We start from the raw sequence: 576,716 nt of genomic DNA, 5'->3' as shown, positions 1-576,716 counted from the left end.
CCGCCAGAATATTGCTTTCCACATGTACTTTGGAAAAAATCTCAGGTAAACTATTCGCCTTACATGAATCCATCTTGTTCCTTTCAATACAAACACGCTTTCTTTTTTTGAAGTAACAACCAGGCCACCAGTAGATGATGTAATGAGCAAAATGTGCCTTTTCCTTGTGGAAGAAAACAGGGCATCATCAGTTGCTCAACTGTGATGTGTGGGAAGAGATCCAATCAATTCTTTCTCTGTTCTTACCAACTACTCCTCATGTCCTTGCTCCTCTCTTTCCCCTATTTCTCATTGACTGGCCATTTGAAGCTACTTCATAATTCTGCTCTGTCCATATGGGCACAGTTAAAGCATTCAGCTGTGCTTGAGGTGGCTGCTAGTCCTTTTCTCCTTTAGATAAAATTTGAAACAAAAATTTGAAATTTGAAAGGATACATTACAAAACCACATTTCAATGACTGCAAATTATCTTCCTGTCATTGTTTCCCTCACCAAAATATCCATGAGCTTTATTAAGCAGACTTAAGTATCTCTTTTTTTATGCATAGGTTGGATTTCCAGGATGAGTAGAAATGTTATAAACTGGATGACTGTGAACTTTCCATCAACATTTGTTTAATACTCATGAGTCTTTGCTATCCAGCCAATGAAGGAACTCAAGGACTACTGTAATTTTAAGGGTTGACAGTAGATGAGGGATCTAGACATGAATACTAATTTCCTCCTTTTTCTCTACTTTTAAGGAGGAAATATTCAAAAGAATAGGCTGAAGAAATTATGAGATTAACTAGGGTGGTTTATATTGAGAAACAATATAAAGATGGATCATGAGGAGTATTTCAGTTAATTTCCTTAGTATTTGAATTGAAGTTCATATCACTTAAAGAGGCATGTAGAGTCCAGAGGATTCCTCTGTGCTTCTCCTGGCTGTGACACTGCATGCATAGGCATTTATTATTTTTCTCTTATTATCTACATGAGTATTCCTTGTATTCGAGGACACAAAATGGCAATGCCCGTTAAGATTTTTTGAAGGTCAAAAAGAGCTTGAATCCAACTGTATGGTTCACAATATTTTATGAAATTCTTCCTTTTTTATTTTTATTTCTCATCATGTAAAGATGTCTTTTGGATAGTTTTCAAGCTGTGTAGTGTACAGTCATATCATACTGAATAATTCCCTGCAAAAATTTAGTAGCATTGTTTCAAAAAGTCTTGCTTAAAACAGACTACAATCTCTCAAGTAATTTCATTACCTTCTAATAATGTCTGTGAAGCATTCTTTGTATTTGGCTGTATTGTTTTTAAAAATATCTCACTGATATAGAAAGCTTTTATATTGTTCTCTTCCAGAAATTCTAATCTTTCAATTAATATTTATATTAGTGTTTAGCATTAGTGTTTAATATTTAATATCCCTGTATACTTTACAAATCAAACAAATAGACATGATCCATGGAATATGATTAGTATATTTTACATGGAGGCGAGTTGAGTAAACAGTATATATATATCTGCATACATGCAAATTAGGGAATAAATCTTATAGATGCCAGACTGGAGACTTAGAGGAGGTAAAGTGATTGCCCAGTGTCATATAGTCAGGAAACAGCTCAGTTGGCTGGCATGTCCAGAGCTGTCTCTGTTTACATCATTCTGTCTGTTGCTAACTTCTATTGCTTTTCTTTTTAATATATTGTGTAACTTATCTGTATTTCTCTTTTGTAACATTCTGGCATTTGTTTCTCTTCTCATCTACATCTCAACATACCTGTGGCTTATAGAGTGAATTAGGCAATATCCTCAAAACCTGTACTTAACTGTATTTAGTCAGTAATCACTAAATTCGTAATCTGCCCAGGAATTGTTTCAGGTTTGTGACTCAAAAATCAGCTTATTTAACCAATAGCTGTTCTCCTAATTAATGATGCCCAGTAAATTAGATGCAGATCCTTAAGAAAACTGGTTTAAGATACAAAAGAGCATAAGCCAAAGCAAATTTTTAGCTTACTAAGCCCACTGAACATTTACCAATTTGGATAATACTGGGAAATGAAGAATAAATTGTTAACTTTTCTGAAATATAAAACATTAATTCCCTGAACATTATAGAACATATAGTCTGGCATGATAAAATTGCATATTTTAAAGTAAATGTGACTCATTTTTACGTGTATGCAGTAAATTGAACTGTCAGAATTATTTGCTGAGTGGCTACCATGAGAGAAATAATGAAGGGCAATGAAAAGAAATGGTTTTTTTTCTTCCAAATGTTCCAGATTTGAATCTGAGTAAGCTCTGGAACTCCCCCAATGAAATCTACTTTTTCTAGTTTTGTTCATATTTCTGAATGTAAGCGTTCTCTTTATAAAATGATGTTAATAATACCTGCTCCATAGGGGTTTAAATGAGATATAAGTAAACTGTTCATCACAAAGTCACTAATCAATTGCTTCTCTGCCACTATTCATTTGCTTTTCTCAGCACTGTTCTGAGATACAGCAAAGAGAAAAAACATGCTACAGATTTGAATTATTCAATGCTAGTTGAAATGCATCTCTTCGATAATCTAGCCTTCCATTCTTCCTTTTTGTTTTTCTTCATTCATTAATTTATCCATCATATAATTATTAAGTGCTTATGATGAATGGAAGCAGTAAGAAACAAAGCGCTTGAATCACTGGCTGAGATCATAGAGTTAATTTATCTGACTCTAGTCCAGACCACCTTTTATTTTTTTTAAGTGCACATGCTGTATAGCAAGAAAAACAAGAACCATACAAAGGATACAACTATAAAATAATGTATAATTAAAATTAAAAAAAAAACTAAAAAAAACAAAATCCAAACCATTACCCATAATACTTGAGGAATCTCAGCAAACATTGACCAATCAGGCTGAAGGTGCTGTAGTGAGGGTAAGAGCTAGGGGGATTTGAAGGATGGGAAACAGACATTCCTTGAAGGGAAGGCATGGAGGCAGGAAAACATCTTCTTACCTAAAGGTGAAGTGGCCTGGGCTAATGCATGGAAGTTCATGTTATAAAGCCACCTGAAATAATTATATTAGTTTGAGATGAAGTTCACTTTGGGGACCTTGGAAATTAAACAGAGAAGTTTTGTCATAGTAGTAATGCCTATTATTTAGCTAGGAATAGTAAATATAGTGTACACCATGCACAGGCATTGTTCTAAATGCTTTTAATATATTAACCTATTTAATCCTCGTCACAACACTATGCTATAAATAAATTATTATCCCTGTTTTACAGAGGAAAAAAAAGTGAAGCACAGACAGTTTGAATCATTTGCCAGAGGTCTTATAGCTGAGATGTTGCAGAATTAGAGTCTGAATGCAAGTAGTCTGGCTTTAGAATCTATGCTCTTATCACTTCTGTTAACTGTCTGATAAAGTGTGGCAGATTTCCATCAGGAGATTGACACAGTCAAAGCTTCAGATAAAGAACTGTGTACTGTGGCAGAGTAGGAGTTAGGGACCCTAGGTGGAATTCCAGTGTAAATCAATGGGTCTATAGCCTACGGCGGAGTTACTGGCATGGAGAAATTGGGAACTTAGTACATGTGAGCTATACAGAAGAATATAATTCTAAATTGCTTCAAGATATTATGACTGACTGGTTGGAAGGAAGATGGTGCTATTGACAAAAGTAGGAAAGTTAGGGCAGGGGGCTGTTCAGGAAAAACACATGCATTTGGCCTTATGCACACAGAATATGATTTGGTTTTTCAAATCCTGAGGCCAGAAGTTGGAGAGAATAGAGAGATGGCTCCGTGAGTTTGCGCATCTTCAGCAAAGAGGTGATAGTTAGTGAAAGTCACAAGAATAAATGCACTCTCTTAGGGAGAGACGGTGAAGAAAGAGCAGATGGCAGAAGGAGTAGGTTAATTAGTAACACTGACTAATGGCTAACCAAGGGTTGCCAAGCAAAGTACCTGCCAGATTTGTTGAAACAATACTTTTTAAATTGTATTTACACTAATGATTTGCTTAGCAAACCCTGTCCTCCACCTAGTTTGTAGGGTACAGGACAACTGTGAATCAGTTTCAACACTAAAATGTTAAAGAGTTTTCAGGGAGCCAAATGAATGAAGTTTGTGCTAAGCACACCCCACCTGCCCCCTTCTTGGCCATCACTTTTCTCTCTTAATTGAGTATGTGCCCCTCATGTCCCCAAAGGGACCATGTCATCCTCATTTGCACTTTACCTCTCCTGAAAGCCTCTTTTGATTTTTTTACTTACAGGACAATTAAATGAATTCAATGGCTCAGCATTTTACTCATCATGGTTGTAATTGTCCTCATTTATTAAAGAGCTCATATGTGTTCTTTTTTTTTCTTTTCCTCTTTAAAATATTTATAAAGATCTCTTATTCATTCTGAATTTTAAAGCTCTTAGCTTTCCCTGAAAATATTAGTTTGCTTCCTGAATCACTTTGTTTACCACTATTTATCCTTCATTCTCCAGCCTTAAGACAAAAAAAAAATTTTTTTTTTTGTATTTCCTTTGGAAATAGGAAGTGTTTACACTCAGCACAAACTTTCCTTGCACATTCCATATGTTATTTCACTCCAAGGTACAATTCTTTAAACTGCGCCTTGTTTCAATTGACATTTCTGAAGTAAGTGTATTCTATTAATCAAAGCTTAATTTGCTAAATGCCACCCAAAGCTGATGCCCTTAGATTACTTTTATCTTTTTTGAAGTATTGTTTTTAGTTTTCTTTCTAGATTACTTATATCTTGATTTGCTTCTTCTCTTTTTTTTTTTTTTTAAGTTGAATACTAGATTTTTCCAAATGTCCATTCTACCTTTTTTGGTGACCCTCCACAAATCTTTGATGATGTTCAGTTAATATGTGACTCAATAATTTTATTAATAAATAATAAAATAACAACACATTATTATAGGTTTTTTTTTTAAAGATTCCATTCATTCATTCATTCATGAGAGACAGAGAGAGAGAGAGGCAGAGACATAGGCAGAGGGAGAAGTAGGCTCCCCAAGGCAAACCCAATGTGGGACTTAATCCCAGGACCCCAGGGTCAAAGGACCCCTGAGCCAAAGGCAGACGCTCAACCACTGAGCCACCCGGGCATCCCACATTACTCTAGTTTTGAACCTAATTACCTAGCAGTAAACTCTATATTCTCATTCTTCTTTTCAATCTCACAGACTGACTTTTAACTCCTTTTGATAAAGCTTTAGCCAAACATCTGCCTCTTTATAATCTAATTGCTTATAGGTTCCATGGCATTCATTTCCTTTTTCATCAATTCCAGATGGTGAGTGTTCCATTTTGCCAACTTTTCATGAAGAGCTGCCTTAATTTCCCTTTGGACCTCAGATCACGAGGCTGGAAGTGCTGACAGCAAGGCCATTCTAAAGGAACGGTACTGCCATTAGCACTCCTTTGCCTGCTGCAAATCTCTGCAGATCATGAAAAGACAGATTGGGACAGAGCTTGGATATCTAGCACATTAGGCTTTGAAATTTCATGGTGGATCTCAGTTAATGGTTAGAGTACTGTGGTTTATGGCCACATTTCCCAAAACATATTCCTAAATGCTATAATATATTAAAATGTTACAAATTTTAAAAAGCGTTCCATGGTCAAATATGTAAAACTCTGGGTTAATTAGTGTTGGGAAGGAGTTTTTGCTCTCTGACCTCTCAGAGTCCTCATATATACTTACATGTGTTGTGAACGTCCAAGGAGATAGTGTATCTTTTGCATTCCTAGCTTTTCCCCCCTTCTTGGATATTATAGGACCATTTAATCAAACTACATTTTAAGAAATACAAGTCTAGATATAGATTGTAATATAAACATTTTGGTGGGTTAGTTTTTTTTTCATTAGCTTTCCTTGATCCCAATAACACATTTTAACTTTAAATATTTTATTCCAAATGTATTTTAGTTCCTGCATTTCCCAGTAAAACTGTAGACAAGCAGCTTAAATTTTATCTTTGCAAATTATTTTTAAATTTCTTTAACATTTAGAGCAACATGGAATTTTCATAAAGTTATAGAGCTTTTTTTCCATGATAGGAAATTATTGTACTCAGTATTCAAAAATTATTTTTACTGAGATTATCACTAAAAGCATTTATTTTGGAAACATTTATTAAGTGCATATACTCAGTCATAGGGCTAACAACCTTGCCAGTCTGCTGGAGCCTTAGGCAGTTCCTAAAACATATGACTTTTGGTACTAAAAATGGGGAAATTACAGACAAAGTGGCACTAGCATGTCACCCTCAAGAGGGATTTAGCAAGAGAGATTTCTTGCTTTATGGAGCTCAGTGGAGATTAGGAATGACAAACAATAAACAATTAAACAGGTTAGAGAACAGCATGTTATATTTAAAAAGATGGATATTATCATAGAGTCAGTAGGGATAAGGTAGGATGAAGATTGTCATTGAAACTACCTTAGAAAGGTGAGCAAGAAAAGTACTTCTGGGAAAGTGACAAGTTTACTGAGACAAAAGTGATGAGCTATTAAAAACCAAAAACAGAAAAACCAAACATACAAACCACATTGCAAGGACATTCTTGGTAAAGGAATCTGCATGTATCAATGTCCTGAGGCAGAAATAAACTCATTGTAGCCAAGAATAGAAGTGTTAAAGGAGTTTCTTTCAGAGAGATAGAGGCCAAATCAAGTAAGGCTTAAGTCATAGGATTTTATTTTAGGGACAAAGGGAAGCAACTGGAAGGTTTTAGTAATAACATGTGTTTTAAATTTAAAGAAGATCATTGGGGCACCTGGGTGGCTCAGTTGGTTAGGTGTCTGACTTTGGCTCAGGTCACAGTGTTGGGGTCTTAAGACTGAGCCCCGTGTTGGGCTCCTCACATAGTGGGGAGTCTACTTATCCATCTGCCCCCCTTATATTCTCTCTCAAATAAATAGATAGAATCTTTTTTTAAAAAAGATCATTGTGCTAACTCTATCAAATACTTAAGCAGTAAAGTCATTAATTGGAGACATTATTATTTAAGCATTTCTCAAAAAAAAAAAAAAAAAAAAGCATTTCTCTGAAGAAAGTCCATGGTATTTTGATAGGGATTACATTAAACGTGTATATTGCCCTGGGTAACATTGACATTTTCACAATATTAATTCTGCCAATCCATGAGCATGGAATATTTTTCCATCTCTTTGTGTCTTCCTCAATTTCTTTCAGAAGTGTTCTATAGTTTTGAGGGTATAGATCCTTTACCTCTTTGGTTAGGTTTATTCCTAGGTATCTTATGCTTTTGGGTGCAATTGTAAATGGGATTGACTCCTTAATTTCTCTTTCTTCAGTCTCATTGTTAGTGTATAGAAATGCCACTGATTTCTGGGCATTGATTTTGTATCCTGCCACGCTACCGAATTGCTGTATGAGTTCTAGCAATCTTGGGGTGGAGACTTTTGGGTTTTCTATGTAGAGTATCATGTCATCGGCGAAGAGGGAGAGTTTGACTTCTTCTTTGCCAATTTGAATGCCTTTAATGTCTTTTTGTTGTCTGATTGCTGAGGCTAGGACTTCCAGTACTATGTTGAACAGCAGTGGTGAGAGTGGACATCCCTGTCTTGTTCCTGATTTTAGGGGAAAGGCTCCCAGTGCTTCCCCATTGAGAATGATATTTGCTGTGGGCTTTTCATAGATGGCTTTTAAGATGTCGAGGAATGTTCCCTCTATCCCTACACTCTGAAGAGTTTTGATCAGGAATGGATGCTGTATTTTGTCAAATGCTTTCTCTGCATCTAATGAGAGGATCATATGGTTCTTGGTTTTTGTCTTGCTGATATGATGAATCACATTGATTGTTTTACGGATGTTGAACCAGCCTTGTGTCCCAGGGATAAATCCTACTTGGTCATGGTGAATAATTTTCTTAATGTACTGTTGGATCCTATTGGCTAGTATCTTGTTGAGAATTTTTGCATCCATGTTCATCAGGGATATTGGTCTGTAATTCTCCTTTTTGGTGGGGTCTTTGTCTGGTTTTGGAATTAAGGTGATGCTGGCCTCATAGAATGAATTTGGAAGTACTCCATCTCTTTCTATCTTTCCAAACAGCTTTAGGAGAATAGGTATGGTTTCTTCTTTAAACATTTGATAAAATTTCCCTGGGAAGCCATCGGCCCTGGACTCTTGTGTCTTGGGAGGTTTTTGATGACTGCTTCAATTTCCTCCCTGGTTATTGGCCTGTTAAGGTTTTCTATTTCTTCCTGTTCCAGTTTTGGTAGTTTGTGGCTTTCCAGGAATGCGTCCATTTCTTCTAGATTGCCTAATTTATTGGCGTATAGCTGTTCATAATATGTTTTTAAAATCGTTTGTATTTCCTTGGTGTTGGTAGTGATCTCTCCTTTCTCATTCATGATTTTATTAATTTGAGTCTTCTCTCTCTTCTTTTTAATAAGGCTGGCTAATGGTTTATCTATCTTATTAATTCTTTCAAAGAACCAACTCCTGGTTCTGTTGATCTGTTCCACAGTTCTTCTGGTCTTGATTTCGTTGAGTTCTGCTCGAATCTTTATTAACTCCCTTCTTCTCTTAGGTGTAGGATCTATTTGCTGTTTTTTCTCTAGCTCCTTTATGTGTAAGGTTAGCTTTTGTATTTGAGTTCTTTCCAGTTTTTGAATGGATGCTTGTATTGTGATGTATTTCCCCCTTAGGACTGCTTTTGCTGCATCCCAAAGATTTTGAACGGTTGTATCTTCATTCTCATTAGTTTCCATGAATCTTTTTAATTCTTCCTTAATTTCCTGGTTGACCCTTTCATCTTTTAGCAGGATGGTCCTTAACCTCCATGTGTTTGAGGTCCTTCCAAACTTCTTGTTGTGATTTAGTTCTAATTTCAAGGCATTATGGTCTGAGAATATGCAGGGGACAATCGTGGTGAATAAGTGGAAAATAGACTATAAGGTAAGAAGAGGCTATAATAGAAGTCCAGGTGATGGTGTCATAGAGAAAGGAAGTAACCATGGAGGAGGATGTATTTTGGAAATATAATTGATAGGAATTGCTTATGGATGCTATCTGGGTTTTAGGTAAAATAGATGGATGGAGGTATCATTTATTGATATAGAAAATATCAGAATAAGTACAGCTTTAGTAGGCAGAGTATCTGTGGACCAAGGTTTCTGATTGGAAGGATGAAGTTGAATTGCAGGGCAGTAATCAAATGAAAATGGGAGAGTTGGATATGGAAGTCTGACTTTATTGGAGAGATTGGACATAGTGCAATGTATTTGGAATCCATCTGCATATAGATTGTATTTACTGTGATGGGAGTCCCTATGTAGGGGGCTTAAAAAAAGAAGAAAGATCCATGACTGAGCATCTAGGTTCTCCAACATTTCTTAATTCTTATGAAGAAAATGACTCCCTCAATCCAAGCTGAAAATAAGGATTAACCAAGCTCTATTTGGAACCATCTTGAAGAGAGTGCATTCAAATTCCTGGTGGCCAGCTCTGGTTTTTAAAAAGAATTTTCTGTAGAATGGAAGAGGTGACCCATCAAGCTACAGTAGTTAGATGAAAATTCCCCCTCAAGATCATCCTCTTTATTTCCCCTCCCCATATTTAATGGTTACATTTTGGAAAAAGAGAACTGGTCCCAAGAATGTAATGGATCCAAAGAGCACGTATGAGGTCATAAAGCACAACATAACTAAGTCTGGAGAGTTGTACTCTCATTATCGATGCGTATGTGTTTGACATATTCCAAATATAATGCTTTAAAAATAAGTGCAATTAAAATATCTTTATCATTTCTCAAAGCCTATATGAAACAGAGGGAAGGAAATAGGCTTTAAAAAGGTTCTGTATCCAATATTGGCAAGTGGGAGTCAGGGGAGGGCTTTCATGGAAGGGACCTTGGGGGGTCTATCACAACTATTACTGTTCTCTTGGCAGATATATCTTGGCAGAGAGAGATAATTCATCAGAATGTTATAGGCTGATGAAAAATTCCTTAAAGCCATGTAATTTCCTGTGTTTTAGTTTTGTATTCACTAATAGCTTTGGAAATTTATTTCATTTTCTCAAGTAGTTTTTCCCAGTAGGAAGAGAAAGCATCATTTTGCGGTATATCTCTCACAGAAAATTAATAAAGAACTTGAAATTCTTGTAGCGATGAGTCTTTGGGGCTCAGGAAACAGGAGAAAATTTTCTCAGGATTGTGTAATCCTATGAGCCAAAGGTCTGGTTGTGAATCTGAGAGAAGCGAAGAGGCCGTCAATGAATGGAGGAACTCAGCCAATGGGGCTGTCGGAAAGGACTCAGGTGCCCCACAGCTGCCTTCACCTGGCAGGCTCAAGCAAAGTCTCTTCCTAACAGGCACTGGCCTCAAAGAATATTTGGAGGATTTGCCTCCTAAACCTGTTTTCTCTTTTTGGTCTGCAATTTTTATTGATTTTATGGTTATGCATTTTTTATTCTGGCCATTCCCTCTATGTTGCATTTTAGATCCACCCTTGCTGCTACAGTCTCCCCACCTTCTCACAGGCATCAGAACTGTGGCTACCCAAAGCAACTCAGCTGCATTCTAGAGCTGGCTCTGCTTCCCCACTTGTCTTCCTCAGATGTCTTGAGACTCCACATAGGATTCCAGCAATGTAGCCCCAAGGACAGATCATTAGATCAGCTTGCTGACTTTGTCTAGAGCTTTTTTCCAGTCTTCTGGAAATTAGTAAGTGTCAAGAGAATTTAGATGGTATGAGCCAATTTTTTGTACCTTATAGCCTTTCAAATGAGCGACTCTTGAAGTGCAGATTTAAAATAACAGCAATGTATTGCCTTACAGCTCTGGAGGCCAGATGCCTGAAATCAGTGTGTCAGGAGGGTTAGGCTCCTTCTAAATGCTCTAAGGGAGAACTGTTCCTTGTCTCTTTCTAGCTTCTGGTGGTGGCTGTCGATGGGTCACATTTTTTGGATTGCAGCTTTGGCACACCAATCTCTGCTTCCATTATCACGTGGTGTTCTCCCTTCGGGCATCTGCGTTTCTGTGTCTATTCTCTTCTTATAAGGACAACAGTCATTCGGGATTAGGGACTGCCTCCGTGACCTCGTCTTAACTTGGTTACATCTGCAAAGAACTTTTTTCCAAATAAGATCATATCTACAGATATCAGGGTAAGGATTTCAACATACTTTTCTGGGAGACACAAATCAACACGTAAGAGTTGGCACAGACTGCACTTAAGATCTAGAATAAGTGTTGAGGAAACATCTTCTTATGAACTTGATTTGAAGATGTGGACCTGGCTCCTGTTGCTGTGGATATTTTCAAAGACACTCCATTCCCTTGTAGAGGGCTTTGATCCTTAATACTAGCAGAATAAGATTTTGCTCTTCTTTCATTCTTGGAAATTAATTTTGCCCTATATTACTGTTTCATTGGGATATCTAGAAATCTAAATATAAGACTTGCATTACACAGTGGATAAAAAATTTTGAAGTTATTTATTTATTGACTTTGGAGCTTCAGAAGCTAAAGACCTTTTTAAAACAATAGAACTAAAAGAATACTTCTTGATACATGTTTTTCCTGTACCAGTAGAGATGAGAAAATTCAATGATGTGGAGAGAAAGATAAGAGCTCCAGAGGAGTGTAATAGAGTGAAACTGAGGAAATGAAAACAATAGGTGTTGCTGGTATGGATCTCTGAGAGGAGACACTATCTCTGCTGCCTTGGGTTGGTGAGATCAATAGAATTCCCATATAGATTTGGGGATCTGAGAGTAAGACACCTGTGTTCACTCATCTGGGAGCCCTGGGCATGGCAGCCTTATAGTTTTTCCTGTACTTTCATAATGTCAGATCTCCAGGAAAGAGAGTTTCAAGAGGTAATGATTAGAGAGATCCTGAGACAGCCTTGGAATTGGTAGGCAATATTTCTTGTAAATCTGGGAAGGATGCAAACAGTAGCTGAGGGGGCAAACCGATCGACTCAATGAGGTCTCAAGGGAAATATGACTGTGCAGGAGTCTATCAGATGGAAAAGTGGGTGATCCTGCAGTTGTTGGTGTAAGGGCATAGCAGTGGCGAGGGAGGAGACAATGTGATGATAAATCTTTCAAATGCCAGAGTGGAGAGATGGCTCCCAGACTAGAGAACTCTCCTGCCCAGATAGCTCAATGCTGTGAAGTCCAGGGAAGGAGATGAAACTCCCTGGAAGACAGTGAAAGAGGAAACCATGAGATTATGGGGACTTCACTCCAAACTAACCAAGATTATCTTTTATTACCTAACAGAATGAGCTCTCAAGATAGAAACTAAGTTCATTTGTAGACAAGTAAAGTTATCTCCTTTTGGTCTCTCCTGAATTTGTGGTTTGAAATATAAATACTCGCTGCAACATCTTTGCAGTAAACAGCTGAGTAAGTAAACACCTTCTTATTTTTATTGGGAAAAAAGTAAACATTTTTTCCCAGTAAACAGATGAGCTCCAAGGTACTCTGCAAACAGGACATACCAGTACATGAGACAGTAGGCCCCCAGGAGGACGAGGCCAGAGTTTCTGCCGTGATTATACATCTCAAGTGTGTGGTATAGGGTGCCCCATAGAAGGTGTATTTACTGAATAATGAAGGAGCGATCGAACGTTCTTTAGCTCCAAAGGAATCCTATGGCATGGTAAAATGAAACTTACCATGTAAAGGAGAGCATTTAAGACAATGACAAATGAAGCTAGTTATCACCATTTTCCTTCTGGCCCTAATAGCCAACACTCTGGAGTTTTGTAAGCACTAGCTCAAGGAATAATAAAATGCCCTTCAACATTTCTGAGCCCAGATTGTCTCACATATATCACAGTGATAGCTTTATATCTATTTCACTCCTCTCTAGCTATCCAGTTGTTAATGATAATATCATAATAACAACTAACATTTATGACAAGCATGAATTAGCTCAGTTCTTTATGCATTTTATCTCATTTAAGAAACACATTTCTATGAGGCAGTAATTACTCTTATTCCCATTTTTCAGATGAGGAAGATGAGGCTGAGAGAGGATAAGTAACTCAGACACAAAACTTGGGCTTGCTTTTAGCCATTATGTTATATTGCCTCCAGATTATGGGACTATATTTGGAAGCCATTTGTTTTTAATTTGTGATTTTTAATATAAGTACTTAATATTCTAAAAATACTTGGAATATCCACTTGCTTCAGTAGTTCTTAGCACCCTGTCTTTTCTAGCCTATCAATATGGCGGAGAGGGGAAGAGTGGTTCTGCCAAGGAGCTAACTGCAAACCAGAGAACCGATTGAAGCCATTGAGGGCACAGAGAAAAACTGCTGCCAAGAGAGGTCACTGAAATCTGTCTGTGATCATCCTCTTCCAATGATGGCAGAGCTGGGTCTTTCTGACCATATCTGGGCTGCAAAGTGCCAAAGAAAGCATATCCACTCCTGCAGAAACCCTTGGGTCACGCTAGTTGCTTAGGGAAAGTATTGAATAAACATGTCTTTTATTTCTTTAGCTTTTCCAATTGCAGTTGGGGTGGCTGCTCCAGTGGGGCACCTGTCTCTCTTTCATACTTATCACACCTGGTTTTAGTGCTCTTAGACAGTGAGTTTCTGGTTTGCTGAAATGGACATTTCAGCCTACTACTTCATGTAATATTTATGTCATCTTTTCCTCCCTAGCTCCAAATAAGACTTTAAAATTGCCTACTGCATTGTTTTCCAACTTCACCTTGTGAATTTATCTACCGCTTTCCCTACAATATATATAACTCCCCACATAGCTGGATATGCTGTAGCTGGATATGAGTTTATCAGGCATGTATTTCCGAAAACCTGCCCCTTCTACAATTGTATGGTGTTCTCTATTCCAGTCCAGTCTGCTGAAATGGCCATTTGCCTTCTGAAAAATCTCTTCTCTAACTATTCTGAGGCATGTTCTCAGGGCAGGGATTTTATTGCTAGGATGAAAGCCCTTTTCTGAATATGATGCTGGTGCTTTATAACTTGGCAGTTGACAATTGCAGCCAGGCTTTAGGTTCCCTCAACTATTTATAGGGCTCTGCTTCCAATGCTTAGTGCTCAGTGTGTATATTAGGGATGATTACCCTTTCCAACCTGCCCCAGCACTTTCTTAAAAACCTTTCCTGCTTACCATATAACTGTAGACCAGGAGTCAGCAAATTACAGTCTGTGAAAGAAGTCTGGCTCAAAACCCATTTTTGTAAATAAAGTTTTATTGGAACTCAGCCATACCTATTCATTTACGCATTGCTTGTGGCTGTTTTTGTGCTATAACTTCAGAGGAGAATAGTTTTGACAGAAAACAAAGCCTAAAGTATTTACTATATGGCCCTTCATAGAAAAAAAATTTGCCAACACTTGGTATAGACTATTGCCATGACCCTCATCTTGCGCTACTTTCATAATCCAATGGCCAAGAGAACCAATCTGGAAGCTTGTCCTCTCTAATCAGATTCTATCCCCAGGAATTTATGAGGACGTTAGTCAGGTGGTTAATTTGTAAGCAGAATTGGGAAGCAGAGTTATATACCTTGTATTTGTCCATGTCGAGATTGAAAAATGAAGTCATCTGCAGAGAGAAAGATATGTTAGATCTTCTTTCCCTAAGAAAACAAACATGTTTGAAATAACAGCTGTGTTGGCTCCTTCTGACTTTCCAGTTCTTGGTCCTAGTCTCTCAAAGGCCCAGCTGCATATTTTGACCTTGGATTTCAGGAGATAACCCTGCATGTTTCCAATAAATTACCCTTTTCCCTTAAGCTCATTTTGTGACCAAGTCAGTGAGTTTAGGCTTTAGGTATGCTTAGGATTTTCACTCAACATCCTTTCTTTTATAAAGTTTTCTTCATATTCCCTTGGCTGCACAATTCTCCTCTTGAACAGTTAAGCCCAGGGATAGCCTATGTGACAACAACATGAACTAACCTGGCTCTTGATGCCTGTTGGGGGAAGGGAGGATACTGGTGGGAGAATAGGGTTAGGAGATGACTGCACTGTGATGTTTTGGGCATTTGACAATGAAGACCATTTCACTCTCTTTAAGCTTTTGTGGCAGAGGGAAAAACATTTTTTATTCATTTTATAGTAACATGGACCTGCTTTTCCAACCTAATATTTTTGGCCTCACTAATCATGTGATGATTTTTTTAGTAGTATTTGAATTTTTCAGATATGTTCCCAAAAATACAAGGAAGAGGATACAAATCTCTGAACTTTGGAGGGCTTCTCCAAACATCTACTCAGCATGGCAAACAGCTGAGAATTTATAATGAAACTTTGGTTAAAGCAGGTAGACACGGTGTCCTGTTGCCAGCCCTTTTCATTTAGTGTTGATCTGATTCAAAATTTACTTTGAAATTTGGTCCCATTCACTATTTTAAAAATAAGCAGCATGCAAACAACCAACCAGTAAGGTCATTGTGAGGCACAGTCATCAAAATTTCTCTATTAGGTTTATTTGTTCTTTAAAAACTGAATACTGTAATCTTTTGTTCGTCAACAGAGGCAGACATCTGATAAAGATATGATCTGAGGAGAAAATGATAGAGTTTAGAAGGCATAACACTTATTGATCTCCTGGCACTTTCATACTTTTGTGGTATTTATAGAACTTACAATTTTTCTTCTCTGTGATGGTATATGGCACTGCCCTCCTAGAATGCTTTGAATATAATTAACAGTTTACTTAAAAAGTTTTAAGCAATATTTCATGGGTTGTTAGAAACATTAAATTTCAGGGAAGACACTCTGGCTATACTAAGAATCATTAGGGTTTTTGAAGTTTATTTCATGGAATACTTTATAATGCAATAGTCTATTGACTAAAGAAAAACCCCATAAAATTCTTGGGTTCACATTATTTAAATTTTTCAAGGAATCTGAAATGTATTCCCTGTTACTCCATATATACCTGATAGATTGTAAGATGTATTTGTTGTTGTTGTTTGAATTTGTCTTTACTCAGTAACTTTAGGTAATGTTTCCAAAGTACTTATATACCCTGTATTTGCTGAATTTACTTTATTTCTTTAACAAACATATAGTGACTTCTCTGTGCTAGGCATGATACTTAAAAAAAAAAAAAAAAAAACACAAAACCAGTTCATATAATTCTCACAACTGTATGAGCTAAGAGCTATTATCTCTGTGTATAGTTGAGGAAATTGAGGCACAGATTGATTAGAATAGCTTGCCTTGGGTCACATAGTCAGTAAAATGAAGATCCAGGATTTGAATCCAAATCATCCTGCTGCAAAGTTAATGTTTTAACCACTCTTATGTGTTAATTACTTGCATTTACTTCCTTTCAGAAAAAGATACAGACATTACTCCTAGCAAATTATCTGTCACAATTTGTCCTGTAGAGTCAGAATTGGTCTCTCTTGAAACACGTGTCAAGGAAAATACACATGTGAGTCCGTGAGCTCTTAGATTAGAGGTACAGCCATCAGTTTCTTCTAACCACACCACTGTGTCCAGGGAAGAGGAAAAGTAGAAACTAGGCAACAGAGTCAGGGCCAAGTTCAATGCCAATTTCAATCACTGTGCAATGTCAGCCCTCTTCTCTTTGGAGGCTAGATTTAGGTTAGGACAAAATGATTGAATGAGCAGTTCTCTATTCTAAACTACTTTTCTGGGCCTGATAAGGGGAAGATTTACTTCAATCAACCCAATTTTCTTGCATTATCACAATAGCTTCAAGTTGTCATATGTATTAAAGGCAAATGTGCCCAAGCAAGGTCTTAAGGAAAAGTTTGTTCTTTGAGGATTTTTCTTTCCTGACCAATTTTCTTTCATTGTTTCATTAATTTATTTGATTTTTTACCATTATAAATTTAGGAAGAGGTTATTTGACTTAAGTCTTTTTTAAAATTTTCAGGGTTAATTCATTCCTCCATCAATCCTTCTTATTTTTATTTTTTATTGAAGTTCAATTTGCCAACATATAGTATAACAACCCAGTGCTCATCCCATCAAGTGCCCTCCTCGGTGCCCATCACCCAGTTATTTGGCTTAAGTCTGAGTTGAGCATGTTATTTCCTATTTACCCTTTCCCAAGAAAAAAAACGTAGACATTGGAATAACCTCAATGTTCTTTTCTTTTTTTTCTCTTTCTCCCTCCTTCTTTCATCCCTCTTTCCCTTTCTTTCTGTTTTCCTCTTTCTCTCTATTTCTTCAACTCAGGAAATAGACCCACTAAGTCCCCACTGTGGCAGAACTTCTTTCAACATCAAGGAGATTTAGGTCACAATCCCCATTCTAAGGAGCTCAAAGTCTCATGAGAGCAACTGATGTTAAAACACAGACCTGGAAATCAATGAAATGAGCACCATAATGAGGATATGCCCTGAGCATGGTATGTCGCAGACAAATTCCTTAAAAGCAAGTTTCTTGCTACCACAGGCTCCTTTGAAAGGAGGAGAGACAAAGCTTCTACAGAGAACCTCTGTCCACCCTACTGATCCTGGGCTGCTTGGAACACCACAGGAACACAGAGAAGCTAGTGATTTGTTCTGCCTATGAGGACCAAAGAAATGTTGCTAAGGAGATAGTTCATTGCTTGGGCTTGGCCTCATAGATTGATAAATAGCAGTTCTCCCAGAAGAGGGGTGGGAGGTGAAAATGGAAAGAATGACAGCTTATGGAGGCAACAACAACAACAAAAAAATGCAAGGTGAATTTTAAAAAAGCTGACCTGTCCTGTCCACTGTGATTGGAATATAGAACATGTACTATGACCCGTCCTGTTTTGACCTGCCGGCACCCCCCATTTCTCCTACTCCAATCATGTTCTGTGATTCTGGTGGGGTTGTTTATCACAGTACTCCCTCACTCTGTCATGGGGGTGGACCAATGACTCAGGCATAGCCAATCAAAATTTCTTTTCCTCTGACCACAGTGATCCTTGTAGAGCTGCTTGGATACCAGGGTCTGCCTCTTTGGCTTCAAATTCCAATCTTGCTACTTCTTAACTGAATGATCTCGAGCAAATTACTTTACCTCTCTGTGCTTTAGTCTCCCTATCTCCAAAATAGGAATGATGATGATAAGCTTTTTGTGAAGATGTAATCACTTAATATAGATAAAGCATGTAGAATGGTGGCTGCCACATGGTACACACTCTCCATGTGGTAACATTCCTTTGTTTAGGGTGCGAGAAAAGGTGCTTTGCATTTTTGGTTAATGCAAAGATTGGAAGAAAGTGAGGTGGGGGTTGATGGTGGACTCTCATTCTGCTGTATAAAGGAAGTCATTCTGCAACAGGAAGGAAGGAGGTAAGCACCAGAGAGCAACAGAATCTCCATATATTCATGAGTCTGGATCTCTATTGATAATTTCCTATTGTGGGACCAACAAATTCCTAAACTAGTTTGGGTTGGATCCTGTCTCTCACTGACAGGGGCCTGAATGAGTTAGTGTTCAGTGGAGGACATTGGAGACAGTTGAGGCTAAATGGGATTAGTTAGGGACTGCTAATTGAATTTGGGTTTCATCCTGTAGGTAATGCTATGTTGTTAACATTTCTCACATGGAATGACACAGACATGTGATCAAAAGAAAACTCTGGGGATCCCTGGGTGGCGCAGCGGTTTGGCGCCTGCCTTTGGCCCAGGGCGCGATCCTGGAGACCCGGGATCGAATCCCACATCGGGCTCCCGGTGCATGGAGCCTGCTTCTCCCTCTGCCTGTGTCCCTGCCTCTCTCTCTCTCTCTGTAACTATCATAAATAAATAAAAATTAAAAAAAAAAAAAGAAAGAAAACTCTGGTCACGGGATGGAGAATACAGTGATATTCAGGGATTTTCATGCATGTAGTTTCATCTGCACTTATTTCAGAATTATATAATGAAGCTGTATTTGGTGGACCGTTACTATAATAAAGGGAGTTTCATCCTGCATGGCTGTCTACAGAGATAACTACACTGATTCTGAGTTTGATTTTCTTTAAAAGTAACAATGATGAAATTAGGTACATCCAAGAGTAAGGTTTGACTCAAGGAATTGCCTTTTATTTGCAAGTGTTGAGCATTCTCATGAGAAACACTGAACATTTACACAACATCAAGCTGCTGAGCTGAGCTGCTTTGGAAGGATTTGAGGGGCTTCGGGTTCTACTTTATTATTGCAATATACTTCTAACCTAACTTTAGTTTCTCCTCTGTTTTAATTACTCTTCCAGATGGAGTCTCCTAAAATAGTACTCTGAGCATATCACTTCCCCTACTGAGAAGTTTCAGTGGTTCTCTTATCTGTTGAATAAAATACAAAATTTTCAGCCTGACTCTGAGGTTATAATCTGGTTCCTATTACAGTTGGTTAGTAAGTATTTTATTGAGTGCCTACTGTGTGCCAGGAACAGGTTAGAGCATTTCCAACAGAAATATAATGTGAGTCAATGCATAATTTAAAATTCTTTAGTAGCTGCATTAAAAAAAAAGTAAAAACAAATGGGTAAACTTAATTTAAATAATACATTGATTTAATCCAACATATACAAAATCTCAAAATGTAATTAATATTAAGATTGTTAATAAGATCTTTTACATTCTTTTTAAATACATTTCAGGAATCCAGTATATATCAGTATATATTTTATACTTACATCACATCTTCATTCAGATGGTAAATTTTCATTGAAAATCCTTAATTGGTATTTAGATTTCATAAGATAGACAGTTGGAAAAGTAGGCCTACACATCTAAGTTGCTCCAAACATACTTAAAATTTTTCCATAACTGAATCGAGTATCAGTTTTTAGATTTAAATTTTAATTAATTGAAATGAAGTAAAATTTAAAATTCAGTTGCTTAGTCTCTCTAGCCACATTTCAGGAGACACCTGTGCCTCACAGCTGCTGTATTAAATAGCACAGTTCTAGAGGCACAGGCTCTACATTCATGGGCTTTATATCAACTCACCTTCCCAGCTCTTTCTTCTACTTCTTCCCTACATGTCAAATGGATTACATCCTATCTCCAGACTTTTGTTCATACTGTTCCAGGTTAACTTGTTTCATCCTTCAAAAGATGCACTTCTCACCTGTTGAAGTTCTGGCTACCTTCACAGCTTAGCTCTAACATCATCCTACTCAGGGAAACCCTCTGGGTCATCTAAACAAGAAGTGTTCCTCATTCTCTGAATATCTTAGCTTAGGCCTCAATGTATAGTAGTGGTTGTCATATATGATCCTTATCTAAGTAAAATGATTTACAAATAATAATATTAGTAATAATAATGATAATCATAACAATGATAATAAGTTTGTGATGGATACTACTCAATTGTATTACCTATCATTCAAACCCCCCGCCCCAAATACTGTAGGCATGAAGTATTGTTTTACACTCATTATATAGATGTGGGAACTAAAGCAGACAGAAATTAAATGACTCACCTAATGTCACACCATCAGGAAGAAATGCATTTGGATTTAAATAATAGAAAGGATGGAATATAGTTTGAATAGATTTCATTAATATTTTATCTCACGTAGTTTGGGAGCTGATAGAGGAATTGGCAAAGGATCTGGAATCAGACAGATCTGATTTTGAATGCTGTCATTGATCAGGGATATGATGTTGGGAAGCCCCCTTAATCCCCAGAACCTCCAATTCCTGCTCTGTAAAATGGAGATGATGGGACTCACCAAGAAGTACATAATGTAGACACTAAGTACAAAATGACTGTTAAGTTCAAGTTTCACCTTTGAAATGTCTGGCTTTACAACAGTTAGCAAATTCCTTAATTGCTATGGACCAATTCCCTCACTTAAAAACTGGAAGAATAATAATACTAAACTCATAGATTTGTTCTAAAGATTGAATGATGCAATCCATATGAACACTCACAATTACATCTAGAGGTAATAAGCACTCACTCAGTAGGTGTTAGTTGTTATTGTTACTATTCCAAGGCTGGGCCTAGCATAGAGAGAGCATTAAATAAATTAACTTTTTGTTTCTTTTCTCCTATCTCACCTCCTTGTATTTATATCCTTATATTTGTATCATTTTTAGAACACCGCACTATATCTTGTATATGCTGTGTACTCAGTAGATAGTTAACTAAATGAATGGAATGTCTTAACCAGCATTTTATATTATTTGTATTTTACACAAGTACATCAATATTATTTTCAGAAAGTGTAAAATAACTGCATGTGAACTAGAGATCATAAACTGTTACTAGTACATAATATTTTATGTTTCCCTTGGGCTTGCAGTGATTTTAGTTATGTTTGAGGCATTTGGAATTCCATATGCATAAAACTTCCTGTTATTCAGTCAATATAGTCCTCTGTCCAATTCTGATAATCTTAAATTAGAATATCTTTCAAATTCAACCGCAGTACAAGACTGTATTGAAAATGAATTCATAAGGGAGGCAAATATTGTCATAAGCAGCGATAAAAAGACTTGAATAATGTAAAACGTTACAGCAATAACTGTAGAGGTGTAATGAATATTATATATAGTGTGCTTTATTTCTAGGTCTTAGATATGACCTTCTTCCTGTCCTGAATCTTTTTTATTGTGCTCCCAATTTCACTTAGCAATTGTTATGATCTGTCCAATCTCTGAGGAGAATCATTCACCTCATTTTTAAGAACCTAGATTTCTCCCTCTGTTTCTCATCAGCCTTTTATTTTGACTCAGCCTTTCCTAAATTAAAATTATGTACATTATGGTGTGTGTACATTGGTATAATGGAAGTTTTAAAAAAACCCAGTTATCACTTTTTGATCATAAACTAAATGTATAGCCCTCCACCAGGCACTGTGAATCAGGGAAAGGACAGTCCCTGACATTTTGGAACCCACAGCCTAGTGATGGTGACATCAGTGCATATATAAATCTAAAACAAAGCAGATGACAGTATGTTCTATCATAATAAAATCAACAAGTCATTTGGAATGTGAGGAGTGTGAGATCAGTTCCATTGGCAGTGAATAAGTAAGAAGGAGGGCAGACTTCATAGTGGAATTGAGTGGTGTCTTGCTTGGCTGGTAAGACTTCCACCTGCGAGGCAGATTGAGGGGGCGTCTTGACCAAACGGAGGAAAACAATAAGCAGATGAGGTGAATAGGAGAGGTCAGGTCACAGGTTGGGAAGAAAATCAGAATCCCATTATGGAGAATTGTCAGGCTGTACTCCACAGTTTGTTTTGATATATTGAGGTGTTTTGAAATAAAAGTCAGTGTTTTTGAAACATTGAAAGTTTTTCATTTATTTCATCACAGTGTATTAATCCTTAATCATATCTTTTATTTGATCCTGCATGTCACTTAATTGAAGATATTCATACATATTTTTAAAGCTAAAAATGATTTGAAACCTGTGTGGATTTAAGATTTCTTTTCTTTTTCTTCTTTTTCTTTTCCTTCCTTCCTTCCTTCCTTCCTTCCTTCCTTCCTTCCTTCCTTCCTTCCTTCTTTCCTTCCTTCTTTCCCTTCCCTCCTCTCCCCTTCCCTCCCCTCCTTTCCCCTCCCTTTCCTTTTTCCTTTCCTTTGGGTGATATGTGAAGTAAAGCTCTGCTCAGAAACACATTTTAATAACATGATTTAACATAGTAAATTAAGTGATTATTTTGAAAATCTATCTTTCCCACTATTTATTGTATTATAGGGTGTTTTTTTTTTCACTGAGAATGCACAAGTGTTTCTATTATTATGCTAAATGATTATATTAGTTTTCTATTGCTGTGTAACAAGTTTTTATACATTTGGCAGCAAAAACTAGCATTTACTACTGCACAGATATATAGGTTAGAAGTCCAGGTACAGGACAGCTGGGTGCTCTGCTCAGAGTCCTGTGCAAGGCAGAAGTCAAGGTATCAGCCTGACTGCATTCGCATCTGTAGCTCAGAATCCTCCCAAATCCATTCAGTCCATTAGCTGAATACAGTTCCTTGTGGTCATAGGAATGATGTTCCCATTTTCTTGCTGACTGTCAGCAATGGATCACTCCCATCTCCCAGAGGTCACTCTCAAGTCCCAGCCGCATGGCAGGAATTGTCCCTTCTCACAATAATGACAGCACACTTCCTCCTACTCCCCAGGGAAAACCATTGCAATCTGTTAGCCTCCAGATTTTTATCTGTGCATATACATATCTAAAATATATATAAAAATATAATCATACAATTCATCATAAACATTTTGTATGCCAATAAAAACAGACTGAATTATTTTGATGACTAGATAGTATCCCCATGATATAGCTGCACTATATTTCATTCATTACTTTGCTTTAATTTTCATTATTACAAATAAAATTGGAATCTTCACATGTATTGTAAACAGCCTTGTGCATTCCTGCAGGATAGATTTTAAACTCCTTAAATGCTAAATCTGCCACTGCTAGTAGGCACCACTGTAGGTTATGGTAACCACCACATTTAAGACAGTCTGTTAGTGTTAAGGCAGGTTGCAATAAAACCCATCATACTTCCATACAGTTGTTCATATTATCAGTAAAATCAACAGTTTGGAACTGTGCCTGGAAGGATACAGTGTAATGTCAGTGGCCCCACACACCTAGGATGTGTGCGATGGTTAATTTTATGTGTCAACTTGACTAGACCACAGAGACCCCGGATATACGGCCCAACATTTTTCTAGGTATGTTTGTGAGGGTGTTTCTGGATGCAGTTAACATTTGAATCAGTCGGCTGGATAGAGCAGAGTACTCCCCTAATGTGGGTGGACCTCACGCTATCAGTTGAAGGCCTGAATAGAGCAAAAAGACTGAGTGAAAGGGAATCCCTCCTGCCTGCCTGCCTTTGAGCTGAGACATTAGCTTTTTTCTGCCTTCTAACTTGAATTGAAATGTAGTTTCTGTCAGGGTCTAGAACCTGCTGGCCTTCAGACTGCCACTACTCCATTAGCTCTCCAGCTTGCTGACCACAGACCTTGGAACTTGTCAGTGTCCAGAATCACGTGAGTCAATTTCCTATTCTCTCTCTCTCTCTCATTTTCTCCTTCTTTCTCCCATCCTGTCTTCCCCACTCTATCCCCAGCTTTCCTCCATCTTATTGGTCCTATTTCTTTGTAGGACTTCAGTACAGTGTGCTTTACTTGGGGGTAGAGTAAGTTCATAGGTTGGAGTGTTAACACCTGCCAACATTTTGAATGTCACAGGCAGACAGAAGCACACTACACCACAGCTACAGACCTTCAGTTTTCTTTATTTAAAGATGGGATGGAAATATCTTGTTCTATTATCTGAACAGCACGGGGGCTCAGTTTCCTCATCTGTACAAGGGCTTAATTGTCAGGTTTAAATGAGGTACTTCCACTGACCACAGTGCTTAGTAAAGCTTCATAAAATGTTAGTGTTTTTCTTCCCTCCTTCTTTTTAAGAACCTTAAAAAGCAGGCAGATGGATTATTTCATATGTCCTCAGAAGCCAGGCATGAAGATTCCTTCATTAGAGGCCATGTTCACTGTGTGCCAGCAGTTCTTGAGAGTGAATTTACACTGCCTACTGCCGCTGAGTAATTTTTGTAACAATATCCCATTCTCAAACACATGGGGTGGTACTGACTAACTGCCACAGAAATAAAGGATGACTAGGTCTTCAATAAAAAGAATTTTATTGCTGTAAATATGATCTGGACTAACCCCACCCTGAATCACTGCAGTGCAAAGGAACAGGAGCACCAAAGACGCATTAATGCTAACCCTACAGTGTGGACTCCCTGGCTTCCCTGTATGATGTAGGAACATGGGTCAGATCATTCATGCATTTCTATTTAAATGCATGTATATTTTCAGGTTCTCTTTCCCAAAATATATTGAATGGTGAATGTCTTTATTGCATGTTTAGCACAGAAAATAAAATGACTCTCAATTTGATTGAATTAAAAGAGTTTGCTCTGTCTTAAAAAAGTGGAATGCAGAATTCTTGTTAAAAGATTTAAAAACACTTGGATACATTTAGAATTCTATTTGTTAACTTTAAGTCCTGCAAAGAGCTCATTTCCAGATGCTCTGCATCTCTAGAATTTTAATTTGATTTTTATTTTAATACAGTTTTATTTACATTGGTCCTTACCTTTTATTAACACTTGCTAGAAATGTCAAATATGCTTACAGCAGTTATAATGCTTTTTTAAAGAATGATCCATTTTAATTGCATAATTGCCAGATAAATGACCTTGTACTGTTGACATGTATTCGGAGATTGGTTGTTCATGAAATGTAGATATTTGCTTCACTTGTTTATTTCTTCAGTCATCAACCAAGCATTTCGTCTCTTTCCTGGAAGGTGGAGATATGATATGAACATTGAGTAGGGAGTTAAAAGTGTCTTCATTCTTTTTCATTCATCTTTGAGTTGTTGGGACTCTAAATTTGTCTTGCTTTAGTCCTGCACAGACTCCTAACAATAAAGGGTCTTCCCTTTATCTGTTGTAGCTGCTAAGGTCTGCTAACAAGAAGAAAGCATTGGTTAACAAAAGAACATAGATTTGATTTAAAGAAAAATTTGGATCCAAAATTCAAGCTTTACTTCTTCATGGCTATATTTTTTTTGGTAAATCATTTACCCTGTTAAACCATGTGTTTCCTTCAATTATAAAATGGACTGTAATAGCTACTGTACAGATTTTCGATGTGTATAAAAATTGCATGTATCTATCTATCATCTATCTATCTATCTATCTATCTATCTATCTATCTATCTATCATCTATATCATCTATCAAAACATGGCACCTGATTGTGTGTAAACACTTTACTCAAACTAGGGATGAGTTTCTAAAGGCTTTGGGTAATCTCAGTGATTTTTTCGTATCTAAGAAGAGCCTGATCTAAAGGAGGATATAGTGACCAAATGTTGCTAAGAGAGCCAGAAGTAGCTAAGTTATCAGTGCTCCATTTTTTTTCCAAGAATGACTTCCATGTCCTACCTTAGCATGGTCTCTTCCCAGACTTCTTCTAGGTAGTTCCCTGCCTCACCTTCTTTCTGCCACAGACCACCATCTTGAATATTTAAGGCTTCCAAGATTTAACACTGAAGGCTCTGTTTCTAGGTAAGATGGAATAAATATGTTAAAATTCTTCTTCCACTGAATACAGCTATGAAAACCTGAGAGAAAGGACGGGTAGCTTTACTTGAAGAGAACTCTAAAAAGTAAATATTAGCATGTCAATCAGGAAAGAATACCAGATTCTGAAGTACTACTGAGAGTCTGCCATTCTTTCCCTCTAGTATCTCCTAGTAGCAATCTGAAATCCTGACATGAACCCTGTAGGATATAAAGAGAAGGATCTAGGAGAGATCCTCGAGTTCTGGCTTGAGGAGTAGAAAATGGAAATGTTAAAGCTCAGAGAGAGTGGAAGGAAATCCCCAGTGTCTTGTCCATTTGGGCTTCTGTAACAAAAATACTGAAGACCGGGCAACTTACAAAAAACAGAAATTTATTTCTCACAGTGCTGGAAACTGGGAAGTCCAGGATCAATGCACCAGCAGATTTAGTGTCTGGTGAAGGCCCTCTTCCAGGATACAGACCACTGACTTCTCTCTGTGTCCTCACATGGAGGAAGAGATAAGGGAGCTCTCTAGTGTCTCTTTTATATGGGCACCAATCCCATTCATGAGGCTCTGCCCTCATGACTTACTCACCTCCCTAAGGTTCCTATATCACCCTAGAAATCTTCTAATACCTCATCTTGAAAGTTAGGATTTCAGCATATGAATTTTGGTTTGACACAGTCAGGCTATAGTGCCCAGTTGTTTTTTTCCCCTCTTTGTTTACTCTGTTCTCAAATCCCCAGGACCAGGCTCTTGTGCAGTGCAGGCAGGGGCTTGCTAGGAAAAGTTACCTTCCTCTCCTTTTGGTGAAACTATGGCTTCATGAGGACATGGCCAAAGCCTGCTGGTTTTTACGTTCCTGTCTCTGTGGCCTCCCTGCATGTGGGACAAGATGTAGTACAATGATAGATGTGGGAAGTCTCTGGTCAAGGGATGGAAAAGAGGAGCCACAGAAAATCAGAAACTGTAGAAATAGCAGACGGGGGGACCATGAGAAGATGTACTCCTGAGCTTCTCCTTGATCTGCTTTTGTAGGGGCCTGATCATTATAGCACACCGATGGTTTTGAGAACTAAGATATAGACATATAGATATTTCTCAAAGGTAGTTCTCTTATTTGAGAAATCAGAAACAGACCACTACTGGGTAGCTAACATGTAGGACAAATCCCAATAGTACTACAAATAGAGTTGCTAGATTTAGCAAATAACAAATACAGTATGCCACTTGAATTTGAATTTCAGATAAACAAGTATATATATATATATATATTTTTAGTATATGTATATCTCATGCAATATTTGGCAGCCTGTACTTCATCTGACAGCCCTAACTGCACAGACATTGATAATTGAATTGAGTTTGGAACTATAAGCCATGAGGACCTCATGGAATGAAACTGATCAGGTCAAGTGCCTGCAAAAAAACAAAAAATAACAACAACAACAACAACAACAAAACCCAAACCAACCAATATTTCCCACACAGATGAAACAAGGTATAAATTTTCATAAGGGACTATTAAAAACATCTAAAATACAATAAAAAACCATTCTGCATGTGAAGACCACCAAAAAAAAAATCTCAACTTTCATGGGGGAAAGATGACTAACAGAAGCCAATGGCAAGATAGGAATTATCAGACAAAGACTTTAAAGCACCTATTATAAAATGTTTGAAAGAGTAACTACAAACATTCTTGAAGAGATAAGTTAAAATTAAAAGGGTTGACAAGGAAATATATAATATAAAGAAGAACTAAATGGAAAATTTGACCAAAAAAATATAGAAACTGATGAAAATTTTGGAACATCAAAAACAACAGAAGAGAAAACAGATTTAGTAAACATAGTAGGAAAATCTCTTGAGTTCTTTAAAGTACATTTTGCAGTTGAGAGCGAAAAGAATAATATTGTCTGATGGGGTTTTCAATGTACACAAATACAATATATATGACAGCTATACCATAAAAAAGGAAGAATAATAGGGCTTGGATAATGGTAAGATTTCTATATTACAATTGAAATAGCAAAATAGGATGCTAAATAGAGTATGAAAGTTAAGTATGTATTTTTCAGTTACTAGAACAATTGCTAAAAAATACAAAGACAATCAAAATTATAATAGACAAACTAAAATGGAATACTATCTTATACTATCAGATGTCTTTTAAAGAAATTTAGAGAAGAAAAGTAATATATACATATATAAAGATATATACATGTGTGTGGTCTTTTATATTTATCCACAGAAGAGGGTAATATCTTGTGTGTTTTGCACCAAACCAGAAAAGTGAAATCAAAGAGCTTCCCAGAGGAGGTGATAAAATCAAGAAAGTATGGTTATGTACCTGATGAAGCTTTATTAGTTTGGATAGGACAAGTGTGTTGAGTCAGGAGTGATGGGACATTAGACAAGAGGTGGACAGAAGCCAGAAAATGAAAGACTTGGTGGGATTTTCCTGTCTCTTTCCTCTGGTAAGCTTTTCATCCAAAGATTCCATGAAGAGTAATGACTGTGCGAGTTTCCCTCATTATAACCTGTGCAGTTAACACAGTGCCTGGCATATGAATATTAACTGAATGAATAAATGAAATAAGTGTTCTGAATGAGGGTACCTCACCCATTCTGACTTTATGCTTGTCTCTTCACCATTGAACTATATAACTTTTTCCTTTTTTCAACACTCCCTTCTTCCCTATATCCTTAGTCAATAACCTGTAAAGTGTAATGTCTCATGTTCTGCTCTGGTGGGGAGGGGCTCCTATGTGGCAAGGAAAGCTCTTGGGAATAATGTCTGTGGCTACCATTTTTTAGATATCTTGTTGCTTAACAAGATATCTTGTTTTTAGATATCAAAGACTTGATAACTTTCTTTTGGGGATAGGATCGATAATGGTTGATACTCCTATTTTCCTATAAAGCAGCTGAGCTCAAATGCTCCTCCTGCCTGTCCCTGGCTACACACCCATGCGCACACACACATACACACACATATAAACTTCATTAAACCAGCTTTCTTTAAACTTCAGAGTAGCTGAGCTGGAAGAGAGAAACAAAGACAGAAAAAGAGAGTCTGAGAAAACAGGAGTCAGAGAGAGAACAATTTTAAACAAAGTTATAAAACAATGTTTTTGTAAACCTTTCTCCTAGCATGGTTGACTGTGATATTCAAGTTCTACAAAACTCCTTCAAATCTTGTGCCCATACTTATCAGGCTGCAATACTTCTCAGGAATGCCAATTGTGCAGAGCAGAAGGCCCTGAGTCTAGTTAATCATTAGTGACTTGCATTAAAAGTATTAATTTAGATTTGAAAAATCTCAAGTAAGATTGGGATCTGATTTCCTCCAACACTGAGAATATCTTGTTTGAATAGTTTCTGAATTTTTAGATTAATTAATTTATCATTAAAATTGCATTCCTAAAGTCATTTTCTTTTCTTTTGTTTTTGAAGTTTTTATTTACTTATTTTAGAGAGAGAGAGAGAACATGCAAGTGGAGAGGGGAGCAGAGAAGCAGAGAGAGAAAGGGGAGGCAGAGGGAGAGAGTCTCAAGCAGACTCCCCATTGAGCACGGAACCCAACTGTGGCTTGATCTCACAACCCTGAGATCGTGACCTGAGCTGAAACCAAGAGTCAGATGCTTACCCGACTGAGCCCCCCAGGTGTCCCCCTAAAGTCATTTTATTTTCTAAGGTAAAATCTTGATTTTAGATTTTCCTCCTGTCTTTAGTCTCAAGGACCCTAAATCAGTAAGTTTGATACAACAAAAATCCCAGGTTTGAAGACTGTTAGAAAGTCTGATTATAGAGTAACGTGGTCCTAGGTCATTTAGGAATTTAGGTACCCTCAACTGGGAATGCATGGCTCGTTTTTACTTCTACCATCTGTTATAGTATAGCAAAACCAAAGAAACAGAAAAACGCTAAGGCAATTTCCTTTAAATTGTAGAGTTAAAAATAATTGAGGAAAGTTAACCAAAAGATCGGTTCCCTTAAATGTGGCTTATTGCAATTTTAATATTTTATGGTTACATTTTAACTTTTATCTCATAAATTAAATATTAACAGTTATGCCTAAGCTGGAATATATTTTATCCACTTATGAAAATGCATCGACTAATGCTAATTAAATTTGCTTAATCAAGCTTAACAATGCCGCATGCTGTTACCAGAAAGTGAGTACCATACACATTTCCCAAAGTGCTCAAGCTAGAACACCACAGATTTTTTTCTATTGGGGTATCCAAGGGTTCAGCCATCTGTTATTTACTCTAATTTTTAATAAAAGTTATTATTCGTCTTTACTGCTAATCATTTGTGTTGCAAACAAAACACATTTTATGATTATTATTATCATTTTAATTTCACTATAGCCAAGGAGACACAAAGGAAAATGGTTTGCATTCAACTGCACAACATTAATGTTTGCAAATGGTTTAGCTTCAGTGGCAGGAAGACATAGGTATTACCCAGGTAATACCTAATATCAAATTATGCACAGTAACATTTAATCACATTGCCCTAATACCTTCAGCACAATGAGCTTTTCCCCCAATGAAATAGGAAAATGTGATCACCCTTAATGCCCTGAAGGACAAGACAGTGGCTGTGTCATTCTTTATCGTGTATTGCTTTTGTTCATAGCTAATCACATTTAGACTATTTTAACCCAGGCCCTGCAGAGATACAATAAATCATACCTGATAGAGCAAGACTAAAAACCTGTTGATGGGATTGCTTCAAGCTGCACTGAGCACAGAAAAAAAAAAATGGATGGAGATAGGTGGGGTCAACTTCAGAATGAAGAGAGGTGAATAAAGTTCTGTAAAGGGAAGCGGTGTGTTAGGGACACTTAGTGGGACATCACAGTATCGTGTCTCCAGTGATTCTCTCCCATACCTTGGTATGAAGCAACTGACTCCAGGGTCACCTTTTTGAGATGGTACCCAGGAAGGTTCATGATGCTGACCAAGAGGGATATGATAAATGCCGCTCAAGCATTAAGGGGTTAGAAGGAAAGATAATAATAATGCCTCACAGTTACTGACCATTCACCATGCATAAGACACTATATAGTTAGGCATCTGATATGTGTTATCTTCCCATTGACTCTCTGAGGTAACCGCTTTCATACACATTTCAGATAAAGGCACAGGTGAAGAGGAGTTAAGTAACATCTCCACAGTCCCACAGAATTAAGATTTATAGCCTCTAAGACTGAGGCGGGATTCTTAATTTCATTTGGTATTCAAGTAAGCTAACTAGGAAAATAAGTCATCAACCGATATTTTCTAAACTTCCTGGAGGGAAGTAGCATGTTTCACAGAAGATAATGACTGTGCTTCTGGAAAGTACAAAAGTGAAGGGTGAGTTTGGTAATGAGTCCGTAGCAGGTGTGATACAGAGATCATGGCAAAATAGAATAACCTGGATTTGTGAAAATGAACAAATGTTGCAATAACTTCAATCTGTCTTGCCAAGGCCATGGGACCAGAGACACCCCAGTTTCAGGGGTAGCATTTATTCCGAATGGAATGGGTGTCCCAAATGTTCATGGGAAGAAGTGGTTGGTTGATGCGGTACCTTTTCATTCTTGCTGGTGTTGGGGGTTACCTGGGCTTATGCTCGAAATTTCCTGAGACGTGAGGTATAAAGCATCCCCGAGAAGCACCCATGCTAGCATGGATAGCTCGAGAGAAGCCAACATGAGGCACAGTACAGTAGCCCGAGCACTCCAAAGGCAAAAAGTGTAGGGTAGGGTGACCCAGAGCCATTTCCTTAAGTTTCTTAGTGACTAGGAACCCTCTGGACATTCTTTATAGTGATTCATCTATACAGAGAATTTGGGATACGTGTCAGAATGTGTAATCCCACTCAACGAAGCAACATCATCTTCAGTCATCTCACCGGAGACTTAAATAAGATACCTTCGAATCTTGTTTCATACAGAAACTGAAACTGGAGACGCTTCTCTGACTGGTGGAGTCAGATTTTGATACCTAGAATGGTAAAGGCCATATAAGTTGCTCTCATTTATACCTGCTGTTTAATCTTATTTCTGTTGGAATATGCTGCCAGCAACGACCGAGCAGAGTAGGGTGTGGGAAGGAAGATGGGAGAAGAGAGACCACCTCCTGTGCTTTTCCTTTCGCCTGTTGGCATCGGATGAAAGATACCAAAATGCATGTAACTGTCTCCCTGACCTTGAGTAGCTGATAATTAGCTAGGAAGATAGGGGGTGTATAGGCTGTAAAATAAAACAAGTGTAGCATAAAGATGTCAATTATTCCCAGAACATACTTAGGGATGCTTTCAGGTCTTGCTTTTCAAAAAACACTTTCCTGGTGTTTTTCCTCTATTAGCAGGACTTAGAGCATCTTCCATTTTTAAGATAGTCCAATGCGAGTTCCTGATGCCAGGAAGGCCGCTTTTAATTGTCTTTGTTGTCCTTCTGGTCCAGGTTTTTCTCTTTTTCCTGTTTCAGTTTTCTGGAAAACAGAGAGCTGCCAAGTGGGCCATTCTTAGCACAGCTGTGCCCATGTTTAGAAACAGTCACTATTGTTTCCCTTGTTCTGCACTGAACTCACAACAAATTAATCCTCCTAAGAAAAAGTGAGTATCTGGGTTCTGGTTTCCCTTTCAAGTGGTTGAGCATGTTGGGGGATCTGATGTTGAAGAGAGCTCCTCAGCCACTGTCTTCATCTAGTGGACCTCTGGAAGCTTCCTCCGCTATCTGTTTCATTGAAGTCCTGGAATGGAGTTTGGGAAACCCCTTTCCTCCTTTCAGATCAACATAGCATGATGGCTGAGGGCTTGGGCTCCAAGTCACCCTTCCTGGACTTGAATTCAGGCTCCATCATTTCTTACCTGTGTCATGCTGGGAAATAAACTCTCTGGGCTCCAGTGCGTTGGACCACCAAATAAGAATGTTAATTTCTACGCCCAGGGTAGCAACCCTATAGCAGTAGTGATTAAATGAGATGATGTACACAAACCAACTAGCAAGCCATGTAAACATGCCTAAAAATTATCTGCCAGAGTTTTCATTATTATTGCAGGATATATTGCTAATTGATATGAGAACTGATAACTCAAAATGTACGTAGATCTTAAGCTGCAATTCTGAGGGTTTTCTTGGATTCTTCGTGGCATCTCCATAGTGGATCTAATCCCAGACAAGTTTTCTCCCCCTAACGAACTCAATAGGCAGTGATGCTATTTTGCGGGCGGGACATATTAATTTTCTCCTGTATTTATTTACATGGTTCCATAAGGCATTAATAGTAAAAAAAAAAAGTCTTCTTGACTTTTCATGCACAGCAGATACAGACCAAACCCAGTTAAAATAAGAAAAAGAGATTTCAATATTTTCTCTTTAAAAAGATAGCTGCTAGAATTTAAAAAGCTCATTCTTATTAACTATGCATACCTAAAACCATAAGGACATGTAAAAATACAAACTTTTTTCCCAAAATCCCAGCCCTCAGTTCTTTAAAAAATATTTGTGCCCAGAGAATCAGCATTACCAGAAGGTAATATTTATAGAAGTGGTAAGTCAGCCAGCCCAGCTGTCATTAACACTTATCATATCATCTGAGCATAACTTTCCTTAGAGCACCTGGCAGTGAGGAGAATTATAACTACAAAAATACAATTAACTATATATTTTAAAGCGTGTGTGTGCCTGCACGTATCTGAGCCCTTAACGTTGTTTGGCACAAACTGTAGTTCAAAACTCAGACTTCCGAGGACTCATGCAACTAAAGTTGATATAGGTTAAGACTGAATTACACAGGATGAGCAATGCCACAAATAGTGTTTTACCAGAGTCCACTTTTTTTTCAGATGGTGCCTTTTATCAGGTTATGGCTGAAGGCAGGATGGAGGCCATTAAAAACAGGGAGCTTTGGCCAAAGCAAGAGGACTTCCCAGCTTTGCCTCAACATCATGATCTGGAAACTTCCAATCAGGATTCTCCCTGAATCTAGGAGGCCCCTGATACTCTTACCACAAGATTCACATTCCCACTCTAGCTTATTCCTTTGTTCTTGCCTTTTCTGATCCTGGGATTGATAGGATCCACTTGATCCACACTTCATTGGTTTTGGAGGCCTTTTGAACTTGATCTATTGGTATTTGCTTTTTTTTTTTTTTTTTTTTTACAACCAGGAGCCCTCTGAGTCACCTCCCTGAAATGTGCAGTCTCAACCAACAGTAGCTGTCAATATGGAGCCAGAGGCCTTGGACATTTTTCTTGGTTTCCTACTCATCCACTTCTATTCAATTTGGTTCTGAGTTACATATGTATTTTTTGGTAGGTGCCCTGTCCTGAAAAGAAATAGGGATATAAAACTGGAGTACTGCAGAATGATTATTTGAATAAGACTGAACGAGGTAATTCACACAAAATCCCTAACACAGAGACAGGCACAAGGAAAGATTTCTGCAGAGACCATAGTAGGTTTTAGAATAGTACATTCGTTGTTTTCTGTTGTAATGGCATAGTAGGTTTGTAAAATGGCAAATACATAGGACAGCTATTGACTTAGGTTTGTTCCAGTGGAAAAACTGTTGTTTCATTGTTGTTGGAGAATATTAAATCACACCACGGAGTCCGCTTTCACTTCATTTTCCTGTGAAACCAGTTCTTATTTGTCTTTATAGACTTTCACGTATTTGTTTTTATCTCACTGAAGCCTAGCCAAAGAGACAGTGGGATTTATTTGCCTATTTTTGTGGTCTTGATGTTTGTATCCCCACCACTCCCAAATTCATATGTTGAAATCCTAATCCCCAGGGACGCCTGGGTGGCTCAGTGGTTGAGCGTCTGCCTTTGGCTCAGGTCATGATCTCAGGCACCTGGCTAGGATGGAGTCCAGCATCAGGCTGCCGGAAGGGAGCCTGCTTCTCCCTCTGCCTATGTCTCTACCTCTATGTGTCTCTCATTAATAAATAAAATATTTTAAAAAAAGAAGAAATCCTAGTCCCCAGTGTGATGGCTTTAGGACATGAGGCCTTTGGGAGGTGATTAGGTCATGAGGGTGGAACCCTAATGAATGGAGTTTAGTGCCCTAGTAAAAGAGACACAAGAGCTTGCATGCTCTCTGTTCTCTGCTGTGTGAGGGTGTAACCAAAAGATGGCCATCTGCAAACCAGGAACCCATCCCTCACCAGACACTGGATCTTCCAGTCTCTTCATCTTGGACTTTCCAGCTTCTAGAAACTTGAGAAGTAAATGTTTGTTCTTTAAGCCACCCAGGTCTCTGGTATTCTGTTATAGCAGTCCAAAATGATTAAGATACTTATTTTGATTCTAAAGCATGTTTCTCAAATTTGAATATGCATATGATCACCTTGGGTCTTGTTAAAATGCAGATTCTGATTCAGCAGATCATAGGGGTGAGGCCCACATCTCTAACAAGCCCTCCTCCCCTGTCTACAAGATGCTGCTGATGTGTGGATTGCATTTTAAGTAGCAAAGTTCTAGAAGATTCTAAACCATTCTGGTATTTGGCAAGTGGGGCAAATGATATATAAAATATCTCTATGTTGGGAAATTGAGGAGGTAGGACTAGTAGGGTTCAAAGAGTATATTAAAAAAAGAGCGTGAACATTGTCTTATTTCTTTGGAGTCAAGTTTTAAATACTTTTGAGAAGTGGCTCTACAGTATATTCTAACTTCAGAGGAAGCCAGATGTCATTTCTTCAAGCATCATTTTAGGATTTAGATGATGGCCAGGATTAATATTGTTCGTATTGACTTTGGGAAAAGAAACAGAATGAGCCCATTGATAGTAAGACCCTCTTGGTGTCACAGGATTAAATCACATATAAATTCCAGAAGTTCTAACTTATTAACTGAAATGGAGATGGGTAAACTGCTTTTTACAGGTAGTTCTGAACAGAAGAATAACCAGGTTGTAAATGGGCCTTGCAAAACAACTAAAGATGATTTCCAGCAGGTTCGATATGGTGTAACATGCTTTGCCAAGCATTTCCTTCACTGACTCAGAGCACAGAGATTCCCCAAAAATACTTCATTCTGTGCTTCTGGTCCCTTTCTACTTATCCCATCAAAAATGTCTGTTTGCAGTAACTGTATCCTGGAATATTAAGGTCTGAAATGACATCCACTTTTTGCTAACTATAAACCTAGATTCAAATGCAATAATTGTTAGTATTTTCTTTATATGAAGAATGAGATGTTTGAAGAAGGTCAGACGTTTCTCTATATTTGCTCTAGTCATTCTTGAAAATGAAGTCCGTCAGCCCCTCCAAATGTCTGAAATTTCCTCTGTGGGGTAGAGGAGCTAATCTTTCCTGAGCCCTGAAACACCTTCACTTGTCCCATTTGCCTTTTCTGCATTCACCACTCTGGCCCTCTGGCCCTCCAGGGTCGGCACACAGGTTGTCCAAATCTGCAGGTATTTGGAGATTTGACAATCAATCCAGACGTGAAAATCCATGACAACCACTTAGCATAGGGGCTGATCTTGAGCTTCTGCTGACCATAGCAAGTTTCCTCATGTGATCCTGATGCTAATGCTTGCTCTGTACATATAGAAAAGGACAGGGTTATGCGAGGAAATCTGCCAGTGATGCAGAAAAATGGAGAGATTAAGAGGCCAACTGCATCATCCCTTTCCTTATCTTAAGATGAGGCAGGGATGCCTCTGTCAGGCAGAGGAGATCACAGAGATAGATAAATATGTCTTTTGATCCCAGAGAACAAAACCCATGTTTCTGTTTTTCCACAGCTTCTGGCACGATAAGGGGAAGAATCTGTGTATTGGGGGATGGGGTGTGCCCCAAATAGCTGAGGTAATTTTATTTCTTGCCTTTCAATTGGGAACAACAATTTCTTCTTGGTTTCTTAAATTATCATACAAAATAATGCATGTGAAAAGTGGGCACTCAATATGTTCATTGAAATAGTACGTATTTCTCCTTAATGAATAATTAAATTTCTTATCATATTTACAGAGTGAGCCTTTACAACTGAGGAAAGGGAGCGATGCGTAGGTTGCTCAGTGGTTGAGCAGCTGCCTTTGGCTCAGGGCATGATCCTGGGATAGAGTCTCTCATTGGGCTCCCCATAGGGAGCCTGCTTCTCCCTCTGCCTGTGTCTCTGCCTCTCTTGTTGTGTCTCTCATGAATAAATAAATAAAATCATAAAAAAAACACCCCAAAACAGTAAAATTTTAAAAAAATTGAAGGAAGGGAATAAAAGATTACAACCAGTACAAGGGAATCTCACTACTTTTCCCCAAAGAGGAGTGTGACGGTCAGAGAAATCCTATTATATCATCATGCATGAGGACACCATTTCTACTTACTTGGCTACTGTGCCCAGATCCTGCATTGACGTTGATTTTTGACTGAGTCTAGTCCTATGCGTTAAAAAGTGTTCTGAGCTTTGAGACGAAATGTTCTGTCACTGAGCCAACTGGGAGGACAGGTGAATTGGAGCAATTTGAAGAGAAGCGAGAAAAATTATCTTTTCCTTCACAAAATGGGGGATAAGAACTTTCCACATAGGGATAATGGAAGACCTCAATTCAGTGGCCAAAAAGGCCAAATAGTGTTCTTGACTCAAACTTTCATTTATTATGTTTGTTCATTCATTCATCCTTCCTCCTTCCAAAATGTGCTTATTAAATGACACTTTCTGTGTCAGACATTGTGCTAGAGATACAGAGAAAAATGAGACACGGGTGTTACTAACTAAATGAACTCACACTCTGGTAGGAGAGAGGAGAGCAGCATTTAGAAATAAGGATACATCACTGTATTATATGTATAGCATGTAGACGCAGCTACAAGGTACACAGGGGGCAGGGCAGAAAGTGGTCAGGAAGGAGGCAGAGGCCAGGATGTGTGCTGCAGGTTTTGAAGAATGTGTAAGGATGTGAATTTAAAAACTTGAAATTATTTGCATGCTGATAATCAGCAATTTTACTTCTTACACACTTAGGATAATTTCTTAAGGAAATAACCAGGCATATACATGTTATTACAACAATGCATAAGAACAAAATGCGATTTTCAAAAATATAGCTTTGAGTAAATAAATTATAGCGCATCTACACTGGAATATTAATGTAACTGTTAAAAATCATGTTGTCGAAGATAGGAGAAAATGTTCACTATATTGTGGAATGAAGAACAGTTAAGTTTGTACATGTTATTTCAAAGTGTGTGTATATTTTTGTATATATATATATCAATATACACATGCGTGTATGTAAATATGCATATAATGAGAAGAAACATCTATTCCAACATGCCAGCTCTCATTATCTTCATTTATATCCCCAGATTTTGTTGACTGACATTTAGCATTATATAAGTTAATATGTGTAGTGTGTTGACTTGATACACTTTCATGTTGTGAAACGATTGCCCTAGTAGCGTTGGTTGATACCTCCATCACCTCACATAATTACCAGTTCTTTTTTGTGGTGAGTATATTTAAGATTTACTCCCTTAGCAACTTTCAAGAATACAATGCAGTATTATGAACTCTAGTTCCCATGCTGTAATCAGATTCCCAGAACTTATTCATCTTATTACTGGAAGTTTGTACCCTTTGACCAGTACCTCCCTGTTTTCCCCCACCCTCAGCCCCTGGCAACCACCACCGTTCTGCTCCGTCTCAATGAGTTCGGCTTTTTTAGATGTTGCGCATATAAATGAGATCATGTACTATTTGTCTTTCTCTGTCTGACTTGGGTATTCAATAATCCTTTTAAAATCAATAAAGTTTTTCATCGCCCACCTTCCTCCAAGGGCAAAATTCCTTGAGGAATTTTGATTGTGCTCTTTATTTTCCATAAAAGAATATCAACCTGATGTCTAGGAAGAATAAAAACACAGAAAGTTGCCCTTTTCAGATATGGCAACTTCAAACTGGTATCAAGGGTATGGTGAGAGAAGTGGTGAAGGACACAGAAGCCAGTCTAAATCTTCTCTGCTCTCTTCTTGGGTCTGGACAGCCTCCAGATCCAGAGGACAAAATGTCATCCTCTTAGATGAGTGCCTTCAGCAAATCGGGCATCAGTGTTCTCTTTTGGGTTCACTGAGTGATGCTCCAGGAAAACATGAGAGCTGTTACATTTCCTAAGGAAATATTTTCAGAATATTGCATCTCTAAAAAGCTTACATGAGGGCAGCCCGGGTGGCTCAGCGGTTTAGCACCGCCTTTGACCCAGGGTGTGATCCTGGAGACCCAGGATCGAGTCCCATGTCAGGCTCCCTGCATGGAGCCTGCTTCTCCTTCTCCCTCTGCCTGTGTCTCTGCACCTCTCTCTCTCTCTCTCTCTGTGTGTCTCTCATGAATAAATAAATAAAATCTTAAAAAAAAAAAGCTTACATGAGAAATCTCTTTTATAGAAAAAAGTAAAAAAAAAAAAAAAAGAAAGAAAAAAGTATTAGAAAAAGTGCTGCTTCCGTAGGGACAGCTTTCATCTCACCAGTAAAAACTGCATACCTTACTTTTTTTTTTCCCTTAGGCTATTAAGAAGCGTAAGGCCAAATTTGTGGGGTTTTTGTTGTCACTGTTGTTGTTGAGTTTCGTTTTGTTCTGTTTTGTTTTAGTATCTATTTATATCTCAAGGTGCAAGTCTTGGATTGGGACGGAGTTTCATTCTGCATAGCAGCCTTTATCAATTCTTTATGGGGGTCTGGAGCTCTGGCTGGGGAGTGAGGTGTCAGCATGCAAGCTTCCAGGGAAGAGTGCTGTGACCCACTGCTTACTCTCCCACTAGTAAGAATGTAAGGGCGGTGGTGAACCTGTGCACTTGCTGGTCATGACCTAGGGATTCTGTTCAGTTACCCTGTCTTCACTTTCAGCTCTATTTAATTTCCCTTGGCACCACGTTTTTTAAATTTCCCTTTTTAGCATTGTAATCCATTTAACTGTATATCAATTTCTCCAGGCGGTCTGTTCCATGGGGTATTTCAGGGTGAAGGAATCAGCTCTCCCCAAACTAGGTAACATTTGAAACAAAGAACAAGCAGTCTTTCCACAAAAGAATGTTAAGTTTAATTAACAAAAAGACTCTAATGTAATTAATACTCTTTATTATAGAAGGAGAATAAGCAAATACTCTAATATTGTATACAGTACATATTATAATATATAAGTGGTATATATCGTGTATATGTATGCCTATATATAGTATTTGAAACACTAAATGCAGGAAGACATTAATTACACCTACGGGTCTTCAGTCTGTAAAATCTATTCAAATCACTTTATAATCAGTAACTCTTAATTTCTTTTCCTGAGTAGCATGGAGTTTTTTTTTTTACTTCTTCCATCCCTTCTTCAAGCTCCCCAGGACTCATGAGTATGGGCTAATTTTTAATTTTAATTTTAATTTTAATTTTAATTTTAATTTTAATTTTAATTTTTTTTGAGAGATCAAAAGAGTTTGAGCAGGGTGGGGTGTGCAGAGGGAGAAGGAGAGAGAAGGAATCTTAAGCAGGCTCTACAACCAGCATGGAGCCCAATGGGGGGCTCAATCTCACCCCCCTGAGATGGTGACTTGAACCAAAATCAAGAGTCAGACTCTTAACCGACTGAGCCACCCAGGTGCTATGGGCTGACTTTTAGAGGAATTATTTCTCAGCTTTGTCTAGGTCAAACCAGTCCCCCTCTCCCCACTGCATACTTATGGCATGCCAGGCCCTGTTCTATGTGCCAGAAATTTAGTAGTGAAGGCAGATGCCCATTGCCCTTCTCTGTCAGGGCTTCCAACCCAGAGCCTGCCTTCTTGAGCCAGATCTCTTGGCATTTGTCTTCCGGAAGCCATGATGTGAGTTGCTCTTCCTGTTGAACAGAGGATCATATGCCACAACCACTCTCCTTAATGTCATTGTGTTGAGAGCACATCACTTCTCCCCTTTCTTGTCTCTCATCCTTTCAGCTGTCTTTTCTGACTTGGAGGAAGAATTGCTTCTTAGATTCTGATCAATGGCTAACATGTCTGCCCAAACAACCTTCTCTCTTCCTCCCCAGTGATACCCATGCATTTAATGTGTTTGTAGTAAGCAGTTCCATTTTTTCTTTATGATGAGGCAGATGACAGATAATTGATATTCTAATGAAATCTTGACATCAGAGGGGTATGGTTTTCTACTGAGATACATAGCATAGGCCCGTTAAATTTGTGGAGATTTGCAAGGCTCCTGGAAACTGATAATTTATTTAATATAAACCTCCAATGTTAAAATCGATTCTCTTCTCTTGTTTCTGCTTTGCCTTTTCCCCTTATCTTTTGTCTGTACACTTTTTCTTTCCCTTTCAGTACTTTCTGACACTAAGCAATGTTCACATCAATGGATTAGATTTACATTTCCCTCAGCGGCTGCATGATTTGTCCTTAAAGAGAAACAAAAGTTGTTGCCCTACATGATGATGATAACTTTTGCTTGAAAATTTATAGTCAGAGTTAATTAATGCTGTTGATAGCTAGAGGCATTTCTTCTCTTGTGGCAATCATGCTGAACTTGGTCAATGTGGCGGCTGGTTGGATGAAGCCAGGAGGCTATTTAAAAAAAAAAAAAAACAAACTGGACTCATCAAAACATTTTCAAGCATAAATTTAATAAAAAAAGATGCCTTAACTTCTCATACTTCTCATTAAACTTTGATATACTGTTCCCTCAGGCTTGGGGATTTGCTCTATTCTAAATCTCTGCTGAAATAACTTCTGAAGTATATTTGGTTCGACTGGGGATTACTGTTCAGGAGGGACATCTGGTCTACACTGTCTTTAGGAGAGTTGGCCTCCTAAAAGGTCACTTTTTCCTACCTGACTGAAATGTGTAAGAAAAACATGACAAAAACATATAACTGCCTGTGAATTGCTGAGAACCCTCCCAAGCCTGCCGAGGTGAGTCCCATCTGCTCTGGGCATCAAATTCTGACTCCAGTAGAACCAGAAAGGGAGCTGACAAAGGAAATAGCAGATCTAAGCCCTGCTGGTTAGCATCCTTAGATGAAATCCACATCAGCTGTTTAAAATACCACCAGGAGACTCTCCAGACCAGCTCTAGGAAACTGCTAGAGTGCTCTAGGAAACTGCCCAGTTTATTACTACTTCATGCAACCGAAGCCGACTCTGAGGGGTGGGCATGTCTGGTGCACAGGGGGGCTCTCTTGGTTACTAATTGTCCAAGACCAGAGCAGCAGTTGGCTCACTCGCCCTCCTGCAGTCCAAAGTTCCACTCTGTTTCTTGTGACATTTGAAGGAAATGTCTGAGTTCACCCCTTCCTTTCTCTTGATTGCTTCACAGCTGGGAACGTCAGTGAAGTTTTCAGTGGAAGGTCTAAGTTTCTCTTATTGTAGGAGCAAAGTAAGATTCAACAGAGTGTGAGGTGACTCTAAGGTTAATGTGCCAGTTTTGGCAGCAATCAGTTCTCACTAACAGCTCTGGCTCAGTACACCCTCTACCCCAATTTTCCATAGCTGTCATAACCATTGAGATGGAAAAGACCTTGAAAGACTACTTGGTTCAGGTTCAGACCTTCAGCAAAATCATGGCCCAACATGGCCAGGTCCCCAGGAGCGCCACCTCGAGGAGCAGCCTCCGAAGGGTGATTTTCAGTAGCAGCACAGTTGGCTGAATAACAACACAAAGGGAATCACATTTATCTTTGGAGCTTTTCACTTTCCTCCTAAAACCCGTTTCCATCCACTTATCTTCCCTTCTCCAATCCCTTAGTGATGATGACCTTTGAATGATTCAGAGCAGGTCATCTGGCTGTCTACCCAGACTCTCCCTCTCTTCTTTCTATCCCTGGGCTCTATTTTTAAATGTTGGCGTGCATCAGAATCACCTGGAGTGGCTATTAGACAAATTCAAGATGAGGGTTACTTCTGGGGAAGTTTTGAGGGGTGAGCAGTATAAAAAAATCAATTGAAAATGGTAGAAAAAAAGCATTTACACAGACACTTTTGCTAAGCAGGATATATAAAAATGACAAGCACATGCAAAGGTGTCCATCATTAGCCATTAGAGAAAAGTAAATTAAAGTCCTAGTAAGATAGTACTTCATATTAGCAGAACGGCTGAAATGAAAAATAGTTAACATTGAATGCTGGCAAGCATGTAGAGAAAGATCACTCCTACATTGTTGGTTGGAGAGTTAAATATTATAGTGTCTCTAGAAAATAGTTTGGCAGTTTCTTTCCAAACTAGAAGTGGACCTACCACAAGACCTAGCAATTATATTGTGGACATTTATACCTGAAAAATGACTTTTACAGGGAAACTTGTGCACAAATATCCCTAGCTACTTCTTTTCATAATATTCCAGACTTGAAGGTATCCAAATGTCCTTCAATAGGTCAGTGGTTAAACAAACTAGTACATCCATATCATGGGATATGATTCAATAATGAAAAGGAACACATTACTCATACACACAATAACTCAGATGGTCCTCAAGAGAATTCTGCTGAGTGAAAAAGGCTAATTCCAACAGGATAAATACTTCATGATTCCATGTATGTATTATTTGTAAAATAGCATTATTACAGAAATGAAGAATAATGGTGGTTAGTGATTGGGAACTAGGAGAAAATGGGATTGGTAGGTCTACGGGGGGAGTAACATGAGGGGGTCTTTTGATGTTACATTTGAATATCTTGATTGCAGTGGTGGTTATGTAAGGCAACACATTTGATAAAATTGTGCAGAGCTATATACACACACAAACACACACACAATGCATGTGCAACTAGTAAATGTGAATAAGCTGTATAGATTGTATTAATGTTGATTTTTTGGGTTAAATATTAAACTATATTTGGATAAGGTATTAATATTGGGGTAGGCTGGAGAGGGGTATATGGCATTGTTCTGTACATTTCTTTGCAAACTCTTATGAATTGAGAAATGTTTCTAAAAGCAAAAGAAGAAGAAGAAGAAGAAATTTTAAGTCCAGTCCAGATGCAAGGGGAAGGTTTTTACAGAGGTGAGAAAATCAAGAGTTGGAATTGGTGAGAGGGTCATCTTTGAATAATTACCAGACATCTCCAGCAAGTCATCTCGGATCATACAATGGCCACTTGGCCTGCAGATTTGTGAGTTAAATTAGTGCTTACACTGAATGCTGCTGAGACTTAGTGGTTGTTATACAGTATTAAGATGGTCATGATATAGACAGGGTCTGTTTTTGTTTTTTTTTAATTAATTCCTATTGTGTCAATTAAAGTAAACACTCAGGGAGGACAAAGGTGATAACTAATACTTATCTGCATTTGCCATGGTTTTCGATAGTGTGGTTAGAATATAATGATACTCAAGAAATATGGATTGCTTTCTGAATATTGATAGCTACCAAGTTCAAGATCATTTTGATAAAAATATTCCCCAATCCTTTATCTCATATGACATCAGTATGTTGAAAATTTTTAATCATGAGAAAGCAATGGATCTTGCTCTTGAAGCTTTGGAACACTTCATGTTCAAGATATATTAATAATATGATAAATTTGTTCTGGAATTAATGCCATCATCCTTTCTGATGAATTGGTATGCTTTGTGAACATTTTTCAAAAAATGCAAATATATAAACCATCATGTTTCCATTTCTCTCTTGGCAGTCATGACACTCAGAGCCAAATTTAATGTTCAGTAATATCAAATTTCATATTATTTTTATCCAAAAGCCTCGCTTCCCACTTATGTTCTATATTTTTAGTCAGTCAACAATTTCATTGGTAACTTAATAAACTTTTCATCAGTCAATTACAAGAATATGAGTACAGTGCTTCATATTCTGTTAAAATTTTCTGCAAAGTTACTCATTTTAAGTAAATTTAATTGAAGTACAACATATCTATAAAAAAGTGTACAAATCATAAATGTACATCTTAATATATGCAAAATAGCATATCGATTCAACACAAATCTCATCAGGAAATAGCATTGCTATCATAGCAGAAATTCCTCCCTCTCCCCCACCCTCTCCAAAAGAAACTCCATAAAAGTTCTCCCTAATTCTAATCTCACAATTAGGCTAGTATGTCTTTGAACTTTTTATAAATAGACTCATACAATATGTGTTTCTTTTAACTGTCTTATTTTATACGATTGATTGATTGATTCATGAGAGACACAGAGAGAGAGGCAGAGACATAGGTAGAGGGAGAAGCAGGCTCCATGCAGGCAGCCCGATGAAGGACTCGATCCCAGGATCCAGGGATCACGACCTGAGCCAAAGGCAGATGCTCAACCACTGAGCTAGCCAGGTGCCCCTCTTATTTTAATCAAACTGTGTGTGTGTAAGATTCATCTGTGTGGTTGTGCACAGCGGCAGTTCATTTATTTTCATTATTTTATAGAATTCCTTATGTAGATGGGCCACCGTTTTGCATCTGTTCTACTTTTGATGAACATTTGTAACACTGCACAGTGTAGTGTTACTATGAATAGTAGGAACAGGAGCATTACTGGGCATCCCTTTGGTAAACATATTAATGAATTGCGGCGGGAGGGATACCCAGGAGTGCAGTGACAAGGTCAAAGGTTCAGCGTTCATAGTTCTCACCAAGCAGTTTTCCTCATTTACACAGCCAGTATGTGTGTTCACCACAGTCTGCCTTGGTATTATTAGTCTACCTAATTTTAGTCATTCTAGTTGATATGAAGTGGGATCTCACTGAGTTCTAATTGGTATTTTCCAAATGAAGCTGAAAATTTTCCAAATACCCCATAGCCACGTGGATATTTTCTCTGGTGGAGTGCCTCTGCGGACACTGCTGGTGCTTGTCCAGAAGCCCTCGGTCCCTATGGTGTCTCTGCATTTCTGGGCATGGTTGCTTTTACTGGTCGGACCTGAGACTGGCTCTCCTCAGAGGAGCATCTTTGGGCTCCTGGAGTTTGCTTATTCAGTTTGCTGGTTTAGATCTTTCCTTAATGTCTTTAGCAGATTTTAGAATCTAGGTTATGCTTAACTAATAAAAACAGGAAGTGTTTCCGTCCACTTTTGCAGACTCTGGAAGGGTTTGTGTAAGGTGGTTGTTTCTAGTTTATGAAAACCCATACTGAAGAAGCACTTTCTTTTCACCTCGAATTACAATTTTTCCTATTTCCACATAGTACCAATGATCGTATTCTGAAATTGGGGTCTGTAAGGGGATCTCTAGGAGTTATGCCAAGCCACAGTATGAACATGTCATATGCTCCAGGACATTCATTTACATAAAGACATAAAATTATTTGTATAATAAAACAAATAGGAGTGTGTTACTGAATAGGAAGCACAATTTGTGCACATTTTTAAGATAAAATTTGGTATCACTTCTGGCTACATCTCCAGTCCACTCTGGATTGTTGCATACTCCCTTTTACATGAAGGGGACTTTGGGGTTGGAATTTGGAGGAACAATGAAATAATGTGTCTTTCATATTGACAGGAGGGTGTCATAATACAATAGAAAAAAAGTGTCTTTTATAATCAAAAGAGATGTGGGTTTTAATCTTAAGTCTGTCTGTTTCCGGCTCTATTACCTTAAGCAAATCCTTTATCTGTTTAAAGTTTCAATAACTGTAAATTGGATATAGCACGGGATGATTATATTGCAATACATGTACAATGACTAGATATAAAAGTTACTTACAAAAAAAAAACAAAAAAAAAAACCAAAACAAAACAAAAAAAAAAGTTACTTACTATTAGTTTTACTCAGACCTTGCAGAAAACAGTGGACATCTAGGTGTGGAGCCTGTGTCAAGGATGAAAATGCTACATGGGGATAGGAGACAGAAGAAACAGAACTGGAACCTCCGGTCGAGATAGAAGTCACGGGGCTAAGGGTAGAGCCATGGATAAAAACAAGTCATGAACTCTGGGTTCAAGGCTTCTTGTAGCTGCTGGTCACTCTCTTATACATGTATTGAACTGTCAGTCCTCAACTTTTAGTGTGGGCAAATGAATGTTCCAGGCCACATTAATTTTTTTCATCTTTGAACCTCAGCAGCTCCTCGTTTCACTAAATAAGCACCTGCTTACAGAATAATATTGTTTCCAAATATAATCTTATTTCCCCAAGGAGAGTGCAAATTCCAATTTGTAAACAAATTGCAACATGATATAAAGACTTGGTTCTCCTACTATGAACGAACACTTCTTTCATTGGCCAGTAGTTTATTCAAAGAAATGTGTGGTCTTTATAGTAACATATATCTGGAATAGTATTATTTTTTTCTTTATTGGTGTGAAAGAACTGTAACCCTCAAGTTTAGGAACTTGCCTGCTCATTGCCCTCTCTTCCCCACCAAACACACTGATATCCTTGCAGGAGTTTCTATTTGTTGCAGAAACATGAGAAGACCCTGTCACCAGATATGGGCTAGAAGTCAGTCATCTGGTAACTGTTGTAGTAGAAGTCTCTTTATTTTATTTTATTTTTTAAATTAAATTATCCTGAGGAAATTTCTGGTTTGCTCATATGAACAAACTATTTGGTCTGCTGTGTCATCATTAGCATAAAGTGATTATTGTGAAATGTTCTTCTTGCACCTCACCTAAGCAGGCTGGCCAGTGGGTAGGCTGGCTTCTTATGACAAAGTATTTCCCTTTTCTGGTCTGCCACAATTTCCACAATTCTGGAACTCCTTTGGGATAATGATGTGTGTTTTGAAAGTTTCCCTGTTCTACTTCAATTAAGTTATCTGAATGAGAACATCAATGTATTAATATCCTGTATATTAATTTATCAATTTGAGTCGATTTTGGAAACCAGGGGTTTAGTTTGCTTAGGAATTAGGACAATGGTCCATTAAGTTTTATATGGAATTTCAGAGTCAGGAAAGGCCAAAATCAAGGGCCCTGGGATCTAGGTATTTTGAGACAGAAAGAAAAACCTACCTAAAAGGTGCATAAGCATAGAGGCTTAACATTTCATCTCCTTGACCATTTTCCCTGAATTTAAAAATATCTTTAGTATCTACATTTATCAAAGATATTTAAATCTAGAACTCAGAGAAAGAGATCTGCACACTGCTCACCTGAATCCCTAGTGAAAATGTCCATGGACAGCAGGCACAGGGCGTGAAAGTATGGACTGGATTTGGTGAGGCCAATGGTGAACTGGAGACTATGGATCCAATAAAATATTTTTCCATAGACCAAATTTGGCGTGAATAACTAGTTCCCACTGCCTGCTTTCAATAATTATTACTTCACTTGGATGGATACAGTTAGAATAGCAATAGATTTTTTTTTTCTTTTTCCTGAGCTGAAGGGAACACTTCACAGGGCATCCTACTATTTAAAAGTCGATATCCACAAAATTGGAGGCTCGATTAGGAAGCGGTAAATGGCTTCTTTTGTTGGTTTACTGTTTAAGCCAACTTAAGGCACTTTTATTAAGATCCTTCCACATAGCCAGGTATCTCAAACATGATTTTAATCAGGCCACAAGATAAAAACGTAGGATGCTATAATAAAGAAGAAATAATATTTTACGAACCGGTGCTTTTGGAAGTATTAGGTGTACCTAGACTTTTTAAGAAGGCTACTTGACACCATCTGATATTTTATGTTCCATGAGGCTGTGTTTGAATCAAGTGTAGAAATACCTTTGTTTTGCTTTCTTGGAGGCATATCCAGCCTTGTCAGTCTCTTTTTCTTTTTTTTTCCTTCAAGCAATCTGTAGCAGATACATGGACATCTGAGCTGTAAATGTTCAGTAGCATAATCCAAAGCCTAGCAGATATTTTTGAAGGGAAAACAGCTTTATGTAAATAATTTGCTCAGGAAGTCTTCATGCGTGTTTCTCCCACTATCTCCCCAAATCCGAATCCATTTGTCCCCAGAACAGAGAGACAATTGCATGAAATCTCTTTTAATTTCATTGCATTCTCCTTTTCTTTTCTTTCTTCTTTCTCTTTCTCTCTCTTTCTTTCTTTCTTTCTTTCTTTCTTTCTTTCTTTCTTTCTTTCTTTCTTTCTTTCTTTCTTCTTTCTTTCTTTTCTTTCTAATCAAAGAGTAGTTTTTCCAAAATCTTACTTTACTGTCACAATTAAATTAATTGCAAACTGTCCACAAATCTTTTCTTGCAGTGGAAGTTTGTGTGGGCATTGCAGTGGTTAACATTGCCAATAGAGACCCATTTAAGGATGTTTTTGAAAGTGTAATCACTGTGAGTCCCTTGTGTTTATTTGCTGTTTTTGATGTTTCAAATTCTTATGTATAAATATGGAAGACTTCATGATTTTTTTTTTTTACTGATATGGTAACATCATATTTGAGTAAATTAAGCCACAAATGTGAGCTGTGTTATTGAATTAACCATCAGTTTCAGGGCATCATGAACTAGGAGTCAATGCAAAATGCCTGGATTCAATTTTTGACTTTGTGTTTTAATTTTCCTGTGGAGGAATTTCCCCCTCCAAGTTTCACTTTTGGTTCCAACCATTAGTAAATTCCAAGAAGTGTTTCTTCAAGACTGAAAACATCCAAACAACAAATAATATGATTTTTTTTCCTACTAAGCTGGGAAAATGGAATTTTTTCGCATGTGTGTGGTGCTATTGTATATGGAAGGCTGTAGTACCATTTGGTGCAGTGATTTTCCATGAAATCTCATGGCTGTGCCAAATGTGAAAGTGTGGTGGTATTAAATATCTTTAGATACTAAGTTAGCTTAGTATTGAGACTTACAATTCTGGCACTTCAATGAAACCCCAGATGGGCTACAGAGTCTCAAAAAGTTTAACATTTTCTGACCTTCTGTGGTTGAAAAAGAATTGGACTGAAAGCCAGAATACGTGGGTTCTAGTCTTGGCTCTGTTACTAACCAGCTGTGTAATTTTGGACAAGTTAATTTTCTTCTGTGATCCAGGCTCTATCCCATTATAAAATGAAGCAGCTAGACTAAGTGATTTCATAGGTCCTTACTGATCTAACCCTATGTCATGTAGGTGAACTCTGGGTTCAAATCCTAGATTTATTGCTTGCTAGCCAAGTTTGTAAGGTGAATGTATTTCTCTGTTCCTCAGTTTTATTAATGGTAAAATGGGTTTAATAATAGTACAAAGTAAGAAATAAATGAGCTGTATATACAGCTTACCATATTGTGTTCAATAAAGGGTAGATATTACAGTTGTGGGTCTTGATCTAGCAAATCAAACACTGATTTTGAGTCAAATCACTTGTATTTGAGGCCTACATTCTCCATTGAGCATGTGACCTTATCAGAAGTCACTTATTTTGAGAGAAATAACTACACTTTTACAACCACCTCCACTTAGAATTAAGATCAATTAATAGCAAACCAAAAGAAATCTGAATCTTTAAGAGTCCATGTGCTAAATAAAGAAAGAGTGATAACACTATCTTTATATTCTTAAATACATTCTTTGTCAGAATTTTAGTAAAGTGGAGTCACATTTCATTGCAGAGAGGCTCTGCGGGGGTAGTTGGAAGCACAGATTGATCTGTAGATCTTGAAAGTTTTATATGAAATGCAGTGGAACGTCTAACTTCAGACTAAAATTAACTCTGTCTTTATTAAAAATCAAAAATCTATGAGTTTTTTTTTTAAATGAAATTATCCAACCGCACACTTCACATAAATGTTATAGATGTACCTAGAACTTTCAGGAAGTGGTCTTCAGTGTTCTATTTCTACTTCAGTGGGGCTTGCTTACCTGGATTTCTGTTGAATGCACAGAATAAATAGCCAAAGATTTGCTGAAAACATATAGTTCTGTGGGTATGTAAATACAAATAATGCAGACAATTTTGTATCATAAAACAATAGTCCCCTATGCTGACTTCTGTTCCTAGCTGCTCTCCCCCAAACAATCACCTCCTACCATTTCTCTACTTGGTTCATCTGGTGGTTGCCTCTGTAACTCTATTAACCATGCTGCCAAAACTACTGCTCAATGTACTAACTTTAGAAATTATTTTTAGATTTGCCTCCTACTATGTGAAATATAAATGTTCTCGTTTACCCATCACTGGCTCCAGCTTATTGCTGAATGTGTATTTTACAATTCTCTGTTCCTTCACTTCCACTTCTATTCACATCAATTTAAATATTTATTTCTGATTACATCAGTCATATAGAATACTTTGGTCTTCACCCTAGAATATGAGGATATTGTCCCTTGGCCTATTCTCAACACTTTTACCCAGAAACTTACAATGACCTACTCACAGTCAAGCTCGATGACTTCTGCAATTTGTCCCTAGATTGATCTTAAAATGTATAATGGGAAAGTGTGCTTACATCCTAAGAAGAAGTAAAAAATTCTCACTATATCCCCAAATCACTTATAAGGGTTGCATATCTTTTTCTACAGTTCCAGTGTCACAGCCTCTGTGACTCACAAAATATACTGGTCTTGGTATCAATTTCAAGTTTGTTTGTTTTTTGATATATATTTCACCAATCACCCAAACTCATGCTGTTGTATTATAGTTTTCCTTTTACTTGGACCATGCCTTTCTTGTAAAGTTATATTTCTTTTCTTGGAGTTCTGATTGCTTTATTTTATTCTTTTTCAGTCTTTTCACTTGTAGGATTTTTCCAGGTATTTTGGATGAATATTAAAAGCCTGCTATCCTCTTGGTCAGAGGTATAGCAACTATATCTCAAAGCATTATGTTTATTTGTCAGTACAAAGAACTGGCATCTTAATGTTCTGGCAATTGCATGGCTGAGTAGGACCAGGGGACCAGGACCAAAAACAGGAGGCAAGAGCAGTACTTGAATTCTGGGCTCCCTCTGTATGTTGTTGCCAAGACAGCTGAGTACTGCCTTACTTACTGTGGGTACCATCACCACTCTGCCTATCAAAAAATGATTTTATAACACTGAGCCACTTACTTCTGAGAGGTCAGAGGTGAAAATAAATCTCAAGAGACATCATTGTGAAACCTTTGATGCTAAAGTTATTATGATAATAAGGTGCTAAGAAGGCTTGTTGTTAGTTCACAATACAGGCATACCGATATTTTTATCTCTTAGGACTCCTGAACTCTATTAACTTTGGGCACAACTGTGGGGGCATATTTACCTCTGATCTCTGAGGTCTTTGGTTCATCTTGAATCTTTCTAGAATGCCTAATCAAATGATCTCTGAGAGAAATGTGGTGATGAATTAGATAAAGATCACAGCTGGGTAAGGCATAATTGCCACCTGTATTCGAGGGACAGTTAAACCTATTAAAGTTGCCAGGTGGTATGTGGTTCAGATTGATATTTGTGAATCGCTGGAGTCAGAAATTTGTGAATCACTGGTTCACACTGGTTGATTCCTGCCTACAATGGTAGTAGGTGGGTGGGATTGTGGACAGGCTTGAATATATTCTAAGACTTTGTACAACTTAAAATCTGAGTGAGGATCTTATTCAAATGACCATAGATTAAAAGATTTCATAGTTTTTTTGTTTTTGTTTTTGTTTTTTTCTCAAATATTCCCAGTTTGTTCAATGGAGGTTTGAACACGAGAGTTCAGACACTCTTGCACACTTTCTGAAGGTGAGTTTTTGTCAACCATGTCTTCTTCACTAGATGGTAGGCTTTGCGGGGAACATACGTGGAGTAGTGTGAGAAAAAGTCACAGCACACCTAACAGTCGAATGCATTGAACTACCATGTTGACATTGTTAGCATGACAGATATCAGAGCTAGATCATACTAACGTCCAGTCCCTATACATAATTCCCTTCGCCAGATTTAAAAAAAATAGGATGTTAAATAGTTTCAATGGAATTCTATCAAGCTAGGAAAGAAGATCAATAACTATTCAAGTCCCTGAGAGCAAAATGACTCTCAATCCATGCAGGCTATGTAGGTTGCTAGAAGGAAATGTCAAAATGAGTCCTGATTTTACCCAGGTCAGGATAGAAAGTTTTGAAGGTGGACTTGGCTACTGCCATGGCCTTGTTATAGTCAATTCCACTATTCACCCATGAATGGCTCAATTTCATGTAAAAATGGGTTCTACTTAAACAAACAAACAAACAAACAAACAAACAAAAAAACCAAACTTAAATGGAATGAGGTTAGGCAGTCAAGTCCCCTAGAGTCCATTAGCATGGGAGCAATAGAACAGACTAGAATTTTCATACAAAGGTGAAGTAAATTAATAATGTTTTCTGGGCAATAGGTAATATTATTCATTCTGACTCAGATACTTTTTTTTTTCATATTTAAGGGACTTCCTTGTGGAAAACGGACTTGATTTATTATATGTAGCTTTAGGGAGCAAAAGTCAGACCAACGGGTAGCTGTTAGAAATCTCAGAGTAAACTGTTGTCCCATTTTTAACAAATGTACAAGATCAAGGACGGCCTTTGTATACAATAACTTGCTTTCTGGTTTTACCTTATTTCCCCTTCTATTTTCTCTAATTTTTTTACTTGCTTAATTTACATTTTATTTTATTCTATGTAATTGTGTATGTTTTCCTAAGTAAGGAGAGAGCATCAACACATAAATAGCCAGTGAATGAAACCTACAGATTTTCTCTCAGTATTAGAGGGGAAAAAACACAATGAAACTTAGTAATTGTGTGGCAGATGCTGTTGGTTGCCACACGATATATCCATGGCCACAACGATACAGGTACTGGGGTTATACTCTTCAGGATTATTTAAAGATTTGGCAATCTCTTTTATTCTGATGCAAAGTTTTAAAAAATGTCCTATTCTCTATAAATTCTTGGTATAATGAGAAGGAAGAAAGATCTTTTGGAGTATAAAAAGAATGAAAAAAAGATATACCATCAAGATTCCTTCTTGGACATCTCGTTACTAATTTGTGTTGCTTCTGCTAAAAATGGAAGGATAAGACTGACTTTTTCAGTTGCTTCTAAACTGCCTGGATAACAATCACAAATGATTATGCTTAGAATTTTGAAGACAGCTGTTTCATAGAGAACGTGTTTTACATCAGCTCATTTCTGTTGCAGGCAAAAAATTGAGGCAGAAAAAGTTGAAGGACTTGACCACAGTGGCAGCCAATCAGTACCCAAGATGGGAAATAGATTTTCAGCTTCCTGTCATTCGGGCTAATTTGCCATTCACCAGACACATACTAAGGTGTGGCCAAATTCTAGCTGAATGCATACCTAAAATGATTATTTTGATCAGCATTTTATAAAACAAGCCAAATTCAAGTACTTTCTACAATTACGGCTAACGGAAGATATGTAATATCATTTCAAACTGGCATTCAGTAGACACGCAGTCCACAAATAGCCATGAGATTTAAAAATAAATTGAGTCGGAGCTCTACCTTAGATTTAATCTCTATATAATCCTGACATAATTATAGTATTTTTCTGAAACCTCTTTTGCAGATATAGAACTTTTGCAGGTAAGGAACTATCTGTCATTCCATCAGGTTTTCCTGTTTCTCCATTAGTTCTGAGTTAATAACCAGTATAAGAAGCTCATGGCCCCAATTTATTGAAAGAGAATTCAGTGAAAGGCAGTTGCTGTTATCTGAAGAAGGGATGTGCTGCACAGGACAGAGACCAACCATATATGGCTACTCGCATCCATGTGCCTTGGAGAGGAATCAGAGGGGTGCTGCAGGAGAATCTAGGCCAAGATATAAAGGATCAAGCAACAGAGGGGTGCCTGGCTGGCTCAGTCAGTAGAGAACGTGACTGTTGATCTCAGGATTCTGAGTTCGAGTCCCATGTTGGGTGTAGAGCTTACCTAAAAAAATAAAATAAAGGATCAAACAATAGAAGGGAGAAAAGAAAAAAAAAACACACCCGAAAAATGGAGAGAATGAAGTTTGAGAGAGTTCAAGCATTTGGATAAAAGGAAAAACTTTCTTTAGAATTTGAATATTCTATCACCTCCCCCAAATAGAATTATAAGAATTTAATTATAATTCAAAATTCATCTGTTAGAAAATAGAGATAATTTTTTTAAAGTATCAGCTTTCCTGAAAATTTCAAATGTTGTGAGGAAAAACCTTCAACACAAATTATAACTACTGAGTTTTTTATCTAGTTTTAGTTTTCTCTTTTAGTTTTTAAGTATTATTTGGTTTTATTCTTTTATGACCTATTTTAGGTTTACATTAAAATTGAGAGGCAGGTACAGGTATTTCCCACGCATGTATAGCCTCTCTCATTACCAACATTCCCCATCAGAACGGTGCATTTTTATGAAGGATATACCTACCCTGACACGTCATAGTTACCTGAAGTCCATTGCTAACCGTAAAGTTCACTCTTGGTGTTGTAGATTCTATGGGTTTGGACAAATGTATAATGACATAGATCCATCATTATAGTCTCAGAGTATTTTCACTGCCTGAAAAATCCTCTGTGCTTTGCCTATTTATCTCTCCTCCCACTTCTATCTCCAACAACCACTGATGTTTTTACTGTCCCCATATTTTTGCTTTATCCAGAATGTCATCTTGTTGGAATCATGCAACATGTAGCCTTTTCAGATTGGCTTCTTTAACTTGGTGCATTTAAGGATCCTCCACATCTTTTCATGCTTGAAAATTCATTTCTTTTTAGAGCTGAATAGTAATGAATTGTTTGGATATACCACCATTTGTTTATCCATTCACTCACTGAAGGGCATCTTGGTTGCTTCCAAGTTTTGGCAGTTATGAATAAAGCTCTATAAATATCTGTGTGCAGGCTTTCATGTGAACATAAGTTTTCAACTTCTTTGGGTAAATACCAAGGGGCATGATTGATGGATCATATGGTAAAAGTATGTTTAGTTGTATAAAAAAAACATTAACCTATCTTCCAAAGTGGCTGTATTATTTTGTTTCTACCAACAGTGAATGTGAGTTTCTATTTCTATTGTTCTACATCCTTGATAGCATTTGATATTGTCAATGTTCTGGATTTTGGCCAATCTAATAAGTGTGTAGTAATATCTCACTATTACTTTAATCTACATTTCCTTGATTATGTATTTTCATGGGAGCATCTTTTTATATGTATATTTTTTGTCATCCCTGTATCTTCTCAGGTGAGGTGACTGTTAAAATTTTTGGCCTATTTTTAATTGGGTTGTTTTCTTATTGGTGAGTTTTAAGAGTTATTTGTGTATTTTGGGTAACAGTCCTCTATCAAATGTGTCTTTTGCAAATATCTTCTCCCAGTCTGTGGCTTGTCTTCTCATTCTCTTGGTATTGTCTTTCATAGTGCAGAAGTTTTTGACTTCAATGACGTTCAATTTATTTCTTGCATAGATCATGTCTTTAGTGTTGTATCTAAAAAGTCATGACTATATCTAAGGTCGGTTATATTTTCTCTTATGTTATCTTCTAGGAGTTTTATAAATTTGCATTTTAAATTTAGGTCTGTGATACATTTTAAGTTAATTTTTGTAAAGGGTGCAAAGTCTATGTCTACATTCATTTATTTGCTCATGTTGTTCTCCTGTTGAAGAGACCCTCTTTGCTCCATTGTATCGCCTTTGCTCCTTTGTCAACCAGTTGACTGTATTTATGGGTGCCTACTTCTGGGCTCACTATTCTGTTCCAATGACCAACTCATCTACTTTTTTTCCTCAATACCACACTATCTTGATTACTGGAGCTTTATAGTAAGCCTTGAAGTTGAGTCCTCCAATTTTGTTCTCCTCCCATATTGCATTGGCTATTTTGGGTCTTTTGCCTCCCCTTATAAACTTCAGAACAGTTTGTCTATATCCATTAAATAATCTGCTAGGATTTTGAGTGGGTCTATAGATCAAATTGGGAAGAACTGACCTCTTGACAGGATTGAGTCTTCACGTCTATGAATATGGAATGTCTCTATTTATTCGTTCTTTGATTTCTTTCATCAGAGTTTCATGGTTTTCCTCATGCAGATCTTGTATTTATTCTGTTATATTTACACCTAAGTATTTCATTTTTGGGGGTGCTAATATAAATGGTATTGTGTTTTTAATTTTTGTAGTCTGTATCATGTTGAGAAAGTTTCCTCTCTGTTCATAGTTTACTGAGAGTTCTTATCATGAATGGATACTAGATTTTGTTAAGTAGTTTTTTAATATTTATTTATATCATCATGTGATTTTTCTTTCTCTCTCTCTCTCTCTCTCTCTTTTTGTCTATTGATGTAATGAGTTACATTGATTGATTTTCAAAAGTTTAATCAGCCTTGCATACCTGAGATAAATCCCACTTGGCTGTGGTGTATTATTCTTTTGATATATTATTAGATTTGATTTGCTAATATTTTGTTGAGGATTTTTTCCATATATGTTCATGAAAGATATTAGTTGATAGTTTTTTCCTTGTTTACTATTTTATAGTAAACAATGACTAGAGAACTGTCTCAACTTGATATAGACTACATTTCTGCATTGTAGAAAGAGTTAGAAATATTTGCTCTATGCCCATTCTCTGAAAGAAATTGTAGAAAGTGGATATAATTTCTTCCTTAAAGATACACAGTTTTGTAAAAAAAAAAAAAAAAGATACACAGTTTTAAAAAATGCATTAACCTCTCCTCACCCCATACTTATTTGATCATGAGAATCATCATGTGTAAAAATTTAGATTTCCAGAATATACTCTATCTACTGAGTCAGATCATCCAGGAAAGTTACTTGGTAATCTGCAGTTTCTATAAGCACCCCAAGATGATCTGTAAGATTTGACAAATCTGAAAAACAGTGCATTATAGAGTGTTGCTTAAGAGTCAAAGTCAGAAAAAAAAAAAAAGTCAAATTCAGGGGCATAAGCTGTCTATGGAGGGAAATTACTTGGAGTGGATGCCTTGGCCCAAGATGACCCTCTGACTTTATGGGTCATCCAACACAAACTACTGATCATAATAGATTTATCCCTAAATTCATAGAATTTTTTTTTAAATTCATAGAATATTAAGGAAAATCAAATCTGTTCCAAAATGCACCTTCTATTGATTCTCATTGTTTTCAGAAGAACTGCATTAAAATTACCATCATTATTACGACAGTCAGTCTTTATAGGTCCCTCTTTAGCTAGAAAGAGAAAGTTAAATTAACTTTACAAGCCTCATGAAAGACTTTATTTTAAGCCACCACACATGGCTAATTAACAGCATATGTTATACGGAGTCCAGTGACTGCAGCCACAATAGATAATTTATTTAACAACGAAAAGGAGAGTCACTTTGAGGCCAATTTCATTTCTTTTCTAGGGCTAAGAACAGAGGAGTAATTGGTGCTATCAACCATGAGTACCTTCATTTGTTTTTGTATCTTTATCCATTTTATAGCAAAAAGACTCCACCTGCAAAATCTCAACCTTTCTCTTTTTTAAAAAACTAGGAATATGAATGTTATAAAAGAAAGACTGCTACTGTCATGAAAATAGTATGGGGCCTATGAAGTAAAAAACTACACCTTATTCAAATTCTTGCTTATGCTTTCATTGCTGTGTGACTTGGATCTTTTTATTTAATTTATCAGGCCCCAGTTCACTCAAGATTATAGTTGGGGTACTAACACCTCCCTATATGGAGAATAAATGAGATAAACCATGTATTGTGGATTAGATTGTTCCCCAGTCTTTATTCTCTTCTACCATGTGGTCTTGCATTGCCTAAGGGTAAGTGACATATACTTCCTTCCCATTGATCTGGGCTTCATCATGTGGATCATTTTGGTGGATGGAATATGGGCAGATGTAGTAGTGTGCCAGTTTCAGCTAAGGCCTTAAGAGATCTTGGAGTTTACTCTTTCACTGCTATGAACTGTCATAAAAAGAACATGCCCTGGGAAGCCATTGTCTCTCAACCTAGAATGATCCGGAGTGAATATATGTGGGGAAGTCTTAAAAAAATCCAAACTACCTTGAATCAGGGATGGCCCAGCCAACTTGCAGATCCAGTGGCAAGAAAATTAAATAAATACTCATAAGTCACTGAGTTTGGAGTAGTTTTATATGCAAGTTTATTATAGTAGCAAAAGCTAATTTATTACGTAATACTTCTGATGTAGTAGGCTCACACAACTATTAGATTGCCCCTAAAATATTTTATTTAGTATTCTTTGAATTTAAAATATAAAAAAATAAAATAAAATAAAATAAAATATAAAAAATATAGAGAGAAGGTCAAATAGGTATCAAAAAATGTATATCTGATATTATAGGAATGCTGGTGGACACAACATGACAGTGCATATGAATGCACAGGTATTAGTGGCATAGAGGAAGTGGGTGGGATATTGAGGCTTTAGAAGGAGACTCCGGCATAGAATTGATAAGGAGACTATAGAGCCAAATAAAAATAGACACAAGACCAAAAAAAAAAAAAAAAAAGAAAAAAGAAAAAAAAAGAAAACTAAAGGAAGTAAAGGAAGCAATTCTTGAACAGTAAAAAATAAAATTCAGTTTGGAAAATGTTCCATCCAGATTTTACATACTTTGCAAAGGTACCATGGCAGCATTAAAGAATTTAAAGACCGAGATTTATAAGCTCCCTGGGAAGGTAAGACCCACAGCCATGTGAGCTAACACGGTAATGGTATAGCAGACAATAAGCACAGTAGGAAATGAGAAAATATGTCCACGGTACCTGGCCAGTGTCAAGCACAGAATAAATGTTCAATACACTGTGGGTTGCTTTTCTACCAAATTGACCCAGAAATGTTGGTGGCTTCTTCCCAGTCAGAGACAAAGTTCTTTTTCCATTTGGCCGTGGTTCATTCATTAAAGGTAGGTCCAATATTTTCCTAATCTTTGTGTCCTCAGCGCTTCATGTAAGACACATGGAGAACCGTCAAGAGCTTGTGTTAACAATTTTTCTTCAGAAAGCACCCTTTTCTTCAGAATATAAGCTAAAAGAAAAGAAGTAAACGTCTCTAAAACACCTCCTGAATTAATCAGTGGCAATACTTACCATCTAAAAAAGAAAATTCACTCTCTTAAATTATAAGGGTGATTTATGTTTTCCTATAACTTTGTGAGACTTGTAACTGACCTGCTGGAAATTTCTGGTTCTTGATACTGTGCTCCACCTTCTTATCAAATTAAAAGGAAAAAAAAAGTCTATTCGTTATGGGGAAAATTCCTTTACATAAACACAAAATTTATTTGCTTGATTGGTGTACTTGTTTTACCTAGGCATAAAAGGAGCTAATGAGTCTGGTATTCTTCAGTCTTGTGCACTTTTTTTTTTAAGATTTTATTTATTTATTAATGAGAGGCACAGAGAGAGAGGCAAAGACACAGGCAGAGGGAGAAGCAGTCTCCCTGTGGGGAGCCCGATGTGGGACTCGATCCCAAGACTACAGCATCTCACCCTGAGCTGAGGGCAGATGTTCAACCACTGAGCCACCCAGGCTCCCTCTTGTGCACTTTTAAAATAGAAGACAAAGATCTCACGCTTTGCCTTATGTGGGTCCTATAAGATATTTGACAGAACATTGAACATGATTTGCACAATACTCTTCACTAAGACCACTAGAGGCAGATCTTATGAGGAAGAATAAGGCACCGTCCCTCCTGAGCTCAAAGAGATTACAGTCAAGGAAGAGGGATTGGCCACATACACAAAGACCAAAACACAGAAAGTTAAGGTAAAGACTAGAAAAGGCTTGCAAACAGAGACAGCATTTTACATGCAAAGAAGGTCCCAGAGAAACCATGTACCTGCAGTCAAATAAAGTCAAAGAAATAAAGGAATTTACCTAAAATTAGTGCTTAGCTTATCGCCCAGGAACTTGGCCAGAGTTAAGTGTGAAAATTCAGTCTTGAGTATGTACTTTCTTAATGGAGGTTCTGAGAGTCTGCACAGTAAATACAGAAGAGCATTCTCTGCATACCTTAGCAGCCAGATGGGATGTTAACCTGATGTGTTAACGAGTCCTTCCGAAGTTCTTCTGAGCATAGCTGCAGCGCTAGAGTTTAAAAGGCAGTCATCTCAACTCCCTGTCTCATGGAGCAGAGTCCCGGGAATCTGGAGGGCTTTTATCGGATCAGGTAGCAGGAGAAGAGTACAAGGGTTTCTGGAATTGTGGGTCTGTCAGCCTGGAGGCTGCTTGTTTCTGAGGAATGAGCACTGCCTGCATCTACGCTGTGATTAGATCGAAATGAAGATGTTTTCCTGTTAAATGCATTAAACATTCTCCCCGACTCCCTTTCAAATATCATTCATCTTCTGAAATTCAAATTGCTTATCTGTATCTTCTTCTTTTAGGATTTTTCACATTGGAGAATGACAAATAAAACCATATTTGAAGAACTCTACCTATCAGAGCCAAACAGATATTAGCTTAGTAAGGAACAGATTTTTTATATATATATGTCAAAATTCGTTTATTTTTCATATCCACAAAGAACTGAATAAGGGAAAAGGACTCTAAGAGATTAAGGTAAAAAAAAAATTCATAACCACATACAAGGCTGTGACTTTTTGTTCACTAAATTTAGTCTCCTGGCAGTTCCTTTCTGCTTTGGCCTGACTTTGGTGTAGAGGTGGCCTTAATGATAATGATTTGTTTCTTTAAAAACTAAAACAAAAAGAACAGTCTCCAGGCAACTGCATTTAAACAATGTATGCTGACCCCAGCTGATACAGGTTTACCAGTTTTTACAGACCAGCTGTTGATCATAATTTCATTACTCAAAATGGAATTATATAGTTAAAATTAAATAAATCATAGCAAAAACAAAGGTAATAAATTCTCAAGCCACATAACTTTCTAATTATTTTACTGACATCTTACGGTCATTTATACCTTTGAGTGGGGAAATGCTACCTAACAGTGTGCCACTGCACACATCTTTCCAATCTGAATTAATGATGTCATGTTGGTAGCTGGAGGCCAGTTGCAGTGAGAGTATTTATCCCATGGAAATCAGCATATGCTATGATAAAGGTCTGATTTACTGTTTCATTGATTGTCTAGATTTAAGAAAGGGAGGAAGAAAATGTTAATAATGAGGACTAAAGTTAAAAGTATGTCATGTCTGGTGCTGAGGCTGAAAGAGGTTTCCATTTAATGGTTAGCATTTGTACAAAAGTGAGAATTGGCTTAATTGCACATCACATATCACATTTAATGACAATAAGGTTTTTGAGAAAAGAATTCCCAGATCGGGATGCAATCTCATTTGTCCAATCATGGTTGAATTGCACTATAGGTTGGCTATGGATAAAAATGGGTGAAAATCATTTAAAAAATAAAAAAATAATAAAAATAATGGATGAAAATCAATGAAAGCATTTTCTGAGGATCAATTGGCTAAATGGAATTTATAATCAATAGTATTTCATATGTTCTTATTTTTTGTAAATTATGTGCTACACATCTTTTATATCATTAAAATGTGTAGTGAAATTATGTGCACATGTATATGCACACATTTCTTTTTCCTGAGAGCTGCTCGTTAAACATTTGCCAGGACACCAACTGCAAAAGATTACATGAAAGAAAAGTAAAATTTCCTCCCACTCAAAATTTTGAATATTTGAATAAAATACTTCTTAACCAAGTCATTATTAAGCTGGGGAATTCTTTGGCTTTTTTTGATATTGGGAAAAATAAGGCATAAGAGAAGGGGGAAAAATCAGTGGATTAGAAACAGCGTTTAAAAAACACTAAACCAGTGACCCCTCAAGGTCGTGTTTAGTTCTTAACTAAGTGACACTGGCAGTTCATGTGTGACTGGATTGTAAATTAGATTCAGTGGAAGGTTTCTTTTTTTTTTTCCCTCAAGTATTTATTGTCTTTCTCATGAAACATGGATTTATTTTAAAGGTTTTGAATTTTGAAACCCACCCCCCTTGGAGTTTGAGTCAAAGCTTTTAGACTTAGGATGGGATTTGGAAGGATAAAGGGTCTCCCTTTCATCTATTGGAAGGATGTGGGGAAATCTGACATTGGTGTTTCAGAGAAAAAAATAATTTTCGCCAAAGCCAAAACATGGTGTTAAGCAATAGACTAATTCTTTTAGTCAAGGCAATCAATATAGAACTAGAGTAACAATGTTATTTCTTTATTAATTATTGATGAGAGTGAAAACTAATATCTCGTCTATATCTGACATTGAACAAGAATGCTGATTGACAGGTCAACATAAACAAGTCTATTAATTTGAGAGGCTATTCTTGACATGAAAATCTGAACAGGTTGCTTGATAATATTAATATTATTCTATGTGTAAATTTCCATTCTTAGTTATATCTTAATGATTAAAGTAGCCATTCTACAAATGTTACCTGAGAGTGCATTAAATAATATAATTTTCAATCGTAAAAATATACAGCATATTAAGGATGAATTGTTCTGGCTAATAGATAAGATAAAGACCCAGTGGTCACCCTGATAATGTGTAAAATGTACATTTGCATTAATTTCAAGTCTCTGGCACTGCTGATCTCGTAAGGCTGGCTCTCAGTGATTCTGTAGCTGAGTATTCAACAGACTAGAATGTCTTTTCTGCCCAAACCAGTTAGATGTTTCTATGTTCGGAATGTGCCTACCATTACTTCCCTTTCTAAAAGCCAAATTCCCTGAACTTCTAAATAAGAGGAAAGTAAAATGCAGTGCCATTGCACTGGCTTGCACATATTTTGAATATTTTCTTAAGAAAATAAATAAAGCAAGAGAAGTTTGGAGGTTGGTAGAGTTTTGAGGCATGTGGCTGTGGTAAGAGTTGGCATGGAAGTAATATATTTTTTTCCCCTCAGTAATAAATTCCTTTTCCTGATACTCCTTGAATCCTGAGTCCCAGATCACACTCCTATAACCCAGGAAGATCAAGACCATTGAGGCAGAAGGCTGTGTGGTTTTTACAAGGGAGAGAGAAGAGAACTGGCTGCTTCTCGAAGAAGGACAGAGAAGAATTGAAAAGTCAGAAATGGATTCAGCCATAGTGTCTTCTTAGCCCTAAAAAACTGAGGTGTGAAGGACATTTTAAAAGAAGAAGTTTTGATACTGCAGTTCACAGGGTTGTATGCAGGAGAATATTGTCACAGGACTCCAGAATATAGGTTTGTGGACCAGGCACACCTGCCTTGTGGGATTGGTTCTACCAGCTGTGGGTATTGAGCAAGTTATTTAAGATGTTTGGTGCAGAGACAATAAATAATAATAATAATATTTACCTCAAAGGGTTATTTGAAGTTGAAGTAAGATACTGTTAGCAATTTGTAGAGCAACTTGCTCCATTGAGCTCTAAATAGCTGGAAGCTACAGTTATGATTAGCTGTAATTAGATATTAAAATTAAAACATAATTTTTTTTAGAAATAAAAAAGCCAAACATAGCCTCAAATGGAACTATTAAAATGGACTTATAAGACATCAGAAAGCATTGCATTTACATATGTTTTTCAAATTTGTATTCATTTAGAATATAAGTCTATAATTTTCCAATACTTAGCATAATAAGGGTAACAAAAAGGAATATATAAAATCATTGTGCCTACCTCAAATTCTTACTATCTCAGCTAACTACCTTGAAATGTGACTTTTGTGTTGAAGAGTCCTTTGCTATAAAGGGCATGCACAGTCTTATGGGGTAGGATGAAGGTTTACACGCAGCTTTTCGCTTGATTTTAGATGCCATTCATTGCTTAGCAAGAGATTTGTTCACTTCCTGTTCCCTTATTTGAAATACTCTTTCAGCTCTTCCTTGTCTACTGTAGGATCATCTTACTGGTGCTTTTTCTTAAAGCATAACAAGTTTGTTCTATAACTCTCCCACATCAACTCACTAAGTGGTAGCATGGGAGCTTCCTAAGTGCCAATAAAATTTCTGAGTTTTCTTCTATCATAGCCCATAATTTTCATAATGTACATTTCTCACGAGAAAGTTTTCTCTCTCCAAGATCTCTTTTTTTTCATATTGTATTTCCTGGTCACTTTACCCCATGTAAAATGATGTTACTACAGTGGAGAATGAAATCACAGCCTCTTAGAAGATTTCTTTTTCAGAGGTGTTTTGTATAAAATAGCAGAAGTAAGTTTGGGCCTGAAGTGGGGGGTTTTGAATCATCTGATTATTTCATCTGAAATTATGGAACAGTTCCTCACCCCTACCTCCAATCTCCAGGCAACTATTTACGTGAGTCAAATTGCATGTAGGAGAGGAATATGCTAGGAGAAAATGTAAGGTTAATGTTTCCATGGGAAGACATAGCGAGATGAGGAAGGCAGTGTGGTACCTGGCCAAGGAAGGTCAGCTGCGTCTTATTTAGAAGTGTCTACAGTAGAAGCTGAGAAGCATACGATCATGAAGGGAGTTTTAGTATTTGGGTAGGCATATGCTTAGAATTTATGTCCAAATGTCCACATAGAGTTGAGGACATTGGTATTTGCCTCAGTTCTGTGATTGTTTTAGCCATGGAGCACTGAATGACAAACTGCCCCAAAATAGTGGCTTAAAGCAGTGATGGCATTTCTTTTGCTCACTTTCTTGGCAATTTGGGCAGAGTTTGGCAGGAATAACTCATTGCTGCTCAACTACCTCTCAGCTGGAGCATCTCCAAATATGAGAGTTGGAATGGCCCTAAAGGTCTCTCTTTTTGCTCATCTAGCAATTGATGCTGGTTGTAGATTGACAGCTCAGCTAGGGCTGTTGGTAGAAGCACTTGGCCTCTTCATGTGGCTTGTGCTTCCTCACAACATGATGGCTGGGTTCCAAGTGCCCAGGTCTAAAGAGCCAAGAGCCAGGAGAAAGCTATGTCCTATCTGTGATCTAGTCTTCAAAGTCACATAGCATCACTGCTGCCTCCCTCTATTGTTTGAAACATCCATAAGCCACTCAGGTTCAAGGAGATGGAAAAAAAGAATCTAAAATAAATAAATAAATAAATAAATAAATAAAGAAAGAAAGAAAGAAAGAAAGAATCTACTTCTTGATGGGGGAGTGGCAAAATCATGGAAGAGCACGTGGGACCAGAGGTAATGGTAGTTTTGGAAAATGCAACCTTCCCTAAAGACTCATGAGATTGTAGAAGTTCATTAGGGTTAAGCAGTTTGAGAAGTGCCAAGGAGACATTAGCCATGTAGGGTTCTCCTGCAGCATCCAGGCACCAGTCCTGGGGGTGAAGTGTGCACGTCTACTGGCTCTTAGGCAAAGATATCATGGGGGAGCCAGATAAGAAAACAAGAAAGGAATGATGCAAGTCTTATATCCAGCACCCTAAGAAACCTTGAAATTTTGAGGCAGTTAGGTGAGTGACAATTATTAGCCATGAAAAATCGTGTATCAGTGCTAAGGTGAATTCTTTGGGGTCATAGGCTGGTAAGGCCTAGAGCAGTGCAGGCTAATTAGAATATCCAAACAAGCACTGAGTAACTTTCCTACAGTACAGTTTTACAGCAGAGATTTTGTTTCTTGATATCGAAAAATTATTTCCCTTCTTTGTGAATCCATCTCTAAAGTGACTCCTTCTTCTTTTTTTTTTTTAAGGATTTTATTTATTTACGAGAGACAGAGAGAGGCAGAGACACAGGCAGAGGGAGAAGCAGGCTCCATGCAGGGAGCCTGACGTGGGACTTGATCCCAGGTCTCCAGGATCACACCCTGGGCCGAAGGCAGGCTCTAAACTGCTGAGCCACCCAGAGATCCCCTACTCCTTCTTCAAATTGAAACCAGGAAGTACTGAATCCTTCCAAAATCAACAAGTGGTTGTCTTTGTTACCATAATTTCAAAGAAATTCATGAATAACTCGTTATATTTCTTATCTGAACAACTGGTTTATGTTACAACTGCATTCTTGTCTTATCTCTTGTCTATTCATGTAGATATTAGATATTCTTTTAACCAGTTCATTTCTCAAAAGAGATTTCAGAGCAGTTTGACCTACCTTAGGCTGGCCTGACTATTGGTATAAGTTGACTTTCTACTGCTTTCAATTTTGCTGAAATCCTGAAGTGCTAAATCCATGTGATAACTTTTATGGCTCTTGGCCGGTTACCGTCACTTACCAAAAGAAGAGTCATTGGTAGATTTGGCAGTCAGATTATATCTCTACCAACTCACCTCCTAGTTTCTCCTCCTTTGCATTAAACATGTTGTATTGAACAATGCTAGACCCCTGGTGTCTAATTACTCTTTCTCGGTCAGAGCTGTTCATGAAGACTGCTGCTATGACTATTCATGGCAACTTTTGGCAGGAGCTTGTCCTTTATCCTCTGATGACTTCTTTTTTTCTTTTTTTTTAAATTTTTTATTTATTTATGATAGTCAGAGAGAGAGAGAGAGAGAGAGAGGCAGAGACACAGGCAGATGGAGAAGCAGGCTCCATGCATCGGGAGCCCGACGTGGGATTCGATCCCAGGTCTCCAGGATCATGCCCTGGGCCAAAGGCAGGCGCCAAACCGCTGCGCCACCCAGGGATCCCTTAGTTTTCTATTGTAAGAAAACTTATCAAAAAGCTTTTTGAAAAACTGAGCAAATTATAGTTCCTGGGTCACTTATGCAATATGCTATAAGTAGATCTTATTAAAAATAGGGGGAATTTAATAGATTAGAGACAAAGCTATTTATTTATTTATTTGTTTGTTTATTTATTTTTAGAGTTGTTTCTTTGATTCTGTAAACTTTGTACTACAGGAATATTGTTTTGCCCTTAATTTAATTCTCGATCTACTTATCTAAGAATGAAAACTAGTTTTATTAAGATCTGGCTTCTTGAAGTCTATTGGAAGCTCTCATATTTTTATGATATATGCCATATTAATGGTGGTTTTCAGGCACATTGATTGTGTATTTTAATTACAAATTATATTGTATGATCTACCTGACATAAAAATTCATCATAAAGACCAGAAATACACATGTAAACTTATTGCCATGTACTTGTTGGGCTAAGTTGGCTCACATTTAGTATGTTTGACTAGGTGTGATGGTTAATTTTATGTGTCTGCTTAACTGGGCCACAGAGTGCCCACGTATTTGATCCAACTTTATTCTGAGTGTTTCTGTGAAAATGTTTCTGGGTGAGATTAACATTGGAGTAGCTGTTGGCCCTCCCTAACATGAATGAGCTTCATGTAATCAGTTGAAAACCTGAATAGAAATAAAAAGGCTGACCCTCCCCTGAGCAACAAAAAATCTTTTCTGCCTGACTGCCTTTGAACTGGGGCATCGGCTTTTTCCTGCTTTCAGATTTGAACTGGAATCCCATCTCTTCCTGAGCCTTGAGCCTACCGGCCTTGGGACTGGAACCCTGTCATCATCTCTCTGGGTTCCAGGCCTTTAACCCAGAACCATCAGCTCTCCTGAATCTCCTGCTCACTGACTCACTTTGTAGATATTGGGGCTCACTGGCCTCTATAATAATAATCTTTATAACAAATTAAGAAATATAATGTGTATAAACATTTTGTTGGCTCTGTTTTCCTGGAGAACCCTGACTTATTAGTGACGCCATTACACTAGGGAAACTCAGAGCTGAAACCACAGCTGCAAACAAATTCTTATTTGTTCTTCACAACAACGTTTTGAGATGTGTATGTATATATATACACATACACACACATCTTTTAGGAGGTAACAAACCTGAGGCTGAACAAGGTGAAAAGGCTCTTGCAATATAACAGTGATAGAAAAGGGTGGGTTCAGGCTATAATGGGGGAAAATTCAAAAACTATGATTCTCCCTTACACAAATGGTGCTGATAAGGAGAGAAAGTGGGGGAGCTGGTCCTTTCAGCTCTGACCATCTGCAACTGGTCTCACCTGCAGATGGGAGAGGCAATCACATGAGCTGTGCCTGGACTGAGATGGCACTATGAGGGATGGATCATGGACTAGATTTGCTTGAATGTAAACTAGGTCAGGTAATCCACATCTGACAATGCAACATGCTGTCCCGGTGCCTTTTCAAGTAATGAGGGAGATGATACTCAGTTCAACATTGCAATATAAAAGAAGAATCAAGGGGTGCCTGGGTGGCTGTTGGTTAAGCATCTGCCTTCAGCTTGAGTCATGGTCCTGGGATCCTTCTCTCCCTCTGCCCTGCTTATGCTCTCTCTGTCTCCTGTCTCTCTCTCTCTCTCAACAAATAGATAAAAATTGAAGAAGAAGAAGAAGAAGAAGAAGAAGAAGAAGAAGAAGAAGAAGAAGAAGAAGAAGAAGAAGAAGAAGAAGAAAGAGGAGAAAGAGAAAGAGATAGAGAAAGAGAAAGAGAAGAGAAGGAGAAGAAGAATTGAAACAGGGCTCTGGAGAGCATTATCCATAGAGCCACAGGGAACTCTAGGCTTTTTTTTTTTTTTTTTTTTAAGATTCTTTATTTATTTATTTATTTATTTATTTATTTATTTATTTATTCATGAGAGACACACAGAGAGAAAGAGGCAGAGACACAGGCAGAGGGAGAAGCAGGCTCCATGCAGGGAGCCCGACATGGGACTTGATCCCGGGTCCCCAGGATCATGCTCTGGGCCAAAAGTGGTGCTAACTGCTGAGCCACCCAGGCTACCCCGAATTCTAGGCTTTTATGCAGCTAAGTGCAATGATTAACCATGCCCACAGCTTCCTTCGGGTATTTCCCATTAATACAAAGGCAGGAGGAGTGGGAGGCCATATTCAGTACACAGATACCACATGGCCCAGGAAAGGGGCTCAGGGGCCAAGGTAACTCTGCCATGACTTGTTCAGCGTCTGCAGGAAATATGAACGTGGTTAGAAGCAAAAGAGATTAACTGTAACCAAAACAAAAGATTAAGCCTCTAAGTTAATTGACTAAGTCAATCACAGAAACAACTGCAACTGATAAACGTAAGGGACTCCCTCACTCTTGTCCCTCCATGCCATCATGAGAGGGGGTGGGGAGTGATGTGTCAAGCCAGGCCTCGGGTCCCCTGACTCTACTTGCTCCAGCTCCTCACTGCTGGGGCCAGTGAGGGTCCCTGCTGCCATTTCTCTGAAGCTGCCCTCCTCAAAGTAGGAGCTTCTGGGGCATCAGGGTGGCTCAGTGGTTGAGCATCTGCCTTAGGCTCAGGGCATGATCCTGGGGTCAGGACCTTCTGCCCCACTCTGCCCCCAGGACAGGGTTTTGGATTCTGTTCTATTACTCAGCCTAGGATCTGCTGATACAATTGATAGCTGAGTCCCTGGATTGCCAGATCTGTCCCAGATCCTTCCTTTCTCCCTGATTCTCTTCCTAGGGTACTTATAGTTGCCTCTTTGTCTTTTCTTTAGTAACTCACTTTGAAAAACTAGCCTTGGTTCTTTCTCTTTGGTTCTTAAATTACTTATCAGATGGGTCATGGCTGAAGATCTGACCAGCCCCAGACAGCGTGGTTTAGGTCACACTTTGTTTTCCATGACCTCTCCCATTTGGTTTGGGTAGATTTTATTTCCATGGGACCTGGCCCTCAGTTGAGTCTGAGCCGGGGGCACTGGCCTGACAGGGGGTCTCAGGAGCTGGACCTGAACGAGGAAAGGGATGGGAGTCATCCTGACAGGAGTTGGAGGGAGGAGGATCTAATATCTGGAGAGTTAGGGCTGAATTGGAAACCAGAGTAAGTTTAAGATATTACATCAAGGGCTTGGCAGTAACTGCAAACAGGACCAGTTTGGTGGACAGAACCTGGTAGATCTGCTGAGACTCCGCGAAGGCCTGTGGAAAGCAGCAGAGAACGCGGCCTTCTGCCCCAGTGAACAGTGGAGACGTGGCCTAGGATCATACAAGTTCAGTCTGCGCTTTACCTTGTCCTACTTCTGTGGCCTTTGGCAAATTATGTATTTCCTCTGAGTTTCCATTTCTTTGCCTATAAACTGACAATACTTGCTCGCAGTCCATTGTGAGGATCACAGATAGAGACCATGAAGTTACTAACAGATGTGGAGGCATCAGTGCTCATATGGTCCCTCTCCGTGCAGCTGTCACGTAACCCCATGGCCTTGGGGAACTCATTTCACATTTCTGGGCTTCAGTGTCTTGTCCAATGAATGAAGGGGTCAGGTTAGAGAACCTCTAAGTCCCTAGCCAGCATCCTCGCACCTATCCCTAACTCTCATTTTTGGGCAAGGGAGTCTCGCTTTCCAAGACTACCTTATAGCCACCCAGAGACTCCGGCCCAAACTCACAAATTAGATTAAATCCCATTATTTTTAAAAACCACTTTTGAAACATTAAAGCCCACATATATGTTTAAATAACCTTGTCAAATTTGCTCTCCCTGCAGAGGGCTTTTCATTATTCTTTTTCATTAAAATAAAAATCCCTCTGGTTGACTTTTTAAATGTGTTTTCGTTAGACCTTCAGCCTGTTGTTAACCATTTTCAACCTGATATTAAACTCTGTCCTCCAAAGCCGAATGCCCTGCTACCCCCTGAGACGTCACCCACGATGATGATAGACCGGGCACTTAATATGCTAAATAATAATAATACAAAATCTAAATGTGTAGGGATCACTGGCTGCCCAACAGGGGTCTGTCACTCACTTGCTTTACCAGTAATTTTCACTATAAAATTCTTCACTGAAAGGGGAGGGGAACCACCCTGCACAGATAATGTCTCCGGGCTACAGGCTGTGGTAAATAGGGTATCTAATACCCAGAAAATGAATATGCAGCCTCCAGAGGAACATATGCAGAAAGGGGCAATAGATTCTCAGATTAGGAAGTTTCATACTAAGGCAGAAAGAGGAGTATTTTGCAAGAAAAAAGACTAGAAGTAGTTGACTTCCTTTCTACTGATACACTGCACTCAGTATAGTTTTCCTTTTCTTTATTTCAAAAGCTTAAGTCAAAGGTTTTTTGTTCCTTAACGTGCCATAAACCAAGTCATTCAGATAAGCAGCCCTTTGCTGAATCAACTAATTATTTACTGATTTGCTTTGATCTATTATTCAGGCAGTAAATCTCAGCTTCATCACACTCATAACCTATAAACCGAATGTAATCACCGTTGCAAAAGGAGATAATGGGAAGTTGTCGATTTAAGAGAAGCTTTTCCTTTTTCTCAGAGTCTGGTATGGGATACATAGGCTTTCCAGGTCATGCAGGCAACTGGGCTTGTGGCAAACCCAGTCCACACTCTGTGGCTCTTCTTGCCAGAAAACAATTCTTACCGCGCTTTGGAATTTTATTTTATTTTATTTTATTTTATTTTATTTTATTTTATTTTATTTTATTTTTTATTTTATTTTATAGATTTATTTTTATTTATTTATTTATTCATGAGAGACACAGAGAGAGAGAGGCAGAGACACAGGCAGAGGGAGAAGCAGGCTCCATGCAGGGAGCCCGACGTGGGACTCAATCCTGGGTCTCCAGGATCACACCCTGGGCCAAAGGTGGCGCTAAACCGCTGAGCCACCTGGGCTGCCCCACTTTGGAATTTTAAGTTGTATGTGATACTATTGTGCTTTTATGTTAGATACGCCTCTGTTCATGAATTAAAATGGTTTTTTTCTTTGCCTTTTTTTTTTTGAGCGTAGCTTATGGAATCAGTACTTTATAGTAAAATCTTTATAAATGTTATCAGCTTCACCACAAAGTTCTTTATTTTTTGACTCCACTACACTGAGAGATATTTCTGCACAAGTTTCTTTTTTTTCCCCCTAATTCATCTGAACAAATTGGGCTTATAAATTAGAATTCCCCTGCAATCTATTAAATCCACATCAGTCCATATGTTCAGAGTCAGGAGAGCCATCTGTGAGAATGATATAGGCCACCATGATTACTTTTACTTTAATCTTTGTGAAATCACAATTCACTCTCCATTTGGCTTTAGGGAAAAAAAAATCAAATGATTCTATAAAGTAAAAAATATTTTGACTATTGGCTTTCCTTTGAAATGCATTATTTTATCATCTCTTTCCCTCTCTACTTTCTCTCTTCATATCCTTGCATATGTGGACAGGTGCACTTTGCCCTTATTCTATGCTCTCGAGCAGTCTGGGCATGGAAGGGATTCCGTAAGACATTAATTCCGAAGCATTCAGATCTTTTATGGACATTTCTCCTTCAGTCACTGCCAGGGTATCTTTTAAGATTCTAGGCACAGTAAGAGAGCAATCGATCTTATTAGATTAGCTCTTCATTAAGCAATGTTCTAACACACATTACTCAAGCTCTATCATTTGGCCTTAGAAATAGCTGATCATCTACTCGGAATGATCTTCCTTTGTGGTTCTTAAGTAATTTACTATCATGTCCTTCCTCCCCACTCAAGCCCCATGTAGCAACTTTTCTTATAAGTTTTATCTGGTTTCCTAAGTGTATCTATACTTCTACAGCCTCAGGAGTTGGGTCAGAACAAAACTTCCACTTTTCTCCTACATTATTTTCTGTGCCAGGGCTTTGGAGAAAGGTGACTTTTGGCCTCCTTCTGAGAGCTAGGGGTTTGATAATAATTAACTCTCTTAACCAGAAGGCAGTGAGGAATTTGAAGGCCATGGTACCTGTTGTGTAAACTGGCCAGTAGCCTGGTCACTTGTTTTTTTAATAAAAGGAAAGGAATGATTAAATTGTATGCTGATCTTGTCTATTGCGAAAGGATTCCTGGTTTAAAATTGGATTGGAAGGATCTGGTGCAGCATAAATGAAACTGGTTGTTTGTGGCAGCGCATGAGTTTTCTTAGTCTTTGGCTCCTCAGAGCAGAATTATATGACTTTGCAAATAAGGAGGTAGTTGGTATTTAAGTTCACTACCACTACCATAAAAATTAATGAGTGTTCAGACTTTTATATTACAGGCAACTCCAGCTACCGACAAAATCTGACCTAACTCAATTGCTTTCAAAGTTCATTGCAAAGTGTTTTTGGATTTGCATCGTCTGCCTTCTTACTAGCAGGGATCACCCTTCTGGCTGCTTGTTCCTTAACTTTCTGAATAACTTCTTTCATGAAATGGAAAGAAATATAGTTTCTGCTCATTAAGGTTGTAATAGGATTCAATGAGGTCATTTGAGAGGATTCGGTGAGATAATATATGTAACCTCTTTTGGACTGTGCCTGATGTATACCAGGACTTGATACACATCAGCCATCTATCAGCCTCGTTACCATCACCACCATCATCTGAGCCATTTAGGTCTTGATGAGTTTCATTTAAAAAAGAAGCTGCTCCTCTAAACTTTAGCAATCAGAGTGTGGGACACTTCCTGGGGGTTATAGTGTTAGTTCCCTACCATCAGTTTCGTCCATCTAATAATGTTCTCATAGTCAAAACCATTCCTAAACCCTCCTTCTAGGTTGAAAAACTATCTTCCTCTGTCCATTTCCCCAATGTTATTTTCTATTGACCTGTCGAAGGTGCCACAATGGCAGAGCCTTTCCGAATCCATTTGGCCCCATGTCCTCCTTCTAAATTGTTAGAGTAGGGACGCCTGGGTGGCTCAGTGGTTGAACGTCTGTCTTTGGCTCAGGGTGTGATTCCGGGGTCCTGGGATCAAGTCCTGCATTGGGCCCCAAGCTTGCTTCTCCCCTTGCCTATGTCTCTGCCTCTGTGTGTGTGTGTCTTTCATGAATAAATAAATAAAATCTAAACATAAGAAAATAATAAATTGTTAGGGTATTCTTGGGTATTTTTGTTTTCATCAGATCAAAATTTCCTAATTGTGCAGTCCATGCAAGAGCTCATGGAGCACTGCAAAATTGCTTTTGATAGTGGCACTTATTTTTGTCCTATTTTGACCACCTTTTAGAGTTTCCAGGGCCCTCTTTGGGAATCCTTCAGTGCACATTGCCGTGGTTTATCAGGCCACAGAACATATTTTTCTACTGATGGTAAATACAGTGCCTTTGAATGGTAGAGCAGGGCAGGAACTTGTCCTGCTCTGGCCACAAGAAGCCACACATCCTAGTTGACACTGTGGCAGTTTAGCCTCCACTCACTAGGTACAAATGAACAGAAAGACAAGGTTACATTTACAGAGTGTCTACCGTGTGCCAGTTACTTTAAACAACAAACCAACAAACGTCAACACCCTTGGAGTGTTAGGTATATGGATTACATGATTCAACCGATTGAGATACAAAGTCTGGGAGGGAACTACTCTTATTATTCCAGTTTCACAGAAGAGGGACTTGAAACACAGAGAAGTTAGACAAACTGCTTCGGCCCTCCAGCCAAGAGGCAGAACAGGGACTGGAAGCCAGGAAGTCCAGGCCTTCATGCCATGTGAATCCCTACAGGCAGCCATGGGGGGGGGGGGTCACTTTCTCATAGAGGAGGGCTTGGAACTCAGGAAGGGAAGTAACTCGCACTTGCCTCCGACTCCCTACCACCTGCAGATAAGGAGGTAAGTGTCATGTCATGCACATTAGCGGCCAGTTCTTCATGGGTTAGAGGGAAGCAAAAAGCAGGTTTGGATGCGGTTATGCCTGCCTGCAGTCGCTTGCCAGGGCCCTGCATGCCGTCCCAGGGAAGCGGGTAAATGCCCAGGAAAGCTCAGGGAAGATCTGAGGAGCCAGTGAGGCCTCTGTCTGGAAGCACATTTGAAAAATATGTTTGCAATCCTTCTAGCGCACCTGCTGGCTGCCTCAAAAGATGAACTGATTTTGTGCTCGGAGGCTGTAATCCCTGCTGGGCCCATCTCCAACCTGCTGGCAGGAGAGGCAGGGTTAGCATTCCCCATCATCCGAAGGGGTGCCAGCTGAGGAAACCCTCTCTGCAGATGGTACCGCCAGACCAACACAAGTTAGGAGAAGGGGTTGGGGGGGGGGGAGCAGGGGAGGCAGGAAGAGAGAAAGGACAGGAGATAAAAGAGAATTAAGGAAAACAGCATAGGGGGATCCCTGGGTGGCTTGGTGGTTCAGCACCTGCCTTTGGCCCAGGGCATGATCCTGGAGACCTGGGATCGAGTCCCACGTCGGGCTCCCTGCATGGAGCCTGCTTCTCCCTCTGCCTGTGTCTCTGCCTCTCTCTCTCTCTCTCTCTCTCTCATGAATAAATAAATAAAATCTTAAAAAAAAAAAAAAAAAAAAGGAAAACAGGGTAAGAAGCCTGGCAAGTAGCCCAGCACTGGAGGGGAGAGTGGGTCTACAAGGAACCCAAGGGTCTCCTGTTTTCCTGCTTCTGAGGAGAAAGCAGATTTCTTCCCCTCAGAATCCCACACCAGCCAAAAAAATAAAAATAAAATTCATTTGAAAAATTAAATTATGTCTGAGGAGTAAGCACCCCCGAACAGGCCCTGGAGGTCAGAACAATCAGGATTTAAATTAATTGCTTAATGGAAAAAAGAAAAAAAAAAAACAAAGAGCCACATTTCTGAGAACAATGCTGATAATGCGCTAAACTAGGGTTTGAAATGAATCGAATTGCTGGTTACAAGAATTAACGCCTTATAAAGAAATTGTGATTGAAATCCCCGAAGTTAAGTATTAATTCCTTAAAGCAATTGGTAATTAGTGAAGAACTGTGCACTCACAGTCAGTATTACATTCAGCACTTAATTACACCCCGTCTCCCACTGCTTCCAGCCGTTGCACGTCCGTTAGTCTGGTCTCCCCGAACCTGATCAGGACCTCGGTGGGAGCCGGGCCGCGATCCCTTCTTGCATTGGTGGGTCCCACCAGCCCAGGCCTCAACATCCAGAAATACTCAAAAGTCGATGGGTGCTGATTGGGATAAATCTTGGAGCTTAGAAAAAAGTGGCCTTTGGAAGGAAAATGTGTTTAGTTATCCCAGCGTGGCGGGAGCAGGGCATGTTCCTCAGGAAAGCCGAAGAAGTGAACACACGAGGAGGCCTGAGATTGCACGTGTGACACGGAATAGAGGATTTGAAAGGAGTCCTCTTTGTGGAGTGGAAAGAAATCGTAGACCCCTCGAGATCAGGTGCTTGCTGTGGAGTCTCTTGATTTGGGTTTTGTTGATTGCACATTTTACAAAGGCTGAAAAAGTCATTGGGCCTGGAAGAGGATCAAGAACAGAGGGCTCCTACGACCCAGCAATTGCACTGCTGCGGATTTACCCCAAGGATACAAATGCAGTGAAACGCCGGGACACCTGCACCCCGATGTTTCTAGCAGCAATGTCCAAAATAGCCCATCTGTGGAAGGAGCCTCGGTGTCCATCGACAGATGATGGATAAAGAAGCTGTGGTCTATGTATACAATGGAATATTCCTCAGCCATTAGAAATGACAAATACCCACCATTTGCTTCGACGTGGTTGGAATTGAAGGATACTATGCTGAGTGAAGTAAGTCAATCGGAGAAGGACAAACATTATATGGTCTCATTCATTTGGGGAATATACAAATTAGTGAAAGGGAATAAAGGGAAAGGAGAGAAAATGAGTGAAAATATCAGTGAGAGTGACAGACAGACCATGAGAGACTCCTAACTCTGGGAAACGAACAAGGGGTAGTGGAAGGGGAGGTGGGCGGGGGGTTGGGGTGACTGGGTGATGGGCACTGAGGGGGGCACTTGGTGGGATGAGTACTGGGTGTTATATGTTGGCAAATTGAACTCCAATAAAATAAATAAATAAATAAATAAATAAATAAATAAATAAATAAATAAATAAATAAAATACAAAACAAAACAAACAGACAAAAAAAAAACAAAAACAAAAACAAAAACAAAAAACGGAGGGCTCCAGGCCTACATGGCTGCCTCATAGTTGGGAGGGACCTCTCTAACTTTCCAAAAGCTTTAGCTGAGATTTGTTCATTAAAAAAAAGCACCTGAAAAAGCAAGACATTTCCAGGTTTCATTGTGACCAAAAGAAGTATTGACCACTGTGTTTACAAGGTCGAAATTGGTTTCTCTGTGGGAGACATATAAATAGTCACTTTGGCTGTTAGGAATAGTCACTTGGGTTTCCGTATCTTTCTGGGTTAAGTCTTCCATCTAAAAACATTAATGCAAAAAATAAATTAATTAATTAATTAAAAATAAAAACATTTAATGCATGCATTTAATGACAGCTGTCTTTGAAAGAATCTGAAGATTAGCCACGTCTCCTATATGTTCACTTTAATTTTTTTTCACTTGAATTTTTTTATGAGAAATGCTGATGGTGATGGAAAGCTGGGGAAATAGAAACAACTCTTTATACAATAATTATAAGGTAACAAAGAGATGAGTGCAGATATTCCCATTAATTCCAGGTAATTCTCTCAATGCTAAGGAAGGGCCCTCTAGAACTTGCTCTTTCTGTTTCCCAAACCTCAAACCACTGCTCTTACATGCTATATTCCAGTAACTTCAAATCGCTGCTGGCTCGCTGCATATGACACGTTATTCTAGTTCTTTGCTTGGTGTAGGATGCCCTTCCTACTTTTCTTTCCCTTTTCCTTTAAGACTTCTGCGCAGTCCTCCAGAATGCCCCTCTCTCTGACTACTCAGATTGGACTGAGTGCTCTACTGACATATCAACGGCACTGAGGGTACCCTAGCATGACTCAATGCATCACTTTCCGTATTCTTTTTTTTTTTTTAAGATTTTATTTATTTATTCGTGAGAGACACCCAGAGAGAGGCAGAGACACAGGCAGAGGGAGAAGTAGGCTCCTCGCAAAGAACCTGATGCAGGACTCAATCCCAGGACCCCAGGATCATGACCTGAGCCAAAGGCAGACGCTCAACTGCTGAGCCACCCAGGCATCCCTGCTTTCCGTATTCTATGAAAAACCTGATTATATGTCCCTCTGTCCACTAACCAGCAAATCTACATCTTTCTTTTTCCTCCCTTTCCTCCTCCTCTTTCCTCTCTTCCCCCACCCTCATCTCTCTTTTCCCCTTCTTCCCTAGCAGCACACAGGAGTGCTCTATAAATTTTGGTAGTCATAGCTATGGTTGTTGGCAAAGGGCTGAGAATGGTCTTTTGGTGAAGTCAAGGTAAAGAATATTTCAATTTAGGATTTTTTTCAGATTGGGGAGGGTGTAAGGTCCTTTAATTCTGTATGTGTATGTGTTATTTTATCTAAGACAAATATATGTCTTGAATGTTTTCTTCTAATGAGAGTTTGGAGGAAATAGTGTTATTGGAATTTTTGGCTTTGTGGATGCTAGGATTCTCAGCTATACTTGAAACATGGAATTTTGCATTAAGTATGAAATTTTATACCAAATAGAATGTGGGGCTATTTAAGTGCACAAAGCTTAATAATGACAAAAGGAGGGGCACCTGGGTGGCTCAGTGTTTGGGTGTCTGCTCAGGTCATCATCCCAGGGTACTGGGATCGAGTCCCACATCGGGCTCCCCACAACGAGCCTGCTTTTCCCTCTGCCTATGTCTCTGCTTCTCTCTGTGTATCTCTCATGAATAAATAAATAAAATCTTAAATGATGAAAGGATTCTTTTCAAATCTCCAAAATATAATGCAGTCGTTAATTATTTCAGAAGAATAAATAAGTCAAACAATGTAATGTAGTAGAAGGAGTCCTCGCATGGGGATTGGGCGGCATAAATTTTCCTTTAATTGGCGGTGTGACTATTCCAAGCTGCCTAACCTCTCCAGTCCCTATTTGATCAAAATAAGAAAGATTATCAGAAAGGAACTTAAATCCCACCCTAAGTGCCCTGTTGGTGTTACGATCCTATATTAAAACATTCTAAATTATCTAGCACAAATGGACTACTCGAATGTGAGGGAGGACGTGCAGAAGGACAGACTAGAATGGAGTGTACCTCATCAAGGAAAACTTCTGGAAAGAGGTGAGTTCCTAATACAGTTTCGAAGGAAGAAGTGAAGGGAAGCATTACAAACTAGAGTAAAGGCGAGCTGAACCGTCTCTATGGTTTTCATCCTTTCATGTATCTCTCACCTGCGGGAAGTAGAGGAAGCAGAAAAGTACAGGTGAAGTCTGGCTCAGATGTGCAGACCTTCGTCACCAAGGGTAAATGGTAAAGAGGAAGCTCTGCCGACAGAAATGGATTTCCTGCGGAGGCAAGAGACTTATGATGCTTTGGGGCTCTGTGTTCTCCCCTTACATCTTTCTGAGAAAAAAAAAAGTATATATCTGAATCCTCCTTATATAAAGTATTATTTTCTCAAGTCCATTCTCGACTCCCCCCACCCCCCGCCCCATCCTCATCTGACCTAAGACTTTTATCTGCTGTCTCTCCTCTGATGGCTCCTGCTTCCTTTTTTCTTCCTTCTTTCCTTGCCTTTGGGGTGACCAGGATAAATGCAGCAGAATGGGCTTAAAAATAAGTGTCCACTTAAAAATGTAATTAGCTAAAAATGGCTTTATCTTGTCTGTTCCTACATCTGTTGTATTTCCTTTTATATTGTTAGTTACTTGAGTATAAACATTCAAACATGTGAGCTGCTTTGATTTGAAGTGCTGGTAGCAGTAAAATGTGAGACATTGTTTTAGGTTAGAGGAAGGGTTAGACATTTTTTTTTTCATTGACTTGATCCACAGGGGAGAAAAAAAATTATAGAGTCTTGGTCTTACTCTATTTCTTTCATAAAAGAAATTTAACATTTTCTCCTATGCCCTTCAATCTCTTTTTAAAATAAGAACCAAAGAACATAAAAAGTTATTATAATCACAGCAAATTTTTAAACATTTGCATAGTGTTTTTTTTTTTTTAAGGGAGTAAGAGACAAAGGAGATAGAAATAATGTTAAAATGGAGAGAGAGAGTGACTGAGTGAGCAAACTATACATACACAGAAAGAGACTAGTGGGAAGGCAGGTGTGACATCCTGGCAAGAATGTGTGCTTTGTTTCCAAATCGATGTTAGTTTTCATTCCAATTTGCTACTTTTCTGCTGCGGGACAATTTACACAACCTATTCCAAGATCAATTTTTCTGTTTATTTATGAGGAATAAAAAGCCATATTTTATTGGGTTACTAGTGAGATTAAAATGAAATATCCATTCTATAACTATATATTGAGTCCTTGTAATGTGTACTTGTTTCTGTTGTAACCATTTGCTTTTGGTACTTATCCTGCCTGTAATCAATATTTTTCCTTCCGGTCACTGCCTTTCCCCATCTGTCATGTTTTGATTTTTATCTCATGAAAATGTAGGAGACCAGAATAGGCCATCCCAAACTCCGAGTGTAGGGGACTAGAGTATGCCACCCCCAAATATACATTTTTGGCAGAAGGAATATTTTGAGAAAGAACAGACGCAGGAGAAGCTCTGCAAACAGAATAGAAGTCACCCTTTCATAAGGCTCTCTCCCCTTTGTAAGGCTCTTCATTTGTAAGGATATGGAAGAGAAGGATGATTGCCAATCACAAGATCTTAGAGTCAGAGAAGGCAGCAGCTTAAATCTGCATGCACAGCCTTGCTCCTGGTTGCCATACATTTTCCCGATCACCTTTCCATAACTCCTTCTTTCTTTGATTTAGCTGAAGATGGCATTCAACACAGAATTCTAAGCCACTTCCCTGAGAGTCACTCATTTCCCTGAGTGTCTCCCATGTATATTTTACTGTACTTCTGTTTGTTCTTCTCTTGTTAATTTGTCTGGATATAGAGAGAGAGGTAAAGAAGACAAACACATTCAAGGCCCAGCACAGAGAGATGAGTTCCTGCACATAAAGGAACAAGAAAAACCAAACATAGGAGACATGCTTGGTCAGTAATTACTGCATCTTTCAACACCGAGTTTTGAAAGTTGTGTTGCATTTCAACAAATACCAAAATGACATTCTTTCCCTTCATGCTGTGTATGGATGTTGGGGTGGCGGCGAGGGGTGTGGGAGTGGGGTTCAATATTTAGCCAGGGCTGCTGATTCTCTATGCTTGCTGGAGAGAGACAAGGACAGTACAGTAATGGAGACTGAATATCATTAGGTCCTTCAGTGGTTCCTTTACCTGACCTACTGTTTCGCATACCTTCTCAAAATTAAATGTTGACATCTGGATGGGATTATTAATAGAGCCAAAGTAGATGGGAGCCAATAAAAGGATCAGGAATCATTCTGCATTCCATTTATTTCTATCTTTCAATTTCTAGTGATATTTTCACAATCTTTGAAGGCATTTTTTATGGTAGAATGAATACCTGTGCAGAAATCAAAATAACAGAAATAAATGGAAGAACATCTGGCTGATTCACTCACGTTAAAAATTGAAGTCAAACCTGGCTTATTAATATTTATGACTTGAAAATGTGTCCTTGGATTTTGTCTAACAGTATCCAGCGTGATGTCGAATGATTGAATGATTTGGCCTTCTTCTTTTTTTTTTTTAACAGTTATTTAAATATTGTGGCTTAATTTTTTTGTTATTTGAAAATAAACAAGTACTTGAAAATTCAATCTATCACTTCTTATTTTTCCCTTTGGGATAATAACACATCATTTACATATTTACTTGTGTTTACATAGGACTCAAGTGTGTGATTATAGTAAACTTGTTAGAAATCAATGTTGCTTTGCTCATGTTAATGTAATACCTTTAAAATTCAAGGTGGTAGTAAGTAAAGGCGATGTGCCATGTAGGTCTAGAAATATGTAATTAGTTCCTTGATAATTGAAGCTGTGGATGTGAAAGTCTGTGTCTCTGCTACAACCTGTACTAGCTTCAGATGAGATCTAGAAACAAAGCTTAAAAATACATATTTTAAGAGAAGTATAAATAATAATTACAGTTACCTCTACTGAGTCCTTACTTTTTGGCAGACGGTATTCTTAGAAGGTACACGTGTTATCTCATTTCAAACTCTCAGCATATCTTCAAGCTGGCTAGTTTTTATCCTCCATGTAGAGATGAAGCAACTGAAGCTCACGGACTTGACACAAAATTGCAAAAGTCTCACATAATCTGTATTGGTTTGATTCTAATATTTGAGACTTCCACGTCATAGGGTAATTGAGGTTCTAAACACTTTAACTAGATGAAAGGAATTTAGTGACTTCCTTGGCATTTGTCCATTATTGAATCGAAAATATTTTTTTAAAGAAAAAAGAAAAGGTGCTCATTTTACAAGACTTTGTACCTCTTCTCTATGAGGATAAATTGCTGCTAGTTGGCAGGTTGGAGTTTGCTTAGAAGGCCTGAATCTTTAGTTGAGACATGTCTGTGACCATATCTCCCACAAAGGGTCAGGTGGGTGTGAAAGGTCTGCCTCCAGTTTGCAGAGCTACCCACAGCACTGCCCTTCTTGACTTGATTTTAGTTTGATCCCATTGCTTGTCCTTCCATCTCTCTGCCCTTGCCTTCCGACTAACTGGGAGATCTTGGACTATACGTTAGATAACGGAGATTAGCAAGCCACACATTTCATAGTTTTTGTTTTCACTGTATTTAACTAGCACAGATTACAAGGGTGTAATGGAGAATGGAATTATCTTACTATTTAAATGTTTTTTCTCTCACTTCCTTATCTTTTTACTTTTTTTTTTTTTTTTTTTTTTTTTACTTACTGACTTACAGGCAAAATAAAAAGGAAGTAAACAAGGAAGGTTGAACTCTCCTGAATTAAATGATTACATAACAATGCCAGATTCATATTTTTAAAATCTCATCTCACCCAAATTTACCATCTAAAAATACTACTTCGTCTATTTTTCCAAGCAGCTTCAATCAAGTTTTCTAATTTCATTTAAAAAAGATACTGAGAGGAAAATTCATGGTTACGTCTGTACCGTTGATCCGTAGTTCAGATTAAGGCTCGACTGGTAAGAATTGCTTACATTGTCATAAATAACGTTGTGAATCTAAAAAAATCTTGCAAAGACAAACCTCTAAAATGACAAATTCCAGTCTTGTTATCCCTTTCTGCTTCACTGAGCTTAAAATAATGATTAGACTTCTCATTCCATTTCCAATATCTCCTCTCATAAGATCTTTCTACATACAAATCTAAGGCCTACTCTCTCTGTTTAGTGACTGAGACAAGCCCTATACCTCCTGGCTGGGCTCTGTAGCCCCACACACAGACAGTGATGATGCCAGAATTTTTAGAGAAGTGTCTTAGATTTGTCACCTGTTTTGAAGATGAACCAGGTTATGTCTTCTGAAGCGATGTTGCCTAAGCTAGTGCATTCTCTTCCTTACTTCGTGTATTTCTCAGGGGCAACCTCAGCCATCAGATGTGAGGGGCTGCAGCTACTGGTTTGTTATTTGCCTGGACTGAAATTCAAGTAGCCCCTCAAATCATTGGTTCCACATTCAGGAAGGTCTCTTGTCCCATTCTTTGTTTTATTCCCACAACAAATATTTATTGAACACCAGCTGTGTTCATTTTAAGCATATCCTAGTTAATCTGTTTCTGATCAGTTAATTGACTTCTTTCAGGTTCTTTAAACCCTGAAATATGGATCAACTCACTCTCTGTTCTCTTCTCTACAGTCAGAAATTTATTCGACTACATTTAAGTTTCTGAGTCTATGTCTTATTTCTTTTAACATAGATTGTCCAGTGCAATAATCTTTACTCTATTGAACAATAATCTTACTTTAACAGATTTAGAGTTTTCACATTCAGTTGCTTAGGGGTGATAGCATAGTGTGTTACAAAGTCAATGAGCAATAATAGTACACATATTGAGGATCTGTTGTATATTGAAATGTCATCAGCAGTTTATACCTTAGCCCATTTAATCCTGACTTTGGGCAGGTTATTGCTGGCATCTTATCAGTGAAATCACTGAAACCCAGAGAAGTTAAAAATTATAAAATGTATATTGCCAGTGTTTATTCATGATTATGTATTCAGCTTTTCCATGAGGCTGATTATACACTATCTCTTATTATTCCTTAGATGTTTTGGCTTTTTCCTTTCTCCCAGTTATATTATGTTCGAGGGTAGAGACCATGTTTCAGACTTTTCCATTTCCTCACACCACTCAGTTAATAATTTTCCTTCAAAAATAATTATTAAATCAAATTATTGTATTTAGTCATAAAAATTTTCTTCTCATCAGCATTTTTGCCACTTAAATAGAGCAAATCTTTACTGGGTGCCACTGCTGATCATTTCCCTGGGGATCAGCAACCGAGTTCAGGATGATACACTCTCAGATGGGCCCTGCACAAGGATTAGAAGAAGTAATCACTGTTTCACTCCCTTACTTTACTCTTAATAGGGAAAGGCAGTCATATTTCTTTATTTCTATACCCTTTTTTCCAAGTCTGGATAAGAAAAATATGAATTTCCTTTTCAAATTTTAGTGGTGGGAAGGAAGCAAACATGGAGCAAATGTTTTTGACATCTAGTAACTACAACACTGAGATGAGAATCAAAGTTAGCAGCTGGTCTAAAATAAAAGGTGTGCCTCTTAGCTCTATTTGCCTTGCTCTTGCAGAGAGAACACTTCTGTTTTAATAGGTCTGGGACTTTATAGGACCATATTGAGACCATCACAATCTGAAGATCATGGCCTTATTATTACCAAGGAGGATTTAGGGCTATGGTTATAGGTAAGTGTGTCCTGGGATGAGTTAGCTAACCACAGAAGTATCAAACTCCACAGTGTCACAGAATCCTCAAGTGCAGGTTTAATAAGGACTCAGCACATATTTCTGAAATTATTTTATAGTTTTTTCATTGGAAGCTGTCTATATTGATTCAGTACCTTGGTCACCCTTTGTCTGTATGACTTCATTCCCAACAGGCAGCCCAGAGGGAATGGTATTTTTATTTTGGGGTCATGACATCATAAATTTGAGAAATTTGAAATTCGTACTCAAAAGAGCAATAGTTTTCCTGACAAGACTCTGACTGTGGGGAGTGAACAAGAAAGAAAGCTTTATTGAACACATGCCTCTGTGTCCATTTTCTTTCATTTTATTTAAGAATTGACTATTGTTTCTACTCTTCTCTTACTTGATAAGTCAAAAGAATATGTTATAACAGCAAAGGTTCTGCCTTTTTGGGACACCTGGGTGGCTCAAGTGGCTGAGCATCAGCCTTTGGCCCACGTCGTGATCCTGGAGTTCCAGAATCAAGTCCCACATTGGGCTCTCTGCAAGGAGCCTGCTTCTTCCTCTGCCTGTGTCTCTGCCTATCTCTGTGTGTCTCTCATGAATAAATAAATAAAATTTTAAAAAGAAAAAAAAGATTTTGCTATTTTTAGTTAGGCTTCAAAAGGAAAAAATGGTGGATATCATGTTAGAAAATTTGGAGTGAGAAAGTATATGAAGAACAGCACTCCTGGCTACCAAAACCCAACTCAGCGCTCTTGGTTATTAAAATCCAACAAAAAAGTCTTATGGGAACATAAGTAATGAGAAAAAAATGTTGGGTGAGGACAAAAGGGTGAGACAAAGGGTGAGACAAATCTAATCTGGGGATTAGAAATGGGGACTTGACTGCTGTCAGGGTTCTCTCTTTGCTGCCATTTTGCCTCTCTGCTTTTCTCTGGTTGTTGGTCTTATATTCTCTTCTTGCAAGTCAGATTTCCTCCATGAGTCAGAGAACAGAGCCATAAGCATAATTCCAGTTCAAGTCACATTTCCTCCAGCCCATAATTCCTTAAGTTCCTATAGTAAGTAAGTCCATCTTTGATCATAAAATGCCTAGAATTGCTGATATTTTATGGATATACATATTTCTCCATAATGAGATTATGAGTTCTATGAAGTTAGAGCCTCTCTCTTATGGAACTTTAGTTTTTTTCACCTCCCATAGCCTACAGTATAGAAGTAGACAGTCAACACAATGTTTTATAATCCAAATCAATAGATTTCTTTCCCCATTTCAATAGATGCTTAAATTTATACAACACCTCATAACTTGTAAAGAGCTCTCATATATATTTTTAATCAACGCTGATCTCCTTTTCATTCCACCTGGTGGCCTTACTTCATTACCCAAAAATATTTCCACATGTGAAGTGTGTGTGTTTGGGGGTTGGGAGAGTGAGTTGTGAAGTAAGTTTATTGTTTATTGTGAATAAGTAAAGACTCTTGGGATGAAAAGCTGGGATGGAGCTTCCAGTAGATCTAAACCCCAATGGGCATTTGGAAACTGACAATTCAAATTCTACAATCGCTATACCTGTGGCAAGCATAGCATAACGTATAGAGCTGTTGAATCACTATGTTGTACACCTGAAACTAATGTAACATTATGTGTCAACCATACTGAAATATAAATAATAAATGAATAAATAAATAAATAAATAATACATAAATAAATTCCACCATCTATGTTAAAAAATAGGTTGTTTGCCTCTTATTGCTGAGAATCACATCAAGTAAATATGAGTAAATTGTGTGACAGAATGTGGTTGAAGAGATTTTGCTCATGATAAGTCAGTTATGATTAAAGTCTGTGAAGACTCAGAATGAATATGATGTTTGCCGGCATCGATCCAGCCCCATTATTTAGTGAAAATTCAAACCGTGCTGTTAATGACTCTTGCCTTCCCATCAGAAAGCCTCCTCCACTCACACCACTCAGAATACCTTATTCTCTGAGCTCAGGAGCCGGAGTCTGCAGGGCATGGGGCAGGGACAGTACAATGATGGAATGTGAAGGAGGGATTTAATTTACTTAGTAAAAGGGAACACAAATGCCAGGGATTTGATCAATCATGACCTTGGGTGGGTCGCTTAACTTCTCTGAGTCTCAGTTTACACTTCGTAACATAAGGGGCTTGTGGACAGGTGCTATTCACACATTTTCAGCCACAGAACATCTCATCTTATAGTCCTAACTGCCCAGTGAGATAGTTGTCAAAATTCTCATCATTTCATAGATGGAAATAATGATAGCCCTATTAAATAAATTTAGCGATTTAATTAAGGTGACCGCTAGAAGAGGTGGGGTGAATGGTCCAATTCTGAGTTTCTAGTTTCAAATATCCTCCCTTTACTCTCATCTCAAACTGTTTCATTATCTGTAGTGGAAAGACAGTGGGGATTACACGTTATCTTTTTGAAAACCCAAAATAATACAAATCCAAATATCTCATCTTATCAAGACCAAAATAATTTGAGTTAGTATTGTCACTAATTTGCTTGTGTAGGATCTGTTTTCATCTTCTATATGCAAAGGATAATGGTAATAAAAAAAGAGATTTATTTTTGTATGATTTTTTTTTATAGGCGCGACAAAGGCAAATTGATAATATCAAAACTCCTGAAGGGTGAGAATTTAGAATTTCTCTTGTTCTTCATATCTATTTCACTTTTTAGGTGCACTGTCAGTACAAACACATATCTGAAAACAAAAACTTACTGGTCATGACATTATCACATATGATTTGATAGTAGAATAAAGCCAGAGCCGATGTTTTCTATTAGCCGCCAGCCCTGCCACATAAGCTGCAGATGTGGATGGATCTGGGCATCAGAGCTGAACTGGCTACAGAATTATTCTTAGCAGTACCTGTGAACTTCAAAGGGAATGTCAAACTACCTATCAATAATCCAGAAGTAAGGTATTAGTTCATTTACTAAATATTTTAATGGACCCATACATCATAAAATATTCTAATGGAAATGATTGCAAATAAATACACTTTAAAATCTCCATAAACAAGGAAACAATTTGGTGAAATGTCGCTTGTTTTAGCAGAGAGATTTCTTGACATATAACATACTTCATAACAATGTATATCAATGTCAAAAACCACTCTGCTTCAATAAGTCATTTTACAGCTTTCGTCTCAGGAATTTTAGAATATTCCTGGCAAAGATGTTACACACCTCTTGACAAAAATGTTTTCCAAATGTGCTCATTGGGATTCGGAATTTTGTGAAAGTAATACATACTATTGTTGTTTGTTATGTGTTTCCTTTTACTGTAACTTTCATATCATCTGTGCTATGCTTTATCATGAATACAGAAAAGTGCACTAAACATTGCACAGCAGGTAATTAATACAAAGAATCACCTCATAATCATCACCCAAGTAGAGAACATAGCAGGGCACAGAGCTTCCTGTGAGTCCCCTCCAGATCACAACCCGCCCAGCCTTCTTTTTGCAGATTAACCACTATCCTGACTTCTGATAGAATGGCTTAGTTTTGCTTGTTTTTGGAGTCACACAGCATACATTATTTTATGTCTGATTTCTTTTGTTCAACACTGTGAAACTCAGTATCCTTATTGCTGAATGTGATTATATTTCATTTATTTTTATTTCAGTAATAGCATTTAATTTCATAAGCATATCACAGTTTATTTATGGATTTATTGCTGATGAACACTGGGGATGTGTCAATCTGGGGGCTATTATAAAAAATACTATGAACTCCTGCCTGGAACCAAAATGGACTAACAGGATGGGATAAATCATTCCACTTGAAATAACAACAAAACTAGACAAGATATGTAATTGTTTTTAAGACCCTGGGCATCAGGCAATGAAGGACAGGGAAGATGCTTCCTATAAGATGTGAAACACGAAAGGTGACCCTATGATTACCCCGGATTCCTTGAGAGTTTCCAGGCCATGACACAGGATGGGGAGCCCAGATAGACTCCCTGAGTTTGTAAGGTGGGCATGGAACAGGAGAGAGTTGCACAGGGAGAGAACTCTGGGAATCTTTTATTTTTTTTTAAGATTTTATTTATTAATCCATGAGACACATACACACACACACACACACACACACACACACACACAGAGGCAGAGACACAGGCAGAGGGAGAAGCAGGTTCCACGCAGGAAGCCTGATGTGGGATTCGATCCCGGGACCCCAAGATCATGCCTAGGGCCAAAGGCAGGTGTTAAACCGCTGAGCCACCCAGGGATCCCCCGAACCCTGGGAATCTTGAAGGTTCCCTTTGAGTACACAGAAGAGTACATGCATGCAAGTAAACTACCTAAAGCTGGAGAGATAATCATCTGAGTATATTAGAGGGAGCAAAGCCTGTTACTCACACAGGGATGGGCGAAGTCCTGATTGGAAAATTTGACTGGAAAATTTGATTATTCACAGGGCACTGGGGTGGAGTACACTTCTTTGGTGCCACCCTAACACAGCTAAATAGCAATTATATAATTTGCATAACACAGTGAAAAATGGAAATGCCAGGTCCCATGTTCAAAGTCATGAAGACGTTCAAATTAGTGAGAGTCGAGGGCTACGCCAAGCCTAGGGCCTCTATAAGCCCGGGACCTCGAGTCATTGATCAGGTCACATGCCCATGAGGCAACCCTGCTTTAAAAACAAGACCAGAAAGGATCAAACTGTTCCCAAGTTACTTAACTTTCTCTCTTAAGCCCTTGTAGATCATTGCTACCCTTTGCCTTTTTTCTTTCATAGGATTCTGATTCTTCATACCCATGATTATTTTTGATTGAGTGCTAGATAGTACACGTGAAAAACTAGAAATTTGCAAACTAGAGTAATGATATCCACATCCATAGAGGAGATTATCTATCTATTACCTATCTATCTATCTATCTATCTATCATCTATCTATCCACACACACAAAAATCTGTTTGGGATAATAGAAAGCTAAGATTCCCTTAACCTATTCTCAGGAATTGAGTTAATTTAGTGATAGGCTTTAGTTACATCAAGAATTGATCTACTTCTGGTTCATTCCTACTTAATGGGTGGTCCTTCATTGTTCTAACCTGAAGCTTGGAGCTTTTAAGAGATCTTCACTTGTGCAGGCCCTGGAGTCCAATCTTTTTATTTTTGTCCCCTTGGTCCCGTTAGTTCTGATCAGCTTATTAGCGTTTAACTCTCTCTTCCTGAATTAGCTGTTGCCCCTAGGGAACACTCAGCCCCTCACAGCTAGCTACCCAAGGCTGATTCTAGAAATCAGTGAAGCTGGATTTAAGCAATAGCTTAATTTTTAAGAGAAAATGGCAGAAGACATTTCATTGTTTCCACTCTGCTGGATACTTTAAGATGTACTTTAATATTTTTAACAACTTAATCAGGTAGGGAGTAGTATCCCCGTTTCAGAGAGCTGGAAATGCCTTTCCTAGGTAGGTTAAATTAGGTACCTGATGCCACACAGTGAGTAAGTAGGTGGTAGGGTCACCATCTAACCTTGGTCTGGCTAACTTCAAAGCCTGTCCTCTGTAAACTACATTCTCTCACTTAACATGATGTAGATTGCAGATTTTACAAGCAATATTTATAGTGTTATGGAGACTGCTAGAACTAAATTTAAAAACTGCATTTAAATGAGTAAACTAGCTGACAGTGTCAGTTGTGGCCTTCTCTGACGACACTCTATTTAAGGACCGATTTTAAAATCTATTCTAGGGGGGCACTTGACGGGATGAGCACTGGGTGTTATTCTGTATGTTGGCAAGTTGAACACCAATAAAAAATAAATTTATTATTAAAAAAATCTATTCTAGTGGTTTGATTAGATGATAAAGATTTCTGCCCCTGTTTGGAGGTAAATTGAAGACTCTGGTTGCACATACCTTTTCGGTGACACACGTATGCACATGTGTGTCTGGCGGACATCAGAAAACCGGCAGGTGTTTTGGAATTGTTTCAGTCCATCTTTTTGCACTTATCCTCTGCATTGGGGTTAAGGTGCTGGCTGGAAATGGTAATAACCTGGCGATGCATTACACCTTTCTGCTGCATTTAAATGGCTTTGAAGGCCTCACTAAATCCTGAGAGCTGTGATTTTATCATAAACTCTGACATGAAATCCAATATGATCTTTTCACAAAAAACTTGGCTATACAATATTTATCATTTATAAATATAAGCATATATAGCCAGGCTGGTTCCCTTTTACTTTACAGCCAATACTAGCATGTTACCACATCCCAAAGAAAAAGAAGTACAAATCCGATTTTTAAAGCACTGAAGGTGTTTCAGTTTACAATGCGGTCATACCACTCATCACCCTGGAAGCGTTCCTAAAATTTCCCCTTAAGCATCTCTTTCCAAATTTCCATTCCATAGGACAGATATCCAAAGCTCCTTTCTTATCTTGCCCTCCCAGCCCCTCCTTGGCTGTTCAATCTTTGGTATGTAAAGCTGAGGTCACCACTTGAGGACCCGCAAGCTGAATATAGCCCATGGCTATTTGGAGTTTGGCCTTCATAGAGTGTTGAAAAATTTGAATTAGTTGCCAACCTTTGAAAGTCAGAATATGTCATGTTACAACCAGATATCTCTGCTTCCCCTGGCAAGCCAGAAGATCTGCCGACCCTAGACTTTCTCCCCATATGGCACTTCCCACTCTATGCTTTAAAAGAGTTAGTGGTCCCCACTTAGCCCCTTCTTAGACATTGGAATTGGCAGCTTTTGTAATAAAGAGGGCCAGGCTGGATTTTGCTTCTTTCACTTGCAAACCACCACACTCAATGATATATAAATGAGATACTCGTGAGCCTGTATTTCTTAAAAGGCTGAGATAGGGCAAATATAAGTCCTTATAATTTAAATGTTTCCATCACATATAAACCAACACAAAGTGCAAGTGCCTGCCCTTTATAATCTACGTGATACAGATTAGAGGCCTCTGCTCTCTCCCCGATGGGTGCATCTATTACTACTCCCTGGGCTAGTCAGGGCAGGGCTCCCTGAAAGGGAGCGAGACAGGACTGACAGTTGCCTATTTTCTGTATAAATCTGCCAAACGTCCTATCTCATGATGTGAAATTCTCCCTCATTGGTGCTGAACCTTTTCATGCCCTGGTGTATAGGTAGCATCAAGACCTCAATTGTCCTAGGGGGGCTCTATAAAGGAGAATTTTCCTATGTTCAGTCCATATAACGTACTGATTTGCTCTGTAGTTCAGCGTATCATTTTTTTTTCTCCACAATTAAGCTTCTGCTGCATTTTGCCAATTAAGTATTTGACTGGTGACATGTTTTTAAACAACAGAGAAGTTAAACTGAGACCCAATGATTGATGAAGGCAAAAAGAAGCAAAGAGCTGTAGGTACTTACTTGCCTAGGCCCTTGAGAAGAGAAGTAGGAGATGCCTGGATGTTATAGGTTAACAAAAAGGGAATAAAAAGCGCTGGGGATAGAGAGTAGAATACAAAATATGCATGCACAGAATTTCTAGCATTTGGGTCTTAGAGATAAACCACAAAAATCAAGAATTTTTAAGGTTTGAAGTCTTGTGGACATTTATTTATCAAGCTACCAGTAGTTAGTGGCTTCTAGATGCAGGTTCTGTTTTGGCTTACAGAATTTGATCTCCTAGGCAACTATCTTATTACATTCACAATTCCCTATATTGCCTAATTTTAAGGTATTTACAAATGTAAAAGCATTGCTTTAGGAGAGGTGTTTAGATTTTGCAACTTAAATTTATAACAAATTTGTATAAGCAAGTGCTTGCTCTCTGAACCATTACCATCTTGGTCTATGATCTAAGATTTTTTTTTATTTAAAAAATTATAAAATATATATAACAGAATGTACCATTTTAAACGTTTTATTTTATACACTTACTTTTTAAAGATTTTATTTATTTATTCATGAGAGACATAGAGAGAGAGGCAGAGGGAGAAGCAGGCTCCCCATGGGGAACCTGATGCAGGACTTGATCCCAGGACTCCGAGATCACGACCTGAGCCAAGACAGACACTCAACCACTGAGCCACCCAGGTGCCCCCATTTTAGACATTTTGAAGTATATAGTTCATCAGGGTTAGGTATGATCACAATGTTATGCAACTAATCTCAAGAATTTTTTTTAGAACAAGACTTTTAACCTCCATTCAAAGGATGTAACCTCTTTAAAATGAGTCTGTTTGTTTTTGTTTTTTATTTTTTAGTTTTACTTATTTATTTTAGAGTAGGGAGGGGATGGGCAGAGGGAGAAAGAGAATCTCCAGCAGATCCCTTGCTGGGCATGGAGCCCAACACAGGACTGAATCTCAGGACTCTGAGATCATGATCTGAGCACTCAACTGACTGAGCCACCCAGGTGCCCCTAAAACTAGTCAGTTTAAATATTAGCCTTTAAATGGAAAAATAATAATACCCTTCATAAAAGAGTTGAATTCTTTGATATCTGCCTCAATATGTAATATGTGATTTTTAAAATACGAAGTCGTGTTTTGTTGTACAGCATATAATACTAGTGAAGTATTCTTTCAGCAAGATTGTCCCTAAATATACAAAGTGTTAAGAGAACAAGTATCACTGGATACCTTTAAAAGCAATATTTTATGTTTTTCTTCCCACTGACAGCTCTCTTATCCCCTCTAGGCTGAAGACATCCTTCCCTCTGCATGTGTGATTCCTCCATAATTTTGAGAAAACCTAGACATGCTGTTGTTGGGGGAACTAGATATCTTCCAACAACTAGACTTTTTTTTTTTTTTTTATAAGTAAGCTCTATGCCCAATGTGGGGCTTGAACTCCCACCTCTGAGATCAAGAGCTGCATGCTTTACCTACTGAGCCAACCAGGTGCCCCTGAGCTTTTTCTTTTGTCCCCTTTGGTTTCCATTCCCAGACACCCAGCTTCGTTCAATTTTTCCCCTTTCCAAAATCCTTTTTATCTACCTATTTCATTCCAATATTTTACAGTCATTTATTTTCTTTTTCCTTATTTTCAAATATAGGGATAGTATTACTTCTTTTCTTTGCTTTTTGTTCCCTCCTCTTTGCTTTCTCATTTTCTCATCTATTTTTTCACTCATTTAATTATATTAATTACTCACTTAAAAATTTTTTTTTCTAGTTAAGGAGAGTTGGGAAAGGGTCAGAGGGAGAGAGAGAGAAAGAATCTCAAGCAGGTTCCACATCCTATGCAGAGTCTGATGCAGGGCCACATCTCACAACTCTGAGATCATGACTGAGCCAAAAATCAGTCTGACTGACACTCAACCAACCGAGCCACCCAGGTGATGCAATTACTTATTTGTACTTTTTTTGTGTGTATAAAAAACTAACTGCTGGGATCCCTGGGTGGCGCAGTGGTTTAGCGCCTGCCTTTGGCCCAGGGTGCGATCCTGGAGACCCGGGATCGAATCCCACGTCGGGCTCCCAGTGCATGGAGCCTGCTTCTCCCTCTGCCTGTGTCTCTGCCTCTCTCTCTCTCACTGTGTGCCTATCATAAGTAAATAAAAATTAAAAAAAAAAAACTAACTGCCATGTGTGATGTCTCATGAATTTGTATTAACCATAATAAGATCTAACCTTGAGGATCAGAAAGGAACTATGTATGACTGAAGTGTCCATACCTGCATCGTCTCTGCCCACATGGGAGGAGGGTCCAGGGTCCCTCAGGTCTTCCTGTCCAAAGGTCACCTTCCTGAGGTGTGCGGGAGTATGTACAGCCACAGGTCCAGTGTGCCTCCCATGATTGTTTTCTGCTTTCTGCCCTGTGTTGCTCCAAGGATGCACCTGGTTCTGCAATGGTGTTAATACAAGACTGCAGGTGTTGCAGTCTTTTAGAGAAGATTGAGGATATGGCAGTAATTGTAACAAAGCCAAAAAATATCTTCACCTATGTGTTAAACATAAATTTACCTGGCAATATATCAGCCTTTCTCCATCCTGGGAACTTTTTTCTCATGAGCAGTGTTTCTTCTAAAGCCCTGAACTCCCTTGTTGATGTTCAGGCTTTGTTACATAAGGTTTTACATCAAGATATTTGAAAATCCTGAATTTCCCTAAGCTACTTTAAATTCAAAGAATGTAAATGTACTATCAACATAATGGCACCTTCCTACTTTTGTATCAATAGGAAAACTCTATGTTCATAATTTACAGAGTAAAATTAAACTTCATAGTAGTTGAACTCAGTATCCCAGGACAGAGAAATTTTATTTCATCAATGTATTTTGAATAAATCAATTAATTTTCATCTCTCAGAAATGAAGCTGTTAGTTTTAATCAACGGAATATAATTGGATTTTTTATTATTTTAAATTCCAAGAAGTGACAATGAATCCAACTAGATAAAAATATAACTCTAGTACTGTTTTCAGTATTTCAATACAGCTCAATTTTATTTTAAAACATTTCATGGTCATCAAGACATTATTATTTAAAAACCCAAAATGTACCCATCATATTAACATATTCAGAGGCAATTTGATGTGGTTGTTCTGATTGTTTTGTCTTCTACTTTTAAAATGATTTTATTATAAACATTTATCTCATTTTGGGGGGGCACCTGTATGCAAACATATGGAGAGGGGCAGAGAGAGAGGGAGAGAGAGGATCTTAAGCAGGCCCCACACACAGTGCAGACTCTGAGATCATGACCTGAGCCTAAATCAAGAGTCAGAGGCGTAACTGATTGAGCCCCCCAGGGGCTCCCCCCTCCTGTACTGTAAACATTTATACAAAGGAAGCAGTTAATATAATTATTGTAATGGGCATTTGATATTCTATTGCAAAGTGTCATTATTCATTTAGCTAATCCTTTGTTGAACCTGTAAGTGGTTTTCAATCTTTCACTCTTTCAAATAATGCTAAGATAAATAGCTTATCCCATTACTGAATAAATATTTATGGAGTGCCTACTATATCTCAGGCACTATTCTAGGCAATAAAATATAGGCATCAACAGATGGAAATTCCTGCCCTCACCAGCTTATATCCACAGGGAAAGAACACAGAAAATAAATTAAATGAACAAATTATGTTGGATCTTGAAAGTGATGAGGGCATTGAAGAAAAGTAAAGCAGGGAAGAGCCTGGAGAATGTAGAGGGTGGCAGATGTCATGATAGGGATGGTCTAAGAGGTCCTATGAGAAGGTGACATTTGAACAAAGACTTGGAAAGGTGAGGGAATAGCTGGCCTTGGGTAGAGACATGCCCAGCACAGTTCTGGTCCTGGGAAGAGCAAGCAGTCCGTGTGGGTGGAACAGCAGAGAGATTAGACAGGTAACAGAGTCCAGCTCTTCTACAGCTTTGACAAATTTGGTAAGGCCTCTGAATTTTTTAACTCTAGATGAAATAGGGAGCCCTTGGAGAGATTTATTTTGATTTTTATTTTTTAAAGGTTTTATTTATTTATTTACTTATTTGAGAGAGAGAGGGAGACAGCTCACCAGCAGGGGAGGGGCAGAGGGAGAGGGAGAAGCAGCCTCCCCGCTGGGCAGGGGCCCTATGTGATGCAGAGGACTCCGTCCCAGGACCCTGAGATCATGACCTGAACCCAAGGCCACTCCTTAGCCCACTGAGCCACCAGGCGCCCCTACTGGAGAGTCTTAAACAGAGAAACGATATGGATTGACTTGTTAACAGAATTAGTCTTGCTACTGCGTTGGCTGTGATGGGGTAAGAATTAAGGCAGAAGGACCAGTTAGGAAGGATTATAATATCACAGGAAAGAGGTGGCAGTGGCTTGGACCATGGTGGTAGCTGAGAGGTTTATGGCAAGTGGTCGGATTCCACATGGATATTTGAAAGTAGAGCTGGAAGGGGATGTTTACAGTGCCACCATCAATACAAATGTATACTTCCTAAATATGTAGTGCGATGTGTTTTTTCCAAAAAAAAATACTAATACTTTTAAAATGATTCCAAAGTTTACTTTTACTTTCGTGAACAAATCCGATTATTCTCCCACATATTTAGTAATATTACCTCTTGTATAGATGGTCTCTTCCATCTTACTTGGCTCATTTAGCTAATTTCACAGGCATCGCAGTAAACTTCAGATCTTTTTTGTTGTTTTTTTCTTTCATAATTGAGGTGTTATTGGTCATTCTGAGGATCGGAACGCAGAGATTTCAATTTGTGCACAATGTTTAACATCCGTGCTTACATCAAAAGAACCATGTGGCTGTGATTCTTTTCTTAACAGTTAGTCCAGTGACTTTCTAACTTAAAATTTGGAGGCAAATCTTCCCTAACAGGACATCGAGCATCAATACTGCCAAGTGTTGATACGCTGGTACATTATAAGCCCCACTAATTCACTATTTATTATCACATATACTACATGTTCAAATTTTCAACCTTTTCCAGCACACGAACAAAGTCACTGGGAAAAGCGGGCCACCGATCAAAGATGTTACAGAGTGCACGAAATTCTCACAGGGAGAGCCAAGATCAAGGAGTGGTTTTCTTTAGGAAACGATCTACCAAAAATAACACAGGAATAAAAGTAATTTAAAATATTCAAGACATATTAAATGCACGACTGGCTCTGAATCGCCAGTTAGTATGCTTTGTGTTACAGGATAAAAAACTACCCCCATCTATGGAATGTTAAGCTGACACCCAAGACAATCAAAAACCTCTGGTATTCCATATCCTACAATTTTCTGGTTGTACAAACAAAATAAACAGCCAGCAAATGATTTACCTCTTTAAAAAAAAAAAAAGCATTTACACTTAAACAATGGGATGAGGTTGGATTCTCTGCTTCTTAAAAAAGTATCTTGAGCTACTAAAACCTGCATTTACAAACCAGTTGATAAAAATATTCCTGAAACAGGGAGCACCGATAAGACATGAAATATGACGTTAGTCAGACTTGGCTTCTTTCTCTTCTGCTTCATCAGAAGCTGACTCTCCTTTTGAGCTTCTCCGTTTTCTGCAGAGAAGTCTCTTCATTTTTTGGTTAGTCACTTCCTCCTGTTTGCCCTCTGCTCCCCCTTACCCTTTTGCACTTTTTTGTCTGAAGATTCGTCCTTTCCTGCTCCCTTTTTGGGTTTCATTTCCACTTTTGCAGAAGCAGGTACTGACAACCTCGTGGATTCCCTCTTGGCCTCCTCCTCTGTGGCCTCCTCAAAGGAGTAGACCTTCCTCCTGGGCCGCCTGGCAGTGGGTGCATGCAGGTGCCTGGCCTCTGCTGTCCTTCCAGCCCCGGAAGATCTTTATATATTTTTTTTTTCTAAAAGATTTTATTTATTTATTCATGAGAGACAGACAGAGAGAGAGAGAGAGAGAGAGGCAGAGACACAGGCAGAAGGAGAAGCAGGCTTCATGCGGGGAGCCCGATGCGGGACTCGATCCCGGGACTCCAGGATTACTCCCTGGGCCCAAGGCAGGTGCTAAACCACTGAGCCACCCAGGGATCCCCAAGATCTTTTTATATTAAAATAACAAAACATATTTTACTTATAGTACTTGCAAACATTGTGGATTATATAATACCTGTCCACGCCAGCTCTTTGTTTCTCATTTTCAAAATAAGCTGTAAAATAACCATGTGGTACTACTGTAAAACTGATCAACTGATCAACAGTACACAAAATACTATTTCAGTTTTGGTATGCATTGAGCAAAATATTAACACTTAAATATTATGGTTTTTTAATTCTAAAATGATATTCCCAGGTAGAGAGGGTCAGAACCCCAAGGAACCAAGCCGGAGCTGCCGTGGCTGGTGTCCTCTGGCTCCATGAGTCATCATGGGTGAGCACGTGCGGCAGAGAGCTCAACCCTTCATGTGGGAAGCTCACCATCTGTAGCAGCCACTCTGGGTGATTTTCAACTGAATCTTGCTGCTGAATTCTTGGTCTTCCCACATCATTTGATATTTCAAGCAATCTTTTTTTTTTTTTAAAGATTTTATTTATTTAGCCATGAGAGACACACAGAGAGAGGCAGAGACACCGGCAGAGGGAGAAGCAGGCACCCTTGCAGGACTCGATCTCAGGACCCCGGGATCATGAACTGAGCCAAAGGCAGAAGCTCAACCGCTGAGCCACACAGGTGCCCCTATATTTCAAGCAATCTTAAAGCTATTTTTCATGTGCAGGGTTCACAAATACCAAATTCCTTTCAAGCGCCCTGTTTAGTGTCTATATTAGTTTCCGCAGGCTGCCATAAACAAGTACCACAAACTGGCTTAAAACAACAGAAATGTATTCTCTCACAGTTCTGGAAGCTGGAAGTCTGAAATCAAGATGTCAGTAAGATCATGCTTTTTCCAACAGCTCTAGAGGAGAGTCTGTTCTAAGCCTCTTTCTTAGCTTCTGGTCCTGCAGGCACTCCTTGGCGTTCCTCGGTTTGCAGACACACCATTCTAACATCTGCCTCTGTTGGCACATGACATTCTCCCTGTGTGTCTTCACATCACCTTCCCTCTGTGCATGTCTCTGTGTCCCTTCTCTTCTTACGAGGACACTGGTCATATTGAATTAGGATGCACTCTAATTCAGTGCGATCCCATTTTAACCTGATCTGCACGGACCCTATTATAAATAAGGTCACATTCACAAGTACCAAGGATTAGGGCTTCAGCTTATCTTTCTGAAAAACACAATAAATGCAGAAGCATTGATTGGAGGGAAAAAAATGGCTTCGCAAAGAACCAATCTGAAAAAAAAAAATTCAGAATTAACATTACAGTAGAACCTACCTGTAACTTGAGATGAGATTTGTGATATCCGAAAGAGAAGATGCAAAGCCTCAGCTGTATCGCCTGTCCATCTTTCAAGCCTCAGCTTAATTCCACCTTCTTACCGAAGGCTGTTGAACAACTCTGAGGATTTCTCCTATAACAATATTATTATATCAGGTGTCTTGTTTGTAATCAAATATTCTTCTAAATTATTTCCTTATTGGTTCTGATTGCTTTGATTCCATATTCTCCAACAAAACTGCCATCTTTTGAGGGCAGGCATCTTGGTATTTTTATTTCTCTGGTATCCTCCTGAAACTTCTATCATGGTGTTAGAAACATTTATTGGTTTATACTGAAACTACCCAAGGACCAAGCTTGATTGGATAGCCAGTAAGTTTGACAGAGAGTTGTTTTCCTGACCAATCATCTACTCATCTTTCAAATCACAATGGAGATGTTTCTTCTTTAGGAAACTATTTTGCCACTCACCAAGACTGCTTTAAGTGCCCCTCCTATGAGCTCCCATATTATTACTCTGACCTTATGCTTATCATGTTGCATTTTAATTTCCTGATGACTTGTCTCTCTCCCCTACTAAGTTGTGAGATTCACTGGGGCAGAGCCTGTGCCTTGTCACTATGATCTTCCCAGTGTCCAGAACACTCGTTAGCTTATGGTTGGCACTTAATAACTAGTTGTGGAATTAGTTCAGTGAATGACTAGACACTAAGCGGAATCATCTCCTTTGCCCTGGCTTTATGCTCCCCGTGTGTAAAGTCAACGTGGAGAAATGGTGATGCTAAACAGAGTTTGCTTGCATTTCCAACTGAAGTTAGTTGAACACAGCCAAGGATAGGCAGCTATACCAATGTGGGTTAACTTCCTTTCTGTAGGGCTTCAAGAACTGTGATTAGGCCACTGGTCTCTACCATGGCTCTGGTCAGGTTGGTAGAGGGCTCTACCCTTGAGCTCACTTTTATGCAGGCTATGAGGAGGAATCTGGATGACTTTGTTAAAGTTCAAATGCGTAAAATGTCAGGCATGACAAGACAAAAAGATGTGCTGCTGGTGACAAATCAACAGGAGCCAAGAGGCACAATAGTCAACTTCCATCAATTTATTTCCATCTGTTCATATCCACTTAACTACCCTGAGTTTATTTAGAGACAATTATCCATGGCAACAAACCACAGCGGTCCCTCTGAGGAGTTTGTAATTTTTCATAAAAAGACTCAATGAAAATTCAAAACCAAGAGACACCACAGTATAATTCCCAAACTAGTTATTGTTAACTACAAAATAAAATTAAATCTGCCAAAGGGGAAGTAGTGAAATGAACTCCAGTCTTTTATAAAGGCATTAGGAGGAAGAAGCATAAGTTTTCTCCAAAAGAGACTCCCATGTAGAAGATTATGGATGAAGCCAACAAATCTTACTTGGCTACTGCTCTGGAAATCCTAAATTTCTTCACCTTATCTGAACAAAATCATTTCATTACCTTCAATTATATGAATAAATCAAAATTTTGAGCTTCCTCCTCATTGGTGTATTAGAAACAATTTTAAATGGACATTTTTATGTGAATTATTTTTTCTTCCATCTAAGTTATTTGACAAACTAATTAGCTGGACAAGAATGTGATATACCTCTAATTAGGTTTAATGTACCTTTGGCAAATACTCAATCCAGTCTGAAGGTTTTATAGGCTTGAAATTTCCCATCTTGCTGGGCATTTGATTGAGGTATTTGCTGTTATCTCAGAGTCTATGTACCTACCAAGTCAATCGTTTCTCTAACTTCCTTCCTTGTTCTACCTTAACTGTTTCTGTAAGTGCTGTGACTATCTCTCTAGGTGTCCTGACTGGAAACTTTGGAGTGATTGTGGTAGCCTTATTTTCTTTTAAAACATTAATGTATGTTAGTATTATTTATATTCTTTTTTTAAAGATTTATTTATATATATTAGAGACAGAAAGTGAGCATGGGGAGGAGCAGAGACAGAGGGAGAAACTTGAAAGATTTGTTTTAATTTATTTTAGAGAGAGAGAGTGAGTGGCGGGAGGAGCAGGGAGAGGGACAAGCTGACTCTGCACTGAATGCAGAACTCCATGCGGGACTCGATATCACAAACCCTGAAATCGTGACCTGAACCAAAATAAAGAGTTGGATATTTAACCTACTGCCCCACCCAGGGGCCCCAGCATTATTCGTGTTCTTAATCAAGACTCCATTGCTTTGTAAAAATGTGTTCTTTACTAGGTGTCAAGTGCCCATCATTGCTTCTTTGCATGGTGACCACTGTCATGTGTGTTTTTATCTCACATGTTAATTCTTGTAACAGCCTCCTAATTTATGTTCTTCATTTACCTTACCGTATCACTGATTAATCCTCCCCAAAATATGGGTTTTTTATTCTAAGCACTTTGCTAAAACTGTTTCTCTAACTTCTTTTCCTACTCTCTTCCATTGTAAGGTATTTTAAAGTTTTATTTTCTAATTGTTTCCATGAATCAGAGTGCTTGTATTTCACAGGGATGTTGCATATCAAAGAATCCACCTGCTCTTAGATACATAATAAATCTTAGGTAAAAGCTCAGCATATCAGGCCGATAAAAGCAGAAACATGGTAGTTCAGTGGGAAGGGGAGAATAGCATGTGGGAGAGGTCAACCTGCCAGCCATTCACCAAGACCCAGCTGAAGGATCACTTCCTTCCTGAAGCTTCCCAGATCTCTCCAGCTTCTACTGCTATGAACTCCCTCTAGTCACTGTGCATTTTATTAAATATCATGATGTCTTTTTGACAAATTTTTTTTCTCACTTGCTTTATAAACTCTTAGGAGTGCTGATATAATGCCATGAAAATATTAACTATTGCTAAACAAAATATGAATAACATTTTATTATCTATCTACTTATTCATGTATTTATTATTTCAATTGGTCCTTCTTTGTTTGTCTCTACCTTCACACTAATTTTCAGAAATACTATCAATTCATAAATGTTTGGGGTCTTCTCCAGGATAATTAGGCTGCTTCTCAACTTCTCTTATTGAGTGTTCCAGAAGCCACTTCTTAGATCTAGGATTAGGGTTAGGGCCAGGATTTTGTGGGAAGGGAGTTCCTGCATGACAAGTGATATATAGATATTTAAGTAGTGAGAAGATTACTATCTTCATTCATGAAGAATGAAGGGAAATATCTATGTTTAGCTTATATACTTTGTCAAACGAAACTTTGAACATTGTTTTTCTGATACATGTATAATGTGTATTACTGTCAAAAACAGCGAAGGGCATAAATGGTTTTTAAGTCATAAAATATGTATAGTTACTATGAATTTTCCATATTTGAATTACCTTTTATGTTATTTCCCCTAATAGCATGACCAGTTAATTTGCAAGCAATTCACATTAATAGCTACTGTATACCAGTTAATGTTGGGTATCATACATAAGTTAATTTTTGTTTCTACAATATATAAACACACACAATGCACATCTGAATGTATGGCCTATTTACATTAGGACGAGCCCTCTGTATAAGCCCTCTGTATTATGTTCCTCAAAACAGGAACACAGCTATCACTGTAAACATTTCAAACAAGAAATTTAATATCAGGAATTGGTTACACAGATGATAGAATCTCTAGGAAGCCAAAAGGCAGATGGCAAGACAACGGAGAGGTTTAGTGGCAGCAGGGAGCTCCCGTCACCTGCTAGCCAGACAAGGAGGTGGACTGTGGTCCTACAGCAACTGGAATGCAGTTGGTGATGCTGTCACAGAGGAGACGTAGCCACTGCCAAAGGCGCCACATGCTATGGAGAAGGAAGAGAAACACGACAGCTTACCTGCTTGTACTGTCCTTCAGTCCTTGGCCAATGCCTTCCAATTGGCTGAGTTTACCCAGAAGCTTGGGGGCAGAAGAACCTCAAAAATATTTCTCACAGAACAAAGCAGAGTCAGGGAAGGGGAAAAGGTATTAGGTAGGAGACTAATAGGCACCCTCTTTTCAGGTGATGTACGACCGATACAGGAAAATTTGTAGCTTTGTCTATTCTGGACACTGAAATCCCTGCATTGGTCCCAGGCTTCCATCTATCATAGTTTTTTCTTTTCAATTTCTGAAAAGTTATTTTAGAACACAAAAAGGATAAGAATAAATGTCCTTTTTACAGGATGAACTGTATGCTGCTGTTCATTAAACTAAGATGAACATGATATGCACCTACCTCTTTTACAGACAAATCTGTGATTATTGATATAATTCTACTGTCATACTGTGACCTTCTACTAATCAACAGCTCCCTGACCCCTGACCCTGTAAGTATTTGTGAAACCCTTACATAGGTGTGGTTAAGGGAAAAGTGTGTAGCTTTTTTCTATTCAGAATCGTAACTGAACTATAGATTTCTTGGGGGATGAACCTGTATTTTATTCAGTGTGTGTGTGTGTGTGTGTGTGTGTGTGTGTGTGTAACCAGTACTATGCATTTGTTGAATGAATAAACCACTCTGCACTAGAAGGCAAAGCAGAAGCAGAGCAAATACTGGGAAGACCTGGGAAGGGCCTAGCAGGGTGGATGAGTCTTTGTTTGGGAAGAATAGTTTTCACTTCCAAAAGCTGGCAGCACCTTTCCTTCCATCAGCTGCTAGGAATAAATCATCAGAAGTCACGGCCAATTTCACCTCCATCAACTTCTCCCAAAGGGGAGAAGGGAGTGGAGAATGGAATCAATGTTTGCTGCCCTAACAATTGCAAGATATACTGTAATCTTTATCACCTTTCATGTTTCTTAACAGGCGTCCGAGGTAGAAGTCTTTTTTTCTTTTTTGCATGTAGTTTTACTTTATTTTTAGTTAATTCTAGCCCCAACATGGGAGACTTAAACTTGTGACCCTGAGACCAAGAGTCTCACGCTCAACCCACTGAGCCTGCCGGGCACCTCTGAGGTAGAACTCTTAAGCTTAAGTGGCAGATTAGAAAATTGATATTAAGAGCAGTTCAGCAATCTACTTAACATCGCATAGTAAGTAAGTAGTAGAGTGAGCTTTACAACCCAGGCAGGGAGAGCTGAAAAAATATTATAGAGTATGTCTTGATTGCTACCCAGGAAGCCTCCAATAACAGAAGCTCGTTAGACAGCTCGCCTTCACCCAGGAACTCAGACCTCATTGCCTAAATGATTACCCCAACCCGTTCCCAATTGTTGGAAATGTTCAATGGGAGGGGAGCTTCTATCTTCAATTTCAGAGAAAATGAAGCCAACAGAAAGCAAATTGAACTGTGATTGGGTAAATATTGGTGTGAAAAGTTTTAAAACAATGTACCAAGGACTGCTTTCAGCTGCAAATGAGAGAGAGAATATGAATATGCAGAGGGGCTCAGGTCATTACAACAGGGACAGGCTAGACTCTGAGGAGAGAAAAGGAAAAATTGAACAATAGAGCTGTAGGCACTAAAGACAGATGTCAACAACTTCACAATTCTTTCCTAGATGTTCCCTCCGATCTTCAACTGTGCATAGGAAAATCAGAGCTGGGGCCCTGGGAGTACAGCTCCTCAGTTCTCTTACTGGGTCATCAGCTCTCCCCTCTGTTGCTGACATCAAGCCTTGAATTGGAATTTGCTTGAGGAAGGGGTTCTTCTGCAAAAGATAAAAACATTTAAACACCACAAATCCAGAATGTTCTTTGTAGCTGTAGAAAAAGCACTGAAATAGGGGTTTGGGGACACAAGTTTATTCTAGCTCTGTCTCCTTCCAGAAAATGGGAGAATCATGTAACCTCTAGAACTTCCCTTTCTCCTTGTCATTTGGACCAGGATATAAGCACCTCATTAATTTTAGTCCTTTCGGCTCCTGTGCACTGTGATATCTGCATTCGAAGGTGCATTTTGCCCCGACAAATTGATTCTTATCTGTCCTCCTATTTGTTGTTGTCTCTTAAGGAATTTTAAATCTCTGGCACCTATAATATTAGGGGATGACTGAGCATGGTGAGCTGTGGTTAATTCCAGGTTAGCAACATTTTGAGGTGTGGCTGTGAAGTGGTATAAGCACACGTTCCTTCTAATTGCTTTATACTCAACTAAGTTATGAGAAGTGGCTCCAAGACTACCTTCTTCTATGGTTTATAGAGGTGATCACAGATTTTATCAAAATTTTATGAGACCAAGATATCACTATCAGACTCATGCTTATGGGGCTCACATAAGTTCTTCAACTCCGAGCTACCTGGAAGTCTGGAGGCTGGAACAATCACCCTGCTTGTCCAGAGTGGAGGAGAGATCCCAGGGATGGGCCAGAGGAAAGGCAAGGGGAGGGTGCTTGGTGCCTGTTTGTGCCATAATTCAGGAAATCCACCTAGCAGATACCATATCTCTGTCTATACACTAAGCATTATAGAGCTTTGTCAGCTCCCTGGCCATCCTAATGAAGACTTTATTTTATCTAAGAATTTTATTCAGTGTGAAGTTTCCTTGTAGTGACTTGCATAAGTCCTAGTGGATTTTTTTTTTCCAGGAGCTACTTTTATGATAGAAGTTAAAACAAGTCTATTGGTCCAGTGATGCAAATTTAATTATTTTCCACTGATGTCTTTTTTTAGTTACAAGAATATCCAGAGTGCCTATAATGGGGAATCTTTCTAGGATGTGAATTTTAAGGGACATTTTCATCTGCCTGGGATAGAGAACACATAAAAAGAACAAAAATGAAGTATGGGCTTGACTCCGAATGATCATGTTAGATCGTGTCTGTTACCCATAAGATGCTCTGGGTTTGGGGTGAGAAATGGCAGGATAGGATTGAGCTCATTGATTGGCTCCTAAGCCCCCTCATAGCACAGTGGTAACAAGAGAGATGTACAAATCCAATGTCTTTTTGTTACTCTAGTCATTCAACGAATATATACTTTTTCAGTCGGTTCTATATGCCAAGCATTGTTTTAGCCTAGGAAGACATTGTGTGAATAAGACATCTGGACAATGTCTCTGCACTCATGGATATCGTTTTACTACGGGCAACATGGTAAACAAACAAACACTCCATTATTGCATAATGTAAGTCAGGTGCTGACAAAGCTCCAAGGAAAAAGCAAAGTTGGGTAAGGTGATAGAGCAAGAGGGTTAGGGATAAACATCATGCAGGGTGACATCAGGAGTCCTGCCCAACGAGATGACATTTCAGCAGAGATCTGAAAAGTTGGAAAACTAATAATGTAAATATTTGAAAAAAATATTGTATTTTTTGCTATTCTTATTTTAAAGCCATTATTTGACCATTGCTTCCTACACCTACAATATCCTGTCCCTTGTCAAATTTTAGCATTTAAAGTCCAGTTCATAATACACCTTGGTTCTTGGTATGATCTTGGGTAAAAAGTAAAGGCCCCCATTTTGAGTCTAAAGATCCCTCTCTTAACTTTCACTATGCAACTACTTTTTTTCTATCTTGGGAAAGACAACAAATAAATATGACAATGAAATGGATTGCATGGGGCTGTGTACAAAATATAGTAAGTTGTCCAAGCAACATTTTTGTAAAGGTTTTCTTTGCACAGAAATTATTCTTCCTTCATTTGTTAATGCTTATATTAAGGTCTAGAAAAAGTCTAGCCCACTGCAACTGCCTTAAATGAGATTACTTCCCATTATGCCTCCATGGGTATTCATTACAGACCCATGGTGAGTGTGGCAGGTAGAGCCTCACATCTGTCCCCAAGGATGCGTGAATGGATGCCTTGAACTCCCTCAACTTTTCTTAAGGCAGTTTTTAAAAATTTTGGTACAAAATACCACATAACAAAATTTATTATCTTAACCATTTCTAAGTGTATATGGCTCAGTAGTGTTAAATATATTCACATTGTTGTACAACTGGTCTCTAGAACTCCTTCATTTCACAAAACTGAAATTCTACCCATTAAACAATGACTCCCCATTTCCCTCTCCCCTCAGCCATGGCAACCGCCATTCTACTTCCTATTTCTATGAATTTGACTACTCTAGATACCTAATATAAGTACATTTAAACAGTATTTATCTTTTTGTGACTGGCTTTTTTTTTCTTTGCATAAAGTCCTCAAGATTCATCCATATTGCAGCATGTGTCAGAACGTCCATCTATTTCAAAGCTGAATAATATTCTAGGGTGCGTGTGTGTGTGTATGTATAATATATATATGTATATGTATGATATGCAATTTGTTAATTACATTTGTTATTCCATTCATGAAGCAGTTTTATTGAAGGATAATAGGTACAAAGTGAACTACACACATTTAAAACATTCAATTTTATAAGTTTAGACATATGAATACGCCCATGAAACCACCAATACGATCAGGATAGCCAACCTACCCATCACCTGCAAAACTTCCCTCATGCCCTTTTGTCATTATTTCCGTTCTTCCCATCTCTCAGTCTTCAGGCAACAACTGATCTTCCATTTGCCTATTTTAGAATTGTTTCTGTCATTCAGTATAATTATATTGAGATTCATCCATGTTATTGCATATATAAACAGTTCACTCTTTTTATCACTGATTAGTATTTCATAGTACCAATATACAATACCTTGTTCATCTATTCACCTGTGACAGATATTTGAGCGATTTCTAGTTTTTGTAAATTATACACACGTGAGTATTACAACTACAATTACAGATACATGAATGCATGAGCATTCACTCTTAAGTCTGTATGGAAAGTCCTTTATTTCTCTTGGTTACATATCTAGGCTTGGAACGCCACGATGATATGCTAAGTGTATGCCCAACGTTTTAAGAAATGTCAAAACTATTTTCCAAAGTGATTAAACAATTTTATACTGTAATATATAATAGCTCCAGTTCCTCTACATGCTTGCCAATACTTGATAGGGTCACTGTTTTAATTTAGCCAATCTAGTAAGTGAACAGTGGTATATTACTCTGGTTTTAATTTGTATTTCCTTAATGACAAGTTAAGGTGAGAAAAAATGAGCATCTTTTCATGTGTTTTTTGCTTTGGTGAAGTGTCTGTTCAAATCTTTGGTTCATTTTTTATTGAGCCATTTGTTTTCTTATTATTAAGTTTGGAGCTTTTATAAATATATTCTGGATACAAGTCCTTTAGCAAATGTATGATTTGCAAATACTTTCTCCCAGTCTGTGGCTTACATTCTCATTCTGTTAACTGCACCTTCCAGAAAACAGAAGTTTTTATTGTGATAAAATCTAATTTATGTATTATTGTGTTCTGTCAATGATACTTTCAATGTCATTTTGAAAAAGTCTGAGCCTAATCCAAATTCATAGACATTTTCTTCTGTGTCTTCTTTCAGGAGTTTTATATTTTAAGTTTTGCACTTAGGTTTATTTTTTAGTTTATTTTTTACGTATAGGTATAAAGTTTTTTTCTGTTGCTTTTGGTTTCGTCCTATTTTGCTTGTTTGTTTTCATTTTGGCATAAGCATATCTAATTATCCAAGCACTGTTTGTTGAAAGGCTATTCATTCTCCATTCAATTGATCTTGCGTTTGTCAAAAATCAGTTTTCTTTATAGGAGTGTGACTATTTCTGGACTCTATTTTGTTCCACTGATCTATTTTCATGGCAATTCTGCACTGTCTTGATTATATAACTTGAAGAAGTCTTAATACCAGAAAGTCCTTTTAAAGTTATTTTAATTATTCTCTCCTTTCTTCATTGCCACATGAATTTTAAAACTAGCTTGTCAGTTTCTTAGAAAATGCTGTTGGGGTTTAGGATGGGATTGTGTTGCATCTATAGTTCAATTTTTCAAATATTGGTAATAAAAACATTCAGTTTTTTGACACAGGAACATGGTATAGTTCCCTTTATTTCTTTAATTTCTCTCAACAGTATATTATAGTTTGCAATGAACAGGTCTTAAATATATTTTGTTTGATCTATCCTTAAGTATTTCATATATTTTTGATACTACTGTAAATGGTATTTTAAAATTGAAATTTCTAATTTTTTACTAGTATGTAGGAAAATAATTGACTTTTTTTATAACATTTTATTCTGCAAACTTGATAAACTCACTTATTATTTCTCGTAGTGCTTTTGTACATTCCATAGAATTTTCTGCATAGACAATCATGTTGTCTGTGAATAAAGACAATCTTATTCTGCTTTCCAACCTGGATGCCATTTATCTATATGTGTTATCTATCTGTCTGTTTGCCTTTGTTTCTGCCTTATTGTACTGGCTAGGACAGTGTTGAATAGGACTGGTAAGAAAAAACATTCTTCTATTTTTCCTCATCATAGGGGAAAAGTATTCAGTGTTTCAAGATTAAGTATGGTATTAGCTCCATGGTTTTTGTTTTTAAAGATTTTATTTATTTATTTATTTTCTAGCTATTTGAGAGAGAGAGAAAGAACATGAGTGGGGCTGGGGGGAGATGGGAAGAGGGAGAGGGAGAAGAAAGCTCCCTGCTGAGCATGGAGCCTGACCCAGCTAGACCTGAGGACCATGAGAGCTGGGCCTGAGCCAAAGGCAGACACTTAACCAACTGAGCCACCCAGGTATCCCTAGTTACATGTTTTTCGTAGATATCCATACTAAATTAGGGAGGATTCCTTGTATTCTTTTTGTGCTGGGAGTTTTTGTTAGGAATGGATGTTTGAGGTTGTCAAATAGTTATTCTGCATTTCATTAAAGGATCAAATGTTTTTTCTTTGATTAGCTTGTAAATCTGATTAATTTTATTGACTAATTTTTAAATGTTAAACCAATTTTGCATTCTCAGGATAAACCCCAGTTGCATATGATTTATATATTGCAGGGTTTGATTTACTAAATTTTAAAAATAATTTAAATACTTATACACATGAAAAATATTGGTCTTATATTTTCCTTCCCCTTACTGTCTTTGTCTGGTTGGATATCAGAGGATTCTGTTCTTATTGTAGAATTTCTATTGTTTCCTTCTTAATTATTTAGAGAATTAATTAATAAGGTCATCTGAGTGCAGTTTTCTTTGTAGACAAGTTTTTTTTTTTTCTGTAAAAAAAATCTATTTAGTAGACAGGCAGCTATTTGGCTTAATTTTTTATATGTTTATTTCAAAGAATTTTTCCATTTCTTGTAAGTTAAATTTATGAGCATAAAGTTGTATGTGAAATCTCATGATTTTATTTTCAGCATATATAGAATCTGTAATGATGTTACCTCTCTTATTCCTGATATTAGTAATATATATTTTTAAATTTTTTTCTATTTAGTCAGTCTGGTATTTATCAGTTTTACTGATCTTTCCAAAAAAGCAGTTTTTTGTTTGTTTATATTTTTGGTACTCTCTATTGTTTTTCTGCTTTCTAATCATTTACTTATATCCTCCGATGTTTCTTTTGCTTTAAGTTTTAATTTTCTAATCTTAAGGATTGATTTGAAATGTTTCCTCTTCTCTTATATAATCATTAGGCGCTATAATTTTCCTTCTAAGCAATGCTTTAACTGCATTCTAATTTTTTTTTTAGATTTTATTTATTTATTCATGAGAGACACAGAGAATGAGGCAGAGACACGGGCAGAGGGAGAAGCAGGCTTCTCCTTGTGGGAAGCCCAATGTGGGACTTGATCTTAGGACCCTGGGTTCATGACCTGAGCTAAAGGCAGACACTCAACTGCTGAGCCACCCAGCCATCCCTGCATTCTACAAATTTTAATTCATCTTCATTCTTATTTGACTCAAACTGCTTTCCAATTTCCTTCTTGATTCCTTCCCTAGCCCATGTGTTACCTAGAAGTGTGCTAGCTGATTTCAAAGTATTTGGAATTTTCTCCAATTTTTCATTTCTTTGAACCTCAAACATAGTGTTTTGAGGATTACTTTATAGAAGGCATCATAGACACATCTCGTGGTGTCCTAAAGTTTCTGTTTCACTGTTTCTATTTTAAATTAAGCACAAAAGGAATACCTGGCTTCTACTTCTGGTTATTATGGCTGCATTTTTTCTTTCCTACCAAGAAAATTATTAAAGTAGGAATAAATACATGAATAGATAACATAAGACATAAGAAAACAATACACTTTTGAAAGTCCAGGAAGGAAGTAGGTTCTAAACAAAAAGAACTTGAGTACCCAAGATCTTAGAAAGAAGTCATAGCATACACCTTTGTTGTGACACCAATTATCCAGTGCACTCACTTCTACATGTTGAAGATATATATATATATATATATATATATATATATATATATATATATATATGGCTTTCTGCCTAAGAGTCTTTGTCTTCCTGAGGGAATGCATATGTCTCATGTGTGGGGAAACTGTGAGCTCTGAATATTCAAATCTCCCAAAGCAACCTCATCTAGTGATGGCTAGGGAGTTAGTATATAATTAACTTGGCTTGTGTTTTGTTTGGCTAACATATCTCTGAGTCTTAATCTATATTGTCCATAGTTTTAGATCATAATATGCCTTTCAAAAAAAAATAATATGCCTTTCAGAAAACGATTAAATTAAAACGATTAAATTCCCTTTGAAAAAAGATAAAAACCCCAAAGTCCCTACATTATTCCATTTTCTCTCTTCTTCTATTATTTATTCAAAATAGTCATGCAGTTTGGGAAGGAAGAATGAATAGACTGAAAACCAATAGAGAAAAACAACATAAATAGATCCATAGATTATCAGTTTATTATTATTATTGGGCACTGATATTTAAAAAGTGATATAACTGTACATTTGGTATAAAAGAAGAGAGTTTTAGAAAACAGAAATACAGGACCAGAAAAAGTATCAAACTTAAAGAGGGATTGAAAGGTAGAAAACACAAAAGAAAAGGTAAGAGACTATAGGATATGTGAAAAGGTCCAACATATGTGTAAGTAGAATGTAGAATCCTAGGTGAAGAAGAGATAAAAAGAAAATGGAAAGAAGCAATTTTTGAGGAAAGAATAGCCAAGAATTTTCCAAAACTAATGAAAGACATCAATCCACAGTGTAAGAAGTTTAGTAAATCCAGGAAGGACTAATATATATATATATATATATATATATATATATATATATATATATAATATATATATATATATAAAGCCTTCTTAGATGTATTATAATAAAACAACTGAAATTAAAACAAGGAAGATCATTCGTGTAGTCATAGGGGCAGTGAATATTCATTAACTTCAAAAACGCAACAATATATCAACAACATATTCCTTGAAAGAAATAAAGGCATTGGGCAGTTAAATCATTTTTTAAAAGCTTAAGATGGTAACAACAGCTTGTGGTGTGTGTATGTGTGAGTGTATGTGCATGTGCGTGTGTGCTCTTTTGCTAAAATGGCAGAGTTCAGTATTTGTGACAGAGACCATATGGCCTGCAAAGCTTAAAATATTTACTATCTAGCTCTTTATAGAAAACATTTGCTGACCCCTGTAGATATTCTTACTATTTACAAAGCTAATTAGTTGTAATGCTTTAAAGCAAATTCTATTACCTAATGGATTGAAAGTCATGCCATTTTGTCTATAGATAAGAGAATCAAGTATAGTACTGTACCTGTGTTCTGGGGCTAGTACTAGATCCTGGAATTAGTGAAGTCTAATGGGTAAATCCATGTCAGGGACTAGGAGATTCTGTGTTTTTGACTGGCTATTTTCTTCTCTGGAGCTTCTTCATCTATGTAATAGAAATTAAATTTCAGTGCCTGATTATTTCAAGGGTCACATCATATCACAAATTATATGATAATAAATGTAAACATTGTAGCAATTGAATATTATTAGCATTAGCTTTGCATTCAAACAGGAAAAGATATAGATGGCAGACTGTTAATACAACCACAAATTTCTGCATAACTTCTAAGTTGGTTTTTTTGGTTAATTTTATTTCATCCATCTTAGTTGATCTTTCCCACAGGTGATCAGAATAACTACATAATTAATTTGGCCTTTAACAAAATCTGTTATGTTATCCCTTTGTCTCCATCCAATTGCCCTCTTTCTTTTGTCCTCTTTCTCCATTTTATTGTCATTATCAGTGCCATTTATTGAACACTACTATATAGTATATACTGTATTAAATATGTGATACAAAAAAAATATGTGATACACAATACATAATCCTTACAACAGCGATATGAAGTACACATTACTACCCTTATTTTATAGATGAAGACATTAATATAAAAATCATTTAAGTATTGAGTCCAAGGTTGCAAAATTCTTAAGTGGCAGAGCTGAAGTTTAAACTCTAGTCTGACTCTGCAGTTTGCAGTGTTATTATGCATCTTCTCTCTCCCTTCTACTATTTATTGCAACTGAGTTTAGGCTTCATGCCTTCTCCCTCTTCGTATTGTCTGTGTTTAGGTGAGTGCTCTGCATAGAGTAACCCCATTATAATAGCTAATAAAAATTAGTGAAAAGTAGTGCTAATTAATATGATAGAATTTTAAAAGTGAATAAATGAAAACCATGGCCAATTTGGGCTAAAACTGGGGAATGCTGTGGTCAGGCTAGGTTTAGAAAATACTAGGTTAAACAGATTTCCTTACAGCATGACTTTTCAAAGATTTTAAGAAGAAACATGTGCTGTGTATCTCATCGAGTTGATAGCTGTGGCATGTAGCACTCATTAAGGGTATTTGAGCACAGAATTCCTTTTTGGTAAGCACTTTCTTGGACTTTGAAAAGTTTAAATTAATTTATAAAAGTAAATGGATTTAAAAACTGTTAACAAGCTGTATTTTTAAGCAGTGAATATTAGATTTTATTCAGCAAGCAAATGAATATTTTCTTCAATTTGAGCATTTTCAGAGCAGAGCATAATTTGCATGAAGCAGCAATTTACAAAAGCAATATCGCTATTAAATATGACCTTTTGACTTTTCGAACAAATTCCTCATTAATGCCTACGGACTACATTTTATATTAAACACAAAAACAAAGATATCATTAATGAGGTGCTCGTAGAGGGACAGGAAGACCTAAGGCAACTTAACTTGTTCAGAAATTGTGAGGAATGAATGGGGTACAAACCAGTAGTTACTCCTATTTGGGGAAAAAATATCCTGGAGAGAGTGGTTGTTCCATCTATTCTTAACGTGTGATGTAATTCCATCTTGGACATAAAAACTCCAATGATATGAATTTATGCCAATTACTTCCCAGTTTAACTGGACATGTGCTGGAGTAACTGGAAATTTAAGTTAAAACTTCAATGGAGTAATCAGTTATTTTAAGTAACAATTAATACAATCATCTTACAAACAAGTGATCCGGATGTTTGCATTTGATTTTACTGATGACTGAATCCAGCGATGGTTCTGGTACTATATGAGGGTAGCCTTAGACATTTGCTGTATTGTCAGATGGCATGGGCAAGCATGGGGTGGTGGTGAAGCCAAACTCTGTACAGCAATAAGAGTGCACAAAATCTGTATTACAGCATACAAATTCTATTTATATATTTCTTCACTTTCATTTAACCAGACCTAATCATCTTCAGTGTCTGCAAAGCATGCTGGACCCCAAGGTAACTCTCTCCTAGGTGACTCTGATTTTAATTAAGGTTGCATGTGCTACCTTAGTCTCTACAAAACTCCATGATCTAGAGGGAGGAAGAAAGAACTAGACCATTCAATGAAATATTGCTCTGTGGTGGTAAGTTTTATGGCAGAGGTAAGACTAAACAAAAGATGGAGCATTAGAAAGGCAAAAGGGGAAGTAATGGCTGAACTATGACTTGAAGAATGAGTGGAAATAAATGAAGCAGAAAAAGGGAATAAGAAACTCATAAAGCAAAGGCTTTAGGAGAAATTCTTAGGGAGGAAAAATGTGCTAATTAAAAGCTATTACAGAGATGGGTACATTTGACAAATTCTGAGGAATTCAATATGGCTTAGAAGATAGTAGGGACACTACTAATTTGATGTGTCAGCTTGCCTAGGCTGCAGTACTCAGAGTTTTGGTCAGACATTATTCTTCTGTGAAGGTACTTTTTAGATGTGATCAACATTTAAATCAGCAGACTCTGAGCAAAGAAGATTACTCTCCACAATGTGGGTGGGCCTTGTCCAATCAGTTGAAGGCCCTAATTTTTAAAAAGACTGACCTCTCTTGAAGAAGAGGGAATCCTACCACAAACCATCTTTAGACCCGAATGGCAACTCTTTCTGGTTTCCATCCTGCCAGCCTACCCTGAAGATTTTGGATTTGCCAAGACTCCATAATTGCATGAGTCAGTTTTTTTGACATAAATCTCTTTTTCCCTAAACATCCTATTGGTTCTATTTCTCTGGAGAAACAGATTGACTGGTACAGATACACATAGGAGAGAAACAAAAGATGAAAGGCAAGAGAGTATGATTAAAGGATTTTTGTTCTTTTGTTCTTTTTATTTTTTACTGACACATAATACACATTAAAAAAAAGTAAACTATTCTAAGTGTTAATTCTCTTTGTAGAAATTCACATGAACATGTACACTCAATCAGGACCTAGATAGAAAAATGGGACATTACCATCACCCTCTGTCTCATACTATCTCCAATTCCCATGAGTAACCACAGTTGACTTCCAAGAGCATAGCTTAGTTTTACATGTTTTTGAATTTCATTTGAATGTTTATACATACAAACATTTTATTGCTATATAAAGTTTAGTTTGTTTTTTCCCATTGCTATATAATATTGCATTGTGTGAATATGCCACAATGTTTTCATCCATCCAAAAGGTAGACATTTAGGTGATCTCTAATTTTTAGCTATTTTGCACAGAACTATTATAAGCATTCTAATATATGTCATTTGGTGAACATATGAATGCATTTCTGTTGGTTATATTCACAGAACTTGAGTTGCCAGATTATCAACTGGCGATTGATTATATTACTATAGACATAGTAGCATAGAAATTCCATAGAATCACAAGAATGTAACTGATCAAACTAGCCTTTTAGATAGATCTTTCTCATAGTAATGAAAAGAATGGATGAAATAGTGGTGAGAATAATCTAAGTGAGAATTGATGAAGACTTAAACTTATGCATGTAGGTGAGATAGAAATTAAGAGATAGATATGAGAGCTATTTGGAGGGCAAATGGTTGGACTTGATGACCTAATTGGACATAGGTATGAGACCAGGATGACTTCCATGTATCTAGATAAGTGGGTATTGGTGCCATTGGTGGCACCAATTGATACATGAAGTTCCTAGCTTCGTGTATCAATTGCAATACATTCCAACAGCTGTGTGCATTGGCACCTATGGAGAGTAAAAACAGAGTGGGTCTGAATTTATTTCTGTCATAGAGGAGTCCTATGCTCTTGGGCTAGTTATTTCACATCTAAGAGGCAGTTTCTTCACCTGTAACACAAGGATAATAACATGCATCTTCCATGATTCAATGAGATCAAGCATGTGAAGTATCTATTATTGCCTGACACCCAGTGATGTTAAATAACAGCCATTATTATTGTTATATTTACTTATTACATTTTAATGCTTTCTCCTACTTCTGTTCTCAAACAGGAGAAACCACTTTTTCTTCCAACCTCCACAATATACCCTAAAATTTGAGCATTTAGGTGTTAAGTAAAAAAAATGACACTGTATTTAGCAGCCTGAATCAGGCCCAATCACCACCCTAAAGCCACTTATGATTTAAAGTAAGGATGTTTGCACTGGTTGTCTGATATAATTCTTGTTTTTTCCATGGCCAAACTATTCAATTTTAGTATTATCTGCCATTTCACCCCATTTATGAATACCTATCAATCACTAGCTATCATTGATCTACTTTTATTAAGCTATTTTTCATATTATATACATAAGGTTATGGATAATTAAGATATTGTCAGATATATTAATAATAATAAATTATTATTCCCATTCATCACTTATCAGTATGCTGTCATATTATAATAAAAAGCCAACTTTTCATTTAATCAAGCTTGTTTTAATAATATTAATAATATTACAAAGAAATTTTCATAGTTTTTCTCATTTTTGTCTAAAATAGATTAATAAATTTTTGCATTGTTGGCAATATAAATGGAATTAACTCGGCTCTCTGATACAAATTTTGCAAGGAGTATCTCTGTAAAATATGAAATGTAGCTTGATCCCATGTCTTGGAAAGAATGTTAGTAGAACTAATGAACAGGCCGCTGTGCATCTACAGAAGATAGATTTTCCAGGTCACAAAGTTTGGAGCTAAAAAGAGCCAACAGGACTCAGCTAAGTGGCCACAGCTGTTGAACTGGGGCAGACTAGGTGTATATTGAATGAGAATGGAAATGCCACTAATACGTGGATTCTTGCTGTTTCACCCACACATGGTGGGAAAAATTGGCATGGTTATTGCTGAAACCTGCCCTGGGGTATTGATTTAGGGAGTCTGCAGGTTTTCTGAAAGGCTTACCAAATTTCCAGCAAGTGCACTGAAGTTCATTGAATCTATTCATCCTACTCAAGCTTTTCCCAGACAGTCAGTCCCTTGTTCACCATCTCAGTGGCCTAGGAATACACCAGCTTCTGCTGCTTAGACTCACTTTATAACAATCTATCTCTGTGAAAAGTCTAGCCAGAGAGATTAAAAAATAGAGGAAATATTTATTCAATTTCTTTCAAGTCTGCTGCCTCATTTCTTGCCGACTGAATAATTTTGGGTGCTTGGCATGTGAACTAATGTAAAGGGACAAAGCAGAAGGAGTCCCAATCCAGTCATGTAATCACAAACGCTGGGAGCAGGGTTCTTGACCCTAGTTGCAAAGAATCCCCTGGGGAGCTTTTAAATATTTCTGGCATGGCCCCGCCATGGCCAATTAAGTCACAATCTCTGAGGATGTGTTTTGGGCCCTGGGATTGTCTTAGCTCCCAAGAAGATTCCAATTTGCACCCAGGGTTGAGAACAATAGCTATGTTTTCTAAGGTGATTTACAGACCATGCAAAGCACCTTAGAGATCATCTAATCCAATATATGGAACACATCAAACTAGCTCTGGATAACACGGAGAGGAGCATTCCAGACTTCTACTCATTTGCCCTCCTACAAGGATCAAGGAGGCAACTGTTCAAATTATTGAATGAAAATAATTATTGAGTTGCACGCTTATTATTACCAAGGTGGGAATATAAAATCAGAGAATTTAGTGACAAAGTAACACAGCCTGGAAAAGATCAGTCATGCCTCCTAATTTCCATTCTTGTGCTCAGTTCACTTTTCCATATTGCTTTAAGCCATGTTAACATGAACTGAGAGGGCTTATCTCTAAAACAACTGCCAGCATGATAACCATGAGAAATTTGAAAGCAGTGAGTTCAAGTATTTTGTAAACGAGAACTAACTTTGCATTACATTTTCATCATATGTGTAAGAACGTTACATTGGCATTTTTATTCTGGCTTTATTTCTGCCTAGGTCTGAATTAATTTGCAAGACAGACTTTAGTCTCTAATCCAGTGGAGATTCTTACTATCTTGTTTTGTTAGAGTTAGTGATTATTGAAAGGTCATTTGTACCCATGAATGTTCTTTCCCCACTTTGCAGGTGACAAGATGGAAGAAGCCAATGACTGGTCATTGCAGAAGAAAGAATGAGAGCCCCAGGCTGAGGAAGAGCCAATGGGATGATGGAGCCAACTGTGAACTAAGGCAGCTGCCAGGGGTTCTGTGATGAGCAAATGGATTCTTTTTTTATGTAGCCTTTATTCACATTTTTATGTTTGATTTTGTCCTTTGATTATAATGACAGGTTGTGGTTACATATTATTAGAGATGAATACTAAAGAAGTGACTAAATAAAAGGGCAAGAAATTGAGGATGATTGGTGTCATCCCAGCAGGGAAGGAAGGCAGACAACAATATCTTTTTATTCTCAGTCTCAAATGCTACATGTACCTGACCCGGAATAAGCTTAGAATATTTGCTTTATTCCGTGGTGCTTTTGTGCTGCTGTCCAATGAACAGAGGCTATGGCTGGTGGAGGGCAATTCCATCTCTGCAAACCTGAGGCTATTGAACATATTTATCTATAATGACATATATATTTTATGGGTATATGCTGTGGCACTTATTCCTCCATTTCTGAAGTTCTTCTCTCAAACCCTTTATTCCTCCTTTCCACAATTCAGCCACAATCAAATCCCTTCTAAGGAGAGAAAATGAATCACTTTTTCTGTCTTGGGAATACTGTATGTATCAAAGCTGATTTGGGGGGCGGGACCTGAAATTTTAGAAATCTTAGGGAATTGGGTATTAGAGTCTAAACCTTATAGCTACATCACCTTGGTCTTGGTAATTGATTTGCTCTCAAATTTCAGGTACCTTCTTTTCTTTGAGATATTTAGATTTTTGCATATACCAAGGGGAAACTCTTGTCAATGGACACCAGGAGTCACATACAGGAATGTTCACAGCAGTGATGTTTATGATAACAACATTAGATTGAGACCAATCTAAAAGTCCTTTGAAAGGAGAATGATGAAACTGAGACAAATGGATACAATTGAGTACTACACAACAGTGACAGTGAAAACTATCGCCATTTGCATTTATCTTGGACATATGTCCAACATTTTTCATGTATGAACTCATACGTACCTCTGTGGACGTATCAATTCATATGACGATTTTAGAAAATAGTTTATTATTATCTGATACTGTTGGAAATATAATAAACATTGCAGTGTGTTTACTATGTACCAGTTGTTTTCCTAACTATACAAATACTAATTCATTTTATCTTTAAAAGTTAAGGTATGTACTGTCATTTTAATTTTATATATGAAGGAACTGATGCAGAGAAGTTGGGTACCTTGGCCAAAATAAAAAAAAATAAAAAACAAATAAAAAACAGCTAATTGGTACAACCAACACTGAATTCAGGCAGTCTAGCTTCAGAGTTCATCTTAACTGTTGTATCATGCTGACCCTTCCAACTAGTGAATCCCGTAATTTCACTTACTGACATATCCCATAGTGTAATTTTGCCCATAATCTAAAGAGATGAGTATGCTTACAGCAATTATGTTGATAATAAAAAAAAATTTAAGACAACCCAAAAATCCATTGATAAGAGAATGGATGAATAATTGAGATATAAGCATTCAAAATCATAGTATAAAATAGTGAAAACTGTTTAACTGTACCATTCGAATCAATATCAAAGTAATGTTGAATGATAAAAGGGCAGAGAATATACATCATGTAAAAACATATATGTTCAAATACATACAAAACTAATCAGTATATATTTATATGTGCATTAAGACTATAAAGTTTGAGAGAAACATGGGTGGCTCAGTTAGGTATGCGTCCGACACTTGATTTCAGCTCAAGTCATGATCTCAGAGTTGTGGGATCAAGTCCCATGCTGGGCATGGAGCCTGCTTAAGATTGTCTCTCTCCCTCTCCTTCTGCCCCTCCTCCACCAAAAAAAAGTCTATAAAGTTTGCATATCACACTGCCACAAAAGACAATGGCCAATAACTTCTTAAAAAACAGTTCTACTTCACTTGAATTTTTAAAAAATGTACGATTAAACACATAAAGCAATATAAATTTTTTCTTCACTTATTGCATTGAGAAAAATTCTGCATGTTCGCAAATTATGACTTTTAATGAGACAATTTAAAAATATATATTAAAGATTTTTTCATTGATTTTCAAAAACAATTTTTTGTAAAAAGTTTATGTGAGAAATTCATCAAAGATATGTACTTTTTTGCATAACTTTTTTTGAAACTAATTTATTTATAAAATGAAAAATTGGAAATAAAGTATATTCACCAGGGCTGCCATAAGAAACTATCAGATTGGGTAGCTTAAAAAAGAGAAATTGTCTCAAAATTCTGGAAGCTAGTTCAAAATCAAGATATCAGTAGGTTTAGTTTTTTTCTGAGGTCCTTCTCAATGACTTGCAGATTTTCAGATGTTGCCTTCTCACTACATCCTCAATGGTTATCCCTCCAGTGCCTGGTCTTCTGTATCCTAATTTCCACTTCTGATAAGAACACAAGTCAAATTGTATTAGGGTCTATACCAGGGGTCTCATTTTAACTTAATTACTGCTTTAAAAGCCCTAACTCCAAATACAGTCACATTCTAAGGTACTGGAGGTTAGTCATTCAACATATGAATTTGGAGGGGACACAATTCAGTCCACAAAGTAAATGTTAAATAATCCATAATGAAATAATATAAGATTATCTAATATAATACAGCTAATAAAGATATAGACATTAGAATTTTCCTCAATGACATGGGACAACGCACATGATATTTAGGTGAAAATATACAAAATATGAATATAGATTCCAACTTTGTTTAAAAAAACCTAAGCAAGAGAAAGATTAACAGTAGTTAACTCTAAATAGTAGCATCTTTGTTATTTTTTCTTGGATATATTCAAGGTTATCTTTAATGCATATTTTTATTTTATAAGCAGAAGAGTTTTTAATGTTCTATATGGAGAAGATTACATGTGAAAAGCAAGCATTAAGCAACAGGCACTGGTTAAATTTGTTCTTTTATTAATTTAACTGATATGTGTTGATTACCCATTTTATGCCTGGCAGTCAGGGTGGAGAAGGAGGACCTAGAGGACACATAATTGTTTCTTTTCATGTAAAGTGTTTATTCATTTATATACTTGTCACCTGGGTTTGCAAATTCGTGGCTCTGGTCATCAAATTTTAGGGCCAAGTCATCACATTTTATCATGCACCTAAAATACAGGTGATAGCCATGTGGGAGGACACAAAATGGAAGAGGAGGTCCAGGACAACTTTCCTGAAATATTTGAAAGAATACTATGTAGAAGAGCATATGATTTGTAGGCTCATATTAGGGGGAGCAAGGAGAAATGGGTAGAAGTTTGGTTACACATATGGAAAAAAAATTCCTCATGAATTAGTATTCCAAAACTATCACAGATACTCTTAGGAGGTAGTGAGTTTGCTGTAATGAGAGCATTATAGCTTAGTTTACATTGGCACTGTTTAATAGAATTTTCCATGGTGACATAAATGCTCCATACTTCTACTGTCCAATATGGGAGCCGCTAGCCACATGGAGCAGCTTATGAGCACTTGAAATATGGATAACACAACTGAAGAAATGGACACTTATTTTATTTTAGTGTCATTAATTTAAATGTAAACCTCCACATGTGGCTAGTGACTCCCTATGGGACAGCGCAGGTCTAGCAGACCCCTCCCTCGGCAGGGACACAACTGTTTGAATGGTTAGTGAGTAACATAGCGGAGGTATGTGACGCTGTGTTCTAGCCTAAGGTTGTTTAATCTTTCAACTTGAACTTACGGGATAGTTCTTTCTTCTGTGGGGCATAGGAAAGAGAGACACCCTGATGGGAAAAGCCTGATGAGCATGCCCTGGATTGTCCACAATACTTTAAAAACATGTGTGCCATATTTGAAAGAGTGGTGGAGAGCAAAGTGTTCAATCTACTATGAATATCCAGCAGCTACTGAATATTTGAGATGTTATAAGGAGACAGAGGACCAACATGCTGGCACGACAATCCCAGTGGAGCTGCAATTACAGATTATTTATGCAAATCCCACATTTATAAATTTGAAAATTTGAGATGCCAACAGAATGAGTGACAGGGCCCATGTCTACTAGACTCCCATATAAACTTTTAGGCAGCCCAGAAGTTTCAAAGCATCTTCTCAATGCCAATTTTAAAAATGGTGACTGTTAGAGTGGGCACTGGTCAGCTGAGTGCCCAGTACATATCTATGGCACCGCAGTACCCTCTGAAAAAGCCCGGGAATCCAGAAGGCCCTGTGGACACACCCAGGGCATTAACACAGCTGACACACCGAGGGAGGTCAATGACCTAAGGTTCCAGAAGTGTCCCTTGACACTCCCATTTAGTTTAAAGAAAATGTACCAAAATAGGAAAGAATGAGCAACATTTGGAGGTTTAGGTCTATAGACTATCCATGTAGCTGAGTAAGCAGTGACCTGTGTCTTTAACAAAAACCTATAATAAGAAGTGCTCTGAAGAGAGAACCACAACTTTAAAACTAGTTGCCTGGGTTATCACAAGCATTAATGTCAGGAAAGTCAATTAAGAAGTGACCCCCAACAGTAAGGCTTTGTCATTTGGGTTTTAGTCACATCCTTTGTTAGCCTCACGGTGAGTAACACTAACTGTTGACCTTTTGCTTTGCACTGAAAGGTCATTAGGAAAAGTTAAGCCTGCTATGTGCTCACTCACTTCTGAAGGCTGTTATTCTCAACATTCCATTAAAAAAGGTTGTCAGAGAATGGGGAGAAAAAATTAGGTAAAGGCATGGTGAACTTTTTATCTGTAAACCACACCGAGTACTTCCAACTGCCATCTGTTAGCTAGCCCCGTAATTAGACATGTTTTCCTTTCAATACAATCCAAAGACTATAGCTCATTGTGATAGCCAGTGTTACCTTCACCAACATGTGACTCTATATTTCTATACTTAGTATTTAGGAGGAGAATTTCCTTATTTTCTTTTTTCTTCTTTTTAAGGTTTTATTTATTTATTCATGAGAGATACAGAGAGAGAGGCAGAGACATAGGCAGAGGGAGAAGCGGACTCTTTGTGGGGAGCCTGATGCCAGGACTCAATCCCACGACCCCGGGATCATGATCTGAGCCAAAGGCAGATGCTCAGCCACTGAGCCATCCAGGTGCCCCTCCTGGTGTTCTAAGCATCCTTCTTTCGGTGTCTCTTCCATACTGAAGACATCTTAGAGAGACTCTCAAGTGGAAATGCTATGGCTTGAAAAAATGTGATAGACGAAAGTAGTGGGTGTTATTAAGTGGTTAGGAAAAACACTAGTAGATATTAAGTTAGAAAAACTCATTGTGATTTGAGGGTGTTTTGGAACCATGGATAAGAACCATAGATATTAGAAGTATAGGTACATGTATGAAAATTTTTTTCTGATTGGACGTTTACCATTATAGAGAGAGGAACAGATAGAGAAACTATAAGAATTTAACGTGTGGATAAATAAAAACCCATGACATAGTCATACTAAAGCTAATCTCAGGAAAATCCTTTTACCTCCATTTCTCCAGGTGAAAAGTATGAATAATCTGCTTCAGCCTATTTTACCAAGTCAATGGGACAATACATGCATCTATAAATGTTTCAATGTCCTTATGAGAAAAAAATACACATTTTTTGTCAGTGTTATAATCATGATTATACTTAATGAAAGGAAAAATATGCTGCTATATACATGGAATTTAAGGTAAGAAGATTATTCAAGATCCTCGTTGGCCAGTAGCATCAAGGACAGTATCAAAAAACAAAACAAAACAAAACAAAAAACAGTATCTGAGGGGCGCATGGGTAGCTCAGTCAGTTGGACATCTGCCTTCAGTTTGGGTGATCCCAGGGTTCTGGGATCGAGCCCCATGTCAGGTTCCCTCTGTCCCTCACCTGCTTGTGCTCTCTCTGTCAAATAAATAAGTAAAATCTTAAAAAAAAAAAGAAAAAGAAAAACAGAATCTGATTTTACAGGTATAGTATTCTAAAGCTCCAAATTCCTTAGTTTAGAACAGGCAACTTCAAAGGAATACTCTCAGGCAAAGACTGTGGGCTGACTTTTTATAGAAACATGTAATTTTCCTGAAAGCTGCTATGTTATGAATTATATAGAGTAATAAGTATAGGTCTTTGATAATATGTTGTCCTATTTTGGGCTTTAATTTGTACAGTAGTGAGTGTAATTCTATAAAGTGCCCTCTCTCTGTGAATATACATACTACATTCAAATGCATCATTGGGAAGATATCCCTGTTATATTTATTTCTAAATATTGCTACTGTTTACTAGAGTAACATAGTAAAATGGAAAGGATATCCAGCATAAATTTAAAGATAAAATTTATTTCTTTTATATTTTTGGAATTCGCTAGCTGTTAGTTTAGGATTAGGGAGCTGGAAAAGCTGTCAGGATGGATTACCACAGTGTTTTCTTTTTAATCATTATAAATCATTAAATGGATGCTACTGCAGGCAGTTGGTTTGTTGTTTCTTGGCTCTCCCAGAATGCTAGTGATTTTTGTGTGTACTTTGTAGGCCAATTCATAATCTGACCCTGGTTTTTGATAAGGTATCTTTCCAACTAGTTCTTTAAGAAGGTCATGCACATACTGTTTTGGTGTCAAGCGGAAAGTACTGGTTCATCATAAGAGCCCTGTGGCTTTTAATGAGTTTTGCTATCAGATAGGTACTTGAATGTTGTTCAGTAGCCTTGCGTCTCATTATTATATTTTGCTTCAAACTTGGATTAAAAGAGAGTTACAAGAAGGATCCTGGCAAAGCAATGATATTACTTGTGTATAAACTCTTATAGCACATCAAACTCAAAAAGAATCTCATGTTTGTTAGTAATAGCTAATTGGACCCCCACAAACATCAAGAGTGCTCCTTTAATTTGGCAGTCCCAAGATAAATGGAGTGTTATCAACACTAAAGTGGCCTATTTACCCTGAGATGAGGGAGGGATGGCTGTCAGCAGGAGAGAAGGTGGTTTCTAAGTCAGATGCTCTGCTTGGAAGGAGAGATGGGAAGTGCTATTAAAAAATAATTTGCTCTTCAGGCAATTTAGAAAATACACTCACCCAGCCTCAGGGATTTAGAGGTGTCCGGAGCTGCTGGCAGGAAGACTGGCTGAGGGAGAATGTAAAACATGGTAGAAGAAAAATGAAAAGTAGTTGTATATCCAGTCTACTGTGACTTCTTTCTCTTTCTTTTTCTAGTAGTCTTAAAGTGGTCACAAAATGGAGGGGTGAGAAGATGCTCAATTGCTGGAATGGTCATAATGAAGGAGGATTACTCAAGCATCTCATTAGTCATATGGTCATAAGTCATATGGCTTAGTCATAAGCCAGAGCCTCTTTGTCTTCATCTGTAATACAACAATTTGGTATGCCTGAGCTAGCCCAGATGATTGAAAGCAGCACATTTGGAAAAGGAGGAAATGACCCAGATCCAGTGATGAAAATGCAGAGTAGAAGGGTCCACTCTTTGTCTCCAGCTGGTTCTGCTATAGACACCCAAAGAATTAAGGATTTTTCTCTTTAGTTAGTATTATTATTACTACTAAAATGAAAACAATAACCACTGCTATGACTACTGCTAATAGTGGTAGTTAATTTTATGTGTCAATTTGACAGGGGATGCCCAGATAGCTGGTTAAACATTATTTTGGGGTGTGTCAGAGACAGTGTTTCTGGAAGAGATTAGAACTGAAGTTATAGACTGGCACTCCCCAGTGGGAGGTCTATATGGATTACATTCCCAGATGATGTAATCTACAGAGGGCCTGAAGAGAAGAGAAAGGCAAAGAAAGGTTGATGTCTCTGACCCACTGTTTGAGCTGGGAAACTGATCTTCTCCTGCCTTTGGTGCTCCTGGTTGTCAGGCCTTCAGACTGCACCACTAGCTTCTCTGGGTCTCCAGCTGGTAGTGTGTGTGTGTGTGTGTGTGTGTGTGTACATACATACATATATATGTATCTCCTATTGGTTCTGCTTCTCTGGAGGACCCTGACCAACACAGCTGCCATTTATCAAATAAATATTCTGTTAGGATCTGCATTACATTCTTTGTATGCATCATTCTTAACCCTCACTACCCACTCATTCAGGTCATCCTACATTCTAGACGAAGAAACAGATTCATAAATGTTGGGCATATGCAGCAAGATCTCCATACCCAGAATGTTGGATCCAGAATATGCCCGGGTCAATGTAGTTAAAGTTCAGTCATCATTGAGTCAGCTAGTATATAAGAGGTGCTTCCCAGGGTAAGGAATTTCAGTTCTGTAAATCATATAGCAAGCCACATATATGGAGCCCTTTATCTTAATCTCTGTCTGAGACTTTTTGTCCCTCCATGGGACATCATGGTCAGCCCATCTTGGGGATCACCAGCCATGGATTCATGTGATTACCTTAGTCCCACATTGTTGCTCTGTATTTTTTTCACTTCATTTTAGTCTCTTCCCTCCCTGCCAAATTTCTCTTTATAATTAAGAACTTTGCTTTATAATTTTCTTTTTAAACAGTAATGACATACTATTATTTCAATATCTTTGATTTTTTATTTTTTTCAATATCTTTTAATATAAATTTATTTACTCTTTCAAAATTTTTTGAAGGCTTATTATATGTTGAGGAAACTAATATAAATATGAACTAGTCCAAACCCTTAGGAAACTTGTAGGCTAATGGGACTTAGCTATGGAAAAACTGCTAAATCCAATTCAGTGTGATATGAAAATTACAATAGACACACATCGATAAATTGTAGAGTAGAATCATCAGGGAGTCTCTCCCTGGAGGAAATAGTGACTTAGTTGAACACTGAACACCAAAAACGAGTTAATCAAGTGAAAAAAGGTGGTGCATTTCAGAATGAGGAAAGGAATGTATAAGGCAGAGTTAAGAGAAAGTTGCAATTAATTTTGAACAATTGGAATTTAGGTTGTGGATGGGTGGAGGCACATGAAGGATTAGATTAGAAGAGAATACAGAGAACAAACCAGGAAGGACCGTGGAGGTCATAATAAGGGGACTGGATTTTACTCAGTGGACATTCCCCAAGTGGTTTAACATTACTAATCCAGAAAATGAGTAGTAAGGGCTTGGTCTGAGGGCAATGACTATAGGCTACAGCAAGCAAACTTATCTTGACCTTGTTGCCTGAGCCTGTCGGGAACTTTCAGCACTTTAGAAATTGTCATCCCCCAAACTACATGATACTACCAAGTTCCAGCTACTGCCCAAGGGGGTTCAGTAACAGCACCATAACTGGAGTCTGGGCATGACCCATGGGTAGTGATTCCTTACAGATACAGTTTTCTTTGTACTCTAAACCCCCCAGAAAGTTAAAAAGTTATATCTCCCTAACAGTTTGAGTTACTGATACTGATTAAAAACTTCTTGTGGAAAAAAATAAGGACATTTTAACTTGAAGCAGAAGCTTAGTAGTTATTTTTGCCTGTGTGCATGCTAATTTCTATCAGATTTGGTCATATCCTTGATCTTTTGCAAAAGCAGAGTGATGAGTCTTACCTTGGGGAAAACCTAGGCTATCTTTCTTGGCCAATTGATATTGGAATAGCTTTTAGTATCCTGTCAAGTATGCTGGAAGGTGAATCAATCAACACTACACATTTATTAAGGACATTTTGCTCAGTGCTGGGAAATGTAAAAGCAGAATATAACTAGTGTCTCTACCCTCAAGTTGCTAAAATATAATTGGAGAGAGTAAAAAAAAAAAGCCTCCAAATAATTAATAAGATTTTGAGACAATGCCATTGTTTTAAACTTGGTAGTATAGAGATGAGGTGAAGGCAGGATATGCTTGACTAGTGGTGGGAATACATTTAGAAGGAGGTTCAAGCTGAGCAAAAAGGTGAAAATAAGCTTGGATATTGAGAGTGGAGGAGGCTGGGGTGAAGGTGCAGATTATCAGGCACCTTTAACATTAGGCAGGAAGTTTAGGTTTTTATTGGGTAAATTGTGAATAGAAAAATGTATTCATGAAAGCTTTTGGGGGAGAGGTGAACTGTTGCCACAGTGCATGGATTTGCACTTTGTGATTTTAGAGAACCCTCACTGTCTATCCTAGCCTAGTTCCCCTAGGAAAACAGAAGCTGTGATAATGGTTTCCAGGGAGGTAGTTGATGTGGAGGAGTCACCCTAGGAACTGGGAGAGCTGGGGTGAGATGACAGGGAATAGGAAAGAAGGACAAGGCGATTCAGGGTGCAGTACAAGCAGTCCCTCAGAAGGTAGCAAAGGTGGGTCAGGCTGGAAGGAGGAGCTGTCAGAGGAGCTGTCTCACCAAATGCTCACCCAAGGGATGGAGGAGGGGACCTCTGATTCCTAACTGCTCCTTGGGGTATGAACTCCCTTGCTTTTGTGTGAGCGCTTGCTGCTGAGTCAGAGAAGCCCAAGAACAGAGGTGAGAAATTCAGCTAGAGCTGAGAGTAGGTTATCATGCTACACTTTGTCAAAGATGATGCCCTGAAAAACTGGAATTGAATTGAAGGTGGGCCAAGGAGCCCTGACCCTGAGAAAGACATGAGATGTCAGATACTTTCATGATTTCACCCTGGTAGGAGCAAGACCTAGAAGAATTTAAACTATTACAAAATAAATTCCACTTTATTATTAGTGTATTGCCTTTCTAATAATTAGTTAACAAAGGGTTGCCTAGAAAATCGCTTGGGCATATCTTTTAATACATAATTAAAAAATGGTTTATAATTAATGTCATACACCCTATTAACGGTGCCTGGCACAGAGCAGGTGTTCAGTACTATGCATGGAAGGATTAAGTGCATTGATTCACTCAAAACACACTGAAAATTATATTCTTCACTATAGTTGGGGTAGCAATGGTGTCAAGTGGAAGACAGGGTATCTTATTTTTAAAAAATTAATTTATTTTGCTAACGTTTGCTGAGGGCACCAGGGGAAACAATAGCTTACCTTTAAAACAAATTATTTTAAAATATAATTGATTAGTATTTGAAGTACTGTGGGTTTTTCTTTTCCTTCTAAAACTAAACCCCTTAACTGTCTCTAAAATGTTCTATAATCTGTAGTGACAAGGAACGGCCTCATGAGCAACTATAAATACAAGTTTTTTAGAAAGCCACTGAGGAGTTATACAAAGAATTAAGAAAAGCATTACTTAATAAAGTTTCTAATTTGCAAATGTTTCCATATTATATACACATCCTTATAGCTATTTGCAAATATTACGGTAAAGTGAGGTATTTTCAAGATGTGGAATTGTATCTTTTCCATCTTCATTTGAATGCTTTTTGTGCATGGAATACATCAATAAGCAAAAATTTACTGAATACCTGCTGTGTGTCCACTTAGCACTGTTTGCAAGGGTGTCTGCTCCCATCTATACGTGTACCTTCCCTTACCTGAGGGAGATCATTCACATCCTAGGAAGTTCCTAGATGCCAAATTTTAATCTTAAAACGTAGATATTTGACTCATGAAACTTCCAACATGCTCTGGACAAGAAAAAAACTACCTTCTAGTTCTGGCATTTTTGTACAGATCCTTTCTTGTACAAATGGGGATATATAGCTCTTGTGAGCTACAGAGCCAGGTATGTTTTGGGCAGAGAGCAGACTCTGGGCCCTTGCTCCTTGCCTGTAATGGATTACAAAAAATCAATTCTATTAAATTTTCTGTCAGCCACGGAGCTTTAAATGTGAGTTGTAACTTCAGAGATATGTTTGTTGGTTTAAATTCTGTATTATTGTGTGGGTTTTAGCAAGCTCCCAGGATTTCCAGTGCCTATAAATATAACTAACAGCAGATTCTTGGAGGTTAATTTTAATTTCAAGTCATCTTAATCCTCGTAACAATGAGTGGTTTAATTTTAATAAAGTAACTCATGACACACGAGATATCACCAGGGAACCAGCTGAAAAATGATTCCTTTTTGTCTCAGATTGTATTCTGTCAAGATTCTGGAGGAATTAGGAAAATGTATGATATATATAAATGGCCAGTGACTGTTTATGTAGCACTGTAAAACTCTTAGTCATCCCATCTAACATGCTTATCTTGAGCTTTATATCCCAATACTTAACAAAATTATATCTTTCCCAAGACAGTCTTAAATCTTGGTATCAGAAGCCTCATGTTTAAGAAAATTACTGCTTGGAATATCAGAGGTCAGCCCCCAATTGTAAAGTGTGATATAGCAACCCAGCTTTACAGTTCCACCCCTACTTTCACCCATAAGGTGTTCATAGAAATGGAATGTTGAAAAGTCAAGTGACAGGTATCAAAGAGAAGAGTTTTAGAATACTAAGAATTCACATCACCTCTCCCTTTGGGATCCTCCACAAACCCCTTCAACATTTATGGTTTTCTGGCTTCAGTATTCTGGTTTCTCAGGTTAGAAGAACCGTGAGTTTTAACATGTGTTTCCTGGTTGCCACTGTGTAGGCAGCGTGGATTGAATTTAGTTCAAGGTTAAAAGCCTTGTAGACTTACTTACCAGTATAGCTTCTATCCTTCTTCCTCGGGTTATTATGCACTTGTAAGACAACCTGTTTCTGTTTGCCTCCAGTACCTTCCAGGAGCTGCTTTTTGCATTATGTCCAAATTTTATGGTAGTTGTCAGCAGGGAATTAATCCAGTAGGATCTTTGTCAACCAATACAAAGACGAGGCTCTCTCTTGGTTGATGAATCTCCACAGTTTTTGAATCTGCCTTGAAGTCTCCCTTATACATAATATTTCGTGTCTTCCTAAATAGTATGTATTTTTGAGACAAGAACAGTATCATGCTTTTCTGTAGCTGCAGCATACATTGGATGTTCAATATTTTTCTGTTGGGTTTAGCTGAAATTCCACCACACCGACTTAAATGTGTAGGATAGAGGAAGGATTTATCAGCTAGAAAAAGACAGAGGAAGCTTCAAACATGCTAATTGAGGCATTAAACTTAATGCCATACCAATGCCATAGCATAAAGCTATGTATAAATAAGTCTTATCAGTACGAAAGCCCCTCAGATGACCAATTTGTAAATTTTGGATTCCTTAGTGGCTGTCCTTTTTAGTGAATGTGATTTTATCTTTTAAAAACTTATTGGTAGAAAATGAAGCATATAGGCTTTCTTTTTTTCGGGATTTCGAGAGCCTTTACAGATGGAAGTAGGTAGTAGACAATGCATCCGAGGGCATCGCTGATTTAGAAAGAAAATCGCCCTCTGAGTTCACCAGTGCACACTCTGTTGCTGTTGATGTGGGGGACACATGAAATCAGAATCTGAGGCTATTAAGAAAAATTGTAGCTTCCAACATCAAGGCTGTCAATACACAGTGGCAAAATTTACATTTCCTGCTCTCTGTGTTACAGGGCTTCATTTTAAATACAGGAGGTATGTATGCTGAGATGCTTGAAAACATTTTATTGCTTTTATTATTGTGACATGCAAATGTGTATTCTAGTTTCTCATTTTCTTTTCCCTGATTAACTTTTTAAGGAAGGCCTGTGTCTCAGATGTATTAGAAATTAAATCCTCGATCTAAAACTCCCCATATGTTTTGTGATCCAGATGTTTTTGTGATCAAAGGTGATGTTTATTCACCTTTTAAAAAAATTGGAAGCCTTCTGTAAAGTCAATCTGGGGCTAGACTTTATTTGGAAATGGATTGAGGGAAAGTTTTAGGATTAAAGGAGAAGAAGACAATGAGAGTGAAAGGCTCTTTGACCCACAAATAATAGTAGACGGAGGCTAAAATTATCCAGGCATTGGATCCCGGTATGTAAGTTTAGAAGTGCTTTTAGAGTATAGAGAAACTGAAGCGTGATTACGTCCTTTAGAATAAGGAGAAGGTTAAAAGGCTAAGACTGAAAAGTTTGCTCTCAACCTGAGGCCCAGAAATAATGAACCACTCTTGCCTAGTTTAAAGCCCTTATAGACCATTTTATGAAATTGTCACATGGGCCAACTCTGAACTGAGCTCAATTCAGAGAATCAACTTAGGACCACCTTAGCGATTTTCCCTCTCCATAATACTTATATAACTAAGTGAACAGTGTGGTGCATTCATTTTAAGTTTCATCATGGAAATGACGCATATAAGAAGATAACAATATTTGTATTCTCTATTTATGAGCTTTCTGATAAAGTCCTAATAAATTATTTCACTTGGTGAAAAATTAAAATGAAAAAGAAGTAAATAGATCACTTACTTAGCAGTCAAAAACCTTTGAAATGCTGTGCATGATTCCCTATTACTGTTAGCTTAGTTCAAACATACATCATAATAAAATGGGTCTCAATAATTTTATGAGTAAATCTCCCAGAACTCACAAGAAATTGAAATACATGTTCTCAAAGAGTCCTTCTTCTCTATTCTTTGCTATTTCTCAAATGTCTGTCATGTTTTATGATACCATTTAACTGATCTTTTGAATGGATTTTTTGGTATAGGTTTTCCAAACATATATTATAAACTCTATCACTGTTTTTTATTATAAATTGACAAATCCGAGTGTCTGGTTTTTAATACGGAATTCAGTTCTAATTTGCAATTTAAAAATTAGTAAAATTACCTGATAATCATAGGAGTGTACTCCTTTCTTATTTAGGACCTTCAGAATAACTATTCCTAAGGGGAAAAAAAGCAATGTCATGTTGTGATATTTTATCAGAATTTTTTTTTCTTGAGAACACTGACCACTGTTAGACTATAATTAATTTAAAATTTAAATAGTTTCCAAAATAAGTTACATAATCATGACCTTTCTCTACCTTTTTACTATGTCCTTTGAAGAAAAAAAGCTGGAATGAAACTACATTTTAGAAGAAAGTTCACCATAATTACATCAAACTAAAGGGTATTAAGATATTGTACTAAAAAAAGAAAATATATTTCATCCAAAATAATAATCTTCTTTGCCTCTCACTAAATAAATGTAAAACTTATTCCTTGTTTATAAATACAAATATCTGGTGACACCTGGGTGGCTCAGTGGTTGAGCATCTGCCTTTGGCTCAGGGCATCATCCCAGAGTCCCGGGATTGAGTCCCACATCAGGTTCACTGCAGGGAGCCTGCTTCTCCCTCTGCCTGTGTGTCAGCCCTTCTGTGTATATCTCATGAATAAATAAAATCTTTATAAATATAAATATCTGAAACTGAGAAAACAATTTAAAATATAACCTTAAATTGGTTTCACAATAATTTCAGGATTCCACAGAGAAATTTTAGAAATGGATTTTCTCAATTTGATTTGAGAATGTAATATACTTAAAAACTCTGAAACTAGGGGATCCCTGGGTGGCTCAGCGGTTTAGACCTTGCCTTCAGCCTAAGGCCTAATCCTGGAGTCCTGGGATCAAGTCCCACATCGGGTTCCCTGCATGGAGCCTGCTTCTCCCTCTGCCTGCGTCTCTGTTTTTCTCTCTGTGTCTCTCATGAATAAATAAATAAAATCTTAAAAAAAAAAAAACTCTGAAACTAGATTATGGTAGTGCAATTTATTTTATGTTTGATTCAGTCCTGTTATGCAAATAGAAGGTGAGATTAATTAATCAGACAAAAGATATTTTATGACCCTTTTCCATGTTTAAAGCCCAGTCACAAGCTTCTGCTGGGTTCTCTAGAGCTTTTTAAGAGAATGGAAAAATAAATTGCATTCAATCCTTATTTAGCCTAAAATAGTACAAAATCTGAGCCCGAATAGAACATTATACCTAATACATATTCCAGTAAACTGAGACTATGTTAATTTTAAGATTTTAACATAGTGTTCTGGATATCTACTTTAATTAGTGATTGTATAGGTAGTTAACATAGATAAAAGAGAATCAACTTACTTTAATAAACGTATAACTTCAGAAATGAATACAAAGTGTTTTGCTTTTGGGTATAATGGAGAAGGACATGAAAGACCTTCATTCTTGCTGACACAGTAAAAATCAAAAGAGAAGCCCCCTCAAAAAAAAAAAAACACATTTAAAAATGTCACTGAAGAATTATGTGCACAAATAAATCTAAAGTAGTTAAACTCCAAGAGGAACAAACCTTTCCTTAATAGGTAAGCAACATTGGATGCTTTTGTGTTTGGATCCAGTTTTTCATGTTGGAAGAGGGTGAACAGAGGAGATGGGAGAAGGACTATCTGACATTGTTCAAAGAAGAAACCACCCAAACTGTTGATGAATCTTTGTGCTGAATATTGATTTTGAGTCTAGAATATTGCCAAACACCAAAATAATCCTTGCCATGTACATGCACCTTTCTTAAACAGCCTTTTCTAAATGATAGCTTACTTCATCAAAGGAGAGGATGCGGAGAAAAGGGAACCCTCTTACACTGTTGGTGGGACTGTGAACTGGTGCAGCCACTCTGGAAAACTGTGTGGAGGTTCCTCAAACAGTTAAAAATAGACCTGCCCTACGACCCAGCAATTGCACTGTTGGGGATTTACCCCAAAGATACAAATGCAATGAAACGCCGGGACACCTGCACCCCGATGTTTATAGCAGCAATGGCCACGATAGCCAAACTGTGGAAGGAGCCTCGGTGTCCAACGAAAGATGAATGGATAAAGAAGATGTGGTTTATGTATACAATGGAATATTACTCAGCTATTAGAAATGACAAATACCCACCATTTGCTTCAACGTGGATGGAACTGGAGGGTATTATGCTGAGTGAAGTAAGTCAGTTGGAGAAGGACAAACGTTATATGTTCTCATTCATTTGGGGAATATAAATAATAGTGAAAGGGAAAATAAGGGAAGGGAGAAGAAATGTGTGGGAAATATCAGAAAGGGAGACAGAACGTAAAGACTGCTAACTCTGGGAAACGAACTAGGGGTGGTAGAAGGGGAGGAGGGCGGGGGGTGGGAGTGAATGGGTGACGGGCACTGGGTGTTATTCTGTATGTTAGTAAATTGAACACCAATAAAAAAAAATAAAAAAATAAAAAAAAATAAAAAAATAAAAAAACTTAAAAAAAAAAAAAAGTGTGCAAGACAAGAAGTCAATAGAAAAATTCAGCTATTAAGATGGAAATCAAACTCCTTCCATGGAACTGCTATGCCATTACCTTCAGAAATTCCATTGATTAGAAGCAAGTCAGTAAGTCAAGCCCATACTTAACAGGAGATCATTATACTAAGGCAAAGATGCCAGATATTTGACATAATTAGGGGTCACCTTAGAAGCCTGTGTGCCATAGCTCAGACCTTTATTGCTCTTCTGGATACACTACTAAGGACCAAAATTAAAAAAAAAGAAAAAAGAAAAATCCAAAAAATGTCAATGGAAAGAGACTGAGAGATAACCCAGATGGTGAAATGATCAATCAGGGAATTTGAAACAGCTGTCAGAAGTATGTGAAATGAAGAATTGTAGGATGAGTGAATTCAGGGGACATTTCAGGAGATATTTTTAAAACATAAAAATAATCAACTGAAATCAAAGATCTAAAAATGCACCATCTGAAACTTTTAAAGTATACTGAACGATATTAAAAGCAGATTGAACACAGCAGATAAAAAAATCAATAAGTTTGAAAACAGGAAGTAGCATTCATTTAAACTAAAACACAGATGGGGGGAAAAAGACTGAAAAAAGTAAACAGAACCTTAGTGATTTGTGAGACAGTTTTAAGACTCAAAACATTTCTGTAATTCAAGTTTCAGAAGAGGAGTAATACAATGGGGTGAACATAGCTTAAAGGAACATTGAGCTAAAATTTTTCCATGTTTGACAGAAAAGATCAACTGACTTATCCACCAAGCTTAGAGACCTCAAGCAGAATAAATGCAAGGAAAACCACACCAAAGTGCATCATAGTCAAAATCATGAAAATATGAAAAGAAAAACTTAAAGTTGCTGAGATAGGAAAGCACAATGAATGTTTCATAGAGGATAGAAATGATAAGAATGCCAGGAGATGATTACCTAATTACTTCTTAACATGCTTAGTTGCAGACATGCTGGAAACTAAAAATAAAACTCAAGAAAGCTAAGAGCTCAACCCATGCCATCCTGTCATAAATAAGATCCCATATGGTAGAAAGGAGGTCACGCATAGACATGTAAAATGATTCCCAGTGTGTCGGTAATCATTCAATTGAAACAACATGTCCTTCTTTGTGGATCTTTTTCTTGAAGAAAGAAAAGAAGGATCTTTAGAAGAAAGATATTTTTCTTGGATCTTTCTCTCCTTGTGGAGGAGCAAGCACCTACGGATTTAAATCTTTGATAATTATGATAGTAAGGGTGTAGAAGGTTGAGGGGACAAATTCCTGAATTATCTGAGTGGGATCCCCTTCAGGCATCATCTCGTAGTCTTCTTGCCTCCTCTCTTGTGCTGTATTCTAGCATTCCTAGCTTTTAAATTGTTGTTTTAAAATTGTATTTGTGAAGAAAAAAAATAAAAATAAAAAAATAAAATTGTATTTGTCTCTCCGCCTGGTTTCTTTAGAATGGCTCCTAAGTTGGATGGTACATCCCTTTTGTCTATGGTGTATTGGATCACTCTGGTGGCCCATTCCACATCCTCTGGCCGGTTTTTGGTTCTTACTCGTCCAGGAGAATATGTCCTGATATTGTCTTCAGTGTGTGGTTATTCTGTATTGATAAGAAATTCTATACTAGTGATTAATTTTGAACTAGACATAAAAGTAAGTTCTGGCAATTTTTTCTGAGTCCAGTAGAAACCAAGCAAGAAGTTTAAGCATATATTCTAGCTACCGGTCTCCTCTGGATGATTTTTGGTTGGTTTATTTATATTATTTTATTTTACTTTTAAAATTTTTAAAAAAAATTTTTGAAGGGGATATAATATTAGCTTCTTAAACATGATCTTTCAACAATTTAGTTTATCTAACATTTGTTTTTTCACTTTCTATATACCAGACTCTGTCGTAAGCACTGAGGATTAAATCCATGATTTATAGGTCAGTGGGTATTGGAGGTTAGATGGGCCAATTTTCTCCTAGTTTTCATATTTTCAAGTAGAGGAAAAATGACTGATCTTGAATTTCTCTACCCTTTTACCAATCTTCCCCAGAGGAGGGTAAGAGATTTATCTGATGGAGAGCTTAGGCTCGGGTACTGGGCATGCCTTGATTTACCCTTCTGGAACCACCAGATTATAGTATTTCTGGCTTACAGGAAGCAAATGCTCAGATTTGCTCTCTGTCATGTGGTAAAAGGGACATTTTCCATGTAGGTAGAAACCAATAATTGTCCAGCTGTGACAACTAGTAGAGTGAGTGCCATATATCTAACTTGGTGAATTATATCATGACTATTTGCTCAAATACCTTAGGCATATCCTTCATTCCAGTGTTGTTGTTTTTTTTTTTAAGTCAGTAATAACCTTGACATTTTAAAATCTCCATCTGTTTGATTCCTATGTCTATCTATCTTTTTTGGGCAAAGAAGAAGAATTTCTTTATTAAACCCTGAAATCTCAGTAGCAGGAATAGAGACAAGTACATTCAGGAAAATGAGTGCTGAGATTAAGTGTAATAGAGAGTAGACTAATAGCACAGAAAGGGCACTCTATCCAGACTGGGAGGACTGGAGTGTGCAGGAAAGGATTTTATTATGTGTCCTCAGATAGTTCTCTGTTCTCTTCAGCTATGGCCATTGGAAAGCCAGGGCATTCTGGGCTATGGACTGGGACTTCATTAATTATGGAATCAGACCACTGGATATGATTTTCAAGTTTAAGTTAGTATATGTAATTATACCTTACTTTAGAGCTATCTTCCCATTTAGTCAACAATTTTTTATTAAATGTGAATCATGTGAGGTATTTTTCTAGAATCTAAGGATATAGAAATGGGAAATTTTTTTTAAAAAACTGTAACCTAATAAAACCTACATTCCACAGGGGTATAAGATTGGATTTCTGGTTGAAGAAACATTGTCCTTAAAATTCCTTTGAATAAGCAAGGCATGTTCATAAATCAGGCTCTTTATACTTATTTTTTTCCTGTCTGGAACAATTCCCCAGATATCCATACAGCTTGTTCCCTCATGAGTTTTCAGACTTTCCTGACACAGCCAGCATCATATCACAACTGGTCTCTCTCGTCAACACTACCTCCTCCTCACTTCCCTACTTTCTATTTTCTTAAAGCTGTTATCATCATCTGACATACAATGTATTGTCCATTCAAACACTGGGAAGCTTCCCTTCTCCTTCCGCAGTAAAATCCCAACCTCTTACCGAGTCCTCTTCAAAGCCCCCATGATCTGCTCCCAACTCCATTTTTCACTGACTCATCTCTTTCCTCACTCCTCCAGAATGATGGTACTCTGGGTAAGATCAAAAGTGAACAATTTTCATGCCAGGATGTAGGCTTAAAAGGGTCTCTCTGGCCCCTGAACTGAGGACAGACTGGGATGGGGTGGGAGGAGAGGTGGCCAAAATGTATACCAGGGATACCAGTTAGAGGGCTCCTGAATCAATTCAGGTGAGAGATGACAATGGTTTGGACCTGAGTGTTTCCAAACTAGGGCCCAGGAAGTGGAGATAAATAGATCTAGACATACTTTGAAACTAGAACCAAAAGGATTTACTGAGAGACTGGATTTAGGGTTTGGGAGGAACAGAAGAGCCAAGGCTGACTCTAATGGTCCTTTGAGCAATTGGAAAGGTGGTGCCACAGTTAATAGGTGGAGAAGACTCCAGGGGGAGCAGGTGGGGGCTGGAAACCAGGAATAAAGTTGCACCAAGACAAGGTACTGAAGAGGCAATGTGAGAAGCATCTGGATTGGTTGTCTAAACTTGAGAGTCTTTGCATATAAATAGTATTGAAAGTTGCTGGATCGACAGGACGCTTGGGTGGCTTAGTTGGTTAAGCCTCCTATTTCTTCGTTTTAGCTCAGGTCATAAGCTCAGGACCCTGAGCTTGAGTCCCAAGTGGAACCACCAGGCCCCTCCCCCTTGAGCTCTTGGGTGAGTCCCCTCCCAATGAGCCCCTGTGATGAGGAGCCCCCATGACAAACCCTAGCTCAGGCTTGGAGTCTGCTTAAGATTCTCTGCCCCTCCCCCACTCCCACTCTCTCTCACCCTGTGTGCTCACTCTCTCTCTCTCTCAAAATTAAAAAAAAAAAAATCATTAAAAAAAAGTTGCTAGATTGAGATCACCAAGGGCATGACTGGAGATAAAGAAAAAAACAGGGTTGATCAGTCTCTGGGGCACTTTGATGTTTTGAGGTCAGAGGGATAAGGAGAAGCCAGGAAAAAGAGAATGAAAAGGGAGGTGAGAAGTTTCGTGTCCTGGAAGCCAGGATATAAGAATTTCAATAAATAGAGTTTCAAATTAACTGTGTCAAAATCTGCTGGTCAAATAAGATGTATTAGCTGAAATGCATTGCCTTGATCACTGGAAAATATGTTTGAGCAAATATCAGGAGGGTAAATTAATCACCTGCTATCTTTTTGCCACATGACATGTCAGAAAGCAAAGTTTAGGTAAATTCCCAGAGGGCATAAGATTTATTAGTCACAGTTACATCTCAATTATGTATACAAACATACACACATAAACATATCCACATGTTTTCTTCTTATGTCATGATTACTTATAGGTTGATACTCAACTCTTTTTGCTCTAATATAAGGTGATATCCTGTGGACAAAATCTAGGGGCTTTTCCTAGTATCTATGATGGGAGAGGGAAATGAGGTAACACAAACATTGTTTGTGTTTTATCCACGCAAAACCTTTATCAGGCAATTTTCAGATTACATTGTATTCATTAATATATCTCCACTCACCAAGCTGAGTCTTACTGCAGAATCACCTGACACTTTACCATATGATACATTTACGATTCCATTGATCAGGATATGATATGATTAGGCATATTTTGTTATTTTCAGAATGTGTTATGTGAGAATTCCTAAATAGAAATCTCAATAGAGAAATGTCTTTAGAAGATAAGTTCTGTTGATTATTTTTGATCAGCTTAGTCCACTGATAACTTCTATAAACACATTTTCACACACTCTGAACATTCTGTGAACATACAATGATGTTTCCTAACCCATTACTTCCTAACCTATTTTCTTAAGTTATTAAAATCACAACCAACTTGTGTATCCACAGCCTATATAAGCAAACCTTATTTGCTGTTAATTTTGCTACATGCGACAGAACAGAACAGGATTATACCTGTTTGAACTCTGTCCTATAGAAAACTAAAGTCAAGCACAGGCGTAACTTGTTTAAACATTTGAATTTGGGGAAACCAAAATATTTCAACAGTTTTTTCCCCCTGTCATTCTGTTTCTATCAAAAGTCATCAGATGACTCTATCCTTAGATTATCTCTTCCTGCCCCTGCCTATAGGTCTTCTAAGTGGGCTTATCAAGCTCTTTTTTTTTTTAATTTTATTTATTTATTCTTGAGAGACAGAAAGAGAGAGAGAGAGAGTCAGAGACACAGGCAGAGGGAGAAGCAGGCTCCATGCTGGGAGCCCGACTTGGGACTTGATTCTGGGTCCCCAAGATCATGCCCCGGGCCAAAGGCAGGCGCTAAACCGCTGAGCCACCCGGGCTGCCCATCAAGCTCTTTATAGTATTTTATGTTTCCCAAAGATAGAAAATATGTTTATATCTCTTCCAAAGACATATTATAATAATTCTCAGGCATTAGTTTGTACCCCTGGATTATTTTGTTACATCTACTATGTGTTGGGAACTTGGTTGTAAGTTCTTGAGAGTCAGGGTAATAAAGTATATTAAAGCAATGATAAGAATATTTTTCAAACATACACGGAACTCATACCTCACAAAAAAGGTAACAAGATCTTGGGATCATTTTATATTTATTTCAATGATATTGCTATTGCTTAAATAAAAGTCTTGGCAACTATTCTCAGAATTGCTTGGAGAGAATACTTTGAGTAAAATGAATAAAGAAATATTTTTTAACTGAAGTATAGTTGACACACAGCATTACAGTAGTTTCAGGTGTACAACATAGGGATCTGACAACTCTATAGGTTACACTATGCTCACCACAAGTATAGAGCTAAACAGCACTATTACAGTATTATTGACTATATTCCCGATGCTGTGCCTTTCATCCCCATGACTACTTCATCCCATACTGGGAGCCTATACTTCCTATTCCCCTTTACCCATTTTGCCCAGACCCCATCTTCTCCCCTCTTCAATCAGTAGTTTATTCTTTGTATTTATGGGTCTGTTTCTGAGTAAACAAATCTTTTTGTTCTTGTGTCATTTCTTTTAAGATAAACCCCTTAAATTATATTATTCAAACAGATACCCCATCTTTCTCATCACACTGGACTCTGAAAGACATTTGAGTGTTTATTAAAAATAAATATATCCTCAAATACTATTTTTTCTAAAAATTGAACCAGAATCTGCTGGAGCCTCTTTCACCCTACAGGAAATCAAGGGGATAGAGAAATGTGTTAAATGTTGCCATGGGAATGCAAGCCCCCAAATCCAGCCTGAAAGTCTCACAACAAAAGAAAAAAAATCTTAACTCCTCAAAAAATAATTTGCAAGGGAAAAATAAAAGGTGATGGTGATAGAACCTATAAATCAAAGAACTTTTTAAAATCTTAGGAAACATACCAAGTATTTCGAAAGTATAGACCTTTTGGATTCCTGATTCGAATAAGCAAGCTATAAAAAAAAAAAAGATAATAGATGCATTTGAGCACTGATTAGTTAATGATATTAAAAAATGATTATTATGTTTAAGCCGTTAATATGGTATTGTGGTTATATTTTTATAAAGAATATGTCTTAGTGATTCGAAAAAGTTTAAATTAAAAATGAAATGATGGGATCCCTGGGTGGCGCAGCGGTTTAGCGCCTGCCTTTGGCCCAGGGCGCGATCCTGGAGACCCGGGATCGAATCCCACGTCGGGGTCCCGGTTCATGGAGCCTGCTTCTCCCTCTGCCTATGTTTCTGCCCCCCTCTCTCTCTCTCTGTATGACTATCATAAATAAATAAAAGTTAAAAAAATAAAAAATAATAAAAAAATAAAAATAAAAATAAAAATGAAATGATATGATGCATGGGATTGGATTCAAAGTAATCTGAAGTTGAAGACGCAAGTCGAGGGCAAACCTACCAAGACTGCCGATGGGTTTATCATTGCTGCAGCTGACTGATGGATACATGGTGGTTCATTATGTGATTCTCTCATTTTTTGTATATGTTTGAAATTTTCAATGAAAAGTTTAAATAGTTGGGGTGCCCCAGTGGCTCAGCGGTTGAGCGTCTGCCTTCGGTTCAGGTCGTGATCCCGGGGTCCTGGAATCGAGTCCTGCATCAGGCTCCCCACAGGGAGTCTGCTTCTCCCTCTGCCTATGTGTCTGCCTCTCTCTCTCTCTCATGAACAAATAAAAATCTTAAAAAGAAAAGAAAATTTTGAATAATAAATATGTCTTCAAATGAAGGGAGCATGCCATAACTTTTTTTTCTGCCATAATTGAAAATACTTAATACAATGCCCACCACCTCAGAAGGCATTTTCCAAAGAGAATTGTAAAAATACCCTCTGCATTAGAAACAGCAACACTGAATATGCCACAGCCCCTCCCCTGCATCGGACTTCTCTTTCCCTTTTCTCTTCCCATTCCCATCACAGGGGACTAATTTGGATTGGATTAAATATATTTGTATGTAAACTTCTGGTGTATTTTGAACAAGATGAATTTTTTTGGTCATCCTTTATTACTTCCACCTCCATATCCTCAGAGCTAGGCACATGAGGGAGACTTCATAAATACCAGCAAACATTTCCTGGCCGAGACACAATAGCTGTCTGCTCCTGCTGTCACTTCTGCAGGCAGCACCCAAATCCTCCAGGGCTTCTTTCTTGGAAATTTTATTCTTTCAACGCTATCTCTTGTTCTAATGTCTCTGTCGCCACACATATCTAGGTCATTGTCTTGGGTATAGTTGCTTTGCTACAAATACAGGGATTTATCAGATTATGTACTAAGAGCCACTGGCTAGCTAAAATTAAAGTTGTAACGAATTAAATTATGCTCCAATTGGGAGTAGAATGATTTAATCCAGGCCTCTCTGCCTGCTTTTACTTCAGGTCTGTGTGTGTGCCTGGCTTGTTTTCTGTGTCCCATGTTTGCCGAATTGAACTGAATTGATTTTGTTGCCAGGGCATATTGAGCCAACTTCTTCCAACCGTTCCCACATCCCTTTGCGGGGTCGTGAATAGCACCTGACTTTTACAGTTTATACATGCATGTTAGATTTGTTCTATTTGACTTCTTAACTTCTTAGTTGTCTACCTTACAAACCTTTCTTCTTGTTACACAAATATATAGGGTTCATACCTTATGACTGGGGCTGGAGGTACATAGATGAGTCAGGTTGTAGTCTCTCCTTCAAAGGGCTCTCTCTCCACTTGCATAGATGCAGAAAAACCTAGTCCTGCTTATCTTCATTCACTTGTCATTCACTCTCTGTAAGACTTGTATGCTCCTTGGGGCTCCTGTCTGGCTCAGTTAGTAGAGCATGTGACTCTTGAATTTAGGGTCCTGGGTTCAAACCCATGTTGGTTTGTAGAGGTTCCTAAAAAAAAGAAAAAAGAAAAAAGAAAAAGAAAAGAAAAAAAGAAAGATAGAAAAAAGACTCATGTACCCACCAGTACTCTGTGAGATTTTACTCTGTGTTTCTGCTTGAGATCATTTATAAGATGTTAAAATAAAAATGATCCCAGAATTATTCATGAAGAAGCCCAGTCTTTACCTTTGCCACACTTAGAAGTGATCAATTATTCTTATCAGTAATTGACTTTTTAAAAGCCACATTTGGAAAAACAAAAAACAGGTACTTTTTTTTTTTCCTGACCGATGACATTTCTTTCTCCAATCTCCCTGTGACTCAGTTTTTGTAATTTAATCCAATCCTTTTATACCTCAGCCTAGCTGTGCCATCCCACCCTCAGCACTCATAGCAAAATCTTGTTTTTCTTTCTTTCTTTTTTTAAGATTTTATTTATTTATTCATGAGAGAGAGAGAGAGAGAGAGAGAGAGAGAGAGAGACGCAGGCTCCATGCAGGGAGCCCAACATGGGACTCGATCCGGGGTCTCTAGGATCATGCCCTGGGCTGAAGGCAGCGCTAAACCGCTGAGCCACCCAGGCTGCCCAAAATCTTGTTTTTCATTTGCAAGCATAACACATCAAAATTGTGAGAAGTTAGAATAGAGAAAAGTTTAAAATAGGACATTTAGTTACCCATAACCCCAACTGGTTATTCTTTTATGCAAAATCCCTCAAAGGAGTGAACAAATGATCACATTGTAATCCTATTAAACTCATATTTGTTTGGTTGCTTTGAGAATGTTTTTCTTTGTTATGGACTCTACTGACTTGCCTAGTGTGGAAATAAAAGTAAGATGTATCGTTCTACAGCTCACAAAAGCCCCTCAGGGCTCTTTTCATGGTCAAAGAAAGTATTTACTCTTTAGGTACCTTCTGAGGGAATTTTACATATTTGTGTTTCAGAACTAACTGGACTATATATTTAAATTATAAAGACATATGTACCATGATTTATGGATCAGAATTTAGGCATTTGATCTTCCCAAAGAGGCAGTGTTAAACAGCATGTCTTTGGAAAGGAAGCGATATATATATATATATATTTTTTTTTTTGGTCTTTTATTAAAAGACTATTTAAAAAATTTTTGTCATCTTTTTTCCTTTTGCTTTTACTATTTTTTTCAGAAAGTCATTAGCACGACCTCATATTCACCTCTGCTTTGCATGCTCCTTTCTAACATCTCTCTACGCTGATTATCTCCTTTGAAAAAGTCTTTGGAATCGTGAGGGCAAATGGAGCTAATGTCAGACAAGCCCCTTTATAACCTCTGGGCAATAAAATGGTTGATACTTATTAGACAACGTTGACATGTTAAGTAAATTATTTGAGGAAAAAATCTAGTATTTGTGACCCAGGAAAACGCACGTAATAAAATTCCAGTTTTGTATGTCTGTTTTTCACCATATACCATGAATCAGAGGCAGATCTTTAAAATTCTATTTAAATTAGAGATTGGTCACAAGCACAAATGATCACTTCTGCTAGGAAACAATTGCAATTTCACAGTCTGTAATGAATTTTACAATTGAGAGCATTTAAATGTGAGAAGAGAAGCCAGACTTGGTTACTTTTGTGATTCTGATTATTGCTATTATCATTTAATTATTTCTGGTCAATATTTATCAGGAATCAGTTGATAAATTTCTTTGCCAAATTTCTTTTGGTTTGCAAGATGCTAATACTCAAAGGCTTCGTGTTTATTAATTCTAAAAAATTACTTCACTCTAAAAAATTTTAAATCAAGTATTCATTTTGTAAGAGTTTAAATTATAGCAATGACTTTCATGATTTTGATTGATTAAATATGAATTCCAAATTGGGTTTTATAGAGAATAAAAATATATGAAGTAATATATTCACTAAGTATATTAGTGAAAGGAAACTTAAGTCCAGAAAAAAATAGAGGAGCCTGAGGACCCTTTACATAAATTTAAGGCTACTGCCTTGGCGTGGAATTGGAAGTGCTCTCCAGAGGTTGGAAAAAATTCTAGAAGTTTGCAAAAAAGCAATGTTACTGTGGAATGCACAAAGGGGAAGTAGGAAGATTTCATAAACTTGAGACTGCTAGTGACTGATGACCACCAATGGGTACTACAGGGACAAATTCTTTCACTCAGTCACTTATTGAAACCTGATGTGCCAGACATGGTATTCGGTGTTGAGGATAGAGAGATGAATGGACACTGTCCATAACTTGAAAGAGTTTATAATTCAGTGGAGATTATGTACAATGTAAATATGTAATTAATACAAATAACAACAAAAAATTCAAAAGAGCCTGAAGTGAAAGATTTTAATCTCTTAGCAGAAAGTCCACTAAGAGATCAAGATGTGAAGGAGTGTTTGTGAGGTAGGGGGAAGGGAGGACAAACAAATTGGGGAGGGGTAAAGACAGGGCTTTCGAGAAGAAAAGATAGAATAGGCCAAGGTATAAAGGGAAGAAGAGCACAGAGAAGTGATTTAGGGGTTCAGGAAAGGTTCTAAACAGTTCATTGAAGGATTATTAGGTATCAGCATGGTTTCACAGAGAACAAATCAAACCAAGCTATTAATTAAATGTTTGTTTGTTTGTTTGTTTATTTATAGCATTTCCTAATTACTACTCTAAATGGATGAGGACAATACAGCTGGCATACATTTTACAAATTCAGCAAGGTGTTTAACATTAAATCTCTATGAGAGTGCCAGCTGGTTAAGCATCTGCCTTCGGCTCAGGTCATGATCCCAGAGTCTTGGGATCGAGCCCCACTTCAGGATCCCTGCTCAGTGGTGAGTCTGCTTCTCCTTCTCCCTCTGTCCCTCCCTTGCCCGTGCTCTCGCTCTCTCTCTATCTCAAGCAAATAAATAAAATATTTTTTAAAAAATTGAATATATTCCTCATACTAATTGTGCAGACTTCTCTCATGACATTTTCAAATGAGAGTTAGTCCTTTTGAAGCCTACATTGTCCTGGAAAACATTGTTACACACTGAGGCCAAACTGGGTCTTCATTTTCTGATTAGTACCATTCTGTGATGCTGCTTATGGGACAAGCTTCACAATGCATTGCTTTTGGGGTGCCCAGTGCTTGCTATGTTATCATGAGAGGCTCTAATGAATGAAAACCGCCTCCCTGAAAGTGTAGCCCCATCTGTGGACAGCGAGGTGTTTGTGTTGATACTTCAACAGACGTATGGAAATGTCAGATGTACAATAAAGCAGTTCAGAATTTCCTTGAAAACAAGTGACAGTGCATTTTATTTTTAACCCACTAATCTAGGAGGAAAGTCATCATAGTCAGTTTGACTTTGCAAGTCTTTCTCCAAGATAGGGCATATATTTGGGAGCAACGCAAGGTTGAGGAGACAAAGAAAACATATTTAAAATTGCCGATGTTATTTCTAAATTGTTCATAAGTAACAGGAAACTGCAAGATGATATTTAACTACCGTGTAGGTAGCAGGCAATTTGCATTTGTAATATCAGCATAATGAGTTTAAGATGTGCATTGATCTCATTTCATTTTATATGGAATGTAACAAAGCATGTTAATGGCAACCTAAAAGCATATAAATCAGAGAAAAATACGAAATATCATAAAATGCAGAGCTGTTGTAGTAATTGTGCTTGTCTGAAACCCACCCAAGGTATCCACATCTACGACAATTAATAGCAAATACATTTCCAGTGAATGGAAAACCGAAGATTTTTCATTTCCAACTTTCCATGAGATACAATGGATGATTTGTTCTAGAAAGATGCCCCACAGGAAAATCTCACATGATTGATAGAACCTTAATTAAAAAGAAGAATCTATTTCATAGTCATGTTAGTCTTTCTGTCTCAGAAATAGCTGAGAGACTTTGGTCATGTTGGCCTTTGTTTTTCACTTGTTCGTTGATCGAATTTTTCAGATAGTCATAACTCACTTAGATATCCAAAGGGTCATTTTATACCATCTAGGCATGTGGGAGTTTACCCATTCATCTCCATTTTGAGAGGAATAGATCACATTATTTCCAATTATTCTTATTTTATGATTTTGTTTTTCTCTGTAGTTGCCAATTATTTTAAGAAGGGCAGAAACACATGAGAATTGTGAAGATGGATGCTGTAATACAAACACAGCAGAGTCAATGTTAGCGATTACAGATTATTTTTCTGTTTATAAATGCTGTTGTTGAGGTCAATTCAATTACTGCGAGTCTCCAGGCTCTAACTAGGTAGGGATCACTTTAGAATAGTGCCTTTACCAACACCCATACCTCCTCAAAAACCAACAAAAAGATAGAAAATGTAAAAATAAGGAAACTTTACAAAGATACTTGACCCCTCTAGTAATCAGAGCAATCCAAATGAAAAGTAATAGGATACCGTTTCACACACTCTTAATTGGTAAAATGTAGAATCTGATAATATGGTGTGGGGAAATCACCTGGCTGGTAGGAGAGTGAGTTCCTACCAAAACTTTGGAAAGCGACTTGTCAGTATTCAGCAAAGCCGAAGATGTCCATGGCTTCTACTTGACATCTATAGTAGCAAATATCCAGATATCCACTCTAGAAAAACTCTCTCAAATATACAGTGTTTCTGTAATAGAAGAAAATAAAACAACCTACTTAAATCATCCCTTAAAAGGGAAATTAATCAGTGGGTAATTTTAATTAATAATATAGAATATTCCATGGTAAGTAAAGTGAATGAACCAGAGATTCATGCAGCAAAATATATGTTTATCTAAAAATGTCACAGGTTGAATGACAAAAGGACATTTTGCAGGGTGATGATGTGTATGCAAATTAAAAATCTATAAATGATAGTAACAATTTAAAAAGATATATAGTTGAAATTGATAGACATCAACAGCAGAATAATTGCTACCGGGATCCCTGGGTGGTGCAGCGGTTTGGCGCCTGCCTTTGGCTCAGGGCACGATCCTGGAGACCCGGGATCGAATCCCACATCGGGCTCCCGGTGCATGGAGCCTGCTTCTCCCTCTGCCTGTGTCTCTGCCTCTCTCTCTCTCTCTGTGTGACTATCATAAATAAATAAATAAATAAAAATTTAAAAAAAAGAATAATTGTTACCTCTGAGATGAGAGTAAGAAGGAATGGGGAGTGGGGTCATAGCTATATCTGTAATGTTTTATTTTCATACTTTTAATAAAGAGTGATCTGGAAAAAATACAGCAAAGTGTTAACACTTGATAAATTTGAGTTTTTGACATATAGATATCTGTTATCTTGTTTTCTGTGCTTAAAATGTTTCATTTAAAAATTTAAGGTTAAATTTTAATTAACATATTGTTATATTTTATAATTACACAAATACCATTTATGCAAATAGCATTTATAAGCAAAATGCCATTGCACAAGCTGTTCTTTGCTTTTTGTGTATTAACTCTTGATCCTCACAGTAACTTTGTTAAGTAAATACTATCGTTACATCCATTTTATTGACACAGAAATGGAAGCATAGTGCAAGATTGCAGATTGTGAGCTACCATTTGTGTTCTTTTTTTTTTTTTTTTTAGAAGTGGAGTCTTTTTTTTTTTAATTTTTATTTATTTATGACAGTCACACAGAGAGAGAGAGAGAGAGAGAGAGAGGCAGAGACATAGGCAGAGGGAGAAGCAGGCTCCATGCACCGGGAGCCCGATGTGGGATTCGATCCCGGGTCTCCAGGATCACGCCCTGGGCCAAAGGCAGGCGCTAAACCGCTGCGCCACCCAGGGATCCTTACCATTTGTGTTCTTAAACATGACTCTATTGTCTCTCAAATTTAATAAATTTTCATATGTCATAGGTCATATTTTATATATTTTACTTGTTTTATATATTTTATATTGCTTATTTTATATAGTTTATATTGCCTGTATATTTTGTCCTGGGGTGCTTTTATCTAAGAATACATCTTAAATCCTGCTATAAATTAAGTAGGGATAATAGTAGATAATGACATGACCCAAGGACTCAAAATGATGAGGTCTAATTTCTGATCCTGTCTTCACCATGGCCTTGCTGAATGATTTGTAGCAAGATCTTTTGTTATTCTAAATACTGCCTTCTCCACTTTAAAATATAGTGGATTAGATCTATGTTGCTCCTGCCATGAAGATAAAACAATGGAGTATATTTGGAAACACATTGAATTATATATAATTATTTAAAATGTTTTAGAACGTTGTTTATTTTAATGCTTCAATATAAAATGTTATTTTTTACACAAAATCTGAGAAAATAATCTACACACTGTCCTGAATCACTGTCAAAATGTGCCCTTGTGCACGAATTATAACTATTTAATAAACAAAAATGTATAAAATTCTATTACAGATTTTCAGAAGGGGTCAAAAAAATGCTGTTCCTGTGGACTTTGCCTCAGACTCTAAAGAACTGCACTTACTTCCAACTTGTATTTTGTGACTCTTGCTTTTCTATGTTCACCAGACCCCATGACTTCTGTCTTGAAGACACAAGATCTGGCTCCCTCTGAGCACAATCAGAGTGATTCTCAGAAACTACAGTACACAATATCGATCTTTTTCCTGTGAATGAAGCTCAGAATTAACCAGAAGTCAATTATTGCCTACACTAAACTGAAGTTGAAATCACTGGGAATTGCAGAAATGTAAAGAAAATGTGTTAGTGAGATCAGGAAATAGCAGATTTGAGGTCTCACAGAGGAAAACAGCAGAAGCTCCATGTGGTAATCCGTATGAAGCCAGATGGGCTAAACCTTATAAACACTTGCTGAGATAACTAAACTGAATTAACTGAGATTTGGAATCACTGCCTGGATCTTTAGCGTTCCATTATTTGTTCTTTTTGTTTATAGTTTTTTATCCTCTAAGTGACCTTAATTTTTTACTTTCTCAATTTTATTTATTTTTTACTTCCTTTGTTTCTTTGCCTTCTCTCCTGTATCTTCAAGGAGAACTCAAAATAGCAAGTTGTAGAATCCTCATTCTTTAGTTTTCATTTGGAGTTTTGAAAACACTGTGGTGATGCTTGCCATACAGCTGATTTTAAATTAAGAAGCCCAGCGATTTCTTTATACTCTATAGGCTTATAGAAACTACTCCATCTTCCAGATCAAGTTAGGGTATCCCTACTGCACGGGGTTCATTTAGTAAAAACAAAATGTAACTTAACTCTCATAAGCTGGAAGAAATCACCATCCTGAAGCAGATAGCTGGAATGAGAGCCTATTACAGTAGCACCTCCTGGGCAAACAGGGGCTATAAATGGATGCAAATATTAAGGCTATAAACAGAAAAAGGTGATTCAGAATAGAAGTAAATGTGAGGTGTGCTCATTAAGATTGAGATTAAAGCTGAGAAGATCTGGTTGAGTAGAAGCTCAAGTGACTTTGAGGAGGGTGTTTTGGACGTGAAGCTCAGATGATAAATCCGAGTTTCAAGGAGAAGGGTGCCTTGATCTCTCTGGATGTTGTGACACCAAGAGAGAAGATTCAGTCTGAGGTGGGTCTCAAGCATGGAGGTGGGTCTGTTCACTAGAAGGGAAAGCAGCAGGACCATTTTGGCAGATGCAACTTGAACCAAACCTAATGAAAAACACGTGACTGTATACTTAGTAAATATGCATGCAGTCTTCATTCTGAGCTGTCCTAATAAAAATTATCATGCCTCCTAAAATGTATTAGAACATATTCTAGACTCCAAATTATTTTTGAAGTATTTGTTTCTGGGTGATATTCCAAGTAAAAAAATCTCAATTGTGTACCTGCTCCTGTGTGTTCTATAGCACAGAGATACTCCAAACTGATTACAAGTGTAATGTAGGGAGTTAACAAAAAAAAGGTGGATGCATGCATGGATAGATAAATAGATGAATAAATGAATGAATGAATGAATGAATGAATAGATTTATTTCTGGACTCCCTCCCCCAAATTTGTCAAATTAGAAGCCCTAGGCATAGAATCCTGAAATCAACAGGTGATTTGATACTTGGCCAAGTTGGAGAATTATGTGGCATTGTTGTGGAGATTGTGAAGGAAGCCTATCACAGGCAAACAAAAAGAAGCAGAGAACTGAGGGTTCTAGGGGCTTAGCCCCTGTAGAAATGATCCTCTCTTTGCCCAATAATGGCAGCATCCGATTCCCAGGAGAAGCTCCCACAAGAATTGCGTTGGTGGAGTGTTCTGTTAGAAGCTACTATAGGGTGCTGGTTCCATCCATTGGCAAACAGATGAGCTGAAGGGAAACAAGAGACAGAGAGCTAAAGAGCTTCGTTTTTACTCATGGACTATTATTGATGACCCTGAAAGGTGCTAAGGACAATGTGAAGTTCATTAAAGGAGGGTGGGTAGGAATTACAGGACCAGTCCAATAAAGGCACGGTAAGCGTGGTCTAACGATCACACCCTTGGTAAGGTGTGACCATGTTAAGGGTGTATCTCCAAGGATACCCAAGAAGTGATCTTTCCAAATGTGTTGGGGAGAGCTCTAGGCCTGAAGCAGTGCTTATATATCTAAAGACCAGGTGATGGCTATGACCCTATCATTTCCTACATTTGACTCTGGTAGGAATGCTTACATCTCTTCTTGCTTCTGATGCCACAACTGAAGCGTCTTTTCTGCCTGCCCTGAGATGTGCTTACCAATCTTGCCATGTCTCTAGTCTTCTCTACCTCAAATGTATCCTTGCAATATGAACAGTTTCTCACACATAATACAACATTATCATCTTTCATACACTATATATACCATCTCTCTTCCCCTTTTGTTAAGAACTTTAATAATGTAGTTATGCCATCTAAATTCTAAAATAACTAATTCATCTAAATTCTAAAAGATGGCCACCTAAATTCTTAAGTTCAACAATTACAAGAACAGTTAAACAAAAGCAGTCACTTTCTTTTCTTGAAAAGTATGTCAACATGTTAGCTTGTATGGTGTAGTAGAAAGAATAAATCCTTCCTACAGACCAGAGACACTTAATCTTAAATTATTTTAAAGTTAAATTCTTTTAAAGCTTTAATTCATCTTTGGTTCAGACCAAAGGCATTTAACTTTAAATTGCCCTATTGCTTTCTAATTGTGTGACAATTACTGGACCTCTCTGAACTTTAACTATAAACTGAAGATTATTCTTACTATATAGAGTTATTATTAGACTTAAATGGGATAAGAATTATCCATTTAAATATCTTTCCTCCTTCTACCTACATTTATAGACATCAGAGAAGTTTTTTTTCTATTCCTTTTGATGATTTCCCAAAATGGCCAGCATTCTAGATTTAGAATTAGAGGTAAATCACAACAGATCCATGACCTTATGGGAGTTCAATTTATAGACTTTAAGTGTCAATAGTTGTAGGCATGCACATTTTTTGGTCTTTGACTTACATATCCACTTAAAATGTTGGAAATCACAATTTTATCTGTATTATATATTATACCAATCCCCCCCTCCACGTTAGAAATCCTCTTTCTGTGAGCTTCCATTGTTCTACCTTCAAATTTCTGTGAGCATATGTTATCAAAACACATTCCATAGAGTAGGTGTGAGATCAAATGAGATAATGTATATATTTTCTTAAGCTGTAAAACTCAATGTCAATGAAAGGCATTGTTAGTATTAGCAACCACCTGTACTGAACTGTTGCCTTTGTGGCTATGGGATATCTCCTCCTGATTTGTTATGATAAAAATTATCATAATGATGACAACATTAATCACAATTACATTGCAGTCTTATCACAATGCTCACAGCTGAGCAAGTTAATTGAAAACTTGGAAAAATCTAATTGTGCTTATTCATAATTTTTCTGGGGTACCACTTCCTATGAATTTAGAACTACAGGTTTTTCATGCATGCACAAATCTTCGAAGCATCTAATTTAATCTTTGTGTTTAGATGAGGGAGCTGGCCCCTAATTACCACTATGGCTTTGAGAAAGTGACCTGCCCATAGCCATACAGCTAGCTTGTTGAAAGTTACCATGAAAGAAGGTAATCTGGTTGTTTCCCTGTTCTCTTTGATTGTTTATAATTGTAATTTGAATACTCTTTTCAATTTTTTAGAGGGAGAGCTCTGCTTAGAATATTTGTTCTGGTGGGCAAGGAAGAGAAGTAATATTGTCAAGGGAAAAAATCTATCTTCTATGGAGTATCTCCCTTTAAAGTACATTTCAATTGGGATGACCCAGAAATCTGCTTCAATTATACAGTGCCTTCCCCAGTAATAGCAACTTACAGCTCAAACACTGGTGCTTTAGTCAAGGGGCTTTGGTAATAAGGACCTCATTTAGGATACCTTTAATAGAAGGCTATATAGAAGAATAAGAAGCAATTCTTAGCTAAGCCTCACTGGAGATGACGTTTGAAAACCTGAAGGCCTTCAAGATCGGAGCTGTTCTTGGTATGTCCGTTGTTTTCTTCAACAGACCAGAGAGGAGACCAGCTTTGTCTCATTCTCATCATTGTACATGTGGTCAAAAATGAAGGAGAAAATCTGATTCTATATGCAGTTTCAGTCAAGTACCCAAACTACTTTCCTGGGGTCTTTATGTCTCTCTTCACATTTGAGAGACAGAATCTGATAACTGAGCTAATGGATTGGCCCCAAGATTCTGGTCATTCCAATGGCTGGAAGTAAAGAATTGTTTTGTTCTATGTACCCAACCAATCCAAGCTGTTAGTAGAAGTAATAGTGTTTAGAGAAGGGAGAGTTGCCTCAAAGAGGAAACCTAAAACTAGAACACCAGAATTCTGAGATTGTGATTCAGAAAATTCTAGAGTTCCCTTTTTTTTTTTCAGAATTATATTTTGGAACATATATTTTGATACATGATCTAGCTATATAAATGTCTTTAAAATAGACATGGTCCTATACAGTCTAGACTATATGATTGCTCTATTTCCAATATCAGAAAAATACAGAAATTCTGGTTCCCTGGGAAAAAGCAATGATCTAAGAAGTTCCTGGGAATTCTAATTGACTGTTAGGGAGTCTAGAAGTAGTTTTTCTTTGTTTTTTGTTTTTTTGTCTAATATAAAACCACATAAACTAATTGATATAAACCATTCCCATAAAGATTATTTCAGGCTATTTTCTCGTTTTGTCACTACCTCTCACAATGCTATTCTTCATTTAGGGCATAGTATTTCCATGGTATTCCAAAGTACCCAGAGAATTTGGAGTTATTCACCATATTTTCTGAGACGTTGCATATTTGTATCTCATCATATTTATGTGATGTCATTTTTATCAATTCAGATAACGTCTTTAGAAATGCCATTAATTAATACACATTTTTGAGCCTTTACCAGATACACATTTATATACAAATTCTAAAATATGATCCTGATGATTCTGTAACTATTTAACTAAACATAAAAAATCATAATTATCCAGTGTATACTGTTAATTTTTCTTTTATTTTTTAAAGTAATGGTTATGGTATTTTATATCTCTATCATAATCTTAAAGCCTCAGATTTTCTTCTTCCTTCTTTTCTCCCCTCTGCTCAGAGAGCAAAACATAAAAGAAATAAAAATTAATCTAAAAAGTAATTAGTAAAACATATTTTACTGTGTGGTTTATATCTATACAAATAAGAATAAGGAACAGTATTTAATTCTGTAGCTGAGACTGATGGCTAGGTAGCTTAAGTAAGGAATTTCTTTTTCTTTATGGAAACACTGAGAAGAAAACAGTGATTTATTTCAAGGAACCAGTTGAAGTTTTTAAGAGAGCAAAGGAAAAAAATTTTGGCCATAGAATCTAGTATAAGTTTCCAGAAAATACTGTTGATAGAACAGGGAGGGACTAAAATTTCTATTCGATTCATGTACAAGGGGGAAAAGTAGAATTGTAAATCTTCTATGAAAAAATAAACATGGAATTTGGTTCAAATTATACAATAAGTAACAGATACAGAGTCTAAGAAGATTCTTAGATTCCAAATGGGGAAGCAGATGATAAAAATGTCAATGTCTCCTGAATATCTATAAGGGGCAAGCATTTCAGCAGAGACTGTAAGGGACACACACAAAAAAAACAAAATGGGGAAGCTTCCATCAAATTGCCAACAATCAAAAGGAGTTCTGAAGCATTTATAGATTTGGAATCAATGGCTGAAAGTGAGAGTCCATAAAAGAAGTACAAAGTGCTATGGAGTTGAGGAACAAAACTTTGAAATGGGAATTAAAGACTGTTTTGTGGGGGAGATAACCATAGACTTGAGTCCTGAAGATGGAGAGAGTCTGAGCATGCAGAAGCAGAACTAGTGTGAGAAAACACACAATACAGAAGCACACACACACACACACACACACACACACACAAAGAGTAATGTATATATCTGTATATGGAAAGAACAGTCAGTATGTTTTATAGTCAGAAATAAATAGTTTGAGGGAAGAGGCTACCTTATATATCACTATATCATTTTTTTTCTGGTACATAATGTGGGTTCAAAAAATGTTGACTGTTAGGATGCCTTGGTGGCTCAGCAACTGAGCATCTGCCTTGGGCTCAGGGCATGATCCTGGAGTCCTAGAATCGAGTCCCACATCGGGCTCCCTGCATGGAGCCTGCTTCTCCCTCTGCCAGTGTCTCTGCCTCTCTTTCTGTGTGTCTCTCATGAATAAATAAATAAAATCTTTTTTAAAAAATGTTGACTGTTGCCAAGATGGGTGGCATGGCCAAGGCAGATGAAATAATTTGACCAATAGTTATTAAAGAAAGACAGAAAACAACAACAACAAAAAAACAATTAAATGCCTTTTATGTGCTAAAATTTTTATATGCATTTCAGGGGAAAGCAATTATATTTAAAAAAGAAAGTTAACTATTATAACTTTTTGCTTCTGAGGGATGACACAAAGCATACCAGCGCGGAAAAATATCTTCATCCTTTTGATTTTAGACTGTTATAGGAGACAGAAAAAAGACAGAAGGGGATGTCCAGTTTCTGCCTATTTTTCTGGGCTACTTAAGTTTAAGATCCGGAGTAGATATACTTCTGTTTAGAAAGCATATAAATAAGTCCTCAGAGATAAAGATAGGCTTAACTGGGAAAAAAGATTGAAAATTAGAGAAAGAATCAGGAAACACATTTTCAGCTGATACTTGATAGAAACAAATGCTGCTGAACAGATCCATGGGTGGGCAACCCTTAAGGACTTAAGAAAATAAAGATCTAACATTCAATTTTAATTATGTATCTTATTGGACAATAAATTCTTCCTTGACCTAAATTTTGATAGAATCTTCTACACACACAATTGCATTAGATGAGTGGATTCAGTGAAATCTAGGAAAAACTGTTGTGTAGAATGAGTCTGACACCTGAGTCAGAATGAAGGTAGAGAAGACATTGACACTGGAATAAAGGAGAGATTGAAATAAGGAAGTAAAGAGAAGGAACAGCTCAGAGCCAGATGCAATTATGAGGAACTAAATCCCTGGAAATACACAAAAATCATAAAATGTGTGACTTTGTTTAGAGGGAGTGAGGAAAGAGAGAGAGCAAGAGAGAGTGACCAAGGTGGGAGTCACAGTTATTTTGTAGCCTAACTTGGAAGTGATAGCACATTACATCTGCTGCATTATCTTTACTAACAGTGAGTCAACAAATTCAATCCAAGGGGAGGGAATTACATAAGAGTATAATGCAGAAGGTAAGTTTATTGGAGGTTATCTTAGAGGCTAACAACAATATTTCCCTTACAGGCAAAATGAAGAATCATTAAACATCTCAAACTTAAAAATAAATGGACCTCCTGTCTTATTTCAGGCCCTGCTATGCTCTAAGGGATGGAAAGATAAATATGACACAGTCCCTGTCTGCCAGGAGCTTATGGTCTTGCTCAAAAGGTAGGGCTGTGTAAATATGCTCAGTGCTAGAAAAACTGTAGGAGTTGTGGGAACGGAAAGAACTTTATAAGATGTGAGAAATGTTGTCTTCATAAGGAGGTAACACCTGTGCTGTGTGTTGAAGGAAAGGAACCAGGTGGAAAGAACGCGCCTTCCAGTATGTGCTGTGAGAATTTTGCGGGAGCTACAGGTATTCTGAATGACAAAGCCTGGGATCTACACTAGGGGCAAGAAATGAGGCTGAATGGAGGAACCAGAAGTCATGTTTTGAAAGGCATGTGGGGCCATGCTAAGGGCTTTGGACTCTATCCAGTAACTGGAGTAGAAACACTGAAGGATATGACCAGATATACAGGGAGTAAAGAACACTCTGACCACAGCTCAGTGTGCACAGCCTTGCCAATAAACAGACCAACAAGAAGAGGAATATATCTCATCTCCAATTACACAACCTTTAAGACTCCCCTGTCAGAATGACTAGGTCATAATCCAAGTAGTAAACTCTCTGAGGGCTTCTTACTTCAGTTCAAATCGCACATCTCAACGACAATGTCCCACATCTCAATGACACATAATTTCCCACAAGCACCACCTTCTGCAGAGTAACTGGAGGAATATGATTCAAGTTCACTTCCAGAGAAGAATGAAAGAAAATAGTGGTGTTCCTTCATAATGCTGGCCGTGACACAGCCCAACCCATAGCTTTATTTAGCTTGTTAAATTCAATGAGTCTCTGCACACTTTAATTATTTCCCTCACCACTTTTCTTCCTCCATGGTGCAAACTCTATGCCTTTCACTTGTTAAAACCTCCTTTGAAACTCATTTCTCATTTTCCTCAATGATCCATAGGCTTTCTGTATAGAAATGAAAAGAAGCAGTGAGGCGTATAGTCAGTGATACTCAAAACTGGATGAGTCACCCTCAAGGAATGTCTGGGAGGGACTGGGAGAGCTCAGCCATGTGCCACAGTCCACAGAAGTGAAAATCCAAACAGCCCAGATTCTACCGAAGCCCACAATCTCCACTGTCAAGCCTTTTCCATGTCATTCTGTCAGAATCCTCAGAACCCAAGGGACTTCCCAAAATTTACTCAACTTATAGCATCATCAAAGGGTGATGACACTGTCCTCAAAGTATTGTTTGATCTTTGGTCATAGATTGCTCAACTGAGTCATGAAGATTTTAAAAATTTGCATGTGTCTGGACCCCTCGAAACACTATGTCTTGCTCCAATATTCCTCAGAAAAAGAACCCAGAACCAGTGGGTCACAATTACAAGAAGTGAAACATGAGTCATCCAGAGACATAAAGATTATATGTCTCTTATCAAAAAAATTTTTTGCTTCATGAAAATTTAACTTCAGAAACAAGAAGGAAAGCTGTGATTATAATAAAAACCTTTGTTCTAGATCACTATATTTTATTAATTTATCTACAAAAAAGATAGTTTTTTCCTTCTTGGTGTTAGATTAAATTAAAAGCAGTCCAATAAGAAGTTCAGATATCAGAAGCAAAAAAAATTCATTTTATTGCCCATCTCTGGGATCATGTAGGGTTTTTAAATTATCATTTAATTATGCCTGAGGAAAGGCAAGCTTTGGGAAAGATTAACGGATCTGGCATGGCCCTTCAGAGAAGGTGATTGCCAGGGTAACTTAGAAAGTATATATTACACAAATCTGAGCGATGACAGAGGGACAAAGAGACACAGAATAAGTGATATAACACAAAATTAAAGAAGGCACTCTTTAGTCCACTGTGGCTTATATTGTCAGGTTCAGGAATGTTTTTAAGATAAAACACTAGCATTTTGTCATCAGATATAAGTTAATATAGGAACTATCAGAGTTCTAAAATTATAAACATAGAAGTAATTAAGAAAACAGAGTTAATTAGAGCACTTACAAAATATCAATAAGGAAAAAAATATCAATAAGGTATTTTGCTATTTTGGAAAGCTGTATCGCTCGAACTCCTGTGATTATGTTGTAGTAGAAAAATGGAAGTATATATAGAAAAAGGAACAGCCAAGTATAGCTAATTCTTATCATAAGGAGTCAATTTAATGTATTATTGTTGGATATTTTACTATCAAGACTTTTTTCACATGGTAATCAATGGAATTCAGTTTTTATACTCATAAGTATATAATTATTACCTTAAAATAGGTATAGAATACATTTGAGTGGCTAGAATATAATGCTAAATCCATCTTAAACCAAACTTTAGATTACAGTATTTTTTGCTCCCAAACAGAATTAAGTAGCAGAAACAAATACCAATTGGGTAGGATTGTTCCCTATTCATTCATCTCAATATTTATCAGAAATCTACTATTTTCAAGGTACTGTTGGTCTTTGTGTCCACAGAGAAAGAAAAAAGGCTCTCCATAGCTTTCATATATCTATATGAAAGGTGTGGTCAACAGGGCCAGCAGAGTCTCTTCCCATTCCCTGAGTGAGCAACTCTGAATGCCACCACTAAAGGAAATAGAAATAAGCTTATTTTCCCTCGTCCTTGGTCTTGGGACCTTGGCTGTTCCATTTTCATGTTTCTCTTGTTCTATCTACAGGATTCCTTTAATCCTGCACATACCCAGTCCTTCTGTGAGAGTTATTACCAACAGTAATAAAAATATTCTACTCATGACATGTGCCCCACAGCTTCTTTTCAATTCCTTCCTTTAGGGAGGGAGGTGAAAAAAAAAAAAAAAAAACAACTCCTTACTTTATGCATTAATTTGGATTTGAATATGGTCTGGTCTCTAATTCCACTTTTTTTTGTTCACCATCTGTGTCTCTGCCTCATCTGTGGCCTCAAGAAGAGCTTCTTAGCTCTTAGAAGACAGAAGAGAGAAGATTTCTGAACTTTTTCCTTCAAATAAGAACATCCCTCAGGTAATCTAAGAGGCTCTCTAATACTCCCTTACAATAGTCCTCCGGGGAATCTTCTTTACATCCTGTCTACCTCACTCCCCAACCCCCAGATCAGGGATGATCCACTTTGCTCACCACTTCTGTATCCCCTGTCTTCCTGGCTCAGCCTTAGCTAACATCTTTTCAAAGCTCCTCCTTTCTTCTGTGTCACTCTCTCCCACTGTCCCACACCTATTTTTTCATGTTTTCTCTGAACTCGTTTCTCTGAAGTAGTCAGCAGCATGACAATTTCCCTCTTTTTGCCATTTGGATCTTCTAACCTCTTGGCTCACTCACTCCTCTCCTACTCAATGGTTCCTAAAATGGCAAGGACAGGGCCCCTGACCTCTAGTTCCTTTCTTCATAAGACATAAACATATTTGCATTTCTCTTGGGCTTGATGTGGCTTTGGGTTTCTCTCAAATCACTTTTTCTTAAGCTTTCTTAATCTTTTTCTTCCTATTTTCTAAAGCTTAAACACACATAAGGTATACATAATAAATTTCTGTTAAACCACTGACTCAAGCAAATATCATATTTATTTCTTCTAAATGTGTGCTTGGAAGATTTAATTTAAATGCAAGCTACAAACTGGCTATTAATGATATTTGCAATATGAAAATCTATTGGCAATATAGAATAATCAAACCATAAAGCTGTAACCAAAGCACTATGAGGAAAAATATAGCATATGACACAAGCTTCATACAAATTTTGAAAATACATTTTCTAATAAGTGACATGATAAGATTCAGATATAGACTTAGAAATATTAGTTATGAGTTGGTTGCTTGATCTTATTTATGTATCTACATGTCATAAAGCTGTAAGATTTGAAAATGGGTTTTAAAAAATAAAATTTTACCTTTTAATGAAAAACATGTTTCTTGTTTTGTGTTTTTGCTGCGCAAATACTCAACTTATGATTAAAACTGATATAAGGGCACACAGATAACATTTGTAGTTAAGAGGAGACAGTTTCTACCTTTGCTTTTGATGCTTGGTCAGCCAGAAAAAGCTCACATAAACATGTAAGAAGTTGAAAAGTACAGCAAAATGTTCATAACTTTCTTATAATGAAAGGATACATTTTCCCCCCAGAAATCCAGACCTTGTCTAGAGGAGATCAGTCCATTTCCTTTCCAGTGTGTGATCAGATATAGCTCCACAAAGTTCAACCTTGTCTCTCAAATTCACATTCTTTGGCTGAGAAGAATATTCAGAGAGAGTTCCCTTCATTCAGTCATCTGTAAAGACTATTAGGTAAAGTCCTGCCATAAGAGTTTGCAATAGGAACTTGGGATTTGTTAATCTCTTTCCTTACTCTCTGGCCCAAGCAGCAAAGGAAACATTTAATGATTTCTTTTACAATGTGATATATCCAAGAGTTATGTCATTTGAAGTCAAAACATATTCTCTGGAACCTTAAAGAGGTATGTACAAATGTTTCATGTGATGAAAATGTCTGCCAAGTTCAGTTCATAGACTAATGTTGTGCAGACATGTTTCATTTTGAAAGCATTTCCACCAAATCCGGTTGACTAATTTCTTGACAGCACCCCTGAAATTATCCTTTAAATACCGTATTTAGATGTCTTCACAGTTTTCTAAAATATTCTTAAGTGAAATAGTTTTTGTTTACTAAAACTAACCATTTTTTGACCATCATCCTGGATATCTGTCATTTCATCTTTAAGATTATTCGACATTAGCACCTTTCTGGTGTGAAGAAAGTAGTATCTTGTGAACACATTCATGTTACTTTTTTTCCCCTAAGAAAGACAAAAACCTCTAATGGAGTACCGTCAGTACAGATACCAAGACAGTTCTACCCCCAAAATGAAGAAAAAAATATTTTGGCTTTTGCTTTTGGGGGACACCTTTTCGCAACTGAAAAGTAAAGTATTTCACTATCATTTTCAAATTTCACAAATGCTGAAATATAACATTTACTGATAAATTCTGTTGACAACTCAACCTATTGAGAGAAGCTATTGGTCTCTAGTTTATTACACAAAACCTTTTTAATATCATGTGACATGTCATTGCTAAATTGACTTATTATACAGTTTCTAATTGGAATTTTTTCCATTTTTTTCATCATGAGCCTTATAAGAATTATGTTAGGGTAGGTGTAAAATTCTCCTTTTCCTCTTTATACCTCCTCTTCAAAAACACCACATTGGATCTGCAGACATGTTCAGAAATTAGAAAATATTAACGAAATATAAAATCAAAGGGCATAAAAAATAACTACATGGGAAAATTGCAAAAACAAAATTAAAAATAATCCCACTACAATTAATTTCTAGTTTATACAATCTCTGTATTACAACGTGGTCAACAACAGAAAAAAGGTAAGTGCAGTTGAGTACATCATAATTTCTTCTTTATAGTGAAAATTTCCCTTTAAAATCCATTATACTAATAGAGCTTGTTCGTGCCCCTAAGTCAGTCGGTGATGTATACTAGGAAATTGAGGAAGGTAATTGGGGAAGGATAGGTTATTGTCATTAACCTAACATCATCCCCTTCTTCCAAACAGAAAACACTAATTGTCAGCAGCTCCTCATGCCAAAAATGGAGAATGGAATTTGTCAAACAAACACAATTCTACTGTTTGCTTCCATATGGGGTCAATAATGAAATTCATAGCAGAAGTGCCTAGTCACTATCCATTACTGTGAGCACAAGCATTGCACAGTTTCAAAGCTCCAAAATCAGGCTTTTTCAAAACAATTACTATCTATTGTAGAATCCCTAGCAAGATGACATAGTGCTCTACAGTTCCACAGAACCTAGCTGAGAAACCTGGTTTAGGAAACCAGACTGTTGCAAAGCTTGTACACATTTCTAGTTATCTATGGCTACATAATAAACCACTCTAAAACTTAGTGCCTTAAAACAAAAATATATTATTATTTCTCACATTTCTTGAGTGACTGGGTCAGCAAGGTAGTTCTTGCTTAAGATCCTTCATGTGAGGGATGCCTGAGTGGCTCAGAGGTTGAGCGTCTGCCTTTGGCTCAGGGCGTGATTCTGGGGTCCTGGGATCGAGTCCCACATTGGGCTCCCTGTATGGAGCCTGTTTCTCCCTCTGCCTATGTCTCTGCCTCTATCTCTGTGTGTCTCTCATGAATAAATAAATAAAATCTTAAAAAAAAAATCTCTCATGTGATTGTAGTCAAATGGTGGCTGGGCTGGGGTCACTTGAAGGTTTCTTTATGCACATATCTGGCCCATGGCCTCGGCTGACTACAAGATATTAGAATTGCCTGGCTCTTTCCTTATGCGAGCACATGGCTGGCTTATGTTTCCTTACTCAAGCAATTCCTAAGACCAGCAAACATCTGCCTGGAAGGGAATTTGGCTCTGCCTCTTGATGGGAGGAATAGCAAAGCTTCTGCAACCATCTTTAATCAACCATTCACTATTTTAACCAGATTGGTAGAATTGATTTATGTTTTGGAAATGAAAAAGAAACTGAGGCTTGGAGCAGTTAAGAGACTTGTTACCAAGGTCTTTCAGTAAATTAGTGATAAAGAATCAGAAAGAGCCATATATAAATCCTTTATTTCTTTAAGCAGCAGATCCTCCAGTTGTTGAGTAAAGTGAAGACTGTAACATTGAGGAAAGTGAAGACTGTAACCTGAATGTTTAATTCTATCAGGACGACATTTTAAAGATTCTGGTTTATGTGCATCAGTAACTCTTGTGCAAATGAAATCTTTTCTCAATTTTGCATGTTCTTTTCTCCATCTCCAAATCTCCTAATGTTTTAGTCTCTGATGTTCTAGAGACATGCTACAAAAAGCTACTGCACAGATAATTTTCTTTGTACTGATTTTGTTCTACAGGAAAGAATTGCTGTTTACCCTTGTCTTCTGAAAATTAACCTGTAATGTCAAAGAGATATCACAAATGTTTGGCTGTTTAATATATTTTACTCATGAAAATCCATTTTAAATATCAATAAGCAGAAGTTGAAACGCTAGCGTCTTTGGCTCCATACATCTATTTTACACTGGGTTGAGGGGGAGGTTGGTGGGAATAGACAGGTGTTTTCTAAGCTCATTTGTGTGAACCCCCTAAGGAATGAAGCTGCCTTTTGGGGGGGCCACCCTCCTTCTCCTGGTTTTCTACTCTTTTATTCTTACCCAAATCAAGTTTCTATCTTTATTTTATTTCTGGGTATATCAGGCACCTTTTAGTAGTTCTTCTGAAAGCGTATTATTTTGTTCATAGACAGAAATTCACTGCTCTTTTGATCTGTTGCTAGTGAATGTTTGATTAGAATTGTCCAATTAGTTCCTGATGATGATGGTGCTAGATAGGCAGCCTCCTTTCTGTATTTCTGAATTTTCCCCTGCAATGTGTAAAGGCATCCTGCTTCATTTTTTCTAAACTTTGGCATGGTTTTTAGTAAGTGTGTACATAAGCATATAAAATGCCTTCATATGCCAAGTGAAAATGCACTGCAACCTTCCCAAATATTGCAACTCCATAGAAACAAACTAGGAAATTCGGTAGGAAAATTAGAACATCTTTGCCGAAAGGACTTAACACTTTACATTTCTTTGCTAGAAGGAAATTTATAAAAATAAAAATAAATAAAAATAATTACAACAATACTGAATGATATCACTTTTTTTAATATTTCTAAAGCAAGTTCAAATAGGCCATTGCCACTGATTGGAACATCACTCACATAACTCACCTGGTTCGCAAAGCAATTTTCTGGTTATAATTTTATAATAGTTCATGTTAATTTCCTTATGGGAGAAAATTAACCAACTAGGTGATTTGTCTCTCTGTAGTTTTATTTTCCATTTTAAGGTAATATATTGTCATTATGGTCAAGTTTACTGTGAATTTGTTGCTCTGATCCTGATCACCTTTGGGGTTACTGGCAAGATGAAGTTTCCAGGCCTATAAGCTATGGATTAGACTCTGAATTATTGTTTCTTCAACTATTCTAATGGACGTCACTATTAGAATCACCTGGGATTGCTGTTGGAGAGGCCGATGACTTAACTCCTTTCCTGATCCACTGAATAAAATTCTCTTCTGGAAGAGGCTGGAAATCTACTTACTCAACAAATTTCCCTGTTGATTCTGATACACAGAAAAGGGCAATAATTACCACATTCTATTACATTGACTTCACAAAGGAAAAGGGAAATATATATATATATAGCTTTTGTTATGTTCGAGGCATTAACATAGATGCAGGGGACACATAACTGAATAAGGTAGAGCTCTGTCTTCAGGAAATACATGTAAATTACAAACCAGTGGTCAACTATCTCTATATTTCAATGTCTTTTTCAATAAAGTTCTATCAAGGGATAGAAAAAAGAGCAAGTAATTTTTTGCTTGACAGGAAAGGACCTTCTAGGGATAATAAACTGGAAAGTTCAGAGTCAAGGTCTTGAGAAATGCCAGATTTGAAACATAGATAACAGGAAGATAATACTGCCTCTAATAGAGAGAAAAATCTCAAGAAATAGGGAAAATAAGCTATACTGTGGTAGTAACCTTAACAAGTTTGAATAGCTTTCCTGGTAACAGAATTAAGTACAGAATGGAAGAAAAAGATCTGGCCCAGAGTTTTTAATCCATGGGAAGTAGGTGCTGGCCTTGAGGAGTTGTTAGAATTTCTTGGGAGATTTTCCAGTGATCCACATCCAACATTCTCAACCGCCCCAATGTGGGAATGATTATCATATAAATGGAGGGAAGAGACATTGTAGCTTAGTAACATTTTCTTAGGATTCTAACACATACCACTTGAGATCTAGTGCTCTAGGAAATAGTGTTTATTTAATATTTAGGCTGTCAATACTATAAACTATCAGATGCAGGTTTCAGACATATACGGTATAGGAAGAATTGCTTAATAATAAAAGTAGAAAATCCTTACCACAATTACTCTTTCCATTCTAAAGATGAGGAAATGAAGTCATAAAGGTCAAGTAATTTGTACAAAATCGCTTGGTACCAAACATCTTATTCACTGTCCTACTTGTACCACAGCATCCCCAACTTCTCCTTATGATTAGGGTCAATTAAATCTGCAAAAAATTGTTGATTCTTCATTCTTGCTTCTTGGTCTCTTAGCACATGCAGTTTGAAGTAACTGTGACAGCTGTAGCCTAAGGCTTAATAGGACTATGAGGACATCCCATAGAACATCACACTTATTTACTACATCCATGGCATAATGTTAATTGAAGTGGATGAGTGAGAAGTGGCAAGTATATTGAAGGCACAGAAAGCTCTCTAGCTGAAACAGATGAAGAGTCTCTTTATAGGCTACCCTTGAGCCCATCTATTCTTCATACTCAGTCCTTAATTGGTGGTTAATCACTGTCAGCCTTTCATTTCCTTTTAAAAATTATCAACCCCCCCCAACAACTCCATAGTCCTTATAATCACAATTTGATTCCCTTGTATCTCAATTACCCTATACATTTCATTTACCAGGGTATTCCTTCTTCCAGTATACTATTTCAATTCACAACTGGTGACAGTTTTAACAAGCGTACTACTACGACATGCAAAGGGGCTATATCTGTACACTGACCACCAGTGATAAGTGCTCCTTGCCAGTCAACCATCAGGTGATCCAGCTTCAAAATCCCACTTTCTCAGATTATTCCAGCACCAATTGTTTCAGACTGAGTTCCCCCAAGAGGCAGCCTCTGAGGTGAACATTTGTATGCAGGACATCTACTGAGAAGTTCTCCCAGGGTCAAAACCTAGAAAGGAAGGGAGTAAAGAGAGCAGGATCCAGCATTGGGAGAGACTTAACTGCAATGGATTTATGCAAGAGGCTTTAGCCAATCCTTATTGGGAACTCTCTTATTGGGATGACCCTTAAAAGTTGTCTGAGATTAGTAAAAGGATTATCTTTGGGTTATTAACCAGTTACTGGATGTGCACTGCTCCTGGAAATGAAGCATGACTTTGGGTAAGTCCTGAAGATATAATAAGCTGAGAATGCTTTGCCACCAACACTGAGCAGCTAGAGAACAAGAGTTTCAGATCTGTACAGGTGGTACATCATGGGATCCACTGCAATTATTTTGGTTGTTAGATAACTTTTCACAGTAAACTGAGATAGTTATTTTGCTTATAGGGTGGAGATAATAATAAAAAAGACAGAAATGCCCCTTGATTAAGCCAAACCTTTAATTGTTTATAACAACTCAATAAGAGTACATGTGGAGGATGCCTACAGACCAGGACAGAGAATCATCAGTAAGTGAACTTCTTTTTTTTAAATATTTTATTTATTTATTCATGAAAGACACAGAAAGAGAGGCAGAGACATAGACAGAGGGAGAAACAGGCTCCCTATGGGGAGCCCAATGCAGACCTTGATCACAGTATCCCAGATTCACACCCTGAGCTGAAGGCAGATGCTCAACCACTGAGCCACCCGGCATCCCAGTAAATGAGCTTCTTAAGTAAAGGTATTATGGTGAAGAGGACTAGCCAAAAAAACTAGGGATACATTATGGCTCATCAATTCCATATTGTATGACCCTGAGAAAGCGAGTTGAATTCTCTGAATCTCAGTTAATAAGCTACAAAATGGGAACAATAATCCCTTCACTGCATGGTGGTTGCAACTGTCATATGGTATAAGTTCAATAAATGTCCTTTTCTTAGAAAAGGATGATCATTTCTTCTCACAATAATCCTTGTTGACTTGAGAAGGATTATCTCTGTTAATACTTAAGTCATTAAAAACAACTAGTTTAGGAAAAGGTAATGGAGTATGAAAATGGTAGTATTCTTTTCTTGTTTTAGATAATATTTAAAAGTCTACTGACAAATCTAGGAGTGATAGAAAGTTTAAATACATTATTGTCATAGTTGTATCTAGCACTTAGAGAATTAAGTTCATCTTTTTGAAGCAAATTGCTATTCCTAAACCTTTCATAGATGGGAGTTTTGGAGCTTCTATTGAGCATATCCAGTGTTCGCTTCCTCTCGCCTGTCCCCTTCTCTTCCTGTCTCCCATCTCTCCTCTTTCTCCCCACCTTCACTCCCCTCTCCCTCTCCATTCTTCCATTTATTATTCAATTGATTCTGTTTTCCTCACCTTTGTCTATATCATTGTGACAACTTTAAAGATGAATTTCCCTTCCTTTCTGATCATAAAGTAATACATACTTATTAAATAATGTAAAAAATATGATATATCCGTCATGAAAAAAAGGACCACTCTTATTTTTTTTTTAAGATTTTATTTATTTCTTCATGGGAGACAGAGAGAGAGGCAGAGACACAGGAAGAGGGAGAAGCAGGCTCCATCAGGGAGCCCGTCGTGGGACTGGATCCTGGGTCTCCAGGATCAGGCCCTGGGCTGAAGGCGACGCTAAGCCACTGAGCCACCTGGGCTGCCCCTCAGAGGAATAGTCTTTTTTTTTTTTTTTTTTTTTATTTATGATAGTCACACAGAGAGATAGAGAGAGACAGAGAGAGGCAGAGACACAGGCAGAGAGAGAAGCAGGCTCCATGCACCGGGAGCCCGACGTGGGATCCGATCCCATGTCTCCAGGATCGGGCCCTGGGTCAAAGGCAGGCGCTAAACCACTGCACCACCCAGGGATCCCAAGGACCACTCTTAAACACTTGGTGTGTTTGCATGTTCTCTTGCATCCTGTCTCTGAATTGAACTATCCATGTATTTGATCATTCTTCTAAAAAAAATTATATTAGCTTTTCTTCACTTCAGAGCATTTTTCAGTATTATTAAATATTCTTTGAAAACATGATTTGTGAAATGTGTATATTCTTTCTTAAGTGTACAATGTAAGTTATTTAAACTAATATTGGGCATAAGCATTGTTTGTAGCCTTTTTCTATTATAAATACCAAAGCCTTGAACATCTTCAAATATGATTTATGGATCTTTGATAATCTTGAGTACTGATTCATTTTTTCAAAGCCCTGCAAAAGTTTGTATTAATTTTCACCCTAGAGAGCCTAATAAGTACTTTTTGATAATAATTATACTTCTGAGTCATTTAAAAGTAGACTATATATTTATTAATTTTTTCCTACTTATTTGTAATTTAAGTTGCTCCTTTCAGTAGTATTTTTTTTTGCATTTTCTATTCCTATTTTGCATTCAAGATGATCATTTAGTTTTAGTACGTAAAAAACCTATTTGTAAGCTTATATTATTATTATTATTAAAATTAAATAGTTATTACTTTTCTTACTTGTGAAATCATACAACGCACTAGATTTTGTGAATATAAGTAACACTGACCTAAACTTGATAAGAGATGGATAAAATTCAATTTTAGGCCATAGTCATTCTAGAATTAATGAGAGGCTGAACTGAAGATTGATTTTATTAGACAACTTCACTATAGATTATTCACCAGCTCAAGGATAGCTTGAACACTTTTATGCTTTCTGCAGATGATGCCCAGTATAAAATTATTTTTCTAAGGTGGTGCACAAGGTGATGTGGTATAAAGATTGTCAGACAATAGAAAAACATAGATTTGCTGAATGTTACCGGAAATGAGGAGAAATCTATTTTTCCTTTCTTCCTTTTTTTAAACAAATGGCAGGGCCTAGTTTGTCATACCTGTGAGAATTTCTTGATGAGTCTTTACTAAGTGTCAGTGCTCCAGTTTTACCCAGACTGCATGTCTAAAACCTTGAACTACAGTTGGTTCCATCCCAGGAGAAAGATAAGGAGAGGAGGAGAAAGCATGGATGTCTAGGACTATGTATAGGGCTCAATTCTGTGAACTACCTAAAAACTGCAAAGAAGTGAACAAAAGGGATTAGAATTCATCAAATGATAAGAGGAGAAAGATTTCTATTTAAAAAAAGAAGAAGGAAGGAAGGAAAGAAAGGGAGGGAGGGAGGAAAGGAAGGAAAGAAAAAAAGAACCTTCATAAAAGAGTTTAAACATAGTTTTTAAGCTGTAGTGGGAAACGGTCACATAAATGGAGACCAATCAATATCTTTTCCATGGTGGGGAGGATCCGTGTAGCTAAAGGAACAGAACACTGCTCAGCAGAACAGAGTACAGTTTCAATGCAGGTACAGTTTTGTTCAAGCTGTAAGAATTTTGTATGCTTTTTCCCCTTTTGTTATTTTCTCTCCCCTTTTGTCTTCTGTCCCTGTGCTAAGTTTGTGCTTAGTTTGAATCCATAGCTTATGAAACATTTCAGCATATAAAAATGGTAGTCAAAAACCAAAGAAGTACAGATTTGAGCCCTCTCTCACTAACAAATGGGATTTAATACTTTTCTTATTACGGGCATGAGAATGTGGAGGAATCTGAGCAAAACTCCCTTTAGGGTCTCCTTTTAAATAATGCTCCCAACTGATGTTTGGGAAACCCAGATTTATTAAATAATATGTTTATTTCATATTATATTAGTCACCACCCTCTTCTCTTCATTTAAAATGTACCAATTCCTGAACGTTAACAGAATCTCTCTTGTGTGATCTTCAATTTGGTCAGTGATGTTTTGAGTTTCATCTAGAAAAAGTGAAATATTCTCTTACTGATGTTGCTATACTATTTCACACATTGGTAATATTATTTTGAAATGGAACTATTTTTTTCTCAGCTTTGTTGGAGCCCTCTAAAAATTCCAAAATTAGGTGAGAGAGGCCATCATTGCAAACATTGCCCAAGAGATGGCCAACCCCATTTGTGAATCAATTCCTCACCTACGGCTTATGGGATTCCTAAACATCAGGTTTGACGTTAGGAGAGGATTTTCTGAGATCACTGTCAGAATGATTTGAATTGTCTCCATTCTCAAATGTCCTACTCCGGGAGGAGGAATGGGGGACACCTGGCCCCCACATCAAGTATTACTCGTATCCCTTGAAGCTTAGTGAACTAATGTCTGACTCGCATCTGGTAAGTCTATGGGATAAGAAAATGTAACTACTCTGTTGGCAGTCAGGAGGGCTTAAAGGACTGGGAAGTCTGTACCTCCAGAGTTTGTGTGGACAAAGCCTGCCTGAGCAGTGCCTGACTACCAGGTGTGGGTGGTACCTAGTGGAAAGCTGACCATAAACATGGTCAAGGAGACTGAAAGGCTCGGACATCCCCCACAGCTTGGCACCTTGAGAGACAGTGTCCAAAACCACCGGAGGTGGTGGGGAATGAATGGATGTGGTCACAGAACAGGAGAGGCCTGGGAGCCACGGGGGCAGTGGCTGGGTGGAAGGCAGGGCGGATTCCACGAGGAGGGCATCTGTGCAAGTGCTCAGCCAGGAGCCCTTTGTGAGGATTTGACACAACTGTGGGTGTCTGTGATTCTTGGCCCAGAGCTGAGGATCTAGCAGTCACAGTTGCAAATGTATAAAGGTAGATGGAGAGTTTGCCCAAATGATGGAAACTGCACCTTAAGGGCATTGAAGACATCCTTTTCCCACTTCACAGGTGGGCTTAAATCAACTCTGTCTTCCTCCTGGGAAGAGTCTAGTGGGCAGAGCTAGGGTTAGCTGAGATGAGGAACTTGTAACTGTCCTTTTCCTGCTGAGGACAGGACATCAACTTCTGTAGAACACAGTGTCATAACAAAGCCTGAAAATGTTATCTTTTGCCCCAGATTTAATCTATTAGTGGAGATGCAATCCTTTGGAATTAAAAATATAAACTTTAAATTTGAATGTTCTCTTGTGGTATAGTACCATCTTTTGACATGTAATTTGCCCCACAATCTTTCACTAGTAATTGTGTGTTAAATTATGAAGAGAATTATGAGCATACTTCCTACCACTAGGATACACTTGGCCCTAAGTAATCACAACTGCATTTAAATGACTCTGGTAAATCTTAAATAGACTGAGTCATATTTGAGAACGCAATGAAGAAAATATTAAAAGTCTGCAACTCAATAATAACTAGCCTTGTCTGGTGATAGAGACAACTGGGATTTTTAGATTTTATCCACCTGCCTATGAAAAAGGTGTTTTAAAAATAGCCACCTTTAGATAGCAGCAAAAGCACAAAGAGATATCCTATTTATTCTTGCTTCAACTTGGGTTTAAAGTCAAAATCCACTATAAAAACTCTATACAGACACCACCTTAAAAGTCAGTGTTTGTAAAGTCCAAGCAATGGTAATTCTCTAGGATGATACCTGTGAAAATAATAACATTAATAATAGTACCAGGGCTACAAAACAATCATAGCTAACTAACATTTCCATGTGCCAGACACTACTTGAATCAACATTCATGTATTCACTTCGTTAATCTTCAAATAACCTTCTGCGGCCTGTCCTATTGCCATACTTCTTTTATAGAACAGAAAAATGAGCCTTAGAGAGCCACATAACTTTTCTGGAATGTCAAGTTTAAAATCCCCATAATTTTTTAGGTATGCAAGTTCTTCCAGGTAAAATTCTAATTTTTTTTCTACAGAAGAAAACAATTCAATAATATCATTCTGTGTGATAATGAGTTAAAATAAAGTAACACATATGAAAAAAATTGTAGTACAGTATACAAATGTGTAATGACATCACCATCTTATGATGCAGTTCCAATATCCGAGTTTAAGGTTGCTAGGAAAGGAACAATATGGGAACCCAACCAATAAATCAATAACTACGAAGCAAAAAGAGTGAGAGAGAGAGAGAAAAAAAATCCTTAATTTTCTTCTAGGCTAAAGTTGGTGTCAGTCTGTGAAGGTTGCGGTAATTTTTTTGATATTTATAGTTGGCAGGCAGATGCCAGTACTATTTAAACTCTATTTCTTTACATTAAAAAAATATTTTATTTATTTATTCATGAGAGAAACAGAGAGAGGTGGAGACATAGGCAGAGGGAGAAGCAGGCTTCCTGTGGGTGAACCTGATTTGAGACTCAATCCCAGGACCCCCGGGATCATGACCTGAGCCAAAGGCAGATGCTCAACCACTGAGCCAGCCAAGTGCCCTTATTTCTTTTCGTTTAAATCCATTTATCCAAGGAGTACAGGTAGTGACCCAATGAATCCCTGTAAGGGTGAAAGAAGGACCATGATCTTAAACAACGGGTGTTGATTTTGCTCTACTCTTCAGGACTGGCTCCAGTGGTACCCGTTCTCAGCTGTCCTGGCCCCGGATCTGACCCTGTCTTGCAGCTCGGAAGACAGGGGACAGAGCTTTGCAGAAACTAACAATGGTGCCCTAAGAATGAGATGGGCAAACAGATACTTGAGTTTCTGTACACTCTGGGGAGGCAATGGGAGGCAAGTAGATAAAATGACTATAAAATGAGAGTGGTAGCCTGTAGGTCGCTGGAAAAAGGAGATGGATTTTATATTTATGAAGCAGGAAGGTCTTAAAGGGAAGCAACTTATAAATGCATGTCTTCTAACCTGTTTGGGGCTTCTCTGAAAATCAGGTCGGTCATGACCACCAAAGAGACATTACTTTTGGCGTGATTAGAAGACAAGTAACATTAAGCGCATATATAGTAGCAGAGGGAGCTGAGAAGCGTTTAGCTCTGTTTATCAAATATGTATTATGTGCCAGACTGTGTGATATGCTAGCAATTAAAAAAAAAAGAATGCTTAAGATTGGATTCTTACTTTCCTGAAATTCTAGTTAGCTATTTTAGCTCTTGTGGAAAGCTCAATTACGTGCACATTTTTCCAATACAGAACAGTACCTTGACTGTATTTTCTCTTCCTTATGATTTTCTTAATAACATTTTCTTTTCTCCAGCTTACTTTATCTTAAGAATATGGTACATAGTACATGTAAAATACAAAGTATGTGTGAACCAACTGTTTATGTTCTGGTCAACGGTAGGCTATTAGTAGTTAAGTTTCTGGGGAGTCCAACGTTGTATGCTGATTCTCAACTGTGCAGAAGGGCCGGTGCCTTAACCCCTGCATTAGTATGTATTTAAAATAGACTGAATGGGTGAAAACCATACTCCTAAGAGCCTAAGAGCAGTCTGGGTTTTGTCTCCGTTTAGAATCTCGGCTACCAGCTAATGTGGCAAGGATCTGTGCTTATAGCTTGATTCTACAAGGAGCCACACATCTTACAGCACTAGCATGAGTAACACAGTCTTGTTTGTGTCTGTTCACACATCTTCTTCCTGCCAACTGTAGGACAGCCTCCTTTTATATATAATGCTTTATATACATATTTTCTGCTGCTTCCGAGCAGTGACAGACTGTTTTGTGACAACACAAACACAAAACCTCTCCTTCCTTAACTCCCAGATGCTGTGAGGCTTAAAAGAGGCTGGGGAAAGGTAGCTGGCTGTCTCCTTCAAAGGAAAGAGAAATGATCTTAAAACTAGTCAGGGAAATGCTGCAACAGCTGGCCAACTATTTCTGTGATTTAAAAAAAGAAGCTCCCTTTGTACTATTGGAGAGGTATACTCAAACATGTGTGTCATCACTATTTATATGTGACCTTGGGCCTCAAGGGGCCTACTCTGCTGCGTAAATTTGCAATTTTAAAATCTGCAGCTCATGAATCCCTGCAGTCTTTGACTCAGCTTAGAAAGACAGACCATTACTGAGCTACATCACTAGGTAACCAAAGAAAAGGTGACAGAGTTCAAAACTCCTTTTTTTCTTAGGTAGAAACACCCTGTTAATTGTTCTGCAGCTTGTTAATTGGTTTGTATGCTATTTGTCAAAAGTAGTTTTCTTAGTTAATTGGTTACTGAGATCACTATTCTAAGTAAACAATGTTATGAACTATAGCACCAACAAGAACAAAATCCCTGAAGCTTTAAATGAGGATGCAGGAAAGTCCTATAAATGAGTTTACCTTATAGCAAGACAAATTCGGGTAAAACTAGATAGCTATTGATATTTTCTACAACTCTCATCACTTATGCTCCAGTTCCCCATTTTTACAGCCCTCCTCTGTATGCTGCATGGCCTACAAGTCAATATAACAATATTTAAGACAGGGAGATAAAATTTAACTGCCTCATATATGATATTATTGAGATGTGGTTCTCCAATCAGGCAAAAGTAATGGTCTCAAGTTTAGACTTCCCTTACAGAGAAAACAGAGAAACATCCAGAAAGTTCTAGGAGATACCCATGCCTTCTCTTCCTTATAGAAATTTTCTAAATATTTATCTACACAGACTCTTTTATTTTTATTGTCTACACTTGCTCATTTCACCCCAGTCTGGCTCCTGCCTTCAGCACTTGCCAAGATAGTTTTCTCAACTGTCACAGAAGCCCAACTAATTGTCTGGCACCATTTTCAATGGGATCACCTTGACAGGCTCTCTTTCTCCATTGCAATTTTCCCAATGGCCCCTTCTCTAACTGAAGAACTGAACGTGGGGAGTCAGACTGTTCAAATAGCTACGTGACTGGGCAAGTTTCTTAAAAATGTGTGCCTCAGATTCTTCCTCTGTAAAGCAGGAGTGGTAATAGTAGTAGTAGTAGTAGTAGTAGTAGTAGTAGTAGTAGCAGTAGTAGAAGGAGGAGGAGGAGGAGGAGGAGGAGGAGGAGGAGGAGGAGGAGGAGGAATATCTACTTTCAAAGTTCTCCTGGGAGTTAAATGAGTTGATTCATGTAGAGAGCTTATGATCATGCCAGGCAAATAGTAAGTATCTCTTACTATAGTTTGTGTTACTTTATTAAATGTAGTTTAGTTCTCAAAAAATATTATTCTTAAAAGTTGTTCTTTTTCCCTCGAGAATTGTATCTCCTTCCTGTCTTATGCTTTTATCTAATTTATCATGATTCACAAATGTGGCCTCTTTCCTCCTGGGCTCCACTGTCCTACCTCTAAGTTTGCCAGCTACCCTCTCTGGATGTCCAACAGAGAATCAAACACATCTGCCAACACTACTGTCTTTCGTTTTCCCATTCATTTACTGTTTTCCAGATGTTGTGCTTGGTCCGAGAGCACTGTTGGCCCAAGAGTCCGACAATCTTCTGGGTGCAATATTCTTATTATATCTTGATGTTTCTTTCCCCTCAATACTTTTGAGTATTGCTCCATGATAGCTTGGTACAGACTGATGTTGCTAACAGTGTGTTTGAAGACAATCTGATTTTTTTCCTCCTGGCAACTCAGGTTTGTTTTTGTTTTTGTGTGGCTTTCTTTCTTTCTTTTTTCCCTTTTTCATGGATGCTCAGAAAACTATTTTTTATATGTCTTCAAAGACCAGTAATTTTACTAAGACACATATTGGTGCTCATGATTCTACATAAATTATTCTTTTCTAAGGCATGATATGCTCTTTCAGTTTGCAAATTGAACTCTTTTGTATTTCTAGAAAGTTTCCAAATTTATACTTTAAATGTTTTTTTTTTCTCTTGGAAGTTTGATTTTCTTCTTCAGGATAGTTATATTCATGTAGTATCTTCTTTATCCTTTTGACTGTCTTCCAGATCTCAGACTTACTTTATAAACCTTTACATTTTTATTTTGCTTACTCTTCTTAATTCTTTGTTTTCATCCATATCTACATAAATGTTGCCTTATTTATGTTGTGATTTTCCTTTCTTTTCTACTTCTTTTATAGAGGCTCGTTTGTACATATTTCATGTCCTCCTGTCTCATCTGAGTTATTGTATCTCTGCTGTAACTTTTCTCGATTTGTTAAATTATTTAAATTCATGGAAGCATGCTATTTTGTGGCAATATTTTTCTCTGTCTGTGGTTTCCTGTTCTTTCCCTTATTGTATATTCCAATGGTTTCCAGTTTCTTTGTAAAAATATTTTTATTATTCCTCATCCCTGAATGTGATGAGCTTTAACAGAACAATTTTGTTGCAGAATCGCCATTAGAACAGTGAACAGTGCCAGCTTCTCAGAGAGCACGAATTCTCCTTGATTCACATGGAAACTCCTGATGACACAGAGCTGTTTGAGCTTCGTGAACTGTTTCTCTCTTTTCTTCCTTTAGCGGGTTTTGCAGCTACACAATTCAGAATCTCTCCCTGAACAGCATGTGCAAATCTCTGCCCTGTGCAAAAGCAAGCTTTCACCCTTACCTCCCTCGTTGCTCTGGATGCCACTTCAAAGCCCAGGGATGAACCTATTACCAGTTTCTGTGCAATGTTTTTATTGTTCCTGACATGGCTTCTGGGTTTTTTCCTCGGGATGTACCTTCTCCTGTGGACAGCTATTCACTGATGGCTTGAGATCTTGAAATCATCCACTCTAATCATCTTTTCATACCCATTTTACCTCCCTACACAGTTTCTCACGTGTTGTAGTTTAGATTATAAATATCTTTCATTTCTCTTAAGACGGGACCTTTATTCCTGTTGTTTGTTGTTGTTGTTCTTTTTGACATGCTTTTTAAGAGATAAGGGAGACAGAACCATTTTTTTCTGCCTTTTGAAAATTGGAACTTAACATATATATATTTAGATCTAAGCTGTGTTAAGAAATACTATCTCAGAAAGACAGAAGGGTGGTTTCATCTTCTTTTGTTAAGAATAGATTTCTCCAATTCCAGTGTATACATTTGTCATCCAATTAGAAATTTACAAAGAAAAAGATATCACTGTAACAGACAAATACCAATAATTTTGACAATAAAAATGCTGGCATTTGGGATGCTTGAACATGCAATCAGTTTAACACTTAACTTAGCCTGTAGCTACTTTAAGGAATTAGAGGATCAAGTTTTCTAAAGTAGTAATTTAAACAAATTCAATTGCAAGCAAGAAGTCAAATGGTACTCAAAGGTTAATGTATTACTATATACTAAGGATTGTGCTGAAATGGCAGTAAAGCAGGTGCATCATTTCCTGGATTGGTAAAATAGTTTTCTTTTTGTTAGACCAATATAGACATTTATAATGTAAATATCTTATATGCAGCAATAGTTTAAGGCTAATCTATGGCCAATGGGAATCCACTTTGGTGTTTCAATCGCAGTTCTATCATAGAGAATTTGCCTTTTTCTTGACTTTAGGTCGGTATCCATTTCATATTCATGGTAGAATGCAGAAAAATTATATATTTAAGATAAATACCGTGTTTTTATTTCCTCTATTTACACATGGGCTTGGAAATGAGCGCCTCCTTGACTCTGTAATGATGAAATCAGGTACTCTGCATGCAGGATCTATGAGAAAGAATGAAAGGGGGGAAAGGGAGAAAATGCTACCTGACTATTTATAAAAACAGAGAACAATATTTGGGAAAAAACGGATTTGTTCTGAAGAGTTATTGCTTAGTGAGGTCCTATGTGTTTGGAACCCACACATTATCCGGAAAAAAAAAAAAAACTGTTCTTATCTGAACAGTTTTTTTTCTTATCAACAGCAGAGGGAAAATTTCTTGTAGGGCACTTTATACCAACCATGAAATTTCTACAAGATCAAAGTCCAAAGTGTACTTCAAAAAGCATGGTATGGTTTTCCAAGGATTAGCTTTCACCATTCTCAGACTGATAGATTCTTAGAGGGTTATTGTGAGAAGGAACGTAGACAAAAACATGCCCAAAAGAAACACTGTCTGGGGACAAACTGTCTCAGGAGATTAGTAACAGGCGACATGGAAACTTTAACCTCACGGTCAACAGCTCCCATCTACCCATAGTTGTTAGAGGCTAGGAAGTCACCAGAGTACAAATGCCGGCCGGTTTGCTAGGAGACAGAAGGAAGGTGTCCTAGCCTTTCTCTTTGAAAGTGTTTGTATCACAAATCCCAGTCTGAAAATAGGAGAGGATTTACACACATGCACAGGCACACGTGCTCAAGCACACATAAACACACACACACATTCGCACAACGGAAGGACAGAACTAGAAGAATGTTTGCAGGTATCTTAAAATTGTTCCTGAGCAGCACCAATATGGATGGTTAAATTTCTTCTTTTTGCCAATTCTGATTTTTAAATGTTATACGTTGAAATATATTCCTTTTTGTTATAAGAAAAAAAATTAAAACAATTTTCTTCCTCAGCCTTGATTGTTATAAAAGTAAAAGATAACCCTGTCTTTTTCTCCACCTGTTCACCTGTTTTAGTGACTCTTTCATGAAGCATTTAATCTTGTCTCAAATAGCGTTCCCATAGCTAATCTTCCCAACTTCCTCATTATTTAGTACTTACGCCTCCAAGTCAGGCAGAAGGGTTGGTTAAATTATCATACCTCCAGAAACCTCCAAAGAACTATTCAAAAATTTTTGACACTCAATATTAGTTTAGAAATTTCTTTTACCATTTGACGTAGCTTATCTTTTTATAAAAAAATGTATTTTTCAATGAGAATACATGCCTACTTAAAAAAATTATGGTGCAAGACTAATAATGAAAAAAAAAAAAAAGAACAACAAAACCCAAACAACCCAGCAGGCCTTTGTGTTACCTCTTCACAGCTCTCATCTTGCTCCTCAGAGATTAACATTCAACATAGATTTATTTTTATTTGCTCAGAAAATAGCTGATGAAGGCCTACCATGTATCAGGACTGTTCTAAGTGCAATGCATGGGCAGTAAGGAAGCCCTCACATGTCCTTTCTAATATAAAGTGCACATTCTGGTGGAGGAGAAGACAATAAGCCAACAAGTTCATGAGTAGTAAGTACATACCATATTATTCATTGGATGGTGATAAGCACTAAGAAAGAAATAAAGCAGAGAAGAAAATATGAAATATATGGAGGTGGGTGAAATATTAGATAGATTGTACAGGGAGGGCTTCATTGAGGAGTGACCTCTGTTGCTTTAGGAAAGTCAGAGGGTTAGTCAAGAGGGTATCTAGAGGCAGAGGTTTCTGGATAACAAATGCAAAGGTGCCAAGGGAGAAATATAGCAGGTAATTTAAGGAGCCTTCAATTATTCATGCTCCTGTGGTGTTTTCTACATAGCTATTCAGTATGATTTGCTAATATTAGACATGTTCTATTGATTCTCACCAATGTGAGCCACTGGCCCTCTGCTATACTGTTGCCCCATCCTACTTGTCCCCCCTGTCCCCTAACACAGTAATATTAGAATATTTAGTTAAGCTGTCCGTTTTTACATTATTTTGACTATGCAATAACATTCATATAACTAACAGACCACACCACACAGCCTTTTCTTTTTCCACATGATTAATTTCTTCTAAAATTAATAACTACCTTCTTTATTTGCCTGGTTGGTGATGTAACTGTGATTAATATTTTCCGAAATACTTCAATATCCCTATGTAATGCTTATCCATCAATATTGTTTATGATTTACTGCCCCCAGTTTTTTCTGTCTTTCTTGTCAGTGAGACTCTTGATCTTTAGGCCTGCCGCTATTCAGCAGTTACCTTTTTTTTTTTTTTTTTTCATTCTGGAATTCCCTTTGCTAGACACCTGTGTGTCACCTAGATCTCATCTTTTCTCTCCTGGTATTTCATGTTTCTTACTGAATTATCCAAATCAATTTCACATCTTTGTTGTTGGGTGATATTTGCTTTGTTTGTGCAAATACCCTTTATTATGTATTATTTACATTTGAGTTCAGTTTCCTAATCATTGCAAGCCAAAGTACCTTAGGAGGTACAGAATTTAAAAGGCTGTATAAAATGTCATATAACAAGAAGTCCTGAAATAGTTTGACTCCATGTCTGGTTAATCTAATGACTCAATGACATTATCATGGATACATTTTGGCCATCTGCCTACTTACAATTTTGGTATCTTCGATTATGGTCACAGCTGTCTTTAAAGGCACTAGGCATCACCAGCATTTTTTTTCTTGTGTCAGTATCCAAGGGCCTTAGGAATAATTAGTTTATCCAGAGAAAACTCTTCTAATCTTCGCCTGTGATGAGGAGTAGTCAGGTAGCAGGATAGTAGGATGATGTATTTTAAAATCTTGCTCTTCAAATGGGGAAAAAAGTCTGAAAAACATGCAGTTCAATATATCAACTTTCACTTTATTCCTGTTTTCTTCCAATACTTTACCCCAGCTGCTCACTATACCTAGTGTTCCTCATTCCAGAGCCTTTCAGAATGAAGTTTTGTAGAGAATAAACTCCTGATCACCAGTCTAGAAAAGGGTAGATTATTCCTCTAATTGTTCAGACTTGAGGGGTGGGACCTTTGTTGTCCACCGTTTTGTGTGATAGTGTTTAACTTCTCTGGGATATATTCCCTGTGCGATATGTGGGTCTCTGACTGTTTAGTCTTTAAAAAGATGCCAAACAACTTTCCACAGTGGTGGTATTACTTTACTTTCCCATCAGGAATACATTGAGATGCAGCTTCTTTGTATCCTCACCAACTTTAGGTATTGTCACTCTTTGAAAATTTTAGCTATTCTAATACATATGGAGTGATATATCTCATCATAGTTTCAATTTTCATTTTCACAATGGCCAATGACATATATTGCCGTCAATATTTTACCAGTTCAACTAAAGCATAGAGACCTTATCACCCTTTGCAGCCATTTATTTTCCTCTTTATATTACGGTTGTCTTAAATATTTCCTCTATGTACATAAGAAACCACATCAGACAATAGTATAATTTTTGCTTCACACATCTAACATAATTTAGAAAATTCAAGATGGGAAGGATAGTATATTACATTTACCCACATTTCTCCTCTGTCCATTGCTCTTTCATTCTATCTGATATTCCAAATTTTCCTTCTTTGTGATTTTATTCCTGTCGAGGAGCTCTTTTTAGACATTACTTTAGGGTAGGTCTACTGATGTCAAATCCTCTTAGATTTCCTTTATCTCAGAATGTCTTGATTTCACCTCCGTTTCTGAAAACTATTTTTGCTGGTTAAAAAATTCTGGGTTGACAGTTCTTTTCTTTGCAATGAAAGTATTGTGCTATTTCCTTCTGACTTCATGGTTTCAGGGGAGAAAACTGCTGTTTTTCAAAATGTTGTTCCTCTATAGATAATGCATCATTTTTTTTCCTGGGTACTTTCTTTTTTAAAAAATTTATTTATTTGTTCATGAGAGACACACACACACAGAGAGAGAGAGAGAGAGAGAGAGGCAGAGACATAGGCAGAGGGAGAAGCAGGCTCTGTGTGGGGAGCTTGATGCAGGACTCGATCCAGGACCCCAGAATCATGCCCTGAGCCTAAGGCAGGCGCTCAACCACTGAGCCACCCAGGCATCCCTTTTCTGGGTACTTTCAAGATACTTTCTTTAATTTTCAGAAGTTTGACTATGGATTTATGGGGTTTATCTTGTTTGGGGTTTTGCTCAGCTTTTTTAATGTGTAAGTTTATGTCTTTCTGATGAAGTTTGAATACAACTAACTTTGAATATTTTTTAAAATTAAGACTTTACATTTTGGGGGCAGTTTTAGCAAAGTTGATGGAATTTAATAATTTTTAAGCCCCACTTTCTTTCTCCTTTCATTCTGAAACTCTGATAACACAAATGTAAAGTCTTTGTTATAGTCCCATAGGTCCTTGACACCCTGCTTTTAATTTTTTCAGTCTACTATCCCTCAATTGTTTACACTAATTCCTATCATTCCACCCTTGAGTTTATGGATTATTTTCTCTGTCCATTCCATTCTGCCATTGGGTCCATCATTGAGCCCTTTATTTTGATACATTTATTTTTTATTTCTAAAATTTTCATTTGGTTCTTTTCATATCTTCTATTTCTTTGTTGAAACTATTCTTTTTTCATTTGTTAAAAGCACTTTGAAACTGTTTAACAAACTGTTTCTATGATGGCTGCCTTAAAATCCTCATCAGATATTTCAACATCAGTGTTATATTGGTGTTGGTGTCTTTTGATTGGCCTGCTTCATCCAAGTTGAGATTTTCCCAGTTCTTAGTACAATGAGAGATTTCTTTATTCTAACCCTGGGCATTTTAGATTTTGTTTTGTGAGACCCTGGATCTTATGTAATCTTTTTATCTTTTGTCAAGAAACCACGCTGTTTATTGTTAATGTGTAAAGTGAAGGTCTGGTAGGGATGAAAGCTCAGTTCACCATCCTCTACCCCACTGATAGTACCATAGGCAGGGAAGCAAAATGACAACTAGCATCACCCCACCCCCAACTCAGTGCATTTGTTTCTGCCATGTGTGGGTAGAACTTTGATTTTGCATTTGGTACCACTGGCACTAATCAGGTGAGGGTAAGAGGCTGACTGCCCAACCTTGCTGATGTTAGATATAGGGCTAGAACTTCAGCTCCCCAACAGTTCCACTGATTCTGCAGGGCAGGGGCAGTTTCTTCTTTGCTATTTGGCTGGGTTAGGATTTATATTGTTAAAAAGGTTTTTTTTGTACCTCTAGGTTACCCCTTCTCTCGTCCTTTGGTTAGAGGATATAGGCTTTTCTTGGGACTTCCTTTCTTGTCTGTGTCTGTTGGCAGTTCTGGGTTGTAGGCTTCTCCAGTGTCCCATGAAAGGCAAAAAGAAAACCCAAGGAGGTCATCACTCTCATGACTACGTTGTCCTAAAAGTCCTATGATCCCTACACAGTTTACCTTCTTCTTTTACCTTTCAGAGTCTTTATGTTTGCGTCTTGTACTATTTTCAGGATTTTCTGGTTGTGTGAGGGAAGTCTAGCCTGAAGTAGGTCAGAACCAGAAGTTCTAGCATTTGTGTTTATTTTATAATGGTCCATTCAGTTAACATGCAATATGGAATTGTGTCATGCACCTGCCCATTTATTCTTCCTTCATGCCATCCTTTTATCAACAACATATTTGGTGTATGTTCAGTAGGTATATGTACTATTTAGGAAGCACCTGGGCATGGCATGGGAAACATGACTACCAAGGCTCATGAGCCCCTAGACAAATCCCCACTTCACTGTAGGAGATATCATTGAAGAAATGAACTAAGTTCCACATAGGAGAACAAAAGACACGTCATATTGGATTTGTTTATATGCATACTTTATGTTTATAATAACCAATAAACATTGTCTTGAAAGGGAAGATTATTTGTAAAATGTAAATATGTGGCAAAAAGGATTTATATGAATGACTCAAAGTTCTCCCACCCACAGATTTGGGTGATCATGATTATATAGATTCACTTAAGTAGTCTCTTGGTATCAGGCTTCCACCTGAGTCACCTCATGCAACTCCCCAAAATACACCCTAGGAGTATATTTTGAAGTTCTCTTAAAGCTCTGAAACATCTGAGCACTCTAATGTTGCGAATTACAATCCATAAACAGTATTTATAAAATGCTTGATCTTGAATATTTCAATTCCTTAACTATTTCATTTTCTCCACTAGCAGATTTTTTTATTGTAGCATTGGTGTCTCCCAAAGCATGGGACACAGGAGGAATCACCTTGCTTACTGTACCTCAGGGACAGCTGCCACCAGTTACAGCCAATTACAAACTCTCAGGTCAGATATACTAAGCCGACCAGAGTGTTATAAATTGCATATGCAAATTGCCCAGGGGCCCCTGATTAAGTCGGCAACAAAACTGAAAATAAAACTCCTGACTCTTCCCATACAACGGCCTTGCCTCTCTGAATCGGTCTCAATACTCTGTTCTCTTACTATCCTGGGTATCTCCCTTTGCTATTCGCTTCAGCTGTCTCCTCTAATCTTCCCTGCAGGCTTGGTAACAATTTCCATTTTTCCCTGACTTTATTAACAGGTGGTACCAAAAATATATATGTCTTTATGCCATGGACATAGATGTCTTCTTAATTTGTTCTCTCTCCTATTATTATGCTGCTAACATAAACCACACACACACACACACACACACACACACACACAATTTTTCTGTGTATTTTTTTAATGTAGTATGATAAAAATCCACCTTTGTGTTGTATTGTGAGGAAGCTTAGTCTCTAAAGGTGGTCCTTAAACTGTTGTATGGTAAAAAGTTCACCTACTACAGTTCTTAGAGATTAACAGTGCACATTAGTACTGTTAAAGAAATCCTATTTTTTTCACCCTGTATTTCAAACATCCTGACCAAGATAAATTTTTATATTATTTGAAAAAAATGATTTCCTATGGAAGCATTATTTTTATACAGTGTAATGCATTAATCTCAGGTTAGTTTGTCTAGCTTTGACAAATGCAAACCTCCATGTAATCCACATCCCCTTATCAGGATAGAAAACATTTCATCACTGCAGGAATTTCCTTCATATTCCTTCCCAGGCAATCTTTGCAAGTCCTGATGAATCCATGAATCTGTGTTCTGTCATTGTATTATTTTTGCTTTTTTCATATTAGTGGAATCATAAATGTACCGTCTGTATCTAGCTACTTTTGATGAGCATAGTGTTTTTGAGATTGAGTCATGTTTTATATTTCAGTAGTTCAATCCTATTTCTCAATAGTATTTCATTGTATATATCTCAGTTGTTTTTTAGTTCTCTTCTTGATGTGAACAAATATTATTTCCACTTCTTGGCCATTAAAAAGAAATCTGTTATGAGCATTCTTACACAAGCTTTCTGTGAATGTATGCTTTCCTTTCTTCAGGATGAATCCCTAGAAATGGACCTGATGTGTCTGTCATAGGATACATGCATGTCTAATTTTTTACAAAATTGCAAATTTGTTATCGAAAATTGGTAGTACCATTTTACACTCCCACAGGGGCATGAGGATTTGTTACCATAATGATTTTTATGTATATTTTTTGTCAGAAACCTGGTAACAGACAGAAGCATATAGTATGAACTGCTGCTAGAGATATAATAGAAATGGAAATGGTTAAGAGAGATGAGAGAAATATTGAAAGTAGGGAAATTATGTTTTCAATTTTATGAATTGAAAATCCATGGTATTCTTACAATGAAGCTTGAGTTTTGGAAATATATTTAAATCTGAACTATTTGCAGTACAGCTTGGCTAATACCATTTCAGACAGTTCTGCTGAAGCATTTTAAAAACGTGTTTGGGAAGATCATTTATGCATGATAAATAATCATATGTTTGTGTTTTGTATGAGAGAATGTCTGTTTACCCAGGGAATAAGGTATGGGAAGGTTGATAAAGAGTCCGCTGAATGTTTTGCTTTTTTCATTTTTGGGGGGTTAGTAGAGAAGTAGATAAAATGAGATTATGATGTCTCACAACTAGTAAGTCACTCATGTCCACTCTGCTTGACCCCTAAAATTGTCTAAACATTTTATGATATATTTTCTATTTATAGACATATATAATGGTGTAGTAGGAAAGAACTCTTAAAACATCCACTTAAAACTTTCTTTTGAGGGTTAAATTTCCTCTAAACCATCTTCTCCAGTTGTTTGCCTTCAAGAATGGAAGGATTTGCTTCATTGGGCATAGAGAAGGTCTATGGAATATAGATGTATAGAATGGAAATGAGCTTTGCTCTTCTTCTTTCACTCATATCAGTCATGCTTCTTTTTTTTTTATACCAAGGCAAAAGAGAACAGAGAACGTGCATTATGGCAAAAGCACGTTTCCTACCTGGTCCGAAGGGTCAAAGTAGGGAAGACTGTTTAATGCCTTTCAAGGTAGAAAGCACAGGTTAATATAGATGGAAAGCATCATAGTGTCTGCATGTAAAGATCAAAATGCCTTCTTTTCTGAGATTCCTTAGTGCACACTCATCAGCAGAGTCCCATTGACTTGGACCTCACACTCATTGATTGCCAACTGGTCTCAGCCCACTTCCCACTGTTCAGATCCTGCATCAGACTCCTGTTACTATTGTTTCAATTTGTTATTATTGTAATGTATTATTTTGAAGTGTTTTCTTCTTAGAACAAATGGTTATTTTAGGAATCATGATCTCTCACCAACTCAAACTAATATTCCAAATATATTTTCTTTTTTCTAAGTCAGACTTAGTTTAAAGAGAAATGATGTGGGTGTCAGAGAATAAGAGGCTGGCTGAGAATTTCTCCCAAAGTGGTTTTGTTAATAAAGTCAGAATTTTTCTTTCTCCAGATACAGAAACCACTCATTGCTAAAATTATCATCAGCTTCTTATTATCCTGTAAACATTTATATTGCTTTGGAAGGGACAGAGGATAAAGAAAGGATGGAAGCAAAAGCTAAAGGTTACAGATCGCCATTTGATTCCAATTGAGCTTTGCTTATGTAATGTGGGCTGGGGGATACCGGAGCCCCTTGTGGTCACACACCAGTCTTTTACGTGGTTGTGGTAGGCAGGACTCTAAGATGCCCCCTAAGATTCTGAGCCCCCTAGAGCACATGTCCTGTAGCACTCCGGGACTGTGACTATAATTCATTTCACTGTGGTGATTAAGCTATGCAATGTAGCAGAGTTTACTTTAAGAAAGGGAAGTTATCCAGGCCAACCCAATTTAATTACATAGGCCCTTTAAAAGTAGAATATTTTCTCCAGCAAAGAAAGTCAGAGACACACTCTCACAGATCAGGAAAAAAAGCAAACATGCTTGCTGCGAACTGCTTACGGAGGCCACGTGGCAAAGAACTGAATGCAGTCTCTCGGAGGTGGGCATAGTCCCCAGGAAACAGCAGGAAAATGGGGACTTCCGCCCTAGAACTGCAAGGAAATGGATTCTTCCAAGAACCAGTGAGTATGGAAGGGATTCCGAGCCCCAGATGGCAGCCCCATACGACTGACACCTTGATTTCACCTCCTTAAGACTCTGAGTAGACAATCCAGCCAAACCACATCCAGACTTCTGACTGTAGAAACTGAAAACTAATACAACGAGACAAACAAGATGAGTTGATTAACTTCTTAATTGAGATGATTAATTTTATTAATCAGAACTTTTATTTAAAGCAGAAAATCATGACAAGTGATATAGACATAAATTTTTTAAACTAAATACACGCTTAATCACTTTGTGATTTTTGCCTTAAAATAAATGGATTCTTCAATTGAAATTTCAGTTGTCTTTTTATATGAATCACACTTGTAATGGTCTCTCTATATTTTCTAGTTTTGTGTTCTTTCAAGTGTAGCAGGACCTTACAGGCAGTTGTGTAACAGTCTGATTACAGAATCATTTTAAATGTTGTGGTTCTTCCCCCACTCCTGCCTTCAATCTTTTCAGTTGTCTGGATCACACCTAGTTCCATAGCAATCATTTAAACATTTGCCCTTATTAAGTTTTTTGAAAGTGTGCAACGTAATTTTCATTAATCCAACAGTTTTCCTACTGTAATTTCAGCATTTTATATCATCCAGTTGAATTATTTATTTTTAGCAGTATATAAAGCTGGTTTAAATAGGTCTGGAAACAAACACAGATGACTGGTATGCATTTAACTTAGTAGAAGTACATTAGTGCAGGCACTCTGGCTTATTGGCTATAGTGTGCACTGTGCTGTGGTTCTCAGAAGGAAGGTAGTGTACAAAGAATGGAGAATGTCACTAACTAGGTCAACTTTTACTTCTATTTGTCAGGTAAATGAAGTGGAGGTAGCTTAGGATACTTTCCATTAAACACACACACACACACACACACACACATATAATTATCAATACCATTTTATTGCTTTATGAAGATTCATCAAAATTAGAGTATAATAATATTAGCCCTCCCCCTCCCCCGAACCCAGTTGCCCAGTGGCTCTGGATTATTTACATGTGGACACAAAACACTTTGTCAATACAAAAATCATTAAATCCTGAGGGGCAAGTAAATATTCATTTTCACATGCTCCTATCCTAAGCACAGGCAAGCTAGCATTTGAAACGGACTCCCTGGCTCTGTGGTTTGGGATGTTACTCAATCATTCTGAAGCTCCATTTGCTTCTCTCTAAAATGGGGTAACAACCCCCCAGAATTGTTGTGGAGGTGAATAAGTTAACCTAAGAAATACCTGCCAATATACCTGTGTTAGGTGCTAAGTACTTCCCTTCCCATTTGGATGTCTGTGTTATGGTGAAATTGTCTTTTGTATTCGATTTGCAAGGTGGGAGCTATAACCACTTGTAAGTTAAATTCTTCCATACTTTCCATACTTTGATGTATGGCTATTTGCTGAGTGTGTACGGCAAGCTATTTATGAGCATCATTAGGCGTCTTCTAAGAACTGAGATACAATCTCTAGATTTAGTGCCAACAAATCCACAATACTATACCGACCTGGTTCCCAATTTTAAAATGACTATTAATTCATGTTTCCAATAACATGAAAATTCAAACTTAGAAAAAAGATTACCTGCCCTCTCCTTACCCTAATAATAGTAACTGTTTCTACGTTCCCAGATTCATTGGGTTCCTCATTCTCTTACAAAATGGTCATTGTAGTTTAAAAAATATATATCAATCATGACTTTCTGCCCACTTTTCATCATATTATGGAACTCATGTTAATGATGTCTGCAGTTATAAAAACTAGAGATGAGCTGAACATTATTCCTGTTGCTACCACCAGTCAGTAAGATGTTTCCAAATCTCCTCTTCCAGGACTCCTCCATTGCTCTGGCTGCCAGGTTTAGGACACTTGCTGCTACAGGGAATTTCTACATGAGATGCAGAGCACAGCATTAAACTGAGTGTTTTTCTCTCCTCATGCTGAAGAATGCATTTAACATGTCACCAAACATTTAGCAATTGGTTTCTTCTGTGTGTTAAATTTCTAAGCCAAATTAATGACTGTATCAATATATTTAACTTAGTTTTGCCATAATTTGATCACCACGCAGCCAAAGTTGTCACAAATTAAATTAGGCTCTAGATAGCATGTATGTCACATTGGTGGAAAATGTGTGTGGTGTATGACCAAGTCTCATAAACTTAAACTTGTACCAACAGAAAAGCTTGCTTCCTTGCTGCTAATGATTTGAAGTCTCTGACAGACCATCTGCCTCCACTTGAGAGCAGAGTATCCACAATGGTGTTGGACAGAGCTTGTTTCAGAAATCAAGAGGCAAACTAAGGACTCTTGCCTCACCGAGTGGTATGCAGATAAAAAGCAGATGCAGTAGTGAAGGTTTTCTATAGCTGGAAAAATTGGCACTTTTCAGGAAGGTAGAAAAGATGATGGGGGTGAAGTAAGAATATATTGGGAAGTCAAGAAAGAAAGAGGGCAATGGATTACCCTATATAACTGCAGAGTAACGGAATCTCAAGACCAATTTTGAATCTATACTTTTTATTGGCATGTGGTAATTTACTTGACTACTAAAGCTCCAAATGGAGGCTAAGGGTCTCAGGTCACACCTGTTGCACTGAGTGAGGTTCATGATTTATGTCTGTGTGACCTTTTAGGTCATGCTGTGGAGACATCGGTTCTACTGAAATGAAACATAAATATACCCCTCCTCTTTGACACACACACACACACACACACACACTACCCCAAAATCTTTTATCTGTGGGCTTCAGACATTTGTGTTGGCACCTGTTGGTCCAGCTGTAGTGTCTTTACAATGCCTTTGCTAATAAAAGATGAACAAAGTCAAGACCAAACTCAGCTGTTTCACAATTTAAGTTTTACTGTATTATCTCTCCCTAGTCCTTCATTTATTAAAAATACATTTTGAGGGGAATCCCTGGGTGGCTCAGCGGTTTGGTGCCTGCCTTTGGCCCAGGGCACGATCCTGGAGTCCCGGGATCAAGTCCCACGTCGGGCTCTCGGCATGGAGCCTGCTTCTCCCTCCTGTGTCTCTGCCTCTCTCTCTCTCTCTCTGTCTCTCTCTCTATCATAAATAAATAAATAAATAAATCTTTAAAAAAATACATTTTGAGCATCAACTTCATGCTCTTCTCCATTCTTGGAAAACAGAAGGACGTGAGACTTCATGGAGCTCAACTTCGAGTTGGGAGAAACAGGCAGCAAAATTTTGAAAAGTGAGTAGATAGTATGTCTCGGGGCTAGGGAGAGACAAGGCAGAAAAAAGTTGTCCTTTTATATGGCACCGTCAAAAAGGGCCCTACCTGAGCAAATGTCATTTAAGTAGATAAACAAAAGAAAGTGAAGGAACAAGCCAGCAGAATAGCACTGGAAAGAACATTTCAGGCCAAGGCTCAGTGAGTGCAAAGATTTTAGCTGGGTGTGTGCTTCTCATGGTTAAAGGAATAGTAAGAAAGCCAACAGTGGCTAGTTCTGGATAAAGGATCATGGAAGAGAAGGCTGAGAGATAAAGTTAGGGAGATAACAGATTATCCACAATCTTAAGGGCCAATCTAAGGAATTTGGATTTTTTTTTTTTTTTTTTGCATTTTTTAGATTTTGTGTGTTTTTCTGAGTGGGAAAAAAAGCCATTGAAGTTTCAGGCAAAGGGATATAGCCAACTTAGATTTTCACAGGTCAATCGAACTGCATATTTAGAAAAGGGAGTAAATTGTGCTAGTATGGCCTGTAAGTATGAAAGTAAAGGAGATAAACATCCAGGTGTCTTATACAGTGGTTGAGACAAATAAGTGGATGTTATATTGCTGAAAGAAGACAATTTTCACAGTCTTTATAATAAAAATATCAATGGTGTATTTTTCTGTGATAAAAGACAAAAGTGCTTTAGAAATTAGCCTTGAAAAATGTATTCCTATGCAAAGACAAAGCTTCAGTTTTGACTTGTGATTTCCTTACTTCAGGGATACTGAACGCTCAAGTTCGTAAGATTGTGCAAGAGCCTTCTGGAATTAGCTATTCTCTTTCTTGGCATAAAGTTGTGAGAAAATGCAGGTAACGATCTAACAGGAAGGCATATGGCCAACGCCTCTTCTTCATTCACTCAAATGAATCCATTATTTCTTCTTGTCTCAGCTGCCCAATTTCTCTAAAGTAAATAAAAACTCGGTTCCAACCAGCCTTGTAAAAGTCTCAAAAGCTAGCTTCATCCTTGAGCATGCACGATCTGGAAAACATTAAATCCCTAAAAATTTTCAACTCTCAGTAGTTGTTATGTGAATGACGAGAGATGGTTTAAAAGCAAAGAAATACCCAACAGAGGGCTGTTGCTACTGTGGTAGAATTAAGAAATGAGAGGGAAAAGTTTTATCAATTGTTCCATGCGAAGTATGTAATATACTAAGAATATTACTAGAAACACATCTTCTTGTGAATATTAAGTATTTTTTAAGTGATTGAGGGATATACTAGATGTTCAGCTTTTGACCAGATTTTGACAATACAGAATTATCAGAATTTAGTGTTGACATAGCCTCCAACCTTGAGGCATTAAGTTGAAATATAACAAGAAGTCCTAGGTTATCATGTTCTAATTTTGTGTGTACGTGTGTGTGTAGTTTACACAAACACACACATACACGTGTAAATGTACAGATAATTTCACACACTGTAAAAAATGTTTAGACTGTTACTATAAATCCAGGCTTCTTTACTGATTATTGGTTCCAGCTTATCCTTGAGGGATACTCAGAGGCCTAACAAGAAACTAATTCTAAAGCCAAATGGAAGGCATAGTCACTAAGTTCTCAGTTATATTATATAAGAAATATGTCTGCTGTTCAACAAATAAATTCGAATGTGGTTTTGGTCATACTTTATGAATTTCCTATTCCCTGAGTTTCCTTAGCCTAGATCTAGCACCACGCTGAGTGAAAGGTAAAGTTTGAGAAACATCTATATTCATAGAGCATCACTGGAACTTTCTGTTTTTACTGTCTGACAAAGATAATGCCTAATGCAGTGTTGGATACATACCCACAACCACTGCCCTGAGGGTTTTCTTGTCAATCTAGAAAGTGCCTGGACTGGGGAAAAAGAGAGCATAGGATGCAGTCCTGTTTATGCAAAGCTGGTATTTTCCCCATATGGGAAGAGAGTGAGATGCACAGCCCTACTCAGGATGGGTTCAATAGGAAATGGTGGCAGGTAGCAGGCTCTGGCATGTGAAGAAATGAGTGGGACTGGAAGCTGATGCAAAGTATTTGACAAAAGAGCTCCATAGCCCTATAATCCACTTCATTCCCTATTTCTTCATCCCCCTTTTCCATAATTAAAATAGGATAGCCGTTTCTTTACTGGTTTTTCCTGTTAGTTAGCTCCCATCAACCTTCTCTAATCCAACTAATTTAATACATCTACATATAGTGATATGATAAAGCATTTTATGTGGTTTATGCATTTAAAATTCTCTCAGATAACACTTACTTAAATATAAATCCAATCTCTGTAAATATGTTTTAACCAAAGAGGTGATTCAGATTTGAAACCCCACGATAAAATGGTCAGGAGATAGTATTTTTGAAAGTTCTTATTTTGGTGCAGCTGCCCTCATCAACCACAGAATACCTCTTCAAAGATCTAGGTGAAAGATTTTTAAATGTTATATAGTTGATCCTTCCTTGAACAATGTAGGGGTTAGGGGTACCAACCCCCCTGCACAGTAACAATCCACATACAACTTTTGACTCCCTCACAACTTTACTACTAATAGCCTACTGTTGAATGAAAGCCTTACCGATATCAAAAAACAGTCAATGAATACATATTTTGTGTCATATGTATTCTATACTCTATTGTTTCAATTAGGTAAGCTTATTAAGAAAGTCATAAGAAAGACAAAATGTATTTATAGCACTGTACTGTATTTATTGAAAAAAATTCCATGTAGAGGTAGACCTGTGCAATTCAAACTTGCATGGTTCAAGGGTCAACTTTGGTCCATAAGAATCACCTGGAAAATTATGCAAATAGCCATCACTCAACTATAAATCAATTAAAACAGAATATCTATTCATATGCTCAATAACATGGATGGATCTTATATATACAATGTTGAAAGGAGCCTATCAGTTACAAAAAACAAAATACCATTTATTCCACTTGTATGTATTTTAAGATAAGGCAAATCGTGGTATATTTCCTCTGGCTGTGTTATTACCTGAAAAGCAGCATGACATATCTTTTAAGGTAATGGAAATTTGCTATATCTTGATTCTGAATGGCAGTTACCTGAGTAGATTCATATGTAAATATGCATCCCAGATACACACTGGAGATTTCTGTACTTTAGTGCTTTGCTATAGTTTTAAAAATCACTCAAGGTACTCACTAAAATAGAGATTCCTGGGCTATCCCATGGGTATTTTGACTCAGTAGCCCAGTAATGTCAGGAGTCTGTATTTTTATTAAGCCATTTATGGACAACATCTTCAAAAACCACTAGGCTAAAGGAAGGACTCTACACCTCCAGTGAGAACTCAAGGCTAGTCTGGGTTCTTGAATCCTTCTAATTTGATAGCTTGTATTATGATTTATGAGCTTAGACAGTTTCAGCTGAATTCTTTTTTATTATGAATCAAATCATAATTCTTTTACTAAATTACTTTTTTTTCATTCAAGCCAGCAAGAAGAAATAACTTGGGGATTGTATGGAATTCTTTAGGTTATATCCTGCTCTGCAGTCCTTAAAACCACTCCATCCTCCACCCTCATCTCCATCTGCAATTCCTGTTCCCTGTTGAGCATCAAGTCTTGAGCTCAAATACAAGGGACATAGTATAAGGAGTCAACTTTGAGACTACCTGTTTAAATCAATTGGCTTTCATTTATTAACGGTAAACAATGCTGTGTTTCAATATGCAACCATATTCCAAAACTTTTAAAATAACTTCCTTTTGTTTGGAAATTGAATGTGTATTTTTTCCCTTCACAATTCTCTCGGTAATTCTCACAGGGATGCAATTGTTAAGCAAGAATTCAAAGTTAAATGCGATTATTGCAAGATTTGCATTGAAGTCTACACAGCACATGAATTTAATTGTCTTCATTTTTTATTTGCTTACAAGTAATTCAATTCAAGATACAATAATCATTTTTGCTAAATTCCTCTGCCAAATGTTGAAGGTATTAAAAGATGGTTGTTGAGCTAAAAAGAAGAATTTACTGATATGATGGCTTAAATCTTCTTTAATCTGTTAAATTAGATAAATAACGTAGGTAAACAATTCTTTGAAAATATATTACATTTGCTTGATTTTACTAAAAATGCATTGATTTAAATGGAAATACATTAATTTATTTTTTAAAGATTTTTATGTATTTATTCATGAGAGGCACAGAGAGAGGCAGAGACATAGGCAGAGGGAGAAGCAGGGTCCCTGTGGGAAGCCTCATGCAGGACCCTGGGATCATGACCTGAGCCAAAGGCAGATGCTCAATCACTGAGCCACCCAAGTGCCCCAGGAGACACATTAAATTAGAAACATAATGCAAATGTATCATTGAGAATATAAATGTACTGATTAATGGCTCTGTTTTTCACAAACACTTTAAAGAAAAGAAAGTAAGAGGAAAAGGAAGAGAAAGGAGAGCAAGCACAGGTAAAGGAGATTTTAAATGCACTGAATTTATGTTGAGTATGCTCGTTTTAGTAGACATGTTTAGCAGAATAAGAATAAAGTACTGGCTAACTTCATAGCTAAGACTGTGACTTTGTGGTCAGATCAACCCAAGATGAAGGCTTAGCTTCATTACTTTTAGTAACTATAAAACTTTGGTCAAGTTACTTATTTTATTTATTTTTAAGATTTTGTTTATTTGTTTGAGAGGGAGAGATAGTGAGAGGGAGCAGGAGCAGAGGGGAGAGGGAGAAACAAGCTCCCTGCTGAACAGGAAGCTGATGCAGGGCTTGATCCCATGACCCTGGGATCATGGCCTGAGCCCAAGGCAGATGCTTAACTGACTAAGCCATCCAGGTGCCCCAAGTTACTTAATTTCTTAAAATTATGTCTATATTAAGTTACCTGTATTAAATTAGATAATACTTATATTAAGGTACTATATTAAATCAGATAACACTTAGAAATGGTAAACACAGTGCCTGGTATAGTAACTGCTCAAAAAAAAATTAATTGCTTACATGGTGGTCATGATGACACTTCCAAGTAATGATTGACATGGGGTATGCATTAAGATAGAAGTATCCTTTTTTAGAGCCAAAAGAACAATATCTAATTCAAGATGATGGTGAATTTCACCAATTCAGCTCTAAAATATTCTATAAAATTGAATGTGAAAATGAAAGAGGATGCATTTATTTCTAAGACTTATTTTAAAACCATAGCTAACAGCTAAAAAGGAATTTTGCCTTTCTTGGATTTACCACTGATGTAATATGCTAGTATATATACAGGGTTCATAAATATACTAGACATTCTGGGTGAAAATTTACTATTTTTTTTTTTACTAATAGATTTTAATAGCTAAGGTCCAATAGTAAAATTAAACCAAACAAAAAAATTTACCCAAACCAAACCAGACTAGAGTAATTCAAACTAAGCCAAATCAGAGTTCGATTCACAGAAGAAATGGTATAGTAGTAAAAGCAAAGACCATAAAATATTTATCAAATTCTTGAAAACACCGAGTTATAATTCTTTACACTCGTTCTACCTAGAATAGTTTGGAGAACTGAAACTAATGGTGTTTCCAAGGGAGTTAATTCAAAGAAACAATTTTTTTTTTCAAAGAAACAATTTTCAAAATAATACAGCAGAGGGACACCTAGCTGGCTAAGTCAGTTTCACTCTTGGTTTCATTCAGGTCATGATCTTGAGATGGAGCCTTGCTTTGAGCCCCTCATGGGGCTCCACACTCAGCAAGGAGTCTGCTTAAAGACTCTGGTTTTCGCTATCTTTCTCCCCCATCCCCCAATAAATAAATAAATAAAAGCTTAACATAGTAATACAGCAGAAAAATCTCTTAATTGCCCTTGTGGAAGACTATGAATTTTTCTATTTCTGCAACCTGCTAGAGGGGGAACAGCTACTTTGTAGAGTTGTGTTATTGCTCTGTTCTTTTTAAAATTAGATACAGACTATTTAACTGACCCTTTAATGTAATGTCAATAAGCCCATCAAGAAACATTTTTTAAAACTTTACAAGGTTTAAAGTGTTCTACTGAGTGTTTGGTAGTTACTCAGAAATGAGAACCAAAGGTCACAGCCTAGGGGGGAGAATCAGATACCCATGAAACGATGACCAGTACAACAACCAGTAGAGGATAAATTAGAACTGGATAGTAGAGACCAGAAATCTCATTGAGGATCAGATGGCGGAGCGTGCCTTTCAAAACAGTTGCCTGCACTGATAAAAAGTTTAGACTAAACTTTGGAAAAATGAACTGTAGACAGGTGGGGAGGAGGGTGAAAGCAGAGGAAGGAGAGAGTAATGCAGGTTGAAGAAACATGGCAGATATGGAATGATGGCTCTAGGATACACCCTTTGTCTGGTCAAAAATCCGGAGACAATTATAACCGGATCAGTAAAATAGTATTCAGGAAGCATCTTATTGTGCACACAGCAAAGTCACTGTGCGAACTGGGGGGTTATGACGCCCAGATGCCTGGGGTAACAGGAGGGCTTATTCGAGTGAAAACCTTCACTGTGCCTGGTTGTGACAGCGCGGGCTTCTCGGCAGCAGGGCATTGGGTACAATTACCTTACACCAGTTTAGGAGGGTGACTTAAGTTTGTTCTGATTATCAGAAATCCTCTAAGTGAAGTTTCACTTATATTCATGGAATATGCTAGATTTAATTTTGCTTAAGTGGCTTAAATGGTTTTGTCTGCTTGGAGGGTTTCAGGCCTACTCTCAGTTTTGTTTTGTTGTAACAGTCTCTAAGACACAGCGGCCCACAGGTAAAACCTGGAGCGATTTTTTGTTCTGTTTCCACGGGGCTGGCCCTCCCACAGACAACCAGAATTTCTCCCCTCGACCCCCCACTTGGGGATTGAGGGGAGCAGGGCTAGATGACTCGTCACAACCACAGATCTGACACCCTTAGGGGCTCACTGTGAAGAATAAAACCATTCCGTAGACAAGCAATTGAAGGAACATTAGTTTCTGACTGCAGCAGACAAATTTGCCCTAAATGAAGGCAGAGGTTTTCTCCTCTCAATTTATCACTTTTTGAAGCAGAGCCAGACCGGCTTGGGTGCTTTATGAACATAATGTGAGAAGGCAGGTAGTGCTGGGGCTGCGTGCCAGGAGGTGGGAGCTCTGGTCCCAACTGCCCCACTCAACCTGTGTGATCTCTAAGGTCATTTTAGGACTTCGGATTTCAGATTCTTTTTAATTTGGAAAAAAAAAAAAAAAGTTGGCTTAAATTGGTCCTTCCTCCCACTAAAATTCTACAAATCTAAAAATGGTCTAAAGACCATTATATTCCAATCTGTTTGAAAATAATAATTCAATCTAAATAAGAACAGTAGTACTATGTGGGATCCTTGAAATTCTTTGTCAATTTAACCCTGTTGATTTAATATGTAAAGTATTATTATCAAGCACAGACCCTGAGTGAATATTAATCTGCAAACTCTGGAGAGCAAGAAACAAAAGTGTTTTAAGATCTCTTTAAGTCCACCTAAAACTGCCTCCAAGCCTCTCCCTTGTTTATTCTTCTACCCTCTGAAAGAAAATTCTATTTTAGGGGCACCTGGGTGGCTCAGTGGTTGAGCATCTGCTTTCGGCTCAGGTCATGATCTCAGGGTCCAGTCCCGCATTGGGCTCCCGAGAGGGAGCCTGCGTCTCCCTTGGCCTATGTCTCTGCCTCTGTCTCTGGTTATTATCATGAATAAATAAATAAATAATTATTTTTAAATTTCATTTATTTATTTGAGAGAGAGAGAGAGAGAGAGGGAGATAGGGAGACGGAGAGAGAGAGGCTCCATGCAGGAAGCCCAATGTGGGACTCCATCCCAGGACTCCAGGATCACGCCCTGGGCCGAAGGTAGGCACTAAACCGCTGAGCCACCCAGGGCTCCCCAATAAATAAAATCTTTAAAAAAAAACCTATTTTAGGGGGATCCCTGGGTGGCTCAGTGGTTTAGCGCCTGCCTTCGGCCCAGGGCATGATCCTGGAGACCCGGGTTCAAGTCCTACATCAGGCTTCCTGCATGGAGCCTGCTTCTCCCTCTGCCTCTCTCTCTCTCTCTCTCTGTCTCTCATGAATAAATAATAAAAATCTCTTAAAGAAATCTATTTCAATCAGTGCTGAGGCCCTTCCTTTCAATAAGACAGCCCCCCAGTTGGGAAGATTACATAACTTTTGAAATATGGGTAGGGCCTTCAGACTCTACCAGCATTATAACGGCTGCTGCTATACCCATTACCTATGGCCTCTGAGCTACTCTTGAGGGCGCAGGCATCTCTGCAAAGGCTGGTGGCTCTGTCCTGGGTCCAGCCTTCCCACCACATGCCACGTGGTCTTTCCCCTCTGAGGTCTTTCCTTCTCTGCAGGGCTTTGCAACAAAACAGGTCACACGCGCCCACAAATGGCAGGGCCAATCGGCCTTTCTTTATTGGTGATTTCTGAGCATTCTCTCCCTTTTCACTCTCTATCCAGTCTCTTCACTATGTGTGGCCTTTACCGAACAAAGAAAATGAGGCTGTGATCTGATTTCTTGCCTATGAAATTATCTAAGGCAATGAACATGTAGGCCTGGCTACCTGCTTAAATGGGAGGAGAGGAAATTAAGGAACAACCGCACACACATTAATATTCCTAATAGACTGTCTCGCTTACACCTGCTGGCTTTAGAGGTAAAGGTAAGGGATTCAGTTAACATAAAGCAAGGATGAAAACTAGCACTGGCTCAAGCAAATCAGACCAGGCTAATGGGTGTTCTTTTGTTGTTTTAAAATTTGACTCTGGGTCAGGAAGATAATCCTCTCTAGTTCATGTGGCAAAAAAGAGAAGACAAAACAAAATGATAACTTCCAAGTTTAAATGAAAACAATCACACCAAGTTCTTAATTCAAAATCACAAGAATAAGTTAATAATCAAATAATCATAGTATGCTGTCTAGATTTGCCTCTTCTCTATCCAAGTACATTTCTCTCTCCAACCAACCAGTGCTCCCTGCCTGCTTCCACACTTGAGTTTTGGATTATTTTGCTCAGAAACAGTGTCCCGCCTGGTGGGAAAGGCATTAGGAAGGCTATTGCCTAGGTTTTGTCCCACCTATTGTCTTTTTGGTGCCAAGTGCCTGGCAGGACTATTCTCTGGCCTCCCTTTCCAGCTTCCCTGGCTCTGTGAGCTGTTGCTTCCTTCATTCTAGACTGCCCAGCGTACCCTTTAACTTTTGTGAGATTCGGTCTCAGGCCTGTCTGAAAGGTTTTGCCTTGGAATTCCAACTGTCTGAGCTCTGCCCCGGGGCTGCGGCTAACAGGACCGTCCTTCCCTCATTCCCTAACCCTGTCTCCTACTTACTACATACATGACACAAAATGGACATGTGTACCTACCCTGACAGAGCAACACTATCCCACCAACCCTGTGTTCACAGAGTTTCACAGAAAGGTTTGTAGGCAGCCCACACCAAATATTAATAAAAACATAGAAAGTACGGCTTGCAAAGTGGATGATTATTTAGACGATCCGATGACCCAGATTTTCTCCAAGAAATATTTTCCATTTGCCTGGGCACTTGTCAACACATATTGAAAAAACAGGGTCAACATCAAGCTTTGTTCTTCACAGAAAAGTAATTTGATGATTATCAAACTACTTTTGGATGATTACACATTTGATGTCTCTGGAACATTGAAAGCAATAGTCAAAAGAAAGCACCTAATATTTTGTTAACAGTATGTCACTTCAGTGGTAACGTGGCTGTGGATATACTGCTGCCACCTGCTAGGAGAGCTCCGGAAAGACAAAGAATTTCCTAAAGGGAGGGATTCCATTAAGTTACATCCTCTCATCAAGGTCACTTGTCTTATGTGCCACACAGTTGGTCACTTTGGGAAAAAAAAGGAAAAACAAAGACACAGCAATCAAAATACCTCATCTGCCTCCCATCCTTCATCCACAAATTACAAGGACCCTGATTAATAATAAATAAGTGCCTCATAATGTTGTAATGGGGATTATAGAAATGTCGAGTCAGGCATTTACCTGTTACCCTCTCAAGCCTCAGTTTCCTGCTCTCTATACATGATAAATAGGTGTATGGATAACAACTTACCTTGTAGAGTTGCTGTGACAGGGAAATTAGATCCGACCAAAATTTAAAACTTTCACTCCACTAAAGGAGAATTAGAAGACAAGTCACAGAATGGGAGAATGAATTTGTAAATTATATATTTGACGGGGATTTTATCAAGAGTATGTAAATAGATATAAAGTGCATAATGTTGTACTTGACATGAAGGGGGCATTTCCATTTTTAATTAGTTTTTCTTATCCCAGCTTCTTTCCTTGGGAAAGTATCTATATCAACTATCATAAGGCTCCTCACTTAGGAATCAGAAATAAAAGGTTTTAACTTAATACACAAAAGCTCAGATAGGAAAGTTGAATAAAAATACTACAGACATACTTTTCATGCTTTAGGTTTTTCATTGGCATACAGTATATTCTTTGTCATGTACCATTTTATGAATTTCATCAGAGTTATGTAGTTACTAATACAGTTATGATACAGGATCATTCCTTCATATTAAAATTTCCCTTGTGTTGCCTCTTTGTAAGCAATCTCTCACCCCAATCAACCTCCGCATCCACTGATGTACTCTCTGTTCAGGTGGTTTTGCCATTTTTGAACGTCTTATAAATGGAATCAGACAGAATCAGATTTTTATTTTTTTAAGATTTTATTTATTTGAGAGAGACAGAGAGATAGCGAGGGAGTACTGCAGGGGAGAGAGGGAGAAATAGGGTCCCCACTGAGCAGGGTGCCTGACTTAGGGCTCAATCTCAGGACCCTGGGATCATGACCTGAGCCAAAGGCAAACACTTAACTGACTGAGCCACCCAGGTGCTCCAGAATCAGACTTTTAGTTCTGACAACATTTACTAACCCCAAAGCAGTTGCGATTCATTCATGTTGTTGCGTGCATCAATAGCTGATTCCTTCTTATTACTTTATATAGCTTTACCACAATTTATTTTTCCATTCACCAGTTGAAGTATGTTTGGATTATTTCTAGTTTTTGTCTATTTTAATCAAAGCTGCTGTCAACGTTGACATACAGGTTTTTATGTGAACTTAAGTATTCATTTCCTTTGGGCAATAATCTTAGGAGTCAAATGGCTGGGTGATGTAAGTGCACAGTTAACTATAAGAGAAGCATCCATACTGTTTTCTAATGTGGTTGCACTATTTTGAATTTTGGTCAGCAATGTACAAGAGTTAAAGGTGTTCTAGATCTTTGACAGCACTTGGTATTGTCAGATTTCCCCTCTGCAACATTTTAGTAGGTATGCAGTGGTAACTCATTGCAGTACTAACTTACTCTCCCTAATTAATAGTAATGTTGTGCATCTTTTCATGTGCTAAGTTGTCATCTATTTATGTCCTTTGATGAAATGTTTATTCAAATATTTTGCCCATTTTTTGGAATTCTGTTGTTATTGTGTTGTTGAATTCTGAGAACTATTTACATGTCCAAGATAAAACCCCTGTCAGATATATAATTTACAAATACATTCTCCCATTCTGTGATTTTTCTTCTCATGTTCCTGGCAGTGTCTTTTGCAGAGCAGAAGTTTTTAATTTTGTTATAGTCCAATTTATCTTTTTTCTTTTATGGAACATGCTTTTGATCTAGTCTAGTGTTAGTCAGGGTTTCTACAGAGAAACAGAACTAATAGGATGTGTATATATAGACAGAAAGAGAGATTTACTTTAAGGAATTGGATCATTCCTTACGGAGATTGACAAATCCAAAATCTGCAGGTGGGCAGTCAAGCTAGAGCCCCGAGAAAGAGCAGTCCAAAGGCCACCAGCTGGGAGAATTTCACCTGGGTTGGAGGGGGTCAATTTTTTGTTCTAGTAAGATCTTCAACTGATTGGAGGAGGCCCACTCACATTACAGAGGGCCGTCTGCTTTACTCAAAGTCCTCCAATTTAACTGTTAATCTCATCCAAAAACATCATCACAGGGACATCTAGAATAATGTTTTGCCAAATGAAATAACATGAGGCATTTTTTATGTTTTCTTTTAAAAGTTTTATATTTTTAGTTTAAGAAAGAAGCTCAGTTTAAAACTTTTCATTTCAAAACACATATCTTTTTTTCTTAAGATTTTATTTATTTATTTGAAAGAGAGAGAAAAAGACAGCACAAGCAGGGGGAGCAAGCAGCAGAGGGAAAGGGAGAAGCAGGCTCCCTGCTGAGCAGGGAGCAGCTCAATCCCAGGACCCTCATGATCTGAGCTGAAGGCTGATACTTAACTGACTGAGTTACCCAGATGCCCCCCAGATATATTTTCAATAGCAACAAAATCTTTTTTTTTTTTAAAGATTTTATTTATTTATTCGTAGAGACACACAGGGAGAGAGAGAGACAGAGTCACAGGCAGAGGGAGAAGCAGGCTCCATGCAGAGAGCCTGACGTGGGACTCGATCCAGGGTCTCCAGGATCACGCCCTGGGCTGCAGGCGGCGCTAAACCGCTGCGCCACCGGGGCTGCCCGGCAACAAAATCTTAAACATACAAAATCGAACAAAATATATGCAAGATCCTCATGATAAAATAGATAAAATTGTATTGAGAAACATTAAGTAAGACCTAAGTAAATGGAGGAGACCTAAATAAATAAGTATTCATGAAAAATTAAGAGCAGACATGGTAAAAAACATGAATTTTCCACAAATTAATCTATGAAGTTCTTCAAAGCCTCAACAGGTTTTTATGTTTATTTGTTTGATTTTTTTTTAGGGAACTTAAGATGAGATGCTGATTCTATAATTACACTGAGTATAAAGAGAACAGAGTAGCTAACATTAATATGTGGAAACACCTTATAGAGAGCAAGACCTATGTAAGAGCTTTATTAAGATAGTCTAGCATCGGTTGAAGAATAAAAAAGTCAGCCAACAGAACAGAACAGAAATTGCAGATACGGAATTATTTAAATATGGATATGATAAAAACATGGAGGAAATGTAATGTGCAAAGAGCAGACTATTCAATATTTGATTCTGGAGCACACATATATACATGTACATATACACACTCATAAAATATATGTGATATATATCCTATTGGCTCTGTTTCTCTGGAGAACGCTAATAGAGAAATACATGTAATATAATTATAAAGGGATTGATAAGAAACAAAATCATGATTTCCTCTGGTAAGAATAAAAGAGAATATACTCAGGAAGTGATAGTGATACTCTACAGGTGTCAAATCCAACAATAATTTATTCTTAAGCCATGTGGTAGGTACATAGATATTTATCCTATTTTTCTTTCTTTTTTTTTATTACTTGTATATCTAAATATTTTGTTAAGTTTAAAATAATTTCAAAAAACAAAGCCAGAGTGCACTTAGAAGAAGTATGGAAAAAACTTTTGCATATCTAAGAAGAAAATTTCCCAAGTGAATTTTAAGAGAAATTTGGACTCATGATAGAGATCTAATAAAATCATTTTGTACCAATAATGTAATGGCTTAGATTATCAAATATTTCATGTTACCAGGATGAAGCAAGCTGACTCAGCAAAAGAATTTTGGTGTTTGTTCTGTCCCTATACTCACTCGGATAATGACACCATATCAATACACATTACATCTGCCTAAACTGCTAATGGCCAACAGTCTGTAATTCTGCTGATCATCTAATTATCAGGCTTCTATTATTTTGTTCAGCGATGCTAGTGTCACGGAGCAGTGCTTTGTTGGCGTGGCTAAAACTTAGGTTATCTCTAGCCTAAAAGTGAGTCAGAGCTACTGCTTTAAATTCAAATCAATTAAACATTCGAACTATTGATTCTATGATTGATGCGAACACCTTCCTCTATACTGGCCTGAAACATACGGAGTTCTCCAATCCATAGTAGTTGGTTTCGATTATATTTACTACGTGAAAAGGACTTGTAATGAAGAATGAAGTTGCTAGTTAACAGTGTTTCATATTTTTCAAATCCTTCCACTTTCTCTTTCACACTCTAGATAAAGTTGGTATGGAAATTAATACATGTGGCTTGGGACAGTGGCATCTTTTTTTACTTGGGACACCCACATCAAAATTGGATTAAATGGTACTCCCAGGGATAATAAATAAATAAATAACAATTTATAAACTTTTCCTTTATTTTCAATTGCTTATTCCCAAATGGAAGTATATGCTTTTCTGTTGAACGTTCTCAAACATTGATGAGTTGCTTATGGTGAATTTTATATTTGAGTTCTCATTTTGATGTTTTATTTATTTATTTATTTATTTATTTATTTATTTATGTTCAACTTAAAATATTAATAGCAGCATATACTTCTTGAACACTGAAGTATGCCTTGAAACACAATTTCTATGCCTATATTGAGGTTTGATTTTTCTTTAATTTTTTCTTTATTTTTTGGAGTAATTTCTACTCCCAATGTGGGGCTCACACTTACAATCTATCAGCTGAGCCAGCCAGGCACCCGTGAGCTTAATTTCTTTTAATCATCCTATTAGCACCAAAAGAAGGGTGCATGAGCTCAGAGCACATTGCAAAAATCAAATATTTCAAGGTAGTTTTAAGAGAGAACATGTGCGATCATACAAGGATGATACCAACATAGCAAACTTAGAAGTTAAAGTTTTGCTAGAGGAAAACATACTATACTTATTTGTAGTTGGTGGAATTGTTGATATAAAACTAAGAATTTTTATGTTCCAAATCACATCAGTAATTGACATAAATGCATTTTAATGCATATTTCAATAATGCAGCTGTGCTACCCTTACCTTTATGTGACCAAGTTAGGTTTCAAGATTTATCACTTGATGTCACATTTAAACTGGCGTTCTTCAGCTCACCAGGAGATTGCTGACTAAAGATGAATCCTGGCTGAAGTCATCCACATCATATTGTAAGAACTTTAATGAAGAGCCATTCTCAACATTAGTATTGTGAAAGTCAAAGTATAGATATTGCTTATGTGTGGAACTGGACCTGAAGCTCTATTTTCTACAATTAAAACCAGTGTCAAAAGAACAGGACCAACCATTACAACATATGTATGTTGTTGATTTTAAGTTGCAGTTTTCTTTTCCTTTATGATTTGATGAGTACATGCATTAAATTAGGTACACATAACTTTAAGGCATATCAATGAACTTTTCTCTAATGTGCATGGAATTAAGGTCCTAATACTATTTGGAAGCAATGACCAAGTTAGTGACTGTCACTGAATGTACATTATTTAATATTTATGATGCATAGCACTAAACCACATGATTTAAAAGTTAAATTCTGTGCCAAATGCAACAGTAATTTTTTCTGTTTTTGTTTATTCTGGACATTATCTTAACACTAGTCACTAGGTAGTATTCCAGCAATTCCATTCATGGAAAGAGCAGTATGAGTGTTAGCAAATAATGACTAGTCATTTTTCACTTCAGATTATTTAACCGTCTTTTCCTACAGGCAGAGCTCTTCGCAAAAACATATTTCAATAATACTTGCCTATATTTGCATAGTATTTATAGTTTGCAAAACATGTACTCTCACTTTCACATGTCTGTACCACTCCACTCCAGGAAGCCCTTCAGGCTCGAATCACACTCCCCCTAAACACAGCATAGCATTGCATTAATCTCTAACTTAATCTCCACACATTATTCAGTGAATTGATGAATGTTGTGTCTTGCCCCAAAAGCTGTAAGCTTCTTAAGGTTGGGTATCATGCTATATTATTAATCTTTGAGTCCCCAGGGCTTAATATTGTACCTGGAATATTTTAGATGTTTAATTAATATTTGATAAATGAATTAAATTGGAAAATCTATAAAACTCTCTGTGAATCTCATAATCTTATGTTTCTCAGCAGGGTTCTGGTTATACTAAACATTTTCAATGGTACTGGCTTTGTGGGTGTCACTACTTTAAATTTTCATTATTTAAAATAAATAATAAACATATTAAAATGAATTAAATTAAAAATTGCAAGGTCATTAATAAATTAACACTCATTATAGGACTACATGACTTCATATCAATAGATACTATGTGAAGTTAATATTTTTTGTTACTTAATTAAATAAACAACTGTTGAACACCAACATTGTATAGTATGTTATATACTAGAAACTATCAGCATGACAAAGACCTATACTGTGTACTTACTAGCAGTTTAAAATTCAATAGAGAAATGTAGGGTATGGCATGATTGGGAAAAAGAGTAAGAGGTCAAACTAAATATAATGGAAAGTCCCTGGATCCACAGAATAATCTAATTGAGTGGTGGGTGGAGGTGGCAAGAAGGAATGGTTTTACAGAGGAGGGCCTTGCAAATATTTTTGCATTAATATAATTTTACATTAGTATAAGATGTAAGATTTTATATTATGTATTATATAAAATAATACTAATTTGAACTGTGGCTTAACATAAAACATTATTTTGTTCTTTCAGTTCTCTATATTTGAATATATGCTCTTAAACTCACTGCTAATTTTCCTGATCCTCCTTTAGACTTCCAATATTTCAAGCTTGAGAAAAAGATATTCTAAAGCAGTAAAAGATGGAAGTGTAGTAAATCCAGTTGGTTGGCCTATCCAGGAAGGATCGGTATTATTTTCACTATGGTTTATATTTTTGTAAAAGTTACATTAAATGAGCAAGAAAACAATAGGTCTGGAATTTCAAGTAACCAAGTATCAAGTAACCAACCAATCGTGTTTGTAGGTGTTATAAACTGTTTTTCTTTCATTTTTCTTCTTTTTTTTCAGAGCATTTTTTTGTTTATAGGAGACCCAGGATGGGCAAAAGTGGTTTGAACTGTGAGAGATGTTTTAAAGCTTAGCATTACTTGGCAATTAACAAAAGTTAAAAGTGTGCTTCTATAAAGCTTTAAGCAGGGCCAGCCTCAGGGGCTTACAGCTCTTTTCAAAACATTTCAGAATCATGAAAATGCAATGGGAAGAAAAGTGTGGATTTTGCAGTCAGATAGACCTGGATCTGAATCCCCGTTCTGTTACTTAACTGACTTTGTAACCTTCAGTAAATTGCTTAATCTTTCCCAAACACAATTCTCTATCTCTATAGAAAAAAAGCATAGTGTCTAACCATGAGGTTACTGTACAGATAGAAGATAATATATGTGAAAACTACTTTTCACAGCTTCGGGCTCACACAGTATGTTCAGTAAGTATTAGGATTGCTCCCACCCAACTTGATTTAAAACCTGACATTTTGGGGCACCTGGGTGGCTCAGTGGTTTAGCCTCTGCCTTCCGCTCAGGGCATGATCTCGGGGATCATGGGATCGAATCCCACATCCCGCATGGAGCCTGCTACTCCCTCTGCCTATGTCTCTGTGTGTTTCATGAATAAGTAAGTGAAACCTTTAGAAAAATAAAAATAAAATCTTACATTTCATCTACTTAGAGATACAGATTTAACTTATGTTTTTTTCTTATGGTTTGATCCACTACATCCTCTTAAGAAATCATTAAGTGATATCAATTGCTTACATATTTGAAGAAACATGTTTATCGGTCTTTCTCCAAAAAAGACCCTTCTGAGGAGAGTGTAGGGGAAAGCAGTATGTCAGAGAGCCTGGCTCCCTGTGATCAGACACAGACTTGGGCGCCAATAGGACTGGTGGGGCACCCACAGCAGATATAAGAAGAGCTGAGTCATGGAAGAGAAACTTGAGAACAAGGAAGATGAATTTTACCTATTCATAATTTTTTCTAGAGATAATGCTGATGAAAAGTCACTGACTTTTGGAAGTGAATCCTTCATTTGACCATTATGCAGCAGCAACTAGAGTGTAGAATAGGCCAGGAAGATTAATTTTTCCAAATCCTCCAAGTGAAAGAAAGTGCTGAGTACTTAGTAGATTCTCAATGAAACTAACCAAGTAATTATTATTCAAATTGCCATCAGCCAGAGAATATAAATGTGTGCTTTCATTTCTCCCCCTGAGAATTTATGATTTCTTGTAGTAGCCAAGTATTATTCTAGTCAATTTTTTGGTGTTTTTTTTTTTTTTCTTTAACTGAGGAATATAGAACGAATTTACTTGCCCAGAATGAGGAAGGAAGTTGATAATGAAGGAACAATGAAAATCTAGGTCTTTATACTGCACTTCACCTTATGGCCCTTGAAAATAACCTTTAAAATTAAAGCTCAAACAGTGAATTTTTTCAAGTGGTTTTACTGAAAGACACTATGACTTAAAATAATCTCCAAGTCCATTTAAGACATATCTTGAGTCTTCTGATTCAACTCCTTAAATTATAAAAATGCTTCTTTAAAACCACATTAAATATAATAATCATCTTTGACTGCTCTTGAAGTAAAATTCTATTGCTCAGATTATCATCTAGTGGTTTCAAAATAAAAGTATAACATTTGAAACCATAAAAGTTATTAGGAATTATTTATTCTAGCACCTTTATTTCATAGACAAGGAAACTGAGACCCGTAGACAGTAACTGACTAGGTCAAGGACATACAACTGGCATGTTTACAGCCAAGATGTGACTCTCAGTTTTCTTCAAAATACCTCAGCTTTCTTAACCTTCAGCTGTTTTGTGGGCTGGAGAAAATTAAACTGCTAATATTATTCATTAGTACTCTAGATGACAGATTTAGAAATCAGGAGAAATATCAGGATTTTACTCTCTGTTGTGCTAAAAACCACTTAAATTTAGGCATCTATGCATATGTGTGTTACGTACATAAATATTTTACATGCATATACACATACATAGGGTTATAGTGGAATAAAGAGTTCTCTCTTGGTAGCTGGGTGCATCGATCAGGGTATTTAAGCTCATTAATCAGTTTCCTTATTGATTAAAAGGAAATATGATTCTCACTCTTGCTTTCTAATGAGGGTCACAATAGATCTTATATGAGTAAATGTATGTATGAATATGTATGACTGTTTTTTGTGATAATGAAGAAAATAAAGTGAAGCATTATTAAGAAGGTTATTTAAAATGGAGCCAGGAGGACTTTGAGGAAGTGGGGTTCATGAACATCTTCTGTCTCAAATTCTTGGAATTTTTGCTGAACTCAGTTAAAAGCCAAGGCATCTGCTATATGTTAAAATAGACATGAATGGACTTTCTACCTAATGCTAGCCCTAGCAACCCATCACATAGAGATCAGTGTAACCACAGCTATACTGGCACCAATCACATTTCGTTCAAATCATTTTATGTAAATTCTCTCCTTCCTTATTAAAAACTCTAACCTCTGGAAAGTGTCTCTCCAGAGCACACTTCCAATTTCTCCTGAATTGCAATCCCTAAGATCCAAAATAAGTGCATGTATTTTATTTTGCTGCTTGTAATTTTGTCTTTCACTGGTTGCCATATGTAAATTTTAAACTGTTAAACAAATGAAAGGATTGCTAGGTCCTTACACCTGGTGAGTCCTAGAATAGTGAGAGGATTGAGAAATTCTTGCATTTCTAAGGATATGAGACCTTCTTTAGGCTATTTTCTTCAGCTCGCTGGAAGAATAGGTTGCCTATTTATTATTCAAAGTAACACTAAGCAACCACAATAAAAATGCCTTCAGAGATCTTAAGGTCTTAGCCCAAAAGTTTACTCCTCCTTACAAAATGTGTTGGCAGTCGTTGGGGGCATTTTCACTTAGAAAATAGGATTCACCTGGTCATAAGACAGCCATCTCAACATATGACCTCCAAGTCATAGGTCTTAACTGGTTCTTAACTGTCTTAGTCCAGGAGTAATACTCATAATTCTTATGCATAATCCATTGGCCTCCACATTACTGCAAGAAGAATTAGAAAATGTTGGAGAGCACCTGGAGAATTTGGTGAGCAGCACCTGTCTCTAACACATCTGTGGATCATATCAGAATATGCCTCTTCACTAACTTTTGATGTCAAAATCTCATGAGATATAGCCATATATTCAAGGTCCTACAAAAAAAGGATGAATAAATAGAACCTCAAAACAATCATAAAAGAAAAATATTCATAATATTAGATTCTATGTCTCTAGCCATAAAGAATAGTATGCTTATTTAATTTATAATTAATCACTTATTAATATAATGTATGTATTGTATACATAAAATATAATACATAACAGTTATAATATATAATACATCATATATATGAAATTTTATCATAGAATCATAGGATGTAATGTATAAAATGTATACTCCCTTGCTTAAAACCCTCTCCAGGCTTTCCACTAAATCTAGAAAAGACTTTACACCAAAACTAGACAGGACATTTTATAGTCTACCTCTGTTTTCTGACCTTACCTCATGCTACAATCCCTGGAACTCATACTTGAACAACTTTAGACTTAATTCTATTCCTTAAATATAATACGTTTATTTCTGTTTCAGGGACAACATGCATCTTAATCATTTCTCCCTGAATGCCCTTTTCGAGATCTTTCTTTCTTCCATTTTCTCTTTCTTCTTTCTTTCTTTTCTTTCTTTCTTTCTTTTCTTTCTTTCTTTCTTTCTTTCTTTCTTTCTTTCTCTCTCTCTCTCTTCTTTCTTCTTTTTCTTTGACTCTTTTTTGTTCATTAAATCTCAGTCTAAACACCTACATCCTAACTTCCTTTCTGAAGTTCCCACTACAGCTTGTATCATGTTACTTTGTTTTATAATCAATACAATTTGTTCAAATTAATAGATTTTCTGTCTCATGATATGATTACTTGTTTAAAGCTACCCAATTTATTGTCAGCTTCATTAGGATAGGGACTGAACCTTATGAATCTTTTCATTTTTTCCATAATATCTAACACATAATAAAGAGTCAAGAAATACTTTCACTGATTTAGGCGCTCTAACCTCATAATAAAAAAAGATAAGGGAAAATGCACCAAATTATGTGAAGTAAAGAAAAGGGACTTGAAAATCTTAAATGAAGCAGCATTACCCCTACCTGTTGGCCAATTTTCCTGTTCTCCTTTTCAAATATCTGGATAAAATGTAATGGTCAGTTAATATAGTCTAAACTTACAGAGTCAAACTCACTCTCGGCTAGAAGAATTTAAGATGTGTCTAAATCTAACAATATAAAAGTTAGAAACTGCTAAAGGACCTCAACTCATCTGAGAAAAAAAATCCCTCAGAGTTCAATTGAATAAAGAGGGTTGAATTGGTACTGTGTAGACAGCTAATTTGAATCAGTATTAATTATGGGGCTATTTAGATCATTTAAGCTAATACTTTCCAGTTAGAATGGTATTCAATGAAAAGGGAGAAAGTAAGAATTAATATAACAAAGCCAGGGATCCCTGGGTGGTGCAGCGGTTTAGCGCCTGCCTTTGGCCCAGGGCGCGATCCTGGAGACCCGGGATCGAATTCCGCGTCAGGCTCCTGGTGCATGGAGCCTGCTTCTCCCTCTGCCTATGTCTCTGCCTCTCTCTCTCTCTCTGTGACTATCATAAATAAATTAAAAAAAACAAACAAACAAAAAAAAACAAAAAACAAAAAACAAAGCCAAACAAGTCACTGGTGATACCAAGTAAGAGAGTCTTAGATGTGTGTCTTTCAAGAAAGAAGCATTACCTGTGGGTTCCCAGAAAATATCTAGTGCATGTGAGCATTTGTGTAAAGAAATTATCCTAAAATGGAGTTTTTGTAGAAACCATGTCTTGGCAGAGAGAAGACAAAGAATAATCAAAATAGAAAGATGTAGAGTATAAAACTTCAAAAAATAATCAGATGATTGGTACTTGTGGATTATTAGCTTATTAATTAAATCAATATACAGTTGATCCTTAAATAACATGGGTTTGAACTGTGCAAGTCCACTTATATGTGGTTTATTTCCCAATACATGTTATAAAACTGTAAATGTATTTTCTCTTCCTTATGATTTTAACATTTTCTCTTCTCCAGCTTACTTTATTGTAAGAATACAATATACAATACATATACAAAATATGTGTTAATTGACTATATTCTTAGTAAGGCTCTGGTCAACAGCAGGCTGTTATCAGTAGTTATGTTTTGGGGGAATCAAAAGTTACAAGTGGATTTGCAACTGTGTGGGGGAAGGGGGTCATTGCTCATAAACCCCAGGTTGTTCAAGGATCTCTGCTGTAGATCAATGCATTGAAAATCTTCAAAAGCCCACTGAGATTGGCAGAAGTTTTCTTAATCCATCTTCATGTAAACTACTGTATATAATCTCATGTCCGTAAACTTCATTCCATGTCAAAGAGCATAGTCAATCCTAACAGATGTATGTAGTGTCAATGTATTAATAACTAATGACTTGGGTTGTATTTTACCAAGAATTGATCCTAAGCCTATTTAATTAAGAATTACATATGTAAATGATATATGGTTGCAAAAGAAAAAACAGTATAGGTTTCCATGAGAATTCCTTGAATTCTTAGGATACTTTAAGGAAGGTCAACTTACAAAAGCAGCACTGTCAAGTCAGGTATAGGAAAACAACTATAAAAGATTGGGTGAAAATGAATTAAAAGTTAGATTCTGAGCTCAGATTGCAAAAATAAAAAAGGCAGAATTCTAGTTAGCAAATATAAATGCAAACATATGGGCCTTAGTCAAAAGACTGTAATTACATATTTCTTTTACAAAAATACAAAATATATAGGACATAAATAAATAAATCATTAAAACTTTTTTTCCTTAAGTAATTTTTTAAATAGTCAGTACCCTAGCTTTAAATAAGGGATATTCAACTCTATTATCCATTTATCTATTATTCCATTTAATTGACTGGAAAAATGGAGCTTCAGAGGAGCTGAGTGGCTTGGACAACTGTTAATAACCAAAGCACAATTCTTTTGACGTCCTGTCTGGTGTTCTATCATTTTCCACTGTATTCCCCAATCTATCTGTTATTGACCTTATATTTTAGAACCTTACTTTAATTCTAAGAACTACTTTATAATGTAATTTCTAAAAGTTATAAGCTAATGCTTAATGTGGGGGGCGGGGTATAAAGATGTATTTCACATATCCCTTCAGGAAAATCTGCTGTGGGGTGATTACTTTGGCAGCCATGCTTTCAAATCCACTTCAGTATTAACACTAAGGCATTCACCAAGACTCCTTTTGCCCAAGGCTGCTTCCAGACAATGACTGAGCACAGGATGGCCAAAGGTGGGGGTAGGGGTGGGGGTGAGGAGGTGGGAGGGTGGGGGGGTTACTAAAGCCAAACCCTTGCTGTGGAACTCCTCTAATGGGTAACTTTTGTCTCTAATGGGAAACCTATGGACTCCCCATTGGCGTGGCAAGAACATTCCTAAATCTAGGCTGCAATCTGAGGCTCCTTTTTTTGCCCATTTCTTAATTGGATTATTTGTTTTTTGGATGTTGAACTTGATAAGTTCTTAAGTTCTTTATAGATCTTGGATATTAACCCTTTATTAGATATGACATTTGCAAATATTTTCTCCCATTCCATAGGCTGCTTTTAGTTTTGTTCATTGTTTCCTTTGCTGTGCAGTTTTTATCGTGATGAAGTCCCAATAGTTCATTTTTACTTTTGTTCCCCTTGCCTCCAGAAACATGTCTAGTAAGAAGTTGCTGTGACTGTCAAAGAGGTTTCTGTTTTGTTCTTTTCTAGGATTTTGATGGTTTCCTGTCTCACATTTAGGTCTTTCATCTATTTTGAATTTATTTGTTTTTATGGTGTAAGAAAGTGGTCCAGTTTCATTCTTTTGCATGTGGCTGTCCAGTTCTCCCAACACCATTTGTTGAAGACACTGTCTTTTTTTCATTGGATATTCTTTCTTCCTTTGTCAAAGATTAGTTGACATATAGTTGTAGGTCCATTTCTGGGTTTTCTATTCTGTTCCACTGATCTATTTTTTTGTGCCAGTTCCATACTATCTTGATGACTACAGCTTTGTAATATAACTGAAGTCTGAAATTGTGATCCCTCCAGCTTTGATTTGTTTTTCAAGACTGTTTGTCTATTCAGGGTCTTTTGTGGTCCATACACATTTTAGGATTATTCTAACTGTGAAAAATGCTGGTGATATTTTGATTGAGATTGCAGTTAATGTGTAGATTGCTTTGGGTAATATAGACATTTTAACGATATTTGTTCTTCTAATCCATGAGCATGGAAGGTTTTTCCATTTCTTTGTGTTCTCTTCAATTTCCTTCATAAGTGTTCTATAGTTTTCAGAGTACAGATCTTTTACCTCTTTGGTTAGGTTTATTCCTAGTTTTCTCATGGTTTTTGGTGCAATTATAAATGGGATCAATTCCTTGATTTCCCTTTCTGCTGCTTCATTATGGGTGTATAGAAATGCAACAGAGTTCTATAGATTGAATTGTATCCTGTGACCTTGCTGAACTTGTTTTCAAACAATTTCTAGCAATTTTTTTGGTGGAGTCTTTTGGGTTTTCCACATAGAGTATCATGTAAATGATACTCTATGTAAAAGTCTACTTTATATAAGTAGTCTACTGTATGTAAAAGTTGTCTACTCTATGTAAAAGTTTGATTTCTACTTGCTGATTTGGATGTCTTTTATCTCTTCTTGTGGTCTGATTACTGAGGCTAGGACTTCCAGTACTATGTTAAACATCAAAGGTGAGATTGCACATCCCTGTTTTTTTCCTGAGAGGAAAAACTCTCAGCTTTCCCCCATTGAGGATATTAGTTCTCAATATCTTTCATATATGGCCTTACGATGTTGAGGTATGTTCCCTCTCTCCCTACTTTGTTGAGGGTTTTTATCAAGAATGGATGCTGTATTTTGTCAAATGCTTTTTCTACATCTGTTGAGAGCATGCTATGGTTCTCAACCTTTCTTTTATTAATGTAGTGTATCACATTGATTGATTTGCAAATATTGAACCACGCTTGCAGCCCAGGAATAAATCCCACTTGATTGTGCTGAATAATTCTTTTCATGCAGTGTTGGATTTGATTTGCTAGTATTTTGTTGAGAATTTTTGCATCCATGTTCATCAGGGAGATTGGCCTGTAATTCTCCTTTTTGGTGCTGTCTTTGGTTTGGAATCCAGGTAACGCTGGCTTCGTAGAATGACTTTGGAAGTTTTCTTTTTGTTTCTATTTTTGAGAGCAGTTTGAGAAGAATAGGTATTAACTCTTCCTTAAATGCCTGGCAGTATTCCGTTGGGAAGTCATCTGGCCCAAGAGTTTTGTTTCTTTGGAGATTTTTGAATGCCGATTCACTTTCTTTGCTGGTTATAAGTCTATCCAAATTTTCAAATTTTTTATTTCTTCCTGCTTCAGCTTTGGTAGTTTGTGTGTTTCTAGGAATTTATCCAATTCTTCCAAATTGCCCAATTTGTTGACATATAATTTTTCATAACATTCTCTTATATTTGTATTTCTGTGGTGGTGGTTGTGATCTCTTTCATTCATGATTTTGTTTATTTGGGTCTTTTTTCCTTTTGATATGTCTGGTTCGAGGTTTATCGATTGTATTAGTTCTTTCAAAAACACCAGTTTTTAGGTCCATTGATTTGTTCTACTGTTTTTTGTTTCCGTATCATTTATTTCTGTTCTAATCTTTATTTCTCTTCTGCTTTAGGCTTTAGGTTTTATTTCCTGTTCCTTTTCTAGCTCCTACAGATGTAAGTTAGGTTGTGTATTTGAGACTTTACTTGCTTCTTGAGATAGGCCTATTTTGTTATATACTTCCATCTCATGACCACCTTCACTACATCCCAAGTATGGACTGTTCTGTTTTCATCTTTATTTGCTTCCATTTTTAAATTTCTTCTTTAATTTCCTGGTTAACACATTCATTTTTTAGGAAGATGTTCTTTGACCTCCACATACACATGGTCTTTCCAAATTTTTTCTTGTGGTTGACTTCAAGTTTCATAGTGTTGTAGCCTGAAAATATGCATGGTACGATCTCAATCTTTTTGTACTGGTTGAGGCCTGCTTTGTGATCCTGTATGTGATCTATTCTGGAGAATGTTCCATGTGCACTCAAAAAGAATGTGTATCTGCTGATTTTAGATGAAATGTTCTGAATATATCTGTTAAGTCCATTTGGTCCAGTGTGTCATTCAAAGCTGTTGTTTCCTTGTCGATTCTGCTTAGATTATCTGTTCATTGCTATAAGGGGGTGTTAAAGTTTTCTATTATTATTGTATTATTATCAATGAGTTATTTTATATTTGTTATTAATTGTTTTATATATTTGGGTGCTCCCAATCTTTTGGCATAAGTATTTGCAATTGTTAGATCTTCTTGTTGGATAGACCTCTTTATTATGATATAGTGCCCCTCTTCGTCTCTTGTTATATAGTCTTTGGTTTAAAATCTAGTTTGTCTGAATAAGTATGGGTACTCTGATTTTCTTTTCACATTCATTAGCATGATAATTGGTTCTCCATCCCCTCACTTTCAATCTGGAAGTGTCTTTAGGTCTAAAATGAGTCTCTTACAGGCAGCATATAGATAGGTCTTGTTTTGTTTTTTTTTTTTTCTTTTTTTTTTAATCCATTCTGATACTCTAGGTCTTTTGATTGGAACGTTTAGCCCATTTACATTCAGAGTGATTATTGACGGATATGAATTTAGTGCCATTATATTACCTGTAAACTTGCTGTTTCTGGAGATTTTCTCTGTTCCTTTTTAGTCTTTGTTTCTTTTGGTCTTTTTCTCCCACTCAAAGAATCTCCTTTAATATTTCTTGCAGGTCTGGTTTCATGGTCACAAATCCCTTTAGTTTTTGTTTGTCTGGAAAACTCTTTATTTCTCCTTCTAGTATGAGTAACAGCCTTGCTAGATGAAGTATACTTGGCTGCATATTTTCCCATTTGGCATGTTGAATATATCATGCCACTTTCTTCTGGCCTGCCAGATTTCTGTGGATAGATCTGCTGCTGACCTGATTTGTCTTCCCTTGTAGGTTAGGGGTTTCTTTTTCCTTGCTTTCTTTCCTTAACTCTGTATTTTGCAAATTTTACTACAACATATCCTGGTGTTGCTGACTTGTTTTTTTATTTTGTGGGAGTTCTCTGTACTTCCTGGATTTGGATGTTTCTTTCCCCAGATCAGGGAATTCTGTGGCTATAATTTGCTTAAATAAACCTTCTACCCCCTCCCCCTCTTCTTCTGGGACTCCTGATAGAAATGTTATGCTCTATGGAGCCACTGAGTTCCTAAGGTATACATTTATAATCCAGTATTTTTCTTTCCATATTTTCAGCTTCATTATTTACCATAATTTTATCTTCTATATCACTTATTTGTTCTTCCATCCTTGTGGTCATTACATCCAATCAATTTTGCATCTCAGAGCATTTTAAATTTTTGCCTGACTAGTTTTTAGGTCTTTTATTTCTATGATAAGGGTCTCTCAGGTTTCTTCTGCTTTTCTCAAGCCCAGCTATTATCTTTGATAGTTGTTTTAAATTCTAGTTCAGACATATTACTTATCTCTATTTTGATTAGCTCCCTGGCCATGATCTCTTCTTGTTCATTCTTTTGGTATGAATTCCTCCATTTGGCATTTTGTCTAGATCTCTGTTAGGAAAGCCTGTGTTTGGTCCTATTTCCACCAGAGCTAAAACTTTTCAGCACTCTATGATCAGTAGACCGGTGCATGTGGTGAAGGGGGGTTGTTTGTGCTGGTCTTTTTGGGGAGGAGCCTGCTGTTGCTTTGGCCCTCAGTCATACTTGTCCTATTAGAAAAACACATCTTCACAGACTAGGGTGCATAAGGCTTGGTGTAAGAGGCTCAAGCCTCCACTCTGTGTGCTGGGCTGCTTGCTGAAGTCTGTCCATACTGATGAGAGGGGTGAAAAATGGTGTTGACCAGCTCTCTTCCCCAGAGAAGGGAGTTTGTGCCCTCTGCTATTCAGGAAGCCCTCACAAAAGGGCAAACAATTTCCCCTCCTGTGTCCCAAGCTTTCATCAGATCCCTGCCTTCACCCTGTCTGTGTCCACACCACCTGCCCTCTCAGAGGAAGTGCAGAGCTCCTGTGTTTAAGCTCAGGTGCACTAGCTGGGTTCAAAACTCCAAATTTCAGGGACCCGGTGTAACACAGAGCTGCACTGATCCTCTGGGGAAGGGTCTCACTGTGGCTGGTACAGGTTTATCCCAGAAAAGCAGTTGCATGACCAGGCAGGGCTTCAGAGTTTATGGTAAAACACAGCAAAAAGCCAGCATCCAGGTTATCTGCCCTCAGCACACATCTCTGTTCATATGTGAGCAGGGGCAGCTCAATAGCCCCCAGGGGCTCTTTTATCTCCAGAGAGGTAATGCCACCTCTCCCAAAGTACTCCAGGAAGGGGAACTATCTCACCTGGTGTAACCCAGGGGATCCTCAGACCATGTCTGTTCCTGGGCCTCTGCCCTCCTTCTCAACAGGACCACCATGATGCCCACCAGGCTCAACCCTGGCAATGGCATGGACTTCTAAAAATTCAGACATTTCAGCTCCACTGCTTAAAAAATTTGTGATAATCAGCCCTTCTAGTTTTCCCAGACAATGATTTTGGGGAAGTATTTTCCTTGTGCAATCTCCTGCCTGCTGCTTTATTTCTTTCTCTCTCTCTCTTTCTCTCTCTCTCTCTCTTTCTCTCCTCTCTCCATGATTAGGGCTCCCTCCCCTCCACAACACCTGTGATTCTTTTCTCCCCCATATCATGTCTTCTCATTTCCTACCTCCCTCAGTGTAGTCTCTTTCCTCGCTTAGTTGTGCAATTTCTTCTCTCAGTCTTCAGATTGAGTTCCTGAGTGTTCACAATAATTTGAACAAGAGACAAGGCAAACATAAGGTCTTCTTATTACCAGGCCATCTTAAATGCTCCAAAAACAGAGTTGTTTAGTAAGGTTTTATGTTAGGGCTTAAGGTATTATGTTAATTCAGTGTCTTCTCCATTGATAAGAGGGTTCTCCTCTTCCTGGTACTATAGAGGGAGATGTCTTTATAAATGTAAATTTCCTTTATAAAAGGAAAACATATCCCTGTTTTTAGAGGTTTTCCTAATCTGCCAATTCTCAGTAGCCTTTGGTAACATAATCCATATGCCAAAAAAGGCATATCTTGTTGTGGTATATTCTGGTACCCTTGGGAGAAGCAATGTCTAAAATGACAGTGCAAAGAAAAAAAAAAGACAGTGAAATTGGCTGTTTATTACTAAGTTGTACTGATGCTAGGCCAAGGAATAATGAGAAACTGAGGGCTATTAACAAGAATCAAAAGCTAAGTCTGAGAGGTGAGGGTTTCTTTGGATGACAAAAGGCCCTTATTTCCTGTAGTGGAAGGAGACACAGCTGAAGACAAATGTGAGAGCTGGTAATTGGGGTCACAGAACTTACTAAATGCTTAGCTAAGGCAAGAATATTATGCCAAAGCAAGTATGGCCATCTAGGCGTATGCAGCATTTTGGGTTCTGTAGGCCTCCCATGAACTCTCAAAACTGATACAGGTGCCCCACTATTTGGTGTATGACTTAGAACATGAGAAGACATAATATTACCCCCCCCCCTCTTAAGGCAACAGCTTTTTACTATAAGAACTGGTTTTATCTGCTAGTTAGCTACCTAATCACAAAGTTAAGCCAATACCTAGCATTAAATCCCAGTATAACTGGGAACTTAAAGATACTAATAAGGGAGAATAGAAGCTGCAAGAATTAGTTGGCGTGTATCTATAGGAGCCATAGTAGTATCCCTAGGCTTTGATACTGGGGCCCTTGATCAGGGGCTTTAAACACAAGACCATACAAGTAAGGATTCATTGATTTGAGGGTCAGGTTTTTGGGATGTGGGATATAATAACCTAGCAAGAACCACGGAGGATTGAACAACACGTTACTAGGGTGGCTCTTAAAAGCCTGGAGAGACCATGGAAATCCTGGGTTTCCTTCCCTGGCATATAAAAGAGGAAGGAATCAAAGGATTGATAAAAGTGTTTATGCTGGTTTGAATGTATGCAATGAGCCAAGAAAACCCACCACATATTGTTTCCTGAAAAGGCCACCAGAAACAAAATTTGCCAAAGCCATGAAGAATGCTCATGAGAGTGTGCCAGCATCACAAAGTTGTTCTATGGCTCTCCTCTTTGAGCTAGGGCTGACAGTAGGATAGGTGGTAACAGAGTTGGGCTGGTAAGTGCCACAGGGACTTGGCCACAAAGTAATAAAAGCCAGATGACTAATCTTAATTGACACACACTGGGGGCCAAATTATCATAGGAAATAGAAAAGTCAGAGGGAGAGCCAAGGGAAATTGACCTGCCAGCAGTTGTGAAGATGGTTAATAGGACATGGTATCCCTAGGCACATGCCATTAGCAAGCCTCTTAGGGTCCTATTTACACCCTAAGGCAAGTATATACTCTAAGAATTCCATTAGTGCTAAACCAATGGGCCTAAAGAATTTAATTCAGGAGACTATATATTGGGGGAATACCCAGACATTTTAAATACTGAGATGCACATAGAGATGGATTGACATTGCTATTCAAAGATCCGAAATGTCATCATTCCATCCCCTACAGAATGAGGTATACAAAAGCCAGATAATAAATGGAATTTTAGTGCAAGTCAATCTCTTAGTGGTCCACTGGGTGTATGAACACATCCCATGGTCATTTCCAGGTCCCGAGTGTCTAATCAGGATTGGCATGTTTGGTAGTTAAAGTAACTCCCACAATGGGTGATTGGCTTATGAGTAAAAGCTAGTAAAAAAAAAATATCATCACCAAATGGGGTTGGTATGCATTAGTGCCACCATTAAAGACCTAGAGGATAAAATAGTGGTGGTTTTTATGATATCATAATTCATTTTCCGTTGCCACTCAGACTCCTGCAGAAAATGGACAAACTCTGGATATTTACCATGGACCTTCACAAGTTCAATCAATTCTGCTATGTTAGATGTAGTCTGATTGCTGGAACAGATTAATAGGGTCTTGGGAACATGCTTTGCTGCCACTGCTTTGACGAATGTATTCTTTTCTATTTTAGTCAGAAAAGAGGATGAGAAACAGTTTCTATTCACATGAAACAGATAATATTCATTAACATATTACTGTCAGGGCTATGTTCATGCTCTTGCCTTCCATCATAATATTGTCCAAAGAAATCTGGACTATCTGAACATCTCACAGAAAGCCACATTCATAAAATCCATGAAAGATACATGTAGATGGGGCAGCAAGAGCGAAGGTGGCTAGTTAAGTAGAGGCATTTGTTCAACACTTGCACTTATCCATAGGGTGGTAGACAAACCTACAGTAAAATTTTTAAGAGTGAAGTGGTCAGGAGTTTCCTGAGATATCCCCTTCAAAGTAAACTTCAAACTTATGAGTCTCACATCCATGGCTCTAAAGAATGAAGCCTAGTTGACTACACTGGCTTCAAAAGGCAACACATCATACACCTAAACATTGTGATCAGACCCATATGCTCAGAGACACAAAAGGCTACCTGCTTTGAGTAGGGAGCAGTCTGAAGCAGATCCAGGCTGTGGTATAAGCAGCCCTGTTACTTGGGCCTCATGATCTGGTAAATCAATATTGTTGGAGGTACCAGTGGTAGGAAGATGTGTAGTGTGGAGTTTATAGCAGTCTCCAACAAAAGAATCCCAACCCAGCCCTGTGGAGGTCAGAAACAAGGACATGCCAGGTGTTAACAATTATTTCACTTTTGAGAATAGGTTCTACCCTTTGACTAGGCCCTAGGAGAGATGAAACATATGACCATGAAATACTAAGTGATTATCTGGAAGGTTCATTTTGAGCTGGCCTTACTATGTCATAGATAGACAGATGCACCAGCAGTCCATCACAGGATGGAAATGGTGCATCTGCTATTATACTTACATAGGACTAGAAGGTACAAGTTGCAGAAACAGTAACACAGAGCCTCATACCACCCATTGCCATAACACACCCTATCTCTCCCTTACAACTACCTGGTCCACCCCTCTGGAAGGAAGGTGAGTAGAAGTGAGAATACTATGGATTCCTGCACAGGAATCAATGGCCTAGTTAGCTATTCAGAGGCCTGGATAAAAAGGACTGGAAGATTGAAGATAAGGAAGTATGGGATAGAGGAATGTCTACGGGTAAATGGGAGGAGACACAAAGCATAAAAATCTTTGTATACATATAAACCCCACCAAAAACCACCCACAGTGAAGGAGGCACAGAAAAATCAAATAGACAAAATAACTTGAACAATAACATTAACCAGTCCTTGCTGGTGGCTTTCTCTCTCCTGCTAAAAAAAGGGAAAGATAATTCTGATGGGTGAGTTGGGGAGAAAGATTATACTCACCAAAAAAATTTTATTTATTTATTTATTTATTTATTTATTTATTTATTTATTTATTTCTCTGCTGCTCAAGACCATGCAGTGTTTTTGCAGGATCAAACTATTTTTGTGAGATGAGGCAGTAGGGAAAAGGAATGTTTTGACCTGCCAATGAATGTGTCTGGAAATGAAGGTCTAATTAAAGAACAAACTCTTTGCAGGCCCATTTGACTAACAAGCCTAAAGACACACAATTCAGCAACTCTATCAGTAGTAAACTGATGGTATCTCTCTACCTGCTTGACTCTTAACACCCATCCTGCCTTTGGTTCCTAATGAAGGGTATTATTTATTAGCCCCTCAAATTTAAATAACTCATAATATGGAAAGTAAAAGGTGACTTAAGGGTGCTCTATATCCTTTTCATAAAGATGATTTTATCTCAGAAGAATAATTTTTGAGAAAAAGTGGCCAATAGTTCATTTTATTTCTCTCATTATTATCTTGTAGGTGGTTGACTGTATCTTTCCTTTCCCCTCTCTATTTAAAATTTTATTTTTAATGAGATGGAGATTTAAATTATGCAAAATCATACTCTATGTCTACATTTATTAAGTTTTAAATGTCAGAACATTGGGCTCTAACAATCTCCTCAGAGCCAGGAAAGTGCAGGGTATGTACTTTGCTGGTAGTAAATGTAAGGAGAATCTCCCACATTCCCCTGAACAGAGTCACCTGCAGTATGCCAGATAAGACTCGCAGAGTGGGGGAGCTGGTGTCCCAGCCACCAGGAACATTTAGTTGATAGTCATGAGTACATGAGGCAGTAGCCTTTAAGGACCTTTTGTAATTTTTTTTTGTTTTTTTTGTTTATGTTTTATTTCTATACCTGAACTATATATAAGGCTTTTAAAGTCAGCAGCCATATGTTCCATATACATATTTGTTCACAATAAAATGGAGGGCATTTTAGAAATAACCTAATCTCATAGTTTTAAAACTTTTTTCTTTAAATCAGTAAAATACACCCCCCCCCCCCCCCCAGGAAACCCATGTGTAAAGCAAATCAAAGAGAAGCCATTCCATTTAAAGCCTGGGGACACCACAACTGTGCGCTGTCTTCCTGGAAGCAGCCCCATGAAACTTACAGAGCTCTGAACCACATAGTTTAGTGACTATGGATAGAGCATTCCCTCCTCAATCCAAAGGCAAAGAAATTTAGAGATGTTATGTATCTACCAGAGTTGAGTGATAAAGAAAACTGCTGAATAGATGAAATGTAACTGTTGTTTAATTTAGTGCTCTTGAGGTTATAATGGCATATCTCACCTTTGAAAATGGCATCAAGAACGTAAACTTTAGAGTCCAACAAATCAGGGCCCAAGTTAGTTAATTCCTCCTTAGTTTCTTCATTTGAAAAATGAGACTATTGATCCTACTTTGTAATGCTTGTTCTTAGAATTAAATTAGAGGAAATATAATATCACCTGCTGCAGGATCTGGTCTTATCAAAAAATTTTTAAAAGATTCCTTCTCTCAATTAGTTTTAATTTTGCCTCATATCATGTCATAGTAAACCTGAACTGGAGTATTGGAAAATCTAGGAAGTTGTTCAGAGTAAATGAAAGGCCTCAGTGCACCCAGATTCTCATTTACCTGTTTGTCAGTTTATTAGTAGAATAACAAGGGCATGACATCAAGCACATTATGGTAGATGCTCTCTTAATAAAATGATGGTGGCTTGTTAACCATTTGCCTAAATCACAAAATGTTGATTTCACCTATTTCATAATGGGAACTGTAGGAAGAATGGAGCACAACATTTGAATGAAGAATGCTCCATGGTTATTAATTTCATTTTAAAAGTATATATTGAGGGGTCTTCTCCTATTTACAAATGAAAAAAAATAAGAAAAAATAAAACGAAACTCTAAAGCATTTGATTGACCTTGAAATTTTTGGAAAGGTTCTGGAAGGCCATTAAGATTTTTCCTTCTACACCCTGTAGATGCTTCATAAACATCAAACTTATTTACACTGAAAATGTTTTTCATTAATAAAGAATGTGAAACATTAGCTATTCTGAGTTCCACAACTGCTATTGGATATAAATGCTTTTGATTCACATCACAAGAACTCAATTGTGCAACTAATTGAGTGAGTTTCTCCCTGTCTATGCCCAAGGAAAGTTTCTACCTATCACCCAAAAATGTATCCAGGCAAGTGGCTAGTTATGTAGCCCCTTAGGTGCAGTGATTGATTATATGAACTCCTGGTGTTGCCTTAAAGTTATGTCTACTTTAGTATAGTGACCATTTTCTGGAACAATTCTATGTCAATAATACCAGTTTTCAATAATCAGTCTTGACAAAAACTACAGGTACTTGGTCTGATACATAGTTCTTGGGCAGGTTCTCAGTTACCTTAGATCTAATATAATTATCTTCCAGTAAATTTCATGAGTTAATGTAATAAGGAAAATGATGAATCCTCAAATCACCTGGGGTTGCCGAGTTTAGAGAAAGGACCATAATCTAGAATAAAAACTATAAAATTGTTCTCCTTTCTTTACATAAAACTAACGAAATTTCATAAAATGGTATTTTTTATTTATATAAGGTATATTTGTTTCCATTTCTCTCTCTCATTAAAAATTTTTTATTGTAATTCACTTCATTAACTTTGGGTCTTATGAATATGTTTTAACTCACAGTGTGATTACTAGATTCCTAACATATGTAAATGTACATCATCATTGTTCCTAAAAATATCTAGTCAAGACTACATGGAGAATACATATTCCTCTACTCAGTGTGACTTTTACTCTATTTCTTAAAAAACTTTACCCTAGCCTAAACTATGCCAAATGCCCATCCACTTATCCCCATGCCTGGTAACAAAGGCTTCTCATTGAAAAATGCCTCAATTTGCCCCCTCTGCACAGTGATTCCCAGATTTCTATTTATTTGGGGGGAACTTATTTACTCGTTTTGTTTTGTTTTTGCTAAACTTGTTTACTTCTTTTTTTTCCTTCTTTATTTAAAAACTATATTGAAAAATAAGACGAAAAGGTAATCATTTACTAAAATATTCAGTTAGGGATACATTATTTCCCTTTATTTCTTTCTCACTTTATAGATTACCAAGTCTGTGTGCATTACTGGAGACCTAGCCAGTGAAATCCATTATGGCCACATTGCTCAGTGTGTTTTGTAGAGTCATAGAATATGAGTCAGGGTATGCAGTTTTAATAGCAAGCTTTCCATCTAATATCTTAGTGACTTTTATTAATGCTATTGGTTTGAAGTAAAGCATAGGTTGAATTAGGTTTACATTATATATTTCTCCTAGAATCAAGGAAGTGTTAAAGGTGATCTGTAAAGAGGTGAGGGTGTGCATTTTACTCCTCATTTAAAAATTTAAATTGAATTCTTAAATTTAAAAGCCCTGTCTATGAAAGGTTATTAAAATTAAAGGGGTATTAAAATTGAGAATCCAGTGATTAGTTTGAAGAATATAAAATAAGGTTTTTTTTATTATAGGTCAAAAACAATCACATATTAGCAATTTTGTATGATTTCACTTATTTTTTAATTATTTAATTAAAATGTTTAATCTAGGAAAAGTCATAGAAAAATATTTGATGTTACCTTTACTTAAGTTATGTCTACTTCAGTACAAGGTGAAGTACTCAAGCAATCTATTCTTACTTGTATAGCTATCTTTAGGAATAAATTAAGTTTGCTTAATCAGCAGAAATATCCTAAAGGGAAATTTCATTGATATACACACCAGTCTTATTTCAGGCTGCTCTAATAGAAGACCATAGATTGGGTGGTTTGAGGAACAGATGTTTATTTCTCACAGATCTGGAGCCTGGAAGTCCAGGAATCAAGGTGTAGACAGATTCAGTGTCTGATGAGGGTCTTTTTCCTGACTGCAGATGAGCTACTTCTCATTGTATATTAACATGGCAGAAAGAGGGAGAGAGCACTCTAGGTTCTCTTCTAAAAGGACACTAACTCATTCACAAGGTCTCCACCCTTATAACCCAATTATCTCCTAAAAGGCCCACCTCCTAATACCATCATACTGAGAGTTGGGATTTCAACAGATTTTGGGGGGATAGAAATTAAGGGAAAACATAGTTTCCATACGTGTAAAAAAATTGCTTATTCAAAGCTTTCCTGTTTCTACTTACTCATCCAGGAACACTACTAACCCAGAGGCTAGTATCCCCACTTTTAATCTTAGTGAAGTGACGATTTATCAGCGACAGAGTTGACTGGGTATTAGAAAAGAAAGCTGTCATTAAAACTTGAAGAATATGCTTATTCTTTTAGGACTTTTGATTCTTTTGAATGGGGATGTTAAAATGAAGGTAGTTGGGGATGGTAGTAAGAGAGCTGAACTCCACTGGCTATACGACACTGTGCTCACCCCTCACCAGCTATGTGACACTGTGTGAGTCACTGTATTTCTCTGTCCAAAAGTTTCCTTTCTCATAGAATGAGTCTTGGACCATTTTATCGCTAAGGTGCTTTCCAGTTCCAACATTTTATATTTTAAATATTTATGAAATTCTACCTCTGAACACTTTTTCCATGTATCTCAGAACATTTATTCTCTTGATAACCTCATGGATTATTACATTTTTAAGAAGCCAGAGACAGGTATGGCAAGGCAAAGTATCTTGTTCAAGGCCATGTAATCTTCAAAGGGCTATGACTAGAATCTACTCTGTTGTAATAGATAATGATGCATCCTATAGTGAATGTATAAGCCATAATATAAGTGTTCTCAAAATATTATCCACCTTTCAGAGCTATAAGTCTTAGAACAGTCTTTTCAAACCCGCCAGTGCATATTAAAAGCATTAGCCTTGTCAAGGCAATAGGAGAACAATGCAATATATAGAAGGAAAAGCAATTATGTGAACAATTCTTCATTGTCCTCATAAGCCAAGGCCAATTTATATGCAATCATAGTTTTTGAGTCACAGTGAGGGTCTGGGCTGGGCTGGGTCTTTCCTGGCTCCTTGTAGCACCTGGCATGAGGTACTGAGGGTTTCTGATAAATTTAGGCAACAGTCTCTATGAACTGTAACACAGCTCTTCAGAAGGGGCAGGAGGCACTGAGAAAATTTTGGTTTCTAACTTCATCCAAATTTGCAGAGCTCAAATCCTCCTTGATCTTTGAGATCAGCACATATCCCAGAATTGGGACTCCCCAGGGCAATTGGATCCAGACCACTAACATACCATATTAGTTTCCTATTGCTATTGTAACAAAACATTGCAAATTTAGTGGCTTAAAACAATGCCAATTTAGTCTCTTAGTGTTGTGGAGGTCAGAAATTTTAATATCCAAGTTCCTTCTGGAGGCTATAAGAGAGAATCCATTTCCTGGCCTCTTTCAGCTTCTAGAGGCTGCCTGCATTCCTTGTTTCTTGGAACCTTCCTCCATCTTAGAGCCAGCAGCATTCATTTCAAATCTTTTTCTGATTCTGACTCTTCTATTACCTTCTTATCAGGACCCTTGTGATTATTTTGAGCCACCCAGATAATGCAGGATAATCTTCCCCATCTCAAGATCTTTAATTTAATCATATCTGCAATATCTCTTTTCCCATGTGCCATATTCAGAGAGTCTAAGGATTAGGCTGTGTCATGTTTGGGGGACAGGATTGTGTCCCCCAAACATACTAAATTAAACAGGGCCATCCGGATCTGCTCTACTCTCAGAATCGGTATTTGGTAAGTTTTCAGTAGGCCTTCCTTCAATTAGATGAAAGATTCCCAGTTGTCTACTGGGAATAATAGCATCTGAGCCAAAGCTGCAGAAGCTCTAGGGGGCTAATGGACACAACACAGATGACTGAAGATAAGCACTTTAGGCAGCCACTCAGAAATTAAAGGACTCAGTAAGCTTTGATAATGCTCACATATTCTTTAACCTTGAAGCCAATTCAACACAAAAGCACGTCAAGCCTCCTATGGTTAAGGCACACTTCTGCCACAGAGCATGCACTGCCTGCCTCTTCTGCCTGGGACTTTACTCCTTAGATATTCACATGCTAATCCACTTACCTCTCCAAATCTTTGTTTAAATGTCATTTTCTCAAGGAAGTTCGCTCTGATCATCTTAACACTGCAAACTGTCCCCCTCCTCACATTAACACATTACCTGTTCCACTTTATTTCCATAGCACTTACCACTTTTTCATAATTATACGACTTACTTATTAATTATGTCTACAGGGCATTATCTTATCCTAACCCTCAATCTAAAATTTAGGTCCTAAGAAACCAGACATTGTTATCTGTTTTGTTGTTGTTGTTGTTTGTTTGTTTGTTTTATTTTGGCTAAAGTATCCCAGGTGCTGAGAATACTGCCTGGCATATAACAGGTGTTCAATAATGATTTTGAATGAGTTGAATGACAAAAGAAAAACCTCATATACTTAAGCTAGGTATACTCTAACTGGCTTATTTTCAACTGTACCCCAGTTTTCATTATTATTATTATTATTTTTAGAGAGAGAGAGAGAGAGCATGTGCTCACACAAGCAAAGTGGTAGGAGCAGAGAGAGAGGGAAAGAATCTTAAGCAGACTCCACACTGAGCATGCAGCCTGACACAGGGCTCCATCTCATGACCCTGAGATCACTACCTGAGCCAAAATCAAGAGTCAGACAGTTAACCAAGTGAGCCACACCAGCGTGCCTAATTATTCTAATTTTAATCGATTAACTGTTCCAATTTTAACTGATTCCTCAACTTTAGCTTGTTAACTGATTTACTCTTATTTTGGACCTATAGATCAATATTTGGCACTCATAAAGAATCAGGCTCAGACTCATCTCTCCAGTTATTCCAATCCAGGCTGTATCCAGAAAGAAAACGGACTCTAGTTCTGGCCTTGCAACACAAGGTGGGTACCAGTTTGCTTGGCATATTCCTCAACTGGGCCCATATAGCCTGAAATCAGGATTAGTTCTATAACAATTTCTATAATAAACACCTCTCTAAAGTACTCTCATATTGGTTTTGTGCATCTGTTGGAATCTAAAAGGAAGGAATTTGCTGTCCAAAAGTAATAGAATCCGGCTTTATAATAAACATTATAAAAGATATAACTCTTTTCCTCTTGACTATTTCCTAAGCATCCTAGCTTTGTTTCCTTCCTTGGATAAGACGTGCAAATGTTTTTCATACCTCCAAAGTGATTCATTTCCTCTGAGGCAATTCTGCAGAAAAGCAGAATCTCGTGGGTTTGCCAGCATGGCTTCGAGGCCAGTGCTAAATTTATGTGAAACTCACCCTGTGTGAGAGAGAACCATTCTGAAGGTGACGTTGTAATGCCAATTTTTGAAACATGCTAGTAACAAATATTGATGTTTGTCCAATTTGATGACCTGCTAACCTAGCACAGTAATTTGTTGCATTTTTTAGGCCACACAATCTGTGCTACATATACTGTGTTTTTAAAATGTGACCAATACAAATGCATAGTTCTTTTGACATCTACCATGTTGTAAGATACTTGGGCTATTAGAAAGTCACCAAAATGTTAATAACCATGGGGGTTAAAAACATTTAATTTGGCATGTCATGTGAATCCTCAAAAGTAAAACTGTTTGTGCTGCCCAAGCATAGTTATAAACCCTTTCTTTAAGTCTCCCTCTGCTGGCTTCACCACTCTGCATGCTGAGCTCACCACTTGCATGTCAAATTTGCTGAAGAGAACAGGATGACAAGGCTCGATCCATGTCTGCAGCAGCACAGCAGGTGCGATTTACTTGGATGAGCCAAAAACCATTCTCAGCCAAAGAGATGTCTTATTAGCAAGCATGAGAGGATGAAACAAATTCAGCTAAAACATAGTTTACAGGAAATATTTTGCAAGAGCATCTGAAGTCCTCTATAGTCATCATCAATTCCTTTATCTAGAAAATCATTTTGCAACTTAAAAATACTTATGGAATAAGACTAGGCTGTAGCTCTCTAGACAATTCATATCACCAAAAAACTTATAGTTTTAATTCAAATGAAAATATATGTGGAGACATCATATTTATATTCTAAGCCATTATTATCTGTGTAAGTAGGTAAGTTGGCCAACGCTTAACGCAAAACTGGAGACCAAATGTTTGTCCTAAGACTTGCCACGTTTCACTCATGCATCACATTTGTTATAATTCCAGTTTTTCCAATGCCAATTTAAAAATGGATTAACTTAAAGGAAAATAGAATTTTCCATGACTGTGGAGAAGGACACAGGTATTGACAGCAGAGTGGAACTCATCATATTCTTTCAAATGTAATCTCCCAAACACCCTCATCTTTTCTGCTCCTTAAATTTTCCAGGATGCCAGATAGAAGCTTCAGATGCTTCTTTAATCTTTTTTCTCCTTTTCCCCCATATATAAAATATCTTTTACTTAGCCATATTTACAGCCACCTACTTGCCCTTCCCACATCCTCCGCCACCTCAATCTACCCTATATGCCTTTTTCTTTTTTAAAAAAATCTTTTTTTTTTTTTTAATTTATGATAGTCACAGAGAGAGAGAGAGGCAGAGACATAGGCAGAGGGAGAAGCAGGCTCCGTGCACCGGGAGCCTGACGTGGGATTCGATCCCGGGTCTCCAGGATCGCGCACGGGGCCAAAGGCAGGCGCTAAACTGCTGCGCCACCCAGGGATCCCTATATGCCTTTTTCTTATTTGGAATCTCAGTAACACTGGATATTATTAAAGACTGTCTCTTGTGGTAAATACCCTCTTCCTATGAATTTGAAAAACCCATAGTTTTACTCCAACCTTCTTCTCTATGGCTTATCAACTTCCTTTGCTGATTCAACCTATTCTATGGGCTTTAAATGCTCTGTCTTTCAAATAACTGCCCTTGACCCTTCTCCTCAAACTCCAAACACTCCACCTAGTATTGTTTTCCATGCCCACAACTCTTAATTATAGTTGCTACATTGACTCTCAACTTTCTCTAGTTCTGTTCATGCATAATCATGCATACAGTTGGTACTCAACACTGCTGTTTAATTCAGATATACCTCAAAATTATCATGTCCTAATGTAAATTATCTCCCACTCCTAAATTGGGCTTCCTCTAGAGTTTCTTATAGTAAATAATATCACTACCATATAATTGCTCAAGTTGAAATTCTGAATCTCACATTTGCTTTCAATTACCCACTTTCTTTCTGAATCCAGTCTTCTTCATCTTATCTTAAATATCTTCTAACTGGTTCTAATTCTCTCCTACTCTCTACTGCCTCTGTAGTCTAAGCCACCATCATTCTTGCTGGAATTACTGATATGGCCTCTACACTGGTGTCCCTGTGTCCCTATGTCCACTCTGTCTTCATGCTTTCTCTCTTTCCAGTGAGCATTTTTCTCTTTTATAAAGAAACGCAGGGTGCCTGGATAGCTCAGTTGGCTGAGTGTCTGACTCTTGATTTTTTATTTATTTTATTTTTTTATTGAAGAACAGAGCTGGATGCAGCATTTTCCTACTTCAAACTATGTTACAGAGCTATAGATTTGAAACAGTGTGGTTCTAGGGCACTTGGCTCGCTCAGTCGGTTAAATAGCTGACTCTTTTTTTTTTTTTTATTGGAGTTCAATTTGCCAACATATAGCATATCACCCAGTGGTCATCCTGTCAAGTGCCCCAGTCAGCTGTGGAATGGATCAACAAAACCAGGAGTTGGTTCTTCAAAAGAATTAATAAGATAGATAAATCACTAGCTAGCCTTACTAAAAACAAAAGTGAAAAGACTCTAATTAATAAAATCACGAATGAAAAAGGAGAGATCACCACCAATACCAAGGAAATACAAACGATTTTAAAAACATATTATGAGCAGCTATCTGCCAATAAATTAGGCGATCTAGAAGAAATGGACACATTTCTGGAAAACCACAAACTACCAAAACTGGAACAAGAAGAAATAGAAAAACTGAACAGGCCGATAACCATGGAGGAAATTGAAGCAGTCATCAAAAACCTCCCAAGACACAAAAGTCCAGGGCCAGATGGCTTCCCAGGGGAATTCTATCAAACGTTTAAAGAAGAAACAATACCTATTCTACTAAATCTGCTCTGAAAGATAGAAAGAGATGGAATACTTCCAAACTCATTCTATGAGGCCAGCATCACCTCAATTCCAAAACCAGACAAAGACCCCACCAAAAAGGAGAATTATAGACCAATATCCCTGATGAACACAGATGAAAAATTCTCAACAAGATACTAGCCAATAGGGTCCAACAGTACATTAAGAAGATTATTCAACATGACCAAGTGGGATTTATCCCCCGGGATGCAAGGTTGGTTCAACACTCGTAAAGCAATCAATGTGATAGATCATATCAACAAGAGAAAAAAACAAGAACCATATGATCTTCTCAATAGATGCAGAGAAAGCATTTGACAAAATACAGCATCCATTCTGATCAAAACTCTTCAGAGTGTAGGGATAGAGGGAACAGTCCTCAGCATCTTAAAAGCCATCTATGAAAAGCTCACAGCAAATATCATTCTCAATGGGGAAACACTGGGAGCCTTTTCCTTAAGATCAGGAACACGACTCTTGATTTTGACTTGACCCGGCTCTTTCTCTCTCTCTCTCAAATAAATAAATAAATCTTAAAGACAGAAAAGAGAAAAGAAAAGAAAGAAAAGAAAAGAAAAAAAGAAAAGAAAAGAAGAAAAGAAAAGAAAAGAAAAGAAAAGAAAAGAAAAGAAAAGAAAAGAAAAGAAAAGAAAAGAAAAGAAAAGAAAAGAAGTCAGGTCATTCCTTGTGCAAAATCTCTCATTAGCTTTCTAATGTTTTGAAATGAAGACTGATATCCTTAACATGGCTTTATAAAGCTTTGCATTATATAATATAGCCCTTGACTATTTTCTGCTCATACCACACCCCTACTCGCTCTCTAGAGGCACTCCATCTGCCTTGGACTTCATTTAGTCTTCAAAAATTCTGTGCTCTTTCCTATATCAGAACTGTTGCCTACGCTTCTTCATTTGCCTGGGACACCTTCCTACATCCTCCTTTTTTTTTTAATGTGTTTTCATTCATCCCTGAATTCTTAACTTAAATGTCACTTCTTCAAGACAGCCTTTCCCATACCACAGGCACATTTGCTCTAATACCATTCTGTATCTTTCTTTCGCACTTTTCCAATAAACAATTACATATTTATTTGTATTGATGAATATATATTTACATATTTATTATATATTATATATAGCATATTATTTATATATATATATATAGAAGCTCTGTAAAAACAGAAATTATATCTATCTTATTCAATGGCATATTGTTAGTGCCTATAAGGATGTATGGTATATAGAAGTCTCTCAACAAATTTGTTGAATAAATAAAGGCCAGATAAATCCACATAATACTGAATTTTCATTATGTCCTTTCATTGTTTAATAAAAACAACACCTAAAATGCTTTCCTATTGCTTGCTTTTAAAATTTATTATATGGCTTTTCAGACCACATAAGCCTGGATGCCTTATGTGTTATAAGACCTGGGCCCATAAATATTGTGTGTATGAATGTGTTCCTAAAGCAGAGTCTGGGAGATGGTGTGAAATAAGTTGCATATACAAGCTTGGTTCCAAAGATGTATTATCTCAAGTTCTGTAAGAGGATGTAATTCAGAATTGTGAAAACTGAACGAAATGATAAGAGAGCAGAATACATTTAGGCATTTTAGTACCATTTGGGTATGAGCTCTGTAAGTGAAAATCTAACTTGTTCTTAGTAAGTCTGAAACAAATAACTATGGGGAGTAATGATGTGCAGTGATTGTGTGTGGGAATATTTTTGATTATGACTAGGGAACAGAAAATATAATGTCATGTAGAAATTCAATTGAATGAATACAAGTATTTGAAGCAAGAGAAGCTTCTAGGAGATAAAATGTCTTCAGCAAAACAAGGAAGGTTTGCCAGAGTCATTATGATATACTATATTTTAGTCACATCCCACCTCTTACTCAGTGATTCTGAAACAGCTCATAACAAAGAACATATATACAATAAAGTTAATAAAATCAGAGTCTTGAACAAGAGGAGAAAGCAAGTAGATGGGAGGTTGAATCATTCAGAATTCTCAGTTGCAACCAAGAGAAATAGACCCTAACTGATTTAAGCAGAAATAAGCTCAAAGGAACTGTAGAAATTATGTGGTCCAATACTCTCAATTTCTAACTGACAAAATTAAGGATGGTTTAAGCTACTTCCTTGAGGTCTCATGGCTCAATTATATTAATGCCATGGGTCATGATTTCTCTTTATACCATCTTATTCTTCTCAATGTGCTTTACTTTACTCCTTTAATAATTTCTTGTGTGTGACTCTTGAGTGTGGGTACTTCACTTTTTTGCTATTCTCTGACTTATAAGAATATAATGGATAAATGAAAAAGGTTTAGAAAAAAGGCATATTTCACAGTAAAAGGTGTAAATAAGTGCAAGTTAATCATTTGTATTTTGAAGTAAGAAGATATTTGAGAGCATTTCTCTAACCTTTAAAAGTTTACGAGAGAAAAATGCAAATATTCAATTGGCATTTTCTTGATATGATCTGCTTTATTTGTCAAAGCTTTGTCATTTGTTAGTAATACAGATAAAAGAAACTTCTTCCCAAAAAACTTTGACACTGTAAAAATATATTTATATATTACATATTTAAACTTGTGTTTATGGAGAAATAGCATCATTGCCATAAGAAAAACAATTTTTTGACTTGTCATGAAGAAATTTCCTGTAAATATGCAATATAATGAATTTCTTGCTTGTGAATGAGTCAGTAACATCAAGTATAATTTTTGAAATTAGTTTATAAAACAGACAATGCCCAAGTAAAATAGTCTTACTTCTGCTTTCACCCAAGGGCGCTTCCTTGACCGCCATCCACAATCTATTATAATTTAAGGAATTCAACACAAAGACAGTAGTTATTTATATGGTATATTTGTTAGGTTAAATGGAGAAATTTAAAAATGATACAGTTAAATCTACCTTATAGACAGAGGAAATCTTTTAGTGCATTAGGTTTTAGATCAATCAAATAAGTCAACTATTTTTTATTATTTTTTGACAATGATATAGTCCTTAAAAAATATTTATATATTTATTTTTAGAGACAGAGAGTGTGGGCAAGTAAGAGGGAGAGAGAGGGTCAAAGGAGAGGGAGAGAGAATCTCAAGCAGACTCGAAGCTGAGCGGGGAGCCCAAGATGGGGCATGGCCTCACAATCCTGAGATTATGATGATCTGAGTCGAAATTAAGAGTTGGACTCTTAACTGACTGAACCATTCAGGCACCCCTAAATGATATACTCTGAAGAGTAAACCTAGCAAATCTAATGAGATAATTCCTAATGATATTTTTAACTAGTATTTACATAGAATGCTAATTGTTTTACATGTACTTTTTTACTTAATTTTTGCAAAAACTTATGAGGACATATTGCTGTCATCCTCTTTTTCTAATGATGACCCTGAAACTTACACAGATTAAATAACTAAAGTCAAAACAGCTCATACAGAGAGGAGCTAAGATTTGAACCCCAAATGCATGACTTTGGGGTTCAAGTATATAATCACAAAATTATATACCACTTCAGTATAATATCAGCAGTTATAAGGCTTGGGTGTCAAATTTTTGTCAAATATAATTTTCATGAATGTTTTGGGTTAGTAATGGCTATTATTCATACTTGAAATATTGAACTAGTGAGACTAAGGAAGTATTGATGATCTCACTAAAAGCACTCAGAAGGACCTTCTCAGAAGGACCTTTGCAATGTTAGGGATCGAGATAACAAAATGTTTATGAAAGGATATACATCATTTTCCAGTGAGACAAAGGATAGTCTAGAACTCTATACAAAAATCTCAATTTCTCTAGATTGCCATAACATCTGAAGTTATTCTATGTTATATATTTCTAGTTGATTTTCTTCAAAAGTGGTTTCATACCCCTAAAAATTCTAACGTTATTTATTAAGTAACACATGAGCCTATATTTTGCTCTATTAAGGATGCTTTTCAAATTGATAGTGTAGTTTATTGCTGCGGTAACTGCTAAGGGTCTGAATGTCTGTGTTCCCCCTAAGTCCATCTGTTTAAGTCCTAATGCTCAATGTGATGGTATTAGGAGGTGAGGCCTTTAAGGTGACTTAAGATTAGTGCTCTTATAAAAAGTGTCCAAGAGAGCCCCTCACCCCTTCCACCAAGTGAAGACATAGGGAGAACCTGGCAGTCTTCAACCTACAAGAGTACCCTCAGCCGACCAACCTGGCACTCTGATCTTGGACTTCCAGCCTCTAGAAACATAACAAATAAATTTCTCTTGATTATAGGCTACCAAGTCTGTGGTATTTTGTTAAGCGGCCTAAACAGACTACAACAGGGACTTTTTAAAAACTTTAAATTGAGAGCTTCCTAAGACTTTAAACACCTTACTACATTCCCTAAAATCATGTCATATTTTTATAGTTGCAGGAACTATCTTTTCTAAGTTATGTCATTTGAATCTAACATTAAGATTTCTTTTTTTTTATAAATTTATTTTTTATTGGTGTTCAATTTGCCAACAAATAGAATAACACCCAGTGCTCATCCCATCAAGTGCCCCCCTCAGTGCCTGTCATCTAGTCACCCCCACCCCCTGCCCACCTCCTCCCCTTCCACCACTCCTAGTTCGTTTCCCAGAGTTAGGAGTCTTTCATGTTCTGCCTCCCTTTCTGATATTTCCCACTAATTTTTTCTCCTTTCCCCTTTATTCCCTGTCACTATTTTTATATTCCCCAAATGAATGAGACCATATAATGTTTGTCCCTCTCCGACTGACTTATTCATTCAGCAAAATATCCTCCAGTTCCATCCACGTCGAAGCAATTGGTGGGTATTTGTCATTTCTAATGGCTGAGGAATATTCCATTGTATACATAAACCACATCTTCTTTATCCATTCATCTTTCGATGGACACCGAGCCTCCTTCCACAGTTTGGCTATTGTGGACATTACTGCTATAAACATCAGGGTGCAGGTGTCCCGGTGTTTCATTGCATCTGTATCTTTGGGGTAAGATTTCAAGTACAATTTTTCACTATGATACCTGAGCCGATCCACTATAAAATCCACAGGTTCTGTAAAAATGATGGAATATCACACATGTGCCCCTCACATTGCCACTTGGGTACATGACATACCATTATCCACCTAGCCCATGAAAAGAGGGTCTGTCAGTAGCTGGTACAGGACAGAAATCAAGTACAGCTAATAGTTTAGAAAGATATCATTTCACTTGTATCCTGTATTTTCTTCTAATGCTTCAGCATATATTTGAGAAAATATGACCTTAGGAGAGTTATTCCTCCTGGTTTGCAAATGATCCATCACTAATTCATTTATGTCTTTATTTATTGTCATTCAACAAATGTTCACTGAGCACCTATGCTAAGACCCCAAACCTATTTCTTAGCATTTCTTGTTTTGTTTAGTAATGAGGATGAGTTAAATATTTTTGGATGCTTTCAAGCATGCTGTCTGAAGGACAGATTATGCAGTAAAATGCTGGTAGAGCAATTGGTTGTTTTTGGGAAAAGTAAACATCATTTCTATATTACACTATAAATTCATTGTTTTCAAAATGAAACAGAGCCGTAACTATTCTTCACAACTTTTTGTTTTCATCATTAGCTGTCTTTCCCTTTTTCTTCTTAACAGCTAGTGACCCAAAAAACTGAGAAGACCTCAAGTTTACTTTCTCAGAGGAAACAGATACCATCAAGTGTAAAAGTTCCTGCCTTCAAATTTACAAATCTCACATCTTCACCCATCCTCCAAATGCCCTCCTCTTTGTTTTGTTATTGTAGATTATATGTCCTTCCCTTTGCTGAAGCCAATCCTTCCACAGCTATCCTGGCCCCACCATTTTTTGCTTCATCATAATCCTTGCGTTATTAACCATGCCCTACCTAACTTATCTTGTATGTTCAAGTCTTATCCATTGGCTCTGTCCTATCAGTATTTAAACTCTGGAATGTTGGCCCCTTGTTAAAAATACACATGAAAACTAAACCATGTTCATCTCATCTCCTACCATATTACTGCTCTCTGTCTCCTTCTCTCCCTTTGTCTCTTTATCTCTATCTCTCTCTCTCTCACACACACACACACACACACACACACACACTGAATTTGTTATTTCCACACTCATTATCTTTATTTCCTTAACCTTCTGTAAACTTAAGTTGCTCTTGCTTGATTACATGCTGGGGAATTCATCCTCTCAGTCATTAAGCTACCACTGAGCTTCATTTTGCCCGGACAATAGCAATAGTGCCCGATTGATCAGTGCATCCCCTCTTTCCTCTCTACAGGCCTTTCTCCATATTGAAGCTGGGATGATATTTTAAAAATGCAAGTCAGGGATCCCTGGGTGGCTCAGCGGTTTGGTGCCTGCCTTCAGCCCAAGGCGTGATTCTGGAGTCCCGGGATCGAGTCCCACATCAGGCTCCCTGCATGGAGCCTGCTTCTCCCTCTGCCTGTGTTTCTGCCTCTCTCTCTCTCTGTGTCTCTCATGAATAAATGGATAAAATCTTTAAAAAAATGCAAATCACATCATGTTAATGTTGTTTAAAACATCAGTCAGTCCTGCTGCTTTTAGGAGAAGATCCACAATCCTTTGGTTTACAAGATTTGGTCTGCAATCTGGCGCCTGCCAGTATTTCCAAACTCACCTGTCTCTACTCCTCATCCACTCTTTTCTGCTAAGCTCCAGTTGTATTGAACTTTTAACGCAATATGTTATTTTTGACCATGAGTCTTTCTACATAACTCTTTTTCCTGCTAAGAATCTTCTCTTCTCTTTGCCCTTTAGGTTTTATTAAAATGAATTCATTAAGATGATATTAATTTCTATGAAAAGACACTTTCAAAGCTGGTGTTTGATGCCCTACCAATAACTTTTTATCTCACCCTGCATTTCTTTGTCATAGCACTTATCATACTGTACTTAATTATTTGTTCATTTGTTGTGTTCCCCATTAGACTGTAAGCCCCATCAAGTTTACTGCTCAAGAATGCAGTACTTATGCCTGAATAAGTGGATGAATAAATCACACTATACACAATAGTAAATTCCAAATGAACTAAATATTTAAATGTGCAAAATAAATTTGCTAAACTACTAATAAAGGATAAATATCCATCTGTTTTGGGCAATGGAAAGCCTATTAAAGCCTACAAGGAAAGGTATATATTATCAATAAAACAATTTATTGATAGATCAGTCATCATAAAAGGAACCAATACATGGCAGTAAAAAACCATAAACAATGTTGAAAGCCAATGACAGCTGGGAGAAAGAAAATATTTGCAAGATATATAAAATAAGTGGTAAATATCCATAAAATTTTAAAAGGCTCTTAAAATATCAGTATGAGAAAAATAAAGCCTCCACTAGAAAAGTACCCCACAATATGAAATATATATTCCAGAAGAAGAACCCTCAAAACAAACTAAAAAGTTAGATGTTATTATCATTCTCTTGTTTATCCTACAGAGGAGAAAACTAAGTCACAGAGAAGTAACTTCTCCAAAATCACACAGTAGTGGTGGAGCCCAGATTCAAATCTAGACAATTTAAATAAAGAGCACACACGCTTAAAAGCTTTGAAATTCCTTGAGGCTGTTATGATATTGGAGAAAAACACTTAACCTTGCTAGGAACAAACTGACATAATAAGGCACAAGACTTGCTTGATTAAATTGGGAACTTTAAACATCATTAATAATATGAAGAGTTGAATAAAAGGACTTTAATACACTGCTTTAAGAAATTAAATAGGTCCAAACTTCCTAGAGAATATGCCTTTGCTTTGACCCACTCATTACATCATGGTTGATTGGTTTAAAGATTTAAAGTCAACTGTATTCATTGCAGTATTGTTTATAAGAGAATAAAACCTGCCACTTAAATGACTAACAATAGGAGAGTGAATAAATAAATTATGCTAAATGTATAAAATGTAGTTCTATGCAAATTTAGAAATGACATATTTTTATAACTATGTCATAAATAGACTATGATGTCATAAATGTCATAATTAGACTATTTATAAATGTCATAAATAGACTATTTAATGATGATAAAATGTTATTAAGGTACTGTTAAAAAAAGTAATATCCCAGTGTTATATAGATTGAAAATATTTTAAAACTGAAGGTTATGCTATAATTAAATAAAATAATCATTTCTGGCTAACAAACTTTCAGATAACTTTTTATTTTGTTTGCTTTCTGGATTTTTTAAAAGGCCTATGTTGAAAATAATGTCTCTAGTCAGAAAAATTAATATGATAAAATCCTCAACTTGAGTATTTGATTCCTAGTTTTGATGTTTGCTAAGTGTTTTTGTATTCTCACTGGGCCTTGAGTTCCTTTCCATAAAGCAGGGCTACTAAACATACCTCACAAGACTATTATATGGATTAAACAAGGTCATGAATAAAATACCAAGTGTATAAAATGTGATCAAAAGATGTAAATTCCCATTTTCATGGTGCTTGCGAGACCTTGACACAGTACCTGAGTTTGTTCACCCATCTCTAAAATCTCTACATTCAACAGAATTAGGAGGTAAGCCTGGGACTGTTGTGAGGTTGAGGGTACAAAAGAGGCCCACTGGGGATGTGGGCCAGGGCTGCTCCCAGTACAGGCAGTCAGTAATTCAAAATATTCTGCCTAAAGTATGGTTTACACACGGGGCCTTGAGTCAAGTAAGTGCCAATTTCAAAGGAGCCTAATCTGGAGGGTGTTGAAGGGGAGCATGCATTTTCAGTGAGCAGAAGCAGTGAGACAAAAAATAGGTGACTCTGTGTTCTGGGAGATGAGTTCAACGTGGAGCATGTTTTCAATGAGTGCTTTAGGCCATGTATAAATATGGTCAATCTTCTCAGCAGAAGACTTTTGGAAAATGTCTGCCAGGACATCTGGAGTTTGATCAAGATAGTATCCTAGTCCCAACAGAGTCTATAGAGAACTAACCAGAAATCTAAAGCATTTTTAGGTTAACCAAACACAGCAGGGTTACAAGTAGGCTCCAGTCAGCCACGTACATTGGGTCCCAGCCTTTAATCTCACTGATGGAAAAAGGATTCTCGACTTGAGAACTGTCATGGCTAAATCTCTCAATTTACATTTTGGTGGCCTGTCGTCTACATCCCATCTAACAGATATATCTATTACATCTGAGAGAAGCATTTCGTTTGGCTTTCAGATGTTAAACAAAATGTAAAACTTAGTTTCCAATATTTACATATTGGAAGATTTCATGGTAAAATTTGGATTATGGCTTTTTTATGAAATATGAAAAGAGCTGTAGTACTGGGACTATATTTCCATATTGCAAAAACTGAGCTTAGTTATTGCCCCCTTTACATGAGGTATAGGGTCTCCAGTTATTCATACTCCTCACCTTCCCCACCAAGGCTGCTTTACTTAACAGTCATTACCTGCCTGGCCCCTTTAGTGATTTGTTTAGTTTCTACAATTCACTGTGCTGCCTGCTTCATCGGGGAGGCCAAAGGCTGTTAAAACTCATGTGTGTGTAAGTAATACCCTTTGGTCTAATCACAAAATTACAAAACCAGAGAGTTAAGTGGAGATATGGTTTGCAGGTATGGCCTGGTTTACTGTGCTCCCATGTATGCAAAAGGAATCACAAAGCGGCAGTCAACTTGAATTTAGTTGCTCTTTGACAGGTTACAATTTCCAGAAGAAAAAAAAGCACTCTGCTCTCCTATAATTAGAAATATTTTAGTGGAAATAATATTAGAATGTAACTTATAAAGTAAATATAAGTGTGAAAGTAGCTAACATAAAATATTTGTGAATTCATATGTAATATTTGGACTCACTAAGCCTTTGTTTTCCAGTATGTAAGTAAAGGCATTTGAAATGGAGACTCTATAAGATTCTAGGAATCTGACTCTGTATCTTTCAATAAAGAAATCCATGAAACTTGGTAGATATTTTTCAGCATTAGTTTCCGATGTCAAATAGCAAGACTTGCTTCGGCACTTATTGTCTATGTGTCATAAATCAAGCTTACTAGCCAGGTAGTTTCCACCCAGATCATGTTTTGTTAGCATTTTTCCTTTGCACAGTACTCAAAATTTTCTTTTATCATGGCAAGGGTAAGAAAACGTTGCTTAGGTTGTGTTTATTTTCTATCATAAATGTGTTGACAGTTGTAGTTCTATTTGGTCTCTTTCAAGGCACCATTTTATTATAGCAAGAAAATATACATTTTAATGCTGTCTAGACAGAACTTTTGCTCCAAGTCAACACCAGAAGTGATCTAAGATGTGTTGCTCAAAGTCTAACATTATGTATGACTTTCCCAGTAGGCAGTGTAGCAGGACTTAACTTCCAGCCTTCTAATACTGGCTCTATCCTTTCCTAGAGGTATAAAGTTGTGCACAATACTCAGTATCTCTGAGACTTTTTCCTTATTATAAATTGGACTGATGTTAAAACATATTAGCTAATTTATGGGTTTCTGTGAGTATTAAATGAGGTTAGACATTAAAGAATTTAGCTCAGAACTAATACTGGTTGTTAATAACAACAATGATACTGCTAATACTGCTATTTAAACAAAATTACAGAAGCTTACCAATAAAAATGTATTTTACTTCTAAAAATTGTCATCAACAGATGTGCCCAATATATAAAACAACTTTTTTTAGTACTCTTTAGTACCCTAAAGCGGCTAAATAATGAGATGCATCTGCCTCAACTTTCCTTAGGCAAGTCTATGACATCTGGCACCTTGCTATTCAAAACTCTCTAGAGGTCAGTCTAAATTACAAATTATGCTAATCAGATCATCTTGCATAGTCAATGAGCTGATGACAAGAATGAAGGAAGCTGATGATTATTACTGACCAACCACTACTGACTGAATGAAATTAGAAAAAACAGACAATTAAGGGTAGAAAAAAGTTTAGTGTAGTTTTGGTAAATTTACTTTAGACAGAGAATTCAAGGAAATAATTCTTTGTAATTTATGCAGGTGTTTTATAAAAACCTTTTTTCTGTAGTTTCAAAAGAATTTTTAAAAATTATGTAACTTCTTGTACATTTATAATCTGATTTCTAAAGATTTTCATCTTAAATTCATATAGTCTCAAATGCAATAATCTTCAATATGTTGTAAGTATTGAAGTTTTTTAAAATAAGACTTTTAGGAATGCCTGGGTGGCTCAGCAGTTGAGCATTGCCTTTGGCTCAGGGCATGATCCTGGAATCTCAGGATCGAGTCCCACATTGGGCTTCCTGCATGGAGCCTGATTCTCCCTCTGCCTATGTCTCTTCCTCTCTCTCTGTGTCTCTCATGAATAAGTAAATAAAATCTTTAAAAAAATTAAAAAATAAAATAAGATTTTTATATTGCTCTTCTAAATTAATCCAATTATCTAAATATTTAGCAAGTTCACATTACCTTTCATTTATTTAAAAATACACAAAATGGTTTTTCTTAATCAGACAGAAATGTCAGTGTCCTTTCTCTTTTTCAACTCATTTCCATTCTATGTCCAAACAGAATGTTATCTCTAAATAACGTTTTTGATCATCCAACAATATTACTCTGTAGGAGAATTTTGTATGCCAATTACTTACTATTTAAAAGTTCTGGTAATTAAATATTTCTGTTTTTTTTTTTTTTTTTGACTGAGCTATGTTGCAATTATTAGTGTAGTACTTATCAAAATATCAGAATATGACACAGATTTTAATTAATAAGAAATATATACAGTAAAATATCATTGGGAATGCATTTCTTAATAATTAATTCACTTATGTATGGACTAATAACTGTTAATAACTAATACTAATTATTGCTATTACATCAAATTTATTTTAATTTTTCCATATACATATATGGAAACTTGCTTGTATGAATAAGTAAATGAGAATTTAAAAGTATTTTTACAAAAATAGTGTCCCTTAATTCTTTTCAAGATTTATTTATTTTAGGGAGAGAGAGAAAGAAAGGGCAGGGAGGGAGGGGTGGGGGGAGGGAGACTGAGTCCCAAGCAGACTCTGTGTTAAGCATGGAACCCTATACAGGGTTTGATCTCATGACCTTGAGATCAAGACCTGAGTTGAAACCAGTGCTTAACTGACTGACCCACACAGGTACCTTGCTCTTTTTTTCTTTTTGAAAGATTTTATTTATTTATTTAATCTAGAGAGAGAGAAAAAGAGAGTGCATGCAGGAGCTACAGCAGGGAGAGGAGCAGAGGGGGAGAGAAAGAAACAAGCAGACTCTTCACAGAATGGATCCTGCCTGGGGGATTGATCCCAGGACCCTGAGATCATGACCTGAACTGAAACCAAGATTCAGAAGCTCAACCAATTAAGCCACCTAGGCATCCCAAAATAATGTCCCTCAGTTCTTAAAAGTTCTTTCATGTTATATGTTAAATTCACATTGTGATCTAGCATCAAAAACATTTTTTAGTGATAATTTTTAGTGATCTACTACCTATACATCATTTTCATTACTAAAAGCCCATTTACCCATTCCTCTTATCTAGTATATCATGTCTGCCTTTCCAGAAAGAATTACAAGGCATACTAAAAAGCAAAAAAATACAGTTTGAAGATACTGAACAAACATCAGAGGTAGAGTGGCATATGATAGAAATACTGGAATGATTACACCAGGAATTTTTTTAGAAAGTAATTAATATGCTAAGGTCTTTAATGAATAAAGTTGACAATATGCAAGAATTAGATGGACAATGTGTAAGTAGAGATATGGGAATTCTAAGAAAAAATAAAAAAGAAATGTGAGAGATAAAAAATAGTCACAGAAATGAAGAATGCCTCTGATGGGCATATTAGTAGACTGGAAACAGCGGAGGAAAGAATATCTGAGCTTGAGGATGACAATAGAAACTTCCAAGATTGAAAAGCAAAAAAGAAAAAGAGACAAAAACAAATAGAACAGAATATACAAGAACTATGGGACAACTGCAAAAGGTTTAATAAAGAAAAAACTAGAGGAAAAAAGAAGAAAGGAACAGAAGCAATATCTGAAGTGATAGTGATTGAGAATTTCCCCCAAATTAATGTCAGACATCATACCACAGATCCAGGAAGATCAGAGAACAATAAAAAACTAAATTTGGCATGTCATATTCAAACCTCAAAAAACTCAAAGATAAAGAAAAATTACTGAGAGAGCCAAGAAGACAAATCATCTTACCTATAGCAGAGCCAAGAATTACTGTTAACCTCTCAGAAACTAGGCAAGCAAGAAGAGAGTGGAGTGAAAACTTTCAAGTATTGAGAGAGAAAAAAAATAAGCAACCTAGAATTGGGTACCCTGTGAAATTATCCTTCTAAAGTGAAGAAGAAATAAAGGCTCTCCCAGGAAAAACAAAAATTGTGAGAATACGTTACCAGTAGATGTGCCTTGCAAGAAATATTCAAATAAGTTCTTCAGAGAGAAGGAAAATAATATAGGTTAGGAACAAAGATCTATGTATAATGAGAGCATGAGGAGATAAACAAGTGAAGATAAAATAAAACTTTTATTTTTCTTATTCTTAATCGTTGAGAGTTTGTTCCAAATTATAGCAGCAAGAATATTCTGTCCTCCTTCTCTCCTCTCCTCTCCTCTCCTCTCCTCTCCTCTCCTCTCCTCTCCTCTCCTCTCCTCTCCTCTCTGCTCTCTTTCTCTCCCTTATCCTCTCTTCTTCTGCTCTAGGAAAGAGATTTTTAAGAGAATGAAAAAACAGAGCATACACTGGGAAAAATATTTGTAAAAGACACATCTGAAAAATGACTTAACTAAAATATGAAAAATTGAACCCTTTTAAAAGTCAAAATGAAAAAATAAACAACCTGATTTAAAAAGAGCAACAGACCTGAAGAGACACTTCACCAAAGAAGATATACAGATGGTAGGTAAGCATATGAAAATATGTCATTGCGTGGGAAGTCAAGGGCATATCTCCCTCATGTCTGCTCTTTGAGGAATAGGGTATATTAGACTCAGGAGCAATCAGTCTGTCTCTGCCTCAATGGAGAAACAATGGAATGGCAGCTTCTCTAGGCATTATAGCTACTTTCTCAATCTTCAGGATGATTGTAGCATTTCATGTAAGTCATTTCATGGAATATCAAAAAGCTGGTTTATCATGTTTGAAGAAGACTGCAACTTAAAAATGATTAGTAATATAAGAATTTAAAAAAATGAGTGGATCCAGAGAAATAATGTTTTGTACTTATTGGATTCTTTTTTTAATCATTACCAAAGAAGACATGAATTACATTTAGTTAAGTGAGTAATACTATGATTTGAGGGAAACTTTATATTGAGTTTCTGAAGACTAGCCAGATAAAAACACAGCATCAAGTCACCTTAAAAGTCACCAAAGGTGTAATTCAGAAATCTTAACTGAGTGGTTTGACCAAAAAAAAAAAAAAAAAAAAAGTATTCATTTTTTAAAAGATTTAAAAAAATAAAAAAAGACTTTATTTATTCATGAGAGACAGAGACAGAGACAGAGAGGAGAGACACAGGCAGAGGGAGAAGCAGGCCCCATGCAGGGAGCCCGACATGGGACTCGATCCTGGGTCTCCAGGACCACACCCTGGGCCAAAGGCAGTGGTAAACCACTGAGCCACCCGGGCTGCCCCATTTTTTTTAAAAAAAGATATCTCTTGAGAGGTATAATGATATCAGCAAAAATTGTATAATCAGAACCTCAGAGGGATGCCTGGGTGGCTCAGCGTTTGAGCATCTGCCTTTGGCTCAGGTATGATCCCAGGGTCCTGGGATCGAGTTCTGCATTGGGTTCCCACAGGGGAGCTTGCTCTTCCCTCTGCCTGTGTCTCTGCCTCTCTCTGTGTCTCTCATGAATGAATAAATAAAATCTTAAAAAAAAAAGAACCTCAGAAAATTCTTTTCACCATAAAATCAAAAGAACACTGACAAAAACTGTAGGAAACCACTTTTTTAGAAGTCTATAAATTAAAGACTTATAGCAATCATGGGCTGCTAGCTAGGAGAGGGGGGAAATGGGGTTAGACCTTCTTCAAATACCCATTCTGAAAAACATCATTATTTGACCTGTCTGGTGGTTCCCTGGAAGTCCCCACTAACAAAACTATTTGACCAGACTTACAGCTTACCCAGTGTGAACAACTTATTCCCTGGGGGTATTTTTGGGAAAATAAAACAAAACAAAACAGTGACAGTTTTTTTAATGTCCTGACTACTTAAGGTGATGGGTAATAGTTGGGACAAAGAATAGGCTAACTAAAAAGAAAAAGCTGGGGAATAAGATGTCCCTGGGGGACCTTGAAAAGCTCTGACATATTCTTGGAAATCTAGAAAGCCTCATGCTTAGGGCTCTGAACGTGCTCAGGAAAGACCTAAGAAGGCCCCAGCCTCTCATCTCTGGCTAACCTTCAGGCTCTGTGCATGTAGGAAGCAAAAGCTTCCTGGCTGAGTGTCAAGGGTACTCTAACACATGCACAGAGCTCCTGAGCGAAGATGGAGACTTACTGGTTCCAGAAAATCTCTCAAATCATCAGCTGATTAATAATAAAGTAACCAAGCAGAGATTTCAGTGGCTATATATGAAAAAAACAAAACAAAACAAAAAAACCAAAACAGATATCACAGAATTAGTTCAGAAAAGTTGCTAAATAAAGAAAACTATGGGGAAAGGGGAGATTATTTCCACAGTTATCACATTATATTATTTAAGATGTCTAGTTTTCAACAATAACAAAAATTATGATATGTGCAAATAAACTAGAAAGTGTGCGCCATACACAAGGAATAAAGCAATTTGTAGAAACTGTACTTAGTGAAGCCTGGATATTGGACTTACTAGACAAAGACTTTAAATTAGTTCTTTCAAATGTGTTCAAAGAACCAAAGGACACCATGTCTTAAGAATTAAATGAAAATAGGGGAATGACTTCCCATGAAATAAAGAATATCAATTAAAAAAGATCTAAGTTATAGAAAAGAATCAAAGAGAAATTCTGAAGTTGAAAAGTACAGTGACTAAAATGAAGAATTCAATAGAAGAGCTTACCAGAGATGTTAGCAGGCACAGAATCAGTGAACTAGAAAATAGGTCAATTGAGATTATCCATTGGGTGGAATGTAAAGAAAAAGGGGTAGAGGAAAATGTCAGCCTCAGAGATTAGTTGGCTATCATATTGATAAGAGTCTCAGAAGAGGAGGGAGAGAAAGAGACAGAAAGAATACTTAAATAATAAAAACATTAATCTACACATCCAAGAAGATCATGAACTCACAGTAGGATAAACTCAGAGATCCACATCTAGACACATTATAAAAGAATATCTTCCAATGAAATTATATTACAAAGAATTATTTTAACTTCTAAAACTACAAACATATATAAAGGCTTTTTTTTTTTTTCAATGATGAAGCATCTAAACACACACTGCAAAACAAACAATGCAGAATGGTTCTGATGGTTGTGGTAGTATCAGAGCCACAATTTAATTTTAAAAGTAATAAAAGATATTATTTATGTTGCTTAATTTCTTAACTTTTTTCTCCCTTCTACTCTTATCTATTAAAGTAAGTATTAAAGTGACAAGATGGATCTGAAAGAGGATGGGAAAAGGTCAACAGAATAACAGCCACTTGCTCATGAAATTCCAAATGGGATTTGGGCATCAAGAAATTGTAATTCAAATACTGATGTTAAATGAGAAAATTTGGCACTTTTCTCTCAAGACACACTGTGACATTTACCATTACTTAATAAGTTTAGAAATGCAAGGTCAGCCTGATAGGGAATGTTTATGTGTTCCTTGGTACTCCTCTTAAATATGGGTAACATTAGATGAATATTGATTTCCTGGGTTGGGCTGCTTATTTTCAAAGAAATGGCTTTTTTCAGATATAAATAAGTGAAGCCAGGTAGAAAATGCAAGAAATTTTTTTTCAGGACCTACTATTTACTTTGCTATTCAAGATAGGCACAATCCCTCTTCTCATAGAGATTACATTCTAGGAGGGAAGACAAAATATAAACATGTAGTAAACAGGATAATTTCAGATGGAGACAGGACCAAATACATGATTTGCGGTACCCAGTGAAAAACAAAAATGCAATGCCTTTGCTCAAATATTAATAAGAATTTCAAGATAGCAACAGCTGAGCATAACCCAGTGAGAAGACATTTTACTCATAGGTCCCTGTGTGACTGCAGGCCTACAAAGCCAGGCTTGGAGTTAAATATGATGAAGAAAATAATACAAGTTAGAAGGGTTGGGTAGAATTACATAAGTTAAAAAAAAAAAAGAATTAGATAAGTTAAAGAAGTGTTAAAGTTTAAGTAGTTTAAATTGCTTTTAAAAATATTATCCTACTCAAATAACTATATATACTGTATGTTTTTCAATGTGGGTTATGGTATTTAAAAAATATAGCTAGCAAAAATAAATAAATAAAAAAATAAAATAAAAATAAAAAATATAGCTAGCAATACATAGTTTAAACGTATGCTCTCATTAAACTGACACAATGCACTACTTTTATGGAGGAATAAACTCAGCCTTTGAATTCAGCAAACTGAGTACCCTTAAAAGCCTAGAACTTGAAGTGGCTTTTGGGATGAAATAAAATAATCTTAATACATGGTCCTTAGCACAGAGCCAAGAATACCATAGAAACTAAAAAATGCTAATTATTAGTAAGAGCAAGTGTTATTATTGGCACGTAATTTCTTATAGATTTTTTTATACTCAGAAAAAATTTTACCTTCTTCTACTAGTTTTTCTATAGAGATACATTTAGGCATCTCGATGCCTAAAGTACCCATGGACACTCATCAAACTTTCCTTGATACACAGAAGAAACATAAGACATTGACAAAACAAACAAAATATTTGGTTACCTTCTTTTTGTTTGCTTTTGATACTTGAGGATTATTGATACTGTAGAATTCTCACTCAATTGCCAATATTTACTGGATCTTCTCTGAAAGAATTTACTTGTTTACCTTTGGGAAAGTTTCAAACTCTTGGAGCTCTTGTCTTTATAGTACTTTATTGGTCTCTGTTCTCTATAATAAAGCAGGGAAGGAGTATAATCTATCTATCTATCTATCTATCTATCTATCTATCTATCTATCTATCTATCATCTATCTTCTATCTCCTACCGGATCTGTTTCTTCTCTGTAGAACCTGACTAATAAATATTTTGATATTAAGAGTGGTTCCTGAGGAACAGAATCTTAAGGATGAGCTTTCTGGGATTAGTTCTTTAATTAGATTTAGATTTAAAGACATTAATAATTCTATTTATGGTGATACAATGGACACTGGTAGTCCTTGCCATGATGTGGTGATAAAAATATAAAGATATTACCACTGGATACTTCTAATTAAAGCCCTATATGGGCAAAGTTTTGAGTGATCATCTATTTGACAAATCATTTCAGTCAAACTAAGTGTCATGAGATTGGTTGGTTACTCCTAACTAGATAAAGATGAGCTTAAAAAAAAAAAAAAAGATGAGCTTAGAGTTTCACATTCCCATTTCAGGCTCCACATAACTGATCTGAAAGTTTCTCTGTATGCCTGAAAGAAACTGTTATCTCCTGTAGCCATAACACAATCCAGGCAGAACTGCTAATGACCCAGACTCTACAGGAATGAAGGTTTGGGTCACTCCACTTAGGCAAAAAACCACAAATACCTGAGATGCTTCCTGAAGGCAAAAGCAATGTGGAATGCATAAGTAAAAAAATGTTGCTATCAATATAACTTACGATGATGTGACCAGTCATAGGAATGAGGACTGTAATACTATGAGTATTTTTTATTTTATGAACATTTTTGTATGTGTGTGTGTGTGTATAGTATATGCAGTAGCCGAATTTATCTACATGTTCTTCCTATTTCTTCCAACTAAGAAATTCTAGTTTTCATGGCATAAAGTATCTTTTTCAAACCGTTTTTAAAGCAAATGGCAACCTGACTTAAAAAAAAAAAAAAAGCTTGTCTTGGCAAGGAGTAAACATTTAAAAATACTGTATTCAGGGAAAAAAGATTTCTTTCCCTCCAACTATTGCTTCCTATGTGCATGTGTTTGCATCTCTCTGCTCATGAACTATGAAGGAACTTGCTGAAACTTGAGCCTTTTGGGGACGATTACTTCTAGATTTTTGAAATCATGATTGAGGGATAGGCAAAAGACTCATATTTCTCTGTTGGGGATCTTAGATTTTCACAATTTAGGAGATGATGGTTAAACTTCACAAATCTTCACAGGAGAGGTTTTAACATCACTTCAGGCAGTCTGCACACTTTAAGTTGAGTCTCTGGGACCTGAAACCACAGCCAGGGGACTAAGCTGTGAGGACAAAGGACAAATATTGCTGCCTTTTGGATCCTGCAGGGCAGGGGTTCCCTGCATATAGAGGGCTTGTCAACACCAGCTGAGGGTCCCATTCCATGGCAAGGGATAATGAAGGTCAAAGAGGGAAGCTGCTGTGGAGGTTGCTCTCTGTTTAAGAAGCACAGAAAATCCCCATCATGCTTCCTTGAGTGATTTTTTAAAAATGTAATTAAGTCAATGAGACAGCATGGGCAACCCCTTCACAAGAGCTATTCTGGGGATTTACAACTAACCTGTAGGGCTGCTCCTGACATGGCAGCAATGCTTCTTTGGAAAAAAGTCTTTTTCATCTTTCCCTTGATTTAGATGAATCACAAGCACTGAGAACATCATGGCTTGCAGGGCTGAAATGGTCATGCTTTTTCATTCTCACCAGTCAAAACCACTTGGGCTCATTTTGTGAACACAGGCTCACAAATGTACCCTGTATACATGCTTTTTCTTTGTAGAGGGTTACAGTGATTTGGGATATATAAAAATGCGTTTTAGTTATTTAGTAAAAAATCTGCACTCTCCAGTGATTACATGAGCTATTGTCTCTAGAAACTTATACTACTTCCAAATGAATATGACCTTTCTATGTAAGCCCAGAGGAAAACCTGAATAAAAAATTCTATCTTTGCACTTTGCTGTTCTCTGTTTCCTTCTAAAATAACAAGTGCTGAGAACTTCCATCCGACACCCACTATGTGCAACTTCCTGTCCCAGACTAAGTCTAAGCAGAGGAGCAGACAGTGTGAGCGGGTCCTAGGTTCACCAACATTTGAACTCCCGCAGAAAAATTTTAATTGCTGCTTGCCGTATACATACAACCCCTGTTGTAGTACAAGTCTTTAAACCTTTCTTCAGAATCTTATGATCAGTCTTCATTTATCTTTTTAACTTTAAATACTCACTGAGTTCTTTGTGGCACATACCAGGCAAGACACTATTCATGGGTTGGCATTGTCTCTGCACACAGACACTAGATCTAACAAATAAATCTATAAGTTGTCCAGCTTACATTTTCTTTAGTTAGGGTGAACTATTCCATCTTTCCCCATTAATTCATTCCCATTTCTTCATGTATAACTTTGAGATAATGTTTTCCTAGCCCATAGTCATTAAAGGATTATTGTTTTTAAGAGAGAGAGTGCACAAATAGGGCTGGGGGCAAAGGGAGAGAGAATCTCAAGCTGGCTCCATGTTCTAAGCACCTTGAGATCATGACCTGAACCCAAATCAAGAGTCGGACACTTAACCAACGGAGCCACCCAGATGCCCTAAAAATTTTTAGTGTTATTCTTAAAACATATTTGCTTATTAATATATTATTACTTATGTATGCTATAAAATCATCTATGCTTTTAAATATGTCTATGCTCTATAAGCAATAAGTACTGAGAATGGCGGCTGGTATATGACAAGCCCACGGTTAATATTCTCTGTTGTCCTGAGAGCTCCCCAGTCACTTACATATAAACTGTCTGTAGTGGTAACTAGAAGGACTAGTAATAGTAAATATAGAGAGTTGTGGTCCTAGTGGCCATTGAGAGGAAAAGTGTGTGAAAATAAACAGTATTAGAAGAGTGTGTTCTCTAAAAAAAGAAAAAAGAAAAAAAGAAGAGCGTGTTCTCTAGAATGATGAGCTTGTGGGTCCTTCACATGGAATCCTAGTAGGAAGTGTGGTAAAATCCATGAATAATTTGCCTGTATTTATTCAGTTTAACAGTATATGAGTGTTTATTTTTATTTACTTAAATTTAAGTAGACTATTTACTTAAATTTAAGTAGTAGTATTAGGTAGATGCATTGCATATCACCTATGGTCTTTTTTACTTTTATAATAACCTTGCCAGGGAGGTTTAGCATTTTCATTTTCCATGTGAGGGAACCAAAACTCAGAGTGTCATGCATGAGAAAGCACAGCCTTTATTTAGTGCAGGTAGCTCAGACCCTGTAGCTACTATACTTTGCTGACTAGTCAGAATCAAAAATTAATTTTGACTCACAATATTATCTTTTATTAAACATTAGCACAAATTGAGGATAACATTCTAAAGTTCCAAATTCCATTTAAAGTTCCATATAAGTTTCACCTCACGGTCAACAATAGTTAAACTCAGAATAGAAGCTTAGTAAGTGGCTTTTGTGGTTATCATTGTTGCTAATTCACAGTGATAGTTGGAGATTCTTTATATCCAACGTGTTGATCTATTTGCACATTGTATTTATGCTAATTCATAATAGTTGGAGGTTCTTTACATCCAATGTGTTGATCTATTTGCACATTGTATTTATGCCCTGTGCTTGGTATGCTAACCATGCTTTAAGAATAAGCATCACAGACAGCATTTCTGTTTGTTTATTTTTTTAATATTGGAAGGAAGACCTTGGAGGAAGTGGAGAAGAAAAAAAAAAAACTCTAAGTGATGCTAAAAAGAAACCATGAAGAATTTTCATTCTGGGTCAGAAAATGTATGTAGGATATCTTGGAAAGATTTTTTTCAAGGGGCTCAATAATAAAGCCACTAGCAATGACAAGACCCTCAAATGGTCAACTTTTAGAAAGTCAAGCCTTTGCATCTAACCCTGGAGCCAATAAAGACATAGAATCCAGCTTATTATGGGGCACAAGAAGTCTTATTAGATGAGGTACAGGTACTTTTATACCTTCTTTTTTATTACCTCTGAGAGAATTAGGGGTGGTAGCCCTGTCCAAAATATTCAAGAGAAATGGAGTTGAAGTTGTATAATTTTCTTATAATTAAACTTCTTTCATTCCCTGGTTAGAAGAATGGTTACATCTTTCTTGCTATCTAGGATGGCTAATTTTCCAGATGAACTTGGTAAAATTTTATGAAATATAGAGAAACCATAGAGTAACTCATATTCTTTGTGGTAAGGGCTTCTCCCACCACAGCATTATACAACACCACAACTCTACATGCACCTGTTAGGTCCCAAAGCATGTAGGCATCCCTATATGTTCATCTATGTTAGTGAGACATGCCTAATATAGAAAATTCAACTCACCATACAATCCAATTAAATCAATATTAATTGGGTTATTATGGCTATATATCAAGACTTCTGTAAAGAGAAAAATCAAATACCAGAAATAATCCACATTAAGGTGGGAAAGTAAAGTTTACAACAAAATTGTAAATTTTGATCCCTAAAAAGGTATAGGCTGATTGTAAAGGTAGTGACATATATTTGAAGGTTATTTTTCAGTGGTTGTCGTTAGCTTGCAAAATAAAATGGCAGCAATTCTAAGAGGCTTTATTCCTTGAGTTCGGCAAGCAACATGGTTATGCCTTCAAAACAAAGAGTGCATTTGTTCTGGCTCAAGTGTACTTAATTAGATAATAGGACTCACAGGCAATGCTGTGACTAAATAGGGAAACTGAAAAATCTGTACTATTGAATCTCAGATGAAGCTCCCCAGGCAGAGAGATAATTTGAAATAAGTTGACTCCAATTTAGAATCAATCAACAAAAACACATTGAATGCCTATTACATGATTAGAGTAAATTGTCTGAATGGGATATTTCTGAGTGTCCTAGGCCACTAACTTTATTTTTTATTAAGTTTTTAATTTTAATTCCAATACAATCAACATACACTGTAATATTAGTTTCAGGGATACAATACAGTGATTCAACAATTCCATACATTACTCGGTGCTCATCATGATAAGTGTATTCTTTCATCCCCATCACCTATTTAACCCATTCTCCACCCACCTACCTTCTGATAACCATTTGTTTTTGTTTTTTTTTTTCTACTTAAGAGTCTGTTTCTTGGTTTCTCTCTTTTTTCTCATTTTCCTTTGCTTATTTGTTTTGTTTCTTAAGTTTTGCATATAAGTGAAATCACATGGTATTTATCTTTCTCTGACTGAATTTCATTTAGCACTGTGCTCACTAGATTCACCCATGTTGTTGCAAGTGGCAAGATTTCATTCCTTTTTATGGCTGAATTCCATTGTGTATATATACCATATCTTCTTTACCCATTCATCTATCATTGGACACTTGGGCTGCTTTCCTAATTTGACTATTGTAAATAATGCTGCAATAAACATAGGGGTGTATTATCTTGCACATAATTAGTATTTTTATATTTTGGGGTTAAGTACCCAATAGAGTGCTTATAGATTGTAGGATAGTTCTATTAACTTTTTGAGGAATCTCCATATTGTTTTCCATAGGGCTGCATGAGGCTTCCTTTTTCTCCATCATTCTGCACCATTCTTCACCAATACTTGTTTCTTGTGTTTTCCAACTTAGTCATTCTGACAGGTATGAGGTGATATCTCATTGTAGTTTTGATCTGCATTTCTTTGATGATGAGTGATGTTGAACATCTTTTCAAGTGTCTGTTGGCCATCTGTATGTCTTCTTTGGGAGAAATGTCTGTTCATGTCCTTGCCCATTTCTTAATCAGATAATTTGTTTTGGAATTGTTGATTTGTATCAGTTCTTTGTATATTTTGGACACTAACTCTTTATCAGGTATCTGTCATTTGCAAATATCTTCTCCTATTCAACAGATTCCTTTTGGTCTTGTTTCCTTTGCTGTGGATAAGCTTTTCATTTTGGTGTAAAATGTGAAACAAGCAGACAGGAAAGACAGTCCTTACACTTAATTGATATTCTAATGTAAGAAGACCATTACTCCCTATCTTCAGAGTTTCAATTGCTATAATCAAATTCCATAACCTAGATATCAGAACTTATTTCTGTATCTTTAAATTCAACCTAAGACTTATAAATAAGACAGCATTTATTGAAAATGATTGGAAAGAGAGCTACCTATTATAATACAGTAAACACATGTGCAACTGTAATTCAATTGTATAATTTAGTCTCATATGCATATAAATACTGAAACATCATCCCTGATTATTTATTCTTTTGTCCAATAAACATCTACTGGGAATTTTTCATGTACCAGGTATTGTTCTGAGTTAGTGACGCAGTAAACAAGACAGTAAAAATATCTTTGCCCTGTCAAACTTAGATCTTATAGGACTCTAGTTAATAAACAAAAGTAAAGAGATTGTGTAGTATGTTAGATGACATATGTATATCATGATAGTGACATTTACATGGAGTGGCAGAAGGAAGTAGGCATTTTCAGGCTGGGATGTGTATATCACCGTCACTTGAGTTTTGGTCAGTGCTGGGAAGAGGGACAGGATTGCTATGGTTAACTGCCTTTAGGGGATATAGTTGAGATACTTTAGAATAACTGGTTAAGTAGGTAAATACGTTTACTAATTCTACACATTTACACCTGAATCCTTGTAGAATAACATAGTGAAGAAGACTATAGATTTTGAACTCAAGATGACAATGGTTTGAAACTTGCCTTCACAATTTTATAACTGTATGACTTTTTCTAGTTATTTAATCCCTCTAAGCCTTTGTTTCCAAATCTATAAAATGGAGCTTAGTGCTTCTTCCTTAGAAAAGTAATATTGACGTAAGAATTAATGCATGTAAAATGTTTAGCATCATGATAGATACTTAAAAAAATACTAGGTGAATATTATCATTCTGTATCCAAATACTCAAGGAACTTCAAAAATGGAAACTATCTTAAAGATCACCTTACTTGGCCAAACCTTTTATCAAGGGATAAAACTGAGGGACAGATAAATGAAATGAATTGTCCAGGACCACAATTACCAATTATTTCTACCAATTACCAAACTCCTAAACAATATGGCCATTCTTGGACATACATTGACATATCCAAAATATCCAAAAGTATCATGTGCATATAAATATATACTGATTGCTTCTCTCTGTTAAAGGAAAAGAGTAAGGAAAGTAAGAACAGAATAAGGAAACATCTAATCTCCAAGTAGTTACTCCAAGCTCAATTCCTACTCCATGTTTTAGTTTTTGCCAGGTTGTGGACTTAGACTTATTTTGTGGTCACCTCATCTGCTGAAAAGATATGTTGTATTAGAATTTGATTGAAATGGGGATATAAATATGCCTTTAATATCTGAGGTCATAAATGTATCACATTTTAAAAATAAATTACTTTTAGGAGTTTGAAGTGTTGATTTAATGTACTTACAACATATTTCCTTCAATGATATAGTATATTAGTCAACCATTCCTATGTCCATCAAATATAACAACGTAACAGAAGAATGCTAATTCTGATCTTCATTTACAACTTTACAATTCTCTCCAGTCAGAGGAACTGGAGTCAGAGTGGGGTGATTGGCAGGGGAAACATACAACGGAGTGGAAGAGGAGAAACTGAAAGAAGTGAAAATTCAAGGATTTTCAGGTATTCTAGTGCTATAGATAATTTTGAGAAATGGTGACATTGATCCTCAACTCACTAGAAGGAATGATGAATTGTGGTTATTGTGACATTTTCTCCTCATTGATTCTAAACAAGGACACTTTGGCGATTCTTTCCTGATTTTTGTGGCTTTCCTGGATTACTTAAGACTTCCAGTTCTAAAATTGAGATGGAAGAGTGACAGCAGGTATTCTTATCTTTTCCTTGCCTTAATGATTATGCCTCTAAATTTTCACCATTAAATTTGGTGTTTTCTATTGGTTGTTTTTTTTTTTTTCAGTAAAACAACAGAAATTATCTCTCAGTTTGGAAATCATAAATCCAAAATCAAAGGGTGCCAAGGCCATGCGTCCTCCAAAGACAAAGGAAGATCCTATTCTCCTTGCTTCTTCCAGCTCCTAGTGGCTCCAATCTTTGGCTTGTGGCAGCACTGTTCTGACCTCTGGCTCCTGGTCTCATTGCCTCCTCCTCTTCTCTCTATCAAACCTCTTCTACATACCTCTTCTCAGGACATTCTTACCCTTATAATCTCTTATAAATCATTGGATTTAGCACCCACTGGCTAATCTTTATCTCAAAATCCTTAATTATATCTGCAAAGACCTTTTCTCCAATTAAGGTAGTATTCATTGGTTCCCAGGAAATAGGCTATAGACACTTCTTTTGGGGAGCCAAATTTTGCTTCAATTATTAAAAATGTTTCTTTTTGTTTTCAGGCCAGGGAGATTTAATGAATGTAACTACAGGAGTTACATTCTTTTCCTTGCCTAGGAGGCACTAGAGCAAAAGTGCTGCAAACATCAATTTCAGAGTCAGATCGACCTAGTTGTTTTTGTTTTCTGGTTCTTTGTTTCTTGTCTGGCAAACAACCCTCAGAAATATTTAATGAGCACTTACTATATACCTGGTACAATTAATTCCAAGGGTTTTATCCTTCTTAACTACCTACTGGGTAGATCTTACTATCCTACTTTTCAGATGGGCAAATTGTAGTAAGTCCCTCACTACAGTTGCTCAGCTGTGAGGTAGTGAAGCCAGGACTCACAAATGTGTAATTTAGCCTTAGATACCTTAACTTTTCCTTGCTACTTTAGTCTCAGATGGACCTGGGTTTGAATGATAACATCTGTCACCTTATAGCTACGTGGCATTAGGAAAATAACGTACACTTCCTGGATCTTGGGCACTTTATCTATAAAACGCAAATGATAATTTTGATCTCACAGAATTGTAAAACTTAAATGGATAACATGATGTTCTTGGTGCCATGTTTGGAAAACAAAAGTGGTCAGTAAAACACATTGATGGTAGTAATATAGTACTTTTTTTAAGTATTATTATAGTACTTAAACATGATAGTATTAATACTTGAATTTTTGCCAAACTATTCAAAATAGTTTAGTAAGTATTTGTGTATATGCTACTAAGAGGACATAATTATTTGCATTCTTCCACACTTATTCTTTTAAAAATTTGTGTGTATTTTTATTGTGCTAAAATATATATAATGTAAAATTTACATTTTTAACCATTTTCAAGTCTACAGTTCAGTTAAGTGCATTGTTATTCAACCCTATACATTTTAATAGGTATTTTCTATTACCTTCTATTTCTGACTTTGCTTTATTTTTCAAAAATCAAAAATTTATGTTTTATCAAATGACTTCTCCATCTACTGACATGGCAAAACAATTTTTCTTTTATATTCTGTTAAATCAACATATTTTTATTTTATTATCTTATTTTTATTTTTTAAGACATTTATTTACCTGAGAGAGGGGAGGATGAGAGAGAGAGAGAGAAAGAGAGAGAGAGAGGGAATGCAGGGAAGGGGGGCATAGGGGCAGAAGGAGAGGGAGAGACAAATTTTAGCAGGCTTCTGCTCAGCATGGAGCCACTGAGGTGGGGCTTGATCTCACACTCTGAGATCATGACCTGAGCCAAAACCAAGAGTCTGATGCAAAACTGACCATACCACCCCGGCACCCCAAATCAACATACTTTTAATTATATCTTTTAATTTAAATGACCTTGCATATTGGAGCTCAATATGTTCATGGAGAAATTTATCCAGCATAAAATGTACTGAGTTCCTAACAGAGAATGAATTTAGACCAAAAGTGTAGATTAAAAGAAGCTAATTTTAACAGCACATATGAAAAGAAAAAAGAAAAATGTAAACTACAACTCCAAGTCATTTGAAAATTTCTTGTGTAAACATACTGTTTTGTTAATTTCAACAAAGAGTGTCAATGCATATTATTTCTTACAAGTTTTGTTGTTCTCAAAAGAATCCCTCTCTAATTACAATTCATCCTACAAATATTTGTCAAGACTTAATAAAAACAAATCCTTTCACTTACTTTTTAAAATCATTATTATCCCTAAATATATATCATCTTACTCACTAGCTCAAAGTATTTCTACAGAAGCCAAGAAAGTTCCAGATGTTGGTTTTTCTATCTTGGTTGATATTCTGGGTCTTTCTCATACTGCTAATATGAATATATGTACAAGACAATACTAAGTTATCATAGCTGGGGAATATCAGACTAATTATCTCATGGCACATAAAAGCAAAGCAAGATTTCTTTTAGTTAAATTTCTCCTACAAATGTACAACTATAATTTATTCTAAGGGAGAGAGCCATTCAAGTATGAGCCTGACCTATTATACTCTCAGCAAGAATAGAGAAAATTTAGTCTGAGAGTCTTAGGTGGCTAGTGGGCGCCATGCAAAATAGACTCTCAATCATTACAAATTCATAGAAAATTTAAAATACTAATTAGAGCTTCCAAGAATATTTGAGAAAGAAAAAAATAACCCTATTGGTGGGTGCAGACAAGGGCCAATTTGTCCTCCTTTCTTTAAGGAAGGTTAAACTGCTACAGAGCTATTTGACTTGAACAACATAAAAATAATTTTGGTCTGAGAAAGTGGATGTCTGTAGCTGATTTTCAGTCAAATCATATCCTCTTGAAATACTGTGGTTGAAATGAAAATGTTTATAGGCTATTTACCAGTTAGGCCCTGGTGAGTGCTGGGAAAACAAATATAATCCAGTTTGCTAACATGATGAAGTTATCATAATTAAACAGTTGGTAAAGAAACAAATCTATTAGGAGATTACCTCCAGCCCCTCCATGAAATCTGATGGTCATATAAATAGGTATCATAGGGTTTTGCCGCTGTGTACACTGAGAGAACCCAGCCAGAGAAGTCACTACTGTAATTCTGGCCAGATTTTTTTAACAAGCAGATTTTTTAAAAATCCATTCCTGGAACCTCTCAACTTGCTGCTTTATGGAATCCTTGTTCTGTGATATTTTCCCATTTAAATCTAATCTAGGGGCAGACTGGGTGGCTCAGTGGTTTAGCGCCACCTTCAGCCCGGGGCTGGTCCTGGAGACCCCGGATAGAGTCCCAAATCAGGCTCCCTGCTTCTCCCTCTGCCTGAGTCTCTGCCCCCGCCCCCCTCTGTGTGTCTCTCATGAATAAATAAATAAAATCTTAAAAAAAAAAATCTAATCTAGGGGACAAGCTTATGTGTTATTGCCCTATTTCAAGCCAACACTTGTTTTAACTCTTTGCTACCTTTTTAAAGGTACCTAATTGAGGCCTATGTTATAGGGCAAGATACCCCAAGAAAGGAGTAAGCAGTCCTGAATCAATTTACATGGTTTCTGGATTTCCAAGTTGATAGATTGGATTCTGAAATCTGCTACAGATAAGGACATTGCAGCAGCCAAGACATATTCCTTTTCCTATGGTGGCACAATCCTACCAAAAAAGATTCAGAGGAAAATGAAGTGTGGTCATCCCTTAGTCACAAATGCCATGCTGAATTCAAGGTATAGCCAAGATAAAGAATTGCCTTATAAAAAGTGAGATGGATACAGTCTTAGAATTCTGTGTTTTGCATTAATCTCCTTTTGATATTTTCATTTTTTAACATTAAAAGAATTTTAGAATTAAAAAAGAGTAGCCAAATTATGGGAAGAGCCCAAATGTCCATGGACTGATGAATGGATAAGGATGTGGTATATACATAGGATGGAATATTACTCAGTCATAAGAAAGAATGAATATTACCATTTGCAGTGTTGTGGATGGAACTAGAGAGTATTATGCTGAGTGAAATAAGTCAGGCAGAGAAAGGCAAATACCATAGGATTTCACTCATATGTGGGATTTAAGAAACAAAACAAGCAATCATTGGGGGGGTGAGGAAGAGAAGAAAACCAAGAAACAGACTTAACTACAGAGAACAAACTGATGGTTGCCAGAAGGGAGGTTGATGGGGGATGGATGAACTAAGTGATTAGGATTAAGAAGTGCACTTTTTGTGATGAGCACTGGGTGATATATGGATGTGTTGAATCAAATGTAAGATTATATATATTAATGATAAGATTATATAAAATAAAAAGATATTTATGTTACACTCAACTTTTTTTCACTTAATAATGCACTATAAACATTTAAAAGTTCCACTTTGGGGAACCCTGGGTGGCGCAGCGGTTTAGCGCCTGCCTTTGGCCCAGGACGCCATCCTGGAGACCCGGGACCGAATCCCACGTCGGGCTCCCGGTGCATGGAGCCTGCTTCTCCCTCTGCCTATGTCTCTCTGCCTCTCTCTCTCTCTCTGTGGGACTATCATAAATAAATAAATTTAAAAAAAATTAAAAAAAATAAAAAATTAAAAAAAATAAAAGTTCCACTTTGTATGATTGATTCTTAATATATCTGGAATTGAGCTTTGTTTATAGCATGAGGTAGGGAATCAATGATAGTTCTTCCATTTAAGTAATCAATTGTTCTAGCATCCTTTACTGGATAACCTATCATTTCTTTTACCATTTGCAGCAGCCACTCTGTCACCTATTAAGTTTCCATGGATATGTGAACTTATTTGTATGCTATTATTTTATAATTGACATTTTAAAGAAATTTGATTAACAATAAAAGACTATAAATATGAAAAAAAATAATGCACTGTAAAATTCTTCCCATGCAGTTCATGCTATTTGGGTCTCCACAGAACCAACTAATCCAATATTGTTAACAATATAACTACTCCAATGGGCATTACACCTACACTTAAACATTGTATCTATACTAACCCATCACCTATTGCTGGAGTTGTTAGAGGCTTTTTTCTCTCATATTATTAATTAATATTGCAATGATAACTGTAACAAAATCTTCGTGCATATTCAGTGCTTTTTCCTTGTACTACCCCTAATAGTACAGTTATGGTGTTGAGGGAGTACTCATTTAAGGCTTTTGATGTGCAGTGGTAAACTGTCCTTTGGAGGTGACTAACTGCTACATTCACAACTTAGTTTGAATAATGTGACTGAGATGGGTAACTGTCCTCCAGAATCCTTTTGCCTCACTGTTTTCCTTCAGTGATAGAACCTCCTCTGTCAAATTTTAGCTAGGTCTTGGCCACTCAGGTAGGAATTATAATTCCCCACCCTTCCCTGGAATCGGATGTGATAATAATTTAATTCCAGCAAATGACATGTACACCAAGTGATGTGTGTAATTTTGGGGCCATGTCCCTAAAAATAAGCTACTTGCCTTCTGCTCTCTTACCCTTCCCCGGGCTGAACTCAGTTATGCAGTCAGCTCAGACCAGGTAAAACTAAGTTTGGTGGAACCATGAGAGGGAAGCCTTCCACATCTCAGGACTGGGTCATGAAACAGAACTGCCCTCCATCTCAGATGCTCCTAAGAGAGTGAAATATCTTGGTGTAAATCACTGTAAAACCAGCCAAACTAATACTTTAAATACTACTACTACCTTAGCAGATGGACAAACCTGGAAATTTGTAGGTTCGCAGATTGGAAGTAAGATGGGGAAAAATAATGATCCACCTCTGAAAACTGCTTAATTGCCTGAAACCACATATTTGTGCCATCTGCTTTGTAGCTGTCCTCCAGCAGGACGTGCTTTATGCTTGTGGTTGTAGATCTTTTAAAATGAAGATTTACAGAATATCTGCCCTGTGCCTGAGGTTGAGGGAGATTTCTATTCTAGCCCCAGAGTTTCTCTTCAATATCTCAATTATCATCTTTGTCTGATAAAGTTTTAGATCTAAACTGGAATTACTCTGGCTACATGTTATTTCCTTTGTTTCACATTCCCACTCCTGGTACTTATCAATGAGATCGTCCGTGAAATAAAGGAAATGAGAAGAGAAAGGTCACTCGCTATCCCCAGTGGTTCCCAAGGAGCCCTCCACTCTGATTTCAGCTTGCTTGTCAAAAAGAGCACTGGAAGGAGGTTCCTATATAGTGACTGATTTTATAGGATACAATTGTCATAATGGGTTACACTTAAAATATCCAGGCAACATGAAATAGGAGAGAGGTGAATTTAAAAGGAAAAGCAGAAATTTAAAAATTTAGTGGAAGAAGGGCTCAGTATTAGGATTTTTACAAGTGGTGTCAGAGTGCAGATGTGATGCAGGCCCATACACAACAGCATTTACTCTTTGTGGGAAGATAAACACTGGGTTATTTGGAGCTAGATGGGAGTCACTATACACTTTTTAAAAAGACATATAAAACAAGTAGTCTAGATTCAAGACAATTATTTGAAAGCACTTAAAATTATTAGAAACAACAATGTGAAGGAGAGGGATTTGTTTGTTGAAAATCTTGCACAATCAATATTAGAGTTATTGTTTTCAGGAAAGGAGAAATTCTAGTACTTACACGCCAATATGATAGACTATTTGCAAAGATGGCTGGAACAGTTTCTTTCCTCTTTATTAAATGCTGTTTTTCAATAGAGCTTTGCAAGTCCTCTCATAAAGAGATGGAATCTATTTCCCCTCTCTTTGAGGTGGCCTAGCCTTGTCACTTGCTTTGACCAGTAGAGTGATAGGGTAACATGGTGTGGCTTCTAAACCCAGAACTCAAGAGGATGTCTAGGGTCTGTTCTTCCCCTCTTACAGATATATATATATATGAAAGCTTCAGATGGACTGCTGAGGATGCCATCTGGAGAAAACTTAAATGCTGTTGCCAATAGCCCTAGATAGTTGCCAATAATGTCATTGAAGCCCTCCAGGGCCGAGCAGCTGACCTGCCAACTGACCAACACAAATGAGTCCAGCTGACGCCATGAGGAGCAGAGATGAACCATCCTGGCAAAGCCCTGCCTATGCTGCCAATTCCCAGTATTGTGAACAAATAAACGACTATTTCAAACCACTAAGCCCTGGGGTGGTAAAACATTTAGAAATAAATAATAATACAGTTGATAACTTAAAATTAATTTATGATTCCTCTTCTCATGCTTCTTACCAAACAATTCAGTTGAGATAAGAGTATTAATTTACTGAGTGGAGGTGTTTCACTGTCATTTAGAAAAAAAAGATCCTAGCTTGCTGAATATTTTCACCACCAGTGAAATACACTGTCGCTGCAGAGGCTCCCCACTTCCTTGTAGCACAATTTATAAGCTCTGATTTCAGTTTCTGAAAGGTCTTTGCATGAGTGACACTGTATAAAAGGCACATCTATTGTTCACAAAGATATTTTTTAATAAATGGGAGCATATGTGTACTTAGGATGGAAAATTTAACCCTGCAGGTAAATGAAGTGTGATGTACTTATGTTTTAAAATGTAGTTGAGTTTCTCTGAAGATAACTGAAGCTTGCTTTGATCTACTGACTGATTAAACTTTTTGTTTGATATGGCATAGTGATCTTTTGGATCTGAAATTGTTTTGGTCTGGCTTTTGGATGCATTGATATTTTCTCAAGATGATTTATGATACTTACTAAGAGATTCATTTGTAATATCAAAGCTTAAATTAGAGTCAATCTGGCAGTTTTTCAATTCAAAACTTGGTATATACAATGGAAAACTTTTTAAGGGTAGAAAATTATTAAACAAAAATAGCATCTAGTGGTCCACACTATATTTTTAAGACAAGTGGAAAAATTTCTCTCTAAAACAGGTTCATAAAATAACCTAGCAGACAACGCTGTTTATAGAAATAAACATCAATGTTCTTCAGTGTCGTAGCTCCTTAAAATAATATAGTAATATTCCCATGTTTACCTCTCCATAGGAATGTGAGTGATAACGAATCAGGTGATTTTGTATGGGTAAACTGAAGTAAGGGTCATAATAATTAATTTTTTAAATGATTATTTCATTTGTGTTCATATATATTCTATTGTTTGGAATAAAAGAAAAATGTGAAGTAATGCTCATCACTTTCTGAACTAATTGTGTTTGATTACAGTTATTTGTAAAGTGAATATCTATAGTTTCCCATTTATTCTCAAAATATCCAAGCTAGATTTCATTTGAATCATAATTTAAGTCATTCATTAAAAATAACTTCAAATGACTAATCAGAACATCTCTATTTTACATTAAATTTCTATGTATTTTTTATATAGACTTTTAAAAAAATTTTTATTTTGGCAAAATTTTATTTTTTAAAAGATTGATTGATTGATTGATTGATTTATAAGAGACACACAGAGAGAGAGGCAGAGGGAGAAACAGGCTCCTTGCAGGGAACCCGACCTATGACTCGATCCTGGGTCTCCAGGATCACACCCTGGGCTGAAGGCGGTGTTAAACCACTGAGCCACCTGGGCTGCCCTATTTTGGAAAAATTTTAGACTTATAGAACAATTGCAAAAATAGTACAAATACTTCTTTCTTGTATAACCTTCTCCAAATTTCACCTATTATTACTATTTTACCTATATTTTTTATCCATCTCTATTTAAATATAATAAGTAGGTAGAGAATATTTTCCTGAGCTATTTCAAAGTAAGTTGCAGGTATAAATAGTGTGATCCTTCTCCCCATAAATACTTCAATGTATATTTTCCATAAAGGGGGCAATCCTTTCCATAATCATAATAGTTAATTAAATTATGGCAATGATGTCTTTTGGCATACTCTTAATTCATTTTTTTCAAGTAGTATATCTCGTATTTTACGAGTACTTGTCTCTCATTCTAAATGCAGACTTCATATAGACCTTAGAGTTCATCAAGGCATAAACTATTCCATTTGAAGCAATTATTTTAGCACCTTAAGGATTAATTTACAGCTTCATCAAAAAATTAAGTAATAAAAATAAATTAATTACTTTATTTACAAAATTAATTCATTATATGGCACAAATTTATTGAAGACCTGCTCTGTTTGAGTCACCTTGTAAGTATTTTACATATTTTACTATTTATTCAGCATAATACATAATATTTAACTAGTGCTTACCAGGTTTTAAGCACTGTGTGCAGCACATTACAAGGATGATCAAATCCAATAATAAAATGGCATATACTTATGAACCTTTTCCTATGTTTCAGGTACAGGAGTAAGTGCTTTACAATATAACTTTAATTGAATCCTTGCAACATTATGATGTGGATACTATTATTATTCCTATTTTACAGATGAGGAAGCTCAGGCCACAAAGAAATTAAGTCTTCAAGGGCAATTACTATATCGATTTGAAGGATGGGAAAACCTGAAACTTGAATAAGAAATATTTACTTGTATTAGTTGCCTAGAACAGTTTGACAAATTACCACGTACTGAGTGACTTAAAGCAGCTACCATACTCTCACCCAATTTTGGAAGTTAGATGTCTGAAATCAAGGTGTCTCTTGAAATCAAGCAGGTGCATGATGCTTTTGAAAGTTCTAGGGGAGAATCTATTTCATGACTTTCTCTTAGCTTTTGGTGTTGCTGGTAATCCTTGGTGTATATCTATTTGTGTCTGGTTTTATAAGGACTATAGGGAAATTGGATTGGGGTGGGGATTAGGGTGGTCCCTAATGACCTCATCTTAACTGAATTACATCTGCAAAGACTCATTCCAAATAAGGTCACAATCAGAGGTGCCAGAAGTTAGGACTTTGAACACCTTTCTTGAGGACACATTTCAACCCATAGCACTGCTCAAGGCCATTCAGCTCATTCATGAGGCTTCAAGGCTTTGAACACAAGCATTATCTGACTCCAAAGCCCATCTTTCTCACCATCCTGATCCATGCAGCATATGACATTTCAGTCACCTTCAGTTCTATCAGTTAGCTAAATTATTAATGACCATGGCAGTCTTCAAAACAAATGAATCTAATGTTTTAAAAATAGTAAATACACAATTTGGATATTGATTGAAAAATGCACACAGATAATGGCTTTAAAAAGGGAATATCTGATTTTAGTTCTTTTGACCTATGAATATAAGATTTAGTTTTTAAACCAATACGCTTTTATACATAAAAACTCATTTGTTTATGCTGCTACCAAGACAAACATCTTATTCATTTTTATAAAAATATTTTATTTATTTATTTTAGAGGGAGAGAGAGCAAGTGGTGGTGGGGAGCACAGGGAGGAGAGGAGCTGAGGGAAAAGGATAAGCAGACTGTTGATGGGGGGGTGGTGCAGGGCACGACCCTGAGATCATGACCACAGGAGAAATCAATAGTCTGATGCTTAATCAAATAAGCCACTCAGATACCCCACAAGCATCTCATTCTTAAAGAAAATTTGTACGAAAAAAACTTTGTCTCTACTCATTAAAATCATTTTCATGATGTTTAGTTCTTAAAAGGCTATGCTTTTATTTATATAGGGTCTGTACTTTTAAATTATATTAAAAACTATATTTTTACTAACTTTAATATTCTTTATCTTTATATAAATGTAAAGATTTTTTTACTGTATCTTTCCACGCATCTTACAACTAGTCATTATTACCATATAGAAAAAAAAAACCTTAATTATTTATTTTGTACTTATGTATCTGACTATACCTAGTAATTAGATCTAATAATTTGACTCAAAATTCATATTGCTCTAAAACACAAAAAGGTTCGTGTTACTTACTTAATCAGTTTCCTTAATTTGAGGTATTAAGTCTATTTTTATAGGTCTGTTAGAAATCTCTGCAGTATGGAAGAAAGGTGTAACCTTAACCAAATAGTCCAATCTACAGCAGTTACCTTTTGTCAGATTAACTGCATACAGTACCGACATCAATGTCTGCATGACCTTTCGCCTTGCAAGAGCATCCTAACTGGTTTCTGGTATGTCTTCTTCCAATGTAATATATTCTACATACCAACAGCAAAATAATCCTGGTAAAGCTCAAATGCGGTCAAGTCACTCCCTTTCTCAGCATCATTCTGTAGTTTGCCATTGCCTGTCGAAATACTGTTAGGAATTACTTTGAACAATAACAATAATTAACAAATCAGCCAAAACCATACAAAATAGTATTTAGTAGCAAGAAGCTGACAAGAAGAACGTTTTGAACAATATGGACACAGGGTAAATTGACGACAGTACCAAAAATTAGAGGCACTAGTTCAACTGTGAATATTTAATAATTTATGTTACTAATTTTATTTTTATTAGTTAGAATTTTGCATCTTTGAACAGATTGGTCTATAATTCTCTTTTCTTGCAGTGGGCCAATTTTCCTTTTTAAGTTTAGATTAGCTTAGATGGATAGATGGATAAATGGATTGATAGAAAAAAATATATTTCTATCTAAAGATAGAAAAAAATAGATTTCTTGTTAGACATCTTGTTAGACATTTATTAATTTTTTAAAATTTTCCAAAGAACCAAATTTTATTTTTTTTGTTTGCTTCTATTTCCTATTTCTTATGCTTATACTATCCTCCAGACTTCTTATTTCAGTTTTTATGATACTATTGGACTATTGGAAATAATCTTAGTTCTTCTGATAAAACCAATATTTAAGTATCATCATTATTAAAAAGATTTTACAGGCACAAATTTCATGCCCATCACTTTTATCTGTGTGACCTTTGGGCAACTTTCTTAAACTCTTGAGTCTAAAACTCCTCACCTTAAGATGGATAATTCTAGTACCTACTTTATAGAGTGGCTATGATAAAAAAAATTAAAAAGTGCTTAGCACAATGCTGACACTCACTGATGAAGGTCTGTCATAGGTGAGGAGGAGAAAGAAGATAAGGATGAAGATGAGGATGGTGATCATGCTAATGATACAATGTTGTGTCTATTTGAATCAGGCACAAAATTTTGGTTCTTTTTCTTGTTGAACTATCGGGATTAATATTTCAGTGATACATTTATGTGATTACCATGAATATTTATGTGTAAGAGCTTATGAGCAAAATAAGACTTATATACAGATAAATTTATTTTATGTAGTTTAAATGTTCTACATGGCCTATTTTAGGCAATTAATTCTTCACATGTATTTCCAAATAAATTTTAATGTCTTTTAGTTTATGTACTTATAGTTTATCTTGGGATTAATGAGGTAATGTCTAAAAAGAACTGTGAATTCTTTGGAGAACATACAAGGTCAGAGTCCAAATTGTGTCAGGACTTATGATGGTATGTATAAACCAGAAAGATGCCTTTGCATCATAGGACGTGAGTTGCCAAGTACTCACTACCATATTTGAAGAGCTATTGTAAGGAAGGAAGAATCAGCAAAGACACTTGGATGGATGGAAAGAAGGAAAAATGAAACCTAATAAGAAAGAATGGAAGCAGAAAGTGCCAAAGTGAAGCAGATTTGAAGAAACAACAATGAAATAGGGTCTTCTTAATCAGTAGCTGCATATGACATAGTGTTCATCACTTTCTCCTTGAAATGTTTTCCTTACTTTGCTTCCAAGATAAAACATCTGCCTGTTTGTCTTCCTCTCATCTCTGGCACCTTGGCTCTCTGTTGCTGGCTCCCCCTAATCTCCCTGACCTCTAAATAGGAGAGTGTTTCAGCATCCAGTCATTGACCCTCTTTTCTATCTACACATCCTCTTCTAATGATCTCATATAGACTTATGGCTTTAAATATCAACTATATGCTAATGATTTCCAAATGCATTTTTCTGGCTTGGGCCTCCCTTCTGAAATGTAAACTTATATATCAACTGCCTTCTTGACATCCCTACTTGGATGGCTAAGATGATCTCAAATTTAACATGCTCAAAACTGAGCTTTGGATATGTTCACCCACACCTGGCCCTAGTCCTTCATAAATCTCCTCTCATAGTTTTTGTCATCTCAGTACATGGTCAATCCATTTTTTCTCCGGCCCCAAGGCTTCTAGTCTTTTCTAGTTCTTCCATTTTCCATTATACTCCACATCCAACCTACCAACATATGGTGTTAACTCTGTCTTCAAGATCTGTCTAGAATCTGAGCACTTCTTAGCACCACCAGTTTTATCTCCCTGAACTGTTACAATAGTTTCCTAATTGGACTCCCTGCTTCTATTCTTGCCTTTGCTAGAAGCCCTCAAACACTGGTGTGGTTGACAGATTCCAGTTTCCACTGGCTTTTCTGACTACCTCTCATTCGGTATCTTATAGTGCATCTCTAGCAGGACGTCACACCAAAAACGGTTATTCGAAAGATGTTTAAGTCTCCTCTGCAGATGGCATAGCCTTGCTCAGGAATCCCAGGGAACTGTGTTGTGATTTCCTTATTAGTCTTTATATAAAATCTACATAACATTTTTTCTCTATCACATAAATACCTAAGACCACAGGGTCTGTCCCATTAAATGGCCTAAGTATTAGGATCATTTATTCCAAAATATGTTAATCTAGACCTGCTACAGAGCTTTTTCCTATTCTCTGTGTCACTCAAACTTTGCAGCACTTCATGTCACTCTATAATAGCCAGAGTAGTCCTCCAGGTGCGGTCCACCAACCATGACAGTTCCTTCTTTATGGTAGCAGGTGTAAGATACATTAGTTATCCTTTATTTTGCAAAGTATTTACTGGAATGCCATGAACCACTGGATCCCTGAAAATTTTATTAGTGTGATAATATCTTAATATCTCACCCTTTGGGGGTGCCTGGGTGGCTCAGGTGGTTAAGCATCTGACTCTTAATCTCAGCTCAGATCTTGATCTCAGGGTCATGAATTCAAGCCCTGCACTGGGCTCCATGCTGGGTGTGGAGTCTACTTAAAAAAGAAAAAAAATATACATGGATATATATTTTTACATACACATACATATATATGCATCTCACCCTCTGAAGTTCATGAGTTTTTCCAAGGCCTCCAATGTGCTTGACATTTGTTGTTTATCCTATGTGACTAGTATGATGTCACCAATATAGTGGACCAGTGGGATATTCTGTTGGATGCAGAACCAACATCCAACATCCACAGAATCCAGTTCTATGTTTCCTCCTGAATTCAGCCGTTACATATTTTCTAGGCCCTACAATTCTTCCATGGTATTGTTCCTTGCTTCCCATGAAAAGTCCAGCACATCTCTGGACTTGTTCTGTGGTGATTTAATCTACTTGTTGGCCTAATGGTCAGGAAGGAAAGTGGAGGCCTAGAGTCACCTTGTTGGGGCAACCAAGGGTCTTTGAGAAAGGGTGAAGCACTGACCTTAACCAGAAAGAGTGATTCACTTCTATAGACTTAGAAGATTTAGTAGATTTGGGGGAACTGAGATTTTTAACTTAATCATTCTTCATTCTTATAGTTGCATGGCTACCTTGTACAATAAATACACCCACCACCAGTGATAAGATCTTTGTTCCTAGGACCTTCCTAAGAACAACCCTAATCCAATCCTAGCCTCTTCCTCTTGAGATCTCTCCAGGAAACAAACTCTGAGATGGAGAAGAGCAGGCAGGAATTTTTACTAGTACGTGTTTTCAGGATCAACACCTCTAGGATGAAGACAAAAAGGAGATTTGGCAAACTGTAAATGTGGGTTATGGCGTGGTTAGGCTATGACTTGAGTTCACTTAACAAGGAACTCCAAAGCTGGAATGGCATTTTAGAGTTGCCCTGAGATGTGACGAAAGAGCTAGGTATTTGTACCCCCAATTCAGCCAGTCACTGGATACAGGTGAGGGGATAGCATGATCTTTGACAAGGTATAGGTCTTTATTAAAAGTAAGCCTCAAAGAGGTTGAGAGCTGGGAATTGTGTGGGACATATCCATAACCAATCCCAAATCTGGAATCAATATTGTACAGATTTCTCCCTACCAAACATAATTTTTGGTTCATGTGGAACTTTTCCTGGGTCAAATGGATCTCTATGTGTGTAAGTATCAACCATAATTAAGACACATAAAAGTCATAGACTTGGAAGGAACTGAGAAATAATGTAGTAAAATGCTTGAGTACAACTTTGAGCCCTATTGATAACATTCTCAAAATATCTCTGAACACTAGCACTGTTGGAATACTGGCTTCCAGTTTCTGTAGTTCTGATCATTTTGCGAAGTTCCCCTTTTTGTTGAGCAGACTCTTCCTCCATGTCATTTTTACCTTCTCTTCTACTTCTGATGTGAAGAATCATAAATCAAGTTCTAATGAAAGTGCTCCAGACACATAAATATGACTATTAAATTATGCCCACACACCCCGCCCCCCCCCCCCCACGGACTCCTAAACTGCTCATGTGGCCTAGTTATAATGCCAATATGGTCTGGTCACTATCTTATGACTTTACTCCAAATTGGCAATTTTTCCAGGTATTATTTTCAGAATTGAATACAATGCTCCAAGGCTGGACTCACACAGTGCATAAGACCTCCCATTCTTTAAGACACTGTACTTCTATTAAGACAGTTTCATATTTCATCAGCTCAAAACTACTGCATCATTGTTACAATTAAAATATGAAAAGTGGGATGCCTGGGTGGCACAGTTGGTGAAGCTTCTGACTCTTGATTTTGGCTCAGGTCATGATCTCAGGATCATGAGATCAAGTCATATATGGGGCTCCATACTCAGCATGGTCTGCTTGAGGTTCTCTCTCTGTGTTCTTCTGCCCTTCCCACTTGTACTCTCTCTATCTCTCTTTAAAATAAATAAATGAATCTTTTTAAAAAATGAAAAACATTGATATGCACTTTTCCTGTTATTTTTCCCTTTTCTCATCTTTCAGAAAATTATGAGAATGAAATATCATTCTATACCACTGGTAAGAGAGAAATAGTGCAAATGGAAATGAAAAAAAATCATAAAAAGAAGGAAATAGGAAGAGGGGAGAACATGGCCCTGGGGTGATGAGTGAAATAATTCATGAAGAACCCAGTTGCTATACTGGGTAAGAACTTTATATTTTTTAAAATTTATTTTCTGTTGAGGAAACATTTTCAAAGATCACAGGAGAGGAGATGAATAAATAAATTAATGAAGCAAAATTTTAGTTATCTTATAAACATGGTTTTGTAGCTAATAAAGTTTTATGATTAAAAATTTCATAATTTTTAAACCTCTAGATTACAAAATTAATTTTAAGCATACCATGAACAAGATACATTTCTTCTTTTAAAAGAGCTAATAATACTTTCCCACCTTCTTACCCTTTATTTCTGCCAAGCAACCCATCTTATGTGAGTTTGAAGCCCAGAGGTTTCAAGACAACTCCATATAACATCTTGCTGAGTTGCCATAAATTTTAGTGATTCTGAACCTGTTGTTCTTGAAACAAAAGAATGGTTCAATGACTTACAATTTATCACCTGGCTTAATAGACGACTTCATTATCTCTCTTTCTCTAACATATTTTCCCACTGTCGAAACAAATATCCCCAATGTCAAAGAGAAATGCAAAGACAGCCAAGTTTGGCATTGTAAAAACTTATGATCTACAAATGAATGACGAATCCTATAGGGTCTGGAAAGCCAGAACACTTTACAGATGCCAGCAGAAGTTAATAATGTTAGCTTTCCCTAGGAACTGTAGAATCCGTGTGAGAGTAATTTAGGATTATGGACTGTGGGTCTTAAATGATTTATAAGAACATTTTACTGGCAAATGCAGAGAAAAGGAAGAAAGGCATGCTTTGATAGGGAGCAAAATCCTGAGTTAAGACCTTGCTGGCAGCAGTATCACCATGAAACTGCTATTTTCCTTTTATTGTTATTTAATGCTCAATTATTTAAAATGCTTAAAAGAGAGTTCATATGCTGGCATAATATACCAGTGAGACATTAATTGTATGCTTTTAAATGGCTAAAATTGGAATTTATGTTTTAAGCATATGGCTATATTTATGGAATTCCCTTATAATCACTGTAATGCTAACTTTCTCAATTGATTTTCATCTATCAATGGCAAATCATTTTAGAAACCACAATTAAATCTCACAATAGCACTGACTGGCAGGTAATAACATTTGAACTTTGACTTATTTGCTCTTCTGTGTTCTGTAAACATATATTAGTCAATTCATTGAGGTCTCAAGCAGTTGACAGAATGGCAAGTTTCCATAGAGTTAGAGGAATCAAAACCACTCACTTCTAAAATATTTCTTATAGGATTTAAGTAATCAAATACAGGATACCTGTAGTAGTAAAATTTAAGTTCTAGGTTCATACTACCATCAACTCGGGAGCAATAGGCTAACTTCTTTAATTATTCCAGTCTCAGTTTTCCAAACATGAGGAGAGGAAAAGGTGCTCTCAACAACTTCTTCTTTTTCTAGGATGCCAGGGTTCTAATCTCATATATTTTCATATATGTATGTATCAAGAAAATTAGATTCAGAGAAGGATTTGGCTATTAGATATAAGAAATTGCAATTTAATGCTAATAAAACCCAAATGAGAGTTCACAGGAAGGAAGAGAAGCATCTTATTGACATTCTGGAACAAAGCAACTGACTTCACTTATGATCATATTAGATAATAGAAGCCAGACTTGCCCTTCCATTGGAAACAACAACAAAACAAGTAAAATATATGAAACAATCTGAATATGAAACAATCATTTTCAAGAGACTGGACATAAAGCAATGAAATCTAATGATCTCTGAGAGATGGAAAACAAATTGCTTCCCTAGCTAACTCCCAGGAGAAAGGTTCCAGGCTATAGTACAGAAAAAAAATAATCTAGGCAAAGTCTATCAGTCTCCTTGACTAGAGGTGATGAAGCTAGAAGTCTGTGAAGGCCAAGGCAGTTATAATTCTTGGGCACCAAAAACATAATCCATAAAAGAAATAATTGATAAGCTGGACTTCATTAAAATTAAAAACTACTGCTCTGAGAAAGACAAGGTCAAGAGAATGAGAAGATGCCACAGATTGGAAGGAAATATTTGCAAGAAACACATCTGATGAAGGACTGTTAATCCAAAATATATAAATAATTCTTAAAAGTCAATGGTAAGAAAATAAACAACCTAATTAAAGAATGGGACAAAGACCCTAAGAGACACCTCACAAAATAAGATTTATAGAGGGCAAATAAACACATAAATAGATGCACCACATCATATTTCATCAGGAAAATGCAAATCAAAATGAAATACCATGGCATACCTATTACAATGGTCACAATCTAGAACTTCGATAACACGAAGTGCTGGTCAGGATGTGGAGTAACAAAAGCACTCATTTACTGCTGGTGGGAATGCAAAATGGTACAGCCACTTTGGAAGGTAGTTTGGTGGTTTCCTACAACACTAAACGTATTCTTACCATATGATCAAATGAGAAAACTTTCTAGTTATCAAAATGGATTGAAAAGTTGTGTCCACATGAAAACCTGCCCTTGGATGTTTACAGCAGTTTTATTCATAAAGTGCATTCCAACAATGAAATACACAGGGCTGCAAAGAAATGAGTTATCAAGCCATGAAAAGTCACGGATGAATCTTACCCAGGTATTACTAAGTGAAAAAGCCAGTCTGAGAAGGCTACATGCTGATGACTTCAACTATATGACATTCTGGAGAACAGAAAACTATGGAGACAATAAACAAAATCAGTGGTTGGCAGGAGTTCGGGATTGAGGGTGGGATGAAAAGGCACAGCACAGATGATTTTTACATAATGAAATATTCTCATAATTCTGTAATGATGAACATGCCATTATACATTTGTGCAAGCCCATGGAATGTATAGCACCAAGTATGAACCGTAATATAAATTATAGACTTTGGGTGATTATGATGTATCAGTGTAGGTTCATCAGTTATAACAAAGGTACCACTTTGGCAGGGGATGTGGCTAGTATGGGAGGCTATACTTGTGTGAGAACAGGGTGAATATGGAAAATCTCTGTGCCTTCTCAATTTTGCTGTGAACTTTAAACTGTTCTTAAAAATAAAGTCTTAATAAAATAAAGTTCAAGTGCAGAAAAATAAAATGAAATGAAAATCTATCTAAAACTAACATAGATGTAGGGATTAGAAGCAAGTACTTTTAAAAAGCTATTAAAGCTGTATACTATGTGTTCGAGAAGCCGGAGGAAAGATTGATGATGCTACAAAGATATGGAACACACACACACACACACACACACACACACACACATAACATATAAACATATAAAACATAAAAAACATATAAAACATATATATATATATATAAAAGTTCAATAAAACTTGCAGTGATGAAAAGTTCAATATGGGGAATAAAAAATAACACTAGTTGGATTTGACATCACAGAAGAAAGAATTAGTGTATCTGAAGATGTAATAAAAGCTATTTAAAAAGAAGCAAAATGTTAAAAAAAACTAAAAAGAATAGATCATAAACAAAGCATCATGGAGTTTTGAGACAACTTCAAATGGCCAAATATACACAATTTGAGTTTCCAAATGAAAGGAGAGAGGGAGAGAGCAAAAAGAATTGAATAAAAAACAGCTAATTTTTTTCAAATTGGGTAAAAACTATAAACCCAAACATCAAGAAACTCAACAAAATCTAAGCACAAGAGTTATGAAGAAAGCTACTACAAGGCATATCACAATCAAATTGCTTAAAACCAGTGATAAAAGTAGCCACAGTAAAAGAACACATTACCATTGGAAAATAATTCTCAATAGATCTCTCACATCTCTTCATACCTTATAAACTAGGTATTAACTGCCCTTTATTATAGACTATTTTAAAAATGTTCATATGGTTAAAAGCTTTGTCTCCATCCAGACGAAAGCAAAGTCATGCTTAATACTCATTATAAAAGAGCTGGATTCCCTAAGTGCCTCCACTAAAGCACAGTACATTGCATGTGTGGCTGTCATTTCTTTCTTCACATCACCTGTGCCAACTGAGGTGCATGTGCTGGCACAAAGATGCTGATAATCTGGTTACTGCTATTACAATGAACAATAAATTGTTCTGGGTCTCTGACACATGAACCTCATCTTTTCTAAGAGTATCTCAAAGGAAATATAACTGGTCCAACACGTTAGCTTCTAAGTTGGGTAAAATCTCAGACCCTTCACAGTTCTTGACAATTTTGTGGTATGGCTGGAATGTTGACAGAGATGTAGTTTTCTGGAAAAGGAAGGTTGACAATTTCATGGGCCATTTATCCAGATTTAAGGGAAGACCAGGAAATCGAGTAACAAATATATTGACCACATTACACAGTTAATTGGGCAATAAATGCTCTTCCATGTTATTGCCTGCCAATGAGAGGGCAATTGAAGATGTGGTTGAAAGCTGAGTACCAGGAATTAGAGTAAAAACCGGCAGCCCAAATGGTGCCCTGACCCTCTCCTCCAGGTGAGTTCTCGTTAATTTGGCAGTCAGTGTCAGGTATGCACACTTTAACAACTAGTATTTAGGTTCAATCTGGGTAGACCAAAGATTTGGCCTTTTTATTAAGAGTTACAGAGATGTGCCAGTACACTTGGAATGAAAGGAGGGAAATTAGTGATCACTATGTGTTAACCAGGCAAAAAGTTAGCAGACTGGCTGGTCCTATTAGGAGATTGGGCAGGGGGTGGGGGGGTGCCCATAATGTTTGTTAAAGAATAGCAACAAACACATCATTTTATGGTTCAGCTTGTCCTGCAGTCTGTGTGCCAATTTTAGATCCACTTGGGGATGACAATGAAAGTTTGAGAGCTGTTGTTTTCCCCAGTGGATGCTGGCTGTTATAAGAGTGTTTTGGCCTTTTGGACAGATTTCCCTAATACACACAAAGTTCCACAGAAAACCACACATGAGACATTGGGTAGTATTTGAGCCACTGCCATAGAATAGGTTTAGAAAACTCAGGAGAGAAACTGACTCAACAGAATCTACATAAATTCTTCTCATCTCTACTATCTAGAAAACTCTTCTAGGCTTTGTTAAAACCACATGAAAACCTAAGAGATGTCATCATGAAAATAGGGTAATAGAAACCACATATTACAGGGGATTCCTTAAAAAAACAAAAACAAAAACAAAAACAAAACAAAACATTGTCTCTGTGCAAATTAAATCAACTCAGACAAAAGGAGAAAAATCCTGGGCCCCACCCATCCTGAATGCCAGGCTGTGGCTGTGGCTGCAGAATTAAGAGGTTTCCAAAGCTGAAATAAATGGTATCTACACTGGAAGCTTTGTTTCCTAATAGAGCTTTGGTTTGAGTGAAAATACTGTAACTTCAGTTGGTTGAGCTGCCCCACAGGAATCCAAAAGTATACATGCCTTCTTTCCTGGTGTGGGGCTGTCCTCCCCCTCTCTCTAACATATGATCCCTCCCTTCCCTACTATTACAAAAACAATGTGTTAAAAGAAAAAGATGACTAAGGGTGGTGCTAATATCTCCCTATCCCCAAGAACAGTGATGACCATATGCACCTGTCCAATTATACTCCAGAAATCTGGGGAAAAGGAGGGCTCAAACTCTTACAGCTTTCTTCAATATAAGCCCAAATCATCATTCTACCCTGTTCCTATGGTTTGGACAAACTTCATTGTGGAGGTTTGGACATTTTGCAGTGGAAGATAGAATTTGAAGTACCTTTGTGACATGACTTATTGGACTGATTGTAGTTTCTACCACTTAATGTACGATTCATATCACTCACACTTCTTTATCCAACAAATGTTAGAGGGGATTCTGAAACTCTAAAACTTCTAGAAAAAATATAGGCGAAAACTTAGGTGACCTGGAGTGAGGCAGATTTTTTTTTTTTTTTTTTTTTTTTTTTAGATTTCATGCCAAAGTATGAGCTATAAATGGAAAAGAGAAAATAAATTGGGCTTTATCAAAATTAAGAATCCCTGCTCTTGGGCAGCCCAAGTGCCTCAGTGGTTTAGCGCTGCCTTGGGCCTAGGGCCTGATCCTGGAGACGTGGGATTGAGTCCCACGTCGGGCTCCCTGCATGGAGTCTGCTTCTCCTCTGCCTGTGTCTCTACCTCTCTCTCTCTGTGTCTCTCATGAATAAATAAACAAAATCTTAAAAAAAAAAAGAGGGAAAAGACAAGCCACAGAAGAGAAATATTTGCAGATCCCATATGATGGACTTGTATACAGAGTATGTAAAGAACTCTCTAAATTCAACAGTAAAAAAAACAAACAACCCAATTTTTAAAATATAGAAGAGATTTGAACTTTACCAAAGAAGAGACATTGATGGCAAATAAACATGAAGAAAGCCTAATGTCCTTAATCATTGGGGGCATGAAAATTAAAATCACAAGTGGAAACCATTTCACACCTATTACAATATCTGAAATGCAAAATACTGAGCAAAGTATTTGTAAGGATGTAGAACAATGGGAACTCTCACACTGCTGGTGAGAATGTAAAATATATGTTCATACAGAGTCTTATATGCGAATGTTCATAACAACTTTATCTATAATAGCCTCAAACTGGACACTGGAAACAACCCAAACTCAGGTGAATAGATCATCTCAGGTGAATGAATAAATAATAGTATATTATCAGCAATACTGCTCAATAATAAAAGAAGACACTATCAGTGCAAGCAACATAAGAAAAATCTCTAATTATTACAATGAATGGAAGAAGTCAGACAAAAAAGAACGTCTATTATATGATAACAGTTGTATAGATTCTAGTAAATACAAACTAATTTCTATTGATGGAATCTATGGTTCCCTTGAAGTGGGAGACAGGAAGGGACAACAAAGGATGGTTTTTATAAGGGGCCGCATGGAATCTTTTGGTGGTAATACTTAGATTCACTATCTTGATTGTTTGGGGTAATGTTTTTTTTTTTGTTTTTTTTTTTTTTTTTTTATGATAGTCACACACACACACACACACACAGAGAGAGAGAGAGAGGCAGAGACACAGGCAGAGGGAGAAGCAGGCTCCATGCACCGGGAGCCCGACGTGGGATTCGATCCCGGGTCTCCAGGATCGCGCCCCGGGCCAAAGGCAGGCGCCAAACCGCTGCAGCCACCCAGGGATCCCGGGGTAATGGTTTTATAGGTGTTATATTTATGTCAAATTTATCAAATTGTATACTTTAAATATGTAAAGTTTATTTTATGTCAATTATACCTCAATGATTTAAAAAATTTAGAAGAATACTCATTTGTCCCTGCCTTCTTACCTTGGTTAATTTTCTCTAATCTTTTTTTCCTAATGATTAATCAAAGACTGGGGCTACAATATGTATGGGTAATAAAGTTATCATTTTAGAACATCTATTATCTGTATTTCAGGCACTTCATCCAAGGACTTTACACACTTGGTCCTATTTTTATCCTCATAAGACTGTATTTAGGTCAGTTTTACAAAATTGAGTCTGGGTTCTAATGAACCTAACCATCCTAGATTTTTTTTTTCCAGTCTCAAGATAACTAATTTACTATTATCTTGCCTTCTCTCTCATTAAACTTCCAACCCTTGCACACTCTTCCACCCACACGCAGAGCAAACAGCTGTGCCTATTACATCATTGTCACTGACCACTTAGATTGAGACTCTCTAATCTTGCCTCCCAAATCTCCTAACTTACCTGCATCCATATCTATACCTATATTCTATATCACTGTCCTTACCAATTAAAAAACATAGGTTTTATTGAAGGCCAACTCCCTACTTTCCTCCTGTATCTCATTTCCTGTTACTTTTTTTAAGGGCTTGCCTTTTATACTTCCTGCCTCTACCATCCACATCCTCCAACTGCTTTTTGTGGATCATTCCTATCAATGTGCAGAGTCGTCCAACATATTAAAAACAAACAAACAAACTTACCTTGGGTGCCACATTCACCTGACCATTTTCTGTTAATCATTATAGTGAAACTTTAAAAAGTTGTCTCTATTCTTTCTGTACTGCTTATTCATCTCTCATTTCTTTCACTACTTCTTCACCTTCCCGTCATTCTTATGTTCTCTCCAATTTATCTTCCTTCTTCATTTTACCTCAGACTGCTCTTGGCAAGGGTACCAGTGATCTCCATGTCATCAGTTTCACAGCCACTTCTGTCTTCATCTCACTGACTTCTAAGTAATGCCACCCAGTGCAAACCATTCTCCTTCTCTTTGAAATTCTTTACGAGGCTCCCATAGCATGAATGCCCCATGTTCCTCCTATCCTATGTGCTAATTTTTCTCAGGCTCATTTCCTGCCCTTTTTTAACTTTATCCTTCAGAGAATCTCAGGACCTTTTTCTCTATCTACACATTATCTGCCTAAGTGATACTCTTCAGGCCCTGGCTATAAACCCATTTTTATGCTGATGATATTCAAGATTTTATGCTCTCCATAACTCTTCCCTTAGGTCACAAAATGTATATACAAGTGCCTGCTTAGCATCTGTATTTGAATGTTGTACAGGTGCTTCAAATTTAACATGTTTGCAACAGAATTTTTTCTTATTTTAATCCTCTGTCCCAGCTCCCCTCATCTTCTCCAGAATTGCCCACCATGGTAAATTACACCAAGTCCTATTTAGTGGTTCAACCCCCAAACTTTTTGCTTGACTCTTCCATTCCTTCATCCCCATATATGATACATTAGTATTTCTGACTAATTCTACCATTTAGTAGTTCTCCAAATACACCCTGACTACAACTGCTTGTCTCCATCTCTACTATCAACACTAAGGTACCACCACCCTCACTTTTCACCTTGACTAATGCAACAGGTTTTTCCCAATTTCACATCTTCAACTATTACCCTCTGATAATCAGTTTCCTACACAGTAAACAGTGATCTTTTAAAAAATGTAAATCAGGTTATGCTATTCTGAATGACTTCCAAGGACTTTCCTCAAGTCCTCTGCATTAGCTGTCTCTCTGCATGAAAAACTCCTTCTAGTTACATGAATATTTCTCTCTCATTTAAAGTCTCAAATTTTATGCCACAACCACAGAGAAACTTTCAATAAAACCTAAATCACTTTCTATCACATTACCTTGACTTATTTTCTCCATGATACTTCCAACTATCAAGAGTCTTACTTATTATTTTTTATATATTATTTATTTCATATTATTTTTCTGTATTTCTTCTATCTGAAGCTATGTTACATGAACATGTTTCCCTGTAAACAAAGAGCTCAGGCAATAGGAACATTAGAACTTTAGAAGTTAGTTATTAAGTCAATATCCTTTATAGACTTGATAATATGATTCAGTTATATCTCTCAACTCTTGGCTTCATTATTTCCTTCTGAACATACTGTCAAAATAGGTCTTTAATGTCTGGTAGGAGCAGCTTGAACTGACTTAAAATGGAAAGAAAAACAACTAAGATTCTTAATCCTTGTTCTCCCGAAGGACTATGATTTACTCTTCTTTTTCATTTCTTTTTTCCATACTCAATCTGTTTATTCTTATCTCTAAAGAGTAAAATTTCCCTTCATATTAGGTTGAAAAATCATAATGACTTTTTTGGGAGGATAAAAATATATGCATACCACATTTTCACTGAAAACAGAACATTACCCAAGAAATACTAGTTTACATTTTTGCTTTCTGAAAGTATTTTTAGCAGCAAATGGGCCTGAACTGAAATGCATTTCTCAGATGACAAAGAAAAAGTTAACATATAGATTTTGCTATATCCTAATGAAATGTTCAAATAACTGTCTGTTTCGAAAAAGAGAGAATGAGTTTAGAGAATGAGTACATTTTTTCCCTGATCTCCCTTCTCCCCTTCTTCAAGCTCCACTCTCTCCCCAACATTTTTATTAGGGTTATTAAAAGGGCAGCTAGTGGGTCAAAATAGAAAAAAAAAAACAAAACTTTGTCTAAAGACTAGGTTGATGATGTCAGTAATTAACAAAAGGCTTTCAAATAACTAAACATCTTCCTTCTGTTATATAAGTCATCTGAGATTTCTTACAAGGGAAGAAATTTATACCTGCTTCGATTATACTCATTTTTAATAACTTTCTTTATGATTGTTGCATTATAATTATTTCTTGAAATATCAGACATAAGGGGAGAAATTTATACCTGCTTCCATTATACTCTTTGAATAACATTTTTATATGATGGACTGCTGCATTATAATTATCTCTTGACATATCAGACATGCCCACTCAACGGTGAGTTCCTCCAGGTCAAGGGAACTGTAACCTAGAACATCAGAAGTGTTCAGTAAATAATTCAGCATACACATGAGTACTGAATTTTAACCTAAAATATATTATTTTTTGCTTCTCTTTATCCTCAGATAAGAGATTTATACTGTCAGCCACTTGGCTTCCTGATCATCTGTATTATCAACTATGAAGACTTAGGGTAAGAAGATGGAATTACTAGAAAAACTAACAGAATCATATTCATCTGATCAGTTCCTGCCATATTATTTCAATCTGAATCAATATTAATCATTGAATTTTGACACAAGGAGAAATCATATGTTCATAAGAAATCTTTACATATGTTGTGACATTTCTAGGGCATTAAACAATGAATTCCAAAAAGAAAATTGCATTTTAAAGAAATAGAGTATCTTGAGCTTACCTTTGTAATGCCACTATGAAATCTATGGAATATGCTATCACTATTATCAAATGTAAATTGAGCATTTTAAGTTGAATTTCTGGGGGAAAAAAGAAAAGAGGCTATAGTTATGAGCTCCCTCCATTCAGGCACCTTTGAAGATACAAGAAAAAAGGGATCATTAGCATAATTTTTAATCAGGGCTATATCAGTGGGGAGATCTAAATACATACTTTATATACTTTAAAAAATATTGTATTTATTTATTCATTAGAGACACAGGGAGAGGCAGAGACACAGGCAGAGGGAGAAGCAGGCTCCATGCAGGGATCCTGATGTGGGACTCGGTCCCAGCACCCTGGGATCACAACCTGAGCCAAAAGCAGATGCTCAACCATTCAGCCACCCAGGCGTCCCTTATATACATTTTATAAAAGGTTTGAGGCCCAATGGCTGTTATGGTCTCTTCTGCTGGAAAAGGAATGGGTAGGGTATAATAATTAAATAGAATTTGTTATTATTTCTAGATGTATACATATCAATTAAATGTGCACATAGGAATCATAATGACTTTTATAAGATACATTTGAATACTAAAGAGAATTATGATATAACTATGATTGAAAAATTAGGACAACAAATATTATTATTATTTTTTAAAATATTTTATTTATTTGACAGAGGAAGAGAGCACAAGACAGGGGAGAGGGAGAAGCAGGCTCTCCGCTGAGCAGGGAACCTGATGTGAACCCATGACCCCAGGATCATGACCTGAGCCAAAGGCAGACGCTCAACTAACTGAGACACCCAGGTGCCCCAGAACAAAAAATATTATATTAAAGATACATACATGGGCAGCCCGGGTGGCTCAGCGATTTAGTGCCACCTTCCTCCCAGGGCGTGATCCTGAAGACCCGGGATTGAGTCCCACGTCAGGCTTCCTGCATGGACCCGGCTTCTCCCTCTGCCTGTGTCTCTGCCTTTCTCTCTCTGCGTCTCTCATGAATAAATAAATCAAATATTTAAAAAAGAAAAAAGATACATACATACACCCACATTGATCTCAACTAAGTAAAATCTGCATATGAAGAAGTAAATATTTCAAAAGTTAATGATTTCTTTTTCAGGGAGAAGAGGCTGATGGGATTGTGGAAGTTTTGGTCTCACTATATAATTTACTATATTTTCCATTTATTAAATAAAATTATGTATATTTTATAATGAGAAAAAATAATTATAAAGAGTAGTATGCCTCCAAATTAAACATATTACAAATTATCTACCATGACAAATTATGCATGAGGTATGAACATAACTAAATTCTTTTAAATAAACTTTATTGGATGGATGTCATGTGCTACATGAGAAAAGTAATAATTATAGACACATGACTTAATTTATTCACATCTACTGAGTAATATGGTCTCATGGAGCTCACACTTCAGTGGGGAATAACATAAAAATATAACTATACTTTCCAATCAATAACTAATACTTCTAAAAACTCAGGAGTAAGATGACATATATTAAAAGTCCTCAGTACTATTGAATGCTATGATTGAGTTAGCAGTCATTAGAGGGTTGCTACTAAATGACAGTCAGAAATTCTATATCTTCCGTTGCTAGGGTCATCTTCAGGCCATCCACACCTGCCATCTTTCTTTGTGAAGGGGTAACTCAAGAAGGATGTTTTCTTGAGAAAGTTGCCTGTATTTAACCAAAGGCACTTCAGTTATTCTTTATTCCCATAGATGAATCGTAGCCTCAACTGATAGCTTGGGTAGCCTGGTCTTCTCTGTGGGATTGGGGTGTGGGTACAGGGAGTAAACTGAAGAGTTTTCCAGCAAAGTATGTTTAGTAGCATGTTTAACCAGTTTCTTTGGCAATTTGAGGTCTTAAATCAAGTGTATGGGAAGGAATATATTTGCTCAAATCTATGGATTAAAGGTTTTAAAGACCCTTGGGTTAAAGGTCTAACTTCATTGACCTTTGTCTCTTAGCTCATTACTCTTTTTTCCTTCTTTTCCACTGGGGAAAAAAATGCAGTCTGATGTGTTGAGGATATCATATTTGTGGAATGGAAATAACAGGCTTCTGATACAGATGCTATTAACTATAGCTAGTAATAGGCCAATAAAAAATAGCGAAAATATTGGCTATTAACATTTTTTTGCCTGAAACAATGACTGTGGATCTCAGATTAATTAATTAAATGCATGTGGACCTCAGATTAATTACACCTCACATTTATATTTTGTTTTACAAAGTAACACATGTGCATAAAGTACAAGAAAGGGATATGACACCTATTACCTTGCCACCAGAGAAAGCCTATGAGTATTTGTTTGGTATCTTTTCTATATACACTCACATAGAAAACCATAAATCTAAACTTTTAAATAAAATTTTGATCTATATGTATCGTTCAATAAATTATCTTTTTAATTTAGCACTGTCACTGAATATTAATTTACAAAGGCTGTTTTTGTTGATGTAGAATTCTGTTTTATACATGTACCATCACAACTTTACTAAATGCCTCTTTGCGGGCATTTATATCATTTGTTTTCTTTTTTCTGAAAGTGTTGCCATGAATATCCTCGTAAATTTTTTCTGTACTTCAATTATTTTTTTCCAATAACGTATTAAAAGTTAGGTTACAGGGCAGCCTGGGTGGCTCAGCAGTTTAGCCCAGGGCCTGATCCTGGAGACCCGGGATCGAGTCCCACGTCGGGCTCCCTGCATGGAGCCTGCTTCTCCCTCTGCCTGTGTCTCTGCCTTTCTCTCTCTCTGTGCCTCTCATGAATAAATAAATAAAATCTTAAAAAAAAAAAAGTTAGGTTACAAATGAGAATTTTATGTCCAAATTTCCTTCCAGAAAATTTAAAGTAACACAGAACTTCATTTGCATGTGTGACAGTATCCAGGCTCTTCTTCATTACCAGATCTTGACAATACAGAATCTTTGAAAGTTTTAAGTATCTTTACTAATACACTTGAGTGGCATACCATTTTAGTTTGCATTTTTATTATAAAAGATGCCAAACACTCTTATACTTAATGGCTATTTGTTTTTCTTCCTCTGGGAATTACTTATGCGTATTAATTCGCTAAGCATTGTTAAAGTTTTTTTTAAAGATTTTATTTATTTATTCATGAGAGACACAGAGAGAGAGAGAGAGGTAAAGACACAGGCAGAGGGAGAAGTAGGCTCCATGGAGGGAGCCTGATGTGGGACTCGGCCCCAGAACTCCAGGATCACGCCCTGAGCCAAAGACAAACGCTCAACCGCTGAGCCACCAAGGCGTCCCAAGTTTTAATCAGCCAAAGACCACCAGGTATATATTTAAAGTCTGACAGAATCATATTTATTGATCTGTTGCAGCAAAGGAGGGCACTCAGGAGGAACTATGGAATGACACATGCTGAGAGCAGGGAAGCATCTTTTGTAAGGTCTTGGTTACTACTGAATGATTCAGCAGTGTGTCTAAGGTAAGAGGGCACGAGTTGTGATTAGATGCTGCTTTTAAGAGTGATTAAGAGAAGCAAGGGTTAACTATGAATTGCGTGCTGTCACAAAGTGACAGCATTTTAGCAATTAGATGTCCCCAGTAATAGATGAGAAAAACAAGAACTTGTGGGAGCATCACTGATAATAAGCAAGCAGAAGTCATCCAAGGAGAGGTTTTGTTATGGCATCTTACTGCATGGCCTTCGGGAAACGTTTTCCATCAATTTGGAGACTACCTTTTTCTGCGTCCAGCATCCTACCTGGCTTGATTAATGGCAGCGCTACCTTTTCCTTTTCCTTTTCCAGTCTGGCTGATATTTATTTGTGGAGTCCCAGACAGGTTTTTACACTTTCAAAGTAGAGTTTACCAAAGTTTAGGCTGTGTATGTTATTGGTTAATGGTGCAGAATTTACACATTCTTGAGTTGGAGGCGTGGCATGTCTCCTTACCGACTGTGTAGTTTTAGAGAAGATATTTTAATCTGTTAGGTCTCAGTATTCATATCTGTAAGAAGGAACTACCACACTACTATTACTATCTATCCCGTAGGACTACTGAGAAAATTAAACATAATTATTTTTATAAAACACTTATCAAAATGTCTGGTATCAGGTAACTGCTCAAAAAGAAGAGCAACTAAAAGGGTATGTTTAATAAGGGTTTTTTGTAAACTAACTGATGGACATAATAAACAAAAAGATCATGATTAGTATGATTATATGCATGTGCCTATATGAGAATTGAAGGCTATCTGTCTGTGTGGAAGTTGCTAATGAATATTCTATGAATTGGCAATTTGTTTTTTGTTGAATGATCCCAGATATCTCCAAAGGAAAGAGGAGCACAAGTTAATAAATTTAAATAATCTTAGAGGCAGAACTCTCCTATTAGCCTAACAGTAAAGCTGAAGACATCAGTGAGAAACAGACACAGGCATTGCAGTCTAGTAGGTTGTAGTTCCTATTAAAGAAACAAGAATTTCCAGAATGCTCTCTGGGAGCAGAGTGAGGTTCTATCTCCATGGCTCTGGATATAACTTAATGCACTTAAAATTTTGAGTATACACACACTAATGAGAAAAGAGATATTTCAGAGAAAAGATTAGTAAATTGAAAGGCAGAGGTATACCAGAAAGGAAGAAAACATTGAGGGGGCAGGTGTTAAAATGCTAATCATCAGGTTCAAAGAGGGAAACATCTCAGAAGAGGAGGAATATCAATCTAACAGGATAGGGAAGACACACAAAAACCCAAGTCGATGTGGACTCCGGGCAAAGTAATGGCAGGCAGGTGGGGTAGGATCAAATGCACTGACACAGTCCAGGTTAAGTACAGACACAGTCAGTCTGCCCCAAGCTATGATGTACAGTGGTCTGGATGTGAAGAAACTGTGCACTCTGTGCTAGAAAAAAAAGTTACTAAATCCAGTCAATAAAACAGCTGAGAGGCTACCTAGGGGGTCCTAGAAAAAAATCTCTGCAGTGGCTAATACAAACCGACTATTCTGGCTGCCAATCCAACACATGACAATGGGGAGATAGTGGCCTCAGTGACTTAAACACTGCAAATCACTGAGGAAACCAAGTTAATGAATGCAACAATCAATCTGCTATCGTCATGTGGCAACAGGGACACACAGTCTTGCTGCCAACTGAACAAAACATAGAAAACGTTAGACAAGTTGTGGATAAAGAACTGTGTATAAGTAAAATTTAGATATATTGCCTTTTTCAATAACTGGACAAGTCATAAAAAAAACCTAAATAAAAATGATGCCATTAATATGGGATATCTGGTCAACTTTACCCTGGACGAGCTTATTTAAAAGTTCTATTTTTAAAATTGAATAGGTCAACCTTTCTCAACAGTGAGTCATTGGCAGAACCAAATTTAGCTAAATTCAGGCCACTGAACACCTGCTCTCATAATGTCTTTTTTACAGGATTGCAGAGAAGGGGTTGAGTTCTTGTTTTTAACCCCAAATTTATCCTTCTTTCTTATATGACTTTTTTTTTTTTTTTGGTAAAGCTAAGAATATTTTAATGGAAGAAAAACTACTCTATCTTAAAACAGGTCAAAAGAGACAATAGAGTTCCAGAATCAGTTTCATTGTAAAAATTTAAACTGACCTTTTGTTTTGTCCTGACAAACTGTAACAACATCATACTATTTTGAACATTCTTCCTTTGCCCCATCTGACCTTTGATACCAACACAAGCATTATTTGCCTTGAGCAGCCAGGGAACAACTGTTCAAACCTTAGTTATAGATTTCTGAAAATTTTCACCATGCTATTTTCAATTATTTGCAAAAGAGTGCTAGGCAAATATTCCTTAGAGATGTTATATATACAAATACATATAGTGTATATAAAATTATTCTCTAAGAAATATATATGTACATATATATGAATATATATGAATATATATGAATATATATGTGTGTATATATGTATATATATGTGCATATGTATGCTGGTATGTGTGTGTGTTTGGCATATAACATACACAGAAGATTTAGGATACATTTGGAAGACATAAAATTCACTAATTTGACATAAAAATTTCATTGGCAAAATTCAATGTCAAGCCAATTAAAAATACACTAGAAGATTTCCTAAGCTAGGAAAAAAAGCAACTTCATTTCAATAATGATATATTTTTATATTATATGTATAAATCATATAATAGATTTAACACTCCAAAAATCATTTCATGAATTGTTTCACCCTGCTGTGACCTACACAAAGTCATAATGAAAAAAAAAAAATCACTGTTTATAGGGGCACCTGGGTGGCTCAGTTGGTTAAGCATTTTCCTTTGGCCCAAGTCATGATCCCCGGGTCCTGGTATCAAGCCCCAGGATCTAGGCCCACATCAAGCTCCCTGTCAAGCAGGAAGTCTGCTTCTCTCTCTGCTCTCCCTCTCCAACCTACCCCCACACCCCCAGCTAGTAAGCTCTCTTTTTAAATAATTAAATAAAATCTTTGAAAAATAAAAAGAAATTAAAAAATAAAAATAATTGTGTTTAGAAAGTAAAATCACAAATACTCATTTAAGTGTGAGACATCTGCTTTAATTTTGAAAGCTTTGTAATTCAACGAATGAAATAAGATATTCATATCATACTGGTCTTTTCAGAGCATAAAAAATAATCTGAAAAACATTTTTCTTAGATTTTGGATAAAATGAAGGATTTCTATCCCATGAGCCAAAGTAGGTGGAATGAAAACAAAAATAAAATATAATAAATGAAAAGTGACAACATATATTTAATTTGTTGATTCTGCTATAATAAGCACACTCAACACTGACCCTTTTTTTAAGATTTTATTTATTTGAGAGAGAGCACAAGATGGGGGAGGAGCAGAGGGAAAGGGAGAAGCAGACTCCCTGCTGAGCAGGAGCCCAACCTGGGGCTCAATTCCAGGACCCTGGGATCATGACCTGAGCCAAAGGCAGCAGACACTCAACCACTGAAACACCCAGGTGCCCCTGCATTTGTTTTTTTTCCATCAGACTTACATCATGTAGCATAACTCTCTCAAGGTCCATTCATGTCACAAATGGCAAGATATCATTCTTTTTTTTTTTTTTTTGGTTGACATTTATGGCCTTCATGAATTATGGCCTTTATTTTTTTGAGGTATATTCCCTCTACACCCACTTTGTTGAGAGTTTTTATCATAAATGAGTTGAATTTTGTCAAATGCTTTTTCTGCATCTATGGGGATGATCATATGATTTTTATCCTTCGTTTTGCTAATGTGGTGTGTCAGATTGATTGGTTTGTTGCTACGGAATGCTACTTGCACCCCAGGAATAAATCCTACATGATCTGGATGTATGAGCCTTTTAATGTATTATTGAATTTGGTTTACTAATATTTTGTTGAGAATTTTTGCATTTATTGTTAATCAGGGATATTGGCCTATAGTTTTCTTTCTTTGTGGTATCTTTGTGTGTTTTTAATATCAGAGTAATACTGACCTCATAAAATAATTTTGAAAACATTCCTTCCTCTTCAATTTTTCTGGAAGAGTTTGAGGAGGATAAGTAATACATTTTTGAATGTTTAGTAGAATTCACCAGTGAAGCCATATATGATCCTGGATTTTTATTTGTTGAGAGGTTTTTGATTGCTGATTCAAACTCCTTACTAGTAACCAGTATAATCAGATTTACTATTTCTTCATGATTTGCTCTTACTAGTAATCAGTATATTCAGATTTACCATTTCTTCATGATGCAGTCTTGGAAGGTTGAATGTTTCTAGGACTTAGTCCATTTCTTCTACATTGTCCATTTTGTTGTTCAACTTGCATATTATTGTTAATAGCAGTCTCTTACGATCCTTTGTATTCCTCTGGTGTCGACTGTAACTTTTTCTGTTTCATTTCTGATTTTATTTATTTGCGTCTTCTCTTTTTTTTTTTCTTGGTGAGTATAGTTAAGGGCTTATTAATTTTGTTTATTTTTTCAAAGAACTAGTTCTTAGTTTCATTGATATTTTCTGTTGTTTTTTTAGTCTCTATTTTATTCATTTCCACCCTGATCTTATTTTTAAAAAGATTTGCTTATTTATTTGAGAGACAGAGAGAGAGAGAGAAAGAGGAGGAGGAGGAGGAGGAGGAGGAGGAGGAGAGGTGGAGGGAAGGGAAACAAGCAGACTCAGTGGAGTGGGGAGCCCTACTTGAAGCTTGATCTCACAACCCCAAGATCATGACCTGAGCTGAAATCAAGAGTCCAACGCTTAACTAACTGAGCCACTCAGATGCCCCTTCACTCTGATCATTTTATTTCCTTCCTTATTTCCTTCCTTCTGCTAACCTTAGGCTCAGTTTGCTCTTCTCTTTCTATTTCCCTATGGCAGAAAAAGGAGGTTATTTATTTGGGATATTTGTTACTATGGAACTTGAGCTTTCAACTTCCATTTTAGAACTGGTTTTATTGCAATTCACAAATTCTGGTAAATTGTGTTTGCATATTTGTCTCAAAAAAGTTTTTTTCTCCTTTAATCCATTGATCATTCAGGAAGTATTGTTTAATTTCCATGTGCTCACAAATTTTCCAGTTTTCTTCATTAGTTTTTAGTTTAATGTCATTGTGGTCAGGGAGATACTTGGTATGATTTCAATCTTCTTAAATTTACTAAGACTTGTTTTGTGGTGTGCCTGACTGGGTCTGCCCCTCTCGCTGCTTGTGTTCTCTCTTATTTTGTGGCCTAACATATGGTCTGCTCTAGAATATGTTCCATGTGCACTTGAGGAGAATGTGTATTTTGCTGTTGTTGGATAGAATGTTCTGTATATCTCTGTTAGGTTCATTTGTTCCAAATCCACTGTTTCCTTATTGATTCTCTGTCTGGATGATCTATCCACTGTTGAGAGTGAGGTATCAAAAAATGCAACACTCATTGTATTACTATTTATTTCCCCTTATAGCTCTGTTAGTTTTTCTTTATATATTTATGTCCCCCTATTTGATTGCATAAATATTATGATTGATATTCTTCTTGACTGACTGACCCCTTTATCAGTATATAGTGACCTTCTTTGCCTCTTTTTACCATTTTTAGTTTACAGTCTATTTTGTCTAATATAAATATAGCTATCCTTGCTCTCCTCTCTTCCTCCTCCTCCTTCTTTGGTTATCACTTAAAATGCTAACCAAAGATTAAAATGTCTTTTTCCTTCCTTTCACTCTCATTCTATATGTGTTTTTAAGAGTAAAGTGAGTTTCCTAAATAAGTGGATCTTATTTTTTTAATCCACTTAGTCATTCTCTAACTTTTGATTGGAAAACTTAATCTGTTTACATTTAAAGTAATTACTGATAGAAAAGGGTTTACTATTATCATTCTGTTGATTTATTTCTGGTTGTTCTGTAGATCTGTTGTTCCTTGTTTTGTATCCTGCTCTCTTTTTTGGTGTGTGTTTTCAAGTCTTTTAGCATCAGTATGCTTTGACTTCTTTAGTATATTCTTTTGTGTAATTACTACAGGATTTTTCCTTGTGGTTACCAAGGGGCTTAAATAAAATAAATTAAACTTATGACATACTATTTTAAATTGATAATAACTTCAGTAGAATTTATAAGCTTTATAATTTTAAATAGCCTGCCCCTTACATTTTAGGTTACTGTAGTTATAATTTACATTTTTTTAAAAGATTTTATTTATTTATTCATGATAGTCACAGAGAGAGAGAGAGAGAGAGAGAGGCAGAGACACAGGCAGAGGGAGAAGCAGGCTCCACGCAGGGAGCCCGACGTGGGATTCGATCCTGGGTCTCCAGGATCGCGCCCTGGGCCAAAGGCAGGTGCCAAACCGCTGTGCCACCCAGGGATCCCTAATTTACATGTTTTAATGTTGTATAATAATGGATATTCACAGTTATGATTATTTTTATATTATTTTAAAAATATTTTAGAGTTGGTAAGTAAATTATGTGCCACTATTACTGTATTACAGACTATGCCTATATATTTATCATTACCAGTAAGATTTATGCTTTTTGTGTTTTATGATGTTAATTAATGTTGTTCTACTTTCAATCTAATAACACCTTTTATTATTTCTCATAAGGCAGGTCTAGTGGTAATAAACTCCCTCAGCTTCTGTTTGTTCAGAAAAGTGTTTATCCTTTATTTCTGAGGACAGCTTTGCCAAGTATAGAATTCTTGCTTGACAATTATTTTCTTTCAATAGTTTGGACATGCCATTTTATTCTCCTGGCCTGAAAAGTTTCTGTTGAGAAATCCAATGACAATTTTATGGGGGTCCCTTTAGGTAAATTCTCTCTTTTCTCTTGATGCTCTTAAAGTTCTTTCATCTTTGACTTTTAACAATTTAATCATAATTTATCTTGATGTAGCTGTATTTAGTTTCAATTTATTTGAGGTCCTTTGGGCTTCATGGATGTGGATATCCTTCTTTCCCCAGGTGTAGGAAGTTTAAAGACATTAATCCTTTAAATATACTTTTTGTTCCTTTCTCTTTTTCTTCTCTTTCTGGAATTCTCAAAATGTAACTGTTGTTCCTTTTCATTGTACCATATAATTCCCATAGGCTTTCTTCACTCTTTTCATTCTTTTTCTTTCTTTCTTTTTTTTTTTATTTAAAGATTTTAGTTATTTATTTGGCACAGAGAGAGAACTAGAGAGAACAAGTGAGGAGGGAGAGGGAGAAGCAGGCTCCCAGCTGAGCAGGGAGCCCCTGTGGGGCTCAATCCCAGGACCCTGGAATCATGACCTGAACCCAAGGCAGATGCTTGATGACTGAGTCACCCAAGTGCCCATTTTTAATTTTTTTTTCATTTTGCCCCTCTGACTGGGTAGTTTCCAATGTTCTATCTTCCAGGTTTCTGAGTCTTTAGTCCACATGGTTGAATCTAACTTGAAACCCTCTCCTGAATTCTTCATTTCAATTATTGTATTTTTCAACTCTTGGATTTTTTTGTTTGTTTGATGGTTATATTAACTTGTCAGGTTTCTCGTTTTGTTCATGCATTGTTTTTTTTTTTTTAATTTTGTATAGTTGTTGTTGTTGTTGTTTGTAGTTCACTAAATTTCCTTAAGATGATTATTTTGAATTATATCAGGCTTGTAAATCTTTATGTCCTTAGAATCAGTTATTGGAGATTTATTTGTCTCCTTTGGTGGTATCATATTTGCCTGATTATTCATGAATCTTTATTTCTTACTTTGGTATCTGCACATGTGAGTAATTGGGCTCCTCTTCCAAATTTTACAGGTTTGCTTTGGCAGAGACAGTTCTTCACCAGTCAGCTTAGTTTGGGTTTCTGGATGTGTCTGCTGATAATGTCCTTGGGTGGACTGGACCTGCTACTTTGGTCTATATTTGGGTAAGGCAACTGTTCAAGCTCCAAGGACAATGATGAGAGGGTGTGCCCCTAGCTGAGAACAGTTGCATAGGACTGCTGGCGTGGTTTCCTACCCAAGTTTGACTATAGGATAGGCTTTGTGTTTCCCTGGATCCTCTGGTCAGGCTTACTACATGATCAGGACTGGGTACGTTATATTCAGTAATAGATGGGGCTATGGATTGGCTTCCTTCCCCTGGCAGAGCAACAGGATGAGATCAGGACCTGCCTTCTGTCCAGGTAAGAGAGCTGCAACATAGCCCCACCCTCTTGGATAGTATCTTTTAGCCTCATCTGACCAAAGGAGCTGGCAACTCCTGCAAGAAGCCCCAGGGTGCTTGAGCTAAGGGGAAGGCAGGTAAAACTGATCACTTGCAGAACAAAACCATTGGGCAGTTCAATCAGGGAACTTGGAGGCAGGTCAGCTTGACTTAAGACAACAGAGAACTTTGCTGGCTTTAGAGCTGCTTCTCCCACTGTCCTTAGGCAGGGAATTGAATCCATAGCCCTGCTTATAGATTTCAACCTGTTCAACCAGGAACCTAACCAGAGCACATGGGAGGCTCCACAATGAATTCAACAGCCCTACACACAGTAGCACTTGAACAGAAAGCACAGTTCTTGTCTTCCCCTATCTCTTCAGATTGTTAGCCTCATCTGACCACGGAATTCAGGGCACACTAGTCTCCACAGCAGCGGGAGATGTGAGCAAACCTGGTTCTAATACCAGCAAAACTCCTGCTTTGAGTATTTGAATCAGGCACATCTGCACCCTGCTAAGTTCCTTAGTCAGAGTGAGCCTGGGACTTGTTTCTGCAGATGAGCAAAAAACTGTTGGTTGGGATGACTACCTGGGCACTGCAATTATGAACACAGCCTGCCAAGACCTGTGTGTTGGTGTTGCAAGTCCCTCCCCACTTCTCTATCAGTCAGATTCCCAGTGTTTGAGCCCTGCAGAGTTTCCTGCAATCCCCATGCTGCAAGAGATCAAAGTATTGGCTCCTGTAAAGTTGCCCACAATGCTGAGGGTGGGTGCTTGTGTGTGCTGGTTGTCTCCCTGGGTTCTTTTCCCACTGGAGGAACTAAAAGCTCAGGTGAGACCTCTCCACTTGGTGAGACACTAGCCTGGGGGTGGGGCAATGCAGTCAGTATGTAGCCTAGTCTCTTACCCCTCCAATGCAGTTTGGCTTTGGTCTTTGTGCTTCAAACACAAAGGTGCTTCAGCTTAACTCCCATATGCTTGGATTCTCTGTGGTGTCTTGTTCTTGAATAGTTGTTAGTTGTTCTTCTTGGAAAGGGGGAGCAAAATCAGGATCAGACTATGTCACCATTTTGATCCACAGGCCTACTATTAAGTTTCAAGTAATTGCTCAATTCTTGCATAACATGAGCTATTAACATAGCTTATCATGTAGTGTGCCAGTATTGAATTTCCATCCAAGGGGTTATTTAGTAATGGCATTGAAATAAAAAATGAAATCTGTAAACCCTGAGCAATATCACTGCTTTTACATGCTCTGCAGTCTGTAATAGGCTATTAGATAAAAGATAGTAATGTATTCTGGAAGAACAGACCCATTGACAATGAATAAAGGGCATGATTTTATTCTTGCTTCACAAAGAATGATGTCTGTATCTTTCTTAAAAGAATTATAGTCTTCAAAAGCTGCCAGACTTATATTCTTTTGCAGCTGGCATACAGCTCTTAGTCTATGCAATATTATAAGAAGGAAAGCCAGAAGTATTTTAGAATATATGGAAAGATACCTAGGAACATATATATTTTGAAATGTTAAAAGTACCAAGAATTATAAGGTACTATTATTAATATCTACATATTTTGAAATGTTAAAAGTACCAAGAATTATAAGGTACTATTATTAATATCTACATATCTAATGAAGAACAAGGAAGGTCAGTATTTATTGAATAACATTTGTAAGATTTAGTGCATATAATTTTTAAAATTTATTTCCCACTAGTAAAACAAATATTCACAAATAAAATGTTTAGCCATATGTGTGTATATTTTTCAGTTATTCAAATATTTAATACTGAGACAATTTCTATATAAATATTGATGAATTTTACTGTTTTAAATGCTTAAAAATAAATAGACTAATAATTCTCAAAGGAGTTGACTCTTATTTCTCTATGATCAGCCAAGCACTCAAGGGCATACAGATAGAATTTTCAACATTTCCAAAAGCCAGAACCATCAGAACCCAAGCCATAGTCAAGCATGTTCTGGTTCTGTGGCTGCTTTTACCTACAGAAAATTTTGTAAGAAGGAATTTGAAAATGGCACTTTATTTTTGTTTCAAAATCATAATGTAATTTTAAGTTACGATAGTGATACTCCAGTAACTTGTAAGGATTTAAAAGTGTCATAAGCTCCCTGTTTATACTGATCATTTAAGATTACCATCTTACAAAGAAAAAAAAGTCATTGAACACATTTTAAAAATTTAACAAGAATTTGAAATATTGAGCAAAAGAATAAAAGGGGGGAAGTACTTTCCATGCCCTTTACTAGTACAGAAATGATTCTGAATATGATACTCCCTTTTGATTTGCAAAAACCATTCAGAATGCTAAATACTGAATTTCACGACAGCTTAGTGATATCTTTCAATTTATGCTATTATAGGGCAAACTGTCTTTGATAGTTTGAAGCAGCTCAACAAGTACTGGCAGTCAATGGTTTTAACTGAATCTGAAGAAGAAACATATACGTTAAAAGGAAAAATAACTATTTCGTTCATTTGAAGACAGATCATTGGGTTTATCAGAATGCAGTCCACTGGTTTGAGAACTAAACCTCATTAAAGAATCAGGGAAGGCATCATCGAAGCAACTGTTTTAAAACAAAAGAAAGGTCTCTTTTATTAAGGTGTCACACAGACTACAAAATAAGAAAACTAATTGACTGAGAAGAGAGGATCTGTCTGAATGTTAAAAGGAAAATTAAGCACAGGATCATGGTTTGCCCATCTATCACAGAAAAAAATGTTATTTTAGCAAAGTAATGGAAACAATGACCTTGTTTCCATGCAAAACCTGCAGTGAGTTATTTTATAAATTCAGTCAGCTCCATTAACAGCAACGACTACAAAAAGTTTGAAAATATATTCAGCAAGCTTCTTGAAGCCAACTGATCTATTTTGCACACAAACAGTTGTTTGGTTTGGAAATACTACATGTGAGGCCAGAACAAGGGCAGTTTTAAAGAAAGTTGGAAATGAAGATCTGTTTGTTCTCTTGCATTTTAGCCTGTAGCTGGGATATCCTGAAGTTCCTGAAATACAGGATTTGTTTCAAAGCATTGTTTACATGGAATGTAAATAAACATCAATTTCCTTTTCTTTTTTCTTTTTGGTTTACCCATGTAAAGGATATTATCACAATTAGCAAATTCACTGTGAAGGCTCATTGCAGCTATAAATGATCAACTTAGAAAAAAATATATATATATCACTCATTACATGATATATCCCGAGTGTTCATCATAGAATATTTCATTACTATTATTCAGAGAGGAGGGTTTTTTGTGGCTTTTTTTTTTTGAATTTTATAATGAGACAGTTGTTAAGAAATGACAAGTGGCACAGACTTCATTTTGGGTGCTAATCCCTGGACCAGTACCAACTATTTTCATTATATGGGAGAGGGTGATTTTGCCTCTCTAGGTTTTCATTTCTTCATTTGCAAAAACAAATTTACCAGGATGTTTTGTCTAAGAAACCAAATTTGGGGTAGCCCCGGTGGTCCAGCGGTTTAGCACCACCTGCAGCCCAGGGTGTGATCCTGGAGACACAGGATCGAGTCCCACGTCAGGCTCCCTACATGGAGCCTGCTTCTCCCTCTGCCTGTGTCTCTGCCCCTCTCTCTCCCTCTCTCTCATGAATAAATAAACAAAATCTAAAAAAAAAAAAAAAAAAAAAAAAAAAGAAACCAAATTTAAAATTTTGTATTTGTTTACGAAATTAGAGTTCAATAACCCCTCTGTGTATCTATTATAGGAGTTGAAATGCTGGGGGCTTTGTGTTTGGCTGTTTAAAGAATGGAAGAAGCTGCTGATTTTTTATTTTGTTTTATCCTGTCTCACACAGAAGCACATGGCAAAAGAGGAAGGAGACTTGTATTTCCATGTGCCCTTTGCCCTCATCAGCGTTCCCTCTTCTTCCTACCGGGTTTGAGTGACTGATGTACAGCTCTAGAAAAAAGAGGAGTAAAGATAAAAATAAGAAGTGTTCATAGAATGCTGAGAGAATCAGCTATAAGATGTGCCTCTGGAGGATCCTCTTTTGGTGGCTTCCTACCACCAGCACCGCACTGTTAGCTCCACATTCACAAACATGCTTTACCTTCCATCACAGACCCCAGTTCAACAGGACTGAGCCCGCACAAGGCACAGCCAGACTGGATGGAAGAGCATTCCCTGGCAAACACCTGAAGAAAGATGACCTTGATGGCGAATGAGGAAGAACATAAGTGGTCTGTACTGTGCTTCTACGTGAAGGTTCCAAGTACCTGAGCAGATGCCGAGGAGGAGAGTAGATAGGATAAGGTCCTTCCATCAGGATATGGGGGTACAACAATCAGTATCTTGTTTTCATTTTAATGAGAGACTAGTGAGATACAACACAGATCATAAAATTAATCTCTGTTTGCTATACGGAAAGTTTATGGCTTACCAAAACAGTGCCCTTAAAGGTGTCAGAAGAAAGGAATCCCAGTTTTATTGAGTAGCACAGAATGTAGGGCAATATTCTCCTTCTAAAAGTTTAGTATCTAGTGATTTGTAGAGGAAAGAGGGTCTGGATACAATACAGAGACCTTAGCTATGGGTTTGAGTTTGAGGAACTGTCCCTTCCTCCTGTGGGCCTCCTCTTGCACTGCCCCTAAACCTTAGCTACCTACTCTGCTAAATGAGGGGCCAACCTCAATGAAATGAAGATCCTTTTATCACTATAATTGTATCATTCTTTTGAATGGACAAGACCTAGTAGAACAGAGCCTAATTAAGACAGAAAATAATGACCAACAATACAAAGCCATCTATAATGAAATGGTAAATTGTGTCCTGAAGACTAAGAGTATTTGTAAGGTTCATCAGTTTACTAGGTTGTGATCTCTTTGAGGGCAGGGATTGTGTTGAAGTCATCTTTCAATCACTGGTAACTAATACTGGTTCCTGGCACACAGAATCTACTTAAATAAATCATATTAAAGACACAAGTGGACAAATAAGATTAATGTGTTTCCATAATTATTTATATTTTAGCAAAGTAGGTTTAAAAATCTAGATCCAATAAAAGCAAATTAACCTATAGCAAGTACTTAACATGTTCCAGGAATTGTATTAAGTATTTTTATGTAAGTTTTAGCTTCACAGCTTCCTGAAAAGTTACCTACTATTGTCAGTATCTGTATTAGTCAGGCTTCTCCAGAGAAACAGAACCAACAGAAGATATACACACATGAGCAGATTTATTGTAGAAATTGACTCACATGCTTATAGAAATCCCTACAATCTGTTGTCTGCAAGCTAGGGAACCAGGAAAGCTCTTGGTGTACTGCAGTCTGAATTGGAGGCTTGAGAACCAGGTTGCAGGGCAAGGGGGCACTGGGTAAGTCCTGAAGTCTGAAGGCCAGGGAACCAAGAATTCTATTAAATAGGCACAGGGTGATGGTTAATTTTATGTGTCAACTTGACTGGGCTAAGGGATGCCCTGAGAGCTGCAACATCCATTTTCTCCTTCCCTCAGATAGCTCAGGAAGAGAGAGAATTTGCCCTTCCTTCTTCACCTTTTTGTTCCATTAGGGTCCTTTAAGGGGTTGGATGAGTTGATGCCCACCCACTTTGGTAAGGGTGAGTCTCTTTATTCAGCCTACTATTTCAAATGCTAATCTCTTGTAGAAACATTCTCACAGACATTTTCAGAAATAATGTTTTTTATCAGCTCACTCCTGGTGTATTTTCACTCCTGGTGATAACTTCATTTGGCTTACACATACCTCTTAATACTGAATTGAATTTACCTACTTCAGATACATTTCCCAACCATTCTCTATTTGTAAGCATTTCCCTCAATGTGATTCTTACAGAAAGCCTATCACTACATGGTGCAGTTTACCACATTACAGGAAAACCCTTACTTCACACATAGTCTTATATCCTTTGAACCTGAGCTTGACGAGAAAGTACAATTAAATAAGAAAAATAAGCGCTGCTCAGTTGTTTTCCTGTTTCAGCATTTACATTGCTGTCACAACTAAAAAAGGAGATTTTCAGTGTCACATCAATTAATTCCAATTTCTACTTAATGAATCACTTGCTCATTGAGAAGATGGTATCTCTTTAACTGTAGTTGTGTAAGTTTTTGCTTATAAGGAAAAGAATAGTGAAGACATTTGTTTAACCTAATCAGCCAATGAGGAAAAAAAATCAAGATGTCTGCTATATAATGATGCTTTTATTTTATTTTATTTTTTAAATAATAAATTTATTTTTTATTGGTGTTCAATTTACCAACATACAGAATAACACCCAGTGCTCAGCCTGTCAAGTGCCCCCCTCAGTGCCCATCACCCAGTCACCCCCACACCCCGCCATCCTCCCCTTCCACTACTCCTAGTTCGTTTCCCAGAGTTAGGAGTCTTTATGTTCTGTCTCCCTTTCTGATATTTCCCACACATTTCTTCTCCCTTCCCTTATATTCCCTTTCACTATTATTTATATTCCCCAAATGAATGAGAACATACAATGTTTGTCCTTTTCCGATTGACTTATTTCACTCAGCATAATACCCTCCAGTTCCATCCACGTTGAAGCAAATGGTGGGTATTTGTCATTTCTAATGGCTGAGGAATATTCCATTGTATACATAAACCACAGCTTCTTTATCCATTCATCTTTCGATGGACACCGAGGCTCCTTCCACAGTTTGGCTATTGTGGACATTGCTGCTAGAAACATCGGGGTGCAGGTGTCCCAGCGTTTCATTGCATCTGAATCTTTGGGGTAAATCCCCAAATATAATGATGTTTTTAAAAGAGAGAATTTAGCCCTTAAAATAGGTCATGTACTATAAAGAATAATGTCCAAAAGCCATATCCATTCCTACAGATGCAAAATTCCTTTAGAAATGGTCTTTTAAGGCAAAGAGACCTTTGGTAGATCAGTGAACAGAAAATGATAAATCTTTCTAAAATTATTTCATAAAGGCTTAGCTTACAATATTTATCCTACTTTGTCCTCATTTGTCGTCCTTATTCTGAATTTTTCTCCTTATATCCAACACTGTCACATGACTTCTTTACTGAGCACAGTGGATTCATGTGTAAGGGAGAGAATTGGAAAAAGTTGGTTTTCTAAAGTCCTATGATTAGTTTGTGTGTCTGAAGTAGATTAATTTATCAAGTCTAAGGCATGCCTGTATCTTCAATAAGAAGAGTTGCCTAGAATTCTCCAGTGATCACTTTAGTGTAACTAAAAATTGTGCTAATATGTTAATAATCTATAATTTAATATGTTTAAGCACACCTTTTGGAAATATAAAGCTCAGAAACTAGACTAGTTTTTACTATGATTTCTCTGGACCACCAATTCTCCAGTTTATGTAGTCAAATATTCTAAAGAACTCTTTGTTTGGGTGGTTAACTAAAAGTAAAGCAGCTTAAAATATATTAGCCGATAATAATGTTATATTGATCTCAAATTAATCTGGTCTCTTTCCATTCATACCAAATGAAATGACTGGATTAGCTTAAGTTTAAAAAAAAATGATGATTAAAATATGAAGGGACATCCTGACAAGGGTCTTATATGGTAAACCTTTTACACAGCTAGGGATTCACTTTATACTGCTAGAGAGTATACAAAAGTGTGTAAACTTTCTGAAATGTCTATCCTATGCATAAAATATCTTTAAAATAGTAATATTCCTTAAAGTATTCACAGAGAATTTCTATTTTTAAAAAATGTGGACTGGGGCTCCTGGGTGGCTCAGTCAGCTAAGTGTCAATTCATGGTTTTGGCTCTGCTCTGATGTCAGGCTTATGGGACCCATCCCAGCATCCAGCTCAGTGCTCAGCACGGAGTCTGCTTGGGTTTCTCTCTCACTCTACCTCTGCCCCTCTCTCTACTCTCACATGTACTCTCTCTCTCTAAAATAAATAAATAAAATCTTAAAAAAATAAAATATGTGGACTAAGGTAGTAATCAGGGATTAACTATTTAACCACGTGCACATTTATATCTTCAATGGAGATCATGCCACAAGACCCTTAGTTTCATAAATCTACCTACTTTTGCATCATCAGCTTCACTTAGCTACATGTTTCTCAAATTTGTTTTGTCCAAAACTTGATTTTTGATATTTCCCTTACAAATTCCTCCTTCTTTAACATTTTTACTTTACTATTTAACTCTTCATTTTGTTACTTTCTCAATATAGTAAACCTAAAACTTTTACTTCTCTCATCTTTATCTTCCACATCTGCCCCAAATGCTATTATTTTTTTCTTTGAAACATAGGTTGGCTCTGTTTCTTTCCATCTTCATTTCCACTCCCCTAGCCACCAACATTTCTGACCTGTATGACTAAAAGAGCCTCCCTACTGGTCACTTGACTTCTACTATTGTCTTCCTCAAAACTATTTTCGTTTACTAGCCAGAGTAATCTTTCACAAGTTTGGAGAGTACTTTCCTACTTAAGTCTTTTTGCGTTTAACAGAATAGGCAAAATCCTAAAAAAGAAAGAAAGAACGGAAGAATGAGAGAAAGAAAAAAAATGAAAAAAAAAAAAAAGAAGAAAAGAGGCCCATAAACTTCTTTAAGAACTGATACCTACTAGCCTCCCCAATCTCATCTGACTCCAGTCCCTGCTACCACCTCTTACTGCATTTCAGCCACATTAGTCTTCTTTTGGTTACTGGAAAGTTCTTTGCTGCCCCAGGGCCTTTGTACTGCTGTTTCCTCTCCCTGGAATTCCTTCCCCTCTGTCTTTTCCTATTAATTATTTCTTTTCCTTTTAAAATATGTTCATGTATATATATACACACACATATATATATTTGTTGTAATTATTAACATTTAAACTTTACATAAAAATCTAAATCCTTTAAAAGTGGTATCTTGTATTAGATTCACTAATTTTTTCAGCTTTATTAAAGTATAATTGAGATACAATTCACCACACATACTTAAAGTGAACACCATGATGAGTTTTGACATATATATTCACTCGTGCAACCATCATCAGCTCAACTGTACCTTTATGGCCACTTTATGGGGCCACCTTTATGGCCCCATATCCTCTTCCCTCCATCCTCTGGTAACTACTCTTCTGTTTTCTACATCTGTGTTTGACTATTTTAAATGACTCACACAAGAAAAATCGTGCAGTATTTGTCGTACTGTGACTGACTTATTTCACTTAGTTTATGCCTTCCAGGTCCTTAATGCCCTACAGGTCCATCCATGTTGTCATAAATGGTAGAACTTCCTTCTTTTTTAAGGGTGAATAATATTCTATTGTACATACATACTACATTTATTTCATTCCTTTATCTGATGATGAACATCTGTGTTGTTTCCATATCCTAGCCACTGTAATGCCATAATAATAATAATAGTAATAATAATAATAATGCCACACTAAACATGGAAATGCAGCTATCCAAGATCTTGATTTCACTTATTAGATAAATACTCATAACTGGGATTGCTGGATTATATAGTGGTATTATTTTTAATTTTTTAAGGACTCTCCATATTGTTTTCCAGAACAGCCACACAAATTTACATTCCCATCAACAGTGGAAATGTTTTCTAATTTCTCCACACCCTTCTACCTCTCCAACACTTGCTATCTCTTTTTTATGATAGCCATTCTATTTTCCAGATAATTAGCAAATTGAGCATGAACCTGTTGACCATTTGCATGTCTTCTTCAAAGAAATGTCCATTTATATGCTTTGCTTTTTTTGTTGTTGTTAAAGAAACTTGAATTCTGGATTTTTGCCATTTAAAAAAACTTGAACACTTAATTTTTTTAGAGTCATTTTAGGCTTACAACAGATTTGAGAGGAAGACATAAAGATTTGCTACAGATCCTTGCCCCCAGACATACATAGCTTCCCTCATTATCAGTATCACTTTCCATATCCAAAGTCCATAGTTTACCTCAGGATTCTCTTGGTGTTATACATTCTGAGTCTGGACAAATATATAATGACATCTATCCATCATTATAATATCATATAGGGTATTTTTACTGCCCTAAATATTCTCTGTGCTATGCCTATGCATCCTCTACTTCCATCCCCGGCAGCCATTGAACTTTTTATTGTCTCTATAGTTTTGCCTTTTGCAGAACATCATATAGTTGGAATCATACAGTACACAGCCTGTATGTGTTTAGATTGGTTTCGTTCATTTAGTAATATGCATTTAAGGTTCTTCCATTTCTTATCATGGCTGAGAGCTCATTTCTTCTTAATCTCTAGATAGTATTCTACTGTCTGGATATACCACAGTTTATTTACCCAGTCACCTACTAAAGACATCTTGGTTATTTCCAATTTTGGCAATTATGAATAAAGCTACTATAAACACACATGTGTTGACTTTTCTGTAGACAGTTTTTCAACTCTTTTGGAAACATACCAGGAACACAACTGGTGGATCATGTGGTAAGAGTACATTTAATTTTATGAGGAACAGTCAAACTCTCTTCCAAAGTGGCTGTACCATCTTGCATTCCCACCAGCAATGAATCCTTGTCTGCATTTAGGGTAGCCAGTATTCTGGATTTTGGCCATTGTAATAGATGTGTAGTGAAATCTCATTATTAATTAATTATTTTGCTCTTTTTTTCTGGTTGTCTTGTTTGTTTGTTTTGAGTTGTAGGAGTTCCTTACATATTTTGGAAATATGAGAGACACAGAGAGAGAGGCAGAAACACAGGCAGAGGGAGAAGCAGACTCCCTGCGGGGAGCCCGATGCGGGACTCGATCCCAGGACTTCGGAATCATGCCCTGAGCTGAAGGCAGATGCTCAATCACTAAACCACCCAGACATCCCACATATTTTGGAAATTAACCCCTTATCATATACATGGTTTGCAAATGTTTTCACCATATCAACAGAAAAAAGGACAAAAATCACATAATTATCTTGGCAGGTACAGAAAAAGCATGTGAAGAGCTTCAATAAAAGAGCTTTCATTAAAACAAGTGTAGAAAGAACTTATCTCAACACAATAAGGCCATATACAAAAAGTCCACAGCTAACATCATATTGGTGAAAAGCTGAAAGCTTTTCCTCTGAGATCTAGAAGGAAAAATCTCTACCCTCACCAGTTCTATTCTACTATTCAACATAGTATTAGAAGTTCTGGCCAGAGTAGTTAGGCAAGAATAAGAAATAAAAGGCAACAAATAAGAAAGGAAAAAATAAAATTATCTCTATTTGTAGAGGACATAATCTTATATGTAGAAAATTCCAGACTCCATTAAAAAACTGTTAGAACTAATAAACAAATTCAGTAAAGTTCCAGGATACAAAATCAATATATGAAAGTTAGCTGCATTTCTATACACCAACAATGAACTATCCAAAAAGGAAAGTAAGAAAACAATCTCATTTACAATAGCACCAAAAAGATTAGGATACTTAAAACTAACTAGAGCGGCAAAAGACTGGAATACTGAGAACTATAACACTGATATAAGAAATTAAAGTAGACACAACCAAATGGAAAGTCATTCTGTGTTCATGGATTAGAAGAATTAATATTGCTAAAATATGCAAAGCAATCTACAAATTCAATATAATCTCTATCAAAATCCTGAAGACATTATTATTTATAACTCTTTATATGGCTATATGCATTCATTTTCCTTGGGGAAATAGAGTAGAATGGCTGGGTCTTGTGGTATGTATATGTTTAATATTTAAGAAACTGACAAATTCTTCCACAGTGGTACAGTTTACATTTTCACTGCAGTGTATAAGAGTTCTAGTTCCTCTACATCCTTGCTAAAACTTGGTAAAGTCTGTCTTTTTAATTTTAAATTTTGAGTGGGCTGACATGTTATTGTGGTTTAAATATGCACTTTCTTAAGACAATGATACCGACCATCTTTTTATGTGCTATTTTTTTGCAATTTATATATCTTTTTTTGAAATAGCTCATTTTTTGTTCATTTATTTTTAATTTGGTTGTCTTTTTATTTTTTTATAAAAATTCTTTATATATTACAGACATGCTGGATACAAGTCCTTTGTCAGATATATGTTTGAAAACCTTTTCTCTCCATCTGTACTTTGTTATTTCATCTTTTAAAAACAGTGTCTTTCAAAAGCAAGAGTTTTTCATTTTGATGAAGTTCAATTTATAGATTTTTTAATATAAACAAATTTTTGTATCCTATTTAAGAAATATTTGCCAAACCCAAAGTCACTAACATTTTTTAAATTTTTTTTTTGTGTGTGTGCATGGTGTGAGGTCAGGACTAATGTGCATTATTTTTCAATATTTCAATATCTCTAGCACAATTGGTTGAAAATATCTTCCCCATTCAGTGGCCTGGCATCTATGTCAAAATTTCATTGATGATATACATTTGGTTTTATTTTTGAACTTTTTATTCTGTTCTATTTATTTATATTTACCAATGCTACACGGTTTAATTTTTCTGTAAAGAAACCTGGCAGGGACACCTGGGTGGCTCAGTGGTTGGATGCCTGCCTTTGGCTCAGGTCATGATCCTGGGATCCAGGATCGAGTCCCACATCGGGCTCCCTGCAGGGAGCCTGCTTCTCCCTCTGCCTGTGTCTCTGCCTCTCTCTGTGTCTCTCATGAATAAATAAATAAATCCTTAAAAAAAAAAAAGAAACCTGCAGACATCATTTTCATACAGTGATCAAATTTAATATCCCGACCAATCAGGTAAACCAACATCTTATACCTTCTGATAGATTACATTGAAAAGGACAGGACATCACTTAGTAATAATCTTGCCAAATGCAGAAGCCAAATATAATCCTGAGGAAATATAGTAAGATCCAAATGGGATGTTGTAAACTACAAGATAACTAGCTTAATAATATGAGAGCCATGAAAGACGAAGACTAAAGAGCTGTGGAAGTTTAAAAAGTTAAAGATTAGAAAGAACTGCATAGAATATGTGAACCTCAATAAAATCCTGGAGGCATATTTCTTCTTTTGCTGTGAATGACAATTTTGGAACAATGGGCAAAATCTGAATATGAGCTGTATATTAGATAATATTCCTATATCAATTAGTGTCTTAATTTTTATAATTGTACTATGTTTATGCAGTTCAATGATCTTGTTAGAAAACACACATGCACACACACAGGAAAGCAAAAATAAGAAAAATATGGCTAACTATTAAAAACTGGCAAATCTGGGCACAGCCAGAATGCTTTGTAGTATTTCTTACGATTTTTGTATAGGTCTGAAATTATTTCAATATATGAAGTCATAGAAAAATGGCATGATGCCAAAGGATAATGAATTGCAAATAAAAGGTTATTTATATACTATTTTTAGTGAAAAAAGCAAGGTTTAAAACTATATATAGTCTATCAGTATCTATTTACTTAAAATGTTTGCTTACGATTTCGCTCCAAAGGATGGGATTGTGTATGATTATAACTTTTCTTCTTTATATACTTCCATATTATCCAAATGCCACAATAGATATGCATTATTTTTATCATCAGAAAAAATGTTAAACATATTTTATAAGTAATTACATAGTTTAAGGCCAAATATCCATCTCTTGAAACTTAACATGTATTGTATTCTTTTTTCCTTTTCCTCTGATAATTAACATGTACTTGAGCTCCACTGAAGACTGTTTTAACTCTTAAAATAACTTGCTTCTGTGACTATAGTCATAGACAGTGCAGCTTTCAATTCCTTGTAAACGTAATTATCTGAGAGCAAAAATGTAGCCATAATTAAGTGTAGGGGATTGTGAGTGAAGTGGACTTGGGTTCAAATCTATTTACTAGCTGTGTGATCTAAGACAAATAATCTCATTTTTCTTTTTTTTTCATTTATCAAATAAGGAAAATACAATACATATTTTATAAGGTTTCCCAAGGGCTGAATTACATCCCTTCATAATTCATATGTTGAAATCTAATCCTCAGTATCTCAGAATGTGACCATATTTGGAGATAGGGTTCTACAGAGATAATTATGTTAAAGCGAGATCATTAGGATAGGCCCAAATCCAATACGACTGCTATTGCTTCTAAGAAAAGGAAACCTGAACACAGACAGGTACAGAGAGACAGAGCGAGTAGATGGCCATCTACAAGCCACAGAGGGATGCCCGGAACACATCTTTCCCTCAGGGCTCTGAGAAGGAACCAATCTTATGGGTGCCTTAATCTCAGACTTCTAGCCTCCAGAATTGTAAGAAAATAAGTTTCTGTTGTGTAAGCCACCCAGTCTGTTGTACTTTGTTATGGCAGCCCCAGCAAACTAATACAAGGCAACAGAAAGCATTAAGCCAGATGAAATAAGGAAGATCTTAGGAAGTAACTGGTACAAGATAAACTTAACAAATGGTATTTGTAATCATTGTTTTTAAAATACAGAAGTCCTCATGATTAACTACAGATTCTTGTCTGAATGGTTAATCTTAAAATATAATTGCATTTTTCATCAATTCTTAAATCAGAGACTGTCACCTGAAAAATCTCTCAAAAAAAATTGTAATTATATATTAAGAGTGACCTTGAAGTCAACCTAGTGTAGGTCTTCTCCCTTTATTTTACTGAGAACATAAAGATTATATGATTTTTGTCCAGGTAAAAAAGCAACTCAGAGGCAAAATCATTTTTATTGCATAGATACCACCCCCAGACTTCCACTTAAGAATTATTTTAAAAGATAATGTGTTACTTATAGATATGTTTATCTTAAAAATTGCTATTTGGCAAAATAAAAGTATTTTTTTGCTACTCTTCATAATTAATTTGTATTTCCTTATTTCTGCATAAAAGGATATACCTTAATTGTTCAAATTACTTGTATTATATAGGAAATACTTCTGTCTTTTGAGTAAGAAGATTATAATGAGGCTTCTTTGGATTCCAGGAAGTGTTAGGATCTGTTCTTCAAAGCTGAAATAGTTACATTTTTGATAAGGAAACTGTCTGAATCCAATTTAAAAAGCTGGATCAAACCGGTTTGGCCACATTGGAGTAGCATTGAAGGAAAGACTCATGAGCCCAGGCCAAATCTGAGACAGCCTGAAGCCATGGAGGAGGTTGGAGTTGGGGTGGAATACCAAATTTAACTGAGAGGCAACCAAGGTCATATCTTGGAACAATGCTGTGCTGTATGTCGCTCAGAAACATGTGCTAAAAAGAACATTACAGATTGGAAGGAAGCATACATATCAAGATAAATAAATAAGGATCTAGTCAAACTATTCATTGATCTATTCTATTGTTTCATTCCTCTGCTAGCCACTTACAGCAACCCTGATGTTTCATATAGTGAAACTAAGGACAAAGCAAAGAAAAAAAAAAAAGACACAGAAGAAAAGAGTAGTTATTCAGCTGGTTAGGCTGTTGTAGGTTCTCCTTCTTGAAGCTTGAGACCACCTGACCTTTATTTGCAAGATCAAGTCTACCTCAAAATCAAGGACCAGTTCTGAACACAAACAGGAGAAATCTAAGAAACTTGATACCATCACTTGGTGTTTTACTAATGTGGTTGGTCCGATCCAGGTCTGGAGCTACAGACCTGATCACTGGGACTCCTAATTTATTCTTCTGGTTAACCTTTGACTTACGCCATGTCTTAACTTGTACTTTGGACTTCCTAGTCCAGGCTTCTGTCTTGATTACTAGTATAGCGAGCATTCCCAGGTTCAGAATCTCACTTAGTTTACCATCCTCCAGGAATGTTAGGCTTAGCCCTAAAAGCCAGCCCTGTAACTAAGCTATGGCTTTCCTGCTACCCAAGGCCTCCCGGGTTTCTGGGCTGCACACTTTGTCTATCAGAAGGCACCTGTTATTTCAGCTGGTGTTCCCTCTGACATCAGATGTTGTCTTGAATAACCTCTTACTCCATGTTATATGTTTTATATTGGGAGCTCTGCTGAGAGGCTTTCCTCCTACTGCCTTCACTTGGCTCACTGTTCTAACACTTGCTCTTTTCCAGGGCCAATCTCTGGTTGCATCATTTTTTTTTTTTTTTTTTCTGTCTCCAGTTCGGTATAGCCCTGCTTTGTCAGTGATCTGGATTCAGATGTTTGTCAGACTATTCGAATCAGTGGTGTCTTTAGCCTCCATAAAAGCAATGGACTTGGAAGGAAAGTGAAAATACACTAATATACAGTGCTAGAAGAGTAGTGTCTCCTTACCCTGCCTCTCTGACTACAGAAAATGCACAGAAATGATACGTTGTTCATTTACCAACAAGACGGAAGAAATATTCTTGGAGGTTGTATAGGATAGGCTATAGATTAGATTATTCCATGGTAATAAACACCTCTGAATCTCACTGGTTTATAAACAAACAGGGGATCCCTGGGTGGCTCAGTGGTTTAGCGCCTGCCTTTGGCCCAGGACATGATCCTGGAGGCCCGGGGTCAAGTCCCACATTAGGCTCCCCACGAGGAGCCTGCTTCTCCCTCTGCCTGTGTCTCTGCCTCTCTCTCTCTCTCTCTCTCTCTCTGTGTGTGTGTGTGTGTGTGTGTCTCATGAATAAATAAATAAAATCCTTAACAAACAAGCAAACAAAAACAAATAAGGGTGCCTGGGTGGCTCAGTCAGTAAAGCATCTGCCCTTGGCTCAGGTCATGATTTTAGGATCCTGTGCAATGAGGAGTTTGCTTCACCCTCTGCCTCTCCCTCTGCTCATGCTCATGCTCATGCTCATTCTCTCTCTCTCTCTCTCTCTCTCTCTTCCTCTCTCTCTCAAATAAATAAGTGAAATCTTTAAAAACAAATAAATAAAAACCTATTTCTTTTAGGCTCACATCATATACTTTTTTGGGGGTTGGTAAGGAGGGATCTGCTTATTATAGTTATTCTGGACCTCAGTTTCTCAGAGAAGCCACTAACTTGAACATTCCCAATCCTTGTGACAGAGGGAAAAATAAAATTTATTTATGCAATATTCAGCCAGCAAGTGACACACATACTTCTGCCCACAACTTACTGACCAGAATTAGTTACTTAACCCCACATAATCCCAAAGAAGTCCCCCAAAATGCAAGCTACCAAATGCTTTGAATGGGAAGAATTGGACATTTTTGTCAAATAACACTAAGAACTCACTGTGGCCAAGCTAAATGTTAGCACCGAATCCTGCCTACGCCAAAGGCAGAAAGCACTGGATGAAGTAGACAAGAAAAAAGGAAAAATAAATTCCTAGAAGTCAGAAAATGAAATAGAGCAGTGAGCTGCTAGAGTGATGAGAGCCAGGAAACAAGAGTTACAGAGATGACAAACATCTTCAGTGACAGAAAAAAAGTGACACAGAAGATTAGCAGGAGCTACTAGAAGAGAGGAAAGTGCAACAGTCTGCAGAAAGTGACAGGCCAGTCCTCTCTGCCCCCATGATCTCCAGTTAGTGTTTGTTTATACTTTACTAACTAGAGTTCCTAACAACTAAAGATCACGGGAAGATCATCCATTAAAAAGAAGCTATCTGCTAATAAGACAAGTTAATACTTTCAGTATCAAAGATAAAAATATGAAATATTGATGTAGTAAGTTTTCAAAGCAATCCTGGTTTAAAGAATAGGATGGACTAGATCTTTGGGATACAGATACTCTTTCTTTTCACATCAAGAATGAGGAGAGGGCTACGAACTCTGGATATTACATGTGAAATTATTTTTTTGCCTCAGAATTAAAAGATGGTTTAGAATTTGAGAGTTTACTGGATCACTGATTTCAAAGTCACTTCAGAACACCCTGACAGGGAATCCTGAGGATTGGAAATGGTAACCAAACCATAATAAGTCCTTATTTGACCACAGTAAGATGAGAGCCACCCCACGATGGTTATGACAGGGTTTGGATTTTTAGTGCTTGAACCTGCAGTCATTCATACTCTCCTACCTCCAAAATTGGTTCAAAATAAGAAATACAACAAATAAACTTTTTTTTTAAGTTAAAAAAATGGATGAGGGCCAAGGAAACCCTTAGATAGTAGTATAAAAACATCTTCAAGATATATGTTTGGAGTGAAAAAAAAGGCAAAGTGCAGGGCAGGGTGATGTGCATTCTACCCTTTTGGGTAAAAAAAGCATGAAAGCTAATACATATTGCTACTTGTATATTTATAAAAATATTTGGAAGTACATAAAATTATAATAACAGTGTTTGCTGGCAGTGGAAGTCGCTGTGGAGTGAGAACTTAGAGGTCAGCAAAAGGGACTGAAAGGAGAAAGAATTTTTCTAGCAAAAAAAAAAAAAACCACACACGTATACATGCATACACACACATGTAAATACATATATGTAATTTTAGCCTCAGTAATAGTTTACCTAATTTTAAAATTGGTGTTTATCTTTTATTTTTTGAAAATTGGTGTTTAAAAGTAAAGGAGATTGCTCTTTAATTAAAATTAAAATAAATAATGGTCAACACCAAATAATGAAACAAGTATAAGGTTGAGTGTGGGGATCTTTATATATAATCAATTTTAAACAGAGTGATTTAAAGCTCAGTAGCATTGAACAAATGTAGTAGTTGCCTAAAATTACCATCAGATTTTAAGTACCTAACTCTGATGATTTATGGAGTTTAACAAATAAGCCAAGATAGAAATATCAGTATGTTAGTGTACAGCAAACTCATCATTTCATTTTTGCAATAGTAATTTTGAGGACTTTCCAAGAATCAGAAAGTCACATTAGAGTTTTGTAGCCTGTCTATAATTTGACCAATTCACTCAGTAGTTTCGGAAATAGCCACTGAATGCTGGAATATATTGGTGAAGCTCCTGTAATAAAAGTTATAGTTTACCTGAGCTATAGTATATCCTAATGAAGCCAGCATTATAAATCCTCTCTGTGGAGAATTCTTTGCTTAATAACAGTATTTAAGAAAGAAGTGGAGGACAATAAAACATCCTACAACCTTGAAACTCTAACATGTTTCACACTATTTGTTTCATACTATTTCCTTTTCCTACATGTCATCCCAGTTGTCACATTGTCAGCATATTTGTGCTACTTTCCTTGTTTAAGAAGTACGGACTCCTTAGAGTACCTCTTCTCCATGTCTTCCATAATTTAAGTTTTTCCTTCAAAGCTCACACAAAATTCCATTTATTCTCCTGTTGTCCACTATCCCACCCTAACAATCTGAGGTTTCTGAAGAGCTCTGATTGAGATATTTGATGGATCCAGATATCAATTATTTCTTCTATGCTACAGGCATACATCATTTGCTGGACACCCTGAAGTCGCAAGCAGGTTAGTGAGTAAGATACTAGCTTAATTCAGAAAACTGAGTTTAAGTATCGACACTATGGCTCTCATCTGACCTTCGAAACCAGCAGGCTGGAAAGTAGAATGGCAGCATAACATATCCATGTTTATGAGGAAAAACTGTGCTCAATACCCAGTTCTTAGTAAAATGTTGAGTATATGATATGTACTCTCTATTTAATCAATAGTTGTTGAACCAAAGAATAAACACCATTAGTTTCTATACAAAAGCTCCATGAAAGTGCATATTTACTGGGAGCATTCCATCAAAACTAAATTTACGATGGCTTCTTTTTCTGGTAAACCAGTAATAGCTGCTTCTGGAAATCTATGACTGCATGGACACCAAATTATTATGCACATAAATTTAGAACATCTTGATTAACAAGTCAGGTAAATGGGCATTATGTATGTATTAGTGATCTGCCTTATCTGCCTTATGTGAAATTCCTGATTGCAAATTAGTTTGTCAATTTTCTTCTCATCTAAAGTGTAACCTGTCAAAGTGAGGACCTCATCTTTTCTCTTTGAATGTCTAATTCCACACATGTATGATTGTTGATTTAAAAAAAATGAGAGCTAAAGAGAAGAAAGTTAATCATAATGTGCTATGAGATTATCCAGGGTGAAACACACTTGCATAGAAAATTTTGATCAATCACATTAACATCAAGGGACAATTATTCAGCAAGAATCTTTCTCTTGCCAGTTCTCCAGGAATATTGCCCATTCCTTGCTCTAAATTTGAAGGTAAGTAAGTAGAATGAAAACAAAGTATTTTGGCAAGGTCCTAACTAAATTACCTTCACGTCATTGACTTTCCAAAGTCAACTCTTAGATACTGGTCTACTGGCACTCTCTTGACTAGCTCTATGCTGTTGTCCACTTGTGGCCTTATAGTCCAACCGTCTGGCCATTTATTACCAAGCATAACTCTACTATAATAATACCACTCAGTACTCAGGCTTCACCAAGCAAGAGCTAACCTGATTTGATTTTAATCTATTTATGTTCTATGGCATAATCACATTTTATTCAAAAGTTCAGTGGGGAGCAGCCCCGGTGGCTCAGCGGTCTAGCGCCGCCTTCAGTCCAGGGCCTGATCCTGGAGACCTGGGATCGAGTCCTATGTCGGGCTCCCTGCATAAGCCTGCTTCTCCCTCTGCCTCTTTCTCTCTCTCTCTCTTTCTCTCTCTCTCTCTGTGTGTCTCTTGTAAGTGAATAAAATCTTAAAAAAAAAAAAAAGTTCAGTGGGACATATTACTTCTTAATAATGTTGAACCGTGACTAAATCAAAGTCAAGTAGCAATACCTAATATGAGGAAAGGTCCTTTTCCTTTCAATTGCTGCTGAGTAAAAATTTGGCAATGGTTTGAATTCAAACTGTTAATGCAAAAACTGTGTTTAGAGAATATGTGGTCCAAATCTCTCATTTTCAAACAAGAGACCAGAGTCTTGGAGAAGTTGAATTCACTGGACTTCTACGGTCATGTGACAGAAGTTAGAACAGAAGCTACCTACATTTCCCATCTCTTTCAGTTCTACAAATACTGAGATATATGTATGTATATATTTGGTCACAGCATACTTTCTAGAAACAATAGTTTAAGTAATTAAATTAAATGGCACAATTGTGTTTAAAGAAGAAAACATGTGAACACATTATTTTAATTTGCTATATGTACTATTTTCAGTTATACTGAAAAATCAAATGTAGGCATACAAAGTGAACAATGAAATAGAATACTTCTTGTGTTTACAGTTTTTAATGTTTCATGATTTTGATATTATTTCATATAGAATTTAAGGTGAGATTATGTTTAAACTCTCAGTTATTAAAATATGTATGTAATTTCTACTACAGCATTAATAGAAGAGGCTGGTCTCTCAATGTTGATGGTAAAAATGTAATTGCCCTTATAACTAATTTCTGAACCACATATTTCTTTCTATTTTTATAGCTGTGTTAATAATAGTTCTATGTTATATTTGAGAAGTGTCTGTTAGAATCATTGTTTCGCATACGCTCAAGTTATGCAAGCAAGATTCAATATAATGAAGAAATTCTTATAGCTTTGATGCAAGAGCTAAACAGGTCTCTTATTGCTGAGGACAGGGTGAATTCGGTTGAAATTATGAATCTCTATTCCATTTATAAAGTCTTATCACTGTTAACATGTTTTTTAAGCTTCAGTAGTCAGAATACTTTATAGCAGTCATTGCAAAAGAATCACTTCTTCTTTAAATGGGGGAAATACTGCAGACCCAAGATAGTTATTTTCCTTCTGGAACTGTTATTTTTAGGGAATAAATATAAATGTGTTTCTTTAATGATACACACAGGCAATTTCAAATAAAATGGGAATTATGCAAAGAGGCTGAACAGAAAGTAGACCCTATCATGGTTTAACTAAATGGAGCTCAGTCTCTCAAAAAATGCCACTATTATAATCAGTGTGAACTTGAGCAGATATCCAACTTCTGCAAAATAATGTAACCCCAGATATTATCAGTTAACAGGGAGTTTTCTATATATGCCATAATAGTTTTTGAACAGGTTATCAATTTATACACCATAATAATTTTTTATTTCTACCCAAAGACGGAGGAAAGTCCCTGTTGCCAGACCTGATGCATACTGCAGAAGGTAAGATCATCCACTATGGAGAGATGTTTGCTGATGTACTGGGAGAAAAGGTAGGTAAAGTTAACTCTGACAAACAATTACCATTGGGAGATACCATTGGGAGAATACTCAGGGCAAGGTGCCAATAAAGAATAAATTTTAACTAGAAAACCATTTCTTATTAAAGCAACAAAAGGAAAGACAGTTTTCAGCAGCTGTAAAAATGTAACATTAAAGGACTCTACTGGGGGCTGGGGTGGCATAGGAAGATCCTGAACTCATCACCTCCTCCCACAGACACAACAAATCTACAGCTACATGTGGAACAGTTCTCTCTGAAAAAGACCTCAAAACTAGCTGAATGGTTCCTCCACAACAAAGGAAAAAAGGATCACATCAAGAGGCATGGGGAGGCAGAAACAGGGTCTCCTCCAAAAGCCCACCCTTGCTGCAGCGACCTACTATCTGGAGGGATCTCACAAAATAGGACCTTCTTCCTTAAGAGCAAGGTATGTTTATGCCCACATAAGGCATCCTAACCCTTGGGATTTGAACCGGAGAGAAGAGCCTCAAAATATCCAACTTTGAAAGACAGGAGGGCTTACATCCAGGAGACCCAGAGGGCTGTTGGGAACTGAGATACCACCATTAAAAGGTTTGCACATAGGCTCACTTGCTCCGAGGCCCAGTGCAAAAGCAGCACTTTGAAAAGTGACTAGACTATTTGTGAGAGATCCATTTGCTATTCTTTAAGAGCCTACTTGGATTTCCGCAGATAGAGGCACTGGCAGACACTGTTTTTTTCACTTGTCCTCTATCGCTATCACGGGCAGATGCATGCAGTACCTGCAATCTCTTGCTGTTATACTACAGCCAGCAGGCACATGGCTTCCTGTGAAAAAGGCCTATTTATTTAACCTGGAGCAATTTGACAAGAAAAAGAAATAAAGCCATCCAAATCAGAAATGAAGAAGTAAAACTATCTTTATTTGCAAATGAAATGGTACCATATACAGAAAACCCTGAAGACTGCACCCCAAAACTGTTAGAATTAGAAAATATATTCAATAAAGCTGCAGGATACAAAATCAATATATGACAATCAGCTATATTTCTATATACTAACAACAAACCATCAGAGAGAGAAATCAAGAAAATAGTTCCATTTGCAATTGCATGAATAACTGTGGCTTTAAAACTTATAATGAAGATCATAAATTTTCCTAGAACATCTCCTCTTCCTATTCCCATCAGAAACCTTGCACAAGGTAACTCATCAAGGATTCAGATGTTGAGGATTCTAAGGTCATAGATCTTTGCCAAATATAGTATCTTATTTCAATCCAACTTATAATTTCAACTCTGTTTTTCCAGTAACACATCTTACCTATGGTTTAAAATAGTTTCTGGCTCCTAGTAACCACCCCCCCCCCCACCGCCCCAGGAAAAAAGAAAAAGAATGAGAGAGGGAGGGAGAGAGGGAGAGAGGGAGGGAGGGAGGGAGGGAGGGAGGGAGGGAGGGAGGGAGGGAGGAGGAAGGAGGAAGGAGGGAAGGAAGGAAGGAAGGAAGGAAGGAAGGAAGGAAGGAAGGAAGTTAGTTAGTTAGTTAGAAGTTAGTTTCCACTCACCGATTACTTGAGCTACTAACTCAAAACTCAAAGGAAAACTAACTTCCTTCCTTCCTTCCTTCCTTCCTTCCTTCCTTCCTTCCTCCTTAAAAAAATTGTTTTAAAAAATGCAAATTTTAATTCATGATGTATATAGGCTATTCCTCCTGACAGAGAGTAGCAAGATTCAAAAACTCAGGGCATATGTCATCTTAAGAAACTGCTGTCTGAGTCAAACAAAGTAATATGTTTATCCTTCTTTCTCATCTAAAGATGTTTTGATATTTTCTCTTTCTTTTTCCAGAGAGAGAGAGAGAGAGAGAGAGAACCATAGAAAATAAGACAGCTAAGTAGAATAAGGCCAATTCAGAGTAAAAGTAATGCTCCCTAGGAATGGAGAATACTAGAATATAAATAAGAGCTCTGGGAATTGGCATGATAAAAATTACATTATTTAATATACAAATATATGCTACAAGTGTATGTTTTCATAGTTCAGCATATCAGAGAGCTCGACAAAGGAAAGGCCATCTCATCACAGCAGAAGTGTGTGAGACACTTGAAATTGAATGGGCCGCTCTACACAGCACCTACTTCCACTAACAGATTTTAAAAGGAGATCTGGCCATGACACAACTGAACAGAAAGCTAGTCCAGGGTCAAGCAGTGTATCTGGTAATGTACAAATGCCGAGCTAATAAAATCTCACTTCATCCTAGGTCAATCAAGGGCCATGAAAAAATTGAGCTGAACAAAGGAAAAAATTAAAGAATATGCTGCAGAAAATGACCTAATGCCCAATTCATAACACTGACTACCGCACCAGAAATCAGTGAGGTGGGATCATGACAAGTTAACACAGTAAGCCACATGGAGAGCAAAAGACTAAGCTAAAAATACATCAAAGCAAGAAGAAAACCCGGTGTATTAGAAAGCCTGATAGTCTGCATAGACAGAACATCACTAGGGGCTTCTGGCTCTAGGTGAATATGTAGAAATCTGGAAAGAGCATTATTCCCACCTTAACAGCATGAGAAAGCTGGATAATATACAATTTTAGAAGATAATATACAAATTAGAATTCTTTCTAGAAGAATTCACGGACAAAAGTAATAAGATACCCTCAAGTCTATGTAAAGACAGGTGCCTTCAAGGTGAGACAGCACAAATACCAGCTCAGCTGGCCAGAAGCAAGCACAGTAGGAAGACAGGGCCATCATGAAAGTGAGCAAGGCACATTCAACTAAAATCTTTTAACGACTTCCAAAAGGCTGGAAATAGGCTATTATGAGCATCTGGAACTCCTACAAGCCTCAGACACAAGGAAGGTTTACAGCTGTTTGACTCTACTGCATGGACCTTCATTGGGTAGTCCTCAGAAATTCGGCTGGGATTATAGTGGAAGATGGGAGAAAGCTTCTTACAGAGGTGCAGATCGGGAGAGGGGCATAGCTGCTGCTACAGGGGAGGCCCAGACCACTACCTAGGTTCATTTTCCAAGAGAACAGCATGCCCCGTCATCCCTACGGTACAGGAGAAAAACCACTGTGGCTGAAGGGAGGAAAGTGAAAAATTCTTTATCCCGTCGGGAGTGCCAGGATTGTGAAATATATATAGAAAGATAAACTCAAATAACCAAAATAACTTTGAAAGAGGACAAAAATGGGATTTCAATATACTTGATATCAAAGTCTGCCATTAAGCAACGGTGTGGTATTGGTAAAAGATTAGACACGTAGGTTGGAATAGAATAGAAAGTCCAGAAATAGACCCTACACTCATAGGGTTAATTGATTTTCAACAAAGGTTCAAAATACATTCAAAGGAGAAAGGATAGTCTTTAAACTGTTACTTCCATGAGCACCGCCAATATTATTGCCCAACATTTATTGATTGTTGAGTTGCACCATGGGAAAATATTTGCATGAGTAATTTCACTTAATCTTAACAACAATTCTGTGATGTTGCTATTGTTATCTGCATTTAATGCATAAGAAAAGTGAAGTTTTGAGAGGTCATATTATGTGATCAAAAGTAACAGGAGGCTAGAAAATATATGGACAATATATTCTTATCAAATAAGTGTGAAAAACAAAATGAGGCCCAAGGAAAGATAGGCATCATACAAATAGATGAGTGATTAGCACTGAAATCGATAACATTTTATTAAATTTCATCACATAACTAATTTTAAACTCAAAAATAAATTTCACAGTAGAAAAAGTCTAATGTACAATGTACTAACAGTAAATGTAAAAAGAACAAGCACTCCTATTAAAAGAAAAGGACGGTAGAAAATATATACTCGAATCCATCAAAATCCTAGAGAAGAATACAAAAGGCAACACCCTTTTTGAACTTGGCCACAGCAACTTCTTGCAAGATACATCCATGAAGGCAAGGGAAACAAAAGCAAAAATGAACTATTGGGACTTAATCAAGATTAAAAGCTTCTGCACAGCAAAAGAAACAGTCAACAAAACTAGACAAACCTACAGAAAGACAACCTACAGAATGGGAGAAGATATTTGCAAATGACCTATCAGATAAAGGACTAGTAACCAAGATACATAAAGAACTTATTAAACTCAACAGCAATGAAACGAACAATCCAATCATGAAATGGGCAAAAGATATGAACAGAAATTACACCAAAGAAGACATACACATGGCCAACAAGCACATGAGAAAATGCTCCGCACCACTTGCCATCAGGGAAATGCAAATCAAAATCACAATGTGATTTTGTTTCCTCACACCAGTGAGGAAACAACAAGTGTTGGAGAGGATGTGGAGAAAGGGGAACCCTCTTGCACTGTTGGTGGGAATGTGAACTGGTGCAGCCACTCTGGAAAACTGTGTGGAGGTTCCTCAGAGTTAAAAATAGATCTGCCCTACGACCCAGCAATTGCACTGCTGGGCATTTACCCCAAAGATATAGATGCAGTGAAAAGCCGGGACACCTGCAACCCCAATGTTTATAGCAGCAATGTCCACAATAGCCAAACTGTGGAAGGAGCCTCGGCATCCATCGACAGATGATGGATAAAGAAGATGTGGTCTATGTATACAATGGAATATTCCTCAGCCATTAGAAACGACGAATACCCACCATTTGCTTCGAGGTGGATGGACCTGGAGGGTATTATGCTGAGTGAAGTAGTCAATTGGAGAAGGACAAACATTATATGGTTTCACTCATATGGGGAATATAAAAAATAGTGAAAGGGAATAAAGGGGAAAGGAGAGAAAATGAGTGGGAAAAATTAAAGAGGGAGACAGAACATGAGAGACTCCTAACCCTGGGAAATGAACAAGGGGTAGTGAAAGGGGAGGTGGGCAGGGGGTGGGGGTGACTGGGTGACGGGCACTGAGGAGGGCACTTGACGGGATGAGCACTGGGTGTTATAATCTATGTTGGCAAATAGAACTCCAATAAAAAATATACAAAAAAAAAAAAAACATACTCATGCTGACTTAAAATTCCACTCTCTAGTTTGGATTATGTCTCTACAATATATATATTTAATTTCCAGTGAAATTAATTTCCCCTTGAGTACTCTTCCATTCCACATTTTTCTTAGCCATTTCCAAACAGCTATTTTCAGCTTATTTTTTGGATTATTGCTTCAAAAAACTTAACAAGTTCCAGAAAAATAGTTTATTGAGATTTTTATTGGAAGTATATTTAACTTATCATTCAATTTGGAAAGAGCTGGCCTCTTTTATTATTTGGTGCCACCAATTATTTTGAGATCTTTTTAGGGTGTCTGATTGACATTTGTTTCCTATCACTCAGTGTATTATTATTATTATTATTATCATTAAAAATAATTTTCATGCTGTTACTTAAGTATTATTATATTAAAGATCTTTAAGAAAATAGTTTCATTACTAAAATATTTCAACATTGTTTTTCAAGAGCACATTGGTTTCATTGGGGCCATGATAAGTCAACACAGTAAGCCACGTGGAGAGCAGAGGACTAAGCTGAAAACATATCAAAGCAAGAAGAAAACTGGGTGTATTAGAAAGCCTGATAGTCTACATAAGAAAAAACATCACTAGGGGCTTCCAGCTCCAGTTGAAGATGTAGAAATCTGGAAATCTATCACCAAGAGCCAGCACATAATGATGACATTTGACCCTATTAACTATTGACTGAATTCTATAGTACCTTTGATTTTTCAGTTTATTTACAAAGTAGCTTCCAAACTCCACTAGAGAAATTTTCTGAGGCCTCCCTTTTTATCATTTTTCCAGATTGTATACAGAGCGTAAATGTAATATATTTAAATGCAAATTCAACTGCCATATTTTGAGCACCTGCCATAGCTTAGATTCTGTGATAAGCTCTCATACACAGTCTTAATTACTCTTCACAACAACACCATGAGATGCATATTATTTAACTCTATTTTTCAGTGAGAACATATTTTAAATTCTTAAAGAAAGATAATGAGGAAGTTCTAAATTCTAAGAAACTTCTTCCTACATTTCTTACACAGTACTTAAGAACATACACAAAACAACCTTTTAAAATATTTTCCAAGTGTGTGACTTTTGCTTTTTTCCAGATAGATTTCTAGGTTGGCTTTTTTTTTTTTTTTTCTAGGTTGGCTTTTGTGTGGTGTTTGTATACTGAGCCGCACGTGCTTTATTATCCCTTTACATAAAGTAGTGGTTTTCTCTCCACAGCATTAAGTCCACTACAGAGAAAACTACAGTCCATGGAAGTATTTATATGACTGTAAAGAAAGTTCAATTCAAAAGCTTGAATATTCTAAGCTTTCATCTAAAAAACAAAGAGAGGTACACAGCAATGTAGTAAATTGTAGCAATTGAGAGTTCCCTATTCCTGCCAAAGGCATACTTGAAGAGTTGTTCTCCATATTTTCATTTTTTGTCATTTTCAAGGGCGTTGATTTTTACCTCCAAATGAAGTCAATTTAATAGCTCTTTATCTAGTAATTTATTCAAATTCAAATGCAAGTTTCTTTGAAATGAGATTAATTTGTGCCTAATGGTGCTATTTAGGATAGCCCAAGGCAGACTTTGAGACTCTCCCTTGAAACCACTTTCACCAGGCTACCAACTGCTCATGGAGACTCAGGCTCCTGTTTCTTTCACTGAGGTTTAAGGACTGAGAAGGAATCACTAAAGACAATTACCAGGGTTGTACTACACAGACCCAAGAGTGTAGAGAGAGGGAGGAAGGGTTAGAGGGAAGAAGGGGGAGATGGCGGGCAACAGGGTGTAGGGAGAGTGGGAGAGGGAGAAAGGTAGTGATTGGGTTCAATGAAATATGCAACTATAACTAAGAATTACAAGCCTTGCACCATAAAGTCAATTTTTGCCTTCCAGAGTGAAACCGATCATTTTATTAAGCTATCCAACCAATATCTTTCTTCAGTGTGTTTAATCATGCTTCAAGAATAGCTGGTGAAAAGACAGTACATATGATCGATGTGGTCCATAAAGAAAGAAAGGTACTCATTCATTCACTTCTTTATTTAATTATTCAACCAATATTTGGAACATCTGGGAAATGCAAACCAGGATACTAGACATCATACATCCAGGTGTAAACATGATGGGGGGGGGGGGGTGTTCTGACAGTAACAAACAATTACAAAATGAATTATGCATTTGCAATTTGGTAAGACTGATATGGAGGAGAAAGACAGGATGTTATAAATTTCTGTAACAAGGGGACCTGTTTTAGGAGGCATCTTGTATTTCTTCTTAATAAGTCTTGTAATAAGTGCCATGTCTACCTGTGTGTAATTCTCCAATCAATAACAAGCATCTTTGTTACCACGCAGGGGATGGCATGTTGGAGGGATGGGCAGGGGAAAAAATGTCTTTTCTTCTTCACTTCTAAGACTATTCTATGATCTTTCTTGTGTTATTTCCCTTTGGATGACTAAGAACTACTTTAAGATTTGGAATCTCTCTCAGAATTCCCCGGTTTAGAATGTCACTTGCCAGTTAATCTAACTTGGGATGCAATTATTAGGAATAAATAGAAACTGGGAAAGAACTCATCTTTGTTCTGTTTCTGGAGAAAAACCTTGATGCTCTGCTGGCATACTCTACTCTCCCTGAGAATAACAGAAAGTAGAAGAGCCTCTATGGTCCATCATCTCACAGAGTGAGAGTACACTGTTTCCAGAACCAGGACATTTAGAACAATGGGAAAAATCATTTTGTATGTTGAATATAATCTGGGTATGGTATTTTAGGATGTATACATCTATGTGGGTTGCTTAAGGATCCTGGAGTAAGTTGATGTCGAGTTATTTATCAGGAGCAATCTGGGGGATTATATAGTAAATACTCTCTTTTTTCCCCCAGAAAAAAGAAGACCTTGAAAATTTGAAACTTAGATATTAAAATGACTGGCTTGATGTGAAAATTGTGTTATGTTTACAAGGGCAAGGTGGGTTTTTTTGTTTGTATTTTGGTTTCTTGGTTTGTTTTCAGGCTAAAGATGCTCAGTCCTTCTCAACATTTTTCATTGTCTGTCTTCATCCTCTTCTGATTTCAAAAATATTCCTTAATGAGAATAAAGTGTCAAAGCATAAAATAAAAATAAGGAAGTAGAAGTAAACATTTTGTTGGAAATAATCAATTTTTGCATTTCTTTTCCTTCTCCCTGCTTCCTGTGGTACAGCCATTAAGAGTTCCTCTTTGAGGAGTGAATTCTTCAGCTCTCAGCATCTGCTAATTTTGTATTGCCTTCCTTGGTTTCATGATGGAGCATTGAGAGATAGGAGCATAGCTGTCTGTGGCCACCAGCCTATCACTAGCAGAGTAGTTAGAGGCAATAGATGAAATGCTCCTGTTAGCATTACAGCAGCTGCACATCATACCATCCAACCCTAAACTGAAAGTTTACAATTCATCCTTCTGGAAAACACACATGCACGTGATTACTAAAGTGACAGATGCAATTAAATCTCCAAGAGCAGATGTCTTGTGGGAAGAGGCTGGAAAGTGAGACCATAGCTGTGGCCAATGATGCTGGATTGGATGTTGTAGCTTAAAAGAAAGCAGCTAATCTTTGATTTTCTATTGCAACTGTTTTGGTCCTATGGCACCAGAGACAAGGATTCAATTTCTCTCATAACAGCTCTTTTTTTTTTTTTTTTTTTTAAGGGTCAAATGTTCTTAGAAATGACCAAATTCTGGATAGATGCAATTTCTTTAAACTTGGGAGTTTCTATACATCCCATCAGTGTCTGGCCCATTGAGGATGACTGTAAACTCATGTGCCCACGCCTGCAAAAGATGATTTGGTCATGCAGTTACTTCATCTTACTTCTTATTCAAATCCACTGCTCTCCTGCTACTTTGAGTGTATGGATAAAATATAAATCTAAAATTTCTATGTAATAGATGGCCTCAAATACTCCCATGAAAATTTGACATGTTGTTAGAATGCTCTGCCAGACTCTAAACCTACTTCTTGAATTGCTTTTAAATTCATTACATATAACCACTGTTACCTTGCTTACTTTGATAATATACCCTGGAGTGACAGGGATCCAAACCACATGGATCTACTTCTACGTGGATTTTTTCAGCAAATATATATACAACACTGTAAATGTATTTGCTTTTCCTTATGATTTTTCTATTAACATTTTACTTTTTCTAGCTTGCTTTATTGTTAAGAATAGAAAACATATATAACTGTACACCTATATTTAGCATAAAAATACGTTAATTGACTGGTTATGTTATTGGTGAGGCTTCTGGTCAACAGTAGGCTAGGCTATTAGACATTAAATTTTTATTTTTTTTAAGATTTTATTTATTTATTCATGAGAGACACACAGAGAGAGGCAGAGACACAGGCAGAGGGAGATGTAGGCTCCATGCAGGAAGCCTGATGTGAGACTTGATCCTGGAGTCCTGGGATCAGGCCCTGAGCCAAAGGCAGATGCTTAACTTCTGAGCCACCCAAGCATCTCAGCCATTAAATTTTTAGAGTCAAAATTTATACATAAATTTTTCAACTGGGGTTGGAGGAGGGATTGGTGCCCCAACTCCTGCATTGTTCAAGGGTCAACTGTAATTCACTTAAGGGATAATTTTGATGACTGAAGAAGTAACTAAAAGAGATCCTGGCATGTAATTGGTGTTTGATGAATGACAACTACAGCATGGCAGAGTGGGAAGACCCTGGATTTTGCTTTCAGGTAGACCTGAGTTGATAGTATGTCTCCATGGCTTGTCAGCTATGCAGTCCTAGCTGTATGTCCTAGCCTCTTTGAGCACTGACTTCCCCTGTGAGTCAGAAATAAAACCTAACTTGCCATGATAATTTGAGGATTGGAAGTATCCTCAGAAAAAATGGGGTGCCTTGTAAATCACAGAGACATCACCAGTACCATCATCATTCTTAGCTGCTCACAACAGGAGACTGAAACATTCTTGTTGGCTGTTAAAAATGTGTTTCTGGTTTCCAAACAAATGGGATGGTAAACTTAGATTCTCAATTAGAGTTTGAAACAACTCAAATAAGCAGAAAACAACATGGTACAGATATTATGGGCAGGGACCCTAGAGAGAGACAACCTGGCATGAGTGTGAACTCCAGACCCAGTGGTATGAACTTGAGCCAATGTTATGTAGCCTATGTCTCGTATTCTTTAAAAAAAGAAAAGAAAGAAAAGAAAAGAAAAGAAAAGATAAAAAAGAAAAAAAAGTATTTTTGGGCTAATTCACCAAATATTTAAGAACTACACGCAACGTCACAGAGCCTATTCCATAGCCAGGCATATATGACAGAAATTATCCCTTTCCTTGTGGACTTTAGTTGGTGAGAATGGACAATAAGCAACCAAATGCATGCTTAGCTTCTTGTTTTTTAATTGAAACTATGAGTGCTACGAAGGAAAAGTACAGAATGCCATGACAGCAGTTAATAAGCACCCAACCTAGCCTAAGAGAGCACTGTGGAATATAATAGCACTTTCTGCAATATAGTCATGAGGATTAACTGTTACAATGCAGGAGGATTAATAAGGATTAGCTGTTACAAAGCATTTAGCAAGATGACCTGGCACGGAATATGGGCTTAGTAATTGTTTGCTATTAAAGCTATGTTTATTGAGGTCCTAATGGATAGCTTGCACAGAGATTAAAAAACAAAAAACAAAAAACAAAAAAACTCCAGTAAATATAAAAGAAGGTGAATTAGGTCACAAGTCCTGTCCCCTATGGATTATACCATTCCACTTAAGATGCAATAGGTCATATAAATATGGGATTAATTGCCCTAGCAATAAACCTCCATTCATATAAGGAAAATTATCAAGTTAGAGTGGTTGAAAAATGAGGAAGTGGAACTTAATTTAGGTCTTGAAGGAAGAGTAGGTTTTGTATAGATAGGAGAGTAAAGAGAAGAGGTTAATATTAATGTGGAATTTTTTCTTTATTCCCTATATTGGTGAGATCAATTTTAATGTATCACTTGGTAGGTGATTCTAGATTGATGCAGCAGATTGGTGATGTCATTGAGAATGGACTTCATTATCAGAGTGCTCAGGATAGCTCCCAAACAAGAAAGTAATAGAAACTTCAAACATATACAAGTCCCTTTAAAGCCGAAGACAGAGGACAACTGGGTTTTCTCTAGCACCCTTTTTTTTTCTTAATAGGAGATGAAAATTTTTTCCATAAGCACCTCAACAGACTCACATATCGGAGGGCAAAAAGGATTGCATGCCCATCCCTAATCTGACATTTGAATGAATGGGAGTACCAGGAATGGGTTATAGATCATGGTCCATTCAATCAAAATACAGAGAGGAAAGTGACTTTTAGGAAAGTAATTAATGGCCACTCTTCCTCTCTCATCCTTTATATATAAATTCTCCTCTCGTATTCATCTCTCTTATTCACTTCTCATTCTCAGTGTATTACATGCCTGCTCCTCATGAGCTGACATATGCTCTTCTCCAAGAAAGATTTAGTTTTTGCTTCTTCATCTAAGATGCTCAAGGTATAATGAGCTAGAACTTCTTCTCAAAGAGCTTTCAGGTTCGTGATGTTACATAGGAGTAGTCTGAGAGACAGAACACATGGGCAGAGCCAATAAAACCCTGTCTAGAGGCATGTGATAAAGTCATGTTCAAAAATGCCTGACTGCTATCGACTTAATTCAGAACCTATCTGGGAGGAGTGACAGTTAAAACACTGCATCAGGAAGGCAGTCAGCAGGTCCAGACTAAAAATGAACAAAGTGAGACGTGAAGAAATAAAATTTACATTTATACAAAAACATCAGTACTCAATCAGGTATGCAACCTCTTTCCACTTAAAACAAAAGACCACTCAGTATAATATCTGATTGTGCATGTCATAAAGGATGAGTTTGATTACCTTTTTGCAAATCAGAGATTTACAGTGGAAAATCCCACACCTCTATGTTCTGCCTTTATGATGTGCTGCTTACACAGCAAGTCCATCTGTTCACAACATTAAGTGTTTAGAATGTATATTTGTAAAACAAGAGATGTTATTTACCTGACCCTCTCATCTAAGGCCGTTTTAGCACCGTGTAGCATATGGTAAAGAAAGGACGATCAATCGAGTCAAGTAGGGAGCATGGAAATGGGGAATTTATAGGCAACATACAAGTGCAATTATGAAGGAGAGAAACAAAAATAGCAAGGGGGAATCTTTAACTTTCCACAGAGAAAAGAGAACTAAACGTTGTTAGAGGGAAAGATTTAAGCAATTAAATACAGAAAAGAAAAAGTTTAGGGATTTTTAGAAACTGAGTGAATTCAGGCCTTAGTGAGTAGTGTCATTTCTGCTTCCCACTACCAACTGCAGAAAAGCTCCGATTACATTTAATATTTTGATTTTATATTCTTCATAAGTTGCCATATACTGAGCATCTGAAATAACAGCCAGTCTTTCGTTTCTGAAATTGTGCCGTTGGGCTAAAAGGTGGTGTGGCCCCACTAATGCTGGGTATCTGTAGGACCAAGGACTGGCAGATGTAAAAGTATCATAGAAAGAGTTGAATCAGTAGTCTTTGCTTTCTGCCCTGCTTCTTTGAAGCATGTAATCTTCCCATACAGTGTTTGTCACCAGGAGCTCAGTGCTCTTGTGCTCTCCTCTCCCCTTCACCAAATATACACAATATTCATTTGCTTAGGGCCTCATCTCTGGAGTGAAATATTTGTTTTGGCTGGGAGAAATGAAGGAATAAAAAATAATGGGACACAAAACCGGTATTTCTATGGAAGGGAGCAAAAGGTAAACAAAGTTACTGGAAACCAAGAAACATCATATCTTTCCCAGTGCTTTGTGGAGATTTAAAGATTTAGTGCAGTGACTGATTCCAAAAAATATGGGACCCTGCATAGCCCAAAGATGGTGGTGGAGACAGGGAAGGGCATGATCCAGAAGCATGGCGCTATCCCCACTGTCCACTGATGCAGATGCTTCACCACTGCTTCCCTCAGGGGTTGTAATGGTAGAGGCAATACAACCTCACTTTTGGATATATAAGGATAAGATCATCAGGGCTGTGGAGATAAGTGTATCTTTCCTGATTCTAGAAAGGTACTTGACCATGAACAAAAGCAAATAGGTACTACATTTTAAACAAAAGTATAGAAACCACCTTTCATAGGTAGAAATAATCAAGAGAAAATACAGAGAAGGAGAGGGAGAGAGAGAAAGACTCAACTATCCCATTTTCTTCTGTCTACCCATACAGTGATAACTTGTTTCTTTGAATTTGTCACTTTGAACTCACTGATATTTTTATGAAACTTATGATAACATTTCATGGTGCATTTCAGAGTGAGAGTAAATTCTGGCCAGTAGGATGCTTTTTATTATTTTGAGCTACCAAGGGTGGATTTTCTTTTTGAAGCACTCTAACACCTAGCATGTCAGTATTTTATATTTACATGTTAAAAATCTGTTGCTTCTTGGTCTAAATTCAGACCCATCATCCATGAATGCACAAGGATGGATGGAATCAATTTTAAATCAGTGAGCTGAAATGCAGGAATGTGAACTAAGTATAAGCTGTCATCTTATATAGAATTGACTCAAGAAAACCAGGTCCTTAAGAAATAGACTGTGATTGCAGTGGGTCTTCTTGTGGATAAATCAGCTACTGCTGTTAAATATGTCTCTACAAGAAAGAGGAGAAGTAACTGATGATCTTAGGAATAAAAACAACTACAACTACCTTCAGCAGAGGTAAGACATCCCGGAAAGTCAATATCCATTCTACTTGCTGACATATAGTAAGTATAGTGACAGTATGTTAGTAACAGTTAGTGTACATTGAACAATCATTCTTTGCTAAGAAGTTTACGTTGATCACCTGGTCAGATACTCAAAATATCTCTGTGATGTCAGCATTATTAGCATCCTCATTTTACATATATGTTAACTTACGTCAGTGTCCAAGATCATGGAGTTCCTCGGTGATAGAGCTAGACTTTGAATGTAATGCATCTAATCCCTGAGCTTCCACTTCTAGCCACTAGGCCAGGTGAAATATCTAGTTCAGATCCTGGCTTTTGATGAATACTGGTAACAAATGAATTTTTACAGCGCTTTTGCTTTTTTCTGCACATATAACCTGCACTTACCCACACAAGAGTCCAGACAGGTGGGCAAAAAGGTCAATTGACTGCAGTTTTTTTTAGTCAATGTCCACAAAAGCAGATTTCTAGGTCTTCTTGATTCTGTATCCTATCTGCTCATGCCTATATCTTGCTCCTTGTCTTACTCCATTAAGGCTACTATCATAAAATACCACAGACTAGGTATCTTACAACCAAGAGAATTTATTTCTCATAGTACTGGGGACTGGAAAGTGGAAAATCAAGATGCCAGTATGGTTGGGTCAGAGCTGTCTTCCTGGTTCATAGCTAGTGCCTTCTTGCTATTTCCTCCCACAGTGAAAGGGGCTAAGGAGCCTCTTATAAAGCAGCAATCTCATTCATGAAAGCTCCACTCTTATGACTTAAGCACCTCCAAAAATCCTCATGTGCTGATACCATCACCTTTGGGAGTCAGGATTACAGCATGTGAATTTTGAGGAGAAATAATCATTCAGACCATAGCATTTCTCAACAGGCCCAACTTAGACTTATAAAAAAAATACACCAAATAGAATAACATTGAATGTGATATTTTAGTCTTCTTTTATTCCAATTGGAATACACTGTAACTCACACTTTCTTACTAATACAAACCAACGCATATTCTCTGCAGTTTGAAAGATTCCCACTGCTTGCTGACATTTCAGAATTTCAAAATCAAACATCTGTATTCTCTCCTTTCTAACCAAAACAAGTTTAAAAAGGATTCAATTCAAGTGATTCAAAGATAATACAGATTTTTGGATGGAATGTCAAGCTCTTTGAGGACCAGGAAAATGTCAGAGAAATCCTTTGTGCTCCAGCCCCCTTCCCCAAGTTTGATTAAATAAAAACAGAGGTGGCTAGCCTTTCAGTTACTATTCCCACCGTAGCCACTTCAGAGATTCTTCAAATGCTCTATTGTTATGCCCCAAATAGTTACCATTTCTGCTAACCAATAATTCATTTTGACCACATGGACAGAATACTAAACGACTGTCTTCAGGGCCCAAGAGCAAATTACTAGATCAGGCCTAACCAATTCTAATTTATTTTCCCAAAGGTCACAGCACTTGGAAACAAATAGTAAAAATAAGAGTCCCTCGGTTCTGTGGCAGTGACAAAGAACACGGTACTTTAGGAAACTAAGAAAAATCGGTCTTGCTGGATGGTCCAAGGCATGGTAGGGAAGAGATGGAAGGAGATGGAGGGAGAGACAAGAAAGGGGCAGATGATGAAGGCTCTTCTGTGCCAAGGATTTGAGAGTTTAGTATGCAACAAATATTCATAGAGTGCCTCTTCTGTCCTGTGAACCACTGGAGGATGCACGGAACACACGACAGTTACCATGACAGAAATGACTCCTGCCCCGACAGAGCTTAGTGTCTTCCAGACATAGTACACAATGATTCCTAGTGGGGAAGCGTTTACAGAGCTTCGCACAGATAAGTTACACCTTTTTTCTACTAATACTGACTCTGGGGAACTCTAGAACTGCTTTTAAAACCAGTGTAGAGGAGCCTGGGTGGCCCAGTCAGTTAAGTGTCTGCCTTCAGCTCAGGTCATGATCCCAGGGTCCTGGGATCCCACATCCGGGCTCCCTGCTCAGTGGGGAGCCTGCTTCTCCCTCTCCCTCTGCCATTCCCCAACTTATGCTCTCTGGCTCTCTCTTTCTCTCTGTCAAATAAATAAAATCTTTAGAACAACAACAACAAACTAAAAACCAGTATAAAAATAAAACCCAGATAATTATTTTTAAGATCATGTTATTTCAGTTCTTCTTAAACTGTGGTAAAGTTGACCAGCAGCACCAGCAGCACCAGCAGCACCTGGGAAGTTGTTAGAAATGCAAATTGTCAGACTACCTTACTTAGTTACTGAATCACAACTTCTGAGGCTGAGACTCGCGTAAGCCCTCCAGGTGATTCTGATGATGCCTGTCTGGGGATGCCACTCTGTGAATCACTGTGTTATTTTGACCAAATCAGTAATATCCAGTTTAATGGTTTTGTAGCATATCCATTAAATGTCCTTAAATGACTGAATAGCTTCCAGAAGTCACCCTCAGAAAATGAAATGTCCCCATCACTAAGGTTATCCAAGGAAATATGTGACAGGATGTAAAGGTAATTGTAAAACAAAACAAAATAAAACAATGACAATAATAACAAGGAGCAAGAACAGAGCAAGGTTCTATAACAAGGTTATTTAGAAGGAGATACCACTTATCTGAACACACGTAAACTCAGGACATGCTTATAGAAAAATCCGTGGCCTTGTAATTCAAATGTAATAGAACTGGATTCACAGGGCACCTGGGTGGCTCAGTGGTTGAGCGTCTGCCTTCAGCTCAGAGCGTGATCCTGGAGTCCTGGAATCAAGGCCCGCATCGGGCTCCCAATGGGGAGCCTGCTTCTCCCTCTGCCCATGTGTCTGCCTCTCTCTCTCTGTGTCTCTCAAGAATAAATAAATAAAAATAAAATCTGAAAAAAAAAAAAAAAAGAACTGAATTCAGATTCCTCTTTTCTTAGTTTTGGTCTTTTCTCCACAATATGTGTAGAAAACCAGTCATCAAACTAGAGTATGTTGAGCAACAGAAATATTTTATATTTCACTGTTAAGCCTAGGAACATTTTTCATCCCCATGCCTTATCATTTCCTCCCTAATAATGTTGCCAGCCACTGAATCTCATAGGCATCAACTCCCCAAGTCCTCCTGCAGTTGGAAAGGTGGCATTTTTATTTTCTACAGCACATGTAACCCCTAATGAGAAGCACTACAGGTTGACATGGCTGCAGTTTGAGGAGGAGGTATGCTGGCGTTTCTAGGCTTTAATTTGCTAATTCCATTAAAACATTCTTTTACCAATAAAGGATCTCAAATGCATTTGGTACCTGTAAAATATTTAATTTTTTTAATGGAATGACTAACTTATTTGGAAATCTATTTCTAGATATATTGCTCCTTCTTTCAGACACATAAATTCAGAATAATGCAAAGGAAGACAGTTGTGGTCTTAGTAAATGAGCAAATTCATGGAAATACTGCATAATCAAAGGAGCCTTTATCTTAATGCAAGTGGTTAGAATTCTAAATAGGTCTAAAGTTCTCTTTCTATTGATTTATATTCAGACCAAAATACAACAACAACAACAAAAACAAACAAACAAAAAAACCCCCACAACTCTACTTTATAAACCAGGAAAGAACTAGCGTGTGGACAGATGATCTAGGCATCCCAGCTGCTGTATCAGCAGCTTTCCATCCTCAGATTAATGGACAAAGGGGTTCTCTTCTGACATCTGTGTTTATGTGCCACAAGCAAGACAAACAAAGACAATCTACTAGCCAGCATGAATTGTACATATATTTCTTGTCGCTTATTACCAAATGGATTATTGCTGCCCTCAAAGAAAGGTAAAACATTTTTCTTTAACTGAACAAAAGTCCGGACACACTTAATAAACTCCTTTTGAAATGTAGAAGTGATGTATTTTTATAGCATGTCCTTTAGACTTTATATCAATTATTTCTTTTTAAATACCCTATTCTGGTGTCTAGGTGCCAGGGAAGAAATTTACTGTGAACCCTCACTTATCTTTTGTTAAATTCTAGTAGATGGTAGAGAGAATATGTTTGCTCTGTGGGAAGAATGGGAAGAACACGCAAGATGCAGAGATTTAATTGGCAAAAGGGAATCAGACCTCTGTTCTCCTCCTTCCAACAAAGTGTTTTCTTATTAGGAAATCAGGAGGGTAGGCTTCTCTCACATCAGACATGCCTTCATCCCTGGCAAAATCCAGGATGCCTGTTCTACTTTCTTTTACCCTACAAGTGAAAAAAAAATTAAATTTTTTAATTTAATTAAAGAGAAAAAGATGACAGCAACAAAGAAAGTCAACAAAAATCTGCTGGCAGGCAGGCCTGAAGACAGCTTTCTAGGACACTACATATCTCCTTCTCATCCTAGCAAAATGGAGAAAGCTATAGTCATTCCATGAGGAAATGCCAAGATCAAATAGAATAACCTGGGTTTTGTGGCAAGTCTATCTCCATGTAGATACTGATAAAGTATATATTAAAAAGAAACCTTTGGGCTACCATAAGAAGATAAAAATTTGGTTGAAGAATTTGGTTGTCCTTAAATGTAGCTTAGCAGGAAAACCATTTGCGTTAATCTTACTCTCAAAGTTCAGTCAGGAATTATTATCAGGACTATGTGTTAAGAAACAGTCTGAGTTTCATCCAGCTGGTATGAATGGAGGACTTTTTTTTTTTAATTTATTTTTTATTGGTGTTCAATTTACTAACATACAGAATAACCCCCAGTGCCCGTCACCCATTCACTCCCACCCCCCGTCCTTCTCCCCCTCCACCACCCCTAGCTCGTTTCCCAGAGTTAGCAGTCTTTACGTTCTGTTGGAGGACTTTTTGATCAGGAAGTTCTGTCGTGGATGGGGGAGGGACAGGGTTATCTTGTGCTGAGGGTTATTCCTATCAGGAATCTCTAATGGGAAGAGACGATGATAATCCAACTGACACTCAGATGCTGAATGAACATCTCAAACTCATCCTGCCTATAAATGAAGTTCTCATCTTCCCTCTGCCAGTTAAAGAGAGCCTCGTCCTTCCAGCTACTGAGACCTTGGAGGTCTTTCACCCTGTATCCAACCTATCAGGATACTGTTGGCTCAACTTTGAAAATACATGCAAAATCCACTGTTACCTCTCTGATAGGAGCTACTATCATCTCTTCTAGGAAACCTATCCCATCCCAACACACACAGTCTATTTGTAATATTAAAATAAAAGTTAATCTTCTAAGTAACTTGAATCAGAATATGTCATACCCCTGTTCTTCTGCCTATGGTATTCTTTGCCCTGGTTGTTCTCTCATCTGGAGTGTTTGGCCCTCTATTTCAGGTGCCTACAAGGTAAATGCTGTGCTCCTTCAAGTCCTTGTTCAAATTTTGCTAGTCTGGCCTCACTGTACTCTTCCCCAGCGGTCCTAATCCTCTTTAACCTGATTTATTTTTTCAGTACCATTTATATAAGTTGAATCTTGAACAACAAGGGTGTTATGGGCAGTGACATACCACGCACCATAACTTGACTCTCCCAAAACTTAACTACTAATATACCACTGTTGACCAGAAGCCCTACTGATAACATAAATACTAGATTAACACATATTCTATATGGGTATATGTACTGTATACTGTATTCTCACCATAAAGTAAACTTGAGAAAAGAAAATGTCATTAAGAAAGTCATAAGGAAGGCAGCCTGAGTGGCTCAGCAGTTTAGTGCCTGCCTTCGGCCCAGGGCGTGATCCTGGAAACCCGGGATTGAGTCCCACACTGGGATCCCGGCATGGAGCCTGTTTCTCCCTCTGCCTAGGTCTCTGCTTCTCTCTCTCTCTCTCTTTCTCTCTCATTCTCTCTCTCTCTCTCGCTGTCTCTCATGAATAAATAAATAAAAATTTCAAAAAAAAAAAAAGTCATAAGGAGGATCGCTGGGGTCAATCTGTTGAGTAGCCAGCTCTCAATTTTGACTCAGGTCATGATCTCAAGGTCCTGGGGTCAAGCTCCACATTGGGCTGGGCATTCAGTGCTGAGTCTGCTTGAGGATTTTCTCTCTCTCTCTCTCTCCTCCACTGCTCCTCCCCCATATCTAAATAAAATAAATAAATAAATAAATAAATAAATAAATAAATATTTTTTTTAAATCAGAAGGAAGAGAAATACATTTACAGTACTACTACAGTATTTATATGTATTATTTACAGTAAAGGGGATCCATGCAGTTCAAAATTGTCTCATTCAAGGGTCAACTGTATTAACATACCATGTCATTTACTTATTCATTATGTTGTTTGCTGCCTCTCTTCTTTTCTTTAACTAGATTGTATGTTTCACAGCGAGGGAATTTGGGGCTATTGTATTTACTAATGGATTCCAAGTACCTAGAATAAAGCCTGACATACATTCAGCCTTTTTAAAAAATTATTTAATTATTTATGAGAGATACAGAGAGAGGCAGAGGCAGAGACATAGGCAGAGGGAGAAGCAGGTTCCTTGGAAGCCTGATGTGGGACTCAATCCTGGGACTCCAGAATCATGCCCTGAGCCAAAGGCAGATGCTCAACCACTGAACCACTCAGGCGTCCTATGATCAGGTTTCATAGATATCCACTGAATGAATAAATTATGTTCACGTATGATGGAAGAGGACTATCTTCAAGGACTATTACAGATATTAAGACTCTGCAAATAGAATGTTGAATATACATACACACAGACATCTATATTTTCATAATAATCATTTGTTATTTGTTTCTCCCTATCCAGTTTATAAAACTATGCATGGAGAGATGAAACCTCAGTAGGCTCCTATGGAATGATCTACATTAGTACTTCAGATGAAAAAAACAAAAACAAAAACAAATAATGAAGAGATTACATTAAATCCTTGAAGTTCTACAGTGCCTAAATGAATTCTTCTCCTTGTTAGAAGTTTATTAAATGACGAGTCAATTTCCTATGTTTCTATAATGTTTTCTCCCAAACTTTTATTGTGGCATATGTTTTTAATCCATAGTTACAATAATATAGTTACTAAATTAAATGAGTGTATTTAGCATAATTATCTTAAGTAGATGAAAACTATATTTTCGGCCATTTGGTTCCAGATTGCATTCTTTATTCAATTTTATGTTGGTGATCAAATTCCCCTTTGCTGTGAGCTAAAGCTCTTGATCTATCCATCTTCTTCTAGCTCTACCGAACTTGCCAGCAACTCTAGGAAAGAGCTACTAAAAAAGAAAGAATCTGATTTAAAAGTAACTGAATTGCATTGTGTTAGATGATTATGGTGGTTTTTAGTACCCACCCTGGAAACGGCCTTTCGAAAACCATGTTATTTTTGTGGAATGTGCCGAACAGTGATGCAATTAGGCATAAAGAAGCAGAGAACTATCAGAAGACCTTTGCAACACACTGGAAAAGATGCAGCAAGGTTAAACTCCAAGCCCAGCCATCACCCTCAATCAAGGAACACGTGTCCAAGGTAACTTTCCCACGGAAAAAGGCACAGTCAACTTTGCCTTTAACACACGCCCCCTTGTGGCCATAGCGCGAATGACTACAACGACTAAGCTCCTGAGGGAAACGCATTTGCTCAGCTTTCAAAAGCAATCCTTATACATAATTAATTATGGGTTCTTCGTACAAGATAATCTTAATTTACTCGACCAGCAAACTTTAATCACAACTTCTAACAATAATGTGTGCCCATTCCATAGCTAATTGAAATAGCTTTTAAGAGAACAGGGTCTGGATGCAGACTCCTTTCCTAGCTACTAGCGGTGTAAAGTGAGAGTATTCACACCTATCTCATAGAGTGCTGTGAGGATTAAGTATGAAGCAGCTTTCACAGCGTTTGGTGTGTAGATGCCTAACAAATGTTCATAATTAATATTATCTCATTCTTCCAGTTTTTTTTTTTTTTTTTTTAAGAGAAGTGCTTTCTCAGAAAACCTGGACTAGATCTTCATCAAAAAGAACAGAAAATTTCAGACCAACTGGAATTCATGACAAACTGGCTTCTAATCTAGAAACAAAAAGTATATTTGCTTTTGGCATGAAACCCACTAAAGTTTTCTATAAATGAAACCTTATCTAGATCAAGTTGACATCCTCAAGCCCAAAAGACTAGGCAAAGTCTATAACGTTAGCTGCTGCTATCAGAAAGTTACACATCAGATCATAGGGAGGTAAATTGCTCTTTTATCTCATTTAAATTTATTAGGCACTAAAATGTCATAACTAAGTATCCAGGCCCATTTATCAATTTCATTTGTTTTGTTTTAAGATTAAACTAATTATACTGATTTAAATACAAGTCAAGCCCATTGTATTGTTTGATGAACTAATAAAAATCCATCTGGACTCTAAGCATGATAAGAAAATAAAAGATACATATCAATGTTGGAATGAGCACCCAGGTAACCAGAAGATTACTATCTTTCAATTCAAGATGTATCAAATAGTTCACATCTCTGTTGCCTTTTTTATAATTCCTTAAAGCTTTAATCATGTTTAATAGTTGAGAATAATACATGTCACAGAATGAAATAATGGATACATTTCTCACTTTATAGCTACTGATCTTTCGTTGTTCAATTCACTACTTTTACTGAGGAATACTATGCACCAAGCTCTATACTAAAGGAACAATGGGAACACAGAAATGGATAGCAGATGGTCCCTGCCTTCAAGGAGATGAGAGAAATATGCAAAGAAATCATTAAAATTGCAAGTGGCATATGCAATAGAAGAAATGTTTGCAGGGTGCATAGGTTGTAAAATGGTTGTCTCTCTCAGAGGACAAAGGGCATTTGGACAGAAGGAAGATGGTTCATCAGAAAAATAAGATAATTGTAGAATAAGTGAAAAAGAGTTTTCTAGGAAATGAGACTAGTGTGCACAGTAACAGTGGCAGGAAATAGGTCCATTCAGATGCCCTGAATGTTCTGTTTGGCTGGGACATGGGTTGGTGATTTGGCCATTAATATACTTTGGATTTTGACCTAACTGAAATCATTTTTTTGATTCCTAGTTCTGGCATGTTCCCATAATATCACTTCCGTAATTCTTATTACTTTATACCCAAAGGTCTATCCAAAAAAGAGCATAAACAGATTATATTCTTCACCTCAAAACAGATCAAAAGAAAATGCACAACTGTCACTGTTGTACAATATTCCCCTAAGTCATTTTCTGAAGCTTTAAACAACTATCTTTTTCTGTTTCTCTTTGATAAATACTATGAGATTCTGAGTTTTTAATGAACTTCTTTTTGGTATCTCCCATTCTATACCTATATTGAATACTACATTAAAGTCTTCCAACTGAATACTGGATGAGTCAAACGATTGTGGGGCAAAGGAGTAGGGTATTCTGGATGGGAAAGCTGTTCACCATGTGGTTCTTCACTGTAAGTTAAACTTAACTTCAGGGCAACGTCAATAGGACCTAAACTCCACTCTTACAGAATGAAAAGAAAAGAAAGGAGGGAAGGAAGAAAAAAGGAGAGTAGGATAGGCTTATATGAGTAAGTCTGGCCTGTGAAATTTTGAAACCAAAGCATCAGCATATTGGATATTCTAAATACCAAGGGATTAAGAAGAATTGTCCCCACTAGTCCTCAGAACATGGTTTGGCTCGGTTCTGAGTACTAGAACAAATGTAGTATACTTTGGTACCCCCCCCACCCCCCGAGGCTTTGGAAGCACACAGAATTAATACCCTGAATAAAAAGATCAGCAACTTCAAGGACATTAGAAGCTACAGCGTCAAGAATGACAAACATTGTTGAAATGCCTCATGGACAGCAGATAAAACACAAGTTGGAAGCAACCAAGATATCCTTTAGCAGGTGAATGGACAAATAAACTGTGATTCATCCAGACAACGGAATATTATTCAGTGCTAAAAAGAACTGAGCTGTCAAGCCAAGAAAAGCCATGGAGGAACCATAAAGGCTTATTACCAAGTGAAAGAAGTCAATCTGAAAAGGCTGCATATTGTATGATTCCAACTACATGATATTCTGGAAAGGACAAAAACTAAACTATGGAGACAACGAGACAGTCACTGGCTATGGGGGCAGGGATGAACAGGCACAGCACAGAGAGTATTTAGGCCAAGAAAATACTCTATGATATTATAATAATGGATATATGTTATACATTTTTTCAAACCTGTGGGTTTTGATGACTGTATGACATCAAAAGTGAACTCTAAGGTAAACTATGGACTTTGGATGATTATGATGCTTCTATAGAGGCTCATCCTTGGTAAAAAATGTATCACTCTGGTGAGTGGTGTTGACAATGGAGGATATTATGCATGTGTGGGGATGGGGAGTATGTGGTAAATCTCTGTACCTTCCTCCCAACTTTCTTATAAACCTAGAACTGCTCTAAAAAAGACAAAATCTTAAACAAGTAGGTTGGAGATGGAAAAAGTAAATAAAATGATTTATAGGAACATGTGGAAAACCCCCTGAGATTTCCAAAATTAAATGGAAAAGAATCAAGAGAGAAGATTGGTTCTACTACACAGGGAAGAAATATATGAAATTCAAACTATTGTTATTATTGTAATACTGTTTGTACCCATAAACAGGAAGGACTTAAAAGAAATTCAGGTCATTTATGTTTATAACAAGAATGATGGACACAATAATTAAAATACATTCCAGGACTATTATATGGGAGAACCTAAAGGATTTAGATATATTAGATCCCGAGAAGAATGCTCTGAGGTGGGTATTATATCACCTCTATGGTTCCAGTGGAAAAACAATGAGACCGACATTTTAAGTGCTTTGCTCCTCTTTGTATAAATAGTGAATAGCAGAGCTAAGTTGGAACATGGGCTCTTACCTCAAAGTTGCAAATATTTCTCATAAGATATGAAGGCTCAGCTGTTACTTAGTTACACTTTAAAGTGGAGTCCAAAGAAATGAAATCATCAGCCCCCAAAACAGTAGGGCGGAGAACATTTTCAAGTCGTCTCAAGTCTCCCAAATTAAGTTTACCAGATACAGCAAGTAAAAATGCAGATGCCCAGTTAAATTTGAATTTCAGATGAGGAATGGGTATTTTTTAGTATAAATATATATCAAACATTTTAAACTCAATATTTGTTCTTTGTCTCTAACGTAAATTTAAATGGGTGCCCTGTATTTTATCTGACCAGTTATACTCAATACACTAAATTGTGGTACTCCCAGTATTGATTTGTATTAATCATATTAAAAATGAAGGAAACTGAGAGTCAACATTCTAGTCCATATGACTATTTTCTCAAAGCATTAGCATATAGCTATGTGCCCTACACTGTTTTCACTGAAGCAGCCAGAAAACATGCTCAGAATTTTCTCTGAATTGTTGAATAGATTTACAAAACAGAACAAATACAGGAAAAAAACCAAAAGCCTTTAGAGAAGCTTTAGTTATCCTGTGTACCTCAATGTAAACTATTCTGGGCATTCTCTTGCATGTGATTCACTCTGAAAACAAAAACAAGAGAAATAAGTTTACTGAGACTAGTGTTTGTCAACCCGAATCTAGCTACCATCATCATTTTATCCCAAAATCCAGCTCCTTCTTAACATGTTGGACAAAATCCAGCTCCTTCTTAACATGTTGGACAAAAGACAAAAGATGAAATCATCATATCTAACAGATACTATAGCAACAGGGAAACTTTGTGCCTTTGGAATGCAAAATTATTACGTTTGACATGTAATTAAGAAACGGGTTCACATCAACTTCCTAACGTTCAAGAAGGTCTGGTACACTCAAAATCCTAGTTTAGATATGATGTAGTCACCTCCTTTATCCTTCTAGGGTCTTGGGGTCTTAATACTTAAAGAAGAGTGGAATCACTCCAGAACCATCCCCACATCTATCAGGAGTGTGAATTCCCTGGGTGAGTGACAACACAGCAGAGTGTAGGTGCTAAGAGCCTGAGTCTTGGGGCCAGACTGTCTGGTGTCAAACCTGACTGTACCATGGCATGTATGTGCGACAGAAGCATATCATTTTGGTTCTACCTCATTAAGGATTGTGAGAGTATTAAAAGAACATTTAGAAGAGCTGTGGCACACAGTAATTCTCTATACATGATATTTATTTATTTTCTTAGCAAAAATAGTCCTATTGCATACAATATTGTACAAAGATAAATCCTAATAATTAGTTTTGTGCCTTGTGATAGCATATGAAACAATTCTGTATCCCTGTTTCCTTCATGGAAGGTGAGGGAATTTGAAAAATGATCCTTGAATGGTGATAAGTCAAATAATCTGTGAAACTTAATTCCAATTGCTACTGACCATTGGAAGGCATCTTTGGAAGATGATTGAGACACTAAAAAAACAAAAACAAAATTCAGCAGTTACTTTGGGGAATGGGGTAAAGGCCCCAAAGCTAAACTATCCCATTCACTAGTATGTTTCTGCCCAAGTTCCTTTCTCTATAATCATTCTCTAGCATATTAGCATCTCTGAGAGCCCAAATAGGTGCAGAGATTATCTATTAAAATCCCTAAACTTGTAAGAGGAAAAAACAAAAGCTCCAAGATGCATAATGTTTCACATTCAGTTAGCAAGTTGGTGACTGTGGTAGCCACTCCCCCAAGATGGGCCCCCAATGATCCCACCTCCTAGTATCCATGCCCTTGGATATCCCTTCATGTTGGAGGGCTCAACTTTGTGATTTGCTTCTAATGAATATAATACGTGGAAGTGATGGTATGTGATTCAGCAATGTAGGTCATAACAGTCAGTTCTCTCTCTCTCCTCCTACTTCCCATCATGCTCACTCATTTTGCTGGAAGCCAGCTTCCAAGTCATGATCACCCCAAAGGAGAGGCTCAGTAGCAAGAAAGTGAAGCTTTCCGCCAACAGCCATGTGAATGAGTTTGGAGGTAGAACTTCCATCCCCAGTCAAGTCTTAGGATGAACTGTGCCATGAGCAATAGTTTGATCACCTCATGAGAGACTCTGAGCACCATCCAGCTCAGCTGCTTCCAGATTCTTGATCCCAGAAACTGTGTGCGAAAATACTTTATGTTGTTTTAAGCTAGTAATATTTGGGTAAATTTGTTATGCATTAATAGATAAATAATACAGAGACAGAGCTGTTACCAGACCATAATGTTCTTCCTGAAAAGATAGCAATTTTTCTGAGCCAAGTGTGGAATAACCATTGTTCATTCCTAAGTTTTCACAACAGGCACAAGCAATAATATAAAGTTGAAATTATTCGTTTAAATAGTAATTAGTTCAAATTAGTTCAAAGCTGAAATTGTCATTTCAAATAAGCTCATTCAGCTATACAGAACTGAAAGCACTGAGAGCATTCCTTATTTACCAACCATCCTTTGCTACAGTTAACATTTCTGGCTATTTACTTAGGCTCAACATAATCAGGGCAGACCTCAAATCCACCTCTCCTCTTTAGGGTGGATAAACATTTCTTACAAATCCTGCAGGTGATGACAACTCTTGCAAACACAGTATGCACAGATGAATTGGATTCTTTATATTGTGACAACAAAACCCAGATCAGAGGACTTAAAGTAGATTATATTTTCAGACACAAAACTATTTATACGGCAGTCGTTTCAGGTAGATGGGTATTTTAATCCTGGCTTTACACCGTGAGAAAACATATTGAACAGTCACTCCCAGGACATTAAAAATATATAGCATATGAAACAATTCTGGATCCCTGTTTCCAAAAACACAAAAATGGAGGTATGGATGAATCCAAGCTGAGTCCAAGTTACATTAGGTCATAACTGGTGAACAGATGGAGAAAACCCCTTAAAAGTTGATTTTCAGGAAGTCTGAGGGACTTCAAGCCATATTCAAAGCTAACCATGACTTCCTAGATGTAGCGAAAAGACTGAATACAAATGCATTTGGGAAACGAGTGAGCTAGCTTTTGGGAGAGAAAGTTTCCCAAAGGAAGAAGGATCAAAGTCAAAGGAGTTAGATGCAGTACAAAAACCATACTTCTCAAGGGAAAGGGGTAATTGTGACTACAACACGGAGTATTCATTCACATTATCTACCAGATGTCCCCAACTTCAACTCACTTTTGGACCCCATCGATAACAGGGGGGAGCCTAAATAAAATATGAAGCAACTGTCTCACTAAAAACCCTATCGGATATTGAGAGCACTGCCTTGGGACTCATTTAGTGCAGAGTACTAAGAAGAGAGATTTTTTTTTTTCCTTAAAAACTGACCTGCACACTGTGACACTAAAAGATTCAGTGTTTTGTGGTTGGATCCAGCAGGGGCCAGTGGCACTTAGAGCAGAGCACAGTATATGCTAGCAGGTCAAATGTGTCTGGGGAAATACCCCTTAGAGTAGGATGGCATCCTGAGTGTGGTGTAGCCCCCTGCAGAAATGGACTGTTTGGTGAGCAAATGCAAAGCAACCTCTGGAGACTCCTGGGCATGGTTTAGACTTGGAAACTTTGCAAAGGGAAAGACAAGGACCAGGGAATCCTGAACTACAACTGCTATGACTATAAAAGTGTTCACAGGCTGATAAAGTTTGGGAAGAATTGGGTTTCATGTACAAATGTATGTTTAAAACAGAGCTGAAGGATGGGGTGCCTACGTGGATCAGTCAGTTAAGCTTCTGACTCTTAATTTCAGCTCAGGTCATGATCTGAGCAAGCCTCAAGTGGGGTTCCTCACTCAGCAGGGAGTCTGCTCGAGATTTTCTCCCTCTCCCTGCTCTCACTCTCTCTCACTCTCTAAAATAAATAAATAAATCTTTAAAAAATAAAAATAAAGCTGAAGAAGGAAAGAAGAAATGCCCTTTCTTAGAATGAAATGGCTGGACACAGCTAACAGATGCAAGAGCCACAAAGCTTAGTAATTTTACATTACAATCTAGTATGTATTAGTATACAGAGATGCTGTATTGTTTCAGATTTTTAATGCTGCTTTAAAAAGTTACCACAAATATTAAAACAACATAAATTTATTACATTATAGTTTTGGAAGTCAGATGTCCAAAATCAGTTTCATGGGGATAAAATCAAGGTGTTGGGAGATGTGTATCCTTGAGGAGGCCCTAGAGCAAAATCCATTGCATTGTTTTTTTCAGCTCCTAGTTTGGCTACATTCTTGGCCTCCTGGTCCCTTTCTCCATTTCTAAAGCCAACAGAGTAGCATCCTGTCTCCTCCCCTGATCTCTGCTTCCATGATTATATTTTTCCCTCTCTAATTCTGACTCTCCTGCCTCTTTCCTAAAAGGACCCCTGTGATTACATTAGTTAACCTGGATAATCCAAATAAGCTTCCCATCTCAAGACTCTTGACTTAGTCTCATCTGCAAAGTTCCTTTCACCATGTAAAATAACATATTCACAGGTTATGGGGATTAGAGCATTAACATCTTGGGAATCCACTACTAAGCCTGGATAGGAGCCAGAATACACCTCATAACAAATTCCATCCTCTTCCATTTTTTTTTGGTCTTTCCCAGGGTAAAATTTTTCTTCTTCACTTATCTCACTTTCCTTTGCTTTAGGATTCTATAGCAATTTGACTAAATTCACAGTTGTCATATTTGGGTTTATCATACACAGAAAGAGATATGTTAAGCCATCCCTTGTGAGAGTATTCAACAGTATTTATTCAGTAAGCAACCTTTGACTAACTTTTGTATGGAAGACAAAATACTGAACATTAGAGATACACATCGTACATGCTAGAAGTTCTCCAATCTTCTGGAGCCATGCCCGGCTCAGGGCACCAAGGAGAACATTAGAGAGCAAGATGAAGGTGATGATTGTTAAGTGTCATGACAACAGTGGCACACACTTGTATGGTACCTTCTACATGCCAAGTACTATCCTAAGTGCATTGCATGTGTTACTTTATTTGATAGCAAAGATGATAAACCTCAAAGTATAAGTTTAACTCTCTGTAGTTACCTATCTGGACATCTTGTAAACTTTATCATATAGATTGCCTTGTGCATAAGATCTCTACCTCATGATTTGATATCCTGGAATTTTCTAGACCTTTGAAAATAAATTGTACAATTTTAGTAATAGATATGATTCCTAAACATGTTAGATCATCTAGGATATACTACCTCCCCTCTCTGTGTACAAGGAGGTCTAGCAAGTCCAAGAGAGGATCAATCTTTAGATAACAAATTAGGAGAACCACTACTGCTTCAAAAGGAAAACAATTCTTATTGGGAAGTGAAAAGTGTTCCTTTTATTTCACCTTATAACTCTTAAAAGTCGCTACTTTAAAATTGTAATATCCCTGATCTGTGCAATAAGAATCTTAGGATTTAGCCCTAATAACTCCTTCACTAAGTAGCTCCTGTGATCATGGATGAGTAAGCTCTCTGGGTGTGATTATATTATTGGAAATATCAGTTTGTACAAAATGGTCTCCTCCAACTCTAAGTCATTATCAGACTGTTTCTTTCTAATGGATATAGAAAGTTTTGTTGATAATTTCAAGTTTAAGAATCTTTTTAAAAAATTATATCTAATTTAAATTTTTAGCTCACTGATTTTCTAAGGGCACATTTGCTTGCATTGGTATAGAACAACAGATAGTATTTCTAAATTATGAGGATCATCACATCAGCTCAGAGAGTACACAACTATATGACTTCTACAGATAAGCCAAAATTTCAAATTCTTCTTGATTGCTGTCTTTTCCAGTGTGGCTTCCCTGTATCACTGCTTTCTGAATATAATAACATCATCATCATTAATTATAATTATACCTAATTTGAGAGCTGGTGATTATTTTTCCTTATTCATTCTTGACTTTTTATATTTTGGAATTTTTCTTTTTAAATTAATCTTCTTTCCTGTAGTTTGTTTAAAATACAGGGGCAGCCTGGGTGGCTTAGCGGTTTAGTGCCACCTTCAGCTCAAGGCCTGATACTGGAGACCCAGGATCAAGTCCCACGTCGGGCTCCCTGAATGGAGCCTGCTTCTCCCTCTGCCTGTGTCTCTGTCTCTGTCTCATGAATAAATAAATAAAATCTTTTTAAAAGATAAATAAAACTTAATATTGAAAAAAATCTCCACAAGCTCTGCTTTCAAGTATATATATATATATATATATATATATATATATATATATCCCACAATTTCTTTATCCATTCATTCAGGTTCTTTCAATGTCTTCACTATTGTAAGTAATGTTGCTATGGACATGAGGCTGCAGATATCTTTTCAAGCTAGATTTCATTTCCTTTGGATATGTTGCCAGAAGTGAAATTGCTAGATTATATGGTAGTTCCATTTCTAATTTTTTCAAGAACCTCCCTACCATTTCCATAGTGGCTTTACCAATTTATAGTCCCACCAACAGTACACAACAATTTTCTTTCTCCACATCCATACTAGTATTTCTTATCTCTTTCTTTTTGATGATGGCCATTCTAACAGATGTGAGGAGATAGATCACTGTGGTTTTAATTTGCATTTCCCTAATAACTAGTGATCTTGAGCATCCTATCATATACCTGTTGGCCCTTCATATACCTTCTTTGAAGAAATGTCTACTAAGGTCCTTTGACCTTTTTAAAATTATTTCTAATTTTTTAATTTTTATAATTTATTTTTGTTCAAGTATAATTTACATAAGTGTTATATTAGTTTCAGGTGTGCAACATGATTCAACAATCCTACATATTAGTGCTCATCACGATAAATATACTCTTAATCTCCTCCACCTATTTCACCCATCTCCCCATCCATATCCCTTCCCTCTGGCAGTTATGAATTTGTTTTCCTTTCCTTTTTTTTTAAGATTTTATTTATATGGGAGAGAGAGAGCACACAAGAAGGGAGCGGGGCAGAGGGAAAGGAGAGAGAGAATCTCAAATAGACTCCATGCTGAGTGTGGAGCCTAATGGAGGGCTTGATTTCATGACACTGAGATCATGACCTAAGCCAAAATCAAGAGTCGGCCACGTAACTGACCGAGCCACCCAGATGCCCCTGAGTTTGTTTTCTATATCTAAGAGTCTTGGGTTTTTTTGTTTGTCTTTTCTTTTTTGTTCATTTGTTTTGTTTCTTAATTTTCACATGAGTGGAATCATATGGTATTTGTCTTTTTCTGACTGACTTATTTGGCTGAGCATTATATCCTCTACATTTCTTCCATTTGTTGCAAATGGCAAAGTTTCATTCTTTTTTAATGGCTGACTATGTATGTGTGTGTGTATGTGTGTGTGTGTGTATAGTGAGAGAGAGAGAGAGAGAGAGAGAGAGAGAAAGAGACAGGAACAAGACAAGGATGTCTTCTCTTACCATTTTTATTCAACTTTGTACTGGAAGTCCTAGCCACAGCTATCAGACAAGAAAGAGAAATAAAAGGCATCAAATTGGTAAAGGAGAAGTAAAACTTTTATGATTTGCAGATGACATGATACTATATATAGAAAACCCCAAAGACTCCATCAAAAAAATACTAGAACTGATAAATGAATTCAGTAAGGTTTCAGGATAAAAAATCAGTTTATAGAAATCTGTTGCATTTCTATACACTGATAATGAAGCAGCAGAAAGAGTAATCAAAGAATCAATCCCATTTATAATTGCACCACAATAATAAGATACTTGTGAATAATTTTAACCAAGTAAGTGAAAGACCTGTAATCTAAAACCTATAAAACACTGATAGCAGAAACTGAAGATAACACAAAGAAATGATGAGACATTCTACATTCTACATTCATGGGTTGGAAGAACAAATACTGTTAAAATGTCTATACTACCCAAAGAAATCTACATATTTAATGCAATCCCTATCAAAATACTAACATTTTCACATAACTGGAATAAACAATTCTAAAATTTGTATGGAACCAAAAAAGACCCTGAATAGCCAAAGCAATCTAAAAAAAGAAAAAAAAAACTGGAGGTATCATAATTACAGATTTCAAGTTATGCTACAAAGCTATAGTAATCAAAACAATGTGGTACTGGTACAAAAACAGACACATTGATCAATAGAACAGAATAGAAAACTCAGAAACCCACAATTACATGATCAATTAATCTTTGGCAAAGGAGAAAATAATATACAATGAAAAAAAGACAGTCTTCTCAATAAATGGTGTTGGGAAAACTGGACAGTTACATGCAAAAGAATAAAATTGGACCACCTTCTTACACCATACATAAAAATAAATTCAAAATGGATTAAAGACCTAAATGTAAGACCTGAAACCATAAAAATCCCAGAAGAGAGCATAGGAAGTAATTTCTCTCACATTGGTTGTAGCAACATTTACTGAATTAAGCAAACCTTACTGAATTCATTTATCAGTTCTAGTAGTTTTTTGATGGAGTCTTTGGGGTTTTCTATATATAGTATCATGTCATCTGCAAATCATAAAAGTTTTACTTCTCCTTTACCAATTTGATGCCTTTTATTTCTCTTTCTTGTCTGATAGCTGTGGCTAGGACTTCCAGTACAAAGTTGAATAAAAATGGTAATGATATGTCTCCTGAGGCAAGGTAAATAAAAGAAAAATAAACTAGGGACTTCATCCAAATAAAAAAATTCTGCAAAGCAAAGAAAGTGATCAACAAAACTAAAAGACAACCTACTGAATGGAAGCAGGTATTTGCAAATGACATATCCAAAAAAAGGGTTAGTATTTAAAAAAATATAAAGAAGTGATATGACTCAACATTACTAAAACAATCCAATTAATCCAATTAAAAATGGCAGAAGACATGAACAAACACGTCTCCAAAGAATACACAGAGATGGGTAACAGACACACGAAAAAATGCTCAGCATCATTCATAATCAGGGAAATGCAAATTAAAACTACAATGAGATATCACTTCACACTGGTTAGAATGTCCAAAATAAAAAAAATACAAAAAACAACAAGTGTTGGGGAGGCTGTGGAGAAATAGGCACACTTGTGCACCATTGGTAGGAATGCAAACTGGTATAGCCTCTGTGGAAAACAGTATGGAGGTTCCTCAAAAAGTAAAAATAGAACAATCCTATGATCCAATAATTACTCTTGAGTATTTACCTCCAAAATACAAAACACTATTCAAAAGGATACATGTACTCCTATGTTTACTGCAGCATTATTTACAATAGTTAAAGTATGGCAGTAGCCCGAGTGTCCATTGATAGATGAATGGGTAAAGAAGCTGTGGTATCCATATATATGATAGAATACTACTCAGCCATCAAAAGGAATGAAATCTTGCCATTTGCAATGACATGGATTGTATCATGCTAAGCAAAACAAGTCAGTCACAGAAAGACAAATACCATATGATTTCACTCATATATGTAATTTAGGAAATAAAACCAAAGAACAAAGGGTGGGAGGGAGGGGGGGAGAGAGAGAGAGACAGAGAGAGACAAACCAAGAAACAGACTCTTAACTATAGAGAACAAACTGGTAGGTACCAGAATGGACCCCACCAGAGGGGGTGGGGACATGGGTGAAATAGGTGATGGGGATTAAAAAGTACACTACTCATGATAAGCATTGAGAAACATATAGGATTGTTGAATTACTATATTGTACTACTGAAACTAAATAGAACACTGTATTTTAACTGTTTTACAATTTTTAAAAAGATTCTCTTTATTCATGAGAGACACACAGAAAGAGAGAGATGCAGAGACATAGGCAGAGGGAGATGTAGGCACCATTCAGGAAGCCCGATGTGGGACTCCATCCCAGGACCCCAGGACCATGCTCTGAGCCAAAGGCTCAACCGCTGAACCACCCAGGCGTCCCAGTTTTATAATTTTTAAAAAACAATAAATCATTTACAAATGGAAACAATTTTACTTCTTTGCCAATTATGATACCTTTGTTTCTTTTCTTGCTTGACAGCTTAAGCTAGGATTTGTAGTTGAATAGCAGTGGTGAGAGTGGTAATCCTTGTCTTGTTCCTGATTTCAGAAGAAAGCTTTTGACTTTTCACCATTTAGTATGATATTCACTATGGGTTTCTCAGATATGGCCTTTATTATGTTGAACTATGTTTCCCTCTATGCCCACTTTGTTGAGAGGTTTTATCATGAATGGCTGTTAAATTTTCTCAAGTGTTTTTTCTGTATCTATTGAGATAATCATATAATTTTTATCCTTCATTTTGTTAACATAGTGTATCACATTGATTGTTGTGAGGTGCCGAAATATCCTTGAATCCTAAGAATAAATCCCATTTGACCATGGCATATAATTCTTTAAATTATTAATATCTATTCCTTGTGTACTTTATTGAATTATGAGGATACATCAACATTTCTCCTGTTTGTAAAGGATAGGCACAATATTTTGAACCCAACAGACTGAAAGCCTCCTTTTTCCCCTTTGTCTCTAAAATAGTGGTTTTCAGCTGGGAACAATTTTACTCCCCCAAGAGATATTTGGCAATATCTGGAGACATTTTTAATGATCACAACTGGGGCATGCTTTGGCACCTAGTGGCTAGAAGTCATATATGCTGCTAAACATCTTGTCATGCATAGGATAGCCTCCCATAGTGAAGAATTACCTGGCCAAAATATTAATAATAGTGAGTTTGAGAAACTCTTTTCCGAACCCACGTTGAAATAATGACTCTTCTAATGAGTCCAAAAAAAAAAAAAAAAAGAAGAAGACAAAGAAAGAGGTTTTTTTTTTTTTTAATATTTTATTTATTTATTCATGATAGTAACACAGAGAGAGAGAGAGAGAGAGAGGCAGAGACACAGGCAGAGGGAGAAGCAGGCTCCATGCAGGGAGCCCGACGTGGGATTCAATCCCGGGTCTCCAGGATCACGCCCCGGGCCAAAGGCAGGCGCCAAACCACTGCACCACCCAGGGATCCCCAACATTAGCCCGTCTTATTGCACCATCTTCATGGGACAAAAATTCAATCCAAAGGGAGAGAACCACAATAGAGAATATTAAACAGAACAATAAAAGGAGAGAATTTACTCCTATGAAGATTCAAACATTTTTCTCTTTCCTAAAAATAACGAAATATCTATTCCTTTTATGAAGACCTAAAAATGGAGTACAGGGAAATTTACCTCTCCCAAGAAGTCAATATATATCTTTATCCTTTTTTTTTTCTTTTATTACCCTTTTGGAAGAACTTTGAGGACTCAGATATAACTTATTTCTATCTTAAAACTCTCATGATTTATATTTTTGTATATTATGTGGTCAAAACATCTTAACGCAGTATGAGAAACACTACACAAATAAGCCCTTTCTTAGTTCTTCAAATTCATAGCCTGTTACCTATTACTGACTATTCCATAGCTCATTCATATCACACATATGGCCTTTTCCTGGGTATATTATGTATCAATATAACTTTCATAAGAATTCATTCACCTGGGATTGTTTTGAAGCCAGGAAATGCCAAGTCATCATTTGAGGCTCAAGTTAAAGGGCTTCACACCTCACAGCATTTTCAGCCTCTGTCAGTGAGACTGGACTCTTTTCTTTCTGTTCTCCCACAGCACAATATGCTGTCTTCACTTGGTGCTGATTCCATGTGGCATTGTATTATACGTATTTGTGTGTTAATTCCTAGAGAACAGTCTTAATTTCTGTATGCCCACAGCATCTGGCAGAGTATGTACTCAATAATGGTGTTAAAAATGGGATGAATGTGGCAGAGATGGAAGGAAGAATTACAAACAACCAATGGACTTCAGTTCAGTTTTCCATCAGCCTCGATCTTATTTAAATATAAATGGCCCTAATGAGTAAGGGGAAGGCAGTGGCTACTTGCAAATGTTGCATTAACATGTATTTCATAAGATGGTTGTTTTAGTTCCATAAATCATCTTCTGTGCTTAACAACTACTGGGAGTTAATAACTATAAGTAACCACATGGGGTCAAGACTGGAAGATTCCTTCATGACAAATTAGATTCCTTTTCCCCTTTAGAGAATAGCCCATAGAGAGGAACTTAATTTAGATATCAATCCAATGGCATATTTGGCAACATTCAAGAGAGCATGAAAACATCCCACTGGCTTGCCCATATGTAAAAGCTCATGAATCAAGGATTTAGGGGGTAACTTTTGATAAGATGCTACTATACCTAACCTTTCATTTTATCATGCAAAAAAATCAGGTATGAAGAAAACTTCTAAAAAATGGTTTTAGGAAAAGAGCTCTAAATTCAGAATATGTAGGAATAGTATTGTTATTTTAATATGCTGTACATAATAAAGATTATTGTAGTCCCCAATAAAAACTTTTCTGTTTTTATCTTAAAATTCATGAAAAATTAAGAACAGCATAATTTGGCTAACTGTGTTAATTGTGAAAAACCTGTTTTTTTCTCTTATTTGCAATATTTTCAGATGCAAAATAGTATCAGATACATTTCCTGTTAGGCTTGTCTATTCATAAAAATTTTAGCTAAGTTATGAGAAATACTTTATTCATGAGCTTCTATATATAGGTGAGCCAGTGAGATATTTTCATGCTAATATCTTTCTACTAAATCTACAAAGATCTGCAAAATCTACTTTAAATTTACAAAATCTAAATCTTCAAAATCTATTTGTGCTAAGATGTGCTTTAATTACAGGGAAAAAAAAGAAAGGGAAATTAAAGGGAAAAAATGTAAACATTTCCCCTCACCTCTTGGTCTTTTAAGATGTCATCACTTCCAGTTTCGGGGTTTATTTCAATTGTTAATAAAGCATTGAAACATTATATATATAACATTTTATATATATATATATATATATATATATGGAGAGAGAGAGAATAGAGGAAATGGATGTAGTACTATTATATTCACTATGGAAATTTAAAAAAAAATGACTGATAGCCAAAAACTTAGAAAACCTAGGTGAATGAACAAATCCTAGAAAGACACAAATTAATGACAGTGATTCATGAAGCAACAGACAATCTGAATATTCAAAACTAAAGAAATTAAATATTTCAAAAATTGTCCACAAAAAATTCCAGGTGAGATGGTTTTACAGGTACATTACATCAACATTTCAAGAGTTAATACTCATCCTTCACAAAATCTTATAAAATACAAAAGAGAATAAAAACACTTCTCAATTCATTCTGAGTTCAATGATACTCTGATAACAAAACTAGACAAATACAAATTAAGAAATAAAAACTATTTACTAATATCCCTTATAATCATAGATGTAAAAATAATTAACAAAATACTAGCAAACTGAATCCACAAAATATGAAAAGAATTATATACTCTGGCCAAGTAAAATTCAACCCAGGAATGTAAGATTGCTTCAATATCCAAAATTCATTCGAAATAATGTATAATATTAATAAACTAAAGTACAAAAAAAAAACCCCACATGATTATCTTAACAGGCACAGGAAAAGCCATTGAAAAAATCCAACATCCTTTCATGATTTAAAAAAAAAAACAAAAACCAAAAACAAGTCAACAAACTAGAAATAGGAAAGAACTACGTCAACCTCGTAAAGTGCATCTACAAAACACGCACAGCAAATATCATGCTTTATCATAAAAGACTGAAGTTTACAACGTTTTTTTTAAGATTTTATTTATTTATTCATGAGAGACATGGAGAGAGAGAGGCAGAGACATAGGCAGAGGGATAAGCAGGCTCCCTGCAGGGAGCCGGATGCAGGACTTGATTCCAGGACCCCAGGATCACACCCGGAGCCGAAGGCCAATGCTCAACCACTGAGCCACCCGGGCATCCCTGAAGTTTACAACTTAAAATCAGCACCAGGACAGTGATGTTTGCTCTCATCATTTTTATTCAACAGTGTATTTATGGGTTCTGTTTTTTTAAAAATTAAAAAAAAAGTTATTAATGAAAGCAAATACCTTTGAAATAAATTAATGAAAAGCCAAATAAATGGGACAACATCCTATCACCATGGTTTGCAGACCCAGTAAGATATATAGATGGCAGTCAGTATTCCCCAAATTGATCTGTATATTCAGTGTAGTTCCTCTCAAAATCATACCTGGCCTTTTGGCAGAAATTGACATATTGATCCAAAATTTACATGGAAATTTAAAAGCCTCGGAACAGGCAAAACAATCTTTTAAAAGAATTATAAATTTGGAGGAGCTGTATGTCTCTTTTCAAAATTTACTACAAAGCTACAGTAATCAAGGGTATCAAGTCAGTGGAATAAGAATAATCTTTTCAACAAAATGTCCTGGGACAACTGGATATCCATGTGGAAAGATAAAGTTTACTCAAAAGAATCCATAGATCTAAAGATAAGAACTAAAACTATAAAAATCTTAGGAAAAAACAGGAGTAGAATATCATTTTTAAAAAAGAGTTTTTATTTTTATTTATTCATGAGAGACACACAGAAAGAGAGAGAGAGAGAGAGAGAGAGAGGCAAAGACACAGGCAGAGGGAGAAGCAGGCTCCATGCAGGGAGCCTAACATGGGACTCGGGATCCTGAGTCTCCGGGATCAGGCCCTGGGCTGAAGGCGGTGCTAAACCGCTGAGCCACCCGGGCTGCCCTTGAATATCATTTTGACCTTGAATTCGTCAACAGTTTCTTAGATAAAAGCATAAGAGACAAAAGAAAAAAATAAATTTGATTTCCTCAAAACTCTCTTTTATGCTACAGATAATACCATCAAGAAAGCAATGAGGCAAGCCAGTGTTATTACCATCAGAATGAAAGACCAAAGGAAGACAGTGTTATCAGATCATTAACCAAAGTTGGGTTTCCCTATCTAGAGTTGGGACCAGGAAAAAGGGAAACTTTGATAGAATCTGAAGCCAGTGGAAAGAAGAAAGTCACTGTCTACTCTCTAAGGCAGAGAGAAAAGACAAATCCTGGCTTTTTCTTTCTCCTGTCCTTTAGTGCTGTGCCAGTTCCTTCCTATTAGCCGAATTCTGATAGAAGCAAGTGAACATGTGAAAGATTATTCAGAAGAGCTGCCCTCCTTTAATGGAGTACAACAAATGAAGTGTGAGAGGACATATCCACGAGGAAATAGGGAAATAAATGTGTGGTATAATACAACATTATCATCTGGATTTAGGCAATTATGCTACAATTTATCATAGTTCTACAACAATAAAATGATATGGAATATTCCTACCACAATGTTTCTTTTTCCAGGTCTATTTGAACAACATGAATTTCTAGGCTGAGTTTGTCCTTGAGTGCATGAGTGTGCATGTGCCTATGTGCCTGTACATATGTTAATATTTTTATTACAAAGAAGGTTGCCTAGATTCCTGCATAGAAATAACACCCCTCCACATTATCTGTTAAATGGCACTAATAATACCCATTCATTTATATATATGAAATTATTTATATAAAATTAAAATATAAAAATATATAAAAATATAAATTTATATAAATATATATAATATATATTCCTAATACAAGATCTGACACACAGTTAGTGATCAAAAAGTGATAGTTACTTTCCCATTTCTGTCTTACAATTTCATTATAGCAGTGTTCTAGAGGCTTTCTGTTGGCAATTTGTGGGCTGAAGCCACAGAGTCAGAATTTAGTTCATGTTAGGAAGTTCTGGAAAAGTCTATCATCTCATCAATGATGCTCAATATTCAATCTGAGGACTGTTATTTTTTCTGGCAACTTCGAAGGCTATTGCCTTGATGCAAAAAAAAAAAAAAAAGGATACTGGCCCGTGTGATTTACATTACATGGACCTCTGCTCAATTATGATTTGCAATCTGGCTAATCTGTCATCCATTCATCACAAATCAAATACATGTGTGCAAAATTAGACCAAGACTGGGAGGGCTTAACTAATGAACAAAAAGTAAAACTGGTGTTGGGGAGAATGGGAGAAATGTTCCAAGTGGCAGCAGAGGCAGTATTAAGCACTTATAGATGGTCATTATTTTGTCATTAAAATACTAAATTCCCCTAAAGAAAATCACTGAGTGGTTTTGCAGTTTGCCACTAGCAGCCAAACAGCACTGCTACTATCCTGTAAAATTAGTCATTTAATTGAACCGAATAATTTTTGCAGGGGTTCCTCATTATCCTCATGGCATTCACAGACTTCTTAATCCTTGATTCTGAATCAGTGCCCCACAGCAGGGGTTGAGGGAGGGAACACCCCAGCACTGCTGTTAAGAAGTTCTTCTTGTGGATGGAGCATAAAACTCAAGGTCATGACCATTTGTGTTCATTAAAAATCCCACAGAATTTTGAGACGGTAGGAATATTCACTCTCTCTCTGGTGTCCTGGCTAACTTCCATCTGGATAATTACTTTCTGCCTGTAAAAATGATCCCCCTGCAGTTGGAGTTGGCTGGTGTCTTTATTTATTTATTTATTTTCCCCACTTTGAGTTCGCATCTGTTATGAGACCAGTACTGATTTCATGAGGTCAAATGCAACCCACTCTTTCTAGAATGACTTATTGCAAATGTTCTCTTACCCTGAGAATCTTCTTTGAATCCCAAAATTCTGAAGTTTTTATGTTATGATTACATAATCATAAAAATCTTTATCAGTAAGTTTTCTAGAATTGTGGGAGGAACATACCTACTATTCTCTTGAAGTTATGCCTCCTTTGGATTTTATTACACTACATGCATATATACATGTTCAATATTCTACAGCTTTTTTTCAGAACGTTGTTGATATATATGCAGGAATGCCAAGGGAGATGGACATACAAATATTACATTGCTCATTTTTCTTCCATTCATATTGTATTTCTTTTTTTTTTAAATTTTATTCTTATTTTTATTTATTTATGATAGTCACAGAGAGAGAGAGAGAGAGGCAGAGACACAGGCAGAGGGAGAAGCAGGCTCCATGCACCGGGAGCCCGATGTGGGATTCGATCCCGGGTCTCCAGGATCGCGCCCTGGGCCAAAGGCAGGCGCCAAACCGCTGCGCCACCCAGGGATCCCCATATTGTATTTCTATAAGATATATTTGCATGTCTTAACATATATATCCCTTCACTACAATACATATATCTGTTTGATCTGAATATCTTATGAACTTTATATAACACAATTATCTCTGAAGAACAGAAATCTAAAAAGGATAATGTTGCTACCATCTCTTCCTTGATCAACAATTTTTTAATCAAGAATCAGGTGGATTGGGATCCCTGGGTGGCGCAGCGGTTTGGCGCCTGCCTTTGGCCCAGGGCGCGATCCTGGGGACCCCGGATCGAGTCCCACGTCGGGCTCTCGGTGCGTGGGGCCTGCTTCTCCCTCTGCCTGTGTCTCTGCCTCTCTCTCTCTCTCTCTGTGACTATCATAAATAAATAAAAAAAAAAATTAAAAAAAAAAAAAAATCAGGTGGATTTTTCTCCTCTGGAAGTCTTGTTTAGTAATACTCATGAGAGCAAAGAGAAAAGCATATTGAAAATTCATCTGGAGGTTGACTGGTATTTATTTAAAACACTGATTGGAAAAAAAACTGATTGAAGATTGATTTCAAAATATGAAAAATGTTTCTTTCTCCTCTTTTTAATGCACTCTTCATTTGTGTCCCTTTCTTGCATTATTAAAGAACAACATTTGTTCCTAGAAGTCGGGATTCATAGGTTAACAAGCCTCAAAAAAATCATTTCTCCTAATAGCTTTCATGACCAAAAAGAGATCAAATATATTCGCAGATCCAGTGTAGGCAGATATTTTTTTCGAAGGGAGTCTTTCCTATATACCTTAAATCAAAGTGAGTTAGGTTTAGTCACTTGAAGATCCATTCTTATGTGTACATCTGCTATCAAGGTTTAGCTTAACCAAAGTCAGATTTTGAAAGGCTCTTAACATTACCTGCACCAATGATACAAACAGGGAAATTAAATTAAAGTTGTTGCTTCAAAGTCACAAAACTGAAAGAATTGAGACTGAAAATCTAATTGTGACTTTTTCTACTACCTTGAAAATCTTCCCAGAACCTTAATGGTTCAGTTTCTATCTGGTATTATCATATCCCCTACCTATTTCTTAGTACATTTTCTAAAACGATTGAAAGGACATTTGTACTACTCTTCCTACAGTTATACCTCTTTTACACTTTATGACACTGCTTGTTCCCAGCAAAGACTAGTTCATATATACATTATCATATAAAAGATGGGACTCACCACTTTCTGTGGCCTAAAATAATGTTCCATATTGACTCTTATCTACTTAGGAAGCATGAAATCTATGGTACAGGAGGAAGACCCCGAAGTATGAAAACTGTCAGACATGGCATTTACAGAAATGGTTTGTGTCATTTGACTTATCAGTACATACATGGAAAATAGGTTGCTACATGAAAGGGAGGAGTGTGGTCTATGAAGGTGATTTTGAAGAACAGGCTGAAGTGGTGAACAGAGCTTATGACCAGGTGTTCCATGAGAGAGAGTGAATACAATAAAAGGGAAATTCAGTTCATTCCTTGGGAGTTGCCAGTCTGGATTAGATTACTGATCCATAAATTTTGGATACCTTCCCATAGCAAGAGAGGCCTATTCCAAGAGCTTATCAAGAAGTCAGAATTCTTTCATCAGATTCCAAGCCAAATGAACTATGCAAAGGAAAGTCAGTTGCAAAAGACTTCAGGGATCAATGAGATTTAAAATGGAAAGTCTGAAACAAGGAGCATTTTTTTTTAAAACTAATCACTTATATCATTCCCTTTGAATATGTGCACTACATATAATATACATTAATAATACATAATTTCATTAAATTATACTTGACTGGTTCTAAGAGATGGTCTTAAAGCTCTTATAGCTACAATAAACACAGATACTTTTAAAGAAAAGTGAATTTTAAAATATTTTTGTACATATTTTACAGTGGTATTTAAATTGATAATTGGATGTAAATATATTTAGGAGAGGGATCAGCACTGGTTCTAAACAAACTCAGTAAGATAGACTGGCCACATCAATGAGAGTTGAATGTGACAATCCATCTAGTAGAACATGTTGGATGATAGCTAATAGCTAATCAGAAAACACAGACAAATGAAGGTGATTTAAGATTAGGTTTCAATTTTGTTGTTTTCCAAAAAAGCTATCCCATTGACACAACACCACTTATTAAAACCTCCATATCTTCCCCATAATTTGAGATGCCATCTTTATCAAATATTTAAAGTCCATATTCAAATGGGGGTTCTTTCTGCTCTATTAATTTATCTGTTCATGAGCTAATGTAACACTATTTTGATTGCAGGGGTTTTACAATATGTTCTAATATCTACAAAGACAACCCACACTTCATCCCCCACCCCCATATACCACTTTATTTTTTATTTCTTTGGCTATTAATGTTAGTTTGCTTTTCCAAGCAAACTTTATGATCATATACTAAGTTCAGGGAAGCAAAAGGGAAGGGGAAAACGACAGTTAAAATTAATTTTATAGCTTATCAAAAGGATATTGATATTTTTAAAAATTTATTTGATTTATTTTTATAGTTTTTTATTTAAGTTCCAGTTAGTTAATAAGCAGTGCAAAATTAGTTTCAGGCGTACAGTATAGTGATTCAACACTTCCACATATCACCTGGTGTTCATCACAACAAGTGCACCCCTTACCCCCCATCATCTATTTCACTCATCCCCCCACCCATCTCCCCTCTAGTAACCATTAGTTTGTTCTCTGTAAATAAGAGCATGTTTCTTGATTTGCCTCCCTCTTTTTTCCCTTGTCATTGTTTGTTTTGTTTCTGAAATTCCACATATGAGTTAAATCATATAGTATTTGTCTTCCTCTAACTTACTTCACCTGCATAATACTCTCTAGCTCCATTCATGGAATTGCAAATGGCAAGATTTCAGTATTTCCTATGGCTGAGTAATATTCCATGGTATATTTATGCTATTTCTTCCTTATCTCTCCATCAGTTGATAGGTATTTGGGCTTTTTCCATAATTTGTCTATTGTTGATAATGCTACTATAAATATCAAGGTGCATGTATCCTTTTGAGTTAGTCCTTTTGTATTCTTCAGGCAAATACTTAGTAGTGCAATTGCTGGGTCATAAGGTAGTTCTATTTTTAACTTTTTGAGGAACTTCTATACTGTTTTCCAGAGTGTCTGCACAGGTTTACATTCCTGTCACCAGTGCAAGAGGCTTTCCCTTTCTACACATCCTCATCAAAACTTGTTGGTTTCTGTGTTGTTAATTTTAGCCATTCTGACAGGTTGTGAGGTGATATCTTACTGTAGTTTTGATTTATATTTCACTGATGATGAGTAATGCTGAGCATTTTTTCATGTGTCTGCTGGCCATCTAGATGCTTCTTCAGACAAATGTCTATTCATGTATTCTGCCCATTTTAAAATTAGATTATTTGTGTTCTGAGTGTTGACTTTTATAAGTTTTTTTATGTATCTTGGATATTAACCCTTTATCAAATATGTCATTTGCAAATATCTCCTCCCATTCTGTAGGCTGTGTTTTAGTTTTGCTGAAGGATGCTGATATCTTTATGATGTTGAGACTCCTTAAGAACATAGAACATTATTGCTCGTTCACATCAAAACTTTTATGTTTTGTTAAGTTTCATTTGGATATTTTATATATACTTATTTTTTCTATTTATTTCTATAGCAGTGTAATCTTTTTGCTTCCATTATATCATCTTATTGATACCTGTTTGTATATGCAAAGGCTATTAATTTGTATATGTTGGATTTTATAACTTGTTATATTTGAAATTCTCCTATAATTTGAAGTTTCCTATTTCTTTTTATTTTCTACATATCATCATAACTGAAATTACTCCAATGATCACTCATATCACTAAAAGAGATCACTAAAAGAGAGACAATTGCACATGAAGTACCATCTAATGGAAATATACAACACCATCTATGAGGTGTACTAAGTAAAACAAAAATCAAGCCTGGAGCAGATCAAGCCTCTAAACCCAATTACTAATTGAAATAAAGCACAGGGAATAGTGGAACATATTAAATGATAATACAGGGTTCAATCAATAAAATTCTTAACTGAAGGAAATTCTATAAGGAAGTAAATAATTTATTCAAAAGACTGCAGCAACATATAGAAAGTTAACATTTAAACATTTCAATAAAAATAGAAAAAGTATGATTTTTATATTACACTTGACTTTTTATAGTTATTTAAATATATGTAATTTATTTTATATTAGATTTTGTAATTATAATTATACTAATTCAAATATGCATTCTATATTCTTTATAACGAAGAGCATTGTAAAGAGTGTTTAAGTAAGTTTCCCTTTAACTTTTCCCTTTGGGGAAAAGTCACATAATAAAAAGTTGATTTTGAAAACAGGCAAAATGAAGAATAAAAAGCACTATTAAAAATATGGAAAAACAGAAAACAAATCACCATATGGTAACTAGAAGCCTAAATATATCTATAATTTCATTTTTAAAATCCAACTATATATTGCTTATAAGAGATACCCATTAAATATAAGAACATGCCTTAAAAATTATAAGAACACATGTTAAATATAAATATAAAAGAGGCTGAAATTAGAAAGGGACATATCATTCAAATGCTGAGCAAAATAAAACTGGTGAAGCTATACTAACACCAAAGTAGACTTATAAAAAATAAAAAGTCCAGAAGACATAAAAAATACAAAGTCCAGAAGACTTATAAAAAATAAAAAGATACATCTCATGATAATAAAAAGGTCAACCCACAAGGAAGATATTACAATGTACAATCCATGTTCCTATAACAGAGCTCCAAAGTACAGGAAGCAAAAATGGAAAGAAAACATAGAAAATCCATGTCACATATGAGAGACTTTAAAACAACCTCTCTTCATAGCTAACGGTATATACAAACAAGAACATTAGAAAAGATATAGAAGACCTAAACGAGATTAATGGTATTAACCTAATTGTCATATAAAGAACACTAAATCCAACCATTATTGAATAAACATTTTCTTCAGGGCAGCCTGGGTGGCTCAGAGGTTAGCTCCACCTTCAGCCCAGGGCCTGATCCTGGAGACCCAGGATCAAGTCCAACGTCGGCTCCCTGCATGGAGCCTGCTTCTCCCTCTGCTTCTCCTTCTGCCTATGTCTCTGTCTCTCTCTCTGTGTGTCTCTTATGAATAAATAAATAAAATCTTTAAAATTTTTTTCTTCAAATGATAGTATGTTGAATCTTAAAGTAAGGCACAAAATTTTTTGAGCTTTAAAATCATTTCAAAGCATTTTCTTTGATATCACAATGGGAATCAGAAATCAATTTGAATTAAGTGATAATGAAAACAAAATATATGAAAACCTGTGGGATACAGCAAAAGATATGCTTGAGAGGACATCTACAGAATCAAATGCATAAAGTAGAAAAGGAAAAAATATGATATATAATGATCTAAAATTTCCTCTCAAGGAATTAACAGAGGAACAGAAAATTAAACCCAAAGAAAGTAACATACAGATAACAAAAAGAAGAAAAGAAGAAAGGCATGAATTAAATAGAAAACACATACATTAAAAAAAGTAACACCACTAAATTTGGGTCATTTGACAACACTAATAAAAATGATACACTGCTATTATGGTTTATTAAGGAAAAATTAAAAGGAAGGAATAACTTCCTAGTATCAGTAATGAAAAATGAAACATCAAATTAGAGATCCTAAACTTATTAAAATAATAAGTAGATGTGATGAACTTTTGTGCCAGTTAACTTGAACTTTTGTGCCAGTTAACTTGAAAATAGAGATGAAGTGGAAAAGCCTAGCAAAACAGAATCCAATAGAATCCAATAGAAATAAAAAAAATCTAAATAATCTCATATCTAGTAATATGATCCTTGGCTATAGATCTTTCCACAAAGAAAACCTTAGACTTAGACAATTTCATTAATGTTCATCCAAAGACTTACTAAAGAAAAAAAGAATTACACAAAGTGTCCCAAAAGAGAGAAAAAACATATTTTCTAATTCATTATAGAAGCCCAGAATAAACTTGGTATCAAAAGTTGAAACAGTCATTACAATGTAAAAAAAAAAAAAAAGCATTACTGAACAATCTGTACTATAAACACAGATGCAAGACCTATATGCAAAGATTCTAAACAACATATTAGGAAACCACATTTTTTCATATATATAATGACTGTACACTGACCAAGCTATGCTTATTTCATGAATGCCAAATTGGTTAACATTGGAAAACCAATATAACTCACCACATTAACAGAAAGAAGAAAAGTCATCATTGATCATGTCAATAATCCATTCATGATATAAAAGGAATAATTTTTTTACTCTGATAAGGAACTTCTATACAGACCCTCCAACACACATCAAAGTTAATAGTGATATTTAACTTCCCTACTGAGACTGAGAACAAGACTAATAAGATGCTAGTGTCATCACTTTTATTCAACCTTGTACTGGACTTTCCAGGGAAAGGAAAATAAATTAAAAAAATATATGGTTTTGGAAGGAAAAATAAAACTATAATTATTTATAAATTAGAAAATTTAAAAAGAGTCTACAGATAAATATCAGAATTAATAAGCAGACTGAGTATAGGCAAACCATAAAACAGGCATTTAACTATAGAGAAAATGCTTAGGGTTGCTGGAAGGGAGGTGGGCAAGGTGATGGGTTGAATGAGTGATGGGTATTAAGGACCTGCACTGGGTGTTTTATGTAAGTGATGAATCACAAAATTCTACTTCTGAAACTAGTATTATGCTATTATGTCAACGAACTGGAATTTAGATAAAACCGAAGGAAGGAAGGAAGGGAGGAAGGAAGGAAGGAAGGAAGGAAGGAAGGAAGGAAGGAAGGAAGGAAGGAAGGGGAAAAGAAAGAAAGAAAGAAAGAAAGAAAGAAAGAAAGAAAGAAAGAAAGAAAGAAAGAAAGAAAGAAAGAAAAGAAAGAAAGAAAAGAAAGAAAGAAAGAAAAAAAGAAAAGAAAGAAAAGAAGAGCAGAAAAGAAAGAGGGAGGGGAAATGGAGGGAGGGAGGGAGAAAGAATGGAAGGAAGGTCAGTCACAAGATACAAAATTAAAGCCCAAGTGTCAATTGTATTTCTATCTACCAGCAGTAAATAGAAAATGAATTTTTTAAAAAAAATCACACCTGCTACAAATAAAACAATAAAAAACAGTAGGAGTAAACTAATGAATTACGTTCTATTTCCTCGGAGGAAATCTCTACTAGAATACTACAAGACATTATTGAAATAAATTAAATAAATGGAAGGATATATGGTGTTCTTGGATTAGAAGATTCACTAGTATAAGGATAATCTTTTTTAAACTGATATCGTTTCAGTGCAATTCTAATAAAAAGATTAGTAAACTTTTTGTTTTTTAATTCTGGTGGAATTTGTCAAGTATATTCTAAAATGCATGTGTAAATGCAAATGACCAAGTCAAAACAAACTAAAAGAAAATTTCTAGAGTTTACTACTAGATATAAAGCTGCAGTAATTAAAATACTCTAATATTGATTCAGCTCTATATACACACAATCTCCTGATAAATGACAAAGGTGTCACTGCCTTGTGAAGAAAGATATTCTTTTTAAATAGATGGGGCACTTCATTGCCCATATTTTTAAAAAAAGTGAATCTTATCCCCTTCCCCACCTCTATATTACACAAGTATAAATTCTTGTTAGATTGAAAGCAAATGTGAAAGTTAAAAAATAAAGTTCCTAGAAGATAACATATGTCTTTGTCCATTGGGGCTGCTATAACAAAATATCACAGATCGGGTGGCTTACAAGCAACAGGAATTTACTGCTCACAGTTCTGGAGTTTGGAAGTCCAAGATCAGGGTGCCAACTTCGTCAGATTTTGGTAATGGCCCTCTTCCAGGTTGTACTTTTTACTGCATTCTCACACAGTGGAAGAGGCTAAGGAACTCTGTGGGGTCTCTTTCATGAGGGCTCTACTCTACTGACTTAGGCATCTCCAAATGTCCCAACTTCTAATACTATCATGTTGGGCATCAGGATTTCAACACATGAATTTGGGAGGACAAAAATATCTAGGCCATACCAACATACAGTAACATATCTATGACTGTGGTACAGGTGACACTTTCTTCTATGGGACAGAAAAACTACTGACTATATAAAAGACAAGTATTGATCAGATGATTACAACAAAAATGAGAGATTCTATTTATTAAAATACACCATACACAAACTCAAAATTTGACAAATTCATAAATGGGAAAGGATATTGTTTAAGTATACGCACAAACACATAAAAGCAAAGGACTCATACGGAGAATATATAAAGCATTCCTATAAATCAAGCATAAAAGGCTACCCAATCGAAAACAGTAACAATGTTTATTTAGCCAGGCACTCTCAAAAAGTCACATCCACTTCGTCATTTACAAATGTGACACACCTATAAATATATTTGGATGAAATGACATGATAGCTGGGATTTGCTTCAAAATCGCCCAGCACAGTAAGGGCCCGTAGCATGAAAACAAAAATGGGACAGGAGTGGCAATGCTTGATAACTACTGCAGCTGTTTGATGGGGATATGAGAGCCTTAGAGCTAGTGTTGTGTCTTAACATGTTCCAGGATAAATATTCAAAAAGAAAAAGAAAAACTGTAGGTAAGAAAAGTCAGGATGTATCATGGTTCTGAATAGTGGCCAAGTATGCCATAGAAGCTTTGCTATATTCGCGTATAGAAGCACTAGGACCCACAGAGGTCATACAGTGAAAAGGTGAAATTATTTTTGAATCCTAAACTCCCATTTAGCTTTTCAATAAATTCCAATATTGGATGTTATGTGAGGCTGTCTCTTCTTTGCAAACTTAAAGATTTTCATATATTGAATAAATTCATTGAGAACTATTTGCTCATTCATTTAGCAAGTATTTATTTAGTATTTGTATGCTGGGAGAAAATATGAAATATTTGCATAACATGGTTTTATTCTCTAGGTTCTTTTAAGACATGAGCTATCAAAGTAACAAGTTGTGTGTGTGTGTGTGCGCGCGTGTGTGTGTATAGAGCAAACGTACTGACTTTCTCAGTGATTTAATTTTTTACTCTCACTTATGATCATTGTGAACATGTGTATATATATATAGGAGCTAAAGGGACAAATCAGCTATGTTCATTCAACTAAAATAATTGAAACAAAAACAGAGTTTTCTGGAGCTACTACATTCTCTCAAGAAGACCCTAGTGCAATTAACCAAACTGTATTGATTTATAATGGCAGTTTCATTTTTAAAAATAAAAAATAGGAAAAGTATTTCATTTTATACTAATTGCATTAAAATAAAACATATGGTAATAGACAATATAAAGGTAAAATTTTATATAAATTCTTCTTCATCCTCTCCTTTTACAGGTATGTAAATTCCAAGAGTCTGTATCCTATAAAATTTTATATCCCTCCAAATGTTGCATACAGTAAGCACTTAGTAAACAGCTTACTTAAAATGAAGATATATATTTGTATATTATTTGAAAAACAGTGTACTATTATTTCAAGTAATTTATATTTAAGCATTTTCTGAGATCTGAAAGTAAAATTATAGTATTTTTTTATATTCTCTCTGTATAAAATATAACTGAAATGAATATTAATTACTTGCAAAACTCATATTGTACAATTACAGTAACAGAAATAATTTTATATTTCAAAATCCATTATTAAATGTAAGGGTTTTTTTGTTCATACTCATTTCCTAAAATTTTTCAATTTGAAATTGGAATACACTATTAATTTCAGATTCAGTGTTTTGCCTATCTCAAAGTTTATGTGTTCCTCTTTATCAAGTTGTTTGAAAATTTGCAAGTGTCAGCTGATTGAATGCTAAAGAAAACTGGAGTACAATTGAATTGTGTGCCGTTGATGAAATTCACTTTAATTTGTATCCATAATCTAATTTGAGTATTATCCAATTTTAGAAGGCTCATTTCTAGGAAGCCAGAAATTAAAATTCCCAGGAGTATAGTACTATTTAGGTCAAATCCAGGTTCCAAACTTAATGATTTGATTTACTTATCCCTTACCTTGTTAGATTACAGGTACAAGAAATTATGTCTTCTAATATAGTTATATGAGCATTGCAATAGTCAGGAAAAACAGAAGACTTGTCTCCCCAAAATGTCTGCATTCTCATCCTTGGTACCATTTAGATGTTATGTTACATTGCAAGAGGGAGTTAAGGTTGCAGATAAAATTCAAGTTTCTAATCAGGTGACTTTAAATTGGGAGATTTTTCTCAATTATCTGGGAAAGTCCAATATAATCACGAGGGACATTAAAGGATAGAGGCAGGAGGAGAAGTCCTTTTAGAGTAATGAAACATGAAAAGACTCGATTGGACATTCGCCATATAGATAAGGAAGATCCATCTGGATTCTGTTTCTGCTTATGGTACTCTTGGTAGGTCAGTTATCAAAGACTCTGCCAAGCTAGCTGCATATGCACACATTCTTGGGAGACCAGAGGAAAATTTCTAGAGAGGAAATTGCTTTGGGCTGAATTGTGCCGCACCCCAAATTCATATCTAGAAACTTTAACCTCCAATGAGACTGCATTTGGAGTAAGAAAGTGGTTACAGTTAAGTAAGGTCATACGGGTGGGGCTCTAATATGATCAGTGCCCTAATAAGGGACAACGAAGAGCTCACTCTCTATGATGTAAGGACACAGTAGGAGAGAGGCTGTCTTCACATCAGGAAGACAGCTCTCAAGATGCCTGGGTGGCTCAGCGGTTGAGTGTCTGCCTTTGGCTCAGGCCGTGACCCTAGTTCAGGGATCAAGTCCCACATGGGGCTCCCTGCATGAAGCCTGCTTCTCCCTCTCCCTCTGTCTCTGTCTCTCATGAATGAATAAAATCTTTAAAATATTTTTTTTTTTAAAGGAAGACAGCTAGCTCTCTTTAGGACCCAAATATGCTGGGATGCTGATGTCAGACTTCTGGCCTCTGGAACGGGAAGAAAATAAATTTCTATTTTTTAAGCCACCCTGTCTATGGTTACTTTGTTATGCTAGCCCATGCAGACTAATACAGAAACATATTGAGTTAGATGAGGACAAGACAGATTTTTTTATTGCAAAATTCTTAAAGATTTGAATTCTTGAATTTTAGGGTGGCAGTGACTGTGGTTCTCTTACTCCTTGAAGGCTTGATTGACCTCAGGCCTTAGTTTCTTCTAGCTCCAGCTCATGTAATTGTGGGTCAGTCCTCCTCTGTCACAGGGATTGTTAAGGTGTCGTTCATAATGTCCATCTCTACCTTTCCGCTCTCTTTTACCCTGTGTTTCCCTGACCTCCTTGAAGTTGCTTCAAGAGTCAAGCTTGCATAGTACTTTCCCTGTTTCTTCTCAGAAGTATGTTACCATTACTGGCATGTCTTACATGGGTCCAAAACTACTAACAAGGACAGAAAACAAATGGTAAAAGAGCTTAGAGCAGAATAAACAGAAATCATTGCATCTCACATTCTAGTCCGTGGTATTCTAAGTGGCTGCATTCACTTTAAATGTGTATGGTTCACAGGGGCTGTGGCTGAGAATAGATATAGACATAAATACAGAGAAAGAGAAAGAGAGAAATAGACTTTTATTATTTTTTTTTTAGAAATAGACTTTTTATTTTTTTTATTTTATTTTTTTTTTTTTTAAATTTTTATTTATTTATGATAGTCACACAGAGAGAGAGAGAGAGGCAGAGACACAGGCAGAGGGAGAAGCAGGCTCCATGCACCGGGAGCCCGACGTGGGATTCGATCCCGAGTCTCCAGGATCGCGCCCTGGGCCAAACGCAGGCGCTAAACTGCTGCGCCACCCAGGGATCCCAGAAATAGACTTTTTAAAAGACATTTCAATGATTCATAAAATAATGAATTGTTCCATATGGAAGGTTATTAAATGAGAATAGTACTTAAAAATGACTTTGATTTTTCCTGTGTGTCTTTTGGATTTATTAGTATTTCTTTTTATATCAAGTTTCTTTTATATCAAGAAACTAGATCCACTAAGCACCTGGGTGACTCAGTGGGTTAAAGTACCTGCCTTTGGCTCAGGTCTTGATTCCAGGGTCCTAGGATTGAGCCCTGCTGGGTTCCCTGCTGAGTGGGGAGTCTGCTTCTCCCTCTGCCCCTCCCCTTCATTCATGATTGTTCTCTCTCTCTCTCTCTGAAATAAATAAATAAAAATCTTAAAAAAGAGAAACTAGATCCACAAAAAACTCCTTGCTAAATTCTCATGAAAAAATATACTATGTTTTTTATGACTCAAATCTTATTCTTTTATTAATTCATTGGTTACTCCCTTTAACAGTATTGATGGGTTTATTAACAATCATAGGCAAAGAAACACAGTGCGTGGCATGTGATGGGGTGTGGCATCCATTGGGGCAGATGAGGAGTGGCTCCTCTTCCTTGATCACTCACAGCAAATGAGAAGAAGCCCAGTTCTTTGTCCACAGACAACAACTATCACTAAAGCACAGTGGGCAAATGTGTGTATTCTGTACACTATACATCTTATTTTGTCTCCTGGTTCTAGTTTTAATCTCATGGAGTAACACCTCTGTGTCATCTATTGTATAACAGTAGTAGTGAAAGAAAGAAGGAGCCTTTTTCTCATTACATAAAATCTAGGGAAGAAAATCTTTGGAAGTGGACTAAGAGAAGTTTGTGCTCTCCTGGAAGATATAAAAGAAAACTATGGGTGTTAAAATCCCTGAATCTTTTTATAACCATTATGTTGTTAATTACCACAGATTTTATTAAATGATAAAAGACGGGCTCCACTTGCCCTTTGCTGAAGATTATCCAGCCACACAGAGAAATCAAATTAGAAATTTGGTATCCTTAAATCTGTAGACCTTTCCTGTGTGTGCTGAGAGTTTAGAACCCGTCATCATCTTAGGACTTGCCACTGTATAATGACTGGAAGTGACTCTAGGGAAGAGTATGAAATGAATGAGATAGAGAAGGTACGCTGTTCCACCCCTTTTTCATCCCCAAATCTTAGCACCATCATACGCCGATATACTCATTTCCACCAAAACAATGTGAAGAAAGGTCTGTTTTTACCTTATCCAATCAGAGCCACTACCTCAGTAAGTTAGAGAAAGCAGCAATTAAGACAACTAATACTTTCACTACCCAACTGTCATATCATTGTTCAGGATCAATGACCAGGATCTCTGCCTCCTGGGACGTCTGGGGAGATGCTGGCCAGGTGACAACTGTAACTGCAACATCAACTATACACACACACACACACACACACACACACACACACACACCCTATTGCACTTTAATCTAAGCTGCTTCCAAAACTTCCTATCACTGTCTTGCTTTGCAATTGCAATAAAACAGACTAGGAATGAATGAGTTCTGGCCAGAATACAGAATAAAAGATTTAAAAAATCACAGAAGGAAATATATTCTCCGTACTCAGGTAACACCCAGGCAAGAGGAAGTGACTTCAAAGAGACGTCTCTTAGTGTATGCCCTGTGTTTACTTCAGGCTGCAAGCCCCCAACACATGCTTTCTTGCCCCACTGGACTTTATTCATAAAACATAAATTCAAAGATAACTTTATTAACAATTCCAAGTTAGAAACTTCAAAGCATCATGCCCCAACCACAAGCCCTACTGAATCTGGCACCCTGTGGTGACTCACTGAAGTAAGTTTCTAGACGCAAGATGGAACTGTTCCCAAGTAGGGTGCCACACTGGCACGCTGGAACTTCGATAGCTTTTGTGACACTGTAAATGCTCCCTTTGACCAGAATGGCAATCTGGTCATCTACTCAGCCAATCCCCCAAAGCCAAGCCAGCTCTGTGCTCCATACTTACTTCTTTGTTCCCTATTCAATACCCTCTAAAAGCTTCTCACCTTCTGCCCTGTTTTGCAATTTTCTTGACTGCTTTGTGAAGTTTTAAATAAAGTTTGTTTGTATAACCTAAATTGCCTTCTTTAATTATTTTTTTAGCAGACTACACTGGTCACATACCCATAAAGCCAGAACTAGATGGATGGCATCTAGATAGAGAAAGGAGGAGATGTGTGAGTAAAATGAGTATCTGCTAAAGAATTCCAACTTGCTTTCCGCACAAGGAAATGTTATTTATCACATGTTTTGAAATAGGAAGATTTTATCCATCATTGTCCCCAAAGATCTTTTCTTTTCTAGACAGAATGCCCAGGAAATTATCAGTATTGCTAAAACTCAAATAAACCATCAAAACCAAAACAAAAGCAGTAACAAATATTATGAAAGTCACATTATAAAACAGCAGTATTTAGAGACTCTTATAACATAGAAGGTAATTCTGAGAACCATCTTGACGTTCATGACTCAACTGCTCAACGTCTCTACCTTTAAGAATTTATTCTTCACCAGCGTGAGAGCAGAGGACTGTAATTTATAAGTATATGTAACTATGTCCTACAGGCCAAATTGCCATTACAACACATGAAAAGTTGAAATCCAAGAGTGAAGCATCGCCTGGGACTGTGGACTTTGAAACCCAAACATAGCCAGGCTTTGGGAAATAGTCTCACAGTTTGTGCTTATTTCTTATTAAGCAGCTGTTTTTCAGGAAGCAGCAAAAAAACACATGTTGTTTTGTTCTATTTTTCTAAAGGAAATAAGGGAGTTCCCAGATTCTAAGTAGTATGCTTGTATTCCTAATCATGCACAAAAGTCTCAGAAAAGGTGATTGTTAAACCAACTAGTTGTTTTGTTTTTAGAAGCCTTCAGGAAAATGCAGCATTATTCCTAACACTTTCCACTAAAGCAGCAGCAACTTCCATAGAAACTTGCCTGTACAAAGCTCTTGTTTCACAGCAGAGAGACCGGTGGAGAGAAAGCTCAAGTATGAGAAAGGTGAGGGTAAATTCAAAATCACAAGAGTCCATGGGAGCGACACAGTGGCCAAAGAACACAAAAACCACATAGTGAGCTTTTGACACCCTGAGAGTGACTCAGGAGTTCTTTATTATTCAAACAACAACAAAAAAAGATTATTTTTCCCTGACAAAGATTAGTATAGGCCATTGAACAAGAAGGAGCTCTTGGGACCACAATGTGCTAGGTCTTGGTTCTCACAGAAGTTTTCTTTCCTCTAATGAATGCCCAGTGTTAATGATTTGCAGAGCTATCTGTAATCCCCATGAAGGATACTCCAGATGGAGCCACTCTGTCCTCGTCATCTCTCTGCACTCTCTTATGTTAGCAGTGGGGAGACCCTCAAAACTGGAGATTTGCAGTGTAAAGAAAAAGACACAATTTATTATTCAGCCGGATGGATGTTGCCCATATGTCCATGTGTGACAACAGTGTTCTCTTTTCCTACATATGACTTTAAAAGGGATAAATTAAAACTGCAGCCTTGAGTAGGTATGGGGCACATGAATGCCCTCTTGATGTTTAATTGCAGGGGAAGTGATCCCTGGAAATGAGCCAAGGTATCTTGTAAATCCAACAGCCTTCATTTAGTGCTGCCTCTGCCTCACTGACACCGAGGTGCTATGATCTTATTCACTGCCCCATACCAAAAAGCTGTGTGCAATTTTCTGCTCTGTCTGGTAAGGATGATTTAGCCATTGTTATGTTTAGGTCATAGTTAATTTAATCACTCCTAATGTTAATGCACTGTAATGCATATGTTAATACTCATAGCATGCTGCTTAGGGGACCTTTGGGTTCTTTAGTGTCAGCCCATTTCACTGGCATGGACCAGGTTCAGGAAGTTTCTTTCACAAAAGCATTTTGCACTCATTAATTCTTACAATGCTCTTGAGTATGAGGCAGATTATACTCAAAGCTGTAGCAGCAGTACTAGAAGAAATAGTATTTTCTGGTACTTTCCTACATGCATAGCCTTCTTTGACATTCTTTGCCAAAAAAAGATTCAGTTACCAGCTAGGCATCACACTTTTATTACCTACGGCCTGTAGCTGGTGGAAGTCTGGTGTTAGAATCCTGCTGTGCCTGACATGGTGCTCAGGGAAACGATCCCTTCCCTGATACACTTGCAAACATCTATTATAACCTATCTGGAAGGACCACAATCACCCAGACATTACCTCTGACCACAGCATTGCCAATAAATATTTATTTACAGTCCTTAGGAAAATTTTTGGTTTATTTCAGGTATTATCAATGAATCAGGGACTCCTACTATAATATTATATCTAAAAGTTACTCTAGAGATCATCTCATTCAACACACCTGAATGTCAAAGAAGATAGGTCATTTCCCCAAGAGCATTCAGCTAATTAGTGTCAGAGATGGTAGTAAGGTGGATTTCCAGAATCTCTGTCCCTTCACTCCAGCTCTCCTGTCAAAGCCTTGACTGAACTCTGTGGAAGCTTTAGATCCTAGGATCAATGTACTTGGTCTCTTAGGGCAGTGCTAAATGACCACCCATCATTTGACGAGAGAATATTGAGCACTTACCAAGCGCTGGACACTGGACTTAAGAGTGGGGATACAGTTATAAAAGCCATATTGAGTCACTATGTTCAGAGAAATCTCTATTTTAGGCCATATTTCTGGCACCCAACCTGCCGTCTGATATTTTTCAGATAGGTCTGGAAAAACTCCTCTTATTTTGTTGGGTAAAATTAGAAGATAGAAAGTAATGTCCATTTTCAATGGGGCTGACACCTGCAAGTAGGACTTAAACACTTTAGAATATAACCTATGAAATAGGTAAATATGCAGCTGGGATGATAACCATAAGCAACTGGTTTTATATAAATAATGAAATTAAGGCCAAAGTGTCTTTTTATTAGCTATAAACTGGGGGGGAGGGAAAGTGCATTTAGTAGGTACGTAGAATAGAAGAAGAGCACAATGGAAGTGACATATTGGAATTAATCATTTCTTCTCTAATTTATTAGAACTGCTTCCTGTGGGAGATGAGATTTCAAGAACTGTTTGAGTGATGAAGAAAAGGGAATTTGTCAGGGAGAATCAGAAGTTTTGTGAGAGAAAGCAATTTGCTCAAGGTCACTTAACTAGCCAGTGTCAGAGTACGGAATTAAACACACTGAAAAGAAATGAATGTTTCTATAGTGAGTCTCTTATAAGAACACCTTCAAGCTGATGTCAAGAATTTCCTCCAGGAGGTAGATGAGAATTATAGTAACCTTCGTGAAATTACACATTGTGTCTCGGAGAAAAGGGGCTCTGAGATTTTTTGACTGAGAAATCTGGGTTCCAAGGGCAGATCTAAACTTCCCTTCCATATTACCCAGGAAGATGCTTTTCAAATTTGTATTGAACCTAAAGCAAGACAAAAAACACCCCTCTGAAAAAGATGAAAAGTTACTTCACTTAACCTTTCTTCATCTGACAAATTTAATCCCCATTTTCCTCTTGAAAATAAGAGTAATAAATGAATGTAAACATTCATGACAGTATGTCTGTCAAGAATCTCTCCCAACTAATTAACCTGAGTAAGAATGGAGCAAGGCAAGCAACTTGGCTGATCACATAAATGCCAAGTCAGAGAGAAATTTCTTTCAATTAGTCGTATCATCTGGACCTGAAAGTACCTTCCTTATGATCTCCACACTTCCCAGCCCTGACTACTCTGTTCCTTGCTTGTTCTTCATAGTAAGCATCCCTATTTGAAGTTATATTACTTTTTTCCAGATTCTCTTTCCCCTCACTGGAGTGAAAGCTCTATGAAGGCAGAGTCCTTAGTTCACTGCTGCAGCCACAGCACTTAGAATAGGACCTAGTACATAACTAACATTCAATAACTATTTGTTAAATAAATGTCTAAGAAATGTCATGAAATACTCAAAGTAATTGTTTTTGTTTTTCCAAATGACAGCAAAACACTCAGAGAGTGAAATTATTGAATAAAAACAAAGGGTAAAGAAAAGTCATTTTCCATGATACAATGTTTCTCTATTTTTAAATAGTGTATTTTATACATTGGGACAGTATCTTCTAGTGCAATGTCTAGGATTTCGCCTATATATACATGGGAGCTTCATCTGAGACACGAAAAGCCTAGAGATCATGCATTAAAAATGATCAATGGAAATAAGAATACATTTTTTTAAACGTACATCTTATCTCAGAATCAAAGAAGTCCAGATAAGAAATAATACGGTTTCTTAAAAGATAGTATGACTATAGGAATGGTCACAGATCTTAAGAATCTGTTACATCTGGGATTTGGATCTTAGATCTGCTATTCACTGAGCCTGTGACCTTGGGGGAACATAGCCACAGTGAGATTTCATTTCTCTCTCAGTTAATTGGATAAAATAACATTCACCTTACACTAATGTTGTTAATATTATAATAATACAAATTATCAGAATGCTGTTTATATACTACTGATATGTTATATAATGTCATCATCGTCACCTTAGTAAGTCATGTAGCTAAAGCCTGAGGCACAGTAAAGTTAACCAATTCTTGTTCCTGCCCAGTCCACCTTGCACCATCCACTGTCTATTTCCCCAACATCTTTTTCCACCCAACCCGCACTGCCCATAGTGCCAAGTGCATGGCATGTTTAAGGTATCAGTGGATTTAGATGTATTTCCAAGTTTAGTAATAAGTGGATTGGGGAAGATGGGTGTTAAACCACTCAATCAGCTGTGGATCATAAAGCATCTTATCTGCATGTTTTCGGATCTTGTAAGCTTTCTAAGATGCATCTTAGTGACTTGCATGCACACTCTATTTCTCCTGCAAGATTGTATGTGCCTCAAAGGTAGGAGGTGAATGTTTATCATCATTGTGTGCCTCACAGAATCTTAGTATCCTTCACATTGGTAGTGCTTAAAAGCACTGTTTAATGATTAAACATGAATTTGATGAGGATCTCAGACAAATTTTTGCCTTCACCATATATAATATGTGCATTTAATCATTATACAGCTGTACAAATTAAAGTTATAATTTTTAAGCCTTATCCTAATACTGTACTATTGTTCTGCAAATTAATTTTCAGTGAAAATTCAAGTTTTTGTGATTTATCTTAGTACCTTTTTACTAATGAAGTTAAGCAACATTTCTTAGAGTATTTTGTTTCCTAGCCTATGAATGTGTATTTATAATCTTTAGTGTTTTGTATGCTAAATTGTTTATTTGAAAGAAATTGGTACTTTTGTTGTTGTTATATGTTCTGAACACTTCCAGCCAATAGCTTGTCATTTCATTTTGTTTAATGTAATTTTTTAAGAGAAATTTTTTATTTTAATGCCACCAAATTTGAAAGTTTTAAAATTTATGTTTATTTATTTTTAAAATAGATATATCCAAAGTTGGCTGGACGCCTTAAAAATAGCCTCCTATATTTTCCCTATCATGCTGAAGCATAACTTTTACTTTAGGATTTTACTCTACCAAGATAGATTTTTTTTAATTATATGGTGTGAGGTAGAGATTTGTTTGTTTTTTTCCAATTTGGATAACTAACTCCCAATAGCAGTTTCTAAGTGATCCATCTTTTCCTTATAGATTTACAATAACACTGCTGAGGCATTTGAAGTGTTCATATGCATGCAGGGCTCTATTTGGATCTATTGGTTTTTCTCTTCTTGTGATAATTCCATTGACTTAATTACCAAAGATTTACTTTAAACACTGATACCTGGTAAGGTGAGTCCCTCTCAATGACTTCATGTTCTGGTTTGTTTTGCTTTGTATCGTCTATTCTCAGTGCATAATACTTGATGATTTTGGAAAACTCAATCATATTGAAAGAGTACTTATGGTTTTATCTACTTTTTAAAATTCTATCATTTCTAGGTGTTTGTATTGAGGCTTCTGAGGTGATTTTGACAGATGCTAATGCATCTTTACTGCATTTCTCTTGGATTACTTTATCTGCCTACCAGAACAGGCAACATAATTTGTGGGGCCCAACATAAAATGAAAATGTGATGCCCCTTAATTGAAAGTTATTAAGAATGTCAAGATGGTAAAAAAACAGAGCATTGAACGAAGCACTCTAACCTTTCTAAACATGTAGGTGTCATTCCCATGGAGCCAGTTCTACTGTCCAGTCACATGCTTGAGTCAACTGCTACATGCTTTTGACTCATTCCTCATGATCTCCCCTTCAGCCAGTTTAATGCCTGTTTCTGGAGGTTCCATGTAAGTCCACAGCCCTTGCCAGTCCTATGATTCTCTTCTAAATTCCTTCACAATTTCATACTTGGTGTCCCCACAGTTATAACTAGGGCTTCATAGTGCCTGGGAGAGCTCAGTTATCAGATCTGCCATATACATCTCTTGGTTGTAGTAATGTTGGCAAATTTAATAAATATTTATACCTCATAACTTTGTATCTGGTATAATCAAGAAGAAGGCATGACACATATAATTAGAAAGATAAGTCTAACACAACTGGCAAAACAGAAAAAAAATAGAAGATAATATAAGATAGGAGAGCCCGTAATATTAAGAAAAACGCAGCTGGGTTCACATATCAGTTCTATTACCTCTTAGCTGCAAGTTACTTAACCTATCCGAGCTTCAGCTTCCTCTTTTTCAAAAATGGGGATAAAAATACTGCTTACCTCAGAGTGCTATGTGTAAATTAGATACAAAGTCTGTAAAGCACTTGGTGGAATTACTAAAGAATCATATATAATCAGGACTCTTTATTGTAGTTATTAAATTATGAAATTGTCTTACATAAGTGAAATGTTTATGGGAGTTCAGAAAAGAAAGTGTTGTTTAAGCAATAAGGGAAGGGTTCATGCAGTATACAAGACAACTAGGTCTTCTCCCCATCTCCACCATGATCCCACTTTTTTTTTTAAGATTTTATTTATCCATTCATGAGAATACACAGAGAGGAGAGAGAGAGAGAGAGAGAGAGAGAGAGAAAGAGAGAGAGAGAGAGAGGCAGAGACACAGGCAGAGGGAGAAGCAGGCTCCATGCAGGGAACCTGACGTGGGACTCAATCCCGGGTCTCCAGGATCACACCCTAGGCTGAAGGCGGTACTAAATTGCTGAGCCACCTGGACTGCCCAGATCCCACTTGTTTAAGTAAACACCACTATTCCCTCAAATTTTCACAATAACCTTCTAACAGGCACCACTGTTTCTTACTCTTCACTCTTTAGAAACCATTCTTCACAGAGTAGCCAGTGTAATAGTTTTAAAACATATAACATTTCCCACCCTTCCACCACTTACGAGCATTCCAGTAGTATTCCAGGACACCTGTAAGTCACAATCCTTACCATGGCTTAGAAGTTCCTACATGATCTACTACTCTTGCTTACCTCTCAGAATTTTTCTTCTACTGCTTTCCATTCTACTGAATGACTTCCTAATATTTTAAGTTTCACTGGCCATCTTTCTGTCCCTTGGGTAATTAAACTTGGTTCCTGACTCAGGCCTTCATGCTCAAAGTTCTTTCTGGCTAGAAAGTTCTCATCCCAGATCTCCATATGGCCAGCCCCTTCCCAATGCCAAGGTTTTAACCCAAATGTGACCTTTCTAGGAAAGTTCTTTCATCATTTTAAATTTTGCTCAATTCACTTACCATCTATTTTATCTTAAGCATTTTTTTTTTCATAGCACTATCTGAAATTGTATTAATTTGTGAGTTCATTACAGGTTTCCACCCACTAGAACCAAAGTTCTTTTAGAGGGAAAGCCATGCTTGTTTTGTCTAGGTTTCTATTTCCTGTGGTTAGTTGCTAGATTAATAAATATGTATTGAGTGAATTAATAAATTCTAGAGGTTTAAGAGGGGGAGGGAATGGGGATAGTCTGGAGCTTTCCAGAGGAACAATATAATACACAGGACAGTGGAGATGAACGTGGCATGCAAAAAGTGTGAGAAGACTTTAAGTGTGAGAGCTTTAATGTTGAAGCCATCGCTTTTGCAATTATACAGTGAATTCCTTCAAGCCAGGGAACTGGTGACCCCAGATCCCAGTGCAGTGTGTAACTTATATTAGGTTTTCAATAAATGGTTGTTGAAATGAATTAGTTGATTTCTCTTAAATAGTGCACAAATACATTTATAGTTCCAGTCTTAAGCGCAGGAAAGACTTTCTTTTTTCCTTTATTAGAAAAAACTCTTTTGTATTAGTTATCAGCAATGAATTGTGAGGAAAAGCAGGTCACATAGGTGCTGTAGTATGAACAAACATAGGTTTTATTTAATCACTAAGATGGCATCTAACAAATTTATCAGTTGAGGTTTATGATGGTGGTTGGGGTAGAGATTCACTTAACTGCATATATTTGAAGGTGACCTGTGAATTCATTTTACATCAAAGCTTAAAAGGATGACTTTCTGGGCAGATTGTTTAGGAGACGAAAGGAACTTCTGCCCTCAGCTGAATATGTCACTAGTACAGCTGGAATGCAGTGCTACCACCCTCAGGAAGTGAGTCAGTCCTTGCAATTGCCTGACCCTGAACGTTCAAAGGCACCCAAAAGTTTCCTTGGCATTTCAGTGGCAGGGACATTTGATCAAAATGTATTTATGTCCAACACGAAACTTAGTATGTGAAGTTATTCTCACTTCCTCTATGTGACTATAAAAGGTCTGGATGAAGAGTTGGAAGTAGAAAGAAAAAGAGAAATGACTTATTGTTTGCAAAGAGGAAAACAACAGGTGCCAGCATATTAAACAGAAGTTTAATGCAGATCACAAGGACTCATGGAGAAGTAGGTGATGTGAATTTGACTGCCCACGTAGTCTTGAATCTCATTGAAAACTGTGATAGATTCATTTATCTTTCCCCTCCAAAACACATAGCAGATATTACTTTAGAAAGTAAGTATAGACAGGTGCTCAATTCAGAAAAATGGGTCATGGATTGACTCTATACTCACTTTGCTGATCTCTTTTGCCAGCTTTTGGTCTCATGTTAAACAAAGATTAATTGACTACTCCTCTGTTCAAGATATAAGGTTAAATCCCTGGTCTCAAAGACTTTAATATATGGTAGGAAAAGTCTTGTAAGTATAGCAGCAGCTAAAATACATATGAAGAATAAGGGCCATAGGAAAAAAAGAAAGAGCAGATATAGGCCACCTAAATAGTATCACAAAGTAAAATTTGTGTGTCACTGTTTAAGTTGATAGATGAGTCTCAGGAGAAGTGAACAATGAAAATCTAAATAAAAAGATCCTCTTGTGGGTTTTAGGATTGAGAAACATTTTAAAATAGGGGAAATGGAAACAAGTAATGAAGGAGCCTGACTACAGGTATCGAGGTGGTGGCAGGGGGGCATGTGATAAGAAACACCAAATGGTGGGGATCCCTGGGTGGCGCAGCGGTTTGGCGCCTGCCTTTGGCCCAGGGCGCGATCCTGGAGACCCGGGATTGAATCCCACATTGGGCTCCTGGTGCATGGAGCCTGCTTCTCCCTCTGCCTATGTCTCTGCCTCTCTCTCTCTCTCTGTGACTATCATTAAAAAAAAATTAAAAAAAAAAAAAAAAAGAAACACCAAATGGCCCCTTTAGGACTTAGGTAAATGAGCCACATTGGGCCCACAGACCATTCTTAAATAGAATCTAACTGATTGCAAAGACAGTATGTGTGGCTGAACTAGGTTTGAATCTGTATACACTTTTCAAATCAGAATTTAGGGGGAAATGATGCAAACATCATTCTTTTCATTTGAGAAATAGAAATTAATTTAAGGATAGGGATAGGGTTAAATGTGATAATGTCAGAAACATAAGCACTCAGAAAAGGGTAGCTCTTAGCCTATATTGCATACCATCTGGCTATGCATATTCTCACCAAGTAAAGGAAACACCAAAGCTGTTTACCTTGATATTTTGAATTATAAATCTAGAAGACCTGAAATAGCATAGTAGCTACATCCACAAGAAACAAAAATGCCAGAGGTGGTAGAAAATCAATAGCAATGGAAGCAAGGTCAAATAAGGTGATGAAAGGCAGTTTCATTTGTCAGCTAGGCAAATAGCTTCATATTTCATGTGGGCTAATTATGGTGCTTGTGGATAAGTAGGATGTACAAGAAACAATTTCCAAATAGTCTTTCTTTGTTTAAGTGATAAAAAACTAAGCTACTTTAAAAGGGAGGAGGAGTCCTGAGAAGCAAAATGTCCATTTTCATTCTGGATTAATGATTACTATCCAAGTGTGAAATTAGATAAATACACATTCCTTCATGCCGAGCAAAAATTTGAAGTGTCCAGGGATTTCTGACAGTGTCACACAGTGTCTCTGTTTTTTCTTTCTGCTTATTTCTCACAATTTGCAGAATGGTGTCAAAATGTTTGTCACTATGATAGAGCAAAAGAGAGAAAAGAGAAACAAGAGGGCAGCCCGGGTGGCTCAGCAGTTTAGCACCGCCTTCAGCCCAGGTGTGATCCTGGAGACCGGGGATCGAGTCCCACATCAGGGTCCCAACATGAAGCCTGCTTCTCCCTCTGCCTGTGTCTCTGCCCCCGCCCCCCTCTGTGTGTCTCTTACGAATAAATAAATAAAATCTTAAAAAAAGAAAAGAAAAGAGAGACAAGAGGTTTTATCATTTGCCAAAAGCATACTGCAAATCACTTCCAAAGCTCTTTGGCTCCCTGATAAAGCAGATGAAAAGCAAAAATATGGTTCTGTGTAAAGTAAGGTAATCTTCTATTTTAGTGATTCTGGAAAAGATCTCACATAAGCCTCTCTTAAGAAAGAGGAGGTTGGGCAATTGGGTGGCTCAGCAGGTTAAGTGTCTGACTCTTGATTTTGGCTCAGGTCATGATATTTTCTAGAAGTAAAAGAGTCAATTTGCAAATTGAAAAAGCATATTATGCCTCAGAGAAGAATATTTAATGTAGAATGATGAGCACCAGTATATGTCTTAGTAGAATTACTGGACTTTGAAGATATATAAAAAATAAAGAATTTTCTGAGCATCCATAACCAAGAAAGAAAAGAAAGGAAGGAAGCAAGGAGGGAAGGAAGGAAGACAGGAAAGAAGGAAGGAATAAAAGGAAGGAAGCAAGAAAGGAAGAAAGAAAAGGAAGGAAGGAAAGAAGGAAGGAAGGAAGGAAGGAAGGAAGGAAGGAAGGAAGGAAGGAAGGAAGGAAGGAAGGAAGGAAGAGAGGGTATCCTTATACACTGATTCATCTTCTCCACTTTTTTCCAGCAACATTCAGGGGGAATTGCAGCAACTGATTTAAAAAAAAAAATCTTAGGAACAGGATAAGCTCTCAAGAAACTTTTTAATAAAAACTATATTTGTTTCTGATAGAACAACAGGGTAATGAAGCCTGATTTTTTTTTTTGCACATTTGCTATAATTTGTTCAGTCAAAGAACTTTTCACTAACTTCCTTCATGGTTTGATATGAATAAGAAAGTTCTGCCACATTGAAGATATTTTCAGAGCAGAGCAAGCAAACAATGACAATCATGCACCAGAAAGAGGCTCTGTTTTTCCTATGCAGGAGTTTTATGATGCTGCTAGACATTCTCCTCCCCACTGGGAGGGAGAAAGGTAGAGCAATCCCAGAATATGTAGTACATTTCATCAGGAAAAAATAAACTGTCTATATCAAGGGGGCTACGATTTGTTCTGGTGTGCACAACAATCTTCTGGTTCATATTACGCAGTGACATAAAATTCTCCATCCTCAATCTAGGTAAAGAGGGTGAAGTATCCCTAACCTGGCTACACAATCAGATCCTGTGAGATCTGCTGGAATTCAATAATAAACACTCACAGACCTTGTTGATTCAATATTCAATTTGACACATTTGGATAAAGCCAACATTGCCCAGCTGTTTCCCCAACAAGGTGGCTAGGGAAGCAAGATTGCATTGGAGAAGCCTCAACAAAGAGCTGACATTTCAGCAAATTTGAAGGGGCACATTAGATGACCCAGAAAATGCCATTCCAGCATTGCAAGAGCAGACGTCGCCAGGTCAGAGGGAATGGAGAGTACATAGGTACAACTAGCCTCCCCTGTTCTTCCAACAGGGAGCATACACTGGGAAGCTGTCCAACGTGTTTGAAAAGTTTGGTAAAGAGTCTTGATTTTTATAACTCACCATTTCAAAAAGTCAAAATGCACTGCTTACTGAATTTTCAACTTCCAAGCAGGAATTTTTTTTTTTGAGAGAAGGCTGTCAGCTCATGTATTGTATTTCAAAGGTCTCAGAAAATACATGTTTGTCTTGCCCTTAGGCCTCATTAGGACTGGTGTGAATGCCATAATTTTCATTTTTCTTACGGGAAATAGAAGGTGAGGAATAATAAGTAAAGTGACATTAAATATTTTCTGAGCTGCTATCAGATTATATTCTTGTTTTCACCCCTTGTCACTGACCTAACATACCCCTTAAATACAAATGCACATACTTATGCATATAATAATCATCTGAAGAGCAGCATTATTTAGATTTCACATTTCAAAAGCTCCTTCTGTCCCTCTGAATCAATTCTGACTAAAACACTTAGAGAAAGGAGAAGTCAGTGGCTCATTCAAAAATCAACCAGTAAGAAGTTGACTTATTTGACATCCCTAGAGGCAAACCTCCAGATAAAGAAAGTATCAGATAGCAATACTGGTAAGTGTTCCTCTCTCTTTTCTTGCTTCTCTCACGGTTGAGTGACAATATCAGTTCCCTGTTTAGAGGGCAGCAAAATAGGATGGTTCACAGCCCTTATTGCTCATGTCCTGCAGCAGAAAGAAAGTGAGGAGAAGCTGACAAAGATATCTCACCCTCAAACAGCCTTTATGCCAAACAGAAATCCTTTTAGCCACTGGGCTCCTATGATAACTATTATTTCCATTCTGTGGAAAAGAGTCAGCTAGCAGAGGAGTTGAATTACAGAATCGTATAATTGAATATATTTCAAAAACTCTGGCTACAGTCAGTTTAGCAACCAATATTTTAGCTTTGGACTTTTGGTGAGTCAAATTTTATTGAATATGGTCCTGCTCTTTCCTATCAGATATTTAAGAATTTATGTATTCATGTATTTATTTATTTATTTATTTATTTATTTATTTATTTATTTGAGAGAGAGTGTCTGAGTTGGTGGTGGGAAGCAGAGGGAGAGGGGCAAGCAGACTTCACGCTGAGTCAAGCCCAACATAGAACTCAGTCTCATGACCCTGAGATCAAGACTGGAGCCGAAATCAAGAGTCAGATGCTTAACAACTGAGTCACCAGGAGCTCCTTTTCTCTATTAGATTTTAATACCAACTAGTAAATACCATATGCAGAAATTATATATTTAACTGTTTGTCACCAGAAATCATTTACACAAGTGTCCACTCAGCCTAGAGAGAAAAATTGGGGCATATAAGATACTGCACTGCAGAACTATTCAACACAGAAACAGGAAATTGTTAACAATTTTTTTAAAAGATTTTATTTGAGAGAGAGGGAGATAGCAAGAGAGGGAGCACAAGCAGTGGGGAGAAGGAGAAGCAGGCTCCCTGCTGAGCAGGGAGTCCATGTGGGGTTCGTTCCCAAGACCGCAGGATCATGACCTGAGCCGAAAGCAGACACTTAACCGGCTGAGCCACCCAGGTGCCCCTTGTTAGCAAGTTTTAAAGGTGACTGTCACTTTTAAAAAACAGCTTTTATGCCACACTTAATTAAAGTGTTGCATTCATTTGGATATGCTGTTGGCAAATCATGCTGCAAGTACATATCTGTTTATGGCTCATCAGGTATCATTTTAAAGTACAGATAATGAAGGTTTTTCTTGTCAATGGACTAAATGACTAGCCAACTGGCCATTCTCCCAGTGTGATATAAACAGCTGTGAAACTCCACTGGCTGATGTTCTATAATTTTAAATGAATGTATAAATGCGTAAATGATAATTTCTGGTTTCTTTTATTTGGGTCAGCCCTCCTGATATCATTTTGGTTTGTTGGTGTCTGGCCAACCGTCTATCACTGGCAATACCTTGGTTATTAAAACATACCATATGCATCTACCAATCATCTATGTTTAAAAAAATATCAGTTATCTAGTCTACTAAAATCCAGAAATTATGTCACTTACTTCATAAATGTGTTCCCCAACTCAGCCTTCTGTGATGTTCTCATGGCTCACGTTTCCTTCCCATCTCCAAAAGGAAGAAATCCAGCTTGGATCCATTTTTCACTTCTTTCTAGCCCCAAATGAGTGTGTGTGTGTTAGTCTCTGAGTGAGTAAGTGAGTGAATGCATTGGGGTGAGTTCTACTGAAGATGAGAAATAAGGAGGGAAAGTATATCAACATTTCTCTCCTCAGAATAAAGCGTCTTAGATAAATAGGTCCAGCAGGTGTACCCCAAGGAAACACTTTTACTGCCCACAAATTAAAATATCATCAGTAAATAATAGTCTGGGTTTATAGAAGAATGCCTCGGGTTTAACAGGCATAGGAGTTACCTTGAGACTTGCTCAGTTCTGGTCCTCAGACCAGATTTTGAATAACAAGGTAACAGACCATATGTGTTCCTTAAAAAGGTGCAATTATTCTTATATATCAAAATTATGCAATCATCCTATTTTAGGGAGTCCCAAAGATGATTCTGTGTAATACTACTTAAGTTTGATTTTATAAAAAGGATTTGGCAGTCATGAAATTTCAGGAAATGATCACTATTTTTTCCTCCTGGAGATTTCAAATGTAATATTACCATACCAAAAGGTAGAAGAAATGCTACCATCAAAAAATTGCTTTACATTAATTTAATTCAATGTCTCCTGCACTTATTTCATAAACATTTTTAAGCATAACACCTATAAAGGGAAGAAGTAGTTTTCCATGGAATGCAATTTATAAATGCTGTTTAGAATATGCTATTCATGTTTGTATTATTTTGTTTTCAAATTCTCTAAATTATGAGGATTCAGGAGCAGGTACAGAACACACATAGGAAAAAAGATATAGGATTTGGAGATGCAGAGTTGTGCTTGAACTATACTTTGGGAACCAAAAAAGCAATGGTCCTTATGGTGGAGAGGAGTATGTGGAAGTGTGTGGAAACAGCCAGAAGAACCCACTAGGCTCAGGTATAGGATATTTGAATCTAGCCCTAGAAAAGAAGCATTTTAGCCAAGAATAAGGCTAGTGACCACAGTTTTTGTCTTCAGGGAAAGACCTCCACCAAAAAGTGATGTTCTTTTTTTTAAGATTTTATTTGTTTATTTTAGAGAGAGAGCAAGAGCCAGCAAGAGTGAGGAGGGCTCAATCTCATGACTCTGAAATCATGGCCTGAGCTGAAACCAAGAGTTAGACATTTAAATGACTGAGCCACCCAGGTGCCCCCCAAAATGTCTGATGTTCTTGGTGACACTGGTAAGTAAGGTCTCAGAGCTGAATTGTGTGTGATTTAGAAAAAATAAAAATAAAATCATGAAATATCATGATTTGGGGGCATTAGAAATTTTAGATCTTATATTTATAATATCTAAAACATGTGTAAATGAAAGCCCTTATTAGATACAACACCAAAACAGCGCTAATTAAAATAGGGGCATAAAGGAACGGAAGAGAAAATAAACAATAGGACAGACACATAAAGCTGTAACATAAAAGAACAATTACAAATTGGCTGAGATCCAAAAAGGAGAGAAGAGAATAAAGGGTCTTGATGACAATTAGAGACACGACACAGGGTATGTGCCCTCCTGCTCCCTTCATACTCCTTAACACTTTCTTGTAAAAGGTCATCTTCAGGCTATTTTGATATGGTTATATATAATGTAGAACTACATTGAAAATAGGTTACGGGGCTTGATGTGGGGGACATAAAATTGACCACTTTCCCTTTACTTTTATGAACAGTCATAGTGTTGGACTATTTTTTGCTTGATGTAATTATTTCAGAGGAGCTGCAGATAAAATTTGTTCCCACATAATACTATTTAATGGTGGGACTAGCTACTTAGTTATTGCATATAAGTAAGTCAAACAGAGTGAGGTATTAAGAATTTTGTGACAATCTCATGTACTGTCATCCTTTAGAGAGGCTGTGGGGCTCCAGGAAGAGGGTCTTGGGGAATCCATGCTAAATGTTCTAAATTAAACAATTATTTAAAATTATTTAAAATTCAACAGAAGCATGTATTTAAACCATTTACTGGAAACTGGTCAAAAATGAAAGCACTGCAAACTTTATGGTTTCCTAGAGGCTATAATTTTTGGCTGCTCTTAGTGATATTTCAGAAAAACGCATATGGGTTAAGACCACCTTCCAGATGCCCTAATTTAAGTGCTATATTGTATGAAAGTATTAAATAAACTTTATTTAGCAATTTGTAGTTCTTTCATCTCAGCAATCTAAATTCACGAAACAATGTGACTGTGCATACATACTACTATATTAATATAACATTCACTAAAGTCTATGAGAAAGTTTACTTTATGATTAAATAGTGGGAAGTCAAAATTTGCAGGCTGCTATAAGATATTTAGGAATGTTTCATAATACTTTAAATTGCCATCAAATGCCCAGAAGTCAGAGAAATAAGACTAAAGAATTTGTTAAAGATTATTTTCTTAGTTTGGGAAAATTTCAGGGTATAAGTGTTAATTCACAGTATGGGTACACATAGTTAAAAAGATGTATGAAACTATTTGATAATATTTTGATCACACTGATCTGCAAGCGAACTTTATTTGATGTTTAAAAAAGGTGCAGTGGGAATGAGAGGTACAGGCTTGCGGTTATGGAGTAAGTCATGGGGATGAAAGGTACAAGATAGGGGATAGAATCAATGGTATTGTAACAACCTTGCATGGTGACAGATAGTAGCTACACTTGTGGTGAGCCTGCCATAAGGTATAGACTTACAGAATCACTATGTTGTACACCTGCAAGTAGTGTAAAATCGTGGGTCAACTATACTTTAATAATTTTAAAAACAATCGCATGTGTTCAACTAAGAGGCAGAGACTATGGGGCTAACAGGTTACCTACAACATGAATTTCTTTTCCTTCTAGATGTCCCAGAGTTTGAAGGGCAGCAGTCATTACCCCTGTAATAGAGGGCTCATGAATGAATGGGGGGTTTATAGGACCTTCTGTGTTATTTTCCTAGGGCTGCCATAACAAAATACCATAAACTACGTGGTCTAAATGACAGAAATTTATGTCTCACCGTTATAGAGGGTAGAAGACCAAGATCAAGGTGTCAACAAGGCCTCGCTCTCTCTGAAGGCATGAGGGAAGGATCTATTCCAAGTTGGATTCTGTTGTTTACAGTAGCATAACTCCAACATTCACATGGTATTCTCCCTGTGTGCACGTCTGTGTCCAAATTTCTCCTTTTCATAAGGATACATCATCTCAAATTAGGGGCCCACCTTACTCCACTATGACCTCATCTTTACTTATTACATCTGCAATAACTGCATTGCCAAATACAGCCATGTTCTGAGTCCCTGGGGTTAGGACTTTAAAATATGAATTTATGAAAGGACACATTTCAAGACATTGCTTTCCTTATCAGGGGATGACCCAGAACACACCTCGTTTTCCAACTCTTTTAGAGCATTGGTACAATTGAGCTGTTATATAACAAGTAAGCCTGTAAGTAGCCAGTCACCTACAGTGATTTAAGTTTATAAAGGATGGGAAAGAAGAAAGATTTGGAAGAATGATAGCCAATCAAATCTCAGAGAAGCAATGAATGACTCTCTGGACAGAAGAGTAAAAACTAGAGAGAGGAAAACAGAAGGATGAAGATGATAACACACTTAGAGAAAAAAAAGGTAACTTTGTTTAAAGAAAATGAAAACCTTATTTCTCTTTTCTCTTCCATTTAATTCATGAAGAGTGCAGAGAATAAAACTCATAGCCAAAGATAACTCATAGGTGGCAGAGACTTCTTCATGAATTAGAAAGAGTATCCTTAAGTGGAGCTCTGAAAAAGAGGATGACCTCTCGAAAATTAAAATAACCCATTGGCAAGGCGAAGGCCATCCCTACTTTGGGATGATGATAGTTATTTATAAATGGGTTCCCCTTTATGAATTGCGGAACTCAGTTCATTATTTTGCATATTTTGCTAATTAAAGTACTATGGTAAAAATGTGGACATATGTGGACATAATATGACTGTCTCATATCTCAGTTCTTACCAGGAGGAAATGAGGAATGTGTCAACAATAGTAGAGAATTTGTGGGAATGTAAATGAACACAGTCATTGCATTTCAAATTCAAAGCATAATATTTTCTGATTCGTAGTGTCCTACTGTGGCAATACCAAATTTGCCACAAACTTACTAGCTTAAGATAACACAAACTTACTATCTTATATTTCTATAAGTGAGAAGGCCAATGTTGGTCACTAAGCTAAAATCAAGGTGTCAAGAAGGCTGTATTCATTTCTGGTAGCTCTAAAGGAAAATTCATTTCCAGCATCTAGAGGCTGACGACACTCTTTGGTTTGCATCTCCCTTCCCCCATATCTGAAGCTAGCCACACTGCATCTCTCTGACCATTTTTTCTTAGCTGTGTCTCTCTTTGACCACAGCTTGGAAAGGTTCTCTGCTTTTAAGGACCACTGTGATTAAATGGAGCCCACCTGGATAACCAGTATCGTCTACATAACTCAGGGTATATACTCTTCATAATAATTGCAAAGTATCTTTTGCCATGGGAGGAAAGACATTCCCAGGTTCCAGAAGATGTGGACATCTTCAGAAGGTTTTTATTCTGCCTCCCTCATGACCACCCTTTCCTATTCTGGGACTACCTTCAAAATGGAAACTGTAGCTATCTATCAATATATTAACTACAGCATGTACTCATTCAATAAATATATATTGATCAATTTATTAGCATATATGAATGCATAACTTCTATAAAAATAATTCTGAAGTATCCTAACTAGGGTCATACCACGCCAAATATGGTATCGTTCTGAACAAGCCAAGCAATTGCTCTTCAGCAGATAAGAAGCAGCTGCAGATGCTAAGATGAGTTGAAGTATGCCTTATAAGCCAAATCAGAATTGTTTATCCTTGGGCAAAGCAAAGGGCAAATGGATGGTATAATAAACACAAACTAGGGCTTGGGGGATGAAAGGAGGGATGAGTAGGTTGAGAACAGAATATTTTTAGATCAGTGAAATTATTCTGTATGATACTATAATGGTGGGTACTTGTCAGTACACATTTGTCAAGACCCCCACAAATGTACAAAAACAACAATAAACCCTAATATCAACTATGGACTTTGGGTGGTAATGATGTGTCATGTAGGTTCACAGATAACAGCAAATGTACCACTTTGTATGGGATATTGATAGTGGAGAGCCTATATATGTGTTAGGGTAGGGGGTTTATGGGAACTCTCTACTTTCCACTTAGTTTTGCTGTGAATCTAAAACTTCTCTAAAAATTAAGTCTATTGATAACAAATAAATACAGAGATCAAAATGAGACACAAGTGTTCAAGCATGAGAAATGAGAATATATAATCATTTAAGAGTCTGACTTGGGAAAAAGAATTACTGGACCAATGCATCATTGTACGGTTCACCTGAAGTATCCTAAACAAATTTATCTTTGATTTTGGATGAAAATGGAAATGTCCAGAATAGTAGTCTGTATGTATAGAGAAGACTATAAAATGATAAGAGACAAAAGCAATGAACAGGAAGTGAAGACACCTGGTTCCAGCCTTGACTAGAACTACCATCAAGGCCACAGTGCTTGTGTCTTCACCTTTCTGGAGCACAGTCTCTTTGTGTGCAAATAAAGTACAGAGATTAATTTTAATGTCTCTTACAAAGATTAAAATTTACAATTCTTCAATGATAGTCTGCAGGCATAAACAATTGCTAGTATCATTACTAGTGAATAATTCTGGATGGTTCAGAGGGCAAAGGGTGGCATGTTCCCTTGATGTAGGAAGCAATCTGAGCCAAAAAAACAAAAAAAACAAAAAAACTAGATTTAAATCTTTGCTCTGCAATTTAACAATCTGTGTGACCTTTGGGTAAGCTACTTAGGATTTCTGACTCAGTTTCTTCATCTATATTATTACATAGGTAGTAAAAAATTATGTTATTGAGTTGCTATTAGAGATGCATGAGTGAGCAGAAATGAAAATAGATTCTAAATAATATTAATTGAATGCCTATTTATGTGACAAGTGGTGTTTTAAATGTATTTCATTTGTAAGGTTTCTTATTCTGCATGTCAGCTCAGTATAAATATGGACCATTATTGGCCCATCAAACATATGAGGAAATTGAAGTACAGACAGATTATACAGCTTTCCCAAGGCCACAAGGCCAGCAAGCAGACAGGGCTGGGATTGAACTCATGTGGTTCTCACCTGTTTATTAACAGGCTGGCAAAATTCCCCTTCCCCAGTTTCCATCCTTTTTCTCCTGTCTCAACCTTCCTAAAGCAATGGTTTGGGAAATTTAAAGAACTTCTACGTTGGCATGCACATAATCATTTTACAACTGTGGCTAATTCTATTCTATAGGATGCATACTATATACCTTCCATTTTGTAAAAAAAAAAAAAAGAATGTGTCAATGTATATTATTTTGTAAATTATTACTTCATCAGCATGTCATATTTGTGAACTCCTTGAAAAGATAATGTGCATTTATTGTGTGATAAATTTTTAGAATTGGAAAGAACCCTAGCAATCAGCTAAAGCCAACTGTAACTTACCATAGATACGGAAGCCAAGGTACAAAACTGTAAAATGTCCTGTCCAGGTGCGTAGGACAAATAAAAAAAGAGAACCGACTCTTTGAACCCTGTTATTAATATTTTCTATATATTAATCATTTGTCAAGACTGACACATTCTCAAATAGCATTATGTAACAAAGGAATCAATAAGTCAAGATCATATGATGTTAGAATACTAAAAAAGAAGAGGTTCTAACATCCTCTAGCTGACAAAATAACCCATTTTTCCCCACCTGCCATGTTTTATTAATGATGGACCAATAGCAATACTCATTCCATAGCTTAAAATCATGGAGAACCAGTGCAGTGATTATACTATGATTCAATTCATATATTTACCCTTATTTCATTATGATTTTTATTAACTCAGTCTTTCTCAGTATTGTTTGAATGTGAATGTTTATGGAGTACTTAAATTCAGGACTATTACTGGTTGCATTTCCGTTACCTTGTTTGTTCTTATGTTACAATTCTAATACTGCATGTTTTTATTTCATCAATAATTCATCCTTTTATGCATGCCTTTAACACAAAATCATAAAAATACACCTTTCCCGGGCTGGCCTGAATAGTTACAAACATACCTGGATGTGTACAATTCTAAAGTTTGTTCTTATACTATATTTACCCAAGAAGCTGAACAACTGTCTCTCAAGCAAACAATGTAATCTTTATCATCCTGACACAGGAGAATTAAATTCTTTTAAAGAGAACTCTAACAGGTACTAAATGTCAAGTACTTCAAAAACCCTTAAAAATCCAACTTCAACTAAAATCACCAAGAAACCTAATATTAAGATTTTATGTCTCTTAGAGCAAAATACCCAATAATTCTACCCAGCATATTAGCCAGAAAACTCAACCTGGGATTTCTAAAGTATCTTCAGTTTAAGAAGATCATTTAAATAAGTTCCTTTGTGCTTAAAAACCGATTTCCTCCTCCTTACAATCAAAATAATCGTGGCCTTAGCATTGGCTACTGTGGCCATCCAGACATTGATTTGTGCTGATATCACCACATTTCAGTTTTCAAACGTATGCTTGTCTCTAATACACTTTGCTTCTAGTCATTTCAATTCCATTATTTTCTGGTATGAGAAATCAGAATATATTATTGGCAGCCATGCATTCTAAGGAGATGCAATTGATTCTTAGGATAAAAGAACCTCCATCCAACACATTTTAGCATAGGCAGCTATTATGATCCACATTCCTGAGGACAGATGAAACCCGGGAAAGCTTCGATTTAGATTTAGATGTACATCTCAATGCTGCTGTAATGGTTTACCATAAATGTGCGTAGAAGATGAAATGCAAATAAATACAGCATTTAGGGCTGTTACTACAAAGGCAGGTGTAGGAAGATTGCCAAGTTTTTCTTAACTCAAGTTTTTTACTTTGCCTCAGTTAGCCAAATGAATGTTCCTGGGTTGGCTTCAGGTTTGTGGTGAGCTAGTATCTCACCAGGGAGAACGACTTAATATTCAGGCCCTGAAGGCTCTCTGACAGTCCTTCTGAACAATCTCTGAAGACTAGGCGGTATCTTTAATTGTGAACAAGCAAACATTAGTCTGGATCTTGTGAACAATTCAACAGATGAAATGAGACAGAAGTTTTCTCTGCAGGTGGGTTAACAGCTGCTGCCAAATACCTCTCCATCTTCGTATCTTGGAGCAAGCCTTACAGCAGATAGGTTGAATCATTTTCTCTGTCACGAAGCCTCAAGAACTGAAAAGTTCTGTTTCTCATGAAAAATGTGATTGATGCCAAAGGCTAGGCCCTTTGATTCTCTAAGAGACAAAGCTTTTGATCCCTTGAAACAATACCATTTTACTTCCTAAGATGTATTTAAGTTATCTCCTATTTTTTCTGAAGTTGAAATCATTGGAAAAATTAGCCCTCTAAATTTAATTGCCTATAATTTTGCTATCAAGACAGCCCATCAAAGTGCTCTACAAACAGAGGAGTGATTGAAAATGAGAGACAAGTGTCTAGCTATCTGCAAAACTAATTTGAGCACTAAATTAGAATCACCCTGTTTTGCTTTGCCTGGATCTCCTTCATTTGCATCTTGTGTACATACCACTCCCAAAATGCATATCTTTCTTTTCCACATCTCTTTAACATTATGTTAAATGATAATTCCAGGATGCATCTCCAGGGCTGAGCTTGCAATCAGTTTGATTTCACAGAACAAATCCTAACTGTAGGAAGTGAACAAAATTCAGTGATGTTGTTGATTTAAAGATCAATAAATATGTAGTTGAGGGGAAGAGGAAAGAGAAAAATGAGAATTAAAAAGTAACCTACCATTAATATATGCTTATTTAAGGACATTTTTGTGACTTTACAGAGTCCAATAAAGTAGTTGGCTGATTGTCCAATTTATCTTGTATCAGCCACAATTAGCCTCATGCCATCTTATTGGTAAAATTGCTTGTTCAATTTTCACTTTGTTTTTAAAGGAATTGCTCTTCCTGTTCCATAGGTACAACTTCAAATACTGATGTCAGTGTAAGGTTTTTTAACATACATGGGTTAAGAAATGGTATGTTACAATATGTTGTGCTGTGATCCAAGGGCCTCTTCTACTCTGGAATTTCATGTCAGCATTCACCTGGAATGGACTAGGACCATCGCACCACTTGATGTGTGGTCTTCCTCGTGTATTTTCACTGAAACAAGAGACGAGGCATGCACTAAAGGTGAACATACTGTAGTATTTTTCCAAGGAGGGAAATTTTTGGAAGTTATGAGCTTAATTCATCTACGAGCATGTCTAGCTAGGAAACTCTAATTCAATATAAGTCTTTGTATTACAGTGATCTGCCTTTTAATGAATCATTGAGAGAATGAAAACTGATGGTGTAATGACATATTGGGATGTTACTAAAATTGAAGAAAAAGTCTGTAACCCTTTTATTTACTAAAATTTTATATTCACAGAATATGAAAGCAATATGGATGATACAAAACATTAGATGATTCAGAAGAACTTTCCTATAATTTCTCTTGCTATAGGGAGAAAAACATAAAAAGGGAGATATAAAAATGCAGATAAAGAACATTTTTCTGAATCTGTGTTTATTATTTCAGTAAGAAAGTTAAAAACAAACACAGCAAAAACTACATATATATAAAGCTTGCAGGGTGAGAGGCCATTTGCAGCTGAAGACTGCATTTATACCCACATTTCTGTTTGCATTGCTTGCCCCTGCCTGGACTGAATGTACTTGCCACAGTTTGAGATGCAGGATTCTTATTAGGGGGTGCTCTTGGTTTTAAAACCTAAGTAGGGGAGAATTAGGCAGAAGTAGAAATTAGTTTGTAATTGAGTTCCAACAGAACCAACTCCACAGATAGTTCTTTAGTTGGAATGGGCCTTCAGAGTTGTTCTGGGTAAAGGGTGGGAGGTCTAAACTTTTAAACCCCATGTGGATCAGTCATTGGTTAAGGAGTCACCCCTAGAAAGAAGCTTGACCTTAGGCGAGGCAGTTTGGTTTTGTTCTTTTGTCTGCTTTTAACTGAAGGCCATCGTAAACAGAAATATCAGCTGAGAGTCATCACTCAGAACTACTAGCAATGAGGGGAGCAACTCCTACGCTACTCAAGAGGTCACCAGGAGAGGCCGTGACCCAGCATTTACCAGGGGCTTACCAGTTTTCTACAATGTGAATTCCTACAGATTTTCTAAGACTCTTGTAAAATATTACCGTACCTATGAAAACTTCCCTGATATCACATGAAGAAGTGACCATCCCTTTTTTTTAATGTAACTATTGAGTCTTATACAGACATATACCATTAAGCCTTCAAATTTTTTATTACTGTATTCCTTCAAGTATTGGTCTTTCCTACTATATTCTAAGCTGTTTGAAGACAGGGGCCATGTCTTTTTCATCTTTGTGTTTTTATTACCTAGCATATGACCAAACGCGTACAATGCAAAAAAAAAAAAAAAAAAAAGATCAGACTGCAACATGGGATTCTGAATCTGCTATTCCTTACTGATAAGCAATTAAGCTGGACCATTAAGAGTATACCATAGAAATAATAAATGGGGAAAATTTGTCTGTTGAAAATGGCATGCATTGAAGAGAACCAATAGGCCGTGCAAGTTACTTTCTAATGGCTCTTAAGTGTCCTATAAAGTAGGACGACAATTCATTTGACTGAATTGAGCAAAGAGTTGAACGCCTCCTATATGCCAGGGAGTGTGGTAACTATGTGGTAATAAGCAATGCAGAGGAATAAATATTTTTTTAGGTAGCATAACAGTGTCTATCTTCCAATTAGAGAAAAAGTGAGGGGCGTCTGGGTGGCTCAGTTGGTTAAGAGTCTGTCTTTGGCTCAGGTCATGATCTTGGAGTTCTGGGTTTGCACCCTGCATTGGGCTCCCAGCTCAGTGGGAAGTCTGCTTCTTCCTCTCTGTCCCTCCCCCCAACTCATGCTTGCTCTCTCTCTGACATAAATAAATAAATAAAATCTTTAATAAAAAAAGAAAAACAAAGTGAGGGTAAATTATGATAAAAGATAGGTATTATAAAACACTCTTATAAAATATAAATATAGAGTTTTCTTGTTGGAGGGAATTAAAAGAATAAGGTGTTATAACCAGTTAGGACTACAGGAGTCTTCATCAAGGTAGTGGCAGTTGAGGTTGGGCTTGATTTTTCACGAGTGAAGGGGATCAATTTTGGACTGTGTGCTAGTCCAAGTACTTTACCAAGAGGAAATTAAGTGTGGGAGAGATTTATTGGGCAAAATGCCTGTAAAAGTTAGAGGGGGAAAGTAGCAGGAGTAGGTAGATAAGGTCTTCAGAAAATGATGCAGATCATAAACCTAAGAAAGAGAGGGTAGGTCAAAAGATTGAGTAGGAAAAGCCTCACGTTGCAGGGAAACCCTGAGAAAGTCTTGGTCAGGCTAATGGAGAAGCCTCATAGGACAGTAGTAGTTACTGCCTGAGAGTAGCCTGGAAAGAGCATGCCCTTGGTGTGAAAATTGTCCTGGATCCCAAACGGGGACATCCAGAGAGAAACTCAAGCTCTTCCTTCACAGGAGATCTGAGAAGTGTATGTCCATGTACGTCAATGGTAGAAAGAGAATACATTTCAGGAGAAGGAATAATGTGGCTCAAGACATGGTGACACGAAGCTAAATTCTTTGGTCACCAATATCGTCATGCCCTATGAAACACCACTGCCCTCTATGCTAAGCAGTAGTGGCCAGCAACTTTCTAAGTTTAATTGTTATAGTATTTATTGCCTTGCTTTTTTTGTCAGTTCATTATACTTTCTGCTTTTTTTCTCTTGTACTAAAGAATAGGGCCATGTGTGTAACAGCCAAAATTGTGACCTTCTGAACAGAGTTGAAGAAAAGATAAATAAGATAAATGAAAGTCCATGGGCACTTTTTCCCCCTCCCAAATGGCATGCAGATAATATAGTACCTCTCACTTTCTTATCCCTATAGCTCATCATACTATGCCCCTCTCACCAAGAACATGAGACTCAGTTTCATTGCATGCTCTTTTCCAACGTGAAACACTTTTAGCGCTAAACAAGAATAGTTCCAAAATAGTTCACATATGGATATGTTGGTAAAATATTCATTGCTGCATCTGTGCTCTAGTATTTATCAACCTTCTGTAAAAAATCAGGTTTCGACAGGTGGTTTGTGTGTTCAACTGGAAATAGCTACTTTCCCTGAAAGACAATGAGAAGCACATGGAAGGATATTCTAATTATTCTTCATAAAAATTTCTTGGCAATAATTTATTTGTGTCAGTTTAAAGTAGCCCTGGTAATGCCAAGACTATGGTAACCTGACCGAGAGCACATACTGGGTGTTGAGATATTGTTATTTCCTTTGACTTCTTTGAAAACATACTCTTCACTCTTAAGGCTATGAAAACAGTCTCTAAAAAATGCTATGAATACCAATTGTATTGATGGAATGAGAGACTTTGCTCTCATAACAGCCTCCTGCATTCCAAAATAACTTTTGGGCTTGGCCCTCCTGATTATCTGTCAGCACCAGAATATGCTTTGGGAGGACAGACACAGATTCTCTTAACATTTTGACTTAATGAAGCAGAGATGACTGTACCCCACACTTCTAAAACAAAATCAGCAGGATGTCTAAACAAAGCAAGTGATTTCTGATATTGCATCTCCGGGTATCAGGTGATGGCCCAGAGCCTCTGAAGTGGGGAAAGGAAGAACTGATCATATGTTCCCACAGAAGAATGATGGGGGCTGGAGCAGAGAGGTATGCATGGCTATGTATAATCTGTAACCACCAAGTTTAGTATCTAGATCCTCACTGAGAATTTCTTTTTTTTTTAATTTTTATGTATTTATGATAGTCACACACAGAGAGAGAGAGAGAGAGAGAGAGAGAGAGAGACACAGGCAGAGGGAGAAGCAGGCTCCATGCACCGGGAGCCCGACGTGGGATTCGATCCCGGGTCTCCAGGATCGCGCCCTGGGCCAAAGGCAGGCGCTAAACCGCTGCACCACCCAGGGATCCCCTCACTGAGCATTTCAACATGTCTCCTGGCTTCCCTGATTAGGAAGTAAGGCAGAAATGGACTTATGGAGGACTGAAGATGATGGGGCAAGATGGTGTGTATGGAAGCGCCAAGGTGGTGAACTGCACAAAAACATTCTTCTCACACAGACATCTCAGAAATACAAAACAATTTACCATTAACAAGTATATGGGGGTAGAGGTAGGAAGTGAAAACAGGTGATGGCCCCTAAACAAATTCCATATATTGTATACTTTTAATTTATGTCAAGAAGTTTTGTTTCTATTTTGTTTTGTTTTGAATTTTGTTTTTAGCTATGTGTTTTGCTGTTCTTTGTAATAGTTGTTAATTCCAGGACCATTTACTAAAATTATACTTGATAGTAGAAAATACACAAATATCAGTCTATACATTGCAATGCTGGACACAGAGAATTCTGTACTTTTCTAGGAACACTGTTCACTTTCTAAGAGAAAACAGATCTCCCTCTGCTGTGATTTGAACTAAAGACCTTCTGATCCCCAGAGACCTGCTCCTTCACAAGACCTCAAAAGAGTTTACTTGGAATAAATGAATCTGATTAATCTAATTTATATCAAAAATAGCACAGATGTGCCCTGCATTTTTAGGGGAAGGATGAATCAGCAGTCCTGTCCATCATAATGGCTGCATTTTTTAGGCTTTCAAACACAGAGACGATCTTTGCTTACTGAGGGATAAGTCCTGCTAATTGCATGGCATCTCTTAGGATTTGGGTCAAAATAAACAGTCTATTTTTCTGACTTTTTAAAGAGAAGCTATGATCTTGTTTCCATGCTTCTCTACCTTGCCTTGTCCTGACCTATAAAAATAACTTTGACAGAACAAAGAACTAGAACTAAATAGATTGTTTGTGAGAACGTCCTATGAATAGTTGTATTTCCCCATACTTTGATTTTTCCTCTTAAGATTTGTATATATTATTCTGTTTTACATTTCCATTCTCACATCTGCTTTTCTGAGTGGCCACTGCCTTTAGAAGCATCAATATATAACCATAGAATATAAAGTTTTATACTACATTCAACTTTGATATATTTTGAATAAGGAGCCCTTCTCTTAATTGCACACTTACCATTTCATGAATGTAGTTATCCTCTTCGCTGACTGACCTATTATCCACCACCACCACCTTCACCATCATTATCACAACCTCCCCAATTTCTCTATTTTCATTTTATCCTTTGTATACTTCTTCCTTTACATAACTTTTGTCTTGTTCACGCTTTTGAACTTTAAGGCTTTCACACCAAACTGACAAACTGATTTACGTTCCATTTTGAAAAGCAAATTTATATCCCTGTCTTTTGTGATTCCCTTTCTGGCTTAATATGCACAGGTCTAAAAACAGCTCTACAATTAAATTAAGAATATTAAAATATTTTTCATTGGGAAAATTTTTTCATCTCCAACTCTGATCTATAACAAAACAGATACCAAGGAAGGGGTATAATTCTTTTGATAGTGGTCCTTTTTAATGCTGAACTAAAGAAGGGAAGTGAAGGAGATGATAAAGCACTCAGCAACTCAAAGAAAGAGAAACTAAGTGCAAGGAGTATTCAAATGAAGGATAAGTCAGTTCCAGTCAGGAACATCAAGAAGAGCCTCCTGATGTTGCTCTATTTTGGTTTGATCATTGATGAATAGATAGGGTTCAAGTGCAAGACACGTGTAGCACTTGGCCAGCTTCAGATTTCTTAAAGCTGCTGACAGATGATATTCTCAAAGAGAAATGTGTACCAGAGTCAAAAGGTGGAACAAATCAGAATGGTAAGCAGTATTAATCAGCAGTCCTACTCAGGATGCCCAGACACATAAATAAATTGTGATTGCTGAGTGCCACGTGACTTTTTGAGACTGTAAGTAGTTCTTTTAAAAAAATTTTTTTTTATTGGAGTTCAACTTGCTAACATAGAGCATAACACCCAAGTGCTCATCCCATCAAGTGTCCCCCACTCAGTGCCTGTCACCCAGTCACCCCAACCCCCGCCCACCTCTCTTTCCATTACCCCTTGTTCGTTTCCCAGACTTAGGAGTCTCTCATATTTTGTCTCCCTCACTGATATTTTCACTCTTTTTCTCACCTTTCCCCTTTATTCCCTTTCACTGTTTTTTATATTCCCCAAATGAATGAGACCGTATAATGTTTGTCCTTCTCTGATTGACTTACTTCACTCAGCATAATACCCTCCAGTTCCATTTGCCTTCAAGCAAATGGTGGGTATTTGTCGTTTCTAATGGCTGAGGAATATTTCATTGTATACATAGACCACAGCTTCTTATCCATTCATCTTTTGATGGACACAGAGGCTCCTTCCACAGTTTGGCTATTGTGGACATTGCTGCTAGAAACATCAGGGTGCAGGTGTCCTGGCGTTTCACTGCATCTGTATCTTCGGGGTAAATCCCCAACAGTGCATTGCTAGGTTGTAGGGCAGATCTATTTTTAACTCTTTGAGGAACCTCCACACAGTTTTCCAGAGTGGCTGCACCAGTTCACATTCCCACCAACAGTGTAAGAGGGTTCCCCTTTCTCCACATCCTCTCCAACATTTGTTGTTCCTGTCTTGTTACTTTTCACCATTCTCACTGGTGTGAAGTGGTATCTCATTGTGGTTTTGATTTGTATTTCCCTGACGGCAAGTGATGTGGAGCATTTTCTCATGTGCTTGTTGGCCATGTCAATGTCTTCTTTGGTGAAATTTCTGTTCATGTCTTTTGCCCATTTCATGATTAGATTGTTTCTTTGCTGTTGAGTTTAATAAGTTCTTTATAGATCTTGGATACTAGCCCTTTATCTGATACGTCATTTGCAAATATCTTCTCCTATTCTCTAGGTTGTCTTCTGGTTTTGTGGACTGTTTCTTTTGATGTGCAGAAGCTTTTTATCTTGATTAAATCCAATAGTTGATTTTTGCTTTTGTTTCTCTTGCCTTCATGGATGTATTTTGCAAGAAATTGCTATGGCCAAGTTCAAAAAGGGTGTTGCCTGTGTTCTCCTCTAGGATTTTGATGGATTCTTGTCTCATATTTAGATCTTTCATCGATTTTGAGTTTATTTTTGTGTATGGTGTAAGAGAATGTTCTAGTTTCACTCTTCTGCATGGGCTGTCCAGTTTTCCCAGCACCATTTATTGAAGAGACTGTCCTTTTCCCAGTGGATAGTCTTTCCTGCTTTGTCGAGTATTGGTTAACCATAGAGCTGAGGGCCCATTTCTGGGTTCTCTGTTCTGTTCCATTGATCTATGAGTCTGTTTTTGAGCCAGTACCACATTGTCTTGATGACCACAGCTTTGTAGTACAACCTGAAATCTGGCATTGTGATGCCCCCCAGCTCTGGTTTTCTAATATTCCCCTGGCTATTTGGGGTCTTTTCTGATTCCACCCAAATATTAAGATGATTTGTTCCAACTTTCTGAAGAAAGTCCATGGTATTTTGATAGGGATTGCATTAAATGTGTAAATTGCCCTGGGTAGCATAGACATGTTCACAATATTAATTCTTCCAATCCATGAACATGAAATATTTTTCCATCTCTTTGTGTCTTCCTCAATTTCTTTCAGAAATGTTCTGTAGTGTTTAGAGTATACATCCTTTACCTCTTTGGTTAGGTTTATTCCTAGGTATCTTATGCTTTTGAGTGCAATTGTAAATGAGACTGACTCCCTAATTTCTCTTTCTTCAGTCTCATTGTTAGTGTATAGAAATGCCACTGACTTCTGGGCACCGATTTTGTATCCTGCCACACTGCCGAATTTGCAATCTTGGGGTAGAGTCTTGGGTTTTCTATGTACAGCATCATGTCATCTGCAAAGAGGGAGAGTTTGATTTCTACCTTGCCAATTTGAATGCCTTTTATTTCTTTTTGTTGCCTGATTGCTGAGGCTAGGACTTCTAGTACTATGTTGAATAGCAGTGGTGAGAGTGGACATCCCTGCCGTGTCCCTGATCTTAGGGGAAAGGCTCCCAGTGTTTCCCCATTGAGAATGATATTTGCTGTGAGCTTTTCATAGATGGCTTTTAAGATGCTGAGGAATGTTCCCTCTATCCCTACACTCTGAAGAGTTTTGATCAGGAATGGCTGCTGTATTTTGTCAAATGTTTTCTCTGCATCCATTGAGGAAATTATATGGTTCTTGTTTTTTCTCTTGTTGATTAGATCTATCACATTGATTGCTTTATGAGTGTTGAACCAGCCTTGCATCCCGGGGATAAATCCCACTTGGTCATGGTGAATAATCTTCTTAATGTATTGTTGGATCCTATTGGCTAGTATCTTGTTGAGAATTTTTGCATCCATGTTCATCAGGGATATTGGTCTATAATTCTCCTTTTTGGTTGGGTCTTTGTCTGGTTTTGGAATTAAGGTGATGTTGGCCTCATAGAACGAGTTTGGAAGTATTCCATCCCTTTCTTTCGGAACAGCTTTAGTAGAATAGGTATTGTTTCTTCTTTAAATGTTTGACAGAATTCCCCTGGGAAGCCATCTGGCCCTGGACTTTTGTGTCTTGGGAGGTTTTTGATGACTGCTTCAATATCCTCCCTGGTTATCGGCCTGTTCAGGTTTTCTATTTCTTGTTCCAGTTTTGGTAGTTTGTGGTTTTCCAGAAATGCATCCGTTTCTTCTAGATTGCCTAATGTATTGGTGTATAGCTGCTCATAATATGTTTTTAAAATAATTTGTATTTCCTTGGTATTGGTTGTGATCTCCTTTTTCATTCGTGATTTTATTAATTAGAGTCTTTTCTCTTTTGTTTTTAATAAGGCTGGCTAATGGTTTATCTATCTTATGAATTCTTTCAAAGAACAAACTCCTGGTTTTGTTGATGTGTTCTACAGTTCTTCTGGTCTCTATTTCATTGAGTTCTGCGTGAATCTTTATTAACTCTCTTCTTCTGCTGGGTGTAGGTTTTATTTGTTGTTCTTTCTCCAGTTCCTTAGGTGCAAGGTTAGCTTGTGTATTTTGAGTTTTTTCCAGTTCTTTTTGAGGGATGCTTGTATTGCAACGTATTTCACTCTCAGGACTGCTTTTACTGTATCCCAAAGATTTTGAATGATTGTATCTTCATTCTCATTAGTTTCCATGAATCTTTTAAATTCTTCTCTAATTTCCTGGTTGACCCTTTCATCTTTTAGCAGGATGCTCTTTAACCTCCATGTGTTTGAATTTCTTCCAAATTTCTTCTTGTGTTTGAGTTCTAGTTTCAAAGCATTATGGTCTGAAAATATTCAGGGGACAATCCTAATCTTTTGGTATCAGTTAAGACCTGATTTGTGACCCAGTATGTGGTCTATTCTGGAGAAAGTTCCATGTACACTTGAGAAGAATGTGTATTCAGTTGCGTTTGGATGTAGAGTTTTGTAAATATCTGTGAAATCCATCTGGTCCAGTGTATCATTTAAAGCTCTAGTTTCTTTGAAGATGTTGTCTTAGAATTTCTGTCATTTGTAGAAAGCACCATGTTGAAGTCTCCCTGTATGTGTATTATTATCTAAGTATGTCTTAACTTTGGTTATTAATTGATTGATATACCTGGTAGCTCCCACATTAGGGGCATAAATATTCATGATTGTTAGGTCCTCTTGTTGGATAGATCCTTTAAGTATGATATAGTGTCCCACTTCATCTCTTACTACAGACTTTGGGATAAACTTTAATTTATCTGACTTGAGGATTGCTACCCCTGCTTACTTTTAAGGACCATCTGAATGGTAAATGGGTCTCCAACCTTTTATTTTCAGGCTGTAGGTATCCTTAGGTCTAAAATGAATCTCTTGCAGATAGCAAATAGGTGGGTCTTGCTCTTTTATCCAGTCTGAAATCCTGTGCCTTTTGATGGGATCACTAAGCCCATTCACATTCAGAGTTACTATTGAAAGATATGAATTTAGTGTCATCATTATACCTATTCAGTCCCTGTTTTTGTATTGTTTCCTTGGACTTCCTCTTTCTTTTACAGAGTCCCCCTTAATATTTCTTGCAGAGCTGGTTTGGTGGTCACATACTCTTTCAGTTCCTGCCTGTCTTGGAAGCTCTTTATCTCTCCTTCCATTTTGAATGAGAGCCTTGCTGGATAAAGTATTCTTGGCTGCATGGTCTTCTCACTTAGGACCCTGAATATATCTTGCCAGCCCTTTCTGGCCTGCCAGGTCTCTGTGGAGAGGTCTGCTGTTAATCTAATATTTCTCCCCATATAAGTTAGGGATCTCTTGTCTCTTGCTGCTTTATTTAAGGATTTTTTTCTTTATCTTTGGAATTTGCAAGTTTCACTATTAAATATTGAGGTGTTGAATGATTTTTATTGATTTTAGTGGGGTCTCTATCTCCTGGATCTGAATGCCTGTTTCCCTCCCCAAGTTAGGAAAGTTCTCATCTATGATTTGCTCAAATACACTTTCCGGACCTCTGTCCCTTTCATGCCCTCTGGAACTCCAATTAAACATAGATTTTTCCTTCTGTGGCCATCATTTATTTCCCTTAACCTTTCCTCATGGTCTTTTAATTGTACTTCTCTTTTTCCACAGCTTCCTTCTTTGCCATCAACTTGTCTTCTATGTCACTCACTCTTTCTTCTACCTTATTAACCCTCTTAGTTAGGACCTCCAGTTTGGATTGCATCTCATTTAATTGATTTTTAATTTCAGCCTGATTAGATCTAAATTCTGCAGTCATGAAGTCTCTTGAATCCTTTATGCTTTTCTCCAGAGCCACCAGTAGCTTTATAATTGTGCTTCTGAATTGGCTTTCTGACATTAAATTGTAATCCAAATTCTGTAACTCTATGGGAGAGAGTACTGTTTCTGACTTTTTCTTTTGTGGTAAGTTCTTCTTTCTAGTCATTTTGCTCAGTGCAGAGTGGCTAAAAATGAGTTGTACTTATTAGAAGGCCAAACTCTTCTCTCTGTAGCATTCCAACTGTTCTCTCTTTAAATCTCAGGCCAAATTTTTAGGTTTTCAGGATGATTTGAAAGTTATCTAGGTATGGTGGTGGGGACAGTTGACCTGGGGACCCTAGTCTTCCGCCATCTTGCCCCGCCCTCTCAACTGTAGGCAGTTCTTATCTGAACTTAGGTTTAAAGCAGAATTAAATTGCATGACCTTAGAACTTATCACTTTTTTTTTTTTTTCTTTTGTGGCTTTCTCCTCTTTTCCATTTTAAAAGATATTTTAGAATGTCATTAATTATTCTAAAGCTTGATAAATATTATAATTTAATCCCATTCTTTTATTAGGCACACATGTAGAGTACTGAATGTATTTCTGATTATCTCAATAGAAATACAGTGAAATAAGTGGTAAGAAAATTAGTGTAAGTAAGTTAAACAAATGTACTTCAGACTATTCTTTATAAAATAATGGTTCTATATTTCTCTGACAAAACACATACATGTATTATCTCTGGAAAATTTTGTTCTAAAGTTGAAATTATAGTCCTTGGTATTTGGTATTTGTTTCATATTTTCCAAAGGAACCTGGAAGAATTTAGGCAGACTGTTTCTTTTTCTTTTATTTATCAAAGAAATTATTTACTTTTTATCTCTTGGGAAAAGAAGAAATACAAGGAAAATGAGGAAAAACTCAAATCATCAGCAACAAAAAGAGAAAATAAAAAATGTGAATTATATCTTAATAAAATTAGTATAAAAATCACAATTTATGATATTACAGAAGTGTTTAAAGCATAGATTTAAAATTATCTTTCATCAAATCAGAAGAAAATTACAAATGCTTTCTTAAACCAATTAATAGTGCCTTAGTTTTCAAAATCTTAATTTTTGAGGAAAAAAAACACCTAATAATTTGTCCTTATATAATATCAAAATATGGCACTTTGGTATGTTGGAAAACAGTGTTTATAATTTCAGCTGAGAAGGAATCAACCCTATTTTACTTGTAATACACAGTTTGACAACTGTCTGTGTTACCATGAAAATGAAAGCATGTAGTTTCTTTCTGTTTTCTGAGAGAACAGTTCTCTTACTCCAGGATGACAGATCTCAGCAGCAATACTATAACCTTCTATTAGTTAAAAATTATGGAATTCCAGTGTCTAGCACTTACTACCTGAGATAACTGGAAATTTAATGCCTATTTCTTATGATTGCTGTGAGAATATGAGAGTTAATATATAAGCAAGAAGGTAGGTGGAATAAAAATGGATTCACTCTCCACCTATTCCACCATCACTTACAACTTTAGGACTCATATATCTGACCTACATGAGAAGGCATGATTAAACTAAAGGGGTAAGTAAACTTAAAACTCAGAAGGAGTTCTTACTATATTCATCAAAAATTCATCATAAAAAACAAAGAAAGGCTGCAGAAATATGTCAGATTAAAGGATACTAAAGAGACTTAAATGCAATATGTGTCAATTAGACTGAATCTTGCGCTAGATGGGAAAAATTCTCACAAATTATTACCATTGGTTCAATTAACAAAGTTGGAAAATGACAAATTAGTGCATCATCATTTACTATATTAGAGTTAGATAACTGTACTGTGGCTTTTTTAAAAAGAATATAATTATTTTTAGGAAATACACATTGGATTTTTTAGGAATAAACAACTATAATATATGTAGTTTCATCTTAAATGATTCAGGAGAAAATGTGTGTGTGTGTGTGTGTGTGTGTGTGTGTGTGTTAGAGAGAGAGGGGAAGAAAGACAGAAAATGATAAGGCAAATAAAGAAGGAAAGAATAAATAATAATAGACAAATCTGGATAAAAGATAAATGGTTATTTTTTCCTACCTTATTCTTACAACTTTTCTGTAATTTTGAAATTATTTGCAAATAAAAAAATAAAATAAAAGCAGAGTAATTTCTAGGAAACATGTTATATATATTTTAAAAAAGTACTAAAGGAATTCTTTCAAAAGAAGAAAATTATTTGAGGTGAAATCACAGAAGAAACTTTTCCCAGATGAAATTAAGGAAAGAATGAAGAGCAAGAGAAAGTATAAATATGTAGATAAAAATAAATAACTATTAGCTATATCAAATAAAAGAATATTATCCAGATTATTTCAAAGTATATGTGGAATTAAATACATGATAATAATAACACAAAAGTTTTCTAAGATTCTTTCACCTTGATACATGAAGTAGTAAAGGTAATAATTCACATAGAATCTATTATGCCAAGAATGAATATTTTAATCTATGGTTACAAATGATAGAAGATATAAAATAAAATAACATGTAACTAATAAGTAAGAGAAGTAAATAGGATTATAAAATTATTTGCATAAATCTGAAATAAGGCAAAAAAGGAAATTAAAAAAACAGTTTATCAAATATAAAACAAATAATAAGGTGGTAGATGTAAATCCCTAATATTATCAATTACACTAAATGGAAATAAACATATGTCCGTGTTTCCTTAGACCTATTAGTATGGTGGATCCTATTAATATACTTTCTTAATATTGTAACATCCTTGCATTTTTTTTAAGGATTGTATTTTCATCTGAGAGACAGCATGTACAGAGGGCGAAGGGCAGAGGGAGAAGCAGACTTCCTGCTGAGCAGGGAGCCAGATGTGGGGCTCTATCCTGGGATCTAGGATTGTGACCAGAGCAGAAGGCAGACTCTTAACTGACTGAGCCACCCAGGTGCCCTCATCCTTTCATTCTTGGTATAAATCCCACTTAGCTCTTGGCAGGTTTTTTTTGTTTTGTTTTGTTTTGGTTTGGTTTTTTTGTGGGGATTGTTTATTTTTACTGTAGCAGTAGGGTCTTAATAATTTAGTTAGGAATTTTATCAATTACACCCTTTCAATATGTTTTTATTTTGTTTTTATGTTTGAAGGATTTTTTTTTCTGGGTATAGGCAATTACTTTTTTCAGCTTACTGATGATGTCAAACCTCTGTCTTCTTGTTTTCAGTTTTGGTTGAGGAGAAGTTGGTAATTTCATTGTATCTCCTGTGATGGTAATGTGTTTCTCATCTACCAAACCACCCTGCAACTCCTACCCTCACTGATTTTATATTTTATTTATGGTCTTTGATTTCTATTAAATATCCCATGAGGTACCTGTGGTTTTCTTTAGATTTATTTCGCTTAGAGTTAATAAAACTTGAATCTGTGGCTTGAAGTCTTTCATCTCTCATTTAGACAATCTGTGTCAGTATCTCTGCAAACATTGTTTTGGCCCAATTTTTATCTTCTTATTTTGGGACTACATAATAACTTCTTCATTTTCCTATTTGTCTCTAATGGCCTTTGTATATGTTCCATTCTTCTTTTCTCTCTCTCCAGACTTTATTCTGAAGATTTTATGTAGACCTTATTATTCTACCTTAGTAGTACCCACCTCCTATATGTCTAATATATTGGTAAAACCATCTATTAACTCCCTAGTTTCTTTTTTTAAGGTTTTATTTATTTATGAGAGACATAGGGAGAGAGAGGTAGAGACATAGGCAGAGGGAGAAGTAGGCTCTTCGCAGGAAGCCCTATGCAGAACTTGATCCTGACCTCAGGATCACATCTTGAGATGAAGGCAGATGCTCAACCACTGAGCTACCCAGGGATCCCTAACTTCTTAGTTTCAATTATTGCATTTTCAGTTAAGAATTTTCATTTGATTCTTTTTAATGAATCAAATTCTCTGGTGACAATTTTCCTCTTGTCATTTTTTAAAAATTATTAATCAAAGTTTTATAAAAAACCTGTGCCTCATAATTCTACTAGGTCAGCTCTAGGTCTGTTTCTATTTTTGTTTAACTTTTAGGGGTTTGGTCATTTTTTTCCCCTGTCTTTTGGATTTTAACTGAATGCTGGGTTTGCCATATTAAAAAAAAAAAAAAACCTGCAGATTCTATTCTATGTTATATTGTTCCAGAAAAGATGTACTTTATTTTGGCAGATAATCAAAATAGAGAAAAATCATAGACTGGAATTGGGGTAATGTGAAACTTGAGGATTTTTATATTTCCTGTTCATCTTACTTCTATGCTATATTTCTAACTGAAAGTTTCATGCATTTTCCACAGTACTTCTCCACTGAAAATCCTAAACTCGATTTTTTTCATCCCTCCAGCAGTACAGACCTGTTAGTAGCCCTGCTTTACTTCTCAGCAACTATACTGCCTCTTTCTTCATCTTACAAATCTCCATATGCCTTGAAAGGAAAAGCATTTGATAATACCAGTGGTTTCCCTATTTCTCCTGAATTTTGGTGCTTCAAACATGGCTATTTTGAAATACCTAAACACCACATTTTGTCTCACCAGTACTATGACTCTATCAAAAATTCTGCACAGTTTTCTAGTTTCTTATTTACTGTTTCCTGCTCAGCTTTTTGACTTTTTGGTTTCACACCATTTACTTATCAGAAAATACTTTCAGGCAAAACATGGCTTCCCTACTTGTACTAGTTTGTTAGGAGTATTATAACAAAGTATCACAAATGAGGTGGTTTAACCAACAGAAATTTATTCTCTTACAATCTTATACACCAAGAGTCAAGTGTTGAAAGGGTTAGTTCCTTCTGAGGGCTGTGAGAAAAGGATCCATTCAAGACCTCTCTCTTCGTTTCTGGTGGTTTACTGGCAATCTTAAGTGTCCCTTGGCTTGTGCATATATAAACCCCAGTCTCTGCTTCATGTTCATATAGTATTCTCCCTCTATGTCTCCAAATTTCTCCTCCTTCCAAGGATACCAGTCATATTAGATTAGACCTACTTACTCCAATATGAACTCTTAATTTAATGATACCTGCAATGACCATATTTCCAAATAAAGTCACATTCTGAAGCATTGAAGATAAGTAGCTTAACATATGAATTGGGAAGAGGTGCACAATTCAACACATACTATCATCAAAGCTCTGGGTTCTTTATTCCTATTTACTTGAGTAGGTATTTAATGTCTCCAAACAAGTATTTTTCATTCCATTCAATTTTTCTAATTGTCTTGCCAGAATGATTGGTCAATAATGTTCACAATGGAAGTCTCAGGTTTAATTTAAAATCAGTAATTAATCATAGAAATATCATATCCTCAAGCTTCTCTGTGAGTTTTCCTAGTTTAGACTAGGCAAAGAATTGAGGACATCTGTCCCAATATCTCCATTTTACTTGATAATCCTTCCACTGCCTTCTGAATTTTACTTACCTGTGTTAATTTAAGGGCCATATGGGGACACCTGAGCGGCTCAGGGTTGAGCATCTGCCTTAGGCTCAGGGCATGATTCCAGGGTTGGGTACTGAGTTCTGCATTGGGCTCCCTAAAGGGAGCTTGCTTCTCCCTCTGCCTATGTCTCTGTCTCTCTCTGTCTCTCATGAATAAATAAAATCTTTAAAAAAAATTAGGGCCATATGGAAGGGTGCTGTATGATGATCAGAGAGAAAGGAAACTGACCAAAATGGCAACTTAGAGGGTCTCTATCTGTTGCTTGTCCTTCACACTGTGTATTTGCAGAAAAAGGATATGTTTTCTAGTTACAAATGAAGTATAAATGTTAAGGCTATAAAAAGTGAGTGACAGCTAGAAAGCGTTCCAAAATTCATCTAGGAGTTGTGTGACTAAAGATTTTGAAACCGTTTACAATTTTTATCATGAGAGCAATAAATAGTAAACAATGTCATCTGAAGCAGATATAACAAAGACAACAAAGGATTCCCACAACATAGCAAAAAACTCCATTTTAAATTCTAAAACAGCATTATCATGGCTGTCATATATAAGTGATAAAAGGATTGGATCCACCTGTCTCCTAATTTTTCATATTTCATTTGGTTCTATCAGTAACAAGTCTTTTAAATTTGTTGTATTTAAAGGAAATCATTGTAATACAACTATATGTTTAAGTCCTCGTAACAAATTCTTCTCTTGTGGGAATTGATCTAGATGTTTTTCAAGAGGTAAGCCTAATTCCTATAATATCAGTGCTTGATATGTTACTGCCTTTCCCATTTTCCTTTTTCTCACACGTAAATTTGCTTTTCTAAAGACTCCATATTCAGTTGATTTATGCTTCACGCTGAACAAAGATGTATTGAAGTGCTTAAGAAGTCAGTTTTTGATAGGATAGACTAGCTTTAAAACTAAACTATGGGAGAGAAGGAAGATGACAGAGTAGGAAAATCCCAAGCTCACCTCATACCACAGACACACCACTGATGTAATGGCTACACTTCTGCAACTGACTCTAGAAACAACCTGAAGACTGCCAGAATAGATCTTTCACAGCTAGTCACAGAGAGAAGGCCGCATTGGAAAGGATAGGAGGGGTGGAGATGCAATTGAGAACCAAACCTTCAGTAGGACTAACCATAAATAGGAGGAACATCACATACATGGAGAAGTAACAGTATCAGGCCTTATACAAGGCACCCCCCAGCCCTAGGAACCCACATTGGGAAGATGATAAGAAATAACAAGTGTTGATGGATCTTTAGAGAAAAGGGAATCCTTGTACACTATTGGTGTGGAAGACAATGTGAAACTGTCTTCAAAAAATTAAAAATAGAAATATCATACAATCTAGTAATTGCACTGCTAGAAAACAAAAACACTCATTTAAAAAGATATACACATATGTTTATTGCAACATTTACAATAGACAAAATATGAAAATAACCTAAGCATCCAAGAATAGATGAATGGATTAAAAAAATGTAGTATTTATGTATTTATATACAATGGAATGATACTCAGTCATAAAAAAAAATAAGATTTTGCCATTTGATACAACATGAATGGACCCAGAGGGTATTATGTTAAGTGAAATAAGTCAGACAGAGAAAGACAAATACCATATGATTTCATTTACATATGGTATCTAAAAAACAAAACAAACAAGCAAAAACCAGAAACAGATTCATAAATACACAGAACAAACTGGTGATTGTGAGAAGGGACATGGGTAAAGGTTGGCTGAAATAGGTGAAGAAGATTAAGAACTACAATTTCCAGCTACTTAAAAAAAAATAATGAAATAAAATAAGATAAAATAAAATCTGTCAGGCAACCAAAAAAACCTAACCATAATATAAATTCTGAGTGAGATCATGGATAAGATTCTTTCCATTCCATGCTTCAATATCTAGGAATAACCATATCTCACAGACTTGTTAGAAAGATTAAAGAAGGCAATGTAAGTAAAGTTCTAGGTAAAGTGCTTCCTACACTTTAATGACTAAATGAGTTATTATTATTAATGAACAGATATAGCTTGAACCACATTTCCTACTACATTACAGGATGAATCCTCTATTCCAGACACATGAGTTTTCTAAATCTCCAAATATACACACCTACACACATATATATATACACTTACACATATTTGTGTGTATATGCATGTACATATATATATATATATACACACACACACATATATGTATGTAGGTACTTATTCATTGAACTTCAGTGAATTTAATTGAATTGGGGAAAAAAAATAAAAGGCTTACCATAGCTAAAAGTTAAAGATTTTAAGGTTGTCTAAAATGATTAAGAGAAAAGCAGATTATTAAAGCTTTAGGGATTGTTAATCTCCACAGGAGGAATGGAGAGGAAGTAGGGTTAGGAATGTCATGCTGAGACAATATTTTATAATAAAGTCTTCAGTTCCACTGACTTTATTGTGTGATTCATTTTTTATACAAGCATAGATTCTTAAATGTTATATTATTCCTAATATTTGATATACCATCAATAATGTATTATATAAAGGCTATTCTTGTTTTATTCACCATTATTTTAAGAAATTTGCTGAATCCTAAAATATTTTATTTCTTATCTTCTTTTATCTAAAAAATGGATTTGAGGCAGGAATCCTATAACATAACGAAATAGAATGGACTAAGTTTTGATTAATAAATCTCCTGGGAACCTGTTCTGAAATGAAAGCCATTTAATATACTGAAGAATGGATTTAAGTGAGGGCAGTGAGAGAACTACAAATAATTTCTTGCTTGTTACAATTATTTTACAAAGGAAAGATATTACTGAGAAACAGTTTTGAATACAGTTATATACACATTCATTACTGATATACTTAAGATTCTTATGGATCTATGATCAAAAATATTGGTTTCAAACATCTTCTATATGGTGTTCTCAATTATGTGGAGAGAGAAAAAGAAGGCATAGTGAAGCAAGTATATCAGCTAATGGTTTTTCATTGATCAGTGATCTCGCCAAATTTAGCTTCCCAGCTCCCACTCCAGGAACTTCTTGACATATAATATTAACATTTCTGTTTCATTCTTGCCTACTAATAATAGTGGTAACTATTCTAATGATAACTGTTCTTTAAAAAGATTTAATAGTATTTACTCTAGACAGAGGCTTCCTAGTTTCCTTTACTTATGGACATTTCAAAACACATATACCTCCTTCCTGTATTTACCTTCAATTTATTCATCCTGCTGGTCTCTGTGGCATCCGCTTTTTCTTCCCTCTAATACTAAGCACGAGTGCAATTCTCAAGTGTGACACAAAATATACCACATTAATTTTTCCTTTCACCCTCCTATCACCATTCTACTTGTAAATTATCTCCCTACACTACAGCCCATATTATTTTTGAAGTTTGTGTCATTAATCCCAAGTAATAATCAATTTGTTTATTATATATTATTTATTACAGCTCCATGGCTAGATATAGCATACTGTAACACAGAGAGAGTAATTTGTATGGAATTTGATGCCTACAGCATCATCAAAAGCAGGTAAGACAAGATAGTCCCTCATTGGTCCTAGACCCAGCCTTTTACCTGAGATTACTGAAAGAAAATGAGAAGGTTCAGCTCAGGGTCAGTGTTGTCAACATGGAGAGAAGAGCAGGAAGCAATAAATGTTCCACAACTGGAGCATAAATAGTGAATATTTTATTAGCTTCCTACATTCAAATGTGGTCTATCATTTCTGACCCATGAAAATTACTGATTGGCAATAAAGATCTTCTTTGATGTGTTTTTTCTTTTGACCTACTTATGGAAGATGCTTATCTAACCCTGACACACCACTTCTCCTCCCTTCTTCTCCCTATATAGTTGTTTAAAATAATAAGTGATGCATATGTCATTATAATTTATAGCCAAGTAAGGTCTGTGATTACATTTCTTTATTTGTGTGCCTTTCTATTTTCGATAGATTAATAATTGCTTACATTTTCATTTGCTATACCAAGTCATTCCACAGCCGTATGATTTTCCACATTAACAAACTATGCTGAATATATTCATTCTATCTATTTCATAAAGATGTCCCTCCCATAGAATTTTCTCTTTAGAACAAATCAGTATCTTTATTCTCTAGTCAGAAGCTATATTAGGAATTCTCCCTTTTCTTCTGTGTTTAATAGACTTTACCCTAGATCCTATTTCTTTTTCTTCCTTGATCTCCTTATTTGCTTTGACAGAGCACAAGCTGCCTCTAGTAGCTTTCTGAGAGGTATGCAAAAAAGAGGAATGCTTCAGTCCTTTCATCTCTTAAAATGTTAATATTATATTCTCCTATGTGTTGGGGGGTTGGCCAGTTTTATCAAATTCTATTTAGAAAACTTTCAAGGTATTGTTCCACTGTCTTCTAGTGTCTCAAATTCCTATTAACAAATCAATAGGATTTCTTTTTTTTTTTTTAATCTGTTTCTTTTTCTTCTACAAGACTTTTAGGATCTTTGTTCTATTCTGTACATCCTGAAATTTTACCACACCATCTATTGAAAATGTTTATTCATTGTACTTTAATCAAAACATTTCAATGGAAACATATATCTAACATTTCAGGTTTTCTCAAAATACCTTTGATTTTCTCTTCATTGTTTCTGGACACCTATTTGTCAGACTAATGGAGTAATCCACAATTTTATTATCTGTTCTTTGTTCATCTCCTTATTTCTTAAGGAATTTCTATAATTTTATCTCCCAAACTTTTTACTGAATTTTATTTTTTAGCCATCACGTTTTTAATTTCCCAAAGCTCTCATTGTTCCCTGATTATTCCTTTATGCCAACATCATACTTTCATTTCAAAGTTGAAATAGATTCTTTTAACCTCACTGAGAATATAAATTATGATTTCTCAGTGCATTTAATCAAAATATGTTGGTTTAGAGTACTTTTTGCTTATGAAATGTCCTTTTTCTAAGATGCATTGAAATAATCTAGTCTTTTAGGATGAACTGTATAATATAGTGGTTAAGAAGAGCATGAGTTGTAAAGCTAGATTCCTGACTTTAATATCCTTGCACATCTGTGTAATAACAAAAACAACTATTATCTTCCCTGTGCTTTAAGTTCATTTGTAAAATAGGGATGTCATTGAAGAAATATTTTAAAAAATTGATTAGTTTAAACATATGAAACACTTAGAATATGCAATAAATATTAAAAATTCATTTGTACAGAAAAATTCATTTTGTACATTTTGTTTTCTAAATTAGAGATTGTGTCTGTCTATAAATTCTTCTACAATTTGTAAGAGTTGTTCATTTTAGCTTCCTAGACTTATCTGAAAAATTTAGGAAGATCTTAAACCTTTAAATGAATATTTAGCATTGTATTGCTACCAACAGCATAAATATAGTGGAATTATAATTAATGGTCTTGGTTAAGAATCAGAAAACAATGTGCTCCTAGGATAATGTATATGTACCATGGATTGTGGGAGAGGAGAAAAAAGAAGGGAGAGAGAGAAAGGAAAGGGGTCTACAACATGAGTTTGTCAATGTCTGCCATCAACTCAAAAAGGTTGCTGCAGGATCTAGAAGAAAGTTTGCTATCATAGCAGAGCAGGTGAAGTTAATGCATTATTGAGGAACTGGGTGCAGTCTAGGTCAGAAGGGAAATGGTATCTACTATCTTTTAAAAATAAATTTAATTTTTTAAATCCTTTAAACTCCAGAGTTCTACGGCAAAGTCTCATTCCTACATAACTAATTGCTGCTTTGGCCACATCCATTCTCTTGAATTTCTGTATATAATTTGATGCCCATCAATCCACTCATTAGTCAAATCAGCTATTAATCATCAAAACCCAAGTCAGATGAATAAGTGCTTAAATTTTTTAACTGGTTAATCGACAAATAGAAAAGTGATCAAATTCCACTAAGGCTAATAGTAAATGCTTCATGTGAATATATGGGTTCTTGGTTCTCCATTTTTCTTCTTGGAAACAATTTTTGGTTCTATATAGATGCAGTTAATGTTATTTGTTTGAAAGTAAAATTACTTTGTAGTTACCAGAATATCAACAAAATTTACATGAATTATTGGTTCCTTAAAAACCATAATCCTTTTGTTGATACATAAATGTGTATCAACAAAAACAATTTTAACTTATGCTGTTTTCCTAATGAAAATAGCCCCCTAGGTTAAGGGAATAGTCAACATTTGTTTTTGGAACAAAATGTTGTATCTCCAAGTACAAGATTTCTATGGAAATTCTTATTTTACTTTTAAGTTGAAATATTTAGAAATTAGAATTTAGGGCCAATTCTTCAGTCAGAAGTCTCTCAGATATTAATTCTTCTGATAGTTTGAGAGAAAGAAAATGATACAAACTGTCACTGATTTTCCTTTTGAGCTCTTTTTAATGTTGTTTTAGTCAAGAATGGCTGAAGAGTATAGAAAGAAATAATAGTAATCAGTAGGAGCTATCCTTTGTAAAATATAATTAAAAATTAGCATGTATGCTGCAAGATTTTCCCAAGAAACCCTACAAATGTTATTTAGTGAAAGTACAGAAAGTGTGATTTCCATAACCAGTCACGTGCTAGTAAATATTTAACAACTGGCTCTTTAAGGAAGCAGAAACCCTGATTTATAGTGTTTTATCAATGTCTGTGATGTAAATGCTCTCCCCGTGGTTTATTTCAAGCTAATAAAATGATGTTCATGAGCTCACGAAATTTCTAAAAACTTAAAAAATTGATTAACTCTATCATACCGCTGTACCATCTCTCCAGTCTAAGGATACAGTTGCTCTAAATGTTGTTGATTCCATTTTATGAGTTCTATTTCAAGTTTCTATCAGGAAACATTTGAAGGTACAACACTTTAGTATAACATAAGGTCTCTCCTCAAAAATTTACATTTTTGTTTCTATTATAATCTATTATAGATATTCAATGTATGCTTTTCTATGTATGTCACTGTTCATTGCCCATCCCTTGAATTGAATCATACTAGATAGTGTAATTTTGTAGTACTTCATTTTTCATGAGTGTGCTTCATTTTGGTACTTATTAATCATAAGCAAGATTGTGTATGCATGTAAGTAGAAGGCACTCTGGGTAATTACAATGAAGGATGAGATTAAAAATGAGTTATAATTCCACCTATGTTTGCTTTTCCAAAAATGCCTCAAACTAATACCCATAAAATCAAACTTAATTTCAAAGCAATTCACAAACACTCTGGCATTGAGAGCCAATTCCAAAGTTACTCACAATATTTAAATCCACATATCATTTAACGGCTAATTAGCTACAACATGATATGCCTTGGCCAAAGATGAGTCAAAATTTTTAATTCAGTCAAAAATACAAAGTTACTGTATTTTTATTGAAGATATTATTTCCTCAAGAATGTCTCTCTTGCCTAAACCAAAACTAATCCTTTCTCCTTCTTATTTTTTTATACCTTATTCTACATCAGATGGCATGTTTCTTGATTTGCTATTTGCTTTTATACTTACATACTTCTAATACTCCTCAAGATTATCTCTTAAAGTATTCTGCATCATCTCATGTATTTTCCTTTTTAGGAGAATCCACAAATCTAACCTTTATAAAAATCAATAATTTTCTAAAAATCATTATTCTATACACAAAATTAGTGGAGTCCAAAATTCCTTATAATCATTTTGAAATAAGAAGATCTGGATCTTTCTCATTCTGTACCCATTTCTTAGATTTCTCTTCACATTTTGTGTTGAAATTGATCACTGCTCTGCATAACCTATATCAAACTGCCCCAGGTTTATGAAGTGGTGACAGCCTAATTGTGATAGGTAAAATGTCAATTGACTTAAAAAACGGTACTTAACGCTTTAGATACATTATGTCAATCAATTTTAATTCATTTGATAAAGTGAGTATGTTCTCGATATTTTACAAATAAATTGAGACTTACAGAAATCCAGAAACAATATAACTAGTTTAACTGAGAAAACTAGAATTAAACCAAGTTCTATCTGAATCAGAGCCTATTTTTTCAGACAATATCATACTACATTTTTAAATTAATAATTCAGTGATGAGAGTATAAGAAATGTTTCTTCCTTTGTATAAGAAGTATTTCTTTTAAGAAAATTAAAACCATCAGAAAAATATTCCCTTCTCTCTAAGACAAATTTTTAGACATTATAGCAGCAGTAATTGTAAAGTAGAGATATGGGGTTTTGATCTGCCAATAATCATACTGAATGGAATTTTTGATAGGTTGGATTTTTGATTAACCAAGCCAAGGGCCTGCTGTTTCCATAGAAAGAGAAGAGGAACACAGTTTTAAAAAGGGAATCTTTTAAATTGCATCACTGAAAAATTGAGAATAACAGGTGTGTGATAGGGCTTTGGAAGACATTAAGGATAAAAAGAAACAGCACATTTCATCAAGGTTTAAACACTAATAAGGAAAAGCCTGAGAGGAAGGCATTTTGAGTGAGTTCTGCTCATTCAAGAAAGAAAGAAATGCAAGGAGTTGTCCCAGACTGGAGACTAGAAGATGACAGGAGACAGCCTCGGAACAGGGTGCAGAATGAAATGAAATGATGGTTAAGATTGAAATAAATCAGAAAGAAAACGTCCGTTTTGGTAATAGGGACCCTAGAGGAAAGTACATCAGGGGATCCTTGGGCAGGGAGAGTAGGGCTGGAGGATCTACTTCCAAGATGGCTCCAGTGCAAGGCCTAAAAGTTGTTGACTCCCAGTTCTTCTCCATGTGGGACTCTCCACACACAGCTTCTGCTCCTGTACAGCATGGTGCTTGGGTTCCAAAAGCAAGTACACCAAGAAATGGAAAGTAGAAGCTTTCAGCCTCTTAAAGCTAGAATCTGAAAACTGTCACAGCATCCCTTCCTCCATATGCTACTGGCCAGTCAGAAAGCCCAGACTCAAGGGGAGGAACCATGACCACTCACCTCTCAGGAGATCTGGGATCATGTTTTTAAACGGCCAAAGTCATCCAGCCTATATTTAAAGACATCAGTGGGGACTATACAGTTCAATGTAAATCATACACCTTCGAAAACTGTTCTATAATCTGTGTTTTTGTGTTCTTATATTAGTTCGTCACATTGTCCCTAGTTCTATATTCAGTGGACTTTATTTGAAAATAAGTAAGATGTCTCCGATCTTATTCTGTCTACAAGCCTAACTCTAATATGGAGTATTCTTGTAGTATATAATTAAATATTATTGGCTCCTGCAATTGTTCATTCATTATCTTGGTCAAAAGGCCCTTAACATGCTGGTTTGTGTATGCCCACTTGAAAGTGCAGCTCTAAAAACTGCATACCACACTGCAAACTTTGTTGTCTGACCAGCACAGAAACAAAGCAGGAACATCATCATTCTCTCTTACATGCATTTTAAATTTCCATAAATGCAAAGCAGCTATTGTAGCAACTGTGTTAACTTATAAGCACTTATCAAGTATGTTTTTAATTAATATCTATAGCTATTTTTCACTCATCCTCTTGCCTTAGTATATGTTATAAAACCTTTTTAATTTTAAAAATATACTTTTTTTCCCCTGGGAAATAATTTATTTTCCCAATAAAAATACCTATATCATATTTGTCTATATCCATTTCTATTAACCTTAAAGGATGTTTGATAAAGCAAAATATTATGTGAACTGTATTTAATTTCAGGCTTTCTTGATTCTTAAATATAGTACATACAGCATTTTTGTACAGTATAAATATAGTACATACAGCAATTTTTAATAGCTCCTGAATCTTATTTGTATTATTCTTTCTTTAAAAAAAATTGGCCACAGTCTCAGAACTGTTTGTGTCAATTGGCCATTTAAGTTTAATAGTAACATACTGGTTAATGATAACAATGCATCATAAAACCTTCGGAAGGAAAGGAGAATGTTTTGTGGACCATTTGTGTGTGTGTGTGTGTGTGTGTGTGTGTGTGTGTGTATGTCAGTTTTAAGTTAGTTTCTAAAATCAGTATTTTTTAATGGAAACAACTTGACCAAAAATCTGTCACAGAATTTTTAGACCCATTAAAACAAAAGTTTAACGAGAAAAGAAAAAAAAATTTGGCCAGATACTATGGAATAAGAATTATATAAATATTCCACATTTGTAGGTCCTTACCTGTGCATAACTGTTAAAAAAATAAACAACAAACCTGAAGTGTAATATCAGACCATGTGCATCTTTTAAGCTCTAGAAGCACAACAGAAGTTAACATTTAATAAGTAGAACATTTAAAAATTAATTTTAAATCAATGGATAATACAGGAAACTGGATAATCTCCATTCACCTCTCCTCAAGTTCCTGACAAGTTTATTCTCCATGTTATCATTCCAAATGGGACAGATGAAAAAAAGAGACATGCTTCCACTGGGATTGCTAGGTCAAGGCTCATCAAATTCTAAGGATATGAGAATCATCCCGGGTGTTGTTAAACAAGCACAATCCTTGAGATTCTCCTCCCCCAGCAATCAGACTTAGTCACATTAGTATTGGTATATACTCGTTTAATGCTTTTCCCCAAGTAAACCTGATGTCTGGGCTCTTGTGGATCATAGCTTGGGAAGCACAGCTCCAGCCACTGTGCCTGGATTTTCAGTGTGATGGAGTAGCTATCTGCCACACCTGGTATTTCCTGGCTAAGTGTCACTGATTTCAACAGCATACCCCACTCCCCACACCCCCAAATTTCCTGCTCTTCAATTTCAGGCATTTAATTTCTTCCTACATTCTACCTTTGCTTTCTTGGTCAGGTTGTTTTGTTTTCTCTTGTCTTTTTTGTTTCTAGCAAGAATCACATGTGTTCCCTTCAAATCATTTTCTTTTGTTCTCCTTTGAGGTCTCTAAGAGAGTCACTTCTCAGACTCCTGCTCTTTTCTGGCATATACCTGTATTTCAGTGGTGTGCCTTCTACCTCTGCCCCTCTGCTGGGAAGAAGGTAAAGATTAGGATTAGTCATTGGTGAGAACTATCAGCAGCCAAAATTGGGCTTTCTCTGAGCTAAAACTTCACAAGGCATATTCTTCTCTGACATAATGTTATAATCTGGGTCCTCACCAAAAAGTTATTTTTTTTCATGAAGAGGTAACTAATATTATCAAATACTTTTTTCTCTAACCTATTTAGATGACACAGTCTTTATCCTTTAACCATTTAACAAGCTGTTACATTAAAATATTTTTAATATGGGAAAACACAATATTCCTAGAATAAGCCAAAATTATCCATGATTCATTACTTCTGTATACATTATTGTATTCAAGTTACTAATATTTCTCTTCTCTGAAAGCATTTGTGTAATTTAAGAAATATCTCTCATATGAATGTTTACTAGAACTTTCTATAAATTCATCTAGGCTTGGACTTCTCATTGTGAGAAGGTATCTTACTACTGTTGAAACCATAAAGTTAAAAAAAAAGACAAAAAGATTTCTGATTCTGTTTTGGTCTATTTTTCTATAAAGCAATAGTTCTCACATTTTCAAATTGATTAGTATAATGTTGTTCTTCATTTTTCTTCTTACTCATTCGTGCATTTATAATAGTCTTATTCCATTTTTCACTCCTACTAACACATCTTCTGTCTTGTGTTTTTTTAGTCTGATAAATTTTGCCAAAGCTTAATTTTATCAGTTTTCAAAAGAACAAAGCTTCATTGATCTTTCTAAAGTAGATTTTTCTTTTATTGCTTCATTATTAATTCATCTTTATTAATTCATTAACAATCATATTCTGTTTTTATTTGCTGGCTTCAGAGGTCATTCAGCTTTAAGCCTTTCTTCTTTCCTAATATAAAATACGTAAAGCTACAGAGTTCTCTTTAAGTAGGTAACTTTAGCCTTACACAACAAATGGAGATATAGTATTTTTGTTATTAAATATTAGCATTTAAAATGTTCCATTATTATTTCTTTCCACATATAAGCTATTGAGGTGATTTGTTAAATTTTCTAATTGTATGTTTTCTACTTTTCCAGTTTTTCTAATTATCTGTTTCTTAGCTATCTTAGTTACTCTTATTGTTTATAAGTTACTTGCATTATAATCAGAGAATACACTGTTATAAATTGAGTATCACTAAGAAGTGCTTCATGGCCTTGGTTTGAAAAACAGGTGTGTTTCTGTTCATTATGGCACTACATATATACACATTAGCTTTGTTACTTATGTAGCTAAAATAATCTGCATCTTGACATTTTGTCTTGACTTTTTGTCTGTTTCATTCATCAATTGCTGAGAAAGGTTGCAATCTCATATAGTTTTAGGGGATTTGTCAATTTTAATTTTTCTTCATATATCTTAGAGATCTGTTACCAGTTGCATACAACTTTAGAATTTTTCCTAGGAAGTGAAACTGTTTTATGCATAAATGATAATAACACTCTATATTCTGTCAATGTTCTTTGACTTAGCTTCTATTCTAAATTATCTATTAAGTAAATTTTCACTTGTTTACTTGTCTTTTGCTTAGCATTTTCTTGATATTTTTTTCTTCTCCTTTATTTTAAAATTTTTACTACCTTACACTTAGGTATATTTCTTTTTGGGGGGGGGGGGTTAGGGAGGAGGAGGGAGAAGTAGGGAGGAGCAGAGAGAGAATCTTAAGCAAGCTCTACACCCAGCATGAAGCTCAACCTGGAGTTTGCCATGGGGCAATCCAACAACCCTCAGATTGTGAACTGAGCCAAAACCAAGAGTTGGGTGCTTAACTGACTGCACCACCCAGGCACCTCAATTAGTTGTATTTTTTTTCAAGGAATTTGTTCATTTCACATGAGTTGTCACATTTCTTTGCATAAACTTGTTAATAATATATCTGTAGGGTATACATTGATAATTCTTCTATTTTTGATACTAGAAATTCATGTTGTTGGCCTATCTGGATATCTAGTGGTTGTCATTTTTTAAACTTTGTAAAAATCTTTTTAAAGCTTCTCTATTGTTTGTCTATTTTCCATTTTACTGGTTTCTCCTTTAATCTTATTTCCTTCTATTTATATTTGACTTTTTTGCTCTCCTTTTTCTAGCTTCTTAAGATGGTACCATATGTCATGAATTTTATAAATTCTTCTCTCTAAATATGAGCATTTAAAGCTGTGGATGTGTCCAATACAACTGACATGTTGTACTTTCATTATTATGTTTTCTCAAAATATTTTCAAATTTTCCTATTTATGTGATATGTGTGTCCTATATTTTGGCTCTTCCATTTTCAGCCTCTCAAATTTATAATCATTCTATTGTTTGGATTAATGCACATTTTTCTGGTGGTATGATACCTTTTCATATCTCAGTTCTAACTTCTGGCATCGTTTTTCTTATTCTTGAATTCCATCTTTCAGTTGTTCCTGTATGTTTTTAGTGATGTCTTTCAGTTCTTGCTTTAAAAAGTCTGTACTTAGCCATTACTTTTGAAAGATTGTTATACTGGGTATACAGTTCTATGTAGTTATTATTCTTTCATTCTTTTGAGGATATCAAGAGAATGAGGCAACTACAAAGGGATAATACAAGACAGGGGTAGGAAGAGTAGACTCAATATAAAAAATATACCTGCATATGTCAGAGTAAGTCCAATATCTATTGTATGGTCATGGACATTTTTTATATTACAATTTCTGAAGCTTAGATTCCAGACTTGTGATTCTGTTTTACATTTGCCAATAAGCCAATTATTTTGACTGTACAATCTTAAAATCCAAAGATAAAATATAATAGGTATTATACCACATATGTTATATTTTTAATGAGTTGATGACATGTGAAATCAATAACTGCTATTTTTCACTAATCAAAGAGATGACATAAAAATTTTTAAGCAAGTGATGCTTAAAATGGATGGAACTTCAAAGCTAAGTGGGAATTGTAAACAAATGGCCCAGATACTTACATAATTTAGTGGCTTGATGTAGGCTCTGAGAAAAAGCTTTTTCTTAAAATTGGTGCCATATAAGCAGCAGTATAAGTACTGTAATATGAATTTTTTATAATTTGAAAACTTAAATTCTGCTATGGAGGACAAGTAAATGAAAAACATGAATGTAACTCATAAAAAGTGATAAGCCAAGGTAATAAACTGATAGATTGTGAGATATAGGCAAAACTCAGAGGATATGTGACATAGAGATAATGAATAAACAAGTAACATGTGAGATATAGGCAGAATCTGTAAGCTGAGTTCTAAACAGTAAGTAATAAATAATCTATAAGATATGCTAAGGATGTAAAGAATAATTGTAATGTATGCTGAAATAAACAAGTGTCACAAAAAGATAAAAAGAGATGGAAAGATGACGTATTGATACGCATCTTATGGGCTAAAACCTATCTCATCCCTACATCCATCACCCGTTGGTGACATCTAGTATAGTTGTTTTATGGTCTCAGATATGCTCTACCCATGAAAGGCAGATAATGCCCATGGCTAGGCAGCAAACTAACTGGCAAGTTGTCTCTGCATCTCTCTGACAGAGCAATGTGTGTCCTTGGCCCTGGTACCTTTTTTCTATGAGTCCTTTGCACAAACTTCAAACTCTGGTTCTCAAAAATCACACCATCTACAAAGAAGAGCCAAGTGAAAGAGAGATAGTACATCTGAACATTGTAAAACATAGGATTCATATAGCACATTCTTCCTTTCATGAACAACCTATTCTAACTGTGTTAGCCTATCCCATCTCTCACTCTTATTTCTTCTCTGAGTTTTAAACACATGTAATAGACTGTAATTTGGTCTGTCACAAACTATGGCTTTCTACTCTGTGATTTCTGGGGTAGTTTGTTTATTAAAGTGCCCAGAAGATATTCCATCAAGTAAAGTCCTGTATGATAGATGATGATAAAATAATTAGAGCATATTTGCTAATACTCTTTAAAATGGATATTTAAGCTCAATTATTAAGAAATTTTAAAATCAAGAACACAACAAATGTTAGGGTTAGAAATACTTGTTGTACTTATCACAGCAAATCAATATTTATCTATGTAGCCTCACTTTAACCTTGACCAATACTAGATATCCCTAAGGATGAAAGAAAAGATAATCCTCCATAAAGCTGTTAATTAATCTCTGGATTATCTTGGGGGCACTGCTGATACCATCTGGACAAGATCATATGCCCTAGAGAATGGGAACTTGTGGTCCATATCATTGTAATCTCTATTTACATAATTACAGATAGTTTGTTTTAGATAAGTCTGTAATCCTTTTCTAAAATAGTATTCTACCCCAATGGATTGCACATACTTGATAGTATATCAAAAGCTACCTTCCAATGATGCCTGCAATATTTCACTAATTGTGCTCTTTTCTGACTCGTGTCAGTGCTCCCATCTATCATATACTCTGTTATCAGATAAATCTTGTTAAGGAGACGCTCTGAGTCATTCTCATGTTTAAAATGCTTCAGTGGATTCCAGTCTGGATTCATAAAGTCCAAATTCCTTATTCTGGCATTCCAAAACCTTAGAGAATCAAGCCCTGCCTCTGTTCTTTTCTATTATTGTAAATAAAAGCTATGGCTGCAATGCTTTAATGTTTAGTCAACTACCAAATCCAACAAATCCTAAGAAAGTATGGTATTTTGAATTATTAGTCTATGTCTTTGTTGTGTTATAATCTATTCATTAGTTAATGTTTTGAATAGTCGCATTATCTACAAAATGGGAAGATCATAATTCCAATTAATCACAGTCATAATTATAGTACCCTCACAAAATTTTAAGGAGTAGTAGAAAATCTCAAACCCCTCTCCCCCTTCTCTTTCTATTTCAGAACACTATTCTGCAGATCAGCTACATCCACAGTTCATAAATTCCCATAGAGTCCTTAAAAACTCAGAGTTCATTCCTTTCCCAATACCTAAAGAAACAGTAATTCTACTTTCTCTTTATTTTTTAAAGATTTTATTTATTTATTCATGAGAGACAGAGAGAGAGAGGCAGAGACAAGGGCAGAGGAAGAAGCAGGCTCCATTCAGGGAGCCCGATGTGGGACTCAATCCTGGGACTCCAGGATCACACCTTGAGCCAAAGGTAGATGCCCAACCGCTGAGTCACCCAGGTGTCCCTCTATTTTTTCTTTAAAACTTTTTCTGATATCATCTTGATGTCTTTTAAAAAATATTTTTAGAGGTTTATTTATTTATTTCAGAGAGAGAACAGGGAAAGGGCAGAGGGAGAGGAATAAGCAGATTTCCAGCTGAGCATGGAGTCCAATATGGGGCTCCCATCTTCTGACCTGGAAATTATGACCTGAGCCAAAACCAAGAGTTGGATGCTTCACTGTGCCATCTACATGCCCTGTAACATCTTTTATTAATATCAATTACTTGGATAAAGAAAAGCTAGGTTTCTTTATGGTGTTGTAATAGGATATCATATTTTATTAATGAAATTATGTGAGGCAATGTATATATGGTTAAGGACCAGGCTTATTGTTAATTATCTTGTTAATAATCAAGATGGATCCAGGAAGGAAACAAATAGGTCAAATGGATCTACATATAAAGTCTGAGCTATTCAGTAAGCAAACAGAAGCAATGCAATACAAGTTTTGGAAATTGGACCATAGTGTAGTATTTCCCAGGTTTTGGATTGGCACGGTAGCACACAAGTGATATATACCAAAAGAGCAATGCTAAAGCTCTGAAACTAAACTGCTATTTGAATTATGGGCTATAAAATTAGGCCAGGACATTAATTCTAAACCCAAACAGGTGTACTAAAAAACTAAAATATAAATAACTCATAAAAGGTGCAAAACACAATCCCAAATCACCTGTCATATCAAAAAACAAGAGCATCTCAACTTTATATATATATAAAATAAATAGAAGGAATATAAAGAAGAACCAAATTGGAATTCAAAACTGGAAATAAAATAATAGAAATTAAGAATCCACCAGATGGATTTAATAGATGAATGGAGATATCAATGGAAATTGTCACTGAGCTCAGAGACAAAGCAATAAAAATTATCTAATCTGAGCATCCATGGAAAATATAAATTTAAAAAATGAACAAAGACTCAAGAATTTTTGGACAATTAAAATAAATGATATATCTGTAAAAAAGAACATGTAGTAGTAAATGGCTTAAAAAACACTTTTAAGAACTGAAGACTGAAATCTTTCCATGTTTGATTAAGAAGCTAAATCTAAACAAATCCATACATCTAAACACTGACACATCAAAATAATAATTTTATCTCTAAAAAAAGACAAAGGAAAAAAAATCTTAAAAATAGTAAACAAAGATGTAACATATTACCTCTATGGAGATAATAATTTGAGTGACAGCAGAGTATTTCATTAGCAACCATAGAGAACAGAAAGAAGTTGTCCAATATTTTTCAAATGCAAAACAAAACAACAACAACAACAACAACAACAACAACAAAAACAGTTGACAGCCTCAAATTCTATATCTAGAGAAAATACCTTTCAGGAACACAACAGAAATAAAAATAATCTCAGACCATAGAAAACCATGAGATTTGTTAACAGGAGAGCTGCTGTAAACAAAATGCTAAAGAAAGCCTTATACAGCAGAGAGAGGAAATAATAATAGAAGAAAATCTGGAGCATCAAGAATGAAGAAGAAATAGTGAAATGGAAAGAGGAGATAAAAAGTCAACATAATAGACTATAATCCTGTTAAGTATTTTTTTTAAGATTTATTTAAGAGAAAAAAATAATGTTGGTAGTGGGGATCCCTGCGTGGCTCAGTGGTTTAGTGCCTGCCTATGGCCCAGGGCATGATCCTGGAATCCTGGGATCACGTCTCACATCGGGCTCCCTGCATGGAGCCTGCTTCTCCCTCTGCCTGTGTCTCTGCCTCTCTCTCTCTCTCTCTCTGACTATCGTAAATAAAAAATAAATAAATAAATAAAATAAAATTAAAAAGTTAAAAAAAAAACAAACCAAATTGTTGGTAATAAAAGACAGTGACAGTAAAAGACAGTAAATAGACAGTGAATTCTAAACCCAAACAGGTGTATTGAAAAACTAAGTATATATACATATACTATATATAAAACTATATATATACACACTGTATACTATATATATTATATATAAAACTATATATATATACATACTATACACTATATACATATATACATATGTATGTATATAGTGTAATTTCTAGGAGAACCACTAAATAAAAAAAGAAAGTATGAGAGATATCCTCAAACACTATAGATAATTCAAAATAAAAATAATCCATAGGAGAAAAGAAATGGGAAATGAGGTAGTGAAAAATAGAAAGAATAAATATAAAACAAGTAATGCAATGGCAGATTTAAATTCTAACATATCAAATATTACACAGATGCAAATGAGAGAGAATAAATCAGAATTAATATCTGAAGTAAAAATGGCTAACAATTTTCCAGAATTAATGACATATGTAAAACCAGGAAGATCAGAAAATACTAAGCAGGATAAAAACAAAAACAAAACACCTGGGTATATCATAATGCAATATGGAAAATCAAAACCAGAAAAATCTTGAAAGAAGCCATACAAAAAAAGAACAAGTATAAGAACTACAGTAGACTTCTTGTCAGAAACCATGTAAGCAAGAAGAGCATAGAAATATTTAAAGTGCTGAAAGGAAAAAGAAGAAAAACCTGAAATACTATATCCAGTGAAATATTCATCCAAAAATGAAGGAAAAAGTAAAGTCTTTCTCAAATAAAATTGACTATATTTCATTATTAGCTCTACTGTCATGCCAGATAAAGAGTTCTCAAAAAGAGAAAAAGATTCAGGTCATAAATATATATATTTATGTATATATATATAAAGAAGGCTATAGGAGGAATAAATAAATACATAAATAAAAGTAAGATAAAATCTTTGTTTTTCTTATCATTAATTGATCTAAAAGGTAATTTTTTTGTTTGAAGTACTAGGCAGCATACCATATGAGTAAATGAAATGAAAGACATCTGTGTCAGAAGGGATGAGAAGAAGAAATTGAGAATACTGGTATGAGGCATCTATACTACACATGAAGCAACACAGTTATTAGATGAACTTGGATTAGTTTGAAACATATACTATGAATTCTACAGCAACTTCTAAAAAAACTGAAACAGAAACATAATTGATATAAGAAAATAAATAAAAATAATTGTATAAAATGCCCTATTAAAAACCAGAAAAGGAAGGGAAAAAAGACAAAGGAAATGTAACAAACCAAAAACAGTTACAAACTTCGTAGAAATTAATCCAACTTTATCAGTGATCACTTTAAATGTCAATAGTATAAATATGCCAATTAAAAAAGAGAACTTAACAGGATTTCTGAATTTAAAAAGTTGCCCAAAATACCTATAAGGAATCCATTTTTATTATAAATTGATTCCAATAGGTTAAAAGTAAAGAAATTGGGAAAAATATACCATGATAATATTAATTAAAGGTAGAGGAGCTATATTGATTTTACACAAAGCCAACTCGATTTGAAGAGTACTTTCAATCAACATGATCTAATTGATATACTTCATCAAACAATAGCAACACCTTCACAGGTTTATGTAGAAATTCACACAAATAAACCACACTAGGTTATAGAACATACTTTAGAATAGTCAGAAGAAAAGAAATCCTACAGGGTATGCTCTCAGACCACAGTAAAGTTAAATCAGAATTAATATTAGATACCAGCAACAGAAATATACTTAGAAAATTCCCAAGTATTTGGATATAAAACAATGTGATTCTATACGACACTGGGTCAAAAAAGTCTCAAAATAAATTTAACAAATTTCATACTAAATATAAACTAAAATATAGCTTATCAAAATTTGTGAGATCAGTGAATGCAGTGCTTAAAGGGAAATTTATCATATTAAGTGAGAAATGAAGAAAGTTCGAAAATTAGTAATCTCAACCTCCTTTGGAAACTAGAGAAAGAGCAATTTAGGTCTAAAGCAAGCAGAAGAAATAATAAAAACTAGAGCAGAAAACAGTGAAATTGAAATAGGAAATCAACAGAGAAAATCAAGGAAACCTAACTTGGTTCTGTGAAAAGAAGTGATAAATGGTTCTTTGATATAAAATTGATAAAACTCTAATAGGCTAAACAATTAAAAAGAGAGAAGATAAAAATTACCAATATTAGACATTAAAGATAAATCATGGGATCCCTGGGTGGCACAGCGGTTTGGCGCCTGCCTTTGGCCCAGGGCGCGATCCTGAAGACCCGGGATCGAATCCCACGTCGGGCTCCCGGTGCGTGGAGCCTGCTTCTCCCTCTGCCTGTTTCTCTGCCTCTCTCTCTCTCTCTCTCTCTCTCTCTCTCTGTGACTATCATAAATAAATAAAAAAAATTAAAAAAAAGATAAATCATAAGTACTGACTCCATGGACATTAAAGGATAATAAAGTGATAATGTGAACAACTATATTTCCACAGATATTATAACTTAGAGATGAAAAGGATGAATTCCCTAAAAGACACAAACTACCAACACTCACACAAGGAGAAACAGATAATCTGCCTAGGCCAATATCTTAATTAAGAAAATTGAATCAATAAAAATATTTCAAAAGGTAATACACAAGCCCATATGTTTTTACTGGAAAATTATGTCATAACTTTAAGAAAGTAATGATATCAATTCTTCACAATCACTTAAAAAAAAAAAACCCAGAAGCAAAGTTAACATTTCATAATTAATTCTATGAGGTCACTATTATTTTAACAGCAAATTAAATACAGACAAGATGAGTAAGGAATATTATGTATCAATATCTCTCATGAACATAGATTTTTTTAATCTTCAAGAAATTATTAAATTAAATGAAACAATGTATAAAAAGAATTATATGACAGAAGAAAGTAGGATTTAAAGCAAGTATTCAAGGCTGGTTCAATATTTAAACAATCAATTTAATGCACCACATCAACATGCTAAAGAACCAAAATCATATGTCTCTATAATAAAGGTAGACAAAGTATTTGATAAGATTCAACAGTCATTCATACTAAAAATTTTCAGCAAACTAGTAAAAGAAGGGAAATTTGTCACTTGATAAAGAATATCTACAAAAAGCCGACAGACAACATCATACTTAATGATGAGATACTGAATGATTTCCTCCTAAGTCTAGGAATAAGTCAAGGATGTCCTGTTGCTGCACTTCTAATCAGTATCATACTGGAAGTCCTAAAAGTGCAATAAGACAGAAAAGGAAAATACAATTATACAGATTGGGAAGAAAGATAAAACTGTGTTTGCAGATGACATGATTGTATGTGTAGGAAAACAGAAACACCTGGAAATGAGTATATCAAAGTCATGAGTTACAGGCTAATATGACAAAGTTATTTTCTCCTATATACTCGCAATGAACAATTAGAATTTGAAATTTTAAAAAATCCTCTTATCATAGAACACAAAAATGAACTATTTAGGTATTAATCTAACAAAATGTCTACAGAACTTACATATGAAAAACTACAAAACTTTGATGAAAAAAGCTTAAGGAAAATCTTAAAAAAAATGTAAAGATATTCTGTTTTTAAAAGTAGGAAGACTCAATATTATTAAGATGCTAATTCTTCCCAACTTGATCTACAAATTTAACATAACCCCAACCTACAGCCTATCAAGCTATTTTGGAGATATTTACAAAGTCATTCTAAAATTTACATGGAAAAGAGGAAGATAAAGAATAGCCAACACAGTACTAAGGAACAAAGTTGGAGGATTGACAGTACCATATGTTAAGACTCACAATAAAGTGACAGTATTCAAGACAGCATGGTATCAGCAAAAGACATATAGATCAGTGAAAGAAAATAGAGTCCACACAAGTAGTCAAATGATCTGTGAGAAATAAGTAAGGTAATTAAATGGAGAAAGGGTGGTTTCTCAACAAATAATTCTGGAGCAATTGAACAATCGTGCAAAAGAATGAAAGTAGATTTCTGCCTCACATTTTTCACAAAAATTAACTGAAAATAGATCAAAGACCTAAATGTAAACTCCAAAACTAACCTTTCTAGAGAAAACAGGAAAAAAAATGTAGGTAACCTTGGATTTTTTCATGGAGTTTTAAATATAACAGAAAAAAATTGATAATTTGGAATTTATTAAAATGATAACTTATACACTATAAAATCACTGTTAAGAAAATAAAAAGACAAACTACAGACTGGAGAAAAATCCTTTCAGAACACATATATGATTTTTATCCAAAAGCATATAAAAAGTACTTAAAAATCAATAATTCAAAAAAGCCACAAAAATCCAATTAAAATATGTGCAAAACATATAAACAAACACATCACCAAAGAGGAGTGATATAAGCATAGCTGTGGTGATTTGGTAGAAGAAAAAGCAATGTTGGAGGATTTAACCTATTCTTGCTCTCTCTCCCTGTATGCTTCTAAAGCCTTACCTTGGTATGGCTATTAGATTCCTAACTACCTTAATGTCTGTTTCTTAAAGGAACAGGCACAAAGTAGAAAATATATAAAAGCATACATATTATTAAACATATTGATTAAACATCAAGTAGGCATTCTAGATATTTCTGGAGTACGTATAGAAAAGGTAATATAATCAGGAAGACATTTATAGTAACCCATCTATTTTAATAGATTTTTAAATTTAAACAGAGAAAAACTAAAGTTACATAGACCTCAATTTTCTGTAGAAATAGATTCCAATTTCTAAAATATGTATGAATTGTAAGTGCTTCATGTTCACAGGTAGGCTTAACATATTAACTGCATTTAAATTTGGATTTTCTTCGTGTCCTGTGTGTTTGGTTTAGTTGTGGTCAATCTAGTATATTTAGGATGTAAAATATTACATTATTTTACAAGACTACATTTTAAATTTTATTTTTTTAAATATTCAGAGGGATTTTGATGTATTTCTTACTAGAATACTAAAGGTAAATAGTTTATCCCAGGTTGGGCATAACAATGTACTACTAGGCAAACAGAGTTTTGAGATCCCTATGGACTTAGTGCATCGTTTCCTCAATCAGAAGGATGAAATGGTCCTGATGCTGTTCTTCGGTGACTTTAAGACATATTTGATTTACATGGTACAGTGATCCTGAGAATACATTTTTAGGAAACATGTATTATCTTTTCACCCATGTATTCTACTAGTCTAGTGTATGTGAAAATAAACAATATTATCAATTCCAAATGTTTGACAGGCATTATAAACGTACTTATTATGCATGATCTCAGTGGAAATGAATACTTGGTGCTCATGATTCCCTAAATAACTTATATAAATGCACTTTTAAACTTGGGGGAAAAATGCATAGCCTCAATAGATTACTGTAGAAATAGACTTGTATTCATGGGCTTTCATTTTTCTCTCTAAACTGAACTCATCCATTCCCAATCTAATTCCTTATTCATTTGTTAGTAGGTAACATAAATGTAATGAACAGAACAAAGTGTGTCCATGTTCAAATAACCCTTCGTTACTGCTTTAAATAATTAGCAATTTTTGACATCTGAACTAGGCACAAGTTTTGGTTGGGGGATGCATTCAGATGATTTTTATTAGAAGAAAATGATAACATCATTTGACATTGTACAGATAGTATCTAAAGACTGTTGCTAGTTGAAGATTTGCCTTTGAATGCCATGGCAACAGTAGCTCAGTAGGGTACTACAGGAGAGACATGTGACTAATCACAGTGGACTTCATGTCCTTGGGGTTATAGTGCCAAAACTGACATTTTTTTTTTTATATCAAAGGATTTGAGTTGTCACAAATATCTATGAGGCTTTTCTGCTTCATCTCACTCCTGGCTATACTACTATACTATAAGCTTCATCAAAAATAGGAAAATATAATTATCATTTAAAAGTCAGGCTTAACAATATGGAGAATAGAAATTATCAGGTGTTTGAATATAGATATAGATAGTGATATCAAGCTCCTTCTTAACTCCAAATTTTCACTTACTCAAAGGAAACAATATCTCTATGCAAGAAAATGTTTATATTAATAAATGTCTCAAAGATTAACTTAGGAAAGTATTAAATACTGTGGATAAGAAAGAAAAAAAGAAATCCATTTCACTGTTTGCTTTCCATGATACAATGAAAAATACTGACATGGATAAAAATCAATTTTGTAAATAGAAACACTCTAATAAAAGCATTTAGATTACTCATAGGTTCTATTTTCTTTCTAACATTTTATTATTTAAAAATAACAAATTTACATGAGATAGATGGGCAGTTAAGTTAAACAGTTAGTTTGAAACTTGGGGGGAAAAAGCAGATACTGAAATGTACTATTTGGTTAAGTCCTGGCTAGCTCTTGTTACTTAGGAGTCTGCCAAAAATTCTGAATCTCATCCAAGTCAGTCTATTATGGTTTTCATTCATTCTAAAGCCCTCAAAGCAAGGGAGACATAAAATACACATGCATTGTACAAAAACTGAAAAGAGGCATTTAATTTGGAACAAATATCCAACTCATGTGATAAAATCAAAGCATTAAATAGAGCCTAGTGACAGCTTGTAGGTGTTATATTCTGTGTGTCCCCCCAAGGCGTAAAATTGTTTTTGTCTTTGGTTGAGTATTTAAAGTTTCCTGATTCAAGAAAAATTTTCTTTTCAAGCTATGAATTAAATTTACCCATGGTATATTAACTTAATATATATCAAATTAACATCAAGAAGATCTATAATGTAAGCTCCAAAATGGTAGTTTTGGCTTTTTCAACGGAATTTGAAAAAAAATACATTTCAGTGTCCAAAGAAAAGGAAAGGAATTACATAAGCTTATTTTAAATTGATTTTTACAGAGACGGTAGAATTTGGATGAGGTTAATAAGTATTAAATTCTAGCAGCCACTAGGGAGATGCTTCATACATTTTATAGTAAATTATAAGGCAATGTTCTAGACAACTAAATGTAACATTTTCATCTTCTATCATATTGTACCTAATTGTGCATATTTGCTTATATTTATGTAATATTCCATTAGTGTAACATTGACTTATTTAAGTGCTTTTACATTCCAAAATTATACGGCTTAGTCACTATATACAGTAGATTTAGGTGGCATCATAATGAATCAAGTAGTATGTTACTAATTTAAAGTTATTTTATTTAAAATTACTTGTGTTACAAAAATGATAAAATAAAAATAAAAGAAGAAAATTTAAAATACCCATAATATCCACATAGAGAAAACCATTTCAAACACGTTGATACAAACCTTTCCAGAGGCAAACATGTTCCTGATTTATATCTATTTATATAATTTCAATATATACCAGTGAATGTATTTCAAATGGGAGAATTAAAGTTGCAATTCTTATTTGGGGTCTTTGATTTTTTTCATATTAAGATAGTCTGGGTGAAATGGGTACAGTTTCTGATGATATTACCAACTCTTAGCATAATGAAGATGCTTAATAAATTGTTGATATACAAGACAAAACTATCATATATTATCCATACTTATGTGATAGATCACACATGACTGTGAGATAGAGGGGAGAAAGAAGGGGTGCACTGCAGCCTTTCACTAAGATGGCTAGAGTACTTCACATGGGTCTAACCTGAATATAAAAGAGGTCCACATCAAAAATATTAATCAAGTAACAGCTAATTCATTCAGCACTTAATATTAAGTAACAGGGATAGGAGTTGGTCACACATACCCAACACAAGAGTTTATGCTCTTTTTTTTTTTTTAATTGTTTTAGAGAGAGAGAGAGCATAAGGCAGAGGGAGATGGTGAGAATCCCAAGCAGACTCCATGTTGAGTGGGTCTCCATCTCACGATCCCAAGATCATAACCTGAGCCAAAACCAAGAGTTGAACCTCAACTGTACCACTCAGGCACCCCGAGTTTATATTTTTAACTAATTCTGTATTACTGACTCACAATTATAGTTGAAGATTCTAGGTATTAATAGTAGATTGATTGAATCCCATCTTTTGTATGCTGAGATAAATTCTCTGGACAGTCCAGGGTTAGTATTTAGTAATTAGTAAGAAATAATACTTTTACAACTATTACTCTTACCTAAAAAGCCATTGCCATAGTGCAACTTGGGGAATACATCTAGTGGCATGGTTTTATCAACAGATTCCAGCTGTCAGCCAAAACTTTTGGAAATATAGGATAATAAGACAAAATGAAATGAATAGTAAAGATTCAATTTGTTGTATTGTTAATTATATTTATTTTTAGAAGCAAAGGAAAATAGGAACATTACAGTTGGTGGGTTCAGTTAAAAATAAAATAATATTGGGCTTCCTAAAACATACGCTAAAAATTTGATTATGGTATTGTCAATTTTAAATTTTATTTTGCTGCAGATCTTCCAAATATGCTAAACACAAAAAAATACTAAATATGCTAAATAGGCCATAGGAAGAAAATAATGAGTGCAAGTCACCGCACAGGTGTTTTGTGGGTGCCAGAGAAATGGGGTCAAATTAATTTGGCAAATGTTAGAGGAACTTTGTGAGTTTGGGATTCCAGTAAAATAATTCTCAACTATAGGGTAGCTTTAAAAATATGTCATTGGGCAGCACCGGTAGCCCAGTGGTTTAGCGCCACCTTCAGCCCAGGAGATCCTGGAGTCCCAGGATCGAATCCCACATCAGGCTCCCTGCATGGAGCCTGCTTCTCCCTCTGCCTGTGTCTCTGTCTGTGTGTGTGTGTGTCTCTGTCATGAATAAATAAATAAAATCCTTAAAAAGTAAAATAAAAATTATGTCATTGGGCAGCCCCGGTGGCCCAGCGGTTTAGCACCGCCTTCAGCCTGGGGTGTGATCCTGGAGACCTGGGATCGAGTCCTACATCAGGCTCCCTGCATGGAGTCTGCTTCTCCCTCTGCCTGTGTCTCTGCCTCTCTCTCTGTGTCTCTCATGAATAAATAAATAAAATCTTTAAAAAATAATCAAAATATGTCATTAACAAAATATCACAACAAACTAATTGTATTACGATCTTTGTTAAGGAGACCCCAGCTGGAATTGATAGTTTTGTACACTTCCTAGGTGTAAAATCTTGCTCCACCAGGTGATTTTAGTAGGCATGAATCGAAGAAATTCTACTCTGAGAAACACTGTTAGGAAAGATTCAGGTGTCTCACATCCATTAGTTCCTCTTCCCCATTATCCTAAAAAATGTATCAATGTCATAAATTAAGGCTTCTTTTTTCCAGCTTTGTTGAGATATAATTAACATATTATGTTTAAGGTGTACAATGTTTTGATTTGATACTTACATTTTGCAAAATGATTACCACCATAGGGTTAGCTAACATCTCCATCATGTCTCATAATTCTATTACCTCCTTTTGGTAAGAACATTTCAGATCTTCTCTTTAGAAATTTTCAAGTACATAATACAGTATTATGAGCTATAATCATCATGCTAATCATTAAATCCCCAGAACTTATTTGACTTATAATCGAATGTTTGTATTCTTGACCAATATCTCTCCATTTCCTCCACTCCCATGCCCCTGGTAACTATCATTCTATTCTGTTTTTGAGGTTGGTGTTTTTGGATTTTATATATAAGTGATGTAGTATTTGTATTTTGCTATCTTATTTCATTAGCATAATGCCCTCAGGATCATCAATGTTGTTTCAAATGGCAGGATTTCCTACTTTCTCATAGCTCAGTAATATTCTTCTGTGTATGTGTGTGTATTTCACTTCTTTATCCATTTATCCACTGATGGCCACTTACTTAGGTTGTTTCCATATCTTGGCCATTTCTGAATAGTGCTGCAATGAGTATGAGAATGCAGATATCTCTTCCAATTATTTCATTTCCTTTGAGTAAATACTCAGATGTGAAATTGCTGGATCATATAGTAGTTCTATTTTTGAGGAAACATACTGTTTCCATAGTGGCTATACCAATTTACATTCCCACCAACAATATACAAGGGTTCCCCTTTCTTCCACATCCTCACAAACACCTCTTTTTGATGTGAGGTGATCTTTCATTGTGGTTTTGATTTGCATTTCCCTGATAATTAATGATGTTGAGCACCTTTTCATGCACCTGTTAGCTATCTGTGTATCTTCTTTGAAAAATGCCTATTCAACTCCTCTGCTTATTTTTTATCAATTGTTTTTTGGTATTGAGTTGTATGAGTTCTTTATGTATTTAGATATTAACACTTCAGATCCATAATTCACAAATATTTTCTCCCATTCCATAGGCTGCCTTTACATTTTGTTGATTGCTTCTTTTGCTGTAGAGAAGCTTTTTAGTTTGATGTAGTCCCACTTACTGTTTTTTTTATTTATTGCTTGTGCTTTTTTTAATCCCAAAATTTGCCAAGACAAGGATTTTCTTTGAGGAGTCTTAGGGTTTCAGGTCTTATGTTTAACTCTTTAATCATTTCAAATTAATTTTTGTCAGCAGTGTAAGATAGGGTTGTGGTCACGTTCTTTACATGGTTATCCAGCTTTCCCAAGACCAATTACTGAAGTAACTATTCTTTTCCCATTTTTAAGTCTTGGTTCTCTTGTGAAATATTAGTTGACCATATATAGAAGTATTTACTTCTGGGCTCTTGACTCTATTCCATTGGTCTATGCATCTCTTTTAAACCAATACCATGCTAAGTTTTAATTGCTATAACTTTAGTGTAAAATCAGAAAGTATGATGCCTTCCACTTTTCTGTTGTTGTTGTTAGGAATCTTCAACACCTTTTGTGGTTCCATACACTTGTTAGGATTATTTTCTCTATTTCTGTGAAAAATTCCAATGGAGTTTTGATGTAGATTGTATTAAATATATAGATGGCCTTGACTAGAATAACATTTTATTTATTTATTTTATTATTTTTTATTGGAGTTCAATTTGCAAACATATAGCATAACACCCCGTGCTCATCCCACCAAATGCCCCCCTCAGTGCCCGTCACCCAGTAACCCCCACCCCCTGCCCACCTCCCTTTCCACCACCCCTTGTTCGTTTCCCAGAGTTAGGAGTCCCTCATGTTCTGTCTCCCTCTCTGATATTTCCCACTCATTTTTTCTCCTTTCCCCTTTATTCCCTTTCATTATTTTTTATATTCCCCAAATGTATGAGACCATATAATGTTTGTCCTTCTCCGGTTGACTACTTCACTCAGCATAATACCCTCCAGTTCCATCCATGTTGAAGCAAATGGTGGGTATCTGTCGTTTCTAATGGCTGAGCAATATTCCACTGTATACATAGACCACATCTTCTTTATCCATTCATCTTTCGATGGACACCAAGACTCCTTCCACAGTTTGGCTATTGTGGACATTGCTGCTATAAACATCGGGGTGCAGGTGCCTCGGTGTTTCACTGCATCTGTATCTTTGGGGTAAATCCCCAGCAGTGCAATTGCTGGGTCCTAGGGCAGATCTCTTTTTAACTCTTTGAGGAACCTCCACAGTTTTCCAGAGTGGCTGCAGTTCACATTCCCACCAACAATGCAAGAGGGTTCCCCTTTCTCCACATCCTCTCCAACATTTATTGTTTCCTGCCTTGTTAATTTTCCCCATTCTCACTGGTGTGAGGTAGTATCTCATTGCAGTTTTGATTTGTATTTCCCTGATGGCAAGTGATGGGGAGTATCATGTGCTTGTTGGCCATATGTATATCTTCTTTGGTGAAATTTCTGTTCATTTCTTTTGCCCATTTCATGATTGGATTGTTTGTTTCTTTGCTGCTGAGTTTAATAAGTTCTTTATAGATCTTGGAAACTAGCCCTTTATCTGATATGTCATTTGCAAATATCTTCTCCCATTCTGTAGGTTGTCTTTGAGTTTTGTTGACTGTTTCTTTTGCTGCAAAAGCTTCTTATCTTTTTTTTTTTTTTCAAAAGCTTTTTATCTTAATGAAGTCCCAATGGTTCATTTTTGCTTTTGTTTCTCTTGCTTTCATGGGTGTATCTTGCAAGAAGTTGCTGTGGCCAAGTTCAAAAAGGGTGTTGCCTGTGTTCTTCTCTAGGATTTTGATGGAATCTTGTCTCACATTTAGATCTTTCATCGATTTTGAGTTTATTTTTGTGTATGGTGTAAGAGAATGGTCCAGTTTCATTCTTCTGCATGTAGATGTCCAATTTTCCCAGCACCATTTATTGAAGAGACTGTCTTTTTTCCAGTGGACAGTCTTTCCTCTTTTGTTGAATATTAGTTGACCATAAAGTTGAGGGTCCACTTCTGGATTCTCTATTCTGTTCCATTGATCTATGTGTCTGTTTTGGTGCCAGTACCACACTGTCTTGATGACCACAGCTTTGTAGTACAACCTGAAATCTGGCATTGTGATGCCCCCAGATATGGTTTTCTTTTTTAATATTCCCCTGGCTATTCAAGGTCTTTTCTGATTCCACACAAATCTTAAGATGATTTGTTCCAACTCTCTGAAGAAAGTCCATGGTATTTTGATAAGGATTGCATTAAATGTGTAAATTGCCCTGGGTAGCATTGACATTTTCACAATATTAATTCTTCCAATCCATGAGCATGGAATATTTTTCCATCTCTTTGTGTCTTCCTCAATTTCTTTCAGAAGTGTTCTGTAGTTTTTAGAGTATAGATCCTTTACCTCTTTGGTTAGGTTTATTCCTAGGTATTTTATACTTTTGGGTGCAATTGTTACTGGGATTGACTCCTTAATTTCTCTTTCTTCAGTCTCATTGTTAGTGTATAGAAATGCCACTGACTTCTGGGCATTGATTTTGTATCCTGCCACACTACCGAATTGCTGTATGAGTTCTAGCAATCTTGGGGTGGAGACTTTACAGTATCATGTCATCTGCGAAGAGGGAGAGTTTGACTTCTTCTTTGCCAATTTGAATGCCTTTTATTTCTTTTTGTTGCCTGATTGCTAAGGCTAGGACTTCTAGTACTATGTAGGACTTCTAGTACTATGTTGAATAGCAGTGGTGAGAGTGGACAACCCTGTCGGGTTCCTGATCTTAGGGAAAGGCTCTCAAGTGTTTCTCCATTGAGAATGATATTTGCTGTGGGCTTTTTGTAGATGGCTTTTAAGATGCTGAGGAATGTTCCCTCTATCCCTACACTCTGAAGAATTTTGATCAGGAATGGATGCTGTATTTTGTCAAATGCTTTCTCTGTATCTATTGAGAGGATCATATGGTTCTTGTTTTTTCTCCTTCTGATATGATCAATCACATTGATTGCTTTATGACCGTTGAACCAGCCTTGCATCCCGGGGATAAATCCCACTTGGTCATGGTGAATTATTACGAACATTTTAACTTTTAATTCTTCTGATTCATTTGTTTGTGCCTTCTTCGATTTCTTTCATCAACATCTTATAGTATCTAGCACACCGATCTTTCCTCTCCTTGGATAAATTTATTCTTCAATATTTTGAGGAATACTCTTTTTGAGGCTATTGTAAATGAGATTGCTTTTTAATTTCTCTTTCTTATTATTCATTATTAGTGTATAGAAATGTAGCTGATTTTTATATATGAATCTTGTGTCCTACAACTTTGCCAAATTTATTAATTATTTCTAACAGTGTTTTGGAGAAGTCTTTAGGATTTCTTATATCTAAAATCATTTCATCTGCAATCAAAGAAAATTTTGTTCTTTTGAATTTGAATGCCTTTTAAATTCTTTTTCTTTCTTAATTGCTGTGGCTTTGACTTTGACTACTACATTTATCTTTATGTATATCTTTCAGAACTGAAAGACTATCCTTTATGCAAGTGCAAAAATGAACATGAAAACATTGACTCTAGAAATAGTGTTCTCAAACTAGGACCTAATATCTTTGGAACATATAGGAAGATTGTTTAAAAGCTGAATAAGAAACCCAGAACAGAAAACATTCTCCTGTTCTCACTGGAGATGAGTTATCTCTTCTTAAAAATGAAAAAAGTGACCAGCCCACTGTTTACATTTCATAGCTCTTAAAGTATAATTATATAAAGTTAGTTGTACACTGCTACAGCATGGGCTTTAATTAATCCCACCAAAAGTCTGCTATTTTCCGTAGGTCTTGTGAAAAAAAAAAAAAAACACACACACACACACACACAAACAAAAGATCTTGCTGGTCTTGCTACAAGTAGGATCCTGGACAAGGTGCTTCATCTCTATATCTTACATTCATGATTCTAGCAATCAAAGGAAAAAAAATATATATACAGAAGCAGTTGCATTTCATGAAAGTTTTTTTTTTTTGTTTGGGATCCTAATGACCATAACTGTATACATATTATATAAATATTACATATAGGTACATTATATAAAATACAACAAACACACAGATATTTTGGATACACACACACACACACACACATACACACATATATGTCTAGATAAATAATGGAGAGAGAGAAAGAAACTTAATCTGTTGACAGCTAACCCACAGCTATATTCAGGCAATTCAGTAGTCAAAATTAGAGAAACACCTGAGCAATCATCTTTGTTTTCTGAGAGATTCCTAAATGGAATCAATTTAAGTGCTGCAAATGAGACATTACAGGAATCCAAGGAATGACTGTTACACAAAAGCCCTGAGAGACTTTCTGCTGTGGAGTTTGACACAGTTCTAATCTGGCTTCCTTTCGAAGGAGGCATTCTAATCTTTTCTTCAAATAATTGAGTAAAGCAATTATGTAGTCTCTAGAAAAGCATTAATGTGCCATGGAGGATACTACAAAATATTTTCTCATCATTCCATAATTTATTGATTTTAGAAAAAGTTAATTCCTCCTTAAATGACTCACATTCCTCAATACATGAAAAGAGCTTGGTTAACTACTTCTTAAGTACAAATTTATAGAAGAAGCTTGCCCCACCTAGTCATGTGTCAGTTAGTTTACCACTTATTTACTTCAAGGCATTATTATAAACACTGATTTAAAGTCCACTATTTATTTTAATGAACTTGCATTTTACAATGTATTTGAGATCATTTATAACAAGATTGCTCAATTGCTAATTGGATAATTGCAATTACCCCAGAAATACTCTACTTTGAGAGTATAAAAGATTCATCCTCATCCAAAATGATTGTAAAGTGACAGAGATAAATAAATTGGAAAAGGGAAACATTCATTAAGTGAGCAGTGGTTACAGAGAGTTTGGGAACTCACTATCACGAAAATTAAATACAAATAAAAAGAGAGAGGTACTTAGGAAAACAGCAACAAAATAACAACATTCAAAGACAAAATAAAATGGAGCATTATTAACACTTCAAATCATGAGCAAAAACTCAGGGTACTGAAAGCTTAAAATTTTTTCAGAGTAAAAAGGTTGCTGATCAGTGTCAAGAGTGGAGTAGGATATTTTTCTCTTTGTCCACCATGAGAACTTACCACATTTACTCCATCTTTGGTAGCTTTTTTTTTTTTTTTTTTTGGTCCTTTTTTGTAGAAACAGACTTTTTTCTTTTTTTTAAAAAAATATTTTATTTATTTGAGAGAGAAAGAGAGAGAGCGAGTGCATACAAACAAGGAGAGGGGCAGATGGAGAAGGTGCTGAGCAGGGAGCCCGACATGGGGTTTCATCCCAGGACCCTGGGATCGTGACCTGAGTTAAAGACAGAGATTTAACAAAATGATCCACCCAGGTACCTCCAAACTGACTTTTTTCTAACTACTATTATTAAAACTATGTAAACATTTGGCAAGGGAAAGAGAAAAGAATCATCATAATTCAACTTTTCACATTAAATCCCTGTATATATTTTAGTAGATATATTTCCAGTAGTATTTTGCTCATTTTATACCCCTCCTTAACTGCTTTAATACACAAGTCATATATAATAATCATAGAAAACTAAAAGATAACAATAATGAAAACCAAAGTTAATAAAATATTCTGGAAACCCAAAATCAAGATATTACTACTATTAACACATTGGTATGTAATTTTCTATAACAAAATGACCTCAGAATGAGATTGAACATCTATTTTATTTGAATATTGATAAGCAGTATGAAAAAGATAAACCAAGTTTTGCACTGACCCACTGAGATTACACAATTGTTGCTCCACTTACAGAAACTATATTGCTGCCACCCTCTTGTATGACTGTGATTGAGACTAAAAGATCAGGTTTCAGGCCAGTATAAGAATAGGCTTTACCATTCAGTGGAATAGAGAGTGCCATTGTCAACCATCTGGTAATCTTCCCTCTCCCAAAGGGGGAAAAAGAGTACTGGGAGACAGGATTTAGATAAGGGTCAGTAAAATCTTCTCTCTTTTATGAAATTAATAAGCCTCAGATATATATACTGCTTTAAAACTAACATAAGGATTATAAAAAGCATGATGCATATGAATTTATATATTTAAACTACTTTAAAATACCTTATGCAAAATCAATACCTATGAAATATTTCTTTAAAATACCTTATCTAATACCTTCTTCCTTTTTCTCTCTGAACTGCTCAAAGTGTTTTTCTTATAATATGATCATTACTTTATAAGATATATGCACTGTTTTGTAACCATAATTCCTAAGGATGGAGAATAATATATATATAGTCACTAATTGTAATAGCATGCAAGTGCATGCTAATGATTATCTAAAATTTCACTTAACTATATTATTTTCTGTAAAATGAATGTTTAAAATTGAGTCAAAATGTAATAACTATACTAGTATCCTTAAAATGTTTTAATGATATTAAAATATACTTAACAAATAAAAAGGACAAGACATACTTTTATAGATTCTTGAAAAATCTCAGGAAAATGATCATTTACATATTATGAAAAGAGCACTAAAAAATGGCACACTTTACAATTGATTTTATTAAACTAGTGAAATGAATCTAGTGTATTTGTCTGATAAAAAGTTCTCTTAAGTTTCCCCAAAAAATACCTATAGAGGCATAAATCCAAGTACATAAAAACACTAAGGACTAAAATACATAACATACATAACATATCCAAAATAACATAACACAATCCAAAATTACATAACAAAAAATCATTCTATACAACCAAGTAAAATATATCATTATACTTTGTTATTAAACATTGTTTTTGTGTACTGTACATCACACGAGTAGTAGAAAACCAACATCCCAATAAATGTAGAAAAGGTTTTTTTAAATGTAATTTGACATTACTCTTATTATCAAAACCTACTAGTAATCTAAAAAATAAAAAAATTAAAGCAATAATAATAATAAAACATTTTAGGAATGCCGCAGAGGACTATTCATCATTTCTAAAACAGCTCCTGGCATAATATGGGGACCTAAAACAGCTGAATGTTATAAAAGACAAGATGTAACATACAATTAAGGAGAGAGTTTTATTCATATGACTGCAATGGAGAGCCATTATTAATGAGAAATGTCTCAAAGGAAAGAAAAGGTCTTGTCATTAGATAGACACAGGTAGACAAATGAGTCATATGTGAATTTTCTGGAAGTCATGACATGACAAAGGTTAGAGATGGGTCTTACCTGACACATTCAGGAAATGTGGAAATGGGTCTCATCTTAGACTTGCAAAAGCCGGGTGGTCCTTGGTCGTTACCTGCTTCCTGCAACACAAAAGGGCAGGAAGATGACTTCACCGATGTTTTCTTGGGGCCAAAGGCTCAGATGAAGTTTAACACTGCCAATGTCTTACCAGAAACATCAAATGACTATGCAATTGAAGTTATCCACCATGATTTGGTATTGCAACATCCATTAAATCATGTAGTCAGATAGGCACAGTAGCCACTGTATGGTGTAAATGGTATATTCTGAATTGGACCCATGAAGCTCCAAAAGGCATGAAAAAATTATATACATAGATGTCTCAAATTCTCATGTTACCTACTTCTATTGTACCTAAGCTTTTTCCTCAAGGCAAACTACAGCCTTAAGGAAAAATTCACATGATCAACAACAAAGAAGGAAAAAAAAAATCAGGACTGGTTAGTATATAGGTGGACTATGTTATTACTGTTGTAACTATCATCACAAACCTATTCAGGGAGTGCTTTATGGTCATTAGAGAATAGTCTCCCAGTGAGCAGACTTGATTATTACATGGAGAAAAGTCATTCAAAGAATGGGTATATATATGGACTCCTTAGATGTGGGGAAGTAGCTTTTGCTGATTAATCAAGGCCCTGGAAGGAACAAGGCTTGAATATTAGGAACAAGAAGCTTAGATAAAAGATCTATCTATTGATCTATGAGGAAAGCTATACCACATATAGCTACACAGCTACTAGTAAGTATGTGCCACAGAATTTCTAAGAAAAAAAAAAATCCAGATAGGATAATCCATCATATAGATGTCAGCCTATTTCTCTTCAGTCACCTAGTTCTGGTACAAAGGAGAAAGCATCATGGAAACAGATGTGAAGATTATATATAAACCTAATACTATTAACTCCCTTTCACTTCAAATCCGCAATTATCTAATGACACTGTAAAACGTCCTGCTTGCCACCCGAAAGACTGATTCTGTGTAACTGATACGGCATCATTCCTTCAAGACACAGCTAAATTTTTTTGGTGGAAAATGAATGATATTGGACCATTTCCTAGTGAGAACAATGATTTGTTCCTATATGAATCGAATCTTATCACGGATATGGGTTTGCTTCCTCGTCCACAATGCTACTAACAGTAACACTAATTGAGGGCTACAGAATAGCTGATCTATTAACATGGTATTCCATACAGTATTGCTGCAGAGCTTGGCACACATTTCAAAGTATATTAGAGGCAATGATGGCTGTATAGCACAGGATACACTAGTCTTATATAATCTATTATTTAGAAGCAGTTGATTAAATTGCAGTCTAATGGTCTCTTAAAAGCTAAAGTAATGCACCAGATTAGGGGCAACTCCCTCCAGACTGGAGCACTGTCTTCCAGAATATGGTATATGCACTGGACTAACAGTTGATACCTGGTACTTTGCCTTCTATGGATCAAATAATTTCATTCAAAATTGTTATGTATGATATGCAATAGAAAAAGGAGGTGCAGGAGGGCGAGGATGCCCTCGGGTTCCCCGGGACACTAACAGAGCAACTGCGCACCCAGGAGAGTGCGCCGAGCTCCCTAAGGGCTGCAGCGCGCACGGGGGACCGGCGGGACCCGGAGCAGCTCGGAGGGGCTCGGACGGCGGCTCCGCGGAGGGGGCTGCGCGGCCCCGGGAGCAGCTCGGAGGGGCTCGGGCAGAGGAAGAGGCTCCGTGCGGAGGGGGCTGCGCGGTTCCAGGAGCAGCTCGGAGGGGCTCGGGCGGCGGCTCCGCGGAGGGGTCTGCGCGGCCCGGGAGCGCGAATCCACCAGCGCAGGCTCCGGAGCACAGGGCGCCGGGACACAGCCCAGGATCCGGCCTCCCCCCGGGACAGGCAGAGGCCGGGAGGGCCCAGGACAGCGAGGAAGCTCCTGCCCCAGCTGAGCAGATCAGCGGCCCCGCCCCGGAGCCTCCAGGCCCTGCAGACGGAGTTCCTGCCGGAGCTGAATCCAGGTTTCCAGAGCTGCCCCGACACTGGGGCTGTTCCTCCTGCGGCCTCACGGGGTAAACAACCCCCACTGAGCCCTGCACCAGGCAGGGGCACAGCAGCTCCCCCAACTGCTAACACCTGAAAATCAGCACAACAGGCCCCTCCCCCAGAAGACCAGCTAGACTGACAACTTCCAGGAGAAGCCAAGGGACTTAAAGTACACAGAATCAGAAGATAGTGCCCCGTGGTTCTTTTGTTTTGTTTTGTTTTGTTTTGTTTTGCTTTTTGATTTGTTTCCTTCCTCCACCCCCTTTTTTCTCCTTTCTTTTTCTTTCTCATTTTCTTCCTTTTTTTTTTTTCTTTTTTTTTTCTTCCCTTTTTTTTCTCTTTCTCTTTTCTTTCCTTCTTTCTCTCCTCTCTTTTTCTCTTTTTCCCAATACAACTTGCTTTTGGCCACTCTGCACTGAGCAAAATGACTAGAAGGAAAACCTCACCTCAAAAGAAAGAATCAGAAACAGTCCTCCCTCCCACAGAGTTACAAAATCTGGATTACAATTCAATGTCAGAAAGCCAATTCAGAAGCACTGTTATACAGCTACTGGTGGCTCTAGAAAAAAGCATAAAGGACTCAAGAGACTTCATGACTGCAGAATTTAGAGCTAATCAGGCAGAAATTAAAAATCAATTGAATGAGATGCAATCCAAACTAGAAGTCCTAACGACGAGGGTTAACGAGGTGGAAGAACGAGTGAGTGACATAGAAGACAAGTTGATAGCAGAGAGGGAAACTGAGGAAAAAAGAGACAAACAATTAAAAGACCATGAAGATAGATTAAGGGAAATAAACGACAGCCTGAGGAAGAAAAACCTACGTTTAATTGGGGTTCCCGAGGGCGCTGAAAGGGACAGAGGGCCAGAATATGTATTTGAACAAATTCTAGCTGAAAACTTTCCTAATCTGGGAAGGGAAACAGGCATTCAGATCCAGGAAATAGAGAGATCCCCCCCTAAAATCAATAAAAACCGTTCAACACCTCGACATTTAATTGTGAAGCTTGCAAATTCCAAAGATAAAGAGAAGATCCTTAAAGCAGCAAGAGACAAGAAATCCCTGACTTTTATGGGGAGGAGTATTAGGGTAACAGCAGACCTCTCCACAGAGACCTGGCAGGCCAGAAAGGGCTGGCAGGATATATTCAGGGTCCTAAATGAAAAGAACATGCAACCAAGAATACTTTATCCAGCAAGGCTCTCATTCAAAATGGAAGGAGAGATAAAGAGCTTCCAAGACAGGCAGGAACTGAAAGAATATGTGACCTCCAAACCAGCTCTGCAAGAAATTTTAAGGGGGACTCTTAAAATTCCCCTTTAAGAAGAAGTTCAGTGGAACAGTCCACAAAAACAAAGACTGAATAGATATCATGATGACACTAAACTCATATCTCTCAATAGTAACTCTGAATGTGAACGGGCTTAATGACCCCATCAAAAGGCGCAGGGTTTCAGACTGGATAAAAAAGCAGGACCCATCTATTTGCTGTCTACAAGAGACTCATTTTAGACAGAAGGACACCTACAGCCTGAAAATAAAAGGTTGGAGAACCATTTACCATTCGAATGGTCCTCAAAAGAAAGCAGGGGTAGCCATCCTTATATCAGATAAACTAAAATTTACCCCAAAGACTGTAGTGAGAGATGAAGAGGGACACTATCTCATACTTAAAGGATCTATTCAACAAGAGGACTTAACAATCCTCAATATATATGCCCCGAATGTGGGAGCTGCCAAATATATCAATCAATTATTAACCAAAGTGAAGAAATACTTAGATAATAATACACTTATACTTGGTGACTTCAATCTAGCTCTTTCTATACTCGATAGGTCTTCTAAGCACAACATCTCCAAAGAAACGAGAGCTTTAAATGATACACTGGACCAGATGGATTTCACAGATATCTACAGAACTTTACATCCAAACTCAACTGAATACACATTCTTCTCAAGCGCACATGGAACTCTCTCCAGAATAGACCACATATTGGGTCACAAATCGGGTCTGAACCGATACCAAAAGATTGGGATTGTCCCCTGCATATTCTCAGACCATAATGCCTTGAAATTAGAACTAAATCACAACAAGAAGTTTGGAAGGACCTCAAACACGTGGAGGTTAAGGACCATCCTGCTAAAAGATAAAAGGGTCAACCAGGAAATTAAGGAAGAATTAAAAAGATTCATGGAAACTAATGAGAATGAAGATACAACCGTTCAAAATCTTTGGGATGCAGCAAAAGCAGTCCTAAGGGGGAAATACATCGCAATACAAGCATCCATTCAAAAACTGGAAAGAACTCAAATACAAAAGCTAACCTTACACATAAAGGAGCTAGAGAAAAAACAGCAAATAGATCCTACACCCAAGAGAAGAAGGGAGTTAATAAAGATTCGAGCAGAACTCAACGAAATCGAGACCAGAAGAACTGTGGAACAGATCAACAAAACCAGGAGTTGGTTCTTTGAAAGAATTAACAAGATAGATAAACCATTAGCCAGCCTTATTAAAAAGAAGAGAGAGAAGACCCAAATTAATAAAATCATGAATGAGAAAGGAGAGATCACTACCAACACCAAGGAAATACAAACGATTTTAAAAACATATTATGAACAGCTATACGCCAATAAATTAGGCAATCTAGAAGAAATGGACGCATTCCTGGAAAGCCACAAACTACCAAAACTGGAACAGGAAGAAATAGAAAACCTGAACAGGCCAATAACCAGGGAGGAAATTGAAGCTGTCATCAAAAACCTCCCAAGACACAAGAGTCCAGGGCCAGATGGCTTCCCAGGGGAATTCTATCAAATGTTTAAAGAAGAAATCATACCTATTCTCCTAAAGCTGTTTGGAAAGATAGAAAGAGATGGAGTACTTCCAAATTCGTTCTATGAGGCCAGCATCACCTTAATTCCAAAACCAGACAAAGACCCCACCAAAAAGGAGAATTACAGACCAATATCCCTGATGAACATGGATGCAAAAATTCTCAACAAGATACTGGCCAATAGGATCCAACAGTACATTAAAAAAATTATTCACCATGACCAAGTAGGATTTATCCCTGGGACACAAGGCTGGTTCAACACCCGTAAAACAATCAATGTGATTCATCATATCAGCAAGAGAAAAACCAAGAACCATATGATCCTCTCATTGGATGCAGAGAAAGCATTTGACAAAATACAGCATCCATTCCTGATCAAAACTCTTCAGAGTGTAGGGATAGAGGGAACATTCCTCGACATCTTAAAAGCCATCTATGAAAAGCCCACAGCAAATATCATTCTCAATGGGGAAGCACTGGGAGCCTTTCCCCTAAGATCAGGAACAAGACAGGGATGTCCACTCTCACCACTGCTGTTCAACATAGTACTAGAAGTCCTAGCCTCAGCAATCAGACAACAAAAAGACATTAAAGGCATTCAAATTGGCAAAGAAGAAGTCAAACTCTCCCTCTTCGCCGATGACATGATACTCTACATAGAAAACCCAAAAGTCTCCACCCCAAGATTGCTAGAACTCATACAGCAATTCGGTAGCGTGGCAGGATACAAAATCAATCCCCAGAAATCAGTGGCATTTCTATACACTAACAATGAGACTGAAGAAAGAGAAATTAAGGAGTGAATCCCATTTACAATTGCACCCAAAAGCATAAGATACCTAGGAATAAACCTCACCAAAGATGTAAAGGATCTATACCCTCAAAACTATAGAACACTTCTGAAAGAAATTGAGGAAGACACAAAGAGATGGAAAAATATTCCATGCTCATGGATTGGCAGAATTAATATTGTGAAAATGTCAATGTTACCCAGGGCAATATACACGTTTAATGCAATCCCTATCAAAATACCATGGACTTTCTTCAGAGAGTTAGAACAAATTATTTTAAGATTTGTGTGGAATCAGAAAAGACCCCGAATAGCCAGGGGAATTTTAAAAAAGAAAACCATATCTGGGGGCATCACAATGCCAGATTTCAGGTTGTACTACAAAGCTGTGGTCATCAAGACAGTGTGGTACTGGCACAAAAACAGACACATAGATCAGTGGAACAGAATAGAGAATCCAGAAGTGGACCCTGAACTTTATGGGCAACTAATATTCAATAAAGGAGGAAAGACTATCCATTGGAAGAAAGACAGTCTCTTCAATAAATGGTGCTGGGAAAATTGGACATCTACATGCAGAAGAATGAAACTAGACCACTGTCTTTCACCATACACAAAGATAAACTCAAAATGGATGAAAGATCTAAATGTGAGACAAGATTCCATCAAAATCCTACAGGAGAACACAGGCAACACCCTTTTTGAACTCATCCACAGTAACTTCTTGCAAGATACATCAACGAAGGCAAAAGAAACAAAAGCAAAAATGAACTATTGGGACTTCATCAAGATAAGAAGCTTTTGCACAGCAAAGGATACAGTCAACAAAACTCAAAGACAACCTACAGAATGGGAGAAGATATTTGCAAATGACATATCAGATAAAGGGCTAGTTTCCAAGATCTATAAAGAACTTATTAAACTCAACACCAAAGAAACAAACAATCCAATCATGAAATGGGCAAAAGACATGAACAGAAATTTCACAGAGGAAGACATAGACATGGCCAACATGCACATGAGAAAATGCTCTGCATCACTTGCCATCAGGGAAATACAAATCAAAACCACAATGAGATACCACCTCACACCAGTGAGAATGGGGAAAATTAACAAGGCAGGAAACAACAAATGTTGGAGAGGATGTGGAGAAAAGGGAACCCTCATACACTGTTGGTGGGAATGTGAACTGGTGCAGCCACTCTGGAAAACTGTGTGGAGGTTCCTCAAAGAGTTAAAAATAGACCTGCCCTACGACCCAGCAATTGCACTGCTGGGGATTTACCCCAAAGATACAGATGCAGTGAAACGCCGGGACACCTGCACCCCGATGTTTATAGCAGCAATGGCCACGATAGCCAAACTGTGGAAGGAGCCTCGGTGTCCATCGGAAGATGAATGGATAAAGAAGATGTGGTTTATGTATACAATGGAATATTACTCAGCTATTAGAAATGACAAATACCCACCATTTGCTTCAACGTGGATGGAACTGGAGGGTATTATGCTGAGTGAAGTAAGCCAGTCGGAGAAGGACAAACATTATATGTTCTCATTCATTTGGGGAATATAAATAATAGTGAAAGGGAATATAAGGGAAGGGGGAAGAAATGTGTGGGAAATATCAGAAAGGGAGACAGAACGTAAAGACTGCTAACTCTGGGAAACGAACTAGGGGTGTTGGAAGGGGAGGAGGGCGGGGGGTGGGAGTGAATGGGTGACGGGCACTGGGGGTTATTCTGTATGTTAGTAAATTGAACACCAATAAAAAAAAAAAAAAAGAAAAAGGAGGTGGAAGGAATGAAGGAAAAAAATGTAATCTTTTTACATAATCAGGAAGGCACCATTAGGAAGGGAACATTGGATCAAATACATGGATCTGGGAACCAAGAGGTGGAAGTAGGATTGCCTCTTTTAATTTCACTTGCAGTGAGCCAATTATAGAATGTATCTTTTCATTCTGGGAGGTTAGAAGTACCCGGAACAATTCAGCTACTCCTAGTAGCTCCTCACCTGAACAGTGAGGGTTCCACTGAAGTTGAAGTTGTACCCCTTAGTCTCTCTGGCCTCTTCATGCTGATACTAATTGCACTAGCACTATCAGAAGGAGAGGGTAATTGCTTCTAGTCATCCAGCTGAGCTAGTGTTGCTCCTGCAATGTGAGCAGGGAGGGCGTGGTACAGAAGGAAAATGATGAACATCACTTATAATCTGAGGACCAGCTGCAGCAACAGGGACTATTCTGTTTCACCTCACCTCTTTTTCCAGCTCTCAATGTGATGACAACACTGGTTATTTTCTCTGCTAGAAAGCACTTTCGTCCTGATTTTCATATGGTTCATCTCCACATTCCATTCAAATATGCTCCAATGTTCCCTTCCTAATGGTGCCTTCCTGATTATCTAAGATTACATTTTTTCCTTGTTGTTCAGTCCTTCTCTTTTTTGAATGTAAAATTCATAGGGGCAGACATTTCTATGTTTTTTTTCACTGTTGTATCCCCATCACTTATAAGAATTCCTGGTTCATATCAAATATTTAATGTTTGCAGAATAAATGAATTGATTTCCTTTCTTTTTTGTTGACAACTCCTGAATCTACGTATCAATTCACATATATCCAAATTTGTCTCTTGGTCCCTACTTTTAGGTTACAGGCCATGGACAACCTAATGTATAATGAGCAGTGTTGGCAGGATGTCTTAAGGTTTTATTTTTACAGAGCCGGGAGGGCTTTTTCCTCATATGTCACAGCATACCTCTCTTAGCTCGATCACTGATATTTCACACTCTTTAGAAGGAATAATGATAAGATTAAAATATAAATACTCTTGGGAGAATTTGATATTTACACAAATATATTAACATATCATGAAAGGACTTAGATAAAATAAAAGGCGGGAAGCATACAGACTCTTGAGTGGCAGAGGCTGAAATAAAGGGTGAGAAAGAATGCTTAGAAGTGAAGACTGGATATTGAGAAAAAACCTAACTGAATTTTTTAGGAAGCCTATGTAGCTTTCTCAGCCTTCCCACTCTTCCCCTACTGTTTCATTATTTCACATCTGTACTACTGAATCCTCTAAAATTATTCTTTCACCTGATTTCCTAATTTCATCAACTGGACTCCCACTTTTCAATTCTTCTTAACTAGAAACTTTTTTGAATCGTCTCTCTTCTTGGTCCACAATTTACAGTCATCCAGTTTTATCAATTCTTATTTCAGGATACCTTTAACAGTGACATGGAGCCTCTCCATTCAATAGACTATACTTGCCCTGCCATATACCATATAGAACCTATGTTTTGAACAAAACTAATTAGTCTCTGCTTCACAGACTCATCCATGTATTTCTTACTACTTTGTTCATGTGGCCTCCTCTACCAGAATGTCTATAAAATTAGTATTTATCATTAAATACATATCTCAAATGTCAACATTTCCCACCTCAATAGCATCAAAGAAATGACATTTCTTTCTTCCTTAAACTCCCTCCCTAAAACTATTTGTATCGTATCTCTTGACTTAGATTTGTAAGTGCACTTGCATTTTTCCCATTATATAAGTTCCTAAATGACTAGGACTTTAGATTCCCAACAAGGTGTAGAGCACCTGTTGAACAGAAATGATTAATGTCATTCCTCGACTTATAGGGATGTAATTTAAATTCCACCTAGTTCCTGAAAGGATCTCTGAATCTCATTGACTCCATGGTATCCCTAGTATACATTTCACACTTTTATCTCATCCTCAGATTCACTTACTCTAAGGAATTTGCTCCACTTAATTAGTTCAAGCTTATCCTCCACTATCACTGAAGTATGACCTATACTCTAATCATTTGAATACTCAGATAGTTAAGTTTCTGTGACATTTAGTAGACAGAGCATGTACAGACACAACTTAGTGACCCAAGATGGAAATAGAAAGTGAAAACAAGGTGTTCTACTTCTCAAGTCTTTATTATCTCTTGTCTACTTTTATCTTGTTTTCTCATCATGACTGCCATCCTTTTGTACAGAACTCAAGCCAACAACCTACACACATCTATATATCCTTCCAGTTTCAGGATATGCCACACATGTGCTACAATCTTTATATTTACTGTATATATTCTTCCTAAAGAAAATGTTACTATCTCAACTCAGGACAAGAACAGTCTTCCCAAGGAATAGAGGGCCCTTGGTCCCACCACCTGTGACTGGGATGAGGGACTGTAAAGCTGAGGGTGAAAATTCATTCCAAAAATAAGGTTATGCATAGGAAGGCAAAACATTGAATACTTTTTTCTTCCTAGCAAACTAATTGTATCTAGTAAACAATAATTTATGCAGAAGTAGTCAGGTTAAACATATGGTTTTCATTAGGCTCTTTGAAAAGAACTAAATGACCCCATTATGATTTTAATATCCCTATAAAACTGGGACTCCAATCTTAGAATCACTTATTTTAATGCTCATTTGGATACTGTATCAGTGCCTTTCCTCTGAGAGAAAGACATCAGGATTAAATTAGTCATGCAAAAGATTTATTAGATGAAACACTTGTGAAAAATAAAGAGGAAAGGTACAAGAGAAGGGTGGAGGCACTTTCAGATGCCAATGCAGGTCTGACTTCTGTGAAAAGAAAGAAGAAAGGAAGATTAGATTTAAAAAGCCTCAGAGAATAGTGCAGCTCAGAAAAAGCCTTAATGGTTTTCTCTGACAAATGGGATTTCTCTGCCCACTAGGTGAGTCCATCACACATTGGGCAGTGGAATGGTCAGAGGATTATTAGCTAGAGGGAGTCTGAGTAGAAAGTAACCTCAGCATGGAAACTCTGTCCTAAAAGATCTGAACAGTGCACTCCCGTAACTGCCTCCACCCTGACTCCTACTGTTCTCTCTAGTATCTTCTTCCCAACAGAACAGAAGCACCACAAAATCAAGTAACTGTATCTTTGCTATTTCCTGCACATACCTAATCCAATGTAGAGGGTGGAATATTGTTAAAAAGATTTTTTTAAAGGTACATACTTGTTAAAAGATTATATTTAAAAGAGGCATTGGTGTGGCATGGGTTCTCACTATGAAAGCAATTTGCTTATTTTTAAATTTAATAGTCATCAGAAATTTTAGAGTCACTCAGATATTTAAGACCTATTTTGTTTAATATGAGTAATGAAAACATTCAGTATACCATATGTCCTTTACAACAACCTGATTCCATAGGTTAACTATAGCTCACTATTAAAAACTGACTTCTTATAGTAGTTTTTATTATTCACTTATTAGCAAGCAAGCCATGATATTGAGATAGGGCATTTCATTTTAGATTTATGGATAAAAAGATTGGGCTAGATAGAATGAGGGGAGAAGCTAAAGACTTCAAAATCACAATATACATGAACAGAAAAACTGAAATTAGGATCCACAGCTGATGAACTTTTTATTTACTCCCCTCACTGGTTTATATTTCCTTTGTCTTTAAACAAAACAAAACAAAACAAAACTGCCTGTATCTCTATAGGAAATATTTAAAGATAAAGAACCCTAAGGGGTAATATTCAATGAATATCTGCTAGTCATCTTCAGGGCATTAGGTCCTTCTGGGTGGAATGAGTTGATAGGTAAGGATTCCTTGGAAAATAGAGGGGCTCCAGAACTATTCTAATAATTATTATCATTTACTTATTGGTTTCTAAACATTCTGCTAAGTCATCATAAATATAATTATATTCTTAAGATTATCTTATCTTTACATTATAGCTGAGGAAACTGAGATAGAGAATAATTAATTACTCAAGGGCACAGAGCTAACCAGCAGCAGAAGGGAGATGAGAACTTGTCTGTATGATGTACAAGTGTGTGTTTATTTGCCATAAAATATTATCCTCTTCCTCAGAGAACAATCTCTTATTGAACAAAGTTGGATTTCAAAGAAATTCTTAAAGAAAAAATAAATCCAGTTTAACTACAGAGACAGGAGATCCAGTAAGACTAAGAAATTAGAGTCATTTCAGCCATAATGCCATCTTTAATGGAGGGAATGAAAGAGAAAGAAAATCTGTATGTATATGTGTATATGTGCCAGGCATGGTTCTATATATATATATATATATATATATATATATATATATATATATAGTATACATATATACAAATGTATATATATGTGTGTGTGTGTGTATTTATAATTCTCACAACAACATTGTTAATAACTTTTTCCTTTGCTCATTGTTTCTCCCTTATCTGAGAAGCATCCGCTTAGTTGGGGACCCACTCCTCTCCTCACTTCAGTCATGGCACTCCAGTGGCTGCTGTCAATTATGCTTTTCCATCTCCCTGGGTTTATATGTAGACAATTTATGTAGGCCAGTTTAATCAAAGCTCTCCTCTGGGATGTTTCCAGTTAGATTCAAGAGACACAGGTCTTTGATTTCTAGTGGAAAAGCCATGAAGAGAAAACTGATCTAAGAGAAGGGAGGGAAAGGAAAGTGAAGAGATAAGTTGTGGTGGTTCTTGGTATCTTGAGCTTCATCCTTGCCCTTGCTTAAGATCCTTTTTGTTGATTTTCAGTCACTTGCAACCAAAAAACTCCTATTTCAATAAAGCAAATAAGAATTTAGGTCTTTAGTCCAATACCTCACTAAACTGTGAGTGACAGATTGAAATCCAGGCCTATTTACTTCTCAATTTAGGCTTGTTTTTTAAATTCCTATTCCACAATAGATCATAAACACGTATGAGTGACTGATATATAACTGGCATGATGGTTACATTCGTCTTTATCCTTTGACTAAACTTGTGAGAGGAAATTAAGTGCTAAATATGGTGTCCTTATAACCACGTTTACATTGCCTTTACCTTTTGGGGGGTGAATATTACCCTAGTGGCTCTAAAGAGTTAATCTAATTTACCCAAACTTCTTTTGGACAGATAAGACTTTAATCTGGGTTTTAATGAAATGAAATAGGCACAATCAGGTGAACTCCTAAATATAGTTGACCTAACTCACATTCCATCTACAGAAATACAGCTTTCACACATTTCCCCCCAAATATCTTGGCATACCTGCTATTTCTTTTCACACATATCTGAGCAACTATTTTCTTGATCTGCTGCCTGATTCAGAACATAGCTGTAAAAAATTTCCCCAGAGAATGCTATAAATGCAACTTCAACTTCAAGCATAAGATCATTGGAGTCAGTGCAAGGAATAAAAGTAGAAATACTCGAAAAGGAAGAGACAGCAGCTAATGCACTGGATTTTGTACAAACTCAATCAGATTTTCTTCTAAATATTAAGGATCCTAAACCAAACCAAAATTGTGAAAAGAAAATTAAAAAATATAATTAGTTAATTGAGTTCGACTAGAGTTGCTTAATTACAATAGAGAGAAGACACACATTAAGGATTATATAGAGATTAATGAGGTCATAGAAGCATTCCCCTCTTTCTTTTCTTCTTGCGAGTTTCACCTATTTCACACTGTGAAAGGACACTTAGACCATTATTCATCTTTAAATTGCCATCAAATGGTATTTCTAATTATTATTGTTCACACAATTATATGAATAATGCAAATTGATAGTTTTTTGATATATGCTCATTTAAGTATTATATGGAATTATCTACTCATATTGTCATATTTGATATCAGAGAGGCCAGTTTCTTAAGGTTAAGAAATTACATGGACCCCCTCATCCTCCTGATATTACAGTGATTGTACTTCTTATATTTATGGATTAAGAAAATATTTAATGTACTTGAAGTGAGATAATATTCATAAATAAATTTATATATATTTTCACAAAACATTTTCATATATATAAAACAGTAGAATTCATATGCTTATGTACATTTTATATAGAGAAAATCCCTGTGGGACAACAAATTATACAGTCATCCTCCTTATCACAGTACTAATAATATTTATCATTTATCTTCGTAACCTATACCTCCATGAAGGATAAAACTTTGATTTTTTAACTTAAATAAATTACATTAATTTTTATTGTTTTTTTGGTATTTAGAACACTGTCTAATAGTTTTACATTGCATGTATTAATGTGTATTTGTAGAATGTATAAATAGATCTTCCAATGAGAAACACATATTAAAACATGGCAAATATTCAAGTACTGAAACTTCAAAAGTTATCTACTACTTAAGAGTATGTACCCTATTTGTTTGTTCTCAGAGAAATCAATTGGTTTGAATGTTGCAAATATTGGTAGGTAATATTTTGTGCCAGGCTCCATGGTAAACATTATATAATGTGTATTACATCATTTGATACAGTAAGTGAGTAACTGAATGGAATAAGTATTAGCATCTCAGAGAGGTCATATGCTCACCCATGGTCACAAAGCTAGTAAGTTGCCAAAATAGATGCCTGTAGTTTGTAAATATGTGTTCATATTCTACTACCTCCCTGTATGAGAGAAATTGGAAAGAGTCAGAGGTAAGGTTTAAAGAGCAATGAAGTAAATCATTCAAGCTTTAATAAAGGTTGAGAGATGATAAAACAAAAGTGTATCAACGAACTAGAAGTTGGTATAACTCCAGATTAGTGGATACATTTGTGAAGCTGATTTTTTTTTTATTTGTATCCCCTGCTTTGAACAATTTTTAAAATAATCTGACTTTTATAACTATTTTATTTTATAAAATAATCTGACTTTCATAACTATTAAAATCAGGGTTACAGAGTAATGTTAAGCAAAATATTTGATGGTTATATGAGCACAGGAATTTATGATATATACTCAGGAGAGTAATTGGTATTTAAATCTCACTGCTCTAGAATCTTAGATCTGGAAAGTACATTTACTCAAACACTGATCTCTGCTTGAAACTTTTAGAGAGGCTGCTGGGAAAGAAAGGAGTTTTACTGCTTCATAACATAACTTAATAAACTTTTTTTTTTAAGATTTTATTTATTTATTCATGAGAGACACAAAGAGAGAGGCAGAGACACAGGCAGAGGGAGAAGCAGGCTCCATGCAGGGAGCCCAACGCAGGACTCGATCCCAGGTCTCCAGGATCACGCCCTGGGCTGAAGGCAGCGCTAAACTGCTGAGCCACCCGGGCTGCCCTAAACTTTTTTTTTTTTTATTGGAGTTCAATTTGCCAACATATAGCATATCACCCAGTGCTCATCCTGTCAAGTGACCCTTCAGTGCCCATCACCCAGTCACCTCAACCCCCAACCCACCTCCCCTTCCACTACCCCTTGGTCATTTCCCAGAGTTAGGAGTCTCTCATGGTCTGTCACCTTCACTGATATTTTCACTAATTTTCTCTCCTTTCCCCTTTATTCCCTTTCACTATTTTTTATATTCCCCAATTGAATGAGACCATATAATGTTTGTCCTTCTCTGACTGACTGACTTCACTCAGCATAATGCCCTCCAGTTCCATCCACGTCGAAGCAAATGGTGGGTATTTGTCATTTCTAATGGCTGAGGAATATTCCATTGTATACATAAACCACATCTTCTTTATCCATTCATCTTTCAATGGACACTGAGGCTCCTTCCACAGTTTGGCTATTGTGGACATTGCTGCTATAAACATTGGGATACAGATGTTCCAGTGTCTCACTGCATCTGTATCTTTGGGGTAAATCCCCAGCAGTGCAATAAACTTTTAAACAGCTTAAAATTTTTAGAATTTTAACTGAATTATACAGAAATGCACTTTCCTGTATCTTCCCCGCTCCCCATTGACCTTAATCCTAATTCCTTTGATGTAACCCAAAATACATGCATATAAGCACATATATAAATACACAGATATCTTTAACATGATAGCCCTTCTGAAATTTGAAGGTAACTTTTTAAGCCAGCATTTTGCTACACACACTTTCTCACAGATCAACAGTTTTTTCTCCTCTTCATCCACTTCTCGTTATATCTTGATCATCCTTCTTATTACTTAGTTTGTATATATTTTATCTCAATTATTCCCTCTTGGGCTTCACTTTGTCAGGTTCATAAATTTGAACTAACTCCAGATATGGTCAAAACTTTGTAGTTTCAGAATTGTTTGAGATTTACTTGTATACACTAGATGAAATTCAATTGTAGAATTGAAATAACATTTGAATGTTCTAGACTTTCATTACCCTTACTGAATGTTTAGTGTATAACTTTGATATACACGTGTATGTACATAGGTGTGTATATTCAAATATTTTTGCAAAATTATATTATTTACACATTTTTCATACCTGTAGTAGTCCACCAAACATCTTTCATATACTTAACACACATCCACAACAGCTTGGCATTTGCCATTATTGATTATTAGGATGGCACATATGACCTTTTCTTTATATTAATGAGCTACCCTTTGAGAGCTATAGGGTATCTCATCTAGGACAGAGACCCATATTGAGAGAAGTTGCTGGAAATGGAATTAAAACTGGTAGAAATTTAAAAGGATAGAAACAATTCTAGATGAGATCATACTCATACTATAATTTCTGTCATGAGTTTTTGAAAATGAGTTCTGGAATTATTTTACTATTGCTTCATGACTTTCCTAATTCCCTGATTGGGGTGAACCCCAAGAAAGCAATATCCACATGGACCCTAACTGGAACCAGAATTGTGGCCTTAAGTTCAGAGTCTTAATATTGGTAGGTACCAATATTGATAGGGTGGACACTGTTCTCAATATGTTGATTATTCTGTAAGTCTACTAAGATATTATTGAACACACACACTAGGCAGAGCAGAACTGCCTAAGAAGGATACAATGTGAATACACAGAGTCCTCACTCCTTGAAATAGAGACAAACTAATGAGAAAAATAGCAAAAGTTGAGACTATTATCAAAATTAAACTAAATTTCCCCCAAAGTCAGTGAAGAGTCAGAAAGGTAGTAAGTTCAAAAGATAAGATTCAGTTATTAATTAAATCTTTCAAAGTCCAGTGCTCCTAAGCATCTCAGCTATGTGGAATAGATGTTTATCAATCTTAGAGAATTCAGTATATAACTAAATTAAAGTCTGAATTTTTCTCAAGGATTTTCGTAAAACTATGTTCAGCAATAATACTGCTTAAATGTGTTTTTCAGTTTCAGGAGGAAATGGATAATATCTTTAAGAAAAACTTACAGAGGAAAGAATTTGACTTGTCTTGATGTGTTTGGGTAAAACTTTTCCTGTGTCTCATTTCTTAAAGATATATTAAATACATATATTAAATATATATGCGGACAATAACAAAGTGGCACACTTATAATTTAACAATGTCTTAATTGTTTGTTTTGTGACATTTCTCTGAGTTATTCAAACCTAGGGTTTATCTTACGACACCCTAACTCAGGATATCACTTCCATTTGAGGCTGCTGCTAGACCTATAGATAACTGAGCCCAGTAAGCAATACAAATCATTTAAAGCATCAGTTCCAACATTGCACTTTCACTGTTAATACAATTTGAAAACAATAATATATGGGACATTTTACCACAACATAACCAATCAACAGATAAAATAAAATTTGCCATTATCATTATTGTTTAAAAGAATGTTTCAACTACAAAAAGTATAAAGTAGATCTCAGAATAAAGGCCAGTCCTTTGAATGAGTGAATTTCTCATTAGGATAAAAAAAATCATAAAAAAATCATTACAATGAACTTGTTTTTACCTCTTTCTTCTCATTTCTGAGTGGTTTTTAAGCCCTATTTAGGAACCACTCCTCTGTAGACTTTGCAAATCCAGCTTCTTAAGTGTTGGTAAGTATCATGGCTTCAAGCCCCAGAAGTATTATTAATGTTTTTGTTTTCTTATTTGGTCTCACTTGCCTCCATGTTTGCTAGCAACTCCCCATTCTTCAAACTCCATGATCCCTGAAGACAGAGGTGCCCACAATACTATGCAAATAGCTAGTACATGACTATAAAGGTACAATAATAAATTGCAATATTTATTGACAATAAAGGAAGAACCAAACTCTCCACTTTAGATCTGTGAGCTTTTAATACTCACAAATGACATAAACACATAATTAGTTTTTACTACAAGGTAAGTAAATACAAGGTTTCTGGACCAGAGATCATTTATAACAATAATCATACAAGTGGTCCATGTCCCTTTCTATTTCTTGAAGTGATATAAAGAGAGAGAATGGTCCCTTCGTGTATAGAAGGAGTCTCTGTGACAGGAGAGGAAACCAGAGATTATGAATTCTTAAGTTTACATAGAAACTGCAGCACAGCAGTCCCTTATTCCTTCTAGAGAGAGGAAAAGACATTAATTTTCTAACATAGACAAATCCTCTCTTGGAGAAGAGAAGGTCCCTAGATGTCTGCAACCCTTTGGAATGTAAATAGAAGGCTCCAGGAGAGATAGGTCTGTTAAATCTCTCTGGAGGTCTCTAACTTCCAAGGCATATTTACCAGTCAAACATCCTTTTATCCTGTTTGCCAGCAATTTTTGTTTAGAAAGCCCCAATTGTGCATAAATATGAAAATACTACTTGTTTCTCAACAATAGATACGTGACAATCATATTTTATTTTATGTTTATTATAGTTATATCATTTCTGAATCCCTTTGGGTTCTTCCTCTACTAACTCCAAAACTGTTCAGAGTCACTCTCTCTACTGAGTGTTTCTCTGCTTCTCTAAGTTAATACAGCCTATTCAGAGTATTAGTATTAGTATTAGTTAAATTTGAACCACGTCAAAAAACTCAGCTTTCTCATTATGGTTCTAATTCTACTATAGCAAAATGTAAAGCATTTTTATCTCTCAGTCGTCATTCCACTTTATACATTTCTGCAGATAAGAATTTAACTGGGCATGGAGCAATCTTTTCTCAATCTAGTTATAAATAATGTTCTTTTAAAAGACAAAATAAGGGGTTAATATTCAATACATAAGGAACTCATGTAATTTGACACCAAAAAACCCCACACAAATAATATTATTAAAAATGGGCAAAGGACTTTAATAGTCATTTTTCCAAAGAAGACACAGATGGCTGATGGGCACAGTAAAAGATGCTCAACATCACTTATCATCAGGGAAATGCAAATTGAAGCCCCAGTGAGATACTACCTTTTACCTTCCAGACTGGCTATTATCAAAAAGACAAAAACTAACAAGTGTTAGCAAAGATGTAGAAAAAAGGAGGTCCTTGTACATTGTTGGTAGGAATGTGAACTGGTGCAGCAACTATGGAAAACAGTAGGGAGTTAAAAATAAATAAATAAATAAAACTACCAGATGTTCCAGCAATTCTACTTCTGGGTATTTATCTGAAGAAAACAAAAACACCAATTTGTAGAGATCTGTGCACCCCTATGTTCACTGTAGCATTATTTACAATAGTCAAAATATGTTAAGCAACAACCTCAAAATCCATCGTTAGATGAATGGATAAGTAACATGTGTTATATATACACAATGAAATGTTACTCAGCCATAAAAAAAGAATGAAACCTTGTCATTTGCAACAACATGAACAAGCCTAGAGGATTTTATGCTTAGTGAAATAAGTCAGACAGGGAAGGACAAATACCATTTGATTTCACTCGCATGTAGAATCTAAAAACAACAACAAACGAACAAACATAACAAAACAGAAACAGACTCATAGATACTGGAAACAAAGCTTTGGTTACCAGAGACAGGAGGAGTTGAAGGCAGACAAAACAGGTGAAGGGGATTAAGAGGTACAAACTTCTAGTATAAATTTAGTTAAGTCACAGGGATGTAATACACAGCTTAGGGAAAATAGATACTAATACTGTAATAACTTTGTATTGTGACAGATGGTAACTAGACTTACTATGGGGATTATTTTGTAATGTATAAAAATATCAAATCACTTTGATGTACACCTGCAACTAATAAGATGTTGTATGTCAGTTTTACTTCAATAAAAACAAGGTACCATATGCTAAAAGTGTTCAGGCAGGAATACATAACTGAAGGTAGTTTGCTCAAACTATTCTCCTTCATCATCATTGTGTTTTTCCAGTAGTTTTTAAAAGTAATTTTTACAGAAAGATTAATAGTCAATAGAAAGTAAAAAAAAAAATCAAATTAACTTGTAACAGAAATTAAACTTAAAACTTCAATGAGATCCTAAGTTTCACTCATGAAATTATAGTTTATCTTTCTCTGTTTCTTTTTATTAATGGTCATTATCAATATTGGTCATATTGCTATAATAGAGGCACTCTTCTATGTTGTAGATACAGTACCTAAAATACTGGTGAGAATTTTTTTTTTTAATTATTTCTTTTTTATGGAATTGTTTGCCTTTTTAATTTAACCTTGATTTTTTATGAACAAAACTTTTAATTTTTTGTAGCCCAGATAATATGTACCTTTCCTTTGTAACTTCATGAATTATTTTATAAATTTCTTATTATACAAATAGGTGCTTATCAGATACAAAACTAAACTATAAAAAACACCTTATAATAACTTACATGGTATGCCCCTATCATTACTCTTTTTCAAAATTTGCTAGGCTAATTTTGCCTATTTAGATATATTTTGTGAAGCTCTGAAAAATATTTCATAGGTATTTTGACTACAGCCTCAATAATACTATAAATGTTAAAAGAAGTATATATTTAAATAATAAATCACCACATTCTGGAATATAACAAATAACAAAGAGGTTTATTACATGTCAGGCACATGTGCCAAGTACTTTGAATATTTTATACCACTTAATCTTTATAACAATATCTGAGATAGGTCTTATTATCATACTTATTTTCAGGTAACTTGACTTTCAGTGTTTCAAGCCAAGAGTCAAAGATAAGTTTTATTTCAAGCTTGCTAACTAATAGAGAAAAAATACTGAATTTGACAGAAGGAGACAAAAGTTTAAGGAAAAGTTTGTTTATTCTAGGATATAATATAATTCAGTGTCAATGATCTTTTAGTGGAGGTAACAGATTCATCTAAGTGTAAATGATCAGTGTGCAGTTTGCACATGCAGACTTACACTCAGGGAAGATGGCACTGCTGGAGATGTAGATTTGGATATTACCAACTCAGACATGCTCACTGAAGTGGGTCATTTCTTCAAGGGACAATAACTAAACAGAGTAAAGAAAGGCAAAAAACTGACAACTCAATTTAAAGCACTCCTAAATTTAAAAAGCCAGAGAAAGAATAAAGCTCCAAAAATGTAGGTTGGTCATGGGGAGATGAGCCTAGGCAGAAACGTATGGAAAGAGTTGCAAGAAGAGGTAAGAGATCAGAGGGATTCGATGCTGGAGAATGTAAATATTCAGGGGTCTTAATTTTCCTTGTAGATTATTTGTAACCTTTGATATTATGATTTTTATATGGAAAGTGGAAGTTTAGGAGTTACTGAAAAGATAACAAGCTCTCACTACTGTTAATGGGAATTTACTGGGAACAGAAGGAAAAACAGAATAGTGTGTACACTACTCTCAAGTACTTCAAAGAGATTAAGGAAACTGAAAGCACTAGGGGAAATGACTGGTTCTCAAAGAAAGAAGGCATGCATGGTATTAGAACTATGTCTCCTCAAGTATTTGATCTTAACTCCTGTAGAAACTGATATAAGATTTGCATATTATATCATATCCTTCTGCCATTTTTTTTTTTTTTTTTTTTTAGAATACAATAACATAGAGTTAGTAGCATATCATAAGAGGCAAATTCTGGCAATTAAGGGATGCACAATCTTGAACATTTTAGAAAAATTCCTAACTGAAGTTCATAGGAATGGAATGTATGGATTCTTTTGTAAGTAACTACTGCTTTGTATGGATGACCAGTTTCCTAGGTTATAGGACTATGATACATTACTTTCCTCAATACTGTACCTTGCTCATTCTCAACTCAAAAGCTAATCTTGTTTAGAAACAAGTAGTCAGTATAGGTTTGTGTGCAATTTGTAGCAAAGATCACATATCATCACATTAGCAATAAGGGGAAGTTGCAAACAATGGAGCTGCTAACTGATACTAAACAAAACACAATAAATGGTGTCAAGGGCTGGATAACTAAAAATTTCTTTAGGACTTTTCCAGCTCTTACTTTTCTTTCAGCTACTGACACCACATAAAAATACAGCTGACAGTATTAATGATATTTGTAGATTTTAGGTTGTAAGCATGAATTTATTGTAAAAAAAATCACATTGATGGCACATTTCTTTTTAATATTTAAAGAAGTTCTTGGCAGAACTTCTGATAACTGATATTGGGAAATATCACATACTTCCTTCAAAAAAAAAAAAAGGTCTTTGGCATCTCGGTTAGTTAGCATGATGGGAAGCTTATGAAATAGCAACCAATCATCCAATGTCCTAATACTTATGTCCTTTTATAATCCTCTCTATTTTTTTGTGGACTGGACCTAGTGACTTGCTTCTAAAGTAAAAGTTATGGGGTGTCACTTCCGAAATAAATTCACAAAAAATGTAATTCCCATCTTGCTTGCAATCCCTATCTCTTTGGCTTTTCTAGCTTTTGATTTAATGAAGCAAACTGCCATATTGTGAGCTGGATGGAAAGAAATTTGAAAATGGCATTTGGCCAAAATCAGCAAGGAATGGAAACCAGCAGACTAAGAGTCCTTGAGAAACTAAATCCTGGTAATAACCACATGACTGAGTTAGAATCAGATCCTTGGATCTCTCCCTAATTGAGCCTTTGGATTTGACTGAAGTTTCAACCAACACCTTTGCTGAGAGACCCTGAAGCAGAGCACTCAGCTAAGTCATGCTTGGATTTCTGACATACAGAAATGGTGAAGTAATAAATAAATGTTGATTTAAGCCATTAATATTTCAGCTAATATAAAAATATGTTTATTTAGTTCTTGGTTTGTTAGAATACTATCGCTTTTTTAAAAACGAAGCCCATCTCTAAAGTAGCCACTCTCAACAAGAACGGCAACAAACCCACATAAATTATTTTAATATATCTCCCCTGAATGATCCCAAATCCATTCTTCTTGGCCATTTTTCAAGTTTTAGGGAATCTCTCACTCATCCATCAGGTATACTTAACAGAATATTTCCCCTCTATGACTTCCAATTGTATTAGCAACATGAGACAATTTAGCAAATTTGCTAGAAGTTACTTAATGGGAAATTGTCAAGTCCAAATGGCTGGATTTTTGTCTGCATTGTGTGACATTGAGAGAATCAGTTTTTTCTGTCCATTAATTTCAATATTGGTCAATTGTAAAAATTGAATCTCCTGGATCGTTGTTGTCTGACATACCCATCACTAATCACATGTGGGTATTAGAATCAAGTTTAAATGAATACAAATCAAATAAAATGTTAAATCTTAGTTTCTCAGTCACCCTAGACAAATTTCAAGTGATAAGTAGTTACATGTCACAAGGCATTGTTACAGTGGACAGTGAAATATAATACATCTGCATCATCACAGGCAGTTGTATTAGGCAGTGCTGCCCTAGAAAGTTTCTTAAATTTCATTTTAAAATATTACCGAGAATAAATTAGTAGTTGCCAGATGGTAGGGAAATGGGAGGATGGTATACATTTATCTTGAGGAGCACTGAGAAATATACAGAATTGTTGAATTATTATACTGTATACCTCAAACCAAGATAACACAGTATTTTAATTATACTTGAATAAAAATAAATGAAATGTGTAATTAACACTGGATTTACAACTGATAAAGAACTAGTTTAAATATACTACATATAATGATGAGTATTTGTTAAATGACTGTTAATTAAGGCATCTGAACTGGAAACTACATATTTTTTATTCTGAAAAATAAGTCCTGTTCACCTGGCCATGATATTATTTAAATAGTTTTCAATTTTCAGTGTTAAATATTTTAAAATTTAACAATTAAAAAAATTAGGGTTTAGTTATTAACATATTATAAAAATTAATAATTATCATTGTCAAAGTTCTCTGCTTTGAGAAGAAATTATTTCAAATATGCAGGCCAAAATCAATTACATTGACTAAAGTAGTTCCAATGAGTAATTTGCTATCATTTACATAATTTGAATTGGTAAATTTAGCTTTGCCATTTGGGTAGAGTGTTCAAATTTTTTACTGTAATTGCAAGTGGATTGGGGCATTTGCTTTTACTCAAGTAAGTACTTTTTTTCACTAAGATGATTTTTCTTTTTTTTTTTAAATATTTCATTTATTTATTTGAGAGAGACACAGAGAGCATGAGAGAGAGAGAGAGAGAGAGAGAGAGAGAGGAGGAACATGGGGAGAGTCAAAGGCAGAGGGAGAAGTAGACTCTCTACTGAGCAGGGAACCCAACTCAGGGCTTGATCCCAGGACCCTGAGATCATGACCTAAGCCAAAGGCAGTGGCTTGACCAACTGAGTCACCCAGGTACCCCTGTAAGATGAATTTTTTTAATCATTCAAAAATTTTATTTTCAGTACCCATTTCACCAACACCTGAGATTTAAGTAATATCACCACCAACTCAATTATCTTAACTATTTGATATGCCAGTAGTATATTTATGAACATAAGCAAATGTGATGGTTCTAGAATTTAAAAGATCACTTGAACTCTCAGAAAACTATGAATATATGGGAAATTATTCATTTGACAATGAAATCTACAAAAACCTACAGCTAATGAAACACATGATGGTAAGAAACTAGAAGCTTTCTTACTAAGATCAGGAACAAGTCAAGGATTTCCCCTCTTACCATTTCTTTCATCACTGTACTGGAAATGGTAGCTAATGCAATAAAATAAGAAAATAATTTAAAGTTATACAGATTGAAAGGAATAAATTAAACTCTTGTTTGTAGATTATACGATCATCTATGTAAAAAATCTAAAAGAATAGATAAAACATTCTTGGAACTAAAGGCAATTGAATAAAGGTAGTAAGATAAAAAGCTAATATACAAAAAAGTCAATTATATTCCTGTATACCATCAATAAGTAGAGTTTTAGATAAAAACACAATACCACATACATTAGTACCCCCCCCCCCAAAGAAAAGAAATACTTAGATAAATCTAAAAAAATGTGTACAAGATCTATGGAGGAAAACAACAAAACTCCAATGAAAGAGATAAAAGAACTAAGTAAATGGAAATATACTCCATGTTCATGGGTAGGAAGACTAAATGTTTATTAATATTTATTCTCAAGTTGCCAATTTTCTTCCCAACTTGATCTAAAGATTCAACGCAATCTCAAATACCCGTAAGTTTATGGACATCTTGGCTCTTTCTACGGTTTGGCTATTGTGGACATTGCTGCTATAAACACTGGGGTGCAGGTGTCATGGACAGATAAATGGATAAAGAAAATGTGTTATACATATACAATGTAATATTACTTAGCCATCAGAAAGGATGCAATTTACAGACATGGGTGGAATATAAGGAACAGCATAGAGGATCATAGGGGAAGGGAGAGAAAACTGAATGGGAAGTCACCAGAGAGGGAGAAAACCTAAGGGCTGTTTCCTCTCCTATAGGAAACAAACTGAGGGTTGCTGGAAGGGAGGAGGATGGGGGATGGGGTTATTGGGTAATAGGCATTAAGGAGGACACATGATGTGATGAGCACTGTGTATTATACAGAATTGATAAATTCCTGAACTCTACATCTGAAACTAATGATGTGTAATGATGTACTATATGTTGGGTAATTGAATTTAAATTTAAAAAACACCAGAAAGTTATTTTGTGAATTCTGACAAACTAATTCCAAAGTTTACACTGTGGAAGCAAAGCAGAAGAAACAAAAGACTCAGAATAGCCCACACAATACTGAAGGAGAACAATACAGTTGGAGGACTGCACTACTTCATCTGACCCTAAAAATTAGTATATTGCTAATTGTAATGACCATCTGGTGTTGTATATATGTGATGAATCACAAAATTCTACACCTGAAATTAATACTACACTGCATGTTAACTAATTAATTTAAATAAAAACTCTGAGAAAAAAATGAATTGGTATATAGCTACAGTAATCAAGACGGTGTGATATTGGCAAAATAGCAGACAAATAGACAGATGGAATAGAATGAAGAGCCTAGAAATAAAACCACGTAAATGTAGTCAAGTGATCTTTGACACAAGAGTAAAGAAAATACAATGGAATAATGATAGTCTTTTCAACAAATGCACTGGAACAACTGGACATCCATACTGCAAAAAATAAATGTAGACACAGATCTTACACCTTCCACAAAAATTAACTGAATGCTAATCACACCTAAAGGTAAAACACAAAACCACAAAACTCCTAGAAGTTATCATGGGAGAAAACTAGATGAACTTGGGTATGGAAATGATGTTTTAGATATAATTTCTAAGGGCACAATCAATAAAGAAAGAACAGATCATCTGTATCTAATTAAAATGAAAAACTTCTGCTCTGTGAAAGATAATATTAAGAGAAATAGAAGATATGCCACACACTAGGAGAAAATATTTGCAAAAAATATATCTGATAAAACACTACATATATTACTCAAAATGTAAAAAAAGAACTAGAACTCTTAAAACTCAAAAATAAGACAATTAAAAATTGTCTTTAATTTAAAAATGCTTATGAATTCTTTCTTGTATGCACTTTGTCTTTGGTATTGTATCTAAAATGTCATTTGACCAAATAAGATACTTTACCAAGTAAGATATACGGATGACAAATAAGGAAAGGCAAATTAAATAATGAGATACCATTACACATCTATCAGAATGGACAAAATTGTAACAAATGTACCACTTTGGTGGGGAATGTTGATACTGGGGGAAGTTATGAGTATGGGGGAGTTGGGAGTTCATAGGAAATCTCTGTGCCTTCATCTCAATTTTGCTGTGATCCTAAAACTCCTCTAAAAAAAAAAAAAACTCTTTAAAAATAAAAGAACTATTCAGGTTCTGACTTTTTGACATGCTTGCTAATGTGATTAGAGAAAAAATAAACACTTGGCTTTAATGCATCTTTAGGGAAAAAAAAAAAAAAACTTTAACTACTTTTTAAAATTGCATTATCCAGCTTCTTTTCTCCATTGCTACTAGTAGAATCCCTCCCACACTACCATCAGTTTTTGCATGAATTAAAACGATAACCTAGTAACTGATCCAACCACACCTCTTTTCCAAATTATGACCAAAGGACTCTTTTCAAAATCACTTCTGATTGTGTCCAAGCATATTTAAAACTCTTCATCATATTTAAAACTCTTTTATGGCCTCCTATTTTCTTCAAATAAAAACAAACATTTTAACATGGCTAAGAATACCTTGAATGGTTAGGTCTTTTCTCCCATCTTTTAGCCCCTCCTCATATTACTCTTACCCTTCTTCTTTTAGCCCCATCTGCAATGGCCATCTTCTAGATATTTACGGTTTACCCTGCTCCCTCCCAAAGCAAGGCAGGCCCTGTGTTCATGCTTCTTTCTGTACCTATAATACTGTTCTCTTTCCCTCTTCACCTAGTTTACTCTAATTCAACCTACAGATTTTGCCACAAGTACCATTTCTTTAGGGAAACTCTCCCTGAATCTGATCAGGAAAAATAATCCTGGTTTTGATTTTAGAGAACCATAATCCTCTCCCTTAGGACCATATACCTTTCTTCCTTAGGTGAGATTTTGCATTTGACTGTGTGCTATTTGATTAGTGTTCAAACAGGTTGTAATTCCATGATCTGTCCCAACTAGTTGGAATTCTATGAAAGCATAGTCCTTTTCTCTTTTTCCTTACTACTATTCCTCAGGATTTGGGACATAGTAACTCTTAAATGATGAAAAGAAATGAGTGAGTGATTAAATTAGTGAAATAAAAATTTTTATAAACAATTAAAAAATTGTGTATAAGGGAGAGGGAAAGTATTTGGAGTAATCAGGAGAGTCCTATTGAAGGCCAACTTAAACAAAAATCTTTAAAGAACAAGTGAAGATTAAAAAGGAAAACTGCAGCAAAAGGGAAGAAGAAAGCTCCAAGAAAAAGAACTTGTGGGTGCTAATGTATTCAGGGAGAAAATGACTTTGATGTGTGCAAGGAACCAAAAGAAGACCAGTATTCCTGGAGTGTAAGAAGAATAGGAAAAATGTCATAAGGCAAAGCTAAAAGATAAGTGGGGGGCAGCTCGGGTGGCTCAGCGGTTGAGCGTCTGCCTTTGGCCCAGGGCATGATCCTGGAGACCCAGGATGAGTCCCACGTCAAGCTCCCTGCATGGAGCCTGCTTCTCCCTCTGCTTGTGTATCTCTGCCTCTCTCTCTCTCTGTGTCTCTCATGAATAAATTTAAAAAATAAAAATAAAAGATAAGTGGGGTCAAATCATGTTGGCACAGGCTAGTACTTTCACCTTCTTATTAGTAACTATATATTTAAAGGAATTATGAATTATTTGTGTTGTTTTATTTACAGATTAAATTGGTCAAAACCACTAAGTCTATATAAAAACTCTTATTCTAAAAACATGATTATACTTCAGTAAAAAATGCGTTCAAGAATGTTTGTAATAACACTGCTTGAATGGAAAAATCTTAGAAATTACCCATGCTCTTCCACAAAAGAGTAAATAAATAAACCAAGGTATGCTTACATAGTGAAATACTATGCAGCAGTCAAACTAACTACCATGACAACTGAATAAAAAGAACCCAAAATTATTACACACAGTACGATACCATTTGTATAAAGTTAAAAATTCTAAAATACACATTTTAGAAATATATATTCATGTAATATTACATGTAATATATACATGTAAAAGCAAAATTAAAGGAATTATGAATAAAGGATTTGGACTACTGTTACCTGGGGTAAGAAGAATGTGGAAGAACATGGGGAGAAAGAGACAATTACATGTAAATTATTTTTAGAGTTGTAATTCTTTCTTTCTATGAAGTGTTTATAGATAGGTACTACATAAAATTAATTACTAAAGGACTAACTGAACAAATAAAAGTAAGCCATGTATTACCAATGGCGAGTATGTGTTTGAATCATGATTATTATTAATCTATAATTCAGCTCTGGACACTGAGGTTAAAAAAATACAGGTATAAGTTGCGTCTTGATTATTTAGATTCTCATTAAGGGACTATACCTATGCTTTAATATGGTAGCCATAAAAAAAGGAAAGTGATGAAGGTGGGGGGAATGGTAAATATGCTCATCCTGAGCATACACATCTAAAAATGTGTAAAGATATTTCGGCATATACTTATGTGATTATCACTTTACAAAATAAGAAGTCGCCGGGTACACTTAGACAAGTTAATGCTTTATACATTTGCTATAAGATTTCCTACTTCACTAATTCATAGCATAGGCTCTGCTTTCTCAGCTCAGATATCAAAACCAGATTAAATCGCCTACTTCCTGTGAGACCCTGGATAGGTCTCTGATATGCCCCACACCTCTCCTCAGATGTTCTCATGCACATTTTTCTCTAGAGTCAGTTCACATTCTAAGCCAATTAAAACAGATTAGAAGTTTTATGAATTTAAATCATTTTCATTAAAATGTATTATCCTATAACATAATAACTATAAAACCTAGCTTCTACTCTAATATATACTCCCAAAGCAATCATTTGCAGGGAAAATTATAGACAATCTTATCATTTTTCTACTAAAAATATCTACCTCAAAATAAATACATTGCAACTAATCTCTCATTATGAAACATTATCAAAAATCATCATATAATACTAGTCCCATTATAATTTACATTTCTAAAAAATTACCTAAAGTCTCATAGTCACAATTTTTATCATAGCTACCAAATACACTGTAACATGTGACATAGTTTTACTCAAAATTTATTCCTTAATTTTCACTCATTCATTTTCTTCATGAAGGTATAAAACTGAAAAAAAAAATGAATTTTGGTGTGGAGCAGTGAATACTTTAAAAAGTTAAAATGTTAATGAACAAAATCTCATCTCCCAATCAGTATTAGATGTAATTTTAGATAATACATTTAAATGCTAAGACAAATATGTATCTTTTTTCCTCATATGAAAAGCTAAATAAAGTTTGTTACATTATTGACTACAAATCACCCATGACACGGTGGTTCTAAACATGAAGTTAATATATATGATTTTCTTAGAAATATTTATGCCTAAATCACTCTACATTTTACTTGATGGATTGTACATGGGTAATGACCAAAATAACTGTAGTTTTTATTGTAATAGGTAGGACCATACATAACATTACTGATCTGAGAATACTGAGTTTAGTAAGTATCAATATGTTAGTTCTACCAATATGTCAACAGTGATCTTTTCATGGACTATCTTAAAGAATACTTAGCACCTTTCCAGACACTTAACATTATTTCTTTCTGAAGCCTTAAAATTCTTCTTTAAGGTTGGTAACATTACTAAATTTATCAATGAAGAAATTAAGACTTACCAAGTTTAAGTAACTTGCCCAAACTCATGTAGATTATAAACTGCCACTGGAAATCAAAGTGAAGTCTATTTCACTCTAGAACCTGAGTTCTTAACCATTACCCTCTATGGTGTGCATGGTTGTGTGTGTATATATATATTTTTTTGTTGTTAATATGGTATATTTTTTGAAAGCAGTTTCATTGCTATCTTACTGCTGTGCTATTAAACTGAAAAGTCTAAAAATCTACATATCCAAAAGGACATGAAGCCCATTTCTCAATATTTTTGAAGGAATAATTTTACCTCAATTATTTTCTTTACTCTAGTTTTGTAACTATGGATTAGTCTTACTGTTTTTCCCTTACATGCTTCACTGATGACCTACTGTAGTAGCACTGTGGTGTTCTTATCCACAATGTCTGTAGTGAGATATGTTCCAGTCTAGATATGTATGGCAGCTCTCTGGGTGGCTACTGGATCTATTCCAAATGGAAAGCTACTGGAGTATGTGATGGTTCAATTTAAGCTTGTCATCCCAAATAAACATGACTGTGGACATGGCAAGTCCTCATTATGCAAAATCTTAAATCAAGCACAACACATTCCTTCTATAAAAAAAATCCCTTGCTCGGAATCATATCACTGGCTCTTCAAAGCATCACTTCAAATATTTTGTGAGTCCTGCAGCAAATCATTTAAATTTTCTACAGGCACCACAAAAAATAAAGAGCCCAAAAGTAATGGGAATAACTCACTGCACATACTTATGTTTCTAAAGTATTACTTCACCTTAAAATGGAATTATTACAACATGTAATATTGGTCTCTTTCACAAATGTATACTCTTGAAATATTCGTCATTTTTACCACTAAAATCAAGGTTGATTCTGTTATATTTTTTGAATAAACAATCTTATTGCTGATAAAAATATGGACCCCCAGTTAACCTTAAAGAACAATAAATGCTAGAAACATAAAAACTACTTGGTTTATGTAAACTGGTTTTATTTATTTATTTTTAAAGATTTTATTTATTTATTCATGAGAGATGAGGCAGAAGGAGAAGCAGGTTCTCTATAGAGTAGGGAGCCCAGTGCAGGACTCTGGGATCACAACCTGAGCCAAAGGCAGATGCTTTGCCATTTAGCCACCCAGGCACCCTGTAAACTGGTTTTAAAATATCAATTCTTGACTTAAAAAAACATTTGTAGAATGTTTTCCATCTTTGCAAGTGTTATAACCAATTAAGTGTGATTTTCTAATACAATGATCATGCATTATTTTTCACAATTACATTACTGAAAGGGCCTTTCATTCTAGATCCTAAAATGCACCTGTTCTGGACTGTGGAAGTCTGAGAAGATAATTTTCAATGGAGCATCATTCACAGTATTAGATACATGCATATATATATATTTGAGTCTTAGAGATTTTGCCATCTCCACTACCCTTACTTACTTTTAAAATGCTTCAGGCTGGTTTTGAAGTGAAATATTTAAGAAACCCACTAATTGTACATGAATCTAAAGAGGTGTGTTGCATACAGAAAATAGTTATCCAGTTCTTTAAAAGAAAGTTCTAAAGACATATAAAGGCAATGACTTTGGAGTTGACAGGAACTTGTCCATTTACCAGAGCCATCACTCTTACTATTTGCTGCAGCCTCAATATGAAAAGGATTCTCTTTTCCAACTCCAAATAATATCCAGTGATATTAGGAAGCTTTTAAACTCAAAACCATAAAGACTTCCAGGGTTTAAGTACATTGGTAAGCCAGAGAACTAATCCATGATTTACTTTTACTTTGTTAAGACAGTTTTCCTCAAGACGCCTGGGTGACTGAGTGGTTGAGCGTCTGCCTTCGGCTCAGGGTCCTGGGATAAAGTCCCACATCAGGCTCCCTGCGAGAAGCCTGCTTCTCCCTCCACCTATGTCTTTGCCTCTGTCTCTCATGAATAAATAAATAAAATCTTTAAGAAAAAAAAAACACAGCTCTCCTCTACATTTTTTTCTTTAGCCTAAATCAGTGAGATAAATGCTACATCTCTACATAATCTTCCCCTTACAGTTGTGATGTCTTCAAATTTCAGAGCTTATTTTTGTATGTGCATACAAATATGGACCCAACAGTGTAACTTTCTCTAAAAGAAATTAATGGCATTATAGTAAGTTTAAATTAGATTTCTGGCAGATTTTGCTTTGTCTTCATGAGTCGCAAGGCTGCAGCCAAATCCTGATGATGCTGAATTCACGAAGTCTGGAAACTGACTGATTGATGCTTGAATCACAAGAATTTGATATGATTTAATTCACTAACACCAATCAATTTTTTATATTAGATAATCCCAACATTTATGCCATGTCAAGACTATTTTTGGAGGTAGGGATGCAAATTACCTTTAGCCAGTTAGTAAATTCTAAATCATTGTTGAAACTTGGGTGTTTTTATGAGCACATATTTGCAGAACCACAATTCTTTGCCAATTCTAATTTCCATATCTGGATCCTACTTTTTGTTATAGAACATACAATTATTATACTACAGCTTGTGGGTAATGAACCACTCAGGGTTTTGACAGTAAAAGGGATCAGAATGGTGGATTTGCTTATATTTTGAATTTCAGAAATGTTTTTCAAGCATGAAACCATGTAAATATTTGCCAGTTTTAATAGGGAAGTTACAAACTGGGCTTTATTTTATTTACCATAAAATGTGGATCATCCAACACATATAAATTAACCTTAATGGAAATGATATTGTGCTTGATATTAAGGAGAATGCAAAGAAATATGAATTATAAACTCTATACTCAAAGAGTGGAAATGGAAACAGCACAGCAGGGTGAGCAAAAACACAAAAATAACTTCAATACCAGACATCATATAATTTCTAATTATGTTATTTCAAGAGTAGAGCCTATGGAAGTTAAGAAGAATAAAAGTCACTGAGTTGGTGTGATCAAAGGAATCGTCCATGATGACCTGAAGTTTGAGTCAGGTCTTAACATGCTAAGCGGAGGAGAGAGAGTATTAGGTGAAATAAGCATGAACGAAAAGGTGCTGGTATGAGAAAATACAATGTAATTAGAGGTTTTCATGGAGCTGTGTATTAAGAAATACTGGGGACTCAGATATATCCTGCACATTACCTCACCAATAACAATGAAAGATACAGGATTGAGTTTTCTCTACTTGTCATATAGAGAAATGTTCTGTTTGTTCCTAAGGGCACTGGGTTCAATTTAAGTAAACTCATTAAATGTAACAAAATAAATGAATGCAAAGAAACACTGACCTGCTCAACAATACACTTGGGTTTGGTCTGAATGTCAGCTCCAAAACAGATGATGAGGAAGCCAACAAAATCTAGTAAGGTCAATGTTCCTTTGTATGAAAAGGGGACAAGTCTAGTCTACAAAAAAACAAAATTTAAGAGATATTAAACAGATACCACGATGGTCTAGGAATTGCAGACAATGAATGTAAAACATTAAGCCTTGCCAAGATTTTTTTTCTTGCCTACCAGGACTAACAACAGCGCACATATTCATATAAAGTGTTGCCTTCCACTGGATTTCTTGTGTGTATACCTATTAGTAATAGATGACAAAGCTATTTGCTAAATGATGCTTGGAATTTGTCTGTATGACCTTATAAATTATATCTTTGTGATGTAGTATCATACCAAGACAGAGGGGAAATAAAGTATAGAGGCTGAGGGGTTGAAGACAGAAAAGATAATTATGCTTATAAAAACCTGCTCTATAATTTCTCTAATGATATTTTCAAGCAAATAATTATAAATGTGATGAGATTAAATGTGCCTATGAGCAGAAGGCTGTGAATATTTGGACTAAAATATAAAAAAGGTAAAACTGTCTTGGGTCAAAAATACACATTAATAACAAGAAAAGTATTCTAGAAGCTGGGGTTGAGCTTTTTTCCGAACTAAAACACTGTTTGATATTTAGCTTTCTGGGACCTCCAACATCCTTAATCATTATATGATTATATAATGCATCTGATGCCCCCATAATGATATGAACAAAGGCTCTTCTTTTTTTAAAAGATATTTTATTTATTTATTCATGAGAGACACAGAGAGAGAGAGAGAGAGAGAGAGAGAGGCAGAGACACAGACAGAGGGAGAGAGAAGGAGGCTCCATGCAGGGAGCCCGATGTGGGACCCGATCCTGGGACTCCAGGATCACACGCTGAGCCAAAGGCAGACGCTCAAGCGTCCTTTTTCTTTTTTTTTCTTTTTCTTTTTTTTTTAAAGAAAGACTCTTTTTATAGTAGATACTCTGGCTGGCTTTGGTTTTCTGTTTTATATATGCAAATGTGTGTGTGTATGTGTGTGTATGCATGTATACAATAGAAAATCAAAAAGCCTGAATATCTATATACATACATATATACTGTGTATATACAAAACATTGTATCTTTCAGGAAAAAATATTCAACATAGTTTACTGAAATTAAGTAAGAAAGAGAGCTACTTACTTATCTATTTCAAGGATAGAACTAGTTTCCACTTTATATAGGTTAGCCACTGTGTAGTTGTCATATTTCGTATGTACTTGATTTCAATAGATATTATCTGCAAAATTCCACGAAATATAGAATTACTTTTATATTACTCTCTTTTATAAAATAAAAACCTGCAATACAGAACAATATTTGTTGGTTCAAGCATGAATCCCTTTTCATTCCATGGTAATGACTTTTTACTAGAAAATGGCAATATTAAAAAAGCAGAACACAGGATCCCTGGGTGGCGCAGCGGTTTGGCGCCCGCCTTTGGCCCAGGGCGCGATCCTGGAGACCCGGGATCGAGTCCCACGTCGGGCTCCCGGTGCGTGGAGCCTGCTTCTCTCTCTGCCTGTGTCTCTGCCTCTCTCTCTCTCACTGTGTGCCTATCATAAATAAATAAAAAATTAAAAAAAAAAAAAAAGCAGAACACAGAAAGCCCATCTAGAATGATTTTCATTCAATTAATCGACAAGTATTATTTAGGTTCCTATTTGTTCCCCGCATAGGATTTTAAGCTTTTCCTTATTGTACCCACTGAACTATCTTAACTGCACAAACAGATTTGATGAAGATAAGTGCCTTATATCAGCAGGCTTTTTATGATTAATCTTTAATTAATATGACTGTGCATGACTAGCTCAAACTATTGTACATGTTGTAAGCAAAGCATTCCTTTTTTTAAAATATGCAACAGTTTTGCATATTCTTTTTTATTAATACAAAGTCTATTATTGAGAAGTGGTCTATTTATTGTCAACTTTAAAAATAACAGTTGTCAACCATGGGTACAGATGAGAATTCTCTGTGGAACATAAAAACAACCATAAAACTCATGACATCTTCTAGATATATTGAAACAGAATCTTCAGGTTAGATAATGGATATTTTTAATTTCCCAGTTTATTCTGGAATACACTTAAGGTTAAGAAACAGTATCATAGAACTAAAGATTTTATTTAGTAGACAGAGAGTGCACAAGTGATGAGAGAGGCAGAGGTAGAAGCAGACTCTCCACTGAGCAGGGAAGAGGACTCAGGGTTTGATCCCAGGTCCCTGAAATCATGACCTGGACCAAAGGCAGATGCATAACCGACTGAGCCATCCACGCACTCCACTATCACAGAACTTAATACAATATTTTAATTTGCCTCATATTTCCAAATGATTTGAATACTATTTCTTGTAATTAGAAAAATCTTCATTCATTTAACAAGTGTTAAGTGTTTCATGCTAAATACGAAGAGGTCTACAAAATATATAAAAGACTGCCCTTTAGGATCTTTAAGTATACATAGGCTATTATTAAAAGATTAACCTTTATAGAAATTTAAAGAAGGTACTAACACACAGCTGAAGAAGTCATCACAGAGGTGAAATAGGAATTGGGCAGTTGGGTCCTAAAGGGTAATTAGGCTCCAGAATATATCAAGGTTTCTTATCAACTAGCACATAGATGAATTTCAGGGGACATAGCTTTAGTCAAAATCTTAGTAAGGTCAAGATGAAGAAAGACTGAGGAATCACTGGAATAGGTGGAGAAGATGGGAAAATCTATTTCAACTGGGAAATCAAGGAATGATAAGCAAAGGCTTCAGATTTATCATGAACATGTCTACATTCAATGATCCACATGGAGAAATTGAGGGTGCATATCAAGGGGGTAATGGGAAGGTATGGTGAAAATTGATAAAGGTGATGTTCAATAACAGACTGAAGAATGTGCATTTTATCCACAATAAGAAAAAAAAGTATGGGATATGATGTAGGTGGAGGTAGGGGAAAAAACTAGAAGTTTTGAGAAGTCATACATTTTGAATTTCAGAAATGTTGATCTGATATAAAAACTTTGTGCAGGCGGGATTATAGGGTAAGGCTCCAGGGCAGAAAACTAAAGTAGCAACTCTTAGAATAATCCATATGTATTATGCCATATGTTGTTTTCTTTCCAGTGCATTGAGGAATAAAGTTAGGATAAAACCATCTGTATAAAAATCTCTGTTAAGGAAACTTTAATCCATGGGATTCTCCTTTTGCTGTCAAGCAGGAATTTTGATTTCTCTTCTCAGCTCAGGTACCAAAATGTCTTCAATCATTAGATAGTGTTTTTCTCAAATCTCTTTAATACACATTTTACACAATGTCTGGCACACAGTAGGTGCTCAGTATAATTTGTTTTATTACTGTGTCAAGCAGTTTGACTTACCAGATGGTAGTAAAGTTAGGATTATTTAAATATCATTATATGAAATCATAGTATGTGCATATATCAAGTCTTTATATACTAGAGCTTTTGGAAAACTTACCTCAAAAAATTTAAGATTCAGTAAAATAATAGATTGAAATTGTTTTGTGAATAATTTTAAGTGCTTTCCAGCTGTGAGGTGCTACTAGAAGTTCTAATAGTACTTACATTATGTATTATTTTTCCATTATTTAAAGGCAACAGAACTCTTAGCTTATTGAAATTAGTACAGCGTAATTATCTGATTAATAAGTACACAAGGTTCTTTTTTTTTTTTCTATTCAATTAGAACTGTAGGGAATGTAGAAAAGTAAGACATGTTTACTATTACCAAATATACTTATAATCTAATTGAGGTGCTGAAACAAATACCCACTATTGAGCAGGTACAAATAAAAAACGAGGATATTATTAAGTATGCATACACATACAAAAATAAATACAAAAAATTCAAAGTTCTTGTGGTAATGTTATAGTCATTTTCTAAGATTGCTCTTTTAAAAAATATACAGTATCATTCTCTTTTTTTAAATTTTTTTTTAAATTTATTTATGATAGTCACAGAGAGAGAGAGAGAGAGAGGCAGAGACACAGGCAGAGGGAGAAGCAGGCTCCATGCACCGGGAGCCTGATGTGGGATTCGATCCCGGGTCTCCAGGATCGCACCCTGGGCCAAAGGCAGGCGCCAAACTGCTGCGCCACCCAGGGATCCCAGTATCATTTTCTATATAAGAAACCAGAAGCTCAACGTGGTCTTTTTTTTATCATTAGCTGACTACATGTTTTGTGTGTGCATATAGTCAAAATTCTAATGCTACATTCATAAGGAGTTCATAGCTCATTGACAGTAACTGGGTAGATAGAGTGACTCCTAAAAGTAGCACTAAGATCCTAACCAATGCAATAAGGTAAGAAAAGGAGAAAAAAGTGCAATAAAAATTTATAAAAATAAAACTGTCATTATTCACAAACTGATAATAGAAAATCCAAAAGAAACAAGAGCCCAACTATTACAATAAATATGTAAATATAATCAGGCCAGTGGATTCAAAATAAATGTATTATGTTTAATAATATAAAATTGATGTTTTCATAGGTCAAAAATAATACTGAATATTTTATAGGGTTCAATTTAAGGTATTAATTTATTTCTAATATAAATACATAGAAAATATAGTTAATGAAAGATACCATTTATAATCATATCAGAAACATCAAATGCCTAGAAATAAATTTAATAAATGGTGTGTGATAAATCTAACAAGTTTATTAGAATAAATATAGTAAATAAATCTAATCAAAGGCAAGCAAAACTTCTAAAGTAACACACACATATAGGGTGGCAGAGTGACTCAGTCAGCTAAGCATCTAATTCTTAATTTCAGCTCAGGTCATGATCTCATGATCATGAAATCTAGCCGTGTCAGGCTCCAAGCTCAGTGCGGAATCTGTTTTACCCTCTTACTTTGCTCCTCCTCTGCTCATATGTGCACTCTCTCTCTTTCTCTCTCTCTCTCATAAATAAATAAATAAATAAATAAATAAATAAATAAAATCTTTTTTTTAAAGTAATACACACATAGATCTATTTTATGTTTATATTATAAAATATAACTTTATTATATGTATAACTATATGTATAACTTACATATATGGAGGTATGTGCGTGAAAACAGATAAGCTAATTTCACATGAAAAAGCAATGCTCTGGTCAGCCCGGGTGGCTCAGCGGTTTAGCGCTGCCTTCAGCCCAGGGCACGATCCTGGAGACCCAGGATCAAGTCTCGTGTTGGGCTCCCTGCACAGAGCCTGCTTCTCACTCTCCCTGTGTCTCTGCCTCTCTCTCTCTCTCTGTGTCGCTCATGAATAAATGAATGAAATCTTAAAAATAAAAAAAAAAAAGCAAAGCTCTAGGAATGGGCAAGGCAATTGCAATGATGCACAGTGCTAGAGAACTTAAACTACCTAATATCAGTACCATGCAACCTTAATTAGAATAAAGCTATATTACTTAGTAGGCTGTGGAATTGTCATAACTGTAGACAAATAAATCAACATCCCATATAGATATATAGATATACGCAAGATCACATCAGTACAATTGTGAAAAAATAGTAATTTTTAAAAAATGATGCTGGATTGACTGTGATATCCCAAAGGGAAAAAAAAGTGAATCTTGACCTCTACTTGCCCAATACAAAAATCAATTCCAGATAGACTGTAGACATAAATATACAATTTAAATTATAAAGATTTTAGAAGAAATGTAGAAAAACATCTTCATCTCATAGGTAAAGGCAAAGAATTCTTAAGAGCGCATAAAGAAATATTAACAATAATGTAGGACTGTATGTATGTGTGTGTGCACATCTATACTAAGATTTAAAACTTCCCTTTATTGGGTTCCCTGGGTGGCGCAGCGGTTTGGCGCCTGCCTTTGGCCCAGGGCGCGATCCTGGAGACCCGGGGTCGAATCCCACGTCGGGCTCCCGGTGCATGGAGCCTGCTTCTCTTTCTCTCTCTCTCTCTCTCTCTCTCTCTCTCTCTGTGACTATCATAAATAAATAAAAATTAAAAAAAAGAGTAAAACTTCCCTTTATTAAAAGTCACCATTAAAAACTGGAACTGGAACTTACATGTTAGAGAAAGACATTTGCAATAAATATACCAAACAAAAGCCTTTCATCCCCAAATAAATTATAAATTAAAAAGAAAAAGGTAACTTAAGAAAATTGAGCAAAAGACATAAACAGATTTTTTTACAAGAGGATATCAGTGTCCAAAAATTGAGAAAAAATATTATTCAATTATCCTATTTAATAAGGATATACAGATTAAAACCATAATATAGCCCTATAAATGAACAAGAATGGCAAAACTGAAAGTGACACCAAAAAATTGGTTGTGGGAATATGGTGCTGCCAGAACTCAACACTGCTGATGGTGGTGCAGATTGGTATACCTGTTCTGGAAAACTGTTTGACAGTATCTTCTAAAGGTAAACATAGGTTTACTGTACGATCCAACAATTCAATTCCTTTATGAATATGCAACAGAAATACATACAACTGGTCACCAGAAAATACATACAAGAATGATCATAGCAGCACTATTCATAATCTCCTAATAGTGAAACATACCTAAACATCCAACAATAGAGTGAATAAATTAATTGTAGTATATTCCTAACTAGAGTATTATGCAGCAGCTGTAAATCAAGGAATTACAAATGCACACAACAAAATGATTGAATTTCATGAAGGTAATATTGAGTAGAAGAGGTCAGGTATAAAACAGTCATATGTACATGTATAGTGGTTTAATTTATATGAAGTACCAAAAAAAAGAACAAAATAATGATCTATGCTGTCACAAATCAGATGAATGTTCACTTTTGAAAGCAGTGATCAAAGAATATTAGGAGCATCTGTGGTGCTGGTAAAGTAGTATTTCTTGATCTGCATCCTGGTAACATGGGCATCGTTTCTTTGTAAAAACTTAATAAGCTGTATACTTATGTGTTTTTCTCTGTGTATATTTTAGTAAAAATTAAAAAAAATTGCCTTTAATGCCATTGTTTTGATGGCATGGGCATCATACACATAGAAAAACAGCAGATTTCTTGTTAGCTTTTAAACAAAACAAAACTTAGGCAAAAGAAGAATGGATTCTGAAGTGATCTTTAGCACTCTAATGTTGACATTCAGTCACTTGCATCTTGCCATCATTTAGTCTTATTATTCAAATGTATAGAAATAATTTATCTCCAAATGTTGCTAAGTAAACAAAGATGTGCCTTTACACAAGCCTATAAATCTAAATGATACATACATCTTCATTTATCATTCTGTTGCTTCTTCTCTGTGAGACTCATGTTGTGTGTTTTTCATTCTGTAAAGGTCATGATGGCTCATAAATCCTCTCACTGATGAGAAACTAAATTCATTTTCCAAAAACAAGGAACTGTCACTTTACATAGTTTGAAAAATATTGGCAGTATAAAAAAAAATCACTGTTTATGGACATTTAAAAGCACTGGATAATTTGTATAGTTACTTTGCCCCAAAGGAGGTGGCACATAACTCTCCACCTGCCCAGTCTCTAGGTGTGGGCTGTGCATATCACTATTGACTTCCATCCATGTTTCACCCAGTTGTCATGTCTGTGTCAGCTCCTCTTGGCTGTGAAAGTTTCCCAGACTTTGTTTCTTTTTTCTTTAAGATGTTATTTATTTATTTGACAGAGAGAGAGGGAGAGCACAGCAGACAGAGGGAAAGGAAGTGGGAGAGGGAGAAGCAGGCTCCCTGATGAGCAGGGAGCTGGATGTGGGGCTCAATTCCAGGACCCTGGGATCAAGACCTGAGCTGAGACAGATGCTTAACCAACTCAACCACCCAGGTGCCTCCATGCTTTGTTTCTAATGACCTTGATGGTTTCGAGGAATATTGGTCAGATATCTATTGGAAAAGGAAGAAAAAGGAGCAATTTTACAGTGGAGAAACCTGAAGAACACTACATCAATCAGGTGATCAAGGTCAACATCAGTAACTCATGTCAAGAGTATATAGTCACAATATAATGTGATGTAATGTGATGAAAATGGTACTCTAACTCTGGAGTCTTTATCCCCAAAATCTATAACTCCAGACTAATCATGATAAAAATATCAAACAAATCCCAAAAGGGAGACATCCTACAAATACTTGACCAATATTCCTCAAAACTATGAAGATCATCAAAAATAATTAGTCTGAGAAACTGTCACAGCTAAGAGGAACTGGAGCAGATGTAACAACTAAATATAGCATGGTATCCAGAATGAGATCCTGAAACAGAAAATAAATAAAATAAAATAAAATAAAATAAAATAATTAAAAAATATATGTAATAACTAAGGAAGTCCAAGTAAAGTATGGATTTTAATAATGTATTAATATTGGTTCATTAATTGGAACAAATGACCTATACTAATGAAAGATATTGGTAACAGGGAAAACTGGATGCAGGGAATGTAGAAATTCTCTGTACTATCTTTGTAAATTTCTATAAATCTAGAACTATTCTTTAAAAAAAAAATCTATTTAAAAAGAAAAAAACGGAGTCCTGCATGTGTATGTGTATATTTTACTGGATGTGTGGTACAGAAGACAGATTATTACTTGATAATTAATGAAGAGGAGAACAGATAACTTTTCATGATCACATGGCTGTTGTTGCTGCTTTTTTTTTTAACCTATAATATCCATAATCAACATCTGGTGTCATGTAAGATCATGGATAACATCAGTTAAATAAAGTAATGAAGGGGAATGAATTGTATTTTCCTTTTTTTTTTTCTTTTACAGTATAACTTTAATACAGCAATTTACCTCAGTGACTAACATTGGGCTCTAAAATTAAGCTATCTAGTATCAAACGACAGCTTCACCACTTCCTAGATGTGATTCCTTGAATATCTACTCAACCTTCCAGTACCTCAGTTTCTCCCAGGCCTAGGCAACAAAAGGAAACTGCTTATTAGAAGCTGAAAGATGGCATTATGTCAATACTTGATATGAAGTGACAAAATATTTGGTAAAGTGTTGCCAACAGTAATTTGGAAGATAAAGCATATAACTAACAAACTTGTAACCCTAAAGAAAAAGCTTGTAAAACAGACACTTAATAGAAAGTTTCGGGATATTGTTGGCAGCATATGGCAGTTGTTATAGGAAAGAGTTAATCTCAGAAAAAACTTAGTGGATTTGCAAGCAGAAATGAAATAAAAGAGTCAGGTTTGGAAGAAGAAACTACTTCTTGATCCCACTGTTAAGAATTGAGATGAACATCTCATGACAAAAGCCAAAGAAGCCAATTTGACCCTTGAGCAAAGGTCAAATCAGGGGCACTACTATCACATTCATTTTTTAAAAATTCTGGATGGTTTTAAGATATCACAGAGAGCTCAACTATGGATAGGTTTTGCAGAAAATGTTTTTATTGTACAAATCAGCTCAGAAAAGGAAACTAATTACACAATTCTTTCCTAAAGGCTGATAGGGCCAGATCTCGATAATCAAGAGTTGAGGGAGACAAGAGAGAAGCAGGCAGCAGCTTGGCAGATAAAAATCAATTCAATATAACAACTGTGGATGTGGCTTCTGACACATGAAGCTAACTGCAATCAAATAGATAAAAAGCTAAATACTTAAAACTTTTGTACTGCCAAAATCCCACCAGCCTGGACTAAAAGAGACCTTATTTGATTTGAAACTTAAAATAATCCCTGGTACTCCATCATCTATGAGGCATGTTTTCTTATGCCTACTTCAGATGTGAGGAAGGGAGGTAAAGTCAATGACCAATGAGAAAACAGAATAGAGGTGGTATCTCATTGTGGTTTTGATTTGTATTTCCCTGATGGCAAGTGATGCAGAGCATTTTCTCATGTGCATGTTGGCCATGTCTATGTCTTCCTCTGTGAGTTTTCTCTTCATGTCTTTTGCCCATTTCATGATTGGATTGTTTGTTTCTTTGGTGTTGAAGTTCTTTATAGATCTTGGAAACTAGCCCTTTATCTGATAGGTCATTTGCAAATATCTTCTCCCATTCTGTAGGTTGTCTTTTAGTTTTGTGGACTGTATCCTTTGCTGTGCAAAAGCTTCTTATCTTGATGAAGTCCCAATAGTTCATTTTTGCTTTTGTTTCTTTTGCCTTCGTGGATGTATCTTGCAAGAAGTTACTGTGGCCGAGTTCAAAAAGGTTGTTGCCTGTGTTCTTCTCTAGGATTTTGATGGAATCTTGTCTCACATTTAGATCTTTCATCCATTTTGAGTTTATCTTTGTGTATGGTGAAAGAGAGTGGTCTAGTTTCATTCTTCTGCATGTGGATGTCCAATTTTCCCAGCACCATTTATTGAAGAGACTGTCTTTCTTCCAATGGATAGTCTTTCCTCCTTTATCGAATATTAGTTGATCATAAAGTTCAGGGTCCACTTCTGGGTTCTCTATTCTGTTCCATTGATCTATGCGTCTGTTTTTGTGCCAGTACCACACTGTCTTGATGACCACAGCTTTGTAGTACCACCTCACACCAGTGAGAATGGGGAAAATTAACAAGGCAGGAAACAACAAATGTTGGAGAATTTGCGGAGAAAAGGGAACCCTCTTACACTGTTGGTGGGAATGTGAACTGGTGCAGCCACTCTGGAAAACCGTGTGGAGGTTCCTCAAAGAGTTAAAAATAGACCTGCCCTACGACCCAGCAATTGCACTGTTGGGGATTTACCCCAAAGATACAGATGCAATGAAACACCGGGACACCTGCACCCCGATGTTTATAGCAGCAATGGCCACAATAGCCAAACTGTGGAAGGAGCCTCGGTGTCCAACGAAAGATGAGTGGATAAAGAAGATGTGGTTTATGTATACAATGGAATATTACTCAGCTATTAGAAATGACAAATACCCACCATTTGCTTCAACATGGATGGAACTGGAGGGTATTATGCTGAGTGAAATAAGTCAGTCGGAGAAGGACAAACATTATATGTTCTCATTCATGTGGGGAATATAAATAATAGTGAAAGGGAATATAAGGGAAGGGAGAAGAAATGTGTGGGAAATATCAGAAAGGGAGACATAACGTAAAGACTGCTAACTCTGGGAAACGAACTAGGGGTGGTAGAAGGGGAGGAGGGCGGGGGGTGGGAGTGAAGGGGTGACGGGCACTGGGGGTTATTCTGTATGTTGGTAAATTGAACACCAATAAAAATAAAATAAATAAAATAAAATAAAATAAAATAAAATAAAATAAAATAAAATAAAATAAAATAGAAAACAGAATAGAGATCCCTCCCAAAACTGCAGATTAACCAAAGAACACAGAGCAATGGAAATACGATACAATGAAAATAGCTGTGAAAGATGTAAATAATTATGTGGAATCTATAAAAAAGAAATTTCAAAAATTTTATTAAAGATACAGAAGCAATAAATTTGAAAGCTTATAAATGAAAATATAAATAGCAACATTTTCTTTGGGGTTTGATGTTTTTCTACACTCTTTCTAGAAGAACAAAGATCTATGAAACTAAGAAAATGCATTACAAAGCTTTCATTATCAAAATAACATAATAAGAATAGAGCAATAAAAATAATTTAGATGAAAATCTGCAGAATTTTAACTATTAAATATAATTTACATATAAAAATGTTCCATTACAAATCAGTAGTAAATGTAATAATTACTTAATAAATGATACTGGGTTAACTGGCTAACAATTTTTAAAAATCAACTTAGATCCTATTTATTGTACATTATATATTCAAGTTAGCCTTATATCAATATTAGCTCCTGGAAGATTAAAGAGTTATCTATAAAAAGAAAAAAGTTCTTAAGTATAAAATATAGGAGAATATATGTTTTGGAATGTTGGAAGACTTTCTAAGCAGAAAAAAAATTCATAATAAAAATTTTATTTAATTTCTTATTTGTTTTCTTTTTTATTCTTTTATTCTTTTTCTTACTTAATTGCTTTAGCAAGGACATCCAGTGCTATGTTGAATAGAGGTGGCAAAAGTGGGTATCCCTCTCTCGTTCCAGATCTTAGAGGAAAGGCTTTTGGTTTTCTAACATTGATTATATTAGCTGTGAGTTTTTCATATATGGCCTTTATTGTATTGAGGTAAGTTTCTTGTAAACCTGATACATCAAGAGTTTTTATCATAAAAGGGTGTGGGATTTTGTCAAATGGTTTTTCGGCATCTACTGAGAGATGATCATATGGTTTTTATCCTTCATTTGGTTAATGTGCTATCTTACATTCATGAATTTGCTTATGTTGAACCTTCCTTGCATTCCAAGGATAAGTCCCACTTGGTCATGATATATGATGAATCTGGAACATATTATGTTAACCTAATAAGCTAGATACAGAAGGACAAATATTACATGAAATCATTTATATGCAGAATCTAAAATAGAGTCAAACTCATATAAGCAGAGTATAGAATGGTGGTTGTCAGGTCCTGGGAGCAGGGGGAAATAGATAGGTGCTAGTCAAAAGGTACAAAATTTCAGTTATGAAAGATGAATAAGTCCTAGAGATCTGCTGTACAGCATAGAGTCTATAGTTAAAAATACTGTATTATATATTTAAAATTTTATTTTCCAAAAGTGTAAGTTTTATAGTAAGTACTCTTATCAGTGAAAGAAAGAAAGAAAGAAAGAAAGAAAGAAAGAAAGAAAGAAAGAAAGAAAGAAGAAAAGAAAAAGAAAAGAAATATGAGGAAGAGAGAGAGGAAACTTGGAGATGATATTTATGGCATAGGTTATGGTACTGGTTTCACAGATGTACTCATCTCCTTATATACATTAAATATTTACAGATTTTCAAATATCAATACCTCAGTAGTTAATAAAAGAACTTGCAAGGAAAATATTGATAAACTCAACAAAATATTTTCAGAACATAAAAATTTCAAAAAAGAAATGATAAAAATTTTCAGAAATATAAAGGGCAATAAATATCTAAATATTTGATATAGAAATACCAATTAATAATGTAATAGAAAATAATCATTAGAAAATAATTTTCATTTAAAAATAAAATATATCTCCAACTAAGGGAAATGATTCATATCATTTGTAATAAAAATATGTGAAATAGGATACAACAAAATAACGTCTTTCACTTATGTTTTCAAATGACATTTCATGCTGAAAAAGATTGATTATTGAAACTCCTAGTAGACAACAATTTGGTAATGTGTATCTAATTTTTAAGAAATCCAATTTTATGGGGAAAAAACAACCTAAGGTATTGTTAAGCAAGCAAAAGCAAGCCCATGAAAAAATGCATATAGTATAAATATTTTAAATGCTATATAATAATTTTAAGCAGTCATATATATGTAATTACAATATAATTACATTTAAAATATGTGAAAAATACACATCAAGTTACTAATGGGGTCATATGGAAGGAAGTGAGTGACTGGGTCTGAAGTCAGTGGTCAACAGGTAGCAGTTATTTGAGTTCTGACAAATGTACATACCCACTAAGTACTGACTACACATTAAACTTTGAAAACCACCATTATAATGAATTAATATCAGACATTTTAAATGATTTTTGAAGGGCACCTGGGTGGCTCAGTCTGTTAAATGTCCAACTTTTGAGCTCGGTACTGGACGTGGAATCTGCTTAAGAGTCTCTCTCATTCTCTCTCTCTCTGTGCCCCTCCCTCTTCCTTTCTTTTAAAAAAGTTTAAAAATTAAAAAAAAAATGCTTTTTGAGAAAAGGGCTGCATAATAAATTAGATTTAATTAAAAATTATAGTTTAACTACACAATTATAGTTACAACAGGAGGCAGAAAAGAGTATTAACTCAGGAGGGACACTGCAGGAGTAATTGTCTACTCCAATCATTCATCTTTCTAAGGAAAATCCCATTTTTGTTTGAGTCCCTTCACATAGGGTGGCCAAATGGTTCTGGCCAATATGTTGTATACAAGTGCCAATATTTTTAAGAATAAAAGATTCAGCTGACACATTCCTTTGAACTTTTTTCTAACTCCTTTGCTCTTTCCCTTCCCTTGAAGTTGGAAGGTTACCTACAGGTACAGCAACATTTTAGAACCAGGAGAATAAAAGCTATATACTAAGGATAGTTTGGAAGGAAAAAAATGCAGCTGGCTGGGACATCTTTGATATCAGGGGTACATCACCACTTCACAGACCCAGCATAGCTTATCTTATGACTTCAAAAATAAATTCTGATTTGGTGAAGCCACTGTCATTTTATACAATTCAGTGCGATCCTAACCAATAAAACAAATAACACAGAGGTCCATTTTGGGTCAGATAAAAGGAGTAAAATAAAATGAGATGTGGAAAAATAGAAGACATGAGGGATATAAAATGTATGTGGGGCAAACAATAAAGTTTGATAAATATCAGTAAGAGTGACATTCCATTCAGTCTTTTGATCTGAATTTTACCTATTACTTTGTTATGAATTAGCTTGCCAGCCAGTGTTAGGCTCACACTTGTTCAAGGGATAGCTTTCATAGTTCTATTATGCAGGGTGCCAACTGACAGTTTTTTCATATCAGGCAAAGGCCCTAAATAGTTGTGTTTCTTGTTTGTAACACAGCCATACTGTACACATATGGGAAAAAAAATTAGAAAGGTTAGTCATAGGATTTCATCCTGTTTTACTGTTAGTTCTTTTAGATCTGCAGTTTCTGGCAGGCCTTAGCCATAACTAACCACTGACCTCTTTTCATGCTTGCTTAAAATATTCTAAAAGAGGATGGTAAGTCCTGTAAAAAAAAAAAAAAATCTAGTTCTGTTATTATGCCAATTATTTTGCTGGGAAGAAAACTCACCCTAGCACAACCCAGCTCTGCTCCTCAGTAAGCAAGAGGAACTTTCCCCCAGATTCTCTTACACTTTTGAGTCCTTGATTTCAGATACAGCTGTACCCCAGTGCTGAAAAGCCTTTTCCCACATGGCTTCTTACTTCCTATTACAAAGGTGGGCTCACTCAATATGCTTTGTGTAATACTGTCCATTGATGGTGGTGATTTCACATCTACCCTGGGGCCAGTGGTGTATTCATTTCCAAAGAAAGCTCTGCCACTTGTTTTTTCCTTTCTCATAACAACAGCAACAATTCCAGCTTTTGGCACACAACACAAAACAACATTACTTACTGTTAGATCTGCGCCAACTTTCTACAACCTTGTCTGTTTCCTGCTTCCACCTCTGGGACAGTAGATTAAAGAAATAATTTTCAGTAACATTTATATCTGTAGTCGGAGCATCAGGAATCTACAGCTAAGTGTGTGGTGGGAATTTTTTGTCGTTCAACAGGATTTAAACATAAAAATAAAAATAGCCCGCTAAAGTAATATCTATTAACTCCATTTCCTGACCTCTCCAGTACTATAGCATTACATTTTATCCCTTTGAATGTCTAGGGGCATAGTCATTTTTCTAAGCCACAGTACATCTCCTCTGTTACTTCTGTGATAACTTCCCCAGAGCATTTTATGTAATTCTAACTAGTGAAGTTGAATATGCTCTGGATGGGCTGAATAAATGGCTAATTTGTCCCCCATTTATTTATACAATGATGTGCATATTTTCTTCCATAAGGGTCAAAGGATTTTACACTTTATACTAATAATACCCTAGAAGATAACCATTCTCTAGTTGTTTCTATTTTCTTGATGGGAAAGCTGAAGCATAAGAAGGCTTTGATTTTTTTAATGCTCTAACTAAACACATTTCTCCTCAAAGACAGTGAATAGTCCTTTTGATATTTACAAGAGCTCTATAATTCTAAGAGAATTAAGTTGAAAGAGGGAACGGAAATATGGCGCCTTGAATGTAGAGCACTGGTTCTTAAGTGTTCTTTGCTTTTCTTCTGTTATTAACTGTGTATGTTTTGCTCTTCAATTTCAAGAGAAACTGTGCCAGTTCACAGGAGGCTGAAAATTTCAATGAGTTCTTATAAAATTAAGATGTTTCCATCTACAAGTATATCAAACATCTGTGATGAATCACTGATCGGTGCAGGTGGCCACTTGATTAACAATACACTTCACTTAAGTATGACCTGTGGCAGACAGGAGCAGCCTTTCTCATTGGTATAAATCAGCACAATTTCCTATATGCCCATTTCTCTTAGTCCTATGAAGTATCTGGAATTCCTGGCACAGTCCAGAAACATTTTGTCATTTCACCGCTGATATAAGGGAGCCCCCTATAAGAATAGTGTAGACTAATCTTGTTCAAAAACCAAATGGCTTCTGCTCCTGTATTTCAGTCATCACGGATAAGCACAGAATAATTTCATATCATGGCAGCATGATGTGAAATATGAAATAAATAATAATCAGTTAATAGGTTACAAACAACTCTTCCTATTTCAAAAACTTCTGTTATCTCCAAACTTTGACCAAAAACCCCCACAAAAACAAAAAAAAAAACCAACAACAAACCCCCCAATCAAACCAAACAAAACTTTCATACTTTAGTCTATAGTGATAAATACTGTTTTTACCACGATTTTTTTCTCCAAAACATTAATCGAGGTCAAGACAACAACAAAAAATTACTAGTTTGCTAACCTATTTTTCCCTCAGTAACTAAACTTGACCATGAGGTTTAGATGTATTTATCTTACATAAAAGTTTACTCTGAGAGTGAGAGAAGCCTGAACCCCATTTTCTACAATTTATTGTTCAATATTCTTTGTTTTATTATTTATTCATACCGGTACACATGAAAATTAGTTTCAGAATCGCTAATATGTAATCCCTACAAGAAAAAAAATACCAATTACCATACAATGTTTATATAAAATTCTTTTTGTTTTTAGCTTCATTATCTCCTGCTTCTGAAAACTGGTCAGTTCCTTTCCTTCCTATCTCCTTCATTGAGGCTATATTCACGTCACAATCTGCACTTCATCCAAGAATTTCCCAACATACATACATATATAATATACACACATAGAGTTTACAATGAAAAGTTTAGATGGGGGATGCCTGGGTGGCTCAGTGATTTACAGCCTGCCTTTGGCTCAGGGTGTGATCCTGGAGTCCTGGGATCGAGTCTCACATCGGGCTCCCTGCTTGGAGCCTGCTTCTCCCTCTGCCTCCCTCTCTCCCTCCCTCTCTCTCTCTCTCATGAATAAATAAAAAAATTAAAAAAAAAAAGAAAAAGAAAAGTTTAAACAGATTCATAGAATCATATGCCACTAACCCAGTTTCATATACAATAGTTCATTACCCCCAAATCTCTTTCATGCAGCCCCTTGTAGTCAACCATTACCCTCTCCCTAACTTGGCAATAACCAAATTGTCTATTTTCTCCAGTTTATTGAGGCATAATAGACAAATTGTAAAATAAAGTATGTAATGTAATGATCTGATATATATACACACTGTGAAATGATTCCCTCCATCAAATTAACACATCAATCACCTCATATATTTATCTTTTTATTTTTCAGTGAAAACACTTAAATTCTACTCATCAAATTTCAATTGTATGTTGTAATATCAACTATGGGCACTATGTTATAAATTTGATCCTCAGTCCTTATTCATTTAATAATTGAAAGCTTGTACCTTTTTACCAACCTCTCCATATTTCCTGACACCTCAGCCACTGACAAACACTTATCTAATCTCTAATTTTTTTAGATTCCACATACAAATGATACTGTGCAGTATTTGTCTTTCTTTTTGTAGTTTATTTCACTTATTTCATTATTTAGCATAATGCACCAGGTTCATCCATGTTGTTGTGAATGACAAAATTGCACTGCAATCCTTTTAAAGACAGAATATTCCATTGAGTGTGTATGTGTGTGTAAGAGATCTCTATTACCATTCTCTGTCTGCCCCCTCCCATTATATATATGAATATATATATGAATATATATAATTATATATATAATTTTCCTTATCCATTAGGTTAAATCCATACCTTGACTATTGTGAATAATGCTGCTATAAACATGGAAGTACAGTTATCTCTTCCGGATTATGATTTGGCTTCCTTTGGATATATACCCAAAAGTTCAAGTACCAGATCGTATGGCAGCTTTATCTTTAATTTCTTGAGGAAATGCTATATAATTTTCCAGAGTGGTTGTAGCAGTTTACATTATCACCAATAGTAACAACAGGGTTCCCTTTTCTCCACATCCTCCCCAACATTTATTATCTTATTATCTTCTTGATAACAGTCAACCTAAGAGATGTGAGGTGATATTTCATTGTGCTTTTAATTTTTATTTTTCTGATGAATAATGACATTGAACATGTTTTCATGTAAACGTTGACAATTTGCATGTCTTCTTTGAAAAAATGTCTACTTAGGATCTTTGTTCATTTCTTAATGGGGTGGTATGGGTTTTTTGTTGTTGTAGTTGTTTGTATTGTTTCTTTGCTATTGCGTTGTATGCATTCCTCATGTATTTTGGATATTAACCCCTTATCAGATACATGGCTGCAATTTTGTCATACCATAGGTTGCCTTTCTTATTTTGTTGATGACTTTCTTTGCTGTGCAGAAGCTTTTAAGTTTGATGTAGTCCCACTTATTTATTTTTGCTTTTGCCACCCTTTGCTTTTGGTGTCACCTCCAAAAAAAAAAAAAAAAAAAATCATTGCCAAGACCAATGTCAAGAAGTTTATCTCTATCTTTTCTTCCAGGACTTTTATAGTTTCAGGTCTTACATTCAAGTCTTTGATTCATTTTGAGTTTATTTTTGTGTACAGTGCAAAATAAGAGTCCAATTTTATTCTTTTGCATGTGGCTATCCAGTTTTCTCAACATCATTTATTGAAGATACTGTCTTTTCCCCCATTATATATTATTGGATCCCTTATTGAAAATGTATTGACCACATATGCATGGGTTTTTTCTGGGCTCTCTATTCTGTTCTGTTAATCTTTGGGACCCTTTTTATGCCAATACCATACTATTCTGCTTACCACTGCTTCGTAATATAGCTTGAAATCAGGAAGCGTGATACATCCAGCTTAGTTCTTCTTTCCCAAGATTGCTTTAGCTACCTGGGGTTTTCTGTAGTTCCATACAAGTTTTGGAATTGCTATTTCTATGAAAAATGCTGTTGGACTTTTGACTAGGATTGCATTGAATCTTAGATCACTTTGAGTAGTATGGACATTTTAACAATACTAAATTTTCCAATTTCTGAACATAACATAACTTCCTGTTTATTTGTGTCTTCTTCAATTTTCCTTCATCAATGTCATATAGTTTCCAACATACAGATCATTTATCCCCTTTGTTAAATTTATTTCTAAGTATTTTGTTCTTTTTAATGCTATTGTAAATGGGATATGTTTAAATTTCTCTGATAGTACTGATGTTGGTGTATAAAAACACAAGTAATTTTTGTATCCTCAAGTTCACTAAAATCACTTATTAGCTCTAATGGTCTTTTGGTGGAGTCTTTAGGGTTTTCTATACATAACATTAAGTCATTTGCAAATAAAGACCATTTTACTTCTTCCTTTCAATTTGGATGCCTCTATTTATTTTTCTCGCCTAATTGATCGGTCTAGAACTCCTAGTAATATATTGAATAAAAATGGCAAGAGTGGGTATCCCTATCATGTTCCTGGGCTTGTCATGTATGGCCTTTATTATGTTGAGATATGTTCCTTCTACCACCACTTTGTTGAGAGTATTTCTCATGAAGGATGTTGAATTGTGTGAAAGGCTTTTTCTTTGATCTATTCAAATAATCATAAGCCTTTTACTTTTCATTTTCTTAACATGGTGTATCACCTTGATTGATTTGCAGATAACAAACCACACTTGCATTCTGAGAATAAATCATACTTGATCACAGCATATGATAATTTTCATGTACTACTGAATTTGGTTTTACTAGTATTTTGTTAAGGATTCTTGCATTTATGTTCATCAAGGATATTGGCCTATATTTTTTCCTTTTTTTTTTTTTTCTTTTCCTTTTTTTTGGTAGTGTCCTTGTCTGGCTTTGGTATCCAGTATAATGCTGGCCTTATCAAATTAAGTTTGGAAGTGTTCCCTCCTATTTTATCCTTGGAAGAGTTTGAGAAAGGATTCTATTTTTTTAAAGATTTTATTTATTTATTCATGAAAGACAGAGAGAGAGAGAGAGAGAGAGAGAGAGAGAGAGGCAGAGACACAGGCAGAGGGAGAAACAGGCTCCATTCAGGGAGCCTGATGTGGGACTCGATCCCGGGTCTCCAGGATCACGCCCTGGGCCGAAGGCAGGCGCTAAACCGCTGAGCCACCCAGGAATCCCTGAGAAAGGATTCTATTAATTCTTCTTTAAATGTTTAGAAGAATTCGTTGGTGAATCTATCTGATCCCAAACTTTTGGTTGAAGGTTTTTGGTTACTGATTTAATCTCTTTAATGATAACTGATCTGTTTAAATTTCCTCTTTCTTCATGATTCAGTATCGAAATAGATGTTTCTGGGATCTTATTCATATTTTCTAGGTTATTCAATTTTTGGCATAAAATTGTTGATAGTAGTCCACAATCCTTTTCATTTGTGGTATTAGTTGTAATGTCTCCTTTTCAAACATAATATTTGAGTCCTCTTTTTTTCTTGGGGAGTCTAGCTAATAGTTTGTCTATTTTATCTTTAAAAAGCCCAACTCTTAGATTAATTGATGTTTTCCATTGTCTTTTTATCTCTATTTCATTTATTTCTCTTCTGAACTTTATTTTTTTCTTTCTGCAAACTTTGGGCTTAATTTGTTCTTCCAGTTCCTTGAAGTGTAAACTTGGGTTCTTCGTTTATCTTTCTTTTTTATTATTATTATAGGCGTTTATTGCTATAAGCTTCTCTTTTAGAACTGCTATTACCGTATCCCTTAGGTTTTGATATGTAATATTTCTATTGTCACTTTTTTCAAGATTTTTTTAATTTCTCTTTGATTTTTTTCAGTTGTTCAGGAGAATACTGTTTAATTTCTGCATATGTGTGAATTTTTTAGTTTTTGTCTTGCAATTACTTTCTGATTTCATACCATCGTGATTCAAAAGGATGTTTGATATGATTTCAAGCTCAAAATTACTGAGCATTCTTTTACAGCCTAACAAGCAGTCTATCCTGTGGAATGTTCTTGTGCACTTGAGAAGAATGTATATTTTGCTGTATTGGTTGAAATCTTCTCTTCATTAGTTGCATCTAGTCTAAGGTATGGTTTAAATTCAATGTTTTATTAATTTTATGTCTAGATGACCAATCCACTGTGAAAATGAGTAAGTAAAATCCTTTATCATTATTGTATCATTGTCTGTCTAGCCTTCAGATCTGCTAATATTTGCTTCATATAGTTAGGTACTCCTTTGTTGAGCAAATATTTGCAATAGTTATATTTTCTTGATTGGAACATGTTAAAGGACATGTTTGTTTATGGTTATTCAAGATTATGAACTATAGAAATTTTATAAACATTTACGAATATAGGTCTTTGTATAAATGTAATTATGTTTAAACAATATTACTGAGATATAACACAAAATGTATAATTTACCACTTGAAGTATATGATTCAATAGTATTAAATACTTAGTATTTAGTATAGTCATAGATATATGCAAGCATTATTACAATTTAGAACATTTCTATCACCTCAAAAAAGAAATTCTGTGTCCATTAGCAATCACCCCCCTATCTCTGCACATCCCTCCTCTACCCTGAACAATCACTGATCTTGCTTTTCCTGGGCATTTCACATAAAGGAAATACTCTCTTTGCCTTTGGCTTTCAGCAGTTTACTTTGATGTGTCTGTTTAAATATCTCTTTGCATTTATTCTACATGCAGTTTGTTGAACATCCTGGATATATAAGTTCTTGTTTTCCATTATATTTGAGATGTTTTCAGCTATTATTTCTTTGAATATTTTTCTTCTCCTTTCTCCCTCTGCTCCCCTCTCCTTTCCATTACAGATATATTGTGCTTTTAACAGTGATCCACCTTTCTCTGAGCCTGTTTATTTTACTTCATTTTTTCTTCTCTCTGTTCTTTAAACTGCACAATCGCTATCAATCTACTTCCAAGTTTACTAATCCTTTCTTCTGGCAGTTCAAATATACTGTTAAGTGCCTCCAGTGAATTTATTTCAATTATCATATTTTCATCTCCAGAATTTTCATTTTTAAAAATAATTTCTTTTTTTTAGGATTTTATTTACTTATTTGACAGAGAGAGAACAAGCCGGGAAGAGGGCAGAGGAAGAAGCAGACTCTCCACTGAACAGGGAGCTTGATGCAGGGCTCCATCTCAGGACTCTGAGATCATGACCTGAGCTGAAAGCAGACATTAACCAACTCGGTCATCCAGGCACCCCTTTAAAATAATTTCCATATCTTCACTGATTCTCTGATATGACACTGTTACCATATCTTCTTCACATCTTTAATCATGGTTTCCTTTAGCTAGTAGATATATTTATCATGAATGCTTTGAAGTCTTTTTCAGTTAAATCCAACATCTGGTTGTTCTTACAACCTGTTACCTGAACTTTTTTAAGTAACTAGGTTATATTTTCTTAGTTCTTTTCATGTCTCACAAATTTTTTTTGGAAATCAGACATATTTTTAGACAATATAGTATAGCATCTGCAGGTACTGGTTTCTCACTTCTGGGGCTTTTATTATTACCTGATTGTTTATTTATTTCATGATTGGCTGGATTATTTTAGTGAAATATATTTCTAACCCACCCCGCCCACCCATCCCCACAATTTTAAACCTCTGATGTTGTTTCTCATTGGGCACAGTCTTGGGTATGCCCACAGTCACCCTAGGACAAAAGTTGTTTTGGTGGGACCCTGTTAACTGTCTCTTCCCCTGACCACACTTGGCCGTGTAACTGCACTATTTGCTTGCTTACTGCTCAGTTGTTTCCAACAATGCCCTGGGGCATAAATTGCTCCACAAACTAAACATGAAATTTAGGCTCCTTTGAAGACATAGTTTCTGGGTTAGTGTCTGAGATTTGTTCAACACCGCCGGGTCTCTCAAGCAAACTAGCCAGCCTACTTAGTAACTAAGATCTCCAAAAATCTAAGACTCTCCACCCACCTACCATATGCTGTAACTTCCACTGTTTTTGAGAGCATTCTTAGGTTTGAATTTCTCCACATTGTGTTGTAAATGAAGTCAGTTCCCCTGGGACAGGTTAGAAGCTATCTGTTTCAAAGTCTGTTTTGTTTTTTTTTCCCCCAGGCAAAATTTCTGGATCAGAGCTCTGAAGCTGAGGGTTTAAGACAATGGCTTGCATCTTTGAATAACACCACCACTTTAAAAGCTGGATGTTTGGTAGGGGTGAGCAATAGTCTCAGATCTTACAGGCTTGCCTCTTGCAGAGTTGAAGCACCATGTCTACTTCATAGGTGAGGGCTACGGTACAGGTCCCATTATTCACAGTGATGCCATGTAAGGTAAAGTCTTCATTCTATGAAAACAATCTGGGTGGAAGAAGGGAACACCCACCTGTCAGTTGCAATCTCCTGGAATTTATCTCAACATTGGTAACTGGGGGTAGGATGAGAAAGGCTAATGTTCTTCCCATCACAGGAAGATGGTTTTCTAGACTGAGAACCAGACGGAATCTCTGTGTTCTTGGCTGCACCAGTCTGGAGTGTAGTTTCTGTCATGTTAAATAGATATGGGAAAGGAAAAGAGTAGGTGTTGTACATATACTACAAAATTTCCTATTATTACTGCATTTTAGTATAGTTTCTTGAATAAATATTTCTTCATTAGCTGTATGTATGTTTGGACTATTTCTGGAGATTTTAAATGATTATTTTAAAATAATTTTTACCAATTTTACTGAAAACCAGGTATTTGGAGATCCTGGAAACACTATCATATATGAATATTCCTCCCACCTTAAATTTTAATTCACTTGTGTAATACCTAGGAAAGGGACCTTTAAAACACTATGATCTTGAGAGGAGAGTTATTAAGTACTTTTTCATACACTTACCAAAGAAGGTATGTGAATAACAAGTATATAAAAAGATGCTTAACATCATAATCTTTAAGGGAAATATAAGTTGAAACAACAATCCTACAGCACTACACACCTATTAGAATGTCTAAAATACAACAAGCAGACAATACCAAGTGCTAGTGAGGATGAGAAGCAACTAGAACTCCAATCCAGAACTGCTGGGCATTTAAAATCCAGCTATTCTGGGAAAAGTTTGGCAATTTCTTATAACCTTTAGCATACACTACCATATGACCTAGCAATCCTGCCCTAAAAAATCAAACCAAATCAAACCAAAACAAAACTTATGTTCACACAAAAACCTGTGCATGAATGTTTATAGTAGCCTTATCGAAAATGGTTAAAATTGGAAACAACTCAAATGTCTCTAAAACCTGAATACATAAACTGCTTTAAGTTTCTAAAAACAAGTATCAGCATTAAAAGGGAACACATTCTTAATATCACATTAACATTAATGATTCTTAAAGGCATTATGCTAAGTATAAGAAGCATGTTTCAAAGGTAATATACTATATGATTTTATTAATAGGACATTTTAAACAGACTAAGTGAGTTGTTGCCAGTAATTAGGAAGGAGGGAGGATAGAAGTGCAAGAAAGGTGGGGAGGGAAACTTGGGGGATATTGAAATTGTTCTATAACCTGAGAATGAACACACATGTACATTCACAAAATTGTAAACCAAAAAATAGTTTATTTTACTATATATTAATTTATAAAGTATTTATTAAAAAGTCAAGGAAAATCTGAACATAAACTTATTCTGAATGGATGTAATTAGATGTAATTAGAACCAAAATTATATATTTTAAACCAAGAAAACCCATACTTTGCCTGAGGCCTTCAAGGAAAGAATGCCATCATCACAGCAACATCCAAGGCTAATGTCTTGCACATTTTTGAACACAGCATTTCTTCTTTTAAAAATTGTCATTCTGGGGACACCTAGTTGGCTCAGTGGCTGAGCCTTCAGCTCAAGCTCAGGGCATGATTCTGGAGTCCCAGGCTTGAGTCCCACATCAGGCTCCCCATGAGGGTCATGCTTCTCTCTCTGCCTATGTCTCTGCCTCTCTCTGTCTTTCATGAATAAACAAATAAAATCTTTTTAAAAATTGTCATTTTTATTGAGATATCATAGAATGAGATATATATTAAAACATATTCTCTCGGGCAGCTCGGGTGGCTCAGCAGTTTAGTGCCGTCTTCAGCCCAGGGCCTGTTCCTGGAGACCCAGGGTTGAGTCCCATGTCAGGCTCCCTGCATGGAGCCTGTTTCTCCCTCTGCCTGTCTCAGCCTCTCTGTGTGTGTGTCTCTCATGAATAAATAAATAAAATCTTTAAAAAAAAATTCTCCATTTTTTGGTTAAGTAAAGGTTTTGTCTGATTAACATTGATTTCATTTCTTTTTGTGGAATATACTCTCTGAATGAGCAAGCTCGATTTTTTGCATCTATTTAAAATACATAGTCCTTAAAATTATTTTCTTGGTATCTTGATTTTAGTTCCATTTATACAGAGAATCTTGTTTTGCAGACCTAATGCTTTAAAAATTCATTGAGAAATACTTCATCAAGATAAAAAGCTTTTGCACAGCAAAAGAAACAGTCAACAAAACCAAAAGACAACCTACAGAATGGGAGAAGATATTTGCAAACGTCTTATCAGATAAACGGCTAGTACCCAAGATCTATAAAGAGTTTATCAAACTCAACACCCCAAAAACAAATAACCCAGTCAAGAAATGGGCAGAAGACATGAACAGACATTTCTCCAAAGACATACAAATGACCAACAGACACATGAAAAAATGCTCAGCATTATTCAGCATCAGGGAAATACAAATCAAAACCACAATCAGGGCACCTGGGTGGCTTAGTCAGTTAAGTGTCTACCTTTAGCTCAGGTCATGATACCAGAGTCCAGGGACTGAGACCCTCATTTGACTCCCTGCTCTTCAGGGAGCCTGCTTCTTTCTCCATCTCTGCCTCCCTCTTACTTTCTCTGTCTCTCATCAGTAAATAGATAAAAATCTTTAAAAAATAAATTTAAAAACCAAACCCCCAATGAGATACCATTGTCAGAATGGCTAAAATTAACAAGTCAGGGAACAACAAATGTTGGTGCAGATGCAGAAAAAGGGGATCCCTCCTACACTGTTGGTGGGAATGTAAGTTAGTATAGCTACTCTGGAAAACAGTATGGAGGCTCCTCAACTATGAGCCACCGATTGCATTACTAGGTATTTACCCAAAGGATACAAACATTGTGATCTGAAGTGGCACCTGTGTCCCAATGTCTGTAAGAGCCAAAACATGCAAAGGGCCTAAATGTCCATGGACAGATGAATGGATAAAGAAGATGTATATATATAAAATGGAATAGTATTCAGTCATCAAAAAATGAAAGCTTCACATTTGCAACAATGCGGATGGAACTAGAGGGTATTATGTTAAGTGAAATAAGTCAACCAGAGAAAGACAATTATATGGTTTCACTCATATGTGGAATTTTTTTTTAAAGATTTTATTTATTTATTCATGAGAGACAGAGAGAGAGAGAGAGATGCATAGACACAGGCAGAGAGAGAAGCAGGATCCATGCAGGGAGCCCAACATGGGACTTGATCCCGGGTCTCCAGGATCACACCCTGGGCTGCAGGTGGCGCTAAACCGCTGCGCCACCGGGGCTGCCCTCATATGTGGAATTTAAGAAATAAAACAGAGGACCATAGGGGAATGGAGGAAAAATAAAATAAGACAAAATCAGAGAGGGAGACAAATCATAAGAGACTCTAAACTATAGGAAACAAACAGGGTTACTGGAGGAGAAGCGGGTGGGGGTATGGGGTATTTGGGTGATTGGCATTAAGGAGGGCATGTGATGGGATACCTCAGTGGCTCAGTGGTTGAGATTCTGCCTTTGGCTCTGGTCAAGATCCTGAGATCCTGGGATCAAGACCCACATCAGGCTCCCCACAGGGATTCTGCTTCTCCCTCTGCCTATGTCTCTGCCTCTCTCTTTGTGTGTCTCATGAATGAATAAATAACATCTTAAAAAAAAAAAAGAAAAAGGAGGGCATGTGATGTAATGAGCAGTGGGTGTTATATGCAATTGATGAATAACTGAACTCTACGTCTGAAACTGATACACTATATGTCAATTAATTTAATTTAAATAAAATAAGAAAAAATATTAGAAAAATTTTTAACAAATTTGCCTAGAAATTTATCAGTGGGATAGTGGTGGGCAAAACAATTTATGAAATATTACTGCTATGATAAGAGGAAGGATTTAAAACTTTAAAAGTTCGGTCTTAAATTCAGATAAATCAGTCATTCTAAATACTTTTTGGTAATGAGGCATCAGGTGCAACAACAGAATTTAATATTAATAGCTGAAATTTAAAATATTAATTGTCAAGCAGTAAAATGTTTCTTTTTTCAAAACAATAAGAAAAAAAAACCCGTGATATTCAAAAACTATTCTAATTTTAAGAAAGAAAGAAAAAAAGCTATAGTTATAATATCCCTATTCTTACAACCAGAGTGTCTCAGGGCACAAAAATACCTTAGAAGTTTTATAATCCTAATTACTTACTAATGCTTAAGTCTCCTAAATTACAGCTCCCAAGTTCTGCAATTGCAACTCTTAGCAAGAATAGTCTATAAAAGTGACTGATTTTTATCCAGGCTAAATTTGATTGAGGTTCAATACTCATCTTTTGACATTCTATAATGTCTTAATTCAATTATCTTCTATATTATTCTGATTTCAAAATAATAATAAAAAGAAAAATAATGTTGAATTATAAGTGAACAGAATGACTTGACTTTGTCCTTGAATCTAATATTTATGTAGTGAATTAAATTCTATAAATGTTATGCACTCTCTAAGCTCATTTTTTTATTATGTATGAAACCAAGGTCCTAACACCTTATTCAACTAACTTTATTAGATGAATTTCAAGTAATATAGTAAGTGAAATCAATTTATAAAACTGTGGAGAGAGATTATATTATTTTGAGTACCATGAAATGCTTTAAAAAAACTGACCATGTCAGACCACAAAAAAAGTCAATGAATTCCCAAATTCAGTAGCATAGATAATTTTTAACAAAATGTCATAAAGTAAGAAATAAGTGATACTCAAATAGTTAAAAGTAAAATAAGCTCATGATCCTTAAGATAAAAAGTAATTCATATAGATATTTTTAAAATATTTAGAACTAAAACCAAAAATAGTGTTAAACACTACATATCAAAATCTGTAGTAAACAGCTGAAGTAGTTCTTGATAGAACTTTACTAGATGTATTTTTTAGGAAAAAAAATTGAAACCTGGGAGGGTAGCAATATAATAAATATAAATAAAAAATACGAAAATAGATAATATGAGAGCAGAGATAAATGAAATCAAGAAAAATAATAACAAAATCAGTATTAACAAAACCAGAAACTGGTTCCTTGAAAATATAAACAACACAGATAAATCTACGGCAAGAAAGATCATGAATGAAAGAAAAAGAAGTCAAACAAAATACAGAGTAAAAAGAAAAAAAAAGATTAAAAATATCATAATTTAAAAAGTAATAAAAGATTTTGTTTCTCCTTAGGATGTAGAAAACTACGGCACATCATTCTCACCTAAGAAGTAAAATAAAGAAGTAAATATAAGAAGTAAAATAATTTACAGAATATTACTTTTTTATTTGAGCCTCAAGTATACATGAAATTGCACGGAAACTGAGTTTTAAAAATTATAAATCCCTCTGGGGAGAGATGAGACCATAGGCTATTTTACATTTGGGAGAGCACAAGAAGGAGTTGCAGTCATAAAACTGAGTAAGAATAAAGGAATTAAATTTGTAAGATTCTTAGATTCTTAAAGGCCATGTATGCGAGCGTGTCAATTAAAGATACCTGAAAGCCCCCACACAAGGTGAGTCTGTGCCACTTAGTAGCTCTTTTTACAGGTCTTCCCCAGGAGCCTATAAGAGATCAGGAGTGAACAGGTGATACAGACCTACTTGGTGGCACAGCCTTCCGGTGATCAATGACTGAAGGAAAGGAAGAAAACTCTACATGCTTCACTGGACTCTTTTCACCTGTACAGAAAAACAAAACAAAACAAAGCAAAAAAACAAAAAACCTTAAGCCCCTGAAAGAAGGACAACTGCCTCACCTACAGGGCTCAGTCTAAGATCCACTGTTCATACAGGACAGACATAAACAGAAACTACCTACTGTAATAGATAGACAAAATACAGAAAACTGGAAAACATCAGCAGAAAGAGGGAAACTATGTAAAAAAAAAAAAAAAGCCACGTAAAATTGCTAGAAACAACAAGAAAAAATGGAGTAATGAATTTTATTCATGTATATACTAGCTTAGGAAATATATGAAGAAATAAAAGTTTGCCCAAAAGAAGGAAAACAATTGTATTAGTTTCCTAGGGTTGATGTAATTAAGTACCAGAAATTTGGTGGCTTTCTGTCTTAACAGAAGTTTAGTTTCTCACAGTTATAGAGGCCAGAAGTCTAAAACTAAGGTGTTTACAGAGCCATTCTTTGTCTACAAGCTCTCAAGGATAATCTTTCCTTGGCTCTTCCAGGTTCTGGTGGTTGTTAGATATTCTTTATCTTGCGGCTACATAACCCAAATCTCTGTCTCTCTCTTCAAATGGCCTGTTCTCTGTGTTTCTCCTCTGTGTGTCTCTTATAAGCATACTTGTCATTGGACTGAGTATCCACCAGACAATCCATCATGATCCTATCTTGAGATCCTTTACCCAAGGAGACCTTACTTGCAAATATGGTAACATTCAAAGGATTAGAGCATGGACATATCTTGTGGGGGACCAGCATTCAACCCATTGCAAAAACTAATAACAGACTGAAGAAGCTCATTAGAATTAAAAACAAAACAAAAACACCCATATAAATAAATATGATAGCCAAACTGCTGAAAATCAAAGATAAACCCAAACCATAGGGCAGAGAAGTAAGTCTAACTATAGAGGAATAAAGATAAGAATTATAGCAGACTTCTAATCAGAAACTATGCAAGTCAAAAGATAATACAATAACAGTTATCGTGCCAAAAGCAAAAAGAAGTACCTTCAAAATGAAGGTAAAGACTTTTAAGAAAAAAATTAACCCCAATGAGTCCCACAATATAGTATAAGAAATATTTAAGGATGTTTTTCAAACAGAAGAAATATGATACCAGATAAAAACTTAGATACTATGCATGCATGGACAAACACAAATACACACACACACACACACACACACACACAGTGAAAGCACTAAAATGGTAACATTGTGGGCAAACGTAAAAGGTAATTTTTAAATTTTAATTTCCTCATAAGATAACTAAGGTGAATATAGAAATACTGTATAATGTGGTTTATAACATGTAGAATAAAAGTATATAACAATAACAATTTAAAATGTAAGTTAAGTCTCAATATATTCACACTATTTATGTGAATTGAGATTACCTGATTGAGAGATAAACTATGCAAGCTAAAGATATGTATTTTTTTAATTTATTTTTTATTGGTGTTCAATTTACTAACATACAGAATAACCCCCAGTGCCCGTCACCCATTCACTCCCACCCCCCGCCCTCCTCCCCTTCTACCATCCCTAGTTCGTTTCCCAGAGTTAGCAGTCTTTACGTTCTGTCTCCCTTTCTGATATTTCCCACACATTTCTTCTCCCTTCCCTTATATTCCCTTTCACTATTATTTATATTCCCCAAATGAATGAGAACATGTAATGTTTGTCCTTCTCCGACTGACTTACTTCACTCAGCATAATACCTTCCAGTTCCATCCACGTTGAAGCAAATGGTGGGTATTTGTCATTTCTAATAGCTGAGTAATATTCCATTGTATACATAAACCACATCTTCTTTATCCATTCATCTTTCGTTGGACACCGAGGCCCCTTCCACAGTTTGGCTATCGTGGCCATTGCTGCTATAAACATCGGGGTGCAGGTGTCCCGGCGTTTCATTGCATCTGTATCTTTGGGGTAAATCCCCAACAGTGCAATTGCTGGGTCGTTGGGCAGGTCTATTTTTAACTGTTTGAGGAACCTCCACACAGTTTTCCAGAGTGGCTGCATCAGTTCACATTCCCACACAGTGTAAGAGGGTTCCCTTTTCTCCGCATCCTCTCCAACATTTGTTGTTTCCTGCCTTGTTAATTTGCCCCATTCTCGCTGGTGTGAGGTGGTATCTCATTGTGGTTTTGATTTGTATTTCCCATCTGATGGCAAGTGATGCAGAGCATTTTCTCATGTGCATGTTGGCCATGTCTATGTCTTCCTCTGTGAGATTTCTCTTCATGTCTTTTGCCCATTTCATGATTGGATTGTTTGTTTCTTTGGTGTTGAGTTTGATAAGTTCTTTATAGATCTTGGAAACTAGCCCTTTATCTGATACGTCATTTGCAAATATCTTCTCCCATTCTGTAGGTTGTCTTTGAGTTTTGTTGACTGTATCCTTTGCTGTGCAAAAGCTTCTTATCTTGATGAAGTCCCAATAGTTCATTTTTGCTTTTGTTTCTTTTGCCTTCGTGGATGTAAGATATGTATTATAAACCTTAGCAACTAATGCAAAAACTAAAATAAGTACAACTAATAAGCCAAGAGTGGATATAAGATGATAATAAACAATTCAAGTAACTTAAAATAAGTCAGGAAAAGAAGGGGAAAAAAGAACAAAGTACAGATTTCCTAATCAGAAAACAAAAAAGGTTGCTAAGCTGCTACTCAGGCACCCCAGCTAGCTCATTTCTTTAAAAAAAAATTATAATAATCCCATGGAGATCAGTTTCACAATTTAATATGTGACACACCATATACTCTATGGAATCCTCAAGGTGAAAGAAAAGAAAGATTGCTCAATTTTACATTCTTTTACATACATTTCTGATGAGATTAGTTTAATAAATTGGTTGTAGAAATATCCTACACTGGTTGAATCATTTGACTTCCTAATGTTCCACAATAGATCATATGAACATATGATGAATGAATATGATCAGATTTCTTTGCACTTAACAATTCTGACCAGAACTTTTCTAGATAATCTTAAGGCTCTCTGCATGTCTCATGCCAAATTCCACCTTCTTCCAACAAGTCTTTCTTAGTCACCATACTTAAAGTCACCCTCCTTTACTTTTTTTCCAGGCTATCACAACCTTTCATTTTACGTTGTTGTTTTTTTTTTTTTTTGAATATTCATTACTATCTGTAGTAACACATACACATAGCTATGATGTTATTAGGTCTCTCCAACTAAATATGAATACCTTAAGGAAGAATTGGAAGTGTTTTGTTCACGGCTACATTCCTTAGTATCTAGAACATAGTGCATTGTTGAAGCACAATAAATATTTGTTGAATTAATGACTAAATTAATTAATGATATTTATCAGTCTCTGAAATTTCTTTGTCCAATTAGATATGTTTGTTTCTTTTCTAGAATACAAGTTCTTGAGAATGGCAAGAGAGCGGAGGAGTAGGGTCCCCAAGTCACCTGTCCCGAACCAATTCACCTAGATAACTTTCAAACCATCCTAAACACCTACGAATTCAACCTGAGATTTAAAAAGAGAACAGCTGGAATGCTCAGAGAGAAGGGTTTCCGTTTCTAACAAGGTATGAAGGCGGAAAAAAATAAAATAAAAAAGAATCCAGTGGGGGAGGGGCCCCCACGAGGAGCCTGGCTAAGGGGGGCAGCAAGAGTCTCCAGGACAGGGAAGCCCAGTCCCGGGGAAGCAGGACTTTAAAAATCTGCACCGTGGGCGGCCCCGATGGCTCAGCGGTTTAGCAGCGCCTTCAGCCCAGGATGTGATCCTGGAGACCCGGGATCGAGCCCCACGTCGGGCTCCCTGCATGGAGCCTGCTTCTCCCTCTGCCTGTGTCTCTGCCTCTCTGTCTGTTTCAAATTAATTAATTAATTAATTTAAAAAATCCGCACTGGATTCTTCCTGGAGGGAAAGGCACTCGCAGGGAACTCAGGCAGGACGGCAGGAGGAGCAGTGGAGCCTCCAGGTTCCCGGGGTCACTAACAGGAGGGTCGCCCCGGGCCGGGGGGGTGGGGGGGGGGGGAGCGCGCCACACACCGCAGCGGAGCTCAGTAAAGGGCTGGAGCGCGCCCCGGGGCCTCGGGAGCAGCTCAGGCAGCAGCTCCAGTTGGAGGGGGTTGCGCCTGCTGCCTTGGGGAGGTGCGGCCCCAGGAGATTCCAGCAGCACAGACCCCGGAGTCCGGGGCGCCGGGGGACACAGCCCAGGATCCTGCGCTCCTCGCCACCCCGCCCCCACAGGCGGAGGCAGGGAGGGCACAGTTCGGGGAGGACGCTCCTGCCTCAGGGAGCCCCCAACCTGTGCATGTCAGTGCCCGCCCCGGGGAGCATCCAGGCCAGTGTGGACTGGGAGACTGCAGGAGTTACTGTGGGGAGCTGACTCCCGGGGCTGCCAGTGGTGGTGGTCCTCCTGGTGTCACCCTGTGCCTGAGAGGGGCGGGGCCCCAGGGAATAGGGGCCTCACAGGGTCAACAGCTCCCACTGAGCCCAGCACCGTGGGGGGGCGGGCATCTCCCCAGGTGAACACACCTGAGAATCAGCACAGCAGGCCCCTCCCCCAGCAGAACCCTCCCCCAGCAGACCAGCTGGAAGGACAGGGGAAAAGCAAGTTCTGGACCCAGCAGCTCTGGAAAGCTCCAGGGGAAGTCGAGGGATTTACAGTATATACAAACAGAGGATACCACTCCTATTTTTTTCTTCCTTTGTCCAGCACAACTCATTTTTTTATCAGACTAAATTTCCATTTTTTTTCTCTTTTCCCACCTTAACTATAGTATTTTATCACCTCTTCATTTTTAAGATTATTCCTTTTGACTTTCATATTTCTACAATTACAGGTCCTAGATATATTTTCCTTTTTTTTTTTTTTTCCTAGATATATTTTCCAATTCTAGATTCCCTTCAACATACTCAACTTAATTTTGGGAGATGTACAGGATATGTCCTTTTTTTTTTGTTTTCTGTTTTGGGTTTTTTGTTTTCTCTGCCTCAATTTGTTCTACAATGGTGGAAATTAATACCTTCCAAAACATGACCAGCGTGCACCCAGAACCAAGTGGAACACCATGCTGGCTCATTCTGTTGAGATTTCTCATTCCCATTCTGCCCCCTTCTTTTATCTCATTTATGTTTCAGTGGTCAATGTTGGGGCTTTCTACAAGTACTTCTATTTTATATAAATTTGGGACTGAGCATCTTCTAACATGCAGAACAATATACTCAGAACCAAGAGGATCACCCTATAGAACCCCTCAGGTACACTATATTTGCCATCCACTACAACTTCATCACCACCACCATCTCCCAGTTCCTTTCCCCCCCGCCTTTTTTTCTTTACTTTTGCTTTTTACTTTTCTTTTTTTTTTTCTTCTTCTTTGGGATTCTTGGCATTTTATTTTTTCCTACTTTGGTTTAAATTTGTTTTTCACTTTAGTGGTCCTTTGTTTTCTTTCGTTCTGATCTTTGTTTTCAATTTCTGGTCTCTGACCTCAACAGAATCATCTAGTGTGAAATTTACTTAGGTCGTGGTTGATATTCTTGACTCAGACAGCTCATACAGCCACTCTGCACTGAGCAAAATAACTAGAAGGAAGAACCCACCACAAAAGAAAGAATTAGAAAGAGTACTCTCTCCCACAGAGTTACAGAATTTGGATTACAATCTGATGTCAGAAAACCAATTCAGAAGCACAATTATAAAGCTACTGGTGGCTTGGAAAAAAAGCATAAAGGACTCAAGAGACATCATGACTGCAGAATTTAGATCTAATCAGGCTGAAATTAAAAATCAATTAAATGAGATGCAATCCAAACTGGAGGTCCTAACAAAGAGGGTTAATGAGATAGAAGAAAGACTGAGTGACATAGAAGACAAGTTGATGGCAAGGAAGGAAGCTGAGGAAAAAAGAGAAATACAATTAAAAGACCATGAGGAAAGGTTAAGGGAAATAAATGACAGCCTCAGAAGGAAAAATCTATGTTTAATTGGGTTCCACAGGATGCTGAAAGGGACAGAGGACCAGAAAGCATATTTGAACAAATCATAGCTGAGAACTTCCCTAATTTGGGGAGGGAAACAGGCATTCAGATCCAGGAGATAGAGAGGTCCCCCACCCAAAAAAATCAATAAAAACCATTCAACACCTCAACATTTAATAGTGAAACTTGCAAATTCCAAAGATAAAGAGAAAATCCTTAAATAAAGCAGCAAGAGACAAGAGATCCCTAATTTATATGGAGAGAAATATTAGATTAACAGCAGACCTCTCCACAGAGACCTGGCAGGCCAGAAAGGGCTGGCAAGATATATTCAGGGTCCTAAATGAGAAGACCATGCAGTCAAGAATACTTTATCCAGTAAGGCTCTCATTCAGAATAGAAGGAGAGATAAAGAGCTTCCAAGATAGGCAGAAACTGAAAGAATATGTGAAAAAAAAAAAAAAAAAGAAAGAAAGAATATGTGACCACCAAACCAGCTCTGCAAGAAATATTAAGGGGGACTCTGTAAAAGAAAGAAGACATCCAAAGAAATAACCCAGAAAAACAGGGACAGAATAGGTGTTACGATGACACTAAATTCATATCTTTCAATAGTAACTTTTAACGTGAATGGGCTAAATGATCCCATCAAAAGATGCAGGATTTCAGACTGGATAAAAGAGCAAGACCCATCTAATTGGTGTCTGCAAGAGAATCATTTTAGACCTAAGGACACCTCCAACATGAAAATTAAAGGTTGGAGACCCATTTACCATTCAAATGGTCCTCAAAAGAAAGCAGGCGTAGCAATCCTCATATCAGATAAATTAAATTTTATCCCAAGGACTGTAGTAAGAGATGAAGAGGGACACTACATCATACATAAAGAATCTATTCCAACAAGAGAACCCAACAATCATGAATATTTATGCCCCTAATGTGGGAGCTGCCAAGTATATCAATCAATTAATAACCAAAGTAAAGACCTACTTAGATAATAATACACTAATACTGGGAGACTTCAACACGGCATGTTCTGTAAATGACAGATATTCTAAGTACAGTATCATTAAAGAAATAAGAGTTTTAAATGATACACTGGACCAGATAGATTTCACAGATATTTACAGAACTTTGCATCCAAATGCAACTGAACACACATTCGTCTCAAGTGTACATGGAACTTTCTCCAGAATAGACTACATACTGGGTCAAAAATCAGGTCTCAATTGATACCAAAAGATTGGGATTGTCCCCTGCATATTTTCAGACCACAATGCTTTGAAACTTGAACTCAGTCACAAGAATAAATTCAGAAGAAACTCAAACACGTGGAGGTTAAAGAGCATCCTGCTAAAAGAAGAATGGGTCAACTAGGAAATTAGAGAAGAATTAAAAAGATTCATGGAAACTAATGAGAATGAAGATACAACTGTTCAAATGCTTTGGGATACAGCTAAAGCAGTCTTAAAAGAGAAATACATTGCAATACAAGCATCCCTAAAAAATTGGAAAAAAACTCAAATACACAAGCTAACCTCACACCTAAAGGAACTGGAGAAAGAACAGCAAATAAAACCTACACCCAGCAGAAGAAGAGAGTTAATAAAGATTCACCCACAACTCAATGAAATAGAGACCACCAAGAAATGAAAACAGATCAACAAAACTAGGAGTTGGTTCTTTCAAAAATTAATAAGATAGATAAACCATTAGCCAGCCTTATTAAAACCAAAAGACAAAAGACTCAAATTAATAAGATCATGAATGAAATAAGAGAGATCACAACCAATACCAAGGAAAAAGAAACGATTTTAAAAACGTATTATGAGCAGCTATATGCCAATAAATTAGGCAATCTAGAAGAAACAGACGCATTTCTGGAAAACCAGAAATTACAAAAACTGGAATCGGAAGAAATAGAAAACCTGAACAGGCCAATAACCAGGGAGGACATTGAAGCAGTCATCAAAAACCTCCCAAGACACAGAAATCCAGGGCTAGATGGCTTCCCAGGGGAATTCTATCAAATGTTTAAAGAACAATAGCTATTCTACTAAAGCTGTTCCAAAAGAAAGGGATGGAATACTTCCAAACTCGTTCTATGAGGCCAGCATCACCTTAATTCCAAAACCAGACAAAGACCCCACCAAAAAGGAGAATTACAGACCAATATCCCTGGTGAACACAGATGCAACAATTGTCAACAGGATATTAGCCAATAGGATAGGATCCAACAGTATTCACCATGACCAAGTGGGATTTATCCCCAGGATGCAAGGTTGGTTCAACAGTCATAAAGCAATCAACGTGATAGATCATATCAACAAGAGAAAAAACAAGAACCATATGATCATCTCACTAGATGCAGAGAAAGCATTTGACAAAATACAGCATCCATTCCTGATCAAAACTCTTGAGAGTGTAGGGATAGAGGGAACATTCCTCAGCATCTTAAGAACCATCTATGATAAGCCCACAGCAAGTATCATTCTCAATGGGGAAACACTGGGAGCCTTTCCCCTAAGATCAGGAACAAAACAGGGATGTCCACTCTCACCACTGCTATTCAACAGAGTACTAGAAGTCCTAGCCTCAGCAATCAGACAACAAAAAGACATTAAAGGCATTCAAATTGGCAAAGAAGAAGTCAAACTCTCCCTCTTCGCAGATGACATGATACTGTAAAGTCTCCACCCCAAGATTGCTAGAACTCATACAGCAATTCGGCAGTGTGGCAGGATACAAAATCAATGCCCAGAAATCAGTGGCATTTCTATACACTAACAATGAGACTGAAGAAAGAGAAATTAAGGAGTCAATCCCAGTTACAATTGCACCCAAAAGCATAAGATACCTAGGAATAAACCTAACCAAAGAGGTAAAGGATCTATACCCTAAAAACTACAGAACACTTCTGAAAGAAATTGAGGAAGAAGACACAAAGAGATGGAAAAATATTCCATGCTCATGGATTGGAAGAATTAATATTGTGAACATGTCTATGCACTACCGAGGGCAATTTACACATTCAATGCAATCTCTATCAAATACCATGGACTTTCTTCAGAGGGTTGGAACAAATAATCTTAAGATTTGTGTGGAATCAGAAAAGATCCCGAATAGGCAGAGGAATATTGAAAAATAAAACCAGAGCGGCGGGCATCACAATGCCAGATTTCAGGTTGTACTACAAAGCTCTGATCATCAAGACAGTGTAGTATTGGCACAAAAACAGACTCATAGATCCATGGAACAGAACAGAGAATCCAGAAATGGGCCCTCAACTGTATGGTCAACCAATATTCGACAAAGCAGGAAAGACTATCCACTAGAAAAAGGACAGTCTCTTTAATAAATGGTGCTGGGAAAACTGGACAGCCCATGCAGAAGAAGAAAACTAGAACATTCTCTTACACCATACACAAAAATAAACTCTAAATGGATGAAAGATCCAAATGTGAGACAAGAATCCATCAAAATCCTAGAGGAGAATACAGGCAACACCTTTTTTGAACTTGGCCACAGCAACTTCTTGCAAGGTACATCCATGAAGGCAGGGAAACAAAAGCAAAAATGAATTATTGGGACTTAAGACAAAAAGCTTTTGCACAGCAAAAGAAACACTCAACGAAACTAAAAGACAACCTACAGAATGGGAGAAGATATTTGCAAATGACCTGTCAGATAAAGGGCTAGTAACCAAGATCTATAAAGAACTTATTAAACTCAACACCAAAGAAACAAACAATCCAATCATGAAATGGGCAAAATATATGAACAGAAATTTCACCAAAGAAGACATACACGTGGCCAACAAGCACATGAGAAAATGCTCCGCATCACTGGCCATCAGGGAAATACAAATCAAAACCACAGTGAGATACCACCTCACACCAGTGAGAATGGTGAAAAGTTAACAAGACAGGAAACAACAAATGTTGGAGAGGATGTGGAGAAAGGGGAACCCTCTTGCACTGTTGGTGGGAATGTGAACCGGTGCAGCCACTCTGGAAAACTGCGTGGAGGTTCCTCAAAGAGTTAAAAATAGAGCTGCTGTAAGATCCAACAATGCACTACTGGGGATTTACTCCAAAGATACAGATGCAGTGAAACGCTGGGACACCTGCACCCTGATGTTTCTAGCAGCAATGTCCACAGTAGCCAAACTGTGGAAGTAGCCTGGTGTCCATCGAAAGATGATGGATAAAGAAGATGTGGTTTATGTATACCCTGGAATATTCCTCAGCCATTAGAAACGACTAATACGCACCATTTGCTTCGACGTGGATGGAACTGGAGGGTATTATGCTGAGTGAAGTAAGTTAATCGGAGAAGGACAAACATTATATGATTTCATTCATTCAGGGAATATAAAAAATAGTGAAAGGGATTAAAGGGAAAGGAGAGAAAATGAGTGGGAAATATCAATGAGGGATACAGAACATGAGAGACTCCTAACTCTGGGAAACAAACAAGGGGTAGTGGAAGGGGAGGTGGGTGGGGATGGGATGACTGGGTGACAGGCACTGAGGGGGGCACTTGACGGGATGAGCACTGGGTGTTATGCTCTATGTTGGCAAATCGAACTCCAATAAAAAAATATACAGGGATCCCTGGGTGGCGCAGTGGTTTGGCGCCTGCCTTTGGCCCGGGGCGCGATCCTGGAGACCTGGGATCGAATCCCACATCAGGCTCCCGGTGCATGGAGCCTGCTTCTCCCTCTGCCTGTGTCTCTGCCTCTCTCTCTCTCTCTCTGTGACTATCATAAATAAATAAAATTAAAAAAAAATATATACAAACAAACAAGTTCTTGAGAATAATAACCATGTGTGTCTTCCTTACTGCTATATCCCCAGATCTTATAATAGTTCATAGCTCATAGGAAGCATTTAATTTTTGTTCTAAAATTCTAGAAAGTATCTATGAACCCATATTTACAATTAGACAATAAATTTCACTACTTAAAATATTCTAAGTCCCAATAAATAATTCAATGGCATCTTAAACAATCCTTATGAGGCTGTAGTAGTATTCTTCATGAAGTCAATTAACTTCATAAAAGGTCCTCCTTGCTATAGATGGCAACATGCAACTGAAATCATAAGACTTGTTTATACCTGGCATATGTGTCAGGGGTTACTGTAGTTAATTAACATTGGCTTGATTCCTGTTCCTATTTTCCAGTAATATTCCATTGTATATATAGACCACATCTTCTTTACCTATTCATCTTTCGATGGATACCATGGCTCCTCTCACAGTTTGGCTATTGTGGACATTGCAGCTATAAACATTGGGGTGCAGGTGTCTCAGCATTTCACTGCATTTGTATCTTTGGGGTAAATCCCCAGCAGTGCATTGCTGGATCGTAGGGTAGCTCTATTTTTAACCCTTTGAAAAATTCTTTAAAAAACATAGCATTTAAATTTTTTTTTTTTTTTTTATTTATGATAGTCACACAGAGAGTGAGACAGAACGTAAAGACTGCTAACTCTGGGAAACGAACTAGGGGTGGTAGAAGGGGAGGAGGGCGCGGGGTGGGAGTGAATGGGTGACGGGCACTGGGTGTTATTCTGTATGTTAGTAAATTGAACACCAATAAAAAAAAAAAAAAAAAAAAAGAGTGAGAGAGAGAGAGAGAGGCAGAGACACAGGAGGAGGGAGAAGCAGGCTCCATGCACCGGGAGCCCGACGTGGGATTCGATCCCGGGTCTCCAGGATCGCGCCCTGGGCCAAAGGCAGGCGCCAAACCGCTGCGCCACTCAGGGATCCCAAAACATAGCATTTAAATACTAAAGCATCCTGTACCTCCTTTTAAGTGATAAGGAGTGATTGTTTTGAGGTGTTATTTCTCTCAAATTTTTCCTTTATCATGTCTTAAGATGAAATAGCTTAGAGAAATTAACAGGTAAAATAATATAAACATTTCCAGGGTTAAGGGATGAACATTTCCATGATACAATAAGTGTATAAGAAGTGTCAATAGGCAAGTATTTAGCAAACATTTAGTGATCAATGAAGGAGATTTGAGAATACCTTAGGTGACAAGAGAAATAATAAGCCATTACTCCCTTAAAGCTTACAGGCACCTTATGAATAAAATGATTATGAGTCACAGGTTTGACAGGTCATGTTGTACATAACTTGTAACACTGAAGCTCAAGACAGTTGAGACAAAAACAAAGAAACAAAATAAACAAACAAACAAACAAACAAAAAAATATTGCCAGGATTGTCCACATACATACAATCAAAGCCAAAGAAAAATAATCATAATTTTGGCACTCAGTAGAGTGATTTTTTTCTGAGATATCTTTCTGAAATGGAAATTATTTCTTGAAAACAATATTTATATCCTGAGATCCATAATTCCGAAAAGAACAATAGCTTATGGATAAAAGGGGAGAGGTGTCACCTGGAACCTAGAAATGGTTGAAGGTGGTGGACTTCTAAGATTGTGATAGTCCAGTATCTTACTAATTTTCAAAGAATGAACAGTTTAGTTATTATAAAACATGTTTTGAAAAGTTTGGTAAAATAGCTTCTAAAGTCCTTTCGTGTTGAACATTATCAGCTTCAGTGAAGCACATTTGCTTTAGCTCTGGGTGAGTTTTGTGATTCTTCGTTCTTAATGTTATTCTAATTTTTCTAGAGCTTCAGGAAGAGTTAAACTACTAGGAGCCTGGCACATTATACAATTCCATTTCTTCAGAAAATATCAAAGATAGGCATGTCAGTGTGGTGCCTTGAGAAAAGGAAGGATTATTATGTACTTTCCATTATAATCCTGAGCCTGTTTTATTCTATGCCTCAAGGTCTTTGGCTTTTAAAATTGATAGTTCCCTTAAAAGGTAGACTGGTTAAGATATTTTAGTCAATTTCCATTCTTGGATTCATAAGATACACTTTCCCAGGAAACCAGGTACATTCACATCTGTCATATTTATCTCTTTGCACTTACATAAGAAAGGGTTTGTACTAGCTATGTCTTCTTAGTAAGAGCTCTGACTTAATACCATCTAATTTTATTACACTTTTCCACCTCATTTTTTCCATTTTCCAGAATTATTTAGTATTTTCTTTACTGACATGTTTAGTAATAATTAAAATCCTATAACCATTTTCCTATAATAAATTTCTCTCTACTAGCTTAGGGACAGCAGCAAAAATGTATGATTGATCCTTTCATTAACATTCTAAGTATGCAAATTTTAAAACATATTTTCCTCATCTCTTTTTAAGGGTTAGAGTAGAAAAGAATGCTAGAAAAGTAGCTGATTAAGCCTCTGACTATGTCATCACAGCTATTTTTTTCCATATTAGCATGCATCTAGATAATGTTTGTATTAAAATCCTCTTGCCAAAATATGATATATTTCATTATCTCTTTAAGCAATAATTGACAGGTCTACTCATTAGTAATATTCCAATGAACTTCCCTGGAAGTATTTACTTCTTGTTTTGTATCTTTTATTTTTTCTTTTGCTAATACAACTAAATGAAACTGTCTTTTAGTACAGGATAAGCACCAAATTAGTGAGTTTGTATCAGATATTTCTGAAGAGACAATTTCTCCTGAGGCTTTATTTCCAAACGGTTTGGGAACAATTATGCATTGTGGTAACATCAAGGCTACTAATTGCTTTTGTGTGCAAGGTGTAAAAATCCACAATGGCAACAGATCAGCACTTGGCTTTAAATATTTAGGAATACCTTGTTCTCCATGTTGTTTCTTCCAGGAAACTCTAAAATGTCCCATGTACAAAGTTAGTCCACAGTGTGTGTGTGTATGCGTGTATGTGTACATGTGTGTTTGTGTATGTATATGTGTGTGTGCAGTGACAGACAGCAGAAACCAAGGTTTCTGTTTCTGACTTATGGCTACAAGAATCTAATCCTATTATCTACAGAGTTCTAAAAGTCAGAATTTGATCCATTGAGGGTATGCCATTTCAATCAAAGGAGGGATGCCATTGAGGATGGGAACATTCACTGATGAACTACTGAAACAGACTATAAGATCAATTTCCTAAGACCTTCACGGATATTTCATGTGGTATCCTTTATTTTTTTTTTCATGTGGTTTCCTTGAGACATTTTCTTCTTTTCTCTTTCCTTTTTCCCCATTTCATTTGATGTGTGTGCGTGTGTGTGTGTCTATTTTTTCCTTTGTTGAAATTAAATATTAGGATGATTCTTGATATTCAAGTGTCATTTAATTTTCTTAGCCTTCTTTCACAGGTCCTCTTTTAATAAGGCTGATCCACTAGGTCTGTCCCTCCTCATAATTATATCCCTGTATGTCTTTAGTTCTTTGATGATTTCCATCCTTCATAATTGACATATAAGATGACTTTCTTTTTTTTTTCTTTTCTAAGAAGCTAACGTATCATTATCCCTGTGGGTTAAACTGATCAATTTCTCTGCTTGAAACTGTGCTTGGATATTCTCATTTTCTGCCCTAGTTTCACTCCTTCCATTTATTGCTTAAAGCCTGGGGTAAAGAAAGTTGTGAGCAAAGTAACAGTTAAGGCAGATGAGTTTCTCATTCAATAATTTTTGGTGCTCCTGCCTCAAGGAGCAAAGGGGATACAAAGCTTCAAAAATAAGGTAAGGAAATGTCAATGAAAATCAGAGAATAGTTGTTTAGACTATTTCTCTCATGCAAAAGTCAATAAGTATATGACAACTAGAAATATAATGATGACATTAATATTAGGGTAACCAATAAAGGACAAGAGTAGAAATGGGCAGCAGTAGGAATCCAACTAACTGCCCGTTTGACTCTTATCTGAAGTTCTGTGATATCATCAAAAATATTGAGTAATGTTTGAAAAAGAGCAGGCTGAGCACTTAGAAATAGGAAGGAAGGAAATCCAAAGTTATTGATTCCTATTTTATGTTCATCTATTTCCTAATAGTGTATTCTCAATAATGCTTGAATAATGCTAAAGCATCTTTCAAAATAGGTAACTGAGGTTCAGAAATGTAAAATACCTCATCCATGTTTACGCAACTAGTAAAAATGCAGAATTAATGTTTGCAAGCACTTCTGATATCCAAGCCCATGACTTTCCAATATACAATACTCTTACTAAAAGTCAGCCAAAAAAACACATTCCAAGCATGTTGGAGTTTAATAAAATAATAAATTAATGAACCATTAATCCAATGTTTGCACTGTGGAATATTTGACCAACAAACATATAGTGCTAAAGATCTCAAAACATAGTTCTAGGTATTCTGATTTAGAAAGATGTCTTCTAATTCAGGGGTATAAAATATAATGACACCTGAAAACCACTCAGCTGGTATAAAATAATTCAAAAATTGCAGATAAGAACCAAACCTAAATGGGAGTATTTTCAAAGTCTGGAAAATAAATAACCATTTTCCCCTTTCAGTGGTATTATGAATATTCTATACAACTATTTCTAAGCCTTCTTAAACCTTTAACTGATTTTCCAAACCATTTTCAGAGCACAGATTTGGACATACGGAAGTAACATTTATCTACACTCCTAGTGCCTAAGGACAAGAATTATGCTATTTTAACACTTTCTATAGCATTAAATCCTGCCCAAATTGCCAATGGTAATTATTAGCAGTCACTATGACAATTGTCAAAGTCTTTCTTCCTCATCAGCTTTTTTGAACAGGAAACATGTGAGCAGCCATTAGCCTAGCAGCATTTCAAATGGATTTTATCAGAAGTTTTCAACATTTGCAAGAGAATAGAAACCTAGAGTAAAATTATTTAGTACTTTCAATCCTACCTAGTTTTCAAAGGCTCCTGAATTCTGCAGGACATTGAACTCAAATTTAAACCAGGATTCACTGCCTTCCCTCCTCTGCAGGTCTGCTAAGAAAAGAATTAACAGGTGACCTCCCTGCACTCTTCTGTCTATACTACCAAGAATGCCATCATACATAAAATAATAAAAGCATGGAAGTTTGAACTTTGCAAAAATTCTATGAGTTTGAAAAAGACACAGCTTGGTTAGTGGGTGGATTTAAAAACAATTTTTTTGGGGTACACCATCAGTTTCTTTCTTTTAGTTCCATTTGGTTATCTATTTCCTCTGTTTTCTTCAGATGTTAGCTCTTTGCACTTGTTTCTTGGCTGGATCATATTTTTAAGTCTAATTGAAGAGACCACCTGTGGATTGTACCTTCTGTCCGCTAATATTGCCACTGAAAACCCCCTTTGTACTTTTTTCATTCTAGTTTCGTGCAATTTCACCAGTCTCATTTTTTTTTTTTAATTCCACACTGACAAAAATATAGACTTCCATACAGAACAAGAAGTATGTTTCAGGATACTTAGAAATCTCTGTAAGGCTAATAGTGGGCAGCTTTATGTTGTTTTGGAAAAAATAAATTTGTAATCTATTTTTGATTGTAGACATTAACCCATCCTTATTTTCATGCAGTCAGGGCCTGCTTTATTTATCCCTAACTTATGGTTGTCCCCACATTAAATTATCCCTCCAAATCTCCTTAGCCAGTACCCTATTTCTCTTGCTACTTTTCTTTTCTCCCTTTTGCCTTATGATGCTTCGTATCTCCAATCATCTCTTCCCTAAATTCCCTTACCAAAGTCTAAAGCCAATTTAGCAGCAGAATTAAAATGTGAACTGTGGGGCAGCCCAAGCGGCTCAGTGGTTTAGCGTCGTCTTCAGCCCAGGGCCTGATTCTAGAGACCCGGGATCGAGTCCCACATCAGGCTCCCTGCATGGAGCCTGCTTCTCCCTCTGCCTGTGACTCTGCCTCTCTCTCTCCCCACCCCCCCCCCCCATCTCTCATGAATAAATAAATAAAATTTTTTAAAAATGTGAACTGTGAACAGAGGAAGGATTACTTCTCTCAGTATTCTTTTTTATTTCCTACTGAAGGCAGAGGTGTTTCCATAGTATCATTACCATGCCCCTACTATCCCTCTTCTGTTGTATACTCCAGAATCTGAGTTGTTTATTTACTCGTATTTTATACTTTGTATCTAATTATATATGCTAGTTCAATGCTAGATTCAAGACAAACAATAGTGTGTAAAAAAATAAAAGAAATTCCTTGTGTCCTTTGACCATACAGCTTAGTATGGAAAGATGGACATGAACAAAAGAATTACATACATAAGTATAAAATTTTCGTGTGACAAGTACTAAAAAGGTAATATGATACACATTATATAATTATAATGGGAACAATCCAACAAGAAGATATAACGATTGTAAATATTTATGCACCCAATATAGGAGTACACAAATTCATAAAGCAACTAATACCAAACACTAAGGAAGTAATCAATAGTAATATAAAATAGTAGGGGACTCTAATACCGTACTTACATCAATGGATAGATCATTCAAACAGAAAATAAACAAACGGTGGCTTTGAATGATACATTGGATACATGTTAGATGGATCTAATATATATATATATTCAGGGCATTCTATCCTAAAGCAGCAGACTATACATTCTTTTCTAGTGCACATGAAACATTATCCAAAACAGATTACATATTAGCCAACAAAATAAGTCTCAACAAATTCAAAAAGACTGAAGTCATATCATGTATTTTTTCTGACCTCAATGCTATGAAACTGGAAATAAACCACAAGAAAAAATCTGGAAAGACCACAAATACATGGAGGTTAAATAACATGCTACTAAAAATTGATTGGGTTAACCATGAAATCAGAGGAAATAAAAATTACTTGGCAAATTGAACACCAATAAAAAATTTTAAAAAATTACATAGAAACAAATGAAAATGAAAACACAATATTCAGAACCTTTGGGATGCAGCAAAAGCAGTCTTAAGAGGGAAGTTTATAGCAATACAGGACTACCTCAAGAAGCAAGAAAACCCTCAAATAAACAGCCTAACCTTACACCTAAAGGAGTTAGAAAAAAGAACAAACGAAACCCAAAACCAGTATAAGGAATGAAATAATAAAGATTATAGTAGAAATAAATGAAATAGAAATTAAAAAGATAAAAACAGAACAGACCAATGAAGCAGGAGCTGTTTCTTTGAAAAGATCAACAAAAGTGATAAACCTCTAGAAAGACTCATGAAAGAAAGAACCCAAATAAACAAAAATTACAAATGAAAGAGGAGAAATAACAACCAACACTATAGAAATACAAATAATTTTAAGAGAATATGAAAAATTATATGTCAACAAGTTGGACAACCTAGAAAAAATGGATAAATTCCTAGAAACATAATCTCCCAAAACTGAAAGGGGAAGAAATAGAAAATTTGAACAGGCTGATTACCAGAAATGAAACTGAATCAATAATTTTAAAAAAACTTCCAACAAACCAAAGTCCAGGACCAGATGGTTTCACAAGTGAATTCAACCAAACATTAAAAAAAAGAATTAATTATCTATCCTTCCCAAACCATTCCAAAAAATAAAAGAGGAAGAAAGCTTCCAAATTCATACTATGAGGCCAACATTATCCTGATACCAAAACCAGATAAAAATAGCACACAAAAAAAGAATTACAGGCCAATACCTCTGATGGACATAGATGAAAATATCCTCAATAAAATATTAGTAAATCAAATCCAACAGCACATTTATAAAATCATTCACCACAATCAAGTAGGGTTTATTCTTGGGATTCAATGGTAGTTCAATATTCACAAATCAATCAGTGTAATACATCACATTAACAAGAGAAAAATTAAAAACTATATGATCATCTCAATACAGAAAAAGCATTTGACAAAGTACAACATCCATTCATGATAAAAAAAAAAAAACCTCAACAAAGGTTTAGAGGGAACATACCTCAACATAATACAGGCCATATATGAAAAAACCACAGCAAACATCATACTCAGTGGGGTAAAATTGAGAGCTTTTTCCCTAAGATCAGGAACAAGACATATGTTCACTCTCACCATTTTTATTCAATGTAGTACTGGAAGTCCTAGCCACAGCTTTCAGATAAAAAAAAAAAAAGAAGTAAAAGGCATTCAAATTGGTAAAGAAATAAAGCTTTCACTGTTTGCAGATGATACTATACAACATAGAAAACCTGAAAGACCACCAAAAAAAAAAAAAAAACTATTAGAATTGATAAATGAATTCAGTAGGGTTACAGGATACAAAATCTATATACAGAAATCCTGTTGTATTTAAATACGCTAATAATGAAGTAGAATGAAATCAAGAAAACAATCCTATTTATAATTAAACCAAAATAATAAAATACCCAGGAATAAACTCAAACAAGGAGGTGAAAGTCCTATATTCTGAAAACTATAAAACCCTGATGAAAGAAATTGAAAGCTAATAAATTCCATGCTCGTGGTCTAGAAGGCCAAATATTGCTGAAATGTCCATTCTACCCAAAGGAATCTACAGATGTAATGCATTTCCTATCAAAATGCTAATGGCATTTTTTGCAGAACTAAAGCAAATAATCCCAAAATTACTATGGAACCACAAAAGATCCTAAATAGCCAAAGCAATCCTGAAAAAGAAGAACAAAACTGGAAGTATCACAATCCCAGATCTCAAGATAAATCACAAAGCTGTAGTAATCAAAACAGGGTGGTACTGGCACAAAAAATGGACACACAGGTCAACAGAAAAGAGAGCCTCCAAACCCCACAATTACATGGTCAATTAATCTTTGACAAAGGAGGAAAGAATATGCAATGTAAAGAGTTTCTTCAACAAATGGTGCTGGGAAAACTAGACAACTACATGCAAAAGAACAAAACAAAACCATTTTTTTACACCACACACAAAAATAAGCTTCAAATGGATTAAAGACCTACATGTGAGGGCAGCCCCTGTGGCCCAGCGGTTTAGCGCCGCCTTTGGCCTGGAGTGTGATCCTGGAGACCCGGGATCAAGTCCCACTTCGGGCTCTCTGCATGGAGCCTGCTTCTACCTCTGCCTGTGTCTCTGCCTCTCTCTCTCTCTGTGTCTGTCATGAATAAATAAAAATCTTAAAAAAAAATGACCTACATGTGAGCCTGAAACCATAAAAATCTTAGAAGAAAGCACAAGAAGTAATTTTCCTGACACTGGCCATTGCAACATTTTTCTAGATAGGTCTCCTGGGGAAAGGGAAACAAAAGCAAAAATAAACTATTGGGACAGCCTACATCAAAATAAAAAGCTTCTCCATAGCAAAGGAAACAATCGATAAAACTAAAACACAATCTACAGAATGGGAGAAGATATTTGCAAGTGACATATCTCATAAAAGGTTGTATGAAGAACTTGTAAAACTCAACACCAAAAAAAAAAAATCCACCCCCCCCAAAAAAAACCCAAGTAATCTAATTAAACATGGGCAGAGGACATGAACAGACATTTCTCCAAAGTAGATATACAGATGGCCAACTGACACATAAAAAGACATTCATCATCCCTTATCATGAGGGAAATACAAATCAAAACCACAATAAGATATCACTTTACACCTAACAGAATGCCTAAAATAAAAAATGCAAGAAATAAGTATTGGCAATGCAGTGGAGAAAAAGGAAAACTTGTGCACAGTGGCTGCAAAGCGGTACAGCCAATGTAGAATAAAGTATGGAGGTTCCTCAAAATATTAAAAATATAACTACAATATGAACCAGTAATTCCATTACTGGGTATTTATCCAAAGAATATGAAAACACTAATTAAAAAACATATGCACCCATATATTTATAGCAGCATTAATTCACAGTCAACTTACAGAAGTAGCCTAAGTGTTCATCAATGAATGGATAAAGAAGATGTGATATGTATGTGTGTATAAATATATATAAATATATATATAAAATTACTCAGCCATTAAAAAAGAATGAAATCTTGCCATTTGCAACCACATTAATGGATCTAGAGAATATTATGCTAAGTGAAATAAGTCAGAGAAAGACAAACACCATGATTTCACTCATGTGTGCAATTTAAGAAACAAAACAAATGAACAAAGAAAAAAAGAAACAAACCAAAAAGCAGACTCTTAATTACAGAGAACAAACTGATGGTTACCAGAGGGGAGGTGTGTATGGGATGGGTGAAATAAGTGAAGGACATTTAGAGTACACTTATCATAATGAGCACTGAGTAAGTGGAACTGCTGAATCACTATTTTATACACCAAAACTAATACAGCACTCTGTGTTAACTATACTGGAGTTAAAAAAAAAAAAGATTATATGATGTTACAAAGGTAAATAAATAGGGAAAATGAACCCAATCATGAAATAACAGTTAGTCTGACTCTGAAAAGAGATCAAGGGTTAAATAAGCCAAAAGGGAGAATGGGGTCTATACTGCATGAATAGTGCTCTCCCCAAATTCACATTTACCTGGAACCTTAGAATGTAACAGTGTTTGAAACTAGGGTCTCTAAATGTAATCAGTTTATGGTGAGATCAAACTATATTAGGGTGGGCCCTGATCCAAAGACTGGTGCCCTTGTAAGAAGAAAATCTGAACACAACAACACACAGAGAGGGAAGATTATATGAAGATACATAGGGGGCAAGGCCATATGAAGACAGAGGCAGAGATTGATGTGTCTACAGGTATTGGAATGATAGGCACTGCTGGTGATCATCAGAAGGTAGGAGAAAGGGACAGTCTCCCCCTTAGAGCTTCCAGAAGGAACCGATCTGCAGACACCTTGATTTCAGACTTCCAGCAACCTAGAACTGTGAGAGAATAAATTTCTCCTGTTTTAAGACACCCAATTTGTGATACTTTGTTATGACAACCATAGGAAACTAATATAGAGTATTAAGGAGTTATTCAAAAAAAGTAGAGAATATGAAAGGCCCTATTCCATCAGTAACCATGGTGCCTACAGCTTAACCATAGGGAACTCACAATTAAGGCTGAACTGGCTAATGGCCCAGCTGATCCTATCCTGAATTCGCATTTCCCACAGGCTGCTCCCAGCCACTGAAAGATCATGATAGGGCTATGAATGCATGCTCATTTCTGTGAGATGTGGGACTCTTCTTTTCATGGGTGACATGGCTCAATGACATCCCATTGAACTGGCTAAAGCTTTCCTAGCACTATGCTAGAGTCTCCAACTCTTCTACACAATGTTCCTTTCTGCTCCCTCTCCTTCACAGGTGCCAGATGTACATCACGGTATTAAGGATCTCCTTGACTCCTTAGGCTCCCTTCCCTTTGCCTTCGTCAGGTGTTCCTCTAATAAATATATTTTGTATATCTCATCCCATGTTTATGTCTGCTTCTCAGGGACCTGAATAAACACAAGTGGTGTCAGGAGTGAACTAAGAAAACAGGCAGTAAGATTAATTTTGGAACTGTTTTGTTTAGAGCCTAGAAGGCAGGAGGATGCTACCCTGTGTGGCATGTGGGACATTAAACTGATATCCATTGGAGGAAAATGCCCTTGCAGGTGTTTGGAAAAGAGGGGTGAAATGATGCTGTAGTTTCCATGAAAATACACCTTTCAGACCTTCAACTACAGGGAACTCACTCCAGCTTTTGATTACTGAAATATATCATATTTAGATCAAGGTCATGTGTACCATGGGCTGCTCCCGGCCAGTGCCTGAGCATTGCAGAGGTGGTAAAGCAGGCTTGCTCCTGGGAGATACTGCGCTGCTCTGATAGGTTATTTTAGCTGGAGGACTCTCTACCAGCTATATTAATGCTTCCTTAAATTCATAGCAGTCTAGGACACATTCTCCCACTTTCTGTCCTTCTTATCTCCACACATTGTCATCTCAAAATTCCCCTATCCTTCTCAGATATTTCCTCTCTCTCTCTCTGCTTTCTCTCCCAGATATTTTCCTAATAAAATCCCCTTGCACATTTAATCCCATCTTGCTATCTGCTTCTTGGAGGACATGGACTAACACAAAATCCTGCAAAAACAATGGAAGTTGGCCAGTTACTACTAAGTTATATTGTTTCCCAGAGGGATAATATTGCTGTCAACAGCTGTTAAAGCTAAATTCGAGAGCCACAGAGCCTCTTTGGTAGATTTTAAAGAAGCCCAAGTTCCCCAGTGGAAGTGTTAACAACAACTAAGAAGTAGACTAAGAATCTGATGGAGTCTCCAAGATCCACAGACATTTAAATGGTCAGCCAAAATAAGTCCGCTAATGCTAAGGTCAGGGTCTTACCGGAGAAAATCTTAGAACCGTGCAATATAGAATGAAGAGCTCTGGTTGGATTCTCCTGAGGATGCTGTCTCTGTAGACTCCTCTGAACTCTCAGAGTTTTCCAATGTGGCCCACTCTTTCCTAATAAAAGCCAGTATATTCCAAGTTCTAGAAGACATGTCAGAGGTTTCTCCCCAACCGAATAGGTACTTCTCTCAGGAGCTGCATTCACCTTCTCTCCTGGCTGCCATGGCTAAATCTTAGTAGATCCTGGCTGGGGATGTGTGTGATGGGTCTGATAAAGGAGGAAATGTATTATGCACTGAAGTAGATGCCAGGATTAGACAGCACATCCCTGTACCTCCAGGCTTGATTTTGAGGGTTCTTGATCAAGGAGTTTGGAATATAAAACTGGATTAGCAAGAGTCATTTATCAGAATGTAAAATGTAACTGTTTGGCCCAAAACCCAGAGGACAGGGCAAAGCTGCTGTTAGGGTGGCCCTTAGAAACCTAGAGAAAGCAATGGCTAAAGCTAAGCCTCTGAAATGATATTGTCCCTTTAGGGGACAAATGAGAAAGCTGGTGGCAAGTCAACTGAATTTCCATCTTTTAAAGGCTAACAGTACATTGGCACAGGGATAGATATCTACTATAGGCATAAATCTGCCTTTCCTGTTCTCAGAATCTCAGCCGGCACAACTATTTATGGAGTTACAGAATGCATGATTCTCAAATAGAGAATCCCACACAATGTAGTGGGTCCCAATTCAGGCACATTAGTGGACCTATTACCCTCCTGGGTAATATCACATACCGTATGTGGAGGTATGTGGACGCATGAAGGAGGCACATTAGTGGACCTATTACCCTCCTGGGTAATATCACATACTATATGATCTAGGGGCAGCTGGCCTCAAAGAGCATTAGAATTGCCTTCTTAAAGGCACAGCTGAAAACCTAGTTTAGAGATAACATTCTAAAAGATTGGGGTGCCATCACTTACATCACTAAATGTATTAATTAATTTAAAGATCTTTATATGCTACTATGTCCCCAGAAGTTAGATTACATGGATCCAGGAAACCAAGATTAGAAGGAAGAGTGACTCCATTGTCTGTCATTCTCAATGACCTACTGGGAGGTTTCAGGCTTCCCATGTCATCTTTTAACTGGCTTAATTTCACCAGTCCAAGAAACAGTAGAGTACTGTGTGTTCTAGTTCAGATTAACTGCATTTGAAAACATTCACCTTTGAATTCATTTGCAGAGACAAGTTACTAACTTCTGTGTGAATTCTTTTCTCTATCCAAAAATAGAAATTAGAGTGCCTCCTTCATAGGTTTGCTGTGAGGACTAAGTAGATATATATCTCAGAACAGTGCCTAACATATAGTAAGTGTTTGGTTAAGTATAAACTGCTTTCATATCTTTATTTGACAATATTTTGTCTGAGATGTCAGAACATTCCCAGCATCATTTCCTTAGACTTCCTGAAACTACGCATCGGTTCTAAGTTTTACAGTTTAAATTTGGAATTGGCTTGCATTTTTAATAGTATTTTGGATGTTGAAGGTAGATAGATAAATAGATGATAGATATAATAGATATCTGTGTATGCACATTAGCAAGAAATTTATTCAACTGTTGACAAATTAATTGGTATAATGGGTTAGGATAAATGCTATATTAAACTAAGAGGGATGTATGAGTCAGGACTAATTAAATAAGTGGTGATTTAATTAATGAATATTTTTATATTATGACTATGTTTATACCCACTTCTCTAATGGATTTATGGAAAATAAAATCACAGTTACATAAAATAAGAAGGAAGTGGTGGAAGAAGGGGATTCTAGACAAACCTCATATTTGTTTACATATTTTTAGTTACTAATCTATTTTCCCTTCATTACTATTTGCAAATGACTATTCAAGAAAGTAAAAGTGTTTTCTTCCTATTTTGAAGTTTGCAAAAAAGCTCAAAAAAAGCAACATTCATTCAGATAAACTTGGTTTTAAATATTATTATCCTGAAAACTGTTAAAAATCACACGGAAAATATTTTGTAATGAAACAACACAGAAGGTTTTTTGTGAGGGTCTCAGAGAGCTTCATTTATTTTTCATCTCATTTACTGTGTAAATTTGGCATGAGGAAGAACTTTAGAGATTACTTTTTCAGTTCTCTTAGGATAGACTAAAATACTTAATGCATTCATTATACAAAGACATTCCTACCTCTCCATTCTCATCTCAGTCGGCTTTGATTCGTTTTCTAGGAAAGCAGCCTTTTAAATTTCCTCTTACAGATCACACTCTTTCTTGCCACAGGGGCTTTGCACACGTTATTCCATCCTCCTAGGTTACTTTTTTCCCTATTTTCACCCTTGCCTATTAACCTTTACTCATTCCTAAAATTTCAGTTCAATTATTATGTTCTCAGGGAAATCTTTCCTCATTATCAGTTTTTCAGTGCTCCTGAACTACATTCCTTTCCCTCGTGGCAATTCTTATTCATTTGTTACTAGTGGTATTTACCCTCCACAGATTATAAAAATCATAAAAGCATACAGCAGCATATCTTTACTTTTCCTGGCTGTATCCCGGTGCCTAGCAGAGTTCTGGCCACAGATCAGGTGTTCAATATATATTTATCATATAAATAAAAAGATATTTTATGCAAAATAAGTTAATGAAGGGGCTTCAGGGAATCAATGAGCCTATTTAAATTTCATGCAGTTCTGTGTGAGTGGATTTTAAGAGAAAAGAATCAACAGTTTTTGTTAGACTTGCACCAGGTGTTTTTATAACAAAGACTGAAGACAATGAAGATTCAGAAAGGTTAAGGTTCTTCTCAGTCATGAGCCAATAAGTAGAAAAGCTAGGTTTAAACCCCTAGGAATAATCTAATATACCACTACATTTTAATATTTATTCAAAAGCAACATTTCTTCAACAATCTGGCACATATTACTATCCTAAGTGGTAGGGATTCAGAGAAAATGCACAGATGCTACTCAAAGAATGATGATTACAATGAAGAATATATTCATTAAATACAAAATATTACCCAAACTAGAAATACTAGATTATCTTTAAACTCAACAGAAAAAAAAATCGATATATGCACATGTAAACCACTTATTAGTTTTCACAAAGCATCTTAGAGCACTATATATTTGGTCCTTTCCAACAACCCTGTGAGTTATTTGCATTATCTCATTTCCCCCATTTTTCAGATAAGGAGGCTAAAATACTAAATAAATTAAATATCTATGAAGGAGACAGAAGTCATGGTCAAGATTAGAGCTCCTGCTACTGGGTGTTCTAGATGGGCTCTTCTCAATAAACTTTGCTGCATTAAAGAAAGAATGTTTTAGGATAACGGAAATCCAAGTTTCCTGGCTGCTGAACAAAGGATACTTTTCTCGTTATGGTAAATGATGGTAAGATTCATGATATTCTTATATGTAATTTTAATTATAAAGAATGTTCTTTTGAATGTCATAATATAAGAAATCTACTGTTAGCAGTATATTTCATCACAATATGGCTGACTGATGTTGGATATATTGATGTTTTGTCAATTCAGTGTACTGAAGTAGGGAAAGGATTTTGAGCATATGCTGAAGAACTCTGTCATCCTTCTTAAACGAGTAGGTAATATAGATACTTTCTATATTACCCAAGGTAAAACAAAATACACATATGCACACCCACACAATGTTACGTGAAGGTAAAGGACAACTGACACCTGGTCCAAGTCTTATCATGTTTTTCATAGTGAACTTACTTTTGAGGCTCATCAGCAACCCACTTCCCATTTCCTCCTTGACTATTCAAATTCCATATGCTTTCAATGTCTAGTTCAACTCCTTCCCTCTTTGATTAGTATTCAGTGAAGTACACCAGCCCATACCAATTTATCTCTTCTTAAATTCCTTTGGGTCTATGCCAGTGAATCTCAGTTTATTTTTATCCAAAAAACCCGCAGATATTTGCATTCATAATCTACTCTCCCTAGATATACTCATATTTTGATATTCTAAAAATATTTTTAAACAATATAAAGCAAATGGTTACAGAATATTTTTTGACACAGCATGCATAAGAATATCTACAACATATGAAAAAATATTAAAAGCCTTTCAAAATGGTAAGAGATGAAAATCTGTAACATAATAATAATAGCTAACACTTCTATAATACTTGCTGTATGTTGGGAACCTTAAGTCATTTATACAACTTGAAAAAGTAGGAATACTAGTAATCCCATTTTCCGGAGGAAATAAAAGTGCAAACGAGCTAGGTGACTGGCTTGAGAAAACACTACTAACAAATTGCAAAGCTAAGACCTGAATTTATAAAACCTGAACTCATAGCCTAACCTCTGAACAAAGAATTCACTCTTGAGTTGGTGCACAATTCCAGATCTTATCAGCCGCAACTCTTTCTTTCCCATCAGAACACAGACTGGATTGCAATGGAGATATTATTGTATAAATTTAATACATGAAAAAAATAAACAATTCAAAACCTTAGAGAATCTCACTTTCGTTAACAGCAAATTTCATAGGTACAGTGTATAAAGGATAAATTAAGAAATATAAGCCTAGCGTCACTTGCTAACTTGGATTTTAGAAATGACTGTTTACTGTGGTAAATTTGTAAGCAACCGCATTTATGCCACTCTCATACGCCCATAAGGCTAAGGCAGTTGCTGAGTAGATAGTAAACTGTTTAACTGATAAAAACTTTCTGATTTACCTTGTGAATCCTAGAAGGTAGTCTTTCAAACTTGGATGCACATTAAAATCAACAAGGGAGCCTCTTAGAAAGCAAACAAGTATCAAGATCTCACTCTCCCTGAGATTCTGATTTAATTTGCCTTAGGTGGGTAGTAGGCCTCAGGTGATTCTCATGGGCAGTGTGGGGAGAGAACTAAAGATCTAAAAGAGGTTACTTTCACAATAACTGATGCTGCAGAAGGGAGTGCTGTTAGTGTTGGAAGGAAAGAAAAAGTAGCAATTGGAAAGAATAAAGGGAAGGACAAAGTTTTTTTAAAAAGTCACTCATTTGTATCTTTCATCTTAAAATAACCCCTGCAGTTGATTATATTTTTTCCTATGCATGAGCTTTTTGCAATCATTTATTCCTTACATTTTCACGTGACATCAGAGCATATGCAGTTTGTCTCCGAAAGAGTCCCCTAAACCTTAATTTTAGATTTGAGAAAATATTGGAAAGATGTTCTCTTTACCTTAAAATTAAAATCTTATTGTCTTAGATCATACTGCCAGGAAAAATTGTATTTATTTGCTGAATATATGAATGTATAAACCAATGAACGAACTTGATCACCCTCAGTTTCTATTTGTTTTCTAAAGCTTTCTTTCCATTGAAGTTGGGTTCTGATAACCATGTAACCCTAGCCTCTTTGAGGCAAGGCCACTAGCTTTCAGCCACTTATTTCAAGAAATCAACATGTCTACACACTAATCCAGGCCTTCTGAATCTGCTTTCACCAGCCCTACTCTCATTGCTGGGATAGGGGATTCATTTGCTCATACTACATTTCTGACTTCAGTTCACTCCCGAACCCTACATATACTCCTCTCGCTACCATATAAAGTTTCCCATCAATTAACTTCTTATGTTTTACAATTTATTATTGCTTTTTCAACACTCATATGCAAAAGACCCTAAAAGTACTTTTACTTGTAGAGATTGCAGGTTATGGCAGTTTCCTCTTCTTACTGCTTTGATATTTTTCTTTCTTTTCCAATGTTGGTTTCATTAACAGGCAAAATCTAATCCAGAATTTGCTCAGAAAGTATTTTAAATTTTGATAAGGAAACCTAGGAGTAATCCAGAAATTTGTTTCATTTTCTATAGCTTAATAAAATCTTGTCTATGTAATGGCTTTGGAGCATACAGAAAGAAAAGTAAATTTGTGCTTAGAGAAAATAAAGAGACTCGATGACAAAGCCAAATAATCTATTCACTATATCTTACTTTTTGGGGCTCTGGGTGGCTCAGCCAGTTAAGCATATGCCTTTAGCTTGGGTCATGATCTCAGGGTCCTGGGATTGAGCCAGGCATCACACTCTCTGCTCAGTGGGGAATCTGCTTCTCTTTCTCCCTCTCTCTCTGTGCTCTCTCCCTCTCTCTCAAATAAATAAATGAAATCATATATATATATATATGTATGTATGATAAGATATATATATATATATATATATTTATCTTATTTCCTATTGTTGAATATTCCATTGTTGGTAACTCATTTAGAAGTTTTGATGAGCTTTTTGAGCACATAGTGCTTTTTTTTTTTTACCCATGATTCTTATATTTGGTATATAAAAAGGAGATTAAATTGTCTGCATTAACTAGAAGTAATTGACCTATAAAATGACAAAATACTCCTTTCATTTCTATTATTTTTCGTACTCCTTTTAAAAAAAAAACAGGTTGAAAATGCCATCTTCTGTGTATTCATAAATGTTAATTGTTTTTCTCTTATGAACTTAATTTTTTTCAAATTAAAATTAATTTAAATCTTAACACAATTTTTATACTATTTTCATTTCATTTTTTCTGATTTAAGAGTTCTATTTTTAAGAATGTAAATTTTGACAAATATGGTTTTATCTTAAGTTTTTTAATGAATTCCAGAGAAAGCATAAAATTTTACTTACTTGCTTCTTTATTGTTCGTTGTAACAACCTATGAGTAAATGTGTATGCATGAAAGCTAATTATAAATTATAAACTATAAATTGATTTCACTGTTAACTGCTGCTACTCTGTGCTAACTCCCAGCCCATGTCAGATAAGATATATGAGATATCTTTCAAAACTGAAAGAGAACAAAATTCTTGCTCACTATTTGAAAGTTAAGAATTATTGTTGAACTGCGGTCATACAGGAGGAAGGGGCACATTATCATAGAAAAATTGATCAAATCTCTACTTGTGTCGCCATTTGTTTGTTTATTTATTTTAGAGAGAGAGTGTGTGTGTGTGTGTGCTCAAGTGGAGGGTGGGAGAACAGAAGGAGAGGGAGAATCTTAAGCAGGCTTCATGTCAGGCTTGATTTCAGGACCCTGAGATCAGGACCGGAACTGAAATCAAGAGTCAGTCAAACCTTTAACTGACTGAGCCACCCAGATACCCCTGTGTTGTCATTTTATTTATAGGAATTATACATCATTTGTACTAATAAAAGATATTCTTCCATCCTTCTCCAAATTTCTGTGTCAAAATATGATTAAAAATACAAATACACATATAAAATCATATGCATGCAATATATTTGCATATTTAGAGGGGACTTGAAATTCATAATAGGTCATAATAACACAATATCCTAGAAGAAATACAATTTTAGGGGCACCTGGGTGATTCAGTCAGTTAAGCACCTGCCTTTGGCTCAGGTCATAATCTCAGGTCCTGGGATCAAGCACCGAGTCAGGCTCCCTGCTCAGCAAGGAGTTTACTTCTTCTTCTCCCTCTGCCCCTCCCCCCACTCACACACACTCTCTCTCTCTCTCAAGCAACTAATTTTTTTAAATTCAATTTTAATGTAGTCACTCAACAAATACTACATAATCCACCAAGTGTGCATAGGCCATGTCCTCTTGGGGCTTAGAGTTGGGCAGATGAGACAGTTCAAACATTGTGTGCTCTGCCCCAAAGTAAGTAAAGATCAAATTTTTCAATTTATTACTTTGAAAACTAAACTACAAACTTTATTTTAATTTTATCAGTTTTCTGTTAATGTCCTTTTTGTGTTCTAAGGTCCAATCAAGAATCCCATAATGCATTTAGTTCTTGTGTCTCCTCAGCTGCCTCTAATCTCTGTAAGTTCTATCTCACTTCGTCTTTCATAATTTTCACACTTTTGAAGAGTATTGGTAGGTATTTTGTAAACCATTCCTCATTTTGTTTGTCTGATGTTTTCTCATGATTTAGGTTACACATTTTAAGCAAGAATACCACGAAAATGTGAAAAGTACATGATGTTGACATGGGTGGATCTAAGAGAGTGCAATGCTAAGTGACATAAGTCAAAGAAAAACAAATACCACATGATTTCATATAATATATGTGGAATTTAAGAAAGAAAACAAATGAACAGAGGCGGAAAAAGAGAGACAAACCAAAAAACAAACTCTTAACTATAGAGAAAAACAGATGGTTTTGAGAGAGGAAGTGAGGGAGGAATGGGTAAAATAAGTAAAGGGGATTAAGAGTACACTTATCTAGATGAGCACTGAGTAATATATGGAACTAATGAATCGGTATATTGCACACCTAAAACTAATATAACATTGTTTGTTAACTACACTGGAATTAATTTTTTTAAAGTACATAATGTTGATATCCATTATTACTGGTGATGTTCTCCTTGACACCTGGTAAAGGTAATGTCACCCAGGTTTTCTATTGTAAAATACTATTTTTCCCTCTATAACTAATAAATATCAGGAGGGGATACTTTGAGACTATGTAAATATCCTGTTTTCCTTGAACTTTCACTTACTATGTATAGCTTCCATCATGCAACAACTATTACTGTATTGATCTAATGGTGATTTTCTATATCCTTTGTTTCTTCTACATTAACTGCAATTCTTTGGTAAGGAAACATTATCTTCTTTCTTTCTTTCTTTCTTTCTTTCTTTCTTTCTTTCTCCAATTATTTATTTACATCATGAATATTTTATTCTGGAGGTTATAATCTAATAGTATTGTTACTTATTTTGCTACTCAATCTGTCCCAACTTTGCAATTAAGACCTCTTTCAGATTGGCTCCTTTGCTCTTTTGACATGTCCCCATTCTTTATTGAGCATTCTCTGGCACTACAAATGCTCTAAGCTTATATTGCATTTTCCTTGCTCTAGCACTGAAACTCTGGCTCCTTTTCTTAAAAATGGTCTTCAGAAGCCAAGATTAGAGCAGCAAGTGTATCCATTTCTACTTGGGTGTTAATTTATTTTAATCTCTCTATAAAACGGTGCTAGGAGGTTATGCAGTCATGCACGCATGTATATATATACACATACACATCATTCATATATTCTTTGTCCACATACATGTATATTGATATCTTTACATGTATTTTTAAACCACAAATTATGTAATATTTCTGATTCCAATATTATGCCACAGGGTTTATTCTAATTTTCTTCCTTTACTTATTTGTAACTTCTTTTTCTGACAGGAGAACCTGGCTCTCATTATCTATAGTATAGGTGCTTCTTTGTTCTACCTTTGTACACAAACAGTTTTCAAATGACTAATCCATGACTGTGAGAAAAAAACAGAACACAATATTCCTGCACCATTCCTTTTGTCTTTATCCCATATCCAGTCAAAATACTGTTTTCAAAGTTTCATAGATTATTTTCTTCTCCATTATTACTATTTTGTAATTCATTCGTAATAAGTTAGGTTTATTTGTTACAGTTTGTATCCCATTTCAGCTTCTCCTACATTTTTTTTTAATTTACATACAGTAAAATTCTCTCTTTCTGGTATACCATTCTATGGGTTTTGACAAACCATAGATTTTTTTTTTTATTAAGAAGAAAAAAACCATTAAACCTCAATGGTTGCACGCTTATAATTTTCTTTTAATCTTTAAATCTAATCTAATAGCCACAATGGGCTTAATAAGAGATGTGACTAACTGGGTCAGCAGGAGAATATTAAATAAATGGGTGAAAAATAATGCAGAAAAATATTAGATTCTCCAGGAAAAATATTAGATTGTTCAGCCATTGTTGACTGAACTTGAGCAGATGTTGCCCATTTCTCATAGTAGGACCCTCTGCCAGTGATTTCTTATCGGTCTTTGTCTCCCTTTTGGTAGAGGTAGCATTAAATTAATCATGCCCATAGTTTAGTTTCAGGATTCACCGTGAAGTATTTAGAACTTATATTTAATTACAAACCAACAAAGCAATGGGTTTTAGAGTTTCTAGGAGAAAAGCATAGAGCTTGGAACACTGACTTCATTTTCATGTTTAAGCAGTTACAGTAATAAATATGATTTGAAAGAGACATCTATGGAATAGGACAATTTGTATTATATAAGCTTAACTTCGTACAACCAATTATTTTCTCTACCACTACTACTTTGCTCAAAATAATTACTTTATGTCTTCTTTCATCAAATATTAAAAATCTTCTCCCATCATCTGCATTCTTGACTAGATGACCTTGCTTCACATTTCTCTTAGAAAACAGATATAATAAAAATAAATTGTTACAAGACTCCAAAATATGTACCATCTAGCTGTCCACATATTCTAGCTTTTCTCCTCTTACAATTAGATAGATAGATGACAGACAGATAATAGACTGACCAACATTTCCTTGCTCCTAACAAGGGCTAATCACTTACCTAAGGACATTGATTCGGAATTCTCCCCTTGCAAGGACAGTAACAACTTTTCTCTCCATACTACATCACTGTTATCATGATACAAACATATTATATTAATGCTTCTGTATGATATTTTATATCTTTTAGAAGCCCTGTCAATATAAGTGTTTTCTCTCTTTTCCTCCTCTTTATTCCACTGAAACTGCTCTTGACAAGGTCACCAATTATCTCCATCCACATTGTTAAGTTTAACAGATAATTCTAAGTTCTCACTTTATTCATCTCTCTGTAAAGTTGACACTCTTTTTATCACTCTCTTCTCCTACAAGCAATTCCTTCACTTGGCTCTCAGGATGGTAAACTCATCCTATCTAAATATTAGTCTCACTTTATGCTTCTCTTCATTTGCCTAATCAAAATAACTTTTGGAATACCCCAGAATTCAGTTTTTAAATGGATTTTCTTTTCTTCTTACACTTACTTCCCTGGTGGCCTCATTTAGTCTTACACTTTCAGTACCATCTCTATGGATTGCAAATGTAAATCTCCAACCTGGACTTATCCCTGATTTTCAGATTTATAAATACAAATTGCCCACTTAACATATCCAATTGGATGTCTGATGAGCATCTCAAACTTAACATGCCAAATTGAACTGATCCTTTCCCAAACCTTTCTATTTCCATAGTCTTATCCAGATCAGCAATTGGTAACTATCTTTCAATTGTTTAGACCAAACATCTTGTAGAATATCCTTGCCTCCTCTTTTGCTCATATATTTCATCTACTCTTTATGTAAATATTGCTAACTTTACCTTTACATCAAGAATCTGATCATTTTTCACAATTTCTACTGCTATCTCCTCAGAACAAGCTACCTAATCTCTCATCTGAAAAATACAATAGTCTGCTAGTGGGTTTCCATGTTAGCATCACTTTTCCAGGGCTGTGTGGCTTCAAAACAATAGACAGAATAAGGCTCTTAGAGGTAATACATTCGCTACTCAAACCCCTCCACTGTCTTCCCATATCATTCAGAATAAATGCCAACAACTCTACAGTAACCTGCACTGACCCATGGCTACCTCTTGACTTCCTTTCTGACTTTGTTTCTCTTATTAATTATATTCTAGCTACCAAGGTCTCATTTCTATTTCTCAGACACACTGGACCTCTTCATGGCTCAGGGTCTTTTCCTTCACTCTTCTTTGGCCAAGAATTTTCTGCCATCTTTGTATTGGCAAAGATGCTGGTTCTCTTATCCACTTCAGGTCTTTGTTTAAACATCACCTTCTCATTGAACCTTTGTTTTATTAACCAGAGTTTAAAATTACAACCTCTTCACCCTGGTAATCCCATCCCATATTTATATCCCCTAAACTTACTTTTGTCTGAACCCCAAGTACTCTTTTAAACAATAATATGGGTCAATGATTTGTTAATTATCTCTCTTCCCCATAAAAATGAGGGTAGGGATTTTTGTCTGTTGTATTTATTGTTCTCTCCTCAATAACTAGAACCATATCTGTCATATTATACTCAGTAGATTAATATGACTTTCAAATATCCCGAATAGTACTAACTCCTCTTCCTGCACCTGCTATTACCTTAATTAAAGCTTTTGTCTTTTCTGTAGACTTTCATATTAGCTTTTCTACATGATTTTCATGATTTCCATTCTTGTTCTATTTGGTAGTGATTTTTTCAAATTTATCATACCATCTTAAAGATCTTTAAAGAGTTTGCACAATGTATTGCAGTGATTTTCAAACTCTGTTCTATATGAATCTACAGAGAACCTTTTATCTCTTGTACAAAAGGAAACAAAGCAAGGATGGGTAAAAAAATGGGTAAATGTATAGTCAATTATAGAGAGGTTCAGGTAAGTCCTTGTTTGTGACTTCTAATGTCTCTATAAATAGATTAGGAAGCCATTTGCCTGGAGCAGGTCAAGGGAAAATGTAAGGGTATGAGATATATAAGATCATAAAAATTTAAATAATAGTTGTGGAGAAAGGGGAAGAGAATAGACCAGAGATATTTATAAGCAATATAAGAAAATTTAAACCCCATTTCAATTTGTGGATCATACATTTATTTATATTAGCATTACTCTGTGTGATTTGTTGATTTTTCTCCAGCCCAATTCAGCTACCTGGGAATAGAGAAGTGGAGACGGCTAGTTGAATGCATCCAGGGTTGTTTTTTTTCCACCCTGATTTACCATGGAAAGACAACAGCCTAAGTGAGCTGAAGGTATTGTCAACAGAATGAAATCTAGGATGATCTGAAAATAAAAACCAAAAAAATACAAAACAAAAAACCCAAGTATGATAATGAGTTTTATATGTCAACTTGACTGGGCCAAGGGTTGCCCAGATAGGTGGTACAGCATTATTTCTTGGTGTGTCTATAAAGGTGCTTCTGGAAGAGATTAGCATTTGAATCAGTAAATTGAGAAAAAAAGACCCACTCTCACCAGTTTGAATGGATATTATCTGATCAGTTGAGCTCCCCACCCCCCTACGGCTCCCCCCACCATCACGAAGAGAACAAAAAAAAGCAGAAAAAATATGACTTCTATTTCTTTGTTTTGAGCTGAGACATCCATCTTCTCAGACAATGGAACCCTTGGTTCTTGAGCCTTCAGATTTAGGACTTAAACTAATGCAACCCCTCACCCTCAGTTTTTCAGGCCTTTGGCCTTGGATCCAGAGTTACACTATGGGCTCCCCTGGTTCTCAGGCCTTCAGACTCAGGTTGAATATACCACTACCTTTCCTGGCTCTCCAGCTTTCAGAGGGCATATAGTAGCAAATCCCAGCCTCCATAATCACATGAGCCAACTTCCATAATAAATTTCTATCTATCTATCTATCTATCTATCTATCTATCTATCTATCTATCTATCATCTATCTATCTATCATCTATCTATCCTATTGCTTCTGTATCTCCAAAGAATGCTGACTAATGCACAAGGAAAGGGCTAAGAGATGGTAATTATTACCAGCAGAAGAGTTAAGAGATACGAACAATGTCAAACTATGGGGCATATACTTTTGTTACAGAATCTATTCTTAGATCATGACAAATATTTTTAATGAAATAGAATATTAAAGAAAAACAAGGGTGCCTCGGTGGCTTAGCCAGTTGGGTGGGTGACTCTTGATTTCAGCTCAGGTCACAATCTCAGAGTCCTGGGATCAAGCCTGGTGTTGGGCTCTGCGCTCAGTGGGGAATCTGCTGGAGGATTCTTTCTCTCCCTCTGCCTCTGCCCCTCCCCACTCCCTAAAAGAAATAAATAAACCTTTAAAAAAATACTAGAATAGAACTCCTACAAAATTAGAGGTCTGTTCTAAACTGGTATGTAGTGTGCATAGGCGTGTGTGTGTGTGTGTGCGCGTGTGTGTCTTAAGCCATATGGAAGAGAATTCATTGGAAGAAAGCTTTAAGAGTCTCCTCTCTCCTTTCTTGAAAGTTAACCCTGGGACTTCCATCTTTTGTTCCCATTATCACATAAACCTCTGAAAACCAGGCTACTAGTATTCAAAGGAAAATCAAGGCTGTGCAAAAATTACTGGGGTGAGATTTAATGAAGTAAGTGTGGGAGGCATTGCCCAAATAATCATTCATCTATCCTGCCCTTCCAAACACCAACTCTGGAGATTCTAACCTAGGACGACTGCTATTGTCATTGCTATCTCTCCCTAAAGTAAAATTCTGACTGAAGTATTTATGCAGAAAAATGCAGCAAAGCAGAGTGAGTAACAATGTTTTTATGGCTCTGATATTCTGCCCTAAGGATCATATTCTCCTTCACCAAACACTTACTGGAACCTAGTTTTCAATATATGCTGTGTCCTTAATGTACACTATTACATTGTACATTATCCTATTGATATTTCACAGGAACATAGGTAGACAAAAAAAAAAGAGAGAGAGAGAGAGACTGAAAACAACCATCTGAAGCAAAATTATTAAAGTCATAGAAACAAGAAATTAAAATAAGCATGGAAAAATATGCTTGTCACAAAATACTGGATTAGTAATACAAACAAAAAATCTTTCTTAAGAAATCAAGTAGAAATATCAGATACAAGCATTGTAGAAGTTAAAAATGAAGAATACAGTATTGATAACACACAGCAGAATAGGTGGATACAGCTGAAAGGTGAATAGTAAATTGTTGTCAGATTAAGGGGCTTATTTAGAAGACACCAAGAAAAAGTAAAGTGACAGAGAGTATAGAAAAAAGCTAAAAAATATCGAGGAATATAAATGTCATCACCTTGACCACAGCAGTCCCCAAAAAGGAGGAGGATAATGGGTAGAAGGAAATATCTGAAAAAAAAATAAAGATATATTTTAAGAATTAACAAAAATAATAATGACATCAGGTTGAGAGACCCATAGACTAAAACTGATACTTAGGCACATTATACCTATGTAAAATATTAAAGACACAGAGAAAATTCTTGAAGCCTGAAAAGAAATATCAAATTATTTCAATGAAAAAAGAACCGAAATGACAGCAGACTTCCTACGAGCAACACTGGGTATGAGAAGATAGTACTAACATGTTTCAAGTATTAAAAATTGAAAACCATAAATTGTTATTCATCTAAATTGTAATTCTAATATGAGTGGATAATAAATATATTATTAGGCATATATAATTATAGGTTTACTTATAAAAATAGTTACACAGAGAACTCTGAAGGAAGTTCTCAAATATAAGGACAAATAAATAGAAAATATTGCTAGAAATTAGGGATATGAGGACAAACTAATTACTTAGTAAGGTGTATTGTGATCAAAAACATAAACATATACACATATACAGACAAAAATACAAACACAGTAAACTAAATTCCTCACACTAAAATTACAGACAGTATCAACATGTCAATGGTGAGGTAGGAGAGTTGCTGTCTTTTAATTGCAGACATTCTGTTGGGTGCAGAATTGTATCTAATTGTGATTTGAACTTGGATTTTCCTGATAACTAATGATACTGAACATCCTTTCAATTCTTACTTGCTATTCATATATCTTCTTTTGTGAAATGTCTGTTTTAGTATTTTGATTTTGCCTGTTTCTCACTGCATTGTTTTGCTTTTCTTTCTGTGATTGCTTCTCCCCTCCTCTCTCTCTCTACACACACAGACATAAAATTAGTGCAGGTCCTCCAAATTGTTCTTATTTTATAAAACTGCTTTAACTATTTTTAATTGTTTCTATTTTTACATAAATCTTAGAATCAGTTTGTCAATTTCTACCAAAATATGTCTTTTGCCATTTTTATTTGAATAATGCAATTCAATGCAGAATTGATAAATAACTTGAGCAAAAATTAACACCTTAACAACACTCACTGAATCTCTCAATGCATAAACTTGGCATATTCTCACTACTTATTTAGGTCTCTTTTCATTTCTCCCAGCATTATTTTGTAGTTTACAGCATACAGGGCTAACACCTATTTTGATAAATTTGTCTCTAAATACTTTATGTTCTCTGATGTGCCATTTCTTTTTAAATTAGCTTCTATAATCATCTTTTAAATAACGTATATTAGGAAATAAGCAAATTTAGAGGACACTAAGAACTAATCCAATTACAGTTAAACCAAATATCTATTAGATCCTCTAATCTACTCTATAGGTTCACAACTCAATGGCAGTTTAGTGTTCCTTGAATATTTCTAGTGATAAGAAATACCCCTCTTGTTAAAGCAAACCATTATAGTTTTTAAATAATTCTAAATATTAGAAGTTCTTTTTTATGTTAAAGTAAAATTATAGTTATATTTTTCACTTACTTCCTAACCCCTGAAAACCTTAAAAAGTAATTCTAATTGATCTTTAATATAAAAGCTTTTTAAGTGTTTTAAACTATCAAGTCTGTTCATTTGTTTGTTTTCTAACTAGACTTTTCTCCAAGTTAAATACTCCTAGTTTATTCAATAGTTCATTTTGTGGCATGGTATGAGGTCCCAGCAATCTATGTGGTTGTTGTCAGGACAAGTGCCAGCATATAAATATCCCCTTTAAACGGGGATGTCCAGAACTAAACACAATGCTTACAGTGTGGCCTTTATAGTATCAAATATTTTGGGAAAAAAAAAAATTTTGGGAAGATTATCTCCCCAAACTCTGGCAATTCTATATTCTCACAATTTGGTCCTAAAGGCTATTGGAATTGGATATTCAATAATTAGGTGAGTTAGTTCTTTGATTAAATATACCTAGAACAAATGATCAATGCTATTGTTTTTGTCTATTTCTCAAAGTTCTCATATTTTTATTTCACAGTTAATTTAGAGTTCCAGGGATGCCTGGGTGGCTCAGTGGTTGAGCATCTATCTTCAGCTCAGGGCATGATTCCAGATTCCCAGAATCGAGTCCCACATCGGGATCCTTGCATGGAGCCTGCTTCTCCCTCTGCCTATGTCTCTGCCTCTATCTGTGTGTCTCTCATGAATAAATAAATAAAATCTTAAAAAAAAATTTAGAGTTCCAGAACAAATGCTCTCACAAGGAAGCACTGTTCATTGAAAATGCCTCCTTTTTTGTGTCCAGTTTTATGCTAACATGAATTTCCACATTCAGACTAAATAACCACCACACTGGTTGAACACAACATAATCTCCAATTCTAATTGGATACAGGCTTAGTTAATCAAGAGAAAAGGTCAACAATTAACATAAATGAACATAAACACTTTACTCCTGATGTAAGCCACATAAAATAGGAATTTTATGCAATCAAAGAGGAATGTAAATCTATGTTTTTAATTAATCCTTTATCACTCAAGTAAGTTCAAAGTTTTTAGTTATTTATTTTCAAAGAGGAATGTGAGTAGATAGCAAAAAAAATAATGCAGTATGCTTCAAAAAACAACAAATATTTGGAAATGGGAGAATTATTTGATACTAGCATTTAAAATCACTTTAATAGTACCTAATTTTAAAAACAAACAAAACCAAAGCTACATCAGATAATCAGTTTTCCTTATACATAAATGGCTATTAATCTATAAAAGGATTCTTCATCATAGTTTTACTGGTAATGGGAAACTTTAACATAATTTAACTAATACTAAGTATGAGTGTTCAGTTGATCAAATAGTTATTTTTGATTAATACACATTAAACTGATCAAAGAGAGTAATGTCAGCAAGATGGCAGTATAGGAAGTCCCACCATTCATTTCCACACAGAAATACCAATTTAACAACCACCCATGTGCAAAACTGCCTTCATGGAAGTTCCAGAGTCCAGGTGAGGTTTCTGCACCCCAGAGGAGCACAGAAATGAGAAAAATACACATCGAAAAGGGTGAGCTATGTCCTCCCCTATGCTAGTACAACACAGCTCAATGAAGAGAATGGAATAGACACTTGACTCCCCTAGCCTTTCAGAGACCTGATTGTGTCAGATCTCACTCAGAACACTGAGGGAATCAACATGAACAGATCACGTGAGGATAGCTAAGAATAAAAAATAAATAAATAAAAAATAAAAAAGAGTGGGAGCTCTCACCAGCTGGTGTGAAAATCTGAACAACTGGCCCATGCACTGACTCCCATTCCCATCCTCATGCAGCAGGCCCATCACCTCTGGACCCTGGCAGGAGGCCCAACCACTTCTAGATCTTGGTGGCCACACACACACTATGCCAAATGCCTTGCTCAGAATCTCTGATTAGGCTAACTGGTCAAAGGCTTTCCCTATTGATCTAGTCTATAAAGACTAGAAGAAGGTGAAGTCCTTCTTCAAATATGCAGAGACCAATTCAAAATCACAAAATCACCAACAATCAGAAAAACATGATACCCACAAAAGAACAAAATAAAGTTCCTATACCTAATCCTAAAATAATAGAGATCTAAAAACTGCCTGACAAAGAATTCAAATAGTCATCTTAAAGAACCTCAATGTAAAATATGGACAACTAAACAAAATCAGGAAAACAATACAGGATTCCCAAATATATTATAAAACTACAATATTCAAAACCGTCTGGAACCAATACAAAAACACATATAAACTATGAAACCGAATAGAAAGTTGATAAATAAACTCATGCATATATGATTAACTGAACTTCAACAAGGATGCTAAGAATACACAATGGGAAAGGATATTCCTTTCAATAAATGGTGTTGAGAAAACTGGGTATCTACATGCAGAAGCACAAAATTGGACTTTTATTTTATATCATGCATAAAAATCAACTCAAATTAAATACTTACACATAAGAACTGAAACCATAGAACTCCTAGAAGAAAACAGGAAAAGTTTCCTGACATTGGCCTTGATAATGATTTCTTGGACATGAACCAAAAGTGTAGGCAACAAAAACAAAAATAGACAAATAAGATTGCATCAAACTAAAAAGATATGCCATAAAGAAAAAAATCAATCAAAATGAGAAGGAAACCTACATAATGGGAGAAAATATGTGCAAATCATATATCTGATAATGGGTTATTATCATAAATACATAAGTAACTCCTAATACCCAACAGCAAAAAAAAAAAAAAAATTTACTTAACATCACTAATCATCAGGGCAATGCAATTCAAAACTACAGTCAATAACACCTCATACCTATTAGGATGGCTATTATTAACAAAACGAAACAAAACAAGCAAACAAAAAACAAAAAAAAAACTTAAAAAAATAAATGCTGGTAAGGATATAGAGAAAAGAGAATCCTTGCACACCATTTAGGAATATAAAGGGTGCAGTTTATGGAAAACAGTACAAAGTTTCCTTAAAAACTGAGAAATAGAACTAACATATAATCCAGAAATCCCACTTCTGGGTATATATCCAAAGGAATTGAAGTTAGAATCTCAAAAAGATATCTGCACAACTACATTCATTACTGGGTTATTCACACTAGCCAAGATGTGGAAGAAGCAACCTAAATGTCTATTGATGGGTGAATGTTTAAAGAAAATGTGGTAAGCACATACAATGGGATATTCTTTAGCTTCAAAAAAGGAAAGAAATTTTGCCATATACAACAACATAGATAAACCTGCAGGGCATTTTGTTAAATGAAATAAATAACAAAGGACAGATACTACACGATACGACATACAGGGAAACTAAAATGGTCAAACTCAGGAGCACCTGGGTGGCTCAGATGGTTAAGTGTCTGCCTTCAGCTCAAATCATGATCCCAGGGTCCTAGGATCAAGCCCCATGTCAGGCTTCCTATGAGGAGCCTGGTTCTCCCTCTCCCTCTACCCCCCCACCATTCATGCTCACTTGCTCTCTCTTTGTCTCGAATGCAATAAAATCTTTTAAAAAATAAAATAAAATGGTCAAACTCATAAAAGCAGAAAATTGAATGGTGGTTGCCAGGGGCATGGGAGAGGCGGAAATGAAAAACAATTAGTCAAAGAGCACAAAGTTTCAGTTATACAAAATGGGTATGTCCTATAGATCTACTGTATGGCATACTGCCTACAGTTAATACTATACTGTATACTTAAAAATTGCTAAGATTAATCTTATGTTAGATATTCTAATCACAAAATGTAATAACAATAGTAACAATAATAGAGTGAGAGGAAACTTTTGGAGATAATGGATATCTTTATGCCATAGATTATAGGGATGGTTTCATCAAGTTATATACACTGAATATGCACAGTTTTTTTGTGTATAATTCATAATTCAATAAAGTGCTTTAACAAATCAATCAGTAAGTAAGATATAGACTACATATCTAAAAACAAACGCAAAATTGTGATGTTGAATCATGTATTTTGACAGTGGAATTAATCATTTTGATACTGATCAAGGATTAAAACTTTGGTTATCTAATTCACTTTTTGATGATTAAAAATGTTATCTCTTTAAGCAGTGTATGCCAAATTAAAAGATGAATTTCAGTGTATATAAATTATAGCTCAAAAATCAAAAACAAGGGGCATCTAAGTGGCTCAGTTGATTAGGTGTCTTGACTCTTGATTCCAGCTCAGGTCATGATTTCAGGGTTGTGAGATTGAGCCCTGTGCTGGGCTCCACGCTCAGCAAAGAATCTGCTTGAGATTCTCTCTCTCCCTCTGACCCCCCCGTACTCTCTCTGTCAAATAAATAAATATTTTTCTAAATCAAAGACAAACAGATGAAGATGTAGGAAAAAACACACACACTCTTGCACACGCATGAGCATGCTGCAATACCATGACACACTTACTGAATGGCTGTTAAAATATCAAAATATTGACAAAGATAAGGAACAGTTAGAAATCTCATACACTGCTGGCAGAGACTTAAAACGCTATAACCACTTTGGCAAACCAGCAATTTTTATGGGTTGAACATAACTTACCATATAACTCAGTAATTCTATTCCTAAGTATCTACTCCCAAACTCATATACCCATAAGACTAATGGGTATTCACAAATATTCAAAATAGGTTATTTTACAAAGCTCTATTATCCAAATTCCACCAATAGGTAAATTGATAAACAAATTATGGTATATCCTTAGTATTCAATTATGTATACTCTCTTAGTATTCCATGGAATACCACCCAGCAATAAACATAAATAAACTACTGATAAAACATGGATATCAAAAACATGCTGAATGAAAAAAGCCATATAGAAAAGAATATATACTCTATGATTCCATCTATATAAAATTCTAGAAAATGCAAACTAATCCATAATGATGGAAGGCAGATCAATGGTTGCCTAGGACACAGGAGAGGAAGAGGAAGGGAAAAACTAAAAAGTAACCCAGAGAAACACTTAAAGGTATTTGGATCAGATTACCTTGAAGAATAGAAATATTCTGTATCTTAGGGGCACCTGAGTGGCTCAGTTGGTTAAGCATCTGCCTTCAGTTCAGGTCAATGATCTCGGGGTCCTAGAACTGAGTCCCATGTTGAGCTCCATGCTCAGCATGGAGCCTGTTTCTCCCTCTGCTCCTCACCTGGCTCAAGTTTACTTGCTTTCTCTCTCTCTCTCTTTCTCTCCCTTCCTCTCTCTCAAATAAATAAATAAAATCTTAAAAAAAAAGAGAAATATTCTGTATCTCAATTGTGGTGATAGTTTTTTTTTTTTAATTGTGGTGATAGTTTCACGGATTTATACATCTGTAAAAACTCACCAAATCGTAAGTTTAAATGGATATACTTTACAGTATATAAATTATAATTCAATAACAATCTTTTAATTAAAACTGAAATAAAATAAGTTGAACAAAAAAAATTCACTGACCCACCACACAACAGTAACTTTGAGCAAAAAAAGTCTCCTTAAAAATACTATTTTCCATGACTATTTAAAACAAACTTTTGTAGATACTGATGACATGCCCCAGTTTACCAAACTAAGAATCATCATTTAGAATTTAAAGTGTTTCATGAACTATTTCAGCGTGAAATTGGAGGTCAGATATAAGATATCAAATTTGAGCTTGAGGATATTGAAGGCCAATTTGGCATTCACTAAGATCAGTGTTCCTGATAGGTAACAGTGCAGTAATAAGTGCAAAGAGAAAAATAAATACTACTTGAATTAGTTTCAGCTGATACAGAGAAATGGCATGTTTGCTAAAAGTAAACGGTTCATTGGTATTTAAGTACCTTTACTATAATTCTGGAAGACAATTACTATGAGGACTGCACAGCTCTAACAGCAGTATGCAGCTCTAAGAGCTATGAATCTTGGGCTATGATTAAACCAGACAGTTACTGGATGTTACCTTAGGCAAAAGAATATTCTACAGGAGAAAAAAAAAAAAATAAAGCAGTTCCACTTTGGGAAAAAAAAAAAAAAGTAATAATATACTCAGTCCTGAGCACTTACTAAATATTTTACATATATTATTCCCAAATAACAAGGCAGGGCATTCCAACTTTATGGATGAGAAAACTTATTCATAAAGATGCATAAGTAACTTGTAAAAGTTCTGATAGCCACAAAGCTGAATGCTGGGGTTTCAACTGAGCCTCACTTATTTTTAAGATCTTACATTTTTCACTGCAACAGGATATTTCTGTTCAGGATTACATAAAGATATAAATAAATAAGACTACTAAAAAAGTTTGTAAACTTTTATTAAAAGACCTTTGGGATCGCTTTTTTGAGAAAGGTCTTTTTCACAAATGTTGTTCTCCAGGAACACTGATAGATACCTCCTGCTCCAAATCATGCAAAGTTTAATTGTATTAACCACTCCATACTATAGCCTGCAAACAGATTTCAGGATTTCCTTTTGCAGGAAATATTTATAAGTTGTTATCATTGTGTAATGTTGAACTAAATCTTAAGAACCAAAATAAAAATTTGGTAACATTAAGTTAATAATTTCTTTTTTTTTTTAAGATTTTATTTATTCATGATAGACACAGAGAGCGAGAGAAGGGCAGAGACATAGGCAGAGGGAGAAGCAGGCTCCATGCCGGGAGCCCGACACGGGACTTGATCCCGGGACTCCAGGATCACGCCCTGGACCAAAGGCAGGCGCTAAATCGCTGAGCCACCCAGGGATTCCCCTAAATTAATAATTTCAAATAAAAATTTGGTATCTGCAGAATTCCTAAGAATATAATAAAAAATGAACACATACATGAAATTCAAATATAAAATGTTATATAGGGGCACCTGGGTGACTCAGTTGATTGAGAATGTGGCTCTTGATTTTGACTCAGGTGATGATCTCAGAGTCGTGGTAGGTAGATATGCTACTAATTATGAAGGTAGGAAGAAATAACAAATGGGGAAAATGGTTCATGGAAGTCAATGTTGACTGGCAAGGTGCTTACAGCCTTGAGCAAGCATTAATACTCTTAATGGAGTAAATAAAAAAATATCAAAGTTCACGTGATCTTAGTCTAGCGCTAACTAGTAAAAATCATGCATAGACATGTGTCATTCTTTTGCTACCGGTGCTTGATATAGTACTTCTTGGTACTATATGGTTTTTATGTTTTTATGGTTTTTAGTGAACTTTAAAGATGATTCCCTGAGAAAACTGCCTGGTGAAAGTTATGTTACCAAAGAAAGAATTAAAAACAAACATAAGAAACAAACTGCTTTATGTTTTTACATATGTATGTATGTATCTTTATTTTACTGCCTGAGTATTAAGATTTTTAAGGTTTTTATTTTCATCACACACATATTTATTTAATGTTTAAGAGAGGCCAGGCACTAAGAAAGCTGTTAGTGAAACAATGGCAAAACAGGACATGGACCCTGCTCTGAAATACCTTATATTTATGTGGAGAGCATAAACAAAAATAGTTTAGAGAAAAGTAATATTAGTCTAAACTAATATTGGCAACAGCATTCATTTTTTCCTTTTTTTTTTCTTTCATAAGAATTCCATCTTAAAAAGTAGACTATTTTGCCTGGCAAAATACTTTATAGAGAGAGAACCCTAAAACATCAGCTAGGTATCAAAGATAGTTAAAATGTGAAAAATGAATAGTTAGAAAGATGAAGGAAGAGGAAGAGAAAGAGAATTGGCTCCCTGGCTTGTAGAGTGAGGGTTGTTATGGTAGAAAAGGCCAAGTGGAAACCAGTAGAACTGCCACTACCTGGAGAAATAGTAAACCAAAAGCAGTATCTCATTCCTGGAGGGATTTCAAGTTCTGCATCAAGAACTTGAAAAATGCAGGGGTGGTGATTCCTATCACATTCTCATTCAATATTCCTCATTGGTCTGTGCAGAAAACAGATGGATCTTGGAAAATAACAGCGGATTGATGTAAGCTTACCCAGGTGTTGATGCCAATTGCAGTAATTGCAGCTGCTGCATCAGATGTAGTTCATTGCTTGAGCAAATTAACACAGACCCAGTATCTGGTCTACAGCTACTGTTCTGGCAAATGCCTTTTCTCCCATCTCTGTCAATAAAGCACACCAGAGACCATTTGTTTTCAGCCGGGAAAGCCAGCACTACACCTTCACAGTCCTACCTCAGGGCCATATAAAATCTTCAGTGCTATGTCATAACTTAGCTTTTAGGGATCTTGGTCACCTTTCCTATCCAAGATATAACCATGGCCCATTACATTAATGACTTTTACAAGAAGTAGCAACCATTCTAGATTTACTGGTAAAACATTTTTGTATCAGAGTGGAAAATAAATGCAACAAGAATTTAGGGAACCTTCTATCTTAGTAAAATTTCTAGGGTTCAGTGGTATGGGTCATGAGGAACTATCCCTTCTAAGGTGAAGGGTAAGTTGTTCCATCTGGCCCTTCCTACAATCAAAAAGGAGGCATAATAATCTATTGGGCTTCTTTGGAATTTGAAGACACCTTGTTCCTCACCAAAGTGTACTATTCTGGCCAATCTACCAAACAACTCGAAAAGCTGCTACTTTTGAGTAGGGTCCAGAGTAAGAAAAGACTCTGCAGCAGATATGGGCTGCTGTATAAATGGCTCTGACAGTTGGCCATATGATCGAGAAGATCCAGTTGTACTTGAAGTGGCAGTGGCAGATCAGAATGCTCTTTGGTGCTTTTGGTGGGCCCTATAAGTGAATCACAGTACAAATCCTAATGATTTTGGAGGAACCCCTGACATCCTCTGTGAATATTCTCTGCTTGAGAAATGGCTCTTAGCCTCATACTGGGCTCTAGTAAAAACTGGATGCTTAACCAGAGGCTACTAAGTCACTATGTGACCTGAGCTGCCCATAATCAATATTATGTAACCCCAAAAAGCCATAAAGTTGGATGTGTGCAGTACTCCACTATCAAATAGATATGGTATGAAAGTGATTGGGCCCGAGTAGGTCCTGAAGGCTCAGGTAAATTACAGGGAGAAGTGCCCCAAATACCTATGATCCCCATTCCTGCTATATTGCTGTCTCTCTCCCAGCCTGCAACTCTGACCTCATGGGTAGCTCCCTATAATCACGTCACAGAGGAAGAGAAGACTTCCTCTTCTCAAGAATCAGAGGGCCTCATTTATAGATGGTTCTGCACAATATGTACATACCACCTGAAAGTGGACAGCTATAACACTATAGCCCCTTTCTGAGACATTCCTAAAGGATACCAGTGAAAGAAAACCTCCCAGTGAGCAAAACTTTGAATATTTACCCAGGCTGTTTGCTTTGCTTGGAAGGAGATCTACCAGATGTACAATTATATACTGGTTCATGGGCTGTGGCAAATGGTTTGGCTGAATGCAAGAGGCATGGAAAGAACATTACTGGAAAATTGATGCCAAGGAAATTTGGGGAAGAAGGAGTAGATTTCTATGAATTGGAAAAACATGAGGGTATTTGTGTTCCATGTGAATGTCCACCAAGGGACACAAGGAGACACCAGGAGAGGAGAATTTTAATTATCAAGTGGATAGGATGACACATTCTATGGATAGCCATCAGCCATTTTCCCCAGACAACCTTGTACTTGCCCAGTGAGCTTCTGAACAGGCCATGATGGCAGAGATGGAGGTTTCACATGGGCTCAGCAACATGGACTTTCAGTCACCGAAACCCACCTGACTATGACTCTGTTACATGCCCAATTAGCCAGCATAAGATCTCAAAATTAAGTTCTGAATATGGTACTATTCTCTGGACTGATCAGCTAGCTATCTAGTGGCATGTTGATTATACTGAGCCATTTCTATCATGGAAGGAGCAGTGTTTTATTCTTAATGAAGTAAACATTTACTCTGAATATGGATCTTCCCTCTCTCTCTAGGCAGTGCTTCTACCAAAATGCCATCTATGGCCTTATAGAATGCCTTACCCACCATCATGATATTCTACACAGCACTGTTTCTGATCAAGAAAATCACTTCACAGCAGATGAAGCTTGGCAAGAGATCCATGCTCATGGAACTCACTGATCTTAAAGTGTTCCTCCATTGCATAAAGCAGCTGGTTTGATATAATGGTAGGATGGCCTATTGAAGACTCAGTTACAGTGCCAGCAAGTTGGCAATACTTTTCAAGGTTGGTGCAAGGTTCCCAGAAGACCGTATAATGTTTGAATCAGTATGCACTATATGGTGCTGCTTCTCCCACAGCTAGGATTCATTTATCCAGGAATCATGGTATAGAAGTTAGAGTAGCACCATTCACTACTACTCCTACTGATCCTCTAGCAAAAATTTTGCTTGCTAATATCTGTGACCTTATGCTCTCCTGGCCTAGAAATTTCAATTTCAAAAGGAGGAAGGCTTCCATCAATGAGGCACAACAATGATTCCAATGAACTGGAAGTTACAACTGCTGCCCAGCCACTTTGGCCTCCCATTTCCCTAAATCAGCAAGCAAAGAAAGGAGATATTAGCTTGCTGTGATGATTGATTATGACTACACAGGGGATTGTGGGCTGCTACTCCACTGTGGAGCTAAAGAGGATGTGTGGAGGACAGGAGATCCCTTCTGGCATCTTTTGGTATTACCATGACCTAGGATTAAAGTCAATGTGAAACTGTAATAATCCAAACCAGGCAGGCCTACTAATTACCCAGGCCTTTTAGAAATAAAGGTTTGGATTACCCTACCAGGTGAAGAACCATATCCAGCTGAAGTATCTGCTGAAGAAGAGAGAATACAGAATGTATAGTGGAAGAAAGTAGTTATAAATACTAACTACAGCCACAAGACCAATTAGACAAATGGGTACTGTCATGAGTATTTCCTCCTTATTTTGTTGTGACTGTGTCTATGTATATGTAACAAATGTCTTTGTTTTCTTCCCTGTTTTATTTCTCTATCATGTAGCATAAGATGTGTTGACTTTATATCATAATATTGAAGTATTATGGATTTTACATCATAGTACGGAAGTGATGGGATATCAAGGAAAAGGAAGGGGTTAGTGCATTTTTTGTTATATAGAGAATAGTTGTTTCATGTTAGGTAGAATTATGGCCTTGCTATTTTCTTTATTTTGAGATTAAGTATGGTTACAAGAGATGCATATGGGTGCTATGTTGACTAGGGATAGACTTGTGATGGTTAATTTTATATGTCAACTTGACTAAGCCCCCAACTGGGTACCCAGATATTGGGTTAAACATTACTCCTGAGGATGTTTATGGATGAGATTAACATTGGAATCAGTAGCCTGAAGAAAGCAGATTGCTCTCTCCAGTGTGAGTGGGCCTCACCCAATGCAGTGAAGGCCTTAATATAACAAAATTGCTAAATAAGGGAGAATTCACATTCTCTGTATGACTCTCTTTGAACAGGAACATCAGTCTTCTACTTTCAGAGTTGGACTCAGATTGGAATTTACACCATTGGCTCTCTTGGGTCTCAGGCCTTCAGACTCTGACTAAAACTGTACCACCATTGGCTTTCCTGAGTCTTCACCTTGCCTACAGACTTTGGGATTTCTCAGCTTCCTTCGGTAACTGCATGTGCTACTATAGACCCTATTGTCTGTTTCTCTTGACAAAATTATAGGAAAATTATATAAGAAGTATGCCCAAACTCTGTCTATTGAATCAGGGAAGAATTTTCAAGTAATTTATATACTATAAACTATAACTAGTTTATATTTAATTGAAGGATTTTTTCAAGAAGTATGGGATGAGAAAGAGAAGTAGCTAAGAAAAACATTCAGTAAAGAGTTATAATTTTTATGTGAAAAATGGAAATACCAACAGCAGAAAGCCAGAACAGAAACAGAGGTTAATGATGCAAGAAAAGGATGGTGTAACCAACAGATAGGGAAATGGTGATACTATCCTGATTTTAAGACAGAAGTTGGAGTAGGTGAGCTTCTAGTAGAATTAGGTTAACATTTTGATAATAGAAAGAAACACTGTTCATTACTATCCTGGGATAACATGTATAAACTGAGACTGTCCTGGACAAACTAGAACTTTTCTAATAAAGAGGAAGGGAAAAAATGGGTGCAGAGACATTTTGTGGATAAGGAGGCAGAAGTTTGAGTTTATTTGATGATTTCTATGTACTCTGAATTATACAGTCATCCAGTGAGACTGGAAGTGGAGATAAAGTCATTTAATGAGAATGAAGTGGGTAGTTGAGAAGGTTAGAGTGCAGAGAGTTGAAAAGCACTGAATTGCTAGCAAATGCGAGAGAGCTAACTAGAATCTAAATATATTAATTGATGATATGAGCACTCAGCTAAAATGAAGAACACACATTTGTAATGGAAAACAGTATCTGCATTTGTGGTTCTTACTCTAGTAGAGCTCAACAGCCAGACTATTGGTATAGAAAATATATAATAAAGAGGAGGTGTGGGGAGATGGAGAAGGTAAAGTGTTAAAAAAAAAAGTCTTCCTGATAGCAGTATAAAACTTAGATAAAATATATTTGAACATACATTTATCTAAATCTACAACATATTCTAAGTAATGCTAAACCATGACAGCTGGCTTCATTAAAGCCCTTAATCCCTGGTTTCCTTTACTTTTTCTCACATCCTTCCTATTTATCTTAAACATGTGAAGTGAGCGTAACTGAGTTATATAATTGGAAGCAGAGGAGCTTTCATCACTAAGAATGATTCCAATCACAGAGCTCTAAAAGCTAAACATTTTAACACTTGGTCAAGAAATGCAGAGAGTAGCTATGGAAGTACTAACACAAATGAAATGGAATATAAAAAGGAAGTCAAGAAAGTGAGAGGTTAGGCTTTTACATAGACCTTTCATGCAAACAGCAAAATTGGTTAATACTGACAGGAAGATGATGATCCAGGTAACAGTCTTGGAGAATGATATACGGGACCAGGTAGTCTGAAACATCAGCCTTTCAGATGATCAAGGATATAAAGATTATAAAATATGAAACATTGAATCTGGGAGATATAGGTTATGGAATAAGTTCTGTAGGAAGCAGGGAGTGATTTTCCCAGACAAAGGATATAAATGGGATGAGGGCAAGGACTGAAGGATTAACCGGGGGTGCGAGATCCTGACACACTGCCAGAACAGTCAGGGCTTTCTTCTTTGGTAGAAAGAGAATTCTGAAGTCAGTTACAGCCTGGGGTAGATTTTAGTGTTGAGGGATCTGGGGGCTTTGCTGAAAAGGGAGACCCTATGCACCCTGGAAGGGGTCCATTTCTGTCTAAATTGACTACATGGCTCTAGCTTCGATGTTGTTGATCCATCAACCCAGGGAGTGGTGAGAGACCTGATCTGTACATGAAATTAACAGGCAAAGGGCCCAGAGTTCAGAGGCCACATTCATTACTAAGAACTGTTCTAGCTTAGAACTCATTGATGTCAAAGTCCAGAGCTAGTCACTGGAGCAGTGGTACAGGCACAGAGGTGGTAATGGTCCTGGGGAGACATAATAAAAGGGTCATGAAATGGAGAGATTAGGGCATTTCACAATATATCCCACAAGATATGTTACTGTGTAGGTGATGAGATGTAACTGATCAACAGTGATGCTTAGATATTCATCTTATTCTGCAAGTGAAAACATTCACTGAAAATAAGCATTTGTCCATTTGAGTTCCAGCACAAGAATTACAAGACATTGCTGTCCTGCATTGCCTCACATTAGAGAATTTTCTTTATTCTGAAGGACAAAGAAATGGAGGCAAAGGGTACTGGCCTACAATTTAGTTCCTTCTACTGGCAAACTCTGTGTCTTTGAACAATTTAGTTAACTTCTTGGGTTCTTCATCTGGAAAATAATGATATAAAAAGTTATAATTTAAATATATATATTTTAAAAACTATCATGTTAAATTGACTAGAATGTATGTTACATTACAAATATGTTATATTTTGATAGAAATATGTCAGAGGGTAAATGATTTGCCAACTTCCACATAATTCTATATTAAGTTCTTACCTGTAGTGTTGGATTTGGAACCCAGATCTCTAAGAGCATTATTACATGATTCTCAAATTTGAGTTATGATTATCAATTGCATTTAACATCCATCTTACAAAATAGAAATTTCTGTATCACAATGAATTCAAGATAAAATTCAACTTAAAAGAGAAGCTGGGAATAAAGGAAACTCTAGAACAGTAATAATAACCAAGTCTCACCCCAATTTCCAAAAGAAATCCAGGAATACACTAATCCTGTCTTGACAAGGCACTGCTCCCTATAAATTTACTATGTGATTCATTCTACAAGGAATAAGTATGGATGGGCAAACATGTCAATCTGTTATTTATTAGGCGTGTGCTTGAGATGCTTAAAGCAGAGACCTGGTCAAGCTGAGTTACAAAATATGGCCTAGCAAAAGGCTCAAAAGAATACACACAATCTGAAATTCTGGCATTTTGTCAATCTTGGGCTGGACTGGTAGTAGGAGAGATAAAAGTATTAATGAATGCGCTTCAATTAATTTGGAAGAAAGAGTGGAGAACAAGATGGTTGAGTTCTAAGAGGGCCATTAATTGGCTCACCAATGCCCAGAGTAGAAGAGAGAGTTGCTTATGGGTGCACAGCAAGTGTCTACACAATGTGAACTTGCACATTAGTGAAAGAAATCTAAGCAATTTTCTTGTGTCTGGCCAAAATCTTAGTAATCATTCCTTTTGTGTGCATGGACAGAAAAAGAAAAGAACAAAGACGACAATGGAAGGAGAAGCAAAAAGGAAGCAGAGATTTTTCCTCATAATACACACTAATAGGGCAGCCTGGGTGGCTCAGCGGTTTAGCGCCACCTTCGGCCCAAGGCGTGATCCTAGAGACCTGGAATGAAGTCCCATGTCGGGCTCCCTGCATGGAGCCTGCTTCTCCCTCTGCCTGTGTCTCTGCCTCTCTGTCTCTCTCTGTGCCTCTTATGAATAAATAAATAAAATCTTTAAAAAAATACACATTAATAAAAAACAATGCCAGTTTGTCAGACGTGGGGGTGGATTTGAGGGTGGAGATTGAGCAAAAGTTATACCTACTGCTGAAATTCAAATTTTGAATTGCATATCTGCTACACTGGTGCTGCTCAGATAGGTCTCAGGATTTTGTAGTACTGTATTTGTATTTTCTTAAAGGAAGGCTCCCACTACCCTGGGGGCAAAAGGGGAGTATCATGCACAAATTTTGCAGGCGGCCTCTACCCAAACTGGAATCACTAACGAAATTTCTTAGTGGATGAGCTACTGGAACAGAGCCTAAAAATATAATATGGTATTGTGAATATATCTCTTTCTATTCGGTGTTCACAATGTGGTACAATTTGTTCTACATGTTTTACATATTTTAACTCATTCAGTCTGTATAAAGATGAATTATTATTATTTCCATCTTATAAGTGAGGAAATTGAAGCACAGTGCTAGTAAGAGAAGAATTAATATTTGAACTCAGCAGTTTGCCTCTAGAATCCATGATCTTCTATTATACTGTATACTGCCTTCTACGAAGAAGAGGAGATGGTGGTTTTTACATAATATGCAATGCATGGAGGTCTAGAGAGAATGGGGTATTTGAAGAGCTAAAAAATTAGGCATTGCCAGGCACATGTATATGTATAAAATATGAAAGAAAAACTATTAAGTCTTCTGGAAGAAAACATAGATTGGTAAAATTTTCTCAGAAAGAATAAAAAAGCATTAAAATAAAAGGAAATATGTTTAATTGCCCTTCATTTAAAATAAAAGCTTTTCTTTATCATCACCATTTTTAAAAAATGAAAAAGCAAAACACAGACTGGGAAAAACTGTGTGAGGAGTAGGACAGGGGGTGGGTGAGACTGAAAAAGCACACATATGTATTCAGAACATGTAAAACAGACTCCTATAAATCAATTATCAAAAAGAAATAACTCAATAAAAAATGAACAATACTACTGAGAAACTCTTCACACAGGAAAACTTACAATGCCTAAGAGCGATAGTTTTTAGCACAATGAAAATTAAAACCACAATATGATAACATTTCACACAAGTGAGAAATCACGAATTTCTTGTTTTCTTAAGTGATACATCAAGTATTGCAACAATATAGGGTAAGGTGAACTCACACACTGCAGTATAAGTGGAAATGTAAGACGATGCAGCCCCTTGGAAAAAGTCATGAAAGTCAGCATGCATCTTATGACTCACAGTTCCACTTTTAAGTATTTGCCCAACAGATTTTGAGAATTAAGTCCTTAAAAAGACTTCTACTTGAATGTGTGCAGAAGATTTATTCATAACAGTCCCAAATTGGAAACAACTGGGATGTCTATCAACAGAGTAATCAATAAATATATTGTTGTGTGGAATACTATTACACAATTTTTTTAAAGCACACTACTGATACATGCAACAACACAGATAAATGTGGAAAAAAGACCCTGTTGAGTGAAGAAAGCCAGACAAAAGAATCCATATGGTATGGTTCCATTTTCATTTATTCTAGACCAGGAAAAATTAATTTATGGTTGTAGAAATCATGACTTTGACTGCCTGGGTAGTAGTGTGCATTGATTAAAAGCATGGCAGAGGGGACTCTGTGGGGTGTTAGAAATGTTTGATTTGTTTAAAAAATTTATTTGTTTGTTTTAGAGGAGGGGAGACTATCAGAGGGAGAGAGAATCTAAGCAGCATCTGCACTGAGCACGGAGCCCCACACTGGGCTCAGGCTCAGGAGCCTGAGATCATGACCTGAGCCGAAACTGATTCAGAATTTTAACCAACTTGCCACCCAGGCGCCCCAGAAATGTCAGATATCTTAATTGACATAGTGAATATATGTAGAACACATTGTCCAAATATCATAGAACTGTTCACTTAAATCTGGGTGTTTCCCTATAAAAAAGCACATTTAAACAACAAATATGACTTGGGCTTCATTTTGATGGGGGGGGCTCTCTATTTGGTAACACTGTACATTCCTGGGGACCCCTCTCACCAGCTAAGGCAATGACTCTTTCCCCACACATGAGACCATCTGAGATAGGATATTCCTTCGAATAAGTTTTTTTTTTCTCATAGACTAGCAAACTAGTTAAGTGACACAAGCTGCTGTAACAACTGAATTCTCAGTGACTTAACAAAAGTTTATTTCTTGCTTTAAAAAGTATCATAATTCCCACGCAGAGAGGAAGACTAGTCATGTCTTTACAAGTCAAAGATTCTGCCAAAAAGCAATCAGTTTTTCCCTTTTTCTTCTCCATCCACAACTGCAATCTTCCTAAAAACTTGATTAAATGAAAAATCCAAGTAGTGGTTGATTAACCAAATAATAAAAGGTTACTTGAAAATTATGGTCTTTCCTGATACATTTCTTTTCAGTGTGAGCCACACATATAGGGAAAACCGGTGTGAATATAAACAGACTGAGGGACGTTTCATAATGCTTAACTAACTGTGGTAGAGGAGTAAAACAGTGAAATGATTAAGATAGTAAGACTTTTGGTTAAATTTCAATAGGAACATGCTCATAACTAGATAACAAATATATTTCATTTTATCCATAGCTGCATCTGGTCCCTTCTAACATGCTCTCCAGCCAGAGGGAGTATGAAAGGCTTTGACTTTTACTGTTCTCTAGTTTTTTTCAGTTTTCAAAAAGCTCTTCACTCCACTGTTGCTAAGAAGAAAAAGAAACTGTTGCCAAGTAACAAGAAAACACAGTGCCCAGCATGTACGTGTGTCTCCTCAATGCATATCAAATGCAAAACCCTGGGCTGCTCTCAAGGACGTGGTGTGAGTGAGATACCACTCAGAAACACAGTAATACAGGAGTTTCAGGCCTGTCTGACCCCATGAAGTTCAGTGCTTCTCTAATAGTGATATTAAGCTCTACATATAATTTTTTATATTCCACTTTGAGGAACAAGTATATTACTAATGCAATTGCACTTTTCATTTACCTGAAGCTCTTTGCTTAATCATGAGCAAGTAATTCACAGGCAGATTATCTTGCTTGTTTCATTTCTTCCTCCTGACCAGAAACATCTGTCATATCTGACCTGTTTAACAAGACTTGCTCTCTGTTCACAAGCAATGCGTAGGAAAACAATTCTATTACAATTGACCTTGACATGATAGCAGAGTCACATCATGATTTGAGAAAGTTACAGATGTATGTTCAAGAAATCGACTCATCCAAAAGGTACCACAATCCAAAAACTATTAAATGAACCCTCACTCTGAGTAACTTCTAATTATTACCTATTTGCTATGTCCCCTTCTAAGAAAATTTAGAACAACTTTCCATGTCTGTTGCCATTTATACCATGTATCTGCATCAAGGCCAAAGCTAATAGGACCAGCGATGCACCTAAAGACAATCAATTTGCTAGATGAGTTAAGCAATTTATCTTCTCTTGAAAATGTGTTCTAGCAGAACCACAGTTAGATGGTGGTTGGCACTGGGGCCATGTAACTGTGGGGCCACGCGGAGTTATATTCAGGCAGGATAAATTCATGTAGATAGAAAAGAGATAAAGATAGAAGAAATAAGAGAATGAGAAAGGCTGCACAGTACCTGACACTGAAAGAGATGAAAAATAAACAACTCATGGGAGAAGTAGACATTCACTGACCTTAGTAAAACTAGATTGCATTAACATTTTTTGGTTTTATTTTTCAATTATACATTTTAAATGTGCCCCATTAAATCCCATCCCTTTGCCTTAGAAAGATTCCTTATCTTCTGGGTCATTAGCAGGTATTAAATTGAGTTCAGTTTAGTTTAATGCTCCTGTCTCACATCTGATTCAAAGCACTTCCTCCCCACCTTGCCCTACTCAGATCCACCCTTTCTAGTCACTTGCTCTTTTTATGGCTCAGGGGTAGAGGAGAAAGACATGACAATGAGGAAATGTGCCCAGATTTAACTTGGCAAGGCTATCTCTGGTGACAATTATTCCTGGACGTTTTGGTTCAGTCTGATCCTATTTGATGCTGGATATCCCTGAGGAGATGGTAAGTGTGGTTTTTCTTAAAATAGGTTTCACTTTGATCCTAGACCCCTCCACTGTTGATCATCCCCTCAGACAGTGGCAGCTTTGTCCCTATATGATCCTGCTTGAAGTCGTTTCTTTTTTTCTTTCAATGTTGGGCATCTCATTGCTTTGTGTGGCAGCTGTCTGGGCAGCTCTATGCCTTCTGCCATTTCATGAATGTACTTTCAGCTTCCAACAAATATCCACAAACTACTGAGATCCTCTCTCTTATCAACTGAGGGTCAAAGAGAACAAGGATGAAACACAGGCTGCCTCCATCTTCTTCCAATTAAGCTGCATCATTCTTTCCCAAGCCTCAACAGTATGAGATACTCCAGATGACCCTAAGCCTTCCAAAATGTGTACACAATAAATGGACAACATCCCAAATTCAGAGACTACAAGTCAAGGTCTGCCGAGATCCTCATTACTCTCTTATCAGAGGATCACAGAACAATGGGCCTTCAAGTTCTGCATTTAAACAAGATCTACCCAGGGAATGAGATGTCCAGTTCTATTTCCTAGAAAATCCCAATCTCTCCCAGTAATTCTTGGGCCATCCTTCAATCTTGGCTTTGGTGGTGGTAAGGAGTCCTTACTTTTTCTCTCCCATGGCTGAGAAAGAAGGTGGGGAGGGGAGTGGATACTGACCAGTCTCTTAGCATATTTGGTACTGAGAAAGGAAGGCTACAGGTCTCACTGACACCCTGAGTGACTCCATCTTGTCTTCACTATTCGTTTTGTTCAACTGCTTAACTTTTGCTGACACCAAAAGGAAACAAAAGTGCTAATAAGATTGCTGAGAAAGGACCTGACGAGTACTATGAAGAAATGTGTTTTTTTCTTAAAAACTTACTTTCTAAGTAGGCTAATAAATTACAAATTCAAATTATTTACACTCCAATCAGAATAACTAAAAAGTAACTTAATGAATTCATAGAAATTTCCTCTTTTTTTTTTTTTTTTTTTCCTTTAAAAGCCCTTCACGGGATCCCTGGGTGGTGCAGCGGTTTGGCGCCTGCCTTTGGCCCAGGGCGCGATCCTGGAGACCCGGGATCGAATCCCACGTCGGGCTCCCAGTGCATGGAGCCTGCTTCTCCCTCTGCCTGTGTCTCTGCCTCTCTCTCTCTCTCTCTCTCTGTGACTATCATAAATAAATAAAAATTAAAAGCCCTTCACCATTTTTCCTCAGTGGGATCCTATTTGGTTTCAACCTGAATCCGTGCTCCTCAAACTACAATTCTAAGACCTAGTAATAAATGCTTTTGCTTGCATGTCAGTGCTTCACCGTTCCTGGTCAACAGTGCACTCTGCCCCAGTATATGGACAAGAGACCCTCTGACTCCTCCATCTACCTTCAAGTTTCTTTTTATTCACTAGGGAGGGAGTGATGGGACAGTCGTGGGTAACCTCCATGGAGAGAAAACTAACCACCATTGTGGACTGCCCATTGGAGTTCTCTTCAGAATAGTCTGGGCTCTCAGAATCACTTAGAGTCTGTTATGAGCTTAACAGTTTGCCTGTTTGCAAATTACAGTTTGCCTTAACTGCAATTTCTAATTACTGGAAAAGTGAAAAAAAAGTTTCCTTCAATATCATTTACACTGACTGATTCTACAGTTTAAAGTCCTTTTCTCATGAGATGTAGCTGTATTTCCTGTCCTTGGTTTCTGTGAGATGTAGTATTAAAACAAATCAACAACTTACTTTGCCAGTTTCTGTAGATTTCTGTTCTTCTGCTCAAACATTACCCAGTGGAGATATAGGCAGGTTCCCATAAAAGTCTCTGGGAAGAAATGACAGAATATGTCATCAATCAACTTAGAATCTACTTGAAAGACAAAACTTACAAACACAAAAGTATCAATATATCATATTCAATGAGTACCAAAAGAATTGTAAGACAAAATGTCACTCAAGGAAGCTGTTGGTTCATACCTGCTAATCACTCCATTTCTTTTTTTTTTTAATTTTTAATGAATTTTAGTTAACATAAAGTGAAATATTGGTTTTAAGAATAGAATTCAGTGATTAATCACTTACATACAACATCCAGTGCTCATCACAACAGGTGCCTATTTTAATACATATCATCCATCTAACCCATCACCCACCCACCTCCCTCTGTCAAACCCTCAGTTTGTTCTCTACTGATGTGGTTTGTTTCCCCCTTTCCTCTTTTTTTGCCCTCTTCCCATATGTTCCTCTGTTTTCTTTCTTAAATTCCACATGTAAGTGAAATCGTACAGTATTTATCTTTCTCTGATTGACTTATTTCACTTTAACATAATACACTAGCTCCATCCACACTGCTGCAAATGACAAGATTTCTTTCTTTTCTTTTCTATTCTTTTCTTTCTTTCTTTCTTCTTTCTTTCTTTCTTTCTTTCTTTCTTTCTTTCTTTCTTTCTTCTTTCTTTCTTTCTTTCTTTCTTTCTTCTTTCTTTCTTTTTATGGCTGAGTAACAATCCATTGTATTTATATGCCACATCCCCTTATCCATTCATCAGTCAATAGTAAGTTTCTAGGAATTTGTCCATTTCTTCCAGATTGCCCAATTTATTGGCATATAATTTTTCATGGTATTCTCTAATAATTGTTAATAATTCTGTGACATTCTTTATGATCTATTTGAGTCTCTTTTCTTGATAAGTCTGGCTAGGGGTTTATCAATTTTATTCTTTCAAGAACCAGTTCTTAGTTTCATTGATCTGTTCTATTTTTTGTTGTTGTTGTTTCTTTTTTTTTTTTTTTTTTTTTTTTTTTAATTTTTATTTATGATAGTCACAGAGAGAGAGAGAGAGGCAGAGACATAGGCAGAGGGAGAAGAAGCAGGCTCCATGCACCGGGAGCCCGATGTGGGACTCGATCCCGGGTCTCCAGGATCGCCCCCTGGGCCAAAGGCAGGCGCCAAACCGCTGCGCCACCCAGGGATCCCTGTTGTTGTTGTTTCTATATCACTTATTTCTGCCCTAGTTTTTATTATTTCTTCTTTTTATTTTTTTCTTATTTCCATTTTTCTGCTGGCTTTAGGCTTTATTTGTTGTTCCTTTTCTAGCTCTTTTAGGTGTAAGATTAGGTTTTATATTTGAGAGTTTTCTTGCTTATTGAGGAAGGCCTGCGTTGCAATATATTTCCCTCTTAGGACTACCTTTGCTGCATCCACAGGTTTTGGATTCTTGTGCTTTCATTTTCATTTGTTTCCATGTATTTTTATTTTCCTAATTTCCTGGTTGACCCATTCATCATTTAGCAGCATATTGTTTAACCTCCTTGTATTTGTGTTCTTTCCAAATTTGTTTTTGTGGTTGACTTCTAGTTTTAGAGCACTGTGTTCAGATAGGTGCATGGCATGATTTCAATCTTTTTATATTTGTTGAGGCCTAATTTGTGACCTAATATGTGATTGGAAAATGTTCCATGTACTTTCGAAAAGAATGTGCATTCTGCTACTTTAGAGTGAAATGTTCTGATTACATCTCTTAAGTCCATTCAGTCCAGGGTGGAATTCAAAGCCATTGTTCCCTTGTTGATTTTCTACCTAGATTACCTGTCTGTTGTTGTAAGTGGGGTGTTAAAGTCCCCTATTATTCTTGTATTATCATCAATGAGTTTATTTATGATTGTTATTAATTGATTCATATATATTTGGGTGCTCCCAAGTTGAGGGCATAAATATTTGCAATTGTTAGATTTTCTTGTTGGATAGACCCCTTAATTATGATATAATGCCCTTCTTCATCTTTTATTACAATCTTTGGTTTAAAATCTAGTTTATCTGATAGAAGTATGGCTACTCCAGCTTTCTTTTGATGTCCATTAGCATGATAGATGGTTCTCCAAACCCTCACTTTCAATCTGCAGGTATCTTTAGGTCTAAAATAAGTCTCTTATAGGCAGCAAATAAATAGGTCTTGTTCTTTTATCCATTCTGATACCCTATATATTTTGATTGGAGCATTTAGTCCATTTACATTCAGAGTGATTATTGAAAGATATGAATTTAGTGCCATTGTGTTACCTGTAAAATTGGTGTTTTTGGTGATGTTCTCTGATCCTTTCCAGTCTTTGTTTATTTTAGTGTTTCTTTTTCTCCATTCAAAGAGCCCCCCTCAAATTTCTTGCAAAGCTGGTTTGTCATAAACTCCTTTAGTTTTTATTTGTCTGGGAAATTCTTTATATTTCCTTTATTCTGAATAACAGCCTTACTGGATAAAAGATTCTGGACTGTATATTTTTACCATTCAGTGCATCAAATATATCCTGCCATTCTCTTCTGGCCTGCCAAGTTTCTGAAGACAGATCTGTTGTGAATATGATCTGCCTTTGCTGGTAGGCTAAGGACTTTTTTTTTTCCCTTTGCTGCTTTCAGGATTCTTTCTTTTTCTGTATTTTGTAAATCTGACTGATATGCCTTGG

General features: G+C 36.3%; 5 long non-coding RNA genes across 25 annotated transcripts; 2 read left to right on the top strand and 3 right to left on the bottom strand.

Moving 5' to 3' along the window:
- Positions 1 to 54,474: 54,474 nt before the first annotated feature.
- On the bottom strand, positions 54,475 to 75,894 carry LOC112678710 (uncharacterized). 2 transcript variants are annotated; one of them, XR_007408030.1, is made up of 3 exons: positions 75,756 to 75,894; positions 59,592 to 59,853; positions 54,475 to 54,753 (listed from the first exon to the last, which is right to left on the bottom strand). It is a non-coding gene; the product is annotated as an uncharacterized LOC112678710 (long non-coding RNA). The 2 variants fall into 2 exon arrangements; XR_004811632.2 differs by lacking the exon at positions 75,756 to 75,894 and adding an exon at positions 60,841 to 61,298.
- A 27,449-nt stretch (positions 75,895 to 103,343) lies between these two features.
- LOC112678721 (uncharacterized) lies at positions 103,344 to 393,934 on the bottom strand. Of its 19 annotated transcripts, XR_007408007.1 has the most exons (12): positions 393,759 to 393,934; positions 390,670 to 390,778; positions 182,520 to 182,733; positions 149,581 to 149,735; positions 144,893 to 145,130; positions 143,665 to 143,943; positions 134,122 to 134,177; positions 132,054 to 132,453; positions 126,631 to 126,679; positions 113,544 to 113,663; positions 105,594 to 105,665; positions 103,344 to 103,836 (listed from the first exon to the last, which is right to left on the bottom strand). It is a non-coding gene; the product is annotated as an uncharacterized LOC112678721 (long non-coding RNA). The 19 variants fall into 19 exon arrangements; XR_007408008.1 differs by lacking the exon at positions 126,631 to 126,679; XR_003147782.3 differs by lacking the exon at positions 143,665 to 143,943 and having other exon boundaries at positions 103,347 to 103,836.
- Positions 104,200 to 120,668, top strand: LOC118353201 (uncharacterized). Its single transcript, XR_004811657.2, has 3 exons — positions 104,200 to 104,341; positions 115,475 to 115,517; positions 119,537 to 120,668. It is a non-coding gene; the product is annotated as an uncharacterized LOC118353201 (long non-coding RNA).
- On the bottom strand, positions 346,160 to 347,756 carry LOC125754263 (uncharacterized). Its single transcript, XR_007408014.1, has 3 exons — positions 347,697 to 347,756; positions 347,041 to 347,074; positions 346,160 to 346,212 (listed from the first exon to the last, which is right to left on the bottom strand). It is a non-coding gene; the product is annotated as an uncharacterized LOC125754263 (long non-coding RNA).
- Positions 393,935 to 394,014: 80 nt separating the features above from the next.
- Positions 394,015 to 405,683, top strand: LOC125754230 (uncharacterized). 2 transcript variants are annotated; one of them, XR_007407890.1, is made up of 3 exons: positions 394,015 to 394,371; positions 403,688 to 403,946; positions 404,303 to 405,683. It is a non-coding gene; the product is annotated as an uncharacterized LOC125754230 (long non-coding RNA). The 2 variants fall into 2 exon arrangements; XR_007407891.1 differs by lacking the exon at positions 404,303 to 405,683 and having other exon boundaries at positions 403,688 to 404,137.
- The last annotated feature ends 171,033 nt before the right edge of the window (positions 405,684 to 576,716 follow it).

The sequence above is a fragment of the Canis lupus genome, chromosome 33 (assembly GCF_003254725.2).
Source record: "Canis lupus dingo isolate Sandy chromosome 33, ASM325472v2, whole genome shotgun sequence".
NCBI lineage: Eukaryota > Metazoa > Chordata > Mammalia > Carnivora > Canidae > Canis > Canis lupus.
Note: the sequence above shows the minus strand (reverse complement) of the source record. Positions and strands in the feature narration are given on the sequence as shown.